The following is a 576,716-nucleotide window of genomic DNA, read 5'->3' on the forward strand; positions in this document are numbered from 1 at the left end:
GCGTAAGCTGATTGGCTAGCAACATTAGTAGCTAGGCAGACTACCCTGCGAGGCGGGAACTTAGTGGGGTGATAGGGATCAGGAAGCAGGAAACAGACGCCACACAGGCGGGCTCGATGAGAGGGGTAATCTAGCTCAGGCTTTTGTACTTTCCTACAGGCCTCGCAATCACCGCGTCTGATGACTTGACAGTGCCACGGCTCCCAACAACTGCTGATGCCTAAAGTGCAAAGAACAAGAGTACCCATTGCTACACAATGTCCAAGGCTTGACCAAATTTGGAGCCAAGCCCCCTGCTGAGTTTGCAGTGGATTAATGGTGAAATAGATCTCTGGCACACTTTGTACACCCTGCCCCTTTAGAAGCCTGTGAGGGTGCGCTTCCTCATAGCAGGGGTCAGGGTGACCGATCAAAGGTCCAGGTTGCCTTGATCCAGTCATACAAACGGTCTGGAAGAAAACAAAGCTTTTAGGGTCGATCCTCTGTCACTTACAAGAAGAGTAATTCTAGCCAAGTTTCTTAACTTCTGAAGGTCCTGGTTTCCAAAGAGTGGAAATGGCTGGGCCAGCACATCAAACTTAGGGAAGAAGAAATAAGAGAACCTATGTCAGGGACGCTGTAACGGAGGAACAGGGGTTTGCTAACGTTCTGAATTAGTGTTGCTGTATCAGCGGTGAAAAAGGCCAGCATCTGCCTTTTGTAGGCATTATTACTTGTAAATATCTGCAAAGCATGTCTTCACCTGGGATTCCTGGTAAATAAGCAAGGCTTGATTTAATATGATTTTTTTTTAATGTCGTGTTTTCCCAACTAGGAACCGCACCAATCCTGACGCCAGACATACTTGTGAAAAATACAAATTTCTAGAATCTGAAACTCTAGCGTGGGATCCAGGGTCTGCATTTAAAGCCTCACTCGCTGGCTCCCTGTGGGTCCATCCACGGGACCTGGAAGGGCTTGATCTTGGTCCTATTCTGCTTTGCAAGACGGCGCCCCCAGCTCTGTCTGTTTGGGACAGCTGCGGGAGGCAGCCGCGGAGGAGCTGAGGACCGCGGGGGACGAGAACGCCCAGGCAGAAACTGCGGGTGGAGGCCCCCAGGCCAGGCCAGGCTGGGGCGCACTTGGCAGACGAAATACAGGTCTTTCAGGAACACAAAGGACCGGCGTCCTCCAATGCAGGCAGGGAGATTCTAGTTTCCTTCGGAGTCCCACAGAAAAGGAGAAAGACCCTGCAGGCCTTGGAGCTCAAACGGACTCTGTTCTTGTGGGTCTCTGCACCCCGCTCCGGTCCAGCCCATCCCCACGCCCCACGCGGAATTCTGCAGAAGAAACAAAACATCTGCAAGAGTCAGAAAGTTTCTGGGGAGCAGCTGCGAGCAGGCAGATAAGGAGGAGGAGACTAGGAGAGAAGGGAGAGAAAGAGATGGAGGGAACGGTCATGGGGAGGGATGATACCCCAGGATGAAGGGGGTATGCAAATCCTCTCCAGCTACACTCCCCTCGCCCTGTCCGCACACACACTTTACCTCAGCAACCCCAGGGTACAGTGCCTGGAGAAGGGGCCTTCATCTCCAGGGCTTCATCCCTAGCCGGCTTCCGGGCATTTGGGGGATGCGGAGAAACACCATTACTTTCTGCACCTGCAATTGTCAGCTCAGTGAGACAAAGGAGTTTGCATTTTATTCCTAGTTGCACCCCAGTGCCTGGCATGTGTTAGCAAACGCTCAAGCTGGTCCGACTCAGGAAACCTGACTCCGGAGCCCTCAGAGCCTACCGGGGCATCCCACTGCCTCTTTGTGAATGATTGAGTGAGTGCAGGACCAGGAATGAGTGACTGCTTACTGATTTGGGCGAGTTCTCCAGAAAAAGATACAGGTTTGGGGGCTGGACCAGGTTTTAGTAACTGAGAAGCTGTCTGTTATTGCTAGAAAAGATTGCATGCTTTTTGGGTCTCCAGGCTGTTAACTGCTCCAGACCCTTGCACATGCTATCTGGCCTCCAGCAACTTTTTACCAGGCTGGAGGCTGTGCCAAAGGTTCTTAAATTTGCTTACCATATTAGTCACTTGACAGAACTTTTTAAAAAGGGGCCCAAAGGGTTGGAAATTTAGCTCAGCACATAAGCACTCACCTGACAAGCGCAAGGTCTTGAATTTGATCCCCAGTACCAAAAAACAAAAAACAAAAAAAACCCAAATGTGTTTCAAACAAACAAAAAAGTCCTTAGGGGGATTGGGGATTTAGCTCAGCGGCATAAGTGCCTGCCTGGCAAGTGTGAGGTTGTGAGTTCAATCCCCAGTACCAAAAGGGGGGGGGGAGGGCAGCGAGCTAAAGGGAGCCCTGCAGGTGAGCTTGGTACACACAGCCCTGGGTTCAAGTCCCAGCCTGGCCCCTCTATAGCTGTGCTATTAGGCCAGTGATCAAACATCTTGGGGCTTTGGTTTCTTTGTTTATTAACTGGCCAGGGGTTGAACTGTGCCTTCCCACAGTTCATATATTGTAGTCTTAACTCCTAGTTCCTCAAAATGTTCCCTTACTGGATCACTGCAGTTGTAAGTAGTTAAGGTGGATGATGCTAGAATAATGTGGGGCCCTAAGCAATAGACTGGCCTCCTTATGAGGGAGAATCTGGAGACAGATGTGCACGCAAGGAGAATGTCACATGAAGACCAAAGCTATGCTGCTGCAAGCCAGGAACCTACCAGATGATGAAAGCCATGAGACAGATCTTTCTCTAGTGCCCTTTGAGGGAGCCCCGCCCGCCCACACCTAGATCTCAGATTTCCCAGCCTCCAGAAGGACAATACCTTTCTGTTGTTTTAAGATACCCAGGTTGTTTCTCTAGTGTGGCAGCCTCAGCACATGGATTTGGGGGCACTGGGTAGGATTGTGTGAGCCATTCTATGTAAAAGAACATAGCACAGTGCTTGCCTCTACAGATTTCTCAGTGAATGGTAGGTTTTGTTGTTATGTAAAAAATGACCCTGTGTGCAGCCTCCATAAGCAGGGGTTAGACCTGAGAAGCAGGAAAAGGAATCAAACAGGGCACTCTGCCCCAGGGCCTGAGATGGTGAGCAGCAGTGGAGACATGCCAGGCCTGCTCAGCCCAGCTGGAGCCCAAAAAACAGCGGACAGATGGCCATCATTTCTGGTCACCTCTGCTCTGGACAAGAACCAAATGAGGGATCCAGACGCAATGATGTGTTCAGCTCAGTGCAGCTCTCCTCATCTCTGACACTCTCTGTGGAAGCCTCAGTGCCTTCCGTGAAGGCTCCAGCCCTTCCCAGTCATGTGTCCCTGTCACAGGAACCAGAGTCCATTACCAGCATCCTGATCTACGCAGACCCTCCAAAATTGCCTGTGGGTGTGAGGTTCATTAAATCAGCTGAAATGGAAATAAATGAAGCAGAATAGAAAGTCCTCTTTTCTCAGTCCTCAAAGCCTCATTGTCTGACACAGCCACCTTGGAAAGGAACCCAATCTCTACCTCTATTTCTCCTGCACAGAGAGGGAAGGTACTGGGTGGCTACAAAGCTTCCCTCTGTGCATTCACCTAGCAATCAGAGACCAATTCTTTTTTCCTACTGTCATCAAAGCCATGCTGGCACTGAGGGGACTTAAGCCTGTTTTGTAGAGCTTGTTTCCCAGCAACTGACAAGCCCATGCATGGGGGTGGGGTGGGGTCCCTGCACAAGCTCACCTGTTCTTTTCTCTTAGGTTGTTCTATTTCTCCCCATTCCCTGCGAAGGTAGTGCTCTTCTGTGGCTGTTTCATGCCAAATGGAATCAGCTCAGAAGGCTAAGGTGGTGACCATAGCTGGCCTAAGTCCTTCTTGGCAACTTGGAGATTTCACTGGGTCCCAATCATATGGCGGTATCACCATGTGACCCTCAGGCAAACCATGAGCTGGCTTCAGTAGTTACTCCAGCAAGAAGCCAGCACTCCAGCCAGCTGCAGAGTTTAGAAGGAAATTTCCTATCCATCCAGTTCTGCAGGATCTTCCATTTCCCCTCAACCAGTGCTGGCGAACTATGGCACATGTGCCGCAGCGGCCACACAGAGCCCCCTTTGTTAGTGCATGAGCCAAGTCACCCCAGCAGCCGAGCATCTGATGTTTCTTTTTTCTAAACTAAAACCTCAGTATTCAGGTTTAATTGTAATGTTGGGACTTTGCAATAAAGAAGTGGGTTTTAGATTGTAGTTTGGGAACTAGGTCTCTAAAAGGTTTGCCTTCACTGCCTTAGACACTAAGGATGTTAAAACAAAAATCCCTGGGGCTGAGGGCATAGCTTAGTATACAGCACATGGTTAGCATGCACCAGGCCACAGGTTCAGTCTCTAGCCCACAAAACAATAAAACAAGTGTAAACTCAGTGACATTTATCTGAACAAAAGTACAATGATCTCCAAGTTGGGTAGGTCTCCAACCTGAGAACCCCGGCCAGCAACGTGATGGGCCAGTATGTATAGGAATATAGAAGTACAACATGGAAAACAACTTAATTAGCTTCAGCTTAGTTAATTAACCAGTCAGTGGGTCTTAGTTTAACTAGTTAGTTGTTTATAGCTTAGTTTACTGGCTACAGCACTTCTGCATCCAGCCAAAACTCAGCCAGTATGATTAAACTGTTTGGTCCATTTGACTCAGTGTAGGTGCCAAGTCCAAATCCACTACCTCAGACAAAATACTATGTAAGAAGGAAATAAAGGGCACTGCTCTTACAATAGCAAAAGCCTCTACAGTATAATCTGACACAATTATACCAGCTCTCTGAATCTCAGGGTTTCAGTCTTACTCTTTAAAATGGATGCAAATAATACCTTCCTTGGCTTTCCTTGCTAGGCTGTAAAAATCCAGGCATTTTTGTTTCTGGAAAGTGATTTGTGAACAGCAGATTTCGAGGCACATATATGCATGCATGGTAGAGAAATTACTTCTGGTGTTGTGAACATATCCTGCCTTTACTGCAAGGATCTGTGATCAGGATATGATGGCTATGCACACATCTTCAAAGAACACAGATGATAACAGGAAAAGTAAATGAATAATGGTAAAATCAAATGAACTAGCAAACACACTCAAAAATCAAGTTAGAGAGTGTTGTACTTCCTCAAAAAGCCCCTGAGATGAAAAATGGGGCAAAACCCCTGAGATGGAAAAGATGGGGCAGAACGATATCGTTTTTAGGAAGAAGCGATTTTATTTTAGCTGGCCCAGTGACACAGGGCAGATGGAATTTGCAAAGCTGTGCAACTGAGTTAGAGTTTTGACTGATTTTTATAGTTCATTTATGATTAGCTCATTGATCATTAAGTACATAGTGATGAGAAACAGAAACAAGGTGGGCCTTTGTTCCCCTTTGCTTGAGGTCAGAGGCATTTCATAGTGGGTGGTTAGCCAAGTCATAGCCCTTGGTCTGCCAATTCCAGGAACATTTGTCTCTCATAAAGGGAACAATGGTTGACACAGCATCATTTGTCTCTTACAAGGGGAACAAAAGTTGACATAGCACACAGGTCACTAAGGTGGGGGGGATGCCGTATTACCGAACAGCAGACCGACAAGGTCAGTTAATTTATAACTATGTGGTTGGTGCTTGGTTACTAGGGTAACAAGCTCAGTACAGAATGACAATATTGCTAATAACTATCTTTTTAAATAACTATTTTTGTTAATTATCTTTTAATCAATTATTTTAATTTTTCAGCATCTTAGTATAACAGAGAGAAGTAATTAAGTTTAAACCAGAGGTTCTTAAACATTCCCAGTTGGTGTTCATATTGTATTAACAGCAGGTCAAAAGTGATAGCATCAGTTGTTGTTTACTATAGCCAGCTTCAAGCAATTTGACATACCTCCTCACCCCAACAAATTAGCATGTCTTTGCCCCCGCACAGCATGGGGTCTCAGTTTTGGAGTTAATAAAGCAAACTTTCCCTCCCCTTCTTTATCTTCCCCATAAGTTCTCTATTTCAAGCTGCCTTCAAACTCCTGATCTTCCTGCCTTAGCCTCTTGAGTGCCAAAGTTACAACTTCTTTATTTCTTATTCCACAATGATTTTCACTTTTATCTCAGCTGAAATCCCAACTTTTCATACATGACATCATCAAAAGAAATGTAGCAGCCAGGGGTGGTGGCTCACACCCACAATGCCAGCACTTGGGAGGCTGAGGCATGAGGATGTGTGTTTCAGGTCAGCCTGGATACATAGTGAGTTCGAGATCAGCCTAAACTAAAAAAAAAGAGGTAGCAATTTATACAGTGAGGGCAAATGGCAGATATGTTTCCTGGTAGGATTTTTGGCTCAGTTAGAAGACAGAATGTAAAGTGGCCTTTATTTTAAGGATGTGGAGAGAAACTTTATGACCACCAGGACCTGGCTTTCTCTCTCACATGGTGTGGGGGACATACAAATAGCTTTGGTCTGGGGTGATGCCTAAAGGGGCATTGCTGAGGTGCCAGCAGCCAATTGGAACTCATTTCGCACCACAGGTAAATTGCCTGGGGGTGGGGAAGATGCCTCAAGGTAAAGGTTCCTTAGTTCTGCCTCTCACTGCTGTAGTGTCCTATCTAGGGCAAAATCCTTTCATTTCCCTTGAAAATTAAAAACATCCCAAAGTACCCAGTTAGTTAGAAAGCTTGAATGCTGTCTCTCCCATTGTATCCTGGATGCTCAGAACACAGTTCAGGAACTGAGAATTACTCAAAGTAAACCATAGGTTCAGTCTCCAGACCCACAACACAATAAAACAAATTTAAATTTGAAGCATTTATCTGAGCCAAAGTACAACAGTCATCCTCGTCAGGCAGTTTCTAACTGGAGCAGTTTTGGAGAGTTGCAAGCGACAGTGTGATGGGACAGTGTGTATAGAAATGCTCCAAGTGAGGTAGGAGATTAGGACTGGGGAAAGCAGGTTACACCACTGTGAACAGTTTGTCAGTCATGGACACCCAGGGCTCACGGGCGGAAGACAAGACCAAGGATGACTGCACTGTACATGGAACCAATCAGAAAGTGTTATCTTCAATTCTTCATTTACATCTGGCACAAAACCAAGTGAGTCTTCCATAGGACAGTTTAAATCCGGTGCCAGCCAGTGTGGAGGTGCACGCCTGTAATCTCAGCACTTGGTAAACTGAGGGAGAAAGGACACCACAAGTTCGAGGCCAGCCTGGGCTGAAGTGGGACTTAATGAGCAATCTCTTCTCCCTCTTCTGTAGCTATAACTAAGACTGGCGACTAAGTCCTGTGAACAGAGTTTGTCATTTTGTTCTCACAGGATTCATAATGCTCTGTGTTCTTTCCAAGCTAAATTATTAATTGCTTTGTCTCGCTTCTGTACCCTGAGTTACGTTATGCCCACTTCCCATTTCTAAAGACCAACCCCCTCTAGTTTCTATGAAACTAGAAACTTTTGTTGTTGTTGTTGTTCTTTTAGCTTTTGACAGTCTAAGATCAAGCTGAGATGGTGGGTGTGTACCTAAATCCCAATAAATCCTCCTTTCCCCCCACAGGTCTCTCTGATCTCTTGGATTCTGTAACAGGGCTACATAGTGAATTCAAGGCCAGCCTGAACTACATAGGGAGACCTTGTCTCAAAGAAACAAAAGTAGAATCAATCAATTAGGTGCCAGACCAAGTGACAAGTTGATAGGACAAACATCCCAACTGCCTTATTTTCATAAGGGAAAAGCAATCTGGGAATTCCAGTTACGGAAGAGTCGGGCACTGTCTTAAGGAGCTGTGCCTCTCACCAGCCCACTCTGGCTTCTGAGCGCATACACGCCTCCTCCGCCTTCCATAAATATAACTCCGCCAGGCGTTTTCTGCAAGTCCTGTCTGATTCTTTGTGATAGGTTTTTCCTCAGAGCTGCAGAGAAAGGCAGAAAAAGAGAAAAAAAGAAAAAAGAAAAAAAGGGCCTTTATTGCGGTTCAGAGGGCTGCAAGCGAGTACAAGCTCCCTTTGGGCAAAGAAGCCTTGAGCTTTTAATCAGTTGGACAGGGGGTGGAGCTTGAAGGGGCGGGCAGAATGACGTACTGACAGCTGATTGGGTGTGAAAAGCCGGAAGTTTGATTTTGGACTTGAAAGAGGAAAGCAGGAGCCGGCATGAAGGGAGGCGCTGTTCAATGCCATGATGGGCAGGTGCCACCCTGATCCTGGCAGCGGTTCACACAGGTGGAACCCATCACTTTGCTCAGGCCTGAGGACCTGGAAAGAATTTCTTTGGGACCAGAAAACCTGTAACAAAAGGTACCTGGGATCCTGCTGCAGGGTGGGTTCTGATCACTCTCTAACAGGCTCTTCTAGATGGGAGTAGTCAAGAGGCCTGGAAGGGTTTCCTCAGGTCTAGGTCTCCAAAGTCCATGCTCCTATCACAGCTAGGCTCCTGTCATTCAAGCAGTAGGAAAACTTTTTAAAGTCTCAAACCTCCAGTTTCCTGTTTGATGCAGACAGCTTAGAAAAGTCTTTTCATCCACACAGTAAACAAACTAAAAACAGCTCTTCAGAAATCCACCAGAGAGGGGCTGGGGATTTAGCTCAGCGGCATAAACACCTGCCTTGTAAGCAGGCGGTCGTGAGTTCGATCCCTGGTACCGATAAAAATAAAAAGACAAAAAAAGAAAGAAAGAAATCCACCAGAGAACGGTGGTCACAAGACAAGCTGCCTTTCCCAGAAAGACAGATACACAGAGAAGCATGATTACCAGAAAAGAAAGCTCTGGGGGCCTGAGCACAGGAGAACACAGGGCTGCCAGGTTCTTACAATGAAGATAAGAGAAAATCCCTGCTCCCCTGGGCTTTGTGAACACACCCAGGACGTTCTGTTCTTAACAAGGACCCCAGGAGAAACTATTTACCAAGGATGGAGACTGACTGCAAATGCCCAACTGCAACACTATAGCCATCCTGTGTCATGGAGTTGGGGGAACAAAAGAAAATTCAACTGGGAAGCATCTGTGGTGGTCACAGTCAGGGGCACAGGTTCATTACAAAAAGTGCAACCTAAGCACGGGATTACAGAAGACTGTCCCTCCTCCTCTAACCTTTCCATATCAATAGGGGTCCTGGGGGAATAACAGGGCCTGCAACTGAGGGAAAATTCACCTCAGAGAAGTACTCAACACGAGGTAACCAAAAGCAACAGGCCTGCAGAAACAAGGCCACCTCAGGAAAATACAGCCTGCAAGCTACAGCTGTAATGAACAGTAAACTTGGCCAAAACCCTGAGCAGACAGTAAGACCTCACCTAAAAATGAGGCTTCTTAGTTCTTTTTACCCTGTGCCTTGTGTCTAAAATGGAACAAAAATATTATGACATACTACAAGGCAGAAAATATGGTTTTAGAGACTCAGAACCAGAATCTGACGTGGAAAAGGTATTCAAATGATCAGACAGAATTTAAAACAACTATGATTCATACACTACAGACTGTACTGGAAAAACTACACAACATGCAAGAACAGAGGGAGTACAAGTAGAGAGATGGAAGCCAGCAGACAGCATCAGAAGAAAATGCTAGAAATAAAAAAAGAAAAACACTAAGAAAATTGAGAGCCCGCCAAAAAATGTACATGCTCTTCAGGAAAAGAAAACCTTGTGCAAATATTTTAATACTAAATTTATTGGGACCTCATGAGATTAATGCAAGTTACTTCTGGCCTCTACAGTTGCAAGAGGTGCTTGAAGTGGGGGCCATCAGCTTCAAACATTTATTAACACAGCGAACTGCTGCTTGCGTCACCTTGGTCGTTCAGATTGCTGCACATGTATTTTCAATTTCTTCTCTAAGATATGGCTGTCTAGTGGGTTCCCTGCAATATATGACATCATCTAGGGTCCCCCATCTGAAGATTACACCATCTGTTGAAAAAACATCACATTATTTTTCTTTTCCTGAAGCATGTATACTTTTTGGGACAGACTGTATTTTTGATGAGCTCTTCAGGGGACTGGACAAGTCTTTGGAGTAAAATCAGTGAGTTTTAGGAATCTCAATAGAAATCTAAAACTGAAGTACAAAAAAAAAAGAGTGAAAAATATGGAAAAGGGTACTCCAAGAAGTGTGGGACAATTACCATATATGCATGTAAATATAGTATATATTATATAATATACATATACACAATATGTACTAAAAAAGAGAGGCCAGGAGAGAGACTAATTGAAGCAGTAATGACTGGAACTTTGCCCAAACTATTGATAGACACCAAACACAGCTCCAGGCAGAGCACAATTCAGAAGCAACAAAGCCCTCGCTTCTCCTTATGGTACGCACGCTGCTCAAGTGCAGACAAAGCAAATGTCTTGAAAGGAGGCAGCGAAAGTTACCTGGTCCACGGAGAAGCAAGGCTGGTCCCCCAGAGCTTTCGAGCTGGAAACTTGATCCTCAGTGTGGTGTTGTTAGGACTGGAAAACACCCTTAAGAATGGAGCTTAGAGGGACGTGATCGGGGCACTGGCTGTGGGGGAGGACATGAATGTGGTTTTCACAGGATTGTTTGTTCTTTCCAGAGCAAGTTGTTGAAACCTGCAAGCCTGGCCCCTCCCTACTTCCCTTATCACCTTCTGATCCCTTTTTCTCACTCTGGCTGCCAGTTTGATGACATCCACTGTGACGTCCTTGCCAGAATCAAGCTCATGCTGGCATCATGCCCTTGAACCCCTAAAATTGTGACTAAATAAACTTAAATAGGTTAGCCGGCCTCAGGATTTTGGTGTAACAACAGAAGAGTTGAATAATTCAGGGCCTATGTGAATACACTGGGCTCACATAGACAATCCAGGATTATCTTAAGTCTGTTACCTTAATTCCATCTGCAGAGTCCCTTTTGCCATGTCACCCAGCACATTCATGGGTTCTGGGAATAAGGCTGGGGACATCCTAGAGGATTTGGCCCACTATTCCTATGTTCAACAAAGTCTAATCAGGAGCTTCAGAAACACCATCAAATAATTTCATGGATGGCCTCAAGAAGTGACTAATGTCAACTAAACTGGTTACATAGGGCAAAGTGGAAAATGCCACCACAGGGCAGGGACTCTTACTCAGAAAGCCCAGATTGGGAGTAACTAAATCACTCCTGCTTCAGCCACTTGGTCCCCAGGCCACCTCTTCTACCTAGTACAGAGGAACTTTAATGTGTAGGTCATGGTTTAGCATGGTTTCTGGGTCCTGGAGGAAGACAACCCACTGTCACATGGTGTTACCTCCAGCTGGGTTCTGGTGGCCAATCTGCTGCAAGGTCAGGTGCTCTGTCAGGTGTACAGCTTTAGAGTGGTGTGGTTTGTGCTATGCTGTGGGGATCCCAGGGCAATATACCCACTTTCTTTGCTGCAAAGTAGTCACATAACTGTACTGGCTGAGGCTATGTGTGCAGAAAAGGCAAGTCCATGTCTAGAATATGTGTATGCTGTCAAAATGAATCTGTTCCCCAACAGTGTGACGGAGCTAGGGTACCTTATTGCTAAGTGGCTGGTTGGTCTCCTCAGGTGTGGCATTAAGAACTCAGTGCTAGACTTTCCTATTGGCAGGTCAAGTATTATATGGTGGTGACACCCATCGGCCTTTGTGGGTTGAATGACAGGATGCGAGGCCCAGGCAGATGCCCTGAGATGCTACAACTACATCTCTAAAAGCACCCGAATGACGATGTCAATGACAGGCTGGCTGAGTAATCTTCTCTACCAGGTTCTTTGTTGTACCTTCTTTAGTGGCTCCTCCTTAGTGATGTTCAAGCTTTGGGCCAAGTCCCAAGTGTCCACCCACGTCGTTCTGTTCCTTCAGTGTCCTCTGGTGCTAGCCTTTTCCTTCCAGGCCTCTGACCAGCCAGCCAATCAACCACTGGACATCAGCGGTGAACACAGTGATATTCTCGCTTGGGCCCCTTCCTTTCTACGTACAAAGCATGGAACTAGTGCTCTATCTGAAATGCTTTCTATTGGAAGGATTTCCTGTCATCACTGTCCTTCAGAGCCATCCATGAGTAGGGCTGTAACACAGTTGTCCATTTTTATCTGTACTCACACAGCAGCCCTACCCATGTATAAAAGCAGCTCAGACTTTGTCCTAAGGTAAGGGAGATGCCAGGTGACATGGTGGGCAGTGTGAGTTGTGCTACCTGCATGTGTAATCCTAGCACTTGGGAGACTGAGACAAGAAGACTGCTGTGAGTTCATGGCCAGCCTAGATTACATAGCAAGACCCTATTAAAAAAACATATAAACTTAGTATTCCTATGTCATCAGTGAATGGTTATCCAATTGGATGTCTCTGGGTCTCTCAGTGGAAAGACGGGTGAATCATAACCACTGTTGGGTTTTCATCCTGGGAACTCAGTCTCCCCTTCAGTCAGTGGCATCTGGGTTTGAAAACTTACTCAAGGGCTGGGGATTTAGCTCAGTAGGCATAAGTGCCTGCCTTGCAAGCAGGCAGTCATGAGTTCGATCCCTGGTATCGGTAAAAACGAAAAAGACAAAAAAAAAGAAAAGTTACTCAGGTCCCACTGTTGGATAAGGGATTATGATCATTGTTTGAGAAAACTGCTCTCATACTTAGTTACATTTCTTTGTGCCTATTGATCTGTAGCTTTGTTGGCTGTCATTCAGTCTGCCCTTAAAGTCACGGTGTTCTAACAACCATATCCATAGCACTTGGTTTCTGCTTGCTGTGTGATAACAGAACACATCTTTTTTCTTTTTGAATGATTGAGCACAACCATCTTCTGTATTGTCAGGGAATCTATATGCCCCATGGTTAACCATATGTGAACTCAGTTTTGTAATGATATATTTTATTTTATTAGTCTTTTTGAAACAGGGTCTTGCTATGCAATTCAGGTTGGCCTTGAGCTCACTTTGTAGCTCAGGCTGGTCTCAAACTTGCAAAAATCCTCCTGCCTCAGCCTCCCAAGTGCTGGGATTACAGACGTGTGCCACCATGCTCAGCTATAATGATATATTTCAGCACGAACCCTGGTCTGGAGGGAAGCCACAACACCAGCTCATTCTTTATTGCCCAGGCTAATATGCCTTCCTTGGAAGATTCTTTGTGGGTTTTAAGGGCTGTCATGGTATGTGCAGTTTTATCAGTCTCAGGGAAATGGCAGAGGTCAGACAATCCTCCTGCGAACCAAAGAACATCACCAGTAAACCACCATAACCTGTGTTAGTGTGAGAGCTGCCATAACAAAGTCCAAAGTGGGGTGGTGTGAACAATGGAAAATCTGGTTCACAGTACTGGAGGCTAAAAGCCTGGGCGTGAGGTGTAGACGAAATGGCTCTATCCGAGGGCTGTAAGTGAAAGATCTCATCTAGGCCCCTCTTCTTAACTGGCAGTAGTCATCTGCTCCTGTCTTTATATTTCTTTCTCTTTATCCATTTCTCTCTGTCCAAATTTTCTATTCTTATAGGCACAATAGTCATATTGCATAAGGGCCCAAGTCCACTCCAGTAGGACCCCACACTTCATAGCTGCAGAGACCTATTTCCAAATATGGTTATTTTCTGAGGTACTGGCGTCAGGACTTCAACTCATGAATTTTGGAAGACAGTGTCTCATACTTAACAATATGCATGGCAGCAGTGTTATAATGTATGTCATTAAAAAATTCCTGAATTCTCTCTTTGGGAGTCAGATGCTGTCACCCAGGGTGCTGGCCAGGGTGCCACTACCTTCTGCACCATGGGCTGCACAGGTGAGTCCCTGTCCTCTCAGTGCTGTGGCTGGTGTGAGCTGTCATATGGGATATTCACCTGAGCCCCAAGTGACACTGGCTATAACACGGCCCTTAAGGGGCCATGTAACCAGCTTGAGATGGTTACAAAGGCTGGCCACTCACCAAATATGGAGTAACTTTGCCATGCAGATATGAAAGGAAGGACAATTGAGAAAACAGCAAGAAGTTGTGGTGATGAGTTTTTAAAACTTGCTTTTTCTAAACCTGTTGAGCATGTTGAAAACCAACACTAAACAGTATACAAGATGGAAAGACTTCAGTGTTAGCTTTCCTTAAAAATCTCATTTTAGCTGTCTGTCAATCAGCCTCAAACCCAGTGTCAGACAGCTGGGATCTGAGTAAGGCAGTAAGTAATAACAGTGACAGGGTCTGCACTGGGATACCTCAGTTGTTTTTCAGACTGAGTTTTTTCGGTAGAGCTGACACGCTCCGCAGCCTGCAGAGTACAGAGACCACTAGGTGGCGCTCTGTGCCCACACCAACTTATCAGCCCTGTATACACAAATCTGCTGCAAAAGTTGGAGCAGGAGAGGAAAGACACAAATAAAATCCCCTTGGGTTCCAGTCATAGTAATACCAATGCATTCATAAAATACATACTTAAGCCTACGCAGAGATATACATTAAGTACCAAATAACAATGCTTTGGTCAGTTATGGATCACAAATACAAGTGGCCTGTTTGTTCACTATGCTGATGTTAACGAGACTACTGAGTTGCCAAAGGAAAAGTGGAGGACGTAGAACGCAGTACAGTACAAAGGACGATGGTTGTGTATCTTATTTACTGTACTATACTTTTAATCATTGTTTTAGAGTGTTTTCTTTCCACTGATATGTAAATGGTATGCAGCAGGCTCCCACTTCTGTATTTACCTTATATCTTGATGGCCTCAAAAGGCCACCCCGAGTGGCTGACCTGTGCCACCAAGGTCGGTGGAAACAGAGGCTGTGGGGTTCCCACGAGGAGACTGCCTCGCGATGCAGCTCTCAGGACGCATCCCTATGTTACGTGACCCACGACTGCAGTGTTTCTCCTGCACATGTAGAACCCAGGAGGGCAAAGGGTCTGAGACCCACGCAATATCATTTGACCTTGGGTGCTTTTCTTCTGTCACATTTGGAAAGTGGATCAAACAAGTCAGTGGAATTTAATGCGCTCAGCAGGTCCATTCAGCCAGGGGCATTCTTGCCCCACCCCCACCTCTCCACTCTGCTACCTTTATTCAGGTCGCAGTGTCTCCCCCGCCCCGCCCCCCCCCCCATTCACAACAGCTTCCTGCTGGGTCTTTTTCTTCTAGTCTCTTCTGCATTCTTGCAGAATGATTTCTTAAACACCAAATCTTTTTTTTTTCCCCCCTGGGGATCGAACTCATAACCTTGTGCTTGCCAGGCAGGCGCTGTGCCCCTGAGCTAAATCCCCAGCCTCTAAAGACCAAATCCTGTCGTGTCAGGTTTTTGCCCTAAAACCTTTGGGACTCTCCACTGCCTAAGGCACCAGTCTGTAAATTGGGGTATGTGACCCCCAGGAGGCAGGCAAGCAAAGCAATTTATTAAAACCTAGGGAAAAAAGGAACTATTTATATTTACCTATTATTACCTTTAAACATTAACATTTTCTGTAGGCTTTATTTATACAATAATGTGTATTGTTTTTCACATAGACACAGTTTTTGCAAGAGATGTGGGTTCACACTCATTATCAGAAGTGTCTGGAGACCTTAAAAGTGACATCCAAACATTTTAGAATTGCACATAGGCCTTTTGGATACGAATCAAGTGTACCTGTAGGAAGTTACCCAGTTAGAAGCATTCACACCTCTGTGCACTGAAGACGTTCCACGCTCTGGGTGCGCCTCCCTAGGCAGCAGCCCCTCCCTCCCCCACAGGCTGCTCAGCTGAGCCATATTTACTCCTTTATGTTGCCTCTTTTTTACCATGTCACAAGGGATAAAACGTGCCCACATGCACACACAAAAACACGCACACATGTGTGTGCACACAAACACATGCACACGTACACACACATGCAGGCAAACTGCAGTTGTACAGCAGCTGTTATATGAAGGCCATCGGGGTGTCATGTCAGCTCATCTCTCCTTTAGGTGACCAAACTCATCCTGCTTTGCCTGGGACTTCCTAGATTTTAGCTCTGAAGTACTGCGTCCCAGGAAATCCTTCATTCCCAGGCAAATCAAGACAGTTTGTCACCTACACAATAATCCCATTATACAGATAAGAAAAATATAGCTCAAAAAAAAGTTCTGAAAACTTAGTCCAGCTTGCAAAGTTAATTAGCTGTGTGCTTCTGCAAGTCAGTGCCCTTCCCACCTCTTCATGGGCAGGAGCAACATCCTACTCAGCCTGGTATCTTCCAGCCTTCTAGGAGTCTTGGTGTACATTAACAATTTGGCAAAAAAATGAGGAATAAACTCATCCATAAAAACCAAGCAGTTACTAGAGGGCAACACAGCAGGCTAACCAAGCCTCCTTCCCTGTGGTACCTCACAGTCATATAATGCTGGAAACTTGGGCCCAAAGAGGACAGAGGACTTGCCCAAGGTCTCGGTCCTGGGAAGATGGGGAGCAGGAGCAGAGCTTGGACTTTCTGGCAGAGGGAAGAGCAGGAGGCAACTGGGCTGTTCTCAACATCTAGGGAAAACACGATAAGCAGCTCTGAATGACACTATTTCAAAACTCTTCCTTTCTTAAAGGAAAAGTAGCACTGTCAAAAAGGAGAGTCCTCACATCTGGAGGGCTTTGCAGAAGTCCCGCCTTTGTCTCCTAGGAAGATGCCTTGTTTTCTGTCTGCCCTACCCCCTTACCTTGGCCAGCCCCACAGGCTCAAGCTTTGAGTCCAAAACAATCTGGCATCTCTGAAATGGAATGACTGTTTACAGACAAAGTGGCCAGGCACCACCAGCCAGAGAAGGGACAGTGCCCCACCCCCATGCCTGCTGGCTCTGAAAAAATGCCTGTTTATCTCCATTTTGATGGCAGCTCTTGGCTTTCAGGCCCTATTTGTGCTTTGTCCCTGATCCTAATTGACCTATTGGGTTATGAGGGGACTTTCAGCCCCAGGCAAATGGGTTTTCATGCACAATGGAAAACATGGGTCCTCTGGGCCCTGGGCTGGGCCAGCACTTTGACCTTGGCCTCTCAAGGGAAAGTGTGGCCGTGAACTCCACCCACACCCACCAACAAAGGAGTCCAGGGCAAATGCTAGGGCTAAGGATGCAAAGCTGATGGCCTGTTCTCTTTTCTTTCTGGACCACTGGGCTGTTTCCTGGAGAGGACAGAGGAGGAGGGAAGGCATCATTGCTCTGTCCTTGCCTAAGCAATCTGCAGTTCCCCACCTGGGCTGCTGCAGGAGGCTGTAGGCTGGGCCACCAAGGACACAAGGGAGCATGTTCCAGGTACTCGGTACAGCTGGGGCAGCAGGGTGGCTCAGGCCTCCTGAGAGCTGGGGTCATTCTTAGTCCTCATGCGATCCGTGAAGAGCCCCAGCCAGCAGCAGGATTGCTGGGGACACAGGAGGTGGAAGCTGAGCACAGACAGGACTCTTACAAGCCTGATGGATGGAAGTGGAGGGCTGAGTGGGGCTTTCCTGGCATTCCACCGCCCCTTCGGAACTGTGGGTGCTGTTCTTGAGTTTCCAGGAAGAATGGCACCCCTGGGAATGGTTACTGCTGGCACAGACCTCAGCTGTGGCTTACCCGGAAGCTGCTCTGGGAAAGTGAACTCCCAGTCACCTTAGCCATCAGTGCTTGGGGGTGTGCCAGAATTGTTGCCCGCTGCTAGGACAGGCAGACACGGGAAAGGTTGGTCAGAGCCTGCAGGGACCTCCCCAGCAGTCCCGCCAGCTCTGAGGGAGCCTCATCCCAAGCAGGCCTGTCACAGGGTACCTTCCCTGTCATGGGGACTTGAAGCCCAAGAGTAGGTGCGTGGCCAGTGAGGTCCAGTCCCCTGCTCCCTCTGCAGCATTTTGTGTCCTTTGCCTCTATGATGGTTACCATGGCTTCTCCAATATCCACCCACAATTACCACAGGCCTGGCTTGTGACTAACACTAACAAAGCAATGGTGAAAACCACAGTTCACAAGCAGGGGATTGGAAAGAGGCCAGAGAAGAGAGGCTGCTAATCAGGTGAAGGGGGAAGTTTAGGTGTTGGGAGGGCACCTGGAAGAGGGAGTCCAGCACAGGATGTGGGGCGGATGGGTGTCCTGAGGTGCTGGGAGCTGGGGCATGAGGAAGGTCACTCCAGCAGGAGAGAGGAGATGCGGGAAGAGAAGGCCATACCTGCTGGCCAGAGCTCACAAGTGTGGGAACATCATCTAGTTCATGGATGAATCCCCATGAGTAGCCCAAGAATCCTGGTGCCACAAGGCCTCCCTTGAGAGCTGGCTCTTGAGCAAATATGTCCCAAGGCCTGGAACTGAGTGCATACTGATTTCAGCTCGGTTAGAGAGGAGCATCTGTGTGCATCTGCAGAGTGTGACATGGGGACAGAGTGGCAACCAGAGGAGAGGCTGCAGCAGGTGCACAGCATCAGATCCAGAGGCACCTGGTGAGCACCTGGGTATTTTGCCTTTCTTCTGAGGGTCAATGGCAGAATGGGACTGTGACCTTTAATCCTGATATGCTGACTTCATTTGATTAAGAAATGCAAAGTAGATTAGTAAAGTGTGCCCCTGGGCATATGTCCAGTGTGGCCTTGGCCCCTCGTCCATTTAGCTCTAACGCTGTGCTTCTGCTCTGCTTCCAGATGCAAGTTCGTCCACCACATTCTTCTGCCATGATGATTTTGCCTTGGAGCCAGCCATCCACGGACTGAAACCGTAAGCCTCTCCTCCTTCAAGATGCAGGGAAAGTGACAAACACAAGGAGAACTGAAGACTTACCCAAAGTGAAGTGTCCTACCCCAGCCCTTCTCTTACACTTCCCTTTAGTGAACAACAGGTTACAGGGCCTGAGCTGCTCAAGTGTCAACGTTCCCTAGTTTGACTCCTTTCCCAGGAGGGAGAGAGAGACAGAGAGACAGAGAGACTGAGAGATTGGATTATAATATAAACACAGAGAACGGTAATCCCCTGGGCCATGTCCCAGTAGGCAGAGCTCCTAGGCCATTGCCTCATCATAGGGACAGAGGCCTCCAACAGTGCCCCATTGTGGCTTTTGTTTGACCAGGCTCTTCAAGCACAGCACAACTCACATGAATTCAAACCCTGGGCAGGATCGCGTCACCACATGCCCACCAGATGTCGCTAATACCTCACATTTTGGTCACCACAGGGGCAAAGGACTCCTTTCACTCAACAAATGTTAATTAAGCAACATTGTGAGTATTGTGTGTCGTGCAGAGCACTTTGTAGATAAAAATTCCTTGCTTACAGGATCACATTGAGGATAAAAGTCATCATGTAAAATAAAAGATCTTTCAAGACTTATTTTCTGTAGAAGTGAAAATGTGTCACTAGCTATGGAGTATAAAATTGGAATTAAAAATCTGGGACCTCCTTGAGCATTGCTGTGAGGGCCTTCTGCTGCCTGTCTTGTAGTCGGACTAAAACCTCCAGAGTCTGTAATCATATTTCTGCATCTCAGTCATTGAAGGAATCTGTGAGGTCACAACTGCAAACACGGGTCAGAGAGGAAGAATGTCCAAGCCTCTGCTGATGGTCTCTGCAAGGCCTTGCTGTCCCCAAAGGCTGTGTATGTTGGACAGAACTTTCCAGAGGACTTGCGCTTTGAAGCCACTGCACATGGCTACACTGGGAATGACACCTGGAGGTTTAAAGCCTCACTGCTTGTCAACCAAGAGCACATACTTCTCCTTCATGGCCTTCAAAGGAACTGTGACCCTGATGAAGTCTGAGAATGGGCGGGGTTGAAGGTTCACTGTATCTTGCACACAAGTCAGACTGGTACAAAGATGTTATTATTGATTGCAAATCTATGCTGAATGGACATCTCAAACCAGTCTCTAACCTGTGCTTTTTGTGTTCTTCAAACGTGCTGTCTTCAAGGTTTTTCTCTGTACAATTACATAGTTGCATTTCCTTATTCTAGATGCTCAAACCAAAATCTTTGTGGTTGACGTTAACTTCCCTCTTTCTTTATCTCCTTTTAATTTTCGTGACAGGGTTTCCCTAAGTTGCTAAATTGCTCAGGCTGGGTTTGAACTAGAGATTCTGCCACTTCAGATTCCCAGAGTGCTGGGATTACAGCTGTGCACACTTGGCCCCTTACTCCTTAGCCAATCCATCAGCAAAGGATGCTAGAAAACCTTCCAAGTATGCACACAGTTATTCTTCATCACACCCACTACAGCACCATCTGGCTGAAGTCACCATTGTGAATAGCTTCCTGTTTCTGCCCCCACCCTCACCCCTCCTGTCATGGGGTTCATGTCATCCTCTTGAACTTTCCAATGGCTTCTAGGTTTTCTCCCAGTATGTGTCTTGAAATTTCCCTTTTAGGACAGTATCTATTATATTGGACTAGGACCTCACCAGATAATCTCAGCTTAATTTTATTACATATTTAAAGATAATCTAAAAAAATAAAGTCATAGTCCTATGTACTGAGTTCCGCGAGCACATTTCAATCTATAATAAAGACCTTCCCTGATCACCCTACTGAAAATTTCATCCATCCTTTCCGGCACTGCCAGAATTCCTTCCATGATTTAGTCGCCTTCTCTTTTGATTTGTTTAACCATCTAATGTGTGACCACGTACTTTACCTGTTTATGATCCGTCCTTCCATAGAATTGCAGTTCTGGGAAGGGAGAGTTTCATTTGGTTTGCGGTTTTCCCATCATCTAGAATACTACCTGGTTCACAGCAGACGACCACAGGAGTTGATGCAGCCTACTGCAGATCAGTGCTAGCATCCTTACATTATGGGAGGTAGATAGAGCTCATGGCTGATTTATGGAAGAAAAACACTCACCCAGCGTAAAGTCGGGCCCGAGATGAGCGGTCTCTCCTTTGGCCTCTCTTGCTTTTCAGCCTTACAAAGGAGACTGCAGCTCTGCCTAGGACTGAGTCCAGGATCAGCAGTGCAGGGCTCACAGAGTGACTTCTAAATGAAACCAGAGACTCCCACGGGCTGAGGACCATGAGTGGGCAGCCTGCGCTACTCAGGCCCTTGTCAGAAGTGGTCACATTGCCTTAGCGACAGTGGAAGCCCCTCAGCTTGGCAGGTGGAGCTGCTGTCCAAGAGGTCCTGGCCAATGGCCCCAGCACGGGGATGACCAAGAAAGGAAAGGGTGTGGCCAAAGAAGGATTTCACTGAGAGTTCTATCAGAAGATGTGAGCATACCCAAAGTCTGCCTGGGTGTTTCTCTTCCTCTGTTAATACCTGAACATTAGTATGATCCCAGTTTGGCAAGTTAATATGCAGCCATCTTTGTTAAGATAAACCAACAAAAGTTAGGGTTTGCCCCTGCTTTGCATGCAGGGATTCCCAGAGAAAACATTTGCATCTCACTCTGGCAGGCACAAAGAACTGCATTGTCCTTTAATTTTCACAATTACTCTGTGGCAGAGGTGTTGCTATTATCTCATTCAGTGATAATGGGAATAAGGATAAGAGAAGTTCTCCTCCGTGCATATTCACTGGTGCAGTGAAAATGTGGACACAAATCCCCTCGCTTTCATCCCGCATTAATGACAATAATGAGTTATCACTGAGTATGGACTAAGTACCAGGAATTGTGTGAAACACACTGTACACACTTTCTCATTTTCTCTCTCACATAATAGTATTTTAATCCCCATTTAGGAGATGGAAAACAGCAGCTAAGGACAAGGTAGAAACATTCCCCAGTTCTCCCGGTTCTGGATAATGTGAGGTGGTTTCCTAGAGACAGGTAGGCCCTGCTGTAGGAATGTGGATAGGAAACAGGGAGAGCCCAATGTCAGGGGGAGTCATCCAAAGGGCTTTGGGTGGACCCAGCCTTGTTTGGAGGTCGGGAAGGAGTTCTGGGTGGCATGTGTTGAGCAGGTGGAGAAAGGACTGGCCAAGACCCAGGCGCTGGGCAGTGCAGGGGTGTGGGGAGGGGGCAAGCTGGCCCGTGGCTGGAAGCCAGAAGGGAACACAGCCAGGAGCTCGGCAACCCCAGGATCTGCCACAGGCAGGCAATAGCTGGCGTGGCACTGGGAAGCCGCCCTGGTGTTGGTCCCAGGGGCTCTTCCCTGTACTCATGGCAGGGGTGCAGAGTCAGCACTGGGCACAGGACAGGGAAGGGGCAGGCACTCCCTTCCGGCCTCCGCCCACGGCCTTTTCCCTTCCAGCTCCTTCTGAGCCTAGCCCAGGTCAGCTGAATACAAAAGAGCACGAACAGTTATTTCCTGCATCAATCAAGTCACTTATGTAAAGCCCTAAGCAAACTAGAAATGACTGGAGTGCTGGCTAGCACTGGGCACTTAACTGGACAGTTAAGGGGGGCAGCTAGTGGAGGGCTCAGGGCGCAAGGGTGTTGGAGGCGAGGAGCGAAGAATGCAGTTTTGGACTTGACTGGATGGTGACAAATACTCACCATGCCTTGATGTACCTGAAAAAGTCTTGAGAACCACTAATGCTGCAGAATGTCAGGAATTGTTGCCACTGCCTCAAGGAGGCTGACTGCTTTCTAGGGTGATTGTTTTTTTAAGTTCTAGCTAGCAGTTGTAGACTACCCATGAGGACAACTTGGGAGCTGGCAAATAATCTGCGAGCAGGAATGGGACATTCTGGGTCTTCTGGAGGGGACAGCTTCACAGCACTCCTTGTAGAATTAGCTTTAGGCAAGGTGCCTAAAGCTGGGCTGGGATGCCTTCCAGAGTTTGAAATGGTCTCCGTTCGCCCCCTGTCCCAGCTCAGTCTTGGCATGGAGTACCATGTGAGGAGAACAAATGTTCTCTTCTCTAAGCTTCGGGGAGGGGCAGGAGGTTGCAGAGCTTCCTCTGGGACTCCCACGACGGGGAGTGACGTAACCTTGTGGCAGAACACACAGCCCATCTGGCTCATAGCATCATGGAAAAAGCAAGAAGTGACAAGGTATGAATGGTATCTTTAACATAGTCTTATATTTGGAAAGGCAATTAAAAAAGCACTTGAAAATACAAGGTAAAGTAACAGTTATATAAGTTTTAAGCTTATATTGCTTGGCCATTTGTACATATAAATTATTGCTTACTAGCTTTGATAAATACACAGCAGAGTCATATATACAGAGGCAGAAAGCATGAAATATGAGAAAGAAAACACTGTTAATGGCAATTCTGGTAATTCCACAAATGTTTCATATTTACCAGTCTTTATAATGGTTGAAAATTGTGAAGTGTAGTCCCTGAGAAGTTAGGTAGACACCCCGACTGTGGGTTTTCTATCTTCTAATTGTTAATGCAAGCTGACAATGTCACAGCAGTGCTAAGCAATGGTACATTAAAAGGCAAGATTCCTTGCTTATGGTCATCAATTTCTACCCAGTGTTTAATAACAGTATCATATGAATACAATAAATAGGCTATGCAAATAAATATTACTCTGCTAAAAAATGTTTAGTATATACAGCTTTGCTTTATACAGTAGTACATTTTCATCTAATTTTTTGGCAATTTTTAAAAACAATTTTTTCTCCTACCAGTCTGAAGCAGATTTGGCCTGCTCACTAACAAGCAGGCTGAAATTTTAAGGACAGGTCTTAGAAGCATTTAGATAAAATCTTATTGGACAACTGCAGTCAACTTGATCTTCCAAACTTTTAGTATTTTTGCCCAGTTTCTGAGAAGCGTGGATTGGTTGTGCCATAGAGTTCAGAGTTTGCAGCCTGTGTGTTGGCCACGGCAAAACTGTAGGGCTCGGATTCAGACAGCAGTGAAGGGGCAGCTCGGGGAGCAGAAGTCATCTCCAGCGTTCTCTGCCCTATGCATCTGTTTCTTCCCCACACAGAGATGAGTCGTTTATTCTCAGGTTTCTAAATTCAGTGTATATGCCATACTGTCTGCATGGGGATACTGGCCTAGTAAAATGAATTTATTCTAAACATGATTAAGGATACTAGAAAAAAGTACATTATTATATGCATGAGTACAACCATTTGGCAATTATATAACTGATGAGAGTGAATTTAAAACATGTAGTCTATGGAACATCTGCAGATGTGTGCAAAGGAATTGGGAAAAAATTTTGTCAGCCGGAGTAAGGGTTCTACTGTCCTGCACTAACTGCTAGGCAGGCTGGCTCGCTGTGATGTCAGTGCATCCGAGGGCCCACAGGACTGCTGGGGACCGTGCTGTAAGGCGAAGAACCCACAGAGAGGCGCCTGCCCAAGCACTTTTGGTGAAGATTTTCTGAAGAGATGAAGATTTTCTGCAATCATAAAAATTCCAAAGGCCAACAGGAAACAGGCTTAGACATCTTTTTGTCCACCCTTCTAGTCAGAGCAAGTAGATTCTGCGGAGCCTTCGGTGAGCACCCAGGGAGGGCATGGGCCCATCCTCCCAGCAGGGCATGTACAAGCCCCGCCGTGGACTGCTCACCAACAGACAGCTGCGGTCCTCGGGGCAGCTTTCAGCATAGCAAAATGTGGTTCCCGCAATTCTGCCTGGGAGATCTCTAGAAACAGTTGTAAACTTTCAGAAACACTAAAAAATTTTAGATGTTCAGAAGACAGGTATGGCAAAAAAAATCCTCCCTTTCTTTCATTCTCAAGCAAAAGTTTGACAAGTACCACTTTTTCCTAGCCCATTTACACTCACAGTGTGAAGCATACACCAATAGCCATCCAAAATGTGTTCAAGCACAGTGTACCTGTGGCTTTCTGTGGCTAAGTGTCATATCTGATCTGGTATTTCAGCAGCATGTGCTCGACTGAAGCAGATTCGTACTGAGAATTAGTCCTTTAAAGGCAATCAATGTTCTATTTGATGTAATGTGAATCTAATGTAAATAAATCAACTTGTAAAACAGAGACATGTCAAAAGGCCTTCTGTGATTGCGCCAGTCAAACCCTGATCACCAGCTTGAAGAAAGGACATGCAGAGGGTTTGTGCTGTGAACCCATGCTATTTTCAGTAACTGCTGAAGCAAAGGCTGAGAGCCTGCTTGCCCATCAGGAATGTGTCTTCCTGACGCCATGGCTCTGCTGTCCCCCAGTAGGTATCATTTCATCAGCAGTGGTATGAAACACTTCTCTGAGGGGACCAGCTGCGGATGGAGCATTCCTAAAACCCTACACATTTTTGGGAATGAAGTGTCATATGCTGAGCCAGACTGAGTCTGTCTGAAAGTCCTATCAGAAACGCTCTCCACATGGTGTGTACCCGCACTCTCTCAAGTTCACTGTGGCCCCTGAGCCCAGGGAATACCACTGCTTTTAAATAAAGGCCTCAGAAGCAATGGCCACACCTCAGAGATGAGGATGAGTGAGGTGCTGAGGAGACAAAAAGGAAGCAGGCCTGTTCTGGTTCCCACTTAGCTAACCAGTGAGTGGGACTGGTGAGAAGAGCAGCTGGGTCACACGGTTAGGAAAGTTTAGCAAGGGACAGGCATTCTAGCCAGTGACAAGTATTTAGCTATCAGGAATGACTGGATTATTTTAACTCAGACTTTTTTATTCATCTGAGGGTTGAGGGAAACCCTCTACCCAGTCCAGGAGAAAAGTGAAAAGTCTCACTTGCTAGAGGAGGCCCAATTTGTAAAAATGGGAATCAGAGAAACTCAGAAAGCTGAGAATTTTGAGAAAAAATACAAAAAAGCAAATTATAGCAAGACTTCCTGCTTCAAATGGGAAGTAGACTAAAGGGCTCCTCCAAATCTCCAACGTTTAAGTCAGACATCTAGACATTTCTGGGCAACATTTTACTTGCCCCAAGACTGTTGTAATCCCCACCATCCTGTTATGTCTCTCTAGATAGCACTGACTGCTTCACACACACAGCTCCTCTCTTTCCCTGGGCCGTTCTCACTGCATCCTGTGGGCAGCGCATCTGCTCGAGGGCTGCAAAACACTAGGACTTCATCAGACACGGAACACAGCATCTGTGATCCTCCCCTCCACGAGTCATTTCTGAGCAGGTACAGTGTGTTCAGGCACTGTGCATATACAGAGCATACTGTGCCCAGTGAAAAATAAGAGCCTGCTTACAAACATGAAAGAAAATCCCCAGGAATGAAACAAGGAGTCAACTGCTTAAAGACTACTTTTTGCTCCCTGGCAAAGCAACTATGTCTACCTGCCTATAGAAGCGTATCGGTTGCACAGATGCTAACTGCACCTGCAGTCATATACTGTAAGTGATTGTGGATGCAAACAAGTACGTGCCTTGGTGTTTCACATCCGCACAGCGGAGCAGGACTGCCCGTTACCATCCGCAACTGCCCAGACTCGCATGGCTTTTGTGATGTCAGAGTTTGGGTGGAGAGATAGCTTCCCCTGCGTGGATGTCTAGAGATGCCCTTGCTTGTCTTTGGGCGTCCACAGTCCTCTGATGATCTGACAGCGGTAACCTGATGTCTTCTTGCTGCAGGCACACTCATACTGAAGTATCTGTTCGTTGTGTGTCAGGCTGTGTTTTCTCCTGTCGAAGCCAGCACATCTTAAATGGAAACCTGGATCAGATCAGCAATTGGTAAGAAAAGAGGCCTCTCTGTTCCAAGAATACTGCCAGCTCTTCCTTCCTCCTCACTCCAAGAGCATCGTGGAGGGGCCGCTCCCATCCCTGGCAGCTGATATCACTTCCTGAACACGCTCTGGCTGCCTTTCCTGTGCACCTCTTGTGGTGTGCTGATAAAACTCAGCAACTTCTTTTCTCACAGGAAGCAACGTGCTGGGCAGAGACCTTCCTGTGGCTCAAAGTGCAGCAGTCACAGGAGGCGGGTGGCATCTCACGCCCTCGGCTCAAGCCTGTGGGACAGCTCGAACAGGGCCTGCTGGCTGTCGATGACATACAGGTGGGTAACGTAGGACTTCAGCTCCTGATGCTCCTTCGGAGACATGTCACTTCCTATTAATATTTTAGAGGAAAAACCAAAAATCAATGTCATGAGAGCAATGGTACTATTTCTAAGTACCAGGAAACCTGCCTCAGTAGTTGGAATCCTGGAAGCAATGTCCTTGTCTAAGAGCAAAGATGCCTCAGGCTAGGTTCCTAAGGTTGGGTGGTGGATGGGCACGATATCGCCAGCACTTCTTACCTGGCAGTGTGTGCTGTTCAGAAATCACAAGACTGCCCTTCTCTGCAGATGAGGACAGTGAGTAGTCACACAGTGGCACCAGCAGGATATGAACACAGGCCCTATGGATCTGAGTCCAGGGTCTGACCCCTGACACTGTGTAGCCTCTCATATCAACTGCCCATCTGAATAGCCTGGGTGGCTCATGTAGTGTTGAATTTTCAGGAATCCAGCAATCTACTTGGCATATGAAACAACAGCCACTCCCATTCCTTTTCTTCTTTTACATTTTGTATAATTCCATATATTTTATATAATTCCATCTTATTTTTTGGAAAAAAAGATTTAACGAACCACTGAGCAAACAGATACCACAGAACCGAGCCTACGGGGCGGTCAACAGGCAGAGTAGGAAGGAAATAGGATCATGGACTGGAGTCTGCCCGGGCAAGGAGGAGGCAAGGGATCTGTCCACACACAAACCCAGCACAGTCAAAGAACTGAGGGCCGCAGAGGTGCCAGTGTGCTGTGGACTCACATGTGCTTGCTGTGCTGTGCCAAGTCTGATAAGAAAGCAGTGATCAAGTATGCGGACAATGCACAAGGCCAGAGCGGGAGGCGAAAAGAAACAGCACGCAACTTGCAATGTCAGGAGATTGGTTTAATAGCGCAGTGGTGAGAAGTGTGGGTGTGAGGGACGGTGACACTATATCCTCCTCCTGCATGGGATTATGGGCAGGGCGTGACACTGGAGCACAGTTTGAGCAGAAGGGAGGGGACCACAGGAAGCTGGGTATTTTATTGTAGCATATATTTTTTTATTGGTACCTGAGATCGAACTCATGATCTCACGCTTACCAAGCAAGTGCTTGAGCCACTGAACTAAATCCCTGGCGCCTTGTATCATATTTTCCTTTAGGTAAAAATCTTTTATCCCTCCCTTCTTGACATTTTTTTGGGGGGGGGGATACTGAGGATCAAACTCATAACCTTGCACTTGTCAGGCAGGTACTTATGCTGCTGAGCTAAATCCCTGGCCTAATAAATATGTTTTATGTAGAAATAAGATTTCTCTGTTGTGAGAAGTTTGCTACTCTTAGGTTTAATAGCAAGGCTTCCTGATTGCAGCAAGTAAAAGTACTCGGTGTCAAAGCTTTTGCCACAGCTAAAAAGCTGTATTATTCTAGAATGCTGTGGCTGAAAGACACTGAGAAGCTGCTTGCTTTTTGGTTTACTTCACTTCAGTTTGGAAAACATGACGCTATAGAGATAAAATTGCTGTTAGCTTACAAGTCTTAAAAAGAAGGTAGAATGGTCCCAACCATGACAAATGACGTGTGGCACTTATAATTCATAACTGATTTGATTAACATTATATAATTTTATCCCAAATATTGACATTGGTTTATTAGCTTAGATAAGCTGTTAAAATAAACTCAGATAACTCAATTCAAACCCAGCTTTTAAGGTATATAAATATGTGAATAGGGGCTGGGGATTTAGCTCAGCGGCATAAGTACCTGCCTTGCAAGCAGGCGGTCGTGAGTTCAATCCCTGGTACCAATAAAAAAAAAATGTGAATACAAACTGCCTTAACAGGGCTTTTTGTTGTTGTTTGGTTTTGAGACAGGGTCTTGCTACATAGTTTAATCTGGACTTAAACACTTGATGATCCTTTTGCCTCCGCCTTCCTAGGATGGGGATTACTGTTCCTGACTTTGATAGTGTTCTAAATTTCTCCTTGGTATAGTGCTGCACAGGCAAGTGAGTGGGAGGTTCAGGGGCTGCCAAGCCAGGGTAACCTTCATGCCCATACTCATATGAACACATATAAGAACACATATAAGCTACCACCTCTTGATAAACACAGGTTGATGTCTTAGAATTAGCTAAATACCCAAAAAAAGATGAAAGAAATACTCATCAGCAACATTATACTTGTATATTTGGATGAATGAATCTCTATGATGTCAATTGTTACTATTTTTATTATAACTGCAACGTACTTAAATAATGAATTCTATAAGTATATATCCAATGATATTAAATTGATATAACTACTTAGAAAAAGTAGGCTCTGTGTTTACAATTTTCCTTTTGACAAAAAAAAATTTTAGTACATATAGAAGTTGAGTTACTCATTTGCTTTTTGGAAAGACAACATTGCCAGCCAAGAGCAGCACTGTACAGAAAAACAATACTTTAGAATGTGTACTAGCTAGGCACATGGTGACACATGCCCACAATTTCAGCACTTGGAAGGCTGAGGCAGGAGAACTGCTGCCAGTTGGAGCCAGTCTGGGCTACATAGTGAGTTCAAGGTCAGGACTGCAAAGTAAGACCTGTCTTGGAAAAACCAGTCTCTTGCCCTCAAAAATAAAAAGAACATGTACCAAATAGTTTGTAACTCTTCGCTTGGGAGGTGGGACTTTTTCTATGTACATTACAGTACTTCCTGTTAAGACTTTTCTTGTAAGCCCTTCATGTGTATATAATCTGCCCAGAGTGAATGAAGCAAAGGGCGAGGGTGAGGGTGAGGGAGTCAGCCAGACTCCGTTTGAGCAGTGGCTGTGAGCAGCCTTTCACAGCCTGAGATTTCTGTCCTGCACCTACAGGGTTAATAAGCCCACTGGCTAGAACTGGCCTCACAGTTCCTGCCCATGGGAAAGCTCCTTCAACTCAGTAAAGTCCATTTCCTTCCTTCCTGCATTGCATTAACATCATTTAAACACATTGTAAGCAATGCCTGAGATTTAAAATGGAACAAATATTCCTACACACAAGCCTCAGTGGGAAGCCTACACATGTACTCAGATAAATATGTTTTCTGCAGAAAGGCAGCTCTAGACAGGAAGGTTTTGCTGGAGAGGAGAGAACGCTGGGAAGACTGCTTGGGGCACTTTTATAAGGGTTCCAGTAAGGGCCTTGGTAAGGAGATCAGGGCGAGACTCACCCTGCTAAACTCAGCAGTTAATTAAAGTACAGGGGAAGCAAAGCAAGACTTTCTGGGGCGGGGTGGGGTGAGAAGCCCTGATCATCTACAGTCCCTCTGGACAGGGTAAACTGGCTTCCATGAGGGGATAATGATCTGCATGTCCTGTCCTCTAATCCCAAATATCCCAGTGAGGAAAACAAAGTGAGAATCTAGACTATGTAAACAATATGCCTACCTATATACATATTCTTTACGAGCTGTTCACATTTATTACCACCAAATATTTGTGACACAGTCAGTCAAGACCAATATGCAGGCAATTTACACTCCACACCTGACTTCAATTACTCACCAAACTGGTTAGTCTGGCAGTGTCTCAGGGTTCTCACAGTGTCTGCAATCATGTGCTGCAGGGTAACAAAGGAAACACATCAGTGGTAAGGAGGGGTCACTTAGGGTGCTGCTGGAGCGGCAGTGGCTGGTGCGATGGACAGAGAGTCCAAGGCCATGGATGAATAGTCTTAACACCGAATTGGGTATAATTGGATGAACTATGCTTAGAACATTTAAATGATTATGCTGTGCTTGAATCATGGAGAATATTTTAGTCCTTGTCTGCAAAAACAGTGACTCCCAAACTGTACAGATTCACCATGGGAAAAAAACATCGTGAAGAAATAAAGCCTTTGCAGGATCCCCCTTGTGGCCTTGGGGAGCTGCAGTCTCACCATGCCTGCTGTTGGATTCTTCTCTCCACAGGTACCACTAGAGGGTACCCAGCACCTACCATGTGTCCTACACACAGAATCAGAGCCGTGCTGCGCGGGGCTGGAAGGTTTTATGCACTAAAAGGCTCAAGTGGTGGCAGAAAGTGAGCTTCTTAGGAAAGATGAACATTTTCTATATCAACGTTGTAACCATATAATTTTCTGTTTCTAATTTACAACCCATCTTAAAAGTATTCAGTATTTTCTCTGATGTCTTCACTGATCTCCAGGCAGAAGTCTTGCTCAATTTGTAGCTGCTATTAACAAGATTCCATCACCTCCTCCGTCAGTATATCTGTATTTGTTTTCTACCTATCTCTGCCACTTTTAGTCTTCCATAACGAAAACATGGTGTTTTGGAAAAGACCAAACTTCTCTACAGTTCCTTTTACACAGGTGCCAGAATAATCTCTAAGTACTGTTGTCGTCACGTTCTAGATCTGGCAGAATCTGCATCAACTCCTTACATTATCTCATATTGAAGTGCAAACATCATACTGTGATCCAACATCACTCATTATCTATCCCTCCAGAGGCTCCACGGGGCTCCCATCGTTCATGTCCTACCTGCACCCAATGAACACAGATCACCTGCACACAGCCGACCCTCAGTGAATTACTGCTGAAAATATAATGTTAACACTAAAAACTGTCTCCCTCAAAACCCAGTAGAACAGAGGACATGCTACTCGAATGTGACCTACTGGTTAAATTGTTCTCAGAACTGTACTGCTAATGTACTTCCACTCAAAGTGGAAAATTAAATGGGGCAGTGATTAGAGCAGCAGCTCGAGCGTCATTTGCAAAGGAAATGAGACCTGACTCATGTCTGTGCAAATGCATTGTTAAATTTCCTTCCCCAAATTTTATCCCAATTCCCAGGACAGTTTTCTCGTTTCAAGCTGTGGTGTCACACTGATTTCTACTGTGTGCATTTGCACAGCTCATGAAAGGCTCGAGCTGATGTAAGGCTCGGTACCTAATGCAGCAGTGAAATCTTAGACCTGATTCTCATCTTCAGGCTTTCTGAAGGGGGAGGGAAGGAGGTATGGTAAATGATGATACTCGTAATACTGAGGAATGAGACAGAAAGGAAAAACCCTTTGTTTCTTCATCATTTGATAGTTTGAGATAGAAACATTTAGAATGCTGAGGCAGCAAAGAACTCAGCCCAGGGAACAATAGAAATCTTATTAGACCCAATGAGTACTTCTGGATCTGCACATGGTCTGATTTAATGTGTTGGCCTGTGTCAGCCAGATAAAGATAATACATTGAATTATCTGCTAGCTGGCTTAAGTTAATATCCATCATGAAGAATTGGATTCTTACAAGTTAATTCACTTAGGTTCTATTGGTTCATTATTGTGAAAGATGATCCTGTTTCAGCTTCAGTAAAACCCTGTCCTGTGCTAAGAGACATTCTTTTAATATACTGCTTCTACTAGGAAGGGCAGTTTCTTTCTCCAGTAGCCATGTATACCAAAGGTCTGGGTATGATTTAAGTTGATTTGTCCTTTCAGAGAAGATTCTAATTTCACCCTGTCTTCTGCATGTAAGAAGGGGTCAGCCCGAGGAGGCATGCTGCATCTGAAATGCTATGCTCTCTGATTTGAGGCCTGGAGCTCATTGGTCCCACAAAATCTGTCCTTGTTACAAAAGATGTGCCAGCAACTGCCTGATGGTAGTGTGCATGTGCTGTGAGCCTGTTGTGTGCATGCACAGCTCAGCCCATTTTCTTCTCCCTTTAAAAATATTTTTTTTAGGGATTTAAAATAGAATATTATTTTATCCTATGCTATTTCCTTAAACTTTCTTAAAGAACTAAAGACACAATTATTGACCCAGGTGGAGTCCACATCATTAAGGCTTTGTTTTCATCCCTGTGGTTAGTTGGGATCTTAGCACATGAAAGCTGATGATAAAGAGCTCCTGATGGACTGCTGTAGAAAGCAGAAAGGACCATAAGTGGCGGTGAGAAAGAAGGGGTAGGGATGACCTAGGAAATCTTTCCATGGCTCTTTTGCATTCAGGCTTTATGGAATTGTTCTCACGTTTTGGTGGCCCCATCTGAATGGAATGAAAAAATGAATTCTGAAGCCCTGGCTCAGCTGAGGGAGAAGTTTCGCTGTCAATCTGCTCTTAAAATAGGTAGCAGTTGGCTTAAAATAGGTAGCAGCTGCCTCCCGGTGTTCCCTCTGGGTGAGAGGGAAAAATAACTAGACCTCAGGAAACTCTCCTTGGGGTGACAACCCCACTGAACATCTTCGTGTCTGCCCCACAGAGCTCACCTGGTGCTCTTACCCAGCTGTGCTGGCCAGCAGGCAAAGTACTTACTGATCAGAAGCTTTATGTTACTGCAGTCACTTCATTAGTACAAACACTAGTGATTAACCTCCTTGGAGAGGAGATGTCTAGTGACTCCAGCTTTTCACTGCTAACAGGTGTCCTGTGATTTCAGCTCACACAGCAACAGGCTAAAAAGGAACACCTGATCCGTTTCTGGCTGTGTTGGTTTGACTGCAGCATTTAAAACACCTGATCTCTGATTCGAAGCCAGGAGAGAAACTTGAAAATGTTATCAGCAGGAGGAGACAAGATGGCGGCGTCCCTGGGACGCCGGTGTTGGCACTGTCTGCACGAGGACGGGCAGTGGGGGACCAGGACTCTGGGAAGCCAAGCCAGCACCTCCCCTCCCTGGTAAGTGGTGGTAGTGTGGCCCACTGTAGCCCTTCTAGGGGGAGAACCAGCAGTGTCTCCTGAGATCCATGCCATGTGGGAGCTTAGGACTCTGGAAAGCCAAGCCAGCACCTCCCCTCCCTGGTAAGCGGTGGTAATGTGGCCCACTGCAGCCCTTCTAGGGGGAGAACCAGCAGTGTCTCCTGAGATCCATGCCATGTTGTAACTTAGGACTCTGGGAAGCCAAGCCAGCACCTCCCCTCCCTGGTAAGCGGAGGCAGGGTGGCAGACTGCAGCCCTTCCACAGGGAGAACTAGCAGTGTCTCCTGAGATCCACGCCATGTTGGAACTTAGGACTCTGGGAAGCCAAGCCAGCACCTCCCCTCCCTGGTAAGCGGAGGCAGGGTGGCAGACTGCAGCCCTTCCACAGGGAGAACTAGCAGTGTCTCCTGAGATCCATGCCATGTTGGAACTTAGGACTCTGGGAAGCCAAGCCAGCACCTCTCCTCCCTGGTAAGCGGAGGCAGGGTGGCAGACTGCAGCCCTTCCAGGGGGAGAACTAGCAGTGTCTCCTGAGATCCATGCCATGTTGGAACTTAGGACTCTGGGAAGCCAAGCAAGCACCTCCTCTCCCTGGTAAGCGGAGGCAGGGTGGCAGACTGCAGCCCTTCCAGGGGGAGAACTAGCAGTGTCTCCTGAGATCCATGCCATGTTGGAACTGAGGACACTGTGAAAACAAATGACCATCCTGCCTCCCTGCTTAGCAATAGTGAACCTACTGCTACATGGCCTAGAGTCAAATATCCCACTTCCCCTATCCTCCTTCTCCTCCTCCTCCCCACCCATTAGCAAGTGGGAACCAGAAATCTGAGCATTTCCTGGGAGGTTGACCATAGCAAATAAGGGGGACTTCCTTCTACCATTTCTTTGAAGGCAAGTATTTTTATTACTGTTTTGCTCTTTTCTGATTAATGGTACTGCTCTATTCAATATTCTGTTTTGATAAGTTCTATAGTGTTCTATATTTCATCTCATTTTGATATACGGGATTGAAAGAACAACTATTATAAAGATAACAAAATATACTGTGATACCTATTACTGTTATCCCGGTAACCTGCTGTGAAGTTCTGTACCAATTTCACTGTACGATCTTAGTTGGCTTTATTCTGACTTGTTCTGTTGTATACTATCAAAATAAAAATTTAAGAAAAAATGTTATCAGCATTTCCATTTCAAAAATAACTAGCCATGAAGGGATTGTGGTTTAAACCTCCAGTGGCTGAAAGGGAGCTGTGAAAAGGTGTTTGGAGATGTCTGTCAGCTGCCAGTTGTGTGGCTCTGTGGACCTGCGCCATGTCCTGTGTGTGGTGGGCTGGCCAGATGACGAGGGCAGAGCGCTGCTGCACGGGAGGCAAAAGCCAGACACCAGCCCTCATCAGTACACAGCAGTCCAGTGTGTTCTCTGGTCATGGTCTGTGGCCCCTGGCTCAACAACCTTTTCTCAAAGGCCTGACCCAGTCTCACGGGGAGCAGGGGTCAGCTGCTGAAAGAGTTTGCATAGTCCATTACTGTTACTGACTAGGTCACTCCAAGGTCGGGATCATCCTTAACCATGACGAAGTGTTTATCTATCACACTAATGTTCATCTGTCAGAGAAATCTGCTCCTCTGGCCATCAGTGGGTTTCTCTGCAATGCTCCTATCAATGCTCCTATATCATGGCTGCCTGGGAACCCCTGCTCTGACCGCGTGAGGACAAAGCAGCTGGAATGTCCCGAAGTCACTCAGGAAGAAGCATTTCGGGAACAGGGGGCAGAACACTGACTGGGACCCCGACTCATGAGCAAGGAGACCCTGTGTCAGGGGCTAGTCTTGGCCTAGCCCTTCCCCTCTTCTGCAGACAGAAATCCAAGGCTCATGATTGAGTTTGGGGTAATGGGAACCAATGCATCTCCCCAGGAGGACTTTCTTGCCTGTGCTTCAAAAGCAGCAGGCTTGGCTCGTGACTGTAAACTAACTGCTGACAGGATTTATTTTTATTTCTGGTTCCATAAGCGATACTCAAACACTGATGTCAATCTAATGAAGCGTCATTTTTAAAAATGGAAAGCACATTTCCAAGTTGGTTGGTTCTCAAGTGTTTGCTAACACACTTCTTTTTAATTGGGGTACATTGTGTATTGATAATATACAGCCTGAGCTCTGGTTCAAGGGAGATAAAGGTTACACCATTAGTTTGATGGAGCAGGAAAAACAAGCTTACATTTTCTTTTCAATGAGAAAAAGGAGAAATAATGAAATTTACATACCAGTTTTTCAAAATTGACAAGGTTATCCAAAAATGTTTTATTTCCTTCATGAATAAATGTTACATCTGGAAATCAAAAACAAAATGATATAAATACCATTAGGAATGGAGCACGTAGTAAGGCTGAAGAAGTCTAGAAACAATCCAACTTACAAATTTTCCTTCAACATTATAGAATTATTCTATGCATTTGATAAGGAACCGTGAAACTGCATCTGTAGAATATCTAATGTGCAAATACATGATTTGTGCAGGGAACGGATGAGGGAACCGTGTAACATTACTGATAGAACAATTTTGTCCTTTGGTGAAGTGTTAACTTTACTGTATCAAAGTTAATGCTATTTTGTAACCTATTTGGTCCATTATATATATATATATTTTGTCTTTTTCATTTTTATCGGTACCAGGGATCGAACTCACAACCACCTGCTTGCAAGGCAGGTACTTATGCCGCTGAGCTAAATCCCCAGCCCCGGTCCATTATATTTTTAATCAGAAAACTGAGCAGAAAATAAATGAATATTTAGAAAAAACGGGATTTTAATATTTATGTGTCTGCTTTTCAAAAACATCCCTGACAAGGTTAATGGGATTTGTTACAGCAAACAGTTAAGATTCATACTTATATGTTTACATTTAAATTTCTAGTTCCCCAAGCCAGTACCTGATTGTGTACATTTGATGTGAGTGAGGGGCTGGGAATGCTTTTCAGTAGCAGGGCATTTGCCCAACAGGTGCAAGGCTGCATCTCCAGCATCGTGAAAATTAAGTCAATGTAAAGGGCATGTGTGAAAATGCCACGATTTCTGGCCCTGTCTGATAGGTAGAAAGAAAGCACCAGAGCTGGAAATAAAACAAGGAAAGCAGGATGAAAGTACATGGTGAGGAGGAAAGAGGAATGTGATTCAAATGACTGAGGAGCAGGAGGTGCAGCCCACCGGCGGGGCCCTCCTGCAATTCAGTCTCCAGTAACACCAGAGAACAAACAAATTCACAAGGTACAGATTTGGGAAGTAGATGCACTAAAGAGTAACTGAAGCTCTGAGAAGTACATATACAAACTGAGATCAGAGAACACATACTGATCATGAGGAAAGCCCCACAGACAAGGGTCACAATAAGAAATACTCCTGTTATGTCACGAACGGGGAAGGTCCATCAAGTAAAAATGGCTTTCAAAAGTCTCACTAAGATAATCTGTTTGAAAAGAGGGAAAATAACAGCTCTAAAACTCCTAGGCACAGAGATCACATTTACATGAAGACTTTTACTTTGGGGATCCACAGGAGGTAGTAAGAGATAGGTGCTCCTGAAAGCTGCCCTCAAAACACCGGGCCGGCGAGCTCTGAGTGTGGTACAACTGTTTCCACGGCATCCTGGTACACAGCTTCCATTATGGCCTGTAACGTTTTCAGGAGCTTCTTTTCCTATGTTTTTTTTTCTTTTAAACTGCTGTTCTGGTAGGTAAATGATTCACAATTAATTAAACAGTCTTCTAATAAACTGGCTACTATCTTTTGCAATTTTGCAAATAATTGAAAGCTTTCCATCATGACATAGTATTTATAAAACAGAGTCTAAAGAGCTAGATTTGCACCTTTTGTGTACAGCAGATCAACTACTGGGCCCACTTTGTCTACCCTAAACACCCTGGACCCTGGTGTTGGAGACCACTACCAAGCGGCTCTGACCTGATAGCCTGGGCCTCTATTTCCTCCCAGAGAGGTCCAGGCTTCAGACGCCTCTCCAAGCTACATGGACTGAATGTTCCCCAGGGTTACAAGGCTATCACCATCACTGCTCTCCTATATTTCAATAAGGTGATAAGGACAGTGACAAAAATGCGAGAGACAACTTGAAGTGCTTTACCTGGATTAACACATTTCATCCTTGCAAAACACTCTAAAGTAAAACTCTAGAAGGGAAGCAGGGGAACAAACTAGGGAAGGAAGGATGTCCACAGCTGACCCATGCTCCCAGCCACATGCCAGAGCCAGAACTGAAACCCAGAAGGTGGGGACACCTTCCCTTTGGGGCCTCGCCAGGCACCTCAAGTTAAAGGACTTGAATGGGGGGGAGATGCAGCTCAGAGGTAAAGGCCTTGCCTTGCATGTCCAAGGTCCTGGGTTTGACCCCCAATGCCAGGAGGTGGGGGGAGGAAAACAAACAAAAAAAGCCCTTAAGGCTTCTTACAGCTAGCTACAGTTAACCTATTGAAGTGTTTACTTCACCACTCCTTGTACTTATTCCCTCCCGCCTTAAATCCCTTCTCTTCCTGGAAATTCCCTCTTACTAGCTCTTAGGCCTCGAGGGCAGCAGGTGGGACAGCTGCTCCATGAAGTGCAGCGCTTTGTGGGGCTGCTGCCGGTGTGGCCTGAGCCAGGGAAGGAGCTGAGGAGGACCGTGAGCCTGGAGCAGCCGTGGGAGCGGAGGGCTGCACTGCAAAGAAGTGGACGAGCTTGGAGAGGCTGAAGACTTCGATGCCATTAAATGCAGGTATGTGATGAGGAGGTCATGAAAAACAAGAAGGAATAAGCAGTGGCCCCCAAAACGGAAATGTACAAATTTAAGTTTGGGGTGTGACTTGCAAAGCCCTTTTTACCTGAGAAAACTGTACAGTCTTAAAATTCCGCATAAAATAGAACTAAGAGATGGCAAGTGGAAAATGAGGAAGAAACACTCGACATTCTTTTCCTTCAAATAACCCTCAAATCTGCAACAGTAATGTTCACTCTAAACACAAACAACCCCCACAGGAATTCAGTTCCTGCTCAAACACTTCAGAATCTTTCACTTAATGCAAGGGATCACAGTCTCCAAAAATCACACACAGCGCACACACACACTGCTCACACACATCTTAGCAGGATCTGTTCCCAAGGCTGACTTCGGGTTTCCCATTAATCCCCTGATGAGAAAGGGGAACATGAACATAACTCGACCGGGAAAGAGGAAAAGTGATGGCTCAGGTAATCCATTTACTTGGTAATCTATATGTTTACTGGAAACTATTTCAATCATTGAAACAGGGGAGGCCTAATCCTTTCTAAACTCCCAAAGTAGATCAATGTGATCCTATTTTCTAATTAAAAGCAATTCAAAATATAATGTACAGCCTGGCAAGCACAAGGTCATGAGTTTGATTTCTGGCACCAAAAAAACAAAAACAAAAAATATAATGTACAAAAGAGGTAGGAACAAAAGGTTTTAAGAAAAATTCAACTCACTGCTCTAAAACAGTTCAATACAACTTTAAAAATAATTACACGACGTAAAAACCTAGACTTGCCAGGAGTGGTCGAACATGCCTATGACCTCACCATTCAGGAGGCTGAAGCAGGAGGACTGTCACGGGTTCGATGCCAGCATGGGCTGGTGAATTGAAGACCAGCCTGAACTGCACAGTGAGACCCTGTCTCAAAAAACAAACCAAACCAACAACCTAAACCCAGCCCGCCCACCACACACACACACACACACACACACACACACACACACTCCCTAAGGATTATAGTCATGTATTTTTCTCAAGATAGCTCATCTCAGGCATGATTATCTGTCTTTAAAATGTTCATCCTATTTGGCTTTGGAAATGATTTCTGACAAAAATGGTAATTTTCACTAAAAAATGAAGCTGACACTTTAATTTTTGTAATAAAAATTAAGATAAAAAGTGCTTATTTAAACTCAATAAGATTTCCAATGAAAAGAAGAAAAATGTTTAATTTACTACTTGTTCTTTTGCAATGAGTGAATATATTTCAGTGGAAAAAAGGCAAATTTGTTTTGCTGCCGACAAAAAGGTCTAGACTAACTCAGCAGAGCAGAAAATTGCATCCAACTAAGATTCGTGAAACACTTCACTGCACTAAACATTTTGGGAGAAGAATCATTAATGGAGAGCGGAAAGCTCTGCTCTCTAAGTTAAAGGAACACTGTCCACTTATCTGTCATAATCTTAAAAGTATTTAATGTTTCAAGTCATTTTATTTTGCAAATAAAAGGCAGGAACCTGAATAAACATCTTAAAAGCAGTCAGTGAAGGAAAAAAACCCCTCAAATGAACTTTTAAGTAGGTATTTTGGAACTGCAATCTTATTTCATCCATTTATATTTAACAGAATCTTTTCAGCTAGAGTGAAGCATTCTGTACATCTCTCAATTGTCTTAATACTCCACGTGTGTTTCACAGGGACTCTGGCTTCATATTAGATGAAGACTACATGAGCGGCTGCCTGGATGCACAGCAACTCGGAACAAGTCTCCAGACTCTGGTAGTTCTTGAGAGCGGCAGGAGAGGCAAAGCCAGCTGCTTGCCAGCAGAGGTGGCACTGGGAGGAGGACGGGATGAGGATGGCTAGGGCAGGTGGCAATGCCATTCCCAGGCAACTCATTTCCAGGCTCACTTGTGTCTAATTATTGAGGCCTGACCCAGCAGAAGACACCTCTGAGCACAGATGCTGGATGAAAGAGAATTGCCATAAAATCCCTTGAAAGAATTTTTTTTTCCCTCAAAAGAATTTTATTTTTACATAGGAAAAGTTCCCATGTCTTTTTTCCCTAGGAAACATATAGGTGAAGATATCCGCAGAATGCCAGGACAACAGGCCAGATTCCAGAGTGCTCTCTTTCATTAATGTCCTTGGTTTGAAAGAAAGAGAACTGAGAGTTTAACTGACTGGTTTCATGATGAATTATGTGGTGGGCTGCAGTACTGAGCTCAGCGGTCTAACCTGGAGCTGTCCAATACTTGCCCAACTGGACCTTTTGCCTTAGAAACAGGAAGTACACTACCAGTGATAGAGCTTGTGCGGACCAAAGGGATTTCTCACATGACAGTACATTGACAGTTGTGTCTCTGAGCACAGCCTATCACCATTTGGGTATTTTATACCAGTCTTATTCTTGTTTGAATTAACTATGACAGAAAGAAAGGTTCAAAAGAAAATAATACAGGAATTAGAAGCAAAATAAAATAGAGCACAAAAGTCAAGTTTAGCAAGTCAAAAATTAAATGCTTTGACATCTGTTCAAGCACAATTCAGTCCAGGTATTTAAAAAAACTTAGGTATTTCAAAAACTATGAAAAGCAAACAAGTTTGAACATCAAAATGACTGCAGTCCAATATACTGAAGTTTTTTTTTGTGTGCCTTCTATGGTTAGAATGACAAATTTCTGGATGATGAAATTACATGGCATAAAGGGTAGAAAATCATTACCTTTTAGCAGTAAGGGCATGAAAGGGATTTTTGGTGGCTTCATCTTTTTGAATGCATCTCTGTAGGCTTTGTGATTTAAGGAAGGATCCTGCCAAACCAAGCAGATTACAAAGAGAAAGAAAATCAATGTGTGATAGAAACAATTCTCAATCTATTTTTCCTATACAATTTGAACATGATTTAGATATAGAGAGGTTCTTCCTAAGAGTGAAATAGACAAAGGTTTCCTAGGAGAATAAACTCACTAAATTAGGGCAGGAAATCTAGGCAATGAATGAAACTCCAGTTATTGGTTTATAAAAAAGGGAAATGGCTACAAAAGAGAGACACCTTTGATTACCCTATTATTTTCTTCAAATAGGTTCTTTAAGTACAGTTTCCTCTGCATAATTTTGATCATGCGATAACCTAGGTCTTTTGTTAGGTACACTGCAGAGAAAAACTGTCCTCTTAACATACAGGCAGGGCAGAGAAAACAAGAGAGCAGTGTTGCACTGTGTTCTAAAAAGAAATTCTTCGCTTTGTATCTAAGCCTAAGACAAAGTGAAAATGTGGAAAAAATACTGCACAGGGCACTAATTACATGTTAAAATTATACTGTAGGCTAAAGTCATGTAGGTTTTGAACTGGAATATGCTTAAAAATCTGCTTTCTGAAAATCACACTTAAAGAGACCACGCTCATCACCTGTGAGGAAGGTGAGGACGCTGCATTAACTGTCATTTTGTCTCATTCCTTAAGAAGCAAAGCTACATTCCTCATAAGCAAGCAAAACTAGTCTAAGCTACTCGACAGCACAGAATGCAGAAACCAACCATCATAATCCAAGAGACTAACTAGAAGAATAAGGCCACTGTAGTTCAGCTACTTACTGTTAAACTTTCAAGTTCAGAGAAAAGTTTCTTGAACTTCCCAGGGATTTTCTAAAAAACACAAAAAGCAGTTGACAGAAGACAGTTATTTTGAGAAGCACTGGGAGGATTTTTCATTAAGTTGTGCTTACTTGTACATTTCAGAACAAATACCTCTACCTCTGGCTCTCTCCTGATTGCTTCTCATTATGTAAGTTTCATCCTGCTTGGAATACGGCTTTAGGAATGTGGCTAAACGCAGTTTACCAGCCACAAGATTCATGAGTCTAGCAGGTTACACATTAATATTATTTAATAAAAATTTCGATTCCAGTTCCATGTCCTACCTTTGATGAATGTGCTCATCCTCTTAGCAGTCTTGCTAAATGGCAAATAATAATTCTGGCTGACAGTTTTTATATGAACGATGTAACTGTATTTCACAGCAAAGGGCTAAGTAGTGAAGGGCTATGGTTTAAGTGAGAAAGCTTGGGCTTTAATGGGTATAATCACTGAATTGAAAAGTTTAACTACATCAACAGGCAGCATGTACAATGACAGAGGATGGGAACATAAAATTTTGGCCAAATGGAAAAACAAAAAAGCCAAACACACTTGGAATGCCCCAGCCTGACTTTTAACACAAGGGAAGAACTGGATGCCTTTCACACTGACTTAGCGACCTTCTGTGGAAGAGAGCGCTCGCCTGCAGTCAGGCCAGTGTGAATTTTGATTCTGCTCCTTTCCAGCTCTGCGGTTTGGTGTGAGTCACCAAGCTCTAATATCTCAGTTTCTTCAGCTACCAACAGAGACAACTTATGAAATGTATAGAATCCATGCCTGGCATTTAATAAATTCCAGCTATCAATGAGAAAGTTTAAGAAAAGATGTTTGTGGAATTTTGTTTCTAAATTGAGTCAAAATAATGAGGCAAACTCCATTAGACTTTTGAACTATTTATAAACAGATTTTTCAATTTGGCTATTCTGTATCCGGATTATTTCAGAAAACAGGCAGTTTAATCTGTTGGAAGCCACTGCCCCTTCCCCATGAAAGGGTGAGAAGAGACAAAATACAGAGTTTTGCAACTCTTTCTACTATTGGTTCTTTTTCTTTCTTTCTTTTTTCTCACTACCAAAGTCAGTATGGAGTTTCTTTCTTTTCTTTAAAGCAAGATATTTCTATATAGTCCAGACTGGCCTTGAATTTGTGGTGATCCTCCTGCCTCAGCCTCTTGAGCGCTAGGATTACAAGCATGTACCACCACATCCAACTCTTTACTGTTTCTTCCGAGCTGCAAATATTTCTTTGATAACCCCCTGAAGTGGAACCTGAATGTGTTAACTGATTTGATCTAGAGGCTCAGCCATGTGCCAGATCTGGCCTATTGCCTGTTCTTAGAAATAAAGTTTTATTGGAACAATACTACAACCATTCATTTGTGTACTAACCATGGTGTTCCTGTACTACAGTGGCTGAGTTAAGGAGTTAGGGCTTGTATTGCCTAAAAATACTTACTATCTGGTCTTTTACTAAAAAGTTGTTGACCTCTAATCTAGTTCCTCAAATCTGCTTCTTTTCCTGTATTAACTGCGTAGGATAATGTGATCACATTCATTATTTAATCACGAGACCCAAAGATCCTGTGCTCATCTCTATGTGAAATTTCCCACTCCCTGCTCCAGCAATCCCCCGCTCAGTCTCAGTGCCCTGCCATTTGGGGCTTCTCACTGAGCAACCTCTCAGCTACTTGCAGAAGTGTGAGCTTCTCTTCTCTTGCCCAGTGAGACTCGGCTCAAAATCTCCTTCATCATATGCACACTCTGTGCCGTGGCACTAATGCAGTGCCCTGCACATAATAGGGGGTAAGTACCCTGACTAAATGCAAGCTATTTGAATTTAATTATTTTTTCTCCCAATATTTCTTTTGAGATTTAACGCTAATTCTACTCACACTCCCTTGCTGCTATCTATTTCATTCCTGCTCTGATCATTTGTGGAATTTATCACTCATCTCCTTTAATCTTAAGATGAGCAAAATGTCTCATTTCCTTGTCCAGAACAGGAAAGCATTTCTTTTCTTTTAAAGCCCTTTCAGGTGCACTGGCCCAATGCCTTCCACTGGGGGCAGCCTGACCGGAGGGTGAACCTATGGCCGCTGCTGAGACTCAATGGAACAGAAAGGCTGGCCCATCAGCTTGTGTCTTGTGGGAGTGGGACAGGGAGTCACGAGAGAATGGCTCAGTGAGTGAGCAGAATAGAATGGAAGGGGACCGTGGAGAGAAGCCAAGGAGTCCAATGAGCCACCACAGGCTATAGCCCACTGGGAGAAACGAAGGAAAGAAATATCCAGGAACAAAGGGCTGGGGCCTGGGAGAGGCCTGGGCAAGTTGACAGTCCCAGGATTCAGTTCTTCCCACCCATGGCCTGCATGTTCGTGTGTCCAAACCAGAGTGAGCTCCTTCATCTTATGACCCCAACAGCCTTCAGCATAGAAAGAAGCAAAGCCTGAACTTTACTTGGTGAAGACTGAACTTTATTATACTCCGTGGGCTTTAAGAAAAAGAATATAAGATTACTTTTGCACATTGTACAAGATATTCATCATCCCTGCAAACATACCATGCAAGTCCTGCAAGTGAGAGTCCGTGGGGCTTAAATTCACACACACTGCAGCAAACCCACTTTCGAGTCACCTCTGCTCACCTTCACGCAGGCCAGCATGAACCTGGACCACGGTACCAGGACCGAGAAGTGGAGGCTAATTCTAGCTGGGGAGCAGTGTTTATCTCTTTAATGTATATTAGAGAACCATTTTTTAAACTGTGTTTTTTTATTAGTACATGTTTGTAACACCTAATGATTACACTCCCTGTGGAGAGTTAGTACATGTGTATAACACATCTTAGTTCTTTTTTTTCTCCCCTCCACCTGTTGACTCCTCTTCCACTTGAGAAAGATTCACCTCCCTACTTCCTATTACCTATCTTATGATTTGCTCTTTATTACTATTTTGGGTTTCTCATATAAAAGAAACCATGGGATATTTAAGGTGTGTGTTTGATTTACTTCACTTAACATGATGATCTCAAAGTACAACCATTTCCCTACAAAAGACTGAAGTTTATCTTTTATATTTTCCTTATCCATTCATTTACTGATTGGACATAAAGGCTGTTTCCAAGATTTAGCTATTATGAGTTGTGCTGCTGTAAGCATGGATATGCATGCATCACTGTAATATGATGACTTTAACTCTTTTGGGAAGATACTGAAAAGGGGACTAACTGGGGCAAATGGAATTTCTATTTTATTTTTTTCTGATTTCCATAGTGATGGTACTGGTCTACCATCAATAATGTAGAAGGGTTCCCCCCTAAGCCCAGCCTCGCTAGCATTTGTGACTATTTGATTTCTTGATGATAGCCATTATTTCTGGAGTTAAGATGAAATTTCTGTTATTTTAATTTGCATTTAGAGAACCACTGTAAAGACCATCTGATGGAAATGTTCCCTACCACCTTAACACAACACTTTTCCATTTTTAGTTTAGTATAGCATTTATATCATTTAAAGCACTTAAGCAAATTTACTTTACATTAAGACTTCCTTGTCATGTTTTTTCCCCCCACCGTGAAGCCCCAAGGCTCACCTCCCAGGTCTGCGACAGCCGGCTGACAGAAGCAGTGTTGAGACCCATCACGATAGCAAAGAAGGAATTCAGGTTTCTCTGGGCTTTGCAGCTATGGGATAAAGCAAAGCACAAGACACTTTGAGGAAACATTCTTTCAAAGGGCAAACACACAAGACAAAGTTGAAAAGCTCCTTTTAGGTCACACAGTTCAGCCAAGGTACCCTTCAACGCCTGTAGAGGGGTGGCAGCCCCTCAGCTGTTTCTAACACAAAAGAAATGATTCCCTCCTTGCCTTCAGGAAAACTTCTCTGCTCTTGATTCTGTCCTGACATTTCATAAGATCCTTCCTCTTTTAAAACCTATTTTGTATGCATTTAAAGTTCCTGCTGAATGCTGTTTGAATTCATGTTTCTCTAGGCACCTACGCTCTGGTTTCACAGCTCTGTGGTCCTGTCTAGGTCATCAGTATGCTGTTGTGACAGACAAGCCCTACTTACCCCCGGGGTTAGACTCCCACTCCACTTAGACACATCGTCACCAACAAAATGCCTACTACATCCCGCATCTACTGAAAATGTGGCATGTGCTACTCTTTCACATCATCAGTCCCACATGGAGTTTAGGAGCAGGGTCTGAACAACTCTCTGCTTTTCTAGTTTAATACCATCTTACATTGTATTCTTCACTACCATCATCAATGGTTAAAAAAAAATAGGTCACCAAAAACATATTCCATAGTTTGCTCTCTTCTTCTGCTAGTGGAGACATTCTTGAGTTATATAAAATGCTACAGTCAATATTTTTATGCACAGGCTTTTCTGCCATTTTGTGAAATTTTTACATTAAGTTACACTGCCAGCCATTAACTGACAGTACTGCAGATAGCTAAGTTGGGTAGACAGTGACAGGCAGTTAGAAAGGGACCAGGTGGGAGAAGAGATGAGCAAACCACCCTTGCGATCAAGGTCTGAGTTGATAGAAATGAAGTCCCACGATGGAGACAGGTGGTTAGGCTTGTGGACCTCCCCAGAGACAAACAATAGCTCCAAGCTGCACTGTAGTACCATCTGCCCAGGAACCCTAAATAATGGATTCAGAGAAACAACATGACATGCAGACAGATAACCAGAATACTCTGAGTCCGGCTCCTGTCCGTCCAGAAATGCCTTTGTTCTTCTCCATGCTATGCACTCTTGCTGTGTACCTTGTTTTTCTACTGGCTTAGTGCTGGCTAAGTGATTATACCTGTAACCTACAGGTTGATCACTGTTTGACCCAAGGTAACCTCTGATGTTATTGTATAAAACTCCCAAGACTAAGAGCTTCAGCAGCGATCCACATTATGGATCCCTCAGCCTCTCAGGAGCTTTCCTATTCTTCACTTCCTTTGTCCTTGGGCTCAACCACTGTTTGAAATTGTGGGACACAAACTCAGCACACCTAACAGATTGGGAGTTACATTCCTGTAACAATAAGGCAAAAGCTATGAAGACTTTGAAGGTTTTCATTATATACCACAAACTGCTGTCTGCCGAAGCTATAACGATTTCCTGTTGCACAGGGAGGGAAAAAGAATGTATCGTTGAGAACCTGGGCAGTGGTTTTGACTGGTAGAGTAAAAAAAACACAGAAGCTGCACTCTGGCGGGTCTGCCTGCCTTACTGTAGGGCCTTGGCTCCAGGACAGGGAGGAAGGCCCTCGCCCGTGGACAGTGGAGCAGGAAAGTCACTGTTGCTTCCACATTTTGTTGGAGGCAACTGAGCGACACACATCTTGTAGATGCCACGCTGTGCAGCCCCCCAGTACGTCCTTCCCTGAGTCCTGCCAGCTTTGGCTCTGCCCATGGTCTGCGGGAGGTAAGGAGGCCCTGGGCCTGGTCCAGTTTATCCTTTTGCCTGCTTTCCTGACAACTTTGCTCTGGGTGGATCATGCTTGGGACAATCCATGAATAAACTGAAGTAAGAAAACCTGGTCTTAGACTTGGAAGACCATTTGTTTTTGGTAATTGCTGCTGCCTAAATCTTCAGTTCTATTTTAGGATTCTCCTCCTTAATTTGCCTTTTGCTTGGTTTGTTCTGTCCTTTCTTCCTTATCACATGACTTGAAAGCCCACAGCAGCCAAAACAGATAATGAATAGTTCATCTCTTATGAATCAGTCCATCTCTTGTTTGACGATTTGAAATACTGAGTCTTTTGCTGAAGCTCTTGTCAGGAAGCAGGCTCCTGCCTGCCAGGAGCAGCCTGGTTGGTGGACTCTCGGACTCCTGGGTACCCTTCTGACGGAGGCCCCACCAGCTATGTCACCCCCACACGACAGTGGGCTGCTTACGGCCACAGTGTGTGCCTATTTCATTTTTTATATTCTGTCCATATCCATCTGCCAAGTATGGAAAAAGTCTTTCAAATAGCATTTGCTCAAGTTGAACACAAAAACTTTTGGGGGAGTGGTTATGTTTTTTTAATAGCAAAAATTTATTACTCCTCTTCTTATTTCTCTATATAAAATTTTAGGTATAAGTTCCATTTTTTATCTTTTAGCTGCTCACAAACAATTTTCCTAATCCATATAACCTTTTCTTTTTGGTCACATGTCAAAACTCAGGCATCCACCCAGACACAAAATATCTGAATCATTTTTTAAAAAAGAATTAAACACAGATACAATTTCTATAGGAGACAAATTGATACAGTGTAAATATTAGGTATCACTCTAGTCAGTGATCTAGTCATGATCTTCTGTATCCATGGATCATTCATTCTGTGATAACTGTCTGATACCACATTCCCGTCCAGCACTCCCTCCTTTGTCTCTATGTAAGGAAATAAAATCCACTCAGTCCACAGAGGGTGGGGGATGGTGATGGTAAGGAAGGGAAACATGAATATGCAAATTGGATGCCTTAGGCAGGGAAAACACTTCATGACTGTGGAAATTGCTGTTTTCCCTTGGTTATTCCTACCAGTGTGATTATCACGAATTTAACTTTATGTTTCTGTTGGCATTCTATTCCACAGGCTAGGACAGAGACCAGTACCATAAATAATGCAAGAACATGGAGCTATACGGGAAAGATGTGTGAATATATTTTATTTCCCCAAGGATAGATACAGTCTTATAGCAGGAATGGAGCTGGGTGGTGTCCTTGGAGCATTAATGTCCTATTTTCTCATGTAACTGGCATTGATATGAAAGTTTTTAACCCCAAACAGCCTTGCCTTCAGAAATTTCACTGCCCATTTTAGAACCTCTTGGGTGAATTACAAAAATCTTTTTTTGCAGCAAAAAGCAGTCTAAAATTTAGACCTATCTGTTATCTCCCTTCCCACCACAGTCACAGCAGACCTCAGAAGCTCTTGCCTCAGTAAATGTGATAGCCCACTCTTGGGGGCTCTTTGCCTGTAGCGCAGTCTTGTGCTGCTTGCTGGCCAGCCTTCCTCAGGGGCAGCCCTGATTGTAACAGTCCTGTTCACTGACTTTCAAAGGATTTCTTCTGCCTCTGAACTCAGCTGAAATTCAAGATCCTTTACAGTTTGGGTGCATCCTCCCTTGGACAGCAGTCTGCCAGAGATTCTTTACAAATACTCCTCCATGCTTGCCAGATCCAAGGAGGAGGCTGCCTTGCCTGGCCACGGCTCTGCTTCTGTCTCCTGGGAGTTCCCTCCATTGGCAGAGTGCTTTTCTGACCTCTCTCTTACCTGTCAAATCCCACCCACAATTCAGATCTTCAAAGGTCAGTTTCATCTGTGTATTTCTTGACCCCTGGGAGGAGCTTTTCATTCTCTAAAGCCCTCAACAGAAGAGAGCTCACAGGAAGTTCCCCCTCCATTCTATTCTCAGCAGCAGGCTGAGCTGCCAAGTCTCCAATCCAGGACCAAGTGAGTGCAGACTCAGTCTAAATTTCTCATACTCTCTTGTACAGATGTGCACACATAATGAACCATCAGTGTATACATCCTGAATGTACCGCACTGTCAAGTAGTCAGCTCTCCACATCTTCTAGTTTCACGTCTGTGAATTCAACCAACTCCTGATCTTGGACTCTGTCTGTCTGTATCTATGAGGGTTGTATCAGTACCAATCATACAGATTTTTTTCTCTTTATTCCATAACCAATTTAGTGCACAACTATTCATGAGGCATGTATAGTGCATGGGTAGTATAAGTAATCGAGAGAGGATTTAAAGTATTTAGGAGGATGTATGTATTACACATGCAAATATTATACCATTACCATTCTACATAAAGGAAAGGAACACCCTTAGATTTCGGTATCCAAGGGAATCTTGAAATTAATGCTCTGGAAATAACAAAGGAAAACAGTATTTGAAAGCTGGTAAAAAAAAAAAAAAAAAAAAAAAAACAAAAACCTACTTTGAACACAAAGGAGAAATGCAATGGGAAGCCTGGGAAGCAAAAATAATTGGGAAAGATTTTGATCCATGCTTCTTATTTCTGTCAGGCAGCTGTCCAAACAACACTCTAGGACACCAATCTAGCATTTTAAGAGGCTCCCAGAACATTACCAAAATTTCATCTAACATTTACTGAGTCACTGTTCTTTACCACGTTTTGTGCCAATGACACAAGGATTCACTAGGGATAGTTCCTGTCCCTTGGAAGCTAAAAAAACTCAGCGAAAAAAATCTTGTATAAACAAACAGGTGGTAAAAGGTCCATGCATGCACAGGGACTTAGTTGACCACATATTTGAAAGTCAGGGATGGCTTCTGGAAGGAAGAAACATTTGACCAATGTCTTAAAGAATGGCAGCAATTGCTGGGTGGAAAGGGCCATTCTGGGCAGAATCGACCCCTGCGCAGGCACAGAGGATGGTTTGCCATTTGAAGCGGCTGGAGCACAGGGTAACATCCAGGAGAAGAGGGAAGGGGTAGGCGGGCTCTTCCGGGGCAGTCTTCTCACATTGAGTTTGTAAAAGTTCACACTGCAGGCAGCAAGGAGCCATGAGGATCCCAAGCTGCACCTGACTTCCAGTGATTCTTACTCCCTCACATCACTTTCTAGCCCAGTGCAGACTCCTCGGGCGTACTGTTCTCCCTTTTATTAGTTCTAAGTGTAGAACACAGGCTTTAGTCTGGTATTTTGACATTTACTTTAAGATATAAATACTTCAAATGCAAAGATATAAATACTTAAGAACAAAGCTTTTCAACCACTTAGTCCCTTAACTCACTACTACACTTTTACTTTCCAACCCTTATCATGATAGGGGGAGGTAGTGACGTCAATGCACCTTCTAAGATGTGAGGGTGAGCCCTAGTCACCACTAGAAACTTACTGAGCTGCGATTTTGATGAATTTTTTCACCAGCTGCACTCGCTTGCCCAGCTGGCTGCAAAGCAGAATCTCCGTGGCCACCCATAGCTGGACTTCATTGCACCTCTGGAGCAGGAGGCTGAGGTTCGCGGTGTGCTCCCCACTTCCCTGTCTGCTGAATGTGAAGTAGATCAGCTCTTGCTGAAAGAAAATGTATTCATTCCAGGGTTTATTTTTAGGGCATTAGGTCAAGCTGACACAAAATGCAGTCCATTTATAAGAGCTGCCTCAGGAAGCCATTCCTGATCATTAACACATTGACAGGAAACATAGCAAACAATAGTATATTAAACTCAAAATGACTATCCTTTAGTTCTAGAGACACCTTATTCAATAATGCTCACCTAGAATACTTATGTGAAAATATTTTTTTTTAGAATATAAAGAAGACAACTTTACATGAAAATCTAAACCATTTTAAAGCTTAAATCAAGGCTAAATGGAATCCTCAAACTTCTACAACTTCACTTTTACTTGGGAAAACCCAAGTGAAAATGAGCACGAGCACTACTAATATTTGTTAAGGTGCACATCAGACCCACTAGTTACCAAATTTTAGTGTGAATGAGGAAAAACCTGGAGAACTGTTAAAGCTCAGATTGTTGGACCTACCTCCAATTTCTGATCAGTAGGTCTGTGGAGGAGCTGCAGGAACAACCCTTTCTCTCCCTCTTTTTTCCCCTTTCTTTGTTTGTTTCAATGTACAGCACAGTACAATGTACAGTACAATAGTGTGTAGGCCCATGTTGAACTTGCAGAATGTTACTCTTTTTTTTGTCTTTTTCTATTTTATCGGTACCGGGGATCGAACACACAACTGCCTGCTTGCAAGGCAGGTGCTTATGCTGCTGAGCTAAATCCTCAGCCCCCGCAGAATGTTACTCTTTTGAATAACTGGTACTATACATAGGTGCACACCACCATGCATGGCTATGAAAATCTGTGAGTCTAGCAAGTTTCCAGGTGGTGCTGGTAATGTGGCTTGGTCAACTGCCCTTTGAAAAGCACTGATAGAAGACATAGTAAAAATTAAATAGAAAGGAACATAAGATTAAGGGCTGGGTCCAATACTTTACAAAAAGAGGCAGGACCAACTATATCAACAAATGGCAGAATAAATACCATTGTATGAGACTGTAACATTTTTCATCTCCTAACTCATGTGAGAATTTCCACCAGCCAAATTTACTCATTATCATTAGCATTTTTCTCTTAATCTATTATTTAAAATGTATAATCTGTCTTCAATAGAGCACTGGAGAAGTTGGTGGACAGTAGATCTGAAGATACCCACAATTTACAAGAAGGTATTTGTAGTCTTACAGCACAATCCAAATTTATAAATGTTCTTATGTCAGTGGATGAACATGTGTATAATTATATACATACATACATACAAATGATTCTGATGTAACTATTGTAAACATAAACAAAAATATGACTATCAAAGGTAAAAATGTTTTTTATTCTAAGCATCATGTATCTATATGTCATATTCCCATATAAATGTACACAAACATATAAAAGTCCAGCTGATTCATACTAATTTATATGATAAGCAATATTATATAAGCACTAGGAGTAAATACAGAAGGGTCATATATTCTGATTTCACTAGGTCAGACTTCTAATATATTTCAAGCCCCCACATATCTCTTGAGCCATGTTATCCCTAGCATAACTAAATGACCACATGAATAAATTTCTTGAATTTACAGTTAAAAAAGCATTAGTGCTTTTAATCCTTTCATTATAGACTTACCTCGTGAATTGAATTGAAGAGACTCCAATCAAAATTCATTAACTCTAGAGCAAGGTCCCAAGTGTTCATTCCCAAAATCCTCATAGACCTTTGCTGTGATTCCTCATTTTCTGCAAAAGGGTTCTAACCAACAGGAGCAAAAGGATTCTTAGTAAGTTCTAAATGTTTTACAGACCAGCAGCTGCCTGTGGAAAAGCACTAGAAGGCCAGATTAGAAAACTAATCTTTCCCAAGTACACTTAATTTTTTCCCTAGTCTCTTCACCATCAGTGAGTTAGAGCCAATTTAGGAACTAGTCTTGGAAACAGTAGAAAGTGATCAATGATATTTCACTGAATCAGCCAGCCCCTCCCCCTTGAGCTCACACTCACCCACCTACCAATCTGATTATAAAACACTGCCCTGGCAGACAGAATAATGAAAGGGAAACCTCTGAAATCACTTTGGCTTCTGGTAAAGAATTAATGTGCCAGCAGGGTTAGTATAAAAACAAACAAAAGAAATGTCACAATGCACTTCAATAAAGACAGACATGGCTTTTACAGGAAATGTCTAATATGTCTCATCCCAGACACATATTTACAAATTTTATAACGCCCATGGAAAGTGAAAAAATTTAACATGAAAAAAAAAAAAAAAGACGATGATGAAGAAGAAAAAAGCTGTTTCATTTATACCCCACAGTAGCTGTAGGTATCGACTGCTTTTCCCACATATACGGAGCCTCACTGCTATGAGGCTGGTAACACTACTTCCTCAAAAACGTGAAAGTATGAAATGGCAGCACAGCTTTCAATGTATCATCATTGTTAAAGTTATTAAAAAATAATTTGGCACCTTTCCAAAGTACTTGATATTTCCTAATTAAAATATAAATTCTTCCATTTAAGCGAACTATTCTTGAATAGGTAATGACTGAAAAGCAAAAAGAATTGGGGCTCCGCAAAAAATAAATGGCATAGTAGGATAAAGAGGCTGTATCACGGCTGCCACATAGTAATCCCTGCTTCCTACCTAAAAGATAAATCATTTGCATTTTAGAAGTTTTTCACTAATGAAAAAATTTCCAACTTTTGGAAACTAATGACAAAAGAGCTTCATAGAGCTTTCCTGTAGGACTGACTCTCCTCAGAGCAGGTCTGGGCACAGACCACCTGTGTTCTCAGTGTGAGACTTAGTGTGGAGCCCACAAAGCCCTAGATGAATGACCCTCCAGATTATTGGAGGGGCTGAGACGGGAATCCTCGGTTTCTCAGGTACTGGCTGGTGTAGTACTGGCTAGGTGAGGGCCTGACAGCCAGCCCCAGACTGAGATAGAAACAGAAGTTGTGAAGCAACATTAATACCTGCTGAATCATTTGAAGATGCAGGGATATATTTACTTGGCTTTCTGTCTCTCTTATCTTTACCAAAAGAAGTCTTTTATCCTGGTGTCTCCCTTTGGTTATTCAAAGGGTTTTGTGCCCTGCACAAAAACACACTGTATGTTTCTCTATGCTATTCCTTCACAGTGCTAATTCCTGATTGCTAAGGTTTACTAATGTGAAGGTGCTAGTGGGTACTGCGACTTCATGCATGATTCAATGTTCTGTTTTGACTGAAATATTCCAGGGATGAGTTGTCTCAGTTGACAACATGGGTATACACACGGCGGTGTCCAAAGCTGGTGAGACATTCAAGGGCAGGGTGGAGTCTGGCTCCCTGTAGAAAGTTCTGCACGGCACCCTTGTATTCCACTGAGTCATGCCCAGGCCTGCCTTTGACTCTCCAAAGCCCTGTAGAGTGGGAGAAGCCAGCCAGAGCCAAGCACTGGAACAGCAGGAGGAGGCTGTGTGGTGGGCGTGGAGGGAATGAGGACCATTAGACCATGGCCCCTCACGAGCAGCCCACAGCAGCTGCATAACAGCTTGTCCTCCTCCACGTGGAAGGATAAAATCAATCTCCTGCTTTACTCAGAAATGGTGTGCAGTTTGTCTTTTTTCCAAGAAGATATTTCACAGGACCTGTGACTCACAGGAGCAAAGAATGGGACAGGTCCAATTAAAGCAAAGGGTTCCCTATTTCTCTATTTCTTCCTCTTTATTGACAAATTAAAGGAATGTGCAGGGGCTTCAGAGTGAAACAGAATGGTATTTAACGCACTGACACTCATCCTTTCTTGGCTACAAAAGGTGAGGGAAAGTTACTCAGTCTTTCCAAACCTCACAGGGATACTGGAAGTGTTAAATAAGAAACTGTACCTAAATGACCTAGCACATGCATGCCTGGTTTTAAGGATGACAGGTCACAGCAATTGACATTATTCTCACAACTTGATAGCTTATGGATAATTTTACATAAATACTTTTGGTAAAGCAATTTTAGTTATCCCATATAATATAAAGATATTTCAATTACAGTATACATATAACAGAAGCCACTTGGAAGACCCACACCATGGGTCCCTTTCATGGAAAGAAAAAAGTCTAAAAAGACTGGATCCCACTGTTAGAGCCTGCTCCTTCCAGATGCTGATGGAGCTAGACAGGGCCTGTCTTTCAGAAAGCAACCACAAGACTGAGATCCTTCAGTAGGAAAACAACAAACAAGGTTCATTCAAGCATAACTGTTCTTCAAATTTAAACTGAAAACAACTTAAAGGAAGAGTTCTACATTTCTTCAAACCCCCAAGGAGCATCTGATGAGGGTAATGATCTCATCTTACACAGGGAAGGCTGATAATTCACTCTTTCAAGGACATGCAACACCATTAGTGCATCAACTGAACCGGGTCTCTTTCCACTCAAATCTGCCTACAGTGCCTTCTCAGCCTGCTCGCCATATCTACAACAAAAAGAAGCTGAATTGAAATTTCAAGAGAGGGAGTCATTTGTCTCAAATCCCTTATTTCAAAGAATCAGACAGAAGCAAGGATAACTGGGCTTGGTTACATTCCAGCACTCTGGGAGGCTGAGGCAAGAGGATCCAAAGTTTGAGCTTTGCCCTGGCCAGTTAGTAACTAGCAAGAACTTGTCTTAAAAACAAAACAAAACAAAAAAAGTCAGAGCATGTAACTCATTCACATATACACACTGATCCTGATGTTTCTGTATTTTAACCTTGAGGTTAGAGATACTTACCAAAGTATCTGCTAGGTCTTTTCGGTAGACATAAATCCGACCAGATGGTTCCAGGGACTTGGAGAGGACCAAGTCATTTGACTGAAGCTCATGCTTTTCTTTAATCACAAAAAAAAAGAGAAAAGGTTTAAAAAGGAAAAAACATCAGCAGGCCTGCACAGTACACACAGTAAAACTTACGAAACAAAACAAAAAAAAGTGCTGAAAAGCACTATAACTAGGATGTAAATGGAAGTAATTCAGTTCTTCACACTATACAAAGATGCTAATGGTATCCTGGACATCACTGATTAGCACTCCTAGAATGAAGCCCTCTTGATGGCCCTCTTGTACTATTTAATCATTCTTTAGAACGACAGCTTAAGCAAGAAAGCAAAATTTACCCCTAATCCCATCTCTAAAATAACCACACACAAGTATTTGTAATTATGTATATGCAAGCATTCATAATCATTCGTACACATAAACATTTGTAACCACTCCATATATGGCTTTATATTCTACTTCATTATAGGCACTTACCCAGTTACTGAAATCATTTATATGGATGATGTTTAATTGGTTATGTAGCAGTCTTTTATGCCATCATTTAATCTTTTCTCTACTGTTGGACATTTAATGGTTTCCAATTGTTTTGGTCATATACACTAAACAGCATAATATATGTTAAATGCTAGCACAGGCCTGCATAACAAGCATTTGATAAATGGGTTCTATAATTATAGTGGCCATAATATGTATTGCGGAAGTCAGTGTTTTTGTGCATAAATCCTTGTCTGCTTATAGATGATTTTCTTAAGACAAATTCCCAGTCCTGAAATTACTGGATCAGAAGGATGAATAATGTTAAAGTGTTTGATATGAAGTGTTTTCCAGTTCTTCTTACTTAGAAAATAAATCAATACATTTTCCTAAAAGTAAGTAGAAAACTTGTACACTGACCAGCACTGATTATTGCCTTGAGTAAGCTTGCTATTTTACTAAAACTAACAAAATTCTCTCATTATATTTTGTATTTCTTTTCTAAAACTGGGAAATGAAGAGGTTGGTATGGTGGTGTGCACCTGTAATCTCAGCACTTGGGAGGCTGAATCAGGAGGATCAACATAAGTATGAGGCCAGCCTAGGGTACCCAGTGAGTTCAGTGTGCACTATAAAGGGAGACTCTGTCTCAAAAAACCAAAACTAAATAAATAAATAAATAAATAAGGAATTGAACTCAGGTACTTTGTACTGAGCTATTCTCAACTCTTTTTATTTGATACCAGGTCTCATTAAGTTGCTAAATGGGCCAGGCTGCACTTGAATTTGTAATCCTGCCTCAGCCTCCCAGAGCGCTGGGATTCTAGATGTGAACCTTTGCACCTGGTTCTATTTTGTATTTTCTATTAGTGAGGTTGAATATTTTATGTGTATTTCTCTTTTGTTTTGAGACAGGGTCTCACTGTGTAGTTCAGACTGGCCTTGAACTCACTAGGTAGCCTAGGCTGATCTCAAACTCACATCAATTCTCCAGCCTTAGCCTCCCAAGCTCTGGGATTACAGGTGCGTGCTACCACAGCTGGACTTGCATATTTCTCTTCTACTCCACTTCTCTTATTGTACACTGTTCCTATCCGTTGACTTTTTATTTTTAAAGCTAGTTGAATTCTTCTAATAATACAATAGCTTTCATCACAGAAAACACCTTCCTCCAAAGTGCAAAATACATACAGAAATATCTAACATAAATCTAGAGTTTATTCCTCGTGATATCATCAAGTTCTCCTAAGGCAGCCTTTCAGTAATCCAGGATGATTGAGAAATGCAATATTCCAAATACATAGTCATGACATAGAAAACACTACAGGAACAAAACACACACACAAACATTCCTGGGCCTTTAACCTGCTACTCATTAAAAACATGATTTGTGTCTATTCCTAACACAAACTGAAAAGTGGTTTTTGCTAAGATCTGTGACTCTTCACTAGGGCCTAGAGATGCCCATTAGGTAAAAATCACAAAGCTTGACATTCACTCTGTGAAACTCTGGGCCAAGTCTGAAAGTTGGGAAAACAAGTTTATTAGCCCTAAACTTACCTATCTTATTACCCTTAAAGATCAAGAGCAGTTATTTCCAGAAGTCTCCACTGTTCTAAACCTATGGTTACCTTGGATTCCTGCAGAGCCCCACACGACTGAGACTGTTTCAGGTCGTGAGGATTCCTCTCAAGGGAACCCAGCTGCCCCATACATCTGAGAATACAATCAGAGGCAGGCTGAATCCCCAGTAGTCCCTGGTCCCCACCCTAATCAGTACAACAGTGTGGGGCTATGGACATCTATGATCGATGGCCCCACACCACTGGATTCTGAAGTTTTTCAGGTTTATTAACATACTGTAAAAGACTGAAACTGAATTTAACCTCTGAATAAGTGGGCAGGTTATTGTTATAATATCCTCTACATGTCTACCTTTACAAAAGAGCTAGAAAACTTCTGAAGCTATGCGAACAGTTCTGCTTCTTTTAGAAAAAAGCCACAAAACCTCTAACAATTCTATCTTTAAACTTTTTGACAAAAAGAACAGATCTCATCATTTCATACTGAAGTAGTGGTGAAACATTGTGAAAAATTATGCAACTAGAGCAAGGAATACATTAAGCGCTGTTTTAATTTTAATTAAAACGATGTTTTGGAGATAATAAAATACAGTAAGAAATGCTCTATAGACCAAAAAAAAAAAAAAAAAAAAAAAAAAAAGACAACCTAAGGCATGGAAAATGATGGCACGTTTCCAAATCTGTGAGATAATTCAGGAGACAAGCAGATATTTCCCAAGCTGATTAGCAATGGATCTATACACATTAGAATACCACTGCCCACCCTGATGAATCTAACTTAATGGAGCATGAAAATGGTACTTCACAGCCATCAAATAGATACTGGGTGGTGGGAGCCATGCTTCAGCTGCCAGATTCTGAGTGGCCTGAATAAAATTAGATCCTTAAGGACATGGGTCGCAGCTGTGTTTTGAAGTTTACTTGAGTCTCTTCCTTCTCCGGCACCTCTCAGCTCAGAGTGGACATAGTGGTCACTATATGAAGTACTACTATCTTGAGAGACACATGCTGGTTTTGATGAAGGTTAATACTGTCATTTAATGTTTTTGGTCATTCAAACAGTAAGCATAAAATCCATTTATAAAAACATTGATCTGAACAATATTAAAAATTTAACTTCTTGATCAAAATTCATAAGGTCTAAATGTTTCTCATATTTTTGCCTCATGCATGCTTAGCCTCTGATCTATCAGTGAGCTACACCCCCAGCCCTACATGACATTTGACAGAATGTATAGCAAGAGTTCTTACGCCTGAGAAGGGCTCTGCTTGCACATGGAACCGATGTGCTTACAGGACCACTCTACCTGCCGATGAACAACAAAGCAATTGGAGCAAAATTTTGTTGCATAATATGTTAATGTGGAATATATTCTGGGGTTCACCCTTTTCTATAGCATAAGAAGAGGGGCTCCATCTATTTCCCTTCTCCCCTCCCAGGGTGATTAATTCACACAGTACTGCTGCCTTTTGTCGACTACTGATGCTCCGTTACTTTCTGTGTATTTTCCTCAGGGTTAATGGGATATTAAATAAAGATTGTAAGCCAAAAAGGAAGCCAGAGACATTGAAATCTGACAGGCCCCAGTGGAAACCAAGGGGTCTGTTAGGCAACATAGATCAATAATGTCAGCTTGTAATCTGTGTGATCTTATTCAAAACAGACAATGAACCTTTCTCTGGGGGTGAATAAGACCCAGCAGAAGGAGGCTTTCATCAGTTCTCACTCCCCAAGCCCACCAGGGGGATGCTGCCCTGTGAGTTTTAGCTCAGTGTACATTTCCTTTTCTGCCAGTGGGTAGTCTACACATTAAATTGTCAGCCAGCAATGTGACTAGTTCAAGGCCATCTTTCTTCTTCTTTTTAGTCTTCTCTCCAGTAATTTCATTCTTTAGCAATTTCCCAAGTTCACTTAAAATGAAAATAAAAGGCTTATCTAGAGTACAAAATACAAAAAACTTGATAACGCTATAATGCATTTCAAAATACCGGCCTCCTCTCTATTCAGTTCTTGGGGAGGAAATTCAGTATCCAGTGATATCTTACTGTTGTCATGGAAACACCTCTGGTAGGCAGCTTCTTATTGTTACTGTGGTCATCCAGCTGCGGGCTCAGAAGGGAAGAGCAGTATAGTTCCTCTGCAGAAGATTTTTTTTTTTTTGGTACTGGGGATTGAACCTGCGACCTTCTGCTTGCCAGGTAGTTGCTAATGCTGCTGAGCTAAATCCCCTATAGCTCCTCTACAAAAATCTTAACTTTCTCTTTTGGGAGATGATTCAGTGAAAAAACAATATTCAAAGACAGAAAATAACTTACCCCCGGAGAACATGATGGCCACCAGAGCCAGATCCTCTTCTGTATGCTGGATCTTTTCTGCTACGACCTTCAGGATTTCCTGGGCTGTACTGGAAACCTTCGCCTTCACACTGACATAGGAGTGCTCTGTTATGTATACATGGCAAAAAACTGAAAAAGTCAAAAGGATTGTTCATAAGCAGAAGTCTGGTCATTTGGTGCAGACTACACCAAACCGAGGCATCCACCTTGCTATTCTATTTAATACAAAGCATATACAACTAGATGCACACATTCGCATATGCACACAAGGGACAGAGGTATCTTTCTATGAATGTCACCTGCAAACACAGGAGACACAGATGCTACAAAGCTGGCAAAATGGCACATGTGGTAGATGGGCTGCACATACTGAAGGGGAGAATGAGTCACACCAAAGTGTGCTCGTGTGGAAACCCTGCTTCACAGACTGTACTTTTGAATCCTTCATTAAGAACTGCTGAGATCTCCTAAAGCAACATATTAAAATGTCAGTCTCAGTGGCTCAATCAAGAACAATGCACTTGCTATTAGAGTTCTCATGAACATAGATAAAAATCTGTCACCTGCCTAGTTTTTTCTGTTTAGCTTTCTCAGTCATTTAAGAATGACATCCCTGCCCCCACATCAAAGTGGTGATGAGTTTCCTTGCCAAATGGAGTTCACATTTCTAGCCTTTTTAATTTCCTTTCTACTGTTTGTGATAATAATTATTACTAGGATATTATCACTGTTAGAGTGAACAGGTTCTGGAAAATTTTTTCTTTTTGATTTTAATAGCAAAAATTATCTTAATGCCAATGGACATCACTGACACCTTGCTTCTTGTATCAACTATTCTGAATGTTTGGGAAGAACATTAGCTGCTTGAGAACAAACAGAAGGAGAACAACAAACTTAGATATGCTGTTCTTTTGCAATGCAACAGCTCTTAGAGAAATTTTATGTGCAATTTAAATAGCACTATAAAAATAAGCCCAGAAATGCTTTTATAGAAATGCAAATGAAGCAAAAGCCTAACCACAAGCTGACATGTACAGAGCCTCAAAGTAAACATACTACTGGGAGGTAGTTGACAGATTTTGTTTGATTTCATTGGGTATGCCACTAAAACAATAGCTTCTAACAAATAATTGTTTTATAGTTTGTCAAGAAAATTGTGAGGTGGGGAGAAAAAAAAAAGACTTTCCTTCTCCTATATTAAAAAGCAATTTTTGAGCAAGGCCAAAGTCCAGTCTACAAAGAAGGAAATTAGGATAAATTTGTAGCTTGCTTAATAGACTGATGAGAAAAAAAGCCCAGGGGCCTTGAAATACTTAGCCTCTTCCAAGCTCATCTTGGAAAACTATACAATTAAATTGTAAGACGAGTGGGCAAGAAAGGTCAGCAATTAACAAATTAGGAGGTAAGATAATTTTGTTTCCTCTTTCACTTGGGGGAGATGACTTAATGTGACACAGCAGAACTTCAGCCACCAGCTGCTTTGTATATAAACACCACAAAAGAGAGAGAGAAGCTTGTGACATTTTGTAATTTTAACAATTAAAAAATTGGACAAATATGAAATGTTTATGCTTTGAACTTCAGCCAATGGAGAAAGGTGAGTCAAAAGAGAATCTCAAATTCACAATAGCATAAACATTTTTTTTAATTCACTCTTTTCCAGCTTTACCTTTAATTCAATCTTTATCCAGCTAGGAGGAAACCACTGGCATCATTCTGGTTCTGATATAAATATTCACACTGAAAAGCATACCAGCACCTACAGATGGTAAAAAGGGCCTTTTCCCCTGTGTTGCATGAAAAGCCGTCTTCACTGGAGGCCACGATCCCCCTCTGCTAAGAAGCAGTGAGCGAGTAAGGAGGATGCACTCCAAGTGTGGCATCGCCTGTTCTGCCTTGCCTTGGGGGAATTTCTACCACACACCCGTCCTTTTATCATTCTCTCCAAAATGTCCTTCTCTAACTCTCAGTGACTGGTTCAGCCAAAACCCTGCACACTGGCTTTGGTGGCTTTTGCACTTAGTTGTAGGCTAAGGACTGACAGAGTTGGGGAGCTGGGAAGAAGGTTCAGGGAAGACAAGGCTGAGTTTCTGGTGTATTTCACACCTCTGTCCTAGAACACAAGAAGGCTCTTTGCATCCTCTCCTTTCCTCGCTTCCCAAACTAAATATATTGTTGGTTGTGAGGACAGTGTTATAAGACCTAAGATGACTGTAATCTCAAGCAACAAAAGGAAAACTAAATGTCTGTCAGAGTGGGGAGACTGAGAAATGACAGCTAAACACAGGAAATGTGTTCGGAGTGGCCTGTGATGGTGACCAGCTATGAGTCCACCTACCCCAAACCTTGCTTAAAACCCTACTCACATTCCTCTGTTTCCGCCACAGTTGCTCTGTGCTGGAGCCAGTTCTCCTTAAGACTGAATTGGTGGAAAAGGGTTTTATTCTGTGAGAAGGGAGAAAGAGAACAATGAATGAATGTATTCCTGCCCTTTGGAAAACCATAGCCGATTACAACATGTTCCAAAAGAGCTAGCCAACTTCTTAAAAAATATGAAATCCACCCATCCAATCTTAGAGAAATATACTGGGAGTAGCCTCAACTAATAAATAGGGAGGTGGAGATTCTGGGGCAATGGAATGGACCTTAGCCAAAGTCCAGTAGCAGGCAAAAAGCTCTTGAAATGATTCCCTCCACATGCCAGAGAACACCCCCACGGCTCACCTCAGCTACTCCAGACTTCCCCAGATTCTGCTAAGACATGGTTTCCCCAAGCAATAGGAACCTCCAAGTCACATTAGCACAATCAGAGCTTCTGCTTTTTACATTTTTCACAGCAACAACTCTATGAAATCCTTTCATACTCCTAATGTAGTACATGGCCTTTCTTAAAAGAAATGGGTACACTGTCCATTACAATTACCCATCTATAAAACTTGGGCCCGACATTGCAATCTGTATTTCCCCTTTATCTAGTTAAACAAGAACATATTCATGCTCACTACCATCCCTCTTTCTGTTAGGTTGAGAGTACAAACCTCTTCTTTACATATATTTCTTATACTTTGAGTCAAGACTCTTACTTAGATTTCTGAAATAAACTGTAAAGTTGATGCTTTAGTCAGATGCATTTTAATTGTGAAGAAATGCCAACTCAGACAAGGCAAGGTTTCCAAACCAGAGCACCCCATTTCAGATACAGGAGGGTCTGCCTACCTTCCTTTGTGGTGAATATTCATCTACAGTGCTGAAAAGAAAAAGTTAAGGAGTTAGTCTTCTTCTCAGACTCAGGATGATGCTATTGTTGTTATGGAGGACTAATTTTCAGGCAACAGGTAGAGGACTTTCTTCTTTAAAAAAAGATAAAACACCTGCAATTTAGGAACCTCAGACAAAGAAAGGGACTGTGACTTTGCGGCCTGCCTGGGTAACTCAGTGAGACCCTGTCTCAAAACAAGAGCATAAATAGAAAGGAGTAGAAATGTAGCTTATGACTTGAGTATTTGCCTACCATGTGTAAGGACCTAGTTCACTGTCCACCAACACACACACTTGCACACACCACAGTATTCACTAATTTACTATATATAGCACATTTGACATTGGGCTTTGGATTTCAAACAAACCAGTAAGCAAAGAAGTTACCCATTCAGCTGGTATATTGTGCTTCCTTCCCCAAAAGTAAAGCCAGGAATTTATGGAGAAACTGGATTTATTATGTCCATGGAAACTCAATCCACAGAAATTCAGTGGGTTTTAGTTTTTTTTTTTTTTTTTTTTTTTGGTTTTGAGTAGCAATATTTAGTATACATAAATGTTTTTCTCATATAGCAGAGGATTTTAGGTGAAATTATTATTTAGATAACTAAATAATTCAGCATGTTTTCCAGGATATTTCTCCATCTGACAGAATGGGGAACATCCTACAGCTTGATCCTCACTGCTAAGTACTTTCTGCAGGCCTCTTCCCCTCAGATGGAACTTGCCCTGGGGACATTTTCATATCTTTAGGTTAACCACAAATTGCAGATCCCATCTTAAGAGTCAGAAAAAAACACTTTCTCCTCTATTCATACACTAGGAGTAGGCAAAAATGTGACAACAAAACATTTGAGGTTCAAATTTTCTTCTAGAATGTAAGAGTATTTCATAATCTTACACAAAGAAAGATTCATGGAATCACGCCTTCGTTTTTATCAATACAGGGGATTGAAAGCTAAGCACACACTCTACCACTGAGTTACACCCCTAACTCAATCACTTCATATACTTTTCTTATTTTAATCTAGTATTTCTCAATCTAAGGTTCGATAGAATGTACTAAATTTTACCGATATATTAACAAAATTCTACTGATGTAGTAGTTAGTTAATGCAGAAGTCTGTCTCATAGCATGAAGCAACTTGCACATGAGATGACTTTGATTTCAATGTTGTCTTTCCTCCTTGTATTTCATTTCATATTAATAGCTTATACTATGTTAGCCTAAAGTTATGAATATTTAACACATTGCAGACTGTAAAAAAAAGATGACTGTAACTCATAATATTCATTTCTGTTCTCTTTCACGTGATTTCTAAATGTCTAAATGTGCAATTTTGATGATTGTGAACTAAAGCTGTTAAATAGTTTGTTTGACCCTTAGATAGATTTTTACTTTGCAACAGGATACTTTTTACTAAAATTAGATAAGGACTTAAATCTCAAATCAGTAATCTGAAAGGGCTGAACTTGCATTTTTTTTCTTAGAATTGCATGTATGACTGCTGCAATCATAACAAAAGCTTTCCCAATTAGTACAAACAGTGCACTATAAATCACAGAACGTTCCCTCAGATGAACTGTTTAAACTATATCTGAAAACCAAATGAAGACTTGATGTTTTCAGTTACCAAAACTAATAAGGAGTGTCAGTGGTAAAACCGAGGAAAATCATGTGCAGTGAAGCTGCACGATTAATGAGCATTGTTTATGGGATGCTTGAACCTGCCCAGAATCAGTGAGTTAATGGCTTTAATCTTTCTGAATTGATAAGAAATTGCAAGGAACTCATAAAATTGAGTTTCTGGAATGTTCCATGACTCACTGGGACTTATTCATAAAACTTTTTTCTTTGTATAGATAAAGCTATAAGACCCCAAATGATAAGCTAAATATGTAGACTTAAATAATAACCTATTAAATAGTTGTTTTCAAACTCCCAGATAGTTATGACCTAGTTTGTTTAAATCATGTAAAATAGAATTCAATAAGCTTGATATAGCATTCTTGCATTTTGAGATTGAAAAATACACAATTTACCCTGATAAGCTAAGGAAAGAAAACGAATCCCAGAAACAAAAATGTTCAAAACCACTGAGGTTAGTATTACAAGACTGTAATCCCAGCACTCTGGGAGGCTAAAGCACAAGGACTGCAAGCCCAAGTGCAGCTTGGGCAATTTCATGACATTCTCTCTCTAGAGATAAAAAGGACTGGGTGTATAATCTCTGTGCAAAAGCTCTGGGTTCAATCCCAAGTACAGGAAAAAAAAAATCCAACCACCGAAATGATAAAAACAAAATCACAATGCTCAAAATCAACTTTATGCATGATATTCTGGTAAGAAAAATTAAATACTTACTGACGACGATGCATTCCAAGTATCTTTTGAAATTCTTTTAACTCTTTTTCAAGTATTGGATATTCATAGACATCATCCAGTACATTCCTATATATGGTCTGGAAAACACAAATGGCAGCTGAAATTGTTTAATGCCCATTTCCTAAGGATTAAGATTAAGACAGTGAGTGCTGGGGATACAGCTCTTGGTAGAGCACGTGCATAGTATGTGTGAAGTTCAGGGTTTAATCCACCACCAACAAAAAAGACTCAGGTATCAGTTATCCCGCTCAGTGGAATCCAAGACAGTGTATGGGTTGAATCTTAGCCATCCAATCAACTGCTGAAGATGCTTTAGGTAAGAAATGCTGGAAACAGAGATTCTATTGCCTACACAAAACGTCTATGCCTGTCAGGCATGGTTGCACACGCCTATAATCCCAGAACTAGGGGAGCTAAGGCAGGAGGCTTGCCATGAGTTTGAGGACTGTCTGGGTTACACAATGAGTTCAAGGCCAGATTGAACTACATTGCAAGATTCTGTTTCAAAAAAAAAAAAAAAAAAATTATGCCTACTTTATATCTTAAATAATATCGACATAATCATTTGGAAAGAAAAAATATTAATCAGTTGTTTTGAAAATAACATGAGTTCAGGTAAAATGCTGGGTAAACCTGTTTTTAACTAGGTGTCTAAACATTACACGTAAAGTAATTTCTTTCATGAAAGATAGAAGCAGGTTAGGCACTTGCTTATTCTAAAATAAATCTCATCTTAGCTAGAATTCCATGTAGCCTTCATCTACACACTTACTATGGTTTTGAGAGTCAAAGGATTTCTATCTATTCCAGAAAACTGTCTGTGTTAAAAAGGTATTGCAGTCTATTAATTAGAAAATGAATTAATTTGAAATGTAAATGTAGATTTTTTTTCAAATCATCATTGCTTAAAAGTCTCAAAATCATGTTCTTAAATTACATACTATATGTGGTCAATGTAATTTTCTTCTTTTTTCCTTGTTGTATTGGGGATTTAATCCTGGGCCTTCACATGAGCTAGACAGCCAGATTTCACTCCCCTCACTTTTTGAAGACAGGGTCTTACTAAGTCCTTAAATTGCCCAAAATGGGCAAAAACTCATAATCCTCCTGTTTTACGTTCTCTGAATGCTGGGATTACAAAGCTGTGCCATTAGACCTGGCTGGTCAATGTAATCTTTAAGTGATAACGCTTTTTAAATGGTATTTTTAAAAAGATAGAAATATTACATAGATATAGGACTGGTTAATTTAAAGCTATAATGAATCTCAATATATTAAATAGTATCAAAAATTGAAGTATATTTTTGTTTACCTTTATTTCATTTGCAATCAAAATTCTCATGACTTAAATTATTAAGCATGAACATTTCCTTCTGCATTTTTTCATATTAAAAAATTTGAAATTTTAAAAAAGCTTTCTATGTAAGGAAAAGCAAATTTTAAATAGGGACTATCAGGCCTCAGAAATACAGATGCATTTATATTTTCTCCAAATCACAACTTGATTATCAAAAAAAAGTTGAATGACTGTTAGATACAAATGAGAATTTTGAAATATGTAACCGGAATAAAACCAGTCACCTGGTGTTAAAGACTCTCAGGAAGCCTTAATTACCTTTAAAAACATTTTTGAATGTTCATCCTCATGCAGCCAATCTTTGTACAGAGCAATCCACTGGGAAACCAGATGCAAGACTTTACGTTTCCTACAAGGGACATCTGAATTTTCTTCTTTGCCTTGATACTTTTTAGCAGAATAGGTGCAAATGGTTAAGAAAGAACATTATGTTGTTGAAATTAAACACACACACACACACACACACACACACACACACAGATCCACTTACTCTAGTTTTTACACAATAGGCTAAAACATAATTTTCACAAAGGAAAAAGAGAACACACACAGTGGAGCAAAAGGTATGCACTGAAAAGAACAAAAGCAAACTGACAAATGCCTGAAGTCTCCAGCGCAGGAGGCCGCGAGTTAAGGGCTGGGCCATCACTCTGGCAGCTGCTGACAAAGGCCCACAGGCAGGGTGGGATTAATGTCAGTTCAAAGAGATACTGGGTGGCCCACTGATTTCAAGGGTGGCTTCCAGAGATGATCTGGCCTCCCTACGTAGGTGAATGCTATTCATAGTTGCACAGATCAAAAGGAGGCCAAGTATTCTTTGATTATCAGACATTCACATTTTGTAAAAGAGCAGTTATTTCTGAAGTAGTTCTAAATGAGCATAGATTTCTGGAGCGTAATTTGTGATATGATTCAACTGTCCATTCCTAGGAATTTATTTCAAAAAAAGAACTGAGTAAATGTGCAAACACGTAAATGAAAAGGACTACTAATTTTCATTTTCATCAAATTAAATTTAAAAAGTAAGAAATTAGATGCTTCAAAAGTGAGGTAGGTTAACTAAATTACATATCCATTTAGTAAATTGTTGTATAGCCATAAAAATAATTTGTCTAGTAATACATATACTGACACGCAACACTTACGAACTATTGCTGAACAGAAAAGCAAGTAGAAAAAGAGTATGTTAGATGCTCCATTTCTGTTAACAATGCTTATGTGAATAATACAATTATCTGGAAAAGTATAGAGATGGTTGATGGTTAACAGTTGCTTTTCAATGTAATAAGATTTGCAAATGTATGCATTATTTTACTTATTAGAATTTTCTACTTTGTATACAATGAACCTGTATTAACTAGGCAATTAAAATTAAATAAAAATAACACTGAAGGCAAAGTGCTTAAATGACCAGGAATGAAACAGGGACTACATTTATCTTTTTCTCTTCAAAATGATCATTTCTGAGCACCTTGAACCCATGGAAAAGTTAACTGGGCACAGGAAACACTGGGATATGAGACACCTAGGTCTTGGGTTTGTCCAATCATATATTCCTTAGTGGATAAAGAACTGCAAACTAGGAATAAATTATACAGCAGGCTTTGTAAATATTTTAAACATTAGTCACTATCTCTGCATCCTGAAAGAATAAATAGTGGCTATCTTTAAACTACCTGTGAAATATAATTAGGCACAAAAAATTCTATTCAGATATCTATCTATCTATCTCTCTCTTTTTTTTTTTTTTTTTTGGTACTAGGGGTTGAACTCATGACTTGCCAGGCAGGCACTTATGTCATTGAGCTAAATTCCCAGTCCCCTAATTTTCTCTTGCAAGGTAAAACTTGAAGATTTATCCAAAATTAGTTCTATTTCTATAAATACTCTTGTTTTTTTCCCATAAAAGTAATAGGTTTACTAATGTTAAGAAAAAGCAGGAAAAGAAGAAAAACCAACAACTTCATTTTTAAGGTAAGTGTATGTAAGTTAAGATACAGTATCAGACTGCACATGTGTGTGTATAACAATAGGCCAGCAGAATAGAACAGTTTCATGGAACAACCATTTTGGTCATATTCATAGTTATTAACATTTATTTGCTTAACCTTGTTCTTTCCTCTCTTCAAGACATATATTTTAAAATATTTATTGATTAAATTTGCATTTGCATTATTCTGCTTTCCTATATTAGATTCTTTTATATTTTATTCAGGCAAAACTATACTCATTTTAAATTTAGCTAGGGGACAGGCACACTGGAAAGGCACTGGGAGAGTTACAACTTCTGTGTAATGCACTGAATATTATTAGCTGGCCCAAGGCAATGAGCTTAAATAATGTACTTTATGATGAGAAAAGCTGAGAGCCTTTAAATTCTATTGCAATAAAAAATACTCATCTAAAACATCTAAACCCAGCACACATGGCGCTAATCTATAAACAATGTTTAAAAACCACCAGGAAAAACAGTAATGGGATATGAAAGCAATTATCACTAAGATGTACACAAAAATATCTCACAAGGAATATGGCTGTGAAAGATTTGTTTATAGCTTGTACAATTTTACAGAAAACAAGAGTGTGCAAAAATAGTGAAATAATCATGTAAAAAACTCATGGTTTGAACTGTCTTAGGTTTTTGGTGTTCAATAAAAAGTCTGCTAAAATTCTGAAGTAAATATTCAAATTAAATTTTATAATTCAGAACTCAAGCATTTATATTCAAGAAAACTGTAAAACATTCTTTAGGAATATCCTCTGAGATATTAAATTTTAAACAATAATTAAAAATAATATTAAGATCATAGTTAAAGGTAATTAATAGTTGGGAGGCTATAAAACACTACATTAACGGATGGTAATCATTTCCAAATATGTTAACATTAAAATGTAGGTGAAATTAGCTCACATCTATTTTCCCCAAATACTTCTGAAGAAGGAAAAATTCAAAATCTTTTTAATTATTGCTAAATTTCTTAGCAATACTCCACTTAGAAACTGTAGAATACATATTATCAAAACTTTCCAAATGCAAAATTAATAACGTTTCAAGATCAGTTTAATAAGCCAATTTTAACGAGCATAAAAATATTTATAGCTTTGCTTGGTTATACGATATAGTGAAGCACTAAAATGCAATCAGCATTTCTATTGTGTGTGTGTGTGTGTGTGTGTGTGTGGGTGTGTGTGTTTGAGATGGAGGGGTCTTTTTGAGATAGGGTTTCACTATGTTCAGGCTGGCTTTGAATTCACTACATAGTCCATGCTGGCCTCAAACTCACAGCAATCCTGCCTCAGCCTCCCCAAGTGCTGGAATTATAGGTATACACTACCATGCTCAATTAGTTTATATATTTTTAAAGACAAATTTACTTTATGTACTTTAGGAAGTTTTAAAAGATTCTTTTAGGCATGAAAATGCTATACAGTTTGGAGATGCTATCAATTAAATTTAAAGTAATTTATTAAAGCATATCTTTAAGCACTGTGAGGCAAGAGGCCCCTCTGGAGATTTTTAGTAAGGGATCTGGCTTTGCTCTGTGGCCTTTCAATGTTTCCACAGGCATTTCTTCTGGTTGGTGGATGAGATTTTAATTAAGGCTTCCCCAACTGGTCAGTAACCTTTTAGCCACATCTGCCTTTCTAAGAAGACACACAAAGCTGCAAAAAGATGACAATTAGTTCCAGGGGCATGTTTAGACTTCCTGTGCAGGGGAATAGCTCATGTGCCCAGGGACACTTGCCCAGGAACATAGTACCACGCATATATGTACGATTTTGTGCACAAGTGGTCTGACTCTTACTGGTTCTCCCCGAACCCCTTGAGTTGTGCCAACTCACACTCAACCTCTTGACTTTGAGATTTACTAGAAGGCCAGTTTTACTTCTGAATTTCTTTCTTTTTTAAAAAAGAAAATGTGTGATGTGACATATGGGTTTAGTCTCCTGTATAGTCTCCTTCTAACTCATGACCCACACTTGCCAGGCAGGCACTTAAGCCACTGGGATAAATCCCCAGCCCTATCTCCACACTTCTAAACAACCATAAGAAACAGATTTGAAGTAAATATAAAATAAATAGTTCAACGTATCTATATCTTACATGAAAATAGTACTGCTATATTTCCATTTCCCCCTGTCTATTCTGTCTCATTTCATCTTTTACTGTGGTTAACATCACATTAATATTTAACACATCCACATGCTACCATGGAATTGAGTAAATTAAGAAAGGCAGTTAATTCCTAATGTGAGACATCTGTCTGAGAGGAAGGCACCGCAGCATCGTGAAGTTAATGAAGGATATTGCCTTAACAGCGCCTGGCACAAGTCATCAGTCGTCATGAAGACAGTGTACGTGAGAAGGAAATCATCGAGGAGGGTCTCTGCAAAGAAAGAAAACAAACAAAAGGTAAGCAAAAAGGTGACAAGAAGGCCAGCTGCTTATCCATGTTACCAAACAGTATGCATAGCAAAAACATGAGAAACCTTTCCTAGGAAAGGTTAGGACAGAGGGGGTTTGGCCAGAAAATATATTACTTACTAAAGACTTGAAACATTCTTTAGATAGAATGCCTCAAGCCTTGCTTTTGTTTTTCTTCCTTGCAAGGCTCTTTAAATACATGACTCTACCTTTTCTTCCCTTCTGAAATTGTTTGCATTTTCAGGTAAACATATTTTGAAAAGCCAATGCATAAACAATGTGTTTTTGAAAAACAAATTTTGTACGACTTCTGAGGTATATGCAATTGAGAATGAAATCTTCATGTTCTAATAAATTAAAGCTTTCCAAATCCATTTACTTACATCTGCTACAGGAACAATAGATAATAAAATCCAGAAGACACACATCAAGCCCCCAGGCCATTTACCTTCCTCGCTCAACTGCATCCATAAGAAGCTGGGAAAGTGATGCATGATTTTCTTACTATCATGAAGAGACGCTAAGCTGACTGCAGTTAAAATCCAGGAGGAAGTACAGCATAATACAGCACACTTCTCCCTAATTCATCTTCCTACTAACAAAAAGGGCCACCTCTTTGCCTTACATGTTCTCAGAAAAGTCTTGCTTACTTGTTCACATAATATTGAGCTGCTAAACAGGCAAGCTATGAAATCCAACATAACTTCCAAAATGACAGGATCATACAAGGGTGTGAGATAGTGAGTTTTAAATAAATGCCTCTGTATAGTCTCCTTAAAATTAATTTTATAAAACAATTTCATCCCCTTATCTTTACATTCTGATTCTCCAATTTTTAGTTTTATGCAATAGTAACAAATTACAGAGATGATGTGATTACATGCAATTATAGACTGAATACCTATACCTCCCCCAACTCTGTAAATTGAAACTTTATTCTCTAACGTGTTATTAGAAAGTGGAGTATTTGGGAGGTAATTAGGATTAGGTAAAGCCAGGAGGTGTATCTCTCCTGAGGGGGCGTAGAGTTCATAGAAGAATCCTGAGAGTCATTGCTTCCTGCATATACCAAGAGAACACAGTGAAAGGATTGTGGGCAGTGAACTAGAATGGAGTCCTCATAGACAGTGACTCTGAATACCTTGGACTTTCTGGCCTCCAGAATGAGAAATAAATGTTTGCTGTTTATATAGCATGCATATAGTGGCCTGTGCTGAGATATATACTCAGTAACATTTGTGTTCTCTAAGATCTACACTTTGTAAAATTGTCAGCAAAAATGACCATCTAGTACAGAGCTCTAAAGACTAGATAAAAGAAAACTTCCACAATGTTTAGAAAAAGCAGTTAAATTTATTGTAAAAGTTGATGCAAATAGAAAAACTATATTTATAGACCTATATATTTATAAATTTATATAAACCTTTATAGATACAAAATGTTTATATAAGTATCTATACTTATATAGTTGGTGAATGGCACCAACAGTAATATCAGCTGCAATGTTTTTATTTGTTTTCTTTAGCCACAAAACAGTGAGATAATTCTCATCTACATTAGGTAAGTGGTTGTAAATGGGAATGTTAATAGAAATCTTGCTTTTAAATTTCAAAGGTGCCATTAATTAAAATGAGGTGGAGATATTAATGAAGAGTCTGAGAACTTCTTCAGATATTTATAGCAATATTCTTATCAAGATAATGAATTTGACAATGGGACCTAATAAATAAAATTAAACAACCTATAATATTGTATCATAGTGTAATATACCAGCAATCACAGGTCTAACTTACTATTGCTCCATGGAAAAAGCAAGTCTCCAGGCTGTGACAGGCTTTGCAGGCTATGGGATGGAGAGGGCGAGAGGTGGTCACCAGTTAGGCTAGTACAAGAAAGCTATGGTGGGTGGTGCATGCCTGTAATCCCAGCATTGGGAAGTGAGGAGGGAGGGTCGCTATGAGTCGCTGCCTGTACTATACAGTGAGACCCTGTCTCAAAAAACAAAAAGAAAAGGAAAAAAACAAGCAACCAAGCAAGCAAGCTATAGAGGTGAGCCTGATCAGGCACTGCTCTGCTTGCATTCACACAAAAACTAGGAACTCCCTATTAGGGCTGGTTTACAAAATTGCAAAGAAATGCACATATAGGGAGAAGCTTTATTCTAAGATCTGCCCCTAAACTAGTTAACTTGGTAGCAAAAGTTAATGACTGGCCAACAGAATGAAAAATTAGTAGAGTGACTTTCATTATGATTTATAAAATAGATGAAGTTAAAATAGACCATTTATATAATGCTGACACCCTAGGATATTTTGGAAATACAGTTTAAAAACTATCACTTTGAATTTCTAATAAACAGTATCTCCACAAATGGTAAATTTTTGCTATGCTAAATTCTCTGATTTGTGTAGAAATTGAGCTTTTTTATTTACCTGTTTTTTTTGCATGTAATATTAGATACAAGCAGCAGGGACAACAGAGTAGCTTAAAAGATATTTTAGAGTCTTCAGTGCACTCTTATAGATAGGAGCTACTAATATGTAGAAGCCACTGGGAACAATATTGAGAACTTCACATGTCGGGCATTTAAAAATGTGTGATGTGACATATGGGTTTACATTCTGGTATGTTCTTACATTTAGCTGCATTTAATGAGGTTGAAACTATTCTCTAATCAAGATTTACTCTCATAATAGCAGGACTTAGGAAAAAACATTAACTTTGACATAACCAGTCATTCTGTGTTGGAACAACCTTGGATAATGAATGGAGCGACTACGAGAGTCTGGTTGGATGATGGCAAACTCATTAGGCATTCAGTTTAATTAATCAGCTCACATACCACAATATTTTATGAAGGGCTGTGACCCAGAAAGCTTATTTTCCTCGAACCTACTACCCTATTTAATATTCAGTAGCATTTACCTAATTATCTCTCTGCCATAGAAATATTAATTAAAATAAAAACAACAAGGCTACATAAGTACATCTCCAGTTAAAATCTTAATGAGTAAAATAGTTAAAAATCCTAATGAATAGGAAAGACTCCCAATACTCCTAACTCCAATCTTTCTCTTTTTAACTACCATCTTGTTCCTTTATTCTTTTTTCAGTATGTCTATTCTTTTTTACTATACATATTCTGAAAGCAACTGAGTGATATGAATAAAAAGTCTATAATCAGAATGATACACTTTAAATAAGTTAGTTTTATAATAGTCTTGCTTCAAAATAGGCTGTCCCATTGGTATTTAGAAATATTTTTAGAACCACAATGGCTACATAAATGAGCCCCTGATGACTACTAGCCAACAATAGCCATTTAGAAAGGCTCACAAATCCACTAGCATTCATACTAAAACACTATAATTATCTATTATATCACATAGTGCTTAATTAATAGTAATTTAAAACTGTAGGCAGGAAAGCACTTTTGTATGCATAAGAGCATCTTTCATCGAAACAAATCTAGAGTTGCCAATACACTAACATTCTCAATAGCAAGATGCATTCATTTTGATCTCTAACTCTGTGAACACAGCATGTAGGCATTAATATATCAAAGAAACCCTTTTCTTTAAAATTCTATTCATTCAATCTAATCCCAAATCATTGGTTCATCTCTAAACATTAGGGAACATCCTCTCTACTCTACCATGGGGTGATTGCTGAGGAAAGAACCCAGGGTCTCTTGCATGCTAGGTAGGTATATGCTCCACCATTGAACTGCACCTCTAGGCCCCCAAAAAGGAATATTTTTGTAGAAGCTTTTTGAACTCTTACAACATGAAAGTACCATTCAGATAATCATCAAAACAAGAAGGCACAAACTATTATAGTTTCAAGTTCTGTTGACTGAAAAATACATCAAAAGTCAAAATCTATAGTCTTGATGTAAATCATTCTAAAATGCAGTCTAAACTGGGAATGGTGGCATTCCCAGGGTTGGAATAGCTATCATTCCAACCCTCTGAGGCAGGGAGATCACAAGTTCAAAGTTAGCCTCGGCTGTGTAATGAGTCTGAAGCCAGCCTGGAACCTAGTAAGACCCTGCCTTTCCCTACTCCACCTCATAAAAAAATAAAAATAAATAAAATTCGGTTTACAATTAATCACACATACTGATGTAATAAAGGACGTTTCCAAGTCACCTCATTATACAGTTTTTAGGTTTAGGAAAGCAATTATCCATTTTTATTTGACTTTTTGAAATATATTCAAAACATTTTCTCATTCTCATTTTAAGCAATCACTAAAAATTCCCAATTTATTTCTGTAATACACAAGAGTCTCTAGAATATCCTAGAGTTATGTCAAGGTAGAATAGTAAGAGGTTTGCTTACAGATCCTTTTTTACAGGGTTCTGCTATGCTGATGAAGTCAAATTACAGAAACGGATCTACAAGTTACCAAAAGGGCTAAGCAAATGCTTTTGTTGGTTTAAAAAAAAAAAAAAAAAAAAACAAGAATGGCAAACAAAAGCCCCCAGATCCCTAAAATATACAAATCACAGGACTATAAGATTACTTGGGAATAATTATACAAATTTACCTCAGTTATTTTTTCAATACACATAAGCAAAATGCACTGCAGTAATGAAACCACTCATGCGCGAAAGCGAATTACCAAGAATGCAAATGGACAGTTCTGACGGTTGCCATCAGATCTAAGTGATGTAACTATTCAACATCTCTGTGCTACCTTATATTCCCTCAAGCACTGTGAGCAGTTTCACCCAGATGCAATGGATTTAAGGCACTCTTAAAATCTGTCCTACTGACCTTTGATTTTAAGGAGCCAAGATAAGCTTTGAACTGGCCTTGGAATGGTACAACTTACGATCATTTTCTGAAAAGTACCTGAAAGTACCTGAAAAGTACTGCCAAAATGTACCCTGTAACTTGATGAAGCACAAATAATTTTTTAGTGTCTGAAGTTTGAATCATAAAGTGCTATGCCACTGAAGTTATGATTCTTCCCCAATGTACATTTCTGATATTAATGACCTCAAAATACACTTGTTTGCCACAGCTTTTGAATGCATTCAATTACTGCTCATTTTTACAGTTTCACCAAAATTTTGTTTAGCAATTCTAAATCTTGATATATAGTTTTGTTTTTAGGTATTTGTGGTACAAGAAATGCTCAATTATTTAATATTGTTTACACAGCAAACCTTCCAAGTCATCCCTTTGTTGACAGGAACTTACTATAGACAGGGCTAGAATGTGCTGTTCAAATAATCGATTTTTATTGTAGTTTGTAAAATTATGTTGTGAAATCCCATCATTCTTTCTCTGACAAAAGATGATTTGATTTGAATACAAGTACCGCATGTCTATAATCTCAGCTACGCCAGAGGCAGCAGAAGGATTATAGGCTTGAGGTCAGCGTAGGCAATTTAGTAACTTGGTGAGACCCCGTATAAAATTAAAAAATAGTAAAAAAAACAAATAAAAGGACCAGGAAAAATAAATAAAAGGACTCAGCCTTCCCAGGGTTCAGTCCCCAGCTACCAGAAAAACAAACAAAAAGCAGGTATTATATTCTTAATTATATTCAAATCCACACATTGCCTTTTGAAATGTTTTAGGAGGAACACAGAACAAATGGCCACTTTCTCCAGTCTGCAGCCCACTGAAAAGGCAGTGTTTGCAGGAGGCTTAGGGTTAAGAGGTGAGCAGCGGGCAGCAGGCATAGCTACTGCCTGACCCTAATCGACTACTTCTGTATCAAGGCAAAAGTATCCTGTGTGTACCTCACATGTGTCTTCCACGCCCTCTGGAAAGCTGGAAAACAGTGAAAAGAATGCAAAGGGAGGCAGAGCGCTGGGGTTAAGCCAGTGTAGCCTATAATGTAACCGATGGCACAGGAAACTGCACCTCTCGGGCCCTTGGCTGAGTCACCTGTAAGCGGACACCGTATCCACACCTCGCAGAGATATAATGAGGACTCAATAAGGCAGTGCAGCTAAAGAAACGGGCAGAGGTGCTGGGACATGCCAGGCACTTAATAAGTACTAGTTGTTCCTTATTTTCATAAAATACAATGTTTACACCCTGTCCCAATTTTCCAGGTGTCAGCCAGTAAGAACTGAGGACTATGACCTTCCAAGAATTAGGTGACAAAGGTGCAGTAAATGTGAGCAAGGGAATAGATGTGGGGTGCCGGGGGTGAACCACCACACTGTGACTTGCAGATCTTGCTTGGTCCTTAAAGATGTTTTTGTAGCTGACAATACATAAAAAGCAGAAAACCTGGCAACACTAGGCCCGCATCTCACATACAACCATGGTTCCGAGCTCCTGCTCCGGGTCCCACCATGCCGTCGGGGCTGGCTGCACTCACTCACTTGACAGTTCTCGGTACAGTTGTGAAACAGCTACAAAAATACTCAATAATACAATTAAAAAGTTAAGCTAGAAAAGTAGGTCAGAGCCTTTAAAAGTGAGACACGGGAGCCTGACACTGGCTCCCTGGAAGAGAAGGGAATGGAAGTTTTCAGGGTGAGGAGTGAGAAGTAATAGATCAGACTCAGGGAATCCTGAAAGCCAGACAAAATGAGGAGGAGGCTGAATTTATCTTCATAAGCTATCAAGCTTTGGCTCCCTGAGTTTTCTACTGAAGACATTGTCAAAAATATTAAAGACCAGAGCTTGCCAAAGCAGGCTAGAGCTTATAGTTATGGCAACGTCTATCTCAAAAGGAAGGCTGAGTTCTCAGACCAGTCCATGGGAAACAAGCAGCGCTCTAAGGAGCGAGCTGGGGTGGATATCAGATGTTCGTGTGTGGACAATGATAAGACACCACTGAGTAAGGAAGAAGAAAGACAAGAAAAAGAGAGGGGCGCAGGACAGACAAGTGTAACAGACGCTCAGAAGAGAAGAGGATTGGAAAAGTGGGGGTCAGAAGTGTTAACTGTGCTGGGAGGAAGTTTATCAGACTGCGGATTCCAAGGCCACTGGCTTTGTTGTGCGGCGGATCCCTGGTCTGATGGCTCTGGAAAGATGCAGAGGGACTGCAGACATTCTGATAAGCAGCTTCACAGTGGGTATCGAACTGTTTCCCCACAAAGACGCCTGCTACATTTGCAGGCTCACTGACTAAAGACGGTAGTTGCTCTCAAAAGAGAACCAGGAGGTAAAACTTCTTCATGATCAATGTAAGTAACATTTTATTTAACAGGATCAGAATGTGGGATTTGTCACGGATTTGAAGCCTTTAATACCAACCTGCCAGCATCTACCAATAAAAATTAATATCCTGTTCTAAGATTCACTCAAATATAATTGACCTCTCTGAGCTGCAGCTTGCCCACATGATTAACATCGCCTAATGCATTCTTCAGACACAAACTGTGTTCCCAAGTGCTTGTCAACTAAACATGCTAAAGCTTCAGGAAATGGAGAAAAATTAATTTAAACATAATGCCTTAAATTATGAACTTGAAATAAGGTTATTTGAAGCAATTAATGGTAACTCTAATACTTGAAATAATTGAGGTCCTGGTGTGATGTTTTCACCTTTGAGAAACCAAGAGGGGATTATCAGCTTCCTTCCAAAGAAATGCATTACCATTGTCAACATTAAACTTTCACTGGTCATTGTGAATCGCTAAGAATTGAATTTTCTCTTTCTTTCTTTCTTTTCTTTTGAAGAGAAAACATAAAACAAAATTATAAAATAAGATACTAGGCGAGTATTAACCATAGTTCATACATTGTGTATTGTTAACGTAATACTCAGAGTACAAAATAACTGCATTTAATTGTCCAAACAATATTAGCACAAACCTTTTTCAATGAACAAAAATTGGTAGTAGAACTATCTTAACTGCCTTGTGTACACACACACACACACACACACACACACACACACACTTTTTTTTTTTTTTTTTTGCTTTTTCCTTTTCTCCTTTCTCCCCATTCCAATTTCTCTTTCCTTTTGAACAGTTTCTTCCATTTTACAATATGTGTTGTATGTTTTGGATCTTCTTTACTCTTTCAGCTTCTCACACTAGAGAGGCAATTCAATGTTTACATGTGAGTCTGGTTTATTTCACTTATGAGTTTGGTCTCACGTTGCATCCACTGACCTAAAAAGTCTCAAGTTTATTGTTCTCTATGGACGAGTACTACTCCATTGAATAAAAAAGACATAGTCTTTTTCATTTATTCCTCAGTTGATGGGCATTTGGGTTGTTTCCAAGATTGTGTTATTATAAATTGTGCTGCTTTTATAAACATGGGTGCACATATATCACTGTGGTATGATTTTTTTAATCTGGGAAGATACCCAGAAGGGGAATAGCTGGGTGGAATAGGACCTTCAATATTAGTTTTTTGAGGAATCTCCACACTGATTTACAGAGTGGTTGCACTAGTCAACATGTCTATCAACAGTAGAGAAGGGTTCCTACATCTCCTCCAGCATTTGTTACTGGTTGATTTTTGATAATAGTCATTCTTTCCAGGGTAAGGGAGAATCACAGTGTTGTTTTAATTTGCATCTCTCAAATGACCAGTGATGCTGAACATTTTTTCATATATTTATTTTCTGTTTGTATTTTTTCACCTGAGAAGTATGTATTCATCCCAGATGCCCATTTTTGGATTGGACGTTTAAATTTGGGAGGTCTGATTTTTTGAGTTCTTTATATGTTCTCAATTTGACTGAAGGACAGCTGGCAAACATTTTTTCCCACATTGTGGGTTGTCTATTCATTCTTTTAGTGGTTTTTCTTGCTGTTCAAAAGCTTTTTAAAAGATGATATCCCAGTTGCTGATTCTTTGTAATAGTTCCTATCAGATTGTGGTTTTATTCATAAAGTCTTTGCCTATAATGATTTTTCATAAATCTTCAAGATTTTTACCTATTCTAACTTCCAGCAGATTTAAAGTTTGTTTTAATATTTAGATCTTTGATCCATTTTTAATTTAGTTTACTGCATGGTGAAATATATTGGTCCATTTTAATCATCATCATGTGCAAAGCCAGCTTTTCCAGTCCCATATTAGGTAATTGAATTTTAAAAAGGAAAACTTTTATCTTATTGTATCTGCTTAACAGAAATTCTACGAGTACTAGACAGAAGTTATTTCCTCCAAGCAGTAGAGAATCACTGCCTCTTTTGCAGCCTAAATTTGGCATGAGGGGCTGGGGGTTTAGTTGGGGCTGGGGGTTTAGCTCAGCGGCATAAGCACCTGCCTTGCAAGCAGGCGGTCGTGAGTTCGATCCCCGGTACCGATAAAAATGAAAAAGACAAAAAAAATGAAAAAGACAAAAAAAAAAAAAAAAAAAAGATTATCCTAAATTTGGCATGATAACTAGATATAAGAAAGAAACAGACAATATATTCTACAAAATTCACTAATTTAGAGTAAACACAATCAAGCACAAGTTAGGCTTTTTGTCAGTAATCTTATTCAAACTTGTAACTTCCAAATTCAAGAAAATTTAATGTACACCTATATTTGAAAATATTCCTTGGACAGTACAAGTCAGATTCAACCCTGGCAGTTTAGTGTGACTCTCTCAAAAAAGCAAACAAACAAACAAACAAACAAACAAAACAGGTGGCGCAGGGAATTAGCTTAGTGCAAAGACCTAGTAGCTCAAAAAGAAAACATAAATGTATAGTATGTCCTAGGCCAAGCAGATCAGTCAGTGACATAGCAAGCATGCCTTTATGCTCTGCTTTCCAGAGCAGTCATTAGGGTTCTTTGTGAAAACATACAGCTGCTTTCTTTTACACACACATGAAAGAGAGATTTGTGGCTTAGGATGACAAATATACACACACACACACACACACACACACACACACACACACACACACGGTCAGCAACTATTTATTGAACTCCTGTTATTCAAGGCTAAGCACATAAGTCTCTGCTGTGGAGGTCACAAAGCTATTGGCAAGGTTTTTAAATTTGGTTGGCTGTTTTTGCAGTCCTCGGGATTGAATTTATGCTCTTCACACTGAACTACATTCTTAATCCATTTTTATTTCTTATTTTGAAACCAGGTCTCACTAAGTCTCTAAGTTTTTGAGCTGGGTTCAAAGTTTTTCTCCTCCTCCCTCGGCCTCCCAGGATGCTGTAATTACAGTGGTGCACTAAGAAGGCTCAGCTGAACTGAGTCTTATTGTCCTTAGATCACCAAAGATGCCCCTGTGAAGTTGGTTTTCCTCAGGTATCAGCCTGACAAGAGTTATTTCTATTCAAATAATTTGATTTTTATTTTCCTAACAATTTTCTTGAATTCTTAATCATAGCAATTAGATATGAGAGCGACCAATTTGTTTTTGTAAAGGTAGAACTGACAATCACATGGAAGGATTAAGATAGTAAACAGATTTCTAACACTACCGAAATGTTTTAATGGCCAATTATACATGTTTATAGTTTTAAAAACTGAAATAGGAAGGCAGAAATTAAAATAAATTTTACAAAGCCAAATCAGAAATTCTTCCTTCTGAACAAGTGTCTCCAAAACAAATGTTACAGGTACTGAAAATCGTTATCACAATTATTATTTGATCTTTCTTTCCTAAATCAAAAGAATTGACTTGCTTGTCACAGCTTTGATGGTCTTTTATCTCCATTATAGTGCCAGCCCAACACTTTGGTAAACAGGCCACTAACCACATAGCACTGAAAAAGGTTTTTGTTTGAGATCTGTGTGTGTGTGTGTGTGTGTGTGTGTGTGTGTGTATTTCCTAGCCCTTATGCTAGAGGTATTCATACAAAATTCTCTGTTTCAAATGGCTTTAATATGTTATTCTGTTTTGTTTTTTAATGCTGCAGAATGAACCCTTGGCCACTAACAAGCATGTATTTTACTGCCGAGCTACTTCCCCATCCTCATTTTCTTACTTTAAAAGAAATGTAGGGCCAGGGACATAGCACGGCAGTATGGTGCCTGCCTGTTAAGTGCAAAGTCATAAGTTCAATCCTCATTACCAAGAATAAATGAAATATGTTATTCAAATCTAGAAATATCCTTAAGTCTTTTTCATACTATTAAAACCACATACCTTACAGTCATGCAATGGACACATGAGTTTTGAAATATCACAAGAATATAAAATATAACAAAATAAAAATAAACCTTTTTAGATAGAACACCAACTGGGTACCCTACAGCTAAATTCTGACAATAACTCCCTCGAATTGGTGCACACCCTACAGGCTGGTGTTCAGACCCACAGGACTACCCCTCCTTTTAGATGCAATCACAAGTCCTGGGTTGTCACCTGTACTTCTAACCCATGGGCTATAAATTAGGGGTTTTAACAAAATCCTTCCCCAGGCCTGATACTTGCTGTAACAGTTCCGAGAAGGTAGGGACTACTTCCTACTTCATTATAAAACCTACTGCCAAGGACAAAAGTTTAGCCAACAAAGAACTGCACAGGTGAGGTCTGAATGGGCGCAGAAGCTTTTGTTTCTCACAATCGGCCAGTTTACCGTCATGGCACATGGACCACCTTCCCAGAAGTGCTCCAAATCTGGCAGTTCAGGATTCTTACAGGGGCTCCATTACACAGGCACAAGTTATCAAATCAGGAGCCACTGCCGGGCATGGTGGCACACGCCTGTAATCCCAGCAACCGGGGCTGAGACTGGAGGATCGTTGTGAGTTTGAGACCAGCCTGGGCTACAAAGTGAGCGCATGGCCAGCCTGAACTGCACATTGGGTCCCTGTCTGAAAAGACAAATCATGAGCCACAAGTAATTAAGTCAATCTCCAGCCCTCTCGCTTGGCTGCAGGTGGTGAGAAAAGCCTAAAACTTGCATTGCTCTAGAGATACTTTGGTCTTCCTGCGGGTCAGGCCCCCTTATGAAGCTACATAAACCTGGCTACCAAACATTATATTCACGTAGAAAAAGTCACTCATCACTCAATATCCAAGGGACTTAGAAGCTCTTATGTTGGAAAGCAAGGAGTAAGGACCAACGGTAAAATAGAAGACTTTCCTATAACCTCTATCACTCAGGCATTTCTATGGGATCCTATAGGCAGAAACCAAGTATCACAATATTATTTGCAATTATATATTTGTGCCACTGTTTAAAAATTTTCCAATACACAATATATTAAATATTTCCTAGGATACATACAATATTTCTAAGAATTTTGCAGGGAAAGATATATAGAGTTCCCAAACATGAGATCAATGGCCCAGGTCAGACATGAGAAAGGTTCTTACAGATAAGTTAACCTTGTAAGTTAAGAATACACAGCATTATTGTAAATATTCACTTTTTGAAGTGACTATAATAGCTAAGTCAAATCACTTGATAGGCTTTTAAGTGCTGTAAATTACAGCATTTGTGGACTTAGATCTACTATAATATCAACTAACACAACTAACATAACCTTCCGCTCATCAAGTTATGTGCTATTTCCCCTTTAAGAATGAAATTTGGATTTTATTTTTCCTAGGCATCTTGCTTCCCAGATGTTTTTAGTTTTTTTTTTTTTTAAACCAGGGATTGAACTCGTGCTTGCAGGCAGGCGCTTATGCTGCTAAGCTAAATCCTCAGCATATTTTAGATTGTTTTGAGACAGGGTCTTACTATGTAGTCCAGGCTGGTCTTGAACTCGAGGTGATCCTCTTGCCTCTGTCTCGCTAGGGCTGGGATTATGGGTCTGTGCCACCAGGCCCAGCTCTCCCTGGATAGTTAAGATAAAAGTAAAAACAGCGCAGCACATTTTCTAGCTTCACTTCTAGCTAGATGTGGCCACAAGACTGCTTTGGCCCATGGGATAAAAGCAGAGGCCACGTACGATGTGTTGTTGATTTATCCTGACCTCAGCACTATGGATTCATCAAACGTGATAAAGACACGTTTGTCTTGCATGGTTTTGGTTTTTGTTTTGAAAGAACAAATATCTCTCGCAAGAGACTGTCAAGTCATGTAAACTGCTGTAATTCTTAAATGTGCACAGCATGGCAATCAGCATTAAATCTGAGCTAACAAAAATCATTCTGCAAAAGGCATCAGTAAAAATTGAAAATGGCTTGCGGTGCCTCCAAATTCAAATCAAACTGAACTAAGACCTAAAATGTCGGGTTTTTTGTGTCTAACTCAGCAGAGAAGATTGAAAATTAAGACAAAAAGATCATACTCTGATTTTGGGGGGAGGTTGGGTGGGGAGGGACCAGAGATGAAACCCAGGAGCTCAAGCATGTTAATCATGAGCGCTGCTGCTGAGCTGCTCCTCCATCCTTTCTTCTTCACAAAAGACATGGCATGATACTGGATGCAAGACAACTATAAACCTCTTACACAAAAGAGAAATATGACCAGGCAGGCAGGCACCTGCCTGGAATCCAAGCACTCTGTCAGGCTGAGGCAGGAAAACTAAGTTTGAACCCAGCTGGGGCAATTTACTAAGTTAGCAAAACCCCATCTCAAAGTAAAAAACGAAAAAGTTTAGGGTGAAGGCCAAGGGCTCAGTGGTTCACCAGTAGTTCCAAATGAAAGAGAGAAAATGAAAAATAAAAAGGAAAGAAAGAAAGAGAGAATGAGGGAGGGACAGGGAGGGGAAGAGAGAGAGAGAGAAATATTATAATAAGGAAATAGTATAAGCTTACATTCCCCATTCACCAAAACTACACTTAAATCTTCAGACTGGGGATTTACATACAAACATAAGCCAGGCATGCAATGGGGAATTTCGACTTGTGCCTTTCATGTTTACATTAAATAGCACTTATTTAAAGGACAGGACTCACCAAGCATCTTTTTATGCTAAGTACAGATAAGACCACCAAGTCTGGAGTAGAAAAGGAAACTGCTCTGGAAATTACTTTCTGTCACTATTTAGATTATAACAAGATAGTCAGATATTTGTTTATTCATTTGTTTAGTTTTCCATATGACCAGTTTGCCCATATTTAATAATATCTAATTTTATATTTACTTCTAAGCTTTGGGAGAAGGGCAGCCAGTCCAGTAGCAGCCTTAAGTAGGAAACAAAAAGCCGTGAACAGAATGAAAAGAATGGTTTCACAGTAAGAAAACCCAAAGGCAGGAGATGAGGGTAATGGGAAATGGGGCTGGGGCTGCAAAGAGAAGTGAAGGGAAGCACAATTATAGGTACACGAAAGACAAAAACGCTCCCACACAAAGACTGTTCCTTTCAGATATGCACTTGTCAGTTGTAGCAGTTCTGTGACATTACACCCTTTAAATGAAGCACTAATTTGATTGAAACATGGAAATGAACATGAAGTGATTATAATTACAAACTGCCATCAGCTAATATTCCTGCTTCACATTTATAAGGGTGTATTTGAAAGCGCGCACGTGTATACACACACACAAATTTTTCTTTCTGATAGAATGCTAAACTGTACTTGAAGAAAATGTCACAAACATTTTAAAATTCAGCAACATCTGATAATCTCAGTTTAAATCCATCTGTGGTCTGGGGAGATGACAGATAGATGTCTGCAAGGAAGGGGGAGGGGGATGAAGTGGGAGGAGGGGAGAAGACAGGAGGAGTTATTTTAACATTTGACATTGTCATAAAGTTTCAAGTAATCCCCTCTGTCTGTCTCTTCCGCTCTCATTCTGGAGATTAAACCCAGGGCCTCACCCATAGTAGAAATCACTCTATCACTGAGCTACATTCCCTGCCTTCAATTATTGCAATTTCAGTTGCTACCATAGAGGAAACTGCTGTTGTCTAAGACTATTCGGTTGTCAAACTCACTACTGCCACAGTATTTCGTGTCCATGAATTTCAGTATCTGTTGTGCTTTTCAATTTGCTGCTCCAGAAAGGCCTGACTTTCATTACACATTGAAACGAGCTCCTGGAATATAGCTGGACACTAGCAAAAGCACACGTGTTTCTACTAGAGTACAACATTAAGTTTGCCAGTAGACGCAAAACCTACTGAGAAAACACAGTTAAACATTTTTAAGATTTGAGAGCAGAATTGTTTTAAAAGAACAACTCTAGTTAGTACTAAACTAACAGAGGAATTGTGCTGCAGAAATTTTTTCAAAGAACTATTTACAGAAAAGAAGAAGAAGAAGTAGTTGTTGCCTTTATTCTTAGGGTACATCAAGGCAGACAGAACATATGGAGAAAGTTAAACTGTTATCTGTATTATTTATCTTTATTAAAAAATTAACAAGTTATACAAGGATTTTCCAGTTAAAAGCAGCCCTCATTTTATGCCAAACAGACTACAGTGTTCAGTCTTATTCATATACGAAAATACTGAAACTGAGGGTTATAACTAGAACCTCAAAATTCTACATGAGCTTTGTGACTTAGTAGATAGGGTCACTAGACTTTGTATTTGAAAATAGATTATGATGCTATATAATTTGACTCTTGAAATTGACAACTCATGTACATACCTATGACAACTCTCAGTAATGCCAGAATATTTACCGATAATAACTGTTTTCCAGCCATTGCAGAAAACAAAAAATTTACTAAGCTACAGAAAGAGAAAGAACTGGATGGAAATGTATCTCAAAAGATGAGTATTAAGTTGGGTGCCTGGGAGGAGGGAATGTTCCTCAAGTGAAGCAAATAAATGTAATTAAAGCAAATAAAGTGTGCAAATGTGAATAAACGGTCCTACATTTCTGTACCTTCCATATTGGCTGCACTTTACACAGGGAAGCCGCAGGTCAGGGCTTGAGGTCACCCAGGACTAACTTTACCGAAACAAGCAAGTACATGTACGTTTCATTTAGAACACAGTGCAAAGGAAACTCAGACTAACTCACCTTCAGCCTCCAGGACAGTGGTGGCAAACCCACGGCACCCGTGGCACAGCGCGTGCGCAGAGCCTTCCTTCTCTGGCAGCAAGCATAAGGGTTGTTCTTTCTAAACTAAAACCTCAGAATTTGAGTTTGATTGCAGTCCTGGCACTTTGTGGTAAGTAAGCGGGTTTTGGGTTGCAAGTCTCAAGGAGTTTTAAACAAGGCTTTTTTGGAGGAGGATGAATATAGAGTGTGTGACTGATTCATGATTCATGCTAGGATTAAGGGTGCTGGGATTAAGGGTGGGTGATTGCTAAATCAGTCCACTGATTAGATGGGCACCGCCCTAATCCTGCTAGACTGAATACAATGCAAGGAAAAGAGAGTGGTCTGTTGTGCTCTTTCTTTTTGTTTTTCTTGCCCTCTGCCACCATGAACTGGTGTTGCCCCTCTGCCCTACGCCACCTTACTTTGGAACCAGCCAATTATGGACTGAAACCTCTACAAATTGTGAATTAAAGTTTTCCTCCCTTAACTTGTGAGTATTGGGAATTTTGTCTCAGCCACAAGAAAAGTAACTAAGACAGTTTGCTTACTTGGTCTCTAAAAGGTTCACCATCACGCTCTAGGCTAAGATAAAGATTTTCTGAAAAAAGAAGAATCAAGTTATATCATGTACAGGTACAAATTCTCTACAATGAGTGTGATCATTATGTATACCTAAAATGTACCAATAAACTTAAACAAACCAACATAATAAGAAAACAAAACCTTCACCATAACTATGAAGAAGAAAGTTTATAAATTCTTGGGATGCTCAAGTTTTTCACAATCATTAAGACTCAGGAAATGAAAGTTCTCAATTCTAATGCAATTCTCTGCCCTTGTATATTATTCTATTTTCTGTTTCTTAACCTCAGATCCTCTGGAAATTAATTTTCTATAGACTTAAAATACTTAGTGTGTTCTACTATGCTCCGGGTTTCACCTGAACTTTCCTTTTACAAAGTTAATTGTAAAACCATTTAACAGCAAAAAGCACATCTGCTGGGCCAAGTGTAATTTCTCTGTTGTTAAATATTACAATTTTAATTACCCAATGTTTTCTTTTCTACTTAGTTACAGATGAGGTTGGTGGTGCACACTTATAGTCCCAGCAATCTGAGAGGCTGAGGCAAGCAGACTGCAAATTCAAGGCCAGTCTAGACAATTTGATGAGACCTTGTTTTAAAATAAAAAGGGGGTAGGATGGGAATGTTGCTGGGTAAGAGCCCCCTAGGTTCAGTCCCCATTACTGGAAAAAAAAAAGTATAAATACTCATGTTCCAATCAATAAACAAGGTCAGAAAATGAAAAGTTCATACAATTAAATATAATGAAAATGCTTATTCCGCTACCTAATTCATTACAAATTAAAGCACAGACTACATTGCACTCAAAAGATTAATCTTATTGGGAAACTATAAAACTTTTTATAACTGTTCATGTGAAATAATTTACAATATTAAAATTAAAATTTTCTAATTATAAGCTATCATTCACATATGGAGTAAACATGAAAATAATACAATTTTTAAAAATGCATTGTAGTGGTCCATTCTCATTTTAAATAGGCATTGTTTCCCTATTAATACATCCTTATCCATTAGATGACTTCTCTTGCTCATTGGTTATGTTGTGATGAAAACTTCCACGTCTCTATTATTAGTCAGTGTATGTTAACGATCTTATGCTTCAGCTCAGTCTCACTTCATTTCGCCTTGGTTCATTACCAACAAGAGTATTAATTAACCCACAATCTACTCCAGTGTAAAAGCATCAATTCCCTTGTTATCACACATTCAAAGGTGGAGTGAACAGATTAACCTAGAAGATGAAAATCTGCAGCCAAAATCTAATTTTCAGTCCCTTCTCATGTGAGTGGTCTGATACAGTATCAGTTGGAACTAGGACGGCTCGTCCTTTCCCATCTTTCCAAGCAGTTAGCTGGCCCAGGGACCAGCCTGCACACAGCTGGAGGCCAAGAAGCAGGTCTTGGTGCTGGAGAACAGATTACTCATAGTGAGCAGTCAAATACCCAACTTGGGATATACAGCTTGAAATGAAAGGCAGACTTTTATTTCAATTCTGTCTTTCATCTATGATTTCAGTGTCCAACAAAAATGATCTTAGGATGAAGCTAGAAGTATATCTGGGTTCATTTCCAGATTCAAATGTTCATTCAATCACTGAAGCAATTTAATTTACTTCTACCTCAGCATCTAAGTCCATTAAAGGGTACAATTACTCTGCAAAAAATCCATCTAATGGGATAAGATTTGGATAAATGAATTGTCTTGAGTAATTTTTAAACCCTGGCTTTCTGGTCTGGAAGGGCCTCAGACATAATGTGGTCTAAGGCCACAGCTTCTATAAATGAAACCACTGAGAAGAAAATTTCTACCCAATTCGATTTCATCACTCTGTCAACAAGAATTTATAAAGTCTCCCAAAGCTTCAATCAAGGTTGAAAAATACATTACATTTTCCACATTAGTAATTAGGAAAGAAGCTAAAGGAACTGTCAAAAAATTAACCAAGACAAACCAAGGAAAAACCATACCACACACATTCTAGAGCAGAGCAGAAACCATATGACAGTGTGAGCACTTTTCCTTGCAGCTCTCTCTTGACACCATTTTAGGGACTTTTACTATCACTGTGGATAGCCATCCCACGTAGAAAAACAAACCCTTCCTGAACAGTGATTCTTCATCTGCATCCCAGGCACAGCCACAGCAGCTGGAATTTGCACTAATTTAGTCTTTTGTTCATTTTATTAGTTTGATCTCAAACAAAATTAACCTAATATTTGAAAGTGGCAGTTTCGTAAAACTGAAAAAAACCACAAATAGCTTCCAAGACTTGTCTTGGAGAAACCTATTTTCACCATTAAAGGTGGTAAAAGGCTAATATTCTTATGAAACATTTCTATGGAAGCACATTCTATGAGCTTAATAGCAGCTATTTACCATTACAGGGTAAATACATGTATGTCAAATTTCTGTTTTTTTATTATTATTTCTTTAAAGGCTTTTTGGGGGGAGGTCTAGACTTTGTATAATGTTAATTCTTAAAATAATTAAACATGTTAAAATATCTAGTAGGTTACTTATTTATTAAAGACACATGGATATAGTGCCTGTACTAATAATACTGGCTACTTAGCATTCTTTTTGATTTATTCTATTTATTGTCTGACTCCCTCCTCCAGAAAACAAACCTTCATGAAGATACTTAGTCAACTGTATTTTTAATTGTATTCTGAGCATTTAAAATGGTACCCACACAGTAGTAAGTCAAAGATGTTTATATAGAGAAAAAAGAAATTAATTTTTATAAAGTATCCCTTCACATATATAAAAATGCCTAACTAAAAATGCAACATTATATTTTTTTACAGAAGTAGTCTATAAAGTTAAAAGCTAAAAAATTATAGAAAAAAAGCTAGTAAAACAGACATGATGTAGTATGTTTCATCACAGGGGAAAACTGCAGGTTTTTTTTCTACAACAGCCTATTTCTGAATATCCCAAAATGACTTGGTAATAAAACTCTGCAAATGGATTTTGCTGGTAGCTGATAAATCAAAGCTGCTCCTTAGAAGTGTTACGGCATAATTTCTCAAAGGAACTTTAGAAGTTTCCCACTGGGCAAGGTTATATACAAACACGCTTAAATCACCACGACATAAGGCCACTGAGCATTGGATTCCAAATGAGTATAAGACCACAGCATCGTTCTAACTGCTCTATGAGGCTAGATCGGCCGCAGCACTCTAAGGTAACAAGCAGTATGATATAATTTCCAAAATCCTTCTGTAATGGCTTTGTGGCAATGCTTTCAGCCTAAAATGGCCATAAGATCCGGGGGAGTATCTGCTGGTACTCTACAGTCTTCCTTGGATCCAAAATTTTATGTTTCTGTGACACATTTTGAAAGAAAAGAGCTTTTAAAGCAATCAGTTTTAGCCATAAAAGACATCAGATGTTATCTCAATTATAACTTTGTGAAGGTCTCAGGCTGGTTTATTAATGAAGCTAAGATATAGGACTTGAGGCTTTTAAAAAAGCTTATTCTAGTGTCTTTTGTATTCTGGCCATGTGTATTTTCTCCTTCCTGAAAACACTATTATATTTTTTCTTTCCAGTACCAGGGATTGAACTCACAACTGTGGCTTGCAAGGCAGGTGCTTATGCCACTGAGCTAAATCCCCAGTCCCTGAGAACATTATTTTTGATAGAGGTAAGCCTTTTCAGCTGTGAGACCCAAGGACCACTCAGATATTTTTGTGGTATAACAGAACCATTTAAAAAGTTCAAAGGGGTTTTGTTCGCAGTATCATTACCTTCGTAGACTTGAGAAATCAAACAACTGTACGTTCACCATCTCTGCTCCCTCTAATTATGTCCAGTTTTCAAATCTACTTTAGAAAAATGCTACCCAAGCAGTTTGTTAATTTAGAGCCTCTCAGGCTCTAGAGCAGTGATGGCTAACCTTTTAGAGCCTAGGGGCCAAACTGCAACCCAAAACCCACTTATACACTGCAATTAAATCCAAATACTGAGGTTTTAGTTTAGAAAAAACAACTCATACATTAACACCTTTTGTTTTAAAAGAAAAACAACAAGCATGCCACTGCTCTAGAGGCTCCAGGCCAGGGACAGAGACAGTAGACAAAGACTGGACGTCAGGCTGGAGAGGAAGCCTGGAAACAGAGACACCTGCACCATTCCAGAAATCCTACAAGGCATGGTGAATATGGAAAGAGTTTACCTAAGTTGTGTTTTGTTGTCCCAGTGATTAGAAGACAAACATTCGTAACTTTTTCTCCATAAAAATAACATCTCTGAGTCGTGTGATGGGCTTAGTGCTAGCAGAGGGCAAGATAAAATGGTAACAGAAAGCAAGGTCACTGTCCCAGCTTTACTTAGCTTTCTCTCAGGGAAATACTCATGAAGTTTTGGACTCTGCTGGCCAAGTGAGCCCCGTACTGCAGAGCAGGCATATCCACAATTGTAGCCTGTGTGCAGCAGGGAGGGACTCACCTCCTCCACCACATATTCTGCTTACTACGTGCTGCTGAAAGTGAGTCATTCACAGTAAGGCATCCACGAAATGTTCAAGGCCGCATAGACATTTCTACTGAGGGATATTGGAATACATAAAACGACAACCTTCCGAAATTGAAAAAAGCTATACCTTAAAGAAATCAGGTCAGGACTCATGAGAATCACTAGAGGTAGGCTTTACCTACTCCCACTAATCTAGGCACAATGCTTGTTTTTCTTGAAAACCTGTCATCCTACATGTATTATCTTCAAAAAAGATGAGTAAGGAATTGGGAAATAGGAATAAGGAAATGGAAAACACTATATTTTCTCTTGTGTTTTTCCTAAGGTAAAACCATTATAATACAGACTCAAAAAGAAAAGTTAATATCCAGCTAGTTCTCTAATCTTTCAGAGAGTATCCCACATGCTTTGAAAGGAATCATTATTCCCTCCAGAAGATCTCTAAGTCAAACATACACGTCCTCTTCGGGGAGGAGAAAGGTTGAAATAGGAGCAGAGCGCCGGGGACCACCACAGATCACAGAGGTCTGGTCTCACCTTGCCTCCTCCCATCCCTCCACTCACAACTTCTTGGGGTTTTTCCCCCCCTTATTTTTTTTTTTTTTTTTTTTTGTCTTTTTCTTTTTTATCTGCCGTCCTTGTAATTCTCCTGGGCTGAGAATACCCAATGGTGTCTGCCCTATTTCTAGAAAGGTGAAAGATAAAACACTGAGCTGAAAAAGCTGATTTTTTCTCTATCCTTTCAGAATGTTTCAAGTCAAAACCTGAGCCTTAAAAGAGAAAGAAATCTTTGAAAGCAGCCTTAATCGCTTGCTATGATCACAAATAAATTTCCAATTTACAGACTTAGTCTTTTCCATTTTCAAGAATGAAGAGCTATAGGACAAAGGAAAAAAATGTTTAAAAGTTTAGATTATGATGAATTTCATTATTGCTTGCTATTTGGGAGTTTTACTGTTAATTTAGTAAACAGAGGGAGGTTATCACAGATTAATGAGGAATTCGGAGCTGGCAGCACTGGAAGACCAAACATTTGGTTGATTTATTTGCCCCTTATCAGCACTCTCCAGTCTTCTTCTACTTAGGAGGATGCAGCTCAGTGGTAGAGCATCCCTGGGTCAGATCTCCAGCATCACCACCATGACCACCAACACCATCACTACCAAAAAAAGAAAACCAACAACACTCACCCCCCCAAAAAAACAACAAAACTATGCCAGAGCATAGATCAAAACATTTAGAAAAATCATTAGTGCTATGCTTTTAAGCATCTCTTAAGTAATTTTTGCTTTTAAATTTAGATTGACTTTTAGCTTGACTTGGTGACAGAATACTGCATGAACTGCTGAAATGTTTCTATTCTTGATTCAATTACCAACATAAATAAATGCTCTCTCTCAAAAGTCCTAACATTCTCCTTTCGATTCCATTCAATTCAGTAAATTTTTTCCACTTTCATGTTACACAAATTAGTAATTGCATCAACTTGTCCCCATTTATTGGGGCCTGCACCTACATTTTTACAGCCAAGTGATTTGAGAAAGAGATGGGAAAATACATCTCCTGGTTGGTTGCCTTTCCTAGTCTCTGGTGAGTATAGGAATGCAGGATGTAAGACTCCAGGACAGGCAAATCTCAGCTTCCAGGAGCACTGATTTCTTCCCATGTACCCTTTCCTCCTCACTGCTACCAAGGCCATGTGTAGGGCTACCATATGGCTCCACTGGGCCCCATATGGCTCCATCTCACTAAAAGGAGCGCTCAAGAACATAAAAACGCCGCTGTATACTTTTATTGCAACCCCTTCTCATTTTCCTCCATCTGTCTTCCATATGGTTTATGCAACTCTATTAGGTCCTTGCACACACAGCCCTCTGATAATGAGGGCTGCCAACTGGACCCAGATAAAGAACCAGAATTCACCTCTGCCCGTGACAAGGGGCCTCTGCTGCTTTAAATACCTGATTCATTTAGTATGTGAACTAGATATACTAGTAGCTGCTTTCCTACCATTTACATACAAAATTTATTTTATATGTTTTTTTAAAATGTTGACAAGAGAGTAAGGAATATAGCTCAGTGGCACAGCACCTGCCTCCTGGCAAGTGCAAAATCTTGAGTTTGATTCCTAAAAAACAAACAAACAACAACAACAAAAATTGAAAAGGAAAAAAAAGCAAAAAAGAAAAAAAAGTTGTCACCAGCAACAACAACAACAAAAATCACGTGAACGCTTTTCTATTGTATTTTCTCCAAGTGCTAATCTTGAAGTTTGCAAGAGGTACAAACGACTTCCACTTAGGTGTCCCAACTATGCACATTAATCGTTCTGTCTCTAAAGGTAACTTTTTCATTTTCATATAATTCTGCCACTATTTTCTTTTGGAAAATGTCTCCACAAAACTCTGTGTGTCCACCTTTCATATGTGTCCTACCTTTAGTTAATGGAAATGAACAGGAATCAGGTGATACTGGTTCAGCTTAGGTTGCAGAGAGGAGAGTCAAAGCACCCAATCATCACTGCTTTGTGTGCACATGACTGAAGTGACACACAGGACCTCAGAGTCCGAATAACTCACTGGACAGCCTGCACATCCCTATACACAGCAGGAGGCAAATCTCTAGAGGACAGCAGGGGGACCGCCATTCCCAGTGTTAAACACGAGTCTGCTGGTGAGCAGTTGGGCCAATTTCTCAAAAGTAGACAGAACAGGCTGAGGGTGAAGTTCAGTGGAATAGCACTGAACTAGCTTGCATGAGGCCCTGGTTTTTCTCTGCAGCAACACAAAAAGAAAAGAAAATGAAACCTCAAAGTGGGTGGGGAGCACAAACTGGTGGCAATTTTTTTAAAAGGAAAAAATAAGTTACTATTAAATCGTTTTTATACTTATGATGCTAAGGAGTAGAAAGCATTCAGGCCTTCCAAAGCTCTGCCACACTGAAAATGTCCAGACTTTTCCCTGACAGATGACTTGCCTGTATTCTAGTTCAGACCACCCCTGTAAAGCAGCCTGGCAGTCAGTACAGGGGAAATGATGCCCAGCTCCCTGATGATCATTATCTGATAAGGAAGAACATGGGGACAGTGCTTACCTGCACAAAATGTTAATCTGCAGACACACAAACACAACCTGGTAGGAATTTTTTGGGCTTATGTTTTGTGTATAAGTGATTAATTTCCATAATTTTTACATACAATATTTACTTTAACAATAATGTTAATATAGGATACATGACTGAGTCACCTGGCTACGTTTGTTTATAGCCCATTCACATATTTCATACATCATTGTTTCTCTTACTGTCCTATTATAGATCCAAGCATCAGTCATGTTGGGACAAAAACTACTGGGAGTCAAGGAAACTTGCCGCCGCCTAAGCTGCTATTTCACAATCCCTCCCACATGGCAAAACCCGAAGCAGTTACTCAGTACTAGCACTACCTACAGCTGCCTTCCTTGATGCAATCGCTTTTGCCCTCAGCACTGGGAACTGCAGCACAGGTGCCAAAGTAGCAGCAAAAAGTATATTTCAGTCAGGGGACCAAGTTGTGAAATGCACGCCACCATCAGAGGCCTATGCATTGGAATAATTTGCTCCAGGCTGGAACAAAGTACACATTCTAGTTAAGAGAGGGAAATACTTTCCCTTCTGTGCTAAAGGAAATTATGGCGAAGTCATTTTGTAAATGGAATAGTGCTTGCAAAACACATGGATGGAAAAGCTAAATGGGTATTTTAGTAAATGGGTTGAATCAAAGCAAATGAGTTGAATAAAAAGGACAAGACGACTGATCAATAAGGCTTCACTGATTACAATTTCGGGTCTACAAAGCTGTATCATATGCTGCACTCCAGGGCTTCCTCTGAGCAGGCAGTTTGTGAACCACTTGGAAGAGGCAGAAGTTGCTGCTAAGCCTGAGCCGCTGAGTAGCTGCAGTAAAACTGGGGTAGCTGCTGAGTAGTTAAAAATTGTTGACTTTTTGGCAGGGAGTCTACTCCCCCCAGCTCAGCACTTCTCACAAGCCAGGCAAACGCCAGCTACCCCGTCCCCCTTGTATTTCATTCTAATGTACAAGGGCTGTTGGATGTTGGTCTCTTGCCAATTGCCTTTAGGTGAGATTTGGTAAAAATTACCAAAGAAACAAGAACATCTGTCTTCCCATCATTTTCTTTGTATGGTTACTTCCCAAGCAGCTGCTTGGGAACTGCATGTGTCCATTTACTGGATTTAAACAAAACAGCACAAGGCAAAGGGGGAGGCCCATAAAGCATATGCTGTTTTACCCCACCGAGGTTACGGAACAGCAGGAGCCTCGCCCCAGGGAGCTGACAAGGGCATCAGCAGCTTTGAGTCTGGAAGCATGAGGCATGAGCCTTACCTGTTTCTTTGTCTTGGACCTCCTCCAGGTGCAAGTCATTCAAAAGGTGCTCCAAGATCTTCTCTGGGGTCCCGGACACCACCACGTATCTGTCAGAGAGTAGAGAGTCCACTGAGTCATCCTCGGTGGAGGACTGTGAGCGGCTGCTCCATTCATCGTCCTCATCCTCCTCGTCAATGTATTTGAAATAAGGTACATCGAAGGTGGGCAGAGGCAGCTCTCGGTCTGAGAGCGCGGTGGAATCTTTCCTCTCTAGATAAGGGTCAAAGACCCTCAGCCGGGAGCTGCCCATTGTGAGCCGTTACTAACAAAGGCATCCCCTAAATGCTAAAAGAGCTGGCCATCGCTGTGATTTCACTGGGAACCGAGTCCATCTGGCTGCTCAGAGCTCTGCAGTCAGCTAGAAAGCTGGAGAGGCGGAGAGAAAAGAGAGGGAGGGAGGGTAGGGAGGCAGAGGGAGTGGGTGAGATGGAGCAGGAGAAGGAAGGAGGCAGGAAGAGAGAGGAGCGCGTGCCTCGGTGGCTGCAAGGGAAACTCTCACCTCCAATCGCTCTCAGCGCTGCCAGCGGTGGGGGCTGGGCCACAGCCCGGCACTTTCTTGAGCACCAGGATGGTCTGGTCTTGCTCTTTAACCTGAAGAGTCGTCACTTCATCATCTTGCTTTAGTTGCCGAAAGGAGTGATGGATGGGAAAGGGAAAGGGAGAGAAAATTAAAAAGCAGCCAACTCAAGCTGCATTTTGTAGGGTGGCTTTATCATTCTTTTTTTAAAGATTCAGAATAAATTAGGAGCATGGCAAACAGTCTCTAATCATACAGTTTCAAGATTTGAGTTCTATGGAAACATAAAGCATTAGAGAGACATAGATACTTTAAAAGAAACAGAAGGGGAAAAAGTGAAAGAGAGTTGACAGTCAAAGAGTTTATTTTTAAAAGTACCTGAACAATTTGTATTAGAGAACATAAAGTTCAAACATTTAAAAAGCACAGCATGCTAAATTCATGTGCACTATCTCCTTTTACTTAGCTAATATTTATTAAGCTCTATTAAAGTTAGGAAGTCATATGAAACATACATTTTTTAAAAAATCTTACAATAAATAAGCAGTGTTTTACTTCAAAAGGTGGGCAAAAACTACCTGATTACTCAGGGCATATTTTTTTCCAGACTCAAGATGGTCTTTAAATTGTTCACGTACTTCAAATTTTTCAGAACACAAGCAAAAATGGATCTTTAGTTAGAATCTCATCTAAGCTGAAATTCAGATGTCATGGTTGACTGCCCTGGCTTTCTTCACTTCAGTCTCTTTTGAAAAAGGGGAAGGCTGAACCATCATTCATTTCTGCACACACAGCTTCCCCTGCCCAGAGCCAGGGTGGCCCGCTGACAGGGCTCAGTCACAGAGGACGCTCCCTGCTGACCCAGCAGTGTGGCACCAACTGTGAGCGCCAAACACCTCCAGAGCATGGAGTGTGAAAGTCTCCCAGTGTGCAACACCCAGGAAGCACAAGGCAGCCCAGAAAAAGAACTGCATGATGCATGTAAGCACACCTAACTTCTATATTTCTTATGACTTGAGCAAGTAGGTAAAAGCAAGAAAAGCTGATAAAAGTAGGTTTTACCTTAAAAATGATGTCACCTCTTTACAGAGAGAAACATGTGCTAGGTTTTCTAGCATGTTTCTATTTTCTACTACCGACAAAAAAATTCTACTAATAATTAGGTACAAACATAAAGAGGAAAGATACCCCTACCCCTGTGGATAAAATGCACTACACACACACACACACACACACACACACACACATATATATATATATATATATATAGCATTGTATTAATTGCTTCTACTGACCAACCAGAGGTGTTAATGATGTTTACTCTTCATAAGAACAGAAAGGCACTACTCTTGCCCTAATTACAAACCAAATCTGTGATAAGATTGTGATTTTGATCCTAGTGTCCTGAATTCTAAGAAAATATAGTGACCTACTCATTTAAATCCTTTCAGATTTTCTTAACAACAAACAATATTGGCCATTCTAAATGCGATATAATTTTATAATCATTATTTTTTAATCTTTTAGCGGCAAATAATTTTACTATGTCAAACTGATGTACTACATTTCAGCAAGGTCAGACGCACAGTTTCTGTGGCAATTAATGTTGGATATTCATTGTTCAGCTCCCTGAGGACGGCAGCGTGACTCCTGTAACATGAATACCAATGTGTAATTGCTATCTTTCATTTCTCTGGAACAGTTCTTTTGTTATCCATGTAGCTGAAGTGAAATAAAGTAGCTAGAGAGAAGGGCATATACTGACCAAAAATTTAAAAAAAGAGAGAGAACAAGGGTCTGAAATACAGAGACAGACAGAAATAGACAAATAACTGTTACTTGAAAGGAGAAAAATCTTTCCCTGTTCTCCCCTAATCGTAAGCCAATACTCATTTTATATGAGCCTGCTGTCATTCTGAAGTGCATTTTACATTCTATGCACATGTGATATATGGCCTTATTAACTTCTGTGGCCACGCACATACATATGGATGGGAAGGGCTTCTCTAATGTCTGTGTAACCGCTGTGTATTACATGGCTGTGCACACAGCAGCTATACTCTACTGGGCAGGGGACAAGCAGGATCAGATTGATGTACTATCAATAGCATCTTATGTCACTGTAATAGGTTCCATTTTGAAAGCCTGTTTCAAATAAAGAAGAGAAAAAGCAGAAAAATCAATGAAGGAAAAAGGGGATGTACATTATGGGAAATTACCACAAAAACATAATAACCCTATATATTATATCTGGCTCCGAAGTGGGAAAGTTAAATTAATATTTTCTGATGCACCCTTAACTAATTTCTCTTACTGAAAAAGAAAAGTGTCATAGTTGAAGCTCTGGGTATGTTTTATTCACCATTAAGAATGAAAGTACTAAGCCAAGTGCACGGCACACCCCTGAAATCCCAGCATCCAAAGAAGCTGAGAGAGGAGGATCACAAGTTCCAGTTCCATCTGTGCTGCTGGGCAAGACCTTGTCTCAAAATGGAACAAAACAAAAATAAACAGGACTGGGAATGTAGCTTAGTGACACAGTGCCTCTGGGTTTTACCCCAGTACCACTATCCCAAAACAAGTGGGCTGGGGACATAGATCAGCAGCACAGAGCACCTGCCTGAGACTCTCAGTACAAACAAAAAAAGGGAGGGGGGGTGGGATTAAGAGGACTAATTTTAGAAAATTGGAAAATATATGCAATTACAATTCATGAAATACAAGCAAAGCATTAAACATTTAATTGACAGCCATTCACAGAGCAAACAGTGAGGGCCTTCTTTGGGTTAGATACACAGCTGAACAGATAAGCAAAGACAGGGAGGATAAGCGCCTTGCTCCTAACTAAGTTTATAGGCTCATGAAAATCCAAGGGTAGTTTGGTAAGAACCTTGAAATGCTGCCAAATTTAAGAGACAAGGCAAAAGTAGAACCCAAGGATTTTAATTGTCATGAGAAACTAGTGACTGAGAGACTGGGAGTGCCATAAAATAGGACAGTATGTACAGAGGAACCACGCTGGTGAGACGGAGCCTGTCCTTTCATAAGGATGCGTTGGTACTGCCAAGACATCCTGCTGTGTACAGCAGGCAGTTAGAAGTAAAGCATCAGTGTCAGAACCTAGATCAAGCATAGACACAAATGTACAAATCATTCAAGTTTGGGCCGTAAATGGGCCCGCTAAAGGGGAACTGGAAAGAGAAGGAAGAAAAAATGTTAGAGACCTAAAAAAGGAAGAGACGAAGAAGAGTATCAGGGTCAGGAGGAAACTATTTATCAGCGGAACTCTGAAAAGCAAAGAGCTAGGAGAGCTCTGTGTTAAGGGCTAATGGAAAAACTTGCCTCGACCTGTAGAGCTAGTAAGCATAAGGTCAAGAGGTGGGAAGAGAAGGGTTAAAGTGCAAACAAACCAGGAAGACAGAAAAAGAGATGGGGAGAGCCACTGGGGGATTCCATCATCAGTTCCCATCATGCCAGCAGAGGTCAGCTCGCAGAGGCTGTCAGTGGGGAAGGAGGCCAGGCACAGGGACACGTGCTGAGGCAGGAGGGCACATGCTATACGGCTTTAGACTTTATGCTCTAAGTATTCAGGAGCCTTAGAGGAAAACAGTGAATGATGTACGGGGCTGGCCAGGAGGAAAACAGCTGGGGACCACAGGGCATCTGGAGATAATAAACTGCAGAAAGTGAGTGGATAAGGACCTCTCCCCACATGGGCAAGGGTACAAGATCTGTTGTTCAAGGTAGCGGTTATCTGAAGCAGAACAATTCTGAGTGGTGAAGATTAAGGAAGACAATCGCAGCACCTGTGTGATACTCATGACTTGGATTTTGTTCACGGTTCCTGACTTCTAGATCCTATAACTCTTATAATTTCCAAGTGACCAAAACACCGAGAGTATCTTTCTTCCCTTAAGGTACAGTATTTGGTCTTTCATTCTGGGTCCCTGAGGCAATCCTGGGATAGCTCAAGAGCAGTAAAGATGAAAGATAATCTTTTGTTATTTATAACAACCCCTTCGAACTGTACCTGCATTTATGTTAATGAGGCCACTTTGGGAAGGTCCCTAAATAACCACACCATGGGGGGCTGATTGCCAGGAGAACACAGTCCAACCCCCACCTCCAAGGAGAGGAAAGGGGCTGAAGGTTGAGTACATTGCTTATGGCCTAATCAATCATCCTACAGAATGAAGCCTCCATAAAAACCCAAACTCAAAAGCACAGAGTTTAGAGGCTTGCAGGAAGGAGAATAAATTCCTGTGTCAAGAAGATGGCATATCCTAGCTCCACAGGGAAGGGAGTTTTTATACTTGGGATTCTTCCAGATCCAATGTATCTCTTCATCTGGCTGTTCATTTATATCCTTTAAGTAATCCTGGCAAATACGTCTCCTTGAGTTTCTCATCCCTTTTAGAAAACTTTTGGATTGTGGGGATCATGATTTATGGCCAATATGTCAAGGCAACCTGGAGCTTGTGACCAGCATCAAAACTTGGGGGCAGTCTTGGAGACCTCAATAGATACTGATGTTACTGTATCTCCAGATAAAAAGTGAGACTTGGACTGGTGTTGTCTGAACAAATGATTGCTTGCTTGTTATGTGGGAAAAACTCCTACACATGAGGTGAAAATGTCTTCTGTCTTGGTTTCTGAGTGGCTTTTCTCTGTATTTTCAGACCCTGGCAGCTGGGAGCCAGCCTGGCACTCGTAGCTGGGCCCTGGAGTCTGCTGAAAATGCTCTCACAGAAAATTAACACTTATCAAGGTCATGATGAAGACAAAATAACAGTCCCTCAGCAACAGTACCTGAACACAAAGTGTGCACATTGTCCAAACAACAAAATACCTCCAAAAGTGCCCCCACTGTGAATACTAGTGTTACTTAGTACTTTTAAAAAATTTTTGTTTGTCAGCTATAGCATTGCCCTAGTCTGTCTTCTCTATCGAGGAAATAAGACTTAAATAAGCTATTCCATCATATAGTTACCCACTTTTTCTGACAGCACTGAATTCAGAGCCAAGCCCTGCTCCTTTCAGCCTCTCAGTGAGATCCAGCACAAACGCAAGCCATTATAAGACCCTTCCTCTATCAGGGCTGCCCATGGTTCTCACAGGGTGAGGTTTTAAGACTGTCACTGCAGACAAAGGACTTCTATCTAGAACATATAAAGAATTAAAAAAATCTGACCCCCAAAATTCAAACACCCAATCTAAAAATGGGCATCTGAGATGAATATACACTTCTCAGATGAAGAAATACAAATGGCAAATAAACACATAAAAAATGTTCAACATCATTGGTCATTAAAGAAATGCAAATTAAAACTACACTGAGATTCCACCTCACTCGAGAAAGAATGGCCAAGATTAAGAAAACCAATAACAAATGCTGGAAAGGCTGTGGGGAGAAAGGAACACTTCTGCACTGTTGGTGGGAGTGCAGACTGGTATAACCACTGTGGAAATTAGTCTAGAGGTTCCTCAAAAAGCTGGGATTGGAAGTCCCATTTGGCCTAGCTATTCCACTTCTGAGCATATTCCCAGAAGAACTGAAAACATCACACCACAATGATATAAGCATACCAATGTTTATAGCAGCACAATTTGTAATAGCCAGATCTTAGAAACAGTCAAATGCCCATCAACTGAGGAATGGACAAAAAGGTGTGGTATTTTTATACAATGGAGTACTACTCAGCTATAAACAAGCTAACATTGAGGCTTTTATTGGTAAATGGATATGACTTGAGACCATACTCATAAGTGAAATAAATTAAACTCACATGTGTAAATACCACTTTGTCTCCCTAGCATAAGTAACAGAGAGTAAATAAGATATAAAATCTTCAATAAATATTGTGAAAGGGTAAAAAACTGATCAAAGGGGAAAAAATAACTCAGGTAAAAGGAGAAAAAAAGGAAGGGAAAAGAAAAAAGATATATTTGTATATATATATATACTTAAGATGATTTTGCTATTAATTCCATTAGTTCTTGGAACAAAACAACATTCATAGGATTAGATCAACTTTGCATGTTTATATCTGGTAATCTGAGGGACTCTTTTGAAGATAATTATGTAAAATAACAACCTTAGTTATGTTCCTACCATGTTTTAAAAGCCTATATTGTTACTGTTTTGAGCTCTTTGTTACTGCTATTTGTCTTTGGTTTCTTGTTTTTTGTTGTTGTTGTTGTTGTTTTGTTCTGTTTTGTTTTGTTTTCCCCTCTAATACAGAAAGGTTTGCTTTGTTTTCCCCTCTAATACATGTATAGGATTATACATGCCTAGATCTTCTCCTAAAGAGTTTTTACAAGAATTGATTTTATTATGTGTGATGGTATCAACAGCTACTTAGAAGAAAATGAGACATTATGGTAGCCACTGCTGATTTTCTATCATCTTGTTTTGAAGTCCCATAATGCTTTTATTCTTTGTTTTGATTGGTTTTAGTCTGTTTTCTATTACTTAATTTCAATAAATGTAAAGATATAGCTATTTTGAAGAGCATGAGAGACACTATGGTAGCCATTGTTGATTTTTGTATTGTATGGTTTTGAAGGCCTGTAATGCTTTCATTTTTTTGTTTTGATTAGTTTTATACTTTTTTTTTGGTTTGAATTGTGTGTGGAGATATGGACAACTGTTTTGAAGAAAACAAGAGACATGATAGCAACTGTTGATTTCCTGTTATCTCATTTTGAAATTCTGTGTTGCTTGCATTGTTTTGTTCTGATCTGCTTTGTTCTGTTTTGTTTTATTCTCTTTTTTTTTTAACTTTTTATCAGTACCGGGGATCGAACTCACGACCGCCTGCTTGCAAGGCAGATTCTTATGCCACTGAGCTAAATCCCCAGCCCCTTGTTTTATTCTCTTTAAAAAACAGAAAGACTGTTATTGCAACCAGCCGTAAACCAAACGTTCGTCTGCAGATGGGTTTCTCGTGGACTTTGGCTGTAGTATTTCCTGTCACTGGTATGGAGTGATAACAGTGACTGTACCTGTGGAGGGAAGGATCAGAAGGACTTTCTTGTCAGGGTAGTGAGTCAGGCACAGTACCTTCCTGATCACAATGGCCAGGAAGGGGCTCAAGGAGGTGATACAAAAGTCAGGCAGTAAGACTCCTGAGGAACGTGGGAGAACATCCCAGAGTAAATAACAGGTAGATGGCCTGAGGCGAGTGGTACCAATCTCAGCAATGGGGCTTGCGAAGAGAGGAGGTAAGATGACGATTGGGGTAACCCTCAGGGGCACCATGCTGTTGCCTCTTTCCACTATTCCGAGCTCTGGTGTGCCACCTTCATGGGAATCCTCCTCCTCTCAACATCCACCTTCGGCCCCAGATTTGTAGAAACCAGCTCTTGTCCCTACTCTCTTGAAGGATGATGGGAGAAGCAAGGAATGCTACAGATGGCCAGCTGGATTCTCCACAGGTTTGCTGTGAGGACATTATTTGGGAAGGTGAGGAAAGAGGAAGCACAAAAGTTAATAGGTGTCCTCAGCTGGAAGCAGGGGAGCATGATGATAAGAAGCAAAGCCATGCTCACAGAATCCCAGAACCTGCTGCGCAAGGCCCAGCTGGGGTAGGAAAAACAGAAGCCCTTCCCCACCAGCAGTATCCTATTCTGTGAGCAGTCTGATTTACTTTCTGTTTGACTGTACCCTCATCCTGCCTGTAGATTCTGAATGCATACCTTCTACTCAGGCTAACCTCCATGCTCATGATTGGCTTACTTCAAAATGTAGTATTTTCTTTCACTGATTCATGTGAAAGACAGACTTATTTTCAGGATAAAAATACATACACAGTCATCAAGTTGTTGAGTCTTTTAAAAGGTCATGTGAAGAACTGATCCCCATAGTTGATCAGATCTTACATTAAACTATCATGAACCAAGTTTCTGGACATGGTGATGTTTGCATATGTCACCAGCACTACCAAGATAAATTGATCATGAAGGGATTTTCAGGCCTGTGAAACTGTCACAATTACTGGCTTGACTTTCCATTTTCATAAAGAAAATTCTTCTTAGTGCTGCCATAAAGCATCCAACATTCCCCAGGGCATCACGTCTCTGCTCTTATGAGCACATACTTTCACAAGGGTCCTTAACTAGGGGTCCATGGATGGGTTTTAGGGAGTCATAACCCTCTGAAAGTATACAGAATTTTTATGCATGGGCTCATTTGTTTTGACAGAATCCAGAATTTTCAGATTTCACTGAAGTCTATGATCTCCAAAAGGTACAGAGGGAATTCACTCCACCTAAGGAGACCTTGATAAGTCTTCTGCTACTCATGCCCTCTATCCAGATGGCATATCTAACACCCCCATTATGACATCTCTTACTTAACTAGTTGACCTCTAACCATCTGCCTTCTATGTCTTCTCCACTAAATGAGGACATCATGAGGGCAGGGACTGTGCTTTCTACTTCTAACACATGGGACAGAGCCTGGCAGATGATACTCACTTGATAAAGGTGTTCTGAATGTACAGATTAATAAACAAGCAAGAGAGGAATGAGGAAGCTAGAGAAGAATCTCTAAAGGGCTCAATTCTATCTCAGTGGCTCTAAGGTCAACCTTATTGTGAAGCTTCCACCTTCTCCACTAGCTCACTTTACTATTACATTGCTTCTCACCTGACAGAAGTATGCTTTAAATTTCAGTGTTGTGACTATTTACTCTGCTGCTGGAGTTTCAGCAAACTCAATCTCTATGCAACTGATAAAGATACCTGGTAACTAACCTGTGTAGGACTCTAGGGAGACGTTCACTAAATGGTACTGTCCATTAATTTATGACACAGGAACAACAACAACAAAAAATAAGTGGCTATGTACAGGCCAAAATACAGGTTAAACTGAGCTGGGTAAGATGTGTCTTGTGTACCTCTAACTTCCCCCTCCTGCTCCACTGTGCCATAAGTAAGATCTTCAACATTTTTCATGTGACCAAAAGCACACCTGTGTGATGCAAGTAGCAGATGAAATCTTTCAAAGGAAAAGCACTGAGAATCACCTAGCTTGATGACAATGGCATTCAAGAAGTTATATGAAGAGCCCAAGTTCCACTGCCATGTTCCCATAAGTTTGTGAATGCACAAACTGGAGGTGCTAAGAGAGCAAGGCATTTATAGCCACTGGTATGATTTGCATTCTTTCACAGTGCTACTTTAGCCTAGTTCTTTCATCCCACAAAGTCCACAGCAAGAATCATCACTCCCACCAGAATGATCCAGTGGTGCTGTGTGACCGACCCCATGGCACCACATGGATCCTCTGACTCAGCCCTCTGCAACAGCGCTTACTGATATATCTTTCTATCTTCTTCAGACTGGGAGGTCACTTGCCAAATGGGCACCATAACTTCTTCTACTTTGAAAACCTGACAATTAGCCATATCTTGATCCTTCACAGATACTCCTTGAATAAGGAGGAGGTAGTGCTGCAGTGCATGACCAATAGACCCACCAGGAATGGCAGATAAACTTACAAAAACTAACATGTGCTGAAGATTTTCCACAGTGGAGAAAGCTAAAAGCCAAACATCCATTTTCTTATGTAATTATTACAATCATCCTATGGGATAAATACTATGAGAATCCAGCTTATAGCATCTAACCACCAAAAGAAAAAGTCATTTGACCAAGAAAGAACACAGAACAGGAAAATGGTGAGACTGAGACTAAACCCAGACAGGCTGTACTACAGTGCCCTTACCCAGAAGCACAGATGTCCCCCTAAAGTGGCCAATGTTCTGTGTTATAGGGATCCAAAGGGCTTTGATGGACCCTAATACTAACAGCCAAAGTTGGACAGTCTAGTGGGTCAGGCAATGGGTGTACTGAGGTGTGGTGAGATTCAAAACTGCTAGGATGGTCACTTTTTATTTTATTTTATTTGGGTACTAGGGATCAAGTCCAAAGGTACTCTACTGCTGAGTTATACCTCCAGCCATTTTTATTTTTACTTCTTTAAATTTTGAGATAGGATCTAACTTGCCCAGGCAATTTGGGATCCTCGTGCCTCAGCCTCAGTAGCTAAATACAAGCACGCACGCACTGCCACACCCAGCTAAGCAGTTAGCTATTAGTTCTGAATGGTCTGTCTGGTTTGGCAAAGCCACCCAAGGAATTACATTTTGAGAGGGAAAGGCTTGTGAAGGCTGAGCCTGGTGTTGGGGTGCAAAGTTCAACCAGTGAATGTCAGGTAGTGCCCAAGACCTAATAAGGGCCAAATGAAGTAAGCGCTGACCTGCACTGAGGCAGGGACCACAATAGGAGTATAGTTACAGTCCAGGGACAGACTGGACTTAGAGGAGGTCTGTGCTTCTGGGGTCACCTATGCCCATACAAGGTGGAGATCCAGACATAGGAGATGAAGTCTGAGAGATGTAGGGATCCCAATATATAAAGTACCTGGAACCTGATGGGCTCAAGAACTGGGCAGACACTGAGTGATACACTTCAAATTGTTATTTTATGTTACATAAATTTTGCTCCAGTAAGTAAGAAAAAAACACAAAAGTGTTGAGCAGACCTGAGCCTGTGGACCCTGGATGTGCGGACTGGGTCCAGAAGACTCTGCACTGAAGCAGGCCTGAGAAACATGCCCTGGAAGGTTCAGTTCAGGTTGCCTGAATGTCTGTGGCAGATGAGACAGAGGACCAAGGGCAGTCGGTTATTTCCACTCTCTGAGATATCCTGCCTGATAGGAAAGGGAGCGCTGGAATCATTCACAGTGCTCTAGAAAGGTAATTTTCCATGAGTGGGTGGCAAGATAAAGGAGGCTGATTGTGGCTTAATTGAAGGAAGTACTAACAACAGAGGTGGAATGAGGCAACTCTCGGGCTGGTACAGAGCCCATCAACAATGTTATAGAACAAGTGATGATGATTCTGGCTTAAGAATGAGGGATGGGTTCTGCATCCTTTCCAAAAACCCTACAAAATTCATTTGTCTTGATTCCACTTTTCTCATAGAAGCTCCTAACTAGGAAGACGGCATGTGACTCAGCAGTTGGGTATCTCCTCCCATCTTGTACTATGGAAATTTAAACACAGCCTAGCAAACCAAACCCCAGTGCCCGCATCTATTTTTGTACTGTAAATGTGGGTACAGCAGAATTGGAATATTTATCTGAAAGAAAAATCTCCTCTGGCTAAAAAGGGAGCAACCTTCACAGAATTTGCTGACAGTGTATCTCAAGATTTTTTTTTTCTCATGAAAAAAAACAGAGGAGGGGGAGGACAAACGATATTGCTGGCAAGATACAACTGATTAAGAGAAAGATTAAGTAAGCAGATATGTGTCAAGGTGAGCCATTAAGATTACTAGACCACAAAGGTGCTGGCCTAACAAATCCATCTTTGTACAGGTTCATCTGGCAAAAAGAGAGTAATTAAATAATAATTAGTTCTTTTTATATCATCCATATTAAAATTAATGCCTCAAATTAAAGCCCAATAGAATTCATCATCCCCAAATTTGCAAAAATTTAGGTAAAGCCTGTCTTTCATAGGTGTGAAAGTAACCACAGATTTCTATGGAACTTGATCAAATGCTCACAAAAAAGCAGTAGACATGATCGGTCAGAAAACTTCTGACTGCTAAAGATAAACTGAATTAAATTTTATTGCCTGAAAGAATTACTACAATATAAAAAGTTGTTTAAGAAGCCTACTATTAGACCAAGTCTAGGGACTTGACATGGGCCAACTTTCACTGGTGAAACTATTGTACAATGTGGCGACAGACAAGGGAATAGACTGTGACATCTTTATAAAACCAATGTCTTCATCACAATGATAGTGCAGTATGTCATATTAGCCTGATGGATCCTGGAAAGTGGCAGAAAAAGGAGACACACCCAGCGATGGTTTAGAAAACTAATTAATTTTTTTATGGGACTGAACCCAGGACACCTTTGCACTGAGCGACATCTTCCATCCCTTTTTAGTTTTTTATTTTTTTTTTTGAGACAAGTTTTCGCTATATCACCAAGTTACCCAGACTAAGTTTCAACTTGCCACACAATCCTGCTTCAGCCTTCCAGAGTGCTGGGATTATAGGTGTTTGCTACTGTGCCCAGCTGGGAAGTATTTATTAAAGGAGTTTCATACAGATGTGTGAGCAGGTCTGAGGAAAACAAACCAGACTGCTGAGATGATGGGGCTATGGAAGAGGGATTCCCAATCCTGCCCCAAAAGGAGGTAAAACTGAACACTGGGCCCTTGGGGAGATAAGAGGAGAAAACGAGAGGCCTGGAGCCACAGGAAAGCTGTGGACAGCTGGTGAGTAAAGAAGTAGATGGTACTGTAAACCAGAGTGGCTCAAGATGAAGGACAGAGTGATCAGAAAAGCAAAAAAGCAGAGTTAATGCCCCAGAGGAACTAAGTCCGGAGAGCAGGCTGAGGGAGAAAGGATACATAGATACTTAAAGAACAAGAGTTCCAGATTTAGCTGTCTTGTGTCTAAGAACTGAGACTCCCTAGTCAGTTAGAGACAGAGTCTGAGGCATGGCACAGCTCTTGCAGAGCTTGAGTCTGACTGCAGGGTGTTTGGAGCCACTTCTCACCTAGAGAGATGCAGGTCCTCAGAGAAAGGCCAGATTCCTAGTTGCAGACAAAGCCTCAAATTGTGCTAACTGTACTGAGGGGACGGTGCTCACAAGCTTTACCTTATCCACAGCCAAATTCTGGCAGCTATCATTTAGTTTTGTTCTGGGGGGCTGTGAGGGAGACCTCCTAACCTCCAAAGCACCATCTGAAATACACTGCTATTACTTATACTCCTCAGAGAATTACCAGACAATAAAAAAGATAATGTATGCAAAAGGCCCACCACACTCCCCCTCCAGCTACACTTCAATCACCAATGACTAGGTAAGTGGAATTTGATTAGCAAACATACCTTACCAAGATCCCACTATAATCCATACCAGGAGTATGCTTCATTTCTATTTCATGGGTAATAACCAATTCTTAATAGCATAAAAATTAAACTCAGATGATGGCATCCCTTCAAAGAAAATATGGCCTGAATCAAATTAAACTGATATCCTCCAAAGTAAAAGTAAATTTTCAAATCCTAAACTTTCTTCTCAACTAGCTTGAATTATTCAATCTCTCTGAGCATCAGTTTTCTTGCCTATACAATGGGATAAGACCTATGGTATAGATCTGGTCATGTGCTGGACACAGAGAAAAATTTAATCACAGGGTGCTGAAACACACACACACTATATAATTCCAGTAAGTCATCCAAGTATATTAACATGTAAATGCTGACAACTTGGTTTGTATCAGGATCTTGGTATGATTTTATTCGTGTGTGTGTGTGTGTGTGTGTGTGTGTGTGTGTGTGTTCTCCAGATTTAAGGAAACACACACAAATGACAAACATCAGTTTTTTCAGAGGCAGCAGATGCCATTCCCATGGCACTGTGTGAGCCCCTGACAGAGGGCATCACGGGAGTGAAATCATTCCAATCATAGAGCTTGCTGATTCTGAGGGGAGGCAGCTAAGTACCTTGCTGCAAAAGGAGAACTGAGGATCAAGAAATGGATCACCTTGATGGGAGGGCAGAGTTGTTTCTACCAGACTGTTACTGGACACCTCAACCTTCCATCTGAACTGCCAAGAAGCGTATCTCTGACCAAAGCCAACAGGAGAAGCAGTAATTCAGACATCTCTGAATCTTACATTGTTTAAAATAAAATGCCAAGAGTTGGTGAGTACCTCTGTGTCCTTTGTCTCGGGGCAGGGTTATTAATGGCCTGTAACAGAGGGACAGCGTGCCTCAGTGCCTGCAAGAGGAAGAACAGCCAGAAAGAACCAAGCAGCAGTAACATGCCGGACGTTAGCCACCACCAGTCACTGCGGGGGAGGCAGCCAGAGCTCTGTGGCTCCTCCATTTCAGAATTCATTCTAAGAATCATGAATTACAACCACTCCATGCACTGGTTATTTTAGCAGGCCAGAGGGAATATGAGAAGGATCAGGTAAGCTGAGAAATCATCAAATTTTGTGAGCCACCAAACCTGCGCTGTGGACCAGGCTCTTCAGCAGCTTGGTGCCCTGGAATCAGGCAGCTAACCATAGGCACCGCGCTTTGCACTGCAGTGCACACACACACACCCCTCAACAGAGAAGCCTATTCGAAAGTACTTCAAAAGAAAGGCAACAGCCTTAAGTCTAAATTAGATTCTTCTCCATTTCTAAACACATGAAAGGAGAAAGAGGGAAAAACTGTCAATGGCCTGGATCACTGCAGAAAGCGCTGTATCCTGCAACACTTGGAATATGCAAATCCTATCAGTCCATCCACAGTGTCTCCAGAGAATGCTCTGGACAGAACCCATTGTGCTGAGATTGGTAAAAGCCTGGAGATTTAGTGCTAGGCACAGCATTTATTTTCTCCCTCTTCATTGGTATATTTTGATGGCCCTAAAATACAATATATATTTTACTAGAAATTTTCTTTGAAGGGCAAATTGAGGGCCAACAGTATAGCACTTACTTAGCATGCAGGAGGCCCTGGGTTTAACCTCTATCCCTAGGGGCAAAGGGGGAGATTAATAAATTATAAATCTTGTTTCCTTGAAGGTTTTACTGAAATGAAAACATACATGTTACACAGAAATAATTTCCAGTTTTCAAAAAATTTCAAATCATTATATGTGCATATGAGATTTATGCAAAACTATTCCAAAGTGAAAATAACAATACTAACATGTCAATAGTTGCCCTAGGATGGGTAGAAACCTACACTAAATTATGAGTAGGACAAAGTTTTTACAGTCTAGTTGCAAACTGTCACCTGAAATTTGGAATAATCATGGTAGCAGTTTTATAGAAGCCCCTATAATCTGAGTAGTAAGAGGAAAGTATAAATTTTCAGAACAGTACTAAATGGCTAATCTTAACTGGTCCTCATGACTTTGACTTCTCCTTTCAAATTCCTCTTATATGATCTAAACTCAGTTGCATTTGGCAGTGCCTCCTGATGAAGTGAAGACCTAATTCAGAAACTGAAATTAAATGAAAAAGCCAGCTCTTAACTCTGAATGGACCCAGGAGAAGTATTCTTCAAAAGTATTCTTCAAGTTTCTCAAAAATTAAAAAAATTATAACTAAATGAACTTTAAAAATGGAAAAGTTTCAAGTGTAGGAACTCTCCAAATGTCTTGTGTGAGCAGGTGTGCATGTGTGTGTAATGTCAGAGAGGTCAGAGCAGCAGTCCAAAAGCAGGCTTTATTTATGCAAGTTATGCAATGAAAAAATTCCTAGTTACTAGAGCAGCTGCTGATCACATGGAATGGGTGAAGGAGATAGGAGGCATCTTAAATAAACACTAGTGTTTTTCCATGTCTTGTACATTCCTAGATGTTTTCGGAGAAGCTCTGCTTCAGTCTATGTGGTAACGATCTCAGACACGTCAGTTCACAGCTAGAAATGAGACTGAAAGAAAGGTAAGACTTGTGCCACTTTCGGTGCACTAATAATTACAGCAAGTTGACACTAAAGGATTTAAGAGAATTTAAAATGCAGTCAAATGCTAAAATGATTTTGAAAGTCAAGCAAACAAACAAAACCATGAAGTAATCCTGAAAAGATAAGTGACAGTACAGACAAATTTCTCTTTTCCTGAATATCAAATGCATATGAGATGCCAAAGAATATCAAAGTCCTCACTGAGAAACCTGCCCAGGTAAGAGCCTTCCTCCGTAAACTAGGATCTATTCATCTCTACAAGTTCATCTACTTTTTATCAGTTTGGATGAACTCTCTCAAGGGTATGTCTGTAGTTACAGACCAGTTGTGAACTTCTCTGCTTATTTGCTATGTCCATGCTGAGTTTCCATAATAGGAAACTTTGAAATTAAAACTTGAAATTTCCAAGAAACTGGAATCCTGGAGCTGGAACATTTTTGGATTTTTCCAGGTCTGACTTGAATATCTGAGTTTGGGAAGCAGTTGCCTTCTGGTCCATTTCCACAAATGTTGACTAGAAGCCTAGTGTTACACACTGCAGATGAAAATTCAAATAACACATGAGGACTGTGTTGTTCACAGAGCAAATTCTTCATGTGAAAGATTGACATGTGAGTGATATAAATTAGTACTAAAAAAATAAACTAAGCTGGGCATGGTAGCACATGCCTGTAATCCCAGCACTCAGGAGACTGAGGCAGGAGGATCGCTGCAAGTTCAAGACCAGCCTGGGCTACGAAGCTCAGGCCAGCTGGAACTACATAGCAAGACTCTGTCTCAAAATGACAAAAAATAAAATATAAACAAAAACAAAAAACAAAACAAAACAATCCGTAAAAAAACCCCAAAAAAAGAGTAGTTTGCAGCTCTGCTGTGGAGAGTGCCCAGCAGAGGAATCCAGCCAACAGCAATAAGCAGGGCACTTCCATGGGCTTTCCAAGAGTTCAAGGCAGTTGTTACTCTTCTACAGTTTGTCGAGATTTGGGAATTTCTTACCTCTGTCCACTTCAGGATATTATGAACGAAAAAAAAATTCAAATGTTTATCACCTTGATTTAAAATATGGCTTTACTAACCTAGTAACAGAGACAGTTCTAGCTGGATGTGATAGATCAGCCATCTGTCTTGTATCAACACCATTTTACAAAGAATACATATTTAGAAGTTCTATCCACAGCAATATTTTGAGAACATAAAAGAACAGAATGATTCTTGGCATTGATAAGCATATTCAATTAGAGTTTTTTTTAAAAGCTGATCAAAGTTTCCTAAACAATTAATTGGTATCCAAAATAAAGACATATGAAGAGTTCAACGTCAAAAGTATGAATATCGCTCTGCTTGGGGAAGGGTCTTCAAGTTAAGAAAAGAATTTTAGGCAGAGGAAATCCTAGATCTAAACAGCTGAAGTTCAAAAGGTGATTCACTGAATCTGTATTCAGCGTATTGAGTGTGGAAGGAAATTTGTCGACAATATTTTAGTTCCTCTAGAATAAAATGAATAGCCTCCATGTTTCTGTCCCACTTAGCTGTCTGCTCCTCTCTCCCTTTGGGGATTGAACCCAAAGCCTTGGTGATACTAGGCAAGTACTCTACACTGAACCGCTTCTAAAATGGACTTTTACATTCCAGCCAGAAAAACTAACTGAACAAAAATTATGCCTGTGATAGGTAACCAAGAAACCTTATTTTTAAATTACATAAAAAGGCCAGGCATGGTGCATACACCTATAATCCCAGCACAAGGGAGACTGAGGCAAGAGATTGCTCTAAATTTATCACCAGCCTGGGCTACATAGTAAGTTCAAGGCTATATACAGACCCTATTTCAAAAAAAAAAAAAAATCAATTAACTAACAAAACAAATAAAAATAAATCATAGCTATTATATTAAAGACCAGGATGAAGTATACAATTCCAGTTGAAATTAAAAAAAAAGATTGAGTATCAGTCCACAAAATGGGGAAAGGTTTTCTAATTCTAAAGGCAATTCTCAAAATAAATAAAAGAAAAATGAATGGTTTCACTCATGTATTAAAAAAAAACTAAATAAAAGGTTGGGAAAAACTGTATGTAGCAAATACAACAAAACTTTACATCCTTTATATAGAAGTTATCCAAATCAGTGGGGAAAAATCTCCATGCAAAATGGATTATGCAGGTGAATGGATAATTCACACAAGAAATATACATTGATAATCCTAGCCAAATTGTAAACATTTAACTTCACTAGAAAAGGAATGTGAATTTGGATTAAATAGATTTCTCTTAGTCTGCCCCACCCCCACTGCTATCAAACTGACAAACATCCCTAGCTTCTCTTAATAAAAGTCACAATACTCAGTGAGGGTGAAGGCACTACATAGTATGCAAGTGCTTTCCTGTATTGTTGACCTAAATAAAAATCAGCAAAAGCTTTAATGAAGAGCAGCTGGAGTTTGGCTGCTAGGAATTTAAGCTTAAAAATATAAACTTGGGTAGAGAATTTTGTAGAGTTGGTCATGACAGATCATTTATAATAGCAAAATCTTGAAAACATATTTACCCTCAAGTGAAAGGGTGATTAAATAAAGTGTGTTATTAAGTCATGAGGAAAACTAATGATGCAAATATTGGGGACAGCAGGGAAGTGAAGGGGACTAGTGTTTAGTTGTGACTAACTTTTTCTTTGCTTCCTTGTAGCTTTTTATTATTTGTAAATTCTCTACAAGAAGCATGTATTACTCTTTCAGATAATAGAGTAGTTTTAAACCAGAAAAATCCTGTACCAGAAATGCACTATAAATTTCAGCAAGTTGCCTGATAACTGTTAGGGGTGATAGCACTCCATAAATCTCTTCCAGATGAAGCTTTTTTTTTTTTTTTTTCCAGAAACAAATTCAGTCAATAAAACAGCCAAGGACTATGTAAATTTTACTATTTATTTTTGAATGATATATTTTGTAGCTAGAAAATGAGGCCAATATGTGACCTTCGGATATGAGACGTAACCTCTTTTAGATTTGAGATTTATGGTCGTTGCTACTTACATCCTGACCAAATAATCCCCCAGGAAGTCAGAGATGATGCCTAATTTAGCAAAGGCCTCACAGGAATGTGAGAACAATTTTCTGAAAGCAAAGACTTTATTCAAGGGGATATTCTTTCCTCCCTGTGGAAACGCTGGCCAGCCCTCTCTTCTGTTTATGGCACTTCTTTACATTCTGGTTTTCTCGTCCTTCTCCCTTGCTCGATGGAGGACCTTGGCGGTTCAAATCACACGTTGCTCATTTGTATCTGCTCTGTTTGGTAGGCTGTGAGGGTCATAGATGCCTAGCAAATGCTTCTTTCAGTGAAAGAAGGCAAGAATACATTAATCTTAGCCAGTTCTCCGAAAAACTTGCTCTAGAGGCCAGAGATAGAGCTCAGTGGTATAAGCACCTGCCTGGCAAGTGCAAAATCTAGAGTTTGATTCCTGCTTCCACAAAAAAACAAAACAAAAAAAACTTTGTCAAGGTACAAAATAAGCAGTTGTACCAACATTAAAATGTATCTAGGTCATCAACAATGTCATTTCTATCTTATACCTGAATGGCCACTACTGGTGGTAGCTAGCTAAATGCTCCTTAACTTCTTTAAATCTCACAAAGATAAGACTTCTTCATCATCTCTGTGCTCAAGCATGAGACTGTGAAACAAACTGTTAATGGTGGGGAAACTCAGTCCCTGTTCTGCTCCGCAGAGATGCTGGCCCTTCCCCCGAAGACATCGGGCAAAAACAAGTATGGAAACCCCCACTGCCTGTGGCTCACAGTGGCTAGCTAAGGAACATTCCAGTTCACTCTGGAGTGTCCATAGATCATAAGACACAACTCTACTCCCCCCCATGCTGAGATGCCCACACCTTAGTAGCCCGTCATTTAGAAGGAAAAGGCACCATTCCTGACTTCCTTACGATAGACTGAAGCAATCTCAGAACAGCTTTGGGCCCATATGGGATACTCTTACATTGCAACCTTTCCCAATGTGGCTGGATTAGCCAGGTGTGGAATATCAAAACAGAAGTCAGAGCTAACTGCTACAGGCATCTGCAGATGAATATAGGGCCATTCTGGTTTCTATTAATGAGGATTTTTCCTGGGTGTGATAAATCTTCTCAGGTCTGTCTATTTCTCTGTATGCCAAGATTATGAGTAATACTGATAGACAGGAATTTTAGATTTATTGATTTGAGACAAACATGAGATCTACTTAAAATTGAGATAAAAGTCAGATGTGCTTGCCAAATGACAATTGAAATGGGAATTAATAGTTGAACAAGTCATGAAAGGCTTCTATAAACAATTACCTGGCATTTAAATACGTTCCTTAAAGGCACTTAAAATAAAAATGGCTTTTGCTGTTGTTACAGTACTGAGCAATGAACCTAGAGCCTTATGAGTAATAGGTAAGTGCTCGATCACTGCACCTCCAGTCCCAACCTGGCTTCTTTTGTTCCAATATTTCTTCTTTTAGATTTTAAGTGTTGCTCAGAATTCTGCTTTACCCAGCCTCAAACCTTCCTTTTACTATTTCATGGCTTCATTCCTTAATCTCAAATCTCCAGGTGTAAGGCAGCACCAACTTGCGCCACAACACGTCCTCCTGTTGCCGCCATCTTATATCCAGTAGTTTTATGCAATTGCTTCTCTAAAATTCCAGACATACACATGATTGGAGGAGACAATATTAGCTCCATGACTGTAGTTACTCTCGCTTTCCCCATTTTCACGGACATAGCTGAGTGTTGTTTTTATGATACCGAGATAATTTTTGGATGCACGCTGCCTGATGGGGGTTTAGTGAGAAGCACTCAGTGATCCCATTTATTTTTTATGACAAAATTATTGAAGCCTTCTTTCATTTACTAATTTTCTCATGGGGTAACTACTAATATAGTGGGGAGAAATAGTTCAACAAAAGCATTTTATTGAGGGCCAGGGTCATTTCAATAATGTTTGCTTCAAGTTAGAGCCTTGCAAAATATCACTTAGGGAACACCAAGAGCTAAAAGCACAAAGATTGAATTACAACATCTTTTAATAAATCTAATGAACCTCGAGAAATTATTTTTATTAACAATTTTTTTGCCTTTGAAAACAGTCTAAAAGATATCTGCTTCATGACAAGAATATTATCAAACAAAATATTTTAGCTTTTATCTTGTGATTAATGAACTTTCACAGAACTAAAATGACTGTATAATATTTACTGCCCATTTTAAAGGAAAGTATAGTTCTACTTAGCAGGTGCCAATTTATGAAAGAAATAGTTTCTTACTTAAGTATCTTAACACCTGGTGCTAACGCTCTTTCCATGCTTATGATTCTCAAAGGAAAACTCCTTGCTACTCAAACTGATTGTGAAAAGTCGCAGTCCCCTGATTTGTAATAACGTAAGTTCACTGAGCAGGGTGAACGTGATAGCATCCATGAACCAAAAATTCAGTTTGGAATTTTATCATGCACTGTACCATTCAGGGATCATTAGAATTCTTTATTCACATGGGTATCAACATAGAGGTATTCTATTCTATAGATCCTGGCCAAGGTAAGATCATGCAAACTTCCAACAAATCATTTGAATGAAGAGCCATTCTTTCTTTGATGGTGCAGGGAAAAAATTTTATCTTGACAAAGTCTACTCTCACGTCCACCCTTTGAGGTTGCCAGGATATTATCCTGTGACTCACTGAGTTTTCCTGAGCCTCCTTATAAATCCCTACCCCCAAGCCATTTCCTGCCACCTTAATTGTCTTCACTATTATCTTCTCCTACTATGTGTTTCTTAGATCTTGAACAGCCCCTAATTCTTTATTATGACTCAGTATGGCTTCATGATGCCCAGCCATTCCTGGAACCTACGCAGAGAAGACATTCGCAAAGCTAACAATTGTTGAGCCTTGTTCATTTAATTATGCACACAAATGCACAATAAATGAACATACATGCCATATATTACTTCTCCTTTTTTTGATATGGAGGAAAACATCAGGAAAGGAGGTAAATCCACAAATATTCTAGCAAACCTAACTGCAATAGCATTGACTTATAAATACCTCAGTAGTAATCATTTTTGCTTCAATAATGGAATAGATGATGTTTTTTAAAAATTAAAGGCAACTTATTTTGTAATGACAAGAACATGGTGCTGTATTAAGGATAATAGAGGTATTTAACATGATTAGAAAAATATGTACAGTTCACTTGCTCACAGTATGTTATGTTCTGATATTTTCAGCAATCTTCTATTTTTGCTATTTTAAAACAACATTTAGTGCCACTGGATAGCAGATGGAATTTTTCCTTTCCACCCACTTATTGGTGCAAGAGGGGAAAAAAGCTTTTTGCGTCTTACAAGGAAAACTCTTATAAATTCTTTCTCTTCATTTTCATCAACTTAACTGTCTGAATCACTCAGAAATCATCAAACTTTGGCTGAATCAATTGGAGGCCAAAACATAACAGATGCAAAGTGAACATATCTGCCTGAACGATGCTTGTTAACAAAAGATTTTCAAGTCACAGATACATACACGCTTAAAATTCATGTCTATTAAGCCAGGACTGAACCCGAATCAATTTTTTAAAGAAAAATGATGAAGTATAGTGTATTTCAGAGTAAAGCTAATGAATTAGAATTGAGCTACAACTGAAAATTTGCCTTCACTGGAACTGACATCTTTGGACTGGAGTACTTCAGAGCAAATCTTTAATGGGTATGCTGGTTACTGCTTCATGTGAAACAAGAGAGGTTTGAGAGGAAAGGAGGGTCAGAGAGCTCTGAAAGGACCAGGTGTGACCTGTTCTTTGCATTCAGACTCATCCCCACAGTGTAGTAGAAGAATCTCGAAGTGTAGTCACCTTTTTCTCACTTGCTTGGATTCTTCACAAGAGCTTGACATTGCTCTAAGCGCCCACAAGGTCCTGCATCTTCTGGGTCCCATGCCTCTGCCACCGGGCTCTCCGGTCCCAGCTCCTAGAGCTGCCATATCCTGTCCACATCAGGCAACTTGAATCATCACATCTGCTCTTTCCTCTCATGGCATGCCCAGCTCTCCTCAAGTCTCTTCACTTTTCTGACCACTTAGGTTCTCCCTTTTCCTATGGGCAGCGCGCATTAGTTATCTGGACTAGGTGTGGTCCCTGTTAGAAGCTTCCATAGAATCTGCTTTCCACATAGGTAGCAGTAGGTTCAGACTTGGAATTTCATGCAGCATCAGCTCCGCCAGGGCAGTCCCTCTGGATTCAGTGCACACTGTAAACTGGTACTTATGTTTCCCTGTTCCTTCATATCTTTTTATTTCACCAAGCTTCAGGGATCCAGGCTGATCATGGAGAGTCCAACTATCTGTGCATCTTTCGTGTAACTTTTTGCCTTCAGGTATCCATTATAAACCCAAATCTAACCAAACTACCCTACCTTTCTAGTGTTATCTGGCCAGACAACAGTCTAGGAGGTATTAATATTGTTGTGTTAAAGCAGGGCAATCTGCACAGATGTCGGGAAGAATATATATGGTTGCCAATGAGACACACCATTGTGTGTGTGTGTGTTTGTATTTGTGTAAGAAAAATAATCAAGTTTTTAATAATTCACTTTATTAATTTCCCGACAATGCTGGGATAGGATACTGCTATTTTAATTTTGCAAGAATAAGAATCTAATAAACCCAAGGAGCAGCATCTGTATTTCAGGAAATAACGGATTCTTTGACAACACAAATTTGATTAATCAAACTAAGCCTGTATCCATTTTCTTAATAGAGCCTTTTAAAATAAACTTGAACATTTTCAAAAAAATAAATATCACAATGATAAATTCTCATAAAAACCACTGAAACTAATTTAAAGAATGTTAGGACTTCCAATGGGCTGCTTTTGAGAACCTAAAAATACATCTAATGAGCAGATGGCCCCACCAGACAGCATGCACACGTCGCTGACTTGCACCGGCAGTGTAGCTGCCATTTCACTAAAGAAAAAAAAACCTTTAGAATTTGAAAAGCACACAGAGGGACCCAAACTTGCAAACCATGCTTCTGAATAAATGGGTTGAGCACGGATGGTTGCAGTTGTGAAAAGTGTTTACTGATTTATTCCCCTTTCCCAACACCTGTGAAGCTATTTAGGTACTTTATTAAATGTAGTCTTGAATGGCTACTTGTGTCCCAAGCATAAATTCTTTTCCCAGCTAGACTGAAACTTCTTGGAGGCAAGAATCATCCTCTTTTGCTACATCTGTGGCCAGATGAGTCCTAATTACAAGTGGACTAAAACAACTCACCAAACGAAGCCTTTTTCTATAGTACTTTAATACCAACTCAACAGAGTCAAGACTTTGTTACTAAGAAAACGAACATTTCTCAGCTGATTTCTCAGCTCACAGGTGGGCACCTTCATGTGGTATGAATTATCTATTACATCCGAAGTCTGGCTTTCAGCAGAGTAATAACATTATAAAATTGTTTTGGTTTCTCAGTAAGTCAATTTACTAGTAAACATCAAATAATGATGAGACTGCCTGAAATTTGACTAACCTAAGATGCATTAACACAAGTTTGAACACAGAATGGTAAAAACATCTTTCCCTTTAGTATTCCTTAAAGAGCAAACTGAAGATTTTAACTTTAAGTGAGTTTAAAAAAAATAGGCAAAAGTTAAAATAAAGATACAGACTAACTTTTAATAAAGTAAGGATAGCCTGACTATGGCACACCTGTAATACTAGCTGCTAGGAAGCAAGGGCAGGAGGAGTTCAGCCTGGACAATTCGGGAAGACCCTACCCCAAATAAAAAGGGCCGCGGACTGAATGTAGCTTAGGAGAAGAGTGCTTCCCGGGCACGCTCAGATCTTGGCTCCAATCCTCAGTACTGAGGTGGGGGAAGTTAGAGCAGCCAGATCACTCCAGACCACTCTTCCCCCAGTGATCCTTAAACAAGGAAGCCTTTGACGTAGGCAGAATTCCAGGATGAGGCTGCAGGAAACAAGGAAAGGAAATCCCGGTAGGGGCTGAGTGACAGGGATCCGAAGCAGACCACGCCAAGATTCAGTTTCTGAATTTACAAAATCCCTTTCCCACTCACACTTCAGGATTGCGTTAGAGAAGGGGAAGGAAGTAGGGTGGGTCCTCAGACTTAACAAAGGAACTGAAGAAAATGGGGTGGGGAGAGGCGGGGACACAGGCATGGGGGAGCTACTGGGAACAAGTTTCTCACACACACTTTATGGCTCTTCATTTCTACAAGAGGAAGTTAGGAAGTGAATTTAGGGTCCGTGTTTGTGTGTCTAGTCTGCAATTTAATGCACTCCAAAGCATAAGCTACATTTTAGGAAAAATGTAGTTTCAGTTTTCTAATAAACGAGACAGCCCACAGTGTAGAAAGCAGGACCCACATCTAGACAGATACTTTAATACAGCTACTTTACAGATACTAACATGTGGACATTTATGAGCTTCTCAAATCTAAGCCTGGCGCTAAGCAAGCACATTGGCTTTCCCTTCCCCTTCCCATGTCCATCACACCACCCCTTCCTTGGCAATCATTCTGCCTCCTTCCTCGGGGGCTGCCAGCTTCGTTCTCATGAGGACTATCGTGCTTCTCGTCCTCTTGGCTTCCCGGCAGCCTGTCAGGTCCTCACTCCAATCATGGTGGCTGAGGGAACATGCACTGTGGAAGCAAGTTTGCTTTCTGCCCAGCTCTGTCCCTCAGCCTCGGCTTTCTCACCTATCTGATTCAAATAATATCATGTACATTACGAAGACCCCGCCTCACCTTGTCTATTTATTTTTTACAAAACTCAATACTGGTGCCTCATTATTCTAAAATAAACTGAAACTCCTCAGCCCTCCAAATCCTGCGCTGTGGGGTCTCGATCTCACTACATCTTTCCTCTGCCTCACTGTTCCCCAACTCATGGCAGTGCTTGGCAACACAGAATGACTCCAGATTTCCCCCAGATGTCTTGTGTCTTGACATCTCTATTCATTTTTTAAGATGCAATTCTTTCTGCTAGGAATGTTTTCTTCAGGTTTTTTTCCCTCTTAAAGTTGTTTGAATCCAACTCAAAACCTACTTTAAAGTCTAGGTCAAATTCTATCTCTGCCATTAGAGAAACTCCGGTTTCCCCAGCTGTAAGTTCTTCTTGCTTCCATGTGTCTTTCCTGTATTCTTGCCATGGTCTCCTTGTGCCTTTGTTACTCATTTCAACTAACTTTCCCCACAACCAGCCTGTATCTTAAGTAGGATCCACCATGGTTATTCTAAATCTTCTACACCATTAATTTAAATAAACATTTAGTAAATGAATGAGTGAATGATGAAGAGTATTCTACAATAACAATATTCATCACACCAACTCAGACCACAAAGTTAAGGAAAATAACCTTAAAATCACACTTACTTCTGAAGAAGGCCCACATAGCATTTTTTGTATTGCAAAAAAAGCCAAATCTTTGGCCAAATAAGTCAGTTCATTTGGGAAAACAGAGGTCCTCTCTGTTTAAAGTATTTCAAAAGAATTGGTCTGAAAAGAAAGGTTATATCAGCTCCACACTGTCAGCTAGAACTTCCATTTAACAACTAATGATATTAAGATCACAGATACTTGAAATATGCTATGGGACCATTAAAGCATTAAAGGGTGATGACTCCTCTATTTTTTAGCAAAGATAACCAACTACTCTAGTGGTGAAGAGAGTTTTCCTATGTCTACCTTGTACCAAAGAGACCTCAATCAAAATTCAGAAGTTCTGTAATATAAAATAGCGTGTACACCTGCCACTTGCCACTCATCAAAGTTACCCAACTGTACAGTCTCTGTGGATTTCAACACAAACCACCTTCTCGGTTCCCACAGTCACAACTCTGGTTCAGGCTAACACTTCTCATCTGGCTCACTATCATAGCTTTCTAAGGTTCCCTCCAATATTTCCTTCTTCCTTACTCAAAGTTTCCTCTAATCTAATGCCAGAGAGATCTAACAGCACCCACATCTGACTGTACCACGTCCCTTCTTTGATGGCTTTCCATAGCCAGGAAGGCAGGCCCCAACTCCTCAGGGTGGTTTACTGGATCTTTCACAACTGAATTTTAGCTTTTTCCAGCCTGCCCTTTTCCATTCCCTATGAATCACCCAATAGCTAATTATGCCTTCCTGCTGGTTTCTCTACTAAAATGCTGCACCCTGCCCTGCCCTTCTCTATGACCAGAGTCATCATCCCCTAAGGTCAAGAACAGAAGTCCCCAATTGGTAGCACAAGCCCCTTCATCTACTGATGTAATCACGGCATTAAATATTAGGACATATAATGACTACCCAAGAGTGATTTCTTTAAAGTACTAACATCTAATCCTTAATTTTTCTATCAGAATGTTTAAAAGACACAGCCCATTTCCACCTTTTTTCTTTAAGCCATCATTTAACAATTTTCAACACTTAGGAATGAATGTTGCCTAATTTTGCCTAAAGCTACTTAACAGCAAATAGGAAAACTAATGACCCTTGAGGAACCTGTGATAATTACACATTTATCCTTTAAAAAAATTTTTTTAAAGCATGTTGGCACAACCACAGAGCAAAACATTTCTTTCATTGCACCCATTTATAATAGTGATAATTTCCAGTTTTAAAAAAATCATAAATTCCTACTCAGAAAGGTCTAACCTCTGTTAGTTTGTAACAGGATGTAATGGCAACACAGGCTTTTTTCTTTCAAACTCGTATCATTCTCAGCACAGTGGTACTTCAATGTAACTTTCGCCTTGTGGTATGTATATATATATAAAGGGATGTGGCATGTTAGAACTGGAGGACCAATGTGGCACAGTAAAATAAATAGCTTGGTAGGCAACTCGGATGCTACTTAAATTTTGCCATTGTCTAGTTAGCTAACTTTGACCAAGAAACGATAGATGAGGTACACGACACATTTTAAAATCATTTAAAAAATTCTGTGTATAGCTCCATGGTTTGCTCATTATTGTTAAAACAAGAAGAGGAAAGGGAAGACCAAGGTTTACATTAGTAAACTGCAGTTTCCTCTGTATATAGTGTGTGTTACAACTGAGTTTCCAGGAGCAAGAGCAGTTAACTGCTATTGAAAAGAAAAACAAAATGCTACACTGATTTCTTGTACGCTGTGAACTTAATGAACAAGCAAAGGTATAGCCACTGCAAATGCCCAGGATGTGAAAGATTAAAATAACATAGCCTTATTTTTAACAAACTATTGTGAAAAAAATGTATTGAATAATTCAGTAAGTGGAGCATCACTGAGGACTGACTTTCATATAGTATCACCCAACAGAAGGGAGATCACAGAATGTGAGTTTACATTTATTACAAAGAAAGTAAGATCCTTAATATTCTCCTTTCCTTACTTTAAGCTTCATGGAGAAGTCTATGTGGAAAAAAGTCATAATTGAAAGGCTTACCTATCAAGCATCGTCCCTCTCAGAAGGGAGGGAACATTTCAGAGCTGTTGATGTATCCATCGTACAACAATCGTACAAGAAGGAAAAAACTCCTAAGTATTATATTTTACAAACCTAAAAGTGAAGGTTTGAATTTAACAGAGCAAATAATCATCATCAAAATTATAAATTAACTACTAAATTTGTCTCATTCTAAAAGCCTTTAGAAAGATCAGCACCAAGTTCAGATTTTTATATAGTTACATATCTGGATGGTATTACAATCTCATTGCTGGGGCTGGAGATTTAGCTCAGCGGCATAAGCACATGCCTTGCAAGCAGGCGGTCGTGAGTTCGATCCCCAATACCGATAAAAATGAAAAAGACCAAAAAAAAAATTTAAATAATCTCATTCTTGTAAATGTTTATAATATTAAGGATGCATAAGATGAAGGCAACACCAGTATATTGTTCAAAGGCATAAAATTCTTTGTGGTCTAATGCTAATGATTAACTTTGATAAAGTGATAACCTACTGTTTGATTTCTAAAAGTCTTGCCCTACTTTGAGTTTTCACTGATTTAGTGCTTCTAATCTGCCTGTAATTTTAAGATTCATTTAAGGGACATTTTCCTATTAACAATGGTTAAGATGCATCCTGATTTCAGAGATATCATGCTGTAGACAAATGTGTATCCCAAAATCAATAAAATAAGTCATGTGAAATTGTTGTCCTTCTATGTATAACACATCAAAAAGAGTACTGTTCTGAGAATTAATCTATATAGTAGGATAATTACATATTCAAAGATCATGACAGATTAGGAGTCAGTCTCTGATACAGTACAACTTTAGAGTACTTTTACAACTTACATAAGGCCCTAATGTTTCCCATAGCACCTATCAAGGCAAAAGTGTCTGATTCTTCCAACTACACTTATGAAGTCAATGCTAAGGCCTTGAAATAGTTCAATCCCAAAGCCTTGAAATTGTAAGCATTGGTGGTTCAGTGGTAGAATTCTCGCCTGCCAAAGCCTTGAAATTGCCTAATTATGTTCCCCCTTGAGACAGCCACTGTTACAATTTGAGGCCACAATTAGGCATGTGTTCACCTCTCCTCATGTTCAGTAAAACTTTGTTGCTTGTATAGACAGACTCGGGGCAGAAGAAAAAACAGTCACTTTTTCCCTTTGCAATGGGTTGAAAAGAAAATTCCAAGGGAAATATAAAGTCAGAGAAAGACATGTTTACAAGCACAGAGAAATCTTCCCCTTCCTGAGCAATCCTGGATTCTGCTGCACTGAGAGTAAACTTACAAATAACAGAATCAGCAGGCTACAGTGCACAGCAAAAGAAAGTAGCTGCATTGTCTTCCCAGGGTGAGGGCAGCATTCTCAGTTCTAAGGCTCAAGCTGAATAACTGCTTTCAGGGGACCAAGCAGAGCGTCCTTTCCTCCAGTTTCTACTGCATCTAGACAATGTCACTCTTGTTGGAACACAGTGTTCAAAAGATACCAAGAAATCGCGCTCTGATCCTCCTACTTGGTGAGAATATCTATAATCTGTTCTTCGGTTCTTATCTATTTCTAGTGACTTGGGATACATTTGTTTGGCAATTAGATCCACCCCCATACCAAACATATAAGTACATTGGACTATTCTTTTGAAACTTTATATTCTCTAAACTATCTAATGAAACAAAACTTCCAAAGTTGAACTTGGAGGGCATCAAATCACAATCATAGAGACACACATTCACATCTGCTTAAATATAATCTATTTCTACCTCACTTACTTTTGAGATGAATTCTTTTACAATCGAATGTCAAAAACCACTAACTTAGAGCTATAATCAATTGTCATTTTTTTTTTTTACTAAGGAAGATGATTTTTAGTGAATAAAGACCTAAAATCTAAAAAATTCAAAATACTCTTTTCTTCAAATGTAACAACGAGAGAGAAACATTCTCCCCCTATAAACCTATATCCCAGGAGGAAAAGCACTTACGTGTTCAGACTTCTCCGGTTCTTTTTTGTCTGTCTGCAAAAACTGACAGTTTTCTCTTGCCAGCTTCTGAACCAGTTCAATGCGTCCAATGTCATCTCTCTCTTGAAGCTTGCACATCACCCCAGCCTTGAGAGTTGGAGAAAAGGCAAAGATATACTTAAATCCACAGTCCCAGGACATGGCACCACTGCCAAATTCACCTTTTTAGAAGATCATTTTTCCCTATGGACTGGATTAAATCATGGTCTTGATAAAATATTTTGTATTTTGAAAGTTGAAACTGCACTGTTTTAATTGTGAGATGCTCTGCCTAAAGATTTAACGTTGAGATCAATCTATCAGTCCACTTTAAGAGCGCGAAGGGCAAACTAAATCATTTGCTACTATGAGTGCTCCTGATATGCCGCTATTTGTTTGTTCCTGACAGCCTGTTTCCTGTTACATAAGCAAAGCCTAGCAAGAGGTTAAAAATTCATGGGAAAGTTAGCCAGGAACCACTCTGGCAAAAAGGGTGAAGTGATAGAGTCCTAAAAATAACAATTTAAAACCTCCCAATTCATTTACTCTACCAGATCATTCCACAGACAAATACACAGTTTTGTTTTCACAACTGGAAAATTATTATGGGTATGGAAAATAACTCTCCAGTGCTGCATGGGGAATGGCAAAAATTATATTAAAAATAAGAAATTAGAAAAAGAAACCTTAGAATTTTACTTACTAGGGTTTGGAAATAATCCAAGAAGCATAATATTTTTTTTTTAATTAGGTCAAAGAATCTAAGTAATGATGATGATGAGGTAAGTAAATCAGGACATGGCAATAGAAAAAGCATGTTAATTCTAGCACACAAACTATAAATTGTTTCTGCTTAAATCCTTTCCAAAATGGTTCACCCTGACATACCAGGGCAAGATCTAATAAAGAAATCTGCAGTTACACTTGGCAGGAACAGTCAGAACTATAGAATCCATATTTTAACTAACACAGCCTGTAGGATCTGAGCACAGCAGAATGAACAAATGTAGGGAAAGGGCTTGCATGTGAGCCCAAGCTTCATGAACTCAACAGTGTGGGCTGGAGATGCTCATGCTGCTGAGTGAGCATCAAAGAAAGGGAACAATTTACACAAAGAAATGACTACAACTTTATTCCCAAGAGTGACATCTCTTTTTCTAGTGGTTTCTCCAAATTGGAAAGAAAGAAACATAACTCTTCAAGGAATCCAAATCACAGGCTCCCAGAAGACAGCAAACAGAGAACTCCACCAAGGTCAGAGATTTATTTTGACAGCATCCCTCACAAGTGGTTTTCCAGTTCCTTTCTGAGGTATCTTTGGACAGGGATCACAGCTTATCTTAAAGACAGTCTGTACACTGCGAGATAGCCAGACAACTGGACAGTCTTTTATCACACAAAGCACTACTCTGAAACTTTTTCCTTTTCTTTCAGACTGGTCTTGAACTCATTTATGTAGCCCAAGCTGGCCTCGAACTCATGCAGATCCTCCTGCCTCAGCCTCCCACATTCTGGGATTACAGGCATTCAACCCTTTGCCCAGTTTGAAACTAATTTCAACTCATAAGTTGTGTGTTTTAACGAAATTGAAACTAGACTTGTTCAAACGTGACAATCTTTCTAATATTTAAATAAAAGTATCGATAACTTCCTTTTAATTCTTCAGATATATATCCCTACTTTTTTTTTTTTTCCTTTTTTTGTCCTTTAGAGACAGGGTCTCACTATGCAGTTCAGGCTGGCCTTAGGCTCACTTTGTAGACCAGGCTGGTCTCAAACTTGCAACAATCTGCCTGCCTCAGCCTCCCAAGTGCTGGGATTACAGGAGTGCACCACCATGCCTGGCTATATCCCTATTTCTTGCAATTATTTATTCACTTGGTAGATTTTACTTGAGCAACAACAAACTGTAGATGAGATTACAGATCAAACAAACAAAGCACCAAAGTCCTTTGCATCAGGGAATTTACATTCATTAAAGAGCACAGTTAATCAGTACAAATAGAAATATCATGTGGTAATGTGTGACAGAAAGGAAGATATCAGAATGAGGGGACAGAGAAGTGATTACAGCCATTAATTATAGGAATGTCAGGAAGGATTCTTCAGTAGATGGTATCTGAGGGAAACCTATATGAACTACTGAGGAAGAGTAATGTGGATACCCAGACAAAGTAGGGACAGGCAGGAGCACATCAAGGGCAATGGTCCTAAAGTGTGTTTGGCAGGTTCCAGGAATGGTATGGGACAGAAAGCTGGTAAGGGCAGACGGTGGGAATCTTCAGGTGGTGCAGGACCGGATCACAGAAGTTCCTTATAGGCTGTGTAAAGGGTTTGAATTCTCTCCTATGCCAGCTCAAAAGCCTTTGGGATGTTTTGGACAGATAATTAGCATAACCTGATTTACATTTTATAAGGTCATTATGTATCCTGGGTAGGGTGGGGAGAAGCCAATGAAGCTCAGTGATTGGTTTTCACACAAGAGATGGTGGCTTGCTTGCTGGTGTTGAGATGAGGAACATTCTAGAATATTTATCTGCAGTAAAAAGAGAAATTTGATGATGTCAAAGGGAGAAAGCACATTTTCAAGAGTAATTTTCTTGAATAGGAAAGAGATGATAAAGATCTATCCTCAGAGAAACATAAATGTAAATATCCCAGGAGAAAGGTAAATACAGGTGTGAAGGGGAAATTTTCTTCTGAAGGCTTCTGTTTCCCAGAAGAATAAAGAGTCCAGTTACTAGAAAGAGTAAAGATGGAGAGAAAAAGTGGGAGATATGAAAAAAAGAAATGATGATGTGGTCCTTGAAGTTCCAAGTGAAGGCAAACATTTTCTGTAAAGGGCCACATAGCAATAGTCTAGGGTCTTTGCCACAAAGCTTCAGCTCTGCAGCTGGAGCCTGAGAGTGGCAAGAGACCATAGGCAAATGAATGAGCCTGGTGATTTAGAGGACTCTTCCAGAGACAGGCAGATGGCTGTGGTTTCAGCTCCTGGCCTAAGAGAAAAGCAAATTATCAGGCTTCATCTGGGGCCCACTTGATTCTTATTTTTTAATCCTTTTAACATCTTAATCTTCCTTCTACAGGATTTTAATGGATTCCATAACCTGAGACAAGGTTAAATATATGAAGATGTTCTTTTAATCAATGAGGGGCTAAAAGAGAGTCCATAATGGTAAGTATCCTCCTTTAAACTAGAAAGACCAAAAAAACACTGGGGTTGTCTCAACATTCTTTAAACATTATATAGGGAATGATAAAAAAAAATAAGGTGAATATTTAAATTCCAAAAATGTATTATAATAAACAACATATTGCCATTAATCCATCCTCACCCTCGCCTCTCTCCTTCCCCCTCCCTCCCCCTCCCTCCCTTTCCCCTCCCCTCCCCCTCCCTACAATCCAGTGTGGCTACCCAATGAGAGAGGCTGGGGATAGGAGAAGGACAGGCAGGTCCTGTTTCTAGGTGAGCTCTATGAGGCTAGCCGCCTTGGCACAGAGCAGAGCCTGCAGCTACCTCCCACCACACAGCCTCCAGAGCAACGAGGCTGAGCTTCCTAGGATTCTCACTTGGAGACAGTTTTTCCAACCAGCCACAGGTCCCACATATAGTTTTAAACAACTGATAAAAGCATCAGCAATAAAAGGCTGGGACTGAGAAGAAGAAACTTAAGAAAACTGTTTTTTTTTGTTGTTGTTGTTTCTGTATGAAAGCAAGTTTGTAAAGAATTGTAAAATATTCTTCCCCTCACAATTAGGATCCTGTGTAAGTACCATGTGCTAACTGATTGCACCCCTGGAGCACCTACAATTAGCATCCTAAATAAAGACTTTTCTTGCAGGAGGAAAGACATTTATTTAAACCAGATACTTGGGTGCACACATTGAATATATATTTTAAACAGAAAATGCTACTGCCTTTAACAATGGGTTTTAGATCAATTATTTTGTATTTACATCACATCTTCTACTTAAAGAAGAAATACTGCTTTCTTGATTTTCTAGTTTCTGCATAATTTGTAGATCTTTGGTTTTTGTTTTTGTTTTTGTTTTTTGTCCTCTTCCAGAAGTCAATCAGTCCTACTGCTCTTCTTATAAAACTACCATTGAAATGGGTTTGCAAAAGGAGTTACAAATGCTCCTTTCAGCTTGAAGAGACGCCCACACATCCTAGGTAGTTTATAGGGCAATGTTCTTTGGAAATACTGCCCCAAACTACATATTCTCTGGAGTCCCTTTCATAGCTCCATAATTTAGTCATTTAATTCAAGAAATCCACGAATTTAATAATATACTTTGGGAGCTTTGTTATGTCAGGAGAAGCAGGATAACTGTCGGCCCTTGATCTAGGCTTTCACATTCTTAGTCTACTTAATTTATCTATGTGAAATTATTTATAAACAATTTTGCTAACACAGTGAAGTCAGAAAAAAATAAAAGATGAATGTGTAGCTCTCAGAAGAATTATTTAAGAGCCTTATTTTAAGATGTTTTTTAAAAAAACCCTCTATAATGTATAATTAAAGCTATTCATGTGATTTTCAGTATCTGAGAAGAGAAATGCTGTGATGGCCAATGGAAAAGTCTGCTTCCTTATAAAGGGAGTCATGAGATGCCGCGTCCATTCCCTCAGCTGTGGAGGTGGAACGTGGACAGGAGTCCCGTAGGAAGGGACACGAGCGTGACAAATGAGCGCTTTTCTGTGACAAAGGTGAAACAGCACAGTTATAAGTTGTAAAACATTGTGTGCATTATCTTAACTGTAAGAAATACTTTTTCTCAAACATCTCAGCAAAATATGCAAACACTGCTATCAGGAAAGGAAAACGAGGAAGAGAAAATCCATCTTCCATGAAATCGCATTTGTTGTAACAGAATGCGACTCAAGTAACATGAACGCTGATCAACACAAACTCAAGGTATTGAAATAAATTCTTACTGATTACTGCATAATATATTTGTCCCATTAAAAATTAAGCCCTGAAAAAAGCTCACTAAATAAAAGTTTAGTTTTTGCTTCTGAAAATAAAAGAGATGAAATAAAAAATGAAGATGGGTCAGAGTTTTATTTTACTTTTTGTATTTCTATTAGTGCATGTGTGTATAGTACATAATGGTTTTATTCCTTCTGTGGATTACCGTCTTTTTTTTTTTTTTTTTTTTAACCTTTTTGAGTCAGGGTTTCACTATATTTCAGGCTATGCTGTTTTGGCTGGCCTTGAGCTCACTTTGTACCCCAGGCTCCCCTCAAACTTGCATCGATCCTCTTGCATCAGCCTCCCAAATTCTGGGATCACAGCTGTGTACCACAATCCCAGCCATAATGTATCTTAATTCTTTTCATCGTCTTGCCCCTCCCCCTCTCTCCCTCCCTCTGTCTCAGATCCTTTCCTGCTTTTTGGTACACATTTGCAGCACATAAGGTTTACATTCCTCATCATGTTTTTTTGTTTTTTTTTAAAGATAATTTTAGGACAGCAAATATTTATTTTCTCCAATTCCTTCAGGGAAAAAAGAAAATTACAAAAAATCGCTCAGTGGTTAGGATGGAAAACTATGCCCTTTTGTCACAGGAAAGAACTACAAAGCACCACAGTGAGAAAGTGCACATGACAGCAAGTGTGATGGTCAGGGCAGCTGGTTAACAGGGTTGCTACACAGGCCTCAGACATCGGGCAGCCTTAAACCTCACTGGACAAGGAGGCAGGAGAAGCCTCGCCAGCCTCGCTCCTCTGTGGAATCACTGGTGCTAACACACAGCCTGGTTTCACAGACACGTCCAGTACAAGCCTCAAGCAGCTGCGTCCTCCCTGAGCACATGGAGAACACAGGAGGAGGCAGAAACCAGTTCCATGGAGCAACAGATATTGTCCTCCTCAAATACTCTCCTAATGTACTATCCTTATAGAATTGCAGCACACATGGAAAATATGCAAACTAACACATTCCAAAAGCAAGGATTTTAGAAGATCATCTGTATGCTATAACAGCCACAGATTACAGCTTTCTTTAGGAATATAAAAGTACATGTTGGGCCAGGTGTGGTGTGCAGGCATGTAAGCTTGACATTCGGGGAGGCTGAGGCCAGAGGACTGCAAGTTTGAGTCCCCCTGGACAACTTAATGAGATCCCATCTCAAAATAAAAAATCAACCCAGGTATGTAGTGTAGGAGAGAACACATACTCAGTGGTAGAGAACACACTCATGTACACATGAATACATACATGTGTGCTTTGGCTGCTGATAAATTTTCAAATATTTGGTAATGATTTATCATAATTTATCATTATTATGACCTAGTATTAAAATAATTCATACAAACGAGGGCTACGATGCTCGGCATGGTGGCACATAACTATAATCCCAGCACTTAGGTGACTGAAGCAGGAGGATCGCTGTTAGTTAGGGCCGACCTGGATTACATTAATGAGTTCAAGGCAGCCTGTGCTACACAGTGAGACCCTGTCTTAAAACAAAACAAAACAAGAAAACCAAAAAAAACCACCAACAAAACAAAACAAAAACTAAGAAAGATTCCAACAAAACCAAATGAAGGGAGGAGGCATCACCAATTGAATCAAAGAATTTCCAAGTTCAAAAAGTTTGAAGATACTTATTGAAGATCTCATTAGAAACTGGGGAAATTGAGCTACTTTTTGACAAAGATTCTGTAATCTTTTTGTCTCATATAAAGAAAGGAGGGTCTGTAATGTTTCACTTGTGTGATAATACCGTAAAGACAGAGCAGCAATTCATCCCTGCTGTGTTAGAGATCATGATGACACCGATGATAACGGACAGAAGATAACCATGCTTACTATGTACTGGGCAGTATCCTGATTGCTTCACAGACAGTCATTTCCTATTTACAACCACCCAACAATTATCCTCACTTCATAGACGTATTTAGAAGAGGAGTCTGCAGAGTGGTTAACAGTAAGCACGCAGAAGCCAGGCCGCCTTGGTGTGAAACTCAGCCGTTTTTCCCTTCCACCTTCTCTGTAAAATGGAGTAACTGCGCAATCTACTTTGCAGGCTCTGTTGTAAGGTTTAGGTACAGGAACAAAAACAAATAGCTCAGAAGACAGGCCAGTGTGTCCGAAGTGCTAAGTGTTCATGCTCAGCATTACTACAGGATAAAGAATATAGGGTGCAGGAGAGTTACTTGCCCCAGGCTGTGGCAGAGCCCAGAAGAACCCAGGCAATGTGGTCCTCTTATCCTCATGTCACACTTTCTTCTAGGTGCCAGGAATGTGCATGCACATGTGATTCTGGTGTGTTTTCTGGTGTTGAAGATCAAGCCCAGGGTCGCCTGTATGCTAGGCAAGTGTCTAGCATGCGCTACGCTGTCAGTCTTTGTAGGTGTTTATTTTTATTGTTGCATTTCGGCCTCATGACAAACTCATCTCTCCATTTCACAGAGATAAAAATGGTGCATGTCAGTTCCGAGCACAGTGGGAACACTGTGGTGACAAAGAGGCAGGTCCTCCCCTAAAAGAACTCACAGGTTCAGACTCTGAGAGACTTGCTAAAAGGCACTAGCTGTAAGGAAGAAGTGTGGAGATGCAAACCCAAGTCTGATCACTCACTTCATTCTGTCCATCTACATGTCACCACATAAATCAGGGAGAAAAGGAAGCAAGAAGCCAATGGATGAGGAGAGATTAAGGTTCGCTGGTAGGTGGGAAACCTGTGCACAACAAGGCCCCCTGGAGTGAGTAGCTATCCTACCCCTCTTTATACCCAAAGTTTTCAACAGCCTAAGCAGTTCTTCCCACAGTAACATATTTTATCATACACCAAGCAGAAGGAATGAGATGAGCAGCACTTAAACTGCTTATGATACGTTCAAGTGAACAATGCAGTGATTTGAAATATGATAGAGTCTGGCATACAGGTGCTCAATAAATCATGTACATGAAACACCAAATATATAAACTGTATGTGCAAATTACACACATATGGACATGTCCAAGAGCAGACACATTTATTTCTCATTCTGTTCAATAATCTGATGTCAAAGTTCTGAAAGTTTTCTTTAAATTTATCTCTCATGACTTGAACTAGTGATAATGCCGCTGGCATTCAGATAGTTGGAGCTGCAGAATGAACTGGTAGTTCTGGGGGTAGTAGATGGAGCTTTTGCATACACAGTAGAGGAAGAGATGGCTGGCTTCCTTCCTCCATGGCCTTGGCCTTCACCACTAATAGTTACATCTCCCCATGACCCTGATTCCCAACCCTAAACCAAAACTGTTCCTGATGTAATTACTGACTGACTAGTTTCGTGGTTTCATTCTTTTTATACATCCTATAGATAGGTGGTCATATTTTTGTTGCTGAATAAAATCTCCAAATCTCAAAGATAAGATCTGTGGATCTTTTTCAGAAATAAAGCTATATTCAAACAGGTTTTTAGCTCATATAGTAAAAGTTCAAAACAAAAGATAATAGTTTAAGTTTAGAAATACGCCACCAATAAACTAGTGATTTAAGAAATCTCTGAAAAAGTAGCAAATACACTGAGTTGAGGAATCTCTGTGCAAGACTAAAGTATAATTTCAAGGGAACCTACAGACTGTGGCATCTTTAGTGCTACACCAGCAAAACAATGTGTATTTATTAAAACATTACAAGCCTTCCCTGTCCCTCTGCCCTCTCCTTTCCCTCTCTCTCTCTCTTTCTTTCTCTCATGGTATACCAGGATTTAACCCAAGTCTTTTGCACTGAACTACATCCCTAACCCTGTTAAAATTTTTTATTTTATTTTGAGACAAGATCTTGCTAAGACTCTTAAGTTGCCTAGGCTGGGCTCCAAATTCTTCTGCCTTAGTCTCCCACTAAAGTAGGAGCTACCATGCCTAATTAATAGAACTAAGAGGCTTAGAACCTTCAAGATAAAGTACAATGGGTCAACCAGGGTAAGTGTCTCCAAATGCTCCATTGTCACATGTAGTTAACAAGTGACAGTATGAGAGCATCCAAAGTATTTATATCACAATGGTATGTGGAGGTTACATTGTTACTAAAAGCTCATCCATTCCACAATTTAGCAATCAGTGGACAGCACAGAGTCTTCGGCAAGTGAGCCATCAAACTACTTGTCTGGTCAACCCCAGCTGCTGGTACCGCCTGCTCTTATTCTCCTCTGCCTTCTCGAAGGGAAGTCTGTCCTGAACGTGGTCTTTCCTTCCAGTTCTTCACTTTCTGTGCTTATTTTCTCAAAGAAGTGGATTCTCTCTCACTGTACCTCCCCAAGAATCAAACTACACAGCAATCCTTCTTCATGTACAAGGGACACATGCCAAGACTGCCAGAGGATGCCTGAAACCGTGGATGGCACTGAATCCTCCTCATTCTGTTTTTCCTGCACATATGTACACGTCTGTGATAAACTATACCTTATAAATAGGCACAGTAAGAAATTAACACTAACTAAAAATAAGAGAACAATTACAAATACATATTAAAATAAAAGTTATATGAATGTGGTCTTTCTCAAAATTTCTTACTGTACTGTATTCACTCATTTTCTTATGACAATATGAGAGGTACAATGCCTGTAATGAAATGAAAGGAGGGAGGCATTATGATGCAGCAGCAACTTCTACCTTCCTGGAACACAGCACTGCATCACCCTGACAGGGGATCTGATTACTGCGACAATCACTAAGTGACTAAGGGGTGGGTAGTATATACAGCATGGATACAGCACAGGCGAAGGAATGAATGGAATCCTGGATGGGATAGGACCAGACAGCTCAAGTTTTTTTTTTATGCTTTTCAGAATGGCACAAGATGCTTTTATTTTTTTGGTACTGGGGATTGAACTCACAGTCTTATACTTGCCAGGCAGGCACTTGTGATACTGAGTTAAATCCCTGGCTCTGGCACAAGATTTAAACTTTATGAATTATTTATTTCTGGATTTTTCAATTTAGTATCTCCAGCCATTGAGTAACTGAAACTACAGAAGGCAAAAATTCAGATAAGGTGGCCTCCTATTAATATGACTAGCAATTTAGGACCCTTCATGTGATTTACTTTGAAATAAACACTTTATTCCCACTGACATGACTTGTTATGGAGCACAAAAGATAAATGCTGCATCATCTGCAAACAGCCGGATTATCTACAGCTCTCACATAAGGAAAATAACAGAATTGATCATACCTGAGAATCTGGAACACCTTCAGCTTCTGTTACAGGTACATGTTTGTCGTTGTCTTCATCATTTTGTTCAAGGGCTTAAAAAAATGGAAAATGTAGCATAATAAGAAAAATGTTTCACACAGTTTTATTTCAGTTGGCAATTTGGCAGAAAACATGTTAGATTCGTAAAATCTAAAAGAACAGTTATTTTTCAATACTTGAATGAAAAGTTAACACTTTCCACAGAACTAGGCATTTTTCATGTACATTATTTTATCCAATAAATTTATGGCAGTGGGAAAATTTAATCTCGATTTTCTTCTTTACCTATATCCTCCCTATATCAGTGTTGTAGGTTATCAAGGAAAGCTGGAGGTTATAGATAGCCTCCTATTCCCTTCAATTGAGGAAGTACTTTTTAAAAGTATGGCTTGCCTGCTGGCGGTGTTAAATGTCATATAATAAAGGAAGCACAGTATTTTAAATTTCAGTTGTTTGCTACATTGTTACCATGAAAATATCCAAACTGTGGAATCCTAAATCCACCCTCCCTTCCCTAGCATCGCCCTGTCCAAATTCTTATCACCTTTTTCTCACTGCTGCAATAACTTCTACACAAAGCTCTTGACTCAGGACTCCTCCTTATCTAATCCAGCCTGGGCACAACTGCTAAAACAGTTAGTCTCAAAACGTATGAAAATGAGTGCCAGGGTTTAGCATCTGTTTTCTTTATCTTAACGTCTGGATTTTTGCTCATCACTGATGGACTTACTCTAATTCTCTGGCTTCTGGAATTGTCACCTTCATATTGACACACACTACAAAATCTTAAGCAACTGATTGTGGCACAATGACTGAATGGCTTTCTCTCTGTGTAACTAGCTCTTGAATTCAATGTGTGTTCAGAATCTACAGTATTATATGCCTACATTGAAATTATTTCTGTCAGTAAGATGAGTATGCTCCACAAACTACACATATTACACATATATAGAATCTATAACAGCTACTATTACAACTAATAATTTTTTAAAATAAAAAAATTAGAAGTCATTATTGAGACAGGGACACAGCCAGGTATAAACCATGATCAGTTTAGGTTTGAGCATAAGAACATAGGGAAATCACAAAAGAATTTTAAATTAGTAATTTGATGATCTGATGTATCTGTGCTAAAACTCTCTCTTGCTTTTTCGTGAAGAGTAGACTGGGATTAAGCAAGAAGAAGCAGAGTGACCAGTCAGGGCAATACTGATACTGCCTTGCCTAGAGATGACAGTGTGCACAGAAAAGAGGTGGACATGAGCAGAAGCAAGATGAGGACTTGCACTGTATTTGATGGTTTGGTGGTAGGGTCACTAGAGACTGAACTCAGAGCTTTCACACTTTAACTTTAAAACATGTTTGAGACAAGTCTCACCAAGTTGCTAAATTGCCCAGGCTGGCCTCAAACTTGTGATCCTCCTTCCTCAGTCACCCAGAGTACTGGGATTATTGGCATGCACCACAGCACGTCTGGCTTGAACTGTATATTTTTTAGACAAAATGTACGCAGCTTGCCAATGAATGATACATAAGGTGAGAGGGAAAGAAAAATGAGGGAGAACCAGCAATCAATGATGACTCCTAAGCACAGTAAGTTATTCCTCATCTCCATGTTATGGTTTATATCTAGATGTCCCCCTAAAGCCTCATGCACACATAGGTGGGACTTTGGGGAGGTGAATGGATCAGTGGTCGTGATACACAGTGATTAATCCACTGATAAGGTTATAGCTAAATGTGACATGGAAAGGTGAAGCCTGGTTGGAGGCGGTGAGTTGCTGGGGACAGGGCTTAAGTCTTTCTCTCTCTCCTTTTTCCATGATCCCTCTCTCTGCTTCTGCTTGACACGCAATGAGCAATCTCTCCTGGCAGGCCTTTCTGCTGCTACCCTGCCACGGAACCAGCTGACTATGGTCTGAAACCTCTATGAACTGTGAGCTAAATAAACCTCTCCTCCTTTAAGTTGTGGGTCTCAAGTATTGTGTCCTAGCAACAAATAAAGAGGCTAAGATGTTCCACCACTGCATTTATCCTTTTTGTTCCTTTCACCAAACGCAAGCCCTTGCACATCCATCTGGCTGACCGTTACTTCACTAGCTGCTCACATGGATTTAGTTTGCATTATGTTGTGTCCTTTTAAATATTATGCTTTCTGTTGTGTGTTTTTTTAGAATATCATTACATGTGCCTTTTGCTTTTCTATGGCTTTCATGCCTGCTGCGCAGTTCTTACCATGGAGGCCACCTACAGTGCTATGCACACAGTACAACTGCAAATGCTAACTGGGACAAACAATTCATCCTCAAGTGACCAGAATGGTACCGCCTGACTACACCCACTTAAATAATAAACTGCTTCTTTTCTAACTATTGATGAAAGGAGAGAAATTTTCCTGTTAAACTCCCCAGATAAGCAGAATAACTCCTACTGACTGAACATCTATAGGTAAGGTAAGAACAGTGGAAGTGGGCAGAAGCCTTTCTTGTTTTCAGCAAAAAGTTCTATTCATGCTTGTTCAAAGGGGGTCCCCTGTTGTCACAGCTGCCCTCGGGAGGAAACTTAAGAATAAAGAAAAACACTTATGTTTTCTCTGAAAAACTAGAGGCAAGGATATAAAGCAAAAAATAAAATCTAGAATAACATCCCAAACTCCCCTTAAAAATGCAGTAGGCTGCAGAAACAAGGAATTACATTGAACCACAAGAAATAATACAAGAAGTCCTACCCAGGAGGATAAGCTATTAATACAGCAATGCAGACTGCTTCACAGGAGACCACTTTGGCACTCAACTTGTGCTTTGAGTTCCTACTGTTTAAAATTCCAATGTCAATGAAGAATGAAAAACTAAATTTTGTAATATTATAGCCTACTAAATTCGTGCTTTTATTTCGAAGCGAGAATGTTCTAGGTTTGTAACCGTGAGGTTTAACTGTTAACTTGACTGGCTCGGGAGCCACATAGGACAGCTATGATGAACTCATGGCATGTGTATTATTTGTTTTTCTTTTAAGAAAAAAGATGTTAATGAATGGCTTATTTTTTCTAAAGCAAAACCTCAATAATCAGGTTTAACTGCAGCGTTGGCACTTAGGGATACATATGTGGGTTCTGCGCTACAGTTCACGCACTCGTCTCTAAAAGGTTCGCCATCACTGACCCAGGGAACTAGGAAGGCACACTTGCTACTGTGTCTGCGTGGGTCACGGAGGTGTGACCTTGGGTCCTATATAGGCTCCTCTCTTGCTTGGTTTCCCTGCTCTGCTTCCTCTGCTTCCCAGAGGCCATGAACTGAGCAGCTTTTCCCCACCACAGTCTTGCGCCATGATGTTCCTACCAGTGTGAGCCAATTAAGCCTCTTGTTTATGTTGTGGTTTTGGGTTCCATGTCCCAACAATGGGAAAGCTCACTACCACAGGGGCACTGGCATTTCTTTTTCTTACCTAACTTAACTAGGACGGAAAACGCTCAGGACAATGAGTAATTGTTTCAGGACTAAGAGGTAATACTACTTTTTGAGATAGACTCAATTTTTAATATATAGAATAAATGAGCATATGAAATGGTTTCTCTAGCTAATCCATATCAGCAGTGCTGGGGATTGAACCTTATACCCACTAGGCAAGAGCTCGTCCACTGAACTACAGCCCCAACCACTTTTATTGTCACTTCTTTGATGAATTTTAAATTTTATTGTCACTTCTTTGAGGACTTCAAAATATGTGATTTGGAATTACACTTCACTGAGCAAGAATTAGAAACACAAGTTCAGGGACTTGGCAAAGATACCTCCCAGCCTCTCCCAAACTACACAATACAGACTCGGTCTCTTGATCTCAACACCCTGATGACAAAGAAAGAGCTGTCTTCTTCCAACACATAAATAATATTATTTTCTTGGAAATACTGAAAAAATCATAACTCCAAGGACACATTCTACTAGTGTTTGGAAACAAAAACTTAACTTCTCCTAGACTTTGAAGGATTTATGATGACCTCATGAAATCACATGTATGAACTACATAGTTAGAATCATTTAAAAAGGAACAGTCTTCTGACCTTTAATACATAGATTAATGCCAAGGAATAAATTAGAAAATAGTCTTTCTCTTCATGCTTCCTCATAGTGAGGGTCATATTGTAAGAGGAGGAAGAAGTTATTTAGATTTGTGATTTGTGATTTAATTTTTCTTTTATCTGATCAAGTAAGGGTAGGAGAGGGGAATTTTCCTATACAAATATTGATTCTGGGACAGTTTCCTCCAACAGAACACGTACACAGGAATGGCAGCTTCTGGGACCACAGACGCTAGGAGCCTCTCTGCCAACACAAACCATCCCCTTATCTTTCAGGCACAGGATTTAAAAGCAAGAATTGCCCTTTGAAAATAACTTACCATAACAAAAACATACGTATATGATCTGGATCTCTGAATAGTGAATGTAAGAGCCCACATGAGAACCAAGAATATATATGGATTAATTAGCACCAAATCACAGAAGAGCATTTAGTTTAAATGCATCCTATTTGTAAGTTAGCTAAGGGAGATTCAATAGGACCTACAGATGATAACCTCCTTAGGGCTTGACCTGATGTCACTTTCTTGTTGCCTTGGAACAAGAAAGTTCTGTCTTGTTTTCTCTCTCCCCACTTACTAGGAAGAGTACTAAAAAAACTCTTCCAGACTCTATTAATACTACTTTAAAAAGGGAGTTGGTGTTTGTTTAAAGTAATGCTTATGTTAATTTCCACTGGTCAATTTTGTAAAGAGGGACAATAATAGAAAGCATTAAACATACAATGAGTATAATGTACAACAGTTGGGACCGTTCTTTAAAAATCAACCTTTTAGCCAGGTATGGTGATGCATGCCTGTAATTCCGCACTCAGATGGCTGAGGCAGGAGAATCACTGTGAGTTCAAGGCCAGCCTGAACTGCACAGTAAAACCATGTCTCAAAAAGACCCCTTCATCAACATTTAAAAAAAAAAAAAGCTTACAAACCAATGAAAATTTTTACTATACACAGAAATTTAGTGTTTCAAGTTTCAATAGTGAGAAACCACAAAATATAATTAAGCAAAATACTTTTTTGGATACTTGGCCAGGAATTTAAATTTTGGCAATAATATAGAATCTTTGTACCTGTGCAATATTTTTTCAGTACTAGGGATTAAATCCAAGATTTCTGCACTGAGCTATTGTATATCTCCCAGCGTTTGAGAAAAATATTATTATTTTTGAAACAGAACCTCACTTCACTGAGTAGCCCAGGCTGAACTCAAACTTGTGATCCTCCTGTCTCAACCTCCCTGCTGAGATTATAGGCATGCACCACTGTGCAGGCTTGAGAGTCCTTTTACAAAGAATCACTTGACATTTAACCTGAAGAATTGGGTAAAATCTTCCCATTTCACAGATGAGGAAACTGAGACTAGGAAGGTGCAGTACCTTATCCTCCTCTTCAGGTGTGAGTGTATGCAGTATTTGAGGCTGCTCTTTTCCTCAGTTGAGGAAGAAGATGAATAACGATAATCAAATTGTGTATTATCAAATCCTCACACAAATCTTAGCTAGGATTTCAATTTTGGTAATGAAACAGAATAGAATTTAAATGGAAAGAATATAAAAAATTAACATTAAAATAGATCACAACTAGCGTTTTTCACAAATGTGGATGAGATGTGCACCAGCTCAGGCTCTTTTTCATGTGTCCTGTGGGTTTTAGACATAAAAATGTTAGGAAAACACAGCACGTTTCCAGCCCACAGGAGGCAGAACACAGCCCCTCTTTATGTAATAATCAGCTGTTTTTGGTGCCATCCTGGAGAGGGGGAAGGGTCATAGTATTTGTTTTAGGAGGCCGCTCTACAGCATTGTCCTGCACGTGGGCAAGGAGGACATTCCCTGTGTGATGGCAGGAGCACAGCGTGTGGAGAAACAGCTCAGGAAGGACTCACTTTTGTTACCCACATACCACCACACGTGATGCCCAGTGCTTGGTTCTCCATTAGAGTCTGTCAGAGCTGCAGGAAGGCCCTGGGAATTCCATCAGCCAGGACCATGGAGTGCTGCACCAGTGGTTCTCTGCACCCCAACCTAATCCCCCTGTCATCTGCACCTGAGACTGGTGATCTAAAATGCTCCCTTCTGCATCCTCTGAAAATGCAAGTTTTCCTGGGGCTCTTTTTTTCTCTCTTTGCCTCTTTCCTTCCTTGGTAATCTTATCAGTTCCTACAGTTTCAACTTTCACAGTCAGTGGGTTATCCCCAGATCTGCGTCTAGATCTCCGCCCTCCTTCCTGAGCCCATGTTGCCCATCACGCTTGAAATTCATCATTTCACACACTGATGCATCATCTACGTGCAGGCTGCTGTGGCGGGTGCTGGCTGGCAGAGCCTCTGTCCTCTGGAAGGAGAAATACATTTCACGGGGCATAGTGACCCCCAAAACTGGGATCACATACATCACCTTCGCTCCATCCACAGCCTTTCTACTCCATACATTAGATCATCACCAAGCCTGACAGCTGGAAATTTAGGCATCTTCAGGCTATCCTTCTGCTCATCCCGCATGTCAATCTTGTATAAAATCCTGTCACTTCTCCTAGAGTCTCTGCCCTTCTGTTACTGTCACAGCTCATGGGCTTACTAACTCCCAAATAGGTTACTGTCACAACCTCTCTCTCCCTTAATCCAGTCTCTGTGCATCTGCCTGAGCTGCATTCCCAAAGAGTGGGCATGATTGTGCCACCTCCCATCCTGCCTGTGCCCAGTGAGGGAACCAGAGACTGATGCCAACCAGATTCTACAGCCCTGTAGCCAGGGTTCCTGATACACTGGGGCTGAGCCCAGTGATGTGTGGGTGTAACAGCTTCAATATCTGGGTTCTGCTCTCTTTGACACTGGCCAGGGTACAGGCAGAAGCCCTAGCTTGGCCTTGAAAGTGGAAGGCAGGCCACCACTGGGCACATCTTCTATTCTCTTACTCCTGGCCTCTGACTTCCTTGTCCCGCTTTTACCATGGGACACTGTTCTTGTCCACTGGATTTCCCAACTCAGACAGTAATTATTAGAAGATCCAAGTAGAATAAAATGCCAGATCCAGTTTGGGTGGACAGGGTTAAGATGATGAAGGAGGCTTCAAGGAAAGCATAGATTCTGACAAATAAGAAGGGGAAGGAGGAGAGGAAGGGCAGTCAAGGTGGTAAACTGACATAAACTGAGATAAGCTGGAGGAAGGCTTGGGAGCAGTGGAGTTCAGTGCTGGTCAATACCAAAAACAAAGGTTGAAAAGAACTTTTCTTTTCTTAAGTTAACTCGGGTATTTGTTACAGTGACAGAAAGCTGACTAACACAGATGTGGGTAATGGGCTGAAGGGCTTAGAGACCATTTAGTAGATAGAGCATGAAGAGACATGAGCAAGAGAAACCAGTGCCATCATTACAATGCATCTGCACTGCTCTGGATCACCTGCCGTCTCGGCACACAATAAATTCTCTATAAGGTTCACCCCATTCACTCTTCCGCACATCCTTCTCCCCAAGGGACTGGTAAGACTGGACTGAGGTGTGCGGCCACCAGAGTAATTTAATAATTTGATACCTCTCTATGTGAACATTGTTAAAAATCTGTTCTGCACATTTAGCTGGGCTAGTGAAAAAGTGGGTTTCTATTATTAAGAGATAAGTACCATTCTGAGAATTCTACAGTTTACCTTTCTTTAAATGCCTCATTTGACTGTTTTTCTGATTGTTTAAAAATCACCTATTTTTAAGATTTAAATTGACAAAATATAGTTACATTTTGTGATACCTTGAATATTTAATTTTTCTGATTCATAATTTTTCTGACAAACTTTCTAAGGAAAGAGGTAAATCACTTTCATGGATAAAAGTATGTTTTCTAGGCAGAACAATACACTTGCATGATTTAGTTTAAGAATTATCGCTACTTTAAAAGCCAGCAAGTCCACGGGTTGGTGATAGGCCCTGAGATGTGCTTATTCCTTGGTAATAAGTATACACCACAACAGGCACTTACAGATTTCCAGTAGGTGAGACAAACTTCCATGGTCAAAGAAGGATCCATTTACACTTTGATAGTTATAATTCTTCATATGGAAATGTGAATTAAACAAGATTATACATAGATATAATATATATTTTTATATATATTATATATATATACATATATAGATATAATATATATTTTTATATATATTATATATATATACGTATATATATATAATATATATATGTTATCCCAGTGTAGGCTTTGTCCTCTCCTTTCCTGATCCTAATTAATGTTATCATTTTATAGGAGAAAAAATAGCCTGAAAGAAGATTACTGGCTTGTCTACAGTTTCACAGGAACTCAGTGCCTCCACAGTGAGGAACCCAAGTCTGACACTTTCTCTGTACCAATATGCTATAAAGATTAAATTGTCTAAAATTAATTGAACAATGCTGGAATTAATGGAACAATGCTGGAGCAATGCTGAAAACAGAAAGCAGGAGGTTTATTGCTAACAATCTAAGCAAGAACCAACTTGAATTTCCTACTAGGACTGCAGTCTGATAATTAGAGCTGTGATGACTTACTCATTTTAAGTGCTTTTACCAGCTCCTTCATCCCAGTCTTCCCAAATCTTGGATTTCTATAACGTGAATAACAAATGTTGCTGCATGAAAGAAATGTTTTACTAACATTTGGGTGTAGGTGTGCTGGAAATGTACCACACTCAGACAACACGGTGACAATGAAGAGATTACAGTCAGAGGAGCTGAAAAGCCCCACGTCCCCCAGCAGACGCCTCACCCTCCACACACTGCAGCGCTGAGAAGGGGGTGCCCACCACTGCCTCCTACGGCATGATTTATCCCTGCCCTAAGGCACAGAGGGTTCTGTTTCGATTTTTATGTCTTTGTCTCACTGCCAAGAACCTCCAAGCCTCCTTTGCTGCCATGTCTTAATAGATTTTCAGTGTTTTCTTTTGAGTAAGATTTGATACAAGTTCAGTTAATGGAAAGGATATTATTGAACAGAGAAAAATGATAATGACATAAGAGCAGAAGGTATCCTGTTTCTGGTCTTTTAGAACATCAATATTCACCCTCTTGGCCAGGATTTTAAGGAAGTAATCACTATTTGATTTCAGTAACTGGATTCTATTCCTGGGCTTCACCAGAAATGGATCAGAAAAAAATGTTTTACTCTAATAAAAATATGGTTATTAGTCAACTAAAATAAAATCTTAATGAACAAAACTCAAGGAACCCTTACCTACAGTCTTTCTGGAGAGAGATAATGCTTTTAGTTTTTTCTTTTAGGCTATGTTTTGGTGCTGGGACAGATTTAGGCCAATCTGCTATAATCACATGGTAAAAGTTTTGAGTAGCAATGATTCTCAGACAACGCAAAGTGTTCATTCACTTGAAAAGCTCCTAGTGCCCTCTACTACTTTATGCCATTTTTTTCAGGAATCAGATTGTAAAAGACTTATTTCAGCTAGTACAAAAAGGACTTTTGAGCCCAACTGTGCCAGGGCAAAGCTATGTGCTTCATGCCATGTCATGTAACCCCTCCAACAAGCCCCAGAAGCAGGTGCTATTAGCTCCATTTCACAGAGTAAAAAAACGAGCCTGTGGAAGCCCCTGACTCACAGCAAGTGGCTGAGCTAGGACCAAATCTATCTTTTGATTTGCTTCCTATAGTTACACAATTCGCAACTGCAAGCTAGAAAACGAGGTCATATCTGTGTGGAACACTCCTAATAAGTAAGGCTTTATAGTACACAACCTGCACTTTAAAAACTATATTTGGTACAACATTTTTTTGCCTCTCCTACCATGCTTTTCAGTTTTTGTTTTAAAATTGTCAGCAATTCCACTGCTAAATCTTCCCATTGACAGGATATTGGAAGTCTCACTTAAAAAGGAGTCACAAGAAATCCCCGAGAGTCCTTGTGTTTATAAATACAAGGATCAATATAATATAGGTGAATGAATGAATGGAGCTTAAGAAATGTCCAGGAAAGAAGATATGAAATTTCTCCTTAATCCTCATCAAAATCTAGCTTGCTGCAATTTAAAGGGATTTCCTTTCATTTTACATTTGGATATAACATATATTATTTCTACAGTACTTCTAGTATGTGGCTTTTGTCAAGTCACATCAACTTACCAAGCTTCAATGTCATTACAGTACTTGTAAAAAAAAAAAATGGGGTAGATGATACTAAGTACCACCCCAGGTTGGATTTGTAAATAGAAGGATTCATGTGAAATACTTGATCAATAATAGTGATTACCCTGAAGAGTAAGGCCATTGTTATGGTTTATATTTGGATGTTCCCCCCAAATCCTCATACAGTCATGAGGGAAGCAGGCTCTTCAGAGGTGGCTGAATCTAGAATTTGTGATTGGTTCATTGTCTAGTGCTGGGATTGGGGCTATGAGTGCTACACCCATCCTAGGGCAGGTAGACTGCATACAATATAAGCAAAAAAGAGACTTACTCCTTCCTAAGTGAAAGAGTAAGTCTCTTGTTGCTGCCATGAACTGTTGCTCCTTTGCCACACCACCTTGCCTTGGCGTCAGCTGATTATGAACTGAAACTTCCACAAACTGTGAGCTAAATAAACCTTTCCTCTCTTAATACTGGAAGTCAGGTATTTTGTTTCAGCAGTGAGAAAAGTAAGCAATTCACTAATGTTTCCTCTTTTGCATTTTCGTCTGTGGATGGGAGCTTTTTCCTAATTAGATCATCTGTAGTTGGCACACAGTAGAAGATACATCATGATAAAGTCATTTGTACTCACATGCCAACTTCTAAGGTAGAAATTTATCACAACAAGCTTGAAAGAGCAGATCTATTGAGAAATGTTCCCTTCCTTTGCAAACCAAAAGCCAACTCTGAGCCACGAATGGTGGCACACATCTGTAACCTCTGCATTCCAGAGGCTGAGACAAGAGGATTGCCAGGAGTTCAAGGCCAGCATGGGTTACATGAGTTCAAAGCTAGTCTATACTACATATTGAGAACCTGTCTCAAAATAAACAAAACAAAAGCCAACTCTGCAAGCCCAAAATTCAGACTCTTCTCTCCTGTAATGAACAGGCCACAGGTTAGAAAATAAATGTCTGGAAAAGCTCAGGGCTGTTTCTATATTGATTCCAATAAATTATCAGAAGAAGAAATGTTAAAAGTGGCAGAGATGAAAAGTAAGAACTGTGGTTACATTTTCTTTGTCTGGGTTTGGGCTTGAGAGATTGAGGCCAGGCAGACAGACGAGGCAACACTGACTGGTAAGATGATGGTCTGCACACATGATCAGGCTTGACACACACTGGAGACTCTCGAAGTCTGCTTCCAGGGCAGACTCAAAGTAAATCAGCAGTGAGCACAGTAAGCAGCAAAAGGGTGCAATTTATTTTTTCTCCAAGCTGCTCTTCTGCATGGCTTACAGATGTTCCCCCAAAGCCTCAGGCATTGTCCTAGCAGTGTGGGTCTCCATCTGAACCAGGTAAGAAAGGCACCAACACAATGCCTCCCACTTCCCCAGTGTCTGTCAGTAAGAAGGGTTCTCAACTAGGGATTTCTGCCCATCTCTGTTTTCCCTTAAGCTTGCTCTTTTACTCAAATGTGATAAATCTGTGTTTGCTGTGCAGCTCTTCCTCACTTAACAACCTACCTGTTTAATGTCTATTTGGACTAACAATAGAGGCATGCTATTTACCACTTGCTGCCAAGACTTTCAATCCCTTTTTTGTACCCCTTGTTTTGGCTCAGTATCCAAAAAATATTATGGTTTGCAGTTTTGAAACCGAGGGAGTGATCTGCAGTATGGTCCTATGAGACCTGTTGATCACATACGATACAGGCAAAACTGCTGTGGCATACGGCCAGAAAATTTAATCCGAGCTCTTTTGATTAGGCTCACTTCTAAGAACTGTTTGGTTCCAACAGTTCCTCATGAATTGTAAAGCTGAGTCATTGGGAGGTACATTCTCAGATACAAACAAACTCTTTATAAATGATGTCGCCTTTGAAACTTCTCGATATGCAGAAATGTCTCACAGCATATGGTCACGCATATTTTCTCAAGGGTTATATACACACTTCCAAACCACAGGAAACAATTAATTATCACTGTTATTCCTGTCTCTGTGATTGCTTCATGTGTTTAATTTTTGTGTTGCATTCCTGGTTCATAAGCTCCTTTCCTACATATTTACCCATCTTTGTTTCTACCCTCCAAGGTATTTACAGCAGAGGTGGACACAGAAGTGGCTCTGTTAATGCCAGTGTCCCTGTCAAGGATATATGGCATGCCAGTGATTTTGAGAGAGTCAAGCACTGGTTCCGTGCCCCTTCACTAATGAGCCAAAATTGCACATTCAAAACACAACTTGTCAGTGATCAGTGTAACCTTGAAGAATTCACAGAAGCTGTTAGGTCAGAAAAGAGCATGTAAGGAAATATAGGAATAGATATTTTATTGATTTGTTAAAGATTATATCTGGATTGCATCTGTTTTGCAATCATGATTATTGATAAGTACTTTCTATATCATTGCTATGTCATAAAATATTCTGGATTTTCTGAATAATTTTCATTTCTGCCTTGTCTGACATGTGAGAGATTAATACTGCCTGAACCCACCTGATGTCATGATGTGTTGGTGGCTGCTGTACTGTATTTTAAAAGTTACTGGGGAGCATGTATTCTTAAGAAAAAAATCATTGTTAGTGAACTAATATGTAATAGTTAGTCCTCATTTAAATATCTAGCTGTTTAACGACGGGGCTTGAGGACTTTTTTGTTTGGTATAGTTCTGCACGTTTTGTTGATAGAACCTAAATGTCTTTTTTTTTTTACAATATATTTGTTTATACTGTAATTTTTGCTGACCACACTACTGTACATTACTATAGTTTTATGTTCATTACATATTACAGTACTGCATGTAAGTTACGTGAATAAAAGCAGTCAGTATATTGGAGTTTTCTTTCACCATTTCTTCGTTTTGAATACTATAATTTACATACTATATCCAACCCTTCCTTCAGTGATCAATTCACGTAAGGAAGTAACAGCTGGTAAACAAGGAGGGTCTGTACAAGGCTCCCTTGGATACCGGGCAAGAGCCTGCATTTAGATCTGCCTCCAGAACTAGGACACAGGAAATGAGCCATTAGAACACTCTAAGACAAAACTAAAACTCAAAAGGAAGAAAATGAGCACCCATGCAGTTAGGAGGGCAAATAGTATCTGTCACATTTTGTTCCCTCCAGGAGTCAGAATGGAGAAAAAGGACACAGAACTACCATTTCATAAAGCTATAATAATAACTTCAATCTGAAATGCCTCATGGTCCTTCTATCAGAAACAATTACACGAGGAGGTATTAATCTGAATAGAACTTAAAGAGTTAACCGCTTGGCAAAAGGGGAACCAGACACTGGCATCATGGCACAAGCCTGTAATCCCAGCTACTTGGGAGGCCAAAACAGGAGAGTCACGAGTTTGAGGCCAGACTGGGCAGCTCAGTGAAACCCTATCTCAAAATTAAAAAGGGTTGAGGATGCAGCCCCGTAGTATTTAGAGCCTCCCTAATTTCAATCCCAAATACCACAACCCCTTCCTAAGAGCACCCCTTCCCCAAAACAGGCAGGTAAGTCCTTTAACTCTATTGATGTAGGACCTGCTGTGGTATTGGTTCAGGGCTTTCCACTGGAGGGAGGCTCAAATTCACCTTCTCTTATACCAGTCAAATCAGCTCCAAAAAATAACTTCCTGACATGTTTCTTATGGAACCTTCAGTCAGAATACCACTTATTCCTGACTCTGCCCCTCAAATAAAGCTTGGAAATACTTCACTTTGTTTATAAAGCTTTTTATTGCCAACGTGATGAAATCTTCACAATTCTGTTAATGTTTTCATGAGGAAGTATCCACTCAAGTAGAGAGACATTGAAAAGTCAGGCAATTCTTTAATAAATAAGCTTGCAGAAGAAATATAAAGTGTATTGTTAATTCTCTCTACCATGCTTGGTTCACTAGACCAACAAATGCCCTTTATAAAATACCAGCTCACTTCCTAAGCCTACAGATCATACAGACTTTGATACCTGTCTGTCAAAGTCTGACACCTAAACTGTGTGGGTTGAATAAGGACTGGTTAAAATTCAGATGCTGGGTCCTCTGCCACACTTAAATGAAAGCCCAAGAGACCAGACCTAGGAATTAGCACTATTAATGGATGCTACAGATAATTGCTATGCAAATTAAAATTAAGAACCATTTCTTTGGAAAAACAAAATCTTACTTATTTAATCAAAAGGGAACTTTGATGCAGCTGTTAAGAAAAAGACCTCATATTATTTTATAATCTGCTTCCACATCTTTAAACAAAAACATTTAATGTCAAAAGGTAACTAAAATTATATAATAAAAACCTTCATTGGCTCCAGAGTGAAAATATCACCAGTCTCATCCCCAAACATATCAATCACTGCATGACAATACTAAATACAATGTTTTATTATCTTTCTGAAAAAATGCAAACAGCTAGAACTAGTTTGTTATCCAATTAAAAAATCTGATTTATAAATTCTCAAATATTAAGTATGTGCTACATAAGTGTTGTGTAAACGTTTACCTAGAACAGGTCCATTTGCTTGGCTATTTATACAATTTGACTGGTAATGTGATGAATGATGGACAATACATGGGTCAGATGGTCAGGACAAAGATTTCCCTTGATAACTCTAACTCATCAATGCAAATGATAGCAATAAATGTCCTCTGAGACGGGTTGTCTATAGATTCTCATGGAGAAAAAGTCAATGAAATGAAAAAAGTTTGGAATAGAAATGAAAGTATCTACAATTGTTGTTCATAGAATAGCAAAGTATAATTGAAACATGTGACTGTCCAGGCACGTGGTGACTAGGACATGACCTTCAAGTCTATTATGATAGTTTAGTCATCAATCATGCCCACACCTCTTCTATTAAAAAAAAAAAAAAAAGGAAACAGGCTGACATGATTTAACATGGGTAACAGAGCTAGTGTAGCCAAATTTCTGATTACAACCCCAGAATGGCTGGATGTTGATAGGTAACTGTTTACTAGACCATAAAATTTCATAATGTCCTTAAAAAAAGTATATGATGAGGATTCTTCTTCATAAGGAATATTCTACTACCTAAGAGAAATGATTTTCATCATTAATAGTTTTTTTAAAAATTATGTGATCATCTTTAATACTTCCTTAAATATTTTCATATTTAATATTTTAAAGCAAGTACAGAGTGTTTTTACTTTGTACCTCAGGGACACACAGAGAAATGATCACAGAATTTTTAAATTCTAAAAGTAAATTATGGACAATCTCCCTCCCTACCCATGCGCTCCCTCCTCATTGTGTAAATGTTTATTTAGACGCACAAAATGGGTGAGACACAGTGTGGTAAGTGGATGTGCGCCTTGTGTAGGGCACCCAGTAACTAGCATAATGGCCTCTCGGGCCCTGCCTCCCATGTGGGTGGCATGTATCATGTGTCCAGCTGGGAAGCAGCTCCCACTCCCTGGAGTACCAAGAACAAAGGAGCTGGCAGCCTTGGGGGTGTGGCTGCCCAGTTGACAGTATATTAAAGACACCCATTAGCTGCCTCAATCAGCTAATTAGCTCAACAAATGCAAAACCTAAATCATTAAATAAAGTGGTCCTGATTGTGTTGCTGGCATCTGAGATGCTGTCACTAACCCAGTAAGGAGGAGAACAGAGTAGTGCCACAGAAAACAAAAAGCTGTCCATACTGTCGAACTGGAAAGGGATTGGACTTAATTTTTATGGAAGTTGAGCCCTGCTGGGAAGTTTCACTTAAAACAACAACAACAACAAAAACAGCAACAAAAAACCCCAGGATGACCTCTATGTTTATGCTTTGAAGTTTAAATCAATTTAAATATAAATTGCGCTTTCTTTTTGTCTTTATAAGAAAGAAACTGTGGATTTCAGGTCTCTGGTGTAGAAAGGGTCATTAACTTTCATTTGACCTTGGAAGTAGATCTTCTATCAAACAGGCACAGAGAACTCTCATTATACACTAGTTGCCTTATAGAAACCATGATCCCGGGATCTGGAATGCTAGAAAGTCATTTCATAGCTTTTCACTAGAAAACCTGATTTTCCCTTTAACGCCTCCCTCCCCACCTTATACTCACCTTTCTATGCTTAACCTCAGCAAACTCTCTTTCAAGGTTTGTCTATGTGTATGAGACATGAAATAACAAGTAGGAACATGAATAGCACAAAGTCACTGTCCTGGGCCACACAAGGACAGAGAACCTGCTCTGTATGCCACCACCTTATAGGGACAAGGACCATCAGTGTCCAGTTCTCCTTTCCTGGTATCTAATTCTCTATTAAAAAAATGAGCTCCTATTTAAGGTGCTTTAATTACCTTTATCAACTGAGCACTATAAATAATGTTCACTAAATGATAAATAATAATAAATGCTTGTTGCATAACCTTATGTGCGCAGTAGTACATTTTTAAAAACCAAAGCTTCAAAAATCTGGCATTCTGGAGTACACTCTGCAGGGGTTTTAATTATTCACCTCCTTGGCAAATCAGTTTCACTTTGTATCTTAATGGACTTGACCCCATTGAAGGATGGAAAGAAAGTCATCTTGCCTTGCCTTCTAATTTACTTAATTCTAAACAACCCACGGGGTTAAAGGAGTCCAACTTCCTATACTCCATGTGCTCAGATCTCTTGCTATTCAAAAGAAATCAGTGAAAAGGGCTGTAGTATGCCACTGAATGGTTATTTATCATTTCAACTTAATAGCTCTAATTACACAAGACAGTGTCACGGGATTTTTTTTTTAAAGTCAATTTTCTTTGTATCCCGGTGGGAGAGTTAGAAAAAATTTACAAAGCATCTGCTGCATGCATTTTCAATTATTCCTGGATTTCACCAGTGCTATTATTTTCTTGATTGTGAGAGTTTTGATTTTCAAATATCCTTTAACTGAGAATTACTATTTCAAGATTTTTATTATGGTTTTAGGGCATTAAAAAAAAAGATACAACCTGTCAGCCTTTGAAATGGTCACTGCTCAAATAAAAACATGCACTGGTACAGGCTGGGGTGTGAATGCATGAATCTGTCGAGAAACAGCGACCTTTGCTATTAAGATGCAGACACAACTGCAAACATACTCAGCCACCTTATCTTTGAAAAGGGGGCCAAACTTGTTCACTGGAAGAAACATATTCTCTTTAATAAATGATGCTAGAAAAACTGGCTTTCCACATGCCAAAGACTTAAATAGACCCATGCCTATCACCATGCACTAAAGTAAAAATGGATCAAAGATCTAAAATTAAAAAAAAAAAACACTAAATCTATTGGAAGAGAAAGTAGGTAGAAATCTTGAAGACATAGGGGTAGGCAGAGAATTCATGAAAAAACCCAAACTGCACAGGAAACAATACTTCAAAGAATCAACAATGGGGATCTCATCTATTAAGTGTTTCTGTACCTCAAAAGAAATCACCAGCAGTGTGAAAAGAAAACTCAAGAACAGGGGAAACATTCTAACCAACTGTCCCTCAGAAAAAGGATTTCTATCTAGAATATATAAAGAAGTAATAAAAATCAGGCCCCTCCAAATTCAAACACCCAATGTAAAAATGGGCATCTGAGATGAATACACAATTATCAGATGAAGAAATACAAACAGCAAATAAATATATGAAGAAATGTTCAACATCACTGCTCATTTGAGAAATACAAATTAAAATTACACTGAGATTCCATCTTACTCCAGAAAGAATGATTAATCATCAAGAAATCAACCAGTAACAAATGCTGGAGGGTCAGCAGGGGAAAAAGGAGCCCTTCTGTACTGTTGGTGGGAATGTTAGAAATCATTGTAGAAATCAGTGTGGAGATTCCTCAAAAAACTGTGATTAGAGGTCCCATTCCACACAGCTATTCCCCTTCTGGGTATTTTCCAAAAAGCATTAAAAACCTCATACCACAGCAATATATTTGCATCCTTGTTTATAGTAGCACAATTTGTAATAGCTAAATCTTGGAAACAACACAAATGCCCATCAACTGAGGAATGGATAAGAAAGATGTGGCCTTTTCATACAATGGAGTACTACTCAGCTATAAAGAAAGACAAACTTGAGGCTTTTACAGGTAAATAGATGTAACGAGAGACCACATTCATAAATGAAATAAATCAGACTAAACACCATACCGCCTCCCTAGTGTAAACACTGAAAGAGTAAATACGATCCAAAAGGTACAATAGATGTTGTGAAAGGGAAAGAAACTGCTCAAAAGGAAAGAGTAATTGGGATGGGGGAAAGGAGAAAAAAAGGAAGGGATAACAAAAAGTATGTATATCTGTAGATATAGACATAGATACACACACAAAATAGCTAAGATAATAGCACTATTCATTCTATTAGTTCACTGATTTTTTTTTTTTTGGTTCTGGAGATCAAACTCTACCTCACATTTGCCAAGCAGGCGCTTGTGCCACTGAGTTAAATTCCCAGCCCTTCTATTAGTTCATTCAAAGGAACAGTTAGTGCTTATACTGTCTGGTCGATTTTGCATGCCTATAATATCTGGGAATCTGAACAACTATTTTGAAGACAATATGCAGTATAAAAACCACTGTTAATTTCCTATTATCTTGTTTGTAATTTGGTATTGTTTTATTGTTCTTTCTTTTATTCTCTTAAACTCAGCAAAAAGAACAGGGAGTAGGGGGAAAGAAGCAGGGACTGAAGAATCATCTCTGGAAATGTTAGAACAAGGAGTTATTAGAGCACCTGAGAAGGACAGAGATTTTATAAGCTTCAGCAATCAGCATGGTGTCAGGCAAAGCTCTGTCTTCCAGGGAACACATTCCAGGTCATTCATCACTCAGGAAGACAAGAATGTTGCGTCGATTATTTCAGGGGAAAACACATGCTACTTCTCTTCTCATGGCTGACAAATGCTGAGGAACAGAGTCTGTGGGATTCTGAGACAATCAGGGAAGGCCCGTGCCGGCCACAGATGAGCATGATGGATGCTGGCAGGAACAACATCCAGGAGGTGGCAGAGAAGGGAAAAGCACAAAACAAACCATGTGGAAAAACTAATTCCGAGAAAAAACAGGTGCATCCTTCTGAGGACAGGCTGGGGAAGTCTTGGGAAAAATACCTGTGGTTGAAAATACCACTAAAAGCTAAGCATAATCTCTTATTACCTGAAATACAGCCAACAGGCTTGTGTTATTATAGCTCACACATTCATTATTAGAAAGCTAATAGATGAGAAAGGAAAACTAATTTAAGAGATCATTATAGCTTTATAAGAGCACTTAAATTTTTCAAAAACAAATTATCACAAAATACCATAAAGGTACAAGGGATCTGAGACAGCAATAATTACACTAGCAGATGAGTCTGTCTTTGCTGGCTCTTAATTTTATTAACATTTACTCTACAGTCCTGTTTTGTCATGCATTTTCCTCAATCTGAGGTGTCTACAAAAGAATCAAAGTCAAATAGGAGCTATATTAGAATATAACAATTAAAAACCAAAAGAATTCGGAGAATCATATAATTCTAAAGGCTTAAAAGGGTTTTTAAAATTATTTTAAAAATCCAAGAGGAAACATCTTATTGTCTACCATTAAAATCTATCAGTCTTATTTCTCATGATGAACCACAAGACTTTGCTTTGGAATTTTTCTGCCTTGAAGTACAGGATTCCTTCCTTCCTTCCCTCCTTCCCCCTCCCTCCCACCCTTCCTTCCTTCCTTCCTATTTTCTTCCCAGTACTAGGGATGAACCCAGAGTCCTTGCCTCCTTAAAACTGTAAGACAGAAAATTTTGCTAAATTGCCCAGCTGGGGTCAAATTTTGATCATCTTGCTTCATCTCCCAGAATGCTGGGGTGACAGGCATGCGCCACTACACCTGGCTCTGACTTTTCAGTTGCAAAGGACCTCAAACCTCACAGAGCAGTGGTGTAGCTGGGAAGACTGGGGTCTGCTTGCTACCCGTGATTCCTCTAACTGTAAGTCCTGAGCCCTGGCACTTCCTCTCTAAACCTGATCCTGGAACAGTGCAAACCATGCTTCTGCTCTAGCTGCCCAGCACCCCTCTCCCTCTGCTGGTGTTCTCTGTGGGCCACAGCTGCCCTGGCCTCAACCCATGGGTCTCAGCGAGTTCAGTGTGCTCTCCCCACCCTGCCATTTGTCCACTGCTGCAGAGCAGGACATTTTATCCTTCCAACCAGAATCCCATCTCTACACTTCTGCTGGTGCTCTCCTCACAGAGAGCCTCCCTATTAACTAGGATTGTTACACTCCACAGATTCTCTAAGCCAATAAATTCCCTCTCTGTTTTCAGTTATCCTTTTTTTTCCTTTATTTTGGTTTTCACAGTTCTGAGTATTGAATACAAGGCCTCACATATACTAGGTAAGTACTCTACCACTTGAGATCCTCCTGCTTCAGCCTCCTGAGCTGAGATTACAGGTTGTGGACTATCATACTTGACTCAACTTGTTTTTCAATCATGGATACCCTAAAGAATTCTCAAATAGAATAGTCCCAAGGTTGTGCTTTGAGAAGATAAAAGAATGAAAATATTTTTGCCTGGAGGAAACCAAGTTTACCAGATTTGCAAACATTCTTCACATGATGCAGACTGAAAAAATTATTAGTGAAGATCTCAATGCCATTTGTACAAAAAGAGCATAGAAATCCTTCTTTCTTTTTTCTAACTTCAATATCATAGATATGCAAGTTTTAAAACACTCAACTATTTATGGGTTATGCAGACAGAGTGAAATTTTAATATTGTCAAGAAAATTTATCAATATGAGACTTCTGGCTCTAGAAATGGAAGCCCACCACAGCACAAATTTCATAGATTTACAGCTAATGTGCCTTGGCAGTGGAGTCCCTAGTAAGTGGAGGAAACACAACTTTCAAGTCACTAATGTGCCGATATTATCAGTAGAATAAGTAATCTAACAAAGAGAGTACAAGAATATTTTGCAAATTTTTGTAAATCTTTCAAAGCCTTGAAATATCCTTCAAATCCACTAAGGTTAGCACTTAGAAGAGGAAATTATAAAGGCATATTCTAATGGCCTCTTAAAAAATTACAACATAATGTTTTTTTTTTTTACTATGCTAGAGCTTTGAGTCATTTATAGAACCTATGTTGATTGGCAGTTACTTTTACTTCTATTTGTATCCTGAACTGAAATTATAACTTTTTCTCTATACTAATGTTCATTTTAATAACCTTCTGCAGATAAGACATAAATCTGGCATAACCACCTGAGCCCTAATTAGCAGTTTTATTGCAAGACATAAGCTAGGAGGGTAATCAATTCCTTCTGTCAAGCTCCAGATGTGCCAACCATCACTTTAATACTTTTCTATTGTATGTGAACCAGCTTCTTTTTCTTTTGCCTTCAAAAACTCACCCTGATTTTCAAAGGTAAGAAACTAACACAGAAAGTATCTTTCTGCAGCTGGAACTCTAATTAAGGCTCTGCTTAATGGTCCTGCATTTTATCACCTCCTAAGAATACCATAATAAGTTTTTCTTTTTCAGACAGCCATTGACTCATTAATGTACTTTATTTATGAAACTATGATTTAAAAACGGCAGAGGCCAGGTTTGTCCTTGGTCACTACAGTATCCTCTGGGTCCTGTGGTGCAGTTACTTATATATAGCAAGTGCTCACTGAAAACTTGGTAAAGGAAAGATGAATGCAACACCCAGGATTCAGTACCTTGCCATTGCTAATTTCATCCACTTTCAATGTCAGTTCAAATTCTGAGAATGTGGGGGGAAACATATTTGGATATTTCCATATTTGGATTCTTGAATACAGTAATACTTTCTTGGTTGGTTATTTTTATTTCTAGACTCCTCCCCAAATTTGTTGTGGTTAGGGGTTGTGAAAAAGAATTATTTTTCTCTAAAATAATCTTCATCTTAGCTTCCTAATCAGAAAATATTTAATTAAGATGAAGGACAAGTTAAGAATGCCAACTCTCCTTGATATTATTCACTTTTATTTTACAGGGCCCTAAGTAATTAAATGACATTAAAAAAACATTATATGGAGCTATAATAGCTTGGATGGTAAGAGACAAAACAGTTATCACTGACAGGTAATGTGTCTGCCATGTAGAAAATCCAAGATAATTTTAAAACAAAACACTTACATGAGACACAAAAATCAAGGATTCTTAAACAGAAAAAAAAACCATCATCTAGAAGAGATAATCAATATTGATAAAATAATTTTAAAGTTTTCATGGAGAGGGAAAAGACACTGAGAGGGAAAATTTTAAAGTTTACATGAAGAGAGCCAACACAGTAACAAAAAAGAACAAAGCAAGAAGAAATACTACAAGATTTTAAGACCAACTAAGAAGCTCCACAAGAATCAGTGGAGTAGAACAGAGGCCAGAAATAAACACACAAAAAAACAGTTAGCTGATTTTTGGCAAAGGAGTAAAGGCAGCTGGGAATATAGCTCAGTGGCACAGAGCCTGCCAGGCAAACATGAGGCCCTGAGTTTGATTCCCAGTAACAAAACCAAAAAAGAATAAAAGGTAGTACAATGAAAAACACATTTATCTTGCCAGGTGTGGTAGTGCATAACTACAATCCCAGCATTCTGGAAGGAGGACGCAGGACGATGGAAAATTTGAGCCCATCTTGTGTAACTTAGCAATTTATGACCTGGAATCAAAATTTTAAAAAGGGGAGCTGAAAATATAGCTTAGTGTTAAAGCTCTGGGTTCAATCCCCAGGACAGAAGCAGGAGACAGACAGAGACAGAGAGACAGAGAGAATATATCAGCAATTGTCTTTGAAACAACTAGATATTCACTTCCAAAAATAACCAAACCTAGATACCAACCTTATGCTCTTCATGCAAATGAATTCAAATAAACCACAAACCTAAATGCAAAACACAAAACTATCAAAGTCTTAGATAACAACACTGGAGTATATCTACATGATCTTGGTTTGACAGAAGCTTTTTAAATGAATCAACAAAGACATGATGCTTAAAAGAAATAATTGGTAAGTTTAACAAAACTTTTATTTTAAAAAGACACAGAGAAGAGAATAAAACAAGCCACCAACTGGGAGAAAAATATTTGTAGAATGCATACCTAATAAAGGTATTATCATTATTATTACCTAAAACATGCAAAGAACTTTAAAAACCCAACACTAATAAAATGCATAAGCTATTTAAAAATTGGGCAAAAGATGTGCACAGACAACTTACTGAAGAAGATACAGAGATGGCAAATAAGTACTGGAAAAGAGGCTCAATATCGTATGTCATTACAGAATTATAAATTAAAACTACAATGAAAAACAAGCAATGAAATATCACCACACATTAATTAGAATAGTACAAATACAAAATACGACATCAAATGCAGCAAAATTTCAGAGCAATAGGATTCTCATCCATTCCTTATGCAGTCACGATGGAAGACAGTTTGATAGTTTCTAACAAATTTTAACATACTCTGATAAACACTTTATCACAGTTCTTGGTATTTACCTGAAGGAGCTGAAAACTTATATCCACACAAAATATGCCTACAGATGTTCATAATGGCTGTATTCATGACTGCCAAAATTTATAGCAACCAAGGCCTTTTTCAGCAGGTGAACAGATAAACTGGTGCAGCAAAGCAGAAAAAGGAATTGAGCTTGCAAGCCATGAAAAGACACAGAAGAAACTTAAATGTGTATATTACTAAGTGAAGGAAGCCAATCTATTACAGTTTAAATCTAAAATGACCTGAAAGCCTCACGTGATTGGGAGGTAACTGGATTACGGGAGTACTATAGCTGATTTGCTGGCCACTGGGGTGTGGTTTGAGAGGCTGCTGAGGGTATATCTCCTTTCCTTCCCTCTCTGCTTCTTGGATGCGATGAGGTGAGCAGCTTTCCTCCACCAGACCCTCTGCCTGCAGCCAGCAGATCATGCAGGAATGACACTTCTAAAAGGTGAGCCACCATACACTTTTCCTCCTTTGAATGGTCAGGCGGAGTATTTTGTCCCACTAAGGTGATTAACACAGTCTAAAAAGATTACACATGGTACAATTCCAACTATATGACATTACGGAAAAGGTAACATTACATAGACAGATTAAAAAGTCAGCGGTGGTGGGGTAGTGAATCCAGAGCCTTACACGTTAGGAAGTGCTCTACCACTCAGCTATTCTCGCAGCCTACAGAGAGGATTCGTAGGGGAGCAAAACTACTTTCTGTATCTATGATGCTATAACACCGTGGATGCACACCATCACACATTTCTCCAAACTCACAGAATGTACAAAATCAAGGTGAGCTCTAATGTGAACTATGAACCTAAAAGACAACAACGTGTCAATATAGGCTTATCAATTGTAAGACATGTTCCACATTGGTCTAGGATGTCCACAGTGAGGGACACAACATGTGTAGGGAAGGGAGCATTTGAGAAATCCTTGTACTTTGCACTCAATTTTGCTGTGACCCTAAATCTGCTCTAAAAGAATTAAATTTATTAAGAAAGGAAATTTCATAAAAACAGAGACCAAGAAACCATTACAGAATGAAAAGATGAGAAGAGATTTTTTTAAATGAAAATAATAGTTCACTTATAATAGCAACCAAAACCACAAGGTACTAAAAATATGTTAAACAAAAACATGTGAGATGTTCATGGGGAAAGTGTATTAATGATCTGAAAGATAGCCTAGGATCCTTTTTTCTTCTTCTTTTTAATGGTACTGGAGATTAATTCAGCACCTTTACACGGAGCTACATCCTTAACTATGGTGAAACAAGGTCTCACTAACTTGTCGAATGGCCCAGGCTTAAACTTGCCACTCTTTACCTCACTTCTCAGAGACTTTGAATTACAAGCATCTACCACCACGCCCAGAAGCCTAGGTTTGTCTGATACAAACATTAATTATCTCAAAAGTGTCAATTTAGCCAGTGATCTACCAGTTGAACACATTTTCTTTTTCTTTTGTGGTATGTTATTAGGGACCCAACCCAGAGCTTCACCACCCTAGGCAAGCACTCTATCACTGAGCTACATGCCTAGCCCAAGTTGAACACACTCCTTAAAAATCCCTATACATCTTTCCACAGAATGTGACAAATTAGACCTGTGATGAGAACAAGAAAAGTAGAAAGAGATTAACCTTATTCATCCTTTGCTCATCCCAAAGTCTTATTATAAAGCTTTGGCAATTAAAACATGATACCATAGGTACAGGTAAATATATCAATAGAATACAGAGACCAGAAATAACCCCAAGTCCTTTTTTCCCCCTTTTCTCTCTTTCTCTTTCCCCTTTCACTTCCTTCCTTCTTCTCATATATGATTGAGTTATCAATATAGATGATAGCTATGCAGGCAGAGAATCCAGGGAACCCTCCTAGAATAATAGGCATAACACAATGAGAACATAAACCTTGATTTCCACCTCATTTCCACATATATAAAGAAATTGCAGATGACTTCAATGTGAAAAATACAACTTCAAGAGACTCTAATGCTAAGTGAAACAGAAGGATAATATAGACACAGGACAGTATATTGTGTTTCTCATATATGAGAAACCCAAAGTAAAAATAAGAGCAAAATGAAAGAGAGATGATAGGAAACAGGCAATAGACGCTATGAACATGGGAAGTGGGTCTGGGAGTGTGGCAAACAGGAGAAAAGAGAGTAAACTGGATTAAGACCCAATACATATATGTACCAGTTCCCCAAGATGAATGTATGTACCATGTAGCACAAATATATACTAATAAAAATACGAAAAAATGACCCCACTGAGCTATTCTACTTTGAGTAGGTTACTGTATGAAATTAGAAAAGAGCAAAAAGATCCATGTGTAGCAGTATGTGTTCAGGTAATTACTTTGTAATACGAAAAACCTTAAAAACACAAATATAAAATCAATTAATTATTGAAATAAATTTTATAGTATATACAGCTAATAAAATGATGGAAGTATCACTGATCAAGATTAATTCTATAAAAATGATTATACACAGTCACAGTAATCAAAACTGTACTGGTAAAAACCAGTGGAATCTGTCCAAAAGAAGAGAATACCTAGTAAGATATTCATACAAATAGACTCACAGGAGTTTTGACAAAGGTACAAAAGTAATTTAATTTGTAGAAAGATGATCTTTATGACAGCTGTTGTTAGATTAACTTTGTAGGTCAAAATAAAACAAAATACCTTGTACCTAAGTCTCATACTTTATATTAGAACTGACAGAAAATGGGCTCCCTTCTTTTATTTATTTATTTTATTTATTTTTTGTTTTTTTGAGATGAGGTCTTGGTACATAGTTTAGGCTATCTTCAACTCACTATGTAGCTCAAGCTGGCCTGGAAGTAGTGGTAATCCTCCTGTCACTAGTTCAAAGCCATCCTGAAGAGTGAGTGGGCCCTGTCTCAAAAAAAAAAAAGGCACTTGGCATCTATCTGTATTTTTATTACAAGTGTGTATAAGTCTAAAATTATCTTAAATTCCATATTAATAGAAATAAGCAGTAATAGCTGCATAGTAATAGAACTATCTGGAAATACAAACTACAAAAGTACAAGTAGTTATTTATATTGGTAAAGTGTGATTTTTTTCAGTTTCTTTTTCCTATATTAATGTATTAGAAATTCTTTTTCAATGAGCATGTACTACTATATTAATAAAGAATTAAGATTATTTTATTATAAAAAGAAAAATATATATGCTAGTATATATAATTTCACTATTTTACTATATTAAGTATTAAAAATTTTAAAAAGCTGCTTAATGTTCCATCACACTGGTCACTGATATAGGACAGGAAAATTTTCTACTGTTAATAGTTTTTTAAAAAAAAAAACCCTCAAGATATAACTCTCCCTGACTCCCGGGGTTGAAGGGTGTTTTGAGTCAGGGTCTTCTTACTATGTAGAGCTCAGGTTGGCCTTGAACTTACTATGTAGTCCAGGCTGATCTCGAATTCAAGGTGATCCTCTGTCCCAGCCTCCCAAGTGCTGGGATTACAGGTGTGTGCCACTTTTCCCAGCCAGCAAGAGAAATCTTTCTACCTTAACCTTCGCATGCATCCCTGACTAGGTCCTGTGACAGAGTTCTAGCCATGCAGGTCCTGGATCATAGTGTTAGTGACACTGGAACTGAACAGCTGCTATCAATTATGCCCCCATCATCCATATATGTGTGTGAGATCACTTTATTCTTTTCTTAAGATGTTGCCAGAGTTGTATTCATATTCCAAGCTTCACAGATCAATTAAATAAGAAAACCAGACATGCTAGCTTCATCTGGTGACAAGATCAATGAAATTGACTTTGTACCCATTTTTTTGTAATTGTAACATGTATGGGTCTAGCTTACTCATCTTCATTTCCCTTCACATCCTGCAGTTCAACCGTCTTAGCCAAACACCCACAGCCTACCCTCTTCCTGCCTTGTTCACCTGCCCTGGCCACTCTTGCCTCTTTGCTGCCCCATGCACGTCATGGGGATAATGCCTCTGCTCCAAGGCTCTTGTCTGGATATCTTCAGGGCTCACCCCATCAGAGGCCTTCCCACCCCAGTCTGGATAAATCCACCACCACTTCTTCCAACTTCCTCTGCATTTCTTGTTCTGTTTCTGGCAATGATACACTCAGCGGCCTTTTTTTTTTTAACTACTTCGCTATTTATTGAGGAACTTAAAAAAAAAATCCAAATGCTATCCTTCAATACACTGTCATCCCAAATCATAGAGATTTTAAGTTTTGTCTCTTTATCATTGTAAGAAACAAGATCATCTCTAGTGGCTTTAGGTGTAAGCCCTCCCTCTTACAGTCTTTCTATTGATGTCATTTTTTCTATGCTGACTTCCACCTTTGCAAATACCCACAATATAATGCTGTTTGCTGTTTAATACCCAGGATCGCTATTCTTTGCATCTGCTCTGGCTCTCTGAATTTATACCACCCAGTCTCCATGTCCTCCAAGTCAGTCAAATCAACAAAGAAAGTAACACGAATACAATAACTAGGTGTGTTTGATTCAAAAGTAACTGAAATGTAAAAAAATCTTGCTAATTGGAAAAAGAAAAATGCAGAATGTATGGCTTGTGTCAAGACATTTCTATTCCATATTTCTTCAAATTTTGTCACTACTTTGACATGAGCATAGTCTTTCTGCCTGAAAAGTCTTATTCCAATTTAACATTATCCAAGGACTTCCTTTCTGACTTTCATTCCATTCAGTGCAGTCCTCCCCTCTGAGCAGAGAGAAAGCACAAGATGCCTCTTTCTGACATTTCTTGTCTAAGCAAGCAGTTTTCTGCTTCAGTGAGTCACCATTTCATAGTAGATTTCAGCAAAGCATGTTTTCTTCTCCTTCAAAATGTATTTTAAAGTTGTATTTTTGTTTCTATCCATTAATTCTGTAGATTATATCTTACAGGTATGAGGTGTCTGATCCATGTAATCAGTTCAATGAAAACTGCTTGCTCTGAAATGTCATTAAACAAATTAGTTGTAGGGAAAAATACACTGAAGTAAACAAAAATATGTATAACCTTATAAAATACACCACTATAATATTCTTTGTTCTCTGTCATTGTGATATGTAATACAATGTGACTTGACAGATTGTTTTCAAGACTGCAGTGAACTACAAGTACATATTTAATTTTTTCTTGAAATCTTAAATAAGTTAGTGCAAAACAGTAAATTTATACTTTAAAAATTATAACACCTTTTATGTTACTTTGATGGTAGGATAATGGCTTTCAAGAACAGAGACACTTGTCATTCCACACCAAAGCATCCTGAGATACTCAACTGCATGCTTCCAGGCAGTATGTGACACATGGCCCACAGAATTATAATCTTCCACCCAGTAAGAGACCACTCACCAGACTTCCTTGCTTTCAAAGCGATAACAGCTGCTAGCTCTCTCTGCACCTAATAAAAAATTAGAGGAAAAATCAAATTAGAAGAAGAAAAAGGTAGCCACCGAAGTAGTACTTTGGTTTAGACATACAACCCACTTAAGAGCTGCCGCTAAATTTACTGGCACCCTTGTTTTGTTCTGTAGTAGAAAAACTTTTGCATAGGAATTTTCAGGCCAAAAATTCAGAAAAATCATAGTCACTAAATTTTTAAAAGGTAGTTGGCTTAATGTGTATATTGTGAAATATTGGGATACATGCCAGGATTAGCACTTCAAAAACATTACAATGTAATACAGAAATACTAATTAAGTTCCTAAAATATACGTGGTACTATAACAATGGCACTAAACAGTATTTGTCACTGAAAGGTACCAGCTCATGTGGAAATTCTAGAAATATTGAGATAGGTGCTTCTGTTTTAACCGGTTCTCTGTTCAGACTCAGTGTCACATTTACAAAAGTCACTTTGGATACTATGCCACCTAAAGCAACTGTGATTTGTAAGGCAGGTGAACTGTGAATTGCGGGGGTTGAGATGGAGAACATCCCCCAAGAGCCTCCTATGCTTTGGGGCTCTGTGCTGGATTTGAGGGGCGATGTAGCTGACTTGCTGGCAAGGGGTGGGGTCTGGTGTAAAGAAGCTGGTGGCTGGGGGGTGTGACCTGGAAGGGCGTATCTCCTTCCCTGCTTCTCCCGGCTCTGTTTCCTGACCACAATGATATGAGCGGCTTTTCTTCCCTCACCTATGCCCTTCTGCTGTGCTGTGCTGTCTTAGAGCCAGCTCATTGTGGACCAACTTGTAAGCCAAAATAAACCTGTCCTCCTTGAAGTTGTGGGTATCAGATATATTGTCTATGTGGAGACAGAGTGACTAAGAGAGGAAAAGGCAAGATGACCTTTAAAATCCTAAGTGTCTCAGAACTTATTTATCTTCCAAAAGTTTTAGCACTTCCATGCCCTCTTGTCTTCCCCACTGTGAATGCTTAAAAATCCTTCTTTAAAAGCAGTCTGAAGAACAGTAAAGGGACAAAAATTTAAACCACACTCACTTTCAATGATAACAGTAAAGTAATCTTTGGGAAATCTATGCTTGTACCAAGTAGAATTTCCTTAACGACCAAGCTCTTTCCCCTTTGGGACAGTATTAGAAGTGTGTGTGTGTGTGTGTGTGTGTGTGTGTGTGTGTGTGTACATGCCTGTGTGTATTTGGGTGTTTGAAGGTGCTAATGGTGGAGATTGGGATCAGCTGAATATATTACAGTAATGACACTTTAAAGGGAGAACATGGGAGTTCAAGGTTAAGCTGCAGATTTGCTATTCAAATTAATTTAATTTACATTCATTTACTGGAAGGCAGGAGCAGCAATGTGCTAGCGCCCCTGGAGACTGCACTCCTGAAGCCTTCCCAGTGGCCAGCTTCCTCCTACCCTGAGGAAGGCGGCTTGCCTGAGGCTGTTGTCTTTGCCCTGCTTTCCCCTGTAGGCTGGTGCAAATGCCATTCAAAAGCATACACTCTCCACTTAGCTGATTCTTCAGTGCCCGAGGACTCTCTCAGGACAGTCAGAACAACAGCAAGAAGGCAGTCATCCCCTGTTCCCAACCTTGAGAGCTTGACTCTAAAAATGCTCATGATTAGTGGGTGGGGAAAGCAACTGGCAGGCACAAAAGAGATGCAGGACCACACAAAACCTTTATAAACATGTGGAGATAAATTTAAAAAAAGCAACAAAATTAAAATATCAGTCATTGCCTACTTTATATTTTGAGCTACTTGGGTGTAAGATACCTGGGTGTAAGACAAAGATGAAGATTCTGAACATTCATTGGGACCCTGCCAATGGCTTCCCATTCCCTGATCTCGCAGGGAAGAATCCACTGTGACAACAGAGATGGAAAATGATGCATGAAAATGAAAGTGGATGGAAAATGAAGTGGATTACTTCTTTGTTCACAGAGAATCAAACACAAGCATTCTCCTGTAATCCCAGCACTCAGGAGGCTGAGGCAGGAGGATCGTTGCAAGTTCAATACCAGCCTGAGCCACAAAGTGAGCTCAAGGCCAGCCTGAATTGCCTAGTGAGACCCTGTCTCAAAAAGGCAAAAACAGGGCTGGGGATTTAACTCAACGGCATAAGCACCTGCCTTGTAAGCAGGCAGTCGTGAGTTCAATCCCTGGTACCAATAAAAAAAAAAAAAAAAAAAAAGGCAAAAACAAACAAAAAAGTCTTCTTCACTCTTCTATTTCAGTTTTTCACATGTGAATTCCTTCAACAGGATCTAAGTGTTTCCTTCACTAATTAGAACTAAAGCTCAAAATATAGAGTTGACAAATAGGAAAGTATGTCCTTAACACTGTATCTTTTTGACAACTTGATGCAGAAAGAAAGGAGGAATGAGATGAGGAAGAAAACAACAGAGCATTTCGAGGTACCACAAAAGTGAGAGACATGCAGTGAGAAAGGCAAGAACAAATCTACATTTAGTTTTGAAAGAACCTAAACTTTTTTTCCACCTAAAATAAATGAGATTCCTATACACACTGTCTCTTCTTTGCCTCTATAGTGGGAGGGTATGTTTTATGCCAGGTGGGATGTAGTCATAGTGATGAAGTTTGGGTAACAGACGCTTAAGTATATCAGCTCAGCAATTTACACAGCAGGATGTAGAAGACACCCCCCCCCCACCAGGGGAGTTTGTGGTCTGGATGGTACAAAGGGGAAATAATCAGAAAGGATAAATCTGTTTCCGTCTCTTTGGAGGAGCTCCAGTTTCACCTTAGATATCATCTTCTGTCTTCCATGACAGACTCTTCAGCCTTCCATCAGACTCATCTGTCTCCTGATACAGACTTGCATGGGACACTGCGGCAAGCTCCAGACTTGGGCCTGAATCCTTCACTCTCCAGGGTGCAGACACCCTCTGCATGCTCCCTCGTCTGACTCTGTCTGTGGGTGGCCATTATAAGCCAATCTTGTAAATTCTTACACATTTGTATATCTTGGGTTATATCTGTTTCTCTAGTAAAACACTGATATATATAGCTTCCATATTTCTTCTCCAGGATGGAAAAGATTTTTAATAAGAAAACCCAAAGGGACCTGGGGCTGTAGCTTAGTGTAGAGCACTTGCTAGCAGGGTGAAGCCCTGGGTTGATTCCCAGCAGTGTACAATACCAACAACACAGCTACACTGTTCTTCCTATAAAGCACAAGAGGGAAAGCATCGGTCGAGCACGCCTTGGTGTGTGCACACGCCTCTTATATGCTCACATAGCATCTTCTCAGATCTTTAACACACGGCAATCACATAATCACTTTAGATTTTGTGGCTGATGTCTGTCTCTGGTGCTGGAAGATCATTGAGCAATATTTTCCATAGCAATCGACACTTGTTCAGTGACTCACATCACATAGATACACAGACAATGCTTAAGAAAATATAGAAAGGACCTAAGGAAGTGAAGTGGCTCAAAGTAGAGAGGACAAGAAACTTGTAAAGAGCAGACAATCCCCTGCCCTAAGCTATTCCCATTAGATATCTTCAAAACATGTTAGAAGGACTCAAAGTCCCCTTTACAAAAATTGTGGGGTTTACATTGAAAAAACAAAGTCTTTGAGCCACTGCCTAAACAGAAGCTAGAATTTTCTGGCCGAGGGACCTGTGGGCACTGGGAGAGAAATGCTACCCTCCAACACTGTCAAACCTTCATGCAGAGGATGAGGAGCCAGCTAAGTTCTGAACTTCACTTTCTAAGAGACCTTGAGCAAGAACCTCACAGTGAGACACTCCCACACCGCTGCAGGGCTGAGGAGTCTCACAGGACATGGGTCACTTTCTTCTACACCTACTTCAATTGTGAATCAAACTTAGATCCTCTCACCATGCAGACAACAGGACCCTCTTCTGGGGCGGGGGGGGGGGGGGCTTGAGAAGTCGTGTGAAAGCCACAAACCACATTCTGACATGGACTACTGTTTTTTTATATAATGTGAAAGCTGAACCAGTGCCTCAGTAATTAGAAGAAACCTAAATTATTATGTTGGTCTTTCCTTTTAGTAATAGTAATCCATAGTAATCTTCTACTATGATCCATAACTCTTTTCTTAACCCTATTGAGCTAACTGTATTTCAGAATTCAATACTGTATACATTTTACAAAGTTATCCTCTCTAAAACATACCCTCAATGAAATCCAGAGCAGCAACTTGTCAGACACATTAATATTTCTGTGATGAAACATGTGATTATTTGCACCAAATGGGACAAAGGAAGACTAGAAAAAGTGCCAGGGTTTAATACCAAAAATGTTCAATTTTGGTTAGATTTTGCCACCAAGTATAAAATCCTTGTTTTCCAGAGCCTTTTTATTTCAGAATTGTGAACCTCTGCTGCCAGATTAGGCAGCACACACTTGAAATCTCAGCACTCAAGAGGCTAAGGCAGGAGGCATGCCATTTGTTCAAAGCCAGGCTGGGCAACACAGTGAGTCTAAGTTCAGCCTGATTTCAGAGTGAGACCTTGTCTCAAAACAAACACAAAAACAAAAACCCTCTGATCAGTTTATACTAAAAAATTTATCTCCTTTATTATTCTAATGTCTCCTGTTGTCCAAGGGCTATTTAGAAAAGTACTTTTGTCTATTAGGAGAAATTCTCTTTAAATAGCTTGGATTTTTATCTATTTCAATAGTTCAAACCTGACTTCCACGTTAAGATCACTTGGGAGGGTTTAAAGAATACTGAACCACCCTGATGAACAATGAAATCAGTATCTCGGGAGTGAGGAGCTGCAATCTGTTCTTTCCTGGCCCCCATGGACTCCGGGTTTGCATTCAGGGCTGGGAACAGGACATATTAGTTGTTCTGAGGCTCCACATTTCAATCTTAAGCTCACCCTGTCTGACAATAAATCTTTAATTTTTATTTTGCTCTCCTCTAATTTAATTCATTTGTAAAGGAACACGGCCTTCGCTATATCTTAGAGATAAAATTATGCCATAATCCAATCAAATGATTAGATTTACTTACTGTATCAGCAGGTTGACAGACTCAAGTACAAGGAAAATGGCAAGGAAGCTTTTTACCAAGCTTCAATTTTAATTTAAATGTAGTTTCCTCAATACAGAAAAAAATCTGCATAATTCAAACCACATGCATTTAAGGGCTTCTTTGCCCTTGTGAATATGTAAGTAGAGGATGATCCAGGTACTAATAAGACATAGCCCTAATTTTTCCCACTCTCCTGCTTACCAATCAGAAACAATGTCAGAAACATGTTGACAGGTTTTGGCTTTCTATCTTAATAGAACTGATCACCAAAAATGCCCTGAAATTCAGTAAGAATCAGAGCCAGTCTTATTTCTAGCATTCTGCCTTTTTCCCCCCCTGGCACTTTACTAATGCTTTGAGCTTGAAAACCCAAATGCTCACAAAGCTGTTTTGCATCAAAAGCTAAGAATCAAGAGGCAACAATATGTGTAAAATGAAAACTCTGAATGCCAGAAGCTTCTAGTGGGGGAGATGGACTGAGAAGACATGAGCAGGCTTTGTGGACTAAGAGACCCTTGAAATGAAGCAAGGAGCCAGATAGAAAGTCAAAGGTCATTCTGGAAGACAGACTAAGCCTGGCAAAGGTCAGAACTAAGCAAAGAGTAGTCCTTACATACTAATTTTAGAAATTACATGACCCACGAGCTCCTTAAAGGTTTTTACTAAATCTAGACACATTTAAATTTTGATACCACGATAGAAATGTTTTACAAACACAGAGCCCATTTTCTTAATATCTTAAACGTAAGAAGAAACATAATCTGGTACTCTTCCATGATTTATTTCCAAACATACTAAACTTTTAAACCATGATAATACCTTAAGCTACTGTGATTTTAAGATTTGTAGAAAGAAAATGCGTCTATAATCAATCAATGTCCTTTTATACAAGACACAAACTGAGCAACAATGGTGGCTAGACTTTCTCCTATGAAGAAGTATGCTTCAAATGGCTAACAATTTTCTTTGTTTTTCAGAGCTCTGTTTTCCCATTAGCAAGTTCATTATTTTATTCTGATGAGTTCACATTGCCACAATTCTGAGGCGTGGGCAACCTTGTGATTACCTTTTAATGTCAACCAACACTTTATTCCACTTAACAGTTTATTTAATAAATAGTTGTTTCCCCAATATTTGCTATACCATCAAAGAGGTGTTTGTTAAAGATACTGGGAAGATAAAATACACTTACGCTTACTCATCTGTTTCAAAGCAATTAGGGATATGTAAGAGTCTCTTACACGGACTATTTTGTTGAATGTGGACAGATACGGTGACTAATTTTATTATCACTAAGAAAGGCCATTCTTAGACTTAGTTGGCCTTCAACTTCAGACTATATCTTTATAGCCTGAATCTAACAAAAGAAACTGGAGAAAAGTCCTACCTTTAGATTTGGGAGGAGGGGTTTACCGAGTATCAAACTCACGAAATTGGACTTGCCAGGCAAGTGCTTATGCCACTGAGCTAGATCCCCAGCCCTACCTTTAGATTTTGAAGAGTCTGTTATTTAAGTCTTATCCACATATTATCTCATTTGACAAAGGCTCACATTAAAAGGACTTAATACTAGTTGATCATAAGCACAGAATGACTTTACAATGGGGATAGAATTACCTTTTTGGAAATAATTCTACAGGATATTCAGATTACAAAACAATAATGGACTCCAATACTTGAATCTATTTGTTTTGTGTACATTTTATTTAAGTTCAAAGGCATACAGAGTATCTATATGAAAACAAGAAGAGAGTCACTTCCTGGTAGTTAAACTTGATGGATGGGTAAACATTTCTGTGTACCTTGTCCCCCTTGCACTATTCAACACTTCCTTAAAATATGTTTATAAGCCAGGTGTGGTGGCACATACATGTATATCATCCCAGAATTTGGGAGACTCAGGCAGAATTGTTATGAGTTTGGGTTATATAGTGAAGTCAAGGCCAGCCTAAACTACTGCATAGCAAGACCTTGTCTCCAAAAAAAAAAAAAAAAAAAAATATATATATGTGTGTGTGTGTGTGTGTGTGTGTGCTTATTTATTAGGAAATCCATGTTGGTCACCAATAGAGCTTTGGTGAAATCACAGCTCAAAGAAGAGAGCAGCTTTGAAAACCAAAGGAGTGGATATACATATCTGCTCTTTTGATAAGATGTTAGGGTATTATTAACTTGTACTTTTTTATTGCTGTTGAATTTCTGTAGCTTCTCCTGTTCTATGTGCCATAAAATTCATGAGTTTTGCACAGCAAGCGATGACTTTCAACAGTTATTTTTCATTTGTTTATTGAAATTGGCACCTTTTTTTTTTTTTTTTTTTTGCATGGTAGTATCACTCACTGACCAGATATCTAAAATACAGATCAGAGTTTTAAGGAGCAAGGGTACACTTGTCATTAATTATGTTTACATCATTAAATCTCCAAGTTTTATGTCTCAAGTTACTTTTTCCTATTTTCTGGTAAGATCAAATTATTCTAAAATCCATACAACATTGTAAATAAGTCTTCAATGGATTTATGTGATAAAGTTTATCTAAGCATCTTCAAAGAGACAATTTAATTCTCACTATGCCTTTTAATCCATATTATACATCATTCCTTATATGGAGAATGCCTTTTTTCCCAATCACTGTGCTTTTGGAGAGAACACTGTAACTACAGCAATAGTACAACTATACCAGCAGTCAAATCCCAAGCTTCAGGGATCCTCTATGGAGGGAAGTCTCCCACCTATAGGGAGAGGTTCCTGTGGAGCCTTGTAGGGATGTTGCATAAGAAACATTCATGTTGGAATAAACACAGATTAACTAAGACCCTCCTCAATTAGAAAGTCTATCTACAAAAACTGCAGAACTTAAGATCCAAAAGCCTACAATGGGAATAGGAAATCTTCTGTTTTATGCCAAGCTTGAGAGCAGCTGGAGGATTCCAGATGGTAAGGTGGAGTCACAGCCCTGTTTCACAGGACTGTGGATTAAATGAGCTAATAGGTACAAAGCACCAAGAACAGTGCTTGATGATGAGTAAGTGTTGTGTGAGTGTTAGCTATCAGTGCCATCAAGACAATATAATTCGTATCACTGAGCTGAACAGCAGAGGAAAGGAAACCCTGTTTATGGTTTGGAACTAAAATGTCTCCTGAAAATCTCATGTGTTTAGAGGTGAGGCTTGGGGGAGGTGATTAAATCATAGGGGCACGCTACTCATCCACAGATTAACCCACAGATGACTTGATAGCTGAATGTGTTGTCAGGTGGTGGCACTAGTTAAAGGCCAGTACTGGAAAGGGGTCTAAAGGCTATATTCTTGGCCCTGGCTCCTCTTTTGGCTTTCTGCTTCCTGGGTGCCATGAGGTGAGCAGCTTTCTTCCGCCAGGCATCCCACCACGTCATTGCTGTCTGGGAGCCAGACAACCATAGACTGCACACTTTGAAGCCATGAACCAAAATAAACTTCTCTTTAAGTGGCAGGTGTTGGGTATTTTGTTCTAGTGACAGGAAAGTAACTAATTAACATCCAGTCTTTGTTTTAATTTTTGAAATCTTAAGCTCTTTCTCCCCACTAAATTGCAAACTCCTGACAATAAGCATTGCTTCCACTCAGTACATTTCACCTACCAAGCCCACTCCCAGGGCAACTAGCACAAAAGGGGCAGAAATGTTCCATTGAAAAATCTTCAACAGAACTGAGGATGGGATTTGGTGGTAAAGGGTTTGTGTAGCGTGCAAAGGCCCCAGTATGTGTGTGTGTGCACACACACATACACACACACACAGCAAAGCCAAAAGCAGGCATCACTAGTGCTTCAAGTGCTTATATTTTCAGACTTCAAAAATAAACTTAAATCTTCACAGAACTCTGGAAGCTTTCATAAATGTATGAAGACAGACTTTAGTTGAAGAAATTCACTTTGAAACATCAGAGGTATCCCTGACATAACTAGCTTTGGCCTGGCGATTTCTGACATTCTAGAGAGAACTACTACATTATGAATCAAGGGATTACAAACATGCATTCGACAAGGAGTGTATATTAATTTATATCTCTGCCATAGCACATTAGTACCTGTGAACTGCTTAAAATGATAGCCTCTAGTTCTCTCATTTTGCTATGGGTTAGAAATCCAGGTACAACATGGCTCAACTGGGTCTTCTGCTCAGCACCTTAGGAAGCCAAACTCAAGGTAGACAAAGGGCTGAACTCCTTACTGGAGGCTCTAAGTGAAAATCTGCTTCCCACTTCATTCAGGATATTGACAACTCCCATTTCTTCACGGGAGTATCTGTTTCTTGCCCGATTGTCATTTGCAAGCTTCCCTTAGCTCCTAGAGGCCTCTCAATGATACTTGCACACAGGCTCCTGCATTTCATGGCCAGCAATGACCTGGATCCTTCTCAGGTTTGGAATTTTTCTCTTCCTCCCTCTGCCACTTCTTGGACCCATTCAAGGGCAAGGTCTCTGCAGCTAAAGGCTTGTGATCGGACTGGCTCCACACAGACAATCCACGTTGACAGTTTTATTTATAAGTATCTTTTGACTGTCATATAATGCTTATAGATCCCAAGAAGGTTATCTTTGCAGGATCACCTGCTTATCACGGAATAATGCAGATCCTCATTTTGAAAAGTTACTTCTCAAGCCTTTTAGGGCCTTAGAGTAACTTGAGAGTAGAGTCTAGCTCTAGAATGATTTGCCTGCTATAAAATCATTATCAGATCACACCAAATTCTCTTTCCTCCTACAATTTTCTCTTGCTCTATCTCAAGTCAAAGCCAGGAACCCCAAATTCATCTAAGATTAATTAATCCATTCATTTGCACACTTCCCATTTCCCTTTGGATGGCTCAAATCCTTCATAAAACTACCTAAAATGTTCCAGCAAATAACAAGATTCATTTCAAGCATATTTTTGATTTTGCAATGAAAAAAAAATCCTGACATCTTTATGTTCAAGTTGAATGATCCAAATGTCAGATAAAGGAAAAGGAAATTGCAAAGCATGATCCACATACTGAAAACTGTCAAGATTTACCATAATTTTGACATTCACAAATACAGAAAAGAATTCATGCTATTTCTACCCAGTATCCACATGAAAATGTCACTTCTTGATTTGCACAATATAAGATAACAGAAATTAATTTAAAATTTATGTTATTTTGTCATTGCCAAAAGTGTAAGTAATTGTCACTGTTTTATGTGTCCTAGTCCTTCTCCATATATGGACATACTATGCAATGCTATGAAACTGACTCACCTATGGAAAATTCCATTTCATGTAAAGCAACTGTAAGAAGTGCTATTTTAAATACATGCAGAGAGAAGCAGCCCAGTATGAAATGTTTGCAGTCATCCTGTTACAGGACCTTCATGAAGGATCACTATAACACTTCACAAACCTAGGACTATCAATATCAAGAACTCAATATGCTTCTGTTCATTCTCAACTTAAAAAGTCTATTATTTTCTATGTGTTTTTGTTAAAATCAGAGAGGTCTTCGCCATCTTGAGAATACATACCCAAATATATAATATTATATATGCACAAATACAACCACAGCCCTCTTGTTCTGTTTGCAAGGAATTCATTGAAACATATATTCCTTGTGAGTGGGCTCGGTTCATGCTCATCCATCTGTATGTACATATATATGTATGTATTTGGTGCTAGGGATTGAAATCAGAGCCTCATCCATGCTGAACAGTTACTGTACCACTGAGATATACCCCAGCTTCTTTTTTTATTTTTATTTTTTATTTATTTATTTTTTTTGTACCAGGGATCGAACTCATGACCTCGCGCTTGCCAGGCAGGCACTTATGCCGCTGAGCTAAATCCCCAGCCCACCCCAGCTTCTGAAACAGGACCTTTTAGTAGGCAAAGCAGTGTACGTTATACTGTTCACCAAAACAAAATTCTCAGCGCTGGGGCTGATTAAATTCCCACATAATCTGGGTAGGCTCAGAGAAGTTCTTTGGAATTACTGATGATTGCAAATTAATTTTTTAAAGGTGGGGAAGTGTGTATTTTATGATATTCCCAAAAGGGAGAAATCAATCCTGGTGGAAAACAATTACAGAATTATAACATTTTTCACACACAAGGGATAGGAGTAGGCCACTGAACAATCTGTTGAGGTTCTGACAGCCAGAGGTACACGAAGTGTTACAGTGTGACTCTACCTAAGGAGTCCAAATGAGCTGAAGACCTACAGCCCGCAGGCCAAGTCCTTCAAACACTCGCCAGATGAGGGCAGCACTGGAGCACAAGCAGGGAAGGTTTCATAAGCTCTGCAGCTCCTCACACAAAACAGAAATAGGACACTAGCAATGTAGTAGGGCTCCACTGATGCTTTTTAAATACTTCTGGAAACCAGATCTGACTCCTCAGGCGGGTTCTCTTAACTTTTGTCAAAACAATATACCTGGCTCTTCCCAAAATCACACAGCAGCTACTAAACCACTGGAAGGAATGAAGCCAGCCTAAAGGTTCCAAGTAGGAATTTCATGTTCCCCACAAGGAAGAAATACAAAGTAATAAGAAGTTGATGATCCTGAAGCAGCCAGACAGAGGTTAGTCACTCCCAGGGAAGGATCTTTCTCCTATTGTCTGAACAGACAAGCCTGCTCAGGTCTGTGGCAGGCCGAGGGAAGGAGATTAACTCCGCTCCATTTCTCCACTCTCCATAAAGAAAGGGGCAGATAGCCAAGAAAGGAGATAAGTGGATTCAATTTAAAAATCATTTCTAAATGTGATTTTTAAAAGCATCATTTGATTGTGCTCATCATGTACTCTTTCACTGCTGCTTACCTAAAACTCCTCCCAGGCCTTGCTAAATTGGCATATGGCCTCTTAAACATGTCTCTAATATTGTTTTCAAAGATTCATCAAAATCCAATCTCATGTCGTTCCTGCTTTTGGAACCAACACCAATCTGGAAGTTTCCAACTTAAAAAGCTGTCCCTACTCTCTTTAGATACTACTGCTCTAAAAGCAATTACTCCAGAGTTTCAAATATAAAAACTGAGTCAGCTAGAAGGATTAAAGGAATCCCAACCACTTTACACCCTCCCTGCTCCAAGAAAGGATGTAAGCAGAGTCCTGTTAAAAGAGCCACTGCAAAGAAAATGAAATTTTAGGTGAGAAATGAAACACGGCAAAGGGAGGAGGAGCTTTATATGCATGAAAGGAAAACACGAAAGAAAAGAATCAAGAAGTCAGAGGAATGAGACGTTGGCAACGGTGGGTCTTTGAATTCCACAGGGTCAGACTTTCAAGGACAGGACAATCAGTTCTCAAGAAGACCTGGCTCCTGGTAGCTCTGTAACAAGTAGTGTTCAAGAGAATTCTAAAGAAAAGAAGAAAACAAAGACACATCTTTTGCAATGGAAACGGGACCAAGAGTTGGAGGGAGAAGAAAGGAAGGGAATGATGAGGAAACTAAAAAGAATTAAGATGTGCTATGTACATGTACCACCCCACTCCAAGTGAATATAATCATTATGTACTAATAAAATAAAAACTTGAAAAAGAAGGCATGGGAGAAAAATCAGATAAGTTTCACGCAGGTCTTAGTTAATAAGAATACAATTGATCTGCTTATCTATAAAGTACCATTCCATATGGGGCAAAAATGAAAATAAGACATAAGAAAGGATGTTAAAAAGTCTAGGGGAACAAGCTCACAATCGATGTAAAACAGGCAGATTTGCACCACAACGTCTAGACACTAAGCAAAGAAGACACTTTCGTGAAGTTGACATGATATAGCAGGTAGTTATAATCACTTGGTCTTTTCTATAGAAAAGCAAAGAATAAATTTCAGATATACTGGTCTCTAATCTTTGCACCAAACGTTATACATTCTAACACTAGTTCTTTGCTTCTTGGGGTATTAGCTCCTTCTAAAATTTCCAAGACTTGTAGCAATCATCTTATATAATGAGTCTTTAATGGGCAGGTAAGATTTTAGCTCAGTGGTATTTGTCGTAAGACTAATGAATTGTACCTGAAAACCCACAAGAAGGAATTAGAAAATACCACTGAAAGCCTCAAAGACAAAAAGTTCTACATAAACATTGCACGAACTGAAAGCATGGGAATAGAACAGAATCACACAGATGGAGGATGCTAAGTGGATGGAAATGGTGAATGGACTCAGTCTTACGAGGAATACAAGGGTGAAGAATGAGCACCTAGTTATACAGCATTAGTGTACAAGACGTTCTAATCCTCACTGCTTGCGCTTCATGAATTCAGAACATGTCTCTGCCATTTAATTTATTTCATTTTAAAGAGGAAAAAAGCACAGAAAAAGCAATCAAATAAATAGACAAACAAAAAACAACAACAAAAGCCAACAATATCAGCAACAACATCAACATTCTTTGCCATTTTAATTTCTCTCTGAATTTATGGTTATGAACTAGCACCATGAGTATCTTGTTCTAGATTCTCAAGACTGTCTATCACTTGCCAAGTCACGGTGGACTTCGCTGGACCAAGCAGCTCATGGACCTGCCCCTTTGTAAATGCCCCTCATGTCTATGCAGCCAAACAGGCATCCAATGTATACCATTCACAACACAGCCTGATGTGCATCATTTTAGGAACTTGACAATTAGGTTGTGAACAAAAATCACGAATTTCACCTACGTCCAGATATATGTTGATGTTTCTTTAGCTCTATGATTCTCATATGAAAACTCAGTCTTAAGAAATACCCACAAGATGGAAGCATAGAATCAGTTTCTAACTCCTATGTAAGGAGGTCTGTGTTTCCATTTGCTGTTTTTGGATATCTGCCAAACACATCTCAGTTATTTTAAGGTTTCAAAGTCCAGCTTACTTCCTTAATGTACATCCTTAATAACTATGGCATTGAAAGCAACATATAATGTACCAAAGATTTCCTTACATTTGCTTTAGTTTTGAGTAAGCACACTCCTAGACTGTAACATGAACATATAAAAGTTACTTCACTGCTTATTAATAATCCATTTGTCATGAACACTAGAATTAATGTTTAAAAATAAGATAATGCATCAAGGTTGGAAAGGACTGATAAGCTGGAAAATTCAAAAGCCCTTTTTGCTGAACAGTTTTACTGAGCCTGGATTTCATCACCAGAGACTCCGAGTGAGGGAAAAGGAAGCTTTTAAGTTAACAAACTGACTGGAGACATTGAAAAAAAAAAGAGGCTACCAAGGCAAGGTAGAATCCATATGTGTCTCAGGGGAAGTCAAACAGTTTTCAGATAATAATTCCCAGAGTGACTGTAGAGACTTTATCTGAGGAAGAGCCTAGCTTCCTCAGGGTGAAAACGTTTTCAGTACCTAGTATTTTATATGTCAGGTACTCAGGAGGGTCACTGTTTCCTGAGAATCACTAGAAACATGGCTGGAACATTTTAATCATTCACGTTTGTGTAAACTTAATAACGCTGTCTGACCAAATCACAAAGACATCTTCTCATGCACTGTATTCTCATGTTCCTTTAGCATGAAAACTCATTTTGAATTCTCCTACAGAATAGAATTTCAGGTACTATTGTTTTAGGGGGCAGGACTTTGCTCCCTTGAACCTGATGAGGAGGGAAAGGACTAGGAAAAAAACTCCTGGGGATAAACAAATGCAGATTTCTTTAAAAACAGCCATATACAAACGTCCAAAGTTTGAATTTAAAAGGTGCACATACAAGAGGGCAGAGTGAACTTTACTGCTAGAAACTCCTGCCCCTGGGTCAATACTCCCCAAAACGTACAAATCCTCAGAAAGGACATTAGTTAACCCTCCAAGCTAGTGCGTTATGGCTGTCACTTTTGCTTTCCTTTATCACCTTTAGGGTTCTGGTGGTGAGAACTATTACTTGAGTGGTGAATGTGGCCTTCCTTCCTGCATAGATTTAGCACCTAGGTGACTTAATCTGCCACTGCCAATAGCAAAAAGCACATTCTGAAGAGATATTGGAGCACAACAGTTCCTTAACCAATACTGTGGATTGAACAATGGAATTTTAGAACCTGGAGGGACTTAACAGATGGTCTAGTTCAACCTCATTCGGCCAAGAGCACACTGCTAGAAAAAATAAGAATCAAGGTCTTCAATCTTAGATAAGATATATATTTTTTGTGCTATTTTAGATTAACTATCAATTTTTTTAAATGAAAATCTGTCTTCCGTCCTTTATTTTCAGGTATAAGAACCATTCCAGCAACTTAACTTGATTTATTTGGTCTCTTAGCTGAGGAATTTTCCCAGTAAGATTACTTCACCTAGATCTATTGTGTATGATTCTTGAGTTTGACTTTCCCAGTAAAAACCATTTGGTTGTTTCCCCTTCCCTTCTCTTCTCATCTCCATAGCCTCTTACTATGGGCTCTACCATCCACTCCGCACTTCCATCTGCAGTGTCTCTGTAACCCTAAACTAGCGAGTGCCAGACTTTTGTTTCCAGGTCTTTCCTGAATACTTACACGTTCTTACCGCCTCAAACTCAGTATGCTCCTTCATCATCTCTTTTCTACATATTTTATTCAACATTTTAGAGTATCACCATGTATCTATGCATTTTCACTTGGAATTTAATCATCTGATTCCCTGTCTACCTTTAGCCAGGCCTGTTGATTTTTTAAAAACTTATTGTGCTACTTTGTGACCTTATCTTTCTTTTGGTTCCTATAAAACCCAGCATATCCTAGATTTTTATCAGTCTTCCACGGCTTTCCCGATCTCTAACTCTTCACATTTCTTAAATATCTATTTTATCACATTAACCTCTAGTTCAAAAATATCCTTCACACTCTTCTCTAGGACTTTTTCTTCTAATCAGATGTGTCTAGTTGCTATTTTCCCATTGTACCTTCTCGTTCTTATATCTGCATGCAATAAATTCCATGACTAGAGCATACCTTCCCAATAATCAACCACTTACTCAAGATGTTCAGTAGCAGCTCAAGCACAGCCTCCTCCATGAAGCTTTCTGCTACTTCTTATGCATTTACTACCTACATGACACTTCTTTTAGTGTTCAGCTTTCAAACACTTCTTATGTTAACTTTGTAAGTATATGTTCTTGTCTTCTCGATTACGACTACATCAACTAAATCTTACATGTCTTTTGCCATTTCTGAAACTATATTACACTATGAAAAAAATAAATGATGCATAGTAGTTAAGAAAACATGATTAGGAGTTTTAAAAATTCTGAGTTCAAATTCTACCTTTATTCGTCTCTATCTGGTTGAAGTTATTAACCTCTGTAACCTCTTCATTGTGTGTGTGCAGGTGTGGAGAGAAAGCATGTGTACTAGATGGTTTAACAGAACATATGTGTATAAATACATGGTATTTAACACAGCACCTGGCTCACACAAAGTGGTTTCTTTAATTTGGAATTATGATTTTGTATGTATCAGGGGACACCTCTTTAATCACTATTTTAAACTACAAGGTCATCCTAAATATTTTTCCATAGCATACTGTTATGATTTCATTTCACATGAAGTTTTACACCACTGATCACCATATTTAGTCGAAAATTACCTCTCTAAGTTGCATTCCATTTAAGCAAAAAACTTTCATTCTTCAAGCTGTGCCCAGGTGACAAGATTTGGTATGTAACACTCTGCAGATAGTTTCACATACAGCCCAATCAAGCATAATTTTCTGCAATTACCACACTTTATTAATGGAGCTGAAGTAAAACTAAAGACTCCTTTGGAATGCTAGAAAAGCTTCCAAACAGTCAAGCCAATGGTTACCCTTTTGGGGCATAGGTTTGCTAAATAAGGACTGTCAAAATAAGCTCAGTGACTAGTGACCAAAGCCAGCTTTTGAATACCAAGGCTATTCCCAAATCTAATCTGTGGTTTAAAAAAAAAAAAAACAATCAAAATGATGTATTATTGTACATTAAAAAGCAAAGTCCTGGCCTTTTGCTGGATGAAGTGATCCTTTTGTCCTAATAAAACAGAATGTCTTTAATCTTTTGTGCAACAGGCCACAATTCTTCCTAGGTTAAATCATACTAGATTTTTAAAAATCCGATAGTGCATCTCCAATGAAGGCTTCAGGAATTTTCCACCAGGAATATCTATGATCACGCACGTGAGGCCACAGCAGGGCACAAAAGTCAAAGCTATTGTCTCCTGCCCCTCATCTCAGGCCTCCTACAATGATGAGCTTCCAGAGGGCATACCTCTCTCAACACCACTATAGAAACTGCCTCCCTTCGAAGACCCAGTCTCACTATTTCTGCACCTCTAAGCAGTGAAATTACATGGCCTTACCGCAGATGTTAGACGAGCAAGGATTTCATCACTGCTTTCTTCAGAATCTTCAATTTTCTGATGAGACCTTTGAAAAACAAAAACAAATTACCCTTTGCCTTTGGTTGCTGTGATTTACCTGCCACATTATGAGGAATAAAGGGCAAAAAGAGACACTGTCATTTTAAGTAAAAGGATGTAAGTAATGAACACCAGTAAAATCACAGAATCACAATCCTGTTGCAATACAACTAACTGTTCCTTCAAAATAAGTAGAAAGAACATCTCTGCAGGGCACCAGTGGAAACCAGAGGGCTAAATGCTAGTCTCCAAATGGTGTCCCACAAGAGGCCCCACACTTCTCATCTACAGGCATAGGCATGTTCAAAGGCAGAGGAGCACATAAAGTACTTACCTATTGAAATTCCTTTTCATCTAAGTGAAATCTAAGTTTTGAAAATACAAAATGTGAATTTGGCACTACATTCGAGTTTCAGCCAGCCCAAACCAATTTACTATGAAATGGTCTATTTCAGGCCTACCCACATGATAGGAATTATGAGGATACAAAAACCAGAGGAACCTCCTTCATGAAAACAAAATCACATTACATGAGCCATAACAGTGAAAAAGTTCACTTTCTTGAGGAAAATATGTATCTTCAATTTAACTCATAAAAAAGATTTCAACCACATAAATGTATACACTAACATATAAAATTTCCTACTCAAAAAAAAATCTTTTAAGCTTTATTATTTTCCCTGGTTTTGTCAAAAGAAAAAACTGACTAATGGCAAACTGAATGTATAATCTCTCTTCTAGATCTATTTCCCCAAACGGCCACTTTTGACATACTTGGTGGAGGGGGAAGGACTCGTGGGAACTGTCCCACAGAGCCGGAGCACTGGCCTCTCAGGGGCAGAGAGCTTCTCACTGCTCAGAGGTCAGTCGGGCAACAACACTTTAAGAAAGGAAAATCTAGCTGATCAATTCTGGTATTCACTCCTTGCTTCTGTCAAGATGACTAAACCCTCTTTCAGGGGGAAAAAAAGTCACACCCTTGAAATCACAGCAATGAATTACAAGCCATTGCCTTTACAAGAATTGCAAGGTGCAGCTAGAGCAGTGCTCGGGCTGTCAAACACCTCAATTACTCATGCAGCAGCCAAATCTAGTGCCTGCCTCTGAGCTGCCTGATACAAACAGCAGCAATTGAGGGTTTCATAGCATATTTTTTTAAAAAAAGTTAGCTCGATATAATGAACATTTCAAATAACATGTTTTATTATTAAGATTCTCTACACAGAAGGTTTCCTTACAAACTAAGAACACATTTAAAACCCTTTATAACCTCAGCTACCAAACCAGGCTTCTGTGATTCAGCGGAGGTGCCTGAGCAGATCTGACAGGAAATTAAGGGCTGAGTGCGCTAAAGATGAGAGCACCAAGCCAGAGCTTCTGCTGCTTGTCTGTCTCTGGAGCAAAGCTTGGGCTGGTCATGTCTTTTCATGTTTCTCAGACACCTGCAGGATTAGTTAATGGGCATGAGGTATTTTGTGCTAGCACAGATTCTGTCATGAATCTGTTTGCAATAAAGCTGTGGAAAGGAACTCGAAATTTCAAGGGAAACCCATGTGTCTAGGACCGGTAATGGTTATTTCATGAGCAGAGGCTAAGCTGTTGCTGCTTTAGTGACAAATAATTCAGTCCCTGTTCAGAAACAAAACTGCCTTTCATCATTCTTGCAGAATGAAACAGGAGCTGGCAAAAATGTTTTTGAAGGAAATATGTGCAAAAGAGACAGAGTGATGATCCTTCGGGAGCTGTCCGCAGCCTACATCCCACGTTCACCACTTCAGTCACCGTGATTCATGGCGTGACGCCCAGAACTCCCAAGTCTTTCTTCAGCTTCTAAATTCCCTAAGCTTGCCTTATTTGTCCACCAGCTTTCTAAGTGGCTGGACACAGCAATTCTAGAGCTTCATTTTTACCCATATGGGAATCTTGCAGGCTCCTTGAACTGAACTGAACTCACACTGGCACTTCTGGCCTCTCTGTTTCAGCTTGGCCTCCTGCATCTCCTGGCGTCCCTCCTGTGTCCCTACCCTCTCAAGCCACCAGATGCTCTTTCTTCCCTCCCTTGAGCTCTGCTGCCCTTCAGTCCCCCTCCCTGCTACCCCTCTCTGATAGTCTAGGACCTGAACTTCTCTCCAAGTTCATCTCTCCTGGAGTAGGGGAAGCTCAGCGGTCCAGGACTGGTGATCACAGCAAACGGGTAAAGGGCTTGACTGAGAAGAAGACAGGAAAAAAGGAGAACATTTGGCCACTCTCCTTCTGCTCATTACCACAGCCACTTTGCACCTTCTCCTCCTCCCCAGCTTTTTATCAAAATGCCCAAAAATGACAGATTCACCTCCTATTCGATGTACTTTTACAAAACGTACGTAAACTTTGATTGTTATACATACAGATACACATCAGTGCAGCTGAGGAAAGACAAAGTTCTCACCAGATCAAAGTAGGTAATGAAACAGATGGGGCGGGGGGGAGGGTAAAATTTGCATGTTTTCCATTATTACGGAAGGGAATTATGCTGCTCAGTGAGTAAAAGAGAAGAGAGAAGGTATGCTGCTTCTAAGCCCATGGTTAGAGATGAGAAACAAGGACACTCAGGCTGGAATCAGCAGACAGTGGTAGTGACAGTGACAGAAGAGAGCTTCCCCAAGGAGGAGCTCCTATCCCCAAGTGTTTGTGCCAGCAGATGTCCCTTTAGGAACTCCAAGGGTGCTTCTCAAAGACTCTGTTGACTGACAGTCCAAGGTAGATCTGGTAATTCTTCAAGGGAAAGCACTGAGGCCTGGCACTGGAGACTGACGTCTTACAAGGTCTAAGGATGCTATCATAAGGATACAGGGATGGCAAAAACCTAATAGCCTCTGTTCTTACCCTTTTTCTTTCATTCATACTTAATTAATAGTGTATACAGTCAAGATGCAGTATGTGATGATTTGATTTCCATGCACAATGTGAGGTGATTAGCACCACCACCCACACCATGCATTGGATCCGCAGGACATGCTCAACATAGAGCTAAAAGTTTAGACCCTCTGATCAACATCTTTCCATTTTTCCTGCCCATAACACCAATATTTTAGAGGGGACTATTTTATATAACAAAGCAAATTTCCATAAAAAAAGAAAAAGTAAGATGGTAGCATGAGAATTAGTACTTTGTTTTGAGATCTTGATATCATAAATATGAACATCTATTCACTTTTTTCATAATATGAGGCCAATGTTATTCTGACAGTAAATTTACCCAACAGTAGTAAACCGCAAATGCAACAGATTTCATTAAGGATCCAGGGTAACCAGAGATGTACTAACCTAAACTTACATAAAACCAGTTATGTTGATATCTCTTTTTCACCTTATTTTCAGGATGTGAAAATGAATGCTAAACAGCTGCATTTCAAATGCTAATACAACCAAACCTAGAAGTTCAACTTTTGCTATAATTCCTATGCTACTCTTAAATACAGATTTACTCTGCTAAGCAATCTGTTCCCACACCTGGAATAAGCCTTGCCTATAAACAATGGAAATTTTAGAAATTTTTGAGGACTCAGTGCTTCCTTGGGAGAGGGGATAATGAGTAACAAAGATTAAGAACAGCTGATTTTGTAACATGTTTTATAAAAACATTTTAGAGAGATAAGTGGAAAGTTTCTTCCCCTATGATCCTAACACAAAACTTGTGCCAAGCTCCACTGTGAAAATTTTTTTGACGAATACTCAAAAAATATTTTGTTTACCCAGCTAGTATTTCTTCTTCTCTCGGTATCATGAAAATATCAATAGGAGAAGTCAGAAGCACAAAGGGTAGGTTTGGGACACAGGGATGGCAACTCTGAACTCGACCCGAATGTGGTCCCTCCCCAAGCTGAGGATTTCAATGAATTTCTCATGTTGCTTCCACATGTCAGGTGGAAAAGAAAAAGTCAGGCAGGTTAAGAAGAAGGGGCCCAGAAGAGAGAAGGTTCTGGGGTAGTAGTGATGCTATATAGGACACTAAGGGGATACAGGGACTTAATTCTGGAAGCTGTCACTATAGAGTTGATAATAAATGTATCACTCACTGAATATATCCAGAGGGCACAGTCAGAGTAGAGAAAGCAGCGTCACCCAAACACTGAGCTTAGGACACATCATATTTAGAGGGCAGTGTTTTAAATTATATGTTTTATTATTAGTTAGGAATGGCCAGTCTGACTATTCAGAGATTGACAGAGCGAGAGAAAATTGTCATTAAAAGGCAGCTCACAGTCCCCCAGAGGAAAAGACATGGCACCCTACAGGGCAAATATCAAGGTCAGCCAGGAGGCAGAGGACACAAGGGGAAAATGTGAACATTTTTGCTGTGTATGTGGTTCCTGCAGTAACAAGTGAAACAGGACAAACAGGCTGAGGATTGGGTAGTTTAAGTAATTTCACCAACCCTGGAGCAGAGCGGCTGCCTGCAGTTGTATGGTACTGGATGAATGGGGTCAGTGACAAGGGATCTGGAAAGTGAAAGCCCAAAAGCACAGGTGGTTCGGATATGGGCACTGGGTTGGCTGGGTCACATGCAGTATGATAGAAAAACACAGTGTGTGCTTACATTTAAAAACTGTATTAAGTAAAAGCTACATTTCCATTAACCAGCCTCAAAATACCACTTCTCCTTCAAACACACTGATCCCATCATTCTGGCCACCTTCTGAAGCTGCTCTGGAAGTTGTCTTCTATGAGTGTCTTGGTTGAGATACTATACTTGCTTTGATGTCCTGGATGGATTCAAAATGTTTACCTCTAGTAGTCATTCTGAATTTGAGGAAGAGGTAGAAATTAAGTGATGCCAGATCCACTGAATAAGGTGGTGAAAACACACTGAATGTTTTATTGTTTTGGTACGAGGGACTGAATTTATAACCTCATACTTACCAGGCAGGTGCCTGCTGCTGAGTTAAATCCCCAGTCTCCATGCTGATTTTTTTTTTTTTTTTTGCTGTTTTGTTTTGTTTTTGGAGACAGGGTGATCTTGAATTCACTATGTAGCCCAGGCTGGCCTTGAACTCACAGCAATGCTCCTGGCTCACCCTCCCCAGTGCTAGGATTACAGGTGTGTGCCAGCATGTCAGGCTAACTCTGAATGTTTTTTACAAGCCCTCCTTATATACCGCATGATGGTGGGCAGCAGTATTCATTTTATTTTTATCATACTTCATATAAAGAGAGAAAGGAAGACTTCCAGAACTTCAGTGGCAAGAACCCTGGGATTAAGTGTGTCGGAAGGGGGAATGTATAGAGCAGCATTAATGACAATGTGTCTTTTACTGCATACATTTTTGAACTTAAATATTCACTGTATGTTTCGATCACCCCTTGTATATAAAAGGTGAGCTCACAGATAAATTCTTTCCCACTTCTATGAATTGACTGGTTCTGTGAGAAGAGCAGTCTCTCTGGAGACAGCATGGCCCCAGTCATCAAAGGACAAAGGACGGGAACTCGTGGTTAACACAGTCAAGACAAGAAAAAATAAGCAAAGGAGCCTGAAAAAGACAAGAGGCGTTATTCCAGGAACCGAATAAACAATTGTTTCCGGAAGGGCAAGATCAGCTGTGCCGAATAATGTGAAGGTGTCAGGTGAGACCGGGGCTGTCTTATTGTATGTCATGACTGAGGCACAATAACCTAATGAAGGAGAGCTTGGTTTTGGCTTATGTTTTCATCCATGGTAAGCTGGCTCCAAAACATGGCAGAAAGACAAAGATGAAAAAAGCTGCTCATGTCACAGCGACCAGGAATTAGAAAGCAAAAGAGGGGGCCGGGAAGGGAGATGTACTCTTCTAGGTGACTCCCCCAGTGACCTCCACTTCCAACCAGGTCACCCCTCTTCACAGCAAGTCAACTGTGGCATCTCATGACTCAACCACCTATTGAAAGCACTGCCCGGGAGCAAGCAGGCCTTTGTGGGCATTCTCCATTTAAACCGTAACAAGGACTTGGAATCAACCACTGCTTTTGGCCACAGTTGTCATGACAAGGGTGCTCCCACTATAGAAAGGGACCGTTCTGACGAGATATCCCTGGTCTTCCTCTGTCACAGCCAAGGAGCCCCAGCACTCATCAGGTACCCGGAGGTTGCACAGTCACTATGCCGAAAGAAATCCATGGAACTGAGCTCAAAAATATGCTAAGCAGCTGAAAGAGGACTTTAAAGATTACTATATTACAAAAATTTTACTGCATCAGACTAAGACTGTGAGATTTCCTTTCCTTTTCTCTGGCTGCTGAACTGGATGGAGACTCATCTAGATAACTAATACCAGATCCCTTAGGGAAAGACAAAGAAGCTACATTTTTCTTTATGTATCTGAGTTGTTGCCTGAGTCAAATTCTAGCAATTTTCTGCAAGTCTTTTAATAATGATGGATGTGTCAATTGCTGGGTGATTGGAAGGTAGAGGTTCATGTACCCAGGTCCCCAGACTACTATCCCATCCCATCTCCAGTCCCTGAAAAGCTGTGGCAATGACAGCTGAGTTCCAAGAGTCAAGTTTCTCACAAACAAAATTCTCAAGCCAGTTACTGATAAGGAGAAATGTCTTATGAGTCCTGTGGGAATTATGAGGCACCTTTTCTCTGTGTTGTTACCTCTATGCTGTTACTTCATTATTCCTCATCAATTCTCTCCTTTGTCCCACCCAAAGCAAAAAAATCAGTAGCAGCTTCATTCCCCCCTCCTGCTTTAAAAATTCCTTTTAAAAAGAATAAATCATTATGTTTCTCTTTTTAGAAATGCATTTGTACAGAACAAAATTCTCTTTACAGAGACATTAAGTGGTTTTCTTCCATTATTTTAAAGACACTTATGAGAAGATGGAAAATGAGAAGGATCTAATGTGGAACTACCTTGGTAGAACTGTAATGGCTTTCGAATACCAAAAAGGTTGTTAAAAGGTCCACAAGAGAAGGGCTTTCACCTCATAAACGGACCAGAGAAGAATCAAGAGGACATCAGAGGGCATTTCACTAGAATAAAACTGAAACAACACAAGACTAAAAAGGACATAGAATGATGGATTTAAAAATATACAAAGAGCAGCATGTTATCAAAAGTAAGATCAGGGGCTGGGATTTAGCTCAGCGGCATAAGCGCCTGCCTTGCAAGTGTGCGTTCGTAAGTTCGATCCCTGGTACCGATAAAAAAAGAAAAAACAAACAAACAAACAAAAGTAAGATCAATGTAGACCAGACATGAGGTAAGATTTGGGCTCCCTGTTGAGAGTTGGGTAGAATTCAACTAGCAGAATTAAAAAAAAAAAAAAAAAAAAAAAAAGGTGGAGGACGAGATGGAGATGGAGAAGGAAAAAAAGAAGAAGGAAAAGGAGACAGAAGAGAGGACAGGAGCATCCCTCAGGCAGGAGAGAATATTTGGCAAGGCCTGGAGGCTAAAAGAGCAGAGACTGTCAGGTCAGAGCAGGAGCGTATGTACGCAACTCTGGAAACGGCTGTGACAGTGCAACTGAAAGGGGTCAGTGTCTCTGGGCATCTTCTTCTCTGAGCACAGTTGTCACTCTGGATAACTCAGCTTTCCAAACTTTGGCCAAAAACATTCTATAATAGCATAGAAGTTGGTTTATAAGTCTAGTATAGGAAACACAAAAAGACATTCCCTCTATCCAGAAGAGACTTGCGGTGAGTCAGTAATTTTCATTTTTATATTTAGGGCCCACATGAAGACACAGACAGGTGCACTGGTCCCCAGTGACCACTTATCTGTAGGAGTCAGTGATCACTCGCAAAAGCACATGTTCACACCAACAGGAAAAAAATGTTGCTGGTAAATACAGCATGCTACAGTGAGCCTCAACTCCAGAACTTGACACTCGTTTCATAGTGGCTGGTGTGACAAAGCAAGTAATGTGGAATTAATAGTAGGGCTTGGATTTTAAAACTGCTTTCATTTCCAAAAATTAGAATAGTCGGGGCTTTGCCTTAGAGGAAGGTCATCTCCCCAAGGGGAACCCAGTTTGCTCTGGGTGGGAGGGAGGGTTGCACCATTATTTCCACTGCTCTCTTGCCCTTGTTGATCTGGAGGTGTGTGTGTGGGATGCACACACCTCCTTCTGTATGCAGGAGAGGAAATGGGTGAGAAGAGCTGCTGGAGAACGCTAATCCCTTAGAGTCACAACCAGTCACAGCCACTGTAGTTTAAGGCATGCCACTCCTTTGTAGAAAGCTCATTAGAGTTTACTGAAATGCTCCTTGATATTTCTTAGGACATTTGTGACTGTTATAAGCACGCATTACAATAAAGAACATCTCCCATACTCAGCCTAATTGAGTAACATTTGGGTTTTGTTTCACCACTGGGAGTCCCTCTGCAAACAGTGGTTGTGGGAAATCCATAACAATTTCACAGCTCAGCCTAACGCTTTTACAGCTTTTATTTATAATTTCTCGGAAAGAGATGCAAGAATGACCCCCGAAACTTGTGAGAACACATCACAGCAGGTGACAAGAGCAGAGGTGTCAGCATTAGACAGACAGGGATTCAAGCACCAGACTCTGCTTGCTCCCTGTGTGACCCCTATCTGACTTCTGTCCCTCACTTCCCTCACTTACAAAATAAGTAAGAGTAATAAGAGTTCCTGTCTTACAGAATTCTGAAAGTAAAATAAGACATTTTTGGAGCATAGCCCCTCACATAAAATATGTTCCAGGAAATCAATCTTTCTATTAATACAGCATCTCATAAATATTCTAAAACTTCTCTTTTGCTAAAAATAGATAATATAGTCAACTGTATTGACTGTTTGATATTGTCACTTTAAGAGTAACTTGTCTCTGTTATGTTTACTGAGGTGCTTCTCCAGGAACTTACTTTCTTACCTAAGAAATGAGGATAATTTTACTTGACCTACTAATTTCACACAACCGAAAGTCAACAAACAGGGACACTTTCCTGAAACCTGAGATGTTGAAAAGTTTTCAATTTTTGATTTTTAATTCATATATCAGAAATGCCACTATCAACATCAATAAATAAAAGCATGTCAGAATCTCTTTATGATGACTCAAGACCTCTTCCCAAGTCTCCTGTAATTAATTTTAATCTTATAGTGATTCAATATCTTCATGTGATAATGATTCACATGTTTTAATTTGCCAAATGTTACACCTAGATTATTTTCAGAAAGGTCTCTTGTATCTTCCTTAGCACAGTCACGACTTGGATAGTGGATAATATGTGAGTTATTATTTCATTCCATCTTAAGCCCGATCATATGTTTATCCCTATTTAGATCATCTACTCTCACAGCCATGGAATATTAGAAGCAGTGTAATACAGCTGATGAGACATGGGTTTGAGATTTGTATACCAGATCAGCCATTTAGGAGCTAGATTTAATTTTCACACATTTATTTTACCTTTCTGAGGATGCATGTGAAAACTGGGAACAGCCCATCTACCTCTTGAACAAGGTAGAACAATAGTTGCCTGACAGGACATCTATCTTCTCTAAGTCAGAATAATACCAACGCCCAGACAGCAACTACTTACAGTTCACAGATGCCAGCCCTGGCAGGAATGAGGGGCACAAGCTGCAGCAGAAGTTTGACACCATTTTGCCATTCTTCTTCTCTTTCAAATTCACAGTACAAGTAGCTACATTCATCAGATGAGAACTGGTAGAAAACATAATTATCTTGAAAGTAGAGATGCTGGTCCACTGTTTGAAAGAAACAACAAAAAAGGTGTGGGTTATTATCAAACATATTATTTAGAGAGTCATCAAACAATCAAATAATATATTGAAGTGCTAATAATTATAAAGGAGCAGCCAGAAGTAAAGCTATAATTACACATTCTAACCTCACTTATGTTCACAATCTCACTGAATTTAAAAGGATTTACTGGCCAGTCTATTCTTATTACTTGAAGCTTGGGCTAGCATATTCACACACATTTTATACTTTTCCTCCTGCAAAAAGTTAAATGCCAATGAAATCAGTGTCAAATCAAAGAAGATAGTAAAAAGTGCTTTTTAGTGTCTCAAAGCAAACTAATATATTTCATTTGTTTGGTAATATACAAATATAACATGATAGCAAGTTTAGCAAGTAGTGGTTTTCAATTGAGATGACCATGTCCCCCTGAAGACATAGTTGGTGACATTGAGGGGCCTAACTGGGGTGTGTGTGTGTGTGTGTGTGTGTGTGTGTGTGTGCACGTGTGTGTGTAGACACACTGACATATACAAGGTAGAAAAAAGAGGTGCCACCACTAAAAATCCTGTAATGTATAGGACAGACCCCTACAACAAGGAGTTATCCCACCCAAAATGTCCATGCTGCCAACGTTTGAAAACCCTATTTCAAAGGAATCAACAGTTGAAGATTTTTCCAAAAAGCATTAGCATAAAACACTGCTAACTAAAAGCCTGAACCTATAAAATAAGCTAATAATATCTCTGTTCCTTATAAGTAGCTAACTGAATTTCCAAATAAGAGTATTAGAAGCTAGGTATTACATCTAAAAAGATTACAGCCACATTCTCATCTGTATTATTCTTTCACCATGGCACCAGGTTACGCCCTCAATATTCATTAATGATAGGAAGGGGCTTCTCCATAAGCAAACAGCACCTGCAAGAATGAGCTAAATAAAGAAACCAGATTGCTCGGCTTCTAATCCTTCAATTCCCTGGGCTCAGTTAAGGAAAGAGATATTACCATCTATTTTAGTTTCCAGTTAACATCTCTTTTCTGTCCTATTTAAACAGCTAACCTTCATAGGTCATATCTCTAAGTGTTCATGATTACCAGTTCAATTAAAATGGCATACACATCCCACTCATAAAAGCAGTTTCTGAAGATTACTCTAAGTGCAGGAAGATAAATACACAAAAGAGCAACTAAAGGTGTCACTGATTAAAAAAGTTTACGAGCGTATTTTAAGGAGAAAAGGGAGGGAGAGTAAGGGAAAGACTTTCATACGTCTTAATCTACAAATCAACAAGTATCTAATTATTTTTTCAAAACATGTAAGAAATAAGTGACTCCAAACAAGACTTGTTGTTTTTTACTTAGAACACAAGAAAGAATGCAAACATTTACCTTCAAAAAGCAATTTCCACTCAGTTTACAATACCTCCTAAAAAACCAAGTATATTTTGGCTTAATAGCTTTACAAAATAATGATTTTGTATCTTCACAACACACAACACTAACCTGATGACATAATCCCCATATCCAAAAGGAGCTGCCAGACTCCTACGGCCATAGCTCTGCACGGGACAAAAGGACAGTGCTCTAGAAGCCAGTCGACAAGTTCTGACCCAACACAGCTTCTCCTGGACAAAACAAAACCATTCACCATAAGCGCTTGCAACATATTTTCAAAAAATTGGCATTATATACCCGCTTCAGGTGTTCGTATTTTTAAATGAGTCCAAAAATAAATGTCATAACTTATTTGCCTTTTAGATTAATGCTCCTCTACCACTTCCTTGGGAAAAATTAGGAATGGAATTCTCACCACCTAACAGGTAGTACTCATATATCTTTCCAAATGAACACCATTCATTTATGCCACTAGAAAATAATTTTTAGGAAAGCAGGAACTTTGCATACCTATTAGAACAGCCCAGACCCCACAGTGAGTTCTCAAACTGTAATTTATTTGAATGAATGAAGGAAAGCATTTAGCAGTCTTTTGTATAATGTTTCAGGCAGGCCAGGGATATACCTCATCAGCTCAAGCACATGCCTGGTAAGCGTGAGATCACTTGATCCCTGTACCTCTCAATACCAAATAGATAATGTTTCTGCCTTGGTAAGTCACATACAACAAGCTGATGGTGATAAATTTTGGTTCAACCATTTATAGATTTTTATCTGCTCCTTAGTTCCTTTGGGAGCAAAACAATCCAAAGGAGACAAAACTGGGAGCATTTGCTAGGCATAGTGGCAGACTCCTATAGTTCTAACACTTGGGTGGCTGAGGCAGGAGGATCATCGTGAGTTCAAGGTCAGCATAGATGACATAGTGAGATTCTATCTCAAAAAGCCAAAAACCAAAAACAAAAGCAAAAACAAACCAAAAAAAAAAAAAAACCCCAAAATTCAAAGCAATATGAAGTTTTGTTGACCAGTCTTCAAAAATTAAAAGCCAAAATTTGTCTCAAAGAAAAAAAAATCTGATTCTTTGTCTTTTTAATATAGTCTGAGGCAATCTAGTTAAGCAGGTTATAAACCCATAAAAATCTAGATGTGTGTGCTGGATCCTACTAAACATGCACACACTCAAATCATCTCTGTAATCTGTCTTAAAATATATAATTCTGATGCCATGATCTGGATATTACAAGTAGTATCTTCACATCTACTTTCCCATCTGCGTTGGCTTCAAAGGAAAAACAAAAGAAAACATTCTCAAATACATTTTTTTTTGTTGGCAGAAATGTCACTGTATTCTACCCTCTCTTATGAAAAAAGGTCACTACAGTGTGTTAGAAGACTGACACCACATAACGGCCATCTTTATCAATAGTCAGCATTGAAGGATGTCAATATTTGTTTGTATCTATTTCTTGTAATTGGTACAATCATAAATTCTTTGATATCATACAGTAATAGATAATATGAAAAGTTACCAGGGCTGGGGATTTAGCTCAGCGGCATAAGCGCCTGCCTTGCGAGCAGGCAGTCGTGGGTTCGATCCCCAGTACCAATAAAAAGGAAAAAGACAAAAAAAAAAAAAAAAAAAAAAAAAGAGTTGCCATGAGGTGTTAGATTTTCTTGGGTAAGAGAAAATGTGATTGTGGACCTCCCTCCTGAGATATTTGATCAAATATTCAAATAATTTTAATAAAGCATTTTTTCTGGTAAAATACCAGTTTTAAAGATGCTCTAAGATAAGCCAATTTCAAATCTATTTACGTGGAAGTTCACATTTGGACAATAGAAACAGTAACAGTCAAGTAAGATGAATGTTTTAAAACAAAATAAAATAGATGCAACAAAACAGGCAATTAAAAGCCAAACAATTGCCAAGGATTTAGCTCAGTGGCCTAGGCCTGTCTGGCAAGAACAAGGTTGTGAGTTTGATCCCCAGTACCAAAAAAAAAAAAAAAAAAAAAAAAAAAAAGACCAAAAAAAAAAAAAAAAAAAAACAAATAATCAATGTTAACTTCTATAATTGTACAGGACACCTTTCATGTTAAAGATTCCAAGTATTAATTAACTAATTTCTCTACATCTCTTAATTAGCCAGCATCCTTAGGCATCAAAAGCAGCATTATCCCACAGATTAAATTCTGTAACAATTTAATTCATATTCTCAAAGCAATGTAACTCCTACACCTACTCTGGATGCCTGATATCACCTGAAATATAAAAGTATATGATATAAAAGTTACTAAACACACCAAACTACCAAGCTGCAAAGGGTGGCTATGTGGAAACATGGCTAAGAGGTTTCACAGACCAAAGGTTCTCAAAAATCAGGCTGAGGAGTCAACTCAGGGTACTATTAAAACACAGACTGATGCAGCGAGACTGTGTGAGGCCTGAGGTTCCCCAGAGGATACTGGAGACCAGAGTCCTAATCTTCCCACTCTGCCCTGTCATTGGAAAGGGCTCACCCCGGTTGATTTTTGTGGGGGGGGGGGCCAGGGGGCAAGGACTTTGAACCAATAGGCTAGTACTCAGTATTGCCATGACAACCTTAATGAATAACAGGGTCTACTCTCAGATGAGCTGTTCTTTCTGTTACACATGATCCCTTCCTACCCCTCACTAATATTATCAAGTTATGTTTTGAATCACTTTCAATCATCCATCTGCACCAAGGGAAACATTAGTGTAATGAGAAACACTATCATTAATATCACTAAAGCAAACATTAAACTCCTGGTCCCTGGACTTGCTGACCAGATCTGCAACAATCCAGTTAAAATATCTACACGCACCCTACAAGCGATGAGCAGTAAGGAAGAAAACAGACTTGGCTAGAACAGAGCAATTTAAATACCAACAGCAGTTCTGCCCTATGGAATATTTTCAGAAACTACTGTGAGTACCTGCAGATCTAACTACACTGCAGGACTGAGTCCCTGCAATATGGAGGTGATGAGCTACAAAGCCCATGTGTCTGCTCCAACAAAAGGTGAAATTTACCAGTCTTTGGAGTGGAAAATTTGTTTATTGTTGGCCACCTCCTGTCTTCCATTATAATGCTGGCACTTAATTCAAGGTAATGCAGACACTTTTTTTTCTTTTTGAAGGCAGAGTCTTGCTATGTAGTTAGGCTGGAACTCAACTCCTAGCAATCCTCCTGCCTCAGCCTCGGGAGCACTGGGATTTAGGAATACACCACCACACTCAGACTTGTTTTTTTTTTTTTTTTTTTTTTTTTTTTAAACTGTTCCACAAAATGAAATAGTGCTTCAGACTTTCGAAGTAACCACTATCAGTCCCATCTGTGCTTAAAAACTGGCTAGGAACTAACTCATTTACTGTAATGCATCTCTGCTCTCTTCACTATCCCCAGGCAGCCAACTGTTGTCCTCCACCAATTTGTGTCTCCCTATGGTACATGGCACCAAGAAGGTGCCCCTCTCACTGCAGGACTCCCTAAAAGTCCTCACAGAACTTTCATAAAGGCCCTAAAGAGAAGACCTATAGATCTGGAAGTTGCCAGTGCAGCACACACTAGGAAAATATTACATTATAAAATATCGCATCTCAGAGGGAAGCAGAGCAGAAGCCACACTTGTGGTTGGGGACTCCAAACCCTAACTTCAGAACCAGAAGTCCCCAACATGTAGTAAACTGAATAACAGAAAAGTCACCCCAGAACCTCCAGCAGTCACACACCAGCCCCTTCCACTGCAATACTAAGACGGTCCTCCTCTCTCTGATCAAGGTCATGATTTTAACACAATCTTTTTTTTCCCCTGATGGAGGGTTTCTGACAAGATGTTAGGAAATTACGTTACCTGTAAAACCCCTTGAGGTTCACTCGGTCCTTTACCAGGTCAGCTGCCTGAACGATAATATTCCTCAATGCTCTTCCTGCACAAGAAGAATTCTCTCCATAAATCTAAACAGAAAAGACAGACATAAATGTAGAACACTATAAATGTAGAACAATAACATGACAATTTGGGAGCTCCTGATGTCACGCTATATACAAAAAATCATGACCAAATCCCTAAGCTTGAGACGCATTTTAGCCCATGTAATTACAGACCTATCATGACCTTATTTTATTTTAGTACTGGCTCACTTATGCTATTAAGCTATAATGATTATTTTCCAATGCTAAAGTACTTACCTACAATTATAAATAATCTTTTAAAACACAAAGTTTTCAAGGTAAAATCTTGACCTTTTTAAAAATACAGTGAAGCCAGATAGTGCCTCCCATGAATTGGCAGAAGCTATGCCAGGATTGGGAGGAGCCCATCAAGAAGAAGAAGAAGCCCATTAGCCCTTCTGGCAAATTGTGCAAGCCATGTGGGGCCCGGGAAGACAGAAGTCAGCGCCTGCTGTGAGCCTACTGGCATGAAGGTTGAGAATCAAGACAATCCCCCATCTCACCCTTCTGAGGACAATCTGCTGGTTCGGAAGACAGCTTGAGTTGATAGTAATTGAGATACAAAAAGCAACTGAATGCTTGAATCATTTGGCTGACTTTGCAGGCCTGGGGGCAGTGGTCTGAGCATCTACTGGAAATATAGTAAATATGCAATATAGTAAATATGGGGGATTTCCTTCTGACTTGTTTTTGAAGTCCAATATTGTTCCCACTGTTTTGTTTTGCTTTGATTTACTGTTTTTGCTTTATTCAATGTTCTGTTTTGATTTATTTTATTCTTCTGGATCTGGTTTGATTTTGCTATGTCTGATGGAATGGATCACTACTGTGAAGATAACAGGTACACTATGGTAGCCATTGTTGATTTCCTATTGTCCTGCTTTGAAGTTCTGTACCAATGTCACTGCTTTGCTTTGATTAGCTTTATTCTGTTTTATTTTGTTAGAATTTACTATCTTTTAAAAAAAAGTGTCACATGCCTATAATCCCAGCGCTTGGGATGCTGAGGTAGGAGGATTACTGTGAGTTCAAAGACATTCTGCACTACAGAGCAAGACCTTATCTCAACCTCCCCCCCAAATCTATATCAATTTTTGCTGGGCATGATGGCGCACACCTGTAATCCCAGTACTTGGGAGATTAAAGGAGGAAGATTTCCAGGAGTTTAAGGCCAACCTGAGCTACATAGTGAACTCAGGGTTAGCTTGTACTACACAGTGAGACCTTGTTTCAAAAAAAAAATATAGTGTTTCTATCACTGCAGCAAACTCAAGAGTATTTATATTTTAAACATTCTGCCATATTGATAATGTATTCATATAAAAGTCTTGGGAAGTGTGAAAATAACTTTTTCCCTCTTTGGTGAACATCTTGAACCATGACGTATTTGACAGCAGGCTGATCTGCTCTATACCTTTGCTTAATTGCTAAGCTCATAGTTAATTCCATGCTATTTTGTTGCATCGACAGTACTACACGATTCCATTCATCAGATAAAAATTTCATTAAACTTATTTTTTTAATCATCTAATTCTCCCATGTGAGTTTTTTGATTCTTAGAGGATGAAGTAGACCACTGCTTAGCATTAGAGAAGTCTGGTGCCTTTTGTAGAAAACTGCCTCCTTCTACTTGCATTTTCCTCCAAAGCTCAGTGATGTCTCATACGCAAAGGAGGCTAAAAAAAGAATGAGCAAAAATAAACTAAAATGAGTAGTCTCCAAAAGATAAACACTTGTAAAAATCAATATATATTGAGTTGTTTTGTTTTGCGCTGCTGGGGTTTGAATCTAAGGTCTCAAAATGCTAGACAAGGGCTCTACTCTGAGCTATTCCCCTGCTTCTCAGCCATCTTTATTCAGAGAAAACATACTTTTATACTTTTAATTGCTTTTTTAAAATTGTTGAAACTTAAATACAACATGATGAGAAAGTAAAAAGAGCAGAAATCATTTTTATCTCCCCCTTCTTTTTTTGGTCTTGTTTAGACAGAGTCTCATGATACAGTCAGGCTGACCTTAAACTCACTTTGTAGCCCAGGCTGGCCTCAAAATCACAGTGATCCTCCTGCCTCAGTCTCCTGAGTGCTGGGATTCCGGGTGTGCACCACACCACGCCTGGCAGGAAATGACTTATTTTTAACATGTTTAAACCTATTTTTTAAATATCAAAGCTTAAGCGATCCAGATGACAGAAAACATTACAAGCAAGGAGGTGTAAGTCAGCTGACATCTGACTAGCCCTAAAATTCTGTCATTCAAGAGGCATTTAATGAGCAGTTACCATGTGCCAGGTTTTTTCTAGATGCTGGGGACACAGTAGGGAACATCGTAAGAAAGTCCTTGCTTTCAGAAATCTCAGTCTCCTGTTATCCTAAAGAACATAAATGTCTGTTGACTGATTTTTTTACTGCAATACAATGTAGACATACTCATGTGTTCTTACCAGTGAACACAAAGGGGACAGTCCTCTAATAAATAATTGTAAATATACAACTCCTCTCACACAAAGCTTTTAGTGTAAGCTACCCACTATCTGTAAAATACGATATTTATATCAATAAGGAAAATTGAATAATAATCTGCCACACTGACAACACACTCATATGAAAGCTGTGAAAATGGGAAAAAATATGTATATATTATTTTTTTTCATATCTTATGAATGATGACACAACAATCAAAACATCCCAACATCTTGGTTGTGTCATCCCTGGTAGGTGAGACAGTGTGAGCACTGCAGCAATCATGTGAAGCCCCATACGGTCAGGAGCAGAGGCAAAAGCTACAGCTGGAGAATTAATTCTGTACCAGGATTTGTGAATCTTTGTTAGAGAAAATACAGTAAGAGAGACAGACAAAAAATAAATCATACCTGGGAAGGAGTGTGTTCAAGGTATGGATTGGAAATTCTTCTTGACAGAGTCTATTAAAAACAAAAAAAAGGAAATCAGAATCAAACAGAAAACTTTGTACCCAAAGAGCACACATACACAACAGTAGCACGTCTGGGGAGTGTCCACGCAGCGGAAAAGTGACTTGCAGTCCTGAGTTGGGCTGAACACATTAGCCTCCTTTTCACTGAGGACAATTACCTGGTCAGCGTTCATACACCAGGACCAGACATTCCCCTTGAACAGCTCCCAACCTAGAGCGCGCAGCCAGTAAAAGCACAATGCAAAGACTGGGACTTTGCGCTTGACACTTTATGTGATTTGGATTCCACTTCTCCTTTCCTTCTCCACTTTCACCTCTCTCACTCGGCCCTGCTCTCCACCTCCACTGCTGCTTCACTTTCTCAGTGGACGGCCTGCACCCAAACCACGTTCTCTGTGCCATCTTCCAATCTCAACTGAGCCAGTCTCCTGAAACCTTCTTTTTCTGCTTAGACCAGATGCCTTATCATTTACATGAGACAACCCTAGCTCCCTCACCCCACTATGGTCTACCTCTGATGGGTTTCTACTATTCTCCCTCCTTCTCCCTACAAGGCTCCTCTGACTGAGCAAAATCTATTTGTTAGAAGAGCCTGCCACTCATATCCTTGCATTGGGTCACACCGTTCTCCATCTTGAAACCCTCTATTTCTCTGACACTTCATTGAATGCCACTCAGAGCCCAGATTTGTGCAATCTCCTCCTAGGTGAAGCTCCTGCCACAGGGGGATTGTTACTGTTTGGAGCTCCTGATTTTGGTGCTATTCGTGTGGCAGCGTCTATTTCTCTGTGTGTGCCTTCACCTGAAGGAACCCACACATTCCTTTAGTCAGTGATGGTACCTTTTACTGCTCTGCTTTCACAGCAGATAGTACACAACCCTGTATAGAGATACTTCTTTTTATATTCATCTATTTAGCCATTATACTGCAATTCCGTACTTACTGAATGGTTTGAATTGTGGGAGCTAATTTTTCCTACCCAATAATCTAGTAAGCAACACCATCACCCACATGTGCCTTAAGCACAGTGGAAAACTATTGTCACTTCCCATTGCAGTACTGGAAAAAGAACAGAGAAACTAACACTTACTGAACTTTCAACCTATGTTTAAAAGCTCTTTACACTTCCTTTCCAAGCTTGCTGTCTCTTGAGATCCCACAGATTTTAGCCTACTGCCTCCACTTATTCGAATTGCTAAATTTACAAAACATACCCTACCAGTCATGGCTTCCAGCTTCTGAACCTTTCACCAAGTTTGGCCTAAAAAAGAGAATTTTCATTGTGCCTCATCTTCATTCCATATAGCAGTTACAGTACTCATCTTTTAATTAAACTGAAATAGGATGTATCAATTCTTTATCCAGAAATGTCAATGGATTTCTGTTAAACATTTGCCAACTTACTTCAAAGAAAATAAATTTTATAAGGTACACAGCCCATTTTTTAAATCTTGTCTTTCTTTGCTAGTCTAGACACACTCCTACTTGACCCCTCCTGGACTTCTGGCATCCAAGACTATGTAATGCATTCCCTTATTGAAATACTGAGCCATTAAAACTTGCATATGCACTCGACTGACAATATGAAGACCGATCATTATAATAAATTATTTTTTTTCTAACAGGAAGAATTTTAAAAATCAATATGGTAGACCAGAATCAATAATCTCTATTACTCATCTAAACGCCAAATTCATCTATAACAAACAAACAGCTTCCCTCCACCCCAAAGGAAATACTTCATATGATCTAGTTCAAGGGAATGAAAGCTATTGGATAGAAACAAATTCTAAAAAACTAGGCAGAGCCATTTTCACAAAAGAAAACAAACTACTTGTCTTTCTCTTCACTGCCACCCTAAATCTACAATCTCTGCACTAGTGTTACACTCACACAATCCCACTTAACAGAAACTTCCCCCACAGAGGGCTTGTTTCAAAAGACTGGTAAGGTGAGCAGATAAAGCAATGGGATCCTTCTATAGAATAGATAACACTGTTAGATAAGCTCCTGCCCCCTAGGGAATGGAGGAGGGCAAAATAGTAAGACTTGTCTTTTATAGGACACAATTCCTAGATCTGTAGTCAAACTCCATGAAACCCTGTCATCACTGGCCCCAGGAGAGCTGTGGTTCATTAATACTCTAGGATAGTTCCCTCCTCAGAGGAAGCCACAACCCTCTTTGTGGATCTCAGTAAAGTACTGACCTCTTAAAATAACTCTCCTAACTCTGTAGTTCTGTACAGACCATTTTCAGTATTGACCAAAAACAGCATGGACAACAGATTTAAGGAAAAAAACAACAGGGATTATCCCACCCAGCCTCTCATTTTTTTTTTTTTTCCAGCATCTCATTTTTAACAGGTACCGGGAAAGAACTGTTATTTGATTTTAGGAGAGGAGAGCACCATGGACCAAGTTTGTGGCTCTAAACTGTCTCCACGGCAGGGGTGCTGTCCTGCCTTTTGCCTGCAAGAGCACCACAAAGATCTCCTAGAAAACACATCCTCCTTTCCACTTAGCATTCTTTCTTTCAACACTGTTGCTCAGCTGTTTTCACCCCATCATTGAATCCCCTGGTTTCCTTCTCTCAGGAAACCAAAGCATTGTCTCAAATTTGCTTTTTACTCATTTCATATTTATGAAGCACCTACTGAGCTCCTGGTCAGGCACTGTGGGAGCTTCCATAAACAGACACAAGACCAAGAAAGCATCCCTAAATTTACAAAAGGCCTTTATTGGAAAATACAGACTCTACCTTAGAGCCATAAATTATTTCTTCATTCTGATGGTCTTATCAATATGCTTGATAGTGTTGGATGTCTGGTCTATCAAAACCAAGTGTCCTCTCCTAAAAGTCTCATCATAATATCACATAACAACTGTGCAGACCAGGTGATGATTCCTTTATTTCCAACTGCTTAGAACTACTTAATTTGGGTGCATTGATTCTTTCATAAAAGACATATACATCCTGAGGGCTGGGGATATAGCTCAGCGGTACAGCCCATGCCTGGCAAGACATATGCATCCCAATGAGAAGTATACTAATATTTGAATGGAAATAGATTTTAATTCAAATTTATTTCTTCTCCTTTCCATTTTAATGAACCATGGAAAATGATTCTCCAAATGATTTTTAGGCTAACTTCGTATTTTAAACATTTATTAGAAAACTGTAGCCCTATAATATTCACAAGTGAATTTCCATATACCATAGTGATATAATTCAAAAGAGAAATTGATTAGCAACCATATATTACCATTTTTTAGTTTTAAAGTTGTGTGTCCCTTAAAATTAAACTATAATAGGCCATGAAGCTGGGTCTGGACCAACCACAGTACTCACTCCAGAGTTGCTAAAAATATCTTACTGAACAATGTAACAGAATAAGTCCCCCCGTTCACCAGCTTTTAAAGGCGATCCCTTAATATTATCTTTAGATTTACTTACTTAGGTTACTAAGTGGGAAAAATAAAGGAGGAGGTCTGAATCATTTCAACCCTGTCACAGATGTTTAACATATTCTGCTGCTAACATGAACCAACAAGACCTGCCAGACACACCAATAATGCAAAAATTTGTTTCATGATACAACTTTTAGCCACTGTCCATTTTCCTATTCTGGGTGATCAAGTAAAATATGAAGACGAAACAGTGGAATAAGTATACTGAATTTCTTACAGAGCTAGGAATCTGAAAGCTTCATAAGTAACATGTGGGCACATATGTTAAGAGATTGTAGAATGAAATGGTAGGCTCTGATCTATTAAGCTGTCTAGCAGATTTTCAAGAATTGGGGGAGGGGGTCCTTCTTAAGCCCCGGATAAACTTACATCTCAACCAAAGCCTGATAAAGATTAAAAGGACAGAATCCCAGCCAGTTCATAGGCTTGAGAATGACAAGGTGATCAGGAGTTCACTGTCTTTCACCACAGGAGGAGGAAGGGCAAGGAATCACAAGTCTGGGTGTAAACTCTGGTTGCAATGTGGACCCACAGCCATGTCCTTAGGGATCCAAGGAACAGGCCCACACCAGCCCATTATAGCCACAAAGAGCATTTGCAATAACATCTCAACCTAGCATGGCCACACCAAAGTCAATGGCGTGTGCACCCTTTCATTAGCATCTACAGCATATCTATTTCCCTGTGATGTGTTGAGAAAAAAGGAAGGGGACAGAAAGGCTTACTGAGCAACTCCTTGTCTTAAGCACCCCTCCATATTAGTAATTGTACCCATCTGTCCCTGTGTTTACAGATAAGAGGCCAGAGGTGCAGAGAAATGAAGTATTTTACTAAAAGTCCCAGGACTGGAAAGTTAGAGTGAGGACGGAGACAAAAGTTGGTTGATTCCAAAGTAACATTCTATTTTAACATGCTACATGCTAGTAAATAACAGCAGTTATTTTCTATTCTATTTTAGAAACCATACTAGGTATTTTCCTTTATGCATTGTTATCACCTATCCTTGGAAAACGCTGAGGTAGGTGTTCTCATTAATTCTATTTCTCAAATGACAAAACCAGACTTAAAGAGGTTACAAATTTTCCCAACTGTGTAACCTGAACCTGTCTTTTGTTGCTGCACCATACATGTATATTTTAACATAGAACATGATGATTTCAGAGTAACATTACAAATGAGAGCATCTAACTTTATTTTAAAAATCACAAATAGTATCTGCTAGATGCAGTAATTTTCAACCCTCCATGTAAACAGAACCTGAGAAACTGAAGAGAAACAAACAACACGGGTATCAAAGTCCCACCACCCTAGACTCAATGGATGAGAATTTCTAGGAGTGAATCCTGGGCCGTTTTTTCTAGAGTTTTCCAGGTTATTCTAATGTGTCACCAGGCTTAACTAAAATTTAAAAAATGATTGAAAAAGAAAATCATTTTTTAAATTTTAGTTAAGCCTGGTGACACATTAGAATAACCTCCTCCTCCTCTACTTCAGCTCTCCTCCTCCACTTCAGCTGTGGGGCTGAGAGCACCCCTGAAATATCACCTCTAGTACATAGCCTACCTGCCAAGGAAAGGGGGTGCAGCCATTTACCAATAGCTCTGGGATCTAAGCTGAGCTTCTAAGCACTTGTGTGAAACAAAGAGCTTCTGTTCGGCAAATCCCACCCTGCACCTGCTCCTACGGTATGTGTTTTCTGTATATCCCATCCTAGACGTAGCCCTAAGCCAAAGTGTCTCAGTGTCTACACTGAGGAACAGGACCTGCATATCTTCTGAAAGTGTGCACCCTTTCATTAGCATCTACAGAATTAAACTTAATTTTGACCTCCCATTATTAAAGGGTTCTGTTCTAGTATAAACATGTTTCCTTAGTTAAAAGTTAAAGTGAGAGAGGAAAGTGGGTTCTAGGAACATTTACAAACATTTCACAATCTGGCCTCCCTAAAGAGATAAATAAATTAGCAAGAACCCAAAGCTTCTGGGAAAACAGACATGATAAGTGCAACAGAAACAAACCTCAGAGCTTCATCATTTTGACTTCATTATGTCCTTAGAGTACCTTTCTTTTAGGATGTGTTTTCAAATAAGACAATAGCTTTACTTAACAGGTTGGGTTTCCCTGGATAACACAATCACAAACAAGTTTACCTCTACTTGTCATGGAATTCTCTGCTTTGATTGACGTAAAGCCACCTAAATATACCTGCACTCCAACATGGACCTTTCCCACAGCAGCCAAGAGAAAGTAGTTCCCACCACCCACATCTGAACACTGTGCAGCAAAATAATGAACACACTTACAGCTCACAGGATAAATAGCCACGAGCCCGCACCGATATAAGTAAGCAACTGATAAAGCAACAAATGGGGGAGGGGACGAAAGGACAGCCCTGCCTCCCAGGATAATACCAATTACTAAATGCAATAAAAAGAGAAAAACAGCAAATCACAATTAGTGAAGCACCACAGCAGTAAATGCTGCAGACAAGAGTCATCAATGGATGTTGAAGTGAGGGGCAAAAGTGTGATACAAGATGTTTGCACAGTGTCAAAGTATCTTCCCATAAGAATAAGAAGATAACATACTTGCTTTGCAGTGGAGCTTAGCAGACACTACCTTTACCAAACGACAAAAAATGATCAACTAGATATAAGGTGACAAAATGACCACCTGAACACGGAAAGGTACATTTATGATATTTTCATAGAAATGTATACCTGAATTTCATTAGAAAACATCAGTCACTCCAAAGTGAGGGACACTCTAAAATATACTGGTTTTTGCTCTGCTAAAGCTGTGAAGTTTATGACAGGACAGGATAAAGTGAGGAACTTTCTCAGACTGGAGGAGACCAAAGGAAATTGCCAACTCAAGGGACTGTGTGACCCTGGATGAGAACAATTAATCTTAACAGGACAACAGGCACATGCATTCAAGGTCAGTGTTTTAGTTAAGAGTGGTATCAGTGCTGGTTTGGAGAGCTGTATACATGTGGTCCTATAAAAATGGTAACATTTGGGGAAGCTCAGTGATGGTTCTGAGAACTTTCTTTGTACTATTTTTGTAAATGTTAAGGCTAAAATTATTTTAAAATTAAAAATTAAAGCAATGGACTCCTTCCTCCCACAAATGCAGCTTCAAAAAAACATTCCAATTTTATTCCCAAATACAGCATTTCTCTCCTATAAACTCTCTGCTTTAGTCAGGTAGGTCATCTGATTTTTAGTAAACAAGCCCCATGCATACTCACCTCCTTGCCTAAGCCTTTACCATGACTTCTGTGCTCTGCACGTCTCTGCATTTCTACACGCTGTACTTCCTTTGGTCCATACAAATGTTGCATGCAGTCCATCCAAGCTCTGAGCCTAACACTTGTCTATATCTGCCACTGAAATAGAATCACCAACCCCCAGCCCCATTTGTAGCTCTTTCTCTTCTCTCCAAAACCAGCCCCATAAAGCCCAGTTGAGATTTATGCCTTCTGCAAGCTTAGGACCTCCTGTGCTACATAATGCGAGCTGACTGTGGTATTCCTCAAGGGCACAATGTCTGAGAAGCCTCTGACTCTCAGGCCAATGGGTAGAGCATATTACCACTTCAAACTTACAAAATCTACTACCACCTCTGCCCTGCCTCAATCAGTCCCCACCCTGCCCTAAGTGATCATGTAGATAATGCCCAGACAGACAGCTATTAGGGGTTTGCTTCCAAGAATAAAGATTCACTCCAAGAGCAGTTATTTCATCATAGTGAAAAACTCTTGGGCTGGGGATTTAGCTCAGCGGCATAAGCACCTGCCTTGCAAGCAGGCGGTCGTGAGTTCGACCCCCGGTACCGATAAAAAGAAAAAAGAAAAAAAAAAGTGTAATGAAAAACTCTTATTTCAAGCTGGTAAAAAGTCCTTTTTTCACTTCCATATTACTCATGTGTCAGAAATGAGCAAAAGAAATTAACCCAAGACTAAGTGTCTTTCTCAGGGCTTAGCATGCGTGAGGTCCTGGGGACAGTACAGCTTTGGAGTAGCCACCTTTCTTTGGCAACTAAAAACCAATTAGGCTTCTAGATATTTCTTGTCTAAGCAGTCATACATTTTTGATAGCCCCAAAGCAGTAAGTGTGATAATACAGAACCTTTTGGTGAAAGTAGAAATTAGAATGCTGGTTTTACTTTTACAGGTACTCATGGAAAACTTACAAACAGCACCAGAAAGGACCTCCTGGATCCTTGCACCCATTACACAGTCCTTGCTAAGGGAAAACAGCGGGGAATCTAGATTTGGAGCCCACAGACTAAAGCCAGCTGCCACCTGATTTTGTAAAGTTTTACTGGAGCACAGATGTCATTTGTTTAGATATCTATTCTAGCCGCTTCCCTGCTAAAGTGGCAGAGGAAAGTAGAGCAAAGCCCAGAGTATTCTCTCGAGCTCTTTACCGAAAATGTTCACAGGTCCTGGTGTAAGTGATGAAAGTTACAGAGCAGGATAAGCTTCGTAACCGCCCAGAACATATTTCAGCACTTGCCAGAGCTCTTCTCATGTTGAACCAAAATTACTACTGCAATTTAAGACTATTTCCTTTGGAGGTGTTTAAGGAATATTTCCATCTTCACTACTGTTACATAAAAGAAATGGTAGCCAAAAATCATTTTGATTTTAGATTAAAACAAAAGGTATGGGAAGATACTAGTCAAAATTGCCCTTCTAAAGGTAAGCCGTAGGAGTATACTGTTTAGCACACTTAAAAATTTGCTGAGATCTTACATATTTATTACAAAAAGAAGAATGAGAAGAAACTTTTAGAGGTGATGAATAAATTCATGGCACAGATTACAGTGATTATTTCAAATGCATAGTCTTATTTCAAAATATAACAAGTTGTGTACATTATCAGTGATATACATGGAATATGTATAGCTTTTTGTAGGTCAATCGTAACTCGAGATAAGATGCTTCCAAGATAAAACAAAGAACAATTTCGCTAATTCCTTTTAAACTGGGAACTTCTAATCTATATCAGAATCTAGGTAAATGTAGAGTACACAAAACTGACAGTTGGTACAAATACACAAAAATACTAGGAAGAGTACAATATGTTTCTTTAAGCATCTGAATCCTCCACACATTCTCCCGTAGATGACTTACTCTCATAATTTAAATTTTCATATACTTTATGATATAATGCATTCACATCCTAAAATCTCCCTTTAGAGTTTCTTTTATATGCTTCTAAAGCATTTTAGATTTGGATTTTCCCTAATTCATAAGAACCTTAAAGACAGGGCCTATACTACACTCTTACTTATACATATCCATGGTGTCTAATGTAACACATCGCATATAGTTAATTCTCATTGTTTTGCAAAAAGAAAAATAATGCAGTTCTCCTTTAAAAATGTTTTTAGCTCTGTTCACCTTCTAGAACTAACAGTTTTGCTTCCTTTCCTGGGATACATCCTTGGTGGCTAAGGGTAGAGTTCTAGTTTTGCACTACTAGAACTCAGAGCCCATCTTCACCTCTTGTAAATTATGTCTTAGGACAAGTTATCTAATTTCTTTATATATTTCCATCTCTTTAAATACACGAAATAAAATCTCCACATAAGGTTTCTATAAGGAATAAACAACTTAAAATAGTGATTCTCATACTACAGCATGCATCAGAACTTTTTGGAGGGCTTACTGAACCAAGTTGTGGGTTCCTACTCAGAGTTTGGGTTTTGAGGGGTCTGGGGCAAAGCCAGAGAATCTATCTGCATTTCTAGTAAGTTCCCAAAGGATGCTGATGCTGTGGAACCACCTGGAACCAACCCTTTAGAACCACTAACTTAAAATTATTCAAGAGCATAGAATAGGGCCTAATAAGTAGCTGCTAAGTGTGTAATGCTTGTTAACCACTATTACTATGCAGAACTCAGCAAACTGACCTATTATGTGCTTGCCACTACTAGGCTGTAAGCATCTCAAAGCACAGGTTCGAATCTTTTCACTTACATCCTTAGGATGAGGCAGAGTGCCTGTCACATACCCAGGTCTACAGAACACTAGCAGAAGTTTCTGTATACCAAGGTAGAAAGAACATTCTCATCCAAGATCCCTGTGGTGAGAAGGGGAAATGAGATGCATGAGAAAGAAAACCTGTCTACTGGCAACTTCCACAAGGAGGTCATATCCAGCATGTTTTGGACATGGGGTATTTTACTCAACCACTTGATCCAAGAGGGTTAGGCCCCATTTCTCATACTTGAGAGCCTGAAAGAACCAATTTGGAATTATTCAACTGTAAGTACTTAAGACCAGAGCTTTTTCTCTACCAGGTACAGAATTCCAATGGGCTTCTATCAATGGTAATAACTTCCCATCATCACTGTTGATAACTTTAGGTACAATTTTAATTAAAAAAACAAGTTTTACCTACATGTTGATAAGTGAAGTCCTGTAATTCACTCTAAATTTATAGTATCACTGGGTTATGACTATGTATATTACTTGGGTCTGTCATGTGTTTTAGTTAATAATTCATTTTAGAATTCAGAAAGACTTAGCAGTCTACAAATTCATCTATACAAATTAAAAAATTCATGACTCACGTATTTCCAGGGTTATAACACAGATCCACCATAATTTTGCAAATACTAACAGCAGTGTTAGTATGTCACATGCAGACTCAATATCCACCTAGAAGGTCATTTGTCCAGCTCCCCTGGGGTTATCTAGGGTAGTCATGACTCTATTTCTGCTTATCTTATACAATTCTAGTTTAAACAAAAGTCATCCTCGTTATAGAGATTAAAAACAGCGTCTCTCTCGTTGGTTAACATGTTACTCTTGGCCACAAGAAGTGGGCCTATGCCTTTCTTCTTTTTGGTCACAGATAAATTGGTTAGCTCTGCTGTTCTTAATGTACAAGCAATAAGTTAGCTGGCACTTGAGTCTCGTGGGCTTGCAAAATTTTATCCTGGGTCACAAGACCCTCCTTTCTCTTGTATATATATCTTTTAAAATCTGAAATTCTTTAGAACTTTGCTTTATAACAGTGCCTGCCTGGCAAGCGTGAGGTAATGAGTTCAATCCCCGGCACACACGAAAAAGCTTACCTTTATAAGCTGGGTATGGTGGCACATGCCTATAATCTGAGCATTTGGGAGGCTGAGGCAGGAGAAACACTGCAAGTGTGAGGCCAGCCTGGGCTACAAAGTGAGCTCAAGGCCAGCCTAAACTGCACAGAGTGACCCTGTCTCAAAAAGACAAAAGAAAAAAAGTTTACCTTATAGACCTACCGGCCTCTTTCACTTTTTACTTTGGTAATATATTTCAACGATGATATGACAGTTATGCAATGATACCAATTTCATTCACATTTTGTGTTGTAGTTCCTTTTAATGCCTCCAACTATGACACCCTATCACTTCTCTTTATTTTTTGAAATCGGAGTCTAAAGTGCAGTGATCCTAACAGTCACTTTCTGGGAAGCCTGCCCCTTATGAAGGGAAGAAGCTAACAGCACTGTTTTGCTTTGATACTGATACCTTTCTTGCCCTGACTACAGACACTCCTTGCCTTATGATGGGTTTAAGTGCTGACAAAAACTCACCACTAAGTCAAGTGTGCTTAACGCACATTATCTACTTATATCCTAGCTCGGCGACACAGCACGCTGCAGAGGTTGGTTGTTTCCCCTCATGAGTTCTTAGCTGAATGGGAGCTGTGGTTTGGTGCACCTGCCTAACATCTCAAGAAAAGATGGTACCATAAAAGCTAGTTCCAAATTTAAAGTAGGTTTTCTACTGCTTTTGAAGCCATCATAAAGTAAAAAATAATCTGAAGATTACCAATAGTAAGTTGGAGACCACATGAATAGTCTTAACTCTTCCCGACCTCATGACATGGTTTAGATTCTCTTCGGCTGCCACTGAACCACCTTCTTTCTTGTTTATTCACCGTATTGTTTTGTCTAGCCTTTCCAGGCAGCCTTTGTTCTCTCTAAGTCACCATAGAATAGTTTATCAAACTGTCTCTTCCTTCCCCAACTTTCCACTCTGGTGCAAAGTTTCATTACAGTGCAAGCAGACATCACCAGGATCCCTTCAGCCAGAGCACATGAGACGTGGTTGAAACATGCACTGAATTCGTAACTTTTAAAAAACTTACTACAATAAAAGACAAGTTCCTGTTAATCTCTCTCAAACTACCGAACACACTTATCCTGACGTTCTTGCCACTTTCTGAAGCAGTTCTGCAGGCTTCTTTCATGTCTCTAGTCACGCTATATGGCTATCTCAACATCCTGAATAAATTCAAAATGTTTACCTTTCGTGGTCATTTTGCCTTTGGGGGAGACTCAGACATCACACGGTGCCAGATTCAGTGAGGAAGGTGCAAGAGGCCATACTGTACGGTTCTTATACGCCTGCCTTTCTGTTAGATGGCACTAGCAACAGTATTCATTGTAATTTTTATCACCACTCATAAAGATGCAAAAGAGGACTTCCAGAACTGCTGCAGCAAGTGGCAAGAATGATGGGGTAAGTGTGTTTGAAACAAGGAGCAAGTGTGGCACTGTGTCTTTTACTGTAATTTTAAAAAATTTAAACATACAGCATGTATTTTGGGTACTCCTTGAACCTCATTATAGGATGTTCAGATTTTTTGGAATCTCCAGTTCTCTGGTTTGCTCCTGGGCAGTCTCCTTTTGTGGGACTGTAACTGCATCAATATCAGCAAATGTGTTTATCCTGCTCACGAGGAACCTCCCACGGAGCCTCCTGCACTGCTAAGGCCAACTGACAATACTATCTTCGGCTCATGAGAGCCAATCTCCAGATGGCAGTGATCAACAGGCATCTACAGCAGCATTGCCCAGCATGGTGTGTGGACCAGCAGTATCAGCCCCACCTGATGCTTCTGAGCCATGCAGACTCTCAGGGAGCACCTCAGCCAGACCCACTCCGTCAGAAGACGACATTTAACAAGAGCCCTAGGTGACACACATCACAGTTAAGGCTGAGATGCTCCAACCCATACCACCTAAATATTAAACCCTGCTTTCTGTTTCAAGTATCTCTAAATTAAAACCCCTCTAAATATATTAATAAAGATCCTCCTAAAAAGGATTATAATGTGGAGAAAGTGAGTTTTGAAGAAGTTTTTTATTCTATTTTCCCTCAGCCTGAAAAATGTACATAAGCATGTTACAGGTGTCAAAGAATTCCTACAGTAAACAAACCTGTTTAACGTTTCTCAAACACATTCAAGAAATCTGTAATTTTATTTCTTTATTTTGATAAGCACCATTACCACCTCAAATCACATTTACTGGTGTTAACAGAAAACAGTGAATTAGAAGCTCTCGATGTTTAATTACTTCTGTTTGACAAATGCACAACACTTTATTCCTCCAAACTTCTCCTACTGTTTCCCAGTGACTTGTCAATATACTTATTAATCAGGTTTAATGGAAATTGTCTCCTATTTTCTCAGCTGGAGAAGTTACACAAAACCAGGCCCCCAAAACAGCACATTCCATAGCCAAAAGGAAAAGAGGGGACAGGGACCAGCACCAGAGTTAATCAAATCCTGCAGCTAAATCAACTTGGGATTTTCTCACATTCTCTGAACATATTTTGCCTCCTCTCTTTCCTTATTTGCACCAACGGCAAAACTACAATCTGATCCCAATTTATATGTATTGGGTACATGATTTTACACCAACTGTAAATGTTTTGTGTTCACTCCTCATGAAGCATAATTACTGTGAAAGGTACTTCCTAAGGGGTTCCATTTTTAGAACTCAGTTTTTACTTATAATCAAATGTCCTACTGAACATCTATAGATGCACTGTTGCTTTCTATATGTATACAATTAGGTAACATAATAATTTCTTCTCTGACATTATTCAGCTCAGCTAGAGTAAATTACAACTCTTAAGGTTTAGTAAGGGGCCCTTCTGGGTGTTAACACTGAGGGACAATCTGTTCCCAGATGAAAATCTGCAGCTAAGAAAGTAGCCAACATCCCAAGAGCAGAGGAACAGGGAGTTGGTCCACGCCACGTGTAACTGCTGTAGAAGAAGAGGTCTTCTACTATGTGAAGTACTTCAAAGGTTTTTACAACCCACGGTCCTCCCAAAGCGCTATTCTTGTTTGCCCCTCACCCCCATTCATCCTGCCTTCTGTATCCTAGTCTGTGAACATAAGAAAACATTATGCAGCTACCACAAATATTTTAAAGAGTATTTTGGTGAGAATGAAAAATAAAAATAAAACTGAAGAGACAAGCATAAGACACTGTATATTAAAATAATAGAATATACCAAAATGCTAATATAATGGTGCTTTGTGTGAGACTATGGATAGAATTTTGTTTCTTTCTTTTCTTATAAATTTCTCACAAAGTACATTACCTTTATAACCAGGAGTAAAAAACTATACTGCAAGATAAAATTTTTTGGATTTCATGTACCTCAGAAAAAAAAAAAAAGATAAAATCTCCACTCTCACCACCTTCTAAGCTCCAACTTATGAAAGAAAGTTCACAGATGAGAACAGCAACTCTTTATACTGTACATAAAAGATAGACACAGTATAGGTACTAAGGATGCAGTACAGGCACTACACTTGCTTCTCACTGGCTATACGAATTGTACATCAACCCTTTTTTACTGTGATGTTATACATAGGACACTGTCTTCTTTAGAGCCATAAGCATGATTTTAAGCTTACTTTCCGACCCAAAGTACTACATTCCCATTGTCTTGAATGTGAACTCTCCAGCTTGATACAAAAGATACCAGTGTTCAGGTGTCAACATGCAGAGAAGGACCAAGTTAGCTACTAATGGGAGAAAAGTGGGTTTTGAAGAATCCTGAAATACATATGCAATTAACAACTTTTTCACACCAATCTTTCACTGCGAGTGAGATTAAAATATCAAGACAACTGCTTTCAAAGTAGTTCCTAAGCTAGACTGTAAAGTTTTTTAAAACTGACACATGGAGCATGAAGCTGAATGATTGAACCATTTTCCTTTCCTCTAAGACATATGCCCCTTTCCAGGGCATAAGGCCCACTGAAGCATGTTATTTCTACACCCTTTTGAGCTTAAATATTATGTGTGTTCCTTGAAATAAAAGGGCTTAAAGTAAAAATAGTTACAGGAAGTACTCAGTTGCCCAATGTTCTAAGAAAGAAATGTACCCAGAAAGGGACATCAGTAACAGGTAACCACAGATTTCCTTCTATATATATTTAAAAGTTATGAATTAGAAGACAGACAGTTGAAAGCAATGGGAAACCTTAGAACACTAAAGTATTACTCAAATCCTAGGCACACATTATACTAGTGCCATATATACCATTCTAGTTTTAAAGCCATTTGTGGCTCTGGAAGTGGGTTACACAGCAAAGTAAATATACTTAGTGCTATTGAACTGCACACTGAAAATGGATAAGTGGATAAATTTTATACGTATTCTTCTGTAACTAAACCAGAATCATTTGAAAATGACATTTGATGGGTTCTGAAATTCTGAATTTACTTGCAAATGACAATCTTCAAAACCAACTAAACAGACAGTGAAGACCTCCAAATGACAATTCTCTTCACGGCCCTCTGTAACTTTGCCTGGAGACTGCTGTGCCTCATGCCACGCAGGGATTCAGTGCCCTGTCAAACCTACTTCATTTCTGGGAGGTGTTAAACAGTCATGTTAGAAACACAATAGTGAACAAATGAAGCTCCAGGAGCTAATTAGCACAACTGTGTGCCCATGCTTTTGGCTTATGAATGTGTACTCAAATGCAGCACGGAAGTGGTCATTATAAATAAAGCCTTAAATAGGAAGGTGAAAATGAGGACTGTTCTTTCTTCAGAGAACAGAACTTTCTTTTCCTGGAAAAGCACTTTCTCCTTCCACCTTCACCCACATTTCTAAAGTAGGGATTCAATGCTAATAAAAGGTTTTCAACTGTCATTTCTTATTACTGAGGAGATCTGACACACATGGGGAAACTTGTTTTTGAAAGCATTCCAATTATAAATTAATTCCATGACTCATGGCAGACAATTCCTTTCACATAACCCTCATTGAAGTCCTATGTCTCTCAAGCAAGACAACAAACGCTTTGCACAGTCACAGTCCTGTTAACCAGCAGGTGTTACATTAAGTCTCTAAACCACCTTCTCTCTGGTTTTCTCACGCTCTTCTATGCCTGAGAGAGCAGTCAGCTGCAAGGTGTGCAGAGACACACTGGAAGACCTGTGGCAGTTTTCGTAAGTCACTGCCTTTCAAATCTTTCTTCAACTGCAACCCACAGTAAGGAGTATATTTTATATGGCTACCTGGGTCACACAAATGTACTATATACATACACAACTGAAACAAAATGCTTTAAGCAGTTCCTTCTCATGCCTGCCAGCCCAAATAAACCCGGAGCCCATTGAATTATGAGATTGCTGTATGTATTCATATTGTTAACATTTCATTATAATGATCCTGTAATTCCAATATTAAGTCACCCATAAAAATCTCCCACTTTTTAAAGCTACTTTGAATCTTCAAAATGGCCAATACACAAATGCTTAGTAACTTAATATATTTAAAATCAGACTGATGTGCATGACTGTGTACCTAGGTATTATGTGTGTAGGCTGGAGTGTTTGGGAGGGAGGAAAGGGACTGACTAATCCATCTTGAGATTCAAAATACCAATTCAATGCATATACACTATGGGATACATACTAGTCATTGATTTTTTTTTTCAAAGTAAATCTTCTCCATAAATAGACTGTATTCTGTGCATGGCAGGATAATCAACGCTCTTAACAATCTCAATCTAAATGAAAGACTTTTCAAAGGATGGATAGATGTAATTTTCTTTGAGCCAAGTTGAATGAAAAGAATATGTACTTTAGAAATCTCATGTTCTTTTTATTTCCAAATATTAATGCTGCAACTTAAAAAAAAGACTTTCTAAAAACCTTCATAGAGCTAAGATGATTTACCTTTTACAAGAGTTTTGCTTTTGGCTATTTCTCATAAACAACAGGGAAAAAAAGCTGTTTTATGATTGCTAATAATCATAAAAGCATCGTATTTAAAATCTTTAAAAAAAGAAACAAGATTGAGGAAGAAACTGACCACACTATCCCTTTGTGTAGCAGAGGAACACTAGGTTCAAAATGTAGAGACTGAGATCTCTGTGTCCTCCTTCGTTAATGTTTCAAAACTGTTATATGACGAATTCAAAGTGGTCAGATAAAGATCTGCAATTTGTGCTAGGGGAAAAGTGAGTGCAACAGGGAAGAAGTGGCCAGGAGAGTGTTATGGCTTTTATCCAATTGTCTCTCCAAAGCCTCAGGCACTCAGAGGTGGGTCTTCTGGAGTGGCTGGATCATGGGTATGTGAATATTAAGGTATACAGTAACTAAATTAATCTGCTGATTGGTTTAACATACCTACAGATGTGGATAATAGGAAGGCCCTTTATGTGGTGGCACTAAGCAATAGGATTGTGGTCTGAATGGAATAAAAGGGAAAGGGAGGCTGTTGCCTGCTGCCTCCTGCATGTCATGCCAAGGACTGCTTCACCTCTGCTGTACCCCTCTTGTCATGCTGCCATCTTAGGGCCAGCTATGGACTAAAACCTCTATGAACTGTGAGCTAAATAAACCTTTCCTCCTTTATCTTGTGAGTTTTGGGTATTCTGTCCCAGCAGTGAGGAAGTAACTGTGAGAGGGTCAGCTGAAGTCTAGAGAGAAACTCAGCAGTTAGTAGCATTTCATAACATACATGTGTGGTTGCTCCTCAATTTGTAAGAGGTTACATGGGACAAGTCCATCATAAATTGAAAATATGACTATTAGTCTAAAACACATTTAACCCTGTAATCTCCAATAGCTTTTATGAAGGCAAAAGTGGATAAAGGAAGGCTGAGGCAAGAGGATCACCAGAGTTCAAGGCGAGTCTGGGCTACATAACCAAGTTCAAGGCTAGCCTGTGCTACATAGCGAGACCCTGTCTCAAAAAACTCAAAACCAAAACCAAAACAAAATGCATTTAATATGCCTGTTATAGCTAAGATCTAAAATGTTCCTTCAAAGTCTCACATGTCCAGAGGATGGGCTTCTGTGGAAGTGACTGAATTATCAGAGTTCTGACTTCATTAGTGGGTTAATGTGTGATTTGATGGCATTATTGGAAGGTGATGGAAAAGGTTGGGCCTTACTTGAAATAGTAGGGGAGTGAAAGATTATCTCCAAAAATAAAAATAAAAAGAAAGATTATCTCCAGTCCCTGGTCTCTCTTCCCCAGCTCTCTCACTCTGTGCTAGCTTCCTGGCTACCCTAAGGTGAGACCTTTTCCTCCATTATGTTCTTCCAGCAGGATGTGTTTGTCTTGCCATAACCCTAAAAGCAGCGAAGCCAGCCAACCATCAACTGACATTGTGAACCAAAATAAGCCTTTCCTCCTATCAGTTATTATTCTCAAGCATTTTTATCACATCAACAGAAAGCTGACACCTAAGCAAATGAACATCATAGCTTAGCCACAAGGACACTATAGGATGCATTTTCCCCCCTGGTGACCTCATGGCCGCCTAGGTACTGTGGTGCTACTGCCTAACAGATCAAGAATTTTTGCAGCCATATGACTAGCCTGGGAAAAGATCAAAATTCAAATTGAAAATGTGATTTTTGCTCAAGGTAGTTCACTTTCATGCAATCAGCAAATCAAAACACTCTTATGTCAAACTGTTGTAGTAAGGTGGGAAATGTCTTCATATACACAAGCCCAACTAGCAATAGGTACTTACTAGACATTGATATATTGCTTATTCCTTGCTACTCACTCTTCTATGCACATTTTGTAAATATTAATGCATTTGTTATTTGTGATTGTCTTTGGAGGCAATGAGAGGTTGTCACCCACCCACAGCCATTCAGTTGGTGTCAGTAAAATCATGGCTAGCTTGTTTCTGAATTCTTACTCAGAATTCTCCATCTGGACACTGAGAATGTCCTTGGTCCTGGCCCACTTTGAGGACTATATCTCTAGCCTTCTAATTGTTCTGCAAGCTGACCTGGAACTCATAACTTTCTAGCACTTTCAGGGTTGGTGTCTCCTGTTTGCAATCAAGGCCCCTGACAGACTCATCCTAAACCCAACCCAGAAGACAGTACGTGACCACAAAACCTCTAGGGCACCCGGCTGCAGGAACCAACAGGAGAGGTAGGTGGAGGTGGAGTGAGGTGGGTGGAGGAAGGGAAGCCAAGTCCTCGCCTCACTTAGTGAGAACCAATAGCTTTTATGAAACCTATGAGCACAAGATAAAAAAGTGATGTTTGTTGTTCTCAGTTTCAAGAAAGTGTGTGTGTGTGATGTGTGTGGGGGGATATTTCATGAAGTCTGTTGCAGGGAATCACAGTGTTCTGCCAGCACTTCCCTTGAGAAGCAGATATGACTATCTTTAAGCAAGAATTCCCTGGGCTTCACATACATAGAAATTTAAGAAGTGGGAGAAGGCAAAAGTGGATAAAGGAAATAAATACCTCCTTTATACCAAGTCAGCTGCCTTTCTTCCCACACGGGCCATCCTCCACCTTATCTTCTTCTACCTAACCCAGGCTGGCCTTGTTGGCAGCTGGCACTGTGCTTATCCAGCCCAGAAGGGGTGACCAGGAGACCTGGCACTGGACAGATGCAGTCTGAGGACAAGGTGGGGAAGTGTCAGTTTCCACCTGCCACAGAAGTACCCTCATCTGGGTGAGGGAACACCAGAATGGTCACTGAAGGCTATCTGGTTCTCTGTCCTTGAACCAAAAACTGAAGTTTTAAAAATAAATAAAAATAAAAAATAAGTGCATAAGCATTTCCTTTCTTCTTTTATAGATGGTAACTTACACAATCACCGAATCCAGAATTTCTTAAAAAAGAGTGTTGGAAGTCTAGGAGACTTTCTGTATAAAACAGTGATGGCAAACTTTTTAAAGCTTTTAGTCATAACAAACAGCCTGCTGCAGTAGACTAGGTTCGCCACCACTGGTGTAGAATAAAGACAACCTTTTACCATACTGCTGACAGTTATTTCATTAAGACCAGGAACTGATTTTTCTGCTCTTGTTGATACTCAGTTGCCTGTTGAAACAGGAAGCAAATCACCAGATCCCAGCATCCCTTCCTTGCCAAAGCCTGACTTCTCCATGCTTCCATCTCAGAACGGGCCGGGCCCCTATAACCAGGACCACATCCCTATGATTTCCACACCTTCAGCCTCTCTTTCCTTCATTCTGCACACCACACACTTGGACTAAGCTCTCAAAGAAATGCTTCTATCAGTTGACCGTGACAGCCACTTCACATGTGTCATATCAGGCTCACATACAGTCTGAAGGGTGGCCAAGAGGCCTCACCAGAAGAGTGGCCTTGGCACACTGACCCATGGCAGGTCAGTGGGTGTGTGGAGAAAGAGCAATCAGGCTGGAAAGCAAGTGTCAGACCCCCATGGGAGAGCGCAGCTAGCATGATGAGCAAAAGGGCCCAGAGGAACTGCACAAGTGAAGAGGACGAGGATGTGGCTGCACTGGGTCTGAGGAAGAAACTGTCTTCTTCACGTATAAAGCATATTCTTTGCAATGTTAAGATACTTTTGGCCGTACTGCTGCCAGTTATTTCATCGATGCTCAAAATTATGTCAGAATCTCCAGGTGAGTCAAAGAACTTGTATATGTAAACCATGTTGCCTAGTAGCAAACTTTGGTTGTTATTTTATACTTGGCTTTGCTCCTTTCATACAGTAACAGCAAGCCTAATTTTTGAGATCCAAGAACTGTCAGTAACATAATTGCTCAGTAAAGTATTTTTAGCAAGTCTTCGTTAACATGCTTGTGAGCTGCATTTCATTTAAACTAGCAGATCTGTTCTACTGCTGACAGACTGCTTTCATTTCTTTCTTGAGGGCTCAAAAGGACAGGTAAGCCTATTTTTCAGAACTGTATTGCAAATTATTAATTTAGATGCTATACAGTGCATCAAATAGGTCAGACTCCATTCTTCCCAAGGAATTAACCCGGGTGAACAGACCAAACCTTATGCCACCTCCATGCTGAAGTGCCTTTCCTACTCCAAGCACAAGGAGGCAGATTCTATGTCTTTCTGTTCCTGAGGTACTTTTGGTTCTGTCATAAAAGTTATACTAGGTATTTCATAATTTGTATAGTGTTCAAATTTAATTTGTAACTGTAGACATGTTTATCTTCCCCACTGGGTTTGGAATCCCTGAGAACACTGACTTTGAATTCTCAGTTTCTAATGTCTGAGGGAGACGTTACCATTTTTCTGCTTTTTCTTTTCTCTTGGAGCTCAGGAGAGGATGACATTCCTAGTGCCTTCAATGAGCGACTGGCTTTGGCCAGTGAAATCTGAACAAAAGTCACTTTGAGCTAAGCAGTTAGAAGCCCACATGCAGCTCGCCATTCTCCATGGGCTGTAGTCACTGCAGCAGAAGATGTGGACGTGGGAATGTCGTAAGAAGCAGAGCTGGCTCGTGGAGGACAGCTACCTGGAGAACACCCAGACACAAAATGTTCTTTTTGTGAGCAAAAAACAAAAACAAAACACTTTTGTTGGGCTAATCTACAAAGGTTTTGTGGTTTTTGTTATTGTTGTTGCTAACTGCTCTATCCTGGTGAATATAGCAGCTATGTCGTAGCCACCGAATACAGATTTTAGAGGAAAGAAAAGATACCAGCAGGCAAAAGGTGACTGCACTAGATGACAGGAGGAGATGTCTGGGACAGATGTGACATCACAGGACGCTGCCTGCAGCGAAAGAGACAACTAACAAAATCATTAATGTGTTTTACTTTGGCTTACATTTAGTTTATTACTCCCAGAGCTAATTGCCTAAATAGAATCATTTATGTTTACTGCAGTCATGAAGAAATGAAACTGGTTTTAAATTTCATAGCCTTACTTCTGTACTGAAGTAACACCTTCTTGTACAAACCCTTTGTCCAAGGCAGAGGTCCTTATTTAAAATATGCCCACAAACTCCCTACCCACTAAGGCACACCAGTTAGGCAATGTTTCCTCAAGCCCCTACAACAGTTCTCTTCTCTTCTTGGGGCTGAAGGTTTGAGGACTTAATTAGTCAAGGGAAATACCTGAAAGAGGTTGGGTTGGTCAAAGGCTTCCCTGAATCCAACATGCACAAATGGGCTTTCATCACCTACATTCCTGAAAAGAGCATACAGGACCCTTCACAGACGAAACAGCACCCTTGTTCAGTTGGGGCCTGGTAAGCTCACAGATGGGTACAAGGATGAAGAAATAAGATCACTGGACAGTGAAACAGGAGAAGCTGATTCAGAGCAGAGGTGCTGGGAAAACAACCCACCAAAAAAGCCTTCAGGGAGAAAGGTTGACAGAGGAGAATAGGAAAACAGGAATGGCAAAGCCAGAGGAAACCAAACCCAAAATGGAGGTGAATAGCTCATCCAAGGGAAGTGAGTAAGGAGATGAATCTTCAGACACTAAGAGAAAAGCCAACAGGAGGAGATGCTAAGCATGCAAAGCAGACCTGGGTTTCCCAATGCAAAGGGCTTTCCCAGCTAATGGAATAGGAAAAATTTGCACTCTAGAATAGAGATGAAAACAAGGTAGATTAGCAAGAACAGTGTTCACTGCAGGATCAGGACTGGAAAAGGAAGTCTACGTGACTGGGGGTCCTCCTCCATATGGGGCTCCTCTCCTTTCCAACAGGAGATGGCCTTCCACCTGGGTCATTTGCTCTAGACTCCTTTCCTCTTCCCTCTGGCCCCTTCTGACAGCAAAGCTCAAGCATGGCCACTGATGGGGAGACTTTATCTATAAACACCCTCGTCCTGGAGAATTTGAGCCCTTCTCTGTGCTCCCAATGGCTCATCTTCTCTGGGTATCTAGCAAGCACACATTATTAAACGACCAGAAAGAATAGGAAACAGAGGGAAATCAAATGATTCCTATACTTGAAACCTGTAGCACATTGAATGACATAAAATGATCATCATTGTTTGCCTCAAATGTATGACTATACATGCTGGACTCCCTCACGAATCCATGCTTTTTTGACATAAACATACAAAAACCCAGAAAGATGATTCAAAAATTTCCACAATTGACTTTCCCTCATTGAAAATTTTTCTTTTTAAAAAAATTGTTATAGCCGGACGTGGTAGTGCACTCCTATAATCCCAGCACTTGGTAGGCTGAGGCAGGAGAATCACTGGCAAGTTTGAGATCAGCCCAGGCTGCAAAGTGAGCCCAAGGCCAGCCTGAATTACAAAACAAGACTCTGTCTCAAAAAGCAAAAAATTGTTATAACAGAGTATTTGAAAATAAGGGCTTATTTTGTCTTTAATTTTCCATTTGTTATGAAGATGAGACATTCAGATGTTGGTATCCAATCCTTACTATCTTAATATTACTTATAAAAGCTGAGAAGTGGTTTTCAACTTGGCATAACATTTCAACATTAAAGAACTGAAAAACTACAGAACTGGTAATTGTGGTCCTACTTCCTAGTGAGGCTGAGTACCAAATGAGAGGATTTGGCTGAGTACCAAATGATGAGAAATGTTTTTATCTTTTGACACGCCCATTGCTGGAACCCATGGGCAAAGGAATGGAAGGCATAATTATTCTATTCAACTATTTGCTACCTTTTGGATGTAGTTTTGGCAGGCGCTTCAGAACATGTTCAATATACTGTGACAAAAGTTAGCAAGATCAAAGCATCACATCAAGGTTTTAGAGCTCCTGTGTACAGCTGACAGTGGTAAGGTGTCTGGAAAAAGGCAGGGACAAAAAAGAAAATGCCAGGCAATGCAGAGGAGTGCAAATCCTCCATTTAACCTCTTCTCTCATTCTGAGCCCTAGTGGTACAAGGTTATGCACAAGAATGACAGGAGCATGGTTCTTGGGTTACATTCGAGTACAGGAGGTCTCAGGACCCTCTGAAGTTTTATCTTGTATCACTTTAAATGCCAGCCCTTCCCTTGCCTCTCCTTCCATCCCCACCCAAACTCTACACCCTGGGCTGTTTCCTTGATTTCACCACACCCAGTGCCCACTGTAGCCATGAGTTCTTCATACCCTTGGCATTCCCATCCCATCTCATGATTTCCACCACTGCGCATCCTTATATGTGCTCTTACATTAGCCAAGAGCCCATCCTTACATCAGAAAAGAGCCCACCAAAGTTGTGCAGGCAAGGTTCCAACCAAAGTTGTACAGCACCATGAGGACTAGTTACGGGGGATGGAAGGAAAGAAGGCGAGGAGACACAGCTCCACCGGAGGCCAGAATGAGCCAAAGCAATCAAGGAGGGACAGTCCAGCAGGAGTTTCTATAACAAGTCACAGCCCCAAAGCACCACAGTAAGGAAGAGTGAGAGGAAGAGATGGCCCTGACCTCTCTCTGTCTGACCTACCACAGACCAAATCCAGACCCAAGCCAGAGGACAGGGGAGTTCTGGTGAGATAAGCCCACAGAGGGCAGCCCAAGTACATGCTGGGTGTATCTGAACAAGCGCCCCCAGGATTCTGGTGCAGGGTAAATTTTTAGAGGCTTCATTCTTTATGTCAACGCCAGATCCTCACACAGAAAACTCTCATAAGACTCTGAGAGATCTAGCCCAAGAAAGCTATCTGCTATCTGACTTAATCTGACCTTCAGCAACATGCCAATATTTGAGCCTAATTTCTACCACTACAGCCATAGAGATCCTTTTCAGCTCTTCAAAATTGCTGTCTATAGAATCTTCCCTGCCTGCCAGGCGTGGTGGCTCATGCCTGTAATCCTAGCACTCGGGAGGCTGAGGCAGGAGGATCCTTGTGAGTTCGAGACCAGCCTGGGCTACAAAGTGAGCTCAAGGCCAGCCTGAACTGCATAGTGAGACCCAGTCTCAAACAGACAAAAAAAAAAAAAAAAAGAACCCGCCCTGCCTGCAACTTCAGGCGATGATGGTGATGACAGCAACAATAGAAGCTTCCAGCAGCTCATGCTTACTGAGCATTTGGCATCTAACTAGGTGGGCGCCACCTCTCCTCGTAGACACTGAGGTTGCATGGCATATGGAAGAGCTCAGGAACTTGCCTTTGTGTCTGTAAAAGAAAGAAATGCCTAATTCCAGAGGTATGAAAATGGTGAGATGAAATGTATATATATTTTAAACAAAACACAGTAGACAGACAATGGCAGAGTAAACATTCGATTGCTGATGGACTGAATATGCTGGAGTTTTAAAGATTTAGCTTCACTTAAGATGTCAAGGTGGACTACGACATGTCGAGGAGCTGTGTGCCAAGAGCAGTGAATGCTCCAGTAAGTGCTGTTTGAAAATCTGTGATGAACTTGAAATGTCAGAGGAAAGCAAATATTGATGCCAACTGGAGGCTAAAAAGTAGCTCTCACCAATGAAGAGACACAGCGACCAGCCCTTTCTCCAAGGAAAGGAACCACGTGGAAGGTCTCTGGCAGACATGTGGAGGGGCTGCCATAAGTTGTCTTCTGACTCTAACTCTTGTTTATGGCCAAACAAACCACTTAATCTTCTAGAAAACAAATTTGGAGATATACCCATCTCACTTTTCACATGACGGATTCTTCATTTAATCAGACTCCTCTTAAGGCTTCAAATACTCCCTCCACTAGGGCACAATATCATCCATATCCAGTAAAAGCATGGTGAATACCGAGTACCTACGTTTCCACTTGTCCAAGGTCATGCGGAAGCACTCTGCAGCATAAGTTGACATCTCAATGGAGAAGGATCACTGCTCTTGTCTTGGTCAGACAAGGGCAAAAAATAAAAGCAAATCCCCTGTGGCACCACTGATTGCCATGCTTATTCCATTTTAGTGAGACTCAGACAAGCTATTTGACTTTCTTGAGGTCACAAAGTCACCAAGCAACAAACTAATAGAAAAAATGTTCTCTCTACACCACAGCTAAACTGTAACCTAGAGGCTTGAAACAGGCATCACACTTTCCCTAATCTCTAAAAATTACCATCACACATCCTCTTCTCTAGACTAAAGTTTTTGTGCAAAAGAATTCATACCTATATATAAATCCACAGCACTAGATGATGAGTAAACCATTTGCAGTGTTTGCTCATTATGGTCAACATTTAGAGTGTTGGAGCAAGCGGAAATGAAAAGCTGTTCACTTCTCTCAATAGTAACAAAAGAGAGTAAAACAAATTTACAGTCAACACCAAGGGCAAGTGTTAGGCAATCATGAGTATTTGCATGTATGCTTCATAACAGCTGCAGGTAAATGATTTGACAGGATCAAATTCAAATGAACAAAACTACTAATGGGGTTGGAGTTTAAGTTGCTACATGAGTTAAAAAAAAAAATTACAGGAAGACAACTGACTGGAATGTAAAAATCCTGGTTTTTGGAACTTTCTAACTTTGGAAAAGATTCAGTTTGCCTTATTAGAAGTCCCAAAGTATGTTCTCTACAGACAACAGTAATACAAAATAAAAAGAAAAGCACTTTACCAGTCAGAAGCAATGCCCGTGAACAGAGCAGATAGAAATGAGTCACAGAAGCAAAGATATGCCAAGTCGCCATACAAATTATGGTGACTCGAGCAAGTCTGAATCTGTTGTTATTTTTATACACATGGCTCTCAGTTGCAAGAAATTTAAATACTACTTTCTTTAAAAAACAAAACAAAACTGCAGCACTGAAGAGGCTGAGGAAGGAACACTGTGGTGAGTTGTATCCAGCCTGGACTACACAGTGCGTTCAAGTCCAGCCTAAAATACACAGCAAAACCCTGTCTCAAAAGATCAAAACAAAAAGAAAGAAATAATGAATGAATGAACTGTGAGGAAGCCCTTTATAAATTATGCAGATGCACTTACTTTTAACTTTCCAGTTAGAATTTGGTTTCTTCCATCTCCAACATTACTCTAAGGCTATTCTTGCTGCTTTTCATCGAGAATAATAAAATTCATTCTCCTCTGGCATTTAAATCATTATCTGAGCAATTATCAGTGTTCAGACGAACTGTTAACATAATCTTTTTATATTTTCATACACTCATAAATTAACATGGATTTTGTTTGTATATGCCATTTTAAAGCTGCAATTTACTTTGATATTCCTATACACTGCAGCTGTATTTTTAAAAATGCATCAACCCTAAGATGCATCCCAATTTTGAAAGTGTTAACATGAAAGCAACAGAGAGACTTTGATCAAGAAAACACATTAGTTATTTAGAGAGAGGAATTGTAGCTAGACTGCTTAACATGGAGCTAGGCTTCCCAGGCACAAGTTTTGGTTCTGCTGCTTACTGGGTAATCCTAAGCAGCTTACTTAACCTCTCTGTGCAGCGAGACCATTTACTGCAGGAGGCTGAAACTTGGATTGAGTTACTGTTCTTACAGTACTGTAAACAACCCAATATGATAAGGATTTCTTACCTAGCAGCAACTGTCATCTTCTTACCACCTCCAGTGCCCATTGAAGCATTTGCAAATTTGGAGGTGAATAATTTCCAACTCAGCAAACTGATAAAATATGTTAAGAACATATTTACTGATAAGGAAAATACAGATATCAAATTTTGGGTGGAAGATTAGATGGTGGAGAAAATAGATATAAAACCATAAATAAAATAAATATAAAACCAGGTTAGAGAAAAATGTTGAAACCAGGACTCTGTGTGGTCCAAGCTTCAAAACATCCAGAGCCCACTTGAAATGAGAGGCAAAATTATGTCTGCATGCATGCTTTTCTACAATGTCATCTTTTGATGCTTTGTTTTGTTTTTGGTATCAGGGATAGAACTCACAACCTTGCACTTGCCAGGCAGGCACTGTGCCCCTGAGCTAAATCCCTATAGTCATCATCTTTTGACTTTTAAAAATATCTGGGATCCAAAAAAATCAAAATGTTAAGAATCATTCACTTCAAGTCATCATAGCATATGAAAAAGTAAATGTATCAGAGTTTAATTTTGTTAGTAGGCATTTGTATATTCTCAAGTATTTCATTTGATTGTGAGTAGATTCAGTTACTTGATCGATATGTACACATTCTTTTCTTCCTCTTGCTCTTCCTCCCCTTTCTTCTCTTCTACTACTCTTTTCTGCTGCTTTCTGTTCCCCTTCTCCCTCCTTTCTTCCTACTCTTCCTCTTCTTCTGTTTTTGTGTATTTGTTTGGTTTGATTTGATTTGGTTTGGTTTGGTTTTTTGGACAGAATCTCACTATATAGTTCAGGGAGGTCTTAACTCAGTAGGTAGCCTACACTGGCCTTGAACTCACAGTGATCCTTCTGCCTCAGCCTCCTGAGTATTTAGATTATAGGCATACGCCACCAAGCCCAACTTCTTCTGTGGTGAGGTAGGGTCTTGCTCTGTTGCCTGAGCTGCCTCTAACTCACAAGCTCAAGCTACCCTCCTGCCTCAGCCTCTAGGGCCGCTGGGACTAGAGGCACACACAACCACAACTAATTTGACATTTCCTAAATATCAAGTATGTTCTTATCTAAAACATGAATTTTAGGTTAGAAGAAACTCATTCTCCCTTGAATTCTAGTTTTTCATAGAAGCTAGAAGAGGAATTTGCAAGCTTTATAAATCTCCAAGCAGATACATCACACAGAGCTGAGAACACAATAGCTCCTGGGATGAGTCACCCCAGACCTTCACGTTCTTCTACGATGGTTGCTCCCAGTCGGGAGTCAACTGCCAGCTGCCAGCTCAAACTCTGGCCAAAGCTAGGTTAATTATCTGGTCCTGGAAGTCATCACTGGAGACAATGGAAAGAAAATGAATCAGGTTTAGAACTAAAACTGGAAATGTTTTGTGTACCCATTGCTTTATTACCAAATGTTATTACCATATCCAAGTCTTAGGTGATGTGGTACTGGGGAAAGACCACAATCTTCAGTCAGGCATCCTGGCATCTGTTGTGCTCCTGCTACTTCCTAGCGGGGTGGCCACAGGAAAGTTCTCAACCTCTTTGGATCATAATTTCTCACAGGTGAACACACCTTCTCCTTTTGCAGACTACAGACATTCCAACCTGATAAAGACCTGCCCCAATAACATCTGTGAACCTTTTTCTACACCCACTTATGATTTATTGTAATAATAGCTTGCCACCAAAAAGTTAAGACACTCAGTTTAATTATTCTGCTTTCACATAAAATCTTATCACTTCTCACAAACTACTTTCAGATCATGTACATCTCTGGACTCATCAGTATTCCTAACAAGGGTTGTTATGCAACGTTGAGTCAAAAAATAAGAAAATCACAAGTACTCAAAGTCATCATCAGTGACTTAGCTCCTACCTTCCCATCTATGTTTAGCTACACATGCTACCAATTACTTCCAAGTCAATTTAAGAGACAGTGCATGGGTAAAACTCAGCCTATTTTGTTAGGGTGCCAGGACTTAGATACCACCTAAAATATTCAGTACATGTTAGGATATCACTTGTTTTTTTTTTTAAATGGAATTTGACACTGCATAGAAAAATAAAATTTCTTTTGCCTTCATTTCCATAAATATGTTCATGAGAATCCATTTACCTGGAGTAAGTATCTGGCAAGTGAAGGAAATAGGCAGGCTCCAATGTGCCTAACTAACACTCTGTCTCCGTCGTTTCCATTCTTGGAAAACCTGACCCGTGATGCATCTCATTACAGAAAAGAACCAGAGGCTTGATGAGCTCAGGGCACAACTTGTGCAAGGCCAACCAGTGGCACCGGGGGTTAATCCCACTCTCTGAGGCCACAGCCATGCTCTTTTCCTCTCATCCAACCATGCAAACAGTCTATTGTAGGGGTGAGTCGGGAGATGGAAATAAAGCACTGACCTAGTATTGTGTTCCTTTATTGGAACTTCATAAAATTAAAACAAAATAAATGAATCTAAAATTTCCTTTTCTTCTCAAATCCTTTTGGAGGTGACATCAATAGAGTCATATAGTTGGTCCTCTATTTGTGTGGGTTCCACATCCAAAATTCAAACAACAGATCAAAAATAGTCAAGAGGAAGAAGAAAAAATACATGCAGACTTTTGCCCTTGTCATGATTCCCTAAAAACACAGTGACACAGCTATTTACATAGCATTAATATTTCATCAGGCATCATAAGTAATCTAAAGATGATGCAAATGGATGTGTGTGGGCCATATGCAAACACTATGCCATTTTACATAAGGCGGTTGAGTCTCTGTGGTTTTTGGTATGTAAGGGAAGTCCTAGAACCCACTCCCTTCTGTTTCTATGGAATGACTGAACTTTATCTGTAACTATGGTTTGTACCTGTACACTTTCCTTTTTACACACCCACTTACAAGTGATTTATTGTTACTGTTCCCAGTTTTGCAATACCCAGGTTTAAGATGCTAGCTGGTCAGTAATCAGAGGCAGAAGTCAATGTTTCTGAAATAAAATCACCACATGTGCCTGATATCTAATCTGCCGCACCTTCACTGGAAGATGCACGCCTCCTTTAATGGCTTTTATCTTCTCACAGGCCCTGAAGACTGGCAGATAAGAAAAGAAAGTTGGGTCAGTTCATAAGGTTTTTGGATTGACTTCCACCAAAGTGAGCCTAGCTGGTTTTACTTAGGAAGCACTGAGTGTGGTTTTTAAGTGTGGTCACCACTCACCTATCACCACAATTCCCCTCACTCCCTTGTCCACACACACAGCTTCTGTGAGCTAGAGTGAAAGAAAAGGTAAAGTCTAGCATTATCAACAACATTTATTGACCACTCTCAGAGTGGCAAGTATTATCAGCAGGCATTCCGAGGCTATGCAATTTAGAGTAAATAGAACCTTTGCCTTCAGAACATTTGAGGAGAACTAGACAGTAAATTCAGAGCACAGATTGGACTCTGTGGAACCCAGGCTTCCTGTAATCAAACTTTCCTTCTCCCACCCACACACTGTGATGTTGGGCAAGTCAAAACTGCGTTTCAGTTTCCACATCTGTGTAATGCAATTAACAGCGTCTAACTTACAGGTTTGTTGTAGGAGTTAAATGAAATTTGCATTGAAATATGAATGGCACATTATTAAGTCCTATGATGGGTTAACTACCGATTTCAACTTAAATGCAAAGAACAAATTATACACTCTGTCAAACACACGTTTTAAAATATATTGGGTATTCTGGTATAACCTGGAGCAGTACATACTTCTCAATCGGCAAAGTAAAGTTTCTGGTGGAGGAGATAACTGAGTTGCTACACTTAGAGTGCTACAGCGTGGATGGAGAGAAAGGGTCACCTCTGTTCCTGTTGGAGAAGGGATCACAGGAGAAAAGGACTACATAAAAATAAACTGCTGCAGGCTGAGGGCCCACTGAACATTCCCAGTTTCTCCATTTTGAAGAGCGCTTGCCACCAGGCAACTGCCTAGCAAAAGCTGGTTAAAGCAAGGGGTTGAAGTCATCCTGACGTCTAATCTAAAGGCTGGTCATTGCTGAAGGACTGTGCTGTAGACAGTCAATCTGGCTCCACTGTGCATCATCCAGCTACTATAAATGAACTAGATGTCATGAGGCTGAAGACAGTGATAGAGCTCTGTAAGAAACATCACAGCAGCCAAAGACCAAATTAAATCAGTCCTAGCATTCTCATAGCATATATAGAAAGAGGTAACAGTTGTTAAAAGCTATTTTATGGTGGTGTTGGGGGTGGTGTCAGTCTTAGAAACATCGGGATGAGAAGGATTAAAAAAGAAATAAAATATAATTTGGTGGGAGGCTTATGACCAAGATAAAAATAATGCAGCCTCAAAGAAAGAGACAAGTTAGGGAAAATGAACCATTTTCAGAAAAAAAAAAAAATCAGTGATCCTTGAAAAACAGGCTGATGTCAGATCTAGAGCCAAGAAATGGATAAGAGAGATAAGCTTAGGGTATTTTCTGCTGGAAAGAAAGGTTTTTGAGTCTATGGAGGTAATTCAGAACATGTACAGGAGGCAGGGCAACCCGTGGGTCACAGACAACATTTGCCACAAAGGACTGAAACAAACATATTCTGACCCATACATTTTTAACAATACTTAAAAAAAAGAACTCATTGGTTATCAGTGGAAGTTATTAAGCTATCAAATCAGTATTACAGAAATTGATAGAGGGAAGGAAATCAAGCCTTTCCTCAGCTTTCCTGTACAATCTGAATTTCAAAAGACCCAAATAATTCATGAGAAAAAGTTCTTTACAGACAACATTCCAATTAATGAATGTAAGAGGAATGATGTATTTATAGACTGTCACTATTTTGTACATCCTAATGAAATGACAATGCCTTAAGCCTAAAGTCACTAGGTAAAAGGTAGAAAGGCCTGGTGATACTAGTGGAACTCATAAGTCTCAGAAAAAAAAAGAGAGATATTAGCTGTCTTGTGATATGATACAATAGACTTTCCAAGGCTCCACCTGTGAAGAATACTTGGCTTTGACTTGAACCTAATCAAGGTTCATATTTTCCTGCCAAACTATAGGAAACATGAAGAATAGAAGAACAAGTTAAATGGCACCACAAGTAAACAAGCAGCCTCAACTGCAATATGGTACTGCACAAATGATCTACTCTGTCCTGAAAACCAACAATATAAAAACATTAAGGTGAAGACATAAAATAAACTTAAAAGTCTAAATCAAGTGCAGCATGCAGATCTCATTTAGTTCCTGATTCCAACAATTTCAAGCAGAAAGACACCCTTGAGAAAATTTGAGAGTTTTATATTTAGGAATTATTAATATTCTTAGGTTTGAACAAGGCATAGAAGGTTTTGTATGTTTAATGTCCTTATCAGAGATGTGAACTGAAACATATGTAAGATGACATGATGTTTAGGCTTTTGCTTTAAAAGCACCTCATACACAATACACACAAAGTGGGGAAGAGAAATAAATCTTGGGGTTTATTATATCAATCTCTTATAACCCCATTATATAAATTTTTAAATATTATTAGTGCTTTGGTGAGATTACAAACTGTACCTTAACTTGCCACTGATTTTTCAGAGGTGGCTAAAGTCTTCCTACAAAGCAAAATTTAATCTTTTCTCTGCTTATTCTAACGTCTTAATCAGTATGCATGGTGAATTCAATAGAATTAGAAGTGACTAAACAGGAACAAAGGAACTCTGCTGAATTAGCCAATGAAAGCTTAATTTTTCCCAGTTAAGAGATAGCCTGCTATTTAATATAACTGAGTTGAGCAACACAATCTACAAAGAAATGAGTTGATGTAAGATTGTACAAATTTGTGGGCAGCTAAAGCAGCATGGACAAGAGCCATACATATTTCTAAACTGTATCTTGGTCAATACAAGAGTTGAAAACTTCACCAGCTTGTGCACATATAGACTTGTTTGTTTTTAACCAGTGGCAATGAATTTGTGTAACTTGTCTCTGAGATTATGTGGCTCCAACCTACAGGTGCAGTCCATTGGACACATTTAAAGGTCCTCAAGCAGATCTAAAGCAGCCATGAAATTGTTTTGCATTAATATCATCTCCCTAATCAAAAGGCCACCCAGCCAACCCCACATGCACACAAGTCACCAGTCAACCTGTCTGAAACATGGTTTAACTGGTTTTCTCTTTCTTTCAAACTACTGTTAGGGACTGAATAATTGTTTCACAAAAAATTCTTATGTTGAAGCCCAATCCCTCAATGGGATGGCTTTTGGAGAAGAGATTTTAGAAACATTTAGGATTAGATTGGGTCATGAGGGTGAGGCTCTCCTGACAGGATTTAGGGTCCTCATCAGAAGAAAGAGGGATCTCTCCCTGCAAGTTCAGTGAGGAAAAGCCATAGAAGCTTACAGCATGAATCACCTGCAAGCCAATAGAAGAGTCCTCACCAGAAACCGTACCAGCCTGCACACTGATCTTGGACTTCCAGCCTCCAGAACTGTGAGAAAATACATTTCTGTTGTTCAAGTCACTCATTGTACAGTATTTTATTCTGGTACCCAGAGCCACCTAATAAAGGCACTAATTTCATTTGTTTCCCTTTCTTTCAAATTTCTTTCTACTCCTTTGAAGGCCAAGTTCTAAAATCATGACAGTAGTTTCAAAGCTAACGAAGGAGGAGACCTAAGTCCCCAAAACAACCAATATAGTATCAGAATCAAAGAAAGACTAACAACATACATGTTATTTGAGGTAACCACATTCAGAGTAATTAAGAAAATTTTGAATAACTATGTCTTTTGAAAGAGCATACAACATCATCCCAGACAACAAGAGACACAAGTCAATGCAGATGAACACTACAACTCCACAGAACACCTAAGCAGTCCTTGTCACAGACTGCCTGGCTGCCCTATGTCTTCAGTATTTCGTGCCATGAGAAAGTAACTGTCAAAGAAAACAGGAGCACCATCTGACCTACTTTTCCCTAGATTCTTGTAAAGTCTGTAACTCTGGTTCTTGTGTTTCCTTAGCCACCGCATGTTGGGGACACATTCTGGCTTCCTTCACAGGCAGTCCTTGTATGCCACGTATTTAATCACCTGTGGACAGTTCTGAAAGTCTCCTAATTACACCCAGTTAATCCTCAGAGCAGCCCTCTGAGGTGGTCCATGGACAGTCCTCCACCAGAAGTACCTAGGAGAGGAGGAACACAGCCTGGAGAAGAAGCCATGCATCGATTCAGACCCTTCCCCATCCAAAGGAAGCTGCACCAAAACAAGCCTGTCCTCAAGACACTCCAGCTTCTGCAAACCATTTTGTAAGGACTCAAAGTTTCCCACTAAAATCTTTTAAAAAGAACAACCGCTATTTTGGTTTAAATTACAGCAACAAATCATCTACATTGTTGCAATTCCTCAGTAAAGATTAGTTTTTCATGATGATAAATGCTTTTTAAAAATTGAGGCGGACCCAGCAAAAGTGTCCCCAGTCCTGGTGAACAGGGAAGTCTGACTTAAGTCTGCCCGGTGTCCCGAAGCCCTGGTGACAATCAGCAGGACTTTCCGCTTCCTTACCACAAAAAACAAGTATGACCTGCTCAGGTTATTAGGTGCACTCAGAACGCAACGAGGAGCACCAGCAGGAAATCATATCTGTACACACCATCAAGAAGTCAATATTTAAGATTCCTGGGGGCATGACGTCTCCTGCTCAAGGGGTCGTCCCACAGCTCTAAGCGCCGGACCCCAGGAACTAGAAGTCCCCCCAGAACTTCCAACTCCTGGATCTCTCCCAGGGCAACGGCGGCTGCTGGAGCCAGTGCGGATGCCCCTCGCTGGCCATGGGACGTCCAAAAGAAGCGCACGCGTCGCACGCGTCTAGCAAGCTGGGAGCCCGCTCGTGCAGCCCCAGGCTTGCAGTCACGGGCTGTCAGGACCCGGACACCTGCAGCTTCCCCCCTGAGGGGCGACGCACAGACTCCCGGTCCTGCAGTCGGAACCCGGGTACCCCTGGGGTCAAGTCAGGTGCATCCAGGGCGAGGAGGGGGGAACCGTCGCTCCTCGAGGGGTCCCCCAGTCCCGCCGTCCCAGGCCCTCTCCGGCCGTGTGTGGCCCCCAGTCGCCCCCCTCGTCACCTCCCCAACTTCCAGACGCCGCCTCCCCAGGGCCGCACCACTCACCCGGGCCCCGGCGGCGCTCCGCTTCCTTCGCAGGGTGAGCCCGCTCCGCAGCAGCGCCGGGAGGTCCCGCAGCCGCGGCCGCAGCGACGCGGGCGGCTGCTCGCGCTCCGGCTCTCGGGCACCCGGGCTGCCCACCTCCGCCGCCGCCGCCGCGGCCAGGGCCGGGCTCTCGCACGGGGGCTGCATCCTGACGGAGCCCACGGCCATCCTCATGCTCTGCCGGGGGCTCCGGCGCCCGCGGCTCCTCTCCACCGCGTTCGCCTCCGCGCGCCGTCCGCACCTTCGCCAGGCAGCGAGAGGGCGCGATTGCGGCTCGGCTCGCGGCGCGCTGCCAACACTGCCCAGCGGCGCGCGCCCGGCCCCGAGAGGCGCAGCCCGCGCGCAGCCCCGCCCCGCCCAGGTGCGCCCCGCCCCCGGCTCACCTCGGCCGCAGACCTGCCCCCCTCCCCGGACACGCCCACCCCGGAAGCGGGCGGGGAGCTGCCGCGGGCGCGCTCGAGGGCGCGGGACCCTGCACAGGTGCGGCCTCCTGGATCCTCCACTAGCCCGCTGTTCTTCCCCACCCGGACCCCCCGGGGTGAAAAGTCTCCTCTCACTGCGCTTTTCCTGGCCACCAGGCTGGACCAGGACTTGGATGGAGGGAGTGGAGAAGTCTATCTTTCTCCCCCCTTTTTAGCTCACTTGATAATCTTTATTCCTAGAAACTGTTCTTGCCAAAGACCTTCAACATAGGCTCTGTCTTGGGCTCCCAGGAAGCATTGTGCGGCTCTGCGCTCTGCCCCCACGCTAGGCCCTCTGGCCACATCCGTCATTAGAAGGTGAGGGGGGAAATTTTTCTTGGTTATGATAAGTGTTTAACAAAGTCAGTCCAAGTCTGATGACCTGAAGGTGAATCTCTGTTTAACTTGTTGGAACCTGACCTGTCCTGAAAACCTGCGTGATGAATGTGCCTAGTAAACTGCGAAGGCCTTCCTGGACTTCTGTGGTGTGATTCATTATTTACTATACCGTTCCAGGAGGGCTTAGGGAGCCCTGAGAGCCAAAGTATTCCACCAGGGTTCTAAACTCCCTCTTATACCCCAGGGCAATCTGTCTTCTACAAGGGCCAGCCAGAGCTTTTACTCCTGACCAGAAGGTTCCCATTTTTTGCCTGTGACCTGCAAAAGTTAAATAAACTGATTCACATTTAAAATGTTTTAGAGCTGGGTGTGGCGGTGGCGCCTGTAATCCCAGTACTTAGGAGGCTGAGGCAGGAGGAATTGCCCCAAATTCCAGACTACATTGTAAAATCTTGTCTCAAAAAACAACAATAACAAAATGTGTTTTAATAAATAACAAGGGTTATAGGAAGTCAGGGCCTTGTGCTAGTTTACCATTTTGCCTTAGGCCTTCTTACCCCAGATCCTTGGCAAATATCTATGGAACTGTGGCCAGGTAAGAAAAAGGAAGAGTTGAGTGTGGTGGTGCATGCCTGTAATCCCAGTACTTGGGAGGCTGAGGCAGGAGGATTGCTGTGAGTTCAAAGTCAGCCTGAGCTCCATAGGGAGTTAAAGACAGCCTGAACTACATAGCTAGACCTGTCTCACAAAGAAAGAGAAAGCAAAAGAGAGTTTGGAAAAGGAAGAATGACCTGTTGTCCTGGATCACTGCACTTAATGAATAAAAGATTTGACCTAGGTGTAATAAATATACAGAAAAAAAATCTCACTCTTGCTAATTGCTGAATGTTACTAATAAATATTCCCTCAGCCCTGGAGGGAGAATTGTTTCTGGCCCCGGGGCTGAGCAAAGATAAACCAATGAATGGAGGAAAGTTTGAACTGTGCCTTGAGGCTGAGCAGGGAAGATTAAGCTACACAGAAAGGAGATGAGAAAAACTGGTGATGAAAATACCAAGGTGATGTCACAAGGACCTCTAGACACTGAGAAAATGTTATGCTGGGGGAGGAATGAAAACATAGTGAAGATGGAGGAGGAAACCCCAGCGTAGATGCTGCTGACACTGCAGAAGGACCTAAGTCCCGCCATTTAAATCGTGAGCATTTCCTGGGAAGGACCCTATAACAAACTCTATACTCCACTGAAGTTTCCAAATACCTATCCCAAATATTTTTCATACCACTTGTGTGCACCAGTTTTAAAATACTTCAGCCCCTGTTGGTAATTATTGCTTTGAGCCCCAGAGGACACTGTCCCCCAAATACCCCAAATTTTACTGTACTATACCAACAAATGGGTTGATATCTGTCCCCCTCCCCCAAGAGGTCTTGCAGGACACTTCAGGTGAACTGTGATGCAAGGCACAGCTCTGACTTGTGCACAGTGATCCCCTAAAGATACGCATGAACCAGCTTCTCCAGACAAAACTCAGGTGCGCTGACTCTTTGCCCATGTTCTTGGTCTTATTCCACTCTTGTATAGGATTCCTATGCAAGGCCTAGGAGCTTAGACTTTCTTCTAGGGCATTCACCAAGTATCTGAAACTTAATAAGTGCCTTTGAAAAGTTGGCTTCGGTTTAGATGCTAAATGGCAGAGGTCATGTAGTATCAGCATAAAAATAGGAAGTCTAAGAGAAAAGCAGAAATATGTAAACAGAAGAACTATGCCACTATTTCAAATCAAGCCACCCCACAGTCACCTCTGCACTTGCTGTACCCTCTTGCCATGCCATCCAGCAGCACTGTCTACACTGACGGGAATGTTTTCGATCTGTGTTACAGCCATTGCCACATGTGGCTACTGAGCCCTTGCAATGTGGCAAGTGTGACGGAAGAACTGAATTTTTAACTTCATTTAATTTTAATTATATAAATTTAGATAGTGCCATATGGTTAGTGGCTACCAATATGGTATATCACTGTTCTGGAAATCCACATCTCTCTTACTCATTTCACTTTGTTTTAACATTCAAATGTCACCATTTTGGTGAGGCCTCCATGACCATGTGATTTAAAATTGCAGCCCTTCCCACCTATCCATGCCCTCCAAAGCATATCAGCATCTCACGGTCTATATATTTTACTTGTCTGTTGTTGGTTTCCCTATAATCAGAATTACACTCCCAATAGGCAGTAGTTTTCTCCTCTTTTGTTTAATATTGAGAACATATTAGTTCAATAAATGAATACTTTCATATATAATGGAACTCATTTAAGGAGCTTAACCTGGATTTTTATATAAAATCCCCTGATTTTGCAATATTGGTAGCTTAAAACTACACATGTTCTATATGCCAACACCAGAAGTCACACAAGACCATTATACAGAAGTTTGTGACTTTTACTAAAGGCTGAGGTACCAGCTCTGATTTTCACTTAGAAGAATGACATCAAAGCCAGAGCTCCAGTTTCTAGCTCATATTTCCATATAGAAAACATTCCCGTCAGTAATCAGATGTTACTGGCTATTAGCAATAAGAGGATATTGGAGAGCAGAAAGGTAGCTCTGACAATCAGTTAGCTACAAAATGAGGAGGGCCCGAATTAGTTGTAGCAGTGGAAGCAGACACAGGGCTGAACATTAGTAAAAACGCAGATTAGGAAGAGCAGAAAATTACTGCAGGTTTGTTGTTCTCTGTATTTTCTAACAATGACCAGCACAGCATCTCCTGTCCCCCAAGCTCATCTTCAGTGTGATCTTGCCTCTCCCTGATTAGGACATGGGGTTTATCTCTCTAGTCCCTTGAATCAGAGCAGGCCTTGTGAACACTTTGGGCCAATTGAATACCCTGAGATGACTTCACCAGTTCTGTAAATAACTCGTAATTGGCTGGCAGCTTCCACTTCCTGCTATCTTGAAACTCTTGAGATTGGGATGAGCCCACTCAGAACCCAACGCACTTGCTGTGAGAAATCCAAGCCTCATGGGGAGAGAGTCTGGTAGCAGAGTTCCCATTAACAGCAGCAATTGCTGGCCATTTGTAAGCCATTTGGGGTGTCCAGTCCAGCCAAGGCTTCAGAAGACTTCTGTACCAGCTGGTTCCCAACTGCAACCATGCTTGAGAAGCCTAAGCAAGAACCACTCAGCTGAAGCCCATCCACCCACTGAACTAAGAGATAATAAACTGCTTAAAGCCACACAGTCAGAGGTATCTGTTACATAACAATAGATGATCAGGACATGTGATTCAGAATAGTGGAAGAACATATTTTGTAAGTAAAAGTGATATAGGGGAATGATACTCCTGACCTACTATGTCCATGAGATTTCATGTTCTCTAAAATCGAAGAATGAATTTTAGGAATAATGAAGGTTAAGAATAGAATATATTTATTGAGAGAAAGATAGCTTCTGTCTGAGAGAGACACAGAAGAGGTTCGGAGTGGGTTGCCAAGGTCTCTTGACTTTTCCACGGACTTTTATAGAGTAAAATCATGGAGTGAGAAAGTGGGGAAAACTGGGAACAAGGCAATGGGCATAAGGTGGGACATAACTATAGTTAGCCAATAAGATTAACAGTTCAAGTAAAATTGATTAAATTGGGGACAAATGGGGAAGCTAGTCACAAGTAGTGGGCATCCTTAGCGGTAACTTTCCCTTAGGGGGTTAGAATGGTGATTCCAGACTTCAGGTGATAGGGAACTATTTAGAATATTAGTCCTTAGGATATGGATGCACTTGTTTGATCTTTTATCTTGAGGCCTGGCCCATAGCAGGAAGTGTCTGTCTCTCCCACAGTTGCAAAGTACTGGGCTTTTGCACTGGCTCCTTTGAGAATCTAGCCCTGTCTGACTGCCTATAAGATTTTTACTAACTCAGCTGCCTGCAACAAAAGGAAGGAAATTCATATGCATTTTTGTATTTGCATAAGGAAACCCTAGAAATTTCTTGCAAGCAATTGGAATTACCTTCATGGGAGGAAGGGAGATTTTTCATGGATAACTTTACATACATTTTTTAAAAGTATGTGAATATATTACCTACTCTTTTTTTTTTTTTTTTTTGGTGGTAAGAAGGACAGAAATATGACCTTTACACCAAGCTAAATCTTCAGCCCTTTTAAAATTTTTAAAAATTTTGTTTTGAGGCAGGATCTCACTGTCACTAAGTTGCCCTGGTTGAGCTTCAACCTGAGAATCCTCCTGGCCTTAGTTCCCAGAAGGCTGAGGTTATAAATGTCCACCACAATGCCTGGCTCAAACAATATTTTTGAATAATTCGAGATTTAAAGACATAGGGAAAATTGGTTTAGTGGACTTTAGTTTCATGTAACAGTGATACTGACTAATCTAGAGAGCACCAAGTGAAAACCTAGCCAAGGAAGGGAGTGAGCCAGAATTCTCGTAAAGGACTGAAAAGAAAGATGTTCCAGAGTTCCAAGATATGAAGGAAGGGTTGGCCCTAGACTAGGAGGTAGAAGAGGATACTATACTCTATATGACTACCAAGAATACCAAGGAAATTATGGATGACCTGGGCTTTCCTGAGTGTTTCTCCACTGCTATCTGTCTACTTACTGATCTACAACATGAAAATCAAGCTAATGAGTCTCCCAGCACCACAGCTATTAGGACTTTGATCAGTCCTCTTTGGAATTCATACCTTTCTACCATGTCTCAGTTTAAATCCTGCCCCCATGGAAGGTATTTTGCATTGCATCACCAGCTTTCAAAAATAAACTCATGAACAATTTGTCTTCCCATTTAACTCTACCTACACTACTATATGAAATGACCAAAATGGGTTAAATATAAACATAAGCTTGCCGAGGGGTAAGCTTGAGCAGGAAGGTGATCAAAAGGCAGATCCTTCCACTAGAAACGCAAGTCTACTTGAAACCAAGTCTACTGCCTCTGCCGAGAATGCCAGATAGAACCATTTGTATACTTGATTCTATTTTTATGTTTTCTTATGAAATGAATGTGTAGAGAGAAATGTAGCAAAATAATGAAATGTTTCAAATCTAAAAATGGTGTCTTACTTATTTTAGTTTTCTAGAATCAGACTTTTCACAACAAACCTATGTGATACTGTGCTATTTTTGCAGTATATCACGTACTAGGCATCATGCAAATATTCCCTGGGGGATGATAAACTCTTCTTCTATCATTTGCATTAGTGGTTCAAGCCAGAGACCGTGGCCGTTGGAGATCGTCATTCCTTCTGAGTTCATCTTCTATTCATTATAATCTTGAAACAAAATCTCCTCATGCCTTTTCATGTGCTACTTACTGCTACCATCCTGGAAACGTCTTTAAATTCAGGCATTTGAAGTTACCAGGTTTTTTGTTATTTAGAACTTTTACGGAAAACAGAATTCTGCATTTCAGAGTACCCAGGAAGACAGAGAAAGAGGGCGATAAAGGAACTAACTTAAGCAGACACAAGAGAGCCAAGCCAATTTTGTCCTCCTTCCCCTCTCTGCTTGTAGACATCTACTTACCACTATACAGCTCAAACAATACCTCCTTCTAGAAACCTACTGTGTCCTCTCATTTGGGATTCACTCTTCCTTTGGAAAACTCCAACATTTACTTACAAATATTAGTCTAATTTTTCACCTTGTTACGAGTCTGTGCTGTACTTAAATCAGATGTGCTTATGTGACCTATTTGAGGTTATAAATCTCAAGGCAGAAATTATTTATCTTTGTATTTCTCTCTAGTATTTGATACAGTAGCTAGCATCGAGAAGGTGCTAAATTAATAAATGTATGCACAAATGAATGCTGGGTGGGTGAATAAATCAATGGGTCAAGTCACAACATTGCTATTGAAAGTCAAGGAATGCAATACAGAGGCATGGGCAGATGCAGTCTCTAAAGTTGTAAGAAAGTAGATTATCCCAAGGGAGATGCGAGGCTATAAATGGACTCCAGATGGTGGCATGTTCAGATCAGCAGGGAAGGAAGATGATTTTAGCATCAGTATGTAAAGTGCTTTGGAATAGGGAGATGCTGAATGTTGGGCAGCCAGAAAAGCAGGTTACAGGCTCCCAGACATAAAGCGTCAAGATGATAATCCACAAGATCTAGTTAACAGAAGTGGCCTCTGTGCCTTCCTTACATGGTTTGTGTTAGTGTATTCTGTGTACAATTTCTGTGCTAATTAAATGAGATGATGTTTGTAACACAGTGTGTAAATTTTAAAGCACTGCATGGATAGTACTGCCTTTCGGCGAGGCGTGAAAGGGAAGGGGGCCGATGCAATGATGCCTCAGAGAGAACAGAGCTGAATTAGGTTGAGAGAAGAAAAAAACAGGATGTCAGGCACTCTTACCCAGAAATTAGAGACCTTTAAGAATGCAATAGCCCGCCGGGCGTGTGGCTCACGCCTGTAATCCCAGCACTCGGGAGACTAAAGTGGGAGGATCGTAGTGAGTTTGAGACCAGCCTGGGCTACAAAGTGAGCTCGAGACCAGCCTGAACTGCATAGCGAGACCCCGTCTCAAGAAAGACAAAAAAAAAAAAGAATGCAATAGCCTCCTCTCCACACCTCGGACCCATTATTTGCAGTTTTGCTTTCAGTGGTTTCAATTACCTATGATCAATCACGCTCTGGAAGTATTAAGTAGGAAATTCCAGAATTAAAGTTTTTAATTGTGCACCGTTCTGAGTATCGTGATGCAGTCTTGTGCCATCCAGCACCTTTTCACCTGGGATGTAAATCATCCCTGTGCCAGCAGGTGCATTCTGTACAGACTACCCACCCACCACTAGTCCCTTAGGAGCTCTCTTGCTTATCAGATGAACTGTTGCGATACCTCAGTGCTTGTTTTCAAGTAACTTTTATTTCACTCCACTCAGTAACTATCCTATTCACTACTAGCTATTGTTGCTGATCTCTTATCATGTCTACTTTATAAGTTAAATGTTATCAAAGGTATGTTTGTGTAGGAAAAAACCTATAGAAGGTTTGATACTACCCATGGTTTCAGGAATTCACTGGGAATCCTGGAATATATGTTCCACAGATAAGGAGCCAGCCCATTATCTTCTCTATGAACCATTTGCAATCCAAGCTAACTGCAGAATAAGTCATGAGCAAACCTGTCTTGGCATCTACCAGCAATATGAGTATGTATGAATTCAAATGAGACTTTAAGATCCTGGTAAAAGTTAAAAATCAAGGTCATAGAACACTGGGAGCATCAGCTCACCAATATTCTTAAACATAAAGAAGGTCTTTAGCTTGGAGAAGACGGCAGCAGCCGTGGATGAAAAGGAGGGTTTGTTTGTTTGTTTTGTGTGGGTTTTTTTTTTTTTTTTTTTTTTGAGACAGAGTCTTACTATGTAGTTTGGACTGTCCTTTAACTCACTGTGACCCAAACTGGCCTGGAATTCATGGTGATCTTTCTGCCTTAGCTTCCCAAGTACTCAGATTACAAGCATGCACCACCATGCCCAGTATAGAAGTTGTTTTATAACACTTCTGAATATGAAGAACTAGACTCACTCTGTGTACTTAAGATCAAAAGGGGATACTGGAGAGAAAAGAATTTGATATTTTCCCCAAGTATAATAAAGGTTTTCTATCATTTGAAGTACTTTTGGACCCTAGAATTTTTGCTGTTCTTGCAAAATGCAGAGCTTCTGGTCAACTTGACATGGTGGGACTTGTTAGATAATGGAGCTAGATGACCCATAACATCCCTGTTGATTAAAGATGCAGTTATTTCACTGGCCTTCATGCATACTGAAGTGGGTATAGGGCAAAGACTTTCAGTGTGGTCTGGATAAGATAGATTTGTTCAAGACCCTTCCAGGGGTCCTACAAAGATCTTTTAAAAATAATGTTAAACTAACTGGGCTTTGTGGTGCACAACTATAATCCCAGCACTCTGAGAAGCTGAGGCAAAAAGATCTCAAAAAAATCCAAAAAATTGGAGCCCAACCTGTGGAATTTAGTAACAGTGAGACCCTATCTCCAAATTTTAAAATAAATTTTAAAAAAAAGGAGTGGGGAGACTGCATAGCTCAGTATGAAGACTTTTGGGTTCAATCCCCAGGACCAAAAGGAAAGAGAAAGAAAGAAAGAAAGAAAGAAAGAAAGAAAGAAAGAAAGAAAGAAAGAAAGAAAGAAAGAGACTCTAAACCTGTGTTTGTTTGTTTGTTTGTTTTTGCTGGAGATCAAACCCTGAGCCTCACACATGCTAACCCTCCTCTGCCATTGAGCTATGTGCCCAGTCCTAACTGCTTTCTTGTTAACACTAAAATGTCGTGTACCCCCTTTGCTTTCACTCTCTCATGATATACACTGGTGTTTTCCAAAAGCTATAGAAGGATGGTGTTACATCAGACAGAAGAATGCTGCAACGGATGTGCAAATCCAGCTGCCTCTAAAGCCAGACAGAGAAGAATTAACAGAAACTCCAAACATTGTGACTCTTCTAAGTTTGGTTTTATTTTGAAAAAGGATTATTTCATAAAATACATTATTTCTAGTACCACAAAATTGGTTTATTATTAAACGAACTTATAGGTAAATACTTAAAAATTCTCCAGTTTTAGGTGGCGTGGTGGCACATGTCTATAGTCCCAGCAGCACACAGGAGCCTGAGGCAGGAGGGTCACTGTGGCTTTGAGGCCAGCCTGGGCCACACAGTGAGTTCGAGCCATTCTAAACTATATATAGCAAGACCCTGTCTCTAAAAACAAAACAAAAACCAACCAAACAAAAAAATTCCTCAGCTTTAAATTTTAATATGGTAAGTATTCATAGAAACTACTTACATTAAAAAAACCTTTTTGGGGTTGTATAAAATTTAACAGTGTAAAGGGTCTCCTGAAATTAAAAAAACTTGAGTACTTCTATTACTCAAATAAGTAAACAACTTCCAGGTTGCTGAGAAAATTAGAGCAATTATAAACCAAAACTCCAAGGCAGTAAATCGCCCCCCAACTGTGGCAGTTGCTGCTGGTGTTTAGTCCCCAGTGAGACTCAGAGAAACCATCTAACCCTGATGTACAAACTCTGATCTAGGTCTGATTTTTCCTGACTTTCTTTCCTTGCATATTCTCCCTCTAGGCAAACTCCAAATCTTCAGACAGGTTATTCCTGAAACACCTTCTTTACTGCCAACCATCAAAATACAACTTCCTCATCCAGTGTGCTCTAAGCCCAGTGCAGGGTAGTAGAGCAAACACGAAATGTGGAGTCAGAACGCCTCGGTCAGGGCTCACAGCGATCCTTTATTGGCTCTTTGACCTCAGCCGAGCACTTCACCTCTCTGAGCCTTTTCCTCGTCTATAAAATAAGGATAATAAAACTCATTGTGCAGAGTAGTTATAAAGCCCAAAGTAAACAATGCTTGTGAAAACTCCCTGTAAGTATATAAGTATATACATGTGTCAGCTCTTTTGTTAATAATCTTTACCTGTTCGTTTTTCATAAATGGTGTCAACCAAAAAATTCCACAATGGGTACTTAACCAAAATGATCTCTGAACAAACATGCATACTTACACACATATATGTGTTTACTGGACACATGAAATTTTTATATAATTTTATAAGCATATAAATTTTGTAAATGAGTTTGGTTTACTTCCCAAATTTATTTTCGTTTTCTAAAGCTTGATATCAAACCTGATAAAGTAAAATTGTAAGGCTTATATCAATGCTTCATTTCTAAATCAATCTGATTGAGAGATGTAATATCTTTTTTTTTTTTTTTTTTGTCTTTTTCCTTTTTATCGGTACCAGGGATCGAACTTACGACTGCCTGCTTGCAAGGCAGGCGCTTATGCTGCTGAGCTAAATCCCCAGCCCCGAGAGATGTAATATCAATAAGAGCATCAATGAAGAAGTTTTAATTTATTTATTTATTTATTTATTTTTGTCTTTTTCTTTTTTATCGGTACCGGGGATCAAACTCATGACTGCCTGCTTGCAAGGCAGGTACTTATGCCGCTGAGCTAAATCCCCAGCCCCAATGAAGAAGTTTTTAAACACTTAACTGTGGACTTCAGATATAGCTCAGTGACAGAGAGCCTGCTTGGCATGTGTGAAGACTGATTTTAATTCCCAGCATTGCCAAGTAAATAAATAAAATAAAACTAGATGTGACACTCATCTGGACCATCTGGGCCCTGAAGAGGGAGGGCTCAAGGAAGAGGCACTTAAAAGGGTATTTATTTCTACCGCTATTAAAAGAGCTGCTAACTAAATCTTTCCATCTTTCGGTGCTCTGTTGTATCTATTTATTTAGAAGTGAGGAGAGCTGTTAGTCATAATGTTCCTGCTCAGTCCTGATAAAATGTCAAAGCCTTCATTGTCAAGGCTGAGAGCCTCTGACTCAGTTCTCTAGTTTATTTAGAGCAAACCAGGATCTGCCATCGCTCCACTGGGGCACCTACAAGTTTGTTATCATCGACTCCTCTTTGTCAGATTCCCGGGGGCTGATATGTAAGTTCCCCGTTACTTATATGGCTCTCTCTGGGGTGAACCACTGCATGGAACTACAGTTTTATGATGCAGATCAAAAGTGACAGTGTTTAACTTTCTAAAATGTAGATTGGAAATGTGCTTTCAGGTACTTTTCATAATGGAAAACAATAGACTTTGCACTTATTTAAACAGGAGACTCAAAAGATCAACAAAGTTTATTGTCTGTCAAGATTTAATAGTTTTCCTCAAGATATATGGAAAGATAATTTTGAGGTCTCTATTCACCATGTAGACATCAGAAAAAAACATGAAATAAATTGAAAAGCCTGTGAAATCACAGGAAAGGTTTGGCCTCATTGTTGCATGTTATCTAACCTCCTCTCTTTGTTATCATCTTTCCTCAAGGTTTCTAACCCTAAATAAGCAGCACTATTGTAGGATGGGTTCTGGGGCCAGACTGGCTAGCTTCAGTTCTCCCTTTGCCTTTAGCCAGTTTTGTGAACTTGAGTGGGTCAAATATTTGGCGCCGGTTCCCTCATTTACAAAATAGGGTCACCAGGAGCTAGCTGTCTCATAGGACTTCTGTTGAAACAAATGTTGAAATAAATTCTATAGATCACATTTAACATAGTGTTGGCACACTCAGGAGTATAAAAGTGTAAGAGAGTATCTTCATTATTTATTTTATTTTGGGTCTATGGACTTTAGAAAAGCAAGAAACTTCCTGCAATGATACAAAAATACTTGTGCACTTTTCTGGTAGAAGCAGCATAGGCTTTATCAAATTTTTAAAGTGTGCAATGAAGTGAGAAAACCTGCTAAGGCCTACAGCATTTGGGGCAGAACCTAACTTCCTAAATGTAGCGTGCAGGGACAGGCCAAAACCAAACACAGATGTAAGCTGCCCTATTTTCACTGAGGCATTAATTATGAACTCAACTACAATTTGAAGGATTGCTTCTTAGCTTAGTAGATGTCTGTTACAAATGGAAGTTTCCCATCATCGCCACTTACAGGTCAAAAGTGAAAATGAACAAAGGTCATACTCTACACTGAGGTATGTGTTGGCAAGGTGAACTGGGAAAGATTGGAGGCAGCTGGTCCAGGAAGGGCCAGTGGAAATCCTACACTTTGCTTATAATCAAATCCTAACAGTACTGCCAAGAAATGACAATCAGTACAGAACCATGTGAGAAGTAAAATGGGAAGGCACAAAATGACAAGATGTCTTCAGGAGGTGATTTATTTTCTGTTTTAGTATTGTATTTGCCTACCTAAGACAACTCTAATTCTCCAGAAAAGACAAAGGGGATGGCAGAACTTGAGGGCTATTTTTTCTCAATCATTTACCAGAGATTTTATGACCCCTCCCAGTTACTGTTGGGCCCTGTTATTATTTAGAATAATTTTCTTTCATGACAAAAGGTAATCCTTATAAAATTTCAATCCCTAAAAAAAGGAGAAAGATGTTGCTTTTCTGCTTTATAGTTTGCATGCTAATAACCCTGAAAAGCTACTCAGTATTCTAAATAATTGAAGCTGCCTTGTTTGAAATCTGCTTTATTATTCTTGGTTTAAAAAGGATGGATTCTTTCTTTTGCCTGGGCTGTTTTGTCAGGTTCCTAGAAGGGCCCTTGTCTGCTTACAGATCATACCTTTGGTTCACATTAGATGTCTTTGGAATCAAGTAAGATACAAAGTTGATTTTGTCTTAAGATTTCAACTTTTTTTCTAATTTAATTATAGGTTACATCTAGTAATCAGACAATCAATATTTGTAGAACCCCAATCCATCCAAGCTCAGTACTGTGTTAGCTACAAAGGCAGGTGGCAGAATCTAGTCCCTAAAGGAGCTTAGAATCTAAATGGGAGAGTCAAAACAATCATCATTTAAAGAAGAAAAACTTAAATAGTCACCAAACTCCACTGTGTTCCGATGTGTGATAGAAAGATGGCTAAGTCAAGGGCTAGTGCCCTCTGTAGCAGAGCGACTCTCCTAGAAATTGTTTTGGATGCAAGGGTTTATAAGACTTCCAGAAATTCAAGGGAGAAGATGAATAAAAGTTGGCATAGTTGAGGAAGACATCATAGCTAAGCTGGCTTTGAAAGATGAGAAGTCAGCCCAGGAATGGGAAAGAACAAAGCCATGGGAGTAGTGATTACCAAGGCTACCTGTTGTGCAGCATCAGGGGCTGTCATTTAGAGGGGGATCCCTGTGAATGAAGCCATTGGTGTTGGGCAAAACCCAGGCTGCAAACAAACATTCATTGGCCTTAGGAATCCATTGATTTAGAAAATATATTGGAAAACCAAAACTGTAAATATGCTGGGGTGTGTTGGGTAGGCTAGATTACAGAGGGTCTTGGAAGTCAGGCAGAGAACTCTATCAGGTACGGTGGAAGCACAGGGACCGTGGCCTGTTTCTAAGCTGGGGAGGGACATGGTGGAAGCAGGTGTTAAAGTGTTTAGAACACTGAAAATTAGCAAGCAGGTGAGTTTGGAGGCATCATAGTGATGCTGGGGGAGGCAACATCAACTACAGAACAGTTTAGACCACAAAACAGTCAAAGCTGAAATGGAAGGGAAAGGAAGATTTGAAACATCTTGAAACAAAACCCCCACAGATGATGATACCAGATACGGGAGATAAAGGAAAGGATTTAGGCTATGACCCCAGCAAGTGCGGTTTTGGTGATCAATGTCCTCACCAGTAATGATAAGATAATGCCAGATTTTTGATCTAACAAACTCCTTCACCATTATTAAAATAAAATAAAACCTTTTTGGTTGGAATTTCCAAATTTCAGTAATTTGTCAGCTATTTTCGAAAGGTCTTTTAGAAAACATAGAGTTGTTCCTTTGGCCTCACACGGGCAAATCTAGATAGTGGATGATATTGTAGCCATCAAGGGAATGAGCATCACTCAAAAAGGAATGCCACACAAATGTTACCATGGCAAAACGGGAGGAGTTACCTAGCCTGCTGTTGGCATTATTATAAACAGGCAAGTTAAGGGCAGCTTACTTGCTAAAAGGATTAATGGGGATACTGAGCATATTAAATACTTTGGAGAGTCAATATAGCTTCTGAAATGCATCAAGGGAAGTGACCAGAAAAAAAAAAGGAAGAAGAAGCCAAAGAGAAAGGTACCCCGAAGCACCAGCCTGCCTTGCCAAGAGAAGCACACTATGTGAACGCTAATTGGAAGGGGCTTGAGTTGCTGGAATTTATTCACTATGAATTCATGGCATAAGCTGGGGATGCATCTTTGCCATACAGAACCTAACTAGTGGCTCAGTGTTCTGGACCCTGCTTAAAAAAAATGTCCAGAATTATAGGGATAATTTTCTTAATTGAACAGGTGTGTGGCACCCTTACCTCAGAAAAACAAATACTTGGAGCACATAGATCCTCCTTGTGCTTAGTTCACTGTGCAGTCTTTAATTTTCAGTGCTTTTCTTGTTAAAAGATGTGTGGCATTGTGTAGGTGTATACCCAAGTGGCCAAATAGTTATGAAATATTTATATTGGTTTGAAGATTCTCTAAATCACTATGGGAAAAGATTTATCAAAATAAATGGGAAGCAATGTATGACATTTCAGTTAAATACATAAATTATTTAAAGTAAAAAAATCAAAACAAACATTTTCAAACTGTAGAAAACAATTTCTGGAAAGCTAAACAAGGGATTTTATGCCTCACAGTTCATCTTTGCTAATTCCTTTTGCATTAGGTCTGAACTAATACCCGAACAGGTTGCTAGAGAAATTATCTGACTAAACATGTTTAAACTGCAGACAGGATTAAGACCCTCATCATTTTACAGAATGACCTACTTCAAAGGAAGTCCATTGAAATGTAATGGGTGGATTTATGGGTTATTGGATTTGCCCAGGGCTGATTTGAAATCTTTCCTCCCTCTGAATTTAATCAATTCAGAGGAAAGACTTTTCTAAATTATGAGAGAGAAAATAACAACATACCATACAATTTTGTTTCATTTTTTAATGGTAAATGAGCAGAAAGCAAATAAATTGGCCGAGATGTATGGTATAGATCAGCCACAGCTCTTGAAAGTGGTGGTTCTGGCCCTTGACCCTGTACAGTATAACTACTGATTAAAACCCATGATAGTGGACCACTGAATGTTTTCTATAAATTCCCTAGGCTGATGATAATTCTTAGGATTTATGCACTAATATAAAGGATTCACAAAAGATGCAACAGAGATGGCCTCCGTGACTGAACATTTCCAGAAGGAGCCAAGATGAATGATTTCACTGGCCAAACACCTGAGCGGTTTAAATGCATGGTAGGTTAGGTTTCCCTAATGGACTTGCCTGAGGCCTAACCCAGTACTGGCCTCATTCCAAATCCACAGGGCTGGGGCACAAGGACTAAGGTACCCCAGAACGCTGAAAGTTATTGAAGGTAGAGTGTCCTTAACGTCATTCTTAGTGGTCTCTGAGAAGAACTGCATCCAGTACACACTGTGTCAAACCATAAGTGAAAAACAGCCTTAGAGGTAGAGAAACTTAGCCAAAGCCTTACCGTGCATGTAGGATGGCTCATACCATTCCTAAGAAGTTTAGTCTGTCACATCCTCTTAGACTCTTATTCAGAATTAACCCCTACCCTCTGACAAATCAAACATCACAGTAGATTTTGTAGAAGCCTCATAGGGAAATATCTGGCTCAAACCACAGAGCAAAGTATTAAAATCTTACAATGCTGATGTAAACACACTTAGCCAAAATACAAATACAACACAAGCTAATAAAAGCCTATAGGCATTGAAAAGGTCGGTATTCTGTGTTTATGAAAGAAAAGATGCAAAGTGTTGATGTGAAACAAAGGTCTTGGCATGAGGCAAATGACAAGAACATGGGGTGACCTCAGGAGCCTCCTCAATATCACTGACTCCAGAAATAACTCAATGCCAAGCGTTAACTCTTCAAATTAGGAAGGCTGTAGTGAGGGCCACAGCAGCTTTAAATGTGGTGGCTACGTTTACACACACGGGTAGCCAGAAAGTATGTTTCTTAGTTCTAGTCCCCCCGCCCCCAGCATTGTACCCTGGAATTAGAACTTGAGTGCTAGTAGTTTACTTGAGAGATGCTCTTAGGAACACCAGTAGAAGAATGGAGAACTTCAACAGGGACACATGGAAATCAGTAAAAGGCCTATCAACCAGAAAGATATTATATTCGAGAAGAGAGTTTATCATAGAGGGTGAGGGAGTAAGGGTGTTTATACTCCCATTGTTATAGGCAGCTAAGTCAAATAGAAATTAATAGGCAGTCAATCAGACCAGGCCCTTAAGGGGGTGCAGGAGATAAGAATGCAGCAAAACTGGCCAGCGAAGTATCTAAAGAAGGCAAGACCTTGAGATTAAAGTCACAGTAGCCAGATATACATACTTCTCTAATGGTTAAAGGGAAGCTTGAGATTATACTGTAATTGGTACCACCCTTTTTGGTCTTCTATAGAAATAGTTCATTATCTCACTAGAGGTAGACCATCATCTCTAAGATTAAGATTAAGGCTATTAAGACTAAAACTAAAAACAGGAGTAAAACTATAGATTATTAGATTATCAGATTCCACAGATTCCACCTCCCAAAACACAAAAAAGACCCCCAGTTCCCATCTGTATGGGTCTCATTCCTTTGAGCACCTGTATTCTCCTCTTGAGTGTGTCCTACAACTCTCTCAATAAACCATTCCTACACTTAACCTCTATTGTTCCTTGGAGCATCTGACATCTAGCAGGTTGGGAGTTTCCTATATCACCACCAGTCACTGGGCATCAATTCTCTGGTACTCCCAGCCTGCCTTAAACAATAACAGTTGATTTCAGCCCCAGGGGAAAACCCCTCTGCATGCAGGGTTTCAAGTCTAACTGGCATGTACTTAGGGGTGAGGCACAGTGAACACAGACACATCATTGATGGGATCTGCCACGACCTCAGCAAATTCCCTGGATATCAGGTCAGAGAACAGACTTTTGGGAAACTTATTACTTCCACAGCACACTGTTCTTCCATCTACTGGCTATATGACTCAACAGAGGCTAAGATCCAAATGGAAAGGGGTATTGGTTCAGGAAGGACAGTAGGTACTGCCATCTCAAAATGTACCACTATGGAGTAATAATTCTTTTGAGCTAAAAGCTCTTTGAAATTGAGCAGGTGCAAGAAGAATACTTTTGAGATAGGACCTCCAAATGATATATGAGAAGTAAATGTAACTCTCAACTGCTAGATGTTTGATATGCCAAGTTCATATTACCTAAAATCAAAAATGAATTGTAAGGAACAAGAGGTTAGGGGTAGGAAAATGAACTGGGGGAAAGGCGTGGGGGACAGGAATAGCTCCTGAAAGACAGGAAGGGTCCTGAATGGTTGGCAAAGAGCTTACTTCTCAAAGGAGGTTTTATAGAGCAAAATCATGAGGTGAGTACAATGTAGGACAAACTTATGACCAACCAATAAGATTGCAAGGATAGCTGATTAGGTAATATTGATCCAATGGGGAAGCAAGTCAGGTAGCAAGTGTACATAGATGACATCATTAACCTCAGCTGATAATCTATAGTCTTAGCCTTGTTTTTAATCTTAATCTTAGTCTTTATCTTAATGGTTAGTGTTAGTGTTTGTTTTAGCATTAGTTTTGGTCTTAGTGGGTGGGAGAGGATGGCCCACCCCATCCCTAATGAGATAATGGTTTATTCATGCTGGAAATCTCAAAAGGGAGGCACCAATGATCTCAAATTTTCATTTATTCCATAGAGAAGTATGTAAATCTGGCTTTTGTGACTCTAACTTTCTTCAGATGCACTTTCAGCCACAGTTTTGATGTGTTCTCATCTTCCACACTGACTCTTTTGAGGGCCAAATCCTATCTGACTGTCTATAATATTTCTACTAGTTTAGCTGTCCATAAAACTCTGATCTTATCTTTGTCTTCCTGAAAATATAGGTAAAACCCCACATGGAAGATGTTTTCCCTATGTAGGAGGAAAGAACACTCTTGTAAATGATGGAGATATAAAACCACAAGAAATATGGACAATACTTGTTTGTTTGAATTTTTTGTGTGTGCATGACTGGATCTTGCTATGTAGTCCAGGCTGGCCTTGAACTCACAACCTCCTGCCTCAGCCTCTTAAATGCTAGGATTATGGGTGTGTGCCACCATGTCTGCCTAAAATGGTTGGTAGACTCACCCTTTCCTCGGCACTTCTCCGTGATTAACTGCCCTAGCTCAGTTCCTTTGTCTTGTTATAATTTGTCATAATTTACTGCTCTTTGTCCAAGTCAGTATATATACAGTCAATCTTAACTGCTTCTTTGAGTTGCAGTTTTCTTGTGAAATCTTCTGTGTCACATAAAATTTATAACAAATAAATTTAATCAGCAACTTATTATCCATCTTTTGATACAGGGGCCCCAGCCAAAGACTTAGAATGGTAAAAAAGAAAAAGACTTCTTCCCCTTCTACGTTGGCTTAGGGTGACCACAGCCAAAGACTGCAGACTGGATGAATTAAACTGTGAGAAATTTGTTTATTTATTTTTTTACCGGGAACTCACGACCATGTGCCTGCAAGACAGGCGCTGATGCTGCTGAGCTAAATCCCTGGCCAAACTGTGAGAAATTTATTTCTCACAGTCTAGAGTCTACAAGTTCAAGATCTGAGTGTTGGCAGGTTTGGGTTCCCAGAGACCTCTCTCCTTGGCTTTCAAATGATTGTCTTCTTGCTGGACTCCCACATGGTCTGTTGTCTGTGTCATATATCCCTGGTATCTCTTGGTACAGTACATCCACTTTTTTTTTTTAAGTTTTTTTTAAAGCAGCCCAGGCTGATCTTGAGCTCACTATGTGGCCCAGGCTGGCTTCAAACTCAGGGCAATCCTCTTGCCTCAGCCTCAGTGCTGGGATTACAGGTGCACCACCACACCTGCCCACATTGCCTTTTATGTGTACACTTATGAGATTAAATTGAACCTTATATTACTTTATACAAAACTCATTGAACCTTAATTACCAGTATAAAAACTCTTAATAACAAAAAAAAACTCTTAATAACATTCAGAGGTATCCAGGATTAAGAATGTGACATGAATTTGAGTCATGGTTCAGCCCACCATAGAGAGGATAATTAAACAATTCATCGTTTAAACTTGCTCACATTTCTGCTATGAAATAAAATATACATTAACTAGATACAGAATTCTAATTAGAGCTGAAAACAAAGTTTTCTTATGTTGAAGGAACTTTTACAACTCCTGTTCCCAAGGACTCCCTGGTGTTCAGTACCTGTGGGTTTTGTGTTAAATCCTATGTGTGATATGAAACATTACAGTAAGATCTGGCCTCCTGCCAGTGTCTCCCATGCACCAGAAATCTGCACCACTCAAGTGGTTCCTGTAGTATGGAATTTTTCCCATTTAATATATATGGACACTAAGGTTTAGAGAGGCAAAATAATAGTAATAGTTCTTTATTAAAGCAACTGAACTTGTCTTCTTTTTTTTTTTTTTATCAGTACCAGGGATTGAACTCACAACTGCCTGCTTGCAAGGTAGGTGCTTATGCTGCTGAGCTAAATCCCCAGCCCCTGAACTTGTCTTCTAATAGAAGTCCAAAGACAAGCTTCACCTGTTCTGCAATTTTTATATTTAACTCAATAAATATTTGAATGGTGAACTCAGCCTTGGGGGGAGGTAGAAAAGTGAACTGATTTAAAGGCTGACTATGCCACAGGAAGAGAGCAGAAATGCGCTAGGTAAGGAGAAGGTAGCCACTGAAGGGTAACTAATGCATGTAGTAAGCTGCAGTGTGGGCACACCCCTCTCCCACCCCTGTACTAGGGATTGAACCCGAGGCCTTCACACTAAGCACGCTAAGCTACATCTCCAGCCCTTTTATTTATTTATTTACTCTTTTTGAGGTAGGATCTTGCTATGTTGCCCAGACTGGGCTCATACTTCAGATCCTCCTGCATCAGCCTCTCGGAGTGCTGGAATTACAGTCACTCACCACGTCTTCCACTCTTTAACATCATGTGTTCCTGAAGTCAAAGTAGAGAGTTAGAGTTGAATCCAGGGATTGCCACACAGAAGGTGAATATTGAGAGCCAGCACATGCAACTGAGACATGGTGTGGAGGATGCCTGGGCAGGGGAGGGGAAAGATGGCAGCCAGGGGCTCAGCATGAGCCACAGGTGTGAGCTGCCACCCTACAGAGCGCTTTTATGAAACCAAGTGACAACATTTAAATACCGATGGGGACATTTGCAGTGCACACTGCACAAAGCAATGACCTGGCTGCCTGGGCTTGCATGTTTGCCTGATGGCAGGTGCAGTTCCTCTTTACTAGGTTATGTTTTCTTCAGCTCTTACAGCTCCACCACTTCTGGTTGTCTCACAGTAGTCAATCTCACTCATTTAAATCCTCTGCCAGCAGCTGGGTTGTGTCACTTGGCTCACTAATTCAGAGGACTAAATATCAATAAGCTCTGTGTTTAAATCTTGGCTTTACTATTTTGCCAGCTGTGGGATTTGCCTCACTATACCTCAGTTTTCTCACCTGTTAAGTGGGCATATTGAACCCAATCTGTGGGAATCAGTGTAAATTACTTAGCACACCACCTAATCCCTACAAAGCTCTATAAAGGTCAGCTCTTCATACTGTTGTTATTCTAGAGTTTGTCAGTTTGTGTAAGTTTGTCTTTGGATAATTAACTGCATGAGAGAACAATGCCATTGGAGCAATATCTTCAGGTTGGAGCATATATATATATATATATATATATATATATATATATATATATAGCACAATTAGTTTTTCTGTGTTCCGAAAGTAGTTTTGCAACCCCAACCCATTTGGTCATTTCCTCCATGTGCCATATTCCCAAAGGACAACAGGAAAATAGTCTAGAAAAGCACCTCTTTGACAAATAGCTCAGTGGCATCTTTGTAGTAGACCAAGAGCAGACATTTCTCTTGAAAAAAATTAAAATAGTGTCCAGGTGCTATTGGACTGAGGATTTATGTCACATGTGCATTTAAGACAAAACTCTATTTTATCTAAGATATTAGATTGGAGGTATCAAAATACCCCTTTTGACGATACTTTAGACAAGATGAAGTTCAAGAAAAATGTATTAATACTTCCACCGTTTATATCCATGAATCATGTATATTCATAATTACTCCTCAGCTAAGAATAACCTGAGTTTACATTACTTGAACAGACAGGCTGGTTTCATGATAAGGTGATGCATGATTAATTCACTGGTATTTTAAATTCCCACTGAGTAAATCCAATTTGGGGTACTGTAGGCTGAGAAGTTACAAGGAGTGGCCAGATGAAAATTGTACATTTTTGTTCATTTTCCTGCTGTAAAGTAGAGGCTAAAGACAGGGATCAGGCTCCTTGATCTCAAATTCTGTCCCTACTGTTAGCTATCTGCCCTAAGCAAATCACTTATCTAAATCTCAATTTGCCCATCTAAAAGGTATTGGACTAAAACTCAGTCATGGAGTTGTGAGGACAAAATACTGTACACACAAAGGCTCAGCCCAGTGACTTCCATATGGTAAGCACCCAACCATATTACCCATTCATATGACTATTAACTAGCCATCACCTTGTCACTCTTTTAAATGTATTGTCTAGGGTGTTCATATGAACTGTGTTTTTCTGCCTCTTTCTGAAGTTCAGTCACCTTTGTACCTCAAAAGGGAGACTTGTCAAAAAACACTTGTCTTTTCTCCTCTAGAGAAATTCAGATTTGTGAAGAGGAAGAGCATACATATGGGGTCAGCAGGAAGGGTACAGATACAAAAATTGCTGCAAAATAGAGGGTAGAGCAGAGAAAAACCACAGCAGTGGCGGATCTGGGCAGAAACAGGGGAAGACAGAGTCTACTCAGCAGTTCTAAGTTAGTATTTCCCTTCAATCCTGCAAAACACAGGAAATGCAAATATGTGGCCGTAAACCGAGAACCCCAGGCTGCATATGAGGGGACCACAGTGAGCATTTTTAGCATTGTTTTAATTGAGGTGACTTTTATTTCTTGGGAAATGAACAATTACATTAAAATTTTAGCACTCTTATGTAACAATACACTTTCAAATGAGGTAAATTAACCCTATGGAGGATGATTTCCCATGGTTCAGAAATTAACAAAATGAAAAAAGACAAAAAAATAAAAAAAGAAAAGAAATTAACAAAACGTACTTCATCCAGGAACAAACCTCAGTCTTTCAGTATTCTGAATTTACAGCCAGACATGGGAATAAAAGGTCCATAGAGACATTAACTATTAATGTGTTCCCCTGCGTCTACTTGAAGAATTCCCTCCCTGTCATCACAAGGGTGTACAGAGCTCTGGAAATGGAAGTGGAAATCTTAATGGTCCCCAACAGATGTTTATGCTTGGACAATGATTCTCCTCACCTCTTTATTAGCTGGGGACTCCTGGGTGATTCTGTGGATAAATTCAAGGCAGAGGCTTGAGAAATGCAATTTGAAACAAATGAATGGTCTTGGAAAAGTGCCTTATTACATGACTGAATTCAGAAGTCAGCCACATCAGGGTATAGGCTGTCCTCACTATGCCAGAGGAAACCATCCCTTTGCTGGGAGACAGCCAGGATTTGGTAACCAGAAAGAATGTGAAATGCTTGCTGGGCAACAAGACCGGGACAGGTGCCTCTAGAGACAATAATTAGTAATTAGCAACTGGAAGCAAACAAGCAGGCAGGGGTGAAAGCAGTCCAGGACCTTGATTTTGTTTATCTTTCCATTTGGTATCTGAAAATCACACTGATGAAGACTCTACTTGAATCTACAGAGCTTGATTGGTTTATCTAGAAATGATCATGTTGAACGTTTTGTATTTTTGTCTTAGGTTTAATGAATGGCCAGTATGGGTTTAGATGCCTACTGTGTAGACAGTCTCTTCTCCAGCGCACAGGTTCTCAGAATGAGAGAGACTCCCAGGACCAACAGGATATCTGAGCAAAGCAGAGACGGAGCTCAGTGCACAGTTCTGTTTGGAGACCCAAGATGTAAATTTGTGCCACTTGCTGCAAACACTGAAAAGCTCTTGAGCATTTGCATTTGCTTATGAAACATGCTCTTGACTTGATCAAATGAAAAGCAATGTGAACCCTGCCCACAGGTTATTTATCTCAGCACTGAATGCTCAGAGTGTCTGAGATTCTATTATCATGGAAGTCCCTGTGGACCTCTGGCTCTTTTTCTCTGAATTTAAATAAGCCTGGTGCATTTGCATGTATTCTCACAGGTCATAATTTTGAACGACAGAATCATTTTGGAGCCGGTGCTCTGGGCCCTCCGTAAGTGGAAGTCACATCAATTGATCAAGTTTAGCTTCCTAGGTCAGGGGTCAGAAAATTATTGCTCACAGCCCAAATCTGTCCTGCTTATTTCTTTTACAATAAAGACTCATTAGTACATAGCTACACCCATTTATCAATGGGTTGGTTCTGGTTACTTTCAAGCCATAGCAATAGGGTTGGACTTGTCACAGCAGTGGCCATCTGGCCTATGGAGCCTGGAGTATTTCCTATAAGGTCTCCTGTAGAAGAATGTTGGCTGAGCTTTGCTCTAGGCATGGCCCCTTCTCCAGACTTCACGGGGAAGCCTAATGAAGGATGTAGAAGGAAGCAAAAGCTGAGTTCCTTTTCCTTCTCTGTGCTCAGGGACCTCCCTTCTTATATCTCTCTTTGTTTCTACCCTAGAAATCACAAAGTTCCTTTATTCTTTTATTTTTGACCCACAGATTCTCCGAGGTGACTGAATTCTACTCTGGCCTATCACTGTTCCATGCTTGCATATTTTATTTCATACAATCCTTTCCTCCCCGGTCTGTTCACTTGCTCCCAGGCTCCTCCCCATAGGCATATTATCCTAAAGTATTTGACATGTGTGCATACTTATAAAACAGGCAGTGTTATTTGTTTTATGTTTGTGCTGTTAATATGTGCTATAGTTTGAGTCTTGAATGTACCCCAAAGGCCCATGTGTCAAGGGCTTGGCCGCCACATTGGCACTAGTGGGAGGTGGGGCCCTTCATAAGTGGAAGTGGGAGTCCTTAAGTCATTGGGGTGTTCCTCTAAAGAAGGTTGTGGGCACACACACACACACACACACACACTGCACACATGTGCACACACACACACATGCACTTTTTCTTTATGGCCATTAAGGTGAGCGTTTCGTTTGTTTGTCTCAGCCTCCTGAGTGTGGGGCTTACAGGTCTGTAGTACCACACTCAGCAAGATGAGTGAATTTGCTCTGTCATACCCTCCTGCTCTGACATGCTCCCTTGTGACAGGCTGAGAGCAACAGGGCTAACAGATCAGGGACAGGAACCTTGAAAACTGTCTGCCAATATAAACCTATTCTCTATATAAGTTGATCACCTCAGGTATTTTATTATACAGATGGAAAACTGAACTATCACAGTGAACACATATTTTATTGTGCTGTAAATCTCATTTCAGTTGGCTATTTTTCACTGAAAACAAATTTTATTTAACAATTATGTTTTTAAGATGCACTTAGGATACTTGTGTGTCTTTCATTCATTGTCTAATTATACTTAAAACTTTAAGGAGAAAGGGACAGTAGATTCTTCCCCAGGAAGGGGAGAATCTCTGGAGTGTGAGTGCTTTATAGTAAGACACAGCTCTTTCAAAAAAGTCTGCCATATATAAATCACAATTGAATTTACAGAATCAATAGGAGCTGTAAACCTTTATAAACCTTGATGTCAAGCTTAGTGATGAGACAATATTTCTGACAAGCTTTCAGCATGTTCTCTACTAACCCTGACCCAGTATATTCCAATAAGCCAATCTGTGCCCAACCTTCCCTAACTATACATCACCTATCCTGGATGTCAGTACAGTCAGATGGGATACGGGGTTTCTCAGAGGATGGGGACTCCCGTGGGCCTATTATTAGTAAGGCCAAAACCAGAGCCAGTGCATGTGGCACCCAGTAGCTGTTGCATTTGCTCCTGTCAGGCTTGGCTGTGAGCAAGTCCTAGGATCTCAGCACCCTCTTCCTTTCCCACATCCTGCACTGTGAGGAGAACACGTTTCCTTCATTCTCATTCTCAAACTCAAGGCTTCTGAGCTTCCAGGAATTAGAGGTTTGGTGATCAGGGAATCATAACAATTTGCCAAATGAAAGGAGTTTGATCAATGATTTTTCATTAGACTCAGGGAACAACACTCAATTTTGACCACTTATTATTCCTACAAAACACTATAAGTAGTTTCCTGGCCAAAGCTTTTTAATCTTAGCTGTCATAAAAATTCATGTTCTTCATGTTGCTTTCTATAGTGTGTCTTTTGACACTTGATACTTTGCCAATATGAAGATAAGCAATAAATAGCTGACTAAAACTAGGTATTTCCAGGTACACTTAGAGTAATGTTTAAATTTTAATGATGTTAATGTTGTCAAGCTTCTGACAGAGTCAGACATTGTATGTGTGCATGTGGGGGTACAAAATGTATAGGCAGATTGATTCTGTTTGTTCTCCCCTCTATACCAAATTTTAGGGCCCTACTGATTTATTTTTAGGCAGTGTCTTGGGGAGGGGCAATGGTGAATTAAAAGGGGGCTGGTCTCCTGCAGCTGGTGATGGAGATATCTTATGCACTTGTCTATAGAGCAGAAGCTCTGCAGGGGACTGTGGCAAGGGACTTCAGTGGGAGCAAAACCATGCTCTAAGTTGCCTAAAGGGGTCCAGACCAAGGCTGTTGGCAATTTTACTAATTAAAATCTCTTTTGACCCATAATTCACTGCTTTGATTTCCAATCAATACCTCCTTCAACTCAATTTCTTAAACTGATAAGGGAATTGGAGACCTGTAGTTCAGCTCATGGCAATTTTTTTTATCTGAACAGTGTTTCCTCCACCAAAAAGAACATACACAAATCAAGCTTGTGAGAATAAGATAACCCAGGCTGGTTCTTTGCCTTTCTGTCTCTATGACTGTGACTTCTGTCACACACGTCTCAGTATTTCAGACGAACAAGCAATCTTTTCAGTTTGCAATTGACAAAGGTTAGGAAAATGTCTCAAAAATTTAATTTAAGGAAAGCTATTCTTCTAGCTTTTAGCTAAAGAGATTACACACTAATTAAATGGAAGTGCCCATCAGGATTAAAACAAGAAGTTCCTCAGAAGGAGAAGTCTTTAATAATAAGAATGCAGAAAATATAATAAAATTCATTAAAATATCTTTAGAATAAACAGTTGTAACCATGAAGGCTTTTCCCTGCCAGAAGATAATTTTATTAATCCTAATTATCTTTTGAAAATAAAAATCCAAGAATCCTTGGGCAAGTAACAGCTTCAATCCCATGGCAGCATCAAGCGTTTTTAAAAAAAATTTATGGAAATATATTACATGTTGTTATCTTTAAAGTAGTTGCTCAGGGTATAAGATATGGGAATAAAAATTCCGGAGCTTAATTCAACTCATGCATACCTCCTAACCATGAATTATTTGTCATCTTCTCACCCATTTTGAAAAATTATGAAAGTGAAATGTCATTTTGCTTTTTTAGAAAACCAAGAAAAATACAATTTCTTATGATAGCTAGGATTAAGAACAGCAAATGTATTAGAACTTAGATGATGGTTATAGAGACGTACCCAATAGTATTTTCCTCTGTGAACTATCTACTCTTAGATTATGCTGAATTTTCAAAATTAAAAATAAATAGAATATGTAATTATCTTATGTAACTATTTAAGTTAAGAAAATAAAGCCCTAACTTACTTAGCTGGAACATTCATGAACTTAAAGCAATAACTATGAAAGCTCAACATTTTCACATTGCTTTTTAAAATGTACTTCCTGAATTCATTTATATCTACACTTTAACACATTTTTAAAATGGAAAACAAGCCACTCTACTCCCCCACTACCTAACAGTTTCAGAGTTTTGATTTTCTTGAATTGTAAATAATCTCTTAAAAGTTTCAAGACTAACTTGTCTGAAAAGTGCAGGGCCCTAAGTTCAATACAATACCCCTCCCTGCAAAAGTTAGATTCATCACTATATTAGTTTCACAAGGATTGGCCTATATTAGGGGGCAACATGAGAGGTACATTTCTGTTTTGTGTACCTTGATGCTTCTTTGGGTATAAGCCACACTAATTTATTTGCCATTGTTTCCTTTCCCTTTCCATTCATTCTGCCTGATTTCCAAGACCTCTTGCTTCTCCATTTACTGAGCTTTGCATAGAAAAATGGAATGTGTCAGAGATTTGTAAGCAATGAATGGTTACTATAATGCTTCGAACAGCTTGAAAGAGAAATGTTTCTTCAAAAAGGACTACTATGAAGGAACTATTTCTCTCATATTTAACTCTAACTTAACACTTTGCCTATTGACAGAACAGTAATTCTTTTAAGAACTAACTACTATCTTGAGACTTTTGTTAGGTGCTCAGCTGCCCCATCTGAAGTAGGACCAAAATTCAAAGAACAAGTTCAGTGTATAGGAGTGTTTTCTTTTAATATTCTTTACCAAGATTATCCAGGAAATAAGCTTCTTTGAGAAGCTCTATTAGAACCCAGAACTACATCAAAATACTACAATGGAATCCCCTTTCCCTTTGTTTAGAAAGTGACACATTTAACGCCAGGCTAGCTGTAAATTACCTTCAAAGTTGGTAGAATGTAAGCTTCTAGAGGAAAAATATGTCACCAACATCTCTCAAGAAAGCAGAACAGTGTTTCACATGCTATTCACTCAATAAATATTTTTTGATTGAATGAATAAAGTTAGAAGATAAGATTCGGCATCAGGCACCTGTGTGCAGGAAATGAGAACGAGGAGGCATTTGTAATCAACTATGTAAAGAGATGCCATTGGTCCCTGTTATGACCTGGGCTGAGAATGTTCCCCAAAGGCCTCATGATTTTTGGAAGGGAATTGAATCATGGGATGATATAACAGCTGGCTTGCTGTTAGGAGGTGGACTAGATAGGAAGAGATGGTCACTGGGGGTATGACCTGCTATGGTGTACCTCCCCGGCCCCTCCCTTCTCTCTCTGCCTCCCGGCTGCTGAGAGGTGAGCAGCTGTGCTCTGCTTGGTGGGTCCACCATGCTGTTTTTGACTAAAGACTGCAAACATGGAAGTTCTGAAACTGTGAAGTAAAGCATACCTCTCATCTTACAAGTTAGGTGTTAGGTCTCAGTAATGAGGAAAGTGTCTAAGATAAGCCCTAACATTCATATTTTGATCTATACATCTGAAATTTTGATTCTAAAATTCAACCAATGATGATATCCTTTCCCCAATTTGCAGAAAATAATCAAATTGGTGAAGACTGTATTTCCAATTTTGAGTTTATTTATTTATTTATTTTTGGTACCGGGATCAGACTCACTGGTACTGGGGATCAAGCTCACCGGTGCCTGCCAGGCAGGCACTTATGCTGCTGAACTAAATCCCCAGACCCTTGATTTCTTTTTCTTTGTAAAAGCTGCTATTTTCAACTACAACTTGTTTGTGCAAGAAGCTGGCTTGCAGTGGTTTGGGTTTTATTCATAGTGCTCAGAGTTGGCCAGGAATCTAATCATACCTAAGGATCATCCTTATGCTGCCCCATAAGGAAAATCAGCAGCCAAAACAAGGAGCCCTTAAATATGGACTAAATTTATTTATTTATTTATTTATTATTTATTATTTATTTTTTTTACTAAGTCCTCACATTAAAAATATGGACCAAATTTAGCACTGGCAAATTACTGTCTGAACTTTGACAAAATTAGTAATCTGTAAGTTAGGTTTAAAACTATTCCACCCACTCCCAGGGTTTCATAAAATACCAACAAATTGAGATGGTCATGATACAAAAACCTTTAAAAGTGTCAAGGTAACCAAGAAATATAAGCAAAAAGAATAGTGTGTCAGACCTGTGTATTGGCCTAAGAATTTACTCTTGTGCTACCCTAGACCAGCTCAGGGTGCTAGATCATTTCAATCCTGTCTTCTGGAAAACCATCTATCTTTGCCTTTGGCAGCCATGATGAAACTCACAGGGTTCTGGTTAGAAGAAGGCAGCTCTGGCTCAGAATTCAAAACAATAGCAATGTGCATTTATATATTAATTTTCAGCAGACATAGGATTCAAACTGAGGTCTTCTAATTTAGATCTAGTCCCCTTTCCATCATTCCAGAATTAGACTTGCTGTTAGATAAAACTGATGATCACTCCTTGTATACGGAGAAAGTAACTGTGCTATTCTGGCATATTACTTAGTATGTACCTCATTAAAATATCCTTAAGAGCTTGGGAAGCCGTTATAAATGAAGAGACAATATACAGAATTCTTTGTACACTTGAGCTGACTGGTATCATGGTCAACTTTAATCCTCAGGCCTATGTATACAGTATCTGTTACTGTAGTATGCAATGAAATGCAGAGGTCTCCATACTGAGAGGACCATGCTGCCCGCCTCCCAGGGCTGGGCTGGGCTGGTGGTATCAGTTCCATTGTCGCCTGCCCTGCTTCTCTGTCCTCCTTGTCAGCTGCCTCCCCCACCCACCAAGGAAAGATCTTATTGCCAGCTTCCTGGGTCTTGCCTCTCTCCATGTAGTTCATATCTACATATATAACAGTTAAAAAGAAAAGAAAGACAGACTAGATATTTTAGGAGTAAGAAGTTAGAAGTTGGTTCTTATAAACTGGGGTGTCTGAGGAGGCAAGAAGCAGATTTTATCTGGACATTGTTGATGTGCCTCACTCCTCCAAACAAATTTTCAGAGCTTTCCTTGGGGGTGAAGTTGCAAAGTATACATATAATTTCTTAAAAATATGATAAAGTACACATAACAAAATTCACCACTTTAAACATCTGTCAGTGTGCAGTTCAGTGACACTTAGTGTATTTACATTGTTGTGTGACCACTACCACGAATCATCCATCTTCAGAGCTGCTTCCTGTTTCCAAACCGGAACTCTGTACCTGTGAGATAATAATTCCCCATTACTCCTCCTCCTGGGCCCTGAAAATACATAATCTACTTTCTGTCTGTATGAATTTGACTACTTGAAATGATATAAAATATTTTTCCCTTTGTGCTTGATTTATTTCATTTAGACTAATGCCTTTTAGTTTCATTTATATTGTAATGTGTGTCATAATTTTACTCCTTTTTAATACTGAATAATAGATCACTAGATTATAAATATTGCTCATTTTGTTTATTCATCTGTCAATAGACTTTTGGCTTATTCCTTTTTTAGGCTGTTCTAAATAGTCTTGCTATGAACATCGTTCATATTTTCAATTTTGAGGGGTCATAGGCCCGATAGTGAAATTATTGAATAACATGGTGATTTTATGTTTGATTCTCTGAGGAGCTGCCTGCTATGGTGTTGTTCACAGAGGCTCTACCATTTTATATTTACACTGGCAAGTCTTCTACACCCATAACTGTTGTTTTCTGTGTTCAATAATAACCATCAGAATGAGTGTAAAATGGTAACTTCTTGTAGTTTTGGTTTACATTTGCCAAGGATTAGTGATACGGAACATCCTAGTGCTGTTTTTATTAGTGCATTTTAAGCATACAGAATAGCAGGTTTTGTTGTGAGATTTTCATGCATGCATATCACATACTTTGATCAAAATCTCCGCCCCTTATTCTCCTTTTTTTTTTTTTGGTCAGTACCGGGGATTGAACTCATGACCGCGCGCTTGCAAGGCAGGTGCTTATGCCGCTGAGCTAAATCCCCAGCCCCTATCCTCCTTTACCTTCACTCCCCACCACTTTTTCCTCTCTTTAATAGTCTCTTTTCTACTCTCATGTTGTCTCCTCCCCCAAATTCCACATATGACAGAAACATGCAGTCTTGCCTTTCAGAGTCAGGCTTATTTAGTTTAACGTGATCTCCAATTCCATCCATTTTCCTGCAAATGATATATTTTCATTTTTCTTTATGGTTGAATAATATTCCATTGTGTACATGTACCTAATTTTATTTACTCATTCATCCACTAGTGGACACCAAGGATAATTCCACAACTTGGCTATTGTGAATAGAGCTGTCATAAACAGGGTGTGATAATGTCTCTGTGATATACTGACTCTGACTCCTTCGGGTGTATATAAAAGAGTAGCATAGCTAAGTCATAGGGTAGTTCTAATTTTAGTTTTTTGAAGAACCTCTTGCTGATTTACATTCCTCTTAACAGTGTAGAAGTCTTCCCTTTTCCCTTCATACTTGTCAGTTGTTTTAGTTTCTTCTCTTGTTGCTGAGACAAAATACCCAACACCCAAAGTTAGAGGAGTTTATTTGGCTTACATTTCATAGAGGTTTCAGTCTGTAGTTGGTTGGCTCCAAGGCAGAGTGTCACTTGACAGAGGGGCATTGGCCAAAGAGAAACAGTTCATGTTGGGCCGAAGGCAGCAAACAACAAGGGATGACATAGCTTTCTGTCCCTTATATCTTATCCAAACTGCATAAGGTGAGTAGTACTCGCATCCCTAATCCTAGTGCCCTTGAGCCTAGAATCGGGCTATGAATCAATTCCAGCGCCACACACTCTAGATCAGGATGAGGTCTAGATCTGTAGATCAGGATGTCATTGCTTTTATGCCTACTTAAAGTATTTTCCCTATGTTTTCCTCTAGTAATTTACAAGTTTTAAGTCTTATATTTAGGGCTTGTTTTTATCCATTTCAATTTGAATTCTGTACAGGGTGAGATAGAGATCTAGTTTCAGTCATCTACATATGGATAGTCAGTTTTCCCAGCACCGTTTGTTGGTGAGACTGTTCTTCTCCAACACATATTTTTGGCACCTTTGTCAAGAATCAGGTGGTTGTAGTCCTGTGGGCTCATTTGTGCATGTTCTATTCTATTCCTTTAGTGTCTGTTTTTATGCCAATGCCATGTTGTTACAATGGCTCTATTGTATATTTTATACCAGGTATTGTGATGCTTCCAGAGTTGCTCTTTTTGTGCAGGATTGCTTTGGGGTCTTCTGTGTTTCCATACGCATTTTAAGACTTATTTTAGTTCTATAAAGAATGACATTGGTAATTTGATGGAGATTGCACTGAATCTATAGATCGCTTTTGGCCATATGGACATTTTAACAATATTAATTCTGCCAATCAATAAACATAGAAGCTCTTTCCATCTTATAGTGTTTTCTTCAATGTTTTTAATTTTCATTGTAGAGATCTTTTACATCCTTGGTTGGTTATTCCTTTTTTTTTTTTTTTTTTTTTTGAGCTGTTGTGAATTGAACTGTTTTTACTGATTCGTTTCTCAGCAAGTTCACTATTGATTTAAAAGACCAAATTTTGGTAACCAAAACCCACATTTTTATATGTTTATTTTGTATCTTTCTACTTTGTTGACTATGTTTATCAGCTCTAGGAGACTTGGCGGGCTCTTTAGGCCTGTCTAAGTATAGAATCATATCATCTGTAAACAGGGATAATTTAACTTCCTTCTTTCCTATCTGTATCTCTTTTCTTCCTTTTTTTTCTTTCTGTCTTTTATTTCTTTCTCTTGACCAATCACTCTGGCTAAGGTTTCCAGTACTATTTTGAATAAAAGTGGCAAGAATGGGCATCTTTGTCTTGTTCCTGATTTTAGACGACATGATTCTAGCTTTCCATTCAGCATGATGTTGGATTTTTGAATCAGCTAAAGTTGGCTGAAGATGGGGCTGGGGATTTAGCTCAGTAACATAAGTGCCTGCCTTGCAAGCGTGCAGTTGTGAGTTTGATTCCTGGTACCGATTAAAAAAAAAAAACAAAATAAAACAGGATGCCCTGAGGGCATGATAAGAAGCAGCAAGTCCCCAGCTTTTGCAGCCTCAGAATTGCAAAAGTGATCTTTGCTGTGAGGAGAAAGTCTCAGTGTATCATGTAGGCTGGGGTTTTACCTCAGTGGCATAAGCACCTGCCTTGCAAGCACACAGTCATGAGTTCGATCCCTGGTACTGATTTAAAAAAAATAATAAAGTTGGCTGAAGAGTTAAGGCTTTGTAGCATAGCTTCACATCATCCATAAGCCTGTATATACCTTTCTGTTTGGCTTATAGCCTGTATATAATTTTCTGTTGCTGTCCTGCCTGCCACCCCTTAGCTCAAACCAAAAGAACCTAAAGGACAGGAAGACTGCCTTGGCCACTTTCCTGTTGCTGGGACAAAATATCTGACATACATAATTCAAAGAATGAGGAACTTATTTGGGTTCACACTTTCAGTCCATGATTGGCTGGCTCCAAGACGAAAACAGAAGGGCAGAGGGACATGGTGAAAGGACAGGTGAAGGGAATCCATGGCAACCCGGAAAGAGAGAGAATGGTGGATCCTAGGACAAGAATATGCCCTTCCAGGTGACACCTGCAGTGACCCACTTCAACCAAGCCCCACTACCTAACAGCACATTCAGCTCTGAACTCATCAATGGATATATTCACTGATGAATACTGCACTCCAACACATGAGAACTTAGGAGGACTTTTAGATCTAAAGATAATGAGGAGGTCTTTTGATGTAGAACAGACCAGCATCCCAAGGTGCCAAAAAAGGTGGGCTATAAGAAGATTATATATGGAAGGCAAAATGGAAATCCCTTACCATTCTGATGTTATGACGATTGTTCCACATCTACCACAATATCCATGATCATTACAGGCTCATGGTAAGTACTTCTGAATTTGATCTTACTTTTGCCTGATGTCTTAAGGCAAAAGTTGAGTTAAACTTGTGAATTACCTATTTTCCTGTATCTCTGAATAGTTAATATGGATAACCATTTACGGACCCCTCCCTGGCATAATAAAAATTGATTTACCTTTTCAGTCAATGCAAGTCCCACATCATGATCTCTATAATATCAATAAATGGAGAACTGTTGACGCTGGATGATGAGTATATACTCTATTTTTGTGGCGGAGGCATGTATTGAAGATTGAACCCAGGGGCTCACATCTGCTCCGCACAGGCTCTACCACTGAACTTCACCTCCAACCCTACTTACATATGTGTTTGAGGTTTACCATAATCAAAAGTTTACTCGAATAAAAATATCAGGCTCTAACACTGAACATGTGATGGAAAGGGCCACCCAGGGACTGACTTATTCATCTGTTTTTTCCATTGGTTAATTTAGGGCCAATAGTTCATTGTTTTCAGATTTTTTAAAAAAAATTATACAACTAATTCTGTGGTGATCAATGCTTAAGGCATTTTCTGTGCCTATATTAAACATTTTTTTTTAAACAGGATCTCACCATGTAGTTCAGGCTGGTCTTGAACTAACTATATAGCGCAGGCTGGCCCTGAACTCGCAGCAATCCTGCTGCCTCATTTGTCGAATGCAGAGATTTACAGGTGTGTGCCACCATGCCCAGCTGATATACAAACATTATGGGTCATTTGATATAATTTTATGTTTATTTGGTAAGCATACAAGACAACATTTAAATAGCATTTAAATACCTTATATAATTGTACTGAAAAGTTTGCCCTCATATTATTGAAATCGGTTGCAAATTTTACTTCCAAATACATAAAGTACTAGAAAAGTAGCCAAAAAAGAGACATGGACCCAACATGCTGCCAAAAATAATAATAGAACTTTAAATGTTAAACAGCTTTTTAAAACGCTTTTTTCTGGAATGAAATGCATTTACTCAAGTTGTTGTTCCCTCCTTCTGCTTCTGCTTAGAGACTTGCCTTGCTGGCTGACTTCCCTGTCGGCTGGTGAGCCGTCCCACTGAGTCAGCCGCTCGCAGCTGCTTGGTAAGGATCTGTGAAGCCCCTAGAAACCAAACTGGAGCAAGAAGCTGAGACTGAGCACTTAGGGAAATTTTAAATTGGAAGGAAAAAAGGGAGAAGACGGAGGACCATCCTCTGGTTGGCGCCACAATCCTCCAGGCACAAGTTACTTCCTGTGACAAAGGGCTCTACAAGTCGTGTAAGGAGGGACAGGCAAGAGTTAGCCACGTTTCCACTGCCCCTTTGGAAAATGCGTCAGGACATTTCATCCTAAGCCAACCCTCTAAGTCTAGTTGTCCCTGTCCATGGGCTCCGAAGAGACGAGCACGGGGACCCAAGCTTAGTACTGGAGGTTTTGGCCTCCCTGGTCCAACTAGGTCAGCCTGCCTCTTCAAGAAGGTCAACCAGTGCTGACCATGTCACGCAGAAGCTTGCTCAGGGCTTCCCTCTAGGAAATGTTCCTGAAGTGAAGTCCACATGAGTGAGTTTCTCTAACCTAATGATATTAATTCCAAGCAATCAACACTAACACTTGCATTTCAAAATGTTAATAATAAAAAATTAAGAGTGTGCACAAAGCAAACGTGTAGCATATTGTAAGAGTCGATACACATTAGATCTTATGATTATCCCAGCCTGGACTATGTCAGACTTCATTCTACGCTACTTATTTATTCATTCAGCAATGAATCACAGAGAACCTACCTTGGGTCAATCACAGATTTTGCTCCATTGGGATGGAATCGTATACAAGTGAGGTTCCTGCTCTCATTAAATGCTTTTGGAGAGAAGACAGACAATGAATTGTTAAACTCAGTAATCCCACTATAAGTAAAAGAAGGTAATGGGCAGAGGTGGCAGAGAGGAACAGAATGGGGTGAGAAGCTGACACCAGATGGAGCGACTAAGGAAAGCTTTTCTGAGGATGAGACTTAGACGATAGCATGGATCCCTCTTTCTGTAGGTTCAGAGGTAGAGAATCCACGCAAAGGAATAGCAGAAGCAAAGGCCCTGAGGTGGATCCCATGTCAGTTCTGGCTTCTGTTACCTCATGGATGTGAAGCTACAATCCTCTCTGGTCTCATCTAATAGTTTCAATTTCCATGGCATCCATGTGTTCTACCCACGTCAGAATAAACTACCATCAGAGGAGTGGCTGCACTGTGGTGAAAAATAACCCATTTATGTAAATATAGCACACAGTTTTTGTTTTGTTTCTTTGAGACAGGGTCTGACTATGCAGTTCAGGCCAGTCTTGAACTAACTATATAGCTCAGGCTGGCCTTGAACCTACAGCAGTCCTCCTGCATCAGCCTCCTATGCTGGAATTAGAGGTGTGTGCCACCATGCCCAGCAAAATTTTATTGTAACCAAGCATGAGATCCGCCCTTGAGTTAGCATTGCTTGATGTCAGTATTGCACATTTCATTTGAAGGTCCAGTTTAGATTTTGGGACTAGGTTCCCCCTAATTCACTGATTCAAAGGATTTAAGAACCAGAGTATGAGCCTGGATGATTCTTTTCTGCTCTTGAACAGAGCAGAAAATGACTTGCCATGACATCATTCAACTAAAGGAAAAAAAAGAGGAATGATTTAGACCAGTGCATCTAAAACTTTAATGTGCCTTCTGTGCCCTGGGAGTTTTGTTAACAGCAGTCTCTGGGGTTGTGAGTTGAATTTCTAGCAGCTGATGCCGCCCCCACAACCCCTATCTTGAGTAACAAGAATTTAGATTATCCGTAATGTGGCTTCCAAACGTAAATCTTGGAGTCTGAGTTCTCAGCTTATCATGATTTGTACTTCAAATTCTCAATCTCATATTATTCATTCAAAGATCTGTGATGACCAAGACATGTATGACTCTCCTGCGACACTCAGCCTGTATTGCCTTCTGGGTTGTGCAACTCTTGCAAATCGAGGCCAGTTACCTGCTACTAACACCTCTGCCTCCCAAGGCAGACCTGGTGAAACTCCTCGGTACTTATCAAATCCGATAAGATGAAACAAGGAAGCTTCTTCAGTTTCATAAGAGAACCAACATTCAGGCTGGGATAGGATGGGTTGTTTACTGGAGTAAGCAGTAATTAAGGAGAACAATGTTTTAATTGGCATTATTTGATTAATGAAATCATTGGGTAAAGTATTTCTTAAATTATACAAAATTCCATGTAGTTCCCGAAGTTCAATGAAAGATGTTATTGCAGATTTTACCTTAATTATCCCTCCTGGGATTCATCTACAGAGGGTTATCAGGCGGGTAACAAGCCCAGATTCTTACAAGTGAAAAGTTCTTACACTCTGCTCAGCAAAAAAGCTCTTGGCTTTTTACCCCTGAGACAAGAGCTGAGGTAGGCGGCTTCCCAAGGTCATCGGAAGGTCTGCTCCTGGGCGGTGGTGCGCACCTGTAACCCCAGCTACTGTAGGGAGGCTGACACTAGCGGACGGGGAGTTTGTGACAACACAGGAGGACCTTGTCTCAAAATCGAAAAACAAAACAAAAGATTCCTTGTGTAACAGGCAAGGAGCAGGAAAATCAAACATCACAAAGACAAGGAACTCCAGAAATCAAATGTCCTGTTGAAGCAGCTGCCGTGCTAAAGCCAAGAGAAGAGAGGAGACGTCCTGAGGCAGACAGTGACAGGATGATGATGGCTGACTTGGAATTTTGCCTCCAAGTTTTCAAAGATGACTATGTTTATCACCATTTTACAATGGAGGAGCTCGTGGCTAAGCAGAATTCCACACAATTAACTGATGAGGAGAAGGTCTGAAGTTGGGTCTTCTACCCAGTGTAATTTCCAACTGTGGACAACGCTCCAATTGCAAAATATTAACCCAATCTCTCTGAACTTTCCTATGCTCACAGAGCACGACACAGAAAAGGAGGACAAGAATCTATCCCATTCTGCTGTCAGATTGACATCCTCTGTGACAAAGCCCAGGACCTGTGATTACCTTTGTTGGGCTGTTAGGACCACACAATCTATATTTTCCATCAAATGTGCTCTCCTGTAGAGTCCCTCAGGACAGATTGAGCCCAGCCAGGAAGTCAATAAATGGCATAACGGAATTAACCGATATTTCATTTATCCTTCAATGTTTTTTTCTCTCAGACATTAATTCAAAGGATCACAGTGTCATGGGGCATCCATCAAAGAGGAAGTAAACAAATGAAATTGGACTTATTTGCCCTGATCCTTTTTCAGGCTATGCAGGTTTATCCCTGGGGTAAAGCTAGCCATTTCAGAAAAGATATCATAAATTCTTGTCAGTTGGCTCCTGCATGTTCAATTATTTTTTTTTTTAACGCTGCTAAGAAAGATGCTCTAGCTAGGTTGTATGAACACACATTTCTAAAAGAGATGTTGCATTGTGAAGCCAATTCTTTTGTAAAGAGCTAGTAGAAAACAAATAGCAAATCACATGGAACATGCCTCTTGGCCAAGAATTGAGACCTGTTAAAGGCAATAAACAAGAAGAAGAAATATTTAGCTATGATTTCCCCTTCTTGTGGGCTTCTCACAACAAATAATCATGATACATACATACATAAGAATATCGATAGACAGCAAAGTCTGGGTTAGCTTGATTATATTCATTTAGTTACTTGAAATTATGCCCACAAGTGGGAATCTCTGTCAGTTCTCTAAATGTTTAAAGATATTTAGAAAAATTAGTTCAACCCAAATGACCCAGATTAAGCCATAGGTTATTATCTAGCACAAGATATAAAACAAAACCTCCCCATTCCAATCACAGTCAGAGGCAAACATTAACAATTAGAAGCATCCATAATTTGTTTTTCTTTTTCTTTTCAAAATGTCCTTTGTTCTCAGTAAGATAACACTGGTTTTTGCAACTGAGATGTGAAATTAAACCATGGCGCTGACAAGAACTGAACAGGTCACATCCTCTTACCCTTTTCCCCTCCCATCCTGCCTGATGATGCTGGCTTTAGTTGAGAAAATGTAACTGGAAACCTGCTTTATGGAGGTAGGATCCTCCCAGAATCTCAGCCCTGTGTTTCCAGGGCAGTCCTTCCTCTCTGTACTGAGTATGTGAGATGCTGCGCTGGAGAGCTTCAGACAGTGGTGGGCAGCTGACTTATCTTGTTTGACTCTACCTAAAGCGCATGTTCTTGCTGAAACTCCTATAGCATTTTGTTGGAGTTAGAGAAGGTATATGTGGCGAGGTGGGGCCTGGGATAGGCTGTATGGCTCATGGTCAATGTTCTAGCAAGAGAGCAAACTTTTTAAAAAGGCAAGGGACACACTATTTGGATCCGGTATCATGTTCCCTTACCCCTGACAGCTTCTCATCCTATCAAATGACATCAATTACCTACAAAGAGATCCTACAAGGAGCTGGACCCCCAATGTCATTCACTTTTTTTTTTTTTTTTTTTTTTTTTTTTGGTACCACGGATTAAACTCATGACCTCATGCTTGCCAGGCAGGCATTTATGCCACTGAGCTAAATTCCTGGCCCGCCATTCACTATCCAAAGGATCAGTGGGCATTGATGGCCACATCAGTGAAAAATCTGAAGAAGTGATCCTGGTATGAGGGGAATATTCTCAAATCGCCAGGACCCAGATTCTATTCCTTGACCTCCTGCTCTGAGTCAACCCTAACTGATCTGGCTTCATCTATAAAGATACTTTCTCAGAAGTGTAGCATCATGAAACAATGATGCTCATGGATTTTGGTCTCTCTCTCTTGGTTATAGCAGACAAAAGACTATCACTGCACCCTACCCATGGCCCTGTCTTCATTACAGAGAATGGATCTAGCTTGCTGAGGACCTCTTTCCTGCGTACAAGCTCTCACTTGACAATCACACACAGATTCTGGGTAGTCCTACCTCCTTTCTGCATGCTTCTTGCCAAGCCCCAGGCAAGAACAGGAAACCTTGCAGTCAGCCTGCCAGAACTGAAGTGGCCATGAAGCATTAAGGCTGTGAGGCTTCACCTTGCTAGATGCAGGCTGCTGGCTCTTAGAAACAGAAATGACCATGAATACAGACGAGAAAGACTTGACCCTTGGCCCAGTAAGAACTGATGCCCCATTTGAGTTTGTTTAGGCATCTCTTGACCTTATGCTCTGTTTTTACTTCTTCCCTTCCTTATCTTGGGTAACCCAAAATAGAGCTGGGAGATGTAAATAATGTTTCTGATGGTGGAGATATAGAATTCAATCAGCAAGAAGGGACATGATTAGATCCAAGCTGACTCAGGGAGACAGTGAGGAGAACAAGGAGAACAGACACCCACAGGACTTGGGCAACTCATTAGGGAGGAATGTTAGAAAAGAGAGAAGCTGTGACACAAAGTGGCACCAAGGAACAGAATCATTCCATGCACGCTCTCCCACACCAAATCAGCCTTTCCCCCTACATGGCTGCGTTTGGACACACACAGAGAGAGCCAAGTCCTGAGTGTTAAAAACAGTGTGCAGAGGACTTGTTCAGTGTTGGGGGAAGCAGGGTATAAGTTTCACTTCCATTGACATTAGCTGAGCAGCTCTGGCATGCCAGCACTGTGATCAGAACTAAGACAGAAATGAGAAATACTCTCTGCTCCCAGCTTGGAAATAGAGTGTTATAAGACTTAGTGCCAGATCCACTAGTTTCTAACAAGTAACAATGATTTTTCATAAAACAAGAAGGAAATAGTAGTCTGGGATGCAGAACAGAGAGGCTTACTCAGGTTCAATCTAGAAGTTTGACCAGGTAGACCAGGGCAGCTCAGGCTGGTCCTTGTTGAACATAACTTAAGGGACCCAAGACTGCATTTACAGTTATTCCATCAATCAGTTATAAGTAGATATTTGGGATGTTTATATTTCTATAGAATAGAGAACAAAATAGTCAACCCAGCAGGCAAAACTGTCTGCCTTATGAACTTGACATTCTTATAATTTATAAGACTTATAATTCACTTATAATTTATAAGTGAATTATATTGTACAGTAAATGAAACACATATGGAATTAAATAAAAAATAGAGTAGGGTAAGAGAATCAAGAGTATTGCAATTTAAATATAGAATAGGACTCACCAGCTAGAAGCACAACATGTGTGCAAAAGTTAAAATGGTTTAATATCATGCTACACTTTACTAAAAACTACTACTGTGAGCAGTTTGTAATTAAGCCCAATGAGACACCTAGGGAGTCCATACATACATCAGTGAGTGGATATAGCTTCCTTATTTATAGTATATTTCTTTTGTAAAAACCAGTGGACATAGCTATATCACCCTTACATAGTTTGGATCACATTTGTACAGTTATAAAAATGAAGATTTGATTTTGATCATTCTTTAGATTTTGGGCTCTGAATGACTTGCACTAAGCAACTGGTTCCTTTTCAAAATGTTTGCAGCATCATGCATCCTGATAGGGTCATTGGAGCCTGGTAGCTGTCGTTTAGTGCTGACTGTACAGAGGTGTTTAGCATAATGTAAACACAAACTTGTTATTATTCTATTCAGCCATTAAGAACTACAGCACTTGTAGTGCTTTATCTCTAGGCCCTCAAATTGGCATATGGCAATCCTTGTGCTGAAGTAGACTGACAATCAGATGATAGCAAATTTAGCAGAGAAGTACAAATGGTCTGAGTGTCTTATAAATAATTTTTAGGGAAATTTTTAAAACTTGAAACGGTGAATTTTTAATTCATGTACACTTGGCCCAATGGCAGTCTTCAGAGTCATGTACATTGCATGTCAGATGAGCCAAGCAAGTTACATATCAACACATAAATGTATTAAGTGTATATAGTAAATTTCTTTGTCCTGAGACAAAATTCAAATGTTCAGATGTCATTAAACAAACTTAAGATTCTGTTTGAGGGAAACAGGGAAAAAGCATACTCTATTTTTAGCAAAAGCTGACTATAGTTTTTCAGCCTTTATCCTTAAGATTTAAATTATAATTTTAAAATGTTCAGATGTATTATAAACAATAATAAACATATAGGGTAGAACTTGATGGGAGTGTAGTGCCCTCCAGGAGCAAATGTAAGCTTGGGCCCTCCTCCAGGAGAGCCAGCCAGGCCACGGAGCTCCACCCCGCCTCTGTCCATTGCTATGGCAAAATACCTAAGGCTTGGTAAATTCTAAAAATAGAAATTTCTTTAATTGACAGAACTGGAGGTCCACAGCATGGCACAGCATCTGCTTGGCTCTGATAAAGGCCTCACAGCAGAAAAGCAAGTGAGTGCACTGGAAGAGATCACATGACAACACAGGAAGAAAATGAGAGCCACCAGGGAAGACTCAGCGTGAGTTTTGGTCAGAACAAAATACATCCAAGCCGGAGTGCTTAGTAAATCCTCAGTTAAAATCTAGTAGTGAAGCACATTGTGGGACAGTCTATTAGGTCTGCTGTGAGTGAAGCTTCTTTTCAAGGCTGAAAAAGACCTTGGAGGAATTTTGGACATAGATATAGAGCAGTATTATAATGTGAGGAGACATTCAACAAGGCCTTAAAAATCATTTCCCATCTTTATACTCTTGGATTCCATTACTTGCCTAAGTGCTTAAGTGGGACAGTGCATCTGGAACTTGACCAACCAAGATCAACATTGCATTTCCGTCCTGCCTACTTGTTAGGAATCTGGCCAGAAGCGCGGGTCTTCTAAAAATTCCGCGTGATCCCTCTCTGTCTCAGACCCACCTTCCTTGGCTGCTCATGCCTCACCTGTCTTCCAGAACCTCAGCTTCGTGTCCGGTAGCAGAAGCCAGTACTGAACTGACTCTGGGGGGTGGGCCAGCCTGGCATGGAAGTGCCACTGTGTCAGTTACTTTTCTTGTTGCTGAGACAAAATACTCAACACACAAAGTTAAAGGGGAAAGGTTTATTTAGCCCACAGCTTGTAGAGGTTTTGGTTCATAATCAGTTGGCTCCAAGGCAGGGAGGCTTGGCAGAGGAGCATCGCAGAGGAGGAAACAGTTGATGGCAGACAGAAGAGAGCCACAGAAAGCAAGCAAGGGGCCTTGGCAGCTTCTTTCTGTCCCTGTTATACTCTCTAGGCTACTGGGACTAGGGCAGTGCCAAACTAATTGATGGATTGATTCAGTAATCACACACTCTTAATCCCATCATCACATAATAGTAGATGCAGCCCCCTCTGAAAAAGCACCATCTCTGACCCCATGAGGGTTTGGGGGATAGCTAGACACAAGCGATAGCAGCTACTCATGGGTTACATACCTGAGGCTCCACCGCATCAGGATTCCAGGAAGACCTGGGCTGATAGGTGTAAGATCTGTGTCATATCTGGGCAGGCATAGCAAGGGGTCGTGCAGGGGACTGCAGGAGGGAGAAGGTCATTATTGTCTCTCTTTTAGCTTCTGGTGGTCTGCTCAAGAACAAATAATGCCAGCTAAACATGATGGTGCACATCTGTAATCCCAGCACTCTGGAGGCTTTAGCTGCCTAGACCGCACTGTGAGTTCGAGGCCAGACTACGCAATGAGACCCTGTCTCAAAAAAAAAAATCAAACCAAAAAAAAAAAATTAAAAAACCAGATTACACATAACAGAAAAGGTAAAATTAGAAGTATTCTGATTCTTTCCCTGGGCACAGGCCCCCTGAACGTGTTTCTAATGCCTTTGTTCTATGTGTGAGACACAGCCATAAGAATTCAAGATTAACCCAAAGGATTCAGTGCTTCAGCTTTCTGAAAAATAACAAGCACAAAGGGCTCATGTTCCTTCTGGGGAAATAGACCATTTGATTTTCTTTTACTCTTAAAGTCCGTTTTAAAATTCATGGCTCACTAGGCCTCCACCTCCTTTACCCTGTAGGAAGTGAACAGTAAAAGATGCTACCCTGCATTCCAGGTGCTCTTGTACAGAGACATGGAATACATCAACTATAGCTGCCTGTACACACCTGTGTGTGTGTGTGTGTGTGTGCGTGTGTGTTTATGTGTATATGTGTGCTTTTCCCCAAATCATAAAAACATCCAGGTGCTTTTAAGCTCTGCTGTGAAAACTTTAAACTCAGATAATTTCCCAGGATTTTATTTTGCTGAATTCATCAAATGCACTTTTTCCCCCCCATCATGGATCAACAAAAGCAATTTTCAGAATGACTCTGGAGGGATTATGTTTCTAATGTGTTCTTTCCCTGAGACAAGCTCACCTGTCTGCCTCTTTTTCAGCTGAATCTAAGTCCTGTGACCAAAGGTGGTGAGAAGGTGTGACTACTGGGTCTTTTTCACAGCAGAATAATAGAAAAATCTACTTTTTATGATGTGTTTCTTCTGATCAGTCTGAGCTCCTGGGCCCATCCACTGCAACTGTGCATGGAGTGATTTTTTCATGCAGTTTTGCGGCCTGAAGGCTTAGCAGCAGCTCCTGCAGATCTGCCTAGACTCCCTGAGTATGTTTCCAGGGAGCAGCAAAAGAGGAGACAGCTCTGTGCCGGGAGCAGGCACCATGGCGGGCCTCTGGGGCCTCATTTAGAAGCTCTGGTATATGGGCCTCAGCTCCGGGGCCTTGTTCCAACTAGGCTGGTTTATGGAGAGATCTAAGAACAAAAGCCATGTGGAGAGAGCTTCAGGGCTCACTTTCAACACGTATAATTTCATGAGCACTTCCCCCTCACTATACTTTGCACAAAAATACCTTTCAGATTCCTTAGGCTGATATGCCACGACCTTTCAAAAATTTTCTCTCCTGAGTCACTCTCCTTTAAGAGCAGTGCCCCCAGCCGAGAGCAGACTCCAAGCCCAATCCTCAAACCTACTTTTTCATTCGCCCCCTTCTGACCCTGTCCTTCCAGAGTTTTCCCTGCCAAAAACCCTAAAATCATCCACCTCCTTAGGACCCAGTTTCCTTTAGGAAATCTTAGATGGTCCTTCCTGGTGGAATCCATTTCTTCACCTGCATTCTCGCTATGCACTGTGCCTTTATTTTGTGGCACTTACTGGAAGACTGAGCAAAGGAGGGTGAGGCAGCAGATGTTTGGGGGAAATTAGGAAAAACTGGAGCAAATTTACAGGTGTTTGCAATTTCTCTCCATCTTGTGAGGAGGGAAACACAGTCTTCCTGACACAGAAGCCTAGTAGGAGCAAAGCAGGACGGGCTGGTGGTTTTGAAGAGGAATATTCCAGGGTATTCCATTATGCTTCAGGATCAAGTCTCTATGGAAAGGCAGGGTGGGGACCATGTTTTTAAAATGCAGGGCACGCAACAAGAGCCAAATTCTGTTGACGGTTAATAAAGAGCTATAGAAGGAAGTTGCCTTGTGTGTGGAGAGCTCTCCAGAATTCTCTGTGACCATGAGATTGGGGTAGGAAAGTTAATAGGGAGAGACTACTTATCACAGACAGCTTGCTGGTTCTTGTCTTTGCACCTGTCTCATCTACTTGGCTCTGAGCATCTTGAGGGCAGGGTCAAGTCTTCCTGATCTTGATACCTCCCACACCCTGGTACTCACTAAATAATGGTTGTAGAACTGAATTGAGTTAAATTGAACGAAGTCTGGTAAAGGCTTCAATTCTAATGGTCTCTTTATGTCATCTATAAGAAAACTAGACTCAATTTTATGTAGCTTTAAAATATTCCATTTAGCCTGAATCAGCTTCGAGGAAAATGCTTCTTGTAATAGGTATTTCATCTGGAAATATAAAACTATCCAGTCGTAAAGCTTCCCCAAGCATTATCTAAGCCCTGAGGAATTTAGTCTAACTCTGACTCAAATGAGTGAATTATTTTCTCTGTACTATTTCCTTAGAATTAAAGAATTTTTTCAAATATTAAAAAAACTCTGATATAGAGAATTCATGTCAACTTAATGGGGGGAAAATAAAAGTGTGTACAAAAAAGACAAGAAATTCAGTTGTCACCCAAAGATAAGTGCTTTATCAACATTTGTGTGTGTATGATATTCCAACTGTTCTGTTTCTATAACTACATGAGTCCGGGGTCCTATTCCTGGACTAGGGCTTGGATCCTTTCTGTTTGGCATTGCTTGTGTCTTGCCTTTAATAAGACTCTACTGCTGTCTGAATTCTCCCCACTCATTCTAAGGTCTCTCACTTCATGCTGTCTCATATTTATATGTTGGAAACTATCTGTGTTCAGGAAAATCTCTAATTCCCACTGAAGTGTAAGTAGCACATAAGCCTTTATGAGCTACTCCTTCCAGATGTATGTGTACTTAGAGGTAAACATCCAGAAGAACTGGATTCTCAATTCTGTGAAGCCCTGTTATGGTTTATGTCAGATGGCCCCCTCAAGTCTTATGCAGTCATGGATGAGGCTGACCTAGTGTTTGTGAGTGGTTCATTGTCTAGCACTCAGATTGGTGGTGCTAGTGTTACACCCATCCAGGAGTGGATCCAGAATACAGTATAACGGCGGAGAGAAAGCCTGTCTTTCTCTTTTGCTGTTCATGCTTGCTGTTCGAGATGCCCATGATTGGCATGCTGCCATGCCACCCTGTCTTTAGGAGCCAACTGAGTATGGACTGAAACCTCCAAAACTGTAAGAAATAAACCTTCCCTTCCCTAATTTTGGGTGTCAGATATTTTGTCTCAACAACAAGAAAAAAGTAACCAAAGCAGCCCTCATGAACTACTTCCTTATATATATCTCCTGAGACTAGTTATGTTCTGAGGACCCTTCTTTAAAAAAGAATTAAAATTAATAATCCAAATTAGGTATACAACAATATTCATCTACGTCAGGCATTGTGTGCATGCCTGTAATCCCAGCACTTGGGAAGCTGAGGCAGGAGGATTGCCGTGAGTTTACAGCCAGCCTGGGCTATAGGGTGAACTCAAGGCCAGCCTAAACTACATAGTGTGGCCTTGTCTCAAAAAAAAAAAAAAAAAAAAAAAAAAAAAAACAGAATATTTATTTAGAGCTATGTAGTAACACATCATATTATGATAGACCATGGAAGTACTCATCCTAGTAAACTGAAAACGAGGAGAGCTAAATGATGTGCAATAACAGAACCTTTTCTGATCAGATCCAAACTCTGATCTCCTGTTCCAGCCTCCTGAGCTTGTAGAGCCTGTGCCATGTTGGTAAGTTGAGGCAAAGCTATTGAACCTTTGTGTAACACTTACCTCCAAGTCCTAAAATACACTGAATCCCTGAAATAAAAAAAAAAGAAACAAGCTGGGCATGGTGACACATGGTGTCTTGTCCTTATAATTATTCTACCTATTCTCTTAGAGCTTCTGCTAGGTTGACTGTAGTGGTAGCCACAAAGATCCATGACTCCATAAATCTTTGTCCTTTGTAGTGTCACTTTGCAGTCTTCCTGTGAAGAGGTGGAATCTATTTTCCCCACTCTTTGAATGTGGACTTGTCTCCTGACTTGCCTTGGTCAAAAAATTCAGAGGGCGTGGCTGAGCCTCAGGAAGAGTTCTAGGACTGTAGTCACTGTCTCGTCCCCTGAGACTGCAAAGTGCACACTCCTAGGTTCGCTTGCTGAAGAATGAGAACAGTGAGATCCAGTACCATCTTCTCCACCTCCCAGCCACCCCGCTGCCACAGCGTGAGCAGGGCCATCCAAAAGCACCAGCCCCAACCACTGTAGACCGCCGCCCTTGCCTAGACCAGCAGAACTACCCAGATAAGCCACGAACTCACAAACTGAGTAAGTGATTATTGTTTTAAAACATTAAGATTTGGGGTGGCTTGTTTTTGCAACTAACTGAAACAAGGTAACCACAGTACATTCCTACACAGAAACAACTACTTTTTGAGTGTTTGTTGCTTAATAAAAAGACCAAATTCTTAGCATTGGCAGTTGCACTCATTGTCTGCTTCAGTGTCTTAGAAACATCCATTAGGTCCGATCTTAAAGAATTCTGTGCACTGGGTGTACTCTTATGGAATCACTGATATATACATTTGGCAAGAATATTATTCTAGCAGTCATTAAAAAGCAGAAAAAAGGCTTTCAGAACAAAAGGAACCTTTTGATGAATAGAGCTGGATGAATAGATCTACACTGACTCTAGAGATTCAGTAATTTCCTTTTTGACATTTCATCAAAAAAGACTTTTTAGATAGGCTCTGATTATTCAGTGGAATGGAAGGTTTGGTGAGGTGGTTGCTTATCTTTATAAGGTTTTACTGGAACACAGTTCTTCTCATTCATTTATAGTACTGTCTATGGCTACTTTTGTGTGACAATGGCAGGATTTACTAATTGCAACAGATAACTTTATGGTTAACAAAAGTTAAAATATTTACTATCTGACTTTTAAGAAAAACTTTTCCACGCTCTATAATATACCACAGATATTTCTTTAAAGAAAAATCTGTAAAAATAGTCATTATTCACATACTCCAAAATTATAAGATCAGTCTTAACCAAACCTAACCAATTGCACTGCTGGGGTAGGTAGCAAGAAAGGGAGACAGGGACATGTGGGACAGCGTCACAAAAACTGGAGGAATGCAATCATTTTGGGGCCTACAGATGGGTTTACTTCAACTAAGCTCCAGTTAGCTGCCCAAACAGGCTAGCCAGGAACCATAAAAGATTTACATGAAGTCAAATTCTATTGAGTTTTCCCATCTGTGTTTTTGTAGCATATTCATTAATCATGTCCCTTAGGGGTCACCCGGCATTTTGCTAGATCACAGTTGTATTTCAGGATGTTAGAATTTACAGCCAGATGGGCTTGGCATTGACCTTTGGATCCACATGACCACCAGGAGCTCTCTGAAGTTCTTTACAGAGAACATACAGTGACTCTGAGCTAATGCCAGTGGTTACAGGGCTGCTAATGGGACAGTAGTTATGGCAGCTAGTGGCACAGCTCCTCTAAACCAAACCCACTGTCTGCTCAGGTTTCATTGGCTCTTACAGACCTGGCACCCTAGCTCATCCCCTCCAGGCCTTTAGCTCTGGCAACTCCACCCACTGCAGGACTGCTTCATTCAGTAAAGCTACAGCTTGGCAGATGGGAAAGCTGCACCTATGAGTACATGAGGCTTTGGGGGCATCAGATGTAAACCACAACAGGCAATAGTTGCACTTTTGAGGGTGGTGACTTCATGCTCTAACCATTTTCCAAAGGGCCCACCTCCTAATATCTTCACAGTGATGGTTCATCTTTAATATATAAATCTGGGGGAACATGAACATTTGAATCATAGCAATGGTCGTTTAGAGCCTATGCTTAATATCTTAAGATACAATTAAAAAGAGAAAAATGGTTGCAAAACAATCGACTAAGTTGATACATTGTACATCAAGTTTCAGTCACAACTGTGGCGTTTTCAGTTTAATGAGTTCTCACTCCTGTCTTTGCTGTGGGTTAATAAACAAAAACACAGTGATCACTAATCACAGAGAAAGCAGAGAAAAAAAATACAGTGAATTTCCTCCAACCTGTCAACTCTATACCTGGAGCAATCTGGGATGGCAGAGTTCCAAAACCTGCAAAAAGCTGCCTTTAACAGTGTAAATGCAGTCTTTTACATGCACATGAGTTACGATACTTGGTGGCTGCTTTTTTGGAAACTACACTATTAGCAATCCACAATGAATTAGTTGTTTATTTTTAGACACCAAGTGTGACTCTTTCTATTCCCAGGGTGACATTAGATACTTCACACCATGATTTAATGAATCCACCTCATAAAAATAGCACAATTATCTGTATTTACAACCTAGAGATTTCTAGTGTCACTTCATGGTTGGTGTTGATGTTTAGCACTCACTAGATGCCCTTGAAGGTAAGTAAGTACTAAGTATGCTCCCTTTGCAGGGGTTTATAGTCACTGATGAGATGCACAGAGAATAAGAATTAAATTTAGCGAAGTCACCTGAATGTGAGGCCCAACTCCAAATTTTATGGCTCTGGGGGAATTTCTTAATCTATCTGAGATTGCTTCTTGAACCAGGAATAATATTCACTTCATGAATTATAGCAAAGGAATGATTGTTACAGGTATTCTGTTGGTTCCCTACGTTTCCCAAACATTCATAGCTAGGCAGGGTCAAGGGACTAGTTCTAGCCAAGGATGAACCCAAATGACAAGTTTTAGTCACTTCTGACAGAAGCAATGGAAAATTCCTGAGTGATTGATTATCTGTCTCTCTTCCCTGGACCCAGGGACTGTAAAAGCTGCATTTTTTTAAGATGATGCACTTTGCAAGACAGTGAAACCTCTTTCAGGTTAGATTCCTGCATGAATTGGTGGAGTTAAGCATTTATCACCCCACCCCACTGTCATTTCTTCATGGACCCTTATTGAATAGAAAATGTAAAGTAATAACCTTCATTTTTATTTTAAGTAAAATAAAACCAAGCAAATAAAACAGAATAAAGCCCACCAAAGCAAAACAGTGTAAGTGAAATAGGATTTCAAAACAAGATAATAGGAAATCAACAATGGCTACCATAATGCCTTTTGTTGTCTTCAACATAGCTGCCCATACTATCAGACATAGTAAAAACAGAACAGAATAGGACCAGTAAAAACAAAACAATGAGCACAATACAGGACTTCAAAACAAGATAATAGTAAATCCAAAATGGCTACCATAATATATCTTGTTATCTTTGAAATAGCTGCCCATACCATCAGATATAATAAAATCAAACAAGAAAAAAATGGGATAAAACCAAACCAAACAATGAAAATAATGTAGGACTTTAAAACAAGATAATAGGAAATTAAAAATGGCTACTACCTTCAGAAGGAGATCCCCCATAGATGCTATATTGCACATTGTTATCCTCTAAGTAAATGATCAGACTACTGGTTTTAGGCCTACAAAGTCAATGAAACACTAATCACTACAAACATTCCATTGTATTTTACCTCAATAGCTCTCATCTCAGCCTGTGTTTCTCCAGGTCAGCCAGTTGCTTAAAGTGGGTAACCTTGGCTCTTCTTGTCTCGCAGCCTGTGTGCTGGAAGGGGCTAGGCTCGCTTCTTGTTCTCTTCCCATGGCCCACAAATGGCACCGACTCACAGGAAGGGGCTGGCATCTGGTTCTTCTCCGCATGGCCCATGCATGGCTTTAGACTCACAGGAAGTGGCTGGCTTCTTTTTCTCCTCCCCACAGCCTGCAAGAAATAATCTTCTTATGGTAAGGGATTTCCAGGTTATTTCCTCCACTCACTATACCCACACTCATGGCTAGGGTTTGTTTTTGTTTTGTTTTTTGGTACTGGAGATTGAATTCACAACCTTGTGCTCGCCAAGCAGGTGCTTACACTGCTAAGCTAAATCCCTAGCCCCTATGGCTAGGGTTTGTAAGCAGTAAAGATGCAGTAGTAAAGTGTATGAGTCTTACTGCCTCAATTTGAAACTCAACTGTGTTATCTGTTAGGGTTGTGACGTCTCTGTGCCTCAGTTTCCTTATTTGTAAGTTGGAGACAATTTCTCAGAGGACTGCTACAAATGTTAGATAATGGATATAAAAACTGTTTCAACAGTGCCATTTACACCATAAGATTATAGGCCAAAATGCATGCCTCCCTCTCAGATCCATATGTTGAAGTCCTTACCCCTACTGAAGGTTACTATTTGAAGACAGGCCTGTAAAGAGAGGATGAGCAATACATAAAGTCACATGAGTGGGTCTCAACCCTATCTGTCCAGTGTTATAAGAAGAGTTTAGACATAGACACACACAGATCAAAGACCATGTGAAGACCCAGTGGGAAGTGACCTTCTACAAGCCAAGGAAAGAGGCCTCAGGAAAAAGTAACCCTGAGATCAACCCCATGATCTCAGATTTCCAGGTTCCAGAACTGTGAGAAATTAAATTTTCATTATTTAAGCCTCCTAGTTCATAGTACTTTGCTATGGCAGCAAATAAATGCAGTAAGCACTCAGTAAACCACAGCTGCTGTTAGGTAAATTGCCTGCCACACAGCAGATATTCACAGAGGATTTAGTAAATCCAAGTTTCCATTATCCAGCACTCCTACCTGTCCCCTGGAACAGTGACTCAACCTGGCTGGCACCTTAAAACATCGTGGGGAGATCTGCAAAAGTACCCAGTATGGGCTTCACCTTCAGTTTCTGATTTAATTGGCTTGGGTGGGTCCCACCAGTGATCGTTTTAAAAGCTTGCAAGGCAGCCAGAGCTGAGCGCCACGCATGCCCTTGTCAGCAAATTGCTGCTTGTCTGCCTAACACTATAAAGTTTTTGCCAAACCTGTAAAGTCACAACAAAAAGTATACTTGGGATTTCCTGTGATCCAATATCGTTTCCTCGCTCCAGGCGGGTGACACTGAAGCCACAAAGAGTAACACACGCCTGATTTGACAAACTGGCAGACAGTGTGTGTTTTCCACTTGGCCCACAGTGCAGAGCCACTAACCTGCTGCAGCGTCGTCCATGCCTGTGCAGGGAAGGAACCCTCAGGGGAAGAGCTCTGGATTCTGTAACCCAAGACACTTACGCTTTCTGTTACCTCCTGTTCCGGTTAGCTAGTTTGGGTTGCAAGAAACAGAAGCCTGCTTGTGTTGACCCAAATGAAGAGCATGGGGTGGGGAGAGGCGCTAAGCAAACTCATGGATGGCAGAAGGCCAGGAGCCAATCCCAGCACAGCCACAGGAACATTACCTGTGCCAGCCAGGAACTGAGGAGACCTCCCCTTCTGCTGGGTGCTGCAAAACCTCCTCTTGTGCACCTGTGATTTGATCTACATTGTGTGTCTCCATTTGTTCCACTAGCATGGTTCTCTGGCTTGATTTCCTTAGCAAGACTACCAATTCTGTCTGCATTGAGACTACTTGGCTTGGATTCCTACTACAAGTTGGAATATAATTATATTCTATGATTTTGAAAACCGTATTTCATAATTTTGTTCAGATTTGCTCATTCAAACTTTTTCATTCTTGCTTATTCGAACTGGAACAACCAGATCATAGGACTTTGGTTAACCAATAAATTTTCTGGCCTGTGGTCAGAACTTCTGTTCATCAGCTATGGATAGAGTAGCAAGCCATACCCTGGAATCAGGTATCAAATTGGAACTTTCAACAGGACACCAAGATATTAAAAATTTTGCTAGGTGTTAATGTAAGATGGACAATCATACAGATACTTCAAACAAGTAGTTGGACATCAGCTAGATGATTCTCAGCCCTCATACCGAAGAGGACAAAGAGTCAGGAAAGGATTTTTAAACATTGTTTCTCTAGGGAGAGCTAACCCCTGCTCCTGGCTTCCAGTCCCGACTCAGAAAATTTAGCATGTATTCCCCACAGGGCCCCAGAACTGCCACCTGATTACATCCAAAGAGGCTGATGTGGCCTGTGGCAGCAGGGTGGACTGCATTTAAGAAGCCACTTTTGATGGACAGGTGAAGGGTATGTGAGCCCTGAAGGTCAGGTACAGAAACTATGGTAGGACGGTCAGCTACTAGTGCCTGCCCTTGGAGGTTCGACTAGAGACTCCGAGGTTAGGTGGGGTGTAAGGCTTTCGGCAGACACTGAGGGGGGAAAGCTGAGAGACCAGCCAAAGGAGAGGGCTAAGTCAGCGAGAGTGCATTCAGAAAGGCCCCCCGGGGGTCTCAGGGTAAACCTGGGAAAGCACTGGCTGGAGAAGCAGGATGCTGTCCTAGGAAAAGGGCTGTCGTATCTGGACTTACCTATCTGGCAACCTTCTGTCTGCTTCAGCCGTAAAATCCCAGAGAATGTGATTCAGAAGGTAGCCTAAAAAGAAGAGGTCTATTAGGTACAGAAGGAAAGGCAGGGTCTGGGGATTTAGCTCAATGGCTTAAGTGCCTGCCTGGCAAGCGCAAGATCATGAGTTTGATCCCTAGTACCAAAAATAAAAGAAGTAAAGGCAATATCAACTCTGGAGCAAAGAGATTGGAGGGACTCCATCTCCGAATGGATCTGCTTATGGCAAAGAATTGGAAGATTTTTGCTGTCTGTGGTCTAACAGTGACCAGAATAGTCGTGGTACTGTCTCACTTTTCATTTGGGAGCAGAAGAGCAGCCTCATGCACAGATCTGCAGGGACAGGTAAAATGATAAGAAAAATGTGTTATGAGGCTGTTTTTACCAGCAGACATAGCATGAGGCGGTTCATTTCATGAGAACTGATGGGTTTGGCGGCATGATACTATGGATGAGACAATTTTTTTATTTTATTGGTACATTTTAGATACACATAATGATAACACTCATCATAGGGAATTTGTACCTGTACATAATGTATCTTTATTATTTTTCCTTATTCCCATTCCTTCCCTTCAACCCCTCTTCCTCTCTTTATTTACAAAAGCTTTGTTTCCATTTTTTCTTTCTATTCTCTTTTTTTCCTTGATTCTTTCTTCTTTTCCCCTTCCTCTCTCCCTTGTCTCCCTCATTTGAATATTTTCTTCACAACGTCTACTTTCCAACTTCTATTATACATTTTGGTCCTTTTTTACACTTTTTGTTTCTCACCCAAGAGAAACAATGCAGTGTTTACACATGTGAGCCTGATTTATTTCACTTAAGAGTACGGTCTCAAGGTGCACCGATTTACCTAGAAATGTCTCAAGTGTATCCTTCTTTATGGCTGAGTAGTATTCCACTATATAAAAAATGACACATTCTTTATTCATTTACTAGTTGATGGGCAGTTGAGCTGTTCCTAAGACTTAGCTATCAAAAAATATGCTGCTATAAGAAGGCTACCCATATATCACTGTGGTATGGTACTTTTAATTCTTTTTGGGAAGATAAAGAAGATACTTCTTTTTGAGAGTTTGTTATTCATGTACAGGGATGTTACTGATTTTTGAGCATTGTCTTTGTATCCTATTCTTTTGGAAATAGCTGGGTCAAATGGAACCTGTAGTTCTAGTTTTTTTGTGAGAAATTCTCACATTGATTTTCACAGGATTTGCACCAGTCTATACTCTCATCAGCAGTGGAGAAGGGTTCCTTTTTTCCCACAACCCCACAGCAATTGTTATTGGTTGATTTTTTGATAATTGTCATTGTTTCTGGGGTGAGATGGAATCTCAGCATTGCTTTAATTTACATATCTCACATGACCAGTCATGTTGAACATTTTTTCATATATTTATTTGCTGATGTATTTCTTCATCTGAGAAATGTATATTCATCTCAGACATCCATTTTTGGACTGGGTCTTTAAATTTGGGGGACCTGATTATTTTAAATTCTTTATATATTCTAGATAGTAGTTTTTTGTCTAAGGAACAAAAATTTTTTTCCCACACTGTGGTTTGTCTCTTCATTCTGTTGGCTTCTCTGGTTGTGCAAAAGCTTTTTCATAAGATGACATCCCAGTTGTTGATTCTTTGTGGTATTTCCTGTATGATCAGGATTTTGTTTATAAAGTTTTTGCCTGCACCAATGTCTTCAAGACTTCTACCTATTCTATCTTCCAGCAGATTTAATGTTTCTGTTTTAATATTTACATCTTAGATCCATTTCAGTTTTAGTTTAGTGCATGGTGAAAGATATGGCTCTAATTTTAATTTTCAGCATATGGAAAGCCAGTTTTTCCAGCACCATTTATTAAAGAGGATATCTTTCTTCCAGTGAAGGTATTTCGTTCTTTGTCAAATATAAGGTGGCTGAGTGTTTGGAGTTGTTCCTGATTTTCTAATCCATTGCTTGACCCTGAGTCTGTCTTTTCCCCTCTCTGGGATTATTTTTTCTAATTCTATGAGACATGCCATTGGAATTTTGATCAGGATTGTATTAAACCTATGTAACAATTTTGTAGTTATCATAATGTCCACTAATTGGTTCTTTCTACCCAAGAGTAAGAAATATCTTTCCATTTTCTGATATTCTCTTCATTCTCCTTTTCCAGTGTACTGCAATTTTCAATGTAGAGATCTTCCACTTCTTTCCTGAGATTGCTTCCTAGGTATTTCTTTTTTCTTTTTTTGGATGCTCTTGTGAAATGTGTTGTTTCCCTGATCTTTCTCTCAGTGAGTTTGTTATTCATGTACAGGGATGTTACTGATTTTTGAGCATTGTCTTTGTATTCAACTATGCTATTCAATTTGTTTATTAAATCAACAAGTCTTTTGGTAGTGATGTCTTGGGGTCTTCTATGTAGAATGTCAGGTCACCTGCAAATTATGATAATTTAACTTCTTCCCTTCCTATTGTTATTCCTTTTATTATTTTTTTCTTGTCTAATTGCTCTGGCTAATGTTTCCAAAACTATATTGAATAAGAGTAGTGATACTGGACATCACTGTTCTTTATTTTAGAGTGAAAGCATTCAGTTTTTGTCCATTTAGTGTGATGATGGCTGTTAGTTTGTCATACATGACTTTTATCAGATTGTGATAAAGACCCTGTATTGGAATTTCTGTAGGGTTTTTATTATGAATGGATGTTGGGCTCTGTCAAAAGCTTTTTCTGCACCTATTGTGATGATCACACGGTTTTTGTCTTTGGCTCTGTTAATATGATCTATTACATTTTTGCATATCTTGAACCATCTCTACATCCCTGGAATGAATCCTACTTGGTTATGGTGTATCACTTTCTCCTTTTTTTTTCTTTCTTTTCTTTTCTTTTTTTTTTTTGGAGATAGTGAGTTCAGACTGGCCTTGAACTCACTATATAGCCAAGACTCACTTTGAACTTATAAGTGATCCTCCTACCTCAGCTTTGTGAGTGCTGGGATTAAAGCATGCACCACTGTTCCTGGTTTATTTTCTTGATGACTTGCTGCATTCTGTCTGCCAGTATCTTATTGAGGATTTTCATATCTATGTTCACCAAGATTGGCCTAATGGGAAAATGGCCTATTTTTGGTTGGCTCTTTCTCTGGTTTTGGTATCAGGGTAATGGTTACTTTCAGAAATGTGAGAATATTGCTTCCCTTTCAATTTCGTTAGAGTTTTAGAACTAGTGGAATTAGATGTCTCTAGATTTTTTGTAGAATTCAGCAGTGAATACATCAGGGCCTAGGTTAGGATTAAACTTGTAATTACATCTTCAATTTCATTGACTAATAATGGTTTATCTAGAATCTTTATATCTTCTTGATTAAGCTTTGGTAATTCATATGTATCTAGGAATCTGTCCATTTCTTCTGTGTCTTCCATCTTATCAGAAATGTGTTCTTGTTTGTTTGTTTTGTTTTGTTTTTTGCAGCACTGGTGATTGAACTGACGATCTTGTGCTTGCCAGGCATGCACTTGTGTCACTGAGCTGAATCCCTGGCCCCTAAAGACAATTTTTTTTGTACCAGGGATCAAATTTATGACTTCATGCTTGCCAGGCAGATGCTTATACCACTGAGCTAAATCCCCAGTCTCTTTTCCATCTTATTAGAATACTGGTTTTGGAATGAATATCAATGATATTCTGGGTTTCTGTAGGATCTGTTGTGATTTCATCCTTTTCCTTCCTAGTTGTGTGGATTTGAATCTTTTTATCCTTTTCTTGATAAGGCTGGCTAAGTGTTTGTCAATTTTATTTAATGTTTCAAAGAACCAACACTTTGATTCACTGATTCTTTGTATTATTTTCTTAATCTCCATTTTAGTAATTTTTGCTCTTATCTTTATAGTTTCCTCCCTTGTGCAAGTTTTGGGCTTGACTTGCACTTTTTTTTTCTTTTCTTGTCTTTTTTTTTTTTTTTTTTTTTTTTTTGTCTTTTTCGTTTTTATCGGTACCGGGGATCGAACTCACAACTGCCTGCTTGCAAGGCAGGCACTGATGCCGCTGAGCTAAATCCCCAGCCCCAACTTGCACCTTTTTTCTATAAGTCTGAATTTTAATATTAGGTTGTTATTTGAGCTTGCTCTGTTTTTCAATATGGGAATTCACTGCTATAAATTTGTCCTGGAGGCTTGTTTTCATTGCATCCCTTAAGTTCTGTTATGTTGTATTTGCATTGTAGTTTACTGTTGAAACTAGTTTCTTTTTTAGTTTCATCTGTGATCCATTGGCTGTTCAAGAGGGTGTTATTTAATTTCCACGTGTTTAGGAAGTTTTTGTGGTTTCCTTTGCCATTGATTTCCAGTGTCACTGCACTATAGTCTGATAATACGCATGGGATAATTTCAATTCTTTTCTTTTACTTAAGCATGCTCTATGAGCTAGTATGTGAGCTAGTATTTTGGAGAACATCACATGTGCAGCTGAGAATACATATTCTGATGTTTTAAGGTTATCACTCTGGACACATCTACTTAGCCCATTTGTTCAAAAGTTTGGCTGAGCTCTAATAGGTTCTTGTTGATTTTTTGCTAGTTGATCTGCCCTTTTGTGATAGTGGAGTTTGAAGGTACCCCCATTGATTTTTCGTGTCCATTAATATTTATTTTAGATAGTTGGGTACACTGGTATTTTGCACATATATCTTTCTGTCTGTTAATTGGATTGTTGGATTGTTCTCTTGGATTGTTCCTTTACAAGGAAATAGTGACGTTTGCTTCTCTTAATCAATCTTGGTTTGAAATCTACTTTGTCTGCAAATAGAGCCTTTGCATTTTTCTAGGTTTCTGTCACATAGAGTACTGTTTTACATTTTTTGGATTACTTTTTCTTTCTTTCTTTTTCTCTCTCTCTTTTTTTGAAACAGGGTATCATCATTAGTATCATGATGATACGAGGCTGGTATCCCTCCCCTTCTCCCTCCCCTTTTGAATTACTTGCCTTGCCTGCTGGATTTAGTCTGTTAAGGTTCATGGGGTGGTAGTCCTTGTTATCTCTTTCTAGAATGTCCTTCAGAACATTTTGGAGTGCTGGTTTGGTGGTCATAATTTCTTCAGGTGTTCGTTGTCATGAAAGTATCTTATTTTTTCATCAATTTTGAAAGATAGCTTTGTGGGATACATCAATATGGATTGGAGGTTATTTTCTTTTAGTGTTTGAGATGCTTCATTCCAAGTTCTCTTTGACTTGAGAGTTTGTGTTAGAAGTCTAGTGTGATTTTGATGAACTTTTCTTTATAGTTGATTTGTTTCTTTTTTCTAAGTTTTTAATATTCTGTTCTTATGTAGAATTTCTGGAATATTGACTACTACCTAACTTGGTGTAGATTTTTGGGATCATGGCTAACTGGGGCTCTATGTGCCTTACTTGATGCCCTAGTATAAATTACTGTACAATTATGGTGGTGATCTAATGCAGAAGGCCAAAGTGGGAGTGCTTACCACTTCCTGCTTCTTCTTCAGCCCTAATCCCAACTTCTTTTCTTGTTTGCACACACAAGAATTCCAACTGGTTCCTCGCACATCATCAGTATTCACCATGTGCCACTTCTGATCAGAGGTCATATAACCCAGTGCCGCTCTGTATCTGGTCAAAGGAGACAGCCCAACTGCTATAGGTTGTGTGTTCCTTTCCATATCCTCAACTCAATGAACCTGTTCATTTTGTACTTTCTGCTTCTCTATTGTGCCAGAATACTCTTTTTTTTTTTTTTTTTTTTTTTTGTCTTTTTGAGACAGGGTCTTGCTGTGCAGCTCAAGCTGGCCTTGAGCTCCCTTTGTAGCCCAGGCTGGTCTCAAACTCGCAACGGTCCTCCTGCCTCAGCCTCCTGGAGTGCTGGGATTACAGGTGTGAGCCATCACGCCTGGCTCAGAATACAAAATGTGAATGTCAGATTATTTTCCCTCCTTGGGACATTTTCTATCATTATCTCTATGAACAAATTTTTTATGCCATTTACTCTATTTCCTGCTTTTATCAATCAATGTTATGCTATGCATCATCTAGCAGCTGTTGGATAAAGTTTTCATGATCCTTTTCTATTTTACATAAATCTTTCTTTTAATAGTCACTAACCACAACCCTGTCTTCTGTATCTGATCATCTGTCCTCACATCAGCTCATTCTTCTATGTATAGACTCAATAGAATTTTTAATTTCTCTGTGGGCTTCAGTTCTCACTCATATCCTTGCTGGTCCCACTTCCCTCCTTCTCTTCCTGACATTGCTGTACTCCAGTATTTGGACACCAAATCTCAGAGAAGGTGTTTCTTTGCTGTTCACCACTCTTCCATCTTTCTGGAAGTTCCAACAAGCCAAATTAGGTAAGAAGGAGATGTGAGGTAAGTTAGGGAATGTAATAGATATTCTTCCACTTAAAATCAGCTCCCAGATCCCAGTGGCTATTGAAAAGTAAGCAGTTTCTCTCAAAACAAATGTTTCTTTGGACAGATGGTGCGAGATAGTTGGAGTTCATTTCTACCTCAATTTTTATTCATTAGCTTGTCAGGTTCATCTGCTCACTGAATCGACTGGTCTAAATTTATGAAGGAGAAATGACTGGTGATGATCTTCCTGGAATTTTAGGTCATTAGGTGACCAGATACATTTATCTATGGCTTACTCATAAATGAGACTTAGAATTCCATGCTACTTTTGTACCTGGTCAGTAATCTCTAACTGCAGTCAACAGAACATAAAAAGCCCATTAATTCCCCAGCAATTTACCTGCTGGACAGAACTGTTGCTAGATGTTGAGTATCTTATTATATGTCACATATTATAGGGCAATAAAACCAGTGAGTGGCCAAGTGATGGCCACATTCATTTCTAAATTTACTAATTAGACAACTGCAATTAAATTTATGTTCTATGGGAGACCAGTAAGCCAGGAAGGCTGTTACTGCAAAGCATACAAAGATAAGACAATCTCCACACAATGTATAACCTTACCAAAAAGAGGACAAGATAAGTGCAGAAATAACCCTAGAGCTTTTCAAGAGACGTGTTGTGGGTTTCAAACAGGGGCCACTCTGTCCAGACATACAGTTGGGGATGCAGAGAAAGTCTCAATGATTCTCTGAGAAGTTGTAAAATCTGAGCTGGTCTTGAATAGGTAATATTTCAGTAAGAAGACATAATGAAGGAGGCAAAAAGTTGGGCCATTTCAAGTCCTGGGAACTTGTTCCTGATACCTGGTTTACCATGGGAGAATTTCCTCCATGCTAATAAGAAATAGGAGGTGAAAATTTTTCATCTCCTCTACAAATTCTAGTCTATTTTTATGTCTCTCATAGTGCTCTACAAATGGAGATGGGCAAATACAAGGAACATTGTAGATAATTAGTACATGGAGTCTAGGCATCTAGTGAGAATCTCTGCTTTTCTTTGTAGGAGCTGCTGTTATACATGGATTTTTAGATCCATTCTTAGAGGATCATTAATTTTTAAAACCGAATATAGATTTCCATATTCGGTGGCTTTTACAGGGTTAGTGGACCAGAGATTTCATCAAATTCTCCAAGATAGGTGGCCAGGAGACATTTAAATCATATACCTGAAAGAAATTCTATTGGTTTGAATAAAGGATAACAGAGGAGGGGGCCTTAGGTCCATTCTGACTTACGAATACTGCCAGTGCAGGCATGTCTTTCAGAGATGACTAGTACGGTGGGTCTGATCTAGCTGTGAAAGACAAAACTCTCCCCAAATCAGGGAAAATAAGCAAGACTAGATTACTGATTTCCAGCTTTGTCATTGTTAAATTTATGTTTTTAAGTTTACTTTTTAGTGATAGGGCAGGGCTGGCTGTGCCAATGGACATAGCACGAGGCTGTTCAATGTTTGAACACCCCCAATCATCTTTCCTTGGATGCCTCTGCTGACTGGATGCCTCATGCCGAGACAAGGATGATAAAATGATTTCCACTCCTTTATCACTCCACTCCATTTTCAGTGACTGCCTGTATAGTGCCCTGTGAAAAGTGATTCCAGATCAAGAATGGCCCCAAGGGAATTATTTGCCTGATGGAAAGAATTCTCTCCAAAAGACTCCTTCCTGCTAAACCACAAATATCCTTTGGGTTAAGCAGCTCAGATTTCCTTAGCCACGTGAGTATGTTGGAATGGAAAGTTCTCCCACCCAAGGCCCCTAGGACAGAGCCCTGACAAGCCTGAGCATGGGCAAAGAGAAAGCAAGACGGGGAGAGGGTGAGAGAAGCAGGATGCACCTGGGCATTGTCTGGGAGGAGGACATGACCTACAACCAAGACAAATGCGAAGACCCGAGGACTGGGAAGCAGGGACTTCCCGACTGTTGTTTTAGAAATGTAAACAGAACAGTACAAGAAGCCATTCCATAACAGCTCTTGATGGGGCAAAACTTCATCATGAGTCACTACTGCAATAAACAGCTCCAGGAAGTCTGCAAGAAGGCTCACATGCCCTTAGTATGGATGAGTGCTAGAGGGCATGCACTGTGATTGCATACATTAGAATCCCCTGGAAGCTTTGATGAGGTCCCAATGCTGGCCTTCTCAGGCATGAACTCAGGGCTTCCTTTACTTTGGCATCACACTGGAACCACAGGGGACCTTTAAAGATTATTGATGCCTGGATTCCATCTTCTTCCACCCTCATCTCGAGATTTAAGTTCAGTGGTCAGGGAGCAGTCTGGGCTATGAACAGCACCCCAGGTAATTTTAAATCAGCCAAGACTGAGAACCATTTCTTTGGGGAAACTTGGAGAACAAGAGAGACTGTGACTTGGGAGCTCTGGACTAGAAATCTCTACTGAGACAACCATCTGCAAACTGTGACTCTCTAAGTGGTACAAACACAACATGAATTTTATTGTGTCAGTTCAATAAAATTAATGTAATTTTCTTCTACTGTATAAACATAATACCTAGTTGCCTGAATCTCCCCCTTTAGAAGCAGCCACCATGATATTCTGTTGAAAGAGCTATCAAACTATTAGGACATCAGGACTTTTTGGTTTAGCTGACTTGTTCATCCTATCAGTGACCATAGTATCTTTATCTTGTATCCCCAGGCCCATCACAATGCCGGGAACATAGGGTACAATGAAAAACATTTTTTCTTTTTGTTTTTTTGAGAGAGGGTCTTACCATGTAGCTCAGGCTGGCCTTTAACTCACTATGTAGTCCAGGATGGCCTCAAATTCATGGCAATCCCTCTAAATAAGCCTCCTGAGTGCTGGGATTAGAGACATGTGCCACCATGTCTTCCAAGGACAACAAAATATTAAATGGAGTGAAACCCCTACTTCCCTTAGAGATGTTGTAAAAACTACCAGGTTATGGCATAAATTAAGTACACCAGAAAATTTGATATGCATTAGACCTATCAATTATGGATGAATGGACTTATTTTTTAGCCAATATATTCAATTTTTTGGTGTGTTATTCTTTATTTCTTTCCAAATCTGTTTTATTCATAGATAAAAAGATATAAAAACAAAGAAGATGAAGAAAAAAACTACTACAAAATTTTAAAGTATATCAATCAGGATGAATCATTCTTTAATGCTACCCTCTCCCTTTTCAGAGGTGGTGATAGGGGCCACCCTGGCAATCGCCCAGAAGGGATGCAGGGATGTATAAGTTTTTCTCTCTTCTGACCTAGGGTTTACTGAAATGGACATGTGACACCAGGGGAGCTAATGTGCTTGGGGATTTACAGCTGTGAAAAATCTTTCCTTGGTCAACAGTGGGCTCTCAAACAGAAGTTCAGTCTCCCATTATCATGTCCAGAAATTGGCTTAATGATGTACTGGAAAAAAATGAACCTAGTGGACTTTCTAAGATAACAGCTATTTCTAATGCCTGCACAACTGTGGTGAATTTGGCCACAGGGAATGGCTCAGCAGTGATTGCTTTATAGTCAGTCCTGGTCATAATGCCAGTTAAGTCATGGTGCCCTTTGAGACAGCACTGGAGACTCAGTGATTACACACTAAGACAGTGTCATGGACATTTCTGTTGGGGCTTGATGTTCTCAGGTGTGCTTGTTCAGGTATTTATTTGATGTTTGCTCACACGGAGGTTAATGAGAAAATAAAACCTTATTTGCAACCTTTAATCCACTTGAAACATTTCAGACAGAAACTTGATGCTTGCAGGTTTTGTTTTATGCAATTCAGATGTCTTTGAATTTGCTGAGTTTCCATATATCCTTCACAAAGAAACTGAAACTTTATACCTCAGACAAACCTTCCTCAGTCTGAGAGGAAGTAGTGACCACCAGCTGGAGAAGCCACCACCATTGTCTCTGGAGTCATCTAACCACCACTTTTGTGCGGTCTCCAGGACCCATAGATGAGTTAGTGTCCATGCTGAGCTGGTAAGTGCTATGACAGGCCTTCTTGTCTACCGCATCCCTCCACCAAAGCCAGGAGCCATTACCTTTATCTCAATACTGTTCTCTGTTCTAGGAAAGTCCTATCTGCCAGAGATCCCAAAGATTTTACCTAAACCTCCCGAGTTTAACATCAGGTCACACTTGGTGCACATGCACTTGGTATGGTCAAGGAGAAACTGGACTAGAATGATCTGGAGAGTGGTCAAGAAATGGGGCTGCTGAGGTAGCAGCAGTGATGCTGTATATGGCCTTATAGGCCAGTAAGGAATCTGGGTTTTAGTTTGAGTAAGATGAACAAGATAATCATTGCCCTCAAAAACTCATAGAACTACAGAGCTGAGGTCATAAGGAGTGATCAGAGAGAACCTGTAGTCATAATTAGAATATGATCCTGCTTTTGTCCACTATTTGTGACAAAGAGTTGTATTTCTCCACACTTCACAGCTGGATACTTGTTTCTAGTAGAAGCTCTGCTTCAGTGAGAAAGCTTTGGTCCTTACTCTCGCTGTCATGTACAATGAATCCTACTTTGCCCAGTCTCCAAATACGAAAACTGTCCGTGTTCTCCATTTCCTGTTTCTGGAGCAAAGGCAAAGAGAGAATCCATCATAGCTCGGGTGCTGCCTCTTGGACACACACTTTATATTACAGTGGGGAAGATGAGACAGAGAAGGGGACGATACTGCTGCTTTTAAATGGTAGGGAAGCAAAGGCCTGATCCAAAGGGTCATCTTCCTTGCCTTCCCTCTGTCTTCTTCTGTGCTGTATCCACTACCATGTGTTCCATGTGTTAGGGCCAGGTGCTCAAGCCCAGTGCTTCTGACCTCATCAGTGATGAGGAACCATGCCCCAATTCCACAAAATAGGCATTGGCCATGTCTATACACTTTTTAACAGCAAGCCATACGGTTCCCTGAATTCCTTAGTGACTTAACCTTGAGGTTTCATTGGCCTGGTGTTGTAGTTATGCCCAAGATTCCAGAAGATCATTATATTCCAGTTATAACTAATTCAATGCAAAGAATGATCTTCTGTATAGCAAGCTCCTGTACAACTTACCCCAAATCAGTACAGTTAAAAGCTGAGAACACGCATGTATGTGTATCAAGATCTTTAGCAGAGAAATTAATAAAGCATAAAAAGACAAATAACACAAAGAATATGAATGATTAAAAACTTTAACATTTCTAGGACTCAAAGAAAGGCATATTAAAATACTGAAAGTAGCCAGAGAATGTAGACAGTAGCCACTGTTATTTAGAAAATGGGGCTATATCGAACAGTATTGATGATGATGTTAATTGATATTATTTTTCTAGAGGAATATCTAGAAAGGTAGCCACATTTTAAAAAGGCACATCCTAACACAATAATTTCAATTTCAGTTCTAGGAACTTATTCTTTTTTTTTGGTAATGGGGATTGAACTCACAACCTAGTGCTTGCCAGGCAGGCACTTATGCCACTGAGTTAAATCTCCAGCCCCTCTAGGAACTTATTCTTAAGAAGTAATTGGATAATTCCACAAGCACATATGTGCCAAACTTTACAGGGAAAGAAATCCAAGCCTCCTTAGTACAAAACTGGTTGGGTAAGCTGTGCTAGATACATGTCATGGAACATCATTTAGTCACCAAAAATAATGTAAGGCAGTATTCACTGACTCACTGACCCGGAAAGGAGTCCATAACATAGGAAGTAAAAAGCTAGGTTACAAAAACATAGAGTATATGACAAAATTGTTTTGGATATCACTTGTGTATTGATGCATAAATAGTCTTGAAAAAATATTCATACCAAAAGTAAATCATTTTAGGTTACCTCTGGATTAAAAGATTTTGTTTGGCTTTTACTCTGCATATTTTTCTGATTCTCCGAATTTTAAATACTAAATGTTAGTGATTTTTAAAATCACATAAACCCAGTGTTCTAAAATGCTGTGAGAAATGAATGAAATGAAATGCCAGGGCAGGAGGTTTCACCAGACAGGTGATCTCTGTTCTCCACTCCCCATCCGGCAGCCAATCCGGCACGCCCTCTCCAGAGAGTATTACTCCTCAGCTCTCAGGAAGATGAGCATTTCTCCTTTTTGCTTTTTAAAATTTTATTTTAAAGTGAATAAAACCAAACAGAATAAAGTCAATCAAAAGAAAACAGTGAAAGCGATATAGGACTTCAAAACAGGATAATAGGAAATCAATAATGGCTACCAACAGACATAATAAAATCAAACAAAACAAAATAGACTAAAACCAATCAAATGAGAACACTGAATGAAACAAGACAATCAAACAGAATAAACTAAACAGTGATAACAATATTGGATTTCAAAAACAAGGCAGAAGGAAATCCCCCATGTTTGCTATATTGTATATTGTTATCTTCTTAATAGATACTTCAAACTACCAGCGTTAGGCCTGCAAAGTCAATCAAATAATACAAGCATTAAGTTATTTTTGTATCTCAGTTGCTAAAACTCAGCCTGTGTTCCTTCATATCAGCTGGTTTGAGGGGGAGATGATGCTCGTGTCTCCCAGCCCATGTGCTGGTTGGCTCATGGGAAGGATGAATTGGCTTCTTGTTTTACCTCCTGGGAGGTGCATGGCTTTCATTGGCTCATAGAAAGGGTGAATTCATCTATCATATTTTTCAAAGCTTCCAGAGAATGAAGCTTCATAATTTTCCTTGGCAATCTATTCTTGGGTTTATCAAATCCATCTGAAAAAGAAATGTCTCCACTATTTAATATGAAACAGCTGTTCTGTGATTTAAGCCATTTCTTTTCTTCAACCTAAATAGGACACAGGGACTGTCATTTGTCCTAATCAACATCAATTATTTACCCAAATACCTAAAATTACATGCATCCTGCTAATTAAATAGTTAAACATACATGTCACACACACACACACACACACACACACACACACACACACACACACACACCCGGATAAGCTAAACTGGCTAGATCCTATCAGCAAACATTAAATGCAGGGCCTGAGGCTCAAGGTAAGTGCTTGGAAAACTCCTTGTTCTAGGCAGCTCTGCAGCTCAGAATTGCAGCCTATGATTGCTTGGTTTGCTCTTTTCCTGGTTGGTAGCCTCAGGAGCATAACTCTGCAGGAAGGAAGGCTGAAAGTGTGCAGGAAGCTGTCTTAGACAGATCTTGTGGATGAGGAAGTACCCTATTCCCAAACCTTGAGAGAACACAGATTTTGATACTCACAGCCCATAGGAAGGGCACAAATCGACAAGGGCCTTCTGTCTCTAGGTTTTTAACTGCTCGTCTGTCCTTCCCTCCCTTCCCTTTCTGGCTGGTCATTTTTCCATCCTGCAGTTTTCTTCCTCTCCACTTCCATCTGTTGTTCTCAATACCATCAGAGTTCACTTTTGTTGTTCATTTATTATAGTACACAAAGACATCATCCTAAGAATGCTACCAGTGCTCATTTAATTCTCATAACCACTCCCTGAGGGAGACTTCATTATCCTCCCTGACCGTGGCCTTTTCCGAGACCTGGTTTCTCTACTTGCAGGCACCAGATGACCTCCAGATGCAGCCTTGCAAATCAAGCAAGAAGATACAAAGCAGGGCTGTTTCTCAAAGACATCCAGTTGTATGACAGATTCTAGCATTCCACAGCATTTGCTCCCAGCGCTTCACACACGGATGGCTTTTCCTTCATGCTCTGCACACCCTTGGATGTGCCTGGATCCCTGAGGTCATGATAGTTCTCTGAGGAGGCAGGCTCTGCCTTAAACCTTTCGAAAGTTCTTTCTTTCCCCAGTAAAATCTTCTATGGTCTTCACTCTTCACCTTGCTGTATTCTAGTCACTCTCTAGTCCTTCTGTTGACCTGAAGAAGGCACTGTTATTTTATAGACAAGGAAACTGAGGCACAGAGAGTCGGCGAGTCATTACATTCCTCAGCACATCCTGCCGAGAGACTTGGTTTCCATTTTGGGCCTTTTTTACAGTTGAGACAATTGAGGCCCAGAGATGACCAGAAACCACACAGCGTGTCAAAATACAAACCAGCCTGCTTCCTCTACACTCTGTCTACAGTGTAGTGGAGTTAGACTCTGTGGGGTTCTTCCTGTCACCTTCAAACCACAGCTGAGGTCCACCTACATTTTCCAAGTTTATTTTTCTGCCTTGGGTAGAATTTTAGTGTTGTCAATTCAATGCACTTTGGAATTCAGATATAGTGAGAGGAAATCCAGCAAATTAAAAGGAAAAAGATTTTTCCTAACATTTTTTTGTAAGAAATATGAATCATTAGCATTCCAAAGAAGCCCACAACAAACACGGATATCCTTGATGTTCATCAAGTTCAACACTCCTGCCAGGGAGACATGAATCTCATTACATGCTCAAAGTGGAAGTAAGGACTTCTTCCGATATCCACTCGGCTTTGTAATTAGAAGCTCTCCTAGGGACATCTTCAGTACGAATACAACTTTGAACTTGGAATTATCAAAGTTAACTTTGAAATTAACTATCAAACAGCTCAGATAAACTCTAAAACAAATATGCTAGAACCTGTACATCTTTTTGAATGTTTTTATGCTTAAAGGTGTTATTATAGAAGGTTATTTTATTGCTTAACAAATAGTGTTGGCACTTAAAAATATTGATAGGTAGAAGGAAAAATGGAAACAAAGCTTTTGTAAATCAAGCTGGGAAGAAGGAGAAGAGGGAAATGGGAAAAGTAAAGGTCATATGACAATGAAATAATATCCACAGAATTTTAAGCGAAAATAATTTTAAACTAAGAATTACATGCTCTGTTAAGTTATTATTTCTGCACGAAGGCAATCAAAAGACATTCTCAGATATTCAGGGCTTAAGAAAGTTATGAACCAAAAATCTGCTCTGAAAATTTAGCTGAATGATTTACTGAAGCCAGCAGAGAACATGAATTAAAAATAATTAAAGAGTAGGGAGATAATTGCATGAAAGAAAACTGATGGTAAGCATTAAAACTAGTTAAGAAGCATAAAATCTAAAATTGTTATATGTAGGGTAATAAAACTAAATGCAGAAATAGACTTGTAAGCTAGGTCTAAAATTTTCAGTTTATGTGGTTTTAAACTGTCAAAGAGCTAGTCAAATATTCAATGCAAATACTCTTTTATTTTTGTCATGTAGGATTATAGATAAAGATGCATGTTGCTAAGCCAAATGTATGTAAAATAAAATTTCTTTGTCACAGTGGATATTCTAAATGTTAATCTGAAAAAAAGTATTGATAGGAGCTCAGTGGTAGAGTGCTTGCCTAGCATGCATGAGGCCCTGGATTTAATACCTGACAACACACACACACACACACACACACGCACACGCACGCACACGCACAAGCTGATAGTGCTATTTGTTTAGATGTTTTGTGGTTTAATGTAGGAACACTGCATGGGTGTATAGCGCATGTCCATATGCATGGTGGGTGTTACTATGCAGTCTGTAGTTCAGGTCCAATTCAGTCAGCCACCTTACTGAGTGTGATTTGTCTCAAATAACTTAAAGCTCTTTTTAAAAATAAAATTCATCTGCTACAGACATTTTCATCATGAACAACAGCCAAAATAATATGCCACAAACTCTGCAGGGAGATCCTAAAAGAATAGTTCTCAAATGGCCTGAACCACTACAATATGAAGATACTCAAGATGAATACTTTGAGGATAAACATACTCATTTGTGTGATTTTTTTTCAAGGACTTGTCTCCTACTATTCCCAAAAAGATTTGAGCTAGTTCTTCATAATTTAAATCAGACACATTAGCTTGTCCTAGCACTTTATGTGACAAAATGTCGAGGTCGCTCCCGGCCGGCAGGAAAGACACACGACAAAGTCTGGTGGTGTGCAATCTTGCCTTTATTTATCTCCGCGTGGGCCCCGCGAGGCCTCCACTCTGCCACCAGCCCTTTCTCGCCGGTGGACTTTCTCTATCCCTCTTTGTGCTTCCTCTGTGCTTCCTTCTTGTGGCGGGAGAGGCATTTACTTTTATAGGGTAACAGTGGCCAATCAGTTCAAAGCGCGCGATGCGGGCTGATTGGCTAACATCAGTTGTTGCTAGGCAGACTATCTTACAGAGCGGGTTGTTTAAGTCGCCAGCGCAATCAGGGGGCAGGAAGCAGGCGCCAACTTGACTCACTCGATGGGAGGGGCAATCTAGCTCAGGCTCCGCTCCCACCCACAGGCCCTACGTCCGCCAAGTAAGGCGACCGGTGTCGGCCGCGGCTCCCAACATCTCCCCCTATTTTATTTACTTTGAATGAATGTATGCATCGCAGCCCGCCCTGGATCGAGTGCAGAGGCTTATGCCCTGTGTTGAGGCCCACCGTAGGCCCTTGGCTTGGACCCTGGTCGGCCGCCCCCGGGTCCGCCAAGGCCTTGAGACCCTCGTCCTTTTTCCAGGGCCAGGAGTGAACTGGACGGAACCTGGATGCACATAGGCATGCACTCATGCCCCTCCGTGTGATCCCCTCGGAGAGGCATCTAGATCTGGGCAGATTCTAGTAATCCAGCGGCTTTCGTGCAGTATGGGGTAGGGCCTGGCTTAGGTCGAGTCGTGCTGGGGAGGCACGCTCTTACCCGTCATTGACTCACCTACCCTGCTGTGTGGTGTCAATAGGGAAGGAATGCGGAAGACCCGCCACACCTAGACCCGGTCGTAGGCCAGTCGAGCGAGCCATGCGTAAGCCTGGGGGTCATTGTGCCCATCACGGGCTGCTGCCAGGGCCGCATGGGCAACCAGGCGTACTTGACGCCAGGCCGCCGCAAGGCGCCCATTAATAAATGATGTAACCCATCGGAGCAAGAATGGTCCTACAAGTAAGAACAGAAGCAAGGAGCACAGGGGACCTAACAATGGTAAAATATAGGGGAGCAAGCCATTCCAGGCTCCCCAAAAAGGGATTGTCCTGCAGTTCTTTTAGGGCTCATCTTGTTGTTGGGTCTGCGGTTGGCCTCTGGTGGAACAGGCCTGATCTTCAGTCGAGGGACTTGTCGCGTCAACCTCTCTGGGACCCACAGTGGTTTTCGTCCCGATTCCTGCAGAAAAACACAAACCGCGCCTCGGTTCCAGCTAACCACCAGATCCGGGCCCATCCATTGTCATGCCATAGATAACCGCGCCTTTGGAGGCAGGCCTTGGCTTACTCCCCCTTTTTGTTTTTTATTTTTTATTTTTTATTTTTTTTTATTTTTGGTCTTTTTCGTTTTTTTTTTTTTTTTATCGGTGCCAGGGATCGAACTCGCGATTGCCTGCTTACAAGGCAGGCGCTTATGCCGCTGAGCTAAATCCCCAGCCCCCGTTTCCTCGACCGGCGTTTTTCTCAGCCTGCTCGGCAGAGTAGCCGCCCATGAAAATACCGTCCGCCCCGCGGCGCAATGTAGGACAGCGATCGCGACAGAGTGGAACGGGGCGTCACTTCCTGTGCCGGCTGAGAGAAGGGAGGGTTCCCTGTAGCGGCCTCTCAGCGGGGAGCCGCTTCTGGAGAAGAGCTCCAGGGCGGAGCGGATGGCTCTCTATCTCCTCCCCGCCAGAGAACGCTCGGGGGCCCTTTTTCCTCTCTCTGCTTTTTTCGAGCGGCGCACGCACACAATTCGCGGCGCAACTCGGCATAGGAGTCAAGGCACGCATGTATCATTTCCCACAGGGGGCGAATAGCCGGCGAAATATCGCCTCCCAATTCTGCCGAGGCGAGGTCCCCGCCTAACTTCTCCCATGACGGCAGGTTTAAATGCCCCGTGGGTAAAAACCAGGGAGCCACCCTATCTACCTCTGCTATGAATAGTTTCAGTGTTTTTTGACCTACCCTGAGGTCTCTAGCTTTTAAAAGCTTCCTAAGGGCCTTTACCAAGGGCCGCGCCTCCGCGCTCGGTAAATTACCCATCCTCAACCTCTAAGGGCTGTAACTCACCTCGTGTGACTTAAAGAACCCGTCACCTACGCGTGAGCCTGAGGGGAGTCTAAAAGCCCTGTAGGTGCGCGCCACCCAGAGCCCAGGCTTATCCCCAACTCACCTGTCCGGCAGCAACATGCTGGAGCGTTGCACACCACCGCCGTGTCTCGGGGTTGATCAGTCCCCGTGCGGGTCACCAAATGTCGGGGTCGCTCCCGGCCGGCAGGAAAGACACACGACAAAGTCTGGCGGTGTGCAACCTTGCCTTTATTTGTCTCCGCGTGGGCCCCGCGAGGCCTCCTCTCTGCCACCAGCCCTTTCTCGCCGGTGGACTTTCTCTATCTCTCTCTGTGCTTCCTGTCTCGTGGCGGGAGAGGCATTCACTTTTATAGGGTGACAGTGGCCAATCAGTTCAAAGCGCGCGATGCGGGCTGATTGGCTAACATCAGTTGTTGCTAGGCAGACTATCTTACAGAGCGGGTTGTTTAAGTCGCCAGCGCAATCAGGGGGCAGGAAGCAGGCGCCAACTTGACTCACTCGATGGGAGGGGCAATCTAGCTCAGGCTCCGCTCCCACCCACAGGCCCTACGTCCGCCAAGTAAGGCGACCGGTGTCGGCGGCTCCCAACAACAAAATCTCTAGGAAATACTTACTTTGGTTTGCATGAGAAGGGAAAAGACAAACCATGTGAAAAGGAGATAGTTGGAGAGAAAAGTCATAAAAGTACTTCATATTCATTTAAATATGAGTTTAACATAAGAAAAATCACAAATGGGACAGGAGAAAGTTATTTTAAATCTTTGTGTTAGTTAGCCTTTCATCACTGTGACTGAGCACCTGAGGAAAACAGCTTAGAGGAGGAAAGATTTATCTTGGCTCACAGTTCCAGAGGTCTTAGCACCTGGTCAGCTGGTTCCCTTGCTTTGGGCCTGAAGTGAAACAGATCATTGTGGGGCAAGATTGTGATAGAACAAAGTTGCTCATTTCATGGTAATCAGGAATTGGGGGTAGGGGAAGAGCCAGAGAGAAAAGGGACTGAAACAAGTTATATGCTCAAGGAATGCTCAAAGGCACCTGCTTTCAACCTCAGCTCCTAATCTGCCATTCAGGAAATTGCCCTCGTGGTGTAGTTAATCTCTAGGCCCCTTCTCTGGACACTGCTGTATTACTGGGGATCAAGCCCTGGACACATGAGTCTCTAGGGCACACTTCATGTTTAAACTAGAGTAAGTCCCTGACTTACAAACATTTGAGTAGCAAACTTTTATAGATACAAATGAACCTCACAGCTGATTTTTTTAAAGCCTTACATTGCATTAAAAGTGTGTAAGACTCACTTTGTCATACTAATGAATCTGACTTACGAAATTTTTCCCAGAATAGAACTCATTTATAAGTAGGGAACTTTCTGTATAACTTTCTCATAGAAAAAAACAGAGACAAGTAAAGGAACTCAGTGTTAAAAAAAACTTCTGATTCCAGTGACAAATGATAGCAAGAATGGAATGTAAAAGTTAAGTGCAAGAAATTCATTGATGAGAATCTAAAGTGGTGTACCCACTTTGGAAAATAATTGACTGTTTCTTTAAAAAGTTCACCAGATTTACTCAGAAAGTCTGTTCCGAGGTATCTTTTCAGGAGAAATAAAAATGTATATCCACATGAAGAATATGAATGTTCACAAAAGCTGCATCCATAATAGCCAAATGTGAAAATAATTCCAAGTCATCTGCAGCTGAATGGGTAAATAAAATGTGGCATATCCATGTGGTCATTATTTGGCAATACAATGGAACAATGTACTGAAACATGCTATGATATGGCCAAACCATGAGAACATTACACAATAAGTCTCCAACTTACAAACAAGTTCCATTCTGTGAGAATGTTCATAAATTGGATTCATTTATAACGTAAGTCCAAGTCATTTGTAAGTCTGACAAAGTGAGTCTTGTAATGTCTTTGACACAAATATGCAATGTTAAGCATAAAAAGCCAAACACACACAAAAATACTGAAAATAAGCTATTTTTACTTACCATAAGCTTGGAATCATAGGGTAAACACATGAGCTACTTCTGCAATTTATTTGCATCTATGAATGTTCATAATGAGATGTGTGTTCATGCATGTGAAAGTTTTCAACTTGAATGTTTATAAGCTGAGGACTTACTATACTAGGTAAATGAAGCAGTCACAAAAAACCAAGTATTTATGAATCTATTTATATGACATGTCTAGCATAGGTAAGACTATGGAGGCTGAAATAAGATGAGTATTTTTGCAAGAGTCTGGGGTATAAATGGTGAAGTACTGCTAATAAGAATAAAGCTATAATCCGGGGGTGGTGGTGCACTTGTGTAATCCCAGCACTTGGGAGGCTGAGGCAGGAGCAAATTTGAGACCAGCCTGAACTGCATAGCAAGACCCTGTCTTAAAAAGACAAACAAACAAACAAACCTGCAGTGGAGATGATAAAAATGTTCTAAGGTTTTACAAGTCTGTAAATTTACCAAAAAACTATTTACTTGTATAACTAAAATTATGTATATTATTCTCCAATAATACTATCAAAATAGTATAATGAATGACCTAACCTTCTATGTATCCCTGCTTCTCAATATCAAATTCAGTGTAAAAACTAACAAAAGGATGACAAATACCACAATATTAAAGTGAAGAGATTTTATACATCAAAACACAAACTAAAAGTTAAGTGCAAAGATTAAATTGACAGCCAGGCATAGTGGTACACACTTGTAATCTCAGTATTGGGGGGCTGAAACAAGGAAATTGCCATGAGTTCAAAGCCAGCTGGACTACACAGTAACTTCAAGGCCAGCCTGAACTACAAACTGAGACTCTTTTAAAAAAAAAGAAGAAGAACAAATTGACAGTGATATTTGACATACAAAGATGAAAATGTTTAATTAGCGTATAAAGCTTTCATATAAATCTCTAGGAAAAAAGCAGTGAGATTTCCATAGATAAATGGGTAAAAGTTTTTTTAGCTACTCCATTCAGATTAGGTCAATGCCTGTTCAAAAAATAATAACTAAAAAAAATATAGCAACTAAACAAACAAATACAGTCATCCTCTGTATCTGCTGGAGATTGGTTCCAGGATTTCCCTCAGGTACTTTAAATCTGCAGATTTCAAGATTATTATATAAAATAGCTTAGTCTTTCTGGTAAGCCGTGCAAGCAGCACAGCTTCCAGGAAAAGTCAGCACCTCCCTGAGCCTACCAGCACAACCCCTACCCGTAAGCAATCCGCTGGTTCGGAGGACAGGCTGAGTTGATAGCAACTAAGGTACACAAAGCAACTCAATGCTTAGATTGCTTGGTTGATTTTGCAGGCCTGGGGCCAGCAGTCTGAGCATCTGTTGGGAGGATGACAGCACGCAGTACAGCAAATATGGGGAATTTCCTTCTATCTTGTCTTTGAAATTCAATATTGTTCTCACTGTTTTGGTTTGTTCTGATTGTTTTTGCTTTATTCAGTATTCTGTTTTGATTGGTTTTATTCTGTTTTGGTTTTGGTTTGATTTTGCTATACCTGATGGAATGAACAACTATTGTGAAGATAACAAGATATATTATGGTAGCTCTTGTTGTTTTCCTAGTATCCTGCTTTGAAGTTCTGTTCCAATTTCACTGCTTTGTTTTGATTGGCTTCGTTCTGTTTTGTTTTGTTGGATTTTACTATCTTTAAAATAAAAAAATGTATAGAAAATGGCCTAACATTTACATGTAACATATGTACAACCTCTGATATTCTTTAAATTATGTCTAGGTTGCTTAAAATACCTAATATGATGAAAATACTACATGAATAGTTGCTATACTGTATTGTTTAGGGAATAGCAAGGAAATAAGTCTGTGTGTGTTCAGTACAGATGTAATTTTTTTTCCAAATATGTTTGATCTGAAATTGAACCAGGGGACACAGAACCCACGGATATGGAGGAGGGGTCATATATTCAGCCCTAAGGAAAACAGTAATTAACAAAAAGCAATGCTCTATTCTGACCTGAGTATGGTGAGACAAGTCTTCTTGCATTATTAGATTAAATATAAAGGAGGACATCCTTTTAGGAAAATAATTGCCCATTTGTCCTCAAAATCCGAAAAATATTTGTGACTTTGAGCTAAATAATTCTTCCATAATTATAGAATTCTAGCTTAAGGAAATAATTTAAATATACATGGAAAAAAGGATAGTGTAGGGCCGGGGATTTAGTTTAGCAGCATAAGTGCCCGCCTGGCAAGTGTGAGGTCGTGAGTTCAATCCCCGGTACCAACAAATAACAACAACAAAAAGGACAGTGTACAAAGTTGTTCAGTTGAATGGGATTTATATGAACAACCTAACTGCCCAACAAGGGAATATAAATATAAACTAGTCCCCATCTATAGAATGGAACACTCTGTGAGCATTAAAAATTTATGAAGAGTTGATAATAATGTGGGGAAGGATTTGAGTTATATTCAGTGAAGAAGACAAAACATTAGGATGTAAATTATTAAGTGAAAAATATTACAGCAATATCCAGTATCATCTCAATTAGTTTAAAAAGTGCAAAATGTAAAAAAAATCAGAAGAAAATATACTGAAGTGTTAGCTATTGCTGCCTTTGGATAAATGGAGCTTACAAGTATTCATTAAATAATACATTTACAGTCAGAAAACATGGTTTACTCAATCTTTTTCAAAAAGGCAATCTTCAAAGCAAAAGTCTAATAAAGAGGGGTATACCAGGACAGTTCACTGTCTGCATCTCTGAAGTCAGTATAGGCTTACCTATCAAAAACCTGTACTAGGTTAAGTGATCCAATGATTTGGTAGGATGCATCAAAATTTTAATTTACTGAATAAGATGCTGTATTCTGAATCATTCTCTTAAAAAAAAAAAACAATTACTACCAGATTGGCAGTAGTAAATGATTTTGCAAGTGAAAACTCAGCAAACCAACTGGAGCTGTCTGCCTATTTGCTACATTCAATCATGACCCAACAAAGCATTCAGTGTCTGCCATATATCAAAGGCAACCATGCAATTAAACCGATTCTGGCCCAAAGTCAGTTAATTCATTGAGACAAATAAGGTTTTAAAAAAATTTCCAGTTGGCATGGCATGAAGTAAAATTGATTGATTGATTGAATGTCTCAGTTTTCAACTGATTGGCTGTGTTCTGAACATAATAACCTCTAGCCATTTTATTTCAAATGCAGCCTGTTCCTAACTATACAATCTCATCAGGGCCAATAATACTTTTTGAAAAATCTTTCTATAGTTATCAAGGTACCAGTGTTTACATTTCAACTGACAATCACCCACAGCCACCAAAGTTAACCATAGGAATGAAAGGCAGATGGCCTCCAGTTTGAGATGAGAGCAAAAGTACTTAGGAAATGAACTTTTAAAGAAATAGCAAGATGAGCAGCTTCTGAAAAAGCTCCACAGCAAATATCAGCCATATTTCCCAGAGCTAGTTCCCATATTTACGTATTTACAGCTGGGGATTACAGCCCTTGGTGGCTGCAAGGTTTCCCTTAAAACTTGTTTTCCTTTCCTTTCTGTCCTCTCTGCTGAGGGATGATCATTAGTCTCGGAATATCTGTACTATTAGACATTCTAGAAGAATTAGGGCAGCCACCAGGCACCGGGGCAGTAAAGCATGGCTCTGGAGGCGAGGCATCTCAGGATCCTGCCTCAGCAATTTCATTTATAGCAAGACAGTCCTTTGGGATTCTGGCCCTACTGAAAGCCTGAGGACTTCCACACTGAATGATATGTTATATCACGTTATGGTTGATATACTGGGTCAGCTTGAGCAGTGTAGAAGTTTAACTGAGAGACTCAGCAGGGAGCCAGGGCTTGTTCTTTGTAAATATCCTCATCCTGTGCAAAGGAGGGCAGGGAGAGTTTGTGGGTGCTACACCTGCCCTGAAGGCGGAGGGGATGTGTGGCTTGTGAAAGTGTAAGTCAGGAGAAGAGGCTTGTTCCCTTCCCTTTTGCTCTGGCTGCTGCCTTGAAGTGTTGCCCCTGTGTCATGCTGCCCTACTCTGGAGCCAGCTGATTATGGACTGAAACCTCCCCAAACTGTAAGAAATAAACCTTTCCTTCCTTGATTTGGGGTGTTGAATATTTTGTCCTAGCAATGAGAGAAAAGTAAAAGTCATCAAGACATACCAGATCATCTAAGAAACCTTTCTCCAAAATGCAAAATAATCTAAAGGACTATCTGGTCAAAATATATAACCAAGCTCCAAAGAAAGTAAGAGAAACACTAGAGGACAGAAAAAGAAGGCAGAGGAAGATAGAAGCGTGATGGAGGGGACAAAGTATGAATCCTTTGAGATTCATAGAACGGATGAATAACGAGTAGGAGAAACACTATTGTACAAAGGCAGAGCCAGGTATGTAGATAAAAGGGGAAGTGGTTTCCCCTGAGCATTTGTAACTTCAAGTCAACTGAACTTATCATTTAGTCACTAATCCGCCCATCCATCCTTTAAATATTTATTGAACTCTTACTATATGCCAGGCTGTATTCTAGACACTGGAGATAAAGGAGCTTATAGTCTAGTAGTGGAAGATAGACAGCTCATAAAAAGAAAGAATGTTAAGCAGGGCTGATGCTAGGAGGAAAAATAAATAAGGGAAAGAATTACATTAGGCAGGGGAGTGACTGGGTAGGGTGAATTCTGTACAATTTGGGGAAGGAAAATGTCACATCTAAGTGAGACCTTAAATAAGCGAGGGAAAGCACCATGCAGGTATTTAGGAGACAAGGGCAAATGCCCCACCTGTGCTCTCCCTCACTAGGTGTCTGGAGCAGCGTGAGCCTGCAGAAGACAGGCTCTGGGAGACAGTAGGGGTCAGACCCCAAAGAGGCTGGGGCCACTCAGTGACTTGGAATTCATTCTCAAAAGACAGAAAGACATTGGGAGTGAGTCAACATTTAAAGGCTCACTATGTACTGTGTGGGGAACAGAGCTAGGAGATGATAGCCAAGCAAGATGTGGCAAGGGCTTAGATTATGTGATATAACAGAGGTGGCTCAATGGCCAGAAACTAGGAAGACCAACAGGGCTTCCTGATTGATTGGAGGGGATTGCAAGGGAAAGTGAGAACCAAAGGCAGTGACAAAAATGTGGCCTGGCTAACCAGAAGGACAGATTTGTGTTTTCTAAAATTGGAATGGATGGAGAGGAAGCCTAGAGGAGCTGGTGGATGTCATTAGTTTAGATGTGGATGGACACATCAATTTGACAGCACCACAGACCTAGTTGGAGATACCTTTGTTAACATAGCACTTAAATCTTAAAAGTTCCATGTTAGATTAGAAGAAGGTTGAAAAATAGATAAGCTAAATGTTGAAGAGACGAGAAAGAGAGGAAAATTAGTGGAAGTAACCCAAAGGCAGGATTTTTTTTTTTTTTTGCAAACTAATGAAGTGAATAATAGAGGTACCTTGACAAGGACTAATAATTCTAATGCTTTTTTACTGGAAAACTGATAAAATCAACAAATTTCTAGCAAGATTGCTCTGGCAGCAAGAAAAAACACAAACAGAAATTAAAAGAAATTAAAAGGTCAGAAATTAAAGAATGCAATGACAGATGAGCTTTGAAAGTGTTGTGAATGCCGCTGCAGGTGATTTCTCAGATATTCTTCTGAGATATTATTTGATTTGCATGGTGAAGAGAATGAATCGGGACATGCACACAGCAGTGACATCATCCATTCCCACAAGAAGCTTCTCTCAGACTGCGGTGGCCCTACAGCATTGCTCAGAATTGAGGCAGGGCTGGGTCTTCCACGTAGGCCGCTGGTCCCCTAGAAATGGGCCCAATCTTACAAAGGCAGCTCTTCCAGCCACACGCCATCCCCATGGAGGTGATGAGCTTTTGGCTGTCTGTTCCGGGTACCAGGAAACAGGTGCTTTTGTCTTGGGGTGCCAGAGGAATATTTAGGTGGCACACCTCATGAACCAGGACCAATGTCCTGCCAAGAAGCTTTGAAAACAAACTGACAGGTTCCTGAAAAGTAAAACTGTGCTGAACTTGTTTGAGAATGGAAAATCTGATTATTCTTATAAGCTTAAAATAAATTCACTCAGTGGTTTTATGTTTTGGCTTCCCACAATGAAAGCATCAGTAAGTTTTTAAATGAATATTCAAGGATTACACAAACTCTTAAGAGATGGGAGCGGAGGGGAAGAATAAGCAGTAAGAAAGATGGAACATCCCATCAAAATTAGGCGAGATTTGTATAGGAAAAATGGTAGAAAATCACATTCATGTATATAAATACAACAACCCAACAATATTCATGAATCAAATTGACAAATATATTCAAAGTGATATATATGTGACCAAGGTTACTTTTTTAATTTTTTAAAATTTTATTTAAAGAAAGACTAAACAAAACAGAAAATAGGTAGAAATAATACATACGTTCAAAGAAAAAAATATACAGTAAGAAATCACTAGTTGATGTATATACATATTGTCGTTTTACAAATAGTTGTTCAAGGTACAAAGATGGAACATGTAAAGTGGGAATACAAACAGTGAGACCACAAACAGTTCTGTTCAACTATCCAACAAAAACTTAGTAACATGGCTGTCAATCCTATACACTTAAACATACATTTAAACATACATGCAGTTATCCATATCTTCATTTATGTTTAGATTAAATAAACTAAAGCAGGTTAAAATCATTCTGAACAAAGAATTTATTGTATTGCTGGATTTCACATCATAACACTCTGTGATCAGCACTGGGTACTGTAGTGTCTTTTTTTAAAATTTAATTCAAAGAAAGACTAAACAAAACAGAAAATGGGTAGAAGAATAATTTCAAAGAAAAAAATAAACAGTAAAAAATCACTAGGTGATGATTACAGATTGTCTTCTTACAAATAGTTATTCAAGATACTAAAGTGGAACATATAAAGTGGGGATTCAGTGAGATTCAACTATCCAACAAAAACTTAGAAATATGGTTATCAATCCTATCCATGTAAACATACATGCAGTTATCCATCTCTTCAATTATGTTGAGACTGAATAAACCCAAGCAGGCTAATATCACTCTGAACAAAGAAAAATACTATTGCTAGGTTTCACATTATGACACTCCAGGATCAGCACTGGGTATTTTAGTGTCTCTTTTTCTTCAGAGTATCTGTTCATTTCATCACATATGATAAGTTCTCATAAACTGGTTATAGATTCTACACATGCATGAGTCTTAACATGTATTTCTATTCTTTCTATATTAGAGAGAAAAACAAAACAAAGCAAGACAAAGCAAAACATATTCCTATAAATACATGAAATGAAATAAACATATAAGATTGTTGTACAAAGAGTTCTACCATGGTTCCTGTGTCATCTCTTGTTATCTCCAATAGAATTGGCTCTATCATCAGACATAGTATAGTGAATATATCAGTACATAACAGTATTAATAAAAACACAACTTTGTATATAGTATAGAACTTCAACAACTGGCAGTTATCAAACTAGAATGTGTATCGTAGAATCTTGTCATCTTCAGTGTAGTTGCCTATACTCTCAGACTTGGTACTATCAATCATCAGTTTTGAATAAAATCTTCTTTGCCTCATTTCTTTTTTTGCCATCAGTTGTCTGCTTATCTTCTTCATTCTGTTTTCTGCTCCATTCATTGAGGCCCTTCTGCCACTGTTCTTGGAATCCTAGTACTTTTCTCTCTCTCTAGAATGCCCTGCAGTATTCTCTGTAGAGTTGGATTGGTGGTTGTGAATTTCCCAAGTTCCTCTTTGTCTTGGAAGCATCTTGTTTCTCCATTAATTTCTAGAGACAGTTTATCAGGGTATATCAGTTTGAGATGGAAGTTATTTTCTTTCAGGGCTTGGAATATTTTGCTCCAGGCTCTTCTTGACTTGATGGTTTGTGTCAAGAAGTCTGCTGTGATTCTGATGGGCCTTCCTCTACAGGTTATTTGTTTCTTGTCTCTAAGAGTTGTCTCTTGTCTCTAAGATAGTTTTAATATTATATTCTTATATTGAATTTCTGGGATCTTTGATTACTATATGCCTGGGTGTAGCTCTGTTTTGGTTGTAGGTGGCTGGAGTTCTGTATGCCTTTTACAGCAGAATATCATTTCCTTTTCCTATGTTTGAGAAGTTTTCCTTAATTATTTCTGTGAATAACCTTTGTAGTTCCTTTGTTTGTATCCCAGCTTTTTCATTTACATTCTTTATTCTCAAGTTGTAGATCCTTTTGTCATCTTCTAGCCTTTGTATTGTTACTGCTTATTTCCTTGTTATTTTTAAAAAGTTTTCCCTTTCATACTCCTACATTGCAAAATTGTCCTCCAGTTTGGATAATCTATCCTTAGTTTCTTTCAAGCTGATTTGCCATCTTTCCATAGAGTTTTTAATATCCTGGTGATCCCTTTGAATCTGCTTCATGTATTCTATATTTTTTAATATTCTTCATCAAATGGTTCTCTTCTTTGTTTGAGTTCCTCTCTTCTTCTGTCTGTGTCTGCTTGAGGGGTGCTTAGTATTTCTTTTATTAATCTTCTTATATCTTGCTTTATTTGGCTAAATATTTCACTTTTGAACTATCTATGAGGTCCTGAATATATCTTTTTATGTTCACTGGTGCTGTCTGATATTGCATGTTTGCTGTTCTCAATCTCCTTTGTATGTACCTGTCCTGGGTCAATGTTCTCAGGGTTGGGACATAGGGACTTTTTGTTGTTACTTCCTCCTCCCATCTTTTTTGCTTCTTCCAAGAGGCCCCAGTTTCTTTCTTTGTTGGTTACAATTCTTCTGAAGCATGCTGGCTAGATGGCCCTTTCTACTGCCATGTGCTAGTGAGTTGCAGACAGGGACAGCATATGCTGGCCTCTCCCTTCTGGGTCAGTCAAGTTGCTGTGGTGTGCACTGTATTACTTTGTGCCGCCTCCCCTCTGGATCAGTCAAACTTCTGAGGTTTCACTGGGTTAGTGTGGTTAGTGTAGGTGTGATAAGTGTAAGTTAGTGTAGTGTGGTAGCTGTAGGGACTTGATTTTGGGTAGCCTATTGGGGTCTCCCAAGGTAATTTTAATATTAGAAGGTCTTACAAAGTCATTTGTCTTACAAAAGAATGATAAATCAGAGAAACATCTTTTTTTTTTGATACCAGGGATCAAACTTGACTGTGAGCTTGCAAGGTAGGTGCTTATGCTGCTGAGCTAAATCCCCAGCCCAAGAAACATCATTCTTAAACCTATCAGACTGATTGAAAGGAACTTTTTTTAAAAAAAGTCCTTTAAGCTTTGAGATTGTGTCCCACTTAAGTTACCCAGGCTGATGTCAAAGTTGTGAAGCTCTTGCCTCAGCCTCCTTGTGTCCTGGGGTTGTAGGCATGTGCCACTGCACCAGGATGTCCCCCACTTCTTGAACTGGTTATGGATTCATGAGCATTCATTCTATTATTCTCTATAACATATGCATGTATTTTTACAATATATTCAACATTTTAGTTTTTTAAAGAAAGTGAGAATCAAAACTTTTCTTTGCACTTAACATTCAGCTGATGAGATTTCTCACTTCCTTTACCTGACTGTTGGGAGAAATAAATTTGTGTTAGGATGTAGTTAAGACAAAGAAAATCAGTGCACATGAACTACTTGGCTTACTATCAGACATTGTTAAGTGCTCCATAAAGATAACCAGTACCGATAGCTTTCTCTTCCTCATTACTATCCGCACTACCAGAACAACTTTAATTTCATGATTGAAGGGAGAATGTATTAAAAGAACAAAAGAAGTTACCAGAAAGTACTTATCATTGGACCTTGGTATTCCCAGCATTACTCAAATGCTCAGAGGGACACGTACCTTAACCTTTTCACTCTGCCTGGGGGCCCGGCTTGATTGTGGCTTAACCCAAGACTGAGGCTGGAGGCTTCCTCTCCTGAGTCATGATGGATGATGCTGAGTGCTGTAGTGTGGCCCGGTGTTCTCAAAGAGCATGGAGAAAGTATTTTCCTGCTGCGTGAAGAATGTGATTACCTCAGAACAGTCTGCCTCACTTGCCTAAGGCTTGGCACTGCCATGACTTGGTCTTCTTCAATTGCCTTCAAATTGCATTTTCTCCAATTTTGTCTGTACTGGAAGTGGAACCCTTGGTACTATGATTTCAGCTCCTAACTCCTCTCAGCATTTTAGATTTGACCTTGTTCTTAAGTTTTCCTATCATGGTATTACAATTATTCCTATCAAATTTTATCTTGTCTCATCTTATGTTTCTTCATCTTCTGGGGTGCGTGGAATGAGGAAATGTTTCTTGATTCCACACCCAATCTGGTGGCTGTATTAAGAAGCTTTTGGTTGCAAGTGAAAACTCCCACTTGAAATGACATAAATACTAAAAAGACAGTATTGGCTCAGTAATGAACAACTACAGTGAAATGATGAACTTCTGTGGCCCAATGATGGCAGCAAAGCTATGATTTCTTTTCATCTTCCTCTTGATGGTATGATTGCTTCACCCTAAAGCTAACTCCCTTTGTATTTGCAAAGTGAATGGTGATGGTGTGTTTCCTCACTCATGTAGGAGGAAAATATATTCCCCTCCCAGTAGCTCAGAAGTAGGATATCTTTAACAAATGTCTCTAGAAACATTTTCCTCTTGACTCATTGTCCTGAATTGGGTCATGGATTCTGAACCAAACCAGGGAGATGCACCATCGCTGATAAGTGGTTAATTAGAACTTCTAGCTATGCTTTCGAGTGGGCTGTCCTCTCACAGAGCACACAGGCTAATAGAAGAGGTGTGACATCTGTGCTCTCTATGCCCTCTCCTCTGCTCTGCACTGCTCTGCTGAAGAGCCCAACTCCTTACCCAGCTTTCTTATTTTCTGGTGTTAGTTGAATTTGATCGTGAGAACACCTACCTGCAGCAGCTCAGAGGGTGTCTTTCTGTGGTTGTAACAGTGACTGGGTTACTCTAGAAGGATAACTCATAAGCGGTGACCCTCATCCTTTTCAGAGTCAGATCTCTTCAGACCTCTTCAGAGCCCTAATGACTGGGATTATTGTCCAGATAAAAGGGGCCCAAGAGAGATCTCTTGCCCATCTGCCATGTGAGGTGGACTAAGAAGATGATGGTCTATGAGAAAGTTGGCCTTCACCAGACACTGAATGTTCTGGCCCCCTACTCTTGGATTTCCAACCTCCAGAGCAGTGAGAGATATTGTTGTTTATAGGCCACCTCATTTATATTATCTTGCTATAGTAGTTTGAATGGTCTGAGATAGTGACCACCCTCACTCACTCCTCTGTAATTAGCCCCTTCACCAACTGCTATAATTGTGCTCACTGTTCTCTTCTTGGACCTTGACTTTAGAATTCCTCAATGAAAACTGAGGAAATATTACCAAGATGAACAAGTGGACATGAGGGCAGCCAAAACCAGTCAACACTCACTGTTATCTCCTCCCTCCCCCACTTGTCAGAAGCAAGAAATCTTCCCTTACTGATTTCTAACAGTTTAGTAGTCTAGCTTGTTATTCTGCCACAGATTACATATATGAACAGCATTTTTCTTTTTGAGACAGGTCTTGCTTTGTCATTCAGGGCTTGTCTTGAACTCACAGCAATTCTGCTGCCTCACAGGTGTGTGTCACCACACCACAAAAAGATGACAATTTTTTTTAATAAATACATGCAACAGGAGTCTTTTGTATCTTGTCTCTTAGAATCATTCCCAAGAGCAAGAGACTTCCAGTTACTTTGTGAACTCAGCCTCACCAAAAGTTGCTAAGCCCTTCAGACCCATCATTCCTTCCAACAAATGCTGCCCAACTGCTTATAGCACATGCCAGCAGTCAACTGTCAAATGGAAGACAGGCAAGGTTAGAGAAAATAAGGCAGGAAATCTCAGAATGAAACCGGACTCAAATAATGTATTCTACAAGTATTGCAAACTTCTAAAGTCCCCTGGGGATTTGACCAGACTTCGGCAATAGCCACAGCATTTCCATCACCATCCACCCCCTCCCCCTACTTAGTGGCTATTTGTAATTCCATGGAAAGGCTTTTTTTGTTTGTTTTTTTGTTCACAGAAGTACAAAGACAAGTTGCTCCAAAAGCAGTCTTGGGGAGGGAGACTAATGTGGGAAAGGAGGTACAAACTGTGAGTATCTGGGCTTGCTACACAGAATTCCTATTGGACAAAACACATTGCAAAGTGCACACATTCAGTTGAGTGTGTTGAAAGACATGAAAAGATAGACTTAGAGCTATGGAGAAATCCAAAAAAGCAGTGATCCCCACCTCTTCAGGTAAGAATGAGCCCTTGGAACTGGTATAACCAGTTGTCAACTAAGATGAATTGAAGAAGAAAAATTTCTGGGTTGTGTCATGATAAATGTGCATGCATATGAAGTGTGTGTGTGTGTGTGTGTGTGTGTGTGTGTGTGTGTGTGTGTGTGTTACAGAGAGAGAGAGCCCACCATGGACAAAGTCCTCTTCTCACTTCCTCTGCAGCTTTGTGGGGTGGAAGTGAAATGGAACACACCTCCTTTCAGTGATCCTGTCCTGACAGCTGGGAAGGACGTGTACATCCACACTGGAGCCTGCGTCTGGCATCTACCTCACACCAGCTGTTTTAACCATGTAGGAAGCACCATAAGGTCATCAGTCATTCTCCATGAAAACAAAGGCCAAGGATGCAGAGATAAGGGTATCAAAGGGACTCAACTTCCTGAATGACCTCATTTCAGCAATCTGCAGGTCCCAGATAAGCATCCTAGGGTTTTGGCACAGGGCCCTTCTAGAGAGACGAAAGGGACAGGAAGCTAACTTTCTATCAGTCTGCACCACCTTCCTGGGGCTGAGAGAGCACACCTGTCACCACCAAAAGTCATGATGCTCTGTTCAGGCTCCTGCTAATTGCACATAAAAATCAAATGAGGACCATATTACCCCCAAAGTAAGGTGTCCATGAATCTGGATCCCACATGGGTTACTCATGGATCTTTTCCTTTATTTCCCTCATCATACATTTGTCATATTTTCATTCAAATGAATTTGTATGTCATTCTTGAAAATTTCTTCCTTTTGTATTCTCAGAGTATACAATGTCAACAATAGTAACAGGAAAAATATTGGTAGATCTCAGAATGAGCTTAATAGCTAAAGCTAGCCGTAAAGAAAATTAAATGAAGTTTCTAAGCATCTATTTATATTTTGAGCCCTTTTAATGCCAGATAAACAACCACAAATTTAAGAGTTCCCTATTCCAGAAGAGTTTATGGATTTGTTAGAAGTCACAGATACTCAGGCAAAAGATTATATAAGTGCAACAAAGTAATTTTATCCTTAGGAACTTTTCTAACGCTACATTGACTAGTAAACAAACCAAAATAAGAGTTATTTATCAAAATTTCATATGCTGTTCCATTTTGCCCTAGATTTTATTAATTTATTCCATATCATCACCCCAAATCATCTGCCTTGGTCCCATAGAAATTTCTGCAATGATGCAAAAATTCCAAAGTTGTACCAGCCAATCCAGCAGCCATGACTTACATGCAGCTATTGAGCACCTGAAATATGACTAAGACACTGAGGACTTGAATTATATGTTTAATTCATTCAAATGTGAGTCTAGTGGTTATCATGGGTCACAACATAGTTCCAGAATTCTAGTCCCATGAAGATGTAGCTAGATCGGCCCAAACCAGTGAAGTTCAGTCAAACAGAATTAAAATCAGGTAACACCCCAATGGGAATGGTCAACAGATACTAAAGAAAGAACCACCTGCTGCCCACCTAGATCTACTCAACCTTGAGTGACTGGCAGAAGATGAGCTGATACTCTGATGCAGAAGGAGAAAGGTCAAGTGGCTACAGTGACAGCACTGGGCAAGAGCAAACCAAAGAGCAAATTTGAGAGGACAGTCCAAAACTGATGAATGTCAAAAAGGGAAATTAAAGCGTGTTGGAAGCCAAATCTTATTTTTGAACATTTGAGATGCAGTATTAGAAAAGCAAGTATAATCCAAAAACCATTTATTAATATTCCTCCAGGTATAAATAAATGTATTTCTGGATGTTTTCCATATGTTCAGCATCAAGCAGAGGTTATTAAGAAATCTATAGTAGGGCTGGGGATTTAGCTCAGCAGCATAAGCACCTGCCTTGCAAGTGTGTGGTCGTGAGTTTGATCCCCAGTACCTATAAAAACATAAAAAATAAATAAAAATAAAAATTAAAAAAAAGAAATCTATAGTAACATTATTTTTAACCTTAAAGCTCTTTTAACCAAAACATATGTCTGTAGGACAGTAAGAAACCTATAGAAGATGGTACTTAGTAAACCGCGCTTAAGTTAGCCACATCAAGAACTCATCTGTAGACGAAAAGCATAATGGTTTATTTTGGTGTATATAATGCCACAGCAAGCACAAGCATGATGGATTGAGAGACAGAGAAAGAAGCGAGTGCAGGCCACTCTCACTTGCCAGGTCTCCATGGAGAACAGCCGGTGTAGCTGCTCTGCCGGTCTCAGGACTGGGTTGAAGTTAGCTTGGCCCCCATCTTCCTCCTATAGCATCCTTTGTTAGATTCTCCCCAGCTTTTTCCAGAAAAACCTGCAGCCTTCCAGGGGGCTCATCATCTCTCATGCTGCCTGGCACAGCAGAGTTTTGCAGACCTGACTGGAATGGCCACTCTGGAGTCATGGAGCTGTGTTTGAATTCCAGCCTTGCCAACTCCAAGGTGGACAACCTCAGTCAAATTCCTTAGCGGGTATTTGTTTGTTTTTGCTGATACTGAAGATTCATCCCAGGGACCCTACAGCCCTAGCCCTTTTTATTTTTTATTTTGACACAAAGTCTTGCTAAATTACTAGGTTGTCTAGGATAGGCTCAGACTTTCAGTCCTCTTCCTCAGCTCATAGAGCGCAAGGATTATAGGCATTGCCAACATGGCTGGTTAAATACCTTAGCCTCTCTAAACCCTGGTTTTCTACTATGTAAATAAGAGTAGTATTATCCATGCATAGAGTTTTTATGCGAACTAAGTCAGAAAAATAAAAGAGCACAGAGCAACTTTTAAAACTACTTTTTATACTTTTAAAACATTTTATGCAAATTATACTTTTTTGACATATGATTGGCATGCAAAATGATATATATATTTAATATATACAATTTAGTGGGTTTGGAGATAAGTATAGATCCTTTAAACGATACCATGAGACAATACCACAATCTATGCTAAAAAATTATCTATCGCTTCCAAAGAAGTTTTCTCCCCCTCTGTTATTTTCATGTATGATAAAACACTCATACATGATCTATAATTTAGCAACATTCTGAGTATATATTATAAACTATGTTGTACTGTAGAACTTGGTAACTTCAGAAGTTATTCACATGGCATAACTGAAACCTCGTTAATGCCTTTAATATCTCTTCATCCACCACCTCTGTGGTAATCAATTTTGTTTCTATGAGCTTGACTTATTTTAGATTCCTCAGACAGTAAATGTGAGAACATATGGCATTTGTCCTTCTTATTTCACTTATGTGAGAACATATGGTATTGGTCCCTTGTATTTCACTGTCAATCAGATCCATCCATGTTTGTCATTTATTTCCTGACTTCCTTTTCTCTTAAGCCTGGCTAGTATTCTGTTGTATGTATACCCTGCCTTCCTTTCATCCAGTAGTCCACTGATGGATACTTAAGTTGCTTCCCTTGGTGATTGTGAATGCTGCTGCAGTGTGCATGGTAGTGCAACCATCTCTTGAACATACTGACTTTATTTGCTTTGGATATATAGCCAGAAGTGTGAGAGTTGGATCATATGGTAGTTCTATTTTTAATTTTGAGAAACATACATACTCTTTTTTATAATGGCTGTACTAATTTACATTCTACCCAGTGCACAAGGGTTCATTTTTCTATTCCTCTTCACTAACACTTGTTTTTTGACAATACCCATCCTAATTAAAGTAGGATATTATCTCACTGTGGTTTTAATTTGCATTTCCCTGAGTAGTGATGTGAAGCACTTTTTTCATTTACCTATTGGTCATTTGAATGTATTCTTTGGAAAATGTCTATTCTGCTCCTCTGCCCATTTTAGATCATTTGTTTATTTGCTGTTGACTTATAGGCCAGTGCTCCCTATAGATTTTGGATGTTACTTCTTCATCAGAGTCATGTTTTGCAAGTTGCATTTTCATTTTGTGGATTTGTTCCTTTTGCTGCATAGAAGCTTTTAACTTTACTTGGCAGTCCTCATTTTGTCTTTCAGGTTCTTCGAGTGTATTCCTATCCTAAAAACCTCCCCTGGTCTCTCTTCTTTTGCTGTTGGGTGTGAGGGTACTGATACACTTGCTGCTCTCACAGCCAGGGAGTGCCTATAACCTGCTTCTCCTAAAACACTTCCAGGGCTGTTGGTGCTTGGCAGTCCATGCAGTGTTACCATTTGCTCCAGATATTTCACCTTTTACACAATACTGCTGTGATGATTGCATTAAAGTAAGTTGGAGTGAACTTGGTAGATGTTCACATTATACCTCCAGCTTCTACTGATGCAGTCCCCAAATATGTCAGATCACTGGGCAGTTTGCAAGGGTCCTACTTCAACATATGCTCAAACCTGGAAGACGACCAGCAATAATTTGTCCTTTTATTGAACTTTTCTAGGTGAAAACTGGAACATGAGATACTAATTCCAGCCATCCAAGGCTCTGCTGATAGGATGAAGTATCTGTAACTCTTGACCCTAGAAGACAGCGGGAGGTAGATTCCATTCTGCTGTTCTTTCTGGTCCTCTGGTGTGCCAGCCAGTTGAGTACGGACCAGGCAGAAATCTGAAAGATGCACAAAGTTACTAAGGCCTCTAATTAATGTAGTCTGAAAAGAGAGGTCAGGGTCAAGGTACAACTGTTGTCTTAGTTACTTCCTTCACTGTTGGAAAATATCAGACACCCACAGTCTGAGAAAGGAGAGGTTTATTTTGGCTCATGTTTTGGTTCATAGTCGGCAGGTTGGGACAAGGGGTTTAACTGAGTGGCACAACCTCCTGCCTGGCAAGTGCTAAGTCATGAGTTTAACTCCCGGTACCAAACGAACAAACGAAAAACATAGCCTTCAGGCTCAAAGGCAGGACTATGGCAGAGGGGCATAAGGAGAGCTGGTCATGGCATGGCAGATAAGAAGCTGAGAGAGAACCAGTGGAGGAGTTGGGAAGGCAGATACACGCTTCAGGGTCAGCCCCACAGAGACCGCCCCTTCTGAACCAGCATCTGCTTCTAACAGCAAGACAGCTATGCATAATCTATGCATAGTCTCATCACCATTCCAAAGGCCCTGCTTCTAAGTGCTTCAGGGTCTCTGGAGGACATCTAGACAGAAACATAACAGGTATCTGTAACAAGTATCTATGTAAAATAAGTGGAATTTAGAGACTGAATGACCATTTAATGTGATATATAACGAATGACTTGAATACTCTTGCTGTATAGTTTTTAATTTATAATATAGCATAAAATAATAACTTTACTACTTGGTATCATTTAAAATGCAGTAATGAATACTTTTCCGGAGCAACTAAATAAAACAAAAAAGGTGCATATTTAAAAATTAAATCCCTGCCAGATGTGGTAACACATGCCTATACTCCCAGCACATGAGAGACTCAGGCAGGAGGATTGCCATGAGTTTGAAAACAGCTTGAGCTACATAAGCAAATTCAAGGCAAGCCTGCACAACTTACTGAGACCCTGTCTCAAAAAAACAAAAAGTCAAGTCCTGAATTTCTATGTATCAAGAAAATTGAGGGACATACAGTTTGTGTAAAATGTTTACTAGGATTCTGATCTATCGCTGAGGGTCCTGGTGATACCAGTGATCACATGAAAACCAGAACACATATGAAGACAAGCCAACCTCTGCTCCACATACGAGACGGTTTTAAGAAGGCTGTGGCCACAAACAAGAATTTGCATGTGCAGCTGCCAAAGGAGAAACAACAGCTCTTCTAAATTAATTTTGTCCATTTTTATTCCAGTCTGCACATACAAAAAGTGAACTGATAGCTGTATACCCACTGGTTCCATTAGCAAAAGAAGAGCTATCAAACAATTGCCGGAGGCCTCTTTTATATTAAAGTCCTCAGATACTTGAAATAAGAAATAGGTTAATTTCAGTGATGGTTTCATCTGCTTCAAAACAATGAAATCAAAGTAAAGCTTTTGCAAGTTTATTCTCAGGAAAATTAACTGACATTGCTAGAAATGCTGTTATAAATTCAGTTCACAAGTTCAGCATTAAAGATCAGATGTTTTAATTTGCATTTCTCTATTAGCCAGAGATTTTCAAAATTTCTTCATGTATTTATTGGCCATTTGTACTTCTGACAAGTGTCTGTTAAATTTGCCTGCCCATTTATTGACTGGGTCTTTTTGGAGAGCTAATTTATTTTTTTCAGTGCTTTATATGCTGTAGTTGTTAGTGCTCTGTCTGAGGAATAGCTAATAAAATATTTTCCCATCTTATAGTTTGTCTCTTTGCTCTGTTGGTTTCCTTTGGTGTGCAGAAGCTTTTTAATCTGATATGATTCCACTTGTTGCTTCTTGATGTTATTTCTTGTGCCGCTGGGGCTCTGTTCAGAAAGTGTTTAGTTGCACATATGTCTTCAAGAGTTTTACCTTTTTTGTTCATTTGTTTGTTTTGTTGGTTGGTTTTTTGTTTTTTGTTTTTGTTTTTTATGTTTTTTGGTCCCAGGAATCAAACTCAAGACCTTGCCTTGCCATGCAGGTGCCCTGCCTCTGAGTTATACCCCCAAGAGTTTTACCATTTTACCTTCTATCAGATTGTTTCTATTTTAACATTTAGATCTTTGGTCTATTTTGGTTTTAATTTAGCACAGGATGAGAGATATGACTGTGTTCAATCTTCTGCATGTAGATAGCCAGTTTCCTCTGAACTATTTATTAAAGAAGCTATCTTTCCTCCAGTGTGTGTTACTGGGCCTACTAGAGAAATGCAAATTAAAACAGTATTGAGATTCCATTTACTGTATAAAGAATTGTTATCATCAAAAAATCAAATAATTACAGATGCTAGTGAGGTTCAGGAGGAAAAAGTAACCCTTTTACCTTGTTGGTGGGAGTGTACACTAGTACAGCTACTATTGGAATCAGTGTGGAGATTCCTAAAAAAACTACAAATAGAAATTCCATTCTATCTAATTATTCTCCTTTTAGGGTACCTTTGGAGAAAATTAAAGATACCACATTAAGTACACCCTTGTTTATAGCAGCACATCTCATAAGACATCTTCTATGTCTTAGCAGTGGCTTGTATGTCCATCAATGGATAAAGAAACCGTGGTATTCATATATAATGGAGTAATATTCTGCCATAAAAATGATAAATTTGAGTCATTTGTGGAAAAATGGGTGTACCTTAAGATCAGAATGTTAAATGAAATAAATCAGACACAAGCTTATCAACATGATTTCACTTACATGAGAAACCAAAAATATAAATATATTGAAGAGCAAAATAAAAGATGATAGGAAACAGCTGATAGATTTTTTTGCAACATGGAAAGGGTCCAAGAGAAAGAGTGGGGACAGGAGGGGAAGGGAAGGAAAAAATTATGATGTGCTGTGTACATGTACCAACTCAAGAGGAATGTAACTGTTATATACTGTAAACTCATACTAATAAAAAGAAATTTTAAACAAGATAAAATGTGTTTTGTGCTAATAATACAAATACAAATTTTGTGGGGAGCACAGGCTCATGAAAATGGAAAAATAATGTTCTTACTAAATTAGGAAAGAAAAAAATCAAGAAAGGACAGAGTGGAATGTACTTGGAAATGTTTACAGAACACATAATTCATAAATGTGTCCAAACCACTGTGATATGCTACTAAGGGAAATTGGCATTGTTTAAAAAATTACAAATATTTCTACAAAAAACAAAGTACAAAATTCTTGTGACAGAGTTTATATAAAGTATCCCCCTCAGAACAAATAAAGCAAAACAAAAGAAAAGCCCACACACTAACAATGACAGCAAAAACTTCAGCCTGGCAATGTACATTTTCTGAGTTGTCCATTAAGAATTCAATTTCTTAAATGTACGAATCTTTGAATAACCACTTTGTAACACATACATATTCAGGAATACTTTTTAATTATTTTAGTATGGCTTCTTATATGTTGGTTGCATTTTGATGAAAATTAGTGGAATAATTATTCAAAAATTTTCAGGTTGGAAAGCTTTTTACGAATTGTAATCATCTATAACAAGCTCATAGAGGGACACATTGGAATTGCCTGAGTCAAATCGAGGGAGGAAATAAATTAAGCTGTGAGAGCTCAGAGACGCATAATACCTTGGCTTATGGGGAAAATCTCTTTGTGAAGCTCCTACTTTTAATTGGATCAATTTATATTCTGTACCAAAATGGAATATAATTTAAAAGGCCTGCAATTTTACAACATTTAACTTTGGTGAAGCATTGAAAAGAATCATGATAAACAAAAACATTTGACATGTTGTGCTTTGTAAAATGCTTGTTGAATAAAACTGAATGGGAACAAAAGAAATACCTTGCTGAAGTTATTTAGACTGAAATAATTCAATATGAAAACATAATAACTGAGACTAGCTTTCAGTTAGCTGCACTTTATCTTAGTCTAAAACTATTTTTGGCTACAGAGAAGTGTCCAATTTAATAATCACAAAATGCAACTCTGATGTGGCAGTTTTATTTAAAAATCAAACATGAGAAAACATTGAAGTAAATACATTTTTCAAAACAATGCCAGTTAATGCATAAGACAGATATGATAAGAAACTAATTAAACTAATTATATGTAACAGCAATGATTCTGCTTCTATTTTCTTAATAAAAATTATTTTTTTTAATTTAGAAAATTAAAATTTTTTTGTATTTTGTACATGAAAATACTTCCTGTGTTAAAATTTTTATTTTATATAAGCTTGCCGCTACAATGAAACTAATTCATTGTCAATAAACAATTTTAATAACTATGTAATTTTCATTATTTTAGCATCCCTTCCTATCTCAAGTATCTCCTTTTTGGCTATACCCTAGCCTTAGCTCATACAAGCCAGCATCATGGTTATTCATGCTTTATTTTTTCTCACCGACTGGAATTTTCCTGGGAACAAGAATTTGATCTTACTGATTCTATTCCTTAAGTTGCCCTTACTATATGCCAGGCACTGTTTTACTATTTTAATCTAAGAATCTCTGAGATGAGCATTCTATTTACCAATCATGTTCCTGATTGTATGTAGATAGGGGCTGAGATGAGAGATGAGCACAAGATCAGTCTGACTGCAGAGTCCATGTTCCCAGGCCCTCCCTAGATGACTCCCTTTGGGTAAATATCCTCAGTAACTCTTCGCTGAATAGAAAAAAAATGAAGGAGTGTATGAACTGAAAGAAGGCAATGATGGTCATTATAATCAAGGTGGGCTGGCAGAAGGAATACTGCACAACTGCATATTCACAGCTGAGATGGAAGCTTCCAGGTAGACCAAGAACTCTTCAGGTGAAAGTGACTTGACATAAGTAAAGAGGTTTGTTTACACAGGACACCAACTGCCAGATGCAAGCAGTAGAAAAAACAAAGGTATCGTTCCCCTGCTGATAATAGAGGCCTCCTCATTTGGACAACCAGGTACTGTCTCTGGCTAAAACCAGGATGTTGAGTGCTTGTCTCTCAGGGCCTGCAGACTGGCCTGAAGAATAGGGGTCATGTCTAGGAGAGTGTTTGCCCTAGCCAAAGAAAGGGGGAGAAGGAAGAGGAATTTAGATTTTGATCTAGGCCTGCTGATGGCTTTGATAGAGATGAAAATTGTCATGGAAGGGCTGGGGATCTAGCTCAGTGGTATAAGTGCCTGCCTGGCAAGCATGAGGTCACAAGTTCAATCACTGGATGAGAACATGTAGCTTGCTTGAATAAGGAAAAGCATGACAAAGGCCCTACACAGACCATTTCCACAGCCTCCCAGGGCAGCCAAAATGGCTGGCAGAACTTCAGCACCTTGTGGAGGCTGAAGGCCCTCTTTGGTCCACCCCGCATTCTCCTGCCTCTCCTTCAGCCCATGAGTCTTCTCACTACAGGACCTGAGTTGCCATGTTTTCCATAACTCAGAAAGTGACAGTTCTTTTTAAAGACCCAGAGAAAAAAACTAGTGTCTATGGGCTGGTGTCTTTGAGAATCAAGGACCCAAGATAAATGGCTGATTCATTCAGTCATTCAGTTAGGGATTACTCCGGCAATCACTTCAGTAAGTGTTAAGTAGCCACTGTTTGCCAGAAACTGCTGGACTTTTGGAATCTTAATACTAAAGAAGGAAGACATAAGCAAAAATCCTTCTGTGCAACTTGGAAAATAAAAAACCATGAAGAAAAAAACTCTTTCTGGGGATCCCTGGATCTTATGGAAAATTGGGTTATCAGGTTTATGTTGCTGTGACCAAATACCTGAGATAAACAATTTAATGCAAGAAAGATTTGCCCCATAATTTCAGAGATTTCAATCCATAGCTGGTTCCAGTGCTGTGGACCTGAGGTGAGACAGCACCTTCATGGAAAGAAGTATTCGGTGGAAGAGAGCAGTTCACCCCATGGTGGCCAGAAAGCAGAGACTGTCAGAAAGCCGAAGTAGAAAGGAAGGTGCTATAGACTGGAGATAGTTCCAAGATCATACCTCAGGATTCATTTCCTTCAAGTAGGCCCTCCTTCCTGTCTCCACCACCGCCCTATAACACCATCAAGCCATGACCTTATCAAGTGATTAATCCACAGGATGAAGTCAGAGCCCTCATACTCCAGTCAACTTCCAAAATCTCATCAGTGTTTGGATCATTTTAGATACAAACCATAATACAACATAACCCGCCTCATACAAAAAATACGAAATGACAATCCCAGAACACAATGAAGATGTTCGGATATGATCAGGGTAACTTCTGATTTTGCCGTGCCCGCTTCGCACCATGCATGCTTGGTTCTTCCTACTAGAGAAGGGCAACAGCCCACCGCTGGCAAGACAACACACAGCATCACTGGATCTCATGGCACTCCTGCAGGTGCGAGTGGCCATCTTCCTTTGCTGTTTCCAGTCCCTGCTGTCACCACTGTATCCAGAAGTGGGGCAGAACACTACCACCTGGCTGCAGCCAGCAGGACTTTGATCTACATGAAGATGCCTAAAAATCACCCTGTTGAATAAGTTCCAGACTGGGATATAAGCTAGCCAAGATGTCCAGTTCAAGGGCATGACATCAATTGTGGGAATAGGATCAGCAAGGTCTCAGTAGTTGACGGGGCCAGCCAGAGTGACTGATCCTATATATTGACCCATAGTGGGTGCTGAGACCCTGCTCTGCCTCCATATGTGCAATGCAAAGAGACCAGGGATGAGCACAGCCCGGTGAGCTCTTGGAGAAGATGAACCAAGGAGTCTGTTGGACTCAGATTTGCTGTTCTGAGGTCTGCGGGTGAAGGTTGGGGGTCCGGAAGTAGTATTTGAATCCCAACTCTGCCATTCTCTTCTGTGAGAGAACCAGTCCTGTCACATCTCCGGGTTGTGCTTCCCTTGCTATGAAGGCAGGAGCAGCTGTACCTGCCTCACGGAGTTATGTGAAGATTCAGTGAAGCGACTTGTGGGAAGTGCTTAGCGCTGTGCTGGGCAACTCAGCACAACAAGGGCTGGTGATCTTACTCTGGCTCCCCTAGCCTAGCTGTCATCCTAACCTACTTTTGCCTACTTCATTTTCAAAAATGAAAAAACAAAACGTAAATTCCCTTCAGGAAGGGGTTTTTGGAAATCGCCCCCACCATGAGGGCTCTAGGGGCCACCAGACTGTAGAGACACTAGTCAAGACCATAGAGAAAACGTCCTACCAGCCACTGGAGTCTCTACTTCAGCCCCTTCTAGGGACCCTGGGAAACATCAGGGCCTCAGGCAGGACAATCTGAAGGATGGTGCCTCTTACCTCGATTTCATCTGTGACTCTGAGTAGCAGGTTTTGAGCTCAGGCTTAGTGCCAGCTAGGAAGTGAACCCTTTCTGGAACACTTGCTGTTTTATTGGTTTTCTCCTGGAGATTTAACAGCTTCACCTGGAGACTGAGCTGATGCGCTGTGCTGTGTACAGAGGAAACCCCTGTAAAATCTGACAAGAAAATTCATGGGCTCCAATGCTTTAGCCCCTAAACCAACAGTTGGACACCCACAGATGTGCACTGCCTGCTGCTAGAGAGAACCTGGGGACTGCGCCCCATGGCACCTGAGAGCTGCACTGGGTGTCTTTTCATGTAACTTATAGGCCTAACTGAGAAGATGAGAAAGAAAAAGAGCCCTTGTTTCTGCTGACACATTTGCCTCAGGAGTCTGGATAGTGAAGCTGGGCTTGTTTTGGGGCCTCTGGGCAGGACTGGCACTGAGAGAGCCTCTAGGCTTTCCCACGCCTGCTCCAAGCGCAGGGATTAAAAGTCAGTTCTGCGGGTGGCAGTTCGGGCTCTCCCGTGGTGGGCGACTCTCGGGCAAACAGCAGAGAGGGAGAATGACATGAAGTTTTTGTGTGACTTTCATTCCTCCTGCATTTGAAATCCTCTTGTGTTTGTGACTTCAGGTTGGGTAACTGATTTCTGAGATTCCTCCAGGAGGATAACTAGGCCATTCCCACCTCAGTTTTCCAAGCTTTCCCTTGTCTTGTTGGCCAGGCTGCTGTGTGAGAATCTGGCAGGAACTAGCCAGAGGAAGCTATAAATACTTTTCTTGGCAGCTGGCTTCACATGGGGCCCACTGCTGAGGGGCAGCCCCCCAGCCCCCCGGGAAGCACCTGCATCTCTCTAGGGCCCCTGGGAGCCTGAGCCTGGCTTCCTGCTGTCAGTCTTTGAATAGTGCATGGGTTGACCTTTTCCATCTGTGAGGAAGCCAGGGGATTATCCAGCTGCCCAGCTGCATGTACAGGGCACCAGGCTCCAAGCCGTCCAAACTCTCTAAACTCAGAGCCTGAGCCTCATGTTCACAAGGTTTGATGAGAGGAGAGAGGCAAAAAGAAAGGAGGAAAATGCTTTTTGATAGAAAATGTATTTGTCCTCTTGATTTCACTTGTTTAGGGGAAAAATGAAATACTGTTCAACCAAGACTCTTTACCCTTGATGAGCCTGAAACTTGACAGCTAAAGAGTTTTTCAAAAATCAATGAATAAATATTCTGACCCCCCCCACCGTGTTTTATTTATGAAGTATGGGCTGAAAGATCCCTTATAACCAGAGGCAAGTAACAACAGCAGCTAATGGTCAGTTGTAAATGGAGTTCTGCCATATGGTTGTCATTCAAAATGAGACAATATTTAAAAGTCAGGCTGCATGTGAGATGAGGGAGAGTTTAAAGTCCCACCGGATGACAGTTTTCACATTTCAGTGAGCAGAAGAATGTCCTGGAATATTTATTTGAGAGACAGACCCCTGGATCCCACCTCCTGATATCTGATCCTATCGATTTGAGGCAGGGCTAAGGATCTGCACCTGAGTCCACATGCCATCCTGGATTCTCTGGGTCTGCACTTTGAGAAACAATGTCTAAGACAGTGGCACACAGGAGGACCCTGATTAGCAGCACCTCATCAGAAATGCAGATTATCAGGCAAACTCCAGACAGATTCGGGAACTTTTGTATTGGCGCCCAACAATCTCTTTTTAACAAACCTTTAGATCTGGAACCCCACTAAAAGCTAAGAAACAATATCCCGAGGGATTTCTCCCAAACAAGGACAGCAAACTGGGGACGGTGGCAATCTAATGTGCAGTTAAGGTTGAGACCGCTGCTCAGGGTCACCCCATAGGAATGTAAATACTAATCTCCTCCAGGGGGCCTGTCTTCTTGACCTTACATCTTTTGGAACCAAGATTAGAGTTAAAAAGGCAAAAGGGATACATATGGGCTTTGTCTCTGACAGTCACATGTTCAAGTCCTGTCCCCAAAGGGACCTCCTTGAACCTCTGTCTTTGTCTGTGAAGTGGAGTCCACGCTACCTGCCACATAGAGGCGCTATGAGTGGGAGAGGCTGCCTGGCAGAACCCTTATCCAGAGTCTGGCTGTGGTGGAAACTCCGTCTTCCTGTCTAGCTCTGCAATCATTACTTCTTTTACTTTAATACAAGTCTGGAGTAGAGTGCAATGATTTTCTCTCCAGAGAGCATCACAAGATTCATGTTAAATCTATCTCATTTTAGGAAAATGGTACGAAAAGCTCAGTGAGCAATCCTGATTTTAGTGAAAGCTGCTGGGCTGCGTGCAGAAGCTGCTGTAATTCAGCCAAGCCTGATTCTACATGCAACTACATCTCAATACTGGGCAATTATCTCCTAATATTGTTAGGTACTTCATACAGGCATTTTACTTTCTCAGTTGATCTCTTTTCTTTGTAAAATGCCAGGCAGATTCCACCACAATTTGGGGGCATAGGTGTGTCATTAGCTGCTGTAAAGCAATAACTCCTGTGTGTGTTAGCTTATAATTCAATTGATTAGAAGATCTGTCAGTACTGTACACATATGTGAAAACAGATTGAGTGATCACTTTGGCAAGAAGCTACATTGCCTGTGTTTTATATTTTATATAATGCATAATAATGCCATTGACCCTAGAAAAACAATTGACAATGATCACTTCAGTAGATTCTAAAGATGAAACATGTGTCCTCCTCTGAGAAAAGGATTGAAGCACATTCCTTTATAGTGTGGAGCTTACACAGACCACAGCATTTAGTAAGGTCAAGGCTGCTCCTGGTGGGCAGCTATGGAAGCCAAATAGTTAACTGATGGTAGAATAATCACAGCCTGAGGGCAGAGAGAGAAGGATATATACCCACATCACACTGCCAGTTAGCACTTCAGCTTCAGCCAAACATTTACCGAAAACCCTCCAGGTGTTAAGCACTTTGACAAGCACAATCTCATCTAGTTCCCACAAACACTTATCACTACCTGCTTTTTGTAGATGAGAAATTGAGGTGCAGAGACATGAAGGCATTGGACAAACATCATGCAAGCAGCTACTAGTAAATCAGTACACCAACCCAGGCCTTCGGGCTCCAAGTCCAGTATTGTTCTGTGCCAGTCATTTCCGTACAAAAGGCAACATGAATATTCCAACTGGCACTGATTTGAAATTTCTCTATTCATTTTACAGATGATATGATGAAGGTAAAGCACAAAGTTTTAACGAAATACACTATTATAAGACACTCATTCAGCCACAGATTATTCTGAATAAAGAACAGAGAAGAGACTTGGGCTGGCCCGGGCCTCAGTGTCAGGGTGCTCTGGGTCCTGCCTTTTTCCACCATATATTTCCCCAAGAGAAGGAGCCGAGAAACTGAACCTACGCATGGAAACTGGGGGTGTTGTTTTCATTTATCCTAGGAGACATCACTTGCTTTTAACAGCCAGCTCATTTATTTTCTCATTCATTTGGTCTTCATTCTTTCAAGGTTTATCCTAAGTGAAGCAGTCTCATTCATTCATATAGCTCCTAAAACTATATCCCCTCTTGACTTTTTAAAAGATAAGCCCTAAAGTTTCTTTTCCTGTGCTTAAACAATTGCAAAAAATGTAATTCTGGCCTGTAATAATACTGACAATTAAAAAATATTAATGCATATATGAGTCCAAAGAAGTAGAGATACCATAGCAATTATATATTTATGGCATCCCAAATTTACAAATACATGAACAGAGTAAAAATATCTAGTATTCCTCTTCTTCCTTGAACTTGCATTTCCATTCTATTTCCCAAAATTTACCCCGATTGTAAAGCATCTTGAAAATCACTATTAACCACCCCTTCATAATCCTATGTAGCAATAATTAATATAAATTATTTTTTTTCTTTTTGAGACAGGGTCTCACCATACAGGCTGGCCTTGAATTCATTTTGTAGCCCAAGCTGGCCTCACACTTGCAGTGATCCTCCAGTCTCAACCTCCTGAGTGCTGGGACTGATTACAGGTGAGTGCCATCATGCCCAGCCTAAATTGATTTTTAAATTTCCTAATTTTAAGGCTTTAGATGTCGAAAAGTTTCTTCTGCATTCAGTTGTTATTAAAACAAGATTAACACAAACAACTGTAGGCAGTGCACCATAAAATCAGGAAAAGATAAGAGACATGCTTTTCTTTTGGAATAGCGTAGAGCACATTGGGAAAGGAAAACCTTTCTTATGGTAGCTGCCTGCAGGTGTGTCTCAGGTTGGTCTTATTAAGAGTAAATGTGGAAATCTAGGATTTGGAAATTAGGCCTCTGGAACGTATGCAGTCTAGCACAGCACAGCTGAAGGCTATTTCCCTAGGAGCCCAAAGCACTAAGGCTCCATAAGAGTCCATGGAACACACAATCGAACAACCACAGCGCCCGTGAGATGTGATGATCATGGAATCTTCTCCGGACAGTCAAAAGACAAACCCATTAATAATTTGAACAGGTAAAATCGAGTACGAAGAACTGCTAGCTAGGCAAAGGATGAGTAATTGCTAAAATGTATAGAGAACTGTCTGGTGTAATAGCAGCAGAAACTGAATGAAAGATTTTCGAGATTTAGAAGATGGTAGAGCCAGGATGGCAGGCTGATCCTAGAAGAGAAAGGCGTGACTGCTAGAAAAGAAAAAAAATTGCTGTTTGAGGGCTCTCCTCCTTCTCCCCTGAGATCTATCGCCACTGAAATGAACTGCAGGACGCGCTGCACCCCAAGTTGCTCAGGACTGCGTGGAAACATTACAGTTAAAAGGAAATTGTCCCTCCCTCCTTTTGCAGTTTGGCTGTCTCCCTGCAGCGCCCTCTATCGGCGAATTCTAGCATTGAGTCTGTGTCAAGGGAGAAATGCCATGCAGAGGTTCCAGTCCCGGATTCACAGAGCAAAATCAAAAAGGATAGGTTTGGAGCTGCAAGGCAATAAACTAACAAATGCCACAAACATCAAGAAAACAGTAAAGTTAAAGGATAAATGATTTTTACTATCTCATTTTACCTAATTAAGAGACTCTACAGTGGATCCTGAGGTAACACCTTTTGACTCAGTGTTAAAAATGGAGTAACAAGAAGCTAAAGGAATCCTTGCAGTAATACCCATTTGGGGATCTTACCCGAAGCTAAAAACTGACTGCTTCTGTGTGCAGGCACTGCGAGCCCACTTTCTCACATTTGCCGGAAGCATAGCCAGGATTCCGGAAGTGAGAATTACCTATCCCTCATCCTGACCCCAGCTGGTGGAGATGGCTTGGCTGCTGAGTGTTCTCTCCTTTGATTCCTGCCCAGGAGGAGTAGAAAGGCAGGGAGCAGAGGACGAACTATTTTGATTTTTCATATTTCTGCTCTGTTTCGAAGTGAAATGATTTCCCACAGCCACCAAATTGGCACACGTTTCCCTGTCACCACCAGCCCTGCCGTCTTTCTCAGTGCAGCAGGAAGATATTATGAAAAAAAAACCCAACTTGTATCAGTGCCGACCAACTGTGACAGGATTATTTCAAAATCATTCTCTGCTGGCTTTACCTGGATGACACGCTCAGCTCAATTCTATAAATCACCCCATTACTCATCACAGGCATCTTTAGGAGTCTCTGAAAGGCCACACGATGTGCAGAAAGTGTTCTGTTCGGGAAGAGAGGGCTGAGGTGTGTCCACTGCCATCACTAATTGGTTGTGTGTGTGAGAAAACTCTCTGGTTCCCACCAGCTCCTTCAGTTTCTGTGACCCGCCCCTGCAGCCCTGGAGGCCTAAGGACTGTAGCTAGTAACGTCATGAATCTCATGAAAGACTGTAATACTGTGTCAAAGTCATTGAGTTTTGTTGAGGTAGATGGATTAAGGGAATGAGCTGGCTTTTATTTTTTGGAGGGGAGTGTTGAGACAGGGTCTCGCTATGTAGTTCAGGCTGGCCTGAACTCACAGTGATCTTCCTGCCTCGGTTTCCTGAGTGCTTGGATTTCAGACACGTGCCTCCATACCCAGCTCTGGCCTAGAGAATTAGTGGGATGTCTATACCCATAGATCTTTTCTATTATCTTACATTTACATTATTTTAAAAACTTCATTTCCTATTAAATTATAAATATACTGTACCTATAGTAAAGTACACAAAATGGTAATTTCTTACACAAATATATACCTTTATAATTACCTTTTTATCAAAATATAGCATGTCAACTATCCCCAAAAGATCATGTGGGCTTTTTCTTAGTATCTTGGCCATAGAGGTAAGAGCTATGCTAACTTCTATCACCATTGTGTGTTTTTTTTTTGTTATTGTTGTTCTTGAACATCATATACATGAGACCCTATAGTATCCACTCTGTTGTATCTAGCTTCTTTCACTCAACACTATCTGTGAGATTCATGTAACTCCTCCCACCTTTTTGTTGCTGAGTAGTATTCTATGAATTTACTTCAATTTATCCATTCAACTGATGGTGGGCATTTGAGTGTTGCCAGTTTTCTTAGTTATTTGTCTCCACTTGCTGAGACAAAATACCTGATGCTCAAAATTAAGGAAGGAAAGATTTATTTATCTCATACTTTGTGGGGGTTCATAATCTGTTGGGTCCAAAGCAGGGTAGATCAAGCCAAAACAAAGAAAAAGCAACAAGAGCAAAAGAGAAAGAACATAAGAGAAGACTATTTCTGTCTCTTATATTTTATGTAGGTTACCCACCCTACATTGGGGGTAGCACTCACACCCATCATCCCAGCACTGGACCATGAATCATAAATTCTAGGGGCCTATCCCTATGACTACATGAGACTTTGGGGGGACATCCAGACACAAACCATAACATTTTTCCTTGGCTCTCCAAAGATTCATGCACATCTTTTATGCAAAACACATTTAGTTCATCTCCAGGAGATGCCAAAATCCTAACAGTTGCAGCATTGCTGAAAAGTCCAAGTCCCCTCCAAGATCTAAGGCAAATTCTTAGCTGTGAGCCCCCATATAAATGAAAAGTTAAACACTTTCAACATTCAATAGCACAAGATAAACACTTCCAAAAGGTACATACAGGGGAATATAAAGGATTGGGGCCAATGCAAGTCCAAAATCTAACAGGGCAAACATTAAGTCCTGTAGTCCCATGTGGAACATCTAAAGCAATCTGTAGCATATTGTAAGCTCCAAAATGCTTCTGTGGCTCCACCCCTGTGGCACTTGCAGTGTTTATATTATTCAAAGCTTCTCTCTTAGGCCTGCTCTGCTCAGTCCTTGAAGTTTTCCTTAGATGATTCACATTCCTGGCTTTTCTTAAACTTCTGGGGTCTCCCCTGCACTTTTGGCTTCACCCTCACAGCTTCACACACTGCCTTCTCAGGAGCAACTGCCTGGCCTCCCAGGCTTTCTTCTGAAATCTGCATGAAAGTCTTTTTAACCTCAGAACTCATGCATTCTGCATGCATCTAAAACCAGCACAACATAGATGATGCCAAGTTCTGCTGCCAGCTGGAGCAGTAGCCAGTGTTTCCTTTCTCTTGGCTGAAGGGGTCAAGTGCCTGGGTCTCTGGGCACTTTGAACCTGATTCTGAGAAACAAATTTTCTATGTTGCCACCATCCTGGAACCTGGTATGGCTGCTGACATTGTGGAACATAGTGTTGCCACTGCTATTCTGGAACATGGTACTCTACAGCTTTCTCCTCAAAGGAAAATCTTTCACTTCTACAGTTTTGAAGCTGCAAAGGGTGGAGACTTTTTATTACTTGTGATGCTCTCAAGCCATCTTTTCCATTCTCCTGTTCCTTCTTAGCAATCACAGTCTCCTCATTGCTATCTTTACAGTCCAAAGCTTTACTGGAGCTTCATTTCTGGCCAAATTCACAAATTTTATTATTTTAAAGAGATCAAGATAGAAGAGGACATAACAAAGCATGTCAAACAGAACAAAATTAAGCAACACAGTATTTCACCACAAGACAACCCGATAGTGCAGTAGCTACCATAATGTCTCTTTCCTTGAAATAGTTGAGCACACCTCCATACACATAGTATCAAACAAAACAAATAATATAAAACCATTCAAGAGAATGAAAGTATTACAGGGCATTAGGAACCAAATAACAGAAAATGAACAATGATTACTATATTACCTCATTGTCCATAAAAATTTGTTTATACTACCACACATAATAAAATCCAATAAGATACTACATGATAAAACCAATGGAAACAGAAGTACAAAAGTACAGTAGGACTTCAAAACAAGATGATATTAAATCAGCACTGGCTATTATAATGTCTTGTTTTCTTCAAAATAGCTGATCATAACATCACAGATAATAAAATCAAACAACCCAAGATGAACGGAAACAATCTTCAAAGCAATGTAATGGGGATCATGATTACCATAAACTTTTATGTACTCTTATCATTTTTTATACTAGGGAGACTATACAGTATTTATACATGTGTAACTCACAACATTTTAAACAATCCTCTTTGCTCCTCATTGCTATCTTTACAGTCCAAAGCTTTACTGGAGCTTCATTCAATCCTCTTTGCTCTTTGGTTTGCAACATAAATCTGGCTAAAAGCTCCCAACAATAGCCATGCCACAGCCTCAACATTTGACTGCCTTGAAATTTCTTCTGCCAGATTAATTAGTTCACTGCCCTTAATCTTAGACTTGGGCAGAATCTCTGAACATAAGCAAAATGCAGACAAACTTTGTGCCAAGCCATGACACGTATCATCCAGATTCCAACAGCCTTCTTCCCAGCAGGAACTTCCTGAGTCTCGTCTTTACCAGTAGGATTTCTATCAGCCTTCTTGTCCTCTGAGCTCTGACCAGAATCTCCCATACTGAACAGCCTAAGGCATTACAGCTATACTCTTTCTTTTTTCTTTTTTCTTTGTTTTTTGTCTTTTTTTTTTTTTTTTTTTTTTTTTTTTGTACCGGGGATCGAACTCACGACTCCACACTTGCAAGGCAGGTGCTTATGTCGCTGAACTAAATCCCCGGCCCCTCCAGCTCTACTCTTTCAGGCCACATCTCCAAATCTTTCCAAACTCTTCCCACAAGCCATTTCTAAAGGTTGTTGAACCACATGGTCAGGTATAGTCACAGCAATGACCCTACTTCTCTGGTACCAAATTCTGTCTTGGTTATTTTTCTCTCTTGTTGCTGGGGCAAAATACTCAGTACCCAAAATTAAGGAAGGAGGTATTTATTTAGCTCAGAGTTTGTGGAAGTTTCAGTCCATAATCTGCTGTGTCCAAGGCAAGCTGACTCATGGCAGAGGGCAACAGTTCATGGTAGTGGAAACAGCAATAGCAACAAGAGCACAAGGGAGGAGTGCAACAGAAGACCGTTTCTGTCCCTTCTATTGTATGTATGCTACCCATCCTAGGAAGCGTGTAGCACTCGCACCCATAATCCCAACAATGGACCAAGAATCAATCACAGATTCTAGAAGCCCCATGACTGCATGAGATTCGGGGTAACAGCCAGACATAAACCATAACACCAGTTTTGACTTTCATGAATGAAGCTTTGTGTAAATATCATTGGGTGGAAATATATTTTTAAGTATTATATCAATCCAATCAGAAGAGCAACACTATATAATAATTTGAGTAGAGAAACTGTAATATGAAGAATGTTTATCATAAGTATAGTAAGGGACTGGCTAGTAGGAAGTGAAGAGAAATCTAAAGAATAGTGGAACTTGGAAAGCTATCTTCTAGAGTGCCAGAGAAAGCACATCTCAGGGCATGTCATACTGATGCACTTACCACAAAACTAGTGAAAGGGATTGGTTAGGGTAACCATGGGCCAACAAGAGCTACTGGGTGCCAGGCCTGCAGGAGCTGGGCCCTGGGGAAGCTGCTAATGCTTTCTGGGCAGGAAGCTGGAGGAGGGCACTGAAGAGCCTGAGGATTCAGCATACAGGACCCAGGAAGCAAGCCTCTTTGTCAATGTGGTTCACCAGCAGTCTCTGCTCAGCAGACTTCAACATGGTAATGAAAATATGTATATATTTAAAGTGTAAGCTCCATCTCAATAAGCAGCCAGAAAGGGTCAGTTGTTAAGAGACAATAAATCAAAAGCTGGTGCATGTGTACTCTCAGGAGTGGAATTGTTGGATCACACATACTGCTTTGATGGGTTTTGTCAGTTTTCTAAAGGGTTGCACTAAATGACAATGTCAGGAGCAATGTACAAACTGTGGCTTCCTGTGCTTGCCAACATGTGAACTTTTCTGATTTTAGATGTTCTGGTGACTATGAAGTGGTATTTCATTGTGTATGCATTTAGCATTTCCTTGATGAGTAATGATGCTGAGCCCTTCTTCCTATGCTTCTTGGTCATTTAGATATTCAGTCTAGGAAAGGGTCTATTCAAGTCTGTTTTTCATTGTTTAAAAGTTGTCTTTTTTCTTATTGATTTATAGTAGTGCAGTAGCAGATCGTATAGGCCAGTTACAAATCATTTATCAGATATGTGTACTGTGAATATCTTCTCCCAATATGTGATTCGACTGCATTATTTTTTTAAAAATATTCAGAGACAGAAGATCACTATACTGTATTTTCCAGCATGCTGTCTGTCTTAGGCTAAGTATCAATGGACACAGGGTCATGGTGGCATGTTTATATACTTGCTATTGAGTAAATTCATCCTTTGGAATTGGCCTGTGTGTACCTGCCTAAGAAGGCAAATAAACAATTTTAATAATTACCCAACTCTATTTAAAATATTCATTCTTCATTTACTCTGCCAGTTCAATTACTAAAGTAGGAAATTTTTGAAGATGAAGAAAAGATAAAGGGTCTAGACTGATTATGAAAGTTTCTGCCAGAATCAGATTTTTTTTTCTCCATTTGCAAGAGTGACATCTTTAAAAATCATCAGAAATACAGGGCCACTACTAACTACCCAGTAGCACTTTTCCTTCCATGTTGTGGCTGTTTTCCTTCTTACCATTAGGTTTCTTATTTTATTTTATTTTTCTCTGGTACCAGGGATCAAACTCACAACCTCAAACTTGCCAGGCAGGTGCTTGGGCCACTGAGCTAAATCCCCAGCCTAACATTAGGTTTCTTAAAAGCAGGAAATGGTGTGTGATGTGTAGTCAAAGAATGTTCCTTCAAGATAAACGTGTAAGTTAAGAAAGAAAGAAAGAAATTGCTTGGATTGATTGAATCACAGTAATCACTTATTCTAAAAGTGAGTTACATCAAAAAATGGGTAAACTTATAACCACTTACTTATGCCCATTTTTAACTGAAGTTGGTGTTGACTGTAAATTAGGGAAAGCAATTAGCCTGGAAGGAAGGTCTAGCTCCTGAGGAATGAAACACGGGAAGGGAGAGGTGCCAGCTCAGTCCTTTGGAAGTGAGGGCTGGTAAGAGAGGGGAGAACTAGTCTGGCTTAGAGCAGGAAGAGATCAGAAGGTACCTGATGCTGCAGTGCAGGAGTGATGGCTGGCAGAGTGGGGAAGGGAATGCGGGGCGGGGGGAGCCCAACTGGGAGCATCTCAGCACAGCTCGATGCACTCCAGCCAAGGAGATTTAAATAAAACCAAAGCCCAGGATTCACTGCAGATCCCGATTCAGAATGGGAGTGAGGTAGACAGCCGTGTGTGTGTGTGTGTGTGTGTGTGTGTGTGTGTGTGTCTGTTTGTGTGTGCGCGTGTGTGTACCAGGTGATTCTGCTGTATGGTGGAAATTCAGAACCCATCGTCTAGCAAAATGAGGTTAGCACTTCTTGCAAACATTGACCCCCAGGTCTATATGAAGAAAATGCTGAGTAATAGAGATTACTTTGACAGACTCTAGAAGATACACCAACAGAATCTAGAGGATGCTGCAAAGCAGGTGTTTCAACCTAGACCTGAGTGTAGGTTTAGGTTTCTGATACTGACTATTTTTTTTCATTATAAACAAAAAAGCATGAACATGGAGTTCTGTTTCTGTGTACTAAAAGTATAAAAATAAGGAATTAGAAGCAGAGAAGTAAAAATTCACAATCAATCAATTGTAGCCTTTTTGCTATAATTGTTACAATTAGCCTATTGCATTTATTTTGTACCCTGAGACCATAATACAATGTGGAGAAATTATTTAGTGATAAATACTTGTGCTTCAGGCATAGAAGGCTTTGAATGCCAAGGTCAGGAGGGTGGCCACCCACCCAGCATAAGTCTGCAGTCTAGGGAACTCATTCCTGGGGTAGTTTGCATCCCTAGTAAATCAGTCTCATGGAGTTCCTCCTGCCTCAACCTCCTGAGTGCTGGAATTAGAGGTGCGCACCACCACAGCTGGCATGCTCCTGCTAACTTGCCTTAATAAGTCATATTTCCCATGTGAGTACAACTGTCAGCCATTGGCAGGGTTTGGGTTGAGCATGAGAACTAGTAAATTGATGGGAAAATTTTAAGCCTTGTAAACTTGAGGTTTAGAAAGAAAGTATAAAGTCATTTGCACTGTCTCTTCCTGCCCAGATAATAGCATGGTATTAAAAAAAAAGAAAACCAATGAGGTTAAAAGACCATGTAATTACTGGTACTATTCTACACTAAAGTCTGGAGATCCTATGTTCCAAAGAATCAACTGGAGAAACCAGATCTCCTGCTATTTCCCGTCCCAGCCAAACTTACCCAGCCAAACATTCAACAATTCAATTTATAACAAGTCTGAATGAGCTATTCCAGTAGGATTTTTGGAGAAGGCTTACTTCTAAGAACATCAGACAGTATAATCTAACTGAAGGAGAAAAAGCTACATCATTTTGACAAGAGAGTGCTATACTTATTCATTCAGTAGACATGTTGGATGACACCTATGTGTCAGGTACTGTGGTGTCAAAAGTTACAAAGGGAAAAGAATGTGATTCTGTTTTCATGGATCTGAGTCTGAGGAAGCGACAGTATAGTGTCCCAAGATGCGGAAAGAGTGAAACAGTGTCACGGAGCATCCAGCCCAGTTTTAAGGGCCAGAGAAGTTTAGAATCAGAGGAGACTTCTAGGAGAAGTAGATACCTAAATGGAATTTTAAAGAAGAGGTAGATTCAAGGATGAACTGAAGCCACTTACAACAGCTTGTAAGAGGCAATTAAGTGTATTTATTCCAAAGTCTACCTTCAGTGATCAGATTGGTAACTTGAAATCAGCAGTGGCTTATTTATACTTTTGAAATCAGCAAACCTACAAGTCCAGCTTTTTCTTCCTGGAGAGCCTGTTGTTAAATATTTGCCAGCACACCACTGGGAAGGCCAGAGACAAAAAGGAGGGAAAACATTTCAGGCCAAGTGCCACGGGATTTTGACTTTCACCCCAAGGGGATGTGTGGGTAAATGTGTGTTAAGCTAAAGTGTGATACACTTAAGCTTTCCATTTGGAATCATCCAAATTTTCTGCCCCTGGAGCTCTTCCTTAATAATAAATTGTAAACGTCTTACACAATCTAAATGGAGATGAAAGAGGATTTTCCCTAGAAACCACTCCCCAACACAAAAAGTTAAAAAACAACACGTTAGAGAAAGAGTGCCCCCAGCTCCGGCGCACCTGTCTGGCCGTGGGAGCCTCAGCCGTGGAGGAAGAGGCTCTGGCTTGCTGCGCTGTGAGCTTTCTGCTCTGGGGCACACTGTAGTCAGCATGGGAAGCGTCAGCTTCCTCTTGAGCCTCTATACAGACCTGGACTCAGTTTCTTGATACTGTCAAAGCACAGGGTTGAGCTTTTCTCCTGGCACAGAGAATGTGAGCCAGGGATGCCTTACTTCTGGTGGTACTGTTGGGCCAGGATTCCTTGGCCGTGAACTTATTCCCCAATTCCACGCTTGCTCTTCTGGGGCCCGACTTCAGGACTCATTCATTCGTTCTGCAACCCTACACATTCAAGGAGCACTCCCTGCAGTTCTTCTTGTACTTTTTCTTGCAAATATCTCTTTATTTTGGTTGATTTCTAGTGGTTTTGAGCTTTCCTGGAGAATAAATAATCCAATTAGAGTGAAAAAATATATAATCCCAAAACTACCCCCAAAACTTAAAAAGACAAAAATCAAAATAAAGCAAATAAAAACAACAAGTTCTGTTTCAGTATCAGATTGCCTATAGCCAGTGGGCAGCCTATCATTCATGTTGCCACCTGGGCCAACTGTTAAGTAACTGTTTAATGTAAAGATTTTTTAGCTATGAGAAAAAGGCTGACAGACATAAGAGAGAACTCTAGGGTGTGTCCTGGGGCTGAGAGAGAGCACTTGAGGAAGGACCAGCGTGGCCAGGGCTGCCCTCATCAGAGAAGGTGTGGCTCAGTCAGCAGATAGCAGAGGTTTGCTGTCCAGCTGTAGGGCTGCTGTAGCAGAGGCGCTCTGGGGTGTAGGCTGAGGAGCCAGCTAGCAGAGCTGGGGAAGGAGTGTACCCTAGGATTCCAGAGTTGCGGGGGCTCTGGTTTTAGCAACAGCGGCAAAAAGGTTACATTGTGAGGTCAAGGCTGCAGGTGGCAGAGGGCTCATGCTCTGGGGCTGAGGCAGGTTCTTCTTACATTCATGGCACCAACCCAGAGACAGCTGGAGAGCCTTTCCTCTGACAATGTCTCTCTAGTGCCCTCTACTGAAAAAAAGACCTCAGCTTTCTTATTTTTAATTGTGTTATATATGCATACACACTTATGGTAAGTAAATACAATTTTATTTTATTGCTCCTTGTAAAGGAGAAATAAGGGAATCCCATTCTTTGTATACTGAAAGGCACATTTGTAGTTAAGAGGTAGCAAGTCCATAAAGGACACAAGAGGTCCGACATTCGCTCTACTGGAACTGGAAAAGGGGGTCACTCTCCTAGTGACTCAGTGTTCCCATGGCTAGCTGGCTGTGCTGGATTTCTCAGAGCATCCCTGGACTTCAGGCGGTTGCTTAACACACTCCAGGTTTTAGCTTGGGGTATATGGTACAAATTATAGCTTCCAATATAGTTTTGAGGTGACAGTGTTCTGCGCTTTCATTCCTTCCTTCTGCTCCCCGAGTGAACCACCTAGGCAATTCTCCAGCCTTTACTCAGCAGCCACTTAGCCCATTGTTCTGGGATGCTTCTCCACACACTCTTCTTCCCACAGTGTCACTCTGGGAACACAACTTGGCTCTGCTGCAGATGCTTCTTCTTGATGGCACAACTAAGCTCTAAGCATGAAAGTCTGAGGCTAAGAGCAAGGATTTCAAAACCAGAAGTACCTTATATCCAATGTTTGTTTAAATGTGTTAAGTAGTTAGACCTCAGTTTTCTCATCTGTAAAATGGGGGCAAAGACCACCTGCTCATGTGAGCGTTAGAAGATGAAGATAATATGTATAAAATACTTTGAAAGTACCAGTTGCATTATAAATATTTAGTAGTAGTTACCACACAGCTATGCCAATGTCCAAAATTTAGATTCCCAGAGAAATAGCAAATTCAGTTGCTGATTTCCTCATAATGCTAAAATTTTAGCATTTATGATTATTACAATTTTGAGTATCATTATAACCAAATAAAAGAAAAACAAGGGCTTTTTTCTTTTCACTGTGTAGTCCAGGCTGGACTTAACTTGTGATCCTCCTGCTTCAGCCTCTTGAATGCCGGAATTGTAGGTGTGCTTCCCCAGGCCTGCCTGGGAAATGAGTTTTGATGGAATAATTGTTACTCTCCCCTAGATTCACTTTCAGAGCAGAGAATTTGCAAGGATTTTTGCCTATGCCTTTTCTTTTTAATTCGGCGGATGGTATTGTTTATTATCCACTTGAGAGGGCATTAGAATAAATTAATATTAAAATATTTAAATTGAAAAGAACGTGTCTGAAATGCCATTAGTAAGATTTATCACCTGCAATGAAAAATCAGTGCACCATTAGCTCCAGTGCCTCTCTGGTAAGTGTGGGAGCCTCTGGTCCAGATCATTGCCTGCCACGTGTCCTTCTGTGTCCTGACTGCTGTCTGGACATCTGTTCTTGAGCTTTCTGAGGACTTGCCTTCCTGGCTCACTTTTCAGCTCTGACACTTGCATCTGACTGGGTGCTCTTTCATGGTATCAGCCACTGATGGAGGCCCATTCATCCTACTGGTGCTAAGGACTGAACTCACCCCCAAATGTGCATGTTGAAGTTCACACCCGACCTCAGAATGTGACCGTGTTTGGAGACAGGTCCTTTAAAGAGGTGATTAAGTGAAAGTGAGCATGTTGGGATGGATCTTAAAACAATTTGATTGGTGGCCTTGTAAAAAGAGGAGATGGGGATCTGGTGACCTGAGGGATGGGTGCACAGAGGGATGAGTACGTGAAGAGGCTGCAAGAGGACAGCCATCTGCAAGCCCGGCACAAATCCTTCCTGTGGCTCTCTGAGGAAACAAACCCTGCCCACACTTTGTCCTTGGAGTTCCAGCCTCAAGGGCAATGAAAACATACATTTCTGTTGGTCCAGCCTCTCAGCCTGGCATTTTGTTAAAGCAGCCCTAGCAAACTAATACACAGAGACAGGCAAAATTGACTTGTCCAACCAACTGTTAAAGGTAATACAAAATGTACTGCACAGAAACAAAACAATCAGAGCTGCATTTCCAACTTAGACGCCAGAACTGTGAGAGGGAAGCCCACCAGATCCCTGAGGCTCTACAATGATTGCTAAAAACAGGCTGGAATCAAACTGCTGTGCTCAGGTCCCAGCCCTGCGCTTGCTGCCCATGAGATCTTGAGCAAGTTGCTTTAGGTCTCTGTGCCTCAGTTTCCTCGCCTGGAAAATAGACATAATAACGTCTTCCTTGTACTGCTATTGCAAGAATCACAAAGGTAATAAATGTAAAGTGCTTGCAACACCCAAACACAGTGAATGTTGTGGAAGAATCTGCTGCTGCCTGGTCTCCAAAAAAAAAAAAGACTTAAAAGGAAATATAATTACAGGTTCTTTCAATCAATGAAGCACTTGCCAGCATTCTATAAGACTCCTTATTTATAAGATTCTTTTCCTTGGTTCAGACTTGTTTCCCTTTGCTGATTTTATTCAAAAGATAATGACTCACTAACGTAGAAAGCACCAAGGAAGATTTTGTGGAAGGAAAAGTTCTCAGGAAATTCCCAACTAATCTGCTAAAGAGAAAATACCAGTATCTTAAATCTGCTTACAAGCCAGCCAGCTCCACATGAGTCTGTTATAAATCACCAAGAGGGGTTAGAAATGGGCTGCTTCCTGGCCTGACTTCTGATCTCGTAAATCTGCTCCTGCTGTGCTCTTGTGCTTTATGTCCAGTTTGTATGTATATTCAACTTCAATAAAACTTTACTTAAAACAAACGCCTTACCAACATACATGATCCAAGCTCACCCAAGAACTTCTCAATCCTTTCTATATCTTCTTCATGGGTTATTCAAAATTTCCTTTAGTAAAGAGCTCTAGTCTTAGCATTAAGCTTGGAAAAGAACAGATAGAAAATTCCTAAAGGATCAGAAGAACAAGTTTTTAGTATAGATACCTCCCATGTAATATTTATGGTATATTTATACTGAAGAATATTTATTTGTCCAACTGAAGCTCAAGCTTGGTCATTGTGCATTTTCATTTTCTGAATTCAAATTTCAACAACTCTTTTCTAGTGTTGTATAAATATGTACCAAATATTACACAGGATGTATTTATACTTAAAGTGATTGTTTATTTGAAATTCCCATCTAACCGTGTGTCCCGTACTTCATCTGACCAGCCTGCTGTGACTACCCTGCACATGCTGGTTCATTTACCTCTCAGCCATGTGCATTTCATGGATGAGGAAACTGGAGAAAGGAGGTTAAAGTAGTTTGCCTAACAAACCTGGCAATAGCAAGTGCTGGTAAAAATGTGGAGTAACTAGAATTGTCAACGCTGTTGATGGAAATATAAAATGGTACAGCTACTTTAGAAGGTTGCTTGTCAGCTTTTAAAACTTACACCTATTATATGACCCTATCTACTTTATCAGATACCAAAGCAAAGAAAACGTACACACACTGTCGTGAAGTTGATACAGTCCTTAGGGACAAGTTAGGAATGCAAAAATGATCTGCATACCAGAGAAGCAAAGTAAGTGAATGTATTACAGAGGTAGCTCTCAGGCTCGGAAAAAGAAGTGACAGATAAAGAGAGAAGAAAGCTACAATAAACTCTCAGGTGCCTGCCTGGAATCAGAGATATTATTATAAGCTAAAATATAAGCAAATATTACCTGCTTCTATTCACTGAGACAGTCCCCAGCCGCCATGAATTCACCTCCTGTGCTGACCTTGGTCTCTAACTACCAAAGTCCAATAAAGGAAGCAACATTCTTTAGAGAACTGGTTCATTTTAAGGCTGGAATACAGAAAACACAAAATGATCCAAAAGTAATTTTGCTAGAAAGTTACAAAATAATTTTGGGCACAGTACATGGGCACAGGAGCCACAAACTGTTTCAAAGTTGGAGCCACTTGAGTGATAAGATTAATGATCATGTTGGATTATTATAAAGAAAGATAGCTACTGGAGAGTTCATACTGATATACATTCGTAGTTTAAAATGTGATCAAGAATTGGAAAGTTGTTTCCAGAGAATTCAAGCGAATGAACAGAGAAGGCACGAAGGAAGCAGAAGCCACCACCAGAACCACATAATGACTGCTTCAAGCCAGAGCCGGCAAATGAGTGTGTGTGTGTGTGTGAGCAGGGGTGCCAGCAGAAGCAACACTTTCACAGTCTAAAGCCGGAGCCTTCTAAAGCAGAGGAAACAGCAGGATTCTGCAGGAAAATCCTGGCAAACATCATCGGGAAGGGAAGCCATCTGCTGTGTCCTTCCCAAAATACATAACCACACCCTAGCGAGAAAACACCAGGTGAACCCAAAAAGAGGGACATTCTAAAAAATACCTGGCCCTTACTGCTCAAAAATATCCAAATCATTAAAGACAAAGAACAACTGAAGCACTTCATCAATAGAAGGAGACTAAGAAGCAGGACAACTAAATGAGATGCGAGATCCTGAACTGGATCCTGGAACAGGAAGACCAACCGTAGTAGAAAAGGAAGGGAAACAAAAATAAAAGTTGTAGTTTAATTAATAGTATTGTACCAAGATTAATTTCTTAGTTTTCCTAAGTACTTTATGACTATATAAGGTGTTAACAAAAATAGGAACTAGAAGTCGCATACAAGGATATTCTCTATATTATTTTTGCAACTACTGAGTCTAAAAGTAAAAATAAAATACTAGCCCTTCCCCCAAAGTTCATAAAAACCTTATTTTATACTTACAGTCTCTTACTTTAGCAAAACAAAAAATATACCAGAGAACCATTTTTAGCTGATAAGAATAGTTGCAGACTTTCACATTTTGCATTTAAAAATTATTTCCCTGGCTTGCCTTTCATCTTTAAATTGGGTCAGGAATCCTGACAGGTGCATATTCCTCTCTTTCCTTCTCCAAACTTCAAATCAAGATTTCCCTCTGGATGCATTTCTATCCTTGCTCTCTGCAAGAGCTCACTGCCTGAGCAACAGGGCAGATTTGGGGGGCCAACGCCTGCTCAGTACCATGCTTACCCTTCCTAAGTGTGGTCCAGGGAAAATGAGTCCTCAGAGGTACCACTTACACTTACAACATCTGAACAGAATTTCAGAATTTTGTGAAGACAGCATTGCAGAGAAATCTCATCTAAAGTGAGTTGCAGCCCTTGGTCTGAAGGGACCCCCACTTGCTTTTATTTTTGAGGAGAATACCTCCCACCTCTGAATATATGAATAAACTTTTTTTTTTGAGACAGGGCATTGCTGTATAGTTCAGGCTGGCCTTGAACTCAATACATATCCCAAGCTGGCCTCAAATTCACAGTGATCCTCCAGCTTCAGCCTCCCTATTAACAGGTAACAAAATCAAAACCATCTGCTGTTATCTGCAGGTGCTGTCTGTGACATTTCTTAGGGCTGTCTACATTTTCCATCTTGCCATGAAGCAGAGTTATTTTTTTTCCTAACCTCTCATCAGATTGTTTTTTGTTTGTTTGTTTGATTTAAAGATACTGTATGCTGTGTGAGGAACTGATTTGTCCCTGTCTTTTCAATTAGCTCACAAAATAAAGGCTAATTTTGATAAATATAAAGTGTTTTCATGTTGATAATATGAATCATTTGAGGCAGCTACTTCAAAAGACGTGTTTTTGGTTAACAAAAGAATAAATTCTCTACTGAAAAGAAGAGGAAAGAAAAAAATAATTACCATCAACATAAACCAGATACTCAGAGAGACACCACCCATTCAGCAGTATCTTTAAGAGATTCAGGACATAATGAACTGTTTCTTTGGAGATTCAGGGAGTCCTGGCTCCTCTGAGATGAAAGAATTAAATATGATCCCCCTCCAGCTTCTGGAAGGTGTCAGGAGGGCATGCTAGGTTCGAGCAACTCATCTGTGCACATGTGGGACAAAGATGGGCCTGGAAGCTGTGTGGGTCCTGCCTTCCAGCCTGGAACCTCTCGCTGCCTGACCTGACCTGGAGCTGCCATCCTGGAGCCCAGAAATGCACTGGAGAGTGGAGACCAGCCAGACTGTCATTCCCAGGCCACTAGCAAATGTCAAAAATAGCAGCATGGGGTGCTGATGTCCTCGAGGCCAATGCTCTCCAAAGTGATGTATGATTAGTTAGGGACAAGGTCCAATCCAAGACTAAGTGCTTAGAAAATTTATAGCAACTTGACAGAATAACCCAGTGAAGAGTCTAACCATTAAACTTTCCCTTTTCTACGGTTCAAAACTTTTGGGTGACATGCCTGTGAATTTTCCAGATTCTTGAGTATTATGAGGAGTCTTTCCACTCTTTCTACCCACACACTCATCTTCCTCCACCTGAACACCTTTTCATTCACACTTCTTCTCATGAAGACACTTCAAGACCGCCTCCCTCCTTCCTAAGGGAGTTGAGAGTCACCCAGCAGGTGCCAAAAAGCAGTTTGTTTTATTTAAAATCAATGGGATGGCAAAAATCATTGAATTTCCTGTTTTGGCAGTTCTAGCTATGTGCCTAGGGCGATACCCATCACGTCAAAGGGATGGGTACATTGATAAAAGACACATATAAACAGATATGTTTAACCCGGCAATGTGTGTGGATATATATGGATGCCTATGGGTCAGTCAACAATTTCAGGCCAACACAGTAGAGATAATAAAGCAGATAAGACCCTTTACTTTAGTGGGCCTCATCCGTGCCTGAACTTCAGAATCTCTCAAAGAGTATTTTTTAAATACACTAATGGTGTCATGAGTATTTCCCCAGAGATTCTAATATTACTCACCTAAATATGGCAGGACATTCTAATGTACAGCCAAAGGTTGGGATTCTGCTTTATTTGGAGTATAAAGGCCACAGTTTTAGTGCTATTAATTGCTATAGGAAACCAGTAACACGCGGTTTCCTGTGCAAGAGCAGCTATGGGAGATAACATAATCTGTTGCTAGTTTATACAGGGAAATTTTCATGCACTGATGTTATATTGCCCTGGTCTATTATCAAGGACAACTACACATTTGTTATGTATATGGTTCAGGCACTGACCTTTTCATCTGGAGAGATTTTAGAGCAGGGCTGAAATCTGCAAATATGAACTCAACTAAGGTAACAGTAAAAATGACCATAACTTTGTATTATTTGAAGCATCTAAACATTCTTCTACTTAGTTAGAGAGTTTCAAACACAACTGCCTAAAAGTTTGCCCATCTCAGAGGAAAGCTCAAATCTGATTGTGGGGAAGTGAAGTTTTTCCCTAGGAGAAGACAGAGAACTTTAATCATGGGTCGAGATTTCTGAATCCAAATTAGAAATATTTGATCTCCAGTCTCCTATCATCTGAACAAACCAGTGTGTTGGAATTAAGATTAACTCCGTGGTAACTCTGTCTTTGTCTTTTTGACTGATAATATCCTCAACTCGTGTAGAGGAGAGGAATAATAAATATGTCCTTGAGCCTTACCAGGTGGGAAAGTAGTCTGTATCCATCAATCCACTTTGCGCCCCCCCCCCCGCCTTCTCCCCTAAAAGTGGCTTCCTCACTTGGCCCATGTGGGGCTGCTCCTAACAGGCACCAGGCCATCTCTCTGTCAGCCATTGGGTGGTATCCGGTACATCAGCAGCTCCTGCATTTCAGAAGACACCTCATCCTGGAGCCAAGGGCAGAGAACCTACATAGTCTCTTCTGCACGAGACAACACTGTACCCATGACATGTTCCCGTGGGTGGTCAAGGTGGGCTCCTGCAACTGCTTCCATGTGAGACCTTGAACAGCTAGATTTTATGTTCCTTGTCAGGCAGCTGGTGGGTCAGAGTGTTCCTCAAACCCTTGTGTATTATCTTGCTAAGAGATGAAATATCAGGAATTCAGCAGTTTGAGTAATGTCTGTCACCTTAGAATTGCCGAGGAACAGGAATATAGGGGCTTAGCTGGTTGTCCTCTACTCAGGCTCCGAGAAGCTACAGTCAAGGTGCCAGTGAGGCTGTGTTCTCATTGAGAGACTCGATAGCGAGGGGAGTCTGCTTCCACATCCCCTTAAGGTGTTGGCAGAACTCATTGCTTTGGGGGCCTGTGCCTGAGTGTCCTGCTTTTGGGGAGGCTGTAGGCTTTCAGCCCTTCTAGGTCATCTACAATCCCCTGCTGTGTGGCCTTCTCAACCATGGCAGCCTACCACAAAGCTACCCAGGGACGGTCTCCTTCTTCTGTGAAACAACCTCATCAGGAGAAAGACATCTATGCCTCTGCCACATGAGGTGACCTAGTTGAGGAAGTGGCACCCATAACATTTGTCATTGAATGCAACCCGGTAGCCTTTGCCATCTTCTCTTGTTCAGAAGCAAGTCACAGGCTCCACTCGTGCTCATGGGGAGGCCCTTACACAGGGGTGACTTGGTGACGGTCATGTCAGGTGTGTCTGCCACACACAGCCACATCCCCAGCTTATTTGACACTGCCTACAGGATTTCCTCTTTGCTTGAGGAAAGCCAGGCTCGAGCTAGGACTCAACTTTTTGTCTTGTTCCTAATGGGTTCTTACTAACTCCAGCCCTACCCGCCTTTCCCCCTAAGGATGGTTCTGAATGAAATAATTTAACCTACTGGCTGCATGAAGTCTTGACAAATGGATATCACCGAACCCCTGAGGAAGCTGATACTGAGAAAGAGTCAACAAGTTATCCAAGCTCACTCAGATTATAAATGTGCTTTAGGGTATATAATAGTGATGACTGTCATGACTGACAATTAATGAAATAATCCACGGAAAAGCACTTTATAAATTAAAGAGTGCAGTGCAAATGCTAAGCACCTTTCACTAAATGCATGAATTTTTTTTTTTAACAAAAAAGATCCTTACTTGTTGTGTTTGCCCTTTGAAAACCTTGCATCTAAGCAAAATTCTGTTAACACAATTTCGTGGCATATTAACAAGAGTTAAGTCTTTTTCAATGCTTCTAGTGTAATCCAATGTGTATCATACAAAGCATAAATAAGGAAAATTAAAGAAAAATCTTTAATCTCCTTTTTCAATTTTCCTTTGTTCTTTTATGGTTCCTTTTTATGATTCCCTTTCAGACCTTTGAGTTCTATGAATGCACCACTGACCCGCAGAGAAGCAGGCTGGCTGGCTTTTCAGACCTCCTCTGAAACTCAAAAACACAGAGAAAAGCAGGGGGTCCTCCCTTCCTCCCTATCCCAGGGCCCTGCACTATCCATCTGAACCTCACATTCTCTCAGACTCCAATCAAGAAGACTGGGAAGCTGGGGCCGCTGGACGCCCCTGGGGGGGGGGGCCCTGCGAGGTCACTGAGACGCAGGCCCTCAGTTTCCTGCTACAACAAACGGACAAGACCTCAACCTGGTCACAATTAGGCTCCCATTAGCTGGATAACTGCTGCTGTGCTCAAAATCGGAGAGAACAATCACACCATTGTCTGTCAAGCCTGGGGTTTATCTCTGGTTATTTCAAGCAGCAAAGACAGACTGCAGAGATTCCCACATCTCTCTGGCACTGAGGCTGGTTGCTAACTAACAAAGATTTCCACTCTCTCATGGAGCCTACCACTTACAGATAAGAAGCCATCCCTCCAGGTATTAAATACTACCTGTGTGTTCTGATCACAGTGTTCTCACAGGACTTTCTGCACATTGCTTTAACAAAGTCTTGTGATAGATACACGTGGTCACAGAAGTGCATAGCCTCTCAATGTGAGATAATACATGATCAAAAATCAGAGGGAACTGGACTGAAAAGCTACCTTGACTATTGGGGATCTGGTTACCTGGGTTTGTCTTTTACTCTCTAAAATGAGAGTAATATCACTACAGTAAGTCTCTCACTGTAGGAATGAGTCCCATTCTGGCAGAATGTTCATAGGTCAGATTTGTTTATAATGCTATGAATTGAGTCTTATAGGTACACCTGTGAAAGTTCACAGTGTGAATGTTCATAAATCAGGGACTTACTGTACATAATTCACTGGTATATTCCAAAATTAAGTTACTTAATACATGTAAGATCTTTTCAAAGGGAATGGTCTAGACCAGAACAGCTTACCACCATGATGGAAATGTTCTAGATCTACCCTGTCCAGTACAGTAGCACCAGCCACACATGCGCACTGATCACTGAAAATGTGGCTGCTTTAGGTTGCATTCTCTGATGTTTTCCCCCTCCTAATTCTAAAAGGCCATCAGGCCATTATATATGCTTCTCTTAAGCACAGACACCAATCAGCTTTCTTACTGTCTGTGGTTTCAGGAAACTAATGCTCACTGAGAAGTCATGCTGGGAGAACAGATAAAGCTGTGACAGAGCAGAGAGTGGATTCCAGAGCTCCAGGATCCTCAGCCGGCCCTGCTCCACATCCAGGGGCAGCAGGACTTCAGCGGACAAGGACCAAGTGTGGCACCCAGGAGGCTGCTCTTGGGCTGCCTGCCAATGCACCTGAGAGTCAACTTTCCATCAGCTTGGCAGTTTGGCTTAAAGGAAATAAAGCCATGTATTGTCTTCATATCTCAGGGGAATAAAAGTCACCTCTGCTGCAGGATCGTCATCCTTTCCAGCCAGAATGAAGACGTCCTCACCAGAGCTCCGGGGTGAGACCGAATCATAGACTAGGGTGGGCAGTGAGGGAGAGAGTGGGCGGGAGAAATGAAAGAAGGTACTGGACAGAAGGAAAAAACTGGGTAGAGACAAGCAAAATGTTTTACCTGTCCTAGACAGAGGTAGTCCAACCTCCCACACCAAGAATTTTCTTTGCATTCCTTTAATAGAATCACATTACACTGTACAGTGTTTTACAGTTTGCAGCGTTGCTCATTAATAGTCTCTCAACCATAATAACTAATTCTTTCTGCTGAGTAGGTAGAAAAGAAGACAGATTTTATTCATTACATTATTATTCTTGCAGATAACCTCCCGTGGAGCAAGCAAGGAGGGGCACCGACTTGCTGGATGGCCAATATTTTCTATTTAACTTGCTGACTTCGGATTCCCTTTATATTCCACATGCTAACTATAAGCCTCCCGAGGGTTGGGTTGCATAAAATGCTTTCTCTAGAGCTGTATGGTGCAAGGCAGTAGGCACCAGCAATGGGAAGCTACTTAAATTTAAATTAAAAATAATTACAATAAAAATTTAAAATTTTATTATCCATCACACAGGCCACACTGGACTCAAGTTGGCCCTGTCAGAGGACGTGTGTAAAGGACATGTCCATCACACTGCGCTGCTCTAGAAAGAAAAGTTATTATATACACATGGTTATATGTAGAAAAGGGCTTTAAATGACCACTTTTTGTTATTATTAAGCTTACTTTGTACTTAAAAAAAAAACAGGAATAAACGTTACTATATTTCAAATCTTAATGAATCATAATAGTCATAATCTTATGTATAATTCTCAGATAAAGATGAAAAGCTATGCCTTTCCAGGTACCCAGCAGTTGTCTCTCTTTTGAAAGCTTTTAAGTGTTCTGCCTCCTGGGGGTTGATGATATTCCAAGAATCTAGTCACAGTCTATGAGTGACAGTGCCTTTTATGTACTGAAGCTTAGTTACTCTGCAAAGGTAACAAGAACATAGGGTTCTGTGCTTACAGTGGGCACCAGAAATGCCCTGCTGCCAACATGGATTAAACTTACAGCAATTCACCACTCTCTCCAAGGAGTCTCAGCCTGCAGAAGGCAAGCGACGGAGAAGCTGCCATTAGGATGCAGGTAATGAGGGCATTAAGCTACTGACTCTCGAGAGAGAAAATGAGCTGAATCGCCTGGGTACATACAGTGTCTACACAAGTAGATTATGTGGATAATGATTTGACGCTCCTCTGCATTTTCCCAGCAATGGCATGCCCTTAGATGGGGCATGGGTGATTGCTGCTATGTTTGAGCTCTGAGCATGATGCTGCCTCTCATGAGAAGCCTTCTTTTCAGTAGGAGCCAGGTGCAGCATGCCTACACAGCCCTCTGACGGCAAGGCCAGAACGGAATCATCTAAGTTCCACCCTAAAGAAACAGAAGCCACTGAAAGATAATGAGAAAAGCAGGCAGGAAGAGGACAGGACTGTGTTTGGTCCCACTCTGGCCCAGTTGCCTTACTATACAAGGACAATTGTCCCTGAGGCTATGTTAAAAATGGTTCTAGCTGTTGCATGTTCTGACACGCTTGGTGTCTGCCAACCTATGTGCATGACACCATGGAACTAGCCATGAACTACTAACATTCACTGTTCTGATTCCATTTTACAGCAATGTAAAATTCAGGCGACATCCCAGACAGGGGCAGGGAGAGGTAGTGTCAACACTAAAGCCAGGTTTTCGAGTCTTCTGGCTCAGCATTCCATATACCTTTTCACTCTGCCCAGTCTCCTATCAGCTTCCCCACTTACCTGATTTAGCCCAGTAGAGCATAGGCTCTGAGTACAAACCCCAGCTCTACTCTGAACCCTTCCAAGGTGGCTTTCTCCTCTGTAAAGGGGATCTATCAAAACCTGGAACACCCCCAAGAGCTGTCAGAAATTCAGAATCACAGACCTAACCACAAAGTCAGAACCTACATTTTAACGATTCCAAGTTTATTTGCACACTGGAGTCTAGGAAGCACTTTGATGTACTAGATAATATTGTATTATGAGAAATTAGTCTGTAAAATACCTCACAGTCCCATGGGGTGTATGTTTTTCACTGCCAGCCCTGCAGCACCAGTCTAGGCACACGTCACATGTGTACTCAGAGGCTCTGCCACCATGCATGCCCCTAGTAAACACAGCTGTGTACAGCTAGATGATTGCACAAAAAGTTAGGGAGGCGAAGACACTGGAGTCAATGAAGGGTTTTAGTAATCATCTCCTGTAACCCGAGGGCTGGGGAGGAAGCACTGGTTAAGTCAAAGTCTGTTGGCACAATTTCCCATCGAGATTGGCACGCCACTGGGTAAGATCCGGGAAAGCAGGATCCTGCGGAGACTGAGTGGTTACGGTTTCCCGGGCCCTGCAGAGCTCTGTCTGGTCCTCAGGTTTCCATTTCACAAAGCAGCTTTGAGTAAAGGAGCTCAAACTGTATCTCTTCTTTTCCTAGTCTCTGTGCCCTCACTTTTGGGGGGGATTTCCTTGAAATGAGAATTCCTTGTAAATGACTTATGGGAGGCCTGCTGTCAGGAGAAGGGTAAGAATTAGGCTTGCCAAATAAAACACAGCCCAGGTAAACTTAGATATTAAATAACCAATGAATTATTTTTAATACAAGTATCACCCAAACTTTTAATGAGACATATAAAAATATTATTCTTTGGTCATCTGAAATTTAACTGGGTATGGTTATTTTTATTTGCTAAATCTGACAGCCTGGGCACAAGCGAAGCCAAGCCAGCAAAGAGGTGGGTTTAGAGGGAGCCCAGCCTCTGAGTGAGCCCTTGGGAGCCCAGCATCCACACTGGAACCTTTCGGCCATGGGCCACAGTCTGCCCTGAGTGCAGTTCACAGGGGGACAAAGGGGTGAGGAGGCCACCGGCAGTTCTCCAGAGAAGGAGGAAGCAGGCAGCTACAACAGCCACAACTCCATCAGGTGGGCCTCCACTTTTCAAAGCATCCCTGCACCCAAAGTCCTGCTAGCCATCCTCTGATCTCTGAGACATCAGCATCACCTTCCTCGTGGTTTGTAGCTGTGGAGCCTCCCTGGACCTTTGGTCTGCATTGGCCTCATTTCATCAGGAATGGATCTATACACACAGCTTCCAAAAATGTCCATGGATTGCTTGATGTGCGTGATCAACATAGCGCCCTGGACTTTGATTTGCTGGGGTACTCTCAAGGGCACGTTGCTCCATGGTGCCTCTGGAACAGGATCACTGTTTCATCAGGACAGGAAAGGGTGGGGAGGAGAAGCTTCCAACCCACGTCCCCTCCCAGGCAGTGAGGTCTTGGGAGTCTTTAGGTCCTTGGCTCAGCAGACGTCATTGTAGGACTATAAAATGCCCACATTGGCTTGTAGATTGAGCATAAATCATACACAAGCAGTTAAAGGAATTCCCGGGGATGTGTTTGATTTGTACTTCCTGTTTAAGGTCCAGAAGAAAACCAGAGATGAATGGGAGTATCCAGGACCAAGGACTTAAAAAGTCAACCTGTCATTTATGATAAACGGGGAATGTTTTGCTCATTTACTCAGCAATGAGGCTATGGAACAACATTCTGAAAACTTAGAAGCACACTCCTCTTATCACCACTGTTAGTCCTTGCTAGCTCCTCACCACTATAGCTAGATATCTCACATGGATATGGTCTAGGAGAAAGAGTCTTATATATAGATCCTATGTAAGTAGGCTTCTGTATTTAAAAGTGTTTGAAAAATCCTGCAAGATGGAACTATTATTTTGGCAGTGCATGGAACCCATTTATATTGCTAAGATCCTGGAAAGTCCCTTCAGTGAAGAACCCCAGGTTTTGCAAATCTACTTGCTTGCAACACTAGGAGTTGTACAAGTATAGTAAGGCAGATGCTGGCCTTCGTGGAAAAGGATCTGGAGGCAGTCATTTGAGACAGGGCGCTCTTTACCACCTGCACTGACCAGCCCGCTGTGGTCCCATCAGGTCAGTTATCCAGTACGCCCCTCACACCATTCCTCACCCTCTTCAACCCAGTACCCTGATCTAGAATGATTTGAGAGTGAGAAAAGGCAGAGTGCCAGGCCTCCCAGGAAGCCACCATGTGGGAGAGCTCTCAGGACAAGAGGGAACCATGTTAGTGTGTCCCTGTAGGCTTGGGAACTGGGAGGACTGGGTCTTTTGCCTTTTGTCAACAATGACAACTGACGCATAACTTATCCTGAGGAGAAAGGTCAAAATGAACCCTGCTCATCTGACATCTGGGAAAGAGTTGTCTTGGAAGGAAGTAATCACCAGTGTACTTTTCTGGCATGTTTAATACCTTTTTATGCTACATAAGTATGAGGGATACAGATGGAACATGTTTGTTTTTCCTCCAGTCACAAGAGTAGGAAACATGTGAAAATTTCCTTGGGTGTCATTTGAGAGACATTGAGTGAGTCTTCCTGTCTCCAATATTTTTTTAAAACATAATTAACTGATACCTGAAATTCTATCAATAAAGATCTATTCCTTGGAGGTGAGTCAGTGGTTCTCATCTGGGGATGCTTCACTGGCCTCTTGTCTTTGTTAAAACACATCACCAGGCTTTATCTCTCGGGCTTTTAATTCAGTAGGAATCTGTGAAGTACATTCCCAACAAGTGCCCAGAAGATGCTGCTGGTTTAGGGAACCTCACTTTGAGAACCACCAGGTAGAAGACCTGAATGAGATAGTGCATGAGAGAGCTATGAGCAGAATGTGTGCCATACACAAGGCTGCCACACTCTCTGCTTCTCAAACTCAGCTGGCTCATCAGGGTTACCCGGGAGCCTGTAAAAATCCCAATTCTCAGTCTGAAGCCTGGACCAATTACAGTGAGCTGGGCTTTCTGAGGCTCTTCAGGCAGGGTCAGTGTGCACTTATGGTTTGGGTGCACTGCTGTAAATGGAAGGTTGTACAGAAAGCCACTCAATTATAGTTACTGAACACTAATTTCTACTCGCTGCTGGAGGACCTGGTCTGGAGAGGATCAGGAATACCTCGCCGCTGTATGGATGGCTTTACAGCCCTCTGGTCTTACAAGAGGGGCCAGGGACCCAGAAAGCGAGTTCCAGACATGTACTCGAATCCAAGGCCCACACACCCTTGTTTGTACCTCATCATCTTCTCCATCTATCATCTCTGAACGGTCTGAACTTGTCACCTAAGCCTGTCACCTGTCCCTCAATGCTCTGGAGCAGGGAGAAGTCTCTTCTCCACCTCTCCCAGTCTGTGGCCCCATTCTTTTCTCCTGAACTGAGCAGCCCTCCCAGGCCCTTGCTGTGTGTCCACTCTCTGCCTCCGTGATCTCTTGGGCATCAGTACATTTCTTTTGACTCCAATGCTCTTCCATGTTCAATGAAGACCAGTTTTCATCCAGCCCCTGTTGCCCCTCCTGTGTGGTCCTCTCACCTCACTAACCCTCACATCCTTGCTTGCTCACCCTCATGCTGCCAAGGGGGATCAGCACACGGATCCTACAGTGGGTGCCTGCCTTTGTCTCCGACCACTGCACCTCCCTGGTGGATCCTTGTTCAGGGCGCTCACTCAGCCTTTCCCAGGGACAAGAAGACATCTCAGAGCCAGACTCTTGCTGAACCTTCTCACCCAACCCTTTCACCATAATGTCCCCCAAAGTGTGTTCCTCTCCCCAAAGGCTGGCACAACAAAGGCCAGTAATAGAAATACTGAGAGTGCCTCTAACCATTGTTGTCTGGCTATCTTTCCATATAACCAGAAGGAAGCAAACAAGGGGTAAAAAATCTTCACAGACAGGTACTACCACTTATTTATCAAGTGTCCATTGTGTGTTTCCCAGTCAAGTGGCACAAATATGCGGACATGACCCCTGCTCTGAGGAGTTTACATCTGAATTCACATGGGAATCTTCCTAAGGTGTCACCAGGATGGTGGGTCTACTCTGTTGACAAGAGACTTGCTTTAGTTTAAAGAATGCTTGAAAATTCTTACAAAAGCAAAGAAAAAAATGGCACATTTTGTTATACATGTATTATATTTTCTCATCATGTCCATAAAAAACATAAAATTGAACAAATTAAGGTCTGTATCTAAGTAACTAAGAGCTGAACTGTCCCAGATCACCTCCTGCTGCATTGACAAATGGATACTGTTATTCTAATCCATAACTGAGAATGCATGAAATGAGACTCCACAGAAATTGCTGTGGCTGCACAAACCTCCAACCACACCTAAAACAGGTGGCCACGCTGTTGTCTCTGACCTCTGCTTCCCTTCTCTCCTGCCCTTTCCTCAATTCTACCATCCTAGGTGCAGCTGCCCCAGCACGTGGCCTCCAGCCTCTGCCACTCAGCCCAGCTGATACCATTTCCTCTTCTTCCCAGCCCTGCCCATCCTTCCTGTGGCCCAGGATACTTCCCAGATTTCCGGTAGGGCTGTAGCTTATGTTTGAGGGTGGAGAGAAGAAAGGAAGAGCTTTATTATCTGAGCCATGACCTTTAGGAATGTACCTCCTTCCCATCTGCCACCCAACAAACCAGAAAAAGAGGTACACTCCTGATCAATCTGGAAGGAAGCCTGCTGGGAATTGAGACTTTTCAATAACTGCCCCCTCCACATACATCTCGTGCTATTCTGCTACTCTATCCCCTTCTTTCAAAAGAATACATTTAGTAGAGAACTTAAATAATGCTTTAATCCTAACAAAGGGAGGAAATAGGAACTCATGTTCTTGGTAGCCTGGTCAAGTTTTCATAGGAGTCACATCCTTACTGCTAACTCCACCAGCACCCTGTAGAAAAGACCGCTGCTGAGTGGTGACAGGGACATACCGAAATGTAAGCTTGAGCCGTGCAGGCTCTGTTCCTGACCTTCCAATCACAGGGTTCTCAGGCTGCTACACTGAGCCAGAACATGCACAGGAAGAGGCGGAGGAGCAGTTCTAGAGACTACGGACAAGCCAAGAAATTTTTATTTCTTGCCAAGCGTAAACCCCAAATGGAGCAGACTGGAGTGCATTAGATGAGTAGTTGCAAAGAAAAGGCGGGCATTGCAGTAGTCTTGGACAAGTTTTCTCACCTGAAAAATGTTTCGCTATTTCTTCCACTTCCGGTTTTTTATTGAAAACAGTCAGAGTAGGCAACAGCGCCATCTGCTGTTCAGAACAGCTTCACGCTGGATAAGGAGAAACTAGAAACAAAACTTTCTGCCAGAGTGGTGTCATCTACCCTAATTACATAGAACCAAGAACTGGGGGCTGTTGTTACCTTTCCTATTTGTTTTTTGAGGAGCTCTCATTTGTATGGGATAAGCAAGTGTGAGAGGATTCTAATTATAACATACTTCCATCACACTGCTAACATTCTTGGACCGTGTACTTTTGGAGAGCCTAATACAGCCAAAGTACAACTTCTAAATAGTACTAAATTGAATTGACTCAGGGCCTGTAAATTGGAACCAGGCCTGGGGGGCAGATTGGCTGGCCCTATACAGAAGGATGCCATCAATGTGACCCTACAACCACTTCACTCTGCTCCTTAGGACACACCAATGGTCTCTCCTTCACTTCTGTTACCAGCTGGGATTGGCCAGGAATTAGTAGGAGACCAGATGGCAGGAGGCGAGTGAGGTGAGGGCTTTCACCCCAGCTCCTGCTCTGTTGGTTTATTAGGAGCTGGATACAGTATTTAGAGAAAACTTCCGCTCCCACCAGGCAACTGTTGCTGTATGATGTCCCTGTTGGCGTTCTGGAAATTGTTGCCTCTCTTGGCCCTTCAGCTCCCTGCAAGGGGACCATATTAAACATGGCTCACTTGCCTTCATTCTGTGAAGGCCTTGACAAATAGTAAGAAATCCCCTTTAGGAAATTCTCCTCGAAGTATCCAGTTTGAGTGCGCCATTCTTGCCTGCCACAAATCATTCAGTAATTAATTTAAGACGTGGTCCCAGGAAATGGAGCTTCCAAATAAACCCATGGGGCTGTTTCTCTCATGTATTAGACATTTTCACGGATAATCTTTGTAGAGAAAAACAGATAAGCAGTTGTTGCAGGGATAAATGCAAGTGTAAAATACTGGATAATTAAGGGATTAGGGCTCTACGGTTACAGTACTGATTGTGATAGTTCCAAAAACAGACACAATATTTTGCATTTCTTACAATGAAGAAAGAGGCAAAGTGTATTTTTCTATTATGGTTCAGGCCTTAACCACCTTCTTGCTTTGGTTGATGGAAATAATAGCAAATGTGACCCAAACGGAAGCTCTATATGTGCATTTTGGGTATGTCTTTCTTTTGCTAGTTGTCAGGGCCTTGTGGCCGCCATGTAAGGGCACCTGTGGTACCTCCTGGAGAATGAGCCGGGTGAGGAGAGTCACTGCGGGAATCTCCAGCATCCCCGCTGAGGCCTCAGCCATGCCATTCTAGACATATAGTCCCAGTCAAGCTGTTTAGACCAAGAGAAAAATTTACCAGTTGATCCACAGAACTGTGAGCAAATAACATGATTATCTTAAGCCATTATGTTTTGGAGTGGTTTGTCACACTTCAAGTGTAACGGCAGTAGTAATTATAGACTGTAGGATCCTCAGGCCTTCCCTAATGGAATTAAAGGGAAAGGAGAAAGTGAAGGCCAGAAATGCCAGGGTGAGACAAGCGGAAAGTCAGCACCCTTTCTGGCAGCATTCAGGGAACCTGACTTCTATCATTACAGGTAAATGGGGCTGGGAACCAAGCCCAATACCCGATTCTTGGGTTGTAAAATTACAGCAATAAATATTGGAACCCATAAGGTCTCTCAAACGAAGGCATTTTCAAAGCACAGTCCCCACACCAGCAGCAACAAGGTCAGTGGGGACTCATTATAAATGCAAATTCTCAAGCCCTACAAAGAGGCCTTCACTTCAGAAACTCTAAGGGTGGGGCTCAGCATCCAAGTTTTAGCAAGCGCCCCATTCAATTCTGACAGGGGTTCACAGCTGGAAGTCCCCCAAACCAAGCAAGATATTGTCCTGGGGAAGGAGTAGAGCTCTGGGATAAAGTACGAGGACATCAGGCAGTGTGAAGTATGGGAGCCCTCCAAGGCCCCCTAAGTCTGCGGTCCTCAGAAGCTCCTCCTCTTCCTCCTCTTCCACCTGCATAAAATCTTTGTGTCTCTGCCTGCCACACAGTGAGTATAAGGAGATGCCAGTTCTCTCCATAACCCAACCCTCTACCAGGCCTAAAACTGGAACTAGATCCCAAGGTAGCCCCCGCAGACCACATCCAGCCTGCTCTGAGAACCTTACCCATTTGTGCTGCAGGGCACCCATGAGAATGTATTCTATTTTAAGGGTGACAGACAGGAGAGGAGGTGATGTTAGCATGGTGTGCTGGAAATGTGCTTGGGCCAGCTTGTGAGAACTGACTTTTAAATGTTCAGAAACTTTGCAAGACAGTTATTAAAAATAGCCTATATTAAAACTTACATAGACTTACAAGTAAGAATATTAAAAACAAAGGTAATAAATACTCCAAACTCTTTGTTATATTCCTATGCTTTGCTATTACCTATATTTTGGAAGTTGTTTAACTCTATTGTATCTATAGAAGGAAGATGTTAAATGGCAGGCTACAGTGGTGCATTCAGTGGTATGTTTGTAGCCTAAAGAGAACCATGGTGAGTATACTTACAATTGAAAGTCAGCAAATGCTATAAATCAGACTTCCCCCCCCCAAAAAAAAACTGATTGCTACTTACTTGTCAGCATCCCATGGAATATAAGGTTTGATAAGGGTACATTTATCTCCACAGGTAAACTTATCTAGATTTAGTACCTAATATATCAGCTCCAAAACCTCAGAGTGATATTAATGTAAAACCTGGACTCAGAGAATGGCTGTTTTTCCCAGGGCCTGCTGCTACCATCATCACAAACTAAGTGGCTTAAACAACATAAACTTATTAGTTCACAGTTTTGGAGGTCACAAGCCTGAAATTGGGTCTCACTAAGCTAAAATGAATGCAACTGGTAGGCTTGCATTCCTTTTTGGACTTCCTACAGAAAATCTGTTATCCTATCTCTTCTAGAAACTAAAGGCTATCCCCTTCCACATTCCTTGACTTGAGGGCCTTCCTGCATCTGCAGAATCAGCAATGAGAATCTTTTGATAAGGACTCTCAAGGTTTGACCCTTTACTTCCCTTTCCTCTATTTAAAGTGGTCCGTTACCTGGAATCTTAAGGTCAGCTGTTAGCCACTGTCAATCCAAGGCCAGTTATTCTGCCTGTCTCAGGGGTCTGCAATCAGAGGGAAGCAGGACCTTCCTGCAAAGGGTTAGGGAAACACAGAAGGTGAATGAAATCTATTATATGCAACTACTCAGCTCCCCACCACCCAGCCACACTCACTAGGGTAATTGCCATCCACAAAAGCTTTGAAAGTACATATTGGGGCGGGACCAATTGCACAAAGCTCTTTGAAAAGCTCTGTAGTTGGACCAGGTTTCTTGATTTCAAGAATAAAAATTCTGGTGAGATGGTACCCAGTGGTACCACGTATCCAATGCAGACAAGGTGACCATAATTTCTGCAACAAACCACAAGTACAGAATGGTATTGCAGGGATTTGTGGCTATAACCGTTGATTAGGGTGTCCTTATAAATAAAATAAATTTGTAACCTACTAAAATGTTGCTTGACATATGTAGGTGTTGTTGTTGAAGCCATTGGTTCTCCTGGAGAAGCTTGTCATGCTGGCTTCCTAATATGAACTCAACTGTTATCATCAGAAAAACTTGGGACCTTGTTGCTGAGAATGGCTATGGTTCACTTGGGGGGAGATTTGATCATCACTTGCTGGCTCTGGAGGGGAAGATGTGTGCTATTTAATCTCCAGGAGAAGTTTGTCGTGCTGGCTTCCTAATATGAACTCAGCTGTTATTGTCGAAGGAGCTCGGAACCTCATTGTCGTTGAAGACAGCTGTGGTACTTTTTAGGGGAGCCCTGGTCCTTATTTTGATCATTGCTTCTTGGCTCTAGTGTAGAACCCTCAGACTACTGACACAGATCCTTCATCCTGCTGCCACAGACTTTCTAGCTTCCACCACTGTGCTGCCTTTCCAGTGCAAATCTGTGGAATAGACTTGCATAGGTCATTGTCATGGGCTCTAGGGGTTCAGCTGAACTCATGCAGGTTATTGTCATGGAATCCAGGCCCTTAGCAGGATTTTCTAGGTCTTTTTGTGTAGACAGATTTCCTGTACTATCTTTGTATTTGACTCCTTGGGTGACCATTATAAATAATACTATAAATTATGCATCCTGTATGTAATTGTTCTCCTTACAACCCTTGACTACGCAAATTTGGTACCAGTAGAGTACGACTGTTGCTGTAACTGTACCTGATGATGTGGTTAAAGAGCTTTCAGGAATGGTTTGTGGGAAGAGCTTGAAAAGGTTCAGAGGTGTTACCTGAAATCATAAAACTGGAACAGCTTTGGCTGTTCTGCATGAGAGATTCTGGCCAGAGCTCAGGAGACCAGAAAACCAGCAAAGACCAGGCTCAGAAAGTTTTTGCCAAAAAGAAGGACTGCACTGGCTGTTAGACTCCAGAAGATGTTGAATATTGAGGCTGAGGCATGGCTATTGTTGGGGGCTTTTAGCAAGATTTATGTAGCAAATCAAGAGCAAAGATCCCAGTAGGATGATTTAAAATATGAGTTTGACCAGAAAGGAAGCTCTAATAAAGCAATGGACTGTAAAAATAGAGCTGAGATCTCCATTGCTGAAAGAGAACAAGAGAAAAGATGGCCTAGAGGTATCCAAGGAAGCAACAGGTCTCCACTCTTTGTAGCCTCATAAATGTAAAAATGAAAGACTTTGCTCTGAGCAGAAAGCTGCAGAGCACCATGTTCCAGAATGGCAAAGATGGCCACATGAGCTTCCAAGATGGCAGCAGCTGCATCAGGTTTAAGAATGGTGAGAGTGTATTTGTTCCTCACAATCACATTCAGAATGCTCAGCAATTCAGGCACTTAATCCCTACAGCCAAGAGAGAGAGAGCCTGGTTACTGTTTCAGCTGGCAGTAGACCTTGATAGCGTTCACATGGTGCTAGTTCTAAACACGTGCAGAATGCATGAAAAGGCTTCCACCCCAATTTCAGAAAGGCTGAGAGGGCAGGATGTGAAGCTGTGAATGTGAAACCAAGGGTTCAGTGGATAACCCAGAAGTTTGGAAAAGCCAGGCACATGGATCATCTAAGGAAACTTGCAAGGAAGGAACAAAGCCAACCCAAGAGAGAAGCCATGAGAGCTACAGGCACTAAAAGTGCTGTGGGGCTGGAGTCACTCAAGCCTGTTAGAGAGCAAGACCAGATTTCTTCTGATGATGGACATGGAACTCCAAGATTTAAGGTTTTCTCTGTTGGATGTTGGACTTCCTTTGGTCTCATTCTTTTCTATCCCCTTGTTGTATCCCTTGGAATGATAAATGTTTATCTTGTGCCATTGAATGTTAGAAGTGTTTAACTTTGTTTTTATTTGTACAGGGGATCACAGCTAAGAGTTTGTCTTAGATCTCAGAGAAGACTTGGGACTGGGACTTTTCTTGGAGATAAACTGAATATCTTTTGCATAAATGATGTGCATGAGTCTTTGGAGTACCAGGAGTGGAATGCTGTGTTTAAATGTCCCCCCAAAGCCTCATGTGGTCATGGGGGGGGTGGGACTTTCAAAGGAGGCTGAGTCTAGCATTTGTGATTGATTCTTTGTCTAGCTCTAGGGTTGGCTGTGTGAGTCTTGCACTTGCCCAGGGGTGGGTAGCCAGCATACAATATGAGGGAGAAAAAGAAGTATGCTTTTCCCTTTTGCCTTTTTTGTTCTTGTGATTTGCAGCTACCATGAACACTTGCCCCTTAGCCATGGCACCCTGCCTTGGAGCTAACTGATTATGTACTGAAACCTCCAAAACCTGTAAGCTTAAAAAGAAAGAAAGAGAGAGAGAGAGAGAGAGAGAGAGACAGAAGAAAGAAAGAAAGAAAGAAAGAAAGAAAGAAAGAAAGAAAGAAAGAAAAGAAAGAAAGAAAGAAAACATTCATTTTGGGCATTAAGTAGTCTCAGCAATGATAGAAAAGTAATGCAGATAATAGGCAAGAAAAAAATTAGGGCAGAATCATTAAACATATTATCCAAGCAGATGCATGACCTCTCTCACTGACCTGCAGCCATTAGAATAAATACAGTGCAAAGCAGCTGTAGCATATGGTAGGAATTTTCTTTAAGTTTGGGTGGAAAACTTTCCCTGATAAACTACGCTGGAAGAAAGGGAAACACACACCCTTCAGGGTGTTACTGGGTACCTGTTCTTAAGTGACATACTTTCCTCAGAAATGTGAAACACCACCACAGCTGGCAGAAAGGCAGTTCCCAGAGGCCAGGGATGATGGTGCACTTGCTCATGTCCCTCTCATACTAGGTCCAACATGGACACTTACTGTTGTTATTTCCTCATTCTCAGGGTGTGTAGGTGCAAAAGATCACCTTAGTAATCACCAAAATTTTCACATTGGTTTCCTGTCCTATACAGTTGGGACTATTATGGCTGAAAGGGCCAAATGGAGTCATCTGGAACTGACCCCTCTAACATGATGATAAATCAACAGTGTTGCCACCTTTATGGAGAATTGCCAAAATTGATAGGCCATGTTGTCTTGGATGATACAGGGGTGGTGACATCTATTGCATCCTCATGCAAATTCTAGATGTGTCATTGAAAATGTAGTTTCATGGGAGGTCCGGTAAAGATGGTGGGTAGATAACAGCAGGCTAGAGGCTCCCTGAGATAGTCAACTTAGAATTCAACATAACACAGCAGGAGGAGCCCCAAACAGAGGGAGATGAAGCCTCTCAACCCAAGCTGAGAAGAACCAATCAAACATACAGACCCGGTGCTACGATTGGAACAGCTAAAGGCTCGGTGGTGCTCCCATTGCAGAGCCTGAACTCGCGGGGCAGTAACTTACCGAGCTGTCTGAACGCCGCTTCGACTCACTGGAAACGCACTTGCGCTGAGGATGCGAGTCAGCAAACTGAACGGAGAACTGAGCTGGCGGGGAACCTGCATCGACCTGTGGTGTGTTAGAGAATAAAACCTTTCCGTGGGAAAAAGGGGGCTCCAACAGATGACATGCTGGGACCGGGCAGACTGGCGAGAACAAGGAGCTGCAGTGACTTCAGTCAGCTGCTCCCTTCTCAAGCAGGATTGGTGGGGAGCGCTGACCTGGGTCATGCCCCAGGCCGAGACCCAATAGGCCAGCCCAAACCAAGTCCCTACACCTGGCAGCGCACCCTAATGCAGTGAAGCCCTCAGCAGGTTGACTGACCCGGAGGGGAGGGCCCAGCATAGGCTGCCCGGTCTGTACCTCCCCTTAGTACACTGCAGTGGGCAGGAGCACCTAGTCAGCATGCAGTATCAGACAGGGCACCAGTGGACATAAAACAGTATCTTCGGGACCTCATAGATAAATTCAAAAGTGAAGTATTTAACCAAGAAAAGCAAGATATAAATAGAATAATAAAAAAAATGCTAAGCACCTCTCAAGAAAAAAAATGGATGGAAGAATGGAGGAACACAGAAAAAGGGGAGAATTGTTTGATGAAGAAAACAGAATACATGAAGCAGGTTCAAAGAGATTTCCAGGAAATTAAAAACTCTATTGAAAGCTGGCAAAACTGCTTGAAAGGATACACTATCCAAACTGGAGGACAGGTTTGCAATGTGGGATCATGAAAGGCTATTCACAGAAATAATTGTTTGATTCCTGTTTGTTATTGACAGATTTTATTCAAAACTGTTAAGGTTGATAGTATCAAGTCAGAGAGTATAGAAAACTATGCTGAAAATGAGAATGATTCACTGCAATACCCATTATGGTTTGATTACTACCTGTTTTTATAGTTCTATATTATCTACAAAGTTGTATTTCTATTAATACTGTTATTTGTTGATATATTCAATTATACTTTATCTGATGATATAGCCAATTCTGTTGATGATAACAAGAGACAACACAATAACCACAGTAACAAAGAGTAGAACTCCTTGCACAGCAGTTGTATATATCTTTTTAGTTCTATGTGTCTATAGGAATATGTTTAGTTCTGTACTGCTGTGTTCTGTTGCTCCCTCTAATATAGAAAGGATAGAAATACATGTTAAGACTCATGCTTGCGTGAAACCTATAAACAGTTTATGAGAACTGATCTTATGACACACGATGAAATGAACAAATACTTTGAAGGAAAGAAAGGGGCACTGCAGTACCCAGTGCTGATTCCGGAGTGTCATGATGTGAAATCCAGCAATATTATTAGTCTTTGTTCAGAGTGATTTAGCTTGTTTAATCTCAACGTTAATGAAGATATGGATAAATGTGTGTATGTTTAAGTGTATAGGATTGATAACCATATTACTAAGTTTTTATTAGTTGAACAGAACTATTTGCAGTCTCCCTGTTTAAATTCCCATCTATATATTCCACTTTTGTGTCTTGAACAACTATTTGTAAGAGGACAATATGTAAACATCAACTAGTGATTTATTACTGTTTCTTTTTTTCTTTGAAAGTATGTACTATTTCTACCTGTTTTCTGTTTTGTTTTGTCTTTCTTTAAATAAAATTTTAAAAGATATTTAAAAAAAAGAAAATGTAGTTTCACAAATTAAGTACTTTTGGATTTTACTACATATTTTACTATTCTGAATATGCACAGGGATGTTCTGAATCAGAAACATATTAATTCTTATGATCCACATAATAACAACTGTGCCATCCTCCTTTGTGCTCATCCTTACTCCTAGACAATGTTAGGAAAGCCAGATTAAAAAATTCTACACATGTGGCTGGTACTAACAGATCTTTGTTTACATACAGAGCACAGGCAGCTGCCCTATCCTTCCTGAAAGATGGAGGAAAAAAACTCTGCTTTTTGAAGATAGGGTGGAAAGCACTCTGGCACTCTGGTTAAAGTTTTGCAGGGACCAGATCATCTTGTGTAGCTCTGTATGAAGTAGAGATATCTCCAAAGTCCTCGGCTTGTTATCCTTGAAGCTTAAATACTTAGGGAATCAGGGCTCCAGACTTTGCAGCACCTCAGGACTGACCTAGAGCAGTGATGGTGAACCTTTTAGAGAGTTCAGTGATAACAAGCAGCCCGCTGTGGCATTCTATAGATTCCACCACTGATCTAGAGAAATAGTCCAAGACATAACCATTTGGCGTTCTTGTCAAGATAGGGAAAATATTTATTTTCCTTTGCTTTAGAGCAAACAACTAGAAAAAAGATTATTGATCTAATTTTTACAGCATGTACAAAGTGAAATGTTGTCAGAAGACAAACATTACCTTTATATTGTACATGGTTTTGTGTCTACAGAAACTAGAGACTGTTACAGGTGCACAAAATTTAGGGAAGACATTTCTGAAGGTATGAGTGTGGTCTGTCTTCCCAAAACCTCAGGGCTGAGGATAAGACATGAATGTCACTTCCAAAGCAAGATGTGGGGACTATGACAAGGGGAAAAGGCAGTAGGTGACAGAAAGGCCACCAGAAAAATGCGAACAGTTAAAAATGTCTCAAGCAAATTGAGAATGAGGTTGAATAGGCTTTCACAGATTGCTAGTCAGAAGCCTATCTGGAATGCCTTCCCCACCCCATTCAATATTGTCTTGAAGATTTTTTTTAAAAAATACAATTAGATACAATTAGATAAATAAGGTTTACATACTGGGAGAGAGGAAGCTACATTGTAGATATCATTGTAGTCTAAAAGAATCAATTGAACAATTTGCAAAAGTTAAGAGAAATAAGAAACTGAGCATCAATAACTGGTAAATATCCTGCATGCAAAAATTAGGTAGAAAATTCCTAAAATTTAATTTTGAAAACAATTGTGAGATCTCCACTTTACTTCTTGTATGGAAACTAACTGAATAAACATTTAAATGAATAAAGATTTAAAGTAAATAAAACAATAAAAGCACCAAATTAAAAATACAAGGATAATATTAATTCAGCATTTATCCTATCAGGTACTATCTCACAGTATCTGACAGGTACAAAGCATGAATATGGGTCCATAGAGCTGAGTAATTCAGTCAAGATTACATAGCAAGTGTGATTTAAACTCCAAAGCACATTTACTTAATCAACATAACACACAGTCTTCCAATCACAATAGGAAACATAGGCAAACCTTTCTGTACTTAAAATTTATGGTTTGTGAGCCAGGTGTGGCGGTGTATACCTGTAATGCCAGCACGTAGGAGGCTGAGGTAGGAGGACTGTTTTGAGTTCAGAGCCTGCCTGGGCTACACAGTGAGTTCAAGGCCAGCATGAACTCTACAACAAGATCCTCTATCCAAAAATAAAAAATTTAAATTTAAAAGAAGATTTATGGTTTGAATATGGTTTGCATCCCTCAAGTCTTTATGTATTAAAATCTAATCCCTATTGTGAGATATTAAGAGGGTGAAAACTTAATCTAGCTATAGAGTTTAGAGGCGGGACCTTTGAGTATTAAGATAATAAGGTCACTAAAGGTCCTCCCACCACTGAATACTCGTGAGTTTGTGGGAGAGACAGAAGAGACACTCCTTGCCTCTTTCCAGGTGCTGTGATGTGGTACCTTGGGACTCAGTCAGCAAGAGAGCAGTCACCGGATGCAGATCTTTCACCGTGTATCTCAGAACACTTGGGGAAAGGAAAGGTCTTTGATTTTTTTTTTACAAAGTATGATCTGAAACTCAGAAGTCATAAAGACAAAGACTGAACAATTTGATTTCATAAAAGTTAAAGTTTTCTGAGTGAAAAAATTAAGTGAAAGATAAAAAACTAAGAAAAAAGATTTTGCAACACATGTCAAAGTGATACAGGGGAAAGAAACTCCCAACCTACTATATGTCTGGCACCGAATTTGTGTTCTCTATAATTGAGGAACGTATTTTAGGAACAATGGAGGTTAAGAGTGGAATATATTTATTGAGAGAAAGAAAACTTCTGTCTGGAAGGGGTCTTGAATGGGCAGCTAAAGACTTCACCTTTTCTAGGGATTTTATAGAGCAAAACCACAAGGTGGGGGGGGGCGCAGTAAAGAAAAATGGGAAATCACAGGCGGGTATGAGGTGGACTATGGTCAATCAATAAGATTATGAGTGTAACTGCTCAGGTAATATTGGTTAAATTGGGATTGAACTGGGAAGCGAGTCATACAGCAAGCAGGAACAGGGCCTTTGCCTGTAGGAGGTTGGATTAGGGGCTTTTTCTGGCTTCCTCAAGGTGATCGCTACATATTTAGAATATCAATCCCTGATGTTTATTTTTATGGTGTGGCTGCATTTGCTTTGTCTTTTGTCTTGAGATCTGGCCCACAGCGGGAAGCGTCTGTCTCTCCGATAGCTGCAAGGTATCTGGTCTTCTGCACGGGCTCCTTGCAGGGCCCAGCCCTGTCTGACTGCCTGTAATATTCTATCTAACTTAGATTTCTACTACAAAATGACTCATTTGCTTAACATATAAAGAATATTTTCAGATTAGTAAGAAAATCCTGCGATCTAATGGAAAATTGAGAAACAAAAATAGAAAATGCTTATAATTAAAGTAATGAAATTATAACAACTGAACCACTCTTTTTGCCTTGCATGTTGGCAAAAGATTTAAAAATTGTAAATATTTTAAAATAGTATTAGCAAGGATAATGGAAAATGCATTTTAATATACTGTGTAAATTGTAACAACCTCTTTACAAAATAATTTGTCAAAACTCTATCAAACGTAAAATGCACAGAACTTTGGACACAACAATTCCACTCCGGAGACTCTAACTTCAGCAGTGACTGTACCAGTGTAGGAAGGTGACACTGAAGCAATGAGTTAGGTGGTTCAGGGAAGTAGTCTAAATGTCCATCATTGAGGGATGAGAAAAACAGAAGTTATAAACCTGAACCGGGTGTGGCAGCACACATCAGCTAATTTTTCATGTTACCCTAAAGGATAAAATGGGGGGTTGGAGTTATGGGTACCTCCTGTTTGAAGTTTCCCATTAACTCTTTAGGGATGGGCCATCCTCTCTCACCCATTAAGACTAAAACCACTAAATCTGAAAAACACTCCAGGGCAAGAACCTTCTTTCCCTAAGATCATCTCTGCCCTCATGAGTCATCCCAGGATTGCATTTACCTGCTGAGTCTATAGGCCTCTGAGTCTTCCACCAATTTTGAATCTTTCGCTGGCCCCTTCCATCACTGATACACCCAAAAAATAGTGACTGTTTAGAGGGTTGTTGCTCTCTTGGCCCAGTTGGAGACATCGACTTCCTAGCCACTCATCATGTATACTAAATTTGTCTCTGTTTTTTATTTTATTCTCTCACTGTACCCTTGACACAGGCCATCAGTGCCTTGGCTGGTCCCCCATAACACATGTTTGTAATTGTAGCTACTCAGGAAGCTAACATAGGAGGATAGCAAGTTCAAGGCCAATTTAGGTAACTCTTGGAGAAGCAAACAAACAACATAAACTCAAAAACTTTCATTCCATCTGAGTTAAAAGTAGTTTGAAATTATAGACCACAAGTTTTAATGGTATTATGAAAGCTTTGAATGAAGAAGTTGTTATGAAAGTTTTGAAGAAACTGTTGATACAAGTGTTTTGATAAGTGATGTCACTGGTTAGCTATCAACCATTGTTTAAGAAGGTAAGAATTTAGGAGTTATGTACAAATGAATTACTGTAACATTAAAAATAAGTCTGCATTTATTCTGTATCTTGAGTGGATGAAGCTAAGTTTCATTAATATCAGTTTTACTAAAAAGGAGAAAAAGCTTTCCTGATGCTTTGAAGTTTGTTTTCATCACTATCAGGACTGCTGGCTAACTTTGAAACCAGGTATGTTTATATCCTCCTGTAAACTGTTTGCAGATGAGATTTGATTGCTCATCAAGCTTGAGATACTAAACCACTAACTATAACCTCATAGGCCTTGTAAGAGTAAATAAATCCACATGAAATCTGTGCAACTTTAAGTTGCACAATTAAGAATGTTAAGAGTTAAGAATGTATCTTTATTTTGGTTTTCTCCTTTCTCCTTTCTCAGTTTATGTAAATAAACTACATAATCTTTAAATAGTATCTATGCAAGATTCATCATTTAAAACACAATTTGTCTTTTGTCTTGAGATCTGGCCCACAGCAGGAAGCGTCTGTCTCTCCTATAGCTGCAAGGTATCTGGTCTTCTGCACTGGCTCCTTTCTCTTACCTTTTCCAGTTAGCTAAGTAAATTGTGGTACATCAAAACAATGAAGTAAAGACTATAACAAACTGTCCCCATCCCAAATCTGCACATGGAGTCACTCACAACCAGAGTTGTGATTCACAACCAAGCTTCTGATTCAGTTGGTCTAAGAATGTGCATGTCTGCCAAATTTCTCTATAGGCCAGTATAGCTGATCTGGAGCCACACTTAGAGAACCACTGCTTTAAAGTAGTAGCTCTCTTTACTCTGATACAGAAAAATCTTTCACAGCATAATAAGCTGAAAGGCAACTGAGAGGTATGTCTCATTTGCTTATGTTCACAAGCTTTCTGGTGCTTAAGAAATGGCTATAAGGATATAAATACTAGGTAGAGGTCAATTTCTTCTGGGCAGCGGGCAGGAGACTTGCCTGTAATGAATCCACTTTTATACCATGTCTATACATACTATGCATGTCTTAGTTTTAAAAATGAGCCTGGCACTGGCCAACTGTACCCATGGGACGCTCCCCTGGTGACCCTGGGACCAAGCAGAGATCATGCCTTTGCAGTATGCAAGTGGTGCTGGGCAGTGTGTGGAGAAAGCAGGTGGGGATGTGCACAAGCTGTGTTCCTGTCCTGCCATAGCGAGGACTTCACTGGGAGTCCCCCAGGGACTCAGGCTGAAATGAGCTAAAGAGGAGGGGGCTAGAGAGCTGACTCCATGGGGTCTTGGAGGGGCAGGAATCTGCATGTTTCCATTATAGAAGGAAAAGAAACGCCTGCTAGCCTCAGTGTGGAATGCAGCGGGCAATTGTGCTTCAGCTGTGGGGACAACAAGGGCGTGGTAAGCAGGAAGGCAGGTGGTGGAAGGGGCAGAGGTGGGTGGCCCTCAGCTCACACCCAGGCTCTGGCTTCAGGTGAGAACAAGGAGAGAGTGTGAGTCTGAGAGGAATGGAACGGGTGGGGGTACTTGGCCCCCAAGCGAAGGTGCAGCCCCAGCCCGCTGTGTGGGAGGCGGGAGAAGTGAAACCTCCAGCCCTTCAGCTTTCGAATGCTCTGGCTGCTGCTGAGCCGCACACATGGCTGGGGCGGCCTGCGAGTCTCAGAGGCCAGGTTCTGTGGGCTGTGGTCTTCCTTTAAAAGTGGTCCTTGTAAGGCAAAGTTTGGAAACACAGGTTAGAGGACACGTCTGTGAGAGGAGTGGGACAGGACACCAGCAGTTCCTGCAAGCTGCGGCATACAGGGAGTATTTTTACTGCCAACAGACAGTTGTTGGCTGACTCTGGCGTTGGCCTTGGGGAAACTCATCTGGAAGAATCTTTTAGTTTATAAGCCTCAGAAATGACTTGGGTATGGAAGAAGAAAGCTAACCCCCCAAATAGGAATGATAGGCTAAACATGTCTACAAGCCCCAGAATGGGCCACAAGCGCAGAGTTCTCCAGGGGGTCCTGGAAGACGCTGTTGATACAGTATGAGAGCACCACGGCTCTGCTTTCCAAGGAACATGGAGAAGCTGACTGGGGAACAGTAACGCAGGCCAGACCTTCTGCCAGGATCCCCTCTCCTTCAGATGGAGAGGCTGCCTCAGCAAGAACCAGCAGGGCTAGAACCAGTGTGAGGAGCTGGGGGGATGTTCAGTCTGAGATGACGGTCAGTTGCCAGGGCTGCTATAATAACATACCACACATTAGGGTGCTCACACAACAGAATATTACTGTCTTGCAATTCTGGAGGCCCAAGATCACAGTGCCTGTGGGGTTGATTTCTTCTCAGGACTGTGAAGGCAAAGCTGTTCTGTGCCTGTCTTCTAGCATCAGGTAGGTTGCTGTCAGTCTTCAGTGTTTCTTGACTTGTAGATACCTTACCCTTATCTACCTTGATCTTTACATGATATTCTCCCTGTGTGTCTAGTCTATGGCTTGAATATTGCTCCTCCCACTCCAGTTCATATTTCAGAAGCTTGGTCCCCATGTGGTGATGGGAGGGGAACCTTTAAGAGGCAGGGCAAATGGACGCTCCTTAGGACATTGAGACATTGCCCTTAGAAGGGATGGAGGCAGCTGAGATCTCATGAGAGCAAGTTGCTATGCAGGCCTGAGCCTGACCTGAGTTTTCCTCTGGCTTCTTGGCTTATGATGTGATCTTTCCTCTCATACACACCTCTGCCTCTGCCATAGGGTCCTTCCCAGAGATAGCATGGTGTTGTTTGGAATTTCTACTCCCAAAACTGAGCTAAAGAACCTCCTATTTATACTATTATCCTGCCTCAGGTATTTCATTATAGCAACAACAAAACTCATAAGCCTGTCTTCAATTTTCCCCTTCCAGAAGGACATACATCAGTCACATATTCCAGTATGACCCCATCTTAACATTAACAAAGACCCATTCCAAATATGTTTGTGTTTTGAAGTGCTAGAAATTTTGAGGATACTCAAAACTATGACAGAGGCCCTGGTGATCTTTATCCAGGACCCTGACATTACCTTTTTAATGAAGCAAACATGGCCCTGAGGGTTTCATTTGGCCAGACAGCTCCCTGGAAAATCACCAGGCAACCCATATCTCAGGCTTCAAGAGGAAGAACACAAGGGTGACCAGGATTTCCCAACAAATTCCATTTGTAAGCATGTGGCAGTCTGGGAATGAGATTAAGTTACTGTGGATTCTGCTAAGGTGACATGCATTGTTTAGCACCCCTGTACCCCCACCTTATACCCAGGGCACCCTGAAAGCAGCATGACAAATAGGCACAGCTGGCAATGACACCCACCCCTAAAAGTTCGCCCTCATCAGTTTGAAGCCAGTGTCCTAGGTATAGACATGGAAAGTCACCTGGAGAACCACCCGAGGATTCTCAGCCCTCCTTGCCCCATTTGGTCCTGACTCCATCCTGCCCTGTATGCCCTGGATGACCCACACAACAGCAACCTCAGCGTGAAAGGCACAAGAGTTGATTTTTTGGCAGAAGTGGCCTTTTACAAGGTGATATGTAAGGAAGGGAGAGAGAAATCCATGAGGGTAAACTGAGAGAAAGACTGGGAAGTCAGAAGCTCAGCCCAGGGCCACGTATCCTGGGTCACGAGCTCTGCTGAGGCAGCTGCTCCCAGAGGTTAAGACACCAGTCCAGTTGCTTGCAATGAGTACAGGAAAACCTTTTTAGTTAGGACGCCTGACAAAGAAGACCCAGTATAAAAACCAGAGAAAGACCCAACCAAAAAGGAGAACTATAGGCCAGTCTCACTAATGAACACTGAAGCAAAGATTCTCAATAAAATACGGCAAATAGAATGCAGCAAATCATCAAGAAGATTATACATCATGACCAAGTGGGATTCATCCCAGGAATGCAAGGATGGTTTAACGTACACAAATCAATTCATCACATCAACAGAGCCAAAAACAAAAACCACACGGTCATCTCAATAGATCAGAAAAAGCTTTCGATAAAGTCAAACACATGTTCATTATAAAAATCCTTCAGAAACTCAGAATACGCAGTGTCTACCTCAATCTTCTAAAGGCCGTCTATGACAAACCAACAGCCAACATTATACTAAATGGACAAAAAATGAAAGCTTTCACTCTAAAACCAGGAACAAGACAAGGATGTCCATTATCACCACTTCTATTCAACATAGTTCTGGAAACACTAGCCAGAGCAATCAGACAGTAGAGAGAAATAAAAGGAATAAACATAGGAAAGGAAAAGTTAAATTATCACTATTTGCAGATGACATGATACTTTATATAGAAGATCCAAAAAACTCCACTAAAAGACTACTAGAAGTAATAAATTCCACAGTGTAGCTGGATACAAAGTCAATGCTCAAAAATCAATAGCATTCCTGTACACAAACCAAAAACTCACCAAGAGAGAAATTATGGAAATATCACCCTTCACAGTAGCATCTAAAAAAATGAAATACTTAGGAATCAACCTAACTGAGAATGTAAAAGACCTATATGCTGAAACTTATGCTACGCTAAGAAAGGAGATTGAAGAGGATATTAGAAAATGGAAGGATATTCATGCGATATTAAACAGTGCCCAAAGACATCTTTACATCTTCTGACACAAAATTTTAAGAAAACATGGCTCGAGACCTTTGCAGCTACATGAAATACAAAACTGCATTTAAAATATCTGGAGCAAACCTAAATTTGAGGTCATTTTCAATAATATAATAGAAAGGTTGATTTAAAAGAGAAATCTGATATATGTAATATATCATACAGATTTCAGAATTCAAACCAAAGGTGTACTTCTGAAAATAAATTTTAATTTACTTTAATTTTAGGTCATATACTAAGTAAAATTATTGTATTTCACCTAAGCTAAGGGAAATAGGTACCAAATTTAATGTGTAGTATACTCTTAAAAGCATCAAAGTAGTTTAAAAGTTCTTTGAAGAAAACCAGTGATTGCATTTTTTACACTTCTATTACCAGTGCTAAGTCATAGATTCATAGTGAATACGAACTTCTCCACCATTAAAAAAAAAATAAAAATGTCTTCAACTGAAAATCTCATGATCAGTTCTTTCATGCTTCAAATTAATTTTAAAATCATTTTTTAAAAAAAATAAATATGGCAATCTCGTTATTAAAAGACAGATTTATAATGCTAAAAATGTAGACATTTGCTTTCTGCATGACATATTACTTGGAAATTTTAAGACCAAAGGTAAATTTGTATATAAACTTGCCCTTATCGCTTATAAACGTAGTGCAAGGTGTGTTTTTGTTGGGCTACTATCTTGGTTACTTTTCTCTCATTGCTGGGACAAACTACTCAGCATCCAAAATGAAGGGAGGAAAGGTTTATTTAGCTCAGTGTTGTGGAGGTTTCAGTGCATAACCAGCCGGCTCCAAGGCACGTGGCATGGCACTGGGGCAGCACTTCAAGGCAGCAGCCAGAACAAAAGGAGCCACAACAAAATGGAAGAAAACAGCCTCTTCTCCTGGCTTGTACTGTACACAAGCCACCCCCTCCCTCTTCAGTGGGGGTGTAGCCCCCCCAAAATCTCCTGGCCCTCCTTTGCACAGGATGAGAATGTTTACAAAGAAGGAAACTTGGCTCCTTGCAATCAGTTAAACTTCTAAACAGCTCAAGTTGATACAATGTATCAACCATAACAGCTACTGATATATGAAGAGCTAGCAAAACCTTAAATTGCTTTCTAAATTCTAACATGAGTCTACTTCAGACATTGGAGTGTATTTGTAGCAGTAATTCATCAGAAATTTCCAAGTACTTTTGTAACTGTCAGGATATAGTTCACTTGACCAATGGAGAATGTAGTCAGTGGGAAGTATAGCTTTTCAAATTTAAATTTCATTTAAAAACAAACTATATGCTGTATCTGAATATTACAATATCACAAGAAAGATTGTTAAATATTGCAATTATCTCTACAGAAAATAAGATAACTGGACCAAGTAGACACTGAAATTACTAAATGACAGTTATGTTTGAGCTCTAATATGTCCCTTGAAAATCTCGTTCTGTGGAAGGATTGGTTGCTGACTGGCAGTGCATCCACCTGCTGATGATTGTAATTTAATGACATTTTTGGGAGGTGATGGAACAGGAGGCCGGGGCTAGCTGCAGAGAGTGGGTTGTGGGGCGTGATCTTGGGGACTGTATCTGGGCCCTTTCTCCTTCCCTCGGCTCTCTCTTTCTTTCTTCTCCCTAAATGCCATGAAGTGGACATAGTGTCCTCTGTCACGGTTTTCCACCATGATGTCACTACCTTGCCACAGTCCCAAAAGCAAAGGACTCACTGAACATGGATTGAAACTCCTGAAACCATGCGTCAAATAAAGCTTTTCTTCTTTTAAATTGTTTATATTAGGTATTTTGTCACTGCAGCCTAAAGAGGACTAATGATACTGTTTCTGCAAAGACAAGAAAGGGAACTATTTTGCAACAAAGAATCATTTTCTAATGGAACTGAATTCCTCATTCTATTGAAAAATCCAGGTTTTTATTTTATCATTAAGAATTTGATTTTTATAATCTATACAAAACCAATGTAAGTTTGGTTTTCTTTATAACATATTTGTATATTGTTGAAAACTGTTATTATTAAAAATTAAAAATGTGCTAGTTTTTAAGAATGTGATTTTATTTAATCACACGATGTGATTTATCCTTTTCTAACCCAGAGAAGGCCACAGCATAGACTACCAGGGGTTCTAAAAACCACCAAATCAAAACAAGACCTGAACTGCTAAGCAGGACTGTATCTTGACACCACATAGGAGAACATTTTGCCTTTTACCTCCACTCTGACTAAGGCAAGATTGGGATCAGGGGCCAACTTCAGGTGATCTACTCTACGAACTCTTTAAAAGTGACTGCTTACAAAAAAATGTGACTGCTAAATGATGGTTAGATGTGAACTTCAGCCACTGTGCACAATGATCACAGGGTCTATGACCCTAAAAAAGCTCAAGAACCATCATTTTTAGGTTGTAGCCACGATTCTCAAACTTTATTATGTGTTAAAATTACTTGGAGGGCTTGTTAAAACAGATTTCTGGACCCATTCAGGTTTTTTTAATTAAGAAGGCCTGGATCAGGGGCCTAAGACCCCCTTCCTAGTAATACCTTTGCTGCCGGCCCAGGGCCACCTTTGGACAACTTCTGATTTGAAACCTCAGCAGTGGTTCTGATAATAAATCCCGATAGGACAGTAAGTCTGCGCAGTACGCGGGCCCCATCTTCACCCACAGAGGGTGCAATGACATTCATTCCAGTGTGTGTCATTATCCTTTCTATCACTAGGTGACAGCACTTGCATAGAAATCTCTACACACAAGTCTGTAAATAAAAGCTAATCGCAAAAGCAAGATTAGAAAGCCACGGGAATTGTGTTTATTCTACAAATTGAATGATAACATAAACCTGACAAATAATCAAAAGGTTTCTCTCTTAGGAATACATTCCCGTGCAAGTTGAGCTACAAGGTCATGTGAAATAATCTGACAGAAAAAGGAGGAGACGCTGACAGCTGCTGTTGCCCCTGACGCCCAGGAGTGGGCTTTCACACTTCTCCCTCTGGTGATTCAGAATGGTCTCTCTGTGGAAAGTTCTGGGACAAAGGCAGCCACATTACCCAAGGAGCTTGTTAAAACTGCCAATTCCTGTTTCCCTGCCCCACTCTGATTGAGGTCGTCTAGGGATGGGCACAGGCAGTTCTGTTTAACAGGGATCACAGGGGATTCTGAGGCACAGTCACGCTTTGCCACCATTGTCAATGTGGTACTAAAGTGCATCTGAGGTTTTTGCTACATGGTTCTTTCTGTGATCAGATCTCATAACAGTTGCAAATTCAGAAGAGTTACGCATCTCTAGTCACCACAGGACAACAGAGTACTTACAAGAAGGCTAGTCTAAACTGATACCTGTCCAGGGCAGGGTTAAGTAACATCAGATTCGAAAGTCTTGGTAGGGGGAAAAAAGAATATAAAATGTTTTATTAGTTACTTTATATATTGATTACTAGAAATAATATTTTAGCATATTATTAAATATAATAGTATTGGGTTAAAATAGTCCTAAAATCAATTCCAACTACCTATGTTTTTTTTTTAAGTTTTTTTTTTTTAATTGGTACCAGGGATCGAATTCACGACTGCCTGCTTGCAAGGCAGGCGCTTATGCCACTGAGCTAAATCCCCAGCCCCAACTATTTATGTTTTTAATACGGTTGCCCAATGAATTGATTAACAAGTGGTTTAGAGTGGATTTCTCTTAGACAGGGCTGTTAGGGGATGTAAAGAACTGTGGCAAGAGTGGGCAGGAAAAGTGGAAATTGGAGAGGCACAGAACAGGGCTGGGGGGTAAATCCTGAATGCACAGCCTTTTGATACTGTTCCTCAACTCCTGGCCTTGTGTCCAGGAGTCCAGGCTTAGGACAGAGACATATTCAGCCTGTAGCCTACAAGGTTCAGCAAGGGCTCAGTGGCTGATGGGGTCCGAGGACCACAGATACCCGGGAGACACTGGGCTGTCCAAGTGGCCTGCATGCTGAAACACATCTGGTGTTGGTCTCTTACTAGGGCCTCCAGGGATGTTTCAGGGAAAACGTGTGGTTCCCACAATACTAGCACTGTACTCTAAGCAGCAGGTTCTCAGTGGAGTCCCCACACCGCCATCATCTGGGAATGGGTTTGAAGCGCAAACTCTCAGCCTCCAGTCCTAATTTCAGAGAGCTGAAAGTCTGGAGATGGAATCCAGACTCCCAGACTTCACCAGCCCTGCTGATGACTGTGAGATGTACCCTAAAATAACCACAGCACCAGGAAGAGAGTGCCGTCTGATAGGAGGTCTCAGGCTTTGGAGTTGATGGTTGGTGGCCTAACAGTCTTGAGTCTTCTGTCAATGAGAAACTACGCGCTCAACTCGCTTCAGAGAGTAGACTTGAGTCAGGACCACCAGCGTTCTCAGTTTTGCTCCCTTCCCTTGTGGGCAGACACAGCTCCGTCCTGAACTCTGAATCTATTCCACCACTGGAAAACTGGGAGAAATAATGCATCCTTTTCAGGCTTATTCTTGGAAGTGAATGGTCGAACATGGGCAAGACTGTGCATGGTTCTTAGCACAAAGAAAAGAATTATTATCAGTGCCATGTAAATAAGACACCAGAATCTAGAAGCAAATTCCAGGCCTCCTTATGGAGTCATTCTATCCATTGTTTTTATCTCTCTGCCCACAGTGTGCTCACTTTTTTTTCTTAGAAATCACTTACTTTCCACGATTAGTCAGTGAATTGACAGTTTGATCTAATCTCATTTTTTGCTATGGCCACACTAAAATTTTATCTTCTCAAACTCATGATTCAGATTTGAATTCAATGAACTCCCCAAGTGGTTTTTGAGGTTCCAACTTCCCCTCCCCCTCACATTAAGGCCTCAGATGCTGCTTTGATCAAGTGAAACCAGTTTGCCCTATGTTTATGCACTGAAACTCTGGTGCTCACTCTTGGGGTTGCTCTCTTGTTCTATGTATTTTATTAAATGTGCTTTTTTAAGGCCTCATGTTGTGTGGTAAATCTCTAGACCTGTTCTTCCTACGCGTCTGTTACTTTGTATCCTCTTTAATAGAATGCATCCTGCTTTAATATAATGGATGTTTGTGACATGACTGTGATATTAGAATATGGAAATCTTGCCCAAAGCTTGAGATGAGTAGCTGTTTCTTTCCTGGGTCTTTCAAGAAATATTGCAGAGGAAAAGGTCACACATCAGGAAATGCCATTTTGAAAGAACCTGAGACGGAATGAGTCATTAGCAAGTACCTGCCACAACCTCTCTCCCTCCAATATTCCAGCAGTCAGGGCAGCAACTTTGTTTAATAAGCATCAGAAACATCCAGCATCAGACCAAATTAGGAACCCTAGAAGGCTCTGGCTCTCCCCTGGCTATCGGGCAGAGGATACCTATTTATTATTAAGGATCTTTCAGTATCCTGGACTTGGGGTGAATGTCATCATTGTGAAATCACTGTGCTAAGAATTTAGTCTGTGGGGATCTCCACTGGATGCTAACCCATGGGCCTGACGTTGGAAACTGTGGGGAAATATACTCCTGATTTCATCCCTGGCCACTCTGGCTGAGGCCTAGCTGCTGGAGGAGAAGGAAGTGAGCGCTGACTCCCTTCACGTTTCCTAAGTCCCAGTGGGGCTTGGCTTTAGTGATGGAGGGAGGTGGCAGGCAGGCAACTGCACTCAGGGGCAGAGAGAAGTGGGTTCCCTCTTTCTGGCCTTGAAAGACACAGTGTGGCCGAGGAGCCAGGCTGTTCTGCAAGCTCACTGCCCATAGCTGCATTCACCTCCTCCGGGGCAGGGACACTGGAGGGCAGCTATTCCTTGCTAAGAGTTGCCTTGCATAGCTAGAAGCTTCCTTTGAGGCTTAAGGATTCTTCCCAATGTTCACTGTTGGGTGCTGTCTTTGAGCTATATTCTCTTCTCTTTATTAAAATGACTGTCAAGACACAAGCTCCCAGAAATACCTCCCTGGGCTTTCTTTTGCAGGTGAGTGGTAAATAGGCTACATCACACAAACTAGCTCTAATTAGCTGGTATTTTCCTGGAGCCATAACTTGGAAGCCATCATCCAGCTTGAGCAGAAGAAATGTGGTTTACAGAGGGCAAAATGTGATGAAGTTGTCACCTTTCTTTTCATGCTATAATTCTTCATTTCCTCAGCCACATCATGGGAAGACTCATTTAGGCTATTTCACTTGCGTCTTGCTACAATGAATAAAAATGATAACCACTATGGTACATAGAATCCCTACTAAATTATCTGGCATTGTACCCCCCCCCCACCACAGTATCAGCTATTTTCCATAGATTATCTGGTATCTTCACAACACCCTCTCTGGGGATATACTATAATGTTTTATTTGGAGGAAAATGTTGAGACCCAAGGAAATTAAGCAATGCCTAAAAGGAAAATTGGTTAGGATTAGGGTTTGAAGCCAGTACAGCCTGACTCAACCACTAGTGCTGTTTCCCCAGTGCTCTACCATCTATTCCCAGATCTCTCATTATTAGACTATGACCTGTTTCTTCAATATAATAAAGTAAACATATTATTACCTCACAAAAAAGGAAACCCCATGTATGAGACATCGGATGAATCCTAGATGCCTAAACAGACAGATACAGTCATCAACTCCGTCTCTACCCAGACACAGCCCCTCAGAATCCAGGCCCACAGGGTGCTGTCGTCTTGGAGATGACTCTATGCCCCACTTGCTCAAGCAGCTCACCGTGGGGTGAGGTCCCTGGACGGTCTCCTGTGTCTTGCCAACGTTTACCCAGAAGTCAGACCTTGGTTTCCACTAGTCTCAAGTACATATTTTGATTCAGCCAAATCTGGTTTCTCTGGGATCCTTTCCAAACCAGAGAAAGTGGACAGAATGGATGGAAGAATGTTGAAGTAGTTTTGAGAATGAACAGCTCTAAGTCACTAGGAGACACCCATACTAAGGACTCCAAGGCTGGAGGATGCATTTTTGGAGCCATAGGAAGGTGAAGATGCTAGTGAACACAAAGAAATGTTAGTTTTAACTAGAAATGTGTTCATCAAGACCCCACATATTCTTTTCTTCTATGAAATTCAGAAAATGAAAATAAAAATAAGATACATCTCGTAGTATACTGTTGTATGATCTACACTTTCAAAAATGATCTTTTGCTTTAAGGCTCATAAAGGGGGAAATGTAGACCAGGATTGTTTTGTTAAACAAATTCCTGCCTGCTTAGAAACCACATGTACATACGAGGTAAAGAACTGGGCTAATGACTAATTGATGTTGCTAAAATCTCTTCGTTCATGCTTTATTCACATGGGCTCTATTCACGGGGTGCACTTATACAAATTGCTGAATTGTCCTCTTTCCAAGAAAAAAGTTGTTCCTGAACTCTCTGCCTACATCTACGTATTTAAGATTTCTACCTACGTGGGCCAGGGATATAGCTCAGTGGCCCAGCACCTACCTGGCCAGCACAAGGTTGTAAGTTCAATCCTTGATACCAAAAAGGAAACAAGAGAAGAAAAAAAAAATCTCAGGCTGGGGATTTAGCTCAGCGGAATAAGCGCCTGCTTTGCAAGCAGGCAGTCATGAATTCGATCCCTGGTACCGGTAAAAAAAAAAAATCTCTACCTACTTTCCCTTCTGGTAGATTTAGTGTTTCTGTCTTAATATTTAGATCTTTGATTCATTTTTTACTTTAGTTTAGTGCATGGTAATAGACATGGGTCTTGTTTTAGTCTTTAGCATGTAGAGAGCCTGTTTTTCCAGCACCATTTAGTAAAGAGACTATCTTTCTTCCAGTGAATATGTTTGGCCCCTTTGTCAAAGGTAAGGTAGCTGAGTACGTTTGTAGTTGTGTCTGTATCTTCTGTTCCAGTAATCCTCAGGTCTGTCTTTTTGCTAGTTCCATGCTGATTTTATCACAGTAGCTTTGTAATATAATTTCAAATCAGGGATTATGATGCCTCCTGCCTTGCATTTGTTGTCCAAAACTGCTTTTACTATACTAGATCTCTTCTGTTCCAAATCCAAAGAATAAACAACTGGGACCTCATCTTATTAAAAAGCTTTTGCACATCAAAATAAATCACCAACGGAGTGAAAAGACACCCCACAGATCGGGAAAAAAATTTTAGCCTATTGCCCCTCAACAGACTTCTATCTAGAACATATAAAGAACTGAATAATAAGATTCCCCAAATTCAAAGACTCAATCCAAAAATGGGCATCTGAGATGAATACCACTTGTTTTATGAAGAAATACAAATGGCAAATAAATATACGAAACAATGTCCAACGCCATTGGTCATTCAAGAGATGCAAGTTAAAGCAACATTCCAGAAAGAATGGCTGTCAACAAGAAATCAACCAAAGACAAATGCTGGAGGGGCTGTGGGGAAAAAGGAACTCTTCTTCACTGTTGGTGGAAGTGCATACTGGTACAACCACTGTGAAAAATCAGGATGGATATTTCTCAAAAATCTAAGATTATAGGTTCCATTTGATCCAGCTATTCTCCCTCTAGGTATCTTCCCAGAAGAATTAAAAACATTATACTGCAATGATATATGTGTATACTTGTTTATAGCAGCACAATTTGTAATAACTAAATCTTGGAAACAACCCAAATGACCATCAACTGAGAAATGGATAAAAAAGATGTGGTATTTTTATACAACAGATAGTACTCAACCATAAAGAAGGATAAACCTGAGACTCTTACAGGTAAATAGATGCAATCTGTGACCATACTTATTAGTGAAATAAATCAGACTCACATATGTAAACCTTGTATTGTCTCCCTGTTGTAAGAAACTAAAAGAGTGAATAAAGTCTAAACTGTATAACAGATATTATGAAATAAGAAGAAATTGTTAAAAAGGAACTAGGATAGGGAAAGCGATAAGGAAGGCATGGAAAAGTAAGAGCAATTGCAAGTTAGTTATATTATTAATCTATTGTTTCATAGAAAAGGACGGTTTGTACTGATAACAATTGGGAAAGTTTTATGCCCATATCTGGTATGCTGAGCAATTCCTTTAAAGATAATGATATGCAGTATATTAACTATCATCTTATGAGATTTTGTTTTACTTTTTTTTCATAAAATAAAAAAGAAAAGAAAAAAAAAAGTTGATTCTGTCCCTTAAATTATCGGCTTGAGTCCTGTGCTGGAGAAAGGCTAGAGCGTGACCCTCACCTGGCTGCGTCGTTCTCGGGTTGGCAGACAGAGCAGCACGCTCTTCCTTGACGCGTGCTCTCCTCTCGGACCCCACACTCTCAGTGACTGCTTCTTCCCCGTGGCTGCTTCCTTTCCAGTTTCTTGACACTGAAGAGCCACTGTTCATCCCTTGAGCTTCTTTCTTCTTTTTCTCTTGTGGTCCATCCATCCTTGTGGCTTTCAACAGCACTCATGTGCAAAAGACTCTTCTGCTGTTTTATCCACCAGTCCACTTCCCAAGTCCTGACTTTACCTTTCTGCCTTAATGTCTAACAACCTCCCCTGTCTTACTAGATCTAAAACAGAACACAGTTCTTTCCCCAGGCCATTCCAAAAGAAGTCTTTCTGTCTCAGCTGACAATATTTCCTTCTTTCCTTGTGACCTAGCCAAAAGCCAGCGAGTTTTCTCTGATCTTGACACGTTTCCTGCCCTCCCATGGAGACATCCTTTGCCTTACTCACAAATTCTTTCTGCATCCTTCTACTATAAATGCCCTCCCCATCTCACAGTCTGCACTGTTGCCTGCCACGGGGCCCGTCAGGCATTTTCTCTCTGACCCCACCTCTGGCTTTTCTGCCCCGCACTAACTCTGCACTAGTTATCCGGGTCTCCTATTGTACTGGGAAATTCCAGCCACTGGACCTTGGCACTGACTGGTTCTATTCTCTTCAGGACTTAGTTTAAGTATCTCCTGCTACATCTTTTTTTCATAACACTTAACCTCTTTTAACTCATTTTGTAATATACATATTTATTATGCTTCATTTATTGTTTGTCTCACCTACAAGAATGTAACCATAAGAACAAGAATTTTTTTTATATTGTTCCTTGTGTATCTTGAATGTGTAAGACTGTTTCTAGGCACATAGTAGATACTTGATAGACATTTATTAAATGAATTGATGAATACTACAGGAACATTTTGCATTTAAGTCATAATAAAAGAAATAACCACTCCAGGATTCCTAAAGTATGAGGCTATCAGGATCCTGCTTACCCTTTTCCAAGAACAACCAAAACTGGGGCTGGGGATTTAGCTCAGTGGCATAAGCACCTGCCTTGCAAGCAGGCAGTCGTGAGTCCGATCCCTGGTACCAATAAAAAAGAAAAAGACAAAAAAAAAAAAAAAAAAAGAACGACCAAAATCATCTCTGCCACGTGACCCTGAATTAAACATGTTTATAGCAGAACAATTTGTAATAACTAAATCTTGGAAACAACCCAAATGACCATCCACAGAGCAATGGATAAAAAAGATGTGGTATTTTTATACAACGGAGTAGTACTCAACCATAAAGAAGGCTAAACCTGAGACTATTACAGATAAATGGATGCAACCTGTTGTAGAGACAGCCACATACATCTGAAGTGATGCTGAGGGCAGCTGCAAATTTCATTTTTGTCCCTTAAATACCCACTTTATCTGTCAACCTTCCTGACCTAATTTGCCAAGAGCCACAAGCCCACTTAGAGGACAAGATACCTTCCTTGGGCCCTAAACAGACATATTTGGTCGCTGGTTACCTTTGGCCCTAATGACTGTGAACTCCACTTGACTCTGTCATTTCCCTAGCTTTGAAAACATGTTGTTTTTGTTGTTGCTTTTGCTTCCTACACCTGTGTCCAGTTTTCAAACTGTTTGACTCTTGGCTCCATCACAAGTTTCTTAACCTCTCTGTGCCTCAGTTTCCTCATCTATTAATTGAAGATTATGATAAAAATACCCAACTCAAAGGTTTGTGAGACTGACTGAGTTAATGGGTGCATAGTGCTTAGAATAGTGAAGCACTTACAATGGTGCTCAGTAAAAGTTAGCTATCATTATTAATATTGTTATTATTATTACTAACACTAAACACAGACTCATGCTTGACTTCTTCATCCTGCCACATCATATAGTGCCTAGACTCCAGGCTTCACAGTGCTTGAATGCGCAAGAAAAATTTTCCAAATAGATGAATGAAGAACTATTTCAGATATATATCTATATCTATCTATCTATACAGATAGATATATATAACTAATTAGTCCTGGGGTATGAACCCAGGGCCTCATATGTGCTAGGTGAGTGCTACCTTCCCAGACCCAGAGACTAATATGATTTATTTCCGGTTAGCATAATCTAGCAATAGCAATCCTCGGGAAATGCTTGTTAATGGCAAATGGAAGGTTGCTGTATTTACTCTGAGAGAGTATTCTACCCATTAAAAAAACTCACTGGAGACAACACTGAAGGAGCTAGGATGGTGCTTACAACGCTCTAGGAGATGGATAGATTAAGTCTGTAGTTTGGGGCAATTTTTTTTAACTTCTTGGGTATCAGTGTTCTCCTATACATTGAGGCTAAGTTTAGTCTTGGTATCTTAAGAGGACTAAATCCAACAATATCTGCAAAATGTACAATTCAGGGCACCTGATAAGTGCTCATTCAATTATTATGAGCTTTAAAATTATGTGTCAAGTATGAATGACATGTGGACCTGTACATGAGGCCTCAAGACTCAACAGAGAAGTGGGAGCCTGGTGGCTTGATGATACAATAGTCACGTGTCCAAATACCCATCTTTCCATGGTGTGATTCTTCATGTTTGTGCATACACACACACATGCACAGACATACACTTCCTTACATGTACCTAAACCAAAAGTTTCTCTTTCTTGTTCCCTCTCGCCACGAGCTTGGGACAGTCTAGATAAGTTCCTGCTTCTATAACCAGAACTTCATTTATCATGTGTAAAGTATTTCCCAAAACCTTTCAAACAAGTCCAGACAAGTTGTATCCGCTTAGACTTGAGTGATAATGAAAACTGGGCATTTTCCATGGACTTCCTCTCCCCGCTTCCGCCCCTGGACCCCCTCCAAGTGCACACAAGCAAGCCGAGGCCTGAAAGGAGACTTACAGGGTGATGAACCAAGCTCTCCGTAGCAGCTGGCATTCATCTTCATACTTCCCCAAAACAAACAAAACTTTTCCTTATTTGGTTTCATCTAGAAAATATCCAGCAGTTTATAATTTACTGCGTTCACCCTTCTGTGAGGCCGGTCTGATAATCTTTTTTATAAATCAATTATATTAATTTAAATGCTATGTATTTTTAGTGGATTGACTTCTCCAAAAATACGATCGGAGTCTTTACAAGAGAGATTAATTGAAAGATTTCCTGTGCTTGGTTTAAAAGAGAGGGGCCCTGCTTGAGCCTTTGGCATTTTGAGTCTGGACAAGAGAACTTGGGAGAAAGGTAGAAGCAATGGTTTATCGCTCAGCATCTCAGTGTTAAAAACTGGAAGCTGTTTACATTGCAACATTTAAGGAAGGAGTACCAAATCAAGCAACTGGTTTGCTCACCTTTTATGGATTTCAAAAAGTCAGGTTAAAAGTTCTCAAGTTTAGAAGGCAAAAATGGTAAACAAAGGAAACAAATGTACAGCATGGCAAAGAGAAAGAGAATAATTACTACACTTTGCAGAATGTCCTTGTGTTTTCATTTTGTCCTAGAAATGAAAAAGTGATCAGAGGGAAATAATATTGCTGCACAGTGCTCACCTCAGAAATCATTCAATAAATGAGTAAAAGTTTGGGGATTCAGTGATAAATTTGATTTATGGACATAAACATTTAGTGACTAAGAATCACTTGGAAAAGGAGTTTTTGGAGAGGATGATAGGAAAACAATGCGTTCATTAGGTCAGTCTTATGTCCTGTCAACTTCATTATCAAAGAGGTATGCTCAAAAAATGTTCACTGACAAATGAATAAACAAAATGGTGCAATTCATCATGAATAAATGTCTATAATATTAGAGAAAGAAAATTCAATCAAGTAGAAAGACACTTCTGCAATGATCGATGACTCTGACCCAGTGCCCGTGTGAGTAGCTGACATTTAACATTCCTCAAACAAACCATTGAACCTTAGTTCCCATTTATTACCATGATATATGTATAATAGATGCCATCATTCCATCCACCTATTAGTTTTACTTGGTCCCTAATTTCACAGCCAGTTCTTGATTCGCATCCCATTCCTTTTTGACTTCTTATATCTTTTATCCTATCCTTCTGAGTGTCCCAACATTAGAATATTCCTGTGTCCTAACGTAATCCAGCCTGACCAAGACTGGTAGTGGTGGGCTTATATGGGAAGTCAGAGGAAAAACAAATCAAAAAGAGAAACTCATGAGATTTGGCAACTCAGGGTAGCAGCAGAACATCGAGCGTGGTTAAAGGTGACTCTGATCAGCATATGATGAGAAGGAAGAGGCTGAGATCTGATTGGAGCATAGCAAGGTCAGCAGAAATGCCAAAGTCCTGATTGGCTTCCTATGGCTGGTGATTCAAGAGCGCAAGGTGTGTGTGTGGTCAGGTTCTGGCAGGCAGCCACGAGGCAGATTCCCCAATGACGGCTGTGCAGAAGGTTGTGGAATGTCCAGAAGAGTGTGGGATCTGACTTTCACGTGTACCGGGCCACACTCCCTAGTTTCCAGCCCTGAAGGGAGGATACACTTCCACTTGTTATTACTGAATAACCCTTCAGTATGAAGGTAGCAGGAGAAATTAACCACATAAGCCACATGTGGCTGAAGCAGTTGGCAGACTGGTAACAAGGGAAATGCCCAGTATTCCTCTAAATCTCACTTATTGAAACAAAGAAATCCTTGTAATTATTTCTCTGAAAGTTCTTCTCCCTGAGGAAAAAAAAATATGAGATTGTATGCAGGCACTTGAAGACAAGCTAAGGTTGCTGTTAACGAAGTTCCAGAGACTGTATTAGTCAGCTTCTCATTGCTATGAGACAAAACACCTGAGAAAGACGAAGTAAAGATTTATTTTGGCTCATGGTTTCAGAGGGTTCAGCCCATGCGCGCCTGTCTCCATGGTCCTGGATTGTGGTGAGACAAGCGGGGAGGGGGAGGCAGGAAAAAGCTGCTGACATCATGACGGTCGGGGAAGAGAGAAACATGAGGGTGGGAACAAGGACGAGATCACACAGGGGCACACACAGACCTTTGAGTAGTAACAGGCTGGTTGGCTTAAAAAACAGAAAACTACTATCTCACAAATTCTGGAAAGAAGAAACAAGGTATCTGCAAGGTGTGTTCCTCCTGAGGGGTGTGAAGGAAGGATCTGTTCCAGACCTCCCATTTTTCTTTAGACCCGGGCCTCGGGGCTCACCTGGTGTTGTTCTTCACAGTACCTTCCCCTCTGTCTGAATCCTGCCTTTTTATAAAGACATCAGTCAAACTGGGTTGGTGTCCACCTTCACTTTGACTTGATTGCCTCTACAAAGATCAGTGTTCAAAACTTCAATGTCCAAACTAGGGGTGGGTAGGGATTTACAATTCAATCCATAAGAGCAAGTGAAAAGGAGAGAGCAGTGCACGAGGAGTTACACATTCTGCCAACTTGGTCAAAGTGTATCAGAACTGATTCGTTTGGCCTCAGACTTTTGGAAATCCCCTGCATTTGGTTTTCCCAATTCTTGTAATCTCATCTCACCAAAAAATTAGATATCTAAGTACATTCCACGCACTTCTAATCACAAGCTCATTCTGCTTCACGTCAGGAAATGTGTTAATTAGGTCTCATTTAGAGTAATTTAACTGACTTGGGTAAAGTAAGAACTTTGAGGTATTTTACCATTTCACTGAGTCTTAAATAAATCTGATCCTGATGTCAAGGCATTACACAATATTAGATTATTTAAAGATCTGTTTCGTTGGGGTAAGTTAGGTTGGTGATGAAAGCACTCGTTTTCATTACAGTAAAACTCCATCTGGTGTTCCTCCAAAATCTGAGGAAAATTTCTAGGTGAAGCAGAGTTTGTGTTTGGGACTGATAAGCACAGGTTCAAGAGTTCCTATGAAAGACTAAGTACTTTGCTAAACCTCAGGATCCACCTGAGAGCAGAATGGTCTTCTGTGTGGGAGAGGAAATTCTCACATACTAAAGGGTAGATGAAATTTGCCAGTTGGAAGGGAAGACTCAGAAGCTCTGAGATGGTAGAATCAAACTTACTGTTTTTAGACAGAATCTTTGTTTATGGTAGGCAAACATTTTTGATAGGTCGATTTCCATGCCAGTTGCCAAATACTTTTTAAAATTACCCTTTTATGTGAGTACAGAGTTGGGGGGAAATTAGGAGGATGGAGGTAATAATTCTAAGTAAAAGAAGTAAACTTTAGATAAGGTATTTGTCTTCTGGCAATTTCTATAGTGAAATATTGGGGGCATGATACATTTATAACAAGAGACGTTTATTTAGCTTATAGTTTTGGAGGCTGATAGTTTTAGAGGCTGATATTTAGCTTATAGTTTTGGACAGCACAGCACAGCACAGGGTCAGGTGAGGGCCTGTCTCAGCTATGTTACTTCATGGTAGATGACAACCGTGGTATGGAGTATGTGTGGGAGAAAGAGATTACAATGCCAAAGAAGAAACCAGAAAGTGATTCAAGGGTCAGGTCTGCTCTCCTAAAAACGCACTCATGTGAATTCTGATGACAGTAGTTTTATTCCATTATGAAGACAGCACCCCCAATAGTCTACGGCCTTCCCACTAAGCTCCACCTATTGAAGGTCCCACCACCTCACCACAGGAACGCCATGGACCAAGTTTCCAACACATGAACCCTATGGAACAAACCCAAATCATATCCAAACCATAAGTGTAGGTATAAAGTTTAGAGAATTAGCTTAAGAAAAATTAACCAGGATTCCCCAACATCTCAGGGTCAGGATCCTTTTACACTCTTAAAAATTTATTGAGGGCCTTTGTTTATATTTATTAATATCTGTCATGTTAGCAATTTTACAGAAAAAACTATAATGTATTCATTCACTTAAAATAGCAATGGCATAAGTAACATCTTTCATGTATATTAACTCCATTTTGCCCCAAAAAAGATAATGAAAAGATGGGCATTATGCAATAACTTTGGAAACTTAATATCTCGCACAAGAGAAGACAGAATCCTGTCCCTTTGATTCAGTATGTTAGTTACATTGCTTTGGTTGAATAATATAACAAAAATTTGATCGTGAATATAACTATTATTGGAAAGGTACGACCTTGTAAGCCTCCCAGAAAGAACCCAGGAACCACTATGGGCCCTGTGGCCACACTTTGAGAACTGCTGAACTAATGTCTTTATAATCTTCTTACATTCTAATTGGACTTCATTTTCTACATATGCTGTTAAAAGGTGATTTAAACTTTGAGATTTTAATCCATAACATATTCAAAACTGATCTGTGTCATATACATACCTCCAAAATCTTACGAGACCTCTTCATTTGAAAAGTCAGCTTTGTTATAAAAGTCACTATCTTTTAGTTTGTTTTCAGGGAGTTTAAAAAATAGATCAGAAGCAAACAGTCTTACATTTAACCAAGCACTTACATTTAACCACCAAAAATGTTTATTTCTTTTTTTATTCTTCTAATCCTGAGCATACAGACATATGCTTATATGCTTATAAATAATATAAAAATATGTATCCCTGAGACACAGGCAATAGGAAGTATTCTGTGAATTTTTTATCTTTTTTGTAAAAGTCTTTCGAGGAACTATGCCACATGAATCATGATGACAGCTGAAAAGGCATAGAAAATGAAGCAAACTACCTTGCTGCTTAACTGTTTCAAGCCCATCCCTGATTAAAAACCTATAGCTCCCTAAAACAAGAGGGCTTGACCCTAATAGGCCATGGTTATGGCCACAAGATATTGACCTTTCAGAATCTTATACAGAGTATAGACAAAGTTTCTCACTGAAAGCAGGTGACAGATGATGCTTTTAAGCTAATGGTTTGCAGAATATAATGTATCATGCAATACAATTAGTTAATAGGGACAGAGCTTGGGAGACCTGCCCCCAGATGCCCAAAGGACTGAAGAAGCCCATCATGAAGTGAAAGCTCTAAGCCAATGATTCTAGCCTAACCTGGACCAATATATATTTCCTGGATCTAGCTTTCTTCCTGGTCTCTGTTGTCAGCCCTGATTCAGAATCAGAGCCATTTTCATCTTTAAAAGCAGGTGTACATAATTTGTGGTCCTGCACAGAGTGCCACACAGAGAAGTGAAAACCCTCAGGTGCTATGAGGGGAAATGCTGATGACTGGGGAGATGTCACGAGGACATCGCTCACTCCTACCTCTCGATGCTGCTTTAAACTATTCTTGTCAAAAGAGGAGGGTCACACTCTAGGAACTGCAATTTTGGGTCTCTGATCTGATGTGAATTCCCCTATATCATTTTCTGGAAAAGAAAGTGAGCTGGGTTTTTTTCTTCTATATTTGAAAAAAAAAAAAAAAACAATAGAGAACTTTTATCTTCAAATGAGAATTTGTAGTGTATGGCCTTTTAATATTTGGCATTGTTTCCCCTAAGTCTGCGGATAGAAGCCAGAATAAAGGCCAGGAAGTTTTAGTGCCTCCTGGGTGTCCTCAGGGGGCTTTAGCAACAGTGGAAATGGACAATGAGCATTTACCCTTGCTAGAGGATGACTTTGTTCACTGAATCCATGGCAGTATTTGTCAGATTGAAGTTTTCCTATACCCCACTCTTACTTCCTTTGTGACTTGATTTTTTTCAGTAATTATTTCCCTCCCATGGTTTTCTTTCTTGGTTTATGTCTCTCTCTGATGTTACATAGCAACACAAATCCAAGTACAACATTGTACTGAACTGTAATGAGAAAGGTATTGATACTTGTCTTGACTGCACCCCTCGGTAGGTTGATGTCCAGGTGGACCCCATATGGAGTAGAACTGACTGTGAGAGGTTTCTAGATGGCAGATTGATTTGGGCTCTCACCAGTAGAAAGTTTTATAGCCCTAGTTAGTCCCTGGAGAAGGCAAGCCAAGCAAAAGCTGAAAAAGATAATTGCTTCTCAATTTTAGTGCCTCACTAGGAAGGATAGGTGGGCACAGAGATGAAGCACTATGGTTACTTTCCAAGAAATGTTAAAGTCACTATAATTGATATGCATTCATGGATCAACCTAGAATTGGAAGAATAGGGCCTAACGGTATAATGTGGTTTGTTTCCAAGTATAAACACACACTCACACTGTATTTCATAGAGCAATAGAGGAAATTTTTTCTGCAAAAGAACAAATAAGATTAGGAAAATCAGACTCATGGATTCCTGCACATTCCTAGTTTTATGACTGTGCAGTTTTATTTGGTTAGTATAACCACAGTTGGCTACTAAAATAGCTTTCATTCTGAAGTTGTTACTGCAAAGTAAGTAGCTTACAGTTCCTTCTCACACCTCACCGGATATTAATCTTTCAGAGTTCTTGCCCTCCCTTTTGCAATGTTCCTGATGTTCATACTTCCTATTGAGAAACTACCACACACACTGAGGATATCCTGCTTGATCAGCGGGTTGGTTTTTCTGGGTGGTATTTCTCAGGAAAGTTGGTCTGAGGGGCACGCCTGTGCCATTGTAGTCCTGAAGTTTGTCAGATTCAGGTCATCAACTAATCATGATCTCGAACAATAGTTGTCTGAAGTAGCTCTCTAAAGGAATTGCCTGGGCTAGGCAGCCACTTCTCATTTAGAAGCATTAAACATTGTTAGTGTGATTTTGCTATTATACCATTTTGTGTTGTTATGCAACAAAGTATCTTTTGAAAGCCCCAGATCCTTCAAGAAGTGCTATCACATTGAAACAATCAGGTAAGAAGGTGATCTGAAGAAATGATGGCCCCAGCAGCATTTGTTTTTAAGTTGTAACCTCTAATAGCACTTCACGATTGTTTTGTTAGTACCGGGAAATCCGACGTAGCACAAAAGGTATTTTTCTAAAGCTTACATCCTCAAAGGATATTATTAGAAGAGAGGTTGTTCCAAATTTGGGGAAACTGAGAGAGCAGTTTGAAGGACTCAAACCCTAACTCTCAATTATTTATTACTGGATTAGAAAACATCTTAAAATTTTGTGGTTTAAAACAAAAAAATCATCTTATTGCTCTTGTGGGCCAGGAATTCAGCCAGGGCTCAGTGGAGATGGCTCACCTCTGCTCTGCATGGTGGTATCCCAGCCAGATTAAGTGGCACTAGAAGATGCAAGGTCACCTCAATCAAATGTTCAGGGCCTGCTGCTGGCTCTGGTTGCTGGCTGCTGGCTGCTGGCTCTGGCTGCTGGCTGCTGGCTGGGCCAGCTCACTTCTCCAAGTGCCTCTCTATCCTCACAGAATCTCTCATCATTCAGTGGCTCCTCAAAGGAACTGGATACCCAGAGGAACTAGAAACCCTCTGAAGGCCTGGAGGTCACGTGGCATACTTCTTTCACATCGTATTAATCAAAGCAAGCACAGGATCAAGCTAGAATCATGATGAGGGGAAAAAGATTCTGCTTTTCGGCTGAAGGAGCAGCTGCTACCCAAGACTTGTGGGTGGCCATATTTTGCTGAAAGGTTACTATGGTGACTGACTTGTATAAAGAGGCTTCTAAGTTCCTTCTCTGAACAAACTAATAATATCAGTGACTCGTCTCTTGTGTTGTTTTAAATGCTCCAAGGTATTGTCATAGGACTACTCTTTGTAAAGGAAAAAGTGAACAAGTAGACTGGCCAAGTAAATCTGGAATTAAGATCAACTTTAGAGACAATTCAAAGGTGGGAAAATGCAAGTTCGAGTTAATGAGAAATAGTAATTGTCCAGTATATGACTCAACGGGGTTCTTAGATGAATGGATAAATATCTGAGGCTTAAAAACTAGTCATTTCTTTGATCACTGACTCCACTGAGCACCGACTTGCTCATCCTGGCTAAGGCACTCATTACTGCCTTCTGTGGAACAGAACAGAACAGAACGTTAAAGGACCACTTCCTTTTCACCCCCTCGTCAAACCATGGAGAAAAAGCAATCCATGGGAATACAGAAAGCAAATTAGTACAGCTATTTATAGCTCAGACGTCAAAGCTCTATTAGGAAGCTGGCCTCTACTTTGATTGCTGTGAGCCACGTGACTTAACCAATACACCTTGACCTTCTAGTGATTCTTTAAATTTCATCACTGAACTTTTTCACCATTGATGAAGTCCTCAGTACTTTCACAATGGTTTCCTAAGTGGTAGAGATCCCAGGAATTCACTAAGTCATAAAAGCAGAGATCACCATATTTCCAAAGTTAATCAATGCCTGCTAGTCTCTGTTATGTGCTAGTAGTGTGCCGATACTGGAATACAGTGCCCCAAATCCTGGTTGTGGGGTGAGGGAGGACATTAGCAGCAAAGCTCTTGCCCACATCTGAGGTCCTAGGTTTGATCCCCGCACCGCAAAACAAAACTAAACAAAACAAGGCAAAAGCTGATGAATGTGGAGCCTGATCTCGTGTAGGTTACAGTCTGATGAGGGAAATAGGCAATGAGAGGTAAAGTGAATATTTTAAATGGGAGATACTGCAAGTGTTACAGGAAGCGAAAAGAAAGTGATGAGAGAAAAACAGGAGGGACTTCCTTTAGACAGAGAAGGTCACAGGAGTGCATTTGGGAGAGGTGATATTTATGTACAGACCCAAAGATCTGAAAGGAAGGACTGCGTAAAAAGACGGGGAAGGTGACTGGAAACAAAAGGGCACAGTGCATATAAAAAGTGCTGAGGGGAGCAAGCACTTGCCATGTTCTTAGAACTGAAAGTAGATTGATATCATTGGAGCACGAGTGAACACATTTCCGTAAAAAATCACAAAACATACATGAAGATACAGGTTCAGATTTATGCTGTGTTCCACATAGGCAAAACAAATGATTGCAAACCTCTTTAAAAAGCAAAACGAGACTGTCACAACAAGCATAACCAGACCCGGAAGTTTAGGGGCCTGCCAACAAAATCTCTGAAAGAAAACAATAGGCCCTAAAGTAGGTTTTTTCTATCATCTTCTTAGCCCTATATTGAGAATGCTCTGGATTTATAGGAGCGTATTCATTAGGTTAGTGTTTCTTAGGCATAAAATGAAGTAATCCTTCAAAAAATATCATAAATAATCAGCACTGGCTTAAATTATTCTATTTTTTTACATTAGATTTTATATGTACATTTGAGACATACATAGCGATCACATTCATTGTAGAGAATTGGTTTGTTTTGTTTTTGTTTTTGTTTTTGTTCTGGAACCAGGAATCAAACTCAGGACCTCACTCTTTTTTTTTTTTTTTTTTTAATTTAAGGAGAAAAAGAAAAAAACAGAAAAAGGGGTACAAGTAATACAAAATTTAAAAAATAAATAGTAAGAAATCACTAGTTAATAGATTACATATTCTCATCTTAGAAATAGTTGTTCAAGTTACAAAATTGAAGCATATAAAGTGAACTTTCAAACAGTGAGAGTGCAAACAGTTTTGTTCAATGATCCAAAAAACACTCAGTAATATGGTTATCCATCTTATACACCTAAACATATATGCAGTTACAACCTTTAGAGCACTTTCTTTTCTTTTCTTTTGTACAATGACAATTACACATTTTGGGTTTTATTACTCCCACAGTTATTATTATTTTTTTTGAAGAGAGTAAAACCAAATGCGACGTATCAGAACAGAGTCAGTCAAATCAAAAGGATGGACATAATAGATAATGTAAAAACAAAATACAAGGTGATCAACAATGGTTACCACACTGCCTCTTGCTATTTTAAGAAGAATTGCCAGTTATAATAAAATTGAACAAAACAGTAAAGAATAAAACCAAAGCATTGGAGACATTACAGGACTTTAAAAGAAGATAATAGTCAACCAGAATGGGCATCATAATGATTCTTATTCTCTTCACAGTTTTGCCTATACTTTCGAACTTGGTACTATCAAGCAAAGCAGAATAGGGGAAAATCAGTCAAAATAAGATGGTGAGGGCAATACAGGATTTCAAATCAAGCTAACAGGAAATCAAAGTAGGTTACTATAATGTGTCCTGCTATTTTTATTTATTTTTCTCTTAATTAAAAAGATAAAAAGAAAAAAGTAAATAATTAAAAAGGGGGGGGGGTTTAGATAAAAGAGGGCATAACAACAGAACAGGGCAAGTCAAAGCATAACCATTTAAGCAAAATAGTGTTTCACCACAAGATATCCTGACATAAAAATAGTTACCATAGTGTCTCTTTCCTTAAAATCTTTGAGTATAACTTCATATACGGTAGCACCAAACATATCAAAACACTATAAAACCATTCAAGAGAATGACATTATTACAGGGTATTTAGAACCAATTAACAGAAAACGAACAATGGTTTCTGTATAATCTCCGTGTCTATAAAAGTTTTTACTTATATTATCATATATAATAAAATCCAATGAGATACACAACCTGTTAAGACCAATGGAGACAGAAGCATACAAGTTTGATGGGACTTCAAAACAAGATGATACTAAATCAGCACTAGCTATTATGATGTCTTGTTTTCTCCAAAATAGCTGTTCCTACCATCCAATCTTTTCTGCCTTATTTCTGTTGACTCTTTTTCTGTCATTTGTTGTCAGTTTGTCTTCATCATTTTGTTTTCTGCTCCATTCATTGTGGCCTCTCTGCCACTATTTCCGGAATCTTGGTATTTTCCTTTTTTAGAATATCCTGCAGTATTCTCTGTAGAGTTGAATTGGTGGTTGCAAATTCCCCTTGTTCCTCTTTATCCTGGAAGCACCTTGTTTTTCCATCAATTTCTAGGGACAGTTGTGCAGGATATATCAATCTTGGCTGGAGGTTATTATCTTTCAAAGCTTGAATTATTTCCCCCCATGCTCTTCATGATTTGATGGTTTGTGCCGAGAAGTCTGCTGTAATTCTGACTGGGTGTTCCCTTGTAAGTGATCTGTTTCTTGTCTCTGACGGCTTTTAATATTCTGTTCTTATATTGGATTTCTAGAATTTTGATTATTATATGCCTGGGTGTAGCTCTGTTTGGGTTATAGGTGGCTGGGGTCCTGTATGCCTCATACATCTGAGTATCTTTACCATTTGCTAAATTAGAGAAATTCTCTTGGATTATTTCTGTGAATAGCGTTTGTAGTCCATTGTTTGTGTCCCTACTTCTTCTTTTATGTTCTTAATTCTTAAGTTATAGATCCTCTTATCATCTTCTAGCCTTTGTATTGTTGCTGTTTGTTTTTTTGTTATTTTTAAGAAGTTTTTCATTTCATGCTCCCATATTACAAATCTGCCCTCCAGTTCAGATAATCTGTCCTTAGTTTCTTTCAAGCTATTATGCCAGTTTTCGATACAGTTTTTAGTTTCCTGGTGATCTCTTTGAACCTGCTTCACGTATTCTATGCTTTTTCTATTTTCTCCCTCAAACAATTCTCCTTTTTTTTTTCTGTTCTTCCATTCCACCATCTGTTTTTTCTTGGGTGGTGCTTAGTATTTCTCTAACTATTCTACTTATATCTTGCTTCAGGTCATTAATAACTTCATTCCTGAACTTGTCTATGAGGCTCTGGAGACAGCGCTTTATGTCTATTGGTGCTGTGTCTGATATTGCATGTTTCTCAGGATTGGGGGCCGAGGACCCTTTCTTGTTGCTTCCTCTTCCCATATTTTTTGTTCCTTTTGTACAAGTGTATATAGGAGGCCCAGTTTCTTTCTTTGTTGGTTACAGTTTGTTTGAATTGTGCCGGCTAGGTGTTCCCGCCCACTGCAGTGTACCAGGGAGACCCAGAACTGGGCAGCCTATGCTGGGTCCACCCCTCCAGGTCAACCTACCGAAGGCTTCACTGCTAGGGTGTACCTCCAGGCACTGGGACCTGGTTTGGGCTAGCCTACTGGGTCTTAGTCAGCAGCGTCACCCAGGCCAGGCACTCCCCACCAATCCCGCTTGAGAGGGGAATATGTGACTGAAGTCACTGCAGCATCCTGTTCCAGTAGTCTGCCCGGCCCCAGTATGTCCTTTGCCTCCTACTCTAATGGAAGGGTCCCAAATCCACTCACTCACTGCAGGTCGATGCAGGGCTCCCTGACAGTCCCGCTCTCAACATCGTTTGGGCCGATTCCCACTCTCAGAGCTTTCACGCCTTTCTCCTTGCCATGCTGATTGGGATGCAGCAGTGGCTGCAGGAAATTCAAATTGCAACTTCCAGTGGCACGGGGTCCAGCTTCCACACTGAGACCTTATCTGTTCCTGTTATATCACCGGGATTGCGTTTCCAGTTGGTTTCCCTTAGTTTAGTTCATTCCTGGGTCGGCAAAGTATATTTCCCCTTGCTTAGGATTTCTTACCCGGCACCATTCCTGGATTTTAAGTGCGGATTCTCAGAGAGCCTCCGAAGGTGCTGCTATCTATCCGCCATGTTCTCCCAGAAGTCTCCAGGACCCACTCTTGCCAAACAGGCGCTATTCCACCCAGCCCCAACAAAGAGAATTTGTATTTGTGCATGACATAACTTATTTTTCCCCTATCCCCCTACCTTCCCTTCAATCCCTCCTCCCCTCCCCCTTTACAAAGCTTTATATCTGTTTTCCTTCTTTTCTCATTTTTTTTAACTCTTCCTTTGCCCCTCCCCCATCTTTTGTTCTCCCCATTTGAAAATTTTCCTCCTCTTTCAAATACATTTTGGACCTTATTTACATTTTTTTATCTCTGGCTCTGGCTTAAATTATGTTAATTAAAATGTCTCTTTAAGGCAAATGAAGTATAAATGCCTTATACTATTTCATGGAAATCTAAAACTAAATTAAGTCTATAAACTAAATACAAACATTTAACCAATATATGAAAGAAGTAAAAATAAATAATAAGTAAAAATTATCAAGGTGAGAGTAATGGATGATGTTATTTGCTGCTACTAAATTGTTGATGTTTGATTTAATAGTAGAAAATGTACTGGCACATTTAATTATACTTGCTGCAAATTTTGGCCATCATTTAAATCATTATCATCATCATTGCTTTTCTTCTTTAAATATAAGCTTTATTTTAATAATAGATCCACTATCTTGAAAGGTCAATTTTGCACACACCAAAATGCCATATGGAACATTTTAAAATACTGTTTTTAAGATTCTCTGCTTTTTACTGCTGTATTTACTGCTGATCATTTGTATAAGTGCGTGCGGGCTCACACACACACACACACACACACACACACACACACACAAAGATTTTAAAAAGTAGCCAGTGATACAAAACGTCCATTTCTGCAGTCTTCTGTAGTTTCACACGGCGAAGCAATGGGCTGCTCATCCTTCTCTATCTGTCTCTGTGGAGTGATTGTAAAATCTCAGTGCATTTTGCAATGGAATTTGGCTTTCTCTGTTACTATACTAATGTGACCATATGTACAAAGCAAATGCCCCTCTAAAATTGTGTGGGGTACAAAAATTCTAGAATGTGATTCTGTTACTTTACTCATCATAAATATAAAAATAGAAAAAATATTCGTTAGCTGTTTTTTGCTCTTGATCCTCATATCAAGAGGTCACATTTTACTTCCCTGGCCTTAAATAGAGGCTTCATGACTTAGTTGGCCAATGAAATACATTAGCAGTCACTTTGAGCACTTGTAAGGGTAGGTCATAAGAGTTTTTGGAACTTCTACCTGACTGTCTTGGAATGCAACTGCTTGAAATACTCCCTTCTGGAACTTCCCTACCCTGAGAAAGCCAAGCAACTTGTTCTGGATCTGCCTTTGACAGTTTTGGCTGAGCTGCCAGCCAAGGACCTGTATCAAATGCCAGCTATATGAACAAGCCCTAGGTGTCTTACAGTGACTACAAGAGAATTCCGTAGCTAACACCAGTCAGTTTACAGAAACGCACAAGACAACAAAACAATAAATTGTTGCTTAGGTCACTGACTCCGGAGTTTACACTATTTCCTTGACAGTACATAGTTGCCTATTAAAAATTACAGTAAAATGCTCTGATATCAACACTTAAAGGTTGACTCTTGTTACATCCTTTTGTCATTATATATCCCTCTGAGCCAGAAAGGTCAAGTGTGGCTATCATCATTTTATAGAAGAGTAAACACAGCCCAATTAGACATGGGACATATATCTTAACTGAAGGTATTTAACACTGCTAGGTACTACTGTTTATGCAAAATATTCCCCACATTGGCTGCTACTATACCTATCATTTGACTGGGGGAGATTTATTTATTTGGCTAATGATCTGCTTAGTCTTCAACCGCTTTTTATTAAAATGGGAGTAGTGCCAGTTTATACAACCAGACAATTGTTAGGTCCCATCTGTCAAGGCCTGCCTGAGAGTCCACAGAGGGAGTTAGTGGTTTTAAAGTAGGGCATAGTGAGGGCTCTGGACACAAGCTCTTTCTTCAGAAGGCCCCTTAGACTGGATGTTAACTGGAGATGATAAGACTATATATTTTTTTTCTTTTTATCAGTACCAGGGATTGAACTCACGACCGCCTGCTTGCAAGGCAGGTACTTATGCCACTGAGCTAAATCCCCAGCCCCAAGCTCCTTTGTTAGCGACAGTCACTTGATATATTAGCAAGTGAGCCAGACAGACCCCAAGCCCCTGGCCTCCTGACTCCAGAGGTTTTCACTCAATGGGACTGGTGCTTTGGGCTTATTCAAGATTGAGACCATGGCTCCTGGAGCAGCCATGTAGTGCCTGAGAATTTATAGCCTCAGGTAAATAAGTGACGGAACTTTTTAACATCACCTGGTTCAAGGAATCATATTGCTTTGAAGGGTGGTCCTTTACCCAGTCAATACTCAGACTGGGAATATTTCACTGGAATGGAGTCATTTGCAATAAACATGAAGATCATCCACAAAACCTACTCCAGTCTCTACTGGAAGCCAAGAAAACCAAATAGTTATGTGGTCCAAATTCCTAGGTTGGACACATGCGTGGCTCGCAGATCACTTCTCAGCAAATTTCTTTTGTTAACAGTGGATGCAGCCAAAACACTTGCTGAGTGCCAGGATAAGCAAGATCATTTTGCCCATACATGAGTGTTCTGGGAAACATTAGGATAGCTGTAACTCTTCAGGTCTTTCAAATCATTTCAAAAGCTTCAACGAACAGCATGTTAGCCAAAACCACACTCTCTTGACAGCACTTGGGGCTCTCAGAAGAACGAGGCACATGACTAAATATATTCAAGCATTTCCCGACCATTGAGCAGGGTTTTAGTTTTGTTTTTGTTTTCAATGTCTTCAAATACCAATTATACAAGAGAAAATAAGTACTATAACAACAAACACTGATTATTATGGACTTTTCCCCATGTTTATATTCTCTATAAGAATGCTTGGATTCCTATAGAATAGGAAGAGAATTTCAGTTGGTAGGAAGAATTAAAAGATTTGGGCTACCAGCTCTCCAAAGAAAGGAGATGTAACTTTCTTCACCAGTGACAGTCCTCTTGATACTTTTCACATGTGTTAGCTACTGGAACTCTGATTTACTTGTTTCTTTTTTTAAGAAGAATGAAAACCACTTAACTAAACTATCTCAAAGATCAATAGCCAAACAACAACATTTAACACATATTAAATGTTGAGTGGGATAAGTGTTTTATTATACAGTTTTATCTCATACAATTCTCAGAACATCTTTGACAAGCAACACTATTATTTTATCATTCTATGGAAAAAATAAATTCTATTTTGCTCTATACACCCATTCAGTACACTTTTGAGACCGGTATGTAGGTTTACTCTCACATGTTTAATTCTCCATTCAACACCAAATGGTGTCTTATAGTTCAGTTCAGCTCAGTTCTGTCACTAAACAGGATTAGCACAGACCCCACATATTAAGAGCTCAGTCCTTCCAGTGACCCCCATTTCAGACACTAATCATAAGTTCCAGGCTGTCTCCTAGACTTCTGATTGACTAGCTGAAAATCAGAGTTTCCAAGACTCTCTCCTTGGATTAAATCATTTGCTTTCACAACTGCGGGACGTGTTAATTATGTTTACCAGTTTGTTAAAACACTAAAAGATACAATAAAAGACACACAGAAACAGCCAGATGAAGACACACAGTGTGAGGTCTCAGAGGACTCTGGGGGCAGCAGCTTCTGTCTCTATGGAGTTGAAATGCAGCACTTCTCATATGGGGATATGTTCCCCTAATGAGGTCTCCTAATCTCATAGTTCAGGAATTAGGAAAGATCAACAATTAATTCAGCTTCACTCCTTTCTGCTTCTCAGAGAATGGAAAGCAGGTTAAAGCTCAGAGCTTCTAATGATAGATTGATCTTTCTGGTGGAAGCCCCTTTCCAAGAGCCTATCTAGAGATATCTCATTAGAACAGAAGCTGCATCTACCACCCACGATATCCCAAGGAATTAGGAACTCTGTGTCATTGAATAAACATTAGAACAACAACAACCAAAAGCACTTAATGGTACTCAGAGTTGAAGCATTCTGTGTCAGTAACCAGTGACAGAGATTTAATACTTCATTATATCACCTTATAATCTCCATTTTGCAAAGGAGGGAATTACAATATGGTATATTTTCATAACTAGCTGAAAATCACACAAGAGGTAACCGATAGAACAGGGATTCAGCCAGACTCCACCTGACTGCAGAGCTGGCAATGACAGCGTCCACGCTACCCCACCTTGCTTCAGCCTGTGCACCAACAGAAGGTGCACTTCGTGGCACACAGCAAATGGAGTCGATTCCAAACTTTTGATTATCCAACTTGCTAATCCATACTTGGCCACTGTGACATGGTGATTATAATAAATAGCATATATATTTGGTCTTTTTCTCTATTTCTTGGCACAAGGTTTGTGGAATCTTTGGGATTTCAGAAGTAAGTATCTCTTACTTTAATAAGATGACTAAAAGTGGGAGCTACTGGATTGTTTCAGGATAGGGGCCAGTTACCAGGGGAACCAACCAGGTGATTAGAGAATTTTGATCATAATAGTGAGAGCTGGAGGTTGACTTAATCACCAGTGACCAATGACTTAATTAATCATCTATACGTAATGAAGATTTCATAAAAAAACAAGAGGGTGGGGTCAGATTGCTTCTGGGTTGATAACCACATCCAGTTCCAGACCTCACCATGTAGTTCTCTTCTGGTTATTTGTCTACATCCTTTGTAATAAACCAGAAAAGATAAATAGGTGTTTACCTGAGTCCTGTGAGCCCAGGCGACCCTCTATTTATGGGCTGTTGATCACAGTATGGGTGACAACCTGGGACTTCTGACAGGCATCTGAAGAGGTAGGAGTCTTGTGCGACTAGGAGCTGACCCTGTGGAGACTGTGCTCATGCTGAGCTAGTTATCAATTGAATTGAGTTTTAAGACACAGCTGGTGTTCTCAGAGAGCCGGAGAACTGCTTGGTGTGGGAATAACTGCCACACATGTGGTTTCCAAGTGTGACGGTGATCAGAGAGAAAAGTGGTTTTTGTTCTCATAGTCACTTATGGGTGGACTCTCCCCACTCTCAGTCGCCCTTCTGTTGACACTGCTGCAAAGGTAGCTCCTAACAACCACATATCTTATAACAAGGACTCCTGCCTTTGTGCCTGGTGGAGTATCTGCTCCATTCAGCCCTCCCCCTCACCAGCCTTGAAGACACTTCCCTGACTACCCTGTCTCCAGTTCATGCCTGCTGCGGATCCCACCGTCCCGCTTGAGGCCTGCTGTTCGACAGTGAGGTTTTTCAGAAAACCTGCACACCAGTTTCAAAAATACAGCATCCCAATGAGCCCTCTTCACTATAGCTGCCTGTTAAAGAACATTTAGTAGTGAAAAGTTCCTACCTACCCACATCTTAAAACCCAGCAGTGAAAATTGTGTTTTGATATATGTCACAATGAAGCTGAGTCAAATTTTCCTGTTTCACTTTTTACTGTACTTATTTAAATAAATCCTCAGTGGACTCTGTTTTCTAATGCCAGAAAAATATTAGTCATTTCCACGTCTAATGGCATATTTTGTAAAACACACTGCAATGCAAAGCCACACAACATCTGAGTTATCTGCTCTGACTCTTTCTGGCCTTCACTGTTTTGAAATTATTCTGCAATTATTTTCCATTTCTGTTCATTTATTGGAAGTTGTTTTATTCTTCACACTTTTCTCTATATTCCTGTAGGCTAGCCTTTGAAATGTCAGGCTTGATTCATTGAAATAAAATTTAAAAACAGGAAGAAAGGAGATTTGCTGTCCTTTCTTACAAATTGCAAAACTAATGTATTTTGTTTAACAACTTAGATATTTAATCAATTCAATTCATACTTTGAGAATCATTGGCGTAATAACAAAGTTTAAACCAGAGATTTAGCTCAGTGGCGTAAGCACCTGCTTGGTAAGTGCAAGGTCATGAGCTTGATCCCCAGTACCAAAAAACAAAACAAAACTGAATTTAGGAAGGCCTTGGGGGATTATTCCTACCTTATTTAAAGCTCTACTAGTTGCAATGTACACTCAGACTGCCTTGAATACAGAAAAGCTTTTACTGGAAGCAGCTGGGATATCTTCCAGACTCCCAAGGATTGAAGAGCATAACGACAACAGGACAGAAGGAGTCCTCGCCCTCCCATATCCTCTTTCCCTTCCTCCATCCTCTCCCTTCATGCCCTTCTCTTTTCCCAAAACCTGGTTCTAGGTTGTTCTGTTCAAATAATCAATAAAGAGATTTGAGTGCTAATCTCCAGTCAGCAGCAATGAATTGACTCCTCTCTGGGGTCTGTATCACCTCTGCATCTTCCATGGCATCATGCGGGAGCACCTGAGAGGGTGCAGGTCTCAGAAAAGAGAGGGGCAGTTTTGACAAGGTTGTCCATAACATCTACCACATTATCTGAGCTGCAGAGAGAACTGCAGTCTGGCAAAACTGAGACTTGCCAGGGAACATGCATGTAATATTTGGTAAATCTGAGCCTGGAAGTGGTAAGTAAAACTAGTTCCTTGGCAAGTGGCATTCTGGAGCTGCCAGTACCAGCACTGGAGAGCTCATTATTAAATCTTCATGAATTTTTAAGCAGGTCAACCTTGGTAACTGGAAATTAGCCATAGCTAGAATATTTATGCTGTGAAAATTGGTTAGCATTACAAACCAGGAAATCTTTCCCCTTCCTTCTCAAAGGATCAGCCGGCAGGCATGCCTTTGCACGGTCCATGAGGGGAGGCTTGACAAGCAGTGCAACTGCCATATTTCAGATGAGTGGCCGGTTCTGCACTGTCTGATTACAGCCACCCAATTCTATCATTACCCGATTGTCCTATAGCCAGCTAGATCTCTGGCTAGACTTGGGTGACACTTTTTCTCTTCTACACAGTTCCACAAAATAAGCCTGTTGTTCTTTTGCCTGCTCTTGTTAACCAGATTCAAAGCCAATTCCTTCCTGTTGAACAACAAATCTTCAGTATTAAAAGCGTAAGACAAGCCTGAGCAAGTGCATGTAAACCCAGTGTCCTCAAGAGACTTGCTTAGAAGAATTAATAAATAGCCGATAAAAAAAATTCCCCCTGGGGATTTGACGTGCTGGGTAGTTATTTAAAGATAAATCATGTACAAATTGCTCAAGACATCTTTCTCCAGCCTCCAGTGATGTGGCCTGGCTGGTCACTACCTCATTCCCATCAGCAGGCAATGGTCGGGAGAGAAAGGAACCTCCGTGTCTGTAAGTGATTCCCCAGGGCCCTGGATTCTACCACCCATCACGAAGCCCACTGACGCACCTCCACTGTCATATGGGCAGCGCTCCACCCAGCTTCTTGTCCCACATTTCTTAAGAGGCACAAACTGCATGTACCTCACTGACCACAAAACAGCACTGGGATGGGGGAGGGGTACTGTATTTCCATTCAATGATGCTTCCTGGGTCAAAGAGCCTAAAACAACACTAAGCAATGCTCCAGCCTTTCCAGAGGAATGTGAGGGCAGTGATCACCACCACCACTGCTGCTGCAGTGCCTCCAGCATAATTTCCCAGAATATGATGTCATTACGAGAGTTCCAAGGCATCTGTTCCCATGGCAGACCTGGCACTATTGCTGTGCTTTCTTAGGCTACACAGGAAACAGGAAGATGCCAAGAAAAATGAAGTCTTGACACTTATTTCTATGAAGATAAAAGCATTTTTACGAATGTTGATTCCCTATCTTCTTCCTTCTCTTTTTCCTTTTTTCTTTTTCTTCCTGTTCCCTCTACTTCCTCCTCTCCCTCACCCTTAACCAAATTTAATATTTGTTGAACTTCCAATACCATACTGAGCTAGGTACTCTGAGAAACACAAGAATGTACATAGAGGTAGAAAAACAACACAGCTCAGGGATCTGGCTATCTTCCTCTCTAAGGTTAACCTGCCTAATCTGACTGCTCAGTTTTCAACTTTATTAACATGATTATCAACATCCTGTTATCACCATAAATTCTTAGTGATGGTGGATACTACATGCTCCCTTTCCCTGTAGTCTCTTGGGAGAGGCAGGCATTTGGAAAGCTAGTGAGAACTTGGACAAATACCTTCTGCACAATGTTAGGCACTATTAATGTACTAAGATTTATGGTACTAGTTTTACAACCCCATACATTGTTATATTGGACAGTTTTAGGTCCATCTGTTCCTCGCAGATCAGAACCTCCCTAGATGAGGCACCTGGTTACAAAGTCAGAGATTCTCACAGCTGAAGAAGGAGAAAAGACAAACAATCTAGAACTTTGCTTATATGAAGAGGAAATTGGATAGGAAGGCAGTATGAGGTGGTAGACAGCGGGAGTTCTACCTGGCTCTCTAGGTTCCTCCCCTGTTCCTTAGCCAGGTTAGACACGCGATTTTTCACATGACCTTTCTATGCCTTGATATCATCTTCTCTAACACAGGGTCAACAACTATTTTCTCCGTTCAGTTTATAGGGATATTATGAATATTAGGTATGGTAAGAGACTGAAAACACTCAGCAAAACATCAAACTCTACAACAAACATGATACCTCTGTATCTATTTCTATGAAGACCTGTCTAGCCCCAGGTTACACTTGGTTAAGCTTGTACTTCTGTGGGCCCCAGAGTGTGAGCTCTTCAGAAAAAAAGAGCCAAGCTTTATTTGCACATGTATCAAGTTTATCTTTTATTGCTGTTATTGCTGTTGGTAATAAGAACCAAACTCAGGACCTCATGCTTACCAGGCAGGCACTCTGTGTGTTTATCAACACCCCTTAGTACAGTGCCTGTTAAATTTTCATTTTGTACTTATTCATCAGAAAATGAGGACCAAGGATATAGCTTAGCAGCACAAATGTCTGCCTGGCAAGCAGGAGGTTTTGAGTTCAATTCCCATTACAAAAAGAAAAAAAAAAAAAGAAAGTTATTAGTGGATGGGTGGGTGGATGAAACATAAATCTGACATGCCCAAGGGTAGTTGTGAACATGCCTAGGGTTATTTCAGGGATAACTAAGGGACATACCCTCTGAAGAATACTTCTTCTATTTGTAATTCAGTTTCCAAGATACTGGTACATCAGGGCATGGTAGTCACTAGGTCCTTACTACAGCAGAAAGGTCACTCTTGTTTGCTGCTACAACATTAGGGAGCATGACATTCTCCATGACACATGGCACATGACACATGGCATTTCCATTTTCCTTTGGAAAATTTCTGTCTAATTATGTTGGGTTATCCAGAGATCTTAGACTAAAATATAGGCTATATTCCTGGGATCAATACACAGCCATGAAAAAGGAGCAGTGGGGCTTCTGAGGTCCAACAGAGTCACCGAGATAGTCCCTCTCTGGGATATAGATCTCTTAGTGGCAGCCCTTCTCCGTTTACATTTAGATGCAGATTCTCTGGCCACTCCATCCAACCCATTACGACACTCCGTGGAAGTGACGTGCTCATCCTCATCGCTCCTTGACTTGGGAATTCAGAAGTGTGTGTCTATGAAGCACCTGCTGTACCTTGTGCCTCAGTTACTGGTGTGGAAGCTGTTCCTTGAGGTGAGGGACAAATTCAGGAGTGTGAATGTCTTCAAGGAAGAAGTGTGAGTAGATGGCAGTGTTAGAGGGGATACTCACAGTTGATAAGTGGGGCTCAAAAATAAGGATGAGAAGAACAGGGGAGAGATAGAGAAAGTCAGAAAGTGAGAGTGAAGGTAGTGACACTGGGAAGTGACACATCATGAAAGCCAAAAGAAGAAAGAGATGAAGTAACCATGTCAGTGCAACTCAGTGATCAAAAGCAACTCTAACAAAAGCTCCCTAGATGTGGCAATAAGCAGTACTTAGTATGATGAGGATGTAACGATTCGGACATGGTGAGTCAGAAGAAAGCCAAGAGAGCGTGGCTTCCCAGGACAGCGATGGCACGTCACATATTCAAGGACTTGAACAGAAAGGGATTGTTGACACGTAGTGAGAAGATGTAATCAGATCCAATGAAGAATGTGCGTTTGGTCAAATTTCAGCACACCTGATGAGAGGGGAACCAGGCAAGGTTCCAAAGAAGAGAATGGCTGGGGGACCAGAATGTTCAAACCAGAATGAGACTCGTATGACTGACATCAGAATCCTAGCCTAAAGTTGTGAAATGAGGGCCAGTGACATCATAGTAAGAAAAGCTAACTCCCTCAAATACCACAAAAAAACCTGTTAGGCAATGCAAATGGGAGAATATATACAGAGTTCGAGTGGTTCAAGTGGTTTAAGGAATGCCTTTTAATTTTTTTTTTTTTTTTTTTTTTTTGTTGTTGTATGTGGTGCTGTGGATTAAAAGCAAGTCTTTTAATAGTAGGCAAGTTTGCTACTTCTGAGCTCTACCCTGGCCCTCGGCAGGTCTTTTAAAAATAGATCTGATTACCATTAGACAAAATTCATGATGCAACAGTTTAGTACTGATGGACACAGCACTGTGAAGCCATGTAAGCCATGGGGAGACGGACAGGGGTAGAGAAGGGTGTGTGAGGCTGGGAGAACTGAGGCCAGGAAGCCAGAACTGCACAGAGGGGCGAGGAGACAGCGGACGGACAGCAGGACAGCGCTGAGTCCGCTGACAGCTGCCGCCGTGCCCTGAGCCTACAGCAATGTGCACGGCTGTCGGCATCATCAGGAAATTATACATTTTTTAATTTCTTAAAAAAATTATTTAATTTTTAGTGGGTCTTAAATTTGATGGTTTAAACATCAAACTCATACTAAAAATGGATAGAGTCAAAGCCTCTGTTCCCTCTGGCCCCGGTTTTCTCTCCTCTCCAATAAGCAACCATTACTCAAGTCTCTCCTGTAACACTGACAGGGTGAGGTTGTGTGTACTTGCACAGTTGTGTACATCTACATGACCCACTTTCATTGACACTGCAGTGGCATATTAGTCGGGTAGTTGCTGTGACACAACTCCAGGGGCAGAGCATACAAGGGGAACAGTGCCCCCAGAGTTGCTCGCCACAGAAGAATGTGTCAAGATGGCCAGTTTTTGTTTTTCATGGACTTGGACATCTTGGACATCATTAACATCAGTACCTAGAACATATCTTTTATCTTTTTTTTTTATGGCTGCTTCTAGGCCATGGTCTGGATGTTCCAAGTTTTTTAAACATCCTACGATGGATGTTTTGTTTTCTCCTAGTTATGTGCATTATAGACAATGCTTATTATTTCATTTTGCACATACTCCAGTATATAGAATGAATTTCTCAAACTCTAGTTACTTGTCAAAAGTTTTCTGCAAATGTATATTGGCAACACTTTCTGTAAAGGTCCAGATAGTTCTGCCAGCCACATGGTCTCTGTCTCAGCTCTCAAATCTGCCAAGGTAGTGTGAAAACGGGTAATATATAAGTGAATGAGCGTGGCTGTATTCCAGTAAAACTTCATTCTGGAAACTGAAATTTAAATTTCATATTATTTTCATGTGTTAAAAACAGTATTGATTTTTGTTTCAACTAATTAAAAATGTAAAAACCATTCTTGAGACTGTTATGCTAAGTGAAATAAATCAGACACAGAAGGTTAAATATCACATGGTCTCTCGTATAGAAGAGACCCAAAAGTGAGTAAAGAGCAAAGTAGAAGACAGATGACAGGAAACAGGGAGGTAGACTTTGTAGAGACAGAAAAGAGACCAGGGATGAGGGGGAGGCTGGAGGACAGGGAGAGCAAGGGAGATAAGAATTATGAAGATGCAGTATGTATATGCATCAGGTCCCCAAAATGAACATAATTATCACATGTCATAGACATACAGTAATAAAAGAAGAAAAGAAAACCCATTCTTACCTCATGGGTTACATACATAGAAAACCTTCCATGGACTACAGCCTGCCAATCTCTGGTTTATACAATACAAATTTTCATAAGTATTACTAAATCGGTCCTCGTCTAGGTTGCATCACTTCATAGTTTCAACCGTAATGCTTAAATTGCTACTTTCACCACAGTCTTGCCAACTCAGTGCATTATGGAGCTTTTAGAGTTTTGTTAAACAAATGGTTGAGGACTGTCTTACTTTCTGCTTCTCCAAGAATGAACACTTCAGCTTATATTTTTAAAAAGTCAGTTTCAGTTATTTTTTGGTCAATCATCAGTTCATATTTTTTGATAAAATTTATCTCAAGTATGAGGTTTTTTGTGGCCAAATCATTTTTCTTTTTTTAAAAATAGAAATGGAAGGGCTGGGGCTGGGGATTTAGCTCAGCAGCATAAGCGCCTGCCTTGCAAGTGTGCGGTCATGAGTTGATCCCTGGTACCGATAAAAACGAAAAAGAAAAAAAAATAGAAATGAAAGGGAAAGGGACAAAAAAAGGGATTAAGATGTGTTGTGTACATATGCCAGCTCCCCACAAGGAATGTGAACATTATGTACAACATACATGTATTAATAAACTAAAGAGAAATAGAAATGCCTTCGTTGCATTTTCTGATCATAGAGAATAATTATGATTATGTGCTGATAGCACAAAACTTATAATCTCCTCCAGACATTCTTTTACATTTGTGTGCCTATTTTCTTAGATATTTTTCACACATTTATATATGGATATGCCTTAAAAATCATTCATTCAACAAATACTTATTTGTGCCATGAGTATTACAAGACATACTACATTTATTATTTTCCAGCTCGCCATTTTCACTTGCTGATAGATCAAGGAGATTTTGCTGTGAGCCTGTCAGTGTAGACAATGTATCAACAAAGTATGCAATGCAGCTCAGCAGTGCAGTTTCTTAGCTTCTTGCATGCTCTCTGGGCTGATGCATCTGCCTATTCTGATTGGAGAGTCCAGTGAACCAATGACAGAGAGCAGCAGAGGAGTGTTGCAAAGCTGAGTGGAAGCTACCTCTTTGCTGACTAGAGTCATTTGATCAACAATTACAGCACTAAATACTGGGAGCAGGAAAGGGTTGGAGAGGTTCTGTGCTCTGTGGAGACTGAAGTAGGCGAGATTATCTCAGCATGGGCCATGTGTTACGGCAACAGGGATCTGCTTTCCATTGGGTGGACACAGGAGGTCAGGGTAAGGAGACAAATGAGCTGAGGCTTAATGGACAAAAAGGAGCTGGTCAAGTCAAGGTCTGGAGAAGGGAACTCCAGGCTGAGGGATGGAAGAGGCCAAAGAGCAAGCTGGAAGACCTGCCAGCTGTGGCAGAAAGTTCTGCTTTTATTAAAAAGCAGGAGGAAGTCTTTGGAACATTGATGTGATCTGATGTGTACTTTGTAAAAAATCAAGTTTAGAGTTGTCAGATAAAATTACAGGCTAGCCAAGTAACTTTGAACTTCAACAACTGTGAAAATAAACTTAAAAATCTAATTGTCCTTTATCACAGTTCATGAACGGGGGGCATCTCATCTGAATGAGGCACTCTGATGAACTGAGCAGAGGATGTGGGCTTTATGGGCAGGAAAAAGCTGAAAGAAGCAGAAACTAGGAGCAAAAAGGGGATTGGCTGTTTCAATGTTACTCTCCTGATAGGGTTAAAACAGAAGGGATCTCCTTATCTTGCTGGCTGAGGTAAAATGCACCCCACTGGTGAGTTGTAAATCTTCTATTTTTTGTTTTTTTAAACTGAACCATGTCACAGTTCAGTCTCTGTGGCATAAAGCATGAATGACTAATTGGTCAATCTGTTAGACCAATTCAGGAGCTCAATGTAACATTGTGTATTCTTATAAATTTTATTTCATACAATAAATAATTTGGAGGCAACAAAAATAGTGGCACACAATTGTAATCCTAGAACTTTAGGGTGCTGAGGCAGGAAGATTCCAAGTTTGAGCCCAGCCTGGGCAACTTAGTGACTTCATGAGAGCCTGTTGCAAAATAAAAATAAAAGGAAGTGGGAGAAAAAAGTGTAGAAAAAAAATACATACTAAAAAATTACTCACTGATAATAGCAAATTTAAATTTAACCGTATGTCCTGTATTTTTATTTGCCAAATCTAGTATCTTTATTATTCTGGCTGTTAAGGACAGTTTTGGGGATTTAGGGGTGGTAACATGGAAGATTCCTTGATTGGCTTTTTGAGATGTCTAGGAAGCTGGTGTGGTTACCCTAGAGATGGAGAAGAGGGGTGGGTAAGGAATGTGTTTTGGAGGTAGAGCCAAAGGGATGTGTCGCCAGATGGCTGTGCACTAGGAAAGGAGAAGCATCAGGTGACACCTAAACTTTTGATACCTGGCTGGATGATCACATAATGACTATAGTATTCTCTATGTGTACTACAAAGTCTGCATGTAAGTGGCTATTGAACAAAAAATAACAAATCAAAACAAGATATAGAGGTTTAAGGCAAAGTCAGAGAACCTGTTTCTTATTAAGAACCAACAACTCTCTAATCTGACCGTCTAAAGCCAGTGGAGACTGACATACTTGAAACCAGATTGTTCATTAATTTTTGTTTCTGGGAAAGACAACTTTATAATTTTTACTTGAATTAAGAAAAAGAAGAAAAATGAAATGTTATTTGATAATTAGTACGAGCACTAATTATTCTTTGGCTCCATCCTATGGCCAGTTGGTCACTCTACAGAAAGAGCACGATAGAATCGAGGAAGGAGCCTGGGCAGTGGAAGGGACAGAGGCAGCTAGAGAAGCAGGAACAACAAGACTGAAGAAAACCCGAGCGGTTCAAAGAGTCTGATTTCTAAACTGCCTTCTGGTCCATTTCTTTTTTCGGTTGCTTAATCAGAAAGTATTTAAGGCACCAGCTAATACAGGATAATAATAGCAGTTCGGTAGTCTAAGAGTGCTTATTGAGACAGCATTACTGACACTGCATGCTTTACGTGTTTTCAATTTTCACAATAACCTCGATGTAGGTATGTCTATACCTGTTTCACAGAAGTTAGAAAATTGCCCAAGAACACACTGTAAATGGTTAGACTTAGATCTGAATGTGGGTAATTTAGCTAAACCCCAAGTATGTAGCTTTTTCCTTATATCATCTTCCCTCGTGTGACTGTAAACATTTTGAATATCTTCAGGCTTAATAAATATTTATAAGGAATTTCTTTGTTGACTCTTCTATCCTTTAAAGACAAATAAACCTTTTTAATTTAAAATAACTTGCTGCCCATTAAATATAAATGAGGACACAAGAATAGAGATGAGCATTTCAGAATGGTTTTTATTGTGGGAACAAAAATCTGCCTGTAGATTGATTCTGTTGCTAGACGGAGGTGGATGGTAATCTTTAAAGGAAAAATCTTTTTGGTTGGGATTTGTCTGAGCTAAGGCTTAAGTTAATTTGAAATGGAGAACATTGTTAGAAAATGCAAGGAATTTCATCTTAATAAAATGCCAAGGAGTCTATTTTCAGCACAAAAAAATGTGGCGTAGGTTTTTGGGGAAGAGGATTTCATGTTAGTTTGCTTTAGTGACTTTCATTTTCTTCTATGGGATTTGGGACCTGGGAATTTGGTGGAAGAAAATAATGGGCTTGATGAGAGTGAGTTAGTCCCAACAATTATCTGAGGAGAAGACTTTCATGAAGCAGACACGCTGAAGAGAATTGGGATATTTGGGAGTTTTCCTGTTCTTTCAGGCTTTGTAAATCTCCTCACAATTTCATCTTTAGGAAACTGACTAATCAACATAATTTGGGTTCTGTTAGCAGTACCTTCAAGACTGAAGGAAGAATTGTATTAATTCGGGAGCAAATCCAGGAGAAAGGCAGAAGCCTTCAGAAACTGTGACAAGGTAGTCAGAAATCTCTCTGGCGTCTTCCTGAATATGCTAGAAGTGAATGGATTTCCTGCTGTGGTGTAGAATGAGGTTTAGTAATTTAGTTTCATTATTAAACAAAGGCTGGAGGATGAGGAGAGAGCAAGATCATAGTATGTGAAGGAAAATTCTCATAGCATTGTGTGTGCACAACAGGGAATTAAATACAAGATGAAATGCAAGAAGGTCCTGTGGTTGGGTTTCTCCCACAGAAGGAGAAATTTCCTGCATCCCTTATTATGTAAATAATATGCAAATAAAGATAATTATGTATTTCCTCTGAAAAGTTTGGTCACCTTATTTTGTCTTCAAGAGGAATTGGGACAATAAAAGGGAATGTTTGTCAGAAGTCCAGAGTTGTTACATATCTTCCAGGGGAAATAAAAGGGTACTTTTTTCCCCCTCAAACAAATATCTGAGTTTTAAGTGAGTTTTTCAAATGCTTTAGTGTTCTCCTTGCACAAAGCATATCAAAACAAAACAAAAATTATAAAATGGTAAAAATATGATTCACATAGAAAATGAAGCACAAATGGGAAATTATTTTATTCCCTTTCATTTCAGCATAGGGTATGTGTTCTCTTTCTTGGCTCAACAGTGTGAAATAATAACTTAGCTTTTTCCCTGCAGATGATTTTTGCTATCATTTGTAGTCATTTCTCTAAGACTAAGGCTTCAAATCTGTCACTTGGGAGTAATACAAAACATGTGTCAGAGGCTGGTGATACGTGATCTTCAGAGCATCAAACAAATGAACCAGCTGTTTCCACAGCTGTATCTGTGACACATCCAGGCATGCCCAAGAATGCCCAGGCAGCCAGCAGAGACAGAGCCAAGCTGGCTGCTGGTGAGAAAAGGCGGACGTCACTGTCTTGTGGAAGTGGCTGAAAGGGAGTCAGGGAAGTGCCATCCTTCTACGACCAATCTACACCAGCTGAAGTTTACACAAAATCTGCCTTTAGTTCAGTCAAAAATCTTTCTCAGAGAACTAGTTACCTGATTAGAATTAGTCATTTCTCCTTCTTGGGCCAAAAGACTGTGAAATATATCTTAACATTTTACCATTATATAGGGGGACTGTTTCATAAAGGACACATTTCCTGCCTCCCACTGTTCTCCTAATAATGACCTGAAGAGTCCAGTTAGAACACAGCTAATTGGCTTCTATATCAATGCGTGCCTCCCCAAAACGTCACAGTTCTAAGCCCTGGATTAACAAACCTTAGCACACTTTGGTGAGATTATTTCAAATGTGTTCTTGTTTCCAATAAAGGCATCACCATTGTACCAACTGACAGCTTCAAATCCTTGGGATCACCTCTATTTTCTTCTTTTGTGGCTTCTGTCTCTCTTTTTCTTCATGCCTACCTCTTCCCTACCCAAGTGTTGATTTTCTCTATGATCAGGTGGTTGAGTATGTCACCAGATCAGAGTGTTGGCAGCTCCAGAGAGAAAAATGAATAGGGTCAGCAGTGCGAGGCTCCCCAAAAGCCAATGACTGTTTTAAGCTCCACAAACAGTGTAGGATATTACTCCAAATGTGACTCTTTCAGCACAGTACGTTAGAATTGGAAAAGAATCACAGTGCAGCACCTAGCATATTGGAGGGAATTTAATCAGGAGCCATTTAGGAAAGGGGTCAATTGTTTAAAACTGAGCTACAGAATAACTGCAGAAAAGCTTCACTTCAGAGTTTCTAGTTTTACTCTACCACAGTGATGAGACAAGAGACAGAAGTAGGGAGGGCGCAGGGTAGACACAGACCCCCTGGGAAGGTTAAAGTAGAGCTGGGAAGGGCACGGGGCCTGTCTTGTGTCCTAAGAAACCAGACTGAGAAGTGTGGCTTTCAGGGGCAGCTGCATCGGGAGCGCTGGCAGTCAGTCCAGTGGTCTTCTTACACCCCTCGCCCACTGCGTACACCCAGAACACAGAGATAACTGGCCTGGGCTTTCCCATCTACCAAGCTGAACAAGGACACATGTTAACTCGGACTGTGTATGAATGGTGGGGCCTCTGGAGCGGGATGAAGGAAACCCCACAAATGCACAGGCTGTAAAGCTAGAGAAAACCATGGCTTGCTAGATTTCAAGACTGTACAACCTGCAAATAAACTAGTCACTCAAAAATACAGAAGAATTTTTTTGAACTTATTATCTGAGGAGAGCTTGGGACTTAAAAATGTTTTTTCGTCTTTTTTTTCTTTTTCCCTTTATTTTCTACCTAGTGGTTCTTGTCTTGTTTATTCTTTTCTGTTACTTCTATTTAATTCTATTAACTTTCTTTTACTCCTTAATTGAATGCTTCATCTCACTTTTCTCCATCTTCCATTGCTAAGCATTCAAGTTTCACTTCTTACATTCTCCCATTTCCCATCCCCTCTATCTTGGCTGCTGTAACCATTAAACTTTTTATATATTTACATAGTTAACTCTATACCGTTACTGTTGAATACTTTTTTATTGTTAGTGGAGGTTGCAGTTAGTGTTTATTTACTATATGTCAATATTTGGTATGCCTTAGTGTTTATGGTATAATTAAAGGTTTCCCTTTTTTACAGGTCTTCCTGTAATTTTTTATTTTATAAAAAAGAAACCAAAATTTCATAATCCCTTTTGTATGGTTAGGGTGATTCATTGTATGTTCTTTGGTATGGCAATGTTTAGTTTGTCTTTGATGCTGTTACTTTTGCTGATTTTATTGCTGTTGCCAGCGTGGCATAGTTGTTGCAATTAATTGGCATTCTCTGTATAACAATATCTGATTGCCTTTGTGTCATTAACAACACTATGCTATGGTCCATTCAAGAGAACTGGGTGTGCTGGGCCAATTATACTGCATTCTCCCCTCCCAAATCAATGAAAGTAGTTGAATCTTGAAACAGAGGAAAAGGCCTATAGCTATCCAAGTCCAGAGAGCATCACTAAAAAGGAGATACTAACTGTAGAGGTCTCTATATTAGCAACAAAAGCTTTCCATTATAATGAACCTATGAATTTCAGCATGCACACACACAAACACACACACACACACAGTCACATGCATGAACATGAGAAGACAGGTCAACAAAATCCCTCCTAAAGCTCCCAGCTCCCCCTGAGTTGCTCCACAGACCATCAAAGAGGAGGGGGGAAAAAAGGAACACATTCAAATTTTTAAAATGATAAAATAGGAAGTTAAAACACCCAGATTTTTAAGGTGCTCAGTAAGCTCAAAGAAAATATAACTCTAGAAGTAATAGACAACAAACAAAATGATCAGTGAATTTATGGAAGACACTAAAAAACAAAGCTAGCTGAGTTAAACAAAACATAAATGACCAATTAGAAAATAATTGGAATCCATAAAAAGGTATAAACAAAAATTCAGGACATTAAAAATTCTATCAAAAGTATCAGTAGCAGAAGTGAATAATGTGAGTATGGAATGTAGTAACTATAATACAAGGCTGATATTGGTGACCAATTACTCAGAGCAGCTTTAAAGACAGGAGAATATGATAAACGAATTCAACAGCTGCTGGACCACGTGAAGATGAATCTAAGATTAAGTGGAATTAATGAAAAATCACAAGACCATATAAATGGCATTAAAAATCAGTTCATGGAAATAATAGAAATTTTCCAAATATAGGGAAAGAATTCTACATACAGATAAGTGAAATTTAGAGAATCCCAGATAGCCATGATCTGAAAGGAACTTCTCCATGACACCTCGTAGTCAAAATCCCAGAAGTCCAACATAAAGACAGAATCTTAAAAGCTGTTAAAGAAAAGCAAAGGCTCATTTATGTAGTTAAACCCATTAGAATTACAGTAGACTTCTTAACACAAACAAAAGGTCAAGAGAGCATGGAGTAGTGTTTGAAGTCCTAAAATTAATCTAGCAAGCAGCTCGCCTCCCTGGTAAGTGGCTGTGGTGTGGCAGGCTGCACCCCTTCCACGGGGAGAACCACCAGCGCCTCCTGAGATCCAAGTCATGTTGCAACTTAGGACGCTGGGAAACCGAGCAATCAGCCTGCCTCTCTGTTCAGCAATAGTGAGCCTCCTGGTGCCTGGGCTTAGAGTCAAACATCCCACTTCCCCTGCCCCTCTTTAGCAAATGGGAACCAGAGATCTGAGCATCTCTAGGGAAGCTGACCATATGCATTATAGCAAATAAGGGGGATTTCCTTCTACCATCTTTTTGAAGGCAAATATTTTTACTACTGTTTTGCTTTATTCTAATAAATGGTACTGTTCTATTCAATATTCTGTTTTGATAAGTTCTATAATGTTCTGTACTTCATTTTATTTTGCTATACATGATTGAAAAAACAACTATTGTGATGATAACGAGATACACTGAGATACCTATTGCTGTTATCCCAGTAACCTGCTGTGAAGTTCTGTACCAATTTCACTACACTGTCTCAATTGGATTTTTTCTGTCTTATTCTATTGTATTTTACTACCTTCAAAATAATTTTAAAAATAAAAAATAAATTAATCTACTTCCAATCCAGATTTATATATCCTAAAAAATATCTTCCAAAATTGATGATAAAATATTTCCATGACAAAGAGCAACTGAAAAAATTTATGATCACCAAACAAGCGTCCAAAAAATTCTTAAGGCTATCCTAGAAAGAGACAATGACACTTCAATGCCAAAAAGTCTAATACAATGAATGTACCAGGCACGTGATCAGTTAAACAGAAATGGGTTGGGGAAGGAATCACAACTGGTCCATAATGAGATGACAAAAATAAGCCAGTACCTTTCAGTAATAACCTTCAATGTGAATGGTCTCAATTTCTGAATCAAAAGACATGGATTTACAGCACGGATCAAGAAACATAATCTAACTATATGTTTATATACAAGAAACATATTAAACCCAAAGTGAAATTCACAGACTAAAAGCCAAAAGATGGAAAACAATATTTCATACAATTGGTACCCAAAAACAAACAGAAGTAACTGATCAGACAAAATAGACTTAAAGCCAAAATTGATCAGAAAAGTCAAAGAAGTTACTACACATTGGTTAAGGGACTAGTTCAACAGGAAGAAATAACAATTATAAACATACGTGTACCAAACACTGGCACACCCAATTTCATGAAACAAACACTATTAGAATAAAAGATAAATAGACTTCCAGGAGAACATGGCAGACAGATAACAGATGCTACGGAGGCTCTCTGAAAGGCTTGGTTCAGAAGTCAGGAAGGGTGCGGAGTAAGGGGACATAAGCAGGTAGAGATATGCTCTGCTGACTAAGGAACGAACTGGGCTGAGAGAAACCAACTTGGAATGCAGTCCTGGTGCTAAAGCAGGAACAGAAAAGCCTCAGTGTGGAGGCTGGACTCCGTGCCATTGGAAGCTGCGATTTGGGTTTCCCGCCGCGTGGTGGTTGGCTGCCTCTACATCGGCTCGGCAAGGAGAGAGACGCGCGGAAGCTCTGAGAACGGCAATCTGCGAACGGAGTCAAAAACAGGACGGGCAGGGAGGTGTGCACTGACTTGTGGTGAGGTGAGTGAGAGAAACTGACACTCTACCACAGTTTGACTCCAGAGGAGGACTCTCTGGGCCCGGGCAGTCCTGCGGGGGCAAGGCGTGGTGGCCACTCCAGCCACACATCCCCCTCTCGGACGGGATTGGTGAAAAGTGCCTGGCCTGCATGACGCTGCTGGCGGACTCAGTAGGCTGGCCCAACCCAGATCCCAGAGCCTGACAGTGGCCCAGAGGGGTGACCCCGAGTAGGCTGCCTAGTCCGTAACTCCCTGGTGCGCTGCGGTGGGCGGGAACACCTAGCCAGCGCAATTCGATCAGGCTGTGGCTGACAGGGAGGGAAGCTGGGCCTCCTAAGTAAGCTTGCATATATAAGGAACAGAGAATATGGGAAAAGGCAGCAACAAGAAAGGCTCCTCGGCCGCCAATTCTGAGAAACAGGCAATCGCGGACACCACACCAATAGACATAAAGCGCCATATAGAGAGCCTCATAGACCAATTCAGGAATGAAGTTATCAATGACCTGAAGCTAGAAGTATGCAGAATAGTTAGAGAAATGCTAAGCACCACCCAAGAAAAAACAGATGGTGGAATGGAAGAACAGAAAAAGAGGGGAGAATTGTTGGATGGAGAAAACAGAGAAAGCATAGAATACGTGAAGCAGGTTCAAAGGGACTACCAAGATACTAAGAAGTTTATCAAAGACTGGCATAACAGCTTGAAAGAAACTAAGGACAGACTATCTGAACTGGAGGCAGACTTGTAATATGGGAGAATGAAATGAAAAACTTCTTAAAAACAACAAAGAAACAAACAGCAATAATACAAAGACAAGAAGATGATAAGAAGATCCATAACTTAAGGATTAAGAACATAAAAGAAGAAGTAGGGACACAAACAAGTGAACTACAAAAGCTACTCACAGAAATAATCCAGGAGAATTTTCCTAATTTAGCAAAAGGTAAAGACACTCAGATGTATGAGGCATACAGGACCCCAGCTACCTACAACCCAAACAGAGCAACACCCAGGCATATAATAATAAAAATTCCAGAAATTCAATACAAGAACAGAATATTGAAAGCTGTCAGAGACAAGAAACAGACCACTTACAAGGGAACACCCATCAGAATTACAGCAGATTTCTCTGCACAAACCATCAAATCACGAAGAGCGTGGGGGGAAATAATTCAAGCTTTGAAAGATAATAATCTCCAGCCAAGATTGAGATATCCTGCACAACTGTCCCTGGAAATTGATGGAAAAACAAGGTGCTTCCAGGATAAAGAGGAACTGGGGGAATTTGCAACCACCAATTCAACTCTACCGAAAGTTTTGCAGGATATTCTAAAAAAAGAAAAATACAAAGAATCCAGAAATAGTGGCGGGGAGGCCACAATGAATGGAACAGAGAACAAAGTGAAGAAGACAAACTGATAGCTACTGACAGAAAAAGAGCTCAACAGAAATGAGGCAGAGAAGATTGGATGATAGGAACAGCTAATTTGGAGAAAATGACATCTTAATAGGTAATACTGATTTAGTATCATCTTGTTTTGAAGTCTCATCTAGCTTTTGTTCTTCTGTCTCCAATGGTCTAAATAGGTTGTATCTTATTGGTTTTTATTATGGACGATAGTATAAGCAAAAACCCTTTAAAGACAAGGAGATAATACAGAAACCATTGTTCATTTTCTGTTAGTCGATTCTAAATACTCTGTAATGCTGTCATTCTCTTAAATGGTTTTACATTGTTTTGATATACTTAATGCTACAGTATACGAAGTTGTACTCAAGGATTTCAAGGAAAGAGACAATATGGTAACTACTTTTAGGTCAGGATTATCTGGTGGTGAAACACTATTCTGCTTAAATGGTTATGTTTTGATCTACACTGTTTCGCTGTTATGCCCTCTTTTATCTCAATCTCCACTCCATTATTTACTTTTTTATTTTTATCCTTTTAATTAAAGGAAAAAAAATAGCAGGATATATTATAGTAACCCACTTTGACTTTCCATTATCTCAATTTAAAGCCCTGTATTACTCTCACCATCTTGTTTTTGACTGATGTTCCCCTATTCTGTTTTGCTGGATAGTATCAGGTTCGAAAGTTTAGGCATCAGCTGTGAAGATAATGACATTCATTTTAACGCCCATTCTCGTTAACTTTTATCTACTTTTGAAGACCTAAAATGTCTCCAATGCTTTGGTTTTGTCGGTTTTATTCTTTACTGTTTTGTTCAATCGTATTATAACTAATGATATAGGCAATTCTATTAGAGATAGCGGGAGGCATTATGGTAACCAATGTTGATCACCTTGTATTATGTTTTTATATTATCTATTATGTCCACCCTTTTGACTTGACCGATTCTGTTCTGTTATGTCATATTTGGCTCTACTCTCTTCCAAAAAAGTAATAAGAACTGTGGGAGCAATGAAACCCAAAATGTGTAATAGTCATTGTACAAAAGAGAGGAAAAGAAGGTGCTCTAAACTATATAACTGCATGTGTATTTAAGTGTATAAGATAGGAAATGATATCACAGAGTTTTATTGGATCATTGAACAGAACTGTTTGCAGTATCATTATTGGAATGTCCACTTTACAAGCTTTAATTTTGTGACTTGAACAATTATTTCTAAGATGACAATATGTAATCCATTAACTAGTGATTTCCTACTGTTTATTTTTTTTCTGTAAATCTGTATAACTTGTACCCTTTCTCTGCTTTTTTTTTCTATTCTCCTTAAATAAAATTTAAAAAACAAAGATAAATAAACATCAACACAATTATGGTGGGGGACTCAATAACCCACTGTCACAGATGAATTAATTAGATGAAAAATTTACCAAAGGATATCAGAATTGAACCAAATCTTTAAAGAAATACACTTAATAGATATCCATAGTGTTTAATCCAGCAACAATAGAATATATATTCTTTTCAGGAGCACATGAGACTTTCTCCAAAGTGGATCATATACTAGCCTATAAATCATGCCTAAATAAATGCAAAAGAATCAAAACTATCCTCTATATTTTATTGGATGACAATGCAATAAAATTAGAAATCAATGGTAAAAGAAACCACAAAATTATGCAAACAAATAGAAATTAAACAAAACTGTCTTGAACAATCAATAGATCACAGAAGAAATGAAAGAAAAATTAGTTCCTCTATAGAGAAAACTATGAAAAAGATATTGAAGAGGACATCAGAATATGGAAAGATATCCCATGTTCCTGGATAGGCAGAACCATTGTAGTCAAAATGGCTGTACTTCCAAAACTGATATACAGATTTAATGCAATTTCAATCAAAAGGGCAATAGAATTGGAGAAAACAATCCTAAAATTCATATGGAACCAGAAAAGACCAAGAATAGTAGAATTAATCATAGACAACAAGAACAAAGCTGAAATCATCACGGTCCTGGGGCTTCGACTCACGTTATTAAGCTTTAGTAATAAAAACATCTTGGCACTGTCACAAGAACTGATCAGTGGAATCACATAGACTGGTAATGGTGAGCATTTAGAACTTTCAATGATAACAAAAAGCTCCCTGCAGCAAGTGTGCCACAGGTTGGCCACCAGTGGAATAGACATGAGGAAAACACCCAGGCTCTGACAAAAGGGACCGAAACATGCTGGAGGCAAATAGCCTCTTTAATAGAAAATAAAAATTCAATTCAACTCAGCTATTCCTCTTCTAGACCTTATCCCAAAAGAGGTAAAAACATCATATTACAGTTATACATACATACCCATGTTATACCAACAAAATTAATCACAATAGGTAAATCTTACGCAAGCCTATATGTCTATCCATAGTTTAATGGATAAATAAAATGTAGTGTTTACACACAGTGGAGTACTACTTTGCCATAAAAAAGAAAAACTTGAATTATCTGTAGGAAAATAGATGTAGCTCAAGACCATAATGTTGAGTGAAATAGATCCAGCTCACAAGCTTAAATATTGCATAGTTTCTCTTATATGAGAAAACCTAAATATAAATAAAGGACAAAGTGAAATATAATAGGAAATAGGGGGATAGATGTTTTATAAAAGGGACTGAGAGACTGAGGGAGGGGGCTCAGAGAGGGAGGGGTAGCAATGAAAAATGAATTAAGGTGTGTTATGTACACGTATCAACTCCCCACAAGGCACGTGATTATTATGTACTCTAAACATGTACTAATAAGAAAAAAATGAAAACAACTATTGTATGATGGAGAAATAATAAAATATTTTATGCCCCCCATTCAACAGTTTTTCAAGAGGTCCCCATTTTGTTGCTGGGCATTGTGGTATATGCCTGTAATCCCAGCACTTGGGAGGCTGAAGCAGGAGCATCACTGCAAATTTGAGGCCAGCTTAAGCAGTAAAGTGAGTTCAAGCCCAGCTTGACCCACATAGTGAGACTCTGTCTCAAACCACTGCCCAGCCCCACCTCCCTACCAACAAGTTCTCCCTTTCATATGAAGCAAAATCCTAAATCACACTGGTCCTGAAATACCAGGATTTTGGTATTTCAGGGCCAGTGTGAGCTGTTTCTGTTCATTTTTTGCAGTCCTAACCCTCTATCTTCCTTTAAATATATACCACTCTTGACAAAATGCATCTTAGCCACCTAGTCCTTTCCTTCAGAAGTTTTCTCTGCCCAAAGTGCCTCAGCTCTATCCCAAATCTCTCTATCTCCACATCTCTAAAACCACTAACTCTAGTCTTTTCTGCTACCTTTATCTCTTTTTTTTTACCCTTTTGAATGCATGTACGTAATGAGACCGCCCTGACAGTAACGATCAAGATACTGCTGACTGCGTCCTCCACATCATGTGGACCTCAACACTCGCCCCCAGCTCTACTATGTAAGAGTTTCTGAACATTCCCAGGGTGCCTCCCCTGAACAGGGACGTCCATTTTAGCCTTTGCCCTTGGTCTACCCAAGCACCTGCTGGACACTGATGTGATGATACTGCTACGGTACTAGAGCCCCTACCATATCAAAGTTGAACAATATTCCTCTGTAAGGTCAACAGGCATGCAATCCCTTACTGAGAATTTAGAGTGCATTCTATTACAGAGGTCCCAAGACAGTGCTATCGCTGTGAGGCGCTGTGAGGCGCTGTGACATAGTTCTTCCTTCTCACCAGTTCCAACTTGTCTTCTCGCTCCACAGGATTTAGATGTTAGATAAGTATAAATGGGACAGTCCACAAGTACAACATTCATTCTGAGTCGAACACATTATAGTAGCTTCACATTTTCATAAGAGGTCTCCTAGCTCAAGATACAAACAGATGAGAGGCTGGAATACCTATACATCTTCCAGAAAACGTAGCCTTGGTGAGTTGCTTATTATAGCTGGGAATCTAGCACAGCTCTCATGTGTGACGAGGCAGAAAAATGGTGAAGACACACTAGCTTCCATGGTGCCCTGCAGCTACCCTGTGCAGGAGGGTGGCTTCTGACCACATGTGGTTATTGGGCATGTGAAATGTTGCTGGTCCCAACTGAGATGTGTCATGAGTATAAAATACACACTAGGTTTCAAAAGATTTGCTCTGTTTCCCAAAATGTAAACCAAGTCATTAATAGCTTTTCTAATACCAACTACCTATTGAAATGGTACTATTTTAATCAAATAGCATGTTATTAAAATCATTTTCACCTGTTCCTCTTGTATGTGCTATGGCATCTGGAAAACTTAAAATTAGGTGGGACACATATGGTTTATATTTGTGGCTCATGTTAAATTATTATTGCACAGTGCTACTCTAGAGGTTTTCTCTAATGTGCTTTCTAGAATGAAAATCCTCATGCTTCATCCAAGAGTCCAGAAATAAGCTCTGATAACCACCCCCCCCAACTGTGTTTAACAAGTGCTCCAGCAGATACTGATTCACATTAATGTCAAACTCATCTGCTAAAGAAGGTTAGCACAGTGAGGATGGAAAATGAGCAGAGTAAGACCTCAGTAAATTTTGTTTAATGATTTAGTTTTCTGTTTTTTTGTTTTTTTTTTTTTTTTTAGTTCAAAATTCTTCCATCAGTCCGTCATTCAGTCAGTGAGCAATAAAATAAATAAATAATCTTTCGCCCAACTGCGGAGAAACCACTGGCTGGTAATTTCACAACCTGCCACTACCAGTCAAGCAGAATTGCAAGTCATTATCAGGACACCTTTAATGATTCTCAGCAGAAACATAATGAATAAAAAGGGTCGAACCAGAAGCAACAGATAGTCAGACCTGAAATCAACAAAGAGAAAACATGCTAAGTTAAAATATAAGAGAGGTCTGCTCTCCACGCCAGGCCAACGGCTGAGGCACTTTGCATTGTCATTGCTCTGGAACTCCTGCTCCCTCAGTGTCCCGCCAAACAAGGACAGCCACAGCCTCAACTCCACCTGCATGCCACCACCACCAGCTAGAGTTTCACCGATCCAGCCTGAGACCCTTCTGTCTGCTTATCTCAACGTTACCCTTCCCGCGTTCTGAAATTCATGGCAACACTGCAAGGTTTCATTCCTTGAATCAATACGTTGTTACCAAGACCATTAGCTCATGACCATGTCTGACGAAAACTCCTGCAAAATATACCAGGAACACACAAGCCTGTCTTCTTCAACCGTGGGTGCTGAGCAGAGGGGAGCGGTGCAGCTGACTTGCTTTGCACGTTTGGTATAGTAACGTCCTCCAGACAGCAGTCTCCCAAAGCCAGCTCCGTGTTTAACATCCTTAATAGTTTTAAAGCATCCTCTACATACTTAATAAAACAAATACATGCATACTGTAGGGTGAGAAAGAGAATATAGAGGTGGACAAGTGGAATAGGAAAATTGTCCCCATATAATTTTAATCCCTAGATTGTTCTGGATATTGAAATGACAGATATTGATGTAGATACAGTAGATGCATTATTAAAACTGAGACCGTAAGTGTGTTCAACTTTTTAACTTGCCTTTTGCATTTGTCAGTATGTAGTGGGCAACTTTCGGTGTTGTCTGTGTGGATTTATCTTTTTTCACTTAATAGCATGAATATTCATTTAATTAGTGTTTCAACATCAGTGTCAAAGTACAGCTCTCCATAAACATGGGATTTTTGCTTTTAAATAGCACATTTAATTTTAAGCATTTTTTAAAATTAATGTTATTATGTACATTTTATATGTACATAATAACATGCATCATAGAGAATCTGTGCCTGCACGTGATATATCTTGATTCTTTTTTTTCCCATTGCCGTCCCCATTTGAATCCTTCTTCCCCTCATTATTTACAAAAAGCTTTAAATATTGGATAATTTTCACAATCATTCTAATATTTCTATATCTTATTAATATTTTTCATTCCTCAAACTGTGTATTTGTATTTTATCTTCATTTCTTGTGCATAAATGTCCAATATACAATCATATATATATATTTTTTAAAGAATAAATCTAGTTTTAATGATCAATTCTGGTCTTCTGCTTTAGTTTTGTCTTTGTGACTATGGACCTATTTTTATTGGGTTAATTTTGATTTTTTTTATCTTCTAGAGTTAAACATATACTTTTTTCCTCCTATGTTCTAAAAAACATTTTAAAGCTATCTAAGAAAAATATTTTAATTTGACTTTGGCTGCATTCTCTGTCTTAAGTCTCAGCTTAAACAAATCTTAACTTGAATTTTGAGTGCTTGTGATTCAAGGATTATTTCAAATAATATTTTAAATTTCTAAATGCTGTGAATAAGCTTATTGTCATTGCAAAGTTTGAACCTATTACTTTGTAGGAAGTGTAGCTCATATGCTTTCAATTTTTAAGAACTCACCGTGTTTTTGTTCATTTCTCCTCCATCATGTACGTTTTTGAGGCTCCCACACATTGCAGTGCAGCCATTAAACAGAGGCTGTGTCACAGCGCACGGTCCTGGCTGTTTAGAGGGAGGGGCCATCTGGAAGAGGCCTGGTGCCCGCAGACAACAGGCTGTTGGTGGCTCTGCGCTGGAATGAACAGCTCTTCTGTGTGGGTTGCTAGGCTAGAGTCATAATCTCATGTTTATGATTCATGTTTGTAAACTGTGATACCAGGAAATTTCAAGTTCAGCATCAAAGATGAGAGCTGTGACAGAGATCCCTGCTGTGTGGGTTGAAAGGCACCGAAAATAGACTGTGCTCTTTTCCATCAGTTTTGATCAGCCAACTTATACTTTAACTAGCAATAAAATTCTCAACAGACAACCCTGCCTTATGCTTTAGAACTGTGCTGGTAGCCACTAGATATATATGGTTATTTAAATTTAAATTAATAGTACTTAAAACCCAAAATTCAGTTGCATCAATTGCTCAAAAGTTACATGTGAAATTTAAAAAAAAATGTTACACATGGCTAGTGGTTGTTGTACTAGACATTGCAGATATAAACCATTTTCATCATTGAAAAAAGTCTATTAGATAGCCCTGCTCTGGATAATATAAAATTAGACCGTGTGGTGGTCTTTGGATATGTAAATCTGGGTAGGTTACACTTTCTATTATTCAGTTAGGCACTGTTTTAGGTGTTGCTGTATAGGCACTTAGTAGGTATGATTAAAATCCATAATCAAGCTAGGTAGGGTGGCCTATAACTATGATTTCAGAACTTTGGGAAGCTGAGGCAGGAGGATCACAAGTTTAAGCCAAGCCTGGGCACTTAGTATGCAACTATTTCAAATATTTTTTTAAAAGGCATGGGGTGTAGTTCAGTGTTAAGACCCTGTGTTCAACCTTTCTCTCTCTCTCTCTCTGTCTCTCTCTCTCTCTCTGTCTCTCTCTCTCTCTCTCTCTCTCTCTGATGGAGAAATATTGGCTGTGGAAGTTCAAGCCTATGCTCTAGGGAGCTATCCTGCCCTTCCTCACAGGCTTCCTAGAAATCTGGGGTTTCTCTTGCAATTGAATAAAGCAATTTCTTGCACTAAATTACTCTCTAAATAGAGATATAGACAGAGATATTCAAGAAGAACTGTAAAATCAACTATTCCTCTGACTGAACCTGAGCACAGGAAATCCCTCCCTGTGTAACCCCAACACTACACTTAGCCCTGCCCATGTTCACCTGCATTCCTGCATTCTTCAGTACTCTGAACCCAATATCTCAGTTCCTCAAACACCCAGTTCTATTAGTTATCGCTGTCCTTTTCTGTGGCTTCATCCTTTTCTCTTTCTCTGGACTCTTCCTTTCATGCTATAGCATGACTCAAATGCTTGTGTGCAGGTAGGCAGTTTAACTTACTACGTGGCGAGAGACATGGTCCAGATTCAGTCTTTTGCATGTGGGTAGTCCATTGTTCCAGCACCATCTGTTAGAAAGCATATATTTTGGGGCACCTTGACAAAGATCAAATATTTGAAAATCTTGGTGCTACTTCTGTGTCTTCTATTCTATTCCACTGATCCATGTGTCTGTTTTTGTGCTAGGACGATGATGTTTTTGTCACTGAAGCTTTGTAACATCACTCCAAACCCAGGATTGTGATGCTTCTCCCTTTGCTTTTGTTATCTGGAATTTGCTTTTATTCTATATATCTTCTGGTTCCACAGCACAAATAATAATAGCCAAATCTTGGAGATGGGCTATACATCCATCATCAGATACATGGATAAGGAAAATGTGGTGTTTATACATAATGGAATATTGCTATGCCACAAAGAAGGATAAGATTGAGTCATTTGTATGATAATGGATGCACCCTGAGGCTACAGTGTTAGTGAAATAAATCAGACAACTACCTAAGCTTATATATCACATGATTCCTCTTACATGAGAAACCCAAAATACAAAATAAAGAACAAAATGAAAGATAGATACAGTTTTCTCAAGTGAGAAAGAGATCAAGAGATGGAAGGAGGCAAAGGAAATGAAAAATGAACTAAATGTGTTATGTAGCTGTACCAGCTTCCCACGAGGAGTGTGACCATTATGTGTTGCAAACATGTGATAATAAAAATGAAAATTTTAAAACAAGAATTGTCCACCAAAGAGATGAAAGGAGACAGCATTTATTTGTCATCTTCCATTGCCCTCTGACCAACAGTCATCCGTGGTGATAATCCCTTCTGTCATCCCCTGGCTTCTGGGTTGCACAGGCGTGAATGTTAAAGGGGATCCCTCCGGACTCCCCAGACACCAAGAAGCACTGCAGTGAGAGGAGGAGGTAAGAGGCGACGGCCCAGAGCGCTGTTAGGCCAGTGCAGACCTAGAGCCTGGCCAAGCATGGCTGGATACAAAGGCGAGCCGCGTCGATCTGAAGTCACATATACGCGTCCGACAGCCCCCACTTGTACACACGGGCTTAGCTCCTTATGTCCCTTCATATTCAGGCTTGTTGGAAGACTATAACCAGCACTGCAAAATGAAATGTGTAAGAGCTAGTTTCTCTCAGAGCTAAGTGATTTCTCCAAACTTCCTCCTGTGGACGGCATAGGACACAATATGCAGATACCCCAGGAGGACTAAGCCCACATTCCTTCCCACAAAAAAATAAAAACGAATGAATCAAAGATGCCTGGAACTGACACGGTAAGTGTAGAGCTCTGCACTACCTTTTGGGGCTCCTTATCTCCCTGAGCTGAAGATGACCGGAAGTGACGAAACCAGTGTAAAGCTCTGCACTGACTTTCTGTGCTCCCCTCTCCTCTGCTCCTCAGTGTAAAGGACCCTCAGCCGCCTGCATGCGGGGAGATGCTGATCGAGTCATTGTGTCCCTCCGTCTCCTTGAATAAATCCTTTTTCCTTTTTGTCAAACTATATGGCCTTATTTCAGTTGGCAAGCAGTAAGCAAACAATCCTGAGCATATGAGCTGAACTGGCTGGTAATAGTTTTGGTGAGGTAAATCCCTGCTCCTGAGAGGCATGCATCCCAGCAGGCAATTAGAAAAGGGACTGACTGCTTCTGGTTAGCTAAGTCTATAGTTAGGACTCCGGGGACATTCCAGCAGCTCCCAGGGACAATTTGCATCCAGAAATATCCATTCTTCCCTATTCATGGCATGAGTTGGCTGTAAACTTCTGCTGGCAAAAGGGAAAGGTTGTTTGGGAAGCTGACATGCTCTGCCTGTTTCCTTCTGGAAAGGGCAGTCTACTGTCTCCAACCCTCCTGTAGCAGTGCCATCTGGGTGAGGGAAGGATCTGCACTATTTGGAGTGATTTTGGACCTACGGCATGGCATTTTGGGACACTGAGAAGTTGACATTGCCATTTGGGTTGGGGCAAAAACCTTCACCCATTTGTAACTAGTTCTACTGCAGGTCATTTAGGGACACTGACATGGGAAAAGATTCAAAGACAGAAAAATAGTTTCAAGCATTTGTTTTGTTTATCTGGAGCACTCATCTGTTTTGGTTTGCTTTAGTTCTTTTTGTTTCTTTTATCTTCTTCTTATGACCTCCTTTATTTTAGGTCCGGGAGTAGGGTTTCAGCATCTTCTAGAACTATGTAAACTTTGTGGGGCTTTAAGCTAATCGGAAGCTTCTTGTGAGCCAATATAGAGTTCAAGGTCCTTAAAATATTTGTCAACAACAACAACAACAAATAGAATAGACTAACAGACTTTAAAAGGATAGAGGCACTAGCGGTGTATCAAGAAGTTCTGTTGTGAACTGACAAGGAATAAAAGCGCTTGTGTTACCCTGGAAAGTTTTAGGTACACGTAACTTAGAAAAAAGCAATTTTATTGAGAGATAATATGGTCTATACAACTGCAAGTGCACTGTGATTTGATGAAAGTGTCCTCGAGATGATGGTTCGGAGTAATCCTGGTCAGGGTAATATACCCAGAGCTGCTTTTCTCGCCTGAATCAGTGGAAATACATGCAGGAGCCTTCTTCTTGGCAAAAGTGGTAAGTTACTTGTTCGTTTCACTCTTTTTCTTTCTTTCTTTCTTTCTTTTTTGGAACCAGGAATCAAACTCAGGACCTTGCATTTGTCAGGCACTTGTGCCACTGAGCTTATATCCCAGACCTAGTTTTGTTTGTTTGTTTTTTAACTGGGATTTAAATTTTCCAGCATTTTGGCTAACAGTCCTTGGTTTGTTTTGTATTTCAAAATACTCTTCATAACTTCTTTATTGAAAATTTATTTCTGTCACCTGCCACCTCCGTTTCTTAAGTAGAAAAACAGAGACATTTGGCTACAGGTGGTTTGCCTTTGTGTTTTGCTTGGTGGAGCATGTGGTGGTTTCTTTTTTTTCAGACTAGAGACCTTGAGCATTAGTGCTAGATGAGATGTCTACATTTCTGATCAACTATGTTTAAATTTTAATGTAAATAAAAATGTCTTAAAGCCTGAGGCAAGAGCCTTTAAATAGTCTAAAACCTATATTCAGTTAAGGCAGGAAGAAAAAAAGCTCCAAGAAATCCAATTTCAGATGAATTAAGCAAGCAATCTATGAGCTGTGTGTTTTTCAGCTTGCTACAACCAGGAATCCTACTTTCAGAATGCACATTTTAAGTTTTGCTCAGAATTGTAAAAAAAAAATCGTGCCAACGTGTGAATTTTTAGAGATAGTAAATGTTAAATTTAAATCTTTGTTTTATGAGTGTTGACGTGAATGTGTGTATTATATGTAATATCTATGTGTGTTGTTTGTGTTTGTATATTGTTTGGATGGTACCATACTAATCTAAAAATAAAACATTCAATAATTTAGAAAGCTAAACCCAAATATCTTTTTGTTCACATGACTTAAGGAAATGTTTTCAAAGATGTAACAAACTCGTCTTTGAAAATGTTAACATCATTTTGCCTGTTAGTCAGTCAGAATTAGATTTTAGTTGTTTGATTTTTGGAAGGGCATTTTTAGTTTCACAAAGGTAGGTTATTTGAGAGACTAAGGAGCATATAAAGAATGTTACTAAAGGTTTTGAGTTTGTAGCAGTCTTAAAGACTCTTGAAATCAGAGTTGGCTGAACATTGAGATACTGTGACACATTAATATAGTACTGCCTGAGCATTCTTTTATATGAAAGTTTGAATTGTTTAGCATCTCAGAAAATGTTATGTAGCAATATTAGAAAGGCTACTTCTAATAGTAACAGAAGAGGTCCTAAGAGGCAGTATTTTAGTAGACATTGATAAAAGAGTTATGTTTTGTAACAAAAATGGCCATTTCACTTGAGAGCTTCTGTACTAAGTCCACAAGAAAGAATAAACAATTTTGTCTTACCCATTTATCTGTGTCTAAGCAAACACAATCCAACAATGCTTTTTACTAGTTTCTTGAAAGACCTGGGTTCACATTTATATGAGTAATAACTTCCTTAACTCTAGAATGACAAACCTGGAAACACCGATGTGGAACCAATATTTCCCCCTATAGTTTCTCCATCTTTCTAGATCTTGTGAGCTTTGCTATTTCAAATGTTCAAGACTAGTAAAGTTATTTTTATAGTTGTCCAAGTGGATTCACTTATAGGTATCCTTATTGTCCAGGATAGTCCACAGCTTTCAGTGACATGAAAGTTTGATTAGAAAATACTTCACTGGGGTCAATGAGATTATTCAAGTTCAAAATTCCCAGAAAACTCTTCAAAGATTTCAAAATAACATTCTGCTGTAGTATATATAGATGCAATACAATTTTTGAGAGTTTCCTTCTCAACAACAAAAAATTGTTTTGATATATTAACTTGAGTTTGTCAGATGTTTTATTTTGTAGACAATACAGAGGTAATAGTTAATAATTAAACAAAATAAATATCTGAGTTTTTTATTGGTAAGTAAATTGGTAAGTCTAAATTCATGTATTTTTTGCTTCCTAAAATTTTATAAATGATAAGTATTTGTCTATTAAATGTACTTCATATGTTGTTGACATATATGCATCTGTATAACCCTAGTATAAGATCATCTATCTTAAGTGTATCTTTGAAGCACAATGTTTCTAATTAGAGACAATTTGTTCTAAGAAAAATATGTGGGGCTGGGGATTTAGCTCAGTGGCATAAGCGCTTGCCATGCAAGCAGGCAGTCGTGAGTTCGATCCCTGGTACCGATAAAAAATGAAAAAAGACACACACACAAAAAAAAAAAAAAAAGAAAGAAAGAAAAATATGTAAGAAAAAAATTAAAAACATGTACAAGGATAATGTCAGAATCTTTGTTTAAAACAGTAAAGAATAGAATATTGATGTGAAAGTTAATAATTTGTATGAGCACAGCTCATTTTATATTCATCAGTTGATTCTAAAAAACATACTTTGTTGTGAAAAGTTAATAGCTATGACTTAGCTGGTTTGTTTATGGGATTATGTGGTCTAAAGTATGTAGTTTTTTTTTTTTTTTATCAGTACTAGGGATCGAACTCACGACCGCCTGCTTGCAAGGCAGGTGTTTATGCCGCTGAGCTAAATCCCCAGCCCCTAAAGTATGTAGTTTTAAGAGATGCTAAAAGGCTTACTTGCTTTTATGTAACAGATAAGCTGTTAGTATTTTACTATCTGGACTTTGCTTAAATTAAGTACTTAAAATTAGTGTTTTAAGAAATCACTTTTTTTACAGAAGCCTTGAAAAGTTCACAAAGATTTTGGGCTGTTTTTAGCTCAAGTATGTTATAAGTTCTTTTCTAGATGTACAATGCTTTCATATATATGATACCATTCAGGGCACATATATGAGTTAATAACATGAGTTTTAAAATACTGAAAACCTGTGTGTGAGGTGGCATCCTTTTGTAATGATTCCTTAAAAGTTATGTTTTTTGTTGTAAATTGGTCATCTATCTGAAGTGTATTTTTGAGCAAGTATTTCTAATTAGAGACAATTTGTTCTAAGAAAAATATATATGAACAATATTAAAAATATATACAAGGATAATGTCAGAATCTTTGTTTAAAACAGTAAAGTTTAGAATATTGATGTATTAAAATTTACAACAAAACTTTAAAAGGAGGGGTTTTATATTTGTCAAAATAGTTTCGTGCGTTCTCTATTCTATTGTTAGGTTTTCTGTTTGTTTGCTTACTTTTGCTTTTGGAGACGGGGTCTTGCTTTGCAGTTCATGCTGGCCTTGAGCTCATTATGTAGCTCAGGTTGGCCTTAAACTTGAGGTGACCCTCCTGCTTCAGACCTCCTGTGTGTTGGGATTACAAGTGTGTGCCACCACAACTTTCTATTCTTGTTAGGTATTACATGATTAAGATAAGTCTTACAAAGTCTGTATTCTCTTAGATATTCATTTAAAATTTTGTTTTAAAATTAACTATTATGATTTTCCTTATTTTTTAAAAATATAATTGTCCTAATATAATAAAGGCAGCCCTGGTTATTTTCTGATATGTTGTAAAGGTTAATAAATTGTTTTGCTAAAGTGTTATATTAGGTATTGGTAACAGTCATATAACTGACTAAAGCCGTATTCCTCTTGGTCCATAAGAAATAGCATTGCTCAAAAATAAACAGTTGGTAATATAGACAGTAATTTTGGCACACTGTATTCAAAATTGTTTATAGTTCTGCATGTGTACCTAAGAAATCCTAAACTATAATTATTCCTCTTGGCATTAGTACATTGTTTGGTTTCTCCCAAATGATAATTCACATTGGTTTACAAAAAGATGGAACTCTTAAATATTTGCTTGATATACCTTCCCAGAGAACTAAGCTTGATTCATAGAAATACTGGCTTTCTTTCTAATTTTTCATTTTTGTTAGTATATGTTTGCAACACATAATGTAATTCACTGTAGGGAATTGGTACATGTACATAGCACATTTCAATTCCTACTTTCCCCCTGCTGCTCTATCCCCTTTAAATTTTTTTCTTTTCCATCATCAGATTTACTTATTTATTTATACCTTTAAAGTTAATTATCACACCTAAAGATTAATAGCGAGGCTAACAGGCCAAAAAACATAAAACACATAAGACAATGATACTAAATCACGGTACACTTTTAGATATATCAGTGCTTTATTACAATAACTTTTCCCTTTCTTTGTTACTATTGTCAAGAAGGGTTTACAACACTAACTCTCGTCATCTGTCACAACCCCTCCAACATGAGATCTGCTCTGGCTGACCATCACTGGGGAAAGCTGCCTCAGCACGGAGGGCAAGGCTGTGGATGTTTAGCTGGCAATGCCTTCAGGAAATAAAAATACATTTTCAGAAACAAAAGGGGGAAGTTACAAGCATCAAAGAGTGCCCTGCGTGTCAACCTCCCAAAATAAGTAGAGCTGCAGGTTATGAAAGAGGGTTCTTATGCATGATTGCCTAAAAGCAAAACGCCCTTCTAACAGGTGTAATGATTAGACTTGTTCTGACTTTAGCATTCTCATGTACATGACTTCATAGCCTGTGGCGATACATTGTTAGGCTCAAGCAGCTGGGTGTCCCTGGCCTGTGTTCCAGCTACTTGGAATGGAATGTGCAGGCCAGTTCAACAGCAGCCAGTCAGCCCGATGCCAGGTCACCCCGAGGCCCTCAACACCTAGGGCTGAAATAAAGCAAAGGGAAATTGTAACCAAGCAGAACTTTAAAGTCAGATTTTTTTTCTTTTACAGATAAGGAATTTCTCCAATCTTCCTCCTCCTGAGGGCATTGCCAACATTTCTTCCACTCAGCCTGAAAGTGACACAACACGCAGATGCCCCAGGAAACCTGAGTCTACATTTTTTTCCACAGAAATCAAAGATGGCTGGAAGTGATAAATCAGGTGTGGAGATCTGCATTATCTTTCTGTGCTCCCCGTTCCCCTGAGCTAAAGATGTCTGGAAATGATAAACCAAATATTAAGATCTGTGTTGCCTATGTTCCCCTTCTTCTCTGTTCCTTACTGTGAGGGACCCTTACCCACCAAAGCGACATGCTACTCGGAGATCAATAGGCCCCTCTATGTCCTCAGAACTAGCATTGAATAACACTTTTTTTCCTTTCTTACCAAAATATGTGGCCTCCTTTAATTTAATCAACAGTGACCAAGCGAAACTAAACCTGTTAAGTAGATAGATACAGTTTTTTTTTTCCAATTGGAAGAGAATTAAGAGAGGGGAGGGGGAGAAGACAAGGAGACTGTGAAAACAGAACTAAGATGTGTTACGTGCATGTGCCAACTTCCTCATAAGGCGTGTAATCATGTACTGCAAACGTCCTAGCAAAAAAATGAAAACTTAAAAAAATTGTCCAGCCAAGAGATAAAAAGGGGAAAACATTTATTTGTCATCTGCTACTGCCCTCTGACCAATGGTCATCCCTTAGGTGTTGACTCCTCTGACCTGGTTGTACAGGCATGAACACCAAAGGGGATCCCTCAGGAATTCCCAGACACAAAACAGAGAAGCATGGGACTGAGAGGAGGAGGTGAGAGGCAGTGGCCCAGAGTGTTTGGGCCATGTTAGGCCGGTGAGAGCTCAGAGCTTAGCAAAGTAGGGACCAGAAAGAAAGGGAGCCATGCTGATCTGAAGCCACATACAAGTGTCCAGTACAGTCCCCCTGTTACACACATGGGCTTGTCTCCTTACATGGAGGAGGGAAGGGGAATAGTCATATTTCTTGGAAGATTTGTTAGTATGTGAGTCCTCCACTTTCCACTTCATATTCACAAAGAATTCATCTGCATCCTGGCTTTGCCCCCAGGTTATTCTTACAATCCTCAAACTGCCAAATGACCCTCTTGCAGTCACAGTTTTCTCAATCATCGCTCAAGACATCATTCAAGACTTTCATCCACATGTATTCTCTTCTTAACTTTACAGTGACACCCTTCTAGGATTTTCTCCCAGATTTTGCTTCTCAGTGACATTTCTTAGCTCTTCCTTTTCCAAAATCAGATGTTTTGGGGCCCTGTCCCAAATCTTTATTTTCCTCCATTATATACTGTCCCTCTTGGTTAGAATTCTTGCATTCTAGTGGCTTATGTGTTTTTTGCACATACGACTTGACATTTATTTCTCTAACTTTGACCTTTTTTTGGTCAAATTTGGATCCATATAACCAACAACATCTAAATACACAAGAATCTTAACATGTCCAAATGGAATTTCTCATGATCTTCCTTGAGTCTGATGAACTTAGTGAACAATATCAATTGCTCGTCCAATTGCTCAAGCAAGAAACCTACAAGTTATCTTTGATGTGACCATTCTCAAGATCACATTCAATGTGTCACCAAGACCTGTGCTTCCTGATATCATTCAACTGTCCCTCAAATCCACTGAACTTCTCTCCAGCTCCATTACCAACCCCCTAAGGGTCTAGGCCATCTCACTTAGAACCCTTGAAAAGCCTCCTGTGGGTTCTTCTCATATCCATTCTTTTTCCTACTCCAAATGTTTCTCCTTATAGCAGTCAAAGACATGATACTCCAGTAACAATCAAATAATTTAATATCTTGGCTCCAAATGCTTCAACACATGCTGCCTGTCTTTGTATTAACACCTTAGATTGGTAACAGGACAAGAGGTTCAGAATGGCCTGACCATCACATGCTTCTCCAGCACAGTCTTACACTCCAGTCCCCTTCTCTCGGGTGCACACTTATTTCAAACTCCTTTCAGGTAGGTGTGTTACTCAAGGACACAGGGTCCTTTGCATTTTTGGGTCTGCTAGACATGATGTGCATGCTGATTAAAATGTTCTCCTCCTAGTTTATGCTGGAGAAATCTATCCCTTTGGATCTCAGCCTTGCCATCATTTCCTTAGATAAGCCTGCTCTAGCCTGCTTCTCTGTAATTTAGAAATCTGTACTTCTCTTTCAAGGAATTCATGTAGTATATAATGATATATTTGTTTATGTTACTATTTGCTATTGTCTGTCTACCCATTCCAGGAAGAGAGAAGCAACATTTATGCTATTTTTGAAATATCTACAGAGCCTAGCATAGTGCCTAGCACTCAAAAGCATTAACTGCATGAGTAAAGAGATGGAAAGAAGGAGGGAGAAATGAATTATTTAAGTTTTTACAGGAAAATCAACTTTTATTGTGAGTCTGAAATAGTTAAACTGAACTCCAATCTCCACATTGAAGTAATCATGTGCTGCGAATCATTTTGGCATCAGGGACTTCTAGAAGTCCTGCTCCTCTAGCTTAGTCTGGCTCTGGAGGGGTTTATATTTGTAATCCCAAGAAAAAGTTATTGTAATTCCAATAAATAATTGCAACAACATTCTAGAGGGTAGGCCAGCTGGAGGACATTGAGTGTGTGATCTGGGCCTCATCCACTGCATCCTGGAGGGCAGGCCAGCTGGAAGAGTGCAAGACTGACCAGAATACCAAGACCCAGGACAACAGCCAAGTACACAGAGGTACCCACATCTCTGAAGGGTAATCAGTGAGGCCAGTAACATGGAAGCATCTGAAGTATCAGCAACCCCACCCTGTTGAACTCTAGAGAACTCCACTGACCGAAGACCAGTCTCAGCCTCCATATCCAGAAGCCAAGATCAGGTCCATACCCAGCACATCTCTAGGGTGCAACATGGACATTATCACAGAACTGTAGAACACCAGGAGAAACTGAACATAGATGCCCCATGAGCCCACCAGCTGCCATCAGGGGCTAGTGGCCAGTGCTGGTGGGGAACACCAGTCAGCCAAACACCAGCTACCATGAGGAGAGCCTTGAGGTAGCTGCTTGTATCTGGAGAAGCCACCTCTGCATCCCACTGCCTCGCTGGGAACCTAGGATAAGAGAAACCCATGTGTCTGACTCATTCCCCTACACTGCGGATGGGCAGCCAGTACAGGAAGTACCTGGGAACACCACAACTGGCTTGTCCAGAGGAACCCAGAAAAATGTCAGGATGAAGGTTCAAAAGGCAATCTCAGAGCTCCAGTCCACACAGAACAAGTCTAGAAAACAGAAACAAGAAATTGGAAGTTGCACAACTAAAATTTCTGAACGGACAACAACTGAAGTAAAGACACCACTTCATGAGACTGCAAAAGTAATCAGATCAGACATAATATCTCAGGTAAAAGAACAAATGACAAACATAACGAAAGAAATGCTGAGCCTATCTAAAGAAGATGTAGATAAAAAAGAGGAGCATGGAAAATAATGGAAACCTTGAATGAACAATATAAGAAAGAACTACAATGCATAAAACAGATTCAAAGAGATACCCAAGAAATTAAACACTCCATTGAAATCTGATAAAACTGCTTGAAAGAAACTGACGATAGACTTTCAGACCTTGAAGATAGGATTGCAGCTAGTGATTGTGAAAAGAAAGATCTCTTTAAAATAACAAGGAATGAGGAAATAACAATTTAGTGGCTGTAAGACAACTCAAAGAAAAATAATTTAAGAGTGATAGGTATCAATGAAAAAAGCAGGGGTCAACATAAATGACATAAAAAGCCTATTTACAGAAATAATAACAGGAAACATCCCAAGCATGGGAAAAGGACCTGACATTCAGATAAGTGAGGCATATGGGACTCCAACTAGCCATAACCAAAACAGATCTACACCCACACATATAATAATCAAGATCTCAGATATTCAGCACAAGAACAGACTATTAAAGGCTGTTAGAGAAAAGAAATGGATCATCTATAAAGGAAAACGCATCAGAATCATGGCAGACTTCTCAACACAAAGCATCAACTCAAGAACTTGGAGTGAAATGTTTCAAGTCCTGAAAGAAAACAACTTCCAACCCAGACTGATGTAACTGCAAAACTATCTTTCAAAATTAATGGAGAAATAAGATATTTTCATGTTGTCTCCCTAGGATAAAAAACTGAAGAAGTTAGTGGGATCCAAAATATGCAAAAGGTATTATTAAGGTATGAAATGTCTAAAAAAAGAAGGTGGTAGCCTTTGTAAATTTCCTATTATCTTGTTTTGAAGTCCTGTATCATTTTTTCATTATTTTGTTTTGATTTTTTTTTTTTTAAGATTTGATGGTATGGGCAGCTATTTTGAAGATAAGGATATATTATGGTATCTGTTGTTGATTTATAATTATCTTGTTTTGAAGTTGTGTATCACTTTCATTGTTGTTTTGACTGATTTTATTCTGTTCGGTTTTGATTTTATTATGTCTTATGATATGGGCAGCTATTTTAAAGACAACATGAGGCATTATGGTAGCCATTGTTGATTTCCTATTATCTTGTTTTGAAGTCCTGTATTGCTTTCATTATGTTATTCTGATTGACTTTATTCTATTTCACTTTGTTTGGTTTTATTCTCTTTAAAATAAAATTTAACAAAATAATTCCCATCTTTCACTTCCAGTGCAACCCACGGTGAAAATAGATAAATACATACTGTAGCTGTGGGGAGGCAAGGGGTCCTAAGTCCAGTTAGAACGAGGAATATTGAACAAAGGCCTTGACCCAGGGCTAACCTGGGTTTTAATAATTCGTGCAGAGGGGAGTGGCTCTGGGATGAATGACTGTGAGAATAGTAGGAAGTACATAATACACAGTGTGACCTGAGCTAGGTGGGAGGCAAGATAACACCTCTGCAATATGCATTGAGAGAGAGAGAGAGAGAGAGAGAGAGAGAGAGAGAGAGAGAGAGATATGCAAAAAGAGTAATCTGCATAACACAGTTTGGGGAAATATCTTGTGTTGTGCTTCAGTTTTGATATATAATCTTCATGCCCTGAGATGTTATAGCCTCTTTCTCCAGGCTCAGTCCCAGTGACAGCACGCATATGCATTATCACTGATTCATTCTTGACATAGTTGTTTAATCATCTGGGCTAATCCTAGTCATCTTACTTTTCTGTCTTGACATTATTACTATTTTGTTCATCCAACTTCTGAACTATGATGACTGGCAGATTAAAAATGAAAATAGCTATAAAATTACCTGAAAAGATTTTGACTGTGTGGTCTATGGGTACGCAGGCATTTCACTACAGTGATTTCTAGATTTCACTCAGTGCATCCCTCACTTGGCCTCTATCCTCCCTCAGTCTCTTCCCTTTCATTCCCTACACAGAAACCACAAAGATAACCTTAAAACATGATCTTGATTCTCTTATATCACTATTTAAAATCCAGTCTCTGTGGCTTCTCAGCACAATGTCTCATCTGCACAAGGCAGAACCTTCCTGTTTCCCTAGCTGCATCTCATCCTGTTCTTCCCAGCTCTGTGCTCCAGCTGCACACTGAACTCCCAGTTCCTGTGCACAGTGTTTAAAGACTACTGGAGACTAAAGCCAAACAAGGCTTACTGGCTCTGCATAAGAGGATCCTCTCCATTTCTCCTGCCCAACACTCGTCCCCCAATCTCAGCATGAGCATCCTTCAGGGAAGACTCTGCTGATCTCCATGAAACATACTTAACCTCTCAGGCTTCTCCTTTAGAGCTGTGAAACAGTAGTAAATGATGTACATTTCTGAAATACTCTAAACTTAGTTTCCAATCATTCCTGCTATTCTGGAAGATTTAAGCCAGCAACTTGTATAATGTTGCATGCCCAGAGCTTCACAGACTTAGAAACCTGCACAGACTTAGAGTTCAGAAATGTTTTACAATGAAAAAAAATCGATGAATAACTAGGTACTTTATGTTTTAAGTATATCGTTCTACTTGCTGGAATCAAATACCAATTCTGCTTGAAAAATTTTGTTAATCATCTGATATTATCCTCGAAGTTTGCTTTATCTCTTATTGGCTGGGTTTTGTTTTTTCTAATAGGCACGCCTGAGTTTGTGTGATTGTCCACTTGATGTGCAGTATGGGGTGAGGGCCCTGGGGGAGTGATGACCACAGCCAGCTGGAGCATCAGGCAAGAGCGACGGGTGAGCTCCGCTGAAGAGCAGTGGATGGTAAAGGGAAGAACTGCAGCTGTTGATAAGGTTTGTCCTAGCAAATCTATTGTACACAAAGCCATAAACAAGCACTGAGTGATACTGCAGCATACAGCCTCTTTGGGTTGCTTCCCAGTTCACGAAACCCTGGAAACAGCCCAGTAGACAAGGCAGACCAAAAATAGTTTCATCTACATAATGCAGCACTGTACTGCTGCATATGTGGGTAGATGAACCCACGTTATATCTGAGTTAGTCAAATTGTCTCCCATGAATTTGGAATCAGGAACAACAATAGCAAGCACTATTAGGAAAGTTCGGAATTACTGGCATTAAGTTCAGGTTATGAACAGCAGTGGACTCCGGAGCCCTTTCTATTGATTATTCTATTTTTGGGAGTCTGTGAGATGTCCCTGTGGTAGTCCAATAAATTCCCCTGCCTTTTCGCAATCAGTCAGAACTAGTTTCTGTTATTAGCAACTCAAACTGTCCCCTGATTACAAATAGAAGCTACCTCTGTGCAGGTGACAGCGGAAACTGCAAACTGTAAAAGTTGGGAGGTCATTTTACAAATTACAGGGGAGTGAAAAGGAGGGGGGGAGACTGAGAGCCAGAGAGTGAAAGTGAAAGACAGTAACAGAGAGAGTGAGAGGAGAACAGCAGAGCCAGAGAGAGAAGGCAGAGTACAAGAAAGAATCAAGAGAGCAGAGTGAGAGAGCCGGAGAGGCGAGAGCACAGGCGCTGCAGTGGAGGAGCAGGCAGGGAGGGGAAGGGAGAGCCGGCTGGGCTGTGCAGCAAGGGACAGGTAGCAGCTAGGGAGCCTGTCCAGTGCAGACTGGAAAGCAGGGTTCCGCTCAGGCCAAAGTCACATCAAGGCTTACATTAGGAAATAAGTCAGGCTCAACAAAAAAGAAACAGACTAAAACATTTAGCAGGGAAAAAATCAACTTAAAAATGGAGGAAAAATAATCAACCAACAGGATTTAGAGTATATTTCCTGAAGGCCTAGAGGTTTTGTATTTTTATCCCTTTGACTTAATATAGCTTATGAAGGGACTTGCTGCAAAATGTGCAAAAGATAGAAAAGAGAGAGGGAGAAGGAGTGAGAGAGAGAACCACAAATGAAGACACTTCAAAGATTTTCTCGAAGTCTCAAGTGGCAGAGCCCTGGAAATCCCGAGTGCACGCAGCACTGAACACCCAGAAGTGCTCTGTGCTCGTTTTCAGGCAGCAGTGACATCTGATCTAGTGATTTCCTCACTGGAAAAATCTGTGGGCTTTACAGTAAGACGCCCTCGGTCAAGTTCACAAAACAGATTTGTTTTGATCTTCCAAGCTAGAATAAACATTCGTAGCAGCTTTATGCAAATAAAATAGTTATTGTGTTACCATCTATATATTGTAGAATTTCAAGGGTCATGCACAAAAAACTTTTGCTTCCTTAGATCCTTAAATCAGCAATGGCATGTAAGTCTGATACACAGGGCAAACGAGCGGCAGGGCTTCGCATCATGGTCCAGGATGAGAACCGATGTCTTTTCCTGCAAGGCTGTCCTCATCTGCTCAGCCACACCAAGGCTATTCCATCTCTTCAGGAAATCTGTCACCTGGGTTCTGCCTGGAACGCTAACCCCCTGCAATTTAGCTTTTTGTGTGACTTTTTTAATACAGTAGAGCGGAGGCATTACCTTCATTTGTGGGATGCTGTCTTTTGGGGGGAGGATGGAAAGAAGAAAAGAGAGAAAGCAGACAAGGAAATGGTACCTAAAAATTGTAGTTTTTCAGAAGATCTCAAGTTCCATAGTTGAAATTACCCGAAGTGATCCCCATCAGCCTTCCTTTGGTTAAATTTAGGCTCCTTGTGTTTCAGATCTATCATACTTGAAATTCCTCAGGAATATTAGAATTTCATAAATTGGTTTAATTGCAATAATAAAGAGCAGAAACCTGACCCTGAGATAAAGAAACAGGTTTAAAGAATTCAAGAATGCTTAAATTACTCATTCAAAAAACAAAATAACAAAACAAACAAACAAACAAAAAAACTGTGCCCATACTGTAGAATGGGCTAGTAGTCTGGGTATCTTAGTTACTTTTTCATTGTTGAAACAAAATACTTGACACCCAAAGTTAAGGAGGAAAGATTCAGTTAGCTCAGTTTGTAGAGGTCTCACTTAGAGTTGGCTGTTTCCAAGGCAGGATGGCATGGCAGGCAGAGGGCAGAAGGTTGCAAGCAGTGAAGTAGCAAAACATCAAGCAACAAGTAGTGACTGTCTTTCTGTCCCTTATATCCTATCCAGGCTCCCCCTCTTAGGACAGATGGGGCACAGTTAATCTTCACATCAAACCATGAATCCATGCCAGCATTACCCTTGATCCCAGGGTCACATACACTAGATCCAACCAGCCCTGAAAAGCCGTACTATGACCACATGAGGCTTTGGGAGGACATCTAGATACAAGCCATAACGACGGTGCCTTGCCCTGGGGTTTCCACACCTCTCATTTTGTTAAGCACCCACGTACTACTCTTGAGCATACACTAAAATTTCTGCCTAATACTCTTCCTGTGCCTCTTACTGAAACATCCTGAAAATTCTTTTTCCCTGCCAGAAGTCAGAAAACCTGCCGCCCTTTTCTACGTATAGAGTGAGTTAAGTTCCTTATCTCAGCTTCAGGAACCTCCCCAGCTCCTGTCTGGTGACATTACCACTAGACTAAAGGCTTTCTTCTCTCTTAAGCCATATGTCTCCAAGACCTAGCAAGATGCCTAGCATATGGCAAATGCTCAATAAATCCTTGTTAATAAGTGGATGAAGCTACATTCTCTTTCAACTGAAATATCCTATTTCTAGAAAGACCTGGTAGACACGTCTGAACACTTGTAAGAGCAGTCTTGGGCATTGTCTCCAGCTCTTCCCCTTTCTTCCTGTCACATCAGGATCTGTGTCCTAATGCTTCTCACATCTGTCCCTTCTTATCCCTTGCACTGTCTCTGTGACTGGCTCTTGGTTTCCTCAGGTAATCCCATCCCTGACTAAAAGTTGACAGACTCAAATGCAGTCTGAATTTTCAACTGGAAATTATACCCTGATAGAGTCTCTGGACCTTTTTCCAACTGCTGATTCAAACTGTGATTCCTCTCTTAGACCCACTGGAATCACTGTGGAACTTTGTCAGCTTACATTAATCATAGCCAGATATAGATGAGTTAAGAATAGCTCACCTGGTTTTTACCTCAGTTTATTTAATCTATCTGAATAAGGACAAGAATGACCTCCAACCATGCTTGCTTAATAGACCACTGATTCACAGGGCCAACCATGTACCCACAGACAGACAACTCAGCCATTCCCTGGCCCACTAGTCCCCCTCTCCAGGGTGGCTGTTGTTCCCAGCCCATGTCACAACTGGGAGACACTGACAACCCCAGAGAACAGGAGAGTCAGGAGTCAGGAGGAGGGTGCATTCTGGTTTTTATGAGTTGCTTTTTGCAAAAAGGTCCACCAAAAAGGATCATAGATGGTAGTGAAGAAAATGCCAAGGTAAGAATGAGCACTGGGGAAAGTTTTGCTTTGCTTTTCAGTTTACTGTGTCCAAATAGCATTGGAAAGCCAGGCAAGTAAAGAGATAAGATGTTTCCTCCTAAAGTGAACCAGCATGAAGAAAAAGTTTCCTTCATTTTTAGAAGTGGACTGGGAAATGGAACTATTTACTGCTATATTACAGGAGGAGATTTGAGACAATCAGTTACCCATCATCCACCTTGCCTGAGAGCAGAGCCAACAAGATCAGCTCTGCCTTCTCTGAGATAAATTGATCGAGAAGAAAATACATGCAGCCCAAACCATAATAGCAACAACCAAAACAGTCTGACAAACAAAAACCACAAAAGAAAGGAAACAAGAGCATCATCTTGGAGATGTAAGAAAAAGGCAAGCATCCAAAAAATGATCTGCAAAATACATGTGAAAATTTCAGAAAACTGTCATATTCAGAAAATATGAAATGATTCGTCCTCCAGTGAGAGTGGAGAAAGTTTTAAGAAAGGATCCTGGTAAGAAGACAATTCTGGGTAAGGAAAAATGGAGGAATTTTTAAAAACCCAAAAATGTAGAAACAAAATTGTAATCCACATGAGTGGAAATTTAAAAAATGACATTGGAGGAAACCGACAATGTAGTTGGAAAATTGGAGGGAGAGTGCTGATATCCAAGCCATCTACCCAAAAACTCTAATTTAATTGACCTACAGTATTGAGAGCCCAACCTGCACCTTGTCATGGTCCAGGAAATTTATATTGTAACCCTATAGAAAAGTTATAAGAATTCTAGTGAGTTAATGCCAATCTATCACTTCCAATGCAACCCATAGTGAGAATAAAGACACCAAGGCGTATCTATAGTTGTGCGGAGCCAAGGGGGTCCTAAGTCCAGCTGAGCTGACGGTTAACTGGAACAACGGCTTTGACTCAGGGATGAACTCAGATTTTAGTAAATTATGAAAAATGAGTGGCTTGAGAATGAGTGGCTGTGAGAGTGGCGGTAAGTACACGAGTACTGTGAGCTGGGCGAGGTAGGTGGCCTAAAATCACCTATGCAATATGCAGAGAGAAGGGTGTGCAGGAAGAGTAATCTGCCTAACACAATTTGAAGTAGTATCTAATGTTTTGGGGTCAGTGCTTCAGCTCTGATGTGAATCTTTGGGAAGTCAAAGCCTCTTATCTCAAGGTTCAATCCCAGGTGACAGTGTAGAACCTGGCTTTCCTTCCCACCCAGCTCACACATGTTTATTTGGGAGCTATGGGGCAGGGTGACCTGTCACCTTGCTTCGAAGACTACATATTGGCACCCCAGCCAAACTGATTTACATTGCTTAAAGCCAGTTGAAGGGATATAGAAAAATCCCAGCCAGCTCTGCATATAACAATACATGGAAATAAGGTCTGGTTTCTCCAAAGTGGACATAATTGCTCTTTGTTCAAGGAGAGTTATCCACTTGGTACTCCACAGTCCATAGGGTTTTCCTGTGTTTTTTCTAGTTGTTTGGTTTGCTTTTAATCCTAATATCCCACCAATATCTCAAACCACTTAAATTGGAATGGCTGGGTATAGGCATGGACACTTTTTAAAGCTCCCAAGGAAATTTCAATGTACAGTCACAGTAGAGAACTGCTCATTGCTCTAGAGTTTTGCAGGCCAAAATTAGTAATTGGATGCTTTCAGTGTTGTTTTTCATTCCCGAAGACACTGTGGAGAGCAGTGTTGGGTGTGGAAAATCTACCTGAGGATTGTTGCCAGCAACTTGAAAAAGGAACTGGAGAGGCAAATGTGCTGTTGATTCTCCTGGAGAAGCCTGTTATGCTGGTTTTCCTGATATGAACTCAGCTGTTTCCATCCTTGGAGGAGCTTGGGTCCTTGCTATTGCTGAGGATGGCTGTGGTTCTTTTCAGGGGAGCTCTGGTCCTTCCTTGAGCATCACCTCTTGGCCCCAGTACAGATCCTTCATCCTGCTGGCACAGATTTTTTGGCTTTTGCCATTGACCTTTAGGCCTTCCTAGTGCAGATCTTTGATAGACTTGCATGATACACTGTCATGGACTCTAGGCCTCCAGCTAGACTCACGGAAGATATTGCCATGGGCTCAGTGTCTTCAGCTGGACTCATGCAGCACATTGCCTTGGGACTCAGGCCCTTAGCTACATTCTTTGGGTATAGATAGATAACCCACACTCTTTTACATTTGACTTTGTGGGAAAATATCATAAAATAATCCTATAAATTATGTATCCTGTATTGTTTTTTCCCTTGTAAGTCCTGACTATAACAGGCATTTATTTAAGTACTGATGTCTCTCCTTTTAACAACCAAGTTCTGCTCCTCAAGTGACTTGGCTGCTAAATGAGGAGTTGTATATAGTGTTCAGGCTGGCCTTGAACTCACAGCAATCCTCCTGCCCCAGCCTCCTGAATTCTGAGATTACAGGCAAGTTGCACCATGCCTAGGAACCATGAATTGATTTTGTACCCAATTATTTGGTCACACCACTAGGAATAACTGTGTAATAATACACTTTCTTCTGTGCAATTGGGTTAAAATTTATTAATTTTCTGAATCAAATTTAATCCTACTTAAACATCATCCACAAAGTCACGGGAAGATTCCTTCCCCACTTTTGGATCATGTAAGAATTTATATCCAGGAAAAGGAAGGAATCTAGGCATTTCATTAATTTTGATTGCTGCTAACTGTGATAAGTGCATATGGTTCACTGAAAAGGCCTCCTCCAGGCTAACAGGTGTTTTCTCGACACAAAGTGTAGCAATAGCTCTCAGCTATTGCCATCTCAGGCCCACAGATGTAGCCTTCCTCATCCTAGAATGCAAGTGCTAGAGGCAAGTCATAGCCTTTTTCAGTTCTTGAACATGCAATCATGTTAGCAGGTCTTCACCTTAAAAACATGGGGACTAGGGGATTGCTATTCCTGAATAAATTTAAATCATGGCAAATGCACATTGCAACAATTAGAAAGAGCCAGATAAGTTTCAAAAGACACAATTATAAGGATCTCAGACAAAAAGAAATAATGAAGGTTACATAAATGACCAGTTATGTCTTCCTTGGGACATCTTTGGAATTCTGGGCATGGACTCAGTAGTAGACTTTGTAAAGAACGAATCTGCCTGGGGAAAGAGAAATCAGAGAGACTTTTGTCAGTCATATGGGACTGATTTGAAATTGGGAACTTGTGCCATGCTAAATTCAGCTGGTTTTCCCCATGGGACATCTTCTGAGTGCAAGGATTATGCAAACAAGGCTGAGACAGTTTGTTGAAGGCCTCCAAAAAGCATAACAAAATATTCTCTATTTTTATGATGCTAAGGAAAAAAATTCAAAATATAGAAAGAAGTTCTGCCATTCAAATACATGAGCAAGTACTCCCAAGTATATCTTCAAGATTTTGAAATTGTACTATGACAAAGAGTAAGTGACTAAAGAGCTAATTCCAACCATCCCAGTTATAGCACTACACCCCTATAATCATTAGGCCTGAGAATACAGAGCTCCTACCGTCTCCAATCAAAAACCTGGAAAGGCTGTGTTTCATGAAACAGAAAAAGATATGAACTAAGACTTCACAAACTACAATTTTAATTGCAATCTCTGCCAAGCTCATGATAAATCCCTATCCTATCTGCATTTCTAAAGAGACCCAAAACTGTGGCACTGCCCAATGTTTTGTTTTGTTTGGTACCAGGGATCAAACTCATGATCTCACACTTACCAGGCAGGCACTGTGCCACTGAGCTAAACTCCCAGCCTGGCACTGGTCAATCTTAATCTAGAGCATCCAGAACCACAAGTCAAAACAATCTTTTCTCTTTATAAGTTAAATGCCTCAAGTATTTCAATATAATAATGCAAAGCTAATATAGCACACATAGAACTAAAAGAAGGAATAAAGAGCATTATAAAGTGCAAACAGTGCTTCATTTAACAATAGTGATAATGATGCCTTGAGATATTATGATATACATAAATAAAATATGTAAAAACAATGGCACAAAAGTTGAGGTAGGCTATATTAACTAAATATGCAATGAAATCCTAAAAGAGTAATACAAAGACTTATAACTGACTGTCTAATAAGTCGAGAAATAAAATTATGAAACATACTTGCTTAATCCAAAAGAAGCCTAGAAAGAAGGAATAAACATACAAAGACCACATGAATAAATAAAATATAAATAACAAAATGGTAGGCTTAAATCAAACTGTGTCAGTAATTCAATATAAATAGCTAGATAATAAAATTTTTTGAAAGATTGTTAATTAAATAAATTGAAAAACCCCAGCTATATGCTGCCAACAGTAATCACTATCCATCTAGAGACATGAGAAGGGTGAGACTGACGAGATTGTTAACAACATAGACACTAAAAAAAAAGAGCAGATTACATAATAGTAGACATTGTCAAAGTACTCTCTACTGGTATTAAAGGAAGTCTTAAATTTTTTATCGTATGGAATATGTTCTTTAAGTATAGTGAAAATTTAAAATATGAATCAATCAAAAAAGATAATCAGAAGACATTCAAGGATCAAAGTCAAATAAAATTGAAAATGAAATGAAAGTGATCATTCATATGAAAAGAAAATTGGGCTGGGGATTTAGCTCAGCGGCATAAGCACCTGCCTTGAAGCAGGCAGTTGTGAGTTCGATCCCTGGTACCGATAAAAATGAAAAAGACAAAAAAAAAAAAAAAAGAAAAGAAAATTTACAGTTCTAAATGTAAATGTTCATTTGAAATACAATAAATCAAATTAAGAGAAATTAAATCCAAAGAAAATACTGATGAGCAGATTTAAAAATTAAGAAACATAATGGAACACTGTTCAAGAAAAGAGAAAACATACACTATCAGGAACAAAAAAGGCAACCATCACTTGACATCTGATAAATAAAAAGACATAAATAACTTTGTCCCTTCTTTTTTTTGGTACTGGGAGTCGAACTCTGGACCACATGTTTGCCAGGCAGGCACTGTGCCACTGAGCTACATCACCAGCCCTCGTCATTTCATTTTTTCGTTTACTATTTTGCAGTATTGGGGGCCAAACTCAAGGCCACAGACATTCTAGGCAAGCATTCTACCACTGAGTTACACCCTCAGATTATGTCATTTTATGTTTCAAAATTTAGATAAAATTGATTAAATCTTTTTTAAAAATAAATTTACCAAAATGGACACAAGAATAGAAACTTTTATTTAAAAAATTAAGTGTGTATATTCAAGAGTCCTAGACCTACTAAAGAAATTAAAAGTTGTTTTCCAATGGCTTCAACAGTGAATCTTTACAAATATGTAAGGAATAAATATTACTATTACACAAACTCTCCCACCTCATTCTACTATGTTTCTTAATTTTTGTCTAAATAAATAAGAAACTTAGTGCAAGGGGTAAAGCAGTGTAGACGTGTGTTACAGGTTATACCTAGATGGTCCCCCCACGCTCTCATGCACTCACAGGGTTTTGGGAGTGACTGGATTGTGGATCACTCCACTGATTGGTTTAGCATAGTTCTGGGTGTCGGTGATGGATTTACTGAAGAAGAGAGACTCGTCCTGGTTATGGATGGCACCAACCAATAGGCCTGGAAAGACTAAAAAGGGAGAGCAGAAGAAAGGCTGTTGTGTCCTGCCTGACACGCTATTGTTTCTCCTCTGCCATTCCTCTCTGCCACACTGCCCTTTCTTGGAACTAAAATCTCTGTAAACTGTGATCTAAAGTAAACCTTTCCTTCTTTCACTTGGAGGTGTCTAGTGTTTTGTCCCAGCAACAAGAAAGTAACTAAGACAACAAGTAACTAAGTAACTAAAACAATAAGTTACTAAGACAAACTGATCTACTAGAAAATTTGCTCTTTTGATAACAGTAATTATACTTTAAAAAGTCGTTACCTTCCATGGTGACAAGAACAAGCCATAGCTAATAGTAATTCAGAAATACCAATTTTTGCTTTTTCTTACTGGGAGCTGGGAGTAAGGAATGAAGAGAAAAGGTGGCTCTTTGTTCATTATAAGTTTATAGTATCAAATAAGATACAAGTGCATTTTTCAGGAAGTTCATCAGCTCAGAAGTCATGTAAAGTGTTCAGGACAGAGTCTAACACATAGCAATCCCTTGATGCTATTTAACTTTCAAATGTTCATATCAGCAGCTGGTAGTAGGTGCCTGGTTTTTGTGTTTAGCGTTTCTATGATTTGGGCAACAGTCTTGCAATATTTTTAGATAGACATTACCTTCTATTTATTCATAGCCCATGTGTAGAGTTCCCTATACTTGAGCTTCAGAGGATGCAAAAGGACATGGACCAGTGAAGCCGAGTGACACTATGATGGTTAATTTTATGTATCGATTTGACTGGGCCATGAGATGTCTGGTCAAACATTACCCTGAGTATCTCTGTGGTGATGTTTCAGATGAGTTTAACATGCAAATTGGTAAACTTATTAAAGGGTGTTGCTCTCCCTAATGTGCATGAACTTCATCCATCAGTTGAAAGCTTCAGTAGAACAAAAATGCTGACCCTTCCCCAAGTCAGAAAGATTTCTCCTGCTTGATTTTCCTTGAATTGAACCATTGGCTCATCCTGGGCCTTTTGGATTAGAACCGCACCATCAGTCCTCCTGATCTCAGGTCTTTGAACTTGGACTAGAACTATACACCACCAGTTTCCCTTGGTTACCAGGCTGGTGACTCAACCTGTAGATCCTGATCTTTGTCCATAGTGAGATGAGACAATTCATTTTTAACACCTTTGTACATTTCATACATAGTGAGAAGAGCTGGATGAGGAGCACACTGAGGATGGACAGCAGAGAAGGACCCTGGGGACGTGGGCTAAATCTCGGCTAAATTGTCCCTGAAGCTCCCCTGCAAACCTTTCAACCCTTCAGCATGTACCAGCAAGTCTGTTACTTCTCTGTCATGACAATGAAGTTGGGTTTTGTGTCACTTACAACACAATGTTTTCTTTAATGAACCCACACACAGATTCTCCTGATTTTTTTCTTGTTATTTTTAGTGAGTCTGATTACAGACTACATTACTGAATGATGAAGCATTTTGCTCGCTAACCTTAAACCAGCACTCACCAGTAAAACTGTCTTCTGGAATAAAGAGTGTTTTACATCTGTACTGTCAAGAGGCCCCTATACTGCATAAAATTGCCTAGAAGGATAACGTAAGAGGAGAAGAGGCCAAGGAGGGGAATCTGGTGGAAAGAAAAAGAGCAAGTAGATAAGCAATGGTCTGATACGAAGAGTCCAGATAAAAGTGGAGACAGTAGCCCAGAAAAAACATGTGTCAAGCAGGGAGACGTGGCAAGCAGATGAGCCTTGATGAGGCTCCTCTGAGGAATCAAGCAAAACTGCGGGAAGATTACCGTCAATGCTGGCGAGGTAGGGAGGAAAGTCACTGTGGTGAGTGAGAGCAGGAGAGAAAGAGATAAAGACATGTAGCAAAAACATGGTCTGTGCAGCTGCTGGATGACTCAAGGAATTGTTCAGTGAAGGCAGACAGGGAACAGAGCAGTAGCTAAAGGAAAGGATTTTTTTCCAGATAAATGAGCTGGAACCATTGTTACGTGCTGGTGAGAAAGATCCAGCAGAGGGGGAAAGGCCAATGGCACACAAGGGCACAGAGACAGCTAAAGGACTGATGTCCCTGAGAAGGCGTGAGAAGACTCAGTCCAGAGCAAACAGGCACCTCTGCAAGCCAGACCTTTTGTACTTAAAGCAGAACTGACTCATGAATAGACAGAAACTTGAAAAGGTAGACCAGAGAGCCATGGTGTTTTTTCCTACTACAGTACCATGAAACAAGTTTTCTAAATTTGTACTTTTCTGTTCCTGGACAAAACTTCCAGGGCATTTCATGACTTAGTTTTAGTTACTCTCATAATGTTGCAGGCAGCTGAGCTAGTTAGAAATATTATAGGCAGATAGGGCTAGATCCTCAATGGAGCCAGTGCAGATATACCTGGCAACTACCTCCTCTTGTGGGCCAGGCCTCAAGACACAGATCAAACCAATGCATCTACATCCTAAAGACTGAAACTCTAATTAGTTCCCTATCACCCTAGAGTCACTACCCCACCCACCTAGGGGAAAGGTCACAACTCTAAGAATGCCCGCTTCCTACATGACTAGCTTCCCCAATTGTCCCTAATGTAATCAATTTTACCTAAACTATTAATCTTATTGGCTAACTATAGTTAGGTCCCACCTTACACCCATCTGCCTTGTGAATTCCCAGTTTTCCCCACCTTAAACCTGCCTCACCCCATGATTTTACTCCATAAAAGTCCCTGGAAAAGCTGGGCAACCTGCTCAGGGTCCCCTTCTGTCTCTCTTCAGACAGAAGCTTTCTTTCTCTCAATAAATATATTATACTCTTCACCTCCATTGTTCCTAAAATTCATTCTTCAGTTTGAGAGAACACGAACTCGTGGACATAGTAGGTTGGGAGTTTCATTCTCTTCTATCAATAACAATAATGAAGAATCAACTGGTCATGTTTACTGCCTCATCTAATGATAAAACTCCAACATTTATTTAATTTTAAGTATCTCCTTCCTTCAGCTCTGCTCCATCCATGCTAGGAAATTATCAGGATGAAAGGGAAAAAGAGATTGGTGTTCCTGTTTGGTTTGCATCACTTCACGCATTGGCCAGTCTGACCTTTTGGATTTTGCCTGTTTGTTTGGAGCCTGGAAGGGAAGGAAGGGAAAGGGAAAGGGGCTGCATTTAATTGGTGAGTTGTACTTTGCACCAGTGTTTATCCATGGTGCAGATTTTAAATGATTATTTTGTTTCTTCTGGAGCATTTTTACAGATTGTTCAAAGACTTCCTATAACATCTCAGAGAGTTACTGGACTCCTATTCCAAGGTTTCTGAAAATTTTCCCTCATCTGTTTGGGTCACCTTCCCTCCATAGCACATTACAAATTTTCTCATAGCACATTACAAAATGATCCTGTCTGGTTCCTTCCATAGGGTTCTTACTTGACCAAGTTTTAAAAAAGCTTATCCCACCAAACTCTGAAGCTTGACTCATCACCAACAAAACTCTGCTCTTGGCTCTAGAGCAGCAAGATCACCATCATTTCTCCTACTCCGACTTTCTAGTATCCCTTCATACTTCCCTGAGAGCTTGTCTTAAATTCTCCTTTTGACCAGAAATGGCAGAAACATCCTTTCCCTCTCCCCAGTCCACGCTGACTCACGACAGCTCTCTCCAAAGATACTCTCAACCCAGCATCTCGGCCCTTTCTGCTACTTCACCTGGACATGAGCAACCAGCTAATGCCCATAAAAAGGATGTCACAGTTTCCATACCTGCGCTCTACAGATGGCCCAGCACTTCCTCCTTTATGATACTTGAGTACTTGGCTCTCAGACATGTGAGCGCTGCCAAAACTCAGAGCACAAGAATCCTATTTTTAAAGGAAATACATATGCTCAGCTTACATGAGGTTGTGTCCTAACAAGTCCACTGAAAGTTGAAAATACACTAAGTGGATATTCCTTTAATCCACTTAAACTACAGGAAATCACACTTGGCAACATACTCATACTCAGTGCATTGTAGTGTCAATCATTTTCCCTCATGATAGTCATGTGGCTGACGAAGAGCTGTAGCTCATGGCCCACTGTCCAGCATTGCCAGAGAGTATCATACCACTTACTGCTCTCCTGGGCAAAACTTGAAATTAAAATTCCAAGTATAGGGGGCGGGAACACCTAGCTGGCGCAATTCAGTCAGACTGTGGCCGACAGGGAAGGAAGCTGGGCCTCCTATATATGCTTGCATATATAAGGAACAAAGAATATGGGAAGAGGGAGCAACAAGAAAGGCTCCTCGGCCCCCAACCCTGAGAAACAGGCAATAGCAGACACGCCACCAATAGACATAAAAGGCTATCTCCAGAGCCTCATAGACGAGTTTAGGAATGAAGTTATTAATGACCTGAAGCAAGACATAAGCAGAATAGTCAGAGAAATGCTAAGCACCACCCAAGAAAAAGCAGATGGTGGAATGGAAGAACAGAAAAAGAGGGGAGAATTATTTGATGGAGAAAATAGAGAACATGTAGAATACATGAAGCAGGTTCAAAGAGATTACCAGGAAACTAAAAAGTCTATCAAAAACTGGCATAACAGCTTGAAAGAAACTAAGGACAGATTATCTGAACTGGAGGGCAGATTTGTAATATGGGAGCATGAAATGAAAAACTTTCTTAAAAATAAAAAAAACCAAACAGCAACAATACAAAAACTAGAAGATGATAAGAGGATCTATAACTTAAGAATTAAGAATATAAAAGAAAAAGTGGGGACACAAACAAATGTACTACAAAAGCTATTCACAGAAATAATCCAAGAGAATTTCCCTAATTTAGCAAATGGTAAAGATACTCAGATATATGAGGCATACAGGACTCCAGCTACCTACAACCCAAATAGAGCTACACCCAGGCATATAATAATCAAAATTCCAGAAATCCAATATAAGAACAGAATATTAAAAGCTGTCAGAGATAAGAAACAAATCACTTACAAGAGAACACCCATCAGAATTACAGCAGACTTCTCGGCACAAACCATCATATCACGAAGAGCGTGGGGGGGGGGGAATAATTCAAGCTTTGAAAGATAATAACCTCCAGCCAAGATTGAGATATCCTGCACAACTATTCCTGGAAATTGATGGAAAAACAAGGTGCTTTCAGGATAAAGAGGAACTAGGGGAATATGCAACCACCAATTCAACTCTACAGAGAATACTGCAGGATATTCTAAAAAAGAAAAATACAAAGAATCCAGAAATAGTGGCAGAGAGGCCACAATGAATGGAGCAGAAAACAAAATGAAGAAGACAAGCTGACAACTAATGACAGAAAAAGAGCTCAAGAGAAATGAGACAGAGAAGATTGGATGACAGGAACAGCTATTTTGGAGAAAATGATGTCATAATAGGTAATGCTGATTTGGTATCATCTTATTTTGAAGTCCCATCAAGCTTTTGTTCTTCTGTCTCCATAGGTCTTAACATGTTGTATCTTATTGGATTTTATTATATGTGATAGTATAAACAAATACTTTTATAGACAAGGAGATTATACAGAAACTATAATTCATTATCTGTTAGTTGATTCTAAATACCCTGTAATACTGTCATTCTTTTGAATGGTTATACATTGTGTTGATAAATTTGATGCTACAGTATACGAAGTTATACTCAAAGATCTCAAGGAAAGAGACAATATGGTAATTACTTTTATGTCAGGATTATCTTGTGGTGAAACACTAATTTGCTTAAATGGTTATGTATTGATCTGCACTGTTTAGTTGTTATGCCCTCTTTTCTCTCAATCTCCATTTTATTATTTACTTTTTTATTTTTATCCTTTAAATTAAAGGAAAAATAAATTTTAAAAAAGCAGGATATATTATAGTAAGCCACTTTGATATTCTTTTTTTTAATTTTATTTAAAAGGAAAAAGAGAAAAAACAAAGCGGTATAAGGGTACAAGTAATACAGAACTACAAAAAAAAAAAAAAAAAACAGTAAGAAATCACCAGTTAATAGATTACACATTATCATCTTCGAGATAGTTGCTCAAGTAACAGTATCAAAGCATACAAACCACTTTGATATTCTATTAACTTGATTTGAAGCCCTGTATTGCTCTCACCATCTTGTTTTGACTGATGTTCCTCTATTCTGCTTTGCTTGATAGTACCAGGTTCGAAAGTTTAGGCAACAGCTGTGAAGATAGTGGGATTCATTATGACACCCATTCTGGTTGACTATTATCTACCTTTGAAGACCTGTAATGTCTCCAATGTTTTGGTTTTGGTGGTTTCGTTCTTTACTGTTTTGTTCAATTTTATTATAACTGATGATATAGGCAATTCTATTAGAGATAGCAGGAGGCATTATGGTAACCATTGTTGATCACCTTATATTATGTTTTTACATTATCTATTATGTCCACCCTTTTGATTTAACCAATTTTGTTCTGTTAAGTCACATTTGGTTTTACTCTCTTCCAAAAAAAGCAATAAGAACTGTGGGAGCAATAAAAAAAATTCCAAGTATAATTTCTAATGACTGTAAACCAGCTAGGTACCACTGTAAAGTGGAACCACCCTAAATCAGGGACAATCAGCCTGTACACATGAAGCAGGGTGCATACCCAGAATCATGCAGCATTGTGGCTAGACTTGGTTTGATGCTGCTTCTAACTCCCATACATTATTCATTCCAGCACCACACACATTCTTCTTCCTGTTTGTATATTGGTGCTTTAGGACAGAAGTAGGAGGTAGCAGGGAACGATTACAAAGACTGCAGAAGGAGCCCAAGGTGAGGGTCAACTGGCTAGTGAGATATAATGTCTACCATGGACCCCAGCATGGGACTGTGTTGTCTTTGAGGTACACCTACTTTATTTGTAGCAAGGTATCTTGTGGGCTGGCAGAGACCTTAGAAAGGAGATACAAAAGCCCAGGAGAAATCTAGACTGAACAGAATTATAACTCGGTAGAACAGAGAGCACTACAGAAATAGCATGACTTTTATCTTTAACAAGATAACACAACCTATAGAGAAAATTCAGAAGTTGTATTGATTAGGGGTGGGGAGAAGGGATCAGCAAAGACGGGGTCAACCAAGAAAGAATGAGCACAATTGGAACTGAGTTAAAAAGTGAATTAATCAAGCCAGTTTAAGTTAAATAGATAACATGTCTAAACTTGTTTTCTCCTATTCTGAAATATTATTTGGCTTTCATCCATTAAGTGCTTAAAAATGTTGCAGAAATGCTCAGCTTCCTTGCACTAACGGAATTCTAGATTCTGACCACAGTTTAATAATGTAAGTAATCTAAGTACAACCTCTTCCCTTTTCTTTCTTTTCCCTTTGCTTGATCTTCTGAGGTCAGCCAGAGGTCTGCCAAACATTTGACCCTCCTGAGATGAGAGATGACTAAGGAATGGCATAAGTATGTGCACATAAATGGTGGTGTTAATGGTTGCTTACATCTCTTAGCTTAGTTAACATTCAGAAATGAATGTTCATTTAGAAAGAGGTCTTTTGATTGTGTAATAATGGTAAGTTATCATTCAAATGTAAAATGTCATCTTTTCTAAGAGATGATGATGGTGATGTTGATGATGGTGATGATGAGAGAGATGTTGTTATGGTATTTATTCTTTGAAAAATTTAACCACATGTCAGCTTCCCTTTGATGTAATACAAAACAAACTGCTCCCCCAAGCAAACAAAGAATTTTTTAAAAATTTAATTCTTAAGAAAGAACCTAAAGCACCATCATTACTTTGTTTATTGAAGAAAAATAGTCGTGAAAATGGGTACATATTTGTCCTAGCTCATGAGATAGTGTTCTGTGTGGTGGTTATCCAGTGGTAACTCAGAATTAACCAAACCATTCAGATACTGTGCATCACTTTCCCGAGAATCACTAAGCCTCCTTGAGCCCCTGACCTTTTAGCAGAGGCAGGTAGTGCCGCCCCGTTTTTAGCATACAGGGGTTATACTTTTCCAATTCAAGTCTCATCATATCTGTATCCCTATGAAACCCCAACAACTGAGGGGACACCAGACAGTGGGCCTCTAAACAAGTTCACCCTTGGGAGACTCACCACTATAAAATCACATCAACTGTATGAACCAAGTCAAGCATTCCAGGAAGAGAGATCTGCCTTGCAATTAGGAAACATGGTACTCTCTTGCAGACTCTCAGCATTGTGGGAAATGCAGGCGTTAAGTGAGTTGGACTCCTTACCTATTGTGGGAACTCCTCCGCAGCATCCTTGTCCGTTCTTATCATCTGGTTGAAGAGTTGCTAGGTAGAAGGAAAACCCCTTATTACCTCAATAGGCACATTTCTAAGCTCATAAGATTGATGTTCCCATGAATGAGAGCTTCTCTTGTTTTCTTATTCTCACCAAACCATTTCTTATTCTCATCAAACCAGACATGGAATGTTACTGGATTGTTTAACTTTGTCAAATATAATTTGGAAAAAAATGTATCTGTTTATAGGTATGTTTATATGCCTTTAGATGAAATTGAAGTTTTGATTTATATTTTTAATATATTAGGTTTATCACTTAGTACTATTTCTTTTTGTATTAGGTTTTCTTTTCCTTACTTTCTTAATATCAGAAATAGAAGCCTTTTAATTTGCCATACATGTAATAAATTTCCCCTTATTTTCACTTGTCCTGCCTTTATTCAAGGCAGATTTTATCATATAAATGTTTTAAATTTTCATATGGTCACATTCATTGCCTTTTTCTTTAAGAACTTCTTGGTTCTCTACTAGACTTAAAAGATCTTCCCTCTGCTAGGCTTACAAAGACTCTTAATGATAAAAATATTCATTTTTCTGGGGTCCTCTTGTGTTTATTTTGTAAATCATTCATTCATCTAGAATTTACCACAATGTAGAATGAATATAGGTAACCAACTTTTTCTTTTCAAGTATTTGAAAAAAGTTTATATACATCCCTTCTCCATTCTGAATGACTGGAGTTAAAAATAGTACTGGTGGAGTATACCTATAATCTCAGTATCCAAAAGGCTGAGGCAAGAGGATAGCCTCAAGTTTAAGGCCAGTCTGGGCTACACAGTCAGATACTGTCTTGAGAAGAAGAAGAGGGAGGAGGAAGAAGAGGAGGAGGAGGAGAAATAAATTTTAAAAATAAATCAAAATGCTATTGGTAAGTTAAATAATCTCTTACTGTCACCACTAGTCCAGACACAGGACAAAGAGAAAGGATTGAATTAGCATTTACAGAAACTATATCACCCTCTTCCCTGTGTTCAAAGAATAATTAGTAAAACAGCTTAACTAGCCATTTTGAGGCAAGTGAGTACTTTCTAAACTGTGTGCTAAGGTCTATGATTATTTTCTTAAGAAACAGATCTCTTCCCCTTCTGAATTCCAGGCCCGAGATAATCTTTGCCAGTCTAGTCTGGATGAAGCAAAGTAGCATTCCATTCCTCCTGCACTGTTTGGATAAGAAGTATGGCTGTATTATGGTAGTGGTGGGGGGAGAGTGGTGGGGTTGCAGTGATAAAAAGGAGCTGCAGGGCAATTGCATCTGTTGATGAATTGATACACATGATTCCTGTAGTAGAAAAGATTTTAAGATAGCTAAACTGTCATAAAACTATTCTGTCCACTATAGCTGTCTGGATTTTCACATACCAGAATGCTCTAGAGCTATTTCCAGCGAAAATATTGAGGTGATTTATGACAAGAAAAAGTGATATTTAAACTAAAAATACAGTCAATAGTAATTTATAAACTGAAGATGGTTTTACATCAATACTCAATTTGGGAAAAGCAGTCTTTGTAGGAATTTCCCTTTTCTCCCCCAGTAGACAAATAACCAGCTTGTTCGTATGGACACTGATACTTACAGTAAGTAGAAGACCTTACATTTCACATCTTAAAAAGATTGGTAAAGAAGCTCTGTAAAAGGAAATGTGTCACACCAAGTAATCTCTTTACTCATTAAAACAACCAGTTTATTGTCTCTATTTTACCATAGACACATATATGGAATTAAAAAGGAACTTTGTTGGATTTGATGTAGAGTTAGAATTTAGATTGAAAATTCTAGAATTCTAATTCATTTGAAAAGTGTCAAAGTATCTTTCCAGATTTTAGTTTCAAAAGAATATTATTGTGCCCACTTTAGTATAAAAAATTAAAGCTCATATATTCTATTACACACAGAATATATGCCTACTTTGGCAGATTCAATGAAGGATTGGTCTTTTGACAACATTTATACATTTTAAAAAGCTATCACTCTTATTTTATCCAGATAGTTAAATTCTTGTTTCGCTTTGTTTTGTTTGGAGACACGATCTTGCTATGCAGCTTAGGGTGGCCTTAAACTCACTTGGTAGCTCAGGCTGGTCTTGAATTCACAATGATCCTCCTGCCTCGGCCTCCCGAGTGTTGGGATTATAGGAGTGCATCACCACACCTGGCTGGTATTAAATTCTTGATGCGTTTTAGCCTCAAAATTTGTTTAAAAAAAAAAAGAAAGATACAGAAAGCTTATTCAGTTTATAACGGATGTAGGGGGGAAAAGGTTAAATAATGAAACTTGAAGTAACAATTTTATTAAAAACAAACAAAAGCAAGCTTAAAGTTATTTGAGCAACTATGACAGAAAAATTGTGGTTCTAAATGCAAAGGACTATTTGGGTTGTAACTTTATAAATCACCTGGACTTTAAAAAGAAAAACAAAATCACCTGAACTTACCACTATCTACAACTAGATTCCAATCAAAAGAACAAAAGTTCATATTCAAGAATTATTATCTAGGGTGAATGGTAGTAGTTGAAAATGAAATCCAATCAAAAAAAGCAGTTAAAAGGAGTGTTTACTGAAAATACAGAAGAAAGAAAACTCTTGGTGGTTGGGAGGGATCCTCATAGTGGGGCTGCCTTGTGATTTCTCGGGGTTTTACATGAGTCAGCAGAGTACAGGAATTGGCTTGCTGTCCAGTAGAGCCACCTACTACAGGTAGCTCTGGGAAGTTTACAACAGACAATTAGGGTTCAGGCTTTCTACTGCAGAGTTCAAGAGAACATGGGTGTGCATACCTACGGTCTGTCAGATGTTCTGCCTGGAAAGCTATGTCAGAATACAAGTCACTTATATGTGTTTGATGTTGAAATATGGCTGCCGACTGATATCGCTGTTTTCTTGAGGATGGCAAAAGCACAATTTACAGGTAAAAATGACAAGTCCAGAGCCCAGTTTATAGTCTTACTGTGTTTTTAAGACCTTTAGGAATTTTTTTTTTAGTGAGTTTCCTAGAAGAGAAAAAAAAAATAATAACTTTTGTGTCCTGAAGCCAAAATTTTTCTTAAAGATCACAATTTTCAAATCCCAATTTTCTTGTCTCTTTTCTGCCCATTAAAATTTTTTTCAGTTTTTATTTTTCATCAGTACATGTTTGCATTACAGAATGTTTACATTCCTTGGGAGAGTTGATACTGTTACCAGGTTTCTGCAGTGCTTGCCAAAAATGTTAACAGGATTCTGGTGTGCTAGAAACTTGTTCTGGAGATTTTAGCTACTTGTTAGCCTGAACAAAGAATTGGACAAGACAGATACAAAAGGTAGCAAAGTTTTACACTTGTTAAACGTAGGAAAAGAAATATGCTCTGCCAGGTGAGTTTGGGTCAACCAAAGGTAAGAAAAGAGATATACTCTGCAAACTGCATACAGCCTCCCTCACCATTTTGCCATGCCCTGATCTCCTGCCTCCTTTTCTCCTGAAGACGTGAATTCCCATAATTTTATGTGGGATGCTCAGGGAGTACAAGTCTCCATCTTCATACAGCCACTTTTGGTGAAAGGGACTGTAAACCTGACTTACTGGGGATTATGTTCTCTTCAGCTTCCTTAGGGTGTTGTGGCTCACCAACGGTGTTGAAGGAACAAAAGCCAGTCAGAAGACTAAAAAAATTAGTTAGCATCTCTGTGTGAAGGACTGTCAAGCTGCCCATTTGAAGGGACAAAGCTTTTTGAATTTATCGGGAGAATTAGTTTGCCATTAGGCTGCAGATGGAGAGCCCAAATAAGAGAAGGAACAGATTGGATTCCCACACTTCTTATGGAGGAGAAACTATGACGAAGAAGGATGTTAGATAAATTATCAAGGGGCCAAGAGCCACAGCCTTCAAACTGTACCCAGAGCAAAACTGGGGCCTTTCTTTTTGAAGAAGAGACTCAGGCCTTCCAGAGGTTCACAGGAATAGCTCTCTTCTATGGTCTCTTTTCTTCAAATGGTTCAAGTGGGGCTGGCTGGCTGTGCACCACGTAGAAAAGTGAATCCAGTTATCTCTGCCACTTTTATCTTTTCAACTTTTAATGACCACTTTGTCTCCAGGGTGAACACTAGGAGATCTCCCGGCTCAGGAGCTGGCAATGCTGTGTTCCCATATGCAGCCTGTTGTATTCAGCCTAGATTAATAAGACAAGGAGAGAGTCTTGTAGTCTCTGGATCTACACCATATCAGAAGATAGAGAAGGCCTTCCATATAATATCTCAGATGGATTTATATTTGGTCCACTTCATTTTGAGTCCTCCTGACTGGCTCTCTGGACTTTTCCAGAAGACTAGGTCTCTATGTGGAAAGGTGATGGTACTTTATCCTAAAGCCTTTACCATTCCTTGAGTTAAGAGGTTAAAAAAGACCCATGGTCACTGAAGGGAGTGGGGCAGTCTAAACCAGAGAATGATTTCTTGGGGAAAGCACCTGGAAAATCTTCATAGCCTTTTCTAGATGGGTAGGGAAGGCCTCAATCCAGCCTGTAAAGGTGTCCATTAGGACCCACACAAGTTGAAATCCCCCACATGGTGGCATGAGGGGAAAATATAATTTCCAGTCCTCTACAGTCTATGTTCTCCTCTGTACAAACTGTAACAAAGCAGGTAGTTTGGACTTGCCAGGGTTAATATATGCACAGAGTGGGCAAGATTTGCAGACCTGTCAGATGGTTGCTGCTAGTTCTAGTACTGTGAAAATTCAGGCGACTTGTTCCAGTACAGCATCATCTCCTAGATGTAAAGAATTACTCCAAAAACCTTTCATAATTCTCACTGTAGCCTCCCACTATATCTCTTGAGGAAAGACCAGTCTGTTTTCTAAATATCACCAGAGTCCCCTTTTAATTTGCCTTGTCATAAAGCCCATTTATTTTCCTGCAGTTTATAGACTGGTTTTAATGGATTCTCAGAAACTGGGAATAAAGCGAGCATCTAGGGAGGCTGCAGGACTGCCCTTGCCTCTCAGTCATCTGATTTTCTAAAGAGACTTTAGATGTGTCTCTTTGGTGTTCCTCATAATAAATGACAGTGACCTGCCTAGGAAGATGACTACTTCCAATTTTACTAATAAATCTCTTCCTAGTTAGGGAGTAAGATACCATGGGACAATTAAAAACTCACAACTAAACATATGACCTTTGAAGTAACATGTCAAAGGAGTAAAGAAGGTCTGACTAAGGGATCGCCTCAGTTCCAATTATGGTTAGCGATCAAGAGGAAAATTTTCCAGAGAAAGGAAGTTAAAAAAGAAACCAAAAGAATTGAAACTGCTTACCCATAACATCCATGATCTCCTAGGGTTTTTCACAGGAGATGGAGATGGCCATGGATAGAGGTACTGTAGGCTACACTTGGTCCCTTTAGTTCTCTTCATCAGAGGAGGAGATGAAGGTTTTGCCTCTCTGGGAGCAGAGACAGCCAATCCTCCAGTGCCATAATTCAGGGCCACCTGACATGCACAGCATCTGGGCAGTGGCTTGGTACAGTCATGTGCCCAGTATCCAGTTTTGTCACAGGCTTCAATTGGCATGGGTTTTCCCAGATAACCTGTGTGTGTTTAAAACATTGCCAATTGTGAGAGCCATAATTTTGGTCTGTCTTTATGTGTGTTTTCCCCCTCTTATCTTTCTGTCTTCTTCTGGATCCCAACTGTTGAACACAGAAAAAGCAGTGGCTAGCAATTGGATCATATAGGTCTAGAGTTCCATCAGCAAACCTTCCAGGATCTTTTGGAAATCACTAGCCTCTGACGGAAACAGGTGGACAAGACCCACATTCCTCTGAGAAACAGGTGGGCAATGATATCAACTTTTTTTCTTTGGAGGCCTCTTTAAGTACCATCGTTTCTGGGTCTTTTCAGAGATAAAGAACCATAAAAGCCTGAGCACAAGGGATTTCACACTAACTTCTATGTTTTTACTTTATAAATTAGACTATCATTCTGTACTGATCATTTGCATCTCTTAGTTCATAAAGACAAGGGTGGAGCCCTGGGGCTCCAACTAATTACCTTCAAGATCAAATCATTCCCCATAAGGTATAGCCTAATAGTAAGGTTTCTAGGATCTGTAGGGTGTTTCCCATGGCATATCATGAGGCCCATAGAGAGAAAACTAGATCTAGGGTCCTTTAGATGGTGCCTCATAAGGTAGGATACAGACTCACTGAGTTCCCAAAGCTTCCTTTGTAAGGCTCAAGAAGTACTAGCCAGACATCTCCAGTCAGAGTGACACCAGTACGTTCTTACTTACTTTTTTTCCTTAGAACTCTCTAAACCCTACGGCCCAGTGACTTCTTAGAGGGAAAGGTGGAGCCCTTCTTAGAGGCTCAACTAGCTAACTGGGGCTCAACTAGCAAGGTGGAGCCCCTCTCCCTCGCCAGGTTCCCACTAGCCAATTGCACAATAATACATTCCTAAAATACATTCCTAAGAAATTAATAAACTCGTAAGATATCAGAGTAGAGCCCTCTGGGGGACTCCATTAGATCAGAATGAAACCCCACCTGGGACTGCCGTAGATACCTAAGAAACACTATCCCTTCCACTTACCTTGATAAATAAAACTTTAGTGCTTTACTTAAGGCAACAGAGATAGAAACCTCCTTAAAAATATTCTAAGTACAAGAATGGCTCTACTCGTGCATACTCACAGCCACCTGAGTTCATCATTACTGCCTCTTTTTTTTTGTCATTGTTCTATTCAGGCTATCAGGCATATATTTCAAAATTACCTAAATTTCTGTAGAGAAAATTGACAGGAAAAGGATCTAATCCAATTCAGAGAGTAAAAGAAATTCCCTAAAAATGGAGGTTTAGCTCTTATCTATAAGGGTGAAATTGCTTGGTGACCATAAGGCCAAAAGAAAATGGCAAGCAAACATATGACCAACCCACATGACCAACTAACTTTGCCTATGAACATGGGCCGTGAACATGACAGAATACATGTGCCTGACCCACAGGATGAACCAGAATGACCAAAGAACATGGTGGACCAGGTGACTAATTTTTATGATAAACCAAAAGTTTGCCAAATGTGGCAAATCCTTGTGATTTGGTGAGGCCAGTAGATCATTGTTCTTAAAGTCAGTTGTGGCAGTGAGCATAACACACTCAGGGAAGTAAAATTGATCACGTGCACAATCCTACATATTCATTATGCAGCACACACACATGGACAGGGATCCAGAATCTCAGGATCCATCTTGTAATTCTGCCTGCCATGTTTAACTATTAACAGTTACTTGCAAAAGTGCTTATCCTCTACATTTGGAAAAAAAACAGAATTATAGTGAGATGCTCAGATATGAACTAGTGAGGAAACCCAGTTTCCTAATGAATATAAGAAGGTAGCTGGAGGGCTGGGGATTTAGCTTAGTGGCATAAGCGCCTGCCTTGCAAGCAGGCAGTCGTGAGTTTGATCCCTGGTACCAGTAAAAATACAAAAAAATACAAAAAAAAAAAAAAGTCTTAAAGAAGGTAGCTGGTGGCTCTTTCCATACTAGAACCAAGAGAACATTTGAACAGGGCCTTGCTAAATAATATATTCTCACAAAGAGTGAAGGGAATCTCCCTTTCCATGGAGCCCAGCTTTGGAGTAAGAATTTACTCATCTTTGCCCACTCTGAGGTTTATTGGTAGCTTCTTGTAAAACTAGTCTCAGTTGTGCCCAGCCAAGCATGCAGAAAAGACTTATGAAAGCAAAACCAGGGATGAAACAAAGAGAAGCCCTAACTCTTTGGCAAAAGATTGCAAAAGAGGGAAGTGGAGAAAAATTCCAAGTGGAGGCCCAGCAAAGTATGCTCTGATCTTAATAGAACTCACAATGTAGTCAAAGTTTCTTATGCGACATGAGGAAATAGAATGGAAGAAGAAAAGGCAACCTAAAAGAAACAAAATTCCACACTAACAGAAATAGTGATGGGGCCACCAAATATGCAGCTATGCTCACAATCTTTTCCTAACTCTTTCCTGTGTTTTTTCCAGTTCGTCTTATCACACAAGCCATGCATTTATCTCTCAAAAAATGGCAGCAGCAAGTACACCTATCTATCAAAATGTCTATTATATTTGGATCTCTGCACAAGAACATTTTTCTCTCAAAACTTTTATAGGAAAATTTGAAAAAAAACAGAACTGGAAAACTTGGAAACAGGCATGACTGGTTGAAAAACTGTGTATACAGATTCCCTTTATAATTCCATGCAACAGAAAGGAATTTAAATCATAAAAAATATTCCTTGGATATTGCTTATATACTTGCTGTAGCCTATTTGATGATGCACTGTAATTGACCCAGAGGTCTCCTGAAACAAAGTGTTGGAAGTCTCCCCAGGAGAATTTTTCCTCAATAAGGTGTGACAAGTCAGGTCCCACTTGAACCAACTGTGATTAGAAGAGTTTACAAGGAACTGAGATGTTCTCATGAATTTTAATATTAATTTAAGCATTTCTTCTCCAAAAGATATCTAAACAGAAACCTTGCCAGATAACCTCTGGTAATCAGGAGAGCTAATAACAGAATCTCCTGCCAAATACTCACAGGGGTTGAGAACAATCAAGTCTATCTCAAAAGCTTTAGGTCATGACTTTTGCCCCCAATCGCACCTTTTTGAGGCGCTTTGTTTCTGAGTATTGAGGATATTTCTCCTTTTTTATATATTTAGATCTGCACAACTTTTAGTGCCCTACCTCAGAAAACAAAGGAACAAACATAATGTTTTAAGGGCTCTTCAAGACGGTAAATGGCCAAGATGGCTCTGGGTGAAGGGGAGTAAGTTACCCAGTCATACCCTCAGGTGAGGTAGCTCCTCAAATAAAGGAATTTCTCAAGTTCTTATCAAAAGAAGCTGTCACTGGCCACAGGCTTTATCTTATCTATGTTAGACAGGTTTAAAAAAAAATACTAGTATGCCCCTGGGTGAGCCAGGGAAAGACTGAGTAACCATCTACCAAGAATCACCTGTGCTGGAACTTGGGGGACCCACCAAGAAAGCGTGGATCCATCCTTCTGGGTAGGCGGTGTGAGCCATGGGTGAGAATAAATCAGTGTCTCCCACATGAGCTTACCCCTGGCTGAAAATCAATCGTCCTGTGCTGCCCCCCACCCCCAGCACCTGGGTGGTTTCAAGGGCAGCCAGACTTGATAGCAACTAAGGTGCATAAGTTTGGCTGATTATGCTGACCTGGGACCAGAGGTCTGAGCATCTCTTGGGAGGATAACATATGTAACATAGCAAATATGATATGGGGGATTTCCTTCTATCTTGTCTTTGAAATTCAATATTGCTTTCACTGTTTTGCTTTGTTCTGCTTAATTGTTTTTGCTCTATTCAATATTGGGTTTTGATTGGTTTTAAAGTGTTCTGTTTTTGGTTTGATTTTGCTGTACCTGATGGAATGGACAACTATTGTGAAGATAACAAGATATACTATGTCACCTATGACTGTTATCCCGGTATCCTGAAGTTCTGTATCAGTTCCACTGCATTGTTTCGATTGGCTTTGTTCTGTCTTGTTTTGTTGTATTTTACTATCTTTGAAAGAAGAAAAAAGAAAATAAACTAGAATGTCTCTGGATATTTCCCTCAATGTTTTTGTTTCTTGCCTTTACTTATTTTCTTTGAGACACAGTCTCACCACACAGCTTAGGCTGCCCTTGAACCCTTGGCTATCTTCTTGTCTCAGTCTCCCTGGGATATTTCTTATTATATTTATTAAATGATAGGAGAGTGGAGAAGAGACAAAAGAAATGATGAACTGATGTTTGGGTTGTTTTGTTTTGTTTTGTTTTTTTCATGTTGCAACCTAAGAAAAAACACAGACATGGCAGGACGAGGGATAACACTGGAAATACCACCAAGGTGAAAGTTGGGATCAATTACTGAGAGCACTTAGTCATACAGTGTCCTCATCCCCAGAAAACTAAGTATGCGAGTGGAAAGACAGCGTGTGACTTTGTTTCTTACAAGGCCAGCGATAAGAGCCGTGGGAACCAATTTCCTTACCTCACCTGTAAATGAAAGCCACTTTCACCATCTAGATTTTATTTCAAGGGAAGGTAAGAATAAAGTACTATAAACATGAGGCTTCTTGACAACGTAAGTTATAGTTCCCAAAACTTCTCTATGTTCCAATGTCATCATGACCACTACTTATCATAATCACAAGCTATTACCCTAGAGATATCTGGAAGACAAACTATACAAATCAATACCTCCTACAAAGGAAATAACGCCTCAGTTCTCAATTTTTATCCATCCAGCAATTCCTTCCTCACTGTCTCCCTGCTTTCTCCTCTAGACTAAAGGAAACAAGATTCTCTTCTCTAAATTGCATTAGTCCTGCAGGAGTGCTCACCTCCTTTTCTTTTTTCCCTGTGATATGCAACAGCGTTCCTTCTATGAAGGCAATTCTGTTTGACTGAAAGATGGAAGTGTGCATTTGGTGTTGAGTTAGGGACTAAGACAGGGCCTCAACCGAGCCATTATTGACACTTGGAACTGGAAAATCTCTTTGTAGGGTTGTCATGTGCATCACAGACTGTTTAACATCATCTCTGACCTTTATCCATTAGATTCCAGTAGTATCTGCGCCCCATGCCGGAAAATTGCCAAATGTTAAATGTTCCCTGGAAGCTAAAATTGTCTCCATCTGAGAACTGTTAGACTGAGGGAATTACAAAAGAAATTAAGAAAGAGTCCTTTTCTATGAGACAGTCTTATAAATGAGACAGAATACTAGCTATTGAAGCATTATCTTAACCAATTCTTTCCTTTTGAAAACATTCAGGCATAGAGACATCAAATGACTGCTCTTGCAGTTGTACAATGGAAATGTTTCATAAAAAGTACAGAATTAATCAAGCCTAAATCATACTCGTGTACACCACAGATGTTATGGAAAGCTAAGGAAGAAAAAAAGTAATGCTAGCTAGCAGTGGCACAAAGGAGGTAGGACTGAGCCTTGAGAGATGAGCCCTTGAAGGATGAGACAGCAGGGGGAAGAGGAAAGAGGATGCCAGGCATGACCACGTGCGGTCAGAGCATGGCACAGACTTGAAGGTATGGGGGGAGGACAGAGCATGAGACCCATGAGGCAGAGACTAACTTAGAATGGAAAGGATGAAGTTTGAGAGGTTGAGTGGGTCCAAATTTTGTGGATCTCTAAATCTCCCTGAGCAAGTCCTGGCTTTTGTCCAAAACCTTCCAAAATATCCTTCTGATATCCTCTTCAGGAAAGCAAAAGAAAAAAAATACTGAATGGGAATTGAGAGGTCTGAGTTACAGTCCCAACAATTCACCGCCGGCGGTGTGACTTCTTGGACAAACCCCTTTATTTCCCTTGGTCTCAGTTCCTACATCTGAAAAATGAGGTGGCAGAACCAGATGATCCCATGGTCCTTTCCAGTTCTCACACTGTATGATTCAGTGAACGTCCATTACTAAAATTCCCCCTACACTTCCTAACATAAGTGCTGATGGACATGAGCTGTCTGCCATTGACCCTAATGTGTCTCTAGCTCGGCAGGTTCACTAAGGAGGGTGTGAGGGGAAGGAAGGTGACTTCTGAATTTGCCACACAAGATCAAATCCACATGTGAACAGCCTGACTGCAAGGAAATGTGCTGAAACTCCAAATATTCCTAAAGAAATGCAGTGTTTTCTGTGGTGGATAAGACTTGCATGGTTTATTGAGTTAAAAAATTTTGCAATAGTTGAAGAGCAACTAACATGGGATTGTCATATCATTTGGTAAATTCCAACAAACCCCATAAAAGGAATTATTATAGTTTACTATGAATGAGAGCAAAGAGAAAATAAACACTTCAGCTTAATGATGGACACTATAAGCAAGATTAAAGAACACCAAAAATAGGGAAAGATAATTGTAAGTCTGAGCGCAGTGAAGGACTGCATCTAGAATAAATATGAAATTCTTGCAAGTCAACAAGAAAAAGAAAGCAATCCTAATAGGAAAACCAGTAAAAGCAATTTCCAAAAGAGAAATCCCCAAAGTTCTAATAACATACCATGAAGTAAAATAAGAGATCGTTTTGGAAATACAAAATGAAAGGAATGGTGAGACATTGCTTTATAGTTTGGGGCTAATAAAAACCTAGGAAGTTGGATAGTGCCAAGTGTCTGAAGAATTATACAAACTTCTGTACTACTGGTGGGAAGGTAAACTGCAGTGTGAAGAGAAACCTTGACAGAAGCTTATTCATCTAAGCAGTACATGCATACTCACGATCTTTAGTGAGTGAACATCTATATTTGTTTCCTAGAGATTCCCTTCCCTTTCTTCTTCTCCTTCTTTTCTCCTCCTTTCTCTTCCCTTCCCTTCTTTTCCCTTCTCTCCTTTGTTTCATTTTTGTGGTACTGGGGATTGACCCCAGGGTCTTGCACATGAAACACTCTGTAGCACTGCACTCCGACAGCCTACACTGAGACTCCCTCCTTGTCTCTTAAGACACTCCAGGCACCGCTTGGCTGTGGCTGTGTAATTCTGTTTTCTTCTTAGCTTCTATTTTTCTGTCTCCTCCTCTTCTGTCTTATCCGAGGATGATTGTCATTTGATTTAGACTCCATCTTAATCCAGGAAGACCTCAATTTAACTTGATTACATTTGTTAAGACCTTAGTTCCAAATAAGGTCACATTTGCACATTCTGGCGCCTCTAGTAATAAGGCATCTCCTACTTAATGTCTCACCGGAATCCTAGACCGTCCCCTCTCCCACCTCCTGTAGCCCGGTACTTAGGCCTGCTCTCCAGTCTCTGTGTTCTCCGCCCGCCTCGGTACCCAGCTCTGCTTCACTGTACCTTGGATCCCCTGAAACCACCAAATCCTTTCTTGCTTTGCTTCCTTTATGCTTTCCTTCTGCCTAAAATGTCAATGGCAGAATTAAGCAAATTATAGAATAACATCACATTCATCAACAATTTGCCGCGGCAACTTCTCTTCCCATCGGACTTCATATTCTCCCAGTGGCTGGGCATGTGATTAGTCACCGTAGCAAATAGATCCTCCTGTATGCTGCTTCTCACACACAGCCAAGACTTTCTGTATTATCCTATTCCCAGCTCACAGCACTGGGTGTTTTATGAAAGTTTTTTTTAACTTAACTTTTTGCCCATGTGTGATTTCTGTATTCACTCATCAGTTATCACACTGAATTAGGCCTCATGTCAGGCACTGTGCCCGGTGCTGTGCAAAACAGTGATGGTAAATAGATCCAGTCTTCCGTCCTCCTGACGTTTACTGCCTAAGTCACTTGTACACAACACTGACATATTCATTTCTAAATTCCTCTTTGCATAAGCTTCTACCCCTTTAAAATCTTCTATAGATTCATGCTATCTAGTGAAACAGTTTATTTTTTAGCCTAATACTTCATTCCTGGAAATTCCTTTACCCATCCACAGAGTCCCTCTGTGCCAGCTAGTCTGTCTCTCCGTCTGGCACTTTTACCCAAGCCAGTCCTCTTAATTTTATTTTGAGCTCTTTTTCCACTCTAGCTTTATTAAAGTATAATTGATGAATAAAAAATATAAACTATACCATGTATTTGCTACACATGTTATAAAATAATTGCAACAATCAAGCTAATTAATATAGCTACTACCTCACAGTTACCTGTTTTTGTTTATTTGTGATGAGAACACTTAGATCTACTCTTTACAAATTTCATAATACATACAATATTGTTAAATACAGTCACCATGCCATATATTAGATATCCAGAAGTTATTCATCTTATAACTGAAAGTTTATACCATTTGACCAAAATCCCCCATTTCTCCCCTCTAAAATCCTGGCAACTACCATCTACTCTCAGTTTCTGGTTTTCATTTTGACCTCCACACATAAGTACAAATACTCAGCATCTGTGATTTTCATTTTGACCTCCACACGTAAGTGCAAATATTCAGCATTTGTGATTCTGTGTCTGGTTTACTTCACTTAACGTAATGTCCTCAGGTTCATACATCTTGCTGCAAATGACAAGATTTCTTCCTTTATGAAGGCTGAATAATATTCCTCCGTGTGTGCATACATAGACACGTCACATCTCACATTTTCTTGGTCCCCTCCCCCATCAAAAAATTCCTAGGCTATTTCCATATCTTAGCTATGGTGAACAATATTTCAGTGAACACAGTATCTCTTTGACATACTGATTTCATTTTCTCTGTATATACCCAGAAAATGATTCATGGGTCAAATGGTAATTGTATTTTTAATTTTTTAAGGAAAGATTATGTTGTTTTCCCGTACCAATTTATAAACCCAGCAGTGGTACACAGGGCTCCTTTTTTTCTTCTAAGTCCTCACCAACCCTTGTCTTTTAAGTTTTTAAATGGCCATCCCAAAAGCTGTGAAGTGATTTTCACTGTGGTTTCATTTGCATTTCTGTGAGTAATAGCAGTGTTGGGCATTTTTTCATCTACTCTTTGGACATATATAAATCTTCTTTGGAAAAATGTCTATTCATGATTTCTGTCCATTTTTAAATCTGATTTTTAATACTGAGTGTGTAAGGGGTTTTAAAAAATATATTTTGGGTATCAGTCCCCTGATAATTACTTTACAAATATTTTCTCCCATTTCATAGGTCATTTTTTCATTTTATTGATTGTTTTCTATGCCATAGAGAAATTTTTCAGTTTGATGTAGTCCCACTTATTTATATTTGCTTTTCTTTACTATGTTTTTGGTGTTATATTCATAAAATAATTGCTAAAGTTAATGTCCAGGAGTTTTTTTCTTGTATTTTCTCCCAGGGTTTTTATAGTTTCAGGTCTCATGTTTAAGTCTGTAGTACATTTTGTGTTTGTTTTAGGTACAGTATAAGAAGTTCTTTTGTTTTTGTTTTTGTTTGTTTGGTACTGGGGATTGAACTCATGACTTCATGCTTTCCAGGCAGATGCTATGCCACTGAACTGTATCTTTGGCCTATTTTCCTTCTTTTGCTTAAGGACATCAAATTTTCTTAGCACCAATCTCTAAAGAAACTATTTTTCCTATTGTCAACTTTGTAAAAGATTGTCTATATGTTCTTCATTCTGTCTCTGCACTCTGTATTCTGTTTCACTGGCCTGTGAGTGTATGATTTTTTAAATTATTAATTTATTTTTTATTTTAATTTATCAGTACTTGTGTATAGTACACAATGTTTACATTCCTTGTGAGTTGTATGTAACACACTGTTCTGATTACTATAACTTTATAATATACTTGAAATCAGGAAATATGATTTTCTATGTTTTGTTCTTTCTCAAAACAAGTTTGGCTGTTTTTTTGTTTTGTTGTTATGTTGTAACATAAATTTTACAATTTTTTTCTGTAAAAACTATTATTTGAATTTTGATAGAATTTAGATATACTGAACATAAAAATTGCTTTCAGTATTATGGATACTTTAACAGTACTAATTTACTTTATATTAACTCTTTGACTCCATGAACATGTGATATCTTTCCACTTATTTGTATCTTCTTCAATTTCTTTTGTCAGTAGTTTATAGTTTTCAGTGTACAGCTACTTTTACATATTTTATTCTTTTTGATATTCTTTTATTCTCACATATTTTATTCTTTTTGATGCTACTATAAATGAAATTATGTCCTTAACTTTTATTAGTCCATTGTTAATGTACAGAAGCATGACTGATTTTTATATGCTACTTTTGTGTCCTGTACTTTTAGTGCATTCCTTTATTAGATCTAAAAGTTTTTTGGCAGAGTCTAGAATTTTCCTACAAAATTGTCATTTGAAAATAGAGACAGTTTTACTTCTTCCTTTCCAGTTTGTATGTCTTTCATTTCCTTTTCTTGCCTATAACTTCTAGTATCATGTTGAGTAGAACAAGTGTGAACATATTTTTCGTGTTTCTAATATTAAAGGAAAAGCATTCAGCTTTTTACTGTTAAGTGCGTATTAGCCTTGTCATATAAGGTCTTCATTATATCAAGATGCATTCTTTATATACTTATTCCTTCCAATTTTATTTTGTGGAGAATTTTTATCTTTAAAAGAGGTAGGATTTTGTCAAAGCTTTTTAAGCATTTCTTGAGATGGGTTTTTTATTTTTATCTTTTATTCTGTTAATGTGCTATATCACATTTATTGATTTACATAAGTTGGATAATCTTTAAATCCTAGGAATTAACCCACTTGATCATGGTAAATTCTCCTTTTAATGTGTTGTTTAATTCAGTTTGCTAATATTTTCACTGAGGATTTTTGTATCTATGTTTATCAAGAATGATATGTAATTTTCATATAATATCTTTGACTTTGTATCAAGAAAATATTGGACTCATAAGGTATGTTTGGAAGCAGTTCTTCCTTTTTAATATTTGGAGAAGTTTGAGAGGGATTGGTGCTAGTTTTTCTTAAAGAATTTGTAGGATTCATTTATGCAGCTATCTGTTTCTGAGCTTTTCTTTTATAGATAATTGTTATGGATTCAATTTCATTACTTGTTATTGAATCATTCAGATTTTCTGCTCCTTCATTCTTTAGTCTTAGAAGTTTATTTTTAAGAATTTACCATTTCTTCTAGATTAGCCAGTTTGTTATGCAATTTTTCATCATAGTATCTTATGTTTCTTTGTATGTACATGGTATCCCCAGTATAATGTAGTATAATGTATCTCCTTTCATTTGGGATTTTATTTGTATTCATATTCTCTCTCTCTCTCTCTCTCTCTCTCTCTCTCTCTCTCTTTCTCTCTCTCTCTCTCCTCTCTCTGTCTTTCTCTCTATGTGTCTTTCTCTCTCCCCTCAAACTAAAGGTTTGTCAATTGTTTATATTTTTAAACAACCAACTCTTAGTTTCATTCTTCTTTTTAACGTTTTTTCTATTCTCTTTTCCATTTATTTCTGTCCTGATATTTCTTATTTCCTTCCTTCTGCCAACTATGGGCTTTGCTTTTCTTTTTCTCATTTCCTAAACAATAAAATTGCTTATTAAGATTTTTCCCATTTAAATGTAGGTGGTTACTGTTCCAAATTTTTCTTATCACTGCATTTGCTGCATTTTGTAGGTTTAACTATGTTGTGATTCCATTTTTGCTTTTTTCTCAAGGAATTTCTTTTTGGCTTTCTTGTTCATCCAATTAGTTGTTCAGGACGTACAGTTTAATTTCCAAATACCTGAGCCAAGAAGTCAGCCTGCCCTTCCCGTGAGCCAGCAGCAGCCGTGGGCTGGAAAAAGAGCAAAGAAGTCTTTGCCTGCCATGAACATATTTTCCTTGTTTCTGTGAGCCAGCCTGAGTGCAGGTTGAGAGACAAGAAGAGTCCTCCACCACCCGGTGTAGGCAACAGGTTGATTCGGAGAAACACAAACAGGAATGATAGCAGCTGAGGTACAAAAACAACTTAATGCTTGTGCTGATTGGTTGACTCTGTAAGCCTGGGGCGGGTAGTCTAAGCATCTGTTCAGAGAATAGCCATATGCAATATACCAACATCCGAACCATGGGAGCATACCACGGGGGTGAATGTCAACCAACATACCAATATGCCAATTAACTTTGGATTAACTTTGGTGGGGAGACCCTTCTACCCATGGGGAGGGTGTGAGGGTGCCAGTGGATGGGATGCAGCTGTAGTTCTTGGGATTGGGCACTCAATGGTGTAGACTTTATGTAGCTCTGTCAAATGAGGCCAGCTTTGGAACTGACTGTGGGGTCCTCATGCTTCCGCAGCGGCCAGATTTGTTAGGGTACTCAGTGGCAGAAGCTTCTGGAGTCTTCACATTCTACTTTTCCTCTGAGGGAACCCGCCTTGGTACCAGGTCTGGTGTGGTCTGCAGGCAGCCATAGCAGCACTGGGTTCTGGGGTATAGACGCTCAGAGCCACAGCACCGCAGGGGCCTGGAATTCTGCTCCGGTCTGACGGCGGTGGGATCAGCAGAGGGATGGCTACAGGCAAACGTTCCCTAAAATTTTAAACTAGTCCAGCACCAGCTGTAAGTCTAAATCCCAGGAAGAAAGACAAGCCAGTTCGCTTCCTGTGAGCTGACTGGCATGCAGGCTGAGAGTCAAAACACTGCACGCCCTGCCATAAACAATTAACTGATTTTGAGTTGATAGAAACTGAGGTACAAAACAACATAGCACTTGTGTTGTTTGGCTGACTTTGCAGTCTAAGGCCTGTAGTCTGAGTATCTATTAGGAGGATAACAGTATGCAGTACAGCATATATGGGGGGTTTTCTTCTGTCTTGTTTTTGAAATCCAATATTGTTCTCACTGTTTTGCTTTGTTCTGATTTAGTGTTTTTTTTATTCAATATTCTGTTTTGATTGGTTTTATTCTGTTTTGTTTTATTTGAGTTTACTGTGTCTAATGGTATGAACAACTATTTTGAAGATAACAAAATATATTATGGTAGCCATTGTTGATTTTCTATTATCCTGTTTTGAAGTTCTGTATCACTTTCACTATTTTGTTTTGATTGGCTTTATTCTGTTTTATTTTGCTAGATTTAATTCTCTTTAACCTAAATAATCTTTTTAAAAGCTCATTTAAAAGTCATCAACTCAAAAAGTTCCCAAATAGATCGTGTAAATCAGGTATGAATGAAACTTAAAATTTCTTTCTATCTGGGGAACTAAAAAAGAAGTTATATGCTTCTAAAATACAATGGTAGAACATCATTGGACAGGTATTCCCATTCTAAAATGAATAAAATGGAAGGAATAAAGGAACTAACAGTTCTAGGAGAGTCAAAATCTATCAGGGAAAATTTCATTAGATTGCAAGACTTGAGACTAATTCTGTTCACTTGGTCCCCTCTGGGGCCCTCGGCCATTCTGCCTTCTGGCTCTTTCTGGCCCAGCCCTGGCCCCACAGCTGCCTATCATTTGGATCAATAGTCCTGCTTCAGAGTTATTTTCTTCCTTTTTCTCCACGGTAACACATGTTGGCAGCAAACAGCTTGTTTCCTGTTGTAGAATATTGTAAGTCTGATAACTTGCAGTTTTATCCTGTCTGTGTCATTTTTCAATCCAAGCTGCTGCTGTTCTCATAAATTCTGTAGCTCTCCCGCAGGGCTCATACGGATACAGGCCATCAGACAACAGGGTCCACCACAGATTTTCCCGGAAAAACCCGTATCCAATCCTGGCTTCTGTGAGATGGGACAGTGCATTTCTGAGTCACATCTCTTCAGAAAAATTCTCTTTGGACTGAATTTTACAACAGTAAATTTTCTACTTTTAGCACCCTATTTAAGGTAATTAGACCAATAACTCTCATAATTAAAGAACTTTTACTTTTTATTTATAAGTTTCTTCTTCAATTTATCTTTCCACTTGCACTTTACTCTAAGCAGCACAGAGAAACTTCCATTAACTTCCAACACTTTGCTTGAAAATTCACTCAGCTAAATATCCAAACTTAGGTCTTACAAATTGTACATTCAGAAAAATGCAATTCAACCAAGTTTTCTGCCAAGACTTTCCTTCCAATTTCTTCTGGCAATATTCTGTTTACACTAATGTAAGTATTCCCAGGAAACACAGACACTTCCTCCACCAAACCCTGACTTCCTTATGAAACCTCCCCAGAATCTAAACTTTTTTCTATCTTGTGCCTCAGAATTATTCCAGCATCTACACACTGACCAATTCTAGTCACTTCTTTAGTTTTAGGCATTTGTTATAACAGCATTTCACTTCCAGGAAAATATATATTTACCTAAGGCTTCCTGAACTACTTACCACTACATTGAAGGCACAAAGGAACAGAAATGTATTTTCTCACAATTGTGAAGGTCAGAGGTCTGCAGTCACGGTTGCACCCTCTCTGAAAGTTCTACGGGAGACTCCTTCCTCATCTCTTCAGGGGCCTTCAGGATTCTGGTTGTTCCAAGTGCTCGTTAGATTTGACTGCCTCCCTCCAACTTCCGCCTAGGTTTTCTTCTGTTTCCTGTTTCTTAGAAAGACACTCGTCATTGAATTTAGGACTCACCAGGATAATCTCATTTCAAAACCTTTAATTTCATTATATTTATAAACACTTTTTTTTCCCAAGTAAGGTTGTATTCACAGATTCTGCGGGTGAAGACATCGACCTACTTCGGAGCCATTATTTAGCCCACTATAAAATTCCAGAAAGATTCTCAGTGAGGTCCGTGAGCATATAGGTTAAAGATATTCAGTACAGTATAGTTTGCCATAGTAGGAAGTTAGAAAGACTATAGATGAAATCTGGTGAAATTGTCTTTTTTTTTTTTTTTGGAACTGGGGATTGAACTCACAATCTTGTGCTTACCAGGCAAGCGCTTGAGCCACTGATCTAAATCCGTGGCCCTGAACTGTCACTATGACACATATGTTTATAGCTCACTGGCTGCCAACATGCTTCCCATATTTGTCAGCCTGAAGACAGTTGGTAGGTCCATTTCCCAATTTTGGTCAACGTAGTATGAGAGTGGGAATGTGTGTTACTTCTGAAGACTGTAGTAAAGACTGTGGCCTCTCTTCCTCTGCCTAAGCAATACTGAAATTCATAACCTCCCAATGATAAAGCTATGAGATAAAAGCAGGGGATCCTTGAGTCATGGCATTGAAGGGAATTGGCAGTATATTTTTCTGTCTATTTTATCTCTCTTCCCACAAAACTGTAAGGTCTATGAGAGCAGTTCTTTTTCACTACAGCATCAATTGTGACTGGCACATAATAGATGCTTAATACATATTTACTATAAAGTGGCTTATGAGGAAGTCTAAAGGTCCAGACTAAATGATGAGGTGTATAGAATTGCTATTAACCAAGACAGGCATGGTGGAAAAACAGAACACCTTGAAGATATTCAGTTGCATAAAAGTTGAGTTTTAGCATGTCTCAACATGTACTGTATTGTCAACTCCATTAGCACTAGAACTTCTGCTGTTTTACTCATTTTTAAATGAATAATCTACCTGTGTAAAGACACTTCAAACATTTAAAAAGCACTCCTTAAAAGAAAATGGTGGAGTGGTAATTAGCAGCAAAGTCAGCCTCTCTGAAATAGAATGTAGACACTAAAAACAATGATCTGCTGAAGAAAGGAGGGTTGGGGGAGAGTATCACCAGGAATTGGGAAAGGACTGACAGGAAAAATTAGAAGCCATAGAGAAATCAAGAAGATGGTCCATCACACACAGAGTAAAGAAGGAAACAATTTGAACTCTCCTCCAGGTCTTGCAACTTGCAAGAAAGAGAACCAGGCTTCCCAGAAGTAAGGGCTCCCCATGTTACCGTCTCATGGTGACTGGTGAGACAGCCTTGGGAGACAGCTGCAGACACCAGAAAGAAATCCCTGAGAGTTTAAACTCAGGTCAGGAAGGACCTGGGTCCCAACCTTCACAGTAAGAAGGCAGGCTGGGTTTGAGTTGTGCTTGGAAACACATGGATCTGAAAGTACCTCCTGGAAATTACTGTTTGATCCTGTGCCCTGCTATCTACATTTAGCACAGATCTGAGGTCTAATTGCTTCCCCTGTCCACCGACATGAGCAAGGAAGTATCTCTGCACGGACACTGTCATTGCCTGGATAAACAGGGCCCTTCCGGAATGCAGGCACATGTCAAAACCCAGAACCTAAGCCTAGGTAAAGAAAATTGAGACTGGATGGACTTGAAATCTGTAGATGGTAGAAGGAAAGCACAGAAAAATTTTCTTTCTGTGTTTGAACTCATTTTCTTTTCTCTTTTAATGTTTCTATTTTTCATTCTCCATATTACTTCTTTTTTCCTTTAGTATCTATTGTTTTATTTTTTATTTTGTTACCTTTATCTAATTCAAAAATGTTCACCTACTCCACACTAGGATCCTTTGTCTCACTTGTTTCTCCTCATCTCCCATTCTTTAATTTTTCAAATTTTACTTTTTTATATTCTCTCATCCTCAACATGCTACATCTTTACTAGTATAATTATTAAGAATTACTAACCTTTAGATAGGCAATTCTGTTACTACTATTGAATTATTTTCTATTATTAGTACAGGTATAATTATTGCATTTAGTAGATCCTTAACATCTGTCAATGTTTGGTTAGTCAGGATTTATACTATACAGTGGTACTTGGCTCACAAATTTAATTTGTTCCAGGATTCTGAAAAACACGGTGATGTTCATGTTCATATAGGAAACGTAGTGACCATCATGTTCATCACTTGATGCAGAATTTGCAAACAAAAAATTTTGCCAAATGCTTCTGTTTGTGAACCACATTGTTAACAAACAAAAATGTTCATGAACTGAGGTACCATTGTTATTTTAGATTTCTTTTCTAAAGATAAAGATGGCACCTACTGGTTTTTATGGTACACCAATATCCAGTTTGTCATCAGGCATGGTAGTGTGTGCCTGTAATCCCAGAACTTGGAACCCTGTCTCAAAAAGACCAAAAAAAAAAATCCAGTTTGTCTTAGACAGTGTTACCATGACTGGTTTACTAGATAGTGCCAGAATCAGAGTTGTTGCTTATTATAGTCAGGGTTTACAAGGGAAAAGATTTAATACAGGACACATAATTTATAGGACTATTTTATAATATTCATAGTATTAGTGTTTTACTAGAGAAAACAGGTATAACACAAGATATACAAATGTATAAGAATTGACAAGATTAAGGGGCTGGAGATTTAGCTCAGCAGCATAAGCACCTGCCTTGCAAGCAGGCAGTCGTGAGTTCGATCCCCAGTACTGATAAAAAGGAAAAAGACAAAAAAAGAATTGACAAGATTGGCTTAAGCTGGTCAGCCAGAGTTGGATAAGGAAGTGTGCAGAGAGTGTCTATACACTGGAGGCCAAAGGATTCAATCCAAAGTCTGGAGTTCTCCCTAGTGTCTTGTACAAATCCACACCAGCAGGCTGATGGATCTGCAACAGAAGGCCAAAAGCTCTATGATGGAAGGCTGAAGAGACTGTGCCAGAAAGCTGAAAAGTCTACACTGGAAGCCAGGAAACTATATCCAAACCAAAGGCAAAGACTGGAGCTTCTCCAAAGAATGGAATGCTTTCATCTTTGCTCATTCCCTTTTATACCTCCAGGTGATGAGCCACCCTAGGGTGGGTCTTCTATACCCTAGGGTGTAGAGTTGCTAAATCCATTTAGTTAAGCAACTAAATGTCTCAAGTTGACACAATCGATCAGCCACTACATTCATCAAAAGAGTCAAATGCAGAAATGTGCAATAAATCCGTCTGTGTACTAGAGAGTCAAAGAATCCAGCTAAGGAACTGAATCCCAAGGTAATGTGGTACACAAGTCCAACTTAAGACCTAGAGCCTATGGCAATGTCTTCCACAAGTCTAGCTGGAGGCCTAGAGCTCATGACAATGTTTCATGCAAGTCTGTATTAAGGATCTATGCTGCAAAGGCCCAAAGGTTGGTGGTGGAAGCCAGGCTGAAGGATCTGTGCCAGTACACTGGGGATCTGTACTAGAGCCAGGAAGAAAGCTCAAGGTAAAGACCAGCACTCACCTGAAAAGAACCACAGACATCTTCAGCAACAGCAAAGATCATGATCCTCTGAGAATGAGAACAGCTCAGTTCATATCAACCAGTGTGACAAGTTTCTCAGGAGAATATATAGCACACTGTCTTCCTCTCCAGTTCCCTTTTTGTGCTGTTGGCAATAATCCTCAGATGGGCTTTCCACAGCCAGCACCATGTTGATTCAGTTCAGCTGGGTGTTACAAGTTGACCATTAGTTAACTCACCATGTTGCTATTAATAGATTTTCTCAGTATGCCAGTACTACAATAACATTTGTGACATTACCAATACTACAGAACAGAGTGCTAGGACAATTATACTGTATGCTTAGGACAGAGGCAAAAGACTATAGTTAGCTACAGTCTGAATGCACCACTCAAAAGAAGAATAACTAAAGTGATGTCCATGTTAGCAACAAAAATCTTTCTACCTTAAGTGACCACATACTTAAGCACAAAGTAAAACAAACCAGCAAACAAAAAAACACTAGAAGCATGAGAAGACAATGCAACAAAATGTTTCCCAACTACCCCAAAACTGATCCATGAGGCACTAAAGGGGAGAAAAAACAAAATCCACACAACCAAACTGTTTGAAAGAATGAGAGCAGATTTTTAAAAAATAGATTAATTAGATGGTAACTAGACTTATCGAAATATAACTAACCAGATAATAGGGTAATAACAAAACAATCAGGGAGCTTACAAAAGACACTAGTAAAATGCTAGCTAAACTAAACAAAACAATGCAGCACATGAAAGAACTGTTTAGCAAAGAACAAGAGCCCATGAAAAGGTTCCAAAGAGAAATCCAGGACATTAAACACTACGTGAAAGTATGGACACCAGTAAGTATGGATCAATGTGAGGACAGAATATCATAAATAGATGATGCTGATTCTTTCAAAGACCAATTATTCAGAAATACCTAAAAAATATAAGAAATTTCAGAGATATAGCTCAGCAGCACAGCACTTGCCTGGGAAGTGCAAGGTCATGAGTTCAACTCCTAGTATGAAAAAAAAACAATATATATATATATATATATGAAATATAAAAAATTAATTCAACAGTTCCTAGGTGATACACAAAATGCTAATCTAAGATTAGCTGGCATAAGTAAAATTAGGGACAGAAAAAAAGCATAAAAACCTGTGCTGTAGCAGAAAACTTTCAAAATATTGGGAAGGAATTCAGTATACAGACAAGGGAACATATGGAATTTCAAATAGCAACAATCACAGACAATCTCCAAATTACAGTACAGTCAAAATAACAGAAGTCCAACATGGGGACAGGAGTTTAAACTCTGTTAGAGAAAAGCAATGAATCACTTATAAAGTAAAACCATTAGAGCTGCCGCACACACAAACTTTAAAGGCTAGGAAAGCTTCGAGTGAAGTGCTTCAAACCCTAAAAGATAACTTCCAACCTAGGATTACATTGCCTGCAAAGTTTCTTTCAAAATAAGATGTTTCCATAACAAAGAGAACCTCAAGAAATTTATGACTACAAAGACATCACTCTAAAAAAATTCTCAAGAATACCCTAAAACGAGTAAAATCAAAAATTCCCCAAAAATGTAATAAAATGAGAATACCAGGCAGGGTGAGCAGTTAAGCAGAAATGGGAGGCAGAGAGAGGGATCAACAAGAGGAAAATAATGCAGTGACAGCATAAGGCAATACTTTTTAGTAACAACATTAAATGTGAAGGGTCTCAGTGCACCAATCAAAAAACAGAATGGATCAAGAAACAAAATCCAGTGAACACAGTATACAAGAAAAACATTTAATTCAAAACTAAATACACAATTTAAAAATCAAAGGATGGAAAACAGTATTCTATGGAATGGAAATATGCAAAAAAATAAGAGTAGTTAACACAATTACAGACAAAGTGTATTTCAACTCAAAGGAGAAGAGGCAAAGAAATTCATTACATGTTGGTTAAGGGAACAATTCAAAAGGATGGGATAACAATTATAAACAGATACACACCAAGCCCCAGCACACCCAACTTCATAAAACAAACACTAATGAACATAAATCAGGTAAACACCAACACAGTTATGGTGAAGCTCAATACCCTGCTAACACAAATGCACATATAAACTAGACAAAAAAATCAATAAACATCAGAGTTGAAACATACCTTTGAATAAATGGACTTAATAGATATGTACGGAGTACAACAGAATACACACTGTTCTTAGCAGCAATGGGCCTTTCTCCAAAATAGACTACATGGTAGCTCATAAAGTCCACTTTAGTAAATGCAAAAGAATCAAAATTATACCATATATATTATCAGATCATAGTTCAATAAAACTAGGAATTAATGGCAAAAGAAGCCACAGAAACTTTGCAAACCCATGTAAATTAAACAATATCCTCTTGAATAATCAATGGGTCACAAAAGAAATCAAGGAAGAAATTAATCAGTTCCTAGAATCAAACAGTAATGCCAGTACAATATACCAGACCTATGAGACACAATGAAAACACTCCTACAATGGAAGTTTATTGCCATAAATGCCCACATTAAAAACAAACAAAAAATGGAGTAAGCCCAAATAAATAACTTCATAATGCACCTCAAAGTCCTAGAAAACCAACAACAATCCAAATCCAAAAATAATACAAGGAGAGAAATTACAATGGTCAAAGCAGAAATCAATGAAATTGAGGCTCCGAGAGAGAGAGAGAAAGAGAGAGAGAGAGAGAGAGAGAGAGAGAGAGAGAGAGAGAGAGAGAGCGAGCTGGTTCTTTGACCAAAAAAAAACCAAAAAAACAAAAAAAACTCTCTAACCAATTTTGCCAAAACTGGAAAATAATTTTACTAGAAGATACAATTAGAAATGATAAAGGCAATGTGCTGAAATCCAAAAGACTATTAGCAACTACTTTGAGAACCTGTACTCTGATAAAACAGAGAACTCAGAAGAAATGCATGGATTTCTGGATACATAGAAATTATCACAGCTGAACAAGGAAGACATAAAAACCCTCATAATCCAGTAACTTGAAAAAGTGATTAAAAAAAAACTACCAACTAAGAATAACCCACTCCCAACTTATGGAACTTAGAGGAGAACTAATGCCAATATTACTCAAAAACTCTAATGAAATTAAAAGTAAGAAATACTCCCAAACTCATTCCTGAAAGCTAGAATTACTCTGATTCAAAAACTAGAACAGCACCTAACCGAAAGGAGAACTACAGGCCAATCTCTTTAATAAATTGACAGAAAAATCATTAACAAGATAATGGCAAACAGGATGCAGCCAATTCTCAAAAAGATCATCCATCATATCCATGTAGGATCTACCCCATATGTGAAGAGATGGTTCAACATACTCAGATCAATGAATGTAACATGTCACATAAATAGCCATAAGGACAAAAATCACAGAAAAAGCCTTTGACAAAATTAAACATCCATTCATGACTCTGAAGCAAATAGTTACAGAAGGATCTTATCTCAAGCTGATAAAAAGCATTTATGACAAACCAACAGCCAAAATCATATTAAACGGAGAGAAGCTGAAAGCTTTCTTTCTGAAATCAGGAACAAGACAAGGGATGTCCACTATCAGGACTTCTGTTTACAATAGTTCTTGAAACATTAACAGATCAATCAGGAAAGAGAAAGAAAAGATATGTACAAGAAAGGGAAAAGCCAAATTATCATTAATTGCAGAGACTTGATCTTTTACATAGAAAACTCAAAAATTTCACCAAAGATGCCTAAAATTAATAAGCAAATTTAGTAATGTACCAGGATACAAAGTCAACACAGAAAAATCAATGGCATTCTGGTACCCCAAATATAAACTAAGAAATTAATGAAACAATACCTTTCTTAATAGCATCAAGAAAAATTAAACCTGGCAATTAACTTAGCCAAGTAAGTGAAACATCTCTACAATAAATATTATGGTACTCTGAAAAAAGGAGACTGATGAGAACATCAGAAAATGGAATGACGTCTCCTGTTCCTGGATAGGCAGAACCAATATAGCCAAAACAATCATACTTCTAAAACTGATATACAAGTTTAATTAAATCCAAGTCAAAATACCAATAACATTCCTCAGAGAACTAAAGAAAAATATCTTAAAATTCACATAAAGCAAGAAGAGACTTTGAATAGCAAAAGCATTCCTGGGCAATGAGAACAAAGCAGGAGATATTACAATCCTTAACTTCAAGTTATGCTACAAACCTATAGTGGTAAAAACATCATGGTACCAGCACAAAAAGACATGTGGATCAGTAAAACAGAACAGAGTGTGAAGAAATATCCCAAGCACTTTCAACTATTTGACTTTTAACAAAGGGTCTAAAAACATGCTCAGGGAAAGATAACCTCTTTTATAAATGGTGCTGGGGAAATTAGCCATCAGCATGCAGAAGATTAATCTACACCCATATCTCTCATCATGTACTAAATTAAAATCAAAATGGATCACAGATCGAAATGTTAAGACAGAAACCATCTGCTACAATCTAAGATAGGTAAAATTCTTGAATATATGAGGTAAGCAAGGACTTTCTGAACAAAACCCTAGTTGCAGGAAATAGGACAAGAATCAACAACTGGTATCATAAAATTGTAAAGCTTTTGCTCAGCAAAGGAAACAACCTACAGAAGGAAAAAAAAAAAAACAACCCACACAATGGGAAAAATTTTGTTCACTATTCTTGAGACAGAGAAATAATATCCGGAACATATTTTAAAAACTCAAAAAAGTTAGACTCCTGAAATAGAAGGCCCAATCAAAAAATGGGTAGCTGAAATGTGTAGACACTTCTCAGAAGAAAAAGTTCAAATAGCCAATAAATACATGACAAAATGTTCACCATCTCTGGCCATTAATGAAATGCAAATTAAAACAACACTGAGATTCCATCTTGCTCCAGAAAGAATAGCTATCATTAAAAAATCAAATAATAACAAGTGCTAGAGGGCTGCAGGGGAAAAAGAACCCTTGATTGTTGGTAGCAACATAAACTAATGCAACCATTATGAAAATCAGTATGAAGATTCCTCAAAAGACTAAAATAAGAATTTCCATTCTACTCACTTATTACCTCTATTCCAAATATCTTCTTGAAACAGTTATAGACATTATATTATAGTGATACATGCACATCCATTTTTACAGCAGCACAGTTCATGGTAACTAAAGTTGGAAGTAGCCTATATATTCATTGGTAAATCAATGAGTAAAGAAAATGTGGCATTTATACACAATGGAGTACTACTCAATCACAAAAAGGGTAATGTTGAGTCAGTCATTTGTAAGAAAATGCATGCATCTTGAAGCCATAATATTAAGTGAACTAAATTAGACACACAAACTTAAATATCACATTGTTTCTCTAATATGAACAAATCCAAAATATAAATAAAAAGCAAAATAAAAGTCAAAATAGAGAAAAAAGAGATGGAAAGATGGAGGAGTGTTTCTAGTGAGAAAAATTTAGCCAGGAAGGAAAGGAGTAGAAGGAAACATAAAAATAATTAAGACAAGTTATGCATTTGTACCACCTCCTCACAGTGAACGTAATAACTATGTACTGCAAACACATGCTAATGAAAATCTTTTAAAAATAAAAAGGGGACAGATGGTAAAAAATAAATGAGTTCTGAGGGAGCCCATGACATAGCTAAGTGGAAGCTGTCAATGTGTAATTGGGAGGAATGTGTAGGTTTGGGATGTGTCAACAGGTCGTTGAAGCTATGAGGAAAAATGAGGCAACAAAAAGTAATCAAACATGCCAATTAAATGAGGTCACTATATGCAATCCTGAGGCCAACTATGGAGCCTAATCTTAGGGTCCAGGAGATCTGGCACTGGAGTCCTCTCCCAAGCAAAGCAGCATCTCACCACATTTGCAAATCTGGCAAAGTGAGACAGATGCAACCCCTTCCATTTAGGAAGCTTATGCTTAGTTAAAATATTCCACTTACAGTGTGCTGAATTCATAAGAAGCGCTGCTGGGGCCAGAGAACAATGACTCCTGCTACTTAAGAACTATTAGTCTGGCTTGGAGTTACCCCACCCCGAGCCACCGGATCACCAAGGCCTGAAGAGGTTAGGACGCTGTGAGAGTCTGAGAAAACACCACTGTTGAGCAGAAGGCTAACTTAACAAGTCTGTCTAGTTGAAGTGACTTTAAATAACCCACACACATGACAACTTTCTTACCAGGCAGTTCAAAAGGCCTGGCCAATTGCCCACAGTCACCCTGAATACAGCCGGGAAACACTGAAACCAAGCATTGCAACTTGCCTGTCTGGTTGCACATTAGAATCACCTGAAAATCTTTAAAAATCAATAAAAACAGCTGCCTGAGTCCCACTCCACACCAATTAAGCCAAACATCTTAAGGGGGTAGGTGCGTGTTTATCACTTCTTGGAGCATTATAGATGACTCTAATAAAATGATTCTGGGATTAAAACAGAAAAAGATTGTATCAAGCTATAAAACTGTATTGTTAGACATTCTTACTTTCTTATTCCCTCTTTCTTAGAAATTGAGAGGACATATAAGTGATCTTAGTGTGTTTTCCTCATCCCTGATCATCATCTTGGCAACTGCCTGAGAGCAGCAGCTGGGTGCATAGTTGTGTCCCATTTGGAAGGAGCCATTGGAAAAAAACAGTCCCCTAGGGACTCAGCAGGAAGGGGATGAGTAGATCAGACCTTAGGGACGGCAGGACAATTTTGCTGCGACTGCTGATTCATTTGGTTAGTATTTTCCTGTCTTCCTCTTTTACCATGAAAAATACTCATCAACTATAAACATGAGAGTTGTGAGGGGCCAGCGTCCTGGTCTTCCCCACAAAAGCTTGTGTTAGAATGAGGGTGGTAAGAAATGAAGTGGTCCATCAGGATCAGATCATTGTTCACTCCTCAGACTGTACCCTAACATGTCCTGCCTCTCAGGGACATTCAGAGGACAAGAACACTAAGAGATGGAGACTGTGAAGAATAAACTCAAGTAAACTAGATTACAAATAAAGGGACGGGTCCAGAGTTAATCTTCAGACTATTACAGGACAACATATACATCACAATCATAGGAGTAGTGAACAGGCTGCCTTAAATACTACACTGAATGACTGAATGAGAACACTTGACACAATCTACCACTGTGTGCTTTTTAAAACTAACTCCTTGGTGACAGGACACATTCCCAAGTTGTTCCCAAATTGGCTCCTTCATTTCCTTCATGGGTCCTCTCCCTCCACAGAGGCTCCTGAGGCATATCTGTTGAGCCGGAAACCTAGGAACAGCTTGAGACATGATCTAGACCCATAGCCTCATTTTACAGGAATGAAACTGAAGTCCAAAGGTCAGCAATCTGGCCCAAATCATGACACTAAATAGTGACATAAATGGAGTTTGAACACAGGTCTTTTAACCACTAGTTGCCTTCATCTATGGTATCCCTGCCTTGGACACAGGAGAGAAAAACATCAAAGGCTAGTACTAATCTTATAGGAAATTGATTACTTTCAGTCTTCTAAATCCTTGATATTTTAACAACAGGAAGTAGCAAGGAAATCACCAGAAGCTTGCCAGAAAAGCAAACTCAGGTCTCACCCAGACCAAGAAAATGAATCAGAATCTGCATTTTAAGAAGACCCTCAGCTAATTCCAATACACATTAAAATTTGAGACTCACTTTTCTAAATTTAGATATTCACTCATGCATAAATGTATTTAACATGAACTATGTAAAGTAGAATGATAGTTTTGATGTTATACTACAATAACAATAATATAGTTTAATAATTTCTTAATTTAGAAAATGTCAAATCAAGGTATTTTGTTGGACTACTAATACCTCTGGATATGATGGCCTGATTACCATAGCAGAGTAATTTTAGATTTAAATGTTGTGTTACTTATGGCAAAAATAAAAATGTAGACATTCATCATCCTATTGTCAAGTACATGAATTGATTTCTAATATTTCAGAGCCACCACCATCCATGTACAAAGTCTTTGCATCAAATCTATAATTCAGAAGTGACTCTGTATTCAAAATAAGGAATGAATACCAGTTCCATTTTCATTTTGTCAAACTCCCAGCCAGAATATATTTAGTGCCCTAGTGATCGTTGTATCCCTCCAAATTCCTGTGAACTACTTGGGTTATCAAATAAAATCATCTGTGGTGTGGATTTAAGCAAGCCAAACCACATCTGATGTTTGCCAACTTTCCTTCTCCTTTCTTTTATTAACACTGAATTTCAGGTCAGAGCTTTCAGCTTTTTCTTGTTTCTTGGCAAAAAGTTTCCAGAGGAAGTACAAGGGAAGAGGCAGTCACAAAAACTTAACAGAACAGAGGTAGACAGGATAAACATGCCCACAGGCAAACACAAAATTTGTGTGAGAACAATGCCCCTCCCCTTTTGGTATACTGACAAGAGTCTTTATCAACTCCACATGTTCTGCTCTGTCCTCTGCTCTGTCCCACTGCTGTCCTTGTGTGCTCTCATAACAGCATTTGTAACTTAGCTGACAATACTAATTGCTGATTGTAAATAAAATCAAGTCTGAGCTCACTGAAACAAAACCTTTAGAGTAAATACTACAGTTGGAGAGAAAAGCAATACATGTTCAAAGCTGCAATAGCAATACAAGCCAGGATGTGGCAGAGCAACTGAAGGAAGAACAAAGATGGTAATACAACAGATATTCAAAGGTGATTCAGGACTGAAAGAGGGGGAGTTGTTCTGGCCTCTTTTGCTTATCTGTCTTCAGGGTAGGGAGGAGGCCACTCCACACTTTTACTAATGGAACTACAGACAGCAGCTGTTTCTCATACTCACAACTCCAAGTTCCCAAGAAACAAATGGCTGCTCCATTTTGGATCAGGTGCCTATCCATGCACCACTCAGTTATGGCCAGGATCTGTTAGCAACAGCTGATTGCTAGTACTGTAACCCATATCCATGCACCATACAGAGGACAGGGAGTAAATTCCTTGAAGAAAGGCTTTGTTGGCTTTGAGCTGGCCAGATAGACCAAAAGTTGGTCACCTGCCAGTAACCTGACTGTTACTGCATCATCTGAGAAATGCAATAACAAACATAACAAACATCAACCAACAGCAGCACCAATTCAGGAATGTCTGCCTGAGCCAGGTGCCTGGACAAGAATTCATGTCCATTTTCCACAAGAACAATAGCACTATCTCCCAAGAATTCAGAGGGAATAGTTACCCCATGGCTAAAATACTGGAATCCTCTCAAACTCACCTTCCTTCATCTCTCAACTCTGTGTGATACACTGTACCTGGTCTGTTTGATCATTTTAGTACCTTCTCCTACAACATCTCACTCTCCCCACTGAGCCTCCTCCTCTTAGAGTGTGGGTACCAGAATTCTGAAGCAAATACATCTGGATATGTATCAGGAGCCAAAAGCTATCTGGCCTCCAGTTAGTCTTCACCTTCCCCATTCTCTTCCCTTCTTTGGTATTACTTCTAAAAGATTAATACGCTGGAAATTAGTCAAGTAAAAACTACATATTAAAATGTAAGTTGGGCGGGGGATTTAGCACAGCAGCACAAAAGCCTGCCTGGCAAGTGCATAAATATGAATTCGATCCCTGGTACAAAAAAAAAGTAAGTTTCACTCAGGCTGTAGACCGATGAGGCCTGGACCAATTCTGATGATTTGATAAAGGTATCATATAATAAACTTGCTAATTTAGGTTAATTATACAGTGATTATTGATAACAAATTACATTGGCAATCCATCACTTTAAACACTATGTTTTAATACCCTAACGGTTAGTATTACCATGTCAGTTACATTTGGAGTGCTTTTGGCTCCAGGTAACAGAAAACAACCTATAAAAGTATTTTAAATAAGAAGCCATTTCTATGATAAGAAGGTCACCATATGGAAGTTTTAGGTTTATGGCTCAAAAATATCATTAAGATTCAAAATGCTAAGGTACATTTTGTGCTGCTATATTTATGATACTGTGCAGAGGAGTCTTTAAGTTTTGATCAGCTGCCACCCTCAACCTTGAGGGCCTCAGAATCAAGCTATCTGGCTTGCTTCAAAAACAGTGGTCTTGATTTTATTAATTCAGTGCCTTAATAAGTAATATATGGATAAGAAATTACATAATGAGTCTAAATCTGTCTCATTTCCCTCCCTGGAGTAAGGCTAGTATATAGTATCCCCCAAGTTCCAAGGGGGATACAGCACATGCTCAGTGGGAATGTAGATTTGCAGTCCCCACCATGCAGAGGGACAGACTGTTAGCAATTGCTGCAGAGAACTGTAAGTCCTCATCTTTTATAACAATTTTATTCTCATTTTATTTTCTGAGTGATCTGAGGGTCTGAATGCTCACTTCTGCACATACATAACATTTATAAGTAACTAGACAGAGCAATGGAGCGTGTTTAGTCATTTTTGCATAAGAACTTCCCTTACACAACTTCTATATATAACTTGCCTGGCAACCCCCTTTTCCACCACTAAGGCATCAGTGCAGAACACCCTTAGAGGAGTGTTCTTAACCCCTCTACTGGAGGCAATCGAAAGAAAGTCCCAGGTGCTACTGGCCCCAACCCGTTACACACACATTCTCCAGTGTCTCTTGGACCTACACCCCACAGTGTTACTCCCAACCATGGTTCTTCTGGCTCATCTGTCACCTCCCCATAACTCACACATCAGGCTCAAGCCTGTCTTTGTCTTTCCATATCATTTCTCACCCTTCTCCCCATAGCAGGTACTCCCTTGACTTGCAATCCATACGTGCTGTATCCTCCCCAAGATTCCACCTCTGAAGGGTCCCTTCCACTCACATTGTTTGTGATGCCTTGTCAGCACGTCCTCCTGCAGGTATTAGACCACAGCCATCAGCTTTCAGTGGAATCAGATGCGGTTTCAGAGTCAGAACACCATTTCTAAGCTCAGACTCTGCCATTTACTGAAATGTAATCCCAGGGAAGTCCCTTTACCTCTCCAAAATCCACTGTCCTTGCAAAATGGGGTGGTAGAGCTTAGGAAGCGTTAATGAGGTATTGTGGTAGAAAGTGACCTTTACATTTTAAAGCACTGTATGAATGTGAGTTAATACTTTTGTGTGGTTCCTCCCCAATAAGTTCTCTGAGATCACATCTTTTACTTCCTTTCTCTCTGGGTCACATATAGTATCAGTAACACTGCAGACTAATCTTGGACACAGAGTTAAAAATAGATATGTAAAAATCACTCGCCCATCAGAATTAAGGTGAAATCCTAAATACATTAAATCTATTATAGACGCTGACTGTTTACATAGTGAATCTAAAACATCCTCTACAGGGAAACATCCTAACACAGCCTGAAAATCCGTTTACAGTCCATCCTTGCAAACCTACACTGGGAAGATTAACAGTGCCAAATACCTCCAATCTTCTTTCTAACAGTGGATCAACATTGCTAACAGGGGACATGCTGGACCCCAGTAAGCATTCCCCCAAAAAGCTGCAACCTTTATATAACCAGCTTAAAAATATCTCGCTTAAGAAATCATTTTTAACTGAAGGTATTATTTGTTCCTCTTAGATATCTGATGCAACCCTTTGTGTTTTCCATCGCTTTCTAGCTGTGTCAGATTTCCCTAGAAGACAGAAATGAAAGTGATGACTAAGAAGACTGCACTTAAATTTCAAATGTTTGACCAAACATTGATTTCCCCACTTACCCCTCCCATTCTTGTTCCCTGGCTGTGCAAAGGGGAAAACTGTCGTTTTTACATAGTATAAAGTCTTAAGCTTGCATCATTACTTGTAAGCATGCAATCTTTAAACACAAATTGAGTTCATTTAGTTGAAACTTCACAGAGATGAACCTACTCAGAGAATTCAGGTTATTTTCTATTTCTCTGAACTCTTCTAAAAATAAAAGGTTACATGCCAGAAATGTAACAATTGCAGTCTACTTGTCCTCTGTCACTTAGAAACTAGACATGTACCTTTCTCCACTGCATTTTCTGTATTCCAATATCATTTTCAAATTAAAATATTTAATGCCCTATGTGGAGAAAAACATTGGAAAAATAAAATGACAAGAGGAGGAAAATAATAATATGGTGACTCTCTTCAGGTCATCTCAATATACTCCAACATTACCCTCACAGAAACCGGATGAAATTTCTTAATTGGGTATTTTTCGTGGAAGGTCCAAACTTGAGTAACACAGACAATCCTTCAATGGACAGCTAAGTAAACTGAATGGGTATGCTGGTCGTTTTCTAGGGCCGTCTGTTCCAATCTGATCACTATGAAATCAAAATCTGCTGCAGATGAGAGAATATTTTAACCCTACTCTCATTCAGGCAGATTCCCTATGGAGCCACTTCTATCAATATTTTATTAAGTCTGCCGAGGGAGGGAAAGATAGAGCATTGGAAACTAAATGGTCACTAAGGGATCTTCTCCTTTGGGAATAGTATCACCTGTAGAACCTACCTCAATATCTTTCTTGAAAGCCAGACAGTACAGCTATGAAGCGAAGCAAAGCTACTCCTAAACATAAAACATTCGTGGTCTCTGTCTCACTGGCATGTGGGTTTGTTTGTTTTGTTTTGTTTTTGTACCGGGGATCATACTCCCGACCTCGTGCTTGCCAAGCAGCGGCTTATGCTGCTGAGCTAAATCCCTGGGCCAGCATGTTGTTTTAATACAAATCAGAGGGCTGGGGATTTAGCTCAGCGGCATAAGCGCCTGCCTGGCAAGCACGAGGTCATGAGTTTGATCCCCAGTACCAAAAAAGAGTTGGAGTATTAATACAAGTCAGATAAGGGCACAGACGGGCAGCGGTAGAATGGGGCTTTAGGGAGGGAAATTGCCTGATCAAGATTTAACAGATAAGCAGGAACTGGATGGGAAATGGAATAAAAAGCGCCACCTAGCAAGGAGAGCAGCATGAACAAACGAGTAAAAAGATGCCCTGTGAAGACAATGACCAGACATTTTTCTGCCGTGTATGTCAAACCCAGGGCCTTCAAGGCAAAGCACCGCCTTGGACAGGGTCTCACTAGTTCTCCAGACTGCTCAGGCTGGGCTCAAATTTGTGACCCTTCTGCCTCAGCCTCCCAGAGCGCTGGGATTGCAGGTGTGCGCTACTGCGCCAAGCTCGCAGATGTGTTCTTAAGTGCAGTGGTGATGTTGTGTAGCTCAGATTGCCATTTTGCGCCCCCGCCCCCGGCCCTGAAGCACCCCAAAGAGGAGAGGTTGTCCCTGAGCCTTGCAGCCTGGAAGCGCTGGCCTCTAGTACTTGCTGTTCAGTGGGCCACACACCCTGGGCCATGCTCGGTCCATCACCACTCCCAGAAACCTGGAGGCGCTGGGGCTTCCCGGGGCCTGGGGTGAGCTGGGGAAGAAGCGCCTCCTCCCTGCCCAGTTAGCGGCCCACTGTGATGCCAGGTTCTCAGCAGGGTTTCGGTGACCTGTGCGCTTCATTTCTGCCTTCTGGGTTCCCTCCAAACCAGAGGACTTCAGACCTGCCCCCGTGGGGCCTGTCCTGGCTGGGAGAAAAACCACCAGGGCTTCCTCAGAACCAGCGGGGTCCCTGGAGCCTCCGCGCTGCGCGGCTCGGCCAAGTCCGGCTCCCCAGGGCGGCCTCTCCAGACGGCCACGCCCCCGGCCGGCTCTGGCCACAGCCGGCAAGGCTGCCGGCCCTGGCCGCCTCTCTCCGAGGACAGAGGAGGCAGAGCTGCTGCCGAGCTGCGGCCCCGCTGCGTCGTGTCTTTGTGCCTGCAGACAAATGAGAAGTTAAATCTCTAAACCGCGCTTTCAGTGCCCGAACTGGCAAGAGCAGAGGCTGATGGAGAGCGGGGTGGGCGCTGCAGAGGGGACCAGGTCTGAGCAGGCCAGTTTTGTTCTCTCTCTGTTGGGAGTGCTGTACTGTGCCTGTGGATTGCTTCCCTGAGGAGTGTGATTGTTTTAAAACATTCAAGTAGTGTTTTAGAGCCCCGGAGTTGCAGTATTTTTCCACAGTACAGCACTGAATTGTTCCCTTTGTATTCAAAAGACTTCCTTGAAACTTTAAACTCAGTTTGGTCTGTGAGTAAAGTAGATCTCAGGCTAAATCTACTTTTAATCCTTAAGTTTGTCACCGCTTTTTGTCTCCATCTCCACATCTTTGAAGAGGAGACAGTTGTAATTTCCACTTCACAGATTTAAGTGTGAGGTTAAATGAAATAATGTGTAGGAAGCCCCTGCTGTCTGCCACACAGTAAACACGTGTATTCACCACCAATGTCCTTATCAGTTTCTACTTACCTGTCACCTTTGGCTACAGTGGGCGACAAGAAGTTTTGGGTGAGTAAAGCTTGTCTCTGAGAAAGATGACACATGAATTCAATAAGATAAATAAATGACTCAGTGGCAGAGCACTTGACTAGTATGCAAGAGGTCCTGGGTTTGAGCCCCAGCACTGCTAAAAAAGAAAAAGAAACGGTATTATTCAAATGGCAAAAAATTTTCAGCTACAAGATGAGTATATTCTGGGGATCTAATGTACAAGCGTGATGAGTATCGTTAATAATGGCCTATTAGATACCAGTTTGCTAGGAGAATAGATGTATATCGGCACCCACAAATGCTATGTAACTATGTGATGTTATGAATGGATTAATTAACTTAGTGGTGGTGACCATTTCACAATGTGGATGTATGTGAATGAGATAATTACATTGTATACCATGAATATATACAGTTTCTATTTGTTAATTATTCCTTAATAAAGATGGAAAAATGAAACTTGAGAGCTTTCAAAACTTCTGTCTCCAGCATGCTGGAGGTTACATCCTTTCCTGTGAGTCACCTGTGGCACAGAGCACAGAAGACAGGCACAGAGTAGGAGGTAATCAAGGACCCCAGCTCAAGCCCCTGCTCTGCCAATAACCTGCCAGTTGGCTGCTGTGCAAATCCCCAAGGTCTCTGACTTTAAATTTCTTTATAGCAAGGCCACAGATTTAGCTCAGGGACACAAGCTCCTGCCTAGCAAGCGCAAGGTCCTGTGTTCGACCCCCGGTACAAAAAAAATTCTTTACAGCAATGTCCTGAGACCAAGAAGCTAATTCATGTGAGGTACACAAAACCAAAGTTTGAGATACACCAAACCAAAAATTCTGTGTATGACTGATGGTCTCTTAAATAGAATAGGTGAATTAAACAGAGCAAATGTCAGCTGAAACTTTCTATAGTACCATGAGAAAAGTTTGCCTTTTGTAAAACTCAGAGATGACTAAGGCACTGTTGAGGGAAGCATTCCCTCCCAGAGTGCCTCTCAGTGGTGTGTGTGGCAGCCCCTCTCCTCCTACTCCGCTTTGCTTCACAGACACGTTCTCTGAGGTCTATCTAGGCCCTTTCACGTCTCTGAAAATATCTTGCCTTCTTCAAATCCAGGGCACCAAAACATACTCCAGTTTTCTATATTTCAACCCACAGCTAGTTTTAGTCAGTTCAAAGAAAGTTTAGGGAACCAAGTACATCATTTCTATGACATCAAAAGAACACAATCTTTCTAGGCTGCAGTTTCCTTCATAGGAAAATTATATCTCAGTTGTGTAAGCTTGGCACAAATGTAAACAGAGTTTCCACCGTTTCCTATATCTCTGTCCTTCCTGGGTAGTTCTGGGAACTTCCACTCCTAGACTCATGCTTAAATGTACCTCACATCCAGCTTTGTGGAGTCCTGAAGAAGATGGTGCCTGACTTGTTGGGGTTCTTGCATGCAAAAAGCTGCTGTCTCCCTTGCCCTGGCCTGCCTGCCCCAGCAGGGTCCTCATACAGCTCTTATTAGTAAGAGCTACTTACTTACTGAAGTGACAAAGGAAAGAATGCATGGATGAAAGGGTTAGCTTGTTCATTCAATAAATATTTACTGGATTTCTATTATATAAAGCAGTTTACGTTTCCAGAGAACCTAATCCACCTGCTTGGTGGAGGCAGAGTCCTGTGAAGGCTTCCTGAGGAAATGAAGCTTGACTAAGATCTAAAGGGAGAGTAGGAGGTAATTTGATAAAAAAAAAAAAAAGGTGAGCTGTGGAAAGAGCAAGCCCAAGGTCATGCAGTGGGAAAAGGAGGAGAGATGAGTGGATGGATGAGTGAGTGAACCAACAGCACCGAGCAGTGCGGGCTCTTATCCCTCGTTACTGGCATTCTGCTTCTGACTGGCTTTCTTTCATGTTGACAGATACTTAACATTATATCTGGTCAGTCTATGAAGCAGGTGTGAGTCCTGGACACTTAGCACTGTGGTTAGAAAAGAGTTCTGTAGTATTTGTATATACTTTTCCTCAGTTCCTGTGGCATGGAAAGTACTTGTTATCCAAAGAGAGGGCTGAGAAAATGCAGAGTTGTACTACATCAGAGGAGTCATTCCTTTCAGCCTTTCGGTGTCACACCCAATTTTTCTAATTAACACCTTCCATTTCACCCTTCTCCAGGATGGACATGATTGCACCAGCTTCCCAAACGGGCCATAGCAATCTCGTTTTCTAGTTCCATATTTGGTTATTTTGCAATAAATCTAACAAACACAATGTAAAACTTAACCATGTCTCTCTTTCATAAGGTAAAAATCCTCAAGAAAAATAAGTTTATCTAGAAGAAGAAAAACTTTTACCATTCTTCAGAAGGGAGTATGAACTCTGTAAATGTCACTAGTGACTAACTTTATCTATTTTTAGAAGGCCCTGGGGGGTTTTAGAGCTTCCCGTATGATATGTTAAAAAATGACATTCCTCTGAAAAAGTATTCAAAGCCTTTGCTTCCTGGAGCACTCACCTGGCAGAGCTGTAATTGAAGTGAGTGGAAATTCCAGGTGCCCAGAGTGTGGAACTTTCAGTTGCATCCCCAATTGCTGTGAGTCTGCATCTTTTGAGACCTAGTCAAGAGTATTCCGCGTTGGACAGCTAGCTTTCTGCAGGCCCCAAGGCTTATGACAGTGCTCTTTAGCACCTGCCTTTCCTCCTATATCCATTACAATTAGTTCAGTTTACAACAGTTTAGGTCAGTGTGGAGCTGGCCTTGAGTTCTTTCAAGGTAACTCCAAGAAAGTGGCTTTTATTAAGACATTTGTACTATGCTGGAATTCACTGGGGAATAAGGGGACCTGCTCAGGGAGGAAATAGGGCTGGCTGTGGTTTTCAACTTCCACCCTAATTGTAAGGATTTTTTTCTTTCTTTTTTTTTTTTTCTTTTGGTACAGGGATTGAACTCGTGACCTTGTGCCTGCCAGGCAGGCATTTACCCCACTGAGCTAAGTCCCTGGCCCTTGTAAGGATTTCTGATACTTGCAAATTTGTTTTTCCCCATACCAGGCCAAAGGCATTAATTAAAGATATATAATAGGAAGTAGGGAGATCTTTCTCAAAGGAGAAGGGGATCAAGAAATGAAACGTGGGAAGGGGGAAGGAAGGAAAAGGGGAATGAAAAAACTAATTACAATGTCTTACGTACATGAACCAACTTCCCACAAGGCATGTAAACATTATGTACTACAAACGCGCACTAATAAAATTAATTTTTAAAGTGTTTACAAAAGTGGCTGGGCTACTTTTGTGAGTGCTTAGTTTCCCATGACACATGGTTACAGAAAGAGCAAACCAGCCCGATATTCCCATGCTGCAGGATCCCTGCTGCTTCATTCTTTCCTCTTTGCCTTCACCAAAGACTTTTACAACTAGAGAATGTTTGACAGCTGAGCTTTCTGCTCCAACTCTGTCCTGAATCCCAACTCAATTTCCCACTTAGAAACAAGCCTCAACTTTTTGCATCTTACATCCCACTGAAACTTTTATAAAGGAACTGTTGCTTTCGCTATGATAGAAATTATGAGTTCATTTCTTCTGAAAAAGAAATTATATATTAATTGGCATTCTGATGTTATTTTTACCTTTTATTTAGAACTTAAAATTTATAAGGACTATAAATTTACAATTGTGCTACTGGGAATAAATTTTATTCCTGTGTCCAAAAGACAAATAAGTATGATGTCATAATAGTTGCATTTTGTAATACCACCACCAAGGATTTTATAATCACCTGAAGTCTTTATTTTTTCCTCTTTGCCTTCACCAAAGACTTTCAACAACTAGGGGATCTTCACATATAGATAGGTAAAATAAAACATTGAAAATAATTTAAATACCATTGCCACAAATTTTAAAAGGCCACTGAACATTTAAAAAGTTAATAATGCCCAGCATGCTTATGGAAACCATGGGGCTGAAAGTCCAACAGCTTCTTAGGAACTGTTTTAAAAATTCCACGTTCTATCTGGGCTACTTGTGCGTCATGAGGGGTATTCTACTCCCACTTGAAAAACCTTCCTCTGAGCAGCAGTGTTCTAATACATGCAAGGCCAGGACAAATTGATTTTTCTTTCCTTGCTGCAGAGTACATGAAGACTGAGGGACATGTGGAGAACAGCAGTGATATCTAAAGACGCAATGCCAACCTTGACCCAAGCGCTTTTCCACCCTACGCCACAGCTCGGTCCTCATTATCAACCATCCTTCTGCACTGTACATGAGAAAAGGAAGCACACCCCTCATGCTACATTAAAGCACCCATTTTTTTAATGTAGAAACTTCTGGAAAATTTGAGTTATTTTGAACTAACAGTATGAATTCATGAAAATCCCTTTTATTCTTTGATGTAATTTATAGGGCAGTTTTGAAAAGTAGTTTTTATTACTTCAAAATCATGCTATAACCTTAGGGTAGGTCAACAAATGATTGTCACTTGCTTAGTGATGAAGTAAGAAAGACTTTCAATTAACTGTTAAGTTCTAAAATATCAGCTTGGAACACATTTGGGGTTTTTTTTAATTTTTTTTTTTTTTTTGTCTTTTTCATTTTTATCGGTACCAGGGATCGAACTCACGACTGCCTGCTTGCAAGGCAGGCACTTATGCCGCTGAGCTAAATCCCCAGCCCACATTTGGGGTTTTTTTAAGCTTTTTTTTATTTCTTTTTAAGCATCTTAATAAAGTTCTATTTCCATACAAATGTAATAACAGTAGCTTTTGTCCAGTCTCAATTGGCACGCTTACTCCATCTTTTTGTGCATGGGTATGTGTGCAGAGCTGGTGGTCAAACCAGGTTCTAACTAGGGATCTCTAACTGAGCCATACCCAGCCCCACTCTGTCTTAACTAAGTGAGGAGCTCTTGTTAGAGCAGGAGCTGCAGGCAAGAATTTATGAAGGACAAGATGCATCATCCAGTCTTTCCCCAAAAAACCCTACACTAGGAGGAGGGGACAATTGACAATCTGCAAAGCAAACGCATAGGAGGTCAGCAAGCTTTCCAGAGGTGCCTGAGCAGTGGCAGGAGCCCCAAGCTGAGGACAAGTGTTCTGTGTGTTAGTTCAGCATGTGCATCAGCTCAGTCCCATCACATCCAGGTGCCCTTGTCCCCTTTACACACACTGTGTGTGTGTACTTGCATCTGATATCAGTCTTCTTTATCTTTCCCAGGGCTATTCTGCAGAAGTTAGCATACTGACCCACATTCTGGAAGGCAAACTAGCTCAACTTCTTGAAAGTCATCACCTAAACACCTCACTTATATAATGAACAATAGAAACAAAATTCCAGTATGCTTCGTTTGATTAACAAGATGTAGGGTAGTAAAGGTCCATTTAAATAATTACACAAGTTCAGGGGGAAACATGACTCAGCCAGGGTAGTGTGAATAAATAAACAGAGCAAGGAGATACACTCACCCCTGGTCATCAGTGTTGCCTGTGTTGCCAGCATGCACAGGGTTTGGCTTCAGAGTACTTGGATGGCAGGTCTAGGTTCACCAGGCAAGAGATATTCAAAAGTATACCTCTACTCTAGGGGAATGACTATCCCAGAAGAAAGCTGCCCCAAGTGCCCCAAGTCCCTGAAAATATTGACATTTAAAGTTCTTACAAATCCAGACATGGTGGCTCACTCCTGTAATCCCAGCATTCTGAGAAGCTGAGACAAGAAGATTGGAAGTTTGAGCCCAGCCTGGCAGCTTACCAACTTAGTCAGACCCTGTCTTGAAATGAAAAATAAACATAAAACAAAAAAGGGCTGGAGGTGTAGCTCAGTGTGAACTCCCAGGGTTGAATCTCCATTGCCACAAAAATTAATTCAGGGCTGGGGATTTAGCTCAGCGGCATAAGTGCCGGCCTTGCAAGCGCGCAGTTGTAAGTTCGATCCCTGGTACCGATAAAAAAAAAAAATTAATTCATTAAGTAACTTACTTCCTCTGATGGGAAAAATGAGACCCTTTCCAGATCATCCTTCAGAGAAGCCCAACAGCTAATAAGTCCCTGACATAAAGCTTCCATCAGCACTGTAGTGACTCTCCTTAAAAATAAGTGATCAATACATTTGAAAACAGCCACATCTTTGAAAGAAATAAGCCAGAACAAAATGATAAAGAGAAATACAAAAGAAATAAATTAGTAATACAAAAATATTTAAGCTAATATTAATTTTTCAGGGAGATAAAATAAGATACATTTGCATAACCAGACATTACAGTTGAGCCCCAAATTCTGGTGCCTTAAATTAAAATTTCTTGACTTTAGGGTGGTGCAAAAACTGTAGGCATTTAGGGCCAGGGATTTAACTCAGCAGCATAAACATCTGCCTGGCAAGCAAGAGGACCCGAGTTCAATCCTTGGTACTACAAAAACAAACAAACAAACAAACAAAAAGTAGGCATTCAGTAAATGCCACATTTCAAATTTTGAATGTATATCTTTTCCAGGGTTGGCAATGTGTGGCATGATATTCTCTCACACTGCGGGGGTGAGAGAGCAACAGTGAGCCTTGGTACTCAGTTTGCCCCCTCAATCCTGCAGGCAAACAACCAGTTCTCTAAAGATGCTGTGTGGCTAAATTATGTTAATTACCAAGTTGTGCGTGTCAGATACATTCCTGACTTCGGCATTTTCAACTCACCATGGGTTTAGTGGAGAATATAATTTCACTATAAGTTGAGATTCATCTATATTTTTAAAAGAAAACTCTTGGGCTGAGTGTGGTAGTGAACACCTGCAACACCAGCACTCAGGCTGAAACAGAAAGATATCTGTGAGTTTGGGGCCAGCCTGAGCTTCATGGTGAGTTCAAAGTCAGACTAAATTATATAGTGAGACCTTGTATCAAAAAACTAATAAATTAAATAAAATAAGTAAATAAAATTCTTGGATATTTAAGTGTGACAGCAGAAATTTAAAAACTCAATATATTATAAAGTCAAATAAATCTCCCAAGAAGTGTGTATAAGAAAAACAAGTTGAAAAGACAAAGATTTTAACATGAGCTAGAAGGTTAATCCAGGAGGGCCAATATGCAGAAAGAGAATAAAAAAGGGATGGGGATAATCCCAGCATAAAGTGCAACTTGAATTCGGTTAAGGCTGGTATAATTTAGCCATACAATGGTGAATTTAAAAAAAAAATTTACAGTACAGAGCCTTCAGCAGATGGAAATTGATAGTTCTAGGTACTTCTGAACTGGAAAGTTAATGAAAACAAACAAACCCAAGAAGAGAAGGGTGAAAGTGATTTAAGGAGTAATAAATAGCTTTGCTTCCTTCCCTGCTCTGCCTCAGTGAGCATTTCTTTTTCCCTACCTCATATGAGATGGCAGGGACATTCTTTGAAGGAACGCTTTCTGGACTGGACATCAACTGACACAGTGGGTAGTTTGAGAATAATACTTGATGACCATAACAGACCTTAGCTCTCCTTTCGCAGCCTGCTTCCTCAGTGGGCAACCAAAACGCTAACACCTTATTTGTAATCTTGGCAAAAAATAAGTTTCTTTCTGGAAAATCTGACTAGTCCAAAAGGAAGGGGAGTGAAAAGAATGGAATACGTGCTATGACTGTGTACCAGCTCCTCACAGTGAATGGAATCATCACGTACCACAAGCATGTACTAATAAAAATAAAAATTTTTTTAAAAGATTGAATCAGAGGTTTAAAAAAAGATTGAATCAGAGGTTTCCTTGCTCACCCTACAATTAAGTACAAAATCAACAAGGCTGCAAATTCAGAGTTTCTAATCAGCCATTTCATTCTCTACTCTAATTCTGAACAAATCTAACCATTAATATTACCAGATATCTAAGGAAAGCCCAGGACAAGAAAATTATAGATCAAAACAAATAGATAAAAACAATTGGAGGAAACAAAATACACAGTGACTAAAAATATCATGAATATTGTTAAGGAAATAATAGAAAATGATATACCCTTAAAACAAGAATAGGCGACTATGAAAAGACAATTACAAAAAAAGTGAAAGAAAAAGAAATATTAGAAATTAACAAACACATTAATTACAATGAAGATTCAAAATAGTATCAGAAAATATAGTTAAGATAATCTATGAAGCCAAATAAAATAACACAAGAAAAAAATCAGAAAAAAAATAAAGAAGTTAGAGAACCAACCCAAGAGTTCTAAAATCTGACAAAGAGTTTCAGAGAGAACAGAAAATTAAGGAGGAGGCAATCATTCATAAAATAATTCAAGCAAATTTCTCAGAAGTGAAAGAAGACTTTCCAGATTTCCTGAAAGAGCTCCTGAGGGCATAGAACAATGGAAAATAAGTCCTTGCTCAAGAACATCATTGTGAAACTTCAGAACACTGGTGATATAGAAGAGATCCTTTTTAACTTTCTACTGGAGGATGCCCTTCACCAAAACAACAGAGTAAACCAAAAAGAGAAAAACATGAGGAATCCAACTTGAGAGAAAAACTTAAGATATTCCAAAACTGATGACAATAGAAAGTCTCAAGTGATCAGCTCTATAACCTCCTGAAGAGTGTTCAAGTTGAGGGAATAAAGGAGTAAAGTGGCAGGAAAGTCAGGCTCCACCGGAGAGGAGGAAGGGGGTAATAAACTATCTAACGTTGGTTGATCTTGTATCTGTTGAAAGGTAAGTCTGTTAGTTGGTAGTACTAAGAAAAACACAAAAGGGGAGGGAGAAGCTAATAATTTCAGAAACAACAACAACAAAAAAACAATCATAGTCCAACTACAGAACTTTATTTGCATAGGGAATTTACCTAAATAGCAATGTTGATTTAATAAAATTTTGTATTATCTTGGGAGGGTATGGCACAAGAGCAGAGGAGATAATGGTATAAGAGATTTGAAGGCTCATCTATCATTATAAGTGATTATATCTAAAAGTCACAGTTGTAAATAGTATAATCTGAACACATTATTCAGAAGTGCCAAGATGTATACACCAGAAGATATAGCCAAAAGATGCCAAAGTGATTGGCTCTAAGGAGGGGAAATGGAAGAATGTGAGAAACGGCACAGGGAACCACTCAGCTTTGTTAAAAACATTTAATATTAATTAACCTTTTAAATAATATATATGTATGCCTTTGATAAAATAGTTGAATACATATATAAACATTTTTCCATATATAAATAGTTGAATACATATATAAACAATTTTTCCATATATAAATAGTTGAATACATATATAAACAATTTTTCCAAAATTGAAAAGTAAAATAAGCACAAAGGATTTTAGGTCTTTAGTAACTGAATGATTCAACATGGTTCAGAGAAGGAGCTGCCCTCACTCCTCTCCATCTAAATATGGAGTAGGCACACAGTAAATGTTGTTTGACAGTTGATTCATTGGTTAATTTAAACAAGCTGTCAAAAATATGAATGGGGGTCTATGCCCAGTGACACAAAGTCATCCATGAAACCTTGGTGAAGCCTGCAGGGATTGGGAGTCTGAGCCCAGAGACTCGCCCACACCTGGAAATCATCTCTGAGACTTTCAGGGACTGTGAGTCTGTGTCTAGTGTCCTGCAGCCATCTAGGAATCCTTGGTGAGGCCTGTGGGGTCTGAGAGTCTGCACTCAGTGACCCACCCATACTCAGGAACCAACTCTGAGGCCCCTGGGGATTGGAAGTACACACCCAGCAACCCACAGTCATTCAGGAACCCTCAGCAAGGCCCAGGGGGATTGGGATTCTATACCTAGTGACCTGACCACACCTGGGAACCATCTCTGAGGCCTGCAGGGATTGAGAGTATGTGCCCAGTGACCCATAGTCATCCGGGAATCATAACAAACTTCTCAACACAAATCATCAAGTCAAGAAAAGCATGGAATGAAGTATTTCAAGTACTGAAAGAAAACAACTTCCAACCCAGATCTATGTATCCTGCAAAACTACCTTTCAAAATCCGTGGCAAAATAAGATACTACTATAACAAAGAACAACTGAAGAGCTTCATGACCACCCAACCAACCCTACAAAGACTGCTGAAAGATATTCTAGAAAGAGATAAAATAACCACAATTCTAGGAACAACCAGACAATCAGAAACAAACCAACAAGCAGGACAAGTAATTAAATAGAGGAGAAAAGTAGGTATCCAACAGTAGAAAGATAACATGACAAAGATAAGCCAATACATATCAGTTATAATCGTTAATGTAAATGGCCTTAATTCACCAATCAAAAGAAACAGACTAACAGAGTGGATCAAGAAACAAAATCTAACAATATGCTGTGTATAAGAAACATACTTCACTCAAAATGAAATACATAGACTGAAAGTCAAAGAAAGGAAAACAATACTCTGTGTGACAGGAACCCGGAAAAAAAGCAGGGGTAGCTACTCTGTTTGCATACATTGTGAACTTCAAACTGAAAATGATCAAGAGATAAAGAAGGTCACTGTTTTGGTTACTTCTCTCTCATTGTTGGGACAAATACCCAACACTCAAAATGAAGGAAGGAAAGGTTTATTTAGCTTTTTTAATATTGGTTCTACTCATCCAAGAACAGGAGATATCATTCCATTGGTACAATCTTTTTCACCACTCAGTTTTCTCCAGTTGTTAATTTGATAATTTGGCCTTTATATTTTATCTGGTCTTAGATGTCTGTTATTCCTTGGTTGTTTATGGTTTCCCTTTTTTGTCAGTACTAAGGATTGAATTCAGGGCCTTTGCATTGAGCTAACACCCCAGCTTTTTTTTTTTTTTTTTTTTTTTTTTTTAGACAAAATCTCATTATGTTGCTAGCTTTCCCAGGAAGGGATTGCTCACCTCCTGCCTCAGTCTCCATGTGACACCATGCCTGGCTGGTTGTCTCCTCTTTCATAGGAGGATTAAAAGATTGATTGGTAACTCTGGCCTTTGAATGTGTTTTGTACAATTTTGATTTTACTTGTAGAACAATCTAGCTTGGTTGTTTTGGGAGGCCTCAAAAAATATCAGATATTTCTTCTAGGGCCACTAAAATACACTGGAGTATACTTTTTTGTCTGAAATAGAGTCTTGTCTGATAGAATTCTAATAGCATAGGACAATAGCTTCTAGACAATACCTGTTACTGGCCTCATCTATGCTTTGAAACCTAGATCTAAAGACTGTTTTAAAATCTCATAGGAAAAAAGCAAACTCCAGTCTATCGTTAAGGCTAAAGAGGGGATCAGACATGATGATTTTGCATCATTAACTTGTTAGGAGTCTAGTAGACTAACTAGTTTACAGCTTTTCTGTAAGTCATCTCTCCTCCTTCAGTGTTCCATAGGCAGCTGGTTCCTCCACCTCTATAATCTCTCTGGGATTCTAAACTTACGATCAAGGAATTCATAACTTTTTTCACTATCAGCGTAACACTCACCTTTCCCAGATATTTTAAGCCAGTTGTCGATCTGATTCCTGCCTTCAAAATAGTTGGGGGTGGGGCATCCTTTCTCATTTTCTTATCCTCATCATTTGGTGCAATTTGAAGACAATCGTATTTTAGTTTTAGTGATTTGTGTCAGGAGGGGAGAAAGAACTACAAATGTGTATTCAATCTGGCATCAAATCACTTGCCTTCTTTTTTAGGGGGCAGTTCTGATAGAAACTTAGGAACTGCCCACCAAATGCATAAATAGCTCCCACTTATGTGACAACTGAAAATATTCCCACTATAGTCCCAAAAACACTTTGAGTAGATGAGCAGTTTTATTGTCTGACAAAAAGCATACTAATACTTTGTGAAAAATAGTACCAGGAACTGCTATTCCAGAGGGAAAACACTGTATCCTATAACCTTTAAAGGTCCTTTGTAACCCTCAGATGTTAAGAAACTGGTAAACTAACCCATCAGCCCTTTGGCAGTTCTCAATCCAGCAGTGCCTATATGAACTAAGAACTCTCTTCTAAACACACACTTCTGTGCTGAATCTCAGCCTCCAAATCTACTCAGTTAAACTCTTCAGTAATTTACAAGATGTATTTTATGCACAGCATTGGACTTGATACTACAGGGCACAAAAGAGAATTTTAAAATGTGTCTCTGTCCTCAAAGAACTTCCAGTCCAGGATAAATTCATTAGAAATGAATAGAAGCAACATGAAGTAGAGTATGGTTAAGGGCAAAATTTCCTCTGCTTCCAATGATATCACTTGCTAATGTTTCTTTTTTAACTGTTCATAAGATTCCTTCACATTTACTATCTTGGGTGACAGCTCCTTAAGGAAAAAGAGTACCTCTATATTCCCTGTGGTAGCTGGGCGTGTTGGTGTACACCTGTAATTCCAGCACTAGGAAGGCTTAGACAAGAGGATTGCTACAAGTTTTATGTCAACTTGGACTACACAGTGAGTTTAAGGCCAGTTTGAACTGCATAGAGAGACCTTGTCTCAAAAAACCAAAATAAACAAATTAACTAACTAATTAAAATATTTCCCCTGTGGCAAAGACAAAGGGTTATCCTGACTGATTTAGACCTATAAGAACTCAGTCCATGATCAGGAATGGATCTATCCCATTTAAAGTGATAGTGATCCTCTCCAGTCATTATGATAACCAAGAATGTCCCCACACAATTTTAAATATCTTTAGGTGGTAACTACCTGTTATGATTTGTGTCTAGATGTCCCACCAAAGCCTCATGTAGTCATGAGGGTGGGCTTCTAGAGTTTATGACTGATTCATGGTCCAATGCTGGGATTATGGGTGTGCATGCTACACCCATCCTAGGGCAGGTAACCTGCATACAATGTAAGGGACGGAAAGACACTTGTTCTCTCATTCCTCCTTTTTCGCTCTTGTCTTCTGTAACCATGAATGGCTGCCCTGCTGTCATGACACCCTGCTTGGCACAAACTGTGAGCTAAACTTTTCCTTCCATAACTTTGGGTATTGGGTATTTTGTCTCAGCAAAGAGAAAAAAGTAACTAACACTCTACCCAAGGTGGAAAACTTCTTTGATTCTTTTTTAAAAGGCAGATGTTGTATCATGGAGGACAAGCAGAAGACAACTTGAGGTATAACTATAATATCCATTACAGCATTATCATCTCCATTTCAAATGTGAAAGAACTGAGACCCAAAACATCTAAGTAACTTGTGCAAAGTTATTCTGGATCAAGGGCAACTCACTAACTTAATCCCCGGTTACTTGTTATGGAGCTAATTATGCTATTGGAAAGTTTGTGAACTCTGTGCTCTATGTAAGCTGATCACACATATATTCAGGTACATGTTTGTACTTGCCTATGTATCAGGATGAAAGAAAAGTTAGATGATTTGAAATTGTGATAGATTAGCCTTTAAAATATGACATGATAAATGGAATCCCTGAGAGTGGAATATCTGAGCACATTTGGAAGGAAATAAGGACAAGTGCTGTGATCTTTGCCTGTCAGTCAGCGACCTTGAATTATCTCACCAGTCTCACTGTTCATCTCGCTCCTCTGATGCCTGTTCTGCCCATACATAGGAGAATCCCCTGTAAGTGTCTTCTTAGCAACGTTTTACTAACAACAGGAGTCTCTTCCAAATACACACCCAGTTTCTGGAAAGCCCTTCTCCACCCACTGGACAGGTTCCCTCACTAGTACTCTGACTCCAGCTCCTCCAGTGAGTGGAGTATTTTGAATCAGAGAGTGAGACAATCAGGTCTGTATCAGAAAGATCACCCTCCCTAGTCCTGTTCCTGTTAGTAGGATTGGAACAGGCGGAGGTAGTGAGGTTTTAGGGCAAGATCAGGAAGGCTGTGATGGGACCCAACCTTGAGCAGGGACCACACAAAAGGAAGGAACAGAGCCAGGAGAATCTGAGGAGGCAAAAGTCATAGATGAGGTAAAGAGAGATTTTACTTCACCAATACATAAACCGCAAGTGGATAAACCAACCTAGAGGTGAGGAAGGTCTGTTTGAATAGACTTTGGGATCTGTTTACTAGAAGGTATCTATCAGATATGCAAGAGAAAATATCCAAGAAGGATGTTTGTGGTCAAGGGCTCAGTCCAAGGCTGGGTTGAGATGAAAATATGGAGAAGTCACACCCACAGAGATGTGACAGCTGAAGCACAGCAGACGATGACAAAATTCCCCCAGGGAACGTGTAGAGGAAAGAGGAAAGAGGGCCCAGGCTGGATTTCTGGGAATGAATGAAGAAGTCATCTAGAGACTACAAAGAGATTGAGAAAAATAGTAGATATGCTTGGCTCCTCCTATGGCCATAACATTGTTTTTTGCTCATATGACAGAGATGTGGGCAAATTAGACTAATAGAACTCTCTATATTGCTGTATTGAAGGAACCAAAGGAGTGTTTACAGTCAAATGTAAAGCAAACTGGGAGCTTGGGTGTGGCTCATAAGTATAGTGCTTGCTTGCTATATGTGAAGTTCTTGCCAGAAACTAAAATTCCTCCTCTGCTCACATCAAGGCATGCTATACCTCATAGCTATCCCTATACCATGCTTGCTTGATAGCTATGTAATGTTGTTTGCATTCACAGTGTGTCACTCTGCAATGGTAGTCAGAAAAATACACTAACCGACACAGATGCCAATAGTTTCCAGCAACAGATGACACTGAAGTAAGGAACATCTCTGATGGAAAAATGGGTAGGAGATATTCCACCTCTTTCTTATAATAGCCATGTGCATGCTAATGGAAGTCATTTAAAACCTCATTTTCCATCATTTGATGACCTATAGCATATAGGGATAACATACAGTTCATTTAAATCTTGATTTCTAAGAAGCAGACTTTTTCACTTATAGGAAACTCAAGAATCGGCAAAACATAACCTCTGCTGATCAGAGGTCTTGATAGTGGTTAGCTCTGGAGGGTAGTTATCAACTGGAAGAGAGCCAGGTGGAGTTCTGTAAGGCAATGGAAAGAAATGTTCCATATCTTGATCTGGGTGATGCTTACATAGAGGACATACACAGACACACACATAACACAGCAAATTGATACAGGGTAAGGCCTACATTGCTCAACCAGCAAAATAAAATTACAAGAGTACTAATTTATTTGCACTCCAGGGAAGGAACTGGAGGACCCAATGAGATCCTAGAGCTGAAATAATAAAAAAGAGACAGAGTGGGAAGATCAGAGACTGTTACCAGAGTGGGATGTTATCAGAGTGAAGCAGCCCTGCTAGATGGCCAAGTTCAAGGTGAAGCCTTTGGTGTAAAATGCTAAAATGTAAACTCGGTGGACATCATTAGAACCGACAAGGTCTCCAAGGAAATGGAGCATTAGAAGTATCCATTATGTGATATCTATGCTCACCAATTCTCCTCCCCCAAGAAGATAGAAGGAAGAACTGTGTTAAAGACCTCAAAGTGTCTAGGAAAAGGCCAGTGGGATGAGGAAGTAACGGCTTAAACTGATGGCAAACCACTAAAGGGGATTTATGGTTGTTTTTAATGATAATGAAGAAGAAAAAGGAAGTAACTGGTATGTAGTATAATTCAATTTTTAATTGTTTTTAAAATAAAAATATAAAGTAAAAAGGTAATGCTATATTCTTGAAAGAGAAGGAGGAATTGTTGGTGTTTGGTCATCTCCTTGTTTCCACAGCCCTATGCTATTCAACCCTAACAAATTAGCTAGCAGTGTCTCCAACCTCCCCCCCCCCCCCAACTAGAACTTCTTTAGAACTAAATCTCTTTCAGTGCAATGAATTTTAATGAATGAAAAGAGAAAGCAATAAAAAAAAATGTAAATTAAAAAAAAAAAGAAAAGAGGAAGCAAAACAGAGGAAAAAGGACAGAAGATAGCAGGGAAGGGCCTAAATTCTAAAGACTACATAAGCTTATAGTTTTGTTTTGTTTTGTCTTTTTCATTTTTATCGGTACCAGGGATTGAACTCATGACCACCTGCTTGCAAGGCAGGTGCTTATGCCCCTGAGCTAAATCCCCAAGCCCCAAGCTTATAGTTTTTTAAAGTAAAACTAAACCATGCCCCAATAGGAAAAGTGGGGGGACTATAAAACTTAATGCAGTAAAGCACAAAATTATGATACTAAAAAGTTATTGAAAATTATAATTTAAAATTTAAAACATTTGTAATTACTAGATGTGGGGACAATTGAATAACAAACTAACTGAAGTTACTTAGTTCTCTCCCAAAAGGAAATACTATAATGAACAACATTCCCCAAAAGAAACACAGTTGAAACAAATGTGAAATTCACTTGGCAACTGCATTATATTTGACGTCACTTTATTGTTGGGTGGTGCCTCACGCTTTATTGTAACAAATAAGAGTGATTCAAAAATATCATCATTATCTTTCCACTCCTCTTTCAAAAACATAAATCAAAATTCCGAGTAAACCAGATACAAACTAGGATCTATACATGCCCAGGCTGAAGCAAAAGCTTAATCAACTATTAAGAAGTTTTTCAGGAACTTGAGAGAAGCTCTCATAAACGATCATCTCATGCAGGGACAGAATGGCAGTGCTGAGTGAGGCAAGCAGAGCAGACCACACTCTCAGGAGCCTGGCTGGGAGAAATTTATCTGTCCTTACAATGGTCTTACAGTGTTTCTGAGTTCTTTCCTTTCTTTAGCTCTTTGTTGGTCTTATCATCGCAGAAATTGTTCTAGTAAATCAAGGAATTAGAGAATAATTAAATGACTTATTCATGAAATTATGAAAAGAGGACTATATTGTGAAGAAAAGTCAACCTAAGGGCAAATTTTAGGCTCCAGTGAATCTGGACCTGAGGGCTGTTTGGGAACCTGGAGTCACTGTTCCTGAACACTGTTCCTGGTGTGGTCTCCAGATCAGTTCACCACTACCCATGAGTTTTGTAAAGAACTCAATCTCAGTTGTCTAGCCCTTTCACCACTGAGAACTGGGCCATGAGCTGCTTTTACAGCCTCCTTTCCTACTAGGCATATTCTGCTTCCTGACTTGTATAAGTTAATATACAGTGTGTTTGGAAAGTTTTGTTTGTTTTTAATTTTCAAAATGTCCTTTGAAGGAAATGAAAATACCCCTTCAATGAAAGATGAAAAACTTTTACAGTCAGTATTTCCTTTAGACTGCTTTCCAAATGCTACAAAAACAGTTCCCATATATTATCTTAGAAATGGTAAGAACTTCTCTTTAATATTTAAAAATATGGAACATGTACAGGGAAGATAAATTCAATCTAACATGCATTTAAACATAAATTCTGTAATAGAAAATGGTAGTGTAAAATAACAATAGAATCAAATAATCAATTACTTTTACATAAACTCAGACTGTGCTTAACACTACTGAGTGAATGCATTCTCTATGTGAACTCAAAACATATCTTCCTGATCAAACTGAAGCTGTAGTGATTTATATACTTTATAATACAATGTGATAATTTTTAAAATATTACATTTTGTTGCCAAATTCATAGATTTAAACCATAGAAAACAGAGAATTCCAGATAAGGACTTAGTTGAAGTAGTAATAGGCAAAGAACAAAAAATTGGAGAAGCTTCTTAATTACTTTTGAGCAGGAATCCTAGGAAATAGTTTAAAAATTAATTCCTCAATATCATAAAATTAATATCATCAAAATCATATTTCAATAAATTACTTTTCCAGCTCAGCTGGAACATCTGTCTCTTTATCTTGTAATTAAATAAACTGGCTTGGCGATTAATGTAAGAGACTACGCAGTGTGAAGAACTGTACCTCAGGACACCTAAGTGAGTGCCTTGTTAAGCTGGCTCTGGGCAGAGGTTTCACATCCCAACCAATTATGAGATATGGTTGACTGACATAGTAGCCCTATTACACAGTCCGAAACATTATTTCTTAAAAGGTGATTGTGGCTCCTGTCTTTTGAAAGTATAGCTTCCAGGAATCCATTCCAGCCACTATGAACTGGAATTTCTAAAAAAAAAAAAAAAAAAAAAAAAATACCCAAGAATCTGTATTTTACAAGGCATTGCAGGCAATTCTTTTTTTTTTTTTTTTTGCCTTTTTCCTTTAAGCAACAAATTTTAAGAGCTACTAAGTTAAGACTACACATATTTTTACATTTCTTTATGGAGTAATAACATTTATAACTATCATTATTCCTAGCAGTTTGTAAGACAGGAGGGGAAAAGAGTGGAGACAAATAAAATGAGCTCAAATGTCACTTGCTGACATATCATGATTATGTTACTGGATTAAACAATTTTCATACTTTTCTGAGTTTTGGCCACTACTTCTGCAAATAGGGGTAACAATAACTTTGTAGGGCTTTTAGAAGAATTGCATCACATAATAAACACAAATTGAATCACATGGCATATGAAACAATAAATGGTTCCACCCTTGAGAAACAACTACCATAGGGACATGAAATGATTTTACATAGGGAGCAATATGGTCTTCATTATTTCTCAGTGAAAAAATACGTTCTTAATTATATTACCAATCTTGGAATATGTAGTTACTTCCTATCAGTAACCAATATATTTTAATAAAAGCCAAACTAATACAAAAAGGCTCAAAATCAAAGAAAAAATTTGATATTCTACATTTCAGTGTAATGAATCAAGAAATAAATTGTATCACAAAAGACATCACAGATGAAATGAATGCTAGAAAATCTTAAATCAAGTAGCATTCATTAGTACAAATAGGGTAGTTTAGTAAAGCAGCCAACCTATACAAAGCAAAAGCTTTCTTTCTTTTTTTCCTTATTTTTCTTTTAAAGGGAATAAAACAAGACAATAAAACAGAACAAAATAAAACAAGGAGAATAATATTGAATTACAAAAACAAGACAGAAATCCCCAGTAGTTACTATATTGCATATTGTTATCCTATAAATAGATGCTCAGACTACCAGATTTAGGCCTACAAGTCAGTCAAACTATACAAGCATTACGTTGTTTCTTTACTTCAGTTGCTATCACCTTAGCCTGTGTTCCTCAAAAGCAGCTCATTGCTTACAGGAAGGGCAGCAGGGAGGCTCTCCTCTCCCAGCCCATGCTGGCTCAAAGAAGGGTATAGCTTGGTTTCTGGTTCTCTCCTGGTTCATTGACTCACTTTCTTTCATTATAATGCAAATTTCATATTCATCAGTAAATTTCATATATAGTGGGAAACAACAGAGCATAAAGTACATAGGCACTAATAAAAAAAGAAATATGTAGGAACTACATATTTTTAACTAAATTTTTATATTTTTACCACAGTTTTTTTAAACATCAGCCTTGGTGGGATAGAAAAACACAGGGATACACATAGACATTGCAAATATACCTGTCTACCAACACACATAAAACAGAGGCTTAAATTTATCACATCCCATCTTTTAAAAAGTTACACATTATTGGCATGATTTGTCTTTTTACAGTCTTACAATACTTAATCCTAAATTTGCACATTTGATGGTGTTATTCTCAGTCCTAGCAAGGTGAGAAATATATGGCTCAAAGGAGATTGCTTGCCCAATTAATCTGAAGTTGAATTTCCTAAAGCTTTTTTTCCTTTGTCTTAACTTTTTACAGAATTTAGTCAATTTATAAGCACTTGCCCCAGATTGAAACATTTTTCATTTTAGGGGGCTAAAATTTCGACATAGGTTGTCAGAAATTTATACACTTTATTTTAGCTATATTGCCCAAGACCTCTAATGTGGAAAAAAGGAACTGATTTAGTAACAATCTTTCTCACCAAGAAAAACACAAAGGCAAACATCTTTAGTTAAAGTTTTCTCTCTTTTTAGTTAAGGCAGGGAAGTGGCAGGAGACAAAAATCAATTTTCAGCAAACAAGTTTTGACATATATTTTGAGACACAACCAGTTTAAAATGAGTCAAGGTCTATTAACCAAAATGTGGGAGAAATTTAACCCCAATAAGCACACTAACATTAGCTGCATGATCAGTAGAATCAGAAGACTCTTGCTTGTGCTTCCCATTCATCTAGAAAAGGGCAAGGAAAGCAGCTATGGAGATTATTCCGGCCAAACTGACTCCAAACATTGTTCTTAAGGACAGTTGTAGAAAATCAGAATGACTTTCAGTTATATAGTCCATGTTTTATCACAATAAAATTAGCCTTTTCTAAGTCACTGGTAACTAAAATTTTTCCACAAGCACTTTTATTTCTGAGCAGTTTGTAACACAGCACCTCATTCGCACCACCCCTTTAAAGGCTATTAATCCAAACATTTTTTGGTAAAGAAGTGTTTTAGGAATCTTGAATTTTATAGCGGCCTCTGAATTGCTAGAACCCCCAAGTGGCTTATATAATTTTAGAAGACACTGAAACCTTGCTGCATATCCTAAAATAAAGGTTTTCTTTTTTAATAAGAGAAAGAAGAAACAAAGGAAAACAAACAAAAATAAACAAACACTTAGAAACAAAAAAGGCAGATGCCAGGAAAGTTTTTCTACCTCTGAATCCCTTCTCACACCAGAGAGTGCCCCAAAATGACATACCATCGGTCCAAACGGCCATAAATGTCGAAGTTACTTGCCTTACCCCAAACAACACAACTGACCAGTCAGTGCCCCAAAATAAATTGCAGTAGCTCCCAGTGAAGGTCCTTACTTCACTAATTAAATATTACTGCTAAGCAACCTTAGAGAAAAATCTAAATCATGAGGACATACATCCCTGAGTGCACTTTCCAGAGGGAAACCAGGCAAAGCACATCAGCTCCCCAATCTTTTTCCTTTTACCAACAAAAATGCCTACAACCAGCAGACATCATCAACAGGGAAGGAGGGATATTCCTAAGTGCAAAAGAAAGTGTCTCTGGCAGCCTGGGGAATGGGTTTAGCTAGCCAAAAACAGTCAGTGCCTCCCTGCCTCCACCTTTTGTAATTGTCTACTGGTATGTATGTCCTCTCAGGAGTAAGGAACTGCCTCCTGGCTGGCTCACCAAAACAGTTACCAGCCACTTTGTTCATATGCTTAGGTTTGTTACCTTGCCACTGATCAAATGAAATGAAACCATATGTTTTTGGTAAAAAGGAAAAAAGAATTTGTTCTAAGCTAGCTCTGTAGAGATCTGTCTCAAATCACCATCTCCCCTTGTAGAGTGGGGAAGGGTCCTTTATAGTAAGTAACAGATGGGAGGGGGCACAGAGAGACAATGTAGAACTTTACACTTGCTTTATCCTTTCCAGCCATCTTCAACTCAATATTAGTTTCTCATGGAAAGGAAACTGGGCTCCAGGCTCCTGGTTCTGGTATCTGTATATTCTGTCACTTTATCTGGCCTAAAGAGAGGAACGGGTATTGATTTGGGGCTCACCAAGAAGAAGCTTGGAGAAGTTGCTTCTGTCTATGAGAAAAAAATCTAAGTTCTATTGTGCACTGCTGGTTATATTGCTATATGTTAGGCTGTTGAACTGATATGAGCATATTAAGTTATTTAATACACTCATCCTCTAGGGTACACATGTGTAACCCTCTAAAATACACATGTTCCTTCACTTTACATTTCACTTGAAAAAACTGAAGAACGGAGAGGCTAAGTAAGTTACCCAGGGCCACACAATTCTTAAGAGCTGGAGAGGGATCTGGACTCATGAACTCACTGATCGTTGACGGTGAGTTAATAGTTTACACATCAAAACAAATAAGAAGAAAGATGAACAAAATAGGCAGAGGACAAAGAACTTAAGCAAATTACCGAAAAATACTTCTGACTAAACATATGTAAATATAGTTGGACTCATAATTAAAGAAGTAGTATATTTTAAACACCAAGGGAGTCATTTATACCTATTAAGTCATCAGTGATGAAAATGGTAAGTACCTAATACTGACTACAGTACTGAGAACTGAAAATTTCCATACACTGCTAGTGAGAGAACAAACTTGTAACACCTTTATGAAGGGAAAGTTGACAATATTTATTAAAAACCTTTAAAATGTGCTGGTCCTTTGACCCTACCATTTCACTTCTAGGAATTTATTCTGATTAAATGTCAAATGAGTGCAAAAAATGTCTGTGCAATCACTTTCATTGTATACTTACATTGTACTTATATTGTACATTGTACAGATATGATAAAAGATAAAGCAATCTATATCTATAAAACTCAGGTAATAAATTCCATTACACTAAAAATGACAATGCTGAATACATATTTTACATAAATAATATTAAAAGGTGAATATGACATAGTGCCAAATTTTAAAATGCATAAAACAGAAAGCACAGTATAACAGTTCTCTTGTAATATAAATTAAAATGCCTACAAAGTTTAAACAGAAGTAAGTACATAGATGTAGTAAACTAATAATAGTGGTGACTTTAGGGTAGAATTAGTTTTCCCCCTGTGCTTTTTGGTGTTTTCCCAATTTTCTCTATTGAGCATGTTTTATAAATAAAGAGGACAACAATTATTCTTAAGAAAAAGAAAGTAGAAAACATTTCTCTAGCCAAAAGAATGAACAGAGTTTGATGTCAGATTGCTACAAGAAAGAGAACTGAGCAGACCAAGTTTGTGGATAAATAGAGCAGAGGCTACTCTCAGTAACAAGCCACAAGCCACCAGCTCCTGGTGGAGGTCTTTGATGAGAGGCGTAGGCTCCTTAGCCAAGCAGTTGACAGAAGTCTAGAAAGAGCTCATAAAGAGATGATGAGAATAAGATTTTTCATTCAAAAATCTGCTTGTTCTCACTCTGAACAGTGTAGCACAGGACCAGGGCAGTGCCAACATGACAGTTCAAGACAGAGACCTGAGCCAAATGGAAGGCAGGCAGTTGTGGTAACCATTGTGGGAAAAGAGTTGATTCACTAGTGCCTCAGGCAAGGAGGAATAGGAAGTGGTGAACATTACCCTACTGGAAATCATTACTAAGGAATTATATATAATTATGCTGGGGTTAACTGCAGAGTAAATTATATCAGACTTTAATAACAGAATAAATTTATACTAGAGTAATTTATATCAGACTTTTAATTCAATGATATGTGCTCCTTCGATCTCAAGTGATTTTTAGAGTTATTTTGAGATTAGAAATTGCTCGTTATCTTGAGATTAGAATAGCTCGTTCTAGTAGATGAGTCCCATGAGACTTCACATCAAAATTGTGGTGGCTGGATTGGCAGACTTTCATAGAATACTGGAGCACTGCATTATTTGATTATTCTAACTTGGTGTGTTCAGAAAAAAAATTGTTGGCATCATGCCAACACTCATGAGCCTTGCTGAATTGATGCTGTTGGTCTGGAGTTAGGTTGTAGGTTCTGATAGATGAACCTAGACATTGGGGTTGAGAAGCAGGAAAGGAAAAAAAAAGGAGGAATTTCAGCAGTGACAAAACAAGGCCGTTGCTTTCAACTTCTATGATCAGTTATGTTACAATAGTTGAATGTTCAGCTTCAAATTTCAGCACTAAAGGAGAATGGTTTTGGCATCATTTGGAAAGATAAATCAGAAAGGAGCTTTGAAACTATTCAAAGGAATATTCTTCTGGTTTGAGGAAGTCAGGATAAAAGTGGTACAAGAAGCCAGTGGAAGCTTGTTAGGTTATAGATAGTGGTTGAGTTTTATTTCACATCTATAACAGATGAGGAAATTATTTCTAAGTGAAGCCAGAGCCTCTGACTTCCGAAAAGACACTCAAATGTTTTCTGAAGATGGTCATGGAGCCCTCCCTCTCTGACAGAAATTTAAGGGCAGGAGGGTGCCCAACCTTCTGTCTGAAGAGAGTGGGGGACTGCCTTACTCACTTTTCTCATTACTGAGACAAAATACCAGACACCAAAAGTTAAAGGAGGAAAAGTTTATGTCGCTCACAATTTGTAGAGGTTTCAGTTCATGACTGACTGGGTCTAAGGCAGGGCGGCATGGCAGAGGGGCACACGGAGGAGGATGGGCAGGCAGAAAGCAGGAAGGCAGCAAGCAGCAGACGACAAGCAACAAAAGTGCCCTCTTCCTGTCCCTGTGTCTCGTCCAGGCTGGCTTGCACTCACACTGAGGGTAGGGCGGCCTTAATCCTAGCATCATATCATTATCCAATCTCAGCATCACATCCTTAATCCCAGCAGCATAGACCACAGATCCAGCTGCCTCCAAAAAAACATCTATGACCGACTGGGGCTTTGGGAGAACACCTAGATACAAGCCATTGGCCAGGGGAGTGTGAGTCTGCTCTCTGCCTTTCCCCCATTGCCCTGGGACAGCAGAGCCTGCCAGTGGAGTGTGAGTCTGCTCTCTGCCTTTCCCCCATTGCCCTGGGACAGCAGAGCCTGCCAGTGGAGTGTGAGTCTGTTCTCCTCCTTTCCCCCATTGCCCTGGGACAGCAGAGCCTGCCAGTGGAGTGTGAGTCTGCTCTCTGCCTTTCCCCCATTGCCCTGGGACAGAGGTGCCTGCGAGTGGAGTGTGAGTCTGCTCTCTGCCTTTCCCCCACTGCCCTGGGACAGCAGAGCCTGGCAGTGGAGTGTGAGTCTGTGAGCTTTCTTTCCTCCATTACTCCAACCAGCAGTGCTGGCAAGTAGAGTACTTGTGAGGCTGAGGTTGAGGAGACTATGAGTCTGCACTCTGGGCTTCCTCTCTTGCCCAGGACAGCAGGGACGGCTTGCTGGTGAGAGGAACATGGTGGTGCAGTTGAGAGGAATCAGAGCAGTACTGGCTAGAAGAGACATCCTGAGGGATAGACACTTCCTTGGAAAACCTAGACATCATCAACAATGTTTTAACATTAAAAATCCAAAAACATCAACACAGAAAACAAAATAAAATAGAAAATGACAAGATGGGGGCTGGGGATTTAGCTCAGCATCATAAGCACCTGCCTGGCAAGCACAAGGTCATGAGTTCAATCCTTGGTACTGGAAAAAAAGAAAATGACAAGATGAAAAGTAAAATGCAGTTTTGAACACCTAGCCCACCCAGAACAAGTACAGAACACAAAGAGATAAAGGAAATTGGAAGCCAGAAAATAGAACTCTCTGAAATGATAGCAGCAGAAGTGAAAAAAAGAAATGGAAGAGGCAATAGAAAAAATAATCTCTAAGGTGCAAAAAGAAATGACTATCAAAATAAAAGTCATTACAACAGACACAGATAAACAAATAGAGAGGCTCAGGAAAATGATGGAACCCATGGTTGCCTAACATAGACAAGAAATGGAATCAAGGAAACAGATCCAAACAGACATACAGAGTAGAAACTCCACTGTAAGTATGTGCAGCAGAACAAATGAAGGCAAAGACAGAATGTCAGATCTAAAGACAGGAATGTGACTAGCAACCATGACAAGAAAGATGTCTTAAAAATTGTAAGAGACAATGGAAAATCAATCCAAAAGCTACAGGATGAAGCAAACAAGAATAACAAAAGGTTGATTAGAATCAGTGAGAAAGCTGGAGAGAACACAAACACCATTAAAAACCTCTTCATAGAAAGAATGACAAAAAAATTTCTCAAACATGGATAAGGAATTTGACATACAAACAAATGAAGCACATAGAACTCCAAAGAGCCACAACCAAAGTAAATTTACGCCAAAGCATATCATAATCAAGCTTCCAGAAATTTAGCACTAGAACAAAATATTAAAATCAGCTAGAGAAAAGAAACATATCACTTAAAAGAAAAGCCCATCAGATACACAGAAGACTTTTCAACAAAATCTCTAAAATCAAGAAAAGTTTGGAGTGAAGTATTTCACGTCCTAAAGGAAAACAGTATTAACCCAGATTGATGTACTCTGCAAAACTATCTTTCAAAACTGAAGAGAAATAAGATATTTCCATGACAATTAACAACTGAAGAAATTTATGACCACCAAACCAGCTCTGCAGAATGCTCTGAAAGCAATAATAAAGACTACAAATGCAGGAACATCAACACAAAGAAGCCAACAGGCAGGGGACGGAATTAAACAGAGCAAAAAGACAGGGAACAAACAACCAAGAAATAACATGAAAAAGAAAAACCAATACATATTAGTTATAACCATCAATGTAAATGGTCTCAATTCACCAATCAAAAGACACAGATTGGCAGAATGGATCAAGAAACAAGATTTAACAATATGCTGTATTGAAGAAACACAATTAACTCAAAAGGAAACTCAGACTAAAAGTCAAAGGATGGAAAACAATTGTTCATGCCACAAGAACACAGAAAAAATCAGGGTTAGCTATTCTATTTGCAAACAATGCGAACTTTAAGCCAAAATTGATCAAAAGAAACAAAGAAGGTCGTTACCTACTCATTTAGGGAAAACGCCAAGAAAAAAAGATAACAATCATAAGTACCAAAGCACCAAACACAGGCTCACCCAACTACATGAAACAAATATTAACTGACATTAAAAACCAAACAAACACTAGCATGGGGACCTTAATATCCCACTCCCACAAAAATGTGTTTAAGTAAATGTAGAGGAATGAAGTTATCCCACACATGCTATCTGACCATAGTGCAATGGAAACTGGAAATCAGTGACAAAGGGAACTACAAAAACTACGTTAACTCATGGAAATTAAGCAACACTCTTTTGAACAACCAACAGGTCACAGAGGAAATTAAAGATGAAGTTAAAAAGTATATACAATTAAACAACATACTGAAATTTATGGGACACAATGAAAGCAGTCCTAAAGAGAAATTTATAGTGATGAACTCACACATCAGGAAAACAAAGCAAGCTCAAATAAACAGCCTAATGTTCAATCTCAAACTTCTAGAAAAGAAGACCAAATCAAACCGAAAGCTTATATAAGGAGGAAGTGATAAAGATAAGAACAGAAACTAATACAATAGAGATTAAGAGAACAATACAAAACATCAATAAATAGAAAAGTTGATTCTTTGAAAGAGTAAGTAAAATTAAAAAACCATTAGCCAACCTCAATGAGAAGAGGACAGAAAAAACACAAACTCAAGCAATTAGGAATGAAAGAAGGGAAATAGAAATAGATCCCACACAAATCCAAGAGATCATCAATATCTACTATGGGAATCTATATGCTAAAATGATTAAAAAAAAAACACAGAAGAAATGGACAGACACTTCAATATAGTCAAATTGCCAGATTCCTAGATATAGTAAAATAGATATAAAAAGTCTAAATAAATGAATGTTAGCCAATGAAATTATAAATGTAGCTTTTTTTTTTTTTTTTTTTTTTTTTTTTTTTTTTTTTTTGTGGTACCAGGGCTCAAACTCACAACCTTGCACTTGCCAGGCAGGCACTTATGCCACTGAGCTAAATCCCCAGCCCCTTTAAACATTTTTTCATTTTGTTTTGTTTTTGTACCGGGTGTTTGAACTCACAACCTCATGTTTCCCAAGCAGGCACTTACACCCCTGAGCTAAACCCTTGGCTCTTGAAATTATAAATGTAATTAAATAAAAATTCACCAAAAAAGAAAATTCCAGGACCTGTGGGATTCACTGTTTAATTCCATAAGAAATGTAGACAAGAATTATTGCCACTAATGCTGAAACTCTTTAAAGAAACTGAAAGGGAAGTAATACTTTAGAGTCATTCCTGGAAGCAAGTATCACCTTGACTCCAAAATCAGACTTCTCAACCCAACCAAGAAAGAAAAAGCTACAGGTCAATCTCCCCAATAAGCATTAGTGCAAAAATCCTTAATAAGACATGGGTGACAGAATGCAACAAATCATTGTCAAGATTATACATTACAAGCAAGGAGGATTCATCTCAGGGATTGTAGGTATGGTTCAATATATGCAAATTAATAAATGTAATACACCATGTTAATAGAACCAAAGACAAAAAAACACACAATCATCACAATAGATACAGAAAAAGCATTTGACAAGTCCAACACCCATTCACGATAAAAACCCTAGAGAAAATTGGAATAGATGATGTTTTCTTCAACCTTATAAAATCCATCTATGATAAAACAATAGTTAATAACATAGTAAATGGTCAAAAACTGAAAGGTTTCACTCTAAAATCAACAACAAGACAAGGATACTCATTATCACCACTCCTATTCAATACAGTTCTGGAAATATTGCCCAGGGCAATTAGACAAGAAAAATAATAAAAAAATAAAGATAGGATAGGAAGAAGTTAAATCATCATTATTTGCAGATGACATAATACTCTACATAGAAGACCCCCCAAAAAATGAGTATTTAACATTCAAATTTAGTAGTGTAGCAGGATACAAAATCAAAAGTCAATAGCGTTCCAATACACAAGGAACACACACAAAGATAGAATTTAGGGAAAGCACAACTTTCAAAATAACATCGAAAAAAAGATGAAATACTTAGGAGTCAATCTAACAACGGAAGTAAAAGTTCTGTACAGTAAAAATACTAAAAAAAAATGTGATTAATGAGGCTATCAGAAAATGGAAAGCTATCCCTTGCTCCCAAGAGCAAGGAAGAACCAACATAATGAAATAGCTATACTCCAGAAGTTGCTATACAGATTTAATGCAATTTCAATCAAAATACCATTAACATATTTCATAGATCTAGAGAAAACACTCCTAAAATTCATTTGGAACCAGAAAAGACCTAGACTAGCAAAAGCAATCCGGGCAACAAACTCAAGTCAGGGACATCACAATCCCAGACCTGAAATTATACTACAAAAGCTATTGTGATAAAACCAACATGGTACAGACCAAAAAAAAAAAAAAAAAAAAAACAGACTTGAGGATCAGTGCAACAGAACAGAAGATGCAGATACATCCCCAAACACACTCAGCCACCTCATCTTTGACAAAGGAGCCAAAAATGTTCCCTGGAAGATAGTCTGTTTAATAAATGGTGCTGGGAAAACAGGCTCTCCTCATGTTTAGTTTTAGACTAAAACTAGACTCATGTCTAGCACCAAGCACTAAACTAAAGTTCAAATAGATCAAAAATCTAACCATTAAAATAGGAACACTAATCTGTTGGAAGACAAAGTAGATAGAAATCTTGAAGATACAGGAGCAGGCAGAGAGTTCATGAACAAAACTAAAATTACATAAGAATCAACAACTTCAAAGAATCAACAACTGGGATCTCATATTTAAAAGTTTTTGCACATCAAAAGAAATCACCAACAGGGTGAAATGAAAACCCACAGAATGGGAAAAAATTTTGCCAACTGTCCCTCAGACAAAGAACTTTTATCTAGAACATATAAAGAATTTTTAAAAATCAGGCCTCCCAAATTCAAGCATGCAATTTAAAAACGGGCATTTGAGATGAACAAGCACTTCTCAGATGAAGAAATACAAATGGCAAATAAATATATGGAAAAAGTGTTCAACAATATTGGTTATTCAGGCCAGGATCAAGAAAACTACCAACAACAAATGCTGGAGAGGCTGTGGGGAAAAAGGAATCTCCTGCACTGTTGGTGGGAGTGTAGACTGGTGCAGCCATTGTGGAGGTCAGTCTGGAGATTTCTCAGAAAGCTGGGATTGGAAGTCCCATTTGTTCCAGCTATTCCACTTCTAGGCATATTTCCAAAATAACTGAAAGCATCATACCACAGTGATATATGTGCACCCATGTCTATAGCAGCACAATTTGTAATAGCCAGATCTTGGAAACAACCCAGGTGTCTATCAACTGAGGAATGGATAAAAAAGCTATGGTATTTTTATACAACGGAGTACTACTCAGCTATAAAGAATGATCACATTGAGATATTTATAAATAAATAGACACAACTTGAGACCATACTCATTAGCGAAATAAATCAAACTCACAGGTATAAATACCGAACAGCCCCCCAGTGTAAGAAATGGTAAGAATACATAAGAGTTTATAGTAATCATGACTCCCCATTATATTGCTCTGAAGCCTTATAATGTCTGCATTCAAACTGAGATAAAACCTAGTTATCCTGGTTTTTTAAATTTTATTATTATTATTTTATTTATTATTTTTTATTTTATTATGATAGTATAAACAGCTATTTTAAAGAAAAAGAAGACATTAGAATAGTCAGAGCTAATTTAGTATCATCTTACTCTGAAGTCCTAGTATGCTTTTGTTTTTCTGATGCCTTTGGTTCTATCCTGTTGTATCTTGTTGAATATTATTATGTGTGATAATATAAACAAGTTTTCTATGGAAAATGAGATAATATAGTAGCCATTGTTCATTCTCTGCTATTTGGTTCTGAAAGCCCTGTAATGCTTTCATTTTCTTGAACGGTTTTATACTGTTTTGTTATGCTTGATACTATCGTATATGAAGCTATCTATGCTCAACTATTTCAAAGAAAGAGACACTATGGTAGTTACTGTTAATTATGAGTTGTCTTGCGGTGAAATGCTGTGTTGCTTGCATTGTTCTGATATGATCTGCTTTGTTATGTCCTCTTTTGTCTTAATGTCTTTAAAATAAAACAAATTTTTAAAAATATTGCTTATTCAAGAAATGCAAATTAAACAGCACTGAGATTTCATCTCACTCAAGGAAGAATGGCTATCATCAAGAAATCAACCAATCACAAATGCTGGAGGGGCTGTGAGGCAAAAGGAGCCCTTCTCCACTGTTGGTGAGAGTGCAGACTGTACAGCCTCTGTGAAAATCAGCATGGAGATTCTTCAAAAAACTAGGATTAGAGGTTCTATTCGACCCAGCTATTCCCTTTCTGGATGTTTTCCCAGAAGAACTGGAACCATCGTACCACAGCAGTATATGTGCATACATGTTTATAGCAGCACAATTTGTAATAGCTAAACCTTGGAAACAATTCAGGAGCTCATCAACCCTGGAATGGATAAAAAAAAAAAAGTGGATTTTATAACATAATGGAGAACTACTCAGCTATAAAGAATGATAAACTGTAGACTTTTATAGGTAAATACCCATACCCACACTCATACCCATAAGTGAAGCTAATCAGATCCATATGTGTAAAACCATATTGTCTCATCTGTATGAGAAACTGAACAAGTAAATAGGATCTGAAATGTAAAATAGATATTGTGAATTGGGAAGAAACTGCTCAAAAGAAAAGATAAACTTTCATAAGGGAAAGAGGAAAGAAGAAAAAGATAAAGATAAATGTGTATATATATACACACACACACGATAATTAAGCTAATTATACAGCTACCTTCTATTTTTTCCTTGAAAAGAATATTTTGTATAATATTGTTTAGACAAGATATCATGTCTCCTTGGTATAAGAAACTGAAAGAGTAACTAACATTCAAAAGGTACAATAGATATTGTGAAAGAGAAAGAAATTGTTCAGGAGGAAAGAACAAACTGAGATGAGGGAAAAGAGAAAAGAAGGAAGGGAAAAATACATAGACACACACACATAAGATAGCTAAGAGAATCGCACTACTCATTGTATTAGTTCATTGAAAGGAGCAGTTAGTGCTTGTGTTGTTGGGTCAATTTTGTATGCCTATACCCAGTAATTTAAGCAACTATTTTCAAAACAACGATATACAATATAATAACCATTGTTAATTTCTATTATCTCGTTTTGAAATTCTGTATCATTTTTAGTTTTTATTCTCTTTAAAATAAAAGATACCATGCTTGTACTTTGAATAACTACTACAAAGACAAAACGAAATGTATTGACTATTGTAATTGTCTTACTAACCTGTTTTGAAACTTGGTTTGTTTATCTTTTTTTTTTCTTTTTAAAATAAAAAATAGACACAAGCAATAAAAAGGTTGAAGGAAAATCTATCAGTGATAAATATGTACTTATGACATTATATGAGGTTTTTGGTGCCCTGTTTCTATAAACAACTGAGGCATACTTATTTTTAGACTTTTAGCTATTACCTTTCAGTGTTGATTTGTACCATAGAAATTTCCCTCACATACCTCTCCACCACATGACGCATTTTTTTTCTTCTTTATTTTTTTCCTAGATAATCTATTACTAATGTGGGTGTGGGAAAGAAAGTGTTTTGCTAAATTATCCCCAGAAGCTGCCGTCAGAAACAACTCCTCCTCACACTGTTCAAGCAGTACATGTTCTTAATACACCAAGCCCATCTTCAAGGCGGGAGCATGTCTTCCTTGCCACTCCCAAAGACAAGCTGCTAAGGAGTAAAAGAAAAGAATAAAAACAATTCATAGCTTTTTTTAGTATTATGAAAAACTGGGATGCGGCCAGGTGTGGTGTATCACACCTGTAATCTCAGCACTTGGGAGGCTGAGGCAAGAGGCCTGCCGGGAGTTCAAGGCCAGTCTGGGATACATAGTGCCCTGAGGACCAGCCCGAACACATAGCAAGGCCCTGCCTCAAAAACAAAAACATGTGAATATGTATGTGTAAATAAACAGCTTTTATAAGACTGAAATTGAAAGCAAATAGTGAAAATTCAGGATGAAGTTAAACACAAGGATCATGCAAGGGGTAGCAAATAGATGTAAGAATCCAAAGTCAATTTGTTTTTGGCTACAAAGCTCCTGCCTTCCCAACACAATTATTCATCACTCTAATGATTAGCCATGATTCAGCAGATTTAACTGCTTGTGGTTGTTGTTTACTCTCATCCCCGGGACACGTGGTTCTGTTTATTTAAATGATCTATGTGCCAACGAACAAAATATAGCTAACATAAACATGCTTGCTTGTTCCCTCAAGAGACATTTCTGGATTGGCTTTCTTCAGAAGAAGCAACATCTTGGACATCTATCACCACCCTCAGATTTCATCACAAAATTATAGACCCATTCTAACAAATCATTTAGAAAAAGACAGCAACTGAAAAGAAAAACAAAAAATGGCATTAACAGACCAACGATGGCCAATAAAATGATCGTCAATATGACAAATAATAACCAAAAGTTGGGCTAAAAAGATAATGTTCAACGCTAACGAAGTGTGGAGAAGCAGACATTATTTATGGGAGTATAAATTAGTGTAATTTCTCAGAAAATAAAGTTGGTAGGTCTGCCGAAATTTTAAATGCATGTACCCATTGTGCAGGAAGCCTACTTCTGCATGCTTACATTGATGATAGAATGTGGCGAATACCTATGTTCAGAGATGTTAATTAAAGCAATATTTGAAATGATAAGAGAAATCCAGAAAAAACTTAAGTATAGCTATCGTTCACACATTAAAGGTCCCCCAAAGGTACAAAAGATGGGGCCTAGTGGAAGAAAAGTAGATCAATAGGGTATCCCCTTAAGGGCATCCTAGAAACCCAAGATCCTCCTCCTTCTCCCCTTGATTCATGGCCACCATGAGGTGAGTAGCTTTGACCTACCTTGTGTTTCCCCACACTCCATGATGTTCTTCCTCATCAAAGGCTGAAAGCAACAGAACCAAGTGATCATGATCTGAAACCATAAGCCAAACAAGTCTTTCCTACTTACAAGGTATCTTGTCATAGCAATAGAAAGCAAACACAATTATCCATCAAAAAAGGGAAGACAGCAATTATGACAGCTTCCAATAGTGAACATTATGCAGTCTCTTTAACAATTCAGGTAAACATATATGAACAAACCAGAGAAACTGACCATAAGTATATTTTAAATAAACTGTACTTAATAGTCCTCTTATCCCCTTACTTAAAAAGTAAAATAATATTAAAAGGCTTTCAATAAAATACTGTAATCCCTCACTCCTGTCCTGTCCTAGGCTCCTGTCCCAGGCTCCCAGTGGCTTCTTCAGAAAAAATCACTTCTCACTATCTTAGCTATTTCAATAAATAGCTTATTTCTAAACCAGTACTGTAACTTCTGGGTTATATGTCACTTATTTATTTAAATGACTTATTTGCCAAATATAAAATATAGAAATATAATGCAAACACATGTGCAATTTTAAATTTTCTAGTAGCCATATTTTAAAACATTAAAAGAAATAGATGAAATAAATTTTAGTGTCTTTTCCTTAACCCAATTTATTTAAACTATACCATTAAAACATTTCTTTTAGGAAATGTAGTTGCGCTTTGAATGCCCCTCTAAAATTCAAGTTGAAATGTAATTACCAGTGCAACATCTTCTAAGGTGTTTAGGTCAAGGCACAGCAATAGAAGCAGAATGCTTTCAGATCATTATCGAGGGAGTGGGTTAGTTATAAGAGGGGACTCCTATAGTGGCCTGCTTCTTTCTGTCTTTCTCAGATTCTCTTACCATGTGATGAACTCCACTGTGTTATAACTCGGCAAGAAGTCCCCCACCAGATGGAGCCCCTGGATCTTAGATTTCCCAACCTCCACAACTATGAGCCAAAAAATTTACAATTTACTGAGTCTGTGCTATTCTATTCTAGCAGCAGAAATGGACTGGGACAGATATTTTACATTCTTTTTGTATTAAGTCTTCAAATTTCATTGCATAATGTATATTAACAGCACATCTCAGTTTGGGCTAGTCACATTTTCAGCTCCCAAAGCCATCATGGTGACTGGTGATCACTGAGTTGGATAGTATAGCTTTGACAAAGAATTCTCTCTCTCTCCTTAGGTTCCTGGCTATGAAGTAAGTGATCTTTTGATAATGATTGGCTTACTATTGTGCATAAATGAAATTCTAACTCTCCTAACATTATGCCTTTTCACTCATGACTTCATGATACATCACCCTTCTAAAATTAATCATTCTGTGGGGGATGTAGGTCAGTTGCACAGTGTCTGCCTGGCAAGCCCAAGGCCCTGAGTTTGATTCCTGATACAAATAATTAATTAATTAAAGTGAACTATTGTTCTTTTATTATTTGGTTTTGGAAATATTTCTTTATAAAATAAAAAGAAAAGAGTAAAAAAAACACTAAATATTCAGGATTTACATTATATGCTCTTATAAATATTAATTATGGCCAAAGACTACAAGATGCTATGATATTTTCTTGTTTTGTTGTGGTTGGTTTGTTTGTTTTCCTTGAGTTTAATTCTCATTTTTTTCCTTCGTTTAAGAATCTTGATGGGTATTACACTGACTCTTCCATGCATCTTTCACAGAAGTGTTCAACTGGTCAGTTTCATTCGGTAATTTATCACTCTCCAATGGTCTCTCATCTTTGTTTGCTTGTTTTGTACTCATTTTGGCAATGCTCATCACCTCCTAGCTTCATACAGTTATAAAGATTGGTATAATGTCTATACTACCTAAAATCATCTACAGATTCAATTCAATTATCAAAATTTAAATGGTATATTTTTGCAGAAATATAAAATTCATGCTGATTTATCAAACAATTTGGGGGAAAAAAGAATAAACTATAAGATGAATGCTTTCAGATTTAAGGACATAACAAATCTACACTTATCAAAGCAATGCGATATTAAGACAGAAGCATAGACCAATAGGACAGAAGAGAAGGCCTGGAAATAAACTATTGAATATGTGGTCTAATAATGTTAACAAGAGTGACAACATACTCCATGGGAAAATGACAGTCTGTTAAAAAAAAAAATCGCATTGGGAACTGGGTGTGGTGACACAGACCTGTATAATCCCAGAACTCCAGAGGCTGAGGTAGGAAGATAAGCATGAGTTCAAAGCTAGCCTAAGCTATGTAGCAAGACCCTGTCTTGAAAAACCCAACCTCCCCCAATGGTACAGGAAAAACAAAATATCCACATGCAAAAGACTGAAGTTGTACCTTTATTTTATACCATCTTTAAAAATTAACTTCAAATGGGCTAAAACCTGAATTTAAAGCCTGAAATGATAAAACTCCTAAAGAAAATAAGAGTGAAAATCTTATAAAACTCGATTTGGCCACTGCTTTCTTGGACATAACACTGAAAAAGCAGACAATAAAAGCAGAAATAGATGACAGCAAACTTAAATCTTGTGTATAACAGACACAATCGAGAGAGTGAAAACGCATTTTTCACCAGTGAATGAATGAAAATATTTGTAAATCTGATGAGTTTAATAACAGAATATATGCAACTCACTCATAAAGTATCAAATGTCCAACTTAAAAATGATCAAAGAACTTGCATAAGCATTTTCCAAGGACTGTATGTTAGTCAATATCTGTCATTACAATGAATAACTGTGATGATAAACTTAGAAAAGGTTTATTTGGGCTTATCATTTTGGAAGTCTCAGTCCACGATCAATTTGCCCTGTTGCTCTGGGCCTATGGTGAGGCGGCACATCACAGTAGAAGTGTGTCATAGAACAAAACTGTATACCTCGTGGCCAGAAAGGTAAAAAGAAGATGAAGGGGATTCGTGGGAGGTCTTAGGTCACTAGAGAAGTGCCCTCAGAGGGGACTGTCCTACTCTGGTCTCTTTATCTCTCTCCTTGGCTTCTTGGCTATGGAGCGAGAAGTATTTTTCTAACACTCCTGTCGAAATGTGTCACCTCACCACAGACCAACAAACTATGGACTGAAAGTGCCAAAAGTATAAGCCAAAACAACTCTTTTCTCCTTATGATTTGATTATCTTGGGTATTTATTAATACTTATGGACAACTAACAATATGCAAATGACCAACAATCACAAGTGTTTAGTATCACTAATCAACAGAGAAATGGAAATCAAAACCACAATGAGATAGTACTTCACACCCGTTAGGGTGACTGCTAAAAAAGTAATAGTTTAAAAATAAGTGTTGGTAAGGCTATGCAGAAATTGAAACACTTGCATGCTGTTGGTGTGACTATAGATTATGTAACCACAACAGAAAACAGCAGGGTGGTTCTCCTAAAACTGAAAACAGGACTAATATATAACCTGGTAATCCCACTTTTGTGTGTGTGTTCAAAATAATTGGAAGCAGGGTCTCAAAATAATATTCATATATTTACATGCACAACACGTTTATTGACAATAGCAAAGAAGTGGAAGCAACACAAATATCTATCAATAGAATAATTAATAAACACAATGTACATATATAGTGAAGTATTATATAGCCTTAAGAAGGAAGGTACTTCTGCCATATGCTACAATGTGGATGAATTTGAGGACATTTTTCTAAGTGGAATAAGTCAAAAAGACAAATTCCATATGATTCCACTTCCAAGTTACCTAGAGTAACAAATACATAGAAACAGAAAGCAGACTAGTGGTTGCCAGACTAGAGGGAAGGGGAATAGGAACTTGTTTAACAGGGTGTATAGATTTTCAGTTTTGCAAGACGAAAAAGTTCTGGTGATCTGTTTCTCAACAATGTGAGTGTGCTGAACACTACTGAACTTACAACTAAAAATAGTTAAAATATTAAATGCTGTTATACCTTTCTACCATAGTAATTTTTTAAATATTGGAACAATGGTGGAGGGCTTAGTGAGGACACAACTCAGCCCATCTCTTGACTCACGCCAGCCCAGTCTGTGCTGATTGCTTTCTACCTCTGCTGCACAGCTGTCATCTTTGCTTCTGCAGACCTCCCTCTCTGCAGAGATGGATCTTCCAGGTTTTGTCTTTCGTGCCTTCCTCTCTTGGCCTGTTCATTCACCTAGACGGAGTGCATCCTCCAGGAACTTCCTTAAATAATTTTTTCAGACGTGCCTCCCTGAAAATATCTTTTTTTCTCTTTCTCAGGTGATTCCAAATTTGGCTTGCTGTAGAAACCTACATTAAAAATAAATGTCCTTCAATATTTTGAAGTACTATCCATTGTCTTGTAACTTTCAGCACTACTAAGAAATTACTGATTCCTTAATCTGAACTCCCTACTCCCCACATTCCTTGAAATAACATTTAAGAGAAAAAACATGCCACGACCTGATGGTTTGGGGAGATTCATTCTGGTCGTGGCATGTTTTTTCTCTTAAATGTTATTTCAAGGAATGTGGGGAGTAGGGAGTTCAGATTAAGGACCATCACCTATTTATTCTAGCTTATCAATGATAGCAGAAAGAGTTATAACCTAGCACACAGTTAGAAAGCACACAAGCTCTATGGCTAACTTCAGGAACCATTTAAAAATACTCCGCCCAATTAGGCATTTTACTCTATATCTGGTCCTGTGGCCATTTCATTGATAAAATGCAGATGATAATAATAACTATCTCAAGTCTTCTAGCAAGGCCAAGTCCATTAATACTTGTAAATGCTTTCTGGGCACCTACTCTGTACTATAAATACTTCTCAGATACAGATTCTTGCTTTTATAGAATTTAAGATCTGTAAGAGCTTTAGAAACATTCATTTCCTATAACCCAAAAAACCAACAAACAAAAAGACACACGCTACAAGTAATTACTCATTGCCATAAGATCCAAAAAAAAAAAAAAAAAAGTAAAGTAAAAATGTTGTAAGAGATGTGTCTCTCAACAAATTCTCATAACCCTGCATGCAGGAGTTCAATGTTTTATAATGAAAGGTAACTAGAAAAGTTCCCTCAGCCAACACTTAGAGCACATTACAGACTCTCCTACTTAAGACTGACTTACTAAAGAAACATTCCCCTTTTAAAGGTAGAATAGATTACAGCTTATCTTAAACAAGTAGATAGATTATAACATGCCCATTCATTAGAGAAAAGGAAATCTCTTCCTGCAACTAAAGCTCAAGTGCCTTTACACACAATGGTAAAAATGAGTTGCAAGCATATACTAAGCACTAAAGCAGAGACACTGCATGTCTTATCTTGGATAGTCCCTAGTTTCACAACACAAAATTTCTTCTTTGTGGGGACACTCCTAGCTGCCCCCAGAGAAGATCTCAGAGCCTCCCAACTCTGTTTCAGCCTCTAGTCAATAGTTTGGGTGACCTGCTCAATATATATCTAAGAAGATGCTCTATAACACAAATCCCAAGCATCTACCAATCTCAATCCTCTCTAGATATATGCTGTCTCTTACAGCAATTCAACTATGAGCTATAGTAGTATGAAATATATGAGATGATAAATCATAATACCATACTGCTATAATTCTCACAGGTAAAGGAATTCAATGGACTATGAATAGATTTCCAGTTTCTTTTCCTGAGTTACTTAGACAAACGTTAAAGAAAACCATAACAGTCTACATCCTCTAGTCTGACTCTGTCCCTGGTTTTCATGGTTAAAGGGGTTTCCCCAGAAGTTCAGTAAGAGAGAGAGGAAGGGTGATTTACTAAGTATTTCCCTTCCTTAGAGTCACGAGGCCCCTGCAATTTCCTATCCGAGAGACACTCAGATTAGAAAATATTGATGAAGATGGTAAAGATAGAAGGCAGAAGTTACCTTATAATAACAAGAAATAAAGACAAATGAATATTAACATGTGCTCAACAAACTGTAAATGTATGAAAGATGCTCCTTGAGTGACAGGAAGCAGGTAAGATAGATCACAGATTTCAGGAAGAGCTAAACATAGTTTCATTCATTAAGTCACCACGTTTTTATAAGGAGCTACTATATACCAGGAGCTATGCTGGATATTGGGAGATAACAGTGAGGAAAAAATCAGATCCTTGCTCTTATAGAACCTATAGGTGGTAAGAACCAAAATTAATGGAGTATTTATATAAATAATGTAGTAATTATAGACTGTGATAAGCATACACACCAGGAGACAAAGTGTTCCAGTAGTACTTAAAACATGGATCCTAGAAGTTGGAAGCAGTTAGAAAAGGCTTTCTTAAGAAAGTAAGTCTAAAGCTAAGGTCTAAAGGACAAAAGTATGATAACTGGGCAAAGGAGCAGGAGAAAGAAAAAAGCCCTTCAGAAGAAGGACACATGCATGTAAAAAGCCTCAGGGCAGGAAGACGCTGAAACACTCCTGAACTGGAAGAAGGACAGTGAAGCGAAGAACAGCGTGCGATGAGACTAACTGGGGATGGAGGCCCCCTCGTGTCGAACTTCCAACGTAGGAGTCACGAGGAGTTATTCAAGGCTTGAATCCTCAGTAAGACAGAGTGGATTCACACTAGGAGAAGTTCACTCTGAGGCCAGATAGAAAGTTATGATTCGGGCAGAAGATGGTAGAATCTTGGCCTAGGATGCTGGCAGTGGAGACAAAGAGATCAATCTGAAATTTATTTACAAGATAAAGCTGACAGATTGCACATACGGGGAAGGAGATGAGACACCTTCGTGACTCCAAGGTCATTTGGGACTTAAAGACAAAAGGAACAGCACTGGGGACAGCTGGGAAGAAGCAGGTATACTTGGACGCCTGGAGTCGAGTGGGTGGGTCAGCCTAGACCAGTGATGGTCAATCTTTCAGAGCATTCAGTGATATATACAGCCCACTGCAGCATGTGTGCCACAGATTTGCCACCAATGGCCTAGGGTGTCTTTCTTTTTACGGTAGAAAAAAGACATTACAAGAGCCAAGGATATAGCTCAGTGGCACAGCACCTTCCTGGCAAGAGCAAGATCTGAGTACAATTCCTGGTGTTAAAAAAAAAAAAGAACCTGTAGGATCCCCCCCCCCGCCAATCTCTAAACCCTGAGCAGCCCACTGCTTAAAGTTATGGGCAGAATGCTGGACCAGAAGTCAGAAGAATATGAATCATTTTTAATTTTTTACAGGTTAGTTGGATAGCCTTAGTCAAGTCAGTTCACTTCTCTGAAACTGTCCTTAGACAGGCCTCTGAGACCTTTCTCCCATATCATAATCTCCAGAAATATCTACCAACATGCACATTAATGGAGATTTGTCTCTACAAATAATGAACAGGTATAAATTTAAAAGGATACTTTAAAATCATACAGTAAGAGTTGAAGTAAGGGCTCAAATCTAAGTCTTATTCATCCTAAAACTGTAAGATATGAGCAGCAGAAGAGAAAAATGGAGAAGGTACATAGGAATATTTCCATAGTATAGCTAAAGACATCATAAAATGGGGCCAGATCTGGGGGATAGCTGAAGTGGTCCCTCCATCTCCTTGTGTGAGAGTCCTAGAGGTAAGTTTCATTATTTCCTCTAATGACCCACGGCAGACACTACCACATCCTCAAATTGGAGAAACACATAGAACTCACATTTTACCAAATAAAAAAATTCTGAAAAAAAGCCTAAAATTTCCCTTTAAAACATATCGGCAAAACCAATTCGATCTCAACTCTACTCTGAAGCTCTTTCTAACCTAAAAACCAATAAAATGTTTTTTAAATTTTTAGAAATTTGACTCCATAGAAATTGTGACAATTACATAATTGCACTCCCCCCCACACACACACACACTTTTTTTTGAGACAGGGTTTTTCTATGTAGTTCAGGCTTCCCTTGAACTCACTATGTAACCCAGGTTGGCCTCAAACCCGCAGCTGTAATTGTACTTTTGAAAATACAATTGATGGGCCTGGGGATTTAGCTCAGCAGCATAAGTACCTGCCTTGCAAGTAGGCAGTCGTGAGTTCGATCCCTGGTACCGATAAAGACAAAAAGAAAATACAATTGATATATAAACTTTCCATATGACTTATGAGTGCTTTCAAGTATACCTCGCAAAATTAAAGAGCTCTCCAAAGCCTCAAAGCCTCAAAAAGATGTTATTTCACTGGAACTGATTTTAAAAATTATCCATATAAATAATCAAAGTACATCTTAGTCCTTCTTAAGGTCTTTGTTATTTCCTGGTGATTTCTAATGGGTTTGTTTTGTTTTTTTCAATTAGTATAAAATAAATTCTAGAACTCCCTTTATATTCTCACCACTGCCTAGTACCAGTTAAATATCCAGCATATTCCAGGTTCATTAGATTATTACTGACAGAAAGTTTATTGACTGCTAATAGTTTACATATATTATCTGATTTTTTTCACATTGGCCTGTGTAAATGGGGAAACTGAGGTCACTCAGCTAGTAAATTCCATCCAGTCCCTATAATTCCTAAAACTCATGAGAATAGCTTGCACATTATACTGATATTCACCAAAGGACTCATCCATCCCTTCCTTTTTCCCCCTTGCTTTCTTCAGAATGTATTCTTGTACTCTGTTAATCACTGCTATCATTATTAAAACTATTATTTTAGGAGGAAACTGTAGATTCAACTCAGTAGATGATACAAAGTGATAAAATCCTTTTATACAAATCTTAAATCCACATGCTAACTGATTTAATAATCCCAATACTAGAGATATGGCTAAAGAATATAGTCACACAAATATGAAAAAGGTTGTATACAACAATGTTCACTTCAGGGTCATTTGTAACAGCTGAAATGTCCATCATAAATAAACTGTTACATTTTATAGATCACTATGCATCTCTTCAAAAGAAAAAGTCAGTTTGTGTGTCAATAAAGAAGAATCTTCAGAAAATATGAAGTTGAAACAGAAACAACAGAGCATTATATATAGTATAACCTTTAATTATTTAAATTAAATAACATATGTACACCTACAAGGAATGTCATTTTTTAATTTATTTTCTAATTTTTTTATTGGCAAGTTTACTTTTCTCCCTGAACTTTCACTTAGTATTTAAACTATGGCATAGCCCAAGAGTTGGTTGGGACAGATGAAGATAAGCTCTCGAAGAAGCCCCTAGCACAGAGAAAGAAGAAGTAAAATAAAAGACCAACTTCCGGGCTCTGTGAGCGATGTGAAGAGACCTGCAGAGTGGGTCAGCAGTCAAACGTGTTACGGAGGTCGTGCCTTTCAAACCAAGTCCCAGAGGGACAGTGAGAAAGAAGGTAAAGCTGAACGGAGAGGAACACTCGCTCCTTTTCCTGTTAAGCAACTGCAAAGATACTAATCCTCAACATGTCTGGCATATGTATCAGGAGGGGAATATCCTCCATGAGTTCTGATGAGGGAAAGAAGGACTTGAATATAATAACCAAGGACCCTTTACTGGCCAGGTGTCAAGAAAGTGTATACAAATTCCTTTCCACTGAGGCAAGGGGCTTAAAAAGTAGCTGGCAGCGTTGGCTGACTGCTTTATTAAAGGTGTCCAGGGAAAAGGTTTGAGGAGATGTGAGAGATCACGTTGCTGACAGTGGAAGGGCTGGCCCCGAGACGGACCAACTCAGACTAAGACGAGTGAGCAAACCCCATGTCCACTAGCTGCAGGGTTTTGGATCAGACAGCAGCAGGCTAACCAAGAAGACCAAGTACGGCCCTCACTTCCACCACAGGTATTGCTGAGTCCCCAGATATGTTTCCCTAGGGCCCGTCTTGGGAGAAGAAGACAGAGAAGCAAGTGCTAAAGGATTAAGCAGTTCCTCGAAAGGGGCCATGTCAAAGCGAAAGGAGACTGTTGGAAGGAGGAGAACTGGGCTACTGTTCACTGGCAGGAGTAGACTTCCCTGCTGCCTGGGAAGGAAGGATCTGTGAGAAAAACATAACTGATCAGTTGAAGCAAAACAGAAGCGCTGCAGATTGTATATCCGAGTATAAGAAGTGACTGGCATTTTGTACTTCCTTTTGTTTTAAAATCTATAGCTGGGAGATGTAGGATAGGAAAGTCTGATTAATAACTCACAAGTCCCTTGTCAGAGGCACCACAGGGCATTTCAAATGTGATGTAACGAAGAGATGGGATTCTTCTGTCTCTAAGACTGAATTTCTTTTCTATGAGCAATTGACTTGTTACCTGACCTAGGAATCTTAACTACCTAAACTTTTAACTTTCCCACAAGCATGATTTGGGATATCTGCAGGTATAGGTTTGAATATTCTCTGAACACTTGTGCCCCATCTATAAAATGTGATTTATTAATATATGAATATATTTTTTCAACAAATGTTTTTTGGCTATGCCAGATGCTAGAGACATGAAGATGAACAACATCAAGTTCTTTATGCTTGCAAAACACCTACTTTGGCAGGGGAGGTAATCATAAAGCATTGTTCTAAGGCCACATAATAATTCCAATATGGTGACATCTCGCTTGTACTTAAGACTTCTAGTACTCATCTAGGTCCAGTTCTCCTTTCCTCTGGCCTCATGACAGGATACACTTTCTGTTCCCTTATAGTCATTAGTGGTACTGACCAATACGCTGAGAATGAAAGTAGCATGGTTACTTCAAGGCCAATATATTTAATTTCCAACATTATGACCTTTAGTGCTCTCTCTTCCTGCCACATAAAACCAGGAAATTGAATGTTTCAAATAATCCAATCATAGAATGGTAGAGCATCTATCCGTTCTATCTGATCTCTGAAGGGAGCTGCACAAGATAATGGACCCCGATCCACAGTAGAATTTGATGATTGAAGCTGTCAACTTGAGTGAAGCAACTGGGATTTGTGTTGTAAGTCCATATAGCAGATTTAGCTCCACCGATTCATAAACACACAATAGGCATTCTCAAAGAGCCAAGCACTAAGTGAACACTAAGTGATAAGTGAAAGAAGAGCTTGGGAAAGAGGTGAGGAAAGACCATCAGAACAAAGAGTTCAGGTTGCCAATAAAGAGAAAGAAAGAGAGAGAAATAGAGAAAGAAAGAGATGGAGAGGTAAAGGCCTTGTGAATCATGTTAGTAGGTTAGCCTTTACTCTGAAGGCAGGCTTTTGACCAATGGCTGATGTGCTCATCTGTGGTTATATAGAGGAAGGATTAGGACAGGACTCAAATAAGAGACAAAGATGAAACTTAACTTATGGAAAGTACCTACTATAATACCTGTCAGACAGAAGTAGATGACTTCTCTTTTTCCTTCCTCTACTTGTATATTAATGCAGTTTTAAAAACTAGCCAACCCTGGAGCTCAGCAATCTTAGTTTAGTAACTTGTAAATATAATGTTTTCATAATATTAAAATGTATGGACAAGGATATCTTCTGCAACCTTGCCTACAGAGATTAGAAACCTCAAACAATCTGGATGTTCATCAAGAAGAAATTGGTTAGCCAGCTATAGTGACACACACCTGTAATTCCAGCACTCTGGGAGGTTGAAGCTGGAAGATCACAAGTTCAAAGCCATTTTGGACAATTTAGCAACTTAAATGAGACCTGTTAAAAATAAAAAGGACCTAGCTGAGGTTCTTGGTTCAATCCCCACTACCACAAAGAAAGAAAAAGAAATCAGTTAAATAAATCATGAAAATGATATATTACATATCACTTCATTTTTTTGAAAGCTACATTAACTGATCTTGATGGACTACAAATGATATTGAATTATGTGGGAAAAATAAGTTTCAGAGTAGAATGCATTGTATGACTTGATTACTATGAGTATTAAATAAATAAGCCAATTTTAATCTTATATATCTAATTAAGATGCCTGTTTATATCTATCTGCATGAGCCTGTGGCAGTGTGTAGAAACTCATAAACTACAGTATTACAAACACCATCCTGGAGAACTGGAATCGGCAGTGTTCCTTCCTACAAAAATGTTACCAACTGCAAAGTCATAAAAAGTCAGTTCCTGTGCTGACTGACGTTCCCTCTCCCTGATGAAGTGCAATTGTTTTTAAATCTAATGTCCTACCTTTCGTTCGCGGTGATTATGATTAGTAATTCCAGTGGATTGAACCACAGATTCTCAGGGGACCTAAATGGATTCCAGTATTCAATGCAAATCTCTCCCTAAGAGGAAGCCTTGGTCACTTTTAGGAAATGAATGACCCTTCCCATCAGGATAAGCAAGTTACAGTAGTAGTTTGGGATGTGGAAAGAACAATCTTCCGAAAATAATTTAGCGGCCTTAAATGAGCAAGGACAATCAAGCTGAATCTGAATCATTAAAAGTTCCCTGAGTGCCAGAGGTAGTAGGGGCTGATGATTAAAGTCTAACTTCACAAAAGCAAAGCACCTACCTCAGAGACAGAATATCCGAGTTCATATCTGTCATGCTTTTATTTTCCAACATTTTTGCTGAAAACTTTGAAAATACTAGCCTTATTTTTCCAGACAGACAATTTTAGGAGAAATACACTGAATTTCAAGTGTCTGGAACATCTAAATGGAAATGTCTTCTGGACTGTTTAGAATGTAAGAGAGAATTCAAAGCTAGATAAAATGGAAGGGAAATAAAGCTACATGAGGATGAGCTGGCCCACAAGGGCACAGAGAGAACACAACCTGGCATAGCATGGTGACCAAGGTCATAGAGCCCTAGGTTCAAAACTTCCCTCTCTTCCAGAGTGCACTTGGATACATCACTAAGCTCTTCTAAGACTGGTTTTCTATTGGAAAATCCAGTTGATAATCATAGATCCCTTAGAAAATTGTTAGAAAATCTAAATGAGATACTATATGCAGACTTAGAGTACCCAATACATACTGAGATCTCCAAAACATCATTTGTTACTAGGCTCAGCTAGGGAAATGGCCTGAGGAGCACCCACAGAAAAAAACAACAAAAGAAAGGAGGAGTGAGGTGAAATAGAGGGAGGGGTGGGAGCTGCGAATGAGCCAGATTAGGTAAAACTGTACTAAAAGCTTTCTCCAGCTTTAGCAACCAGGATTAGGACAGTAAAAACTGTTTAAGGTAAAAGCCAGACAGATGGCTTCCAAGTCAAACATGCACTGTACTAGCCCTCCAAGAGATCTAGGAAGCAAGGGACACCTTGAAAGAAAGTTAAAAGAGGTCAAATAAATCTTTATTTAATTGATATTTTCTGGATACTACAGTACTGTAATATGTAATCAGTGCAGAAAACATGGAAAACAAAGAAAAACACAGAAGGGAAAAAATAGTCCCCATTATTCCACCTTCCAGAGAGACCTACATTTTTCTCTTTATGTGTATTTTTATCAGAATGTGACCAGAATAGTTCATCTTGTCATGTGGTAGGCACAGTCCATATTTGCCTGATAATTTGAAGCCTATAATTTAAAGATATATGGAGAAAACTTGGTAGGATATTCTTACATCAGAGTTGCCTAAATTAACCTCCTTAAATATGTCACAAAATATAGTCATATAAGAAAGGACACAAAGTCTACTTCATATAATCAAAATTTCTGTAGGAAAAAAACAAAAATACTACAGGCAGAATGATGAATGTTAAACTATACGTAAAAACTGAGTTCTGTCAAATCAATAGAAAAATGAAATAAAAAATAGTTCTCGAATATCTGACCAAAAGCTCTGTCTTTCTTACACTAAAAGAGACAAAAATTGAAACTGCCATGAGATGTCTTCTCCCTCATCAGGCTGGCCAAGATCAAGATGACTGATACCGTGTGCTGACGGTAAGATGAGGAACACAGCAGGAGGGAGTGTTACACTGCTACAACCTCTATCTGTTTCTATCTGTCAAATTTGCCCATATCTTTTGAGTCAGTAATTCCATTTCAAGAAAACTATCCCACTGATACACACACACGTGTGAGATCACACATAGACAGTATTATTCATTACAGCTTTAGCTGTAATAACAAAAGGTTGGAAACAACCTAAAATTCCATCAGTGGGACACTGTTTAAATAAATGGAATTACAAGTGCGAAAAAAGGAAGAAGAAACCCTGCATCTCCAATGAGAAATGCTGGCTACAAAGCATCCAATAAAGAAAGCAAGATGTAAAACAGTACAATTAGTGCATTACCACATATGCAGGAAAGATAAAATAAATGGGAAATGCAAATATTTTGCTAATAAATCTATAGTGTATTACTAAAATGAATCACAAGGAATCTAGTCACCTTTAGTGGTTTGGGCATAGTAGAAACGACTTATTCTTCGCTGTGTATCTGTTAGTAGTTTTTGAATTTGATGCAATTAGATACACGTTATCTATGCAAAAAAACCTAAAAAAATAATATCTTAAAACAAAATGAAATCTATGAGCCATTTTATTTGCCTTTATTTTTTATGTCAATTTCTAGGTTTTTTAAACTGACTTTCCCCCTCTTGCTTTATCTACTTTAATGTTTTCCTTCTTTTCCCTTCTCTTTTTTCTTTGTGCCATTTCCATATAATATGCAATAATAATTAGCATCAACTGACAATTTAATACATTCTAATAACTATGCTTAATTCAGTTTTTACAACTACTCCCAGATGGTAAGTTTTATTTGCCATAATTTACAATGAGGAAACCCAAGTGCAGGGGATTGAAGCAACTTGACAAAGTCACATACCAAGAAAAGGATGGAGCTGGGGTTTAAGCCAAGTCTGTCTGTAATCTATGCTTTGTCCAGTAAACCATACTAACTGTAATGTAGAATAAATGTAAACCTATATTAATTTTTGGATATAGTATTAGTTGCAATCAAATGTACTTCATGTTTGTATAGCATTTGAAAATCACATAAGAAAATTTTATTGTTTAAGCTGTTTTCTACTTACAGACTTTTGATGGTTATTTTTCAACATGTCAGTTAAAAGGAAACCTCAACTTTCATTCATTCATCACCACTGAACACCAACTAGCCCTTGAATCTGTGCTATTCCTTGATATCTAAAAGGTGGAGCCCTCAGGAAAGCCTCTGTAATTGTGGGAAAAAATAGTAACACCTCCTGTCTATTGGGCCTCTCCTGTGTTTCACACAGATGCTAAATGCATAGCTTCCAACAACCATATGACCATTGCTAGGCTAGCCTCGTTTTACAAAGGAGAAAAATTAAGCTCAGGTGTTAAATAACTTCCCAGTGGGTCACAGTCTGTAAATTACAGAATAAAGATTTGAACTCAGGCAGTGTGAGTCCTTTGCCATCATGACACTGCCTGGAAACAGATTAGTATAGAACATGACTCTACAGAGAGCCCAGAGGAGAATTCTCACTATTCCTGGAAATGGATCAGCAGAAGCTTCCTGGAGGATCGAGGCGGGATCTGAGTCTCCACAGAAGTTCAGAACATAGAGACGTCATAACATCCGCATTCTACCCTGCACTAAGAGGGTTCTGACAGACCAACGTGCTTCAGACAGAAAAAAAATACTGTATCACAGAGCCTCATGTGACCTGCCTGGGATCTGTGCCATATAACAAAACCAAATTTCTCTTAGGGATTTCATATTTTACTCAATATTTCTAAAGTTTGGCTACCACACAGTCAAGTATCAACCAGGTTCCTGTCATTAGCGGGTACTGTAATGAGACATCGAGAAGTCTCATTACAGTATTTAATGTCATTGTTTGTTTTTCTAATGTAATGTCCTAGAAATACGCAAAAGAACTGTAGCAGAGATGAATCAAAATGAGAATGCAGCGCAAGATGCAATGCCAAGAATAATAGAAGGAGCGATTCCCTGTCGTTCTCGTACAGTTTAGAGTTAAATTTATGATCCAAGAATAAATTATCCTTTGGGGACTCAGGGAGCCTGAGGGATGTCCTCACCCATCGCACGCAGGTCCCCAAAGCCAGCTTGTCTATTCATCTACTTTGGTTTGGGTGAGACAGTGGCAAATCAGAAATCTTTAGTCCTCTGAGATGCAGTCTCACTGGGTCAAGTTACCACACGGTGACTAATACTCAGTCTCTTACTTGACCCATGGCTCAAGAGAGCTGGGCTTAGCCTCTGCCTTGATCTACCAAGGCATGATCTTCTTCCTGGCTGAGGAAAATCCAAGGGGATCTAAGTCTGTAGCACAAGTTCTGCCCAGTGCACACCTTAACTCTTCCCTAATTCAGTTGATAGTTCACGTCTTGCTATATAAGTAACAGACTTCACTTAGGGGCATAGAAGAGAAATGTGTTAACTAGAACTTTTCCCCTAAGCTCCCGGCAAGAGCTGGGGAAATCACTCTGTGGTAGAGCATTTGAATAGCATGTGGAATATCCTGGGTTCAATCTCCAGCATCACAAACAAACAAAAATTCCTGGCCAATTGTCTCTGAAATAAGAATTGTTTCTTTGTACTGTTGATACCTCCTTTTCTTGTACTTGTCATATAGAATTCATGAGACAGAAACAGACCTGGACCTAAGTCTTCTTTAAAGCCTAAACTACCCAAACTATCTACATGTTATCTTCAATAGCTTTCCTGGACCCACTGTAAACAAACTAAATATAGAGAAGTACATATGACAGCCTCTTTAGTAAGAGAATCTGATTGTTCTAAAGACACAGAAAAATCCGCCATGGGACATAATACTGCAGTCCAGACACAGACCACTGTGGAGGCCCAGCAGCACAGGACAAGAGACAGAGCTGGTAAAACATCAACAGCAGCCAGGCAGCCCTGGTTGTTTGGCACCTGGACTTCCAAGGCCTCCCAAACAGAGTGGGCAGCAACCCTTGGAGGTATGTCCATCGTAGGTCTCTAGACCAAGAGCAGTGTTCTACACACACACACACACACACACACACACACACACACACGGAATCCAGTAACTTTAAGAAATAACATATGATTCTTTGACCCACTTACCTGGACCTGAATTTTTCTGTAAAATTTTAAATCAATCCTGGTGGAATAATAAAACCAAGGATCTCAGAAGTACAGATTCTTCAACATGCCCATAGCATTTTATGGAAGTTTTTTGCTGCAAAGACTACCTTGATAAACTCAGCTTGCTAAAAACACAATGAAGCTTTACTGAGAGGAACTAAGATGGTCTTGTGAGCAAATTACTAGCCAAAAGGGTAGAGAAAGGAGGTGAAACACATCATATCCAGGCCAGCAGAATCCCCTGGTCTCTCCATTACATGTGATACTTTCAAGGGGGTACTTGGTATCTTAATTTTGAGAGGAAAGAGTGAAGAGAAACAGCTAGTACTTTGCATGCTCAGTTTCTGCTTATAACACTGAACTCGGAGAACTAACTTGTTGGAGAAACCAATGACGGTTCAAATGACTACCGAGAATAAATTAACTGATTCCTCTGAGCTGAAGCTTCCTAATTGTAAAGCAGAACTAGGAGCCCCACAACATAGAAACTGACTCCACAGAGGAGAAGAGACAAAGCTCAGAAATTCAGCCTGAAGGATCTCCCATGCTCTGAAGCCCCTCTACTATGCAAAGCAATTTCTTATCACCAAATCACTATCTGGGTGCCCAGGAAGCCTGGGCTGGCTGGCTACCGTTGATGTTTTGCCAGGCCTGTCTCTTGTTCTGTGCTGCTGGGCCCCCATAGTGGTCTGTGTCTGGGCTGGAGTATTATGATCCCTGAGGGTTTTTTTCTGTGTCTTTACAACAATCAGATTCTCTTACCAAAAAGGCTATCATACGTACTTCTATGTATTTAGTTTGTTGCTGACTTGTCAATAGCTTGATTTCCAACACTCTTTTTCAGCCAGACCAAAGGATCATGTGGAAAGGATGCTAGAGATCCTGAGGCAGGGAGACCATACCATTGTCCCAAGAGAGATCATTTTCCTCCTGAGATGATTGGGATTTTCCACTTTGGCAGAAGGAAAGTAACTTAGTACATAGCAAAATAGTGAAGGCACAGAGCGGATGAAACATGGCACGGTAGATGTGCCCCTTCGTTGGCCTTTGGGAAGCTGGATTCATCCCCACTGCACCCACTGCCTCTGAGAAGCTATGGGTAGACAATGAAGAGCTGCCACAGGACTTCAGTGCTGAGACTCTGAGATTAGAACTAGGATTAGACCAGGCTGGCAACTGTCAAAAGCTTGGTCACTGGGCCTGACTGTGCTCCAAGCTCAATTAATACTTTCCAAATATGCATATTATATATCCCTACTATTCTGTCCTCAAGAAATAACAACACTTTTCCCAAAGCAAGACTTTCCCAGAGGCCTTAGGCCTAGCATTTGCCCAGTAGGATTTTATACCAGAAGAAGCTGTCAAATCACTCACTGTTTCAGTTTATAAATTTCTTCTGCTTTGGTGACAAGTGTATCTGCATTCTATAAACAACTGCAAGTTCCCCAGAGACTTCTCTCTATTTCTTGGGATACTCCCTCCTGTTAAATCATAGACCTGCCCATTTTCAATCCCAGAATATAGCCAAAGAGCACACTATTATTGCTAATGAGATGTGGGGAATACTGTTACTTCTACAGAGGACTTCTCCATTACCAAGGGGAAATTCCCTTTTTTCTCCTCACGTAGAATGTATTCATGACCCCTCTGAAGTGTACTTCACCACCATGTAGGAAACCATACATAGGTAGTAACGCAGGGGACACAGCCAGCCCATACAACAAGCTTCCTTTTTCCTTTGCAATACCCCATTTTTCCTTCTCCTCTTGGTCTCAGGTGGCAGTCACTTCAGACCAGCAATGGTCCGACCTAGCAACTAAAGTTGCTAATAAATACTGATGCTATAGCCTTTCTTGTTCATTCATACACATTAAACTGTGGGAGAGATTTTGGGGGCAGTGAATATTTGCGGAATCTTTCTACTTTCCTCTCAGTTTTACTGTGGATTTAAAACTGCTCTAAGGGGAAAAAAATAAAGTAACTAGTGAAGATCTCTCCAAGCTGAAACCCACTGATAGAAGAAGAAAAAGAAGAAGAAGAAGAAGAAGAAGAAGAAGAAGAAGAAGAAGAAGAAGAAGAAGAAGAAGAAGAAGAAGAAGGAGAAGAAGAAGAAGAAGAAGAAGAAGAAGAAGAAGAAGAAGAAGAAGAAGAAGAAGAAGAAGAAGAAGAAGAAGAAGATGAAAGAGTAGGAGAAGAGAAGTAGATGCTTTGGAGTAAGAATCTGTTTTACACATGCACACAAAAGACAATCTAGGACATGGATATCAATACAGAATTATGATAGCAGAACATAAGAGGGCATCGCATCTCCACGTAACCTGTCAGAAGCACAGGTCTGGCATTGTCAGTCCCCTGTACCCCTAAAGCTTGGGAACTTTTACTTCTCCCTGGATGCGCTGATGTCCTGTTCTCTCAGGAAATGATGGCCATGCATAAGAAAAGCTGTGAACTTCTGATAGAAAAATAATCAGCTAAAGGCTTTAGAAAAGATCTAGTAACAAGACATAATTGGGCTAATGTTCAAAAACCAAAGGCCCTTATTTGGTTGCCTTACCGTCCTCAAAAAAAAAAGAGGGGGGAAATTTCATTTTCCACTGTGTGTCACAAAGAATTTTTACCTGAATACAGAGTTTCATTTTTTTTTAAGGGAAAATGATTGGGAGAACATCTTATCATTGGCACAGTGACCTGGATTCTTATAGTAATTCCATAGGTAAGACCTCAGGTGAATTGACAGAATCACAACAGAAGAGTTCCCTACAGCAGAAGCTCTAGCCGAGGAATATCACAGATTTAGTGCTTGATGATGAAATTACTATGCCTCAGGGGTTTTTACACTCTATCTTTATTCAATCTTCACAACAGCCCAATAAAGAAAGAACTCTTATCCCAAAAGTTAATGAACAGTGCACAGATTCTGGGGATAATTTAGGCAGAGTCAAGAAGCTACTAGGTGAAAGAGCTGGCTTTTAACTCAAATGTGAGACCTGAGAGCCCATGTACACTATCATCAAGAGGTGCAAAGATAGCATCCAAACCACTGAGAACTTGTGTGTACATATCTGTGTGTGTGTGTGTGTGTTTGTGTGCTGTCAAGTGTGTGTGTGTGTACTGTCAACACAAAACTGAGTACCTGAAAGGTCAGAAAAAAAAATTAGAATAATGAAGGATTTAATTAAAAATACGTGAATGAGGGGCTGGGGGTTTAGCTCAGCGGCATAAGCACCTGCCTTGCAAGCAGGCAGTCATGAGTTCGATCCCCGGTACCGATAAAAATGAAAAAGACAAAAAAACAAACAAACAAACAAAAAAAATACGTGAATGAGACACTACCTCTCGGACCAGGAGCTAGGAAAGGAGGGAAACTTCTTGCTCAAACATTTTATTCTACATACATACAGCTATTTTTTTTTTAAAAAAAGTACTTGTTATTGAAAAGATAAATCTGTATGTTGTGTCAAGTTACTAAGTTCAACTACTTGAACTTTACTGGGGCATATTTTCTAAAAAATAGATAACTAAGGAAAAGCAATTCCATCCCAAGGGGGCCTCTTACAATGGGTGGGTTTTAGGCAGGAAATAGGCAGTGGCTCATGCATGTCTATGCTGCTCTAGACCACACAGCATGAAAAGTGAAACCATCCTGCCATCCTTCCTCATTTTCATTTTCAAACTAAAAACCCCCATGATGGCCACAGGACCCAGAGGACACTGTCTCTTGTTTAGACATGAAAGTAGATGACCTCATTTTCTTCAACAAGTGGATCCTGACATGTTATGCATGAAACAAAACTTAAGTAAATCAATCCACGTTTTAAATACCCTATAGCACAAGTCATTGTTTCAGTAACTGAAGAGAACTTCTTTGCAAAGCAAAACAGGAAATTATAATGTCAACAATGTATTTTCTAAATGATTTTTATGGAAACCATACAAGGCTTCTAACTGCAACCTGGAGCCATTCCTTGGGAAATGCCTGGGTGTCTGCAGCACTATGGGGCACCCTGGCCTGGAGTTTACGTTTGGGGGTCAAGGACTCTTCCTGTGAATGGAGTCATCCTACGAAGAATTCTGGTCAAGGTCCATCCAACAACCAAGACTTAGGTACTGAAGAATAAGGTGTGATTCAGAGCCTAGAGTCATCTCCTTTGCATTCAAATACTACAAACACAATTTTGAGAAGATGCCACAGGTTCTCCTCTGACCAACTCATCAAAGTGAGTAGTTTTCTCCCATATTCCTACCCTGAACCAAGTTGGCTTCAGCAACTTGAGAGCTCTAGGGGGCCAAGCATCCATCTGAGCACTTCAAAGTGCCCCAGAGCAGCAATCCCAGGATTGCTGGCAGTGGTAGAGAGACCCAGGCACAGTAGGGACCACCCTGTATCAGTGATCAAAGTGCTTACAAGAAGGTCCCCAGGAGGCCACTAGGGGGAGAGCAGCATAGCAGTGAAGTGGGCTGGAATAGGTAAGGAGAAAAACTGGCAGATGATACTAAATACCAAAAAGTTATCATTTATGCATGCACAGCACTCCACATGGAGACTTCTAGAAATGACTGCATAGGATCTGATGGTAGCCAGGCCATTCTGCAACAGATGGTCATGGGGCGGGCCAAGAAACAAAGGAAATGACCGGTAATAATATCTTCTGTATAACCTCAGGCTTAAAGGTCTGTGGTAAAACATTTGTAAAACATCTTAGGTGTTTTACAAATATGAAATAGTTGGATTATTAAATCTTAGCATCTCCATCTGGAAATGAAAAGTATTGTTTTTGAAATTATAGCCAGTTTTAGCTTCTGTTTTTCCCTCCTCATAAAACATTGTACATGACTTAAGCCTTTACTTTCCCAAGACATACTAAAGTGCTGAGTCACTAGAAAAAAAAAAGAAGAAAGTAAAGGAAGAGTGATCTTGATTCTTAGGGCTAGCCTCAGTGATGACCTAAGCCACACTTTTTTTTTCCCCAGTTGTGATTCTTTTCTTCGATGCTGAACGACGTCACATTGCACAATCTTAAATGAGGTTTCCAATCAGCTCCACCCACTCTGGCCCCACCTCCACGGTCCAACAAAGATTTTATCAAATGTGGGATTTTCCCATGAGTCTCAAAATTAGAGTCTCAACTCCCAATAAATATGAGACAGGAGATGTCTGAAGCTCATTCTGCTCCTGAGCCCACCAGGAACGAAACAGAGCTAGCTCCATCTTGCCCTCCATCCACCTTCCAGGAACAGCTATGAAGTTCCTCTCCACAAGTAAGTGAAGGAAACCCCTAGCCCTCGAAGTGCTGGCTGATGGTGCTCCTCCCGTATGAGGGAGGAGGTGTGTGGCTGAGTGAGTGCTGGCTTCCAGCCAGCATCAACAGCAGGCTCCCAGCTGTGCTGTCAGCTCACTGGCTGTTCTCCCTTCCTTTCCGTCCAGGCACCTTCCGTCCCCTTGCCTTCTTGGGGCTGCTCTTGGTATCAGTTACTGCATTCCCCACTGCACAAGTTCAGCACGACTTCACAGCTGATACGACAGATGAGATGACTACAGCTGAGATGACTACAACAATGCCAAATAAACCAACAACCTCTGCTTCACAAGTCTTTCAAATGTTTATGCGAGTTTACCAGGCTGTCAAGGAACTGAAAAATGAGGTGGGTAACTTGGTGGCCCGCACATGGGCATTCATTCATTCTCCTTCACCCAGAATGGACAAGAAGCTTGTGTGTTGGGAGGTCTGTGCTGGGTTCTGGGATAGACTAGACTGTGGTCTGTATTTCTTCTTTGCTAGTGGTATCAGGAAGTTTCTTTACTTTCTGAAAAAATGCAGAATGGGGCTGGAACTCATATTCCCTCATTCATTTTTGGCTTCACACTTAGCCTGAATGGTCAAGAATTCCTTTTCTGTGACCAAAGAGTAAGGTCCACCAACATTCATTTGTCCCTTGGACTTTGAGAGGATTAGAAAAATGCCACTAAAATGAATGTTCAGTTTCTCAGGCAGTTTGCAGTACTTTTACGTCACATAAATTTAGTGGTTAGGACTCTCCAGGGTCATTCTGGCCAAAATGCTACTTCAAGACTCGTCAAAGGGACAAAGTCATAAATAGGTTAAAGTATCTCCCAACTTTAAATGAAAGTGTTTCAGCTGTTTGATAGAAATAAAAGAGCACAGGAGAGAGAAGATTAAAAGTCAAGATTCTCATTGCTAAGCTTAGTAATCCTGGGCAAAATCTGTACCATTTCTGGATTCTTATCTGTAAAATTATGGAGTTAAACTAGATCTCACAAGACCTTCCAGATGGGTCATTCTATGGTTTATATTTTATTTGTCCTAAACTATCTTTGAAATTATTACCACTTTTTGTTTTTTTAAGACAGGGTCTTGCTGTGTAGTTCAGGATCTTACTGTGAAGGTCAGGATGGTCTTAGCTCACTTTGTAGCCTACACTAGCCTCCAACTCTCAGTGATCTTCCTGCTTCAGCCTCCCAAGTATTAGGATTACTGGCATGTGCTACCTCTCTCGGCTGTTAACACTTATTAAGTACCAACCACAAGCTATGTACTTTATATATAATTAGTATATCTAATCATCTAAAGAAACATGCCAGAGATATGTTTAGTGATTCTCAATTTGGAAATAAGAAACTGAGATTCAGAATAGAGAACAAACCTAGAGTTCCAGGTGAGCCTGGAATTGAGCCCAACTAATTCCACTACACTCTGCTTGTCAAGATGCCAATAAATTTTGACTTCCTTTTTTCAAAACAGACTTTCCTGACTGTAGTAGAACATAATTGGCCCTCTAGTGGTGTTTGTTTTAGGGGCACTTAAATGACAACAATTCTGGTATTCTTTCCTAGATGAACAAACATAATGTTGAAAAGGCAATTTTAAACAATCTGGACCTCCCAAAGTTGAAGCTAGAAGATGGATGCTTCTTCAATGGATACAACTGGGTATGAGCACGTCACATTTACTTCTAGCCATTTCCTTTTAGCCAAAGTTCTCCCTCTTGCACGCAGTGTCTACAGATACATAGTCCTGCACAGGCAACAAAAATAGGATAGATGCAAAGAACATTATATAAAGTCCATGAGGAGCTGACAACTTTTTAAAGGCAGTTTATCTTTGACAAGGCATGAATTTTCTTTGTGTGTTGGAACTTTTTTTTTTTTTTTTTTTTGACAGAATCTTGCTATGCAGTTCAGCTTGGCCTTGAACTCCTTGTGTAACCCAGGCTGGCCTCAAACTCACAGCAATAATCCTGCCTCAGTCTCCCAAGTACTAGGATGATAGGCACAGGCCACCACACTCAGCCTGTTAGGTGCTTTTCATAACTGCCAAATATTAGAAACCCCAGCAAGATTAGCTACTTCAACCTTAATAAGGCGGTTGGGGAAGGATTTCTCCTCTTTGGCTGTTACTGGCAGGATCCAGGTCCATCTTCCCTGCTGAGTTCATTCTCCACATACCTCTCCTTCCAGACAGTGAGATAACTTGCACTGACTTATGATTATGCCATAAAAGGAGATTTCAAACCAGCATTAACAAGGGTAGGAGTGCAAGAAGAGTATCAGGGGGAGTTAGGAAAGGATTCTCACTGCCACACTCTTGGATCCGTTGGGCTCTAGGTAAAAGTCAGTAATTGTACCTCTGACAGTCCAGATATTCAAAACAAGATGGTGGATGCTGCTATTCAGTGTCTTAAGCTAATTTTCTAGATGGGCAAAGAAAGGGCTGAATTGTAGGAAGCTTAACTTTTCAAATTGATTCTTGTCTCCTAGCAGTAACAAATTTTCCTACCATCTCTTTTTCATAGGAAACATGCCAGTTGAAAATCACCCCTGGTCTTTTCAAGTTCCAGACCTACCTGCAGTCCATGCAGAACAAGCTTCAGAATGAGTCTGAAAACAAAAAAGCTGCAAACATATACGCTGGTATCAAAAGCTTGAGTCTGTTCATGAAATCTAAGGTGAGTGTGCCTCATCTTTTATGGGGCAAGGAGAAAAGAAGCTCAAGGAAAGTACCTGACAGCTCAGGGTGTAATTCTGTTTTGACAGAGATGGCTACATTCAAATGAGAGGGTCTGAACAACAGTTCCTAATAGTTGAACACTGTTTTATCTCTTCTGCAAAGAACATTGATAACTGCATTTAAAATTTGAAATATTAAACTACGTGAATTTAAACATCAATTTCTAATATCTTAAGAAACAAGAAAAAATATCTGTTAGAGTTAAACAGAAGCATGTTTAACCTCACTCAGGGAGCCATTATAAAAGAACAGATGTCACAAAAATGATTTTAATATTTTAATCACTGTCAAGTGACATTCTTGTTTCCAGAGAGTTAATGTAGAAAATTGGTCAAAGACCAAAGACTGGGAAAGAAAAGATAAGGGCTTTCGCTACCACCAGCTAACTATTAAATGGCAGATCATGGGAGAGTTGATGGCTCAGAGAGTGGATGAACCAAGCAAAGTACAATGAGAGGATGCTAGAAGAAAATTCTGGGTATAAAATTTGCTTCTACAACTTCTAATTTTTTGCCTTAAACCAATCCTTTCCATATTTTACTGTGCACAGGAGTACCCTGGGCTCTGGGTTCACCGCAGTCTGATTTATCAGGTCTGGGGTCAGGCCCAAGATTCATATATATCTAAGGCGCTCCCCAGGGATGTCAATGCTGCTCTACTCCAGGGCCACACTTTGAGGTGCAGGGGCTTTTGTAAGCTATTTATTGCCATGTGAGCAGCTGTATAGAAAAGTGTTTCCAGGCATCTTTACAACACCACATCAGTGAACTTTCAACAGCTCCTGAATAGAGAGGAAAACTGGAGTAAAGTACTAGATTCAGAACCCATTAAATTGCCTTTAGCTATAAGTTCTTCTTTACTACCCCTTTGGATAACAGAAGAGAAGACAAATAAGATAATGGCTTTGCCCTCTGGATATTTACCATCTAATGGCAAACAGCAGCAAAGAGATGACTAGAATTTAGTCACTGGGAAAGGATCTTTCTCGGGGTGGGCTTGGAGCAAAACCTCCTGCAAGCGGATGAATCAGGGCTGCTAACCCAAATTAGTCTCATTCACCCCAAATTTAAACATCTTCCCACAGCCCAGAGCATCCCTCCACCACAAAGTACTTGTGCAGCATGTAAACAATCCTCTCTGCTTTCTTTTCCTTTCAGATAAACAATACAGAACAGATGGAATTCCTGAGCCCAACTCCAGATGCCACCCTGCTGGAGAAACTGGAGACACAGAGTCAGACTCAGATGCTTTTGATAGCTGAAATCGTCCTTCAGCGCCTTGAAGAATTTCTGCAGGATAGTCTGAGGGCTATTCGGAAAGCAGATTGGGAAGGCAGAAACTAGTATCAGTTCATGGGCATTTCTTCCTATGGTCAGAAAACATGTCCTGTCCACTGAGTATTTACCTTATCTTGTTCTCTACGAAGAACTGACTGTATAAGTGTTAGGACACTATTTTATTATTTTTAATTTATTGATAATTTAAATATTTGAAATTTGAGTTAACTTATATTTGACTGATATTTATAATTTTATGAAGTGCCAGTTGAAATATTATATGTAATGGTTTTAAAATTATAATATATAATTTGAAATTATAATATAAAGGTTTTGAGTATTCTGTTTCAGAGCCAGATCGTTTTTTTGAATGTATAAGCTTACCTCAATAAATTGCTAATTTATATACATTTTAAAAGAAATGTTTGTGTTGCATTTTTTATAATGGTTAAGCTGTCTTTTTAACCACAAAAATCCATATTCTTTAAAAAATCAGCAGTTAAGCCTGTGTCTCTGTGTGCGTATGTGTGCGCGTGCATGAGATATGTAACTAAATAAAATAAAAGTCAGAATGGCTTCAGAATGATCAAAAGAGAGAAAGCAAAACTCTTTTACTGAGCCTTAGAGACCTACTGACAGGAGGGAGACTGCTACAAAGAATCATCATAGGAACTAAATCTGCTGGAGAAATCAATTTTTCAGGATATAACAATAACTGCAAGATTTGAAAAATACTACAGTGACCATTTTTGCTTCTTGACCTGGTCAGTGCAATTCCAGCGAACTTATAAAATTTACAACTACGCTTACATGCATCAGTTTGCAACTGCTGGACTTCATAAAGTCTCTTTCATTGAAAGTCAGATTTTGCCAGCTGAGCTTGTTTCTGGAGTTGCTCCCAAATGGACTTTCTTTGTTTTTATTTTAATTTCATTTTTGATTCTGTGGTTTACAAAGCTAAATATAAACAAGGTTCTTGTTCCTACTGATACCAAAGATAAAGAAAATATCTATAATCACCTGGAGAAATATATGATTATCTATTGCATGTTAGGTGCCATGCTAAACCATCTGTCATATCATTTAACCCCAATACTTGTACATTTTTTTGGATATGAGAGAGTAAACGATTTATCCAAGTCACCCAGCTGGAAGACAAGGTATGAGTTCAGGTTTGAAATTCAAGTCTACCTGTATCCAGGAATCCTCCTCTTAACTTTTAGGTTCCATCACCTCCCAAGGAAGTGAAAGTTGAGCGTAGAAAGTCCCAAAACATTTAAGTACAGAAAGTACTTTTGAGTGTGCAATCAAAGTCTTTGAGATCATACAATCAATTCTGTAAGATAGCAGTGTACAAACTTCCAAATAATAACTGGAAGTTATGCTTGCCTCCTCTGGGTTCCTCAAACACTGCCCATGCCTATCTGTCACAGTGTCTACCACACTATGTCACATCTTAAAACTAATGGCTTTTTCTTGCCAGCCAATATGTGAGTTTCTCAAGAAAGTATATACTCTAGTGTATTCATCTTTGTCCTCCAGATTCAATGGCCCAGAACATAAACAAGATAGGTCCCAAAAAGCATATTTAATGAAGAAAGCATACTTAAATAATCAAATGGAAGATATTTCATTTCTTGGATGCATATAAGATTGAGGGAAATTGCTAATTCTTGAGGGAATTGCTAATTCTTCATTTTAAGGAAAAATAGCAATAATTTTTAAAAAACATCTTAGGATTTCTAAAGGAAGCAATTAATAGTCAGAGCTTGTCTTTCTGCCTCCATTTCCTTCCCCTGCTGGTAATATTCTTTTATCTGTCCTCTTACTTCCCTTATCTGATCACACTTGTGATCCCAATGTTCTGGAAGGCTGAGGCAGGAGGACTGTAATTTGGAATCCAGTCTTGGCAATTTAGTGACTTAGTGAGACTCTATCTCAAAAGAACATAAATTTTTTTTTTAATTTACAAGGGTTTACAGGGAATGTAGCTCAGCACGAAGCCTCTGGGTTCAGTCCTCAGAATGAATGAATGAATGAATAAATAAATAAATATTTAAGAAAGAATGGTGGTAAGAGAATGAATCTAAACAATTTAACATGGCTTTTGTATCTTGTTTCAATACAACACTGGGAATTTGGTACAGATTTCCCCTTCCTAACCCTGGCTATATAAAAGTTCTGTCTTCTAACAAAGCTTCCCCCAACCCTAACCACTTATAGACTTCTTTCTCCAGGGCAGAAGTTCTGCTGCGCAAGGGGAAATCCACAGAGGACAAGAATTAAGAGGAGGCAAGGAAAAAAAAAAACTCTGACTTCTAGAGACCATGGGTCACAAGAAGGCTTCCAAAAATTAAAATCAACCTTGAAAACAAAGAGGAAATAGCAGTTGATCAATAAATCCATTCTTCAAGCAAAAATGTGCTGAGTACCATTTATTAAACAAAGAGTGTTCATGATAGAGGTGCCCTGTCTGGTTTATCTTGTAGCAGGGAAAAACAAACATTTAACAAACAGGTAGGATTGATGAGGATTACACAACAGAAATACATGGTACTCTGAAAACCTATCTTGGTACACTGGTAGCCGGGAGATCTAACTAAACCTGGGAAGAAACAGTTATAGAAAATTCCTGAAGGAATTCCTGAAAATTCCTGAAGACAGATTTTTGCATAAGATGTAAAAGATACATATTTGGGAAGAGCCTTCTATGCTGAAATAATAGCACATGCAAAGGCCCAAATCAACAAAAAGCATATTATAATTGAGATACTGAAAACTAATGATGGCCAATGCATAAACAGCAACAAGGAGGGTGGTTGAGATGCAGTGAAATGAGAGACATGAACAAAGCATCACTAGTATTAAAAGCCATATTCCAACTTTTGGAATTTATCCCACACATGGTAAGAAACTGAATTTTAAGTAATAAGATGCCAGATGAATTTTCATATTGTCTTAGCAACTTTTCTCATTGCTTAGTAACTTTTCTCATTAGTAACTTTCTCATTACCCAACACCCAAAGTTAAAGGGGAAAAGGTTTATTTAGCTCACAGTTTTTAAAGGTTTCAGTCCATTATCAGCTGGCTCCAAGACAGGGTGGCACATGGCTGAGGGGCAACTGTTCATGATGGTGGACAACAACAGCAAATGCAACATGCAAGAGCGAGACGAGCCTCTTCCATCCCTTATATTATATCCAGTCTACTCGAATTAGCATAGTGCCAATCTAATCAGTGGATTGATCCAGCAATCACCTACCCCTAATCCCAGCATCCTGAATCCCAGTATTGCACTATGAATCAATCTCATTCTCTAGATTTAGCCACTTCTGGGGGGGGGGACCCTTTGGGATTAGGCCTAAAGTGGGCTATCTAGACACAAACCATAATTAATATATATTAATATCATTACTCAAGTTGCAGTTTGGAGAATGGATGGGGAAGTAGCTAGAAGATGATGTTGGAGAAACTTTCCAAAGGGTTTCATTGTAGTCCAGGGAACACAGGATAGGGTACTGAGTTACACTGCAGGTAATAACGAGAAGAAAAGGCAGTAACAATTCTCAGTATAAGGCCAGAACTACTTGAGTAAAATATTGTGACTACACAGAAAGATACCAAAGGACAGTTAGGGGTTCTGAAGGAGAAAAGAGGTAGAAATTGGAAAGAAGGGGCTGGAGATTTAGCTCAGTGGCATAAGCACCTGCCTTGTAAAGCAGGCAGTCGTGAGTTCAATCCCTGGTACTAATAAAAAGGAAAAAGACACAAAAAAAAAAAAAAAAAGAAATTGGAAAGAAGAGTAAAAGCAATAATTTGGGATTTCAGACTGTACATTTATTCAAATTTTCTCTGAGCGAGCATGTAGTGTGCCAACGTCTACCTTTGACCCAAGGGATACGGTAGTGAATAAGACAGTTCTGTTGTCAAAGAACTAAGTCTAGAGAAAGCAATTTTTTAAAAAATGATTACTATGCCATATGCCAAGTACATGTGCTATGTTGAGATGGATTGTGTCCCTCACAAAGATGTACTGTAGTCCTACTACCCAATAAATGTGATCTGAATAGGAAATCTTTACAGATGTAATCAAGACAAGAGGAGGTCTTTAGGGTGGACCTTATGAGAGAGGGAATACACAAAAAGATACACAGGGGCGGGATTCCGCAATCCAGGCTGGTAACATCGCGGCCTATTAAGAACCAGCCTCGTAGTAGGAGGTGAAGGCAGGCTCCTTTGAAGCTGCATTCACATTTGCAGCTGCTCATCATTGGTTGCACTGCCACCTGTCCTCCACCATTGTCAGGTCAGCAGATGCATTAGATTCTCATTGAAGTGTCAACCCTACTGCAAACTGCCCATGAGAGGGATCTAATTTCCTAGCTTCCTTGAATCATCCTGAAACCCACCCCCCTCTCCCACCAAAAGAAAGTTTGTCCTTGGTGTGAAATATGTAGTTTGGGGACCTCTGCATAGGGGAGGCATTCATATCAAAACAGAAGTCAGGTGTGGTGGCACACAAATGTAGTCTCAGCTACTCAGGACATGAGGCAGGCAGATGGCTTAAGCCCAGGAGTGTGAGGAAGCCTGGGCAACATAGCAAAACTCCATTTCAGAAGGAGGGGACAGGGAGAGGGAGGGGGAAGTGGATGGAGTGATCTATTTTTCTATGTTCACATGAAAACTAAGGCGGATATTGGAGAGATGCATCTATAATCTAAGGAATACCAGGGATTGCCTGCAATTACCAGAATACAGGGGTAGGAAGGGAAAGATCTTCCCCAACAGGTGTCAGAGGGAGCAGAACCTTGCCAATAAATTGATTTCAGACTTCTATCCACCAGAACTGCAAGAGAATAAATTCCTATTGTTTTTTTTTTAATTTAAGGAGAAAAAGAAAAAAACAGAAAAGGGGTACAAGTAATACAAAATTTAAAAAATAAACAGTAAGAAATCACTAGTTAATAGATTACATATTCTCATCTTAGAAATAGTTGTTCAAGTTACAAAATTGAAGCATATAAAGTGGATTTTCAAACAGTGAGGGTGCAGTTTTGTCGAATGATCCAAAAAACACTCAGTAATATGGTTATCTATCTTATACACTTAAACATATATGCAGTTATAACCTTTAGAGCACTTTCTTTTCTTTCTTTTTTTTTTTTTTGTACAATGACAATTACACATTTTGGGTTTTATTACTCCCACATTTCTTATTACTTTTTTTGAAGAGAGTAAAACCAAATGTGACATATCAGAACAGAGTCAGTCAAATCAAAAGGATGGACATAATAGATAATGTGAAAACAAAATATAAGGTCATCAACAATGGTTACCATACTGCCTCTTGCTATTTTAAGAAGAATTGCCAGTTATAATAAAATTGAACTAAACAGTAAAGAACAAAACCAAAGCATTGGAGACATTACAGGATTTTAAAAGAAAATAATAGTCAACCGGAATGGGCGTCGTAATGAATCTTATTGTCTTCACAGTTTTGCCTATACTTTCGAACTTGGTACTATCAAGCAAAGCAGAATAGAGGAAAATCAATCAAAACAAGATGGTGAGGGCAATACAGGATTTCAAATCAAGTTAACAGGAAATCAAAATAGGTTACTATAATGTATCCTGCTATTTTTTATTTTTCCCTTAATTAAAAAGATAAAGAGAAAAAAGTAAATAATTAAAAAGGGGGGATTGAGATAAAAGAGGGCATAACAACAGAACAGCGCAAGTCAAAACATAACCATTTAAGCAAAATTCAAGGAAAGAGTCAATATGGTAACTACTTTTAGGTCGGAATTATCTGGTGGTGAAACACTATTCTGCTTAAATGGTTATGTTTTGATCTGCGCTGTTTTGCTGTTATGCCCTCTTTTTTCTCAATCTCCACTCCATTATTTACTTTTTTATTTTTATCTGTTTAATTAAAGGGAAAAAAAATAGCAGGATATAATATAGTAACCCACTTTGACTTTCTATTATCTCGATTTGAAGCCCTGTATTACTCTCACCATCTTGTTTTTGACTGATGTTCCCCTATTCTGTTTTGATGGATAGTATCAGGTTCGAAAGTTTAGGCATCAGCTGAGAAGATAATGAGATTCATTATAACGCCCATTCTCGTTGACTTTTATCTACTTTTGAAGACCTACAATGTCTCCAATGTGTTGGTTTTGTCGGTTTTGTTCTTTACTATTTTGTTCAATTGTATTATAACTAATGATATAGGCAATTCTATCAGAGATAGCGGGAGGCATTATGGTAACCATTGATGATCACCTTGTATTATGTTTTTATATTATCTATTATGTCCACCCTTTTGACTTGACCGATTCTGTCCTGTTATGTCTCATTTGGTTTTACTCTCTTCCAAAAAAGTAATAAGAACCGTGGGAGCAATGAAACCCAAAATGTGTAACAGTCATTGTACAAAAGAGAGGAAAAGAAAGTGCTCTAAACTATATAACTGCATGTATATTTAAGTGTATAAGATAGAAAATGATATCACAGAGTTTTATTGGATCATTGAACAGAACTGTTTGCAGTATCATTGTTGGAATGTCCACTCTACAAGCTTTAATTTTGTGACTTGAACAATTATTTTTAAGATGGCAATATGTAATCCATTAACTAGTGATTTCCTACTGTTCAATTTTTTCTTCTGTAAATCTGTATAACTTGTACCCTTTCACTTTTTTTTCTTTTCTCCTTAAATAAATGAAAAAAAAATAAGCAAAATAGTGTTTCACCCCAAGATATCCTGACATAAAAATAGTTACCATAGTGTCTCTTCCCTTGAAATCTTTGAGTATAACTTTGAATACTGTAGCACCAAAAATATCAAGACACTTATAAAACCATTAAAGAGAATGACATTATTACAGGGTATTCAGAACCAGCTAACAGAAAATGAACAATGGTTTCTGTATAATCTCCTTGTCTATAAAAGTTTTTGTTTATATTATCACATATAATAAAATCCAGTAAGATACAACCTTTTAAGACTGATGGAGACAGAAGAATACAAGTTTGATGGGACTTCAAAACAAGATGATACTAAATCAGCACTAGCTATTATTGATGTCTTGTTTTCTCCAAAATAGCTGTTCCTACCATCCGATCTTCTCTGCCTCATTTCTGTTGAGTTCTTTTTCTGTCGTTTGTTGTCAGTTTGTCTTCTTCATTTCGTTTTCTGCTCCATTCATTGTGGCCTCTCTGACACTATTTCTGGAATCTTGGTATTTTCCTTTTTTAGAATATCCTGCAGTATTCTCTGTAAAGTTGAATTGGTGGTTGCAGATTCCCCTAGTTCCTCTTTATCCTGGAAGCACCTTGTTTTTCCATCAATTTCTAGGGACAGTTGTGCAGGATATATCAATCTTGGCTGGAGGTTATTATCTTTCAAAGCTTGAATTATTTCACCCCACACTCTTCGTGATTAGATGGTTTGTGCCAAGATGTCTGCTGTAATTCTGATGGGTGTTCCCTTGTAAGTGATCGGTTTCTTGTCTCTGACAGCTTTTAATATTCTGTTCTTATACTGGATTTCTGGAATTTTGATTATTATATGCCTGGGTGTAGCTCTGTTTGGGTTATAGGTTGCTGGGGTCCTGTATGCCTCATACATCTGAGTATCTTTACCTTTTGCTAAATTAGAGAAATTCTCTTGGATTATTTCTGTGAATAGCTTTTGTAGTCCATTTGTTTGTGTCCCTAGTTCTTCTTTTATGTTCTTGATTCTTAAGTTATAGATCCTCTTATCATCTTCTAGCCTTTGTATTGTTGCTATTTATTTTTTTGTTATTTTTAAGAAGTTTTTCATTTCATGCTCCCATATTACAAATCTGCCCTCCAGTTCAGATAATCTGTCCTTAGTTTCTTTCAAGCTGTTATGCCAGTTTTTGATAGAGTTTTTAGTTTCCTGGTAATCTCTTTGAACCTGCTTCACGTATTCTATGTTTTCTCTATTTTCTCCATCAAACAATTCTCCCCTTTTTTTCTGTTCTTCCATTCCACCATCTGTTGTTTCTTGGGCGGTGCTTAGCCTTTCTCTAACTATTCTGCTTATATCTTGCTTCAGATCATTAATAACTTCATTCCTGAACTCGTCTATGAGGCTCTGGAGACAGCGCTTTATGTCTATTGGTGCTGTGTCTGCTATTGCATATTTCTCAGGATTGGGGGCCAAGGACACTTTCTTGTTGCTCCCTCTTCCCATAGTCTTTGTTCCTTATATACAAGCGTGTATAGGAGGAGGCCCAGCTTCCTTCCCTGTCGGCCACAGTCTGAATTGCGCCGGCTAGGTGTTCCCACCCACCACAGCACACGAGGGAGATACGGACTGGGCAGACTACTATGCTGGGCCACCCCTCTAGGTCAACCTACCGAAGGCTTCACCACTAGGGTGCACCTCCCGGTTGCTGGGACCTGGGTTGGGCTAGCCTACTGGGTCTCAGCCAGCAGCATCACGCAGGCCAGGCATTCCTCACCAATCCCACTTGAGAGGGGGATATGTGACTGAAGTCACTGCAGCATCTTGTTCCAGGTAGTCTGCCCAGTCCTAGCATGTCCTCCACTGAAGCCTCCTTCTCTATGGAAGGGTCCCCAATCTGCTCACTCACCACAGGTCGATGCAGGGCACCAGGCCAGTCCTGCTCCCAACTCCATTCAACGCTTCCCACTCTCAGAGCTTTTGCACCTCTCTCCTTGCCGTGCCAACTGGGATGCACCAGGGGCTGCAGGAAATTCAAATCGCAGCTTCCAGTGGCATGGGGTCCAGCTTCCGCGCTGAGACCTTATCTGTTCCTGCTGTATCACCAAGATTGCGTTTCCATTTAGTTTCTCTTAATTTAGTTCATTCCTGTGTCGGCAAAGAATATCCCCCCTTGCCTAGGACTT

The 576,716-nt window shown here is 40.0% G+C and overlaps 2 protein-coding genes and 2 long non-coding RNA genes across 7 annotated transcripts; 3 read left to right on the forward strand and 1 right to left on the reverse strand.

Moving 5' to 3' along the window:
* The first annotated feature begins 16,709 nt into the window (after positions 1 to 16,709).
* LOC106027688 (uncharacterized) lies at positions 16,710 to 20,383 on the forward strand. Its single transcript, XR_001201272.3, has 2 exons — positions 16,710 to 18,305; positions 18,504 to 20,383. It is a non-coding gene; the product is annotated as an uncharacterized LOC106027688 (long non-coding RNA).
* Positions 20,384 to 22,790: 2,407 nt separating this feature from the next.
* Positions 22,791 to 290,762, reverse strand: Rapgef5 (Rap guanine nucleotide exchange factor 5). 4 transcript variants are annotated; one of them, XM_003469825.5, is made up of 26 exons: positions 236,933 to 237,263; positions 201,768 to 201,818; positions 198,795 to 198,898; positions 195,025 to 195,146; positions 193,355 to 193,523; positions 183,764 to 183,830; positions 166,384 to 166,432; positions 137,321 to 137,394; positions 127,129 to 127,254; positions 97,166 to 97,284; positions 96,625 to 96,713; positions 71,271 to 71,349; positions 67,220 to 67,364; positions 65,584 to 65,681; positions 63,177 to 63,207; positions 62,327 to 62,405; positions 59,940 to 60,089; positions 55,519 to 55,616; positions 52,400 to 52,522; positions 50,600 to 50,778; positions 45,320 to 45,410; positions 41,689 to 41,739; positions 40,817 to 40,904; positions 35,595 to 35,659; positions 30,190 to 30,244; positions 22,791 to 26,733 (listed from the first exon to the last, which is right to left on the reverse strand). In XM_003469825.5, exons 1-26 carry the CDS (start codon positions 237,143 to 237,145, stop codon positions 26,615 to 26,617), a joined length of 2,634 nt encoding a protein of 877 aa, XP_003469873.3. In that variant the 5' UTR covers positions 237,146 to 237,263; the 3' UTR covers positions 22,791 to 26,614. The 4 variants fall into 4 exon arrangements, with proteins under 4 accessions (XP_003469873.3, XP_063090200.1, XP_063090190.1 ...); XM_063234130.1 differs by lacking the exons at positions 22,791 to 26,733; positions 30,190 to 30,244; positions 35,595 to 35,659; positions 236,933 to 237,263 and adding exons at positions 35,974 to 37,053; positions 287,910 to 288,157; positions 290,699 to 290,762; XM_063234120.1 differs by lacking the exons at positions 22,791 to 26,733; positions 30,190 to 30,244; positions 35,595 to 35,659 and adding an exon at positions 35,974 to 37,053 and having other exon boundaries at positions 236,933 to 237,268.
* LOC134472497 (uncharacterized) lies at positions 126,404 to 132,190 on the forward strand. Its single transcript, XR_010042340.1, has 3 exons — positions 126,404 to 126,665; positions 130,233 to 130,321; positions 131,692 to 132,190. It is a non-coding gene; the product is annotated as an uncharacterized LOC134472497 (long non-coding RNA).
* Positions 290,763 to 563,619: 272,857 nt separating the features above from the next.
* Positions 563,620 to 568,148, forward strand: Il6 (interleukin 6). Its single transcript, XM_013152399.3, has 5 exons — positions 563,620 to 563,767; positions 563,934 to 564,151; positions 565,362 to 565,457; positions 566,321 to 566,473; positions 567,693 to 568,148. The coding sequence occupies exons 1-5, from the start codon at positions 563,749 to 563,751 to the stop codon at positions 567,876 to 567,878; spliced, it is 672 nt and encodes a 223-aa protein (XP_013007853.1). The 5' UTR covers positions 563,620 to 563,748; the 3' UTR covers positions 567,879 to 568,148.
* The last annotated feature ends 8,568 nt before the right edge of the window (positions 568,149 to 576,716 follow it).

Source organism: Cavia porcellus, unplaced genomic scaffold (assembly GCF_034190915.1).
Source record: "Cavia porcellus strain 051 isolate PalLab524CR breed Dunkin Hartley unplaced genomic scaffold, mCavPor4.1 scaffold_2, whole genome shotgun sequence".
NCBI classification, from domain to species: Eukaryota; Metazoa; Chordata; class Mammalia; order Rodentia; family Caviidae; genus Cavia; species Cavia porcellus.

Coding starts and splice junctions, on each gene's coding strand:
- Rapgef5 (XM_063234120.1), bottom strand. CDS start 237,145: ATGAGGATGGCCGTGGGCTCCGTCAGGATGCAGCCCCCGTGCGAGAGC. Junction 201,819..236,932: donor GGAGCGCCGCCGGGGCCCGG/GTGAGTGGTGCG, acceptor TGTTTTTAATAG/ACTCTGTCAAGAAGAATTTC. Junction 41,740..45,319: donor GGCTGTCGCAGACCTGGGAG/GTGAGCCTTGGG, acceptor TGTGTTTTTTAG/AAAATCCCTGGGAAGTTCAA.
- Il6 (XM_013152399.3), top strand. Junction 564,152..565,361: donor TCAAGGAACTGAAAAATGAG/GTGGGTAACTTG, acceptor ATTCTTTCCTAG/ATGAACAAACATAATGTTGA. Junction 565,458..566,320: donor TCTTCAATGGATACAACTGG/GTATGAGCACGT, acceptor TCTTTTTCATAG/GAAACATGCCAGTTGAAAAT.